This window comes from Dermacentor andersoni, chromosome 1, assembly GCF_023375885.2.
Source record: "Dermacentor andersoni chromosome 1, qqDerAnde1_hic_scaffold, whole genome shotgun sequence".
Taxonomy (NCBI): domain Eukaryota; kingdom Metazoa; phylum Arthropoda; class Arachnida; order Ixodida; family Ixodidae; genus Dermacentor; species Dermacentor andersoni.
The window spans coordinates 242,963,061-243,453,418 of record NC_092814.1 but is presented as its reverse complement, the minus strand read 5'-3'; the positions used below and the strand labels follow the sequence as shown (position 1 = coordinate 243,453,418).

Sequence of the window (490,358 nt, the reverse complement as noted above, 5' to 3'; positions counted from 1 at the left end):
TCAATGAACGAGCTCGCTTCGTTTGACAGTTGTTCACTACGTTCGGCGCACCGCAGTAATCCATGTCTGCCGTCTATGTTTTCGTACCATTTTCTTGTGAATGGGCTCAAAGGCACACTGAGTACTAAGCGGACATGGCATGTCTTGCGAAGCATGATGGACCCCTGAGGTACAAAAACAGTGGCGAACAGGACACTCAAAACTCTAGAGAACGAGTTTAAAGGGCACGACATCAAGTTAATAAACACGATCAAGGAGATATATGTCGGGCACAACCTTACTACAAAGCTGCTACACACGGAATACAAAGGAATAGAGCAACCCGATTTAGACGCACCTATAACCTTGGAAGAAATATACGCGGCAGCCCAATCTTTTCGGAAAAACACGGCTCCAGGAAATGATGAGATTACCAATGCCATGATCCGAAACCTCAGTGACGCAGCCCTACAGAAATCATGGACTTCTTTAATGAGAAAGTCTGGAGCGAGGGCGGAGAACTCGGAAAGAGTCGAATATCACCCTAATACCCAAGCTGGGTAAATCCAGGGATATCCAGAACCTAAGACCGATTTCGCTGACATCATGCGTAGGAAAGTTGTTTGAAAAAGTGATTTTAACCAGACTGTCCAACTATGTAGAGACGGAAAACCTACTACCCAGCAACATGTTCGGCTTCAGGCCGCACGTATCAGCTCAGGACGTGTTCCTCCTTCTGAAGTGCGATGTCCTGCACCCGATCAGAGGCTCGAGGGACAATTTTATACTGGCGCTCGATATCAAGAAAGCTTTTGATACAATATCTCCCATGACTCGATCATGGAAGGCCTGGAGTCCATAAACTGTGGCCGCCGCATATATGCGTATGTTAGGTCCTTCCTGACGCACCGAACCGCGACAATAGGTTTGGGATCGACTAGGTCCGACACTTTCGACCTCCCGAACAGAGGCACCCCGCAAGGAGCTATACTTTCTCCTATCCTCTTCAATGTGGGCATGCGTAAGCTTGCCATTGAACTACAGCAGGACCCAGATTTAGGCGTTGCTATTTACGCGGACGACATAACCCTTTGGACACGAAGAGGGTCGTATGCGGAAAAACGTAGGACACACTCCAGAGAGCTAGTGGACAAGATAATGGCTTTCACGGACAGAGCAGGGATGAAATGTTCCCCTGAGAAGACCGAGCTGATCAGAATCAGGCCTAAATACGCAAGGAAAAACGATATTGTACCAATAACGATACATCTGGATGAACGTCCCACTAGGGAGGTGAAAATACTGCGCATTCTGGGAATGTGGGTACAACAGAACGGAGGCACCACACACACCATCCAAAAGTTGAGAGCAACAGCAGGGAACGTAGCCCGTATGATACGAAGGATATCCAGCAGTAAAGGTGGGCTAACTGAATTAGAAACAATCAGTCTGGTCCACGCCTTTATAATTAGCAGGGTCACGTACGCACTCCCGTACCAAGCACTAACAAACCAGGAGATGAAACCAATTATAAGGAAAGCCTTCAAGGCAGCGCTTAGCCTCCCCGAAAATGCTTACAACGATAAAGTTGAGAAACTGGGCAACACCTTTGAGGAATACGCTAGTGCGTTCCTCATATAGCTCAAAGAGAGCGGCTCGCTCAACGAACCAGGGACGTGCAGTTCTAGAAAAGCTGGGCTTCACGCCACGACCGCTGTACTGCGATGCGGATACAGTGTTACTGGACAGGGACACGAGATCTCATATCACGGTGGCACCGATACCAAAGAATATACACCCAACGTACCATGCAGGTAGAAGACGAGCACGAGCTGCAACCTTGCGGAATCGTTTTGGGAAAGGTTCTACAGCGTACTACACAGACGCTAGCAGAGCCAGTAGAGAGACTCACACGCTAGCAGTCACTCAAAAACAACGTGTCATAACGGCCACAGTCGTAACTCGGTCCACGTGTGCGGCCGAAGCGGCTGCAATAGCCGTGGCCATTGCAGACGCGGAACACAGAAACGAATCGACAGTCATACTCTCCGACTCGCAGACAGCGTGTCGCCTGTTTCTCAAAGGGACGGTACCCAAAATGGTACGTAGAATTCTGGGACAAACCCTGACAGAACACCATGACATTATTTGGTGTCCGGCTCACGAGGGCTTGGAGGGCAACGTTGCGGCAGACCGTATAGCTCGAGGATTCAACAACCGAGCTGCGGCCGAGCCGAGCGCGGGACTCCTTCCAAGCACTCGTGACATTCTTCTACAACAGTGGGAGGAACGCAGAGAGTACGGTCATCCACACAAAGCGCTTAACAGACAGCAGATTAGGGACTGGCGACGCATTCAAACAAACAGCTTCCCCAACCTGCATCAACTCAGTAAAATAAACCCAACTAGATTTCTGGACGTCTGTCCATGGTGTTCTAATAAACCCACACTACAACATATCACATGGGAGTGCCTGGAAAGGCCTTCACATATTAATAGCCCATACATAACTGCACATCCACTTATGTTAAATAGGCAGTGGGAGGCATGGCTTGCGGACGAGGGAAAGGAGAGCCAAATGGCTCTCGTGGACCAAGCCCAGCGAGCCGCTCGCGCCAGTGGAGCCCTGGACTAAGGGCCCAACCACGCTCGCCTACTTTTCTTTTTGAAATAAAGTTTCTTTCCTTCCTTCCTTCCTTCCGGCAGAATTTCACTGGCATCAACCCTTTCGTGTTTACATAGCTGTCGTGACAGTTAATAACACAATCATAATTTCCGGTCATCCGAAGAGGCGCCGTCGCAAACAAGAGACGTTTCACGCGGGCGTGATCGTGAAGGGAAGCGGCGGCGGAAACCTACACCCATTGGAGGTGAAATCATTCCGCCAGGGGAGAAACGAGCGCTGGCGTCTAGGATGAAACTTGGAACTCGACCCCACTACGCAATGCCGGCGCGCCGAGAGACAAACGCCACAACACGCGCTAGGAAACCTCCTCGATAGTGCCTAGGCAGAGTCACATGGATGGATGGATGGACGTTATGAGCGTCCCCTTTGGAACGGGGCGGTGGGTTGTGCCACCAAGCTCTTGCTACTATGCTGCCTAATATCCTACCTAGGTTAACCAATGAAAAAAGAAAAAAGAAAAAAAACTATGAACTACCACGTCCAAATTTTCTGATCCCCTATTGCGAACTGTGCTTTTGTATGTCTCCGTCTTTTGTCGTTTTCTTTTGACTTTTCTTCCACCAATCCTCCAATCGCCTCTTACTAATGTCTATTGCGGACCTGTTTGCTTTACCACTGCTCCCGCTGAACCCAAGGGCTTCAAGGAGTGCCAGTAGTGCCTAAATCGACCGCTGGGTAGACGTCTTCACATTCTAATAAAATATGCTCCGTCGTTTCCCTAGCTTTACCGCAGCAAGCACATGCTTCTTCTTCCTTCTTATATCTCGCTTTATAGGTGCGTGTTCTAAGGCATCCCGATCTCGCTTCGAAAAGTAATGAGCTTCCCCTTGAGTTATAAATGGTTTCTTTCCTGATTTCGTTTTTTCCTCTTAAGTAGTTACTCATGGCAGGTTTCTTTTCCATTGCCGCCACCCATGAGATTATTTCAGCCTCTCTGACTTTCCGCTTGACCTTCTTTGTTGCTGTGTTGCCCACCCCACAGGCCGCATACTTGCTGGTAAGCTTCCTAGTTCTTTTCCTCCACTGTGAATCAATGTTTTGCCTGTACAGATACCTGAACACTCTCCCAGCCCATTTACTTTCTTCCATATTCCTCAGCCGTTCTTCATACTCAATTTTACTGCGAGCTTCCCTCACTTCAAAACTAGTCCAGCCCATATCCCCCTGCACAGCTTCATTTGTAGTCTTCCCGTGAGCGCCCAATGTGAGGCGACCCACTGACCTTTGGTTCCCGTCGAGTCCTGATTGTACCCCTGATTTAAAGTAAACAAGCGCATTTCCAAAAGTAAGTCCTGAAACCATTACCCCTTTCCACATACCTCGGAGGACCTCGTACCTATTGTATCCCCATAGCGCTCTGTGCTTCATTATGGCTGCATTTCTTTTCCCCTTGACTGTTATGGTTTTTTCCTGCGTTTCCATATATCCATTGCCTTCGTTTATCCATATACCAAGGTATTTATATTCTGTTACCTGAGGTATTTCTTGGCCCTGTATCTCCACTGTCTGTTCACTGTTTTCATTGAATACCATAACACCTGATTTTCTAACACTAAATTTCAAACCTAAATTGTTGCTTTCCTGTCCACAGATATTAGCCAGACATTGCAAATCACTTTGCTTGTTAGCAAGCAACACAATGTCGTCCGCATAAAATAAACCTGGGAGTTGCTGCTCTATTACTGTACCTGCCTGTTTGTATGAGAGATTAAACCCGATATTACTTCCTTCTAGCGCCCTCTCCATCCTCACCACGTACATCATAAACAGCAGCGGGGATAAAGGGCACCCCTGCCTCAGTCCCTTGTTGATATGAACTTTCTCCTCGCTCCTCATCCCTTCCCATTCAATGCAAACGGTATTTTCTAGGTAAATCTCTCTCAAAAGCTGTAGACAATCGTTATCTAAGCCTTCCCCTTCCAGAATATCCCACAAAATGTTGTGGTCTACGTTGTCGTAGGCTCCTGTAATCTCCAAAAAGGCCACACACAACGGTCTGCTTTCTGCTTTTGATATTTCAATACACTGAGTAAGAACAAACAAGTTATCATCCAAACGCCTACCTATTCTAAAGCCATTCTGAAGCTCTCCCAAAATACCATTATTCTCTGCCCATGCTTGAAGCTTTAATTTGATTGCCTGCATTGCTAGCCTGTATATTACCGATGTAATGGTCAACGGTCGTGAATTCTGCCTTTCTCCCCCTTACCTTTATAAATTAAATTCATTCTACTTTGTCGCCAACTGTCTGGTATTCGTCTATCTTTTAAAGTTTTTTCCACTGCTTTCACCAGGGCTTCCTTACTTTTTGGTCCCAGTTCATTTATCAGCCTTACCAGAACCTCGTCTAGCCCTGTGGCTGTGCGCTTAGGAATTTTCTCTTCCGCTTTCTTCCAGTCTAAATTTGTCAGCACCAGCTCCTTTTCCACCTGGGTCTCTTTCATGCTCTTTTTTTCTTCAAATACAACCTCATCCTTGCCTTGGAAAGATTGGGCTGTTACTTTTCGGATGTAATTCAATGCTGCGTCCCCTTCCAGTTTGTTTTCATCTTTGTCTAGGCTATGTTGTTGTATCGTTCCAGACTTCCTGCCTAATAAGTTTATGTGGTTCCAAAATATTCTAGGTGCGGCCTTCTTTTCCTCACGTATTCCTGACAACCAACGTTCACTTTCACCTTTTAATTTTGCTTGCACCAGTATCTGAACCATAGACTTTTTCTCCCGGTATATTTCCCATTTACTGGTTACTTCATCCTGTGGCAACTGAGCCTTCTTTGTCTGCCTGTGCTCTCGAGATGCTTTCTGTCGTTCGGTGATCGCTTCTCGTATCTCCTTGTTCCACCAGCTTTCCGGTTTCTTTTTTCCTTTCCAACGAACATGTTGTTTCTCTTTCTGTATTTCTGTCGTTATTACACTTAGAAGCTCACCATATTCCCACTCCTTACTTGGCCACTTGCCAAGTTCTTCCTCAACTCTAGTGACTATATTTGCTATTTGTTCAGCGTTCAAATTTGGACTGGCCATTTTGCTTTCCTTGCTCTCTTTCCCAACTACATACCCCATTTTCACAATGATGCGTTTATGGTCACTCCCTATGCTGCTAAACCCTTCCTCATCGATGACCATTTCTCTCAACTTATCACGAATTCCTTCTGTCATCAGACAGTAATCAATGGTCGATTGCCGGTTTCCCACTTCCCACGTGATCTGTCCTTCACGCTTAAGCCCTGTATTCACGATCACGAGGTTATGTTGCTCGCAAAGGTCTAGCGTTGACTTCCCGTTATTGTCGGTATAGCCATCTAAATCCTGTGTGTGGGCATTCGTGTCACCTAATAGGACAATCTCAGCTCCATTCCCGAAACCCTTAATATCAGCGCTTATGCATTCCACTAACTCTTTATTCTTCTCTGTGCAATTTTTTCCGGTCCACAAATACGTAACTCCCAGCCAAGTTTCTTTCCCACTCATTGTACCTGATAACCAAAGATGCTCTTCACATTGTGAATTTACTCTTTTCCATTTGGCTCCCTGATGGATGAGCATTCCGACTCCCCCTCCCTTTCTTTCCGACTTAGTTCTGTTGCACCCTTCCCATACATAATTCTCAATAACTGGCGGCTCTTCTGAGTCTCTAAGGTGCGTTTCTGTAACCGCATACACCCCTATTTGTTCTCTATGTAACTGCTCCTCAATCTCTGCCCACTTTTCCTTTCTTCTGCCGCCCTGCATGTTTATGTAGCCTATTGCATGGCGAGCTCTTGTTCTTGCTTTCCTCCTTTTTCTGTTATCGACGGCGATGCTCTTCTGATGTTCCCCAAGGGGACCTTCTTCATTACTACATACTCTGACCTCCTGAGCGCCCGCGGGCCCCCTAAAAAAGCAACAGCGTGACCCCCAAGTCGCCAGCCCGCTTCTCGTGCTAGCCTGTAATTGAAGTGGATCCCATCTCGTTTAAAACCACCACAACTTCTCACTTCCCTGTTTACTTCGACAACCTCGAAGCCCTTCTCTCGGCTCATTTTCCATATTGCCTCATTGGCAGCCATTACGGCTCTTTGTACGTGACTGTCACGCACAGGCACCTCCGGCACCGTGCACACCACGATCTGCACCTGAGGGGATAGCTCGCGCAAGTCGTCCACCCCCTTCGCCAAGCGCTGGGCTAGTCCTGGCCCTTTCCTGTTTAGGACGTCATTTAGCCCACCTGCTACTACGACAAGGTTGCGCACGTGGGCATTTTCCAGAGCTTTTCTTTTGCTCGCTCCATGACAGAACTCAGTGTCCGCCCTGGAAATGTCCCTACCGCCACTCTTTTGTCGCCTTTCACCCTCTCCACAATTGCTTTTGAGCACCCAGCCATGTTTGAGTTGCCAGCGATAATCACCCTGTCACTCTCTCCTACCTCTCCCTGCTTCCCTGTGTCCTTTTCCGCGTGATTCGGACTCGACAAAGGGCATTGTCCGCTGGGCTGCTGCTTTTTCCGCGTGGTGGCCTCAAGGTAGGTGCCGCTCTTTCCAGCTTCCTGTGGCTGCAGCGTCGCCTCCCTCGGGGCGTATTGCGCTGCTTCACTATAGCTACGCCGATTCACCGGCGGCGGGCTGGCGACCGCTTGCTTTGGCTCCCTGCCTCCCACTTCGCCTGTAGGGTCTACCCTACTTTCTGAGTCTTTGCCACCGCTTTGGTGTCCTGACCCGACATTCTCCGCTGCCCGCGTCTCAAGCGCGTCGAGCCGCTTTTTCAGTTCGGCGCTTCTTTCTTTCTCTTCCTCAAGCTCGGCCACAGTCCTAACTAACTGCGCGGCCTGGGCCGCCTCCACCTTGACGAAATTTTCAACTTTCACCTGCAGTGCTACCCGCTTCTCCTGCTCTTCCCTCAGGTTTGCCTTAAGCTCTCCGAATTTGGCCGCCCAATTCCCTTCCAGTTTTTGGACGGCTTCCCTGACGCCCTCGCACGACCTGCACGTGAAGCTAGACCCCTCCGCGTCTGCTAAATTCTGGAATTTAGTCTCGTCGAGGAAGCACCATCGCAGGCACTCGTCGCACTGCACTTGCTTCCCGTCCCCCGCGGCCTTACATATTCAAGAAGCAAAAGCCCCCAGATTTTCTCTCTGGCGCCCGCTCTTACTCGCGCCTGCGCACAAACGGCTGGCGATCCCTCAAATGAGTGTCTCGTAGCACACCATACCGACGACTTTCCTAGTGGATTGACTTGGCCGCAAGTTCGGATACACAGATACACAAGTACCATACAAGTACTGTTACGCTCTCCGCTGCTCTCCCGTATTCGCTCGCATTCATGCAGGCTCGAAGCGCTTGAAGCGTCGCAGGTACCGTATCATATCGTGTCGTGCTGGGCCGTGAAACGCGACCCTCGCGAACGACACAAATTCACAAGCACCGATAGATTGACGCTGCGCATCTGGGATGCCTTCAAAGGTGTGTGAAACAGTGCCAGATACTCGGCGTTTATAGAATGGCACTGATTAAGTTGAAGTTGTATCCTTTGGTGCTTTTTGCTTACTTGTATTACCCGTATTATGTGCTTGGCGCCTCTTGTGTTTTTATTATCGCATGGTTGTCGCACTGCTGAGCGCAGTGGTGACCTGTGCAGCCTGTGCTCACTGAAACTGCTTACACGTAATTAAAGCTATTAACTCGTCCGCAAATGCGTTTGAATATATTGCATTATTCCGCACCTAGGTTTTTTCAGCAGTTTTATTCAGGTTGCTCTTTCTGCTGCGAACGTTCGAAGCTTATTTAATGACGTGTTTACTTGTGTAACATACACCAATTCGCTTCTTGATCACTTGAGGAAAAGGCAATAGGGCATTTTTGCTGTTGGCTACCGTGGCGCGAATTTCACTCATTACCAATAGTTGTTTTCTTAATTCTCCGTTTCAACTTTGCTGAGAATTAAAAAAAATTATGCGTTGGTGTAGTATGGACAATTTCCCTCAGTGATAGCGTTTAAGCTGACACTCATGTTTGTTTATAGTTCACCCGCAACTGGCGTGCAGCTTGCTCTCGGTAGAAACGTCTAGAACAAGACTAGGGGTTGCTGTTCTCGCTTTTTCAGGCTGGTACCTGCAGTTCGACACTTAATTTTGCACTGCCATCCAGTGGAAACAGCTGGAAGTTCTGACATAGAGGTGAGTTCTGAAAAGCTCGAGCAGAATCGAAGCATAGGTATTTATAAAAAATGTTTTAGTCCACTCATTAAACTTAGCATGTATGTGAAGCCTGTGAACAATATGAATTCAGTGCAAGCAGTGACCTCAATATGTGTTTGTGTTACCACACCCTGGATTACCACACCCTACACGAAGGATGTGTAGCCAAGTGCTGATGTATAAAGTAAATGACAGCATGCATAAGGAAGAAGTGGGTGCAGGACGTGGACTTTTATTGCTTTCTCCATGTATGACATACTGTCTGGTAGGATTTGTCAGCCAACAGCCTCGTTTGTTTTAGTGTACTGTTAAATGCTGGATCTTCTTTCTAGAATGAGCATAAAGAGTTATTGTTAGACATATTATCAGTAATTGCAATGAACAGACTAAACAAGCCTGACTGGCGTAAATAAACTTGAAGCACTGTACTATGGTACTACTACCATGTGTGTTGATGCAGAATAATGATAGAAGGTCTATTGTATGAGCCTTAAGTGTTTTTAAAGAAAGCCAACACTTCTACAATACAGTAATCTAAACATGATTTAAAGTATGTCATAAAGCACACTAAATATTGTAGGAGAATGCTGGTAATTTGCCGTGACCTGTACAACCTGCGTAAATGTAGACCTATGTAAATATATATTACACCGGATGTGACCATGGTACAGTCATGGGTTTAATTTCTGGCTGTGGTGGCTGTATTTCAAAGGGGCCAAAAACACTGTGTAGTTATATTTATGGGCACTTTAATGACCCCAGGTAATATAAATTTCATATTTTTTGTATTGTTTCAATATCAGAGGAGATATGAAAAATTAAAATGTCTCTTTGCCGTGCTGTCAAGATGTGAGCTTCACTTCCAATATTCATTTTCCTCGCCTAGCATCAACAAATGACATTCCTTCCCTGGATTTTCCTGTACAAAAGCCAAGGGACACATCATGTTTACGTCATGAGCCTTACCTCTCCCTCTCTCTCTCTTTTTCTTCTTTTTTAGCTGTGCAGCACATTTCCAGTGGTAGCTTTGCGTTCTGCATTGAAGTTTGTGGAGCTCTCCTCCCGTGCTCTTGGGACAAAGGAACAACAACACAGTAGTGCAAACAATCACAAGGGCATTTATTGCACCTTTCATAGATCAATGCCTGCTAGCCGAGTTGCTATCCACAAAACATGCCGATGTGCACGTGACAAATCTAGGAAGTCCGACTCACCGCGACGGGATAGCAAGCGAATATCTTCGCCCCATGCTGGATCCCAATACCTGGTCGTTCGCGCGTACGGTCACATGAACAGTTGCGCGCTCGAACGATCGTGTTCGTCCATTGCAGGGTAAGCCTCACCAGACGGTCTCGCAGAAGCAAGGATCGGCGCACGCGCGGCACGTCCGCGCTGCTTGTCGACCTCGAGCCAAAGAAGAAGCGCCTTCCCCTTTCCGCGCCCAAGTAACCCCGCCGGTAGGCGGCGTTAGCACCGCAATACGCGCGCCATCTCTCGTACTGCGCTTCAACCAGACCAAATGCCGCGGGCATCACGCAGGCCACGCGGCGAAGCCGGATTGCAGGAGACGGGAGCTATGCGGAAAAACAACATATCAGGGGACGCGAGAGAGTCGCGCATCCCCACAAGTTGCATGCCGTGATCGGTGACTTGCAGGCAGTGTGTCTGTCATAGAGGCATTTATAAGTGTGACCTTGATTCTCCAGCAGGAAGCAGGCATCGCTCGTGAGGAAAGGCACACATGCTTTTGTCTGAAATTTCAGCTGTTGTTGTGCTGTGCAGAGGTTTGAAACTTTGCAAACACAATTGACAGTGTGTGATCTGCACATTGCACTTGTCTGTTTGCAAAGGCAGGAAGGCCCTTTAAACCGGTACCGAAGCTTCTGCACATTATTAATACTATTTAAGAAAATTATTGAAGTGAAATGCTAGAATATTTTTAAAATGTAATCAGCTTTTGAAAGGTTAAAAAAATTACGAGCGGTACAGTTTTACTTTTACAGGAACACTTGCCACAGCAGTACAAGCAGGCAATTAGGTATGCAAGGGATGATGTCAATGCTTTCAGTACTAAAGAAAAGATCAGAAACTGAATGTGAATGACACTGGACTCTTGGTAGCCATCAACTATTTGTAGCATGTAAAAATTTGAAAAAACTATGCCTAACAATACTTTAAATGTAGGGGTGTTCAAATACTGAAATTTCTGAATTGGATACAAATATTTGAGGAAAAACTACCTCCAAGTATCGGATCAAATATAGAATATTTTTTTCGTTTCTAAACAAAGTGAAATATGAAGTTTATGTGTCTGTCTCATAAAAAGAGGCTTATTTTAATATATGCGATGGGCGTTCACATCTGGTCAACTGGCGAGTTTGTTAATGAGAAGCAACTGCTTTCAGTTATCTGGTGCACCATGACAATGACAGTAATGAAACAAAGGAACAGCAGCAGATGGAAGTAGTGTGTTGTGTTCATTGAAGGAGAGAAATGTGATACTATGGCACGACACATCATTTTAAAGGGATGCAAACATGGTGAGACAAGCCAAATAATAAATTCCCTTGCCTAAATCGAGATGGCAGTCATATGTAAGCTGCCTAAAAGCAAATGTATATTTTTTTTTATTTGCTGGAAATTATTGAGCAGAAGCTATCTGCTCCATGTGTTCATGCAGGAACTGGTGCATCTGTGTACCAATCGCAGCTCTCCAGCAGCAGTATTTGGAAGTATCCTCACTTGCATCACTCTCTATCCCTCAAAACTCCAATAAATGTTATCCCTTATAATATGAGAAGGAAATATTGGACATTTTCAAATAGTCTTGAATCGAGATCGAATAGCAATAATTTGATTTGTATTTGAAATTTGATCAATGTTTGCACAGCCCTATTTATTAGCCAATTAATTCATGCTTTAATTGCAGTTAATCTTAAACTATTATCACTGGCTTTATTAAAAGCATAATCATCATCAGCCTGTTTTGTTTCCACTGCAGGATGAAAGCATCTCCCTGCGATTTCCAATTACCCCTGTCCTGCGCCAACTGATTCCAACTAGCGCCCGTGGATTTCCTAATAATATTGCTCCACCAAGTCTTCTGCTGTCCTCAACTGCGTTGGTCGAAGACAGCAGAGGTCCTCAATCATTTGTCTTAACTCATCTGCGTTGTTGCTGAATAGAACAATGTCATCGGCAAACCGAAGGTTGCTGAGATATTCGCAGTTGATCCTTACTCCTAAGCCTTCCCAGTTTAATAGGTTGAATACTCCTTCCAAGCATGCAGTGAATAGCATTGAAGAGATTGTGTCTCCCTGTCTGACCCCTTTCTTTATAGGCATCTTCCTGCTTTTCTTGTGTAGAATTAAGGTAGCTGTAGAACCTCTGTAGGTATTTTCCGAAGTATTAAAAGCATGGCAGAAAGAATTGTTGCAGGATATTTTAACTTCATTTAGCCTTCATAATGGAATGTCCTCACTATTTTATGTGAGGACCAAATTTTTTATAAACTTTGGTGTATGTCGCGACATCTGGCAAATAGGCCAGAAAATGTACACATATCAGGAGGACAAAAATTAGTATGAGGCAGTTCCTGGCTTAACTTGTGCAAAACTATTTATTTGGACTAAGGAGGACCACATAATCAAGGAATAGGTGACATGACAATTTTTGTTAACCTATAGCTAGGGAATAGAAGTGCACACAAAAAGCTGTCTATCCCTTGCACCCTGGTTGCTTGCATGGTTGCCGTGTGCTGTTGGCGGCTGACGAGTATCCAGTGCGGTCAGTTCCAACGCAGGTTAAAGGCAGGTAGTGTAGCCGGGGGTGGATGTGCCCCTCCCCCCTTCATCGATATTTTTGTGTAGCTGGGATACCTGGCATAAAACGACATGCAATAACACCTGCCTGCCCCTCCGCCCTCTACCCCAGTCAAGTCTGTGCTCCCACTGCCAAAAAGAAAATTCCTACCTATGCCACTTGGTCGACAAGCATTGACATTGCATGACCTTTCTTCCTCTCAGGCTGTTGTTGCATATATCTTCTTGCAGAAGGTGTGCGTGAAGCTCCTCTGTACTTAAAAGAACCTAATTTTCATCCCCTGCCAAAAGTCCAAGAACTTTCCAGGTCTTTGCGCAGCATGCTCCTACAGCCATTGAGTGTCGCAAATGCCGAATGTTGTGAATTTGCCACATACCATAGCCAAAGCAGTAATGCAAAAATTAACTGTATTCTCAAGCTCACTACATACCCATTGTAATCACTGGGATGTACGAAATCTGAAGAAAATTTTGGAAGCATAAGCAGACTTTATGTTCATAAAACCTGTAGAAAATACTAGGGACGTTCCGAAAGTAAGGTTTGTCATTTTTTTGAAAGAGAAGATGGTACACCAGGTGACACAAACAATCGCCATAAGGATTCACACCCATTGCTGGTTCAACAATGGAAGGAGCTTCAGTGAAGGAGGAATGATGCATGTGCAGAGCACCGAAGAAGGGAGAGTACCAGCAGACTGACATGCCCAAGGTTATTCGAGTACAAATCATGATGGCAGACAGACATGTGCTGACAGTTTGGTCGCCAATGGAAGTGCGTGCTGTTATCTCGTATGAATGGGCACGTGGGACTAGTGTGTCCATCATCCATGAACGCCTACAGATTGTGTATGATGAAGAGGTCATGCCTCAGGCCTTGCATTGCAGGGCGTCGAGTTTCACCAGAGTGGTTCCTTCAAACTGATTGCACGCTACGACAAATATTTAAATGTTGGTGGCGACTATGTGGAAAATCCCAGGGCTTAGGCTGCACTAATTTGGTATGTCGCGAATTTGCAGCAATCGGCTTGAAAAGTTTAAAACTACACAATTTGTGCCAAATAAGAACAAAAGGCAGACTTGATTGCTTTAAATTTTAGATCAGTAAAATGTACAACTAATCATGTAACGATCAACCAGATTTTACAATCAAAACTGCAGGCATGCAGCTGATGAAGAAATTGCGGCCACTGACCAAGTCAAGGTGAAAAAAACACAGACGTTTTGGGACCCGTACAGGTTCCTTGATCACACTAAAAGCGGGCAAGAGCCGCAAGTCGTTTTTATGCCAAAATGGGACGTAGGGAACGGGTGTAGTTGGCAGGAAGATTTCCACCAGTCCTGTTGATACTGTTGTCAGTAGTTTGAATAAATAAAGATTCTAACAAGAGTCGCGTCATCGAATTCTTTTCCTTAGCTATTATAGCAGCGTTTTCCCAATCGATGCGGTGACTGCGATTATCGGCGTGTTCGGCAAGGGCGTTCGAGACTTTGTTCTTGTTGGAGATGACCCTTTGGTGCTCTTTTAATCTTCTCGTGAATTTGCCGGTTTCACCGATGTAGCTGCAGTCTGCGCATGGTATCTTGTATATGACACAGGGATAATTCTTGCTTTCAAGCCGATCCTTTACATTAACAAGCTGATTTCTCAGCTTGTTGGATGGCATGTGGGCTATTCTGAGATCGTATCTTGAGAATACACGGCTAAGAGCTTCGCTGACGCCAGGAACATATGGGATGCCAGCGCGTTTCGTGAACGACTTTCCTTGAGACGGCTTTGGATGGAGGACGCGGGCTTCCATTTTGTTAATAAACTTTTTGGGGTACCCGTTCCTGGATAATTCGTGACGAATTTTCTTCAGTTCGTTCTGCATTTCGTGGTCACTTGAGCAGGTGCGTGTGGGCCGCGTCACGAGAGATGAGACAACGGATTGCTTATGGCAAGCCAGGTGACACGAATTGAAGTTTAAGTACTGGCCAGTATGAGTCGCCTTCCTGTGCACGGCAAATGAGAGCCTCGTTCCACTTCGCTGCACGAGGACGTCAAGAAAGGGGAGGCTGTTGTCACACTCGTATTCTGTGGTAAATTGTATGGCTGCGTCTGCTGAGTTGAGAAGACGTAGGAGGCGTGAAGCGTCCGGCTTTCGCACAATGCAAAAACAGTCTACGTAGCGGACGAAAACCTTCGGCGCGGGAGCGAAGTCAGTGAGGGCCTTCTGTTCAATGACTTCCATGACCAAGTTGGCAGTAGTAACGGAAATGGAAGCACCCATGGCAGTTCCAGTGATCTGCCTGTAAAACTGTTTGTTGTAAGTGAAGTAGGTGTTGCTCAAACAGAAGTCTAAAAGCTCGCAAATGTCCTGTACTTCCAAAGGGGTGCGTTCAGCGAGCGTGTCGTCCGCCAGCAGGACATCTCTGCACGTAGCTACGGCCAGGTCAACAGGCACTGAAGTGAAGAGCGACTTCACGTCAAGTGACACCATAATGTCGTCTTCATCCAGGGAGATGTCGCGCACTTTCTCCACGAAGGCTGAAGAATTTGAAATGTGCATTGCTGTCTTGCCGGTGAGCGGGCCCAGCACTTGGTGCAGGTAACCTGATAACCAGTGCAGCGGTGACCTTGTAAAGTCTACAATAGGCCGTAGTGGAACATCTGGCTTGTGAACTTTCGGTAGTCCGTATATTGCAGGTGCAGACCTGTTAGTACACAAGAGGCGATGGTAGAGATGCTTTTGCTGCGGTGGAACAAATTTAAAAACCTTGGAGTTTTGTTTGCAGGTTGACCGTGGGGTCTTTCTGGATCGCGATGTACGCATCCTCGTCTGATAGCAAATCCTTCATTTTCTCATTGTAGTCACTTCTGTCGAGCAACACGATGGCATTTTCCTTATCTGCAGGAAGGATGGCAGTGGAGTCATTGTTCTGGAGGCCCTCGACGGCTTGTTTCTCGGCAGGTGAAAATCGGGCTTGAGGGTTGCGCGTCCGCCACTTTGACAGAACACCAATGGCGCGAGTGCGAGCTTCTTCTCTTACTTCGGAAGGAAGTTGAGTGACGGCGCGTTCCATGGCGCAGATTACTCTCGCTGGGTTAAAAACGACTTGTGGCTCTTGCCCGCTTTTAGTGTGATCAAGGAACCTGTACGGGTCCCGAAACGTCTGTGTGTTTTTTCGCCTTGACTTGGTCACATAAAAACGACTTGCGGCTCTTGCCCGCTTTTAGTGTGATCAAGGAACCCGTACGGGTCCCAAAACATCTGTGTTTTTTCACCTTGACTTGGTCAGTGGCCGCAATTTCTTCATCATGTTACCTGACCAGATGAACTTTCGTCGAACTTTTGAAGGCATGCAGCTACAATCTGACCCAATGATAGGGTGGTGGCTCTTATGAAAACATCAGTCTCTTCATAGTATTGGTGAATTGACAGGAGCCGACCTAGTACGAGCTCTATATTCTTGTTGGCCAAAGATGAGGCTGTTGGACTTAATTGAGGAAAGAGCTTAACTCTTTAAAGCATAGGAAGGAGTGAGCAAATAAGGTAAAGTGGTAGAAAATGACCAACAGCAGTGAAACCATGTAGAAGTTAGGTGCTTTTGGTAGAATAGGCTAAAGGGAATGTATGCAAATCAATGTGGCTGCTCAATTGATTAATGAAATAAATCATGTTTATTTATTTATTTATTAGTTGCCTGCATCGCCCCGTAGGGCATTACAGCAGGGAGGTTACAAACTTGAATGAATACATCAACAAATTATTTGAACGCGTGGAAAAAAGCATCATTTTCTGTAATATATACAATGCTCGATGGCAAACTGTTCCAATCTCGAACAGTTCTAACAGAAAAAGAATAACGGAAGACGTCACCCCTACAAGAAAATTCCCTGACCTTCAAACAGTGGTCAAGTCGCCTAGATATATAGTGTGGTGCCTGGATATATTTTTCGCGGTTTATGCCTGTTTTAGAATAATAAATATAGTGGAAAGATTTTAATCTGATATGCCTTCTACGATCCTTCAGCTCTTGCCATTTAAGTTTAAGTTTGCTTTCTGTCATGCTAAGCTGCCGGCTATAGTTACCAGAAACAAATCTAACTGCCCTATTCTGGATTTTTTCTAATTTGTTTGTAAGCTCAGATGTGTGTGGGTCCCAACAAACACATCCATATTCAAGTATTGAACGTACATGACTGAAGTACAACTGCGTCTTTAAGTTACTCGGTAAATGACTAAAATTGCGCCGCAAGAATCCGAAAACTGATGCTGCCTTATTTCCAATATAGTTAACATGCTTGTTCCATCGTAAATCAGAAGTAAAAAACACACCTAGATATTTAAATTCCTTGCTTATTTTTAGAGTTGAATCATGAATTCTATACCTATAGGGATGATTAGCTCGTTTTCTTGTAAAGGTGACGTGAACAGTCTTATTTATATTTAATGACATATCCCAACGCACACACCAGTCTGCTATAGTGTTTAGGTCAACTTGCAGGATTTGTGAATCGGAAATGGCATCTACGACTCTATAAACAACACAATCATCGGCAAACATCCTGAATGAAGACTGTATACCAACTGAAATATCATTAATATACAACAAAAACAACAGTGGCCCCAACACTGAGCCTTCGGGAACTCCCGACGTAACTGATGCGTATTGCGAAGATATACCGTTCAGAACCACAGCCTGTTTCCGCAATGACAAATATTCGGCAATCCACGCTATTATTTTACCATCCAAGTTATAAGCTTTTAATTTGGAGAGTAGGAGACTGTGTGCGACTACATCAAACGCTTTACTGAAATCCAAGAAAACGCAGTCGACAACTTGTTGCTTATCAACTGCCGAGGCTAAATCATGAATAAACTCTACCAACTGTGTATTGCAAGATAAACCACGCCTGAAACCATGTTGGCAGGGACTTAGGAGATTATGCTTAGTTAAGTGGGCCATAACATAACTGTATATTACATGCTCCATAATTTTGCAGGTTAAACTAGTTAAGGAAACAGGCCTGTAGTTCTGAACGGAGTTACGCACCCCACTCTTATGTATGGGCACGACTCGCGCTAATTTCCAATCATCTGGCATATCAGTTTCATTGAGGGACTTCTGAAACATCCGGACGAAATAGCGTATGATAGCGGCAGGAATGTCATCAGGGCCGCATGCCTTAGCCTGGTTCACATCTTTTAATAATTTACGGATACCATCGACACAAAAGGTGACTTCTGGCATGGGGTCTATTTCAGCAGGTAATTCAAAACAGACAGTACGTGAGCTAGACGGCAAAAAGACAGATGAAAAATAACGGCTAAAAATTTCAACTTTAGACTCATTATCATGAATAATAGTTTCCTCATTTTTCAAAGCAGGTATTGATCTGTTGTCTTTGCCATTACGCTTCACATACCTCCAAAATTCTTTGGTATCCCTGACAAGTCTTTCTCCTAGATTAAAGAAATAGAAGTCCTTAGCGATGTCGGACTTTTGCCTAAATTCAGTTTTTGTTGCTTTCAGCTAGGCCAAATGCTCTGGCGAATTAGACGCCTTATATCTTTGATAGTTTCGTCGCTGTCGTCGAACAAGGGCACGTAACTCTGTGTTAAACCAGGGTTTGTCTCGAGCTCGCCTACTTGATATAACTCGTGATGGGACAAAAGCTTCACGTAGTTCGAACAATTTCAATTTGAAAGTATTCCACAGTTGTTCGATATCTAGATTATCTGCGAGTGCATCAAAGGTTGGAAAGAACGACTCGAAAGCAGTGCTAATCGCCTCGTAGTTGGCCCTGCTGTAGGCATAAATCTTTCGACTAGGTGTTTTTGCAACCTTCACATACAGAACTGATAAATCTGCTAGAACAACGTTGTGATCGCTCAAACCTGGCAACACCCGTACATTGTGTACAACATCAGGCACGTTACAGAGCAAAAGGTCGAGTACGTGACCTGTTCCGTCAGTGCGTGATGGCTCGTGCACATACTGATAAAAAGTGTTCTGATCTAAAATATCAAAGAAAGTTGAGTATAGGCTCCCTCGAGCAGTATCCCTTGGTTCCCCAGCTGACCAGTCAATATCCGGAAGGTTAAAGTCCCCCCTAGAACAAGGCATTCATTGTTAATAGTTTCAAGAAAATTGGCTAAATGAACTAGTGGTTCTACAGAAGCACCAGGAGGCCTATAAAATGACCCAAGAACAATTGCTTTCCCATTCGGTAGCCTTACTTTACAAAAGATCGATTCAATTTCATTATCCGGAAATTCCATTTGCACGCTTGGGATACTATATTGGACAAGAATAAACACCCCTCCACCACGTGCACAGCGGTCACGACGAAAACACTCATACGTGTCCGGCAATACTTCAGTGCTTGCAGTAGTCGGGTCAAGCCAAGATTCTGTTCCCAAAACAATGATCTGTTGGATAGTACGAAGAAAAAAGTGAAAATCATCAATTTTATTTTTGACACTGCGGCAGTTGACTAACAGAACGCTGACGGGGCACATCGCAGCATTAACAGTACTTTGTCATTGCTCCCGTGCAACGCCGGCTTTACCGTCCCATTGAAAGCGCCTGCTCCCCAAGTGAAGCGTATCAAACTTCAGAACTGGTTTCAAGCCTTCTTCGCTGTTTTGTTTGGCATACGCCCATAATTTCTTTCGCTTATCACGGACAGTGGGGAAAAGTCTTCAGATATAGCAACGCTCGATCCCTTGAGCTTGAATGCTTTTGCAAGCACGGCTTGGCGGTCTTTAAAAGAATTGAAACAAACAATGACGGGCCGATTTTTTCCTGCGCAGAATTTACCCAGCCTATGTGCACGTTCAATAGCTAACGAAGGCAATTCAAGCTTCGCAGTGCACAGACTTATTATGAGTTCCTCAGACTGGGCTGCCGTCTCATTGGCATTAGAATCTGCCAAGCCATAAAAAAGCAAATTATTGCGCCTCCCACGATTTTCCAAGTCGTCCAATTTTTTAATCATGCCTGCCAAAGCATCATGATCTTGTCGCTGCTGATCTTCAACGTTAGCCAAGGTTTTTTCAATTGTGTCGATCTTTGCTAGCTTGGTTTCCAACGAAAGAAGGCGAGCTTTAACGTGAGTAATGTCTGCGGTGAGCTGCAATAACTTGGAAAGTATTGCACTTTGACCCTTTAACAGTTCTTGGATTTGTTCAGCAGTTGATGGACCTGGGTTACACTCAATATCTCCGCCACAAAGCAGCAAAATAAGTAGATAAAATGCCGGGCAACGAAAAAGTGAAAAATGCTGCTTGACATGCACACGATTCGACAACACAGAACTGCGTCGCCGACAGGAAAAAGTAAGATAAAGCCTTTGGGGAACACACATTTCTGAAACAAAGATTTTTTTTAATGTGTAGAATTTTAACATTTGCGTGTTTTTCTGGTTTTGCTAACTACAGTTCAACATGAAATAACAAATTTGAATCAAATAATTTATTCTCTATATCAAACAGAAACTTGCAGATTTATTATTTAAGATCTTCCCTTCATAATGAACTGGACATTGGATATATTGAACTCGGGGTGTCAGCTGCCAGACGAGGAAGGTGCTTTCTTGCATCCCGCAATGCTTCATGACTCACTACTTTTATGGTGGATGCGCTTTGCCATTACTGTGCCAACATTGAGAAGTGAACTGGAGCAAGTCTACATGATCTAGCAGATTGAGAATGCATTTTTTTTGACACTGAGGAGCACTTTAGGGCATCGGCAAAAATTACTGACTACTATGCATAGCTTTGTTTTCAATAAATGGATACGAGCACAACTCTGGCGTCTCAGACGCCCAAGGAATGGCGCAGCTCCCTCGAGCGCCCTGCGAAGAAAGAAAAATCCCGTATCACAGGGCCTGGAAAGGTCTCGTGAGCTAATCTAATCTATATCTCTTAGACACATAGCACAATATGCATAAATTATGGCTACACAAATATTACAATGGAATGTCAAAGGTTTACTCCACAACCTTGACGACATTAAGGAACTCTTAAATAAGTACAATCTAAAGGTGCTTCATGTCCAAGAAACTCATCTTAATCCTTCACGCACGAACTTTCTCCAGCAGTATGCCATTTACCGAAAAGACCGCAACGACGCCCGTGCCTCGTCTGGTGGTGTGGCAATAATTGTAGATAAGGGTGTTGCTTGCCATCAATTACAGCTTAAAATGCCCCTAGAGACAGTTGCAGTCCATGTGATACTGTTAACTGTTTAATAAACTGGTAAGAATTTCCTCACTATACATCCCCCCGAACTACCATCTTTCAAAAACAGAATTTCAAAGCTTTATTAATGAACTACCAGAACCTTATATTGTTATGGGAGATCTTAATGCACACAACACCCTTTGGGGAGGTTGTCATCGTGATGCTAGGGGACGCTTAGTAGAAAGCTTTCTCTTCACTACAGGTGCATGCTTATTTAATATAAAAGAGCCTACATTCTATAGCGTGGCAAACAAAACATTTTCATCGATTGATTTAAGCATTGCATCTGGTACACTCGTACCGTATCTAGAGTGGAACGTGCTGAAAAGTCCATATGGGAGCGACCATTTTCCGATTGTCATAAAAGCAACAAAACATGATTAATGCTCTCCATGCGTCCCCCACTGGAAAGTTGAGTCAGCTGACTGGAAACATTATAAAGAACTTACCCGCATGACCTGGGAAGACATCTCTACACTTCCTATTGATGATGCAGTGGCATATCTGACAGCATTTATTCTTCATGCGGCGTCACTATGTATCCCTGAATCCAGTGGATCGCCCTCCAAACGACGTGTTCCCTGGTGGAATGCGGAGTGTAAGGAAGCTCGTAGAAGCCAAAATAAGGCTTGGAGTCATCTTCGCGAATCTGCAACTGCCGAGAACCTGATCAATTTCAAGAAAGTATAGTCACTAGGTAGAACATGTCGCCGTGCTAAACAGGAAAGTTGGGAAAATACATCAGTAGCATCAATTCATATACAAACGAACAGAAAGCCTGGAATAGGGTGAACAAAATAAAAGGCCGCGAAACCTATCCTCTACCTTTAGAGGACCAAGCTGATTCTCTAGGGGCACATTTTCAGTACATATCGAGCTCATCCCATTACTCAGATACATTCGTAAGATATCAGCAACAAGCGGAACGACAGCCTCTGGATCAAAAAGGAAATAAAAATGAACCTTACAACCGACCATTTAATATGGTGGAATTTCAGGCTGCACCGAACTGTTGCAATATATTGGCTCCTAGAGACGATCGAATAGTTTGAGATGATCGAATACCTACACACCGAAACACACAAAATGCTACTATCAATTTTTAACGCCATATTCTCTGCCAGTTATATTCCATCTGCCTGGAAGCAAGCAGTCGTAATTCCTATTGTCAAAGAGGCCAAGGATCCGACGTCGGCCAGCAGCTACAGGCCTATAGCCCTGACAAGCTGCCTATGCAAACTCTTCAAGAAAATGGTGAACAGTTGCCTAATTCATTATCTTGAAAGCAACAATATACTAGACCCCTTGCAGTGTGGTTTTAGGGAGGGTAAATCTACAACAGACCGCCTTGTCCGCATGGAGGCGAAAATCCGTGATGCCTTCGTGCACAAGCAATTTTTATTAGAGGTATTTTTAGATATGGGAGAAGGCATACGACACAACTTGGCGTGTTGGAATTCTTCGTTATCTGGCTGGTATGGTTGTCAGAGGCAACCTCTTGAACGTGATTCAAAGCCTGCTCTCCAATCGTACGTTCCGTGACAGGGTTGGTAATGTGTTATCTCGTCCATTTACGCTGGAAACAGGTGTGCCACAAGGTGGTGTGTTGAGCTGCATCCAATTCATCATAAAAATGAATTCCCTAGGTAGGGTCATACCACGAACAATGTTTTATTCAGTGTGTGTGGATGACGTACAGATACAATTTAAATCATGCAATATTTCTATCTGTGAGCGAAATGTACAGCTTGGCCTAAATAAAATGTCTAAGTGGGCTGACGATATTAAATTTAAGTTAAACCCCCAAAAAAGCACATGCATTCTGTTATCGAAAAAGAGAGGTATATTACCTGACCCTGCTATGTATGTTAATGGACAGTGGCTATCTGTCAGCCACGAACATAAATATTTAGGAATCATCTTAGACTCAAAACTAACATTTGTTCCTCACCTTAGGTATCTTAGAGCGAAATGTCTGAAGACAATGAATTTACTGAAGCTCTTGTCCTGCACTTCTTGGGGAAGTGATAGAAGATGCCTTTTGAGCCTCTACTAAAGCTTATACGGTCTCGCCTCGACTATGGAGCTATAGTATATAGCTCTGCTGCGCCTACAGGCACTTTTAGGACAAGTCCCATGGAAAGCTTATATGTGGAGTGTAATGAATGGCCATTACATCTCCAAAGTACATATTTAAGCTTTTCCTATGCTCTCAAGGTTTAATCAGACGTGCAGCATCCATGTCAGTCAGTCTGTCGGTCTGTGTCTGTCCGTCCTTTCTTTCTTTCTTTCTTTCTTTGCAGGAAAATCACATCATCCTGCGGGTGGCAGAGACTAAAGGCATGGTTGCCTGATGAGGTCTCTGCCCCCGTAACAAAAGGGGCAGTCTACAGCAGTACAGCAGAGAGCTGGTACAAAAAAGAGAAGCTGCGTTACAAATTACACGCATACATCATATACAATATGGCTGTACTTAAGCACTATGGACAATTTTTTTTTTAAAATCACATTGAAGATTCGCTCATATCACAAAAACATGTAAAAGGAAGTCAACAATTGAAACGGAAATTTACATTTATCATTGTTACTGAACAATTTCAATGGAAAACATAATTGCCTGCAGTTCACGTTTGAACGTTTTTCTGGATAGGCAGAAATCCAAAATAGAAGCACAGTTATTTAACATGTCTATTACCTGATACAGTAAAACCTCATTAAACCGTACCTGCTTAAACAGTAGTTTCGTTTAAAAATAGTAATGTCAAATCCCTGACTCAGCGGCCATTGAACATAATGTGTTTTGTATCCGCTCAAACCGTACCAGCTTATTGCGTACGTATTGGTTAACACGTAGTGTTTCCACTTTTCGTCGTGCAAACACGGCGGTGCGTCGTCTCCATCGGGTGGGCTGGCAGAACAACAAGCCTCAGAAATCGGAACGGCCTCCAAGTGCCCTGTGCGTTCGTGCGTGAAGCCACATCATTTCGGCGGCGTACCAGAGAGCGTTCTGGCGTCGTGCAAGCGAGGACTCGCGTCATGCTGAAGCTCAGATAAAGAAGGTGCTGGATGCTCAGCATAGGAGAAAAATTAGACATCGTTCGTGCTATCGAACATGACACGAGACAGCACTGACACGAGACATGACACGAGACATCGCTGGCATGCGACAGGTATCTGCTGTTGAGTGCGGTGCATGGCATTATGAATGCGAAGAAGTTGCTCGGCAGCGCTGCTGCGACCATGAAGAGATGTCGGCTACGCGTTTCGACCTTTCGCCATCGTTGCCTCTGTTGTTACCAAAGTGTCGGCTAGCAACAGTGATGAGGACGACACGGAAAGCGGCAACACGGACGATTCAGGCCCGACAGTGGCAGAAGCTGGCCCAGCCTCATGAATGCAGTCGTCGAGACGAGAACAGCAGCCCGCAATGAAAAAAGCGTCCCGTGACTTCTGCAGCGCTACCGTGCGCATGCACGGAGAATATGTAATGCCAACGAGGAATCTGCCATGCGAGTGTTTGCCGAGAAGAGGGGGGCTGGCTGAAAAGTGCAGCTTCAGCAAGTTTGAGGTTGCTGTTGTCGCTGCTAGGCCGCCATGGCATCAAACGAAAATAACATTTTTGTCGCGCGAAGTGAATAAATACTGCATGTTTTTCCCCTTTGATCGCACTCTCTCCAAGTTCAGGCTTTGATATGTAAGTGGTCGATCTCATGCTATTTCGGTTAAACAGTACTACCGTTTAGTACGTACTTTTTCCGAGCTCCGGCCAACTACGGTTTAACGAGGTTTCACTGTATTTCAGATCTTGTTTTCCATAATTTGTTCTGACTTTTTTATTTCTGCGTTTGGGGTTACGGATATCATATTTCGCCAAGACAGGTGTGTAAATACTGTGGAGTTTCATTTTATATATTTGCTGTGCCAGTATCCATAAATAGACTTTATTTGCAGGTAAAACAACAAATCTGGGAAAAAGTGATTGTGTCAGGAACAATCTAATAGGGCCGGTGTGGTTAAAAAAAATCCGGAGGACACGTTCTTGCAGCAGTTGTAGCCTATCGTAGTTCCCGTGTGTCGTTGTTCCCCAGACCAGAATGCCATACAAAAGTTTACAATAGAACAGGGAGTAATATAGTGATTGCTTTAGCCAAAGAGGTAGAAGAGGAGCTATTTTTCTAATACGTCCAACAGACTTTGCGAGTTCGGAGAGCAGATGATTGACATGGAGGGGTCCAAGACAACTCTTCACTAAACCATACCCCAAGGAACTTTTGCACACTTGTTCTAAGTTATGTCCTCTCTACTGTAAGTTAATAATTTTTTTATGCTTATTGATTGGCTTAAATATCATGTACTTTGTTTTTACTGCATTCAACTGAAGTTTGTTTTGTTGCAACCATGTGGATAAATCATATACATACAGAGATTGTTTAATGTCATGCAGTATTCTACCTGTAAAGAATAAACTAGTGTCGTCTGCAAACATGGTTATTGTGGGTGTTCTTTGTAGTTTTGTAATGTCATTCACATATAAGAGGAAAAGTAACGGGCCTAATATCGAGCCTTGCGGGACACCTAGTTTAATGTCAAGCTGTTTTGAAGAAGTACAGTCTATTTTAACAAACTGACGCCGAAACGATAAGTAGCTCTTGATAAGGTCCAGTGTGATACCTCAAATTCCATAGCAATCTAATTTTATAGCTAAGATTTCGTGGTCAACGGGAATCAAAAGCTTTGCGCAGATCGAGAAATATTCCTAAGATGAAGAGCTGATCTTCAAAATTTCTGATTATTTGCTGCTTGACGGCAAGAAGAGCGTCCTGAGTTGTCTTATTTTTCTGAAAACCATACTGTGAGGGTGATATTATATACTTGGTTATATATTTTGACAGCCGGTTATTGACAATTCCTAAATTTTTGAAAATGCTAGTAGCACTGAGATTGGCCAGTAATTCGTAATATCATCAGTTCTACCTCCTTTGTGTATTGGAATTACTTTGGCCAGTTTTAGTTTACAGTGTAAGACATGTCACTCATCTATTCGTGACGTGTCTACTACCAGGCTATTTCGTAACCGCCCAGCTATCAGGGCTCCGTTTGTTTGATAGCACTGGCAGAAGAAACAGGTGTCTTAGTCCCAGAGAATGTCCTAATGGCACCCACTCGCCTGCCCCCACCGTGGCAATGGCTGACCATTGAATGTGACATCTCTTTCGTAGAAATATCTATGCAGGCGCCAGAAGCACATATACAATTCCATTTTCGTGAACTTCAGGAGAAGTACTCCTGTACAGAATACTATACAGACCCTTCCAAGTCCCCTAATGGAGTTTCCTACGCAGCTCTGGGACCTTCATTTTCAGTACCCGGGGCACTAAATCCACACACAAGTATCTTTACAGTGGAAGCTTACGCTATACTCTTGGCTATTCAAAACATAAGGCTCACAAACCTTGCTAGGGCTATTGCGTTTACAGATTCATTAAGTGTAGCCAAAGCCCTACTTAGTCCAAGAAAATATAAGAACTCAATTCTTAGTGAGCTGTACAGTCTGTTGTGCTTCCTATATATATGCAATCAAGTGATTGTCATATGCTGGGTACCTGGTCACAAAGGTATAAGAGGCAATGAAGCTGCTGATGAAAGCCCTACGTCAGTAACTTTTAGCGACACAGATGGAAATATCCCCATCCCTGCCACAGACCTAAAGCCTTTTCTGCGCCGTAAATTGAGGAATCATTGGCAAGGCGAGTGGGATACACAAGCAATGAATAAGCTTCACATAATAAAACCAAAACTGGGGAATTGGATAAGTGGTAAAACAATGCGGTACAAGGAAGTACTTTGCTGATTAAGGATAGGCCACACATACAGTACTCACTCTTATCTCTTGACTGGGGGCGATCCTCCAACTTGTAAGTGCAGTAATAGTCTGACAGTGCTCCATATTCTTATTTAGTGCCCTGCAATAGAAACAGAGAGGAAAAAGTATTTCTCTTCTGCATATCGCGAAAATATATCTTTTCGCTCTGTATTCTTTCTTAGCGATGAAACGCTTTTTAATCTGCAAATAGTCTAAGATTTCTTAGCCAAAACCGACACCCTAAAATCGTTTGGGCAGGCAACTTTTAGCACATGACTAATAGCCCTGCATTCAAGGCCTCTCTTGAAACTCTGGTGTCACTGTTATGTTTTATTGCATCATGTTTTAACGAAAGCCCATTTCCATAGCTCACATCACTACCTAGTCAGCGTCATTATTTTAGCACCTATATATTCTTCGCCACTTACAGCGACAGGTTTTAGGCCCTTTTACAGCCATGTCACATCTACCATGAGGAATTCATTGTGCACGCCATCCACAATACATCGTTAGCATTACCACTTGTCATGGTGCTCTTAAGCCAAACCTGGCCCTTTCGCCATAACACACCACATATTATCAACAAATGGATTCTTTCTTGGCTTCTTTTCTCCACTGGAGGTAAGATATTCATATATAAAGAATGAATATAGTTTCTTATAAACAAGTTTGAACCTGTTTAGTACAACTGGCATCAACTGTATATCAAAGTGCTGAACCAAATTGATACATGATGCTATTGCATAAATTTTCACAATTAATAAAATGGTTAGTTTTATGATTTGTCCCGGACCGGGACAAATTTTTCTTCAACTACGATACTTTTCTTTTGTGGAACCCGTATGGGTTTCCTTTGTAGCAATTGCTAAGAATGGGTGGATGTCTATGATTTTTCCTTAATTAATTGCCTGAATTATAAGGGCAGAATAACAGTTCAGAAAAAAAGAAAAGGAATGGGGGAGGCAGCTGTCGAAAGCTTTTTCTCTAGCTTGAAATAAAAGAAACAGCTAACTTCTCAATAGACCATCTATTGGTACATCTTTGCTTCCAGTGTAACATGACACTATATTTAGCAACTCATTTCACTCCCTTCCTATTTTAATATTTGACCCGCCATGAAGGCTTAGTGGCTATGGAGTAGCGCTGATAAGTAAGAGGTTGCAGCTTCGATTACTTGCCAAGGTGGCCACATTTCAATGGGGCTGAAATGCAAGAAAGCTTGTGTACCATGCATTGGGTGCACATTAGGGAAACCCAGGTGGCTAAAATAATTTGGAGGCCGTCGCTACGGCGTGCCTCATAATATCATATCATGGTTATAGCATGTAAAGTGCCAGAATTTAATGTTATTATATATTTTGCCATGGAAAAAGATTGTGTAAACAGGCATTAAGGATTAAGTTTTCTATTAGACAGTTTTAGCAGAGCGTTTGCTTGCGCTCCGCTCCGCACACGTTTCACGCGCACCGGTGGCTGCACCGAATGCATTGATTTCGCTTATCTAACAAGAGCGCCTTCCAGAGATGCCACTGACGTGCTCTCAGCTTGGCGGTAAAACGATTACGAAAGCAACTACATGCTCCCTGACGCACCGCTAAATCAGGTTCCTAGCGGAACGTGGTCAGCGTCCCACGTTCCGCTGCCGCTATGTGTGCTGTGCGCACGCGCATCATCAGCGTTCCCAGTAGTGTTTTGCTGAGCGGCGGCGTGCCAATTGTTGTGATAGGCCGGTCTGAGCGGAGCGGACCGTAAACGCTCTGCTAAAACTCTCTACTGTCTGAAGGACTTGTAACTGGGTTGCTTGCACAGCCTTGGCGCTCCAAGTATCTAGAATAATTAGGTTCTTAATACTCACTAGCCCTTTGACTGCCAGCAGTTTGACAGTTGACCTGTCGAAATGAATGACCTGGACATTAAAGCTCCCTTCACTGAACCCCATCCAAAAGGTTGGTTATACACTCTGATATGTAAAATGCAGTCTAGGTTGAGTTTTACCACAGTCATTCTTCAAGTTGGTTCAACACTAGAGGAGGTGGAAGAAATATAATGTTGCATTGCCATGGTGCCAGGAGGTAGCTTCTATGCCTTCTTCCCTGCCTTGTCCCGCATCGGACATGAGAGACTGCACTATGAGTCTCGCTTCCTTTTCTTTCTTCTTTTTTTGCTGCGTGGTGCACTTCCAGTGGTGGTTTTGCACATTCTGCATTGAATGATTTGTTGATGTCATGTTCCATAATTGGTGTTGTGCAGAACCGTTTATGCGGGTGACCTCGATTCTCTAGTTGGAAGTGGGGCTCCCTCGATGGGAAGGGTGCACAGGCTTTCATTCAAAATTTCAGCTGTTCTTGCGTTGCGCTTTGGTTTGATACTTGGCCGATGCTATCAACAGCTAGTGATCTATGCATTGCACTTGTCTGTTTGCAATACCTAAAATTGGTGAGGATACCTAAAATGAGTGAGGTATCCTTTAAAAGGGAAATAGTGCAAGAAATTAATTTCCAGCTAGAAAATGCTGTTATAAGCATTTTATTTGGAGTTCTGTCACTGTTTGAGATTGTGATAGTACTAAAATCAGTGCTTTAATAATCTAGTCATTCACTAATAGGCTGGTCTCATCGGTGCAACCTCGGTGGGAATGACTGCATATTTAATGTTTATGAAGTGGGAAATGAGTCTAGCACATTGTGTCGGCCATCATTAGGGAAGTGAATATCCAAATACTTGAGTCTAGCACTTGAGTTTAACTTTTTCTTTTTGCGCATTCATATTTCTTAATTCCAGGTCCTTTCATGCTTAAAAATTGAATACATTGAGGTAAGGTGAAAATGGTAAAGGTTATGTAGTGGGAAGTAAGCAGATTGCAGCACATTAGTGAAGGAGTACAAAGAAGGGTGTAAGTATTTGTCTGCTTGTGCACTGTAGATTTCATTGACATAGACAATGAACTAACCCATTTTTTTATGTTGGGGAGCAAACTATGTCCTCTATAAGTGATATGTGCTGTTACACCTATTGAGCTTTTGTGGTAGCTGACCTTTCCTTTTCCATTATGGCTATTCTTACGTATGATTTTGCCCTGGTATGTCTTGGCAGTCCCACTGCTCATTCTGATCTTCATTGAAAGTCCTTTATTAAAGGAGGAGGCACATGTCATCTGTGGGCTTACTAAGGGCATTGCCGGTGTACGCTTAGTTCACTGAATCCTATGATCTTGTCTTGGTCAGCTGACAAGTAATGAGTTGTGGTGAGGCTGTACCTGGTCAGGAGAGCAATTGATCAGTCCCGCTAAATTGCCCTGAGCAGGCCACTCTGGCTTCTATATTTTGTAAGTAAAAGCTGCGTGTTGTAGGCAATGCTTCGTGGTAGTTCGCGCTTTGTAATGCTTGTACGGCCATTCTCCCGGTTTCAAAATCTGTACTTTGCCACTGTGGCAGTGGAGCTCTCCGCATGTCACCATAACTGTCGTAATGTTAGATCATCGCCATTTCATTACAGAGTACGACATATAAACTAAATTTGTGTAAATTATTGATGAAGAGCTCTTTGGAGTGCAAAAGGGGAGACTTTTCGAAAAGAGGGACCGGTGGGGTAAGCTGCTTGAGGTGGGGTTGACTTGGGGTACATAAGGGCATACACATAATGCATGGTGGCCATTGAGGACGCCGTGTCACTTGGAAGGTTGTATGGGTTTGCCCTGTGGGGCAAGAGTAGAAATAGATCGAAGTCATCTGGACACCAGGGCATACTGGTACGTCCCAGGGACAATGTGGCGACAAACGCCGTTGCTGCTTCTGCAGACGGGATGACCAGTCTGTATCTTCTGATCAAGACATTGGTGGTCAAGGCTGAAGGCATCACCAGCAACTCTGAAGTGCTTTTCTGAAACATTTTTCTTGTGTATTGATAGTCATGTACATTTTGTTAAAATTGCACTTGATATTTTAATGTCTAGTGTTCACTGCAGTGGATTTTTCTGTTGGCATGCTTTGACTGGTAGTTTAGGACTGGACTTTTTTTTTCTTGCATGTTGTAATCTTTATGAGAAGCAGCATGTGCATTGAACATGCTCATTTTATGTGCACTTGTCAAGGTTATATTTGCAAAAGTCGTGCTGTAGGGAAAATACTGCATTGAGGGAACAACAAAAATGTCATTCACTTTATTTTTGTTTTTGAGCTGATATTACTTGTAGCTCTTGCTTCGAAACTTGAGGAAGTTTGTTGATGTTCTTTTTTTTTTACCTGTCTTCTATTAGCAAGTGTAAAGAACAGCTTTACTTCATTGCAGCTCTCATCTTGCCTATCTACAACTTTGCTCCAGTTTTCTTTGTTGCTGTTGGCTACATTATTATTGCTTAATGTTCTCTTTTATGTGTGTGCAGTGCCAAGTATGAAGCGATCCCGTTCAGAAGCAGGGACTGGTGTAGGCAGTGGGAGAACCAGTCCATCACTGGGGCTAACACCAGGCTCAGGAGCTCCGATGATGCTGTATTCTTGGGGTCTAGGGCCCAATGGAGAGCTGGGCCTCACACAAGGAAAAGGTGAAGAAAAACCGATGACCATGGTTAGATGGCAGCCCACTTGAAAATGAAAATACCTCATGCCTTTTGGTGCCTGCAATGGCTTGTACAAGTTTCTTTTTTTTTGGGCAGAGTTTACTAAACAGAGGTTTACTGTATGGAACACATTGCAGTGTGGAGAGAAGAAAGGGAATAATGTAGGGTTCTAACTGTGTAGTTACTCATCAAGTAACCAAAACTAGACAACCATGTGCTGTTGGCTTTTAAAAAAATGTTTTGCAAATATTGCTGTTTAAATCTTACAAAATGGTGGTTGCATTTTGTCATGGCCTTCTGAATGATTGTTGGGCCTGCAGATGGGGTGGATACTGAGACGCCAGTGAGCCAGCCGGAGCGAGTGAGGCGTTTTGGCACACGGGCAGTGCGAGAAGTTGCTTGTGGCCACAAGCACACCCTTGTTTTGCTAGCAAGTGGATCTGTCTACAGCTGTGGTGCCAATGACTTCGGTCAACTAGGACAGGATCGCTCTATGCGCAAGCTGGGTAAGGAAACCAGAGGGATCTTTTTTTAAAAGGAAGTGAAAGTAGCAGGAGTTTTGCATAATTATTGGTACTTGGGCATTTCATAACTTTATTCCATTTATGTTTTAGTATCACTTGTAGATAAAAAATCTAGGCTATATTGTATGTGACCCTTTCACTTTAGTCCATTTTCAGCATATACCAGGTGTTTCTATGAAGATTTCAAGCAATATTTAAAAATAGCAATTTTGAAATAAAAGGGTGAATTCTTTGGAGACATACTGCCAGTGGTGGTGGTACCATTACCACGGGGGGGTGATAGGTGATATGGGGTAATTATTCACCAATTAACAAAAGTCCAATAATTAACTTTAAAACTTTTTGTTTCAGTGGGCTCATCTTATGGAGAATTTAAAGGGACCTCTCTGTACAAGCCATATCAACTTTTGGATATTGAAAAATGTGCTTACTCGCGGAACTGTGGCACACCGAATTTCGCCTATCAGACAGTGCGAAACCAAAACTGGGAGGCTGCAGCGAGTGCAGTGCCACTTCTCAAGGTGACATTCTGCTTACGTCACCATGAGAGGTGCAGCTTGTTTTTGTAGAAACACCCTGTATAAATGTTGGCCCCCTTGGCAAAAAAGCTGTGGCAGTTGCTGCATACTATAACTAAGGAACCTTGGGCTGGAAGCACATGAGTTGACAGGAATTGTAAGAGCTTCGCCATGTTACTAACTCCAAACTCTCCATGTTACATACAGCTCAGCTTTCAGCTATGTAGAGATTATGGGAAGAGTTGAATTGTATTTAAAGAATGAAAATCCTGTTTTTCATTGGCCATTAGTATGAAATGTTATGCTGATTTTATAGATCACATTATGCAGTCGTAGCTGTAGAGTGACATATCATTGAATTTGACAGCAAAACAATGCCACACGCATGAACCTCCCCCCTTCTCCTCTCTGATGAGAAACCTTTTCTTCACTTTTTTATTTATTTATTTATTTATTTCAATGCCCAAACGTGTTACGCAAGGGAGTGGTGAAAACAAAAAGTACATGTCATAAGCAATTAGTACATACAGTAATCTTCAGTGGCAGATTTAAATGCAGAGACATTGAGAATGGTGAAGATAGATGTTGGCAGGTAATTCCATTTCTTGGCTGTCTTCGTGATGAGTGAATAAGAATATAAATTAGCATGACAAAAAGGGACGTCAACTAGTACGACATGACAGATACATTGGCTCACTGAGAAATTCATTTTTCAGGCGTGCATTATGAAAAGTCTTCCGGAACATTGATAAAAAGGACATTTTCGTATGCAAAGAGAGGTCGGGAAGCTGCAAAATGAGTTTCAGTGATGATAAACCTGAAAAGCGGGAATAATTTGACAAAATTAAACGCGCACTATGGTTTTGCACCGATTCTAGTTGATTAATAAGAAATTCTTTACTACGATCCCACAAAGCATGGGCATATTCAAGCTTACACCTTACAAGTGTTCTATATAATTTTAATTTGAGAGATGACAATGCCCTTGAAAAGTTGCGGTGTAAGTAACCTAACGTGTGATTAGCATTATTAATAACATAGTTAACATGGTTTTGCCAAGAAGGTTAGCAGCAATATGAACTCAATACTTAAAAGAGCTTACTTCGTCTAACACAGAACCATCAATATTAAAAAGAGCAGGGTTACAAGTGGTTCACTTTCTAAAAATTCTCATTACTTTACCTTTTTTAGCATTCAAATGTATTTGCCATGTGTTGCGCCAGTTTGTGATTATGTTAAGATCAGACTGAAGTGCTGTATGATCAGCATCAGAAGATATTATGCAATAAATTACGCAGTCATCAGCATATAGCCTAATAGATGAACTAATATAAATTAAAAATAGAATAGGTCCGCGGACAGAATCCTGCAGTACACTCGGAAGTAACTGAACATAAAGGGAATCTAAATTGTTAGCTGTAACAAATTGCATTCTGTTAAAAAGAAACTTTTCAATCCATGCAATAATATTGTGATCAATGTTTGATTCGCTTAATTTAAAACATAGTACTGGGGGAGACTGAAGACCAAATGCTTTCTGAAAATTGAGGAATATGAATCGATGAAACACCCGTTCCAAGAGCAGCGAAAAGTTCATTAGTAAAACAAATCGGTTGCATTTCACATGAATCTGATTTACAAAACCCATGCTGTTTAGCCATAAAAAAATGCATTGGACCCGAGGAACTTGGCTAAACTTGAGGAGTATGGACACTAGTTGGTGATATAGGTTTGTACTTAAGAGAGGAATGAGCACCACCAGATTTGAACACTACCACCTTTCCCACCTTCCAGTCGCTGTGTAGCTGGCTAGAAGTGATGGTCTGTGAACAAAGTTCTGTTAATACTGTCATGAACAGTGGCGATGACAAAGACGTAATGGAGCTGAGTCAGAGTCTCTCCTGGCGGACTGAAAGACCTGTAAAAACCTGTTTGCCCTGTGCAGTCGTGACTAGCCAAGTGCTAGCCATTTACTCTTGAGTAAATACTCCCCTTAACACCTTTTTGGTGGAGGTTGTGGGCTCTATTCCTCCCAGCCCTGGATCTTCAAAGCGGACGCCATGTTTCTCCCGCCTCCATGGCCGAAAACGGTACGCCGTCATCGCAGCCCGCGCCCACAGCTCTGGTGACCTTGGTCCTTTCGCATCCCCTCGACCCCGGCACATTTTGTGGAACAATGATATCAACGATAGGCTCCTATTGTATGAGCACGTCAGCGAGCACCACAGGTGGGATGAGACGCTAATGCTCATCAACATCATTTTCTACCTACGGGGCACAGCTCGCGTGGGGTGTAACACGCATGAAGAATTGACAAGTTGGTATGTATGCAAGGAGAAGATGTGCGAATTGTTTGGCCAATTGGTTGTACGACGAATGACAGTCCGGCACGAACTCGCGGCCAGAGCTCGAACATCAACGGAATCGTACGTCGCATATATCCAAGACATGCTAACCTTGTGCCGCACCATTGACAAAGACATGCCAGAGGCGGACAAGGTTGGCCATGTATTGAAAGGCATAGCTGATGTCTTCAACATACTCGTGTAAGCACTGCAGCACGGTTGACTCCATCATAACAGAATGCCGCCGGTTTGAACAAGCAAAAAGCAGGTGCATTACTCACTGCTTTACCAGACTCCCGAACATGGCTGCGACATCCTCATGCGAAGATCCCGTCACGCCTCCTCCGTTACCGACGCCTAACAACCTAACCAGGATTGTTCGCCAGGAGCTCGAAGCCATTGCTCCAGCCACTTATCAGGCACCTGCTCATGACCATTTGGCGACAATATCCCTCATTCAAGCCGTCGTCCATCAAGAGGTTGCGAATATGGGCATTCCACAAGCCACCTGTCACGCACCTCAGCCCATGTCTGCTTCTGGTCCTCACACTGAACATTACAACCGCCCCAATTGTTGCTACTGCCGCTTATGCTCCCTGGTTCACACCCTGCTACAGAAACCCATCTGAGTGGAGGATGCCAGACGACCGAACAATCTGTTTTTCTGGCTGTTGAGCCGGCCACATTTCACGCTACTGCCGCAATCGTCGGTATTACCGACCAAGCTTCCCCGGTGACCGCTGCCAAGATCGTGGCCCGTCTTCTAGCACATCTCTTCTCAACGAGCACCTTCCGGCCCGTGAACATCACAGTTTTTGTCTTCGCCACTGTTTGTGACAATGGAAATATAGATTTCAGTGTTCTTCAAAAATTTAGATTTAATACCATCCCTTCTGCATGAGGAAGACAATTTGAAGTTTTTAAGGAAGTGCAACGAAGCAAAAGAATCTGAGGAGAGGATCTATTGGTGCTTAATTCCTTTAGAATAGTCAGGGAGATATATATTTAACACATGAAAAAATCGCCTGGCAAACATTTCATTTATTACAGAACAACATTGTGAATATGGAACAGGAACAGATTTAGTGCAGAGCAAGTGAATACTGACAACAATATTTTTAAAACTAAAGAAGCTTATTCTGCCTATGATAAAATTGAATGCTAAGTGTACAGCCACACCGGTTTTTATTGAACCACAAAAAACCTGTCCGAGTTCTGATGTCAAGGTATTTAAAACTTTATTTTTGAAATAAACTTACCTTTAAGAGATACACTGATTGGCTTTTAGGTGTACGGTCCAACATAATGAAATCTGTGCTCAGCGACAAGTACAAACGAAGGTCTGCTCATCACGCTAACTGTTGGATAGTTGAAGTACATTTTTTCTTCAAGGGCCCATTGTCCTGGCACATCATAGCTGCCCTGCTGGATATCCAGGCACTGTGCATGCAATTGTGGAACTAAAAGCTCTTGTTTTTCTTTTCTTTCCTTCATCGCACTCTGCGACATCGCACTCTATTATTTCGCTTATTAAATGTTCTACTTCAAAATTTTCCTGTCACATTTCATTCTGTGAGTATAGTAGTACGTTAATGAACTCTATATGGTCAGAAATAATGCAAACTCCTCCAGTGCAGCATCTCTCATAGCCTCTGTGTTTACACAGGATGTCACGCCCTAAAATCAGTTAATCATTTGTTTCATTTCTATCCTGTTTTAGAACTTATTGGTCTGAGACGTTTATCTTGAGATCCTGATCGTTGAATTAGCATAAGGATTGTTCAAATAGCAAAAGGTTTGGGCTACTACTATGTGTTACATCTACAATTAAAAGGACCTGCCGTGGTTGCTTAGTGGATTTGGTGTTGTGTTGCTAAGCACGAGGTCGCGGGATCAAATCCCGGCCATGGCGACTGTATTTCAAAAACACTCAAGTACTTAGATTTAGGTGCACACTAAAGAACCCCAGGTGGTCAAAATTAATCGGGACTCCCCCACTACAGCATGCCTCATAATCAGATTGTGGTTTTAGCACTTAAAACCCCTTGATTTTTAACAATTAAAAGGAGCTTGGTACAAAAAAAAAAAGTTTGAGGTACCCGTATGGGTTTCTTAGCTGTCTGTACACTGACATTCCCTTACTCTATCTATGCCATGACGCATATTGTCCTCTTTTTCTAGATCTTTCTTTTCTAGCAATTCCATCAGGCATAGAGCACTTCTTGAATTTATGTTCAGACATGCCTGTACATGTGTGTCTTGTGCAGAACAAGTGGCTGCCCTTGCAGCACATGAGATCCGAGCAGTAGCCTGTGGGGAAGCACACTCACTGGCCCTTAGTGATGCTGGTCAAGTGTTTTCTTGGGGCTGCAACCGCAATGGTCAACTGGGCTGTGGAACAGAGGAGGAGAGTCGTTTGCGGCCCAAAGTGATCAAGAAGTTGGCCACCTTGCACATTGTGCAGATTGCATGTGGTGCAGTGCACTGCCTTGCCTTGGCTAACAATGGGGAGCTGTTCAGCTGGGGTGGAAATACTTCTGGCCAACTTGGCCTTGGCAGGGACTCGACAGGAAACGAGCGAATGCCACGTCGAGTGACCCACTTGGTAGGTGTGCCTCTTGCCCAAGTGGCCTGTGGGGCCACGCACAGTGTTGGCCTGACGCCGTCAGGTACAGTCTTTGTCTGGGGACGCAACAGGTGAGTCCTTCAATGGTGATAGCTGTTACACAGATAACAAACAGGTCATGTAAAACCTTCCTTCAATTGGTTGGTCCGTCACCATAAAATATTTTGTGGAAAAAGTAATGCATTCGGCTCAGAGTGGGATTTGCTCTTGTGGCCCTTCATTTGTGAGTTAGGTGTTCGAACCACGGCACCATGGCAGTAATGCAGTTGAGCCACATGTAATGAAGCACTTTGATGATCAACTTTGCAAGTACTTTGGGGAGTATTAGAGCCTGTAATTGCAAGTAATGGGATGCCATTGAAAAGCAGTTTCAATGAGATGTGTCACTTTGCCCACTTCTTGCATTCTTTGTGGAGGACTAGAGCTTGGCATTGCAATAACTGGAACACTATGCACTGTGAAACATTGAAAAGGCAGTTTTCATTGCATGTGCAGCCAGACTTCTTTTGCATTTCACCTCGAACACTTGTCAAAGGGAGTTTCAGTGAATTAGCAATTTCTGCACCCTATAATAAATGACAACAGCATAAATGTCCGGTGCTTGGGTCAGGTTCTTGTCAGGTGCTTGTGTAATTGCATTTATCACAAAACTCATTTATTGTGAAGCATGTGTGTAAGTGCATTCTGAGGAAGTGTGAGTTCCCCTTAGCTATCACCATTACATCTGGTTTACTTTCAAAAGTAAAGATCTTTTTCTGTCTCTTTTTGTGTGTGGTCTTTGCTTTCAGCTTTGCTCAGTCCTTGCCTGCTTGGGGTCACTTGAGGCTCACTGTGAAACCTCTTTTGGAGGGAGCCACTGGTTTGGGCCCCCTCTGGCGCCATGTTGTTTTTCTCTTCCACTTGCATTTCTCTTTTACTCATTATTCCTACTATCAAGAAAAAAGAAGAAAAAGAAGTTAATTTCTCCCATTCTTTCTTGGGCTTGTTGGATTCACATGAATATTAGGCAAATGTTAGCATTGCCAGACAATATTGGCCATGTTGCAGAAATACAGTCGAAGCTAGTTCAGTGACGTCATATTTGGGGCCTAAAATTGGGCAGAAAATTTAATTAAATTGAGTTCTTTGTTGTTGTAGCAGTAGAAATAGTAAGCCCTTGTAGTGTAAACTTGCAAGGCTCCTCCCATAGAACTGAATGTATACGCACACTGCTTTGAATGCAGCTATGTGAAACGAAATACCAGGTATATTGCAGTTGTTGAAAAACCCTGCAAAGGAGCTAGGCAACAAGTGCACTTATCAGGGCGCAAGGACATAGGTGTGCGCATGGTGAAAATAATGAAGAAGACATGCAGATTGAGTGACAAAGAGCTTCTGGGGTGCACTTAGAACAGTGATCAAGCACAAAGAATTGTACCCATGTATGGTGCACCTTCTCTTGTTACTTCCCTCATCACTCCCTTGCCTGTAGTATGTGCTTATATTCACCATGAATGCTTCTTGTGCATGAGGACTTGCATTATATAAAATGGGTATCACCTTCACATTTAGCATCAGTGGCGCAAATAGGGAAGTGGTTGGACAGCAGACTGTTCTTATGGGTGTCTAAGTCACCACTGTCCTTTGCAGGGAGAATCCCGGTATCTTCTAGATGTCTCATTTAGGATGTCCTGATGTTTTGTTACACATGGGCTCGTACTAAGAAACTGATGCCTTTGTTTTAATTCAGACATTTGCATCTGTGGTGAATTAAGTTATAAACAGCCTACTCTACAATTTGAAATGTTTTCATATAAGTCTATTAAGGTAGCAGGTTATGAGTGAGCACTTGTAATTAATGTGCATATAAATTCAAGTACTTATTATGTAGTTACAATGTTGAGACTCAGTTTGTGCAGCCATGTAATCTCAAGAAACTAAATTAAATCAGTCCTGCTGGCAGCAGACATCCATTGTTAATGTTGCAGCAAAGTGCATTTAATCTTGAAGTACATTGTTTTTAAGAAAGCAAGCCATGATACTCAACCACTGTGTGAGATTTTTTATTATTTATTAATGTTATTTTCACATTCACATAAAAATGTGCATTGCAGACTGGTTCGCAGTGTACGCCAACCTTCTAATGAGCACACAACGCTTGCGGCTTTGACTAATTTACAAAACGAAAGTGTTGTAGGCATGAAATGAACTTGGTTTGTGTGTAGAAGATGTGACTAGTTAATTGTGCCATAGTGGAAAGCAAGGTGTGATTATTGTTTAATATACTAAGCCAGAAACTATTGCAGCCTAGCTGTAGCAGACATCATGCATGGTTCCCACCTGACTGCTATAGAATGGAATTAGTTACTTTCTTTTTTTTAGCCTAGCTAGAAAGGGGTCAATATCTCGGAATGCAATCCATGAGCATAAACGGAACATTCCCAGTGCAGGCATTAACGTTGGTGCACTGCTGGAAAATGGTACTGTGATCCTTGTCGGTCCTTCTCATGAAGGCCACCACAGTACATGTGCGCTTTGAAAAGGCTTTATTAAAGCAAAACTGCAGTGGAAAGTTACAACTGCTTTGCTAAATTAGAAATCATGCAAGGCCTTCTCTTGTAGCACCTCACTGTAATTGTAAAAACTTTATTAGATAGCAGACCACTAAATTAGACTTCCTTAAATTGAGGTTCATCTGTAGTGCTGCTGAATTTGTAGTCAAAACATTTCGAAATGTGGAATAATTAAAGGGAAGCTGAAGGGTCTGTCGAATTCAATAAGACGCTCATATACGGATGCGGGAACCTTATAAACCATGAAGGTAAAATTTTGGGGGGGATTTCTCACTTAGGAGCGACGCAATCGTCGGTTAAAATTGCGCTGTAGCTCCGCCTCCCGTCGAGCGCCGCGCGCTGCTGCTGACGCTGACGATGCGAGCGGAGACCGGAAACCCGGCTTAGTGACGTCAACACTGGTGTTCCGCTCCTTCGTAGTCTCCGCGACCGTGCCTGACCGGGTTTATTTCTGCGTGCGTGCCATCCTAATCTGCTTCGCTTGACCCTACATACCTTTATTTGTGTGTATATAGGAGTGGTAGTTGACGTGCGCAGCATGAATTGAACTTGTAGGCCGACCATACCGGCGTTCTGCGCAGCCTACGCTTGCACGAACACCAGCGGCCGCGACGATGTTCCGATGTTCCATTAGTTCCTGCAAGACAAGAAGCTTTCAGCTAAGTGGGAGGCTGCTGTGAAGCGAAACAACTTCAAGCACTCGGGAACAAGTGTTGTGCTCTAACCACTTCCGTGACGATTACTACCGGAGTTTATCAATAATGCGTGCTTTGGGTTCTCCTAAAAAAAAAAATTGTTAGCGCGCTGAATGGAAGGTGCATGTTTATCTCCCACCCTTGACGCAGGTTTCATCGCCAAGCGCCGCGAATTTTCTATTCGCACGTGTGTTGTGAAACAGCCTGCATGCAGCTACCATAACGCAGTGCAAGCGTAAAGTTTGCATGTGTTGGAAAGCCTGCTCACGCCAAGACGCTGCACTCCCCCTTCTCTCGCACACATAAGAAACCGACCATCTCACGTAGCCGACGGAATTCGCCGGTTACGAGTAGCGTGCGGATGGCGCGCTGATGAAGGTTCTATACTACACGTGCTACAACAGCCGGTAAACTTTTCCCGCGTTTAAACCGTCTGTGTAGATTGCCGACAGCTTTGGGGCAGCGCACAAATGCTGAAGATCGCATCACCGCTTACGTTCTACAAGGAGGCATGCAGGAACATAACACTACAGTTGTTTGCCCAGAAACGTACTCACTGGAACGCTGAATGCAGCTTAGCAAAAAACATACTCGCCAAAGAACATTTCCAACACAAGGAGATGCTAACACTTCGCCTTCGTTCGCGTGGAAAGCAGTGCTTGCACCAGCATTTTTTGCTTCTTGGAGAGGCCGGCTCTTCGCAATTGGCTCGTACATGTAGTATATACAAGTATGTACGTACGTGTAGTATGTACAAGTATAAACCCCTTACAAGTGATCTCGCACGCGACAGCGACAGGGCTACAAGCGAGGCGATGGCTGTCACGTTCACTCATCGTCTGCAAGCCGAACTCCACGCTAGCGACGGCTTTGAGTGACGACTTCCCGGTATGAGGGCAGCAATATACGCGCCGAAACTAGCGTGACGCATGCTTTATCAATTTAAGTTGATGTATTTTACTGAAGAAGGAGCATAAAATATTTCTGAAGGTCTTGCACTAGGTTCTTATTCTTGCACGTGTAAAATTCAATAGTTTGCTCGTTCCGTGCGACAAACAGCAGTATTTGAGTTATGTACATCCAGTTTCGGCTTCGCATAATTGGCTGGTCGCTCATAGCATTTCCGGGCGACGAGCGACGAGTTCTAGATTTCTAGAAACGAGCGATCGAGCGACAACACCGAGCGATTTGTTCAAGCGACGGCCCGTTTTGTCGCTCGAAGCCGTCGCCCGTCACCGTCGCGCACAAAATCGCTCTCGTAGAGTTTGGACTTAACGCCGAACTCCTCAGAGAAATGCAAGCTCTCGAAAATTTCCATGACCGTCTCAGCAAAACACCACCAAACTACTTTGCACCGTGCTTCGTGTGTAGCGGCAGCAGTCGGTCCGGACGAATACCATTGTTGACGTCACGAGGCGCCCGACCAATCACAGGCGGAAACGAGGCGCGCGAGCTGGGCGTGTCTGCTGCTGCACTTTTCGTCGAAATAAAATATGTTTGCGCTTTCTTTCACTCAATTTCGATGCGATATTCGAATTCAGAGGGTTGAAAACCACGGTGTACTGCTCTTCACTCATTTTTTCTGGAAAACCTTTCAGCTTCCCTTTAAAGAGCTTCCAAGGAATGTATCACCACCAGAAAGGACTTTTTATTAAATTTATGTGCAGGGTTCATCCCGAAGGTAACTTAAAAGCTTTAACTCGAAAAGAATAGCAGTAGCAGCTCCAGTAGCAGTAGTAGTTACATCGCTGAAGCTGCAGGGGTATCAAATCAGCTTAGATATAATAATGTATGTTTATAACAATCAGGTTTTGCTTTTCCCTCATCATTGTAGGTGGATTGCAAAGTTCATGAATGTGCATTCAGCACTTTGCAAATAATGGGCAGAATTGAGCCAACAAAAATGTAGATCACATGGTGCAGTTGATTAACTAATTTCTAGGTGTAATTAGAGTGCAGGACAATGCTGAGGATTCACAAGGCACCATATTATAGGTGCTTAGGCTGCAACCACTTGCTCCTCTGAGCATTGTATAAAACTTTGTGCACACCAACTCATTTAGTTGGTTTGGTTGGTGATATCTGAGGTGATAATTAAATTTGGGTGCATCATTGTCAAAGCTGTGGTAAAAATCCAGCAGTGAAACCTAGGAAATATATGTTACAGGCTCTAAAGCCAAACATTGTACTCAACATGTTATGATCAGTGAGTTCTCACCTGCCGTGGTAGCGTAGAGGCTTAGATGTTGCGCTGCTAACCCCAAGAGCGTGGGATCCAATCCTGGCCTCAGCAGTATCATTTCAATAGGGGTGAAATTTAAAAAATGCTCGTGTATTATGCATTGGGTGCACATGAAAGAACCCCACGTGGTCAAAATTAATCCGGAGTCTTGCCACTACAGTGTGCCTCATAATCAAATCGTGATTTTGGCATGTAAAACCCTAATTTATATATATATTTTTTTATCAATGAGTTCTCAAGCACTTTCTCAGTCAATGACTTCCGACATCATTTTGGCAGTGTATTTAGTTGTGTGTTGTGTATTTCAAAGTTTCTTCACTAACATGCTACATATTTATGTACATACTCACTATGTAGCAGTATATCACTAGTTGTAAATAACTCTACTGCTTTTTGTTTGGTGGAACCAATCGCCCAGTGCTTCTTTTGGCTTGTGTTTTTACTGGGGCTTGTTGCATCTGTATATTGGAATTGGTCCTGCATATCTGTGCAGTCTCGGGTATTATCTGCAGCTGTAAATTGCATCACTGCAGTAATTCAAAAGGATTTAAATTTAAAGCTTGCATATATAATTTGATATAGCCAAAAGCTTTATAAATGGGGACGTTTCAGACTGACAGACTACCTTCCTCATAAAACCTATCCTGATGCTGTATTTTGTAAAAGTCAAATTCATTTTAAATTTTTTTCTTGCCATCTGGCACACCTAGTGGCTGATCCAAGCAATAACACGGGCACAGTGCCATCCAAGCAATGGTGAAGGGCAAAAAGAATTAAAGCTTAAATTGATGGTTGGAAAATGTGGCCCACATTCCATGATAATATTGGCAGAGCTTGTGGTTGATGCTGAGATGGCTAGACACCTTGCATGCTCTTCCAGATCCTGGTGCTTTGGTCATGGTATGCAAGCGCTGCGTTTTCTTGGCATTTATAATGTTTTACATAGTCTGCATAAAAGTTACGGACACCTTGGGTTAGTTTCAGTGCAATCATTTGCTACAAGTACATACTTGTGAACTCTCCTAAAATTTTTGTAATGTGTACGAATTTGGGCTTGTCCTATGATTTAAAGAATTTTGCATCAAGGTTCACAAAAACTTCTGTTTCCAAAAATGTTTCACTCGTTAGTCTCTGACCATACCCTTGAAAGTCTTCTGATGGTGAAAGGACACCAGAGGGTGATATTTAGAGCAAGTTTGCTCAGACAAGTTTCTACAGCAGGCAAAATTGGCAGCAGCAAAATTGCTGAAAAAGTCGATGTGATCAAAAACAATGTCTTGCTTGTGACTTACTGCTGATCCAAGTTTGCAGCTGCTTGTGTGCTGTGTCTAAAGCTAAATAATTGACAATGAAGTTCGTATATGTATGCCACAAAAGGTATGGCTCTGTGCGAACTTTAAAAAATAACGCCCGCCGTGTTGGCTTGGTGGCTATGGCGTTGTGCTGCTTTGCACGAGGTCGCCTAATCAAATCCCAGCCACCGCGGCTGCATTTTGATGGGAGTGAAATGCAAAAATGCCTGCTTACCATGCATTGGGTGCAACATTGTAAAACCCAGGTGGTCAAAATTAATTCGGAGTTCCCCACTGCGGCATGCTTCATAATCGTATTGTGGTTTTGGCACATAACACATAACACGTGTTATTTACCCCCTTCCCCTGTTTGCTAATCATGCCCATGATTTTTTACTAATTTTAATGTTCTCAGGTTGGCAGGTATGCAAATATTAAAATTTGAAATTTCACTCCAAGTTTGCCAGGGGAACAGCAGCTGCTTCCGGGTGTCACTGCAGATAGGCATGCAGCATATTAGTGCTGGCACTGTTCGTTTGTAGTGGGGGGCACTGCAGAAATGAAATTTTTACACGTTTACAGGTGTTAATTTTTTATATTTGTTATGCTTATCTGCCATTCAGTTGCTTGAAAAGAATTGTTTTGTGGATCTGTATTATGAACTTCAAACATTGTGGCATGCTGTAGTAGTAATGAGATTTTATCACAGCTGTTATGATAAGCCCACTTTGGTAACTATAAAGTACGGCAGGTTGGGTCACAGTGGCAGTCTCGCTGTTCTGTGTGATAGCTTTCAGGGCAGATATTTTGCATATGCATTGCTCTCGTACCTTTATGCACTTTGCACCAGATTGGAACATAATATGATGAAAAAGAGGAGCAGGTATGGTGCATTCAGAGTGGCAAGACACTACATGTGTTACTTCCTTGCATAGCCAAAGTGACTTATATCACACTGGACATTTTAATGTAATTCGAATCGAATGGCATTAGCATCGAATGACATTATTCAGTTGCTACATAGCGATATTTAATGTCATTAGAATTGAATAACTTCCACAATCGAATGAGTTCGAGAAACTCATTCGGCTTCGCACTCAAAGTGAATGTATACTCTATCCCAGAGACAAGGCAAAATATGACACTGTACATTCGCAACTTCAGAAGCATTCATGTAAAGAGGTAATTAATATGGCATGGTTTAAAGCTTCTGTCATTTTAACTAGAGAAAAGCTGTACGGCAGGCTGTCACAAAGTGTTTTTGCTCTCCACCTCAGTGGCATCTGGTGGTCGTTGCTTTACTAGCCATCCATAATGTAAACGATTGGGCGCCTATATGCACGTGTTTCCAGCTTCGCGAATGGCATCTGCATCCATTTGACGAACGAGCCTCTTTCTCTGATTAATATGCTTTGCTTGCAATACAAAACACACATCAACTGCTTCACCTACTACAACTGAGCGTTGTCGTTCAGCGCTGTCATGCCAGTCATATAGCTTGTTTTCAGTTAACTGGCTATGACCAGAAACTCTCTAAGCCTTGTTTTAGCTCGTAGTAGCCAGACATCTTGGAATTAGAAGTTTTATATGCATGTTATTTCAGTGAAGCGATGTCCTGTGTTTATATTAAAATAAATAGATTTTCTTTTCAGACATTCTACACATAGAGTGATACCTCGTTAAACCGTAGTTGGCCGGAGCTCGGAAAAAGTACGTACTAAATGGTAGTACTGCTTAACCAAAATACCACGAGATCACCCACTTACCTGTCAAAAACGGAACTCAGAGAAAGTGCGATGAAAGGGGAAAAAACATGCAGGGTTTATTCACTTCGCGAGACGAAAGTGTTATTTTCATTTGATGCCGCGGCGGCCTAGCAGTGACGACAGCAGCCTCAAACTTACTGAAGCTGCGAGCCAGCTTTTCAGCAGCCCCCTTTTCTCGGCAAACACTCGTATGGCAGATTCCTCATTGGCGTTCTCCGTGCACACGCGCGGTAGCGCTGCAGAAGTTGCGGGGCGCCTTTTTATGCGAAGCATACTAGCCGCACAACCACGCTCTTCCTTGCTGCGCCGCGCACGGCCGCGTAGCTACCATATGACGTCATAACAGCTGCAAAAGCGGAGGCTCAACTCGTGCGCTCGCTTGCGGCCGCGTAGCTACATAGCCGGGTCTCAGCTTGTGCGCTCGCCTGCGGTCGCACAGATGGTACTGCGGCCTAACTCCCGCTCCTCCCGCTAGGGCACTGACGTCACAACAGCTGCAAGCCGGGCTCAACTCTTGCAAGATGGGCTGGGTGGGAATCGAACCAGGGTCTCCGGAGTGTGAGACGGAGACGCTACCACTGAGCCACGAGTACGATGCTTCAAAGTGGTACAAAAGCGCCTCTAGTGAATGCGGTGTTGCCTTAGAAACGAGCTGTTTCTAAGGCTCAGGCGTGCGCCGCTTGCTCAGGCGCACATTTCGTTGCCGCGCCGAACGCTGCGTTGCTCGACGCTCACCGCGTCCAATGCGGGGCGCGTAGTCGCTGCGCCGTAGCCCATTGTCTTACACCCCTTGGCGGGTCGACGGGAACGCTGTCGCGTTCCACTCTTGAAGGCGAAGCAGAGTAACGCATAAGTTGTTTCTTCGTCTAGCCGAACCAAATATAGCCAAGCAACAGCAGTTCACCAGGCTAAACAGTGGTTCAACAACTAAATTAAAGGCTAGTATGCTTCGCATCCTGGGCTTAACCTTAGCTAAGCCACAGCCATTTTTTTTATTGAGGGGTACTGTTCTAGTCGCGACGATTGCATTCAGGAGGCTGACGTAACGTGTAGCTTCTACCCTTGTCAGGCCTGAATCGCCCGTGCTGTTGCTTTCCATGTCGTCCTCATCACTGTTGCTAGTCGACGCTTCGGCAACAACAGAGGCAACGATGGTGAAAAGTCGAACCTTGTAGCTGACATCTTTTCGCGGTCGCAGCAGCGCTGCCGAGCAACGGCTTTGCATTCCAAATGCCACACACCGTAGTCGACAGCAGATCCCTGTCGCGTGCCAGCGCCGACTTCATGTCACGTTTAATAGCATGAACGATATCTAATTTTCCTTCTATGCTGAGCACCCAGTGTCTTTTTATTCGAGCTTCGGCATGACGCGAGTCCTTGGTTGCACTACGCCACAACGCTCTCTGGCACAGTGCCGAAGTGATCTTGATGTGGCTTCACGCGCAAACGTGCAGGGCGCTTGGAGGCTGTTGTTCCGATCTCTGAGGCTTGTTGTTCTGCCGGGCCGCCCGATGGAGACAACGCACCGCCATGTTTGCGCGATGAAAAGTGGAAACACTACGTTTTAACCGATACATACGCACTGAGCTGGTACGGTTTATGCGGATACAATATACATTATGTTAAATGGCCGCTGAGTCGGGGATTTGACTTTACTACTTTTTAAACTAAACTACTGCTTAAGCGGGTACAGTTTAACAAGGTTTTACTGTACTTTGTTCTACTTTTCTCACCAATTTTTTTTTGCAATGATCGCCATTGATATCATGACCAAATGACATTAATTTTTCCTGTGTAGCACCACCACGGGTCAAATGGCATTCGTTGTACCTAATGTCATTGAAATATAATGACATTAAAATGTCTACTGTGACAGGGGTATTAATGCCTTACCATTTGATATCTCTGATGGCAGTTTCTGCACTTCCAGTCTCACTTTGAACCCTATGACGTCGATGCAGACACACCTCATGCCGTGTGTACAGAAGCTAGTCCTGTTATATTAAATGCTGAGAAGTAGACCAAATCGTGACAGTGCATCTTTTGTATGTGTCCAGCCTGTGTTCATCTACTTTCGAAAGCAATGTTCAATGGGTTACATTGGCAGCTGCGGCCAGCTAGGTTTGAGCGACCAGAGGGATCGGGTGCACCCAACCGTGCTCAAGCCTCTCCGCTCCCAAAGAATCAAGCACATTTGTTGTGGAGAGAACCACACCGCCGCCCTCACTGCGGTAAGCATGCGCTGACTTGCCAGCTCACAATGCCAAGAAATTAGTCATAGTTTTCAAGTTCTTTCTGTTCTTTCCATAAGTTGTGAAAACTGACCTGTGCAGCATCATAAAATTGCTGTTGCCAGGATTGGTGGCGCTATGCACCTTAGTGTTGGGTGTTTTTAGTGCTGAAATCTGTAGTTCCTTCTCTTGCTCTTGTATGTTCTATAGCTCCCGTGCTCATAACTTTTATGCTGTTTATCACTTGTACTTTTAATTACTTGGCTGACATAACTCCACATTTTGTGAACATGTGTCACATATTGTCTGCGTAAACAGGTGCCATTCATACAGTGTGTACGAGGTATTTGAGAACACAGCTCTGGATCACAGTAGATATTATATTCTCATTCTGTCTGTCTTGGCATTTGACTTCATCTTCATAAACCTTTCTGTCACCTGCCAGCACATTTACTCCAGGGTAGCAGCTTACTCTCTGACAGAGGAGATGAAAATGCTTGCAGACCTTTTCACCTTAGACACCTTGGAGTATTCCCCTTTCTTGAATTTGTTGAAATCCGTTTTCGGCCTGAAAAATAGCTCACAGGTTCAATTAGTGAGCTGTCATCTGTGACAAAGAGAAAGTAGTGCCCGTGGTCAGGCACCACTCAGAGAGTTGAGTTTGTACAGCAGATAGAGAACCATCATGAGTGAAATTCTTGGAAACTTGTTCTAGCCATTGCCAAGTAGCTTTAGGCTGTAGAATCAACATGTGGGCTTTCTCTGCACAAGGACTTGCACATCAGTCATACGTGATGGATTTGATTCCTCCCATATGGCCTGCATGACCCGACAGTGGTTGGTTTTGCACTTCTGTGGTGATATCAACCTCAATGCGGGATTCTAATTTCCAGTGCTTGAACCTGCTATACTGCCATGTATGAGAGGAGGGGGAGCATCGCTGAGAGAGAGAGACTAACACACAGGGACACAATAAAAACTCGCCAAAGGCTACTATTGTGGAAAGAGTGGCCAACATTAACAGGTACCATCTGAACAAAGCATAGTCATTTTTGAAGCTGAATTAAGTCAGGTATTGTGGGTAAAAATGGTTTTATTGATCAGACTTTGAAAACAGCAGTAAAATAGACAATGTAAAAAATTTTGAGCAGCTATAGTTAATCATGTTTGAAATGTTTTTGTTATTCCTGAAGTAATCACTGCATTCTCAAATACCTCGTGTACCCAGTATGAGATGAGAAGAGACATGACTTTAGGCAATGTGTATTTGGTTATGTTTTACATCTATAGTATGCCTTTTCATATATAAATGCAATTAAGTACTTTAGTGCAGCTTTTATTCTTAACTTTGTTTTTGCTATCTTTATGTGCATTGTGGGGTACTACTTTAACTCTTTGCTTTGTGGTGCAGCTACTCATTTAACTGTAGTTTCAATTTATAGGCTCTGCTATGTCTTTTTATAGTGATGGCTCTTAAATGAGCGCCGTGACATCCTTTTAAAAGCTGTGGAAAAAATGTCTGGTGTAAAAGGGCATCACTTCACAAATATTTACAGTTGTGCCTAAATACAGTTATTTATAACGAATTATCAGATATAGCGAAGTAAATGTAAAATTTGGCTGGTCATCATTATTTCAATGGAGTGTTCTGCTATAAAGAACCCTAAATAACAAACCCAAAAATGCAGGATCTGGCATGGTATTGGTTGTAGAGAAGGAAATTGTTTGCACCTGCCTGATATTACTTTAACAAAGAAGTCCCAGTTTCGCCCAAAAGGCGAAGCATTGATTGCGATAGCAAATTATTAAGCAGCTATACGAAGTAAGATTGTTATTTATCGGCTGTATAAACTGCAGTAAACATTTGCATACTAAATTAACAAGCATGGCATAAAGTGCGCACAGGCAAATATGAACAGATTCCATTTAATGACTGCTAACAATTGATCACTGTCAGAACGCTGGCGTGAAGACAGGCAGCAGCGGCGAGCGAATGCATTGTGCTGCCTCTAGCTTCAGTGCGTCTCCAAAACTTGAGATTGTGCAACCTGCAACACTAGGCACGTGGGAACACAGTGCATATCAAGGCACCAGCCATCGTGGCTCACATAGTCTTTGTACCCCCAGCAGAAATCCTCCAAGATAGGGTGTGTATGGCTACACCATGCACACAACACTGGTCGAGTGGGAAGATGGTGTGCATCAAGCCACCATCCTTCTCGGCTCACCCTCTCATGCTTTCCCTCGCACCTATAGTATACAGTGCCGTGGGGCATGATAGGATCTTATTGCACTTGGAATTTCTATGGAATGTCACAGCAACGGCGAAAATTTGCCTGGAGTGTCCCTATAATTGCTATCGCAATAAAGTCTTGCACACAGTTGTCGACCTAATTTTCAGCTGCTTGATTTCTTCCTATCTGCACGATTCAAACATTTCTGCAGCACCACCGTCTGTCCTTGGAACCACAGAGAAACTGAAATTTAGGACATCACCCATAGTGTCGCTCAATTTTTCCAACATGACCCGTGCGCGTGATGCCGCAAACATGGCGGCCACGAAGAAAAGATTTACACCACGTTGACTTGGCACCAAATCGCAAATTTGGTTGCCGACTTCCGATGAAGTGGCACTGGTTAGGTGTAGCAGCCTAGACAAGCATGCAAGTACACTTGTGACACATTTGCCAATGGCTGCCAGAGTGGCTGGTGACAAGCCATCATGGGAAGCCACCATCACTATGTCTGTACCAGCAGACCTCATTAGTCATAAAGCGGGAAATCACATGCATGAGATAGACGGGCAGCCATAGTAGTTATGGAGTTTGAGTCCAAGTGCAGCCCTAGTTCTCAGAGTCTGAAAGATCTGTTGGTGACAGTATTCAGTAAGGACAACTTGAAATCTTGAAATCAACTTGAAAACTGTGATTAGACCACAGCCGGCAAACCAGCTTGCTGGTCCTGTCTGATCACACTGATTACACGGTTGCATATTAACAATGGTGGAAAGTGCATCTATGTAATCTAGGGCCCCGTGCCATGCATCAACATGGCAAGCTGTTGATGGGCGATTAAAATCTGTAGGAGACCCTTTGCTGACCTGTTGGAGGCAGTATGCTTGCATTTCTTTCACATAGATTGGATTGCAATCTTTTTGAACCGATATCAGTGTGTATGCTTATAATGATAATCGAATATAACGAAAATATTTTTGTGTTGGATGCGACTTTGCTGTATTGAGGTTTCACTGTAATATAAGTTTATTTAAGGATTCTTGTATTAATGAAGTAATCAGGAACCAACTGTTGCCCTTATGCATTCATAAGCATCCTCTTTCATTTTTGTAACTGTGACTGCTGAAAGCCATGGATGTGTGAACCAATGCCCACAGTGCTCCACTGTACATCATCTCTCTGAGCTTTAGTATCACTTCAGTAATATAATTCACCACCAACAGGTAGTGCCGCCATATTGGTAATTAATGAGATTTTTTTGCTGTAGTTTTCAGCATGTTTTAGCTTTGAATTTAAAGAAAAGACGATTGCTGTTGGGCGATTCCATGAGAGATCATACATGCATGTCCGCTTGTCATGTAGGAATATTCAAGCTGCACTGAACCGAAAATTTGATTCCCGAAAGGCGTTCCCAGCAAGCCAAAAAGATGTTTGAAGGTGGCGGCATGAGCGTCCTCCTATTGCTTACCACGATATTTTCGGATTTCATGGCCAAATTAGATGCAAACTAAAAACTTTGTGTCGAAAAACTTTTTCTGCTCATTTTAATATGCTTCACAGTAAATTAGTTCCATGCATTCTTTTATGCTGTCCACAAACGAAAAAAAATGGAAAAAAATTGCAAACATGCCCCAAATCAGAAAATTTTTAAAACTTTGATGCATCTTGGCGCATTTTCTATTTCACACAGAAACTTGAAAAAAGTGTCAAGCATAAAATGTTCTCTTTGCAACATTTGTTCAAAATATTATCTTCCTGCATGAAAAACAAGAGAAGAAAAGCCTACTAGTTAAACAAGTTTTCTTTCAAAAAAGCTCATTTTCAATAAATGAAATTCAAAAAACTCTGGTTCCAGTTTTGAAAAAAATTTTGGATGGAAGTCCGCTTATGTCGGGCAAAATGTGGGTGTGATATGTTTTCTCATTTGCTTTATTCACAAAATATAACGGGCCAAAGTGGCTCATGTTGAGCGTGCTGGCTTTAATGTCGCAATGACTCGTTCCGGTTTGATAAGATTTACTCTCTTTTAAAATAAGAAAAGGCAATGATTGCCACAAATGAAGGAAGGTTTACCTGGGGTTTTTATTGTGGCAAGAACAGAGAATGTGTTTTCTGCTTTGTTTTCTGGGATGCAAGAGAGAAGAAACTCGATACTAATTGTGGTGCTCGAACAAATTTATTGCTTGCCCTTTGCGGTTAGCATTTAAAAGGGTATAATCACCTTCAGCTGGCTAGAGGCAGTTCTCGACACAGACAGCACATGTCCACTTGACTGATCGCGGGCACACATCCACATATGCTATGACTGAATTCCCAGCACATGCAGCACTGACTTCCACTACACTAACTTCTGCTGACGATGCTTCTCAATGGCTGCAGCAGGCACAGGGCCACATTTGATGTTGCCGCTAAGTTGGGAGACAATCTCATGTGCCGACTGAATGGAGCGCTTCCAGACCTCAGGTTGCGCAAGGAAGCTTGGTGCTTAAGGAGTCCACCCACACTGTAACAGGCATTCTTCCCGTGCCCGGTAGTGGAAAATATCCACCTCATGGACGTATACTTAGTGGCACAACTCATAAAATTGGTACCTATTTTTAAAATGGCTCACTTCACCATCGCTGACGTATTTACGTGACAGTAGGTGGTTGCTTTTTCACCTAACACTTTGTGCACTCTACCTAGGGTGTAGCAGGCGTGCGCTGCGTCGTGATACATGTTGTCGCTTATGACAGCAAAGCTGTGTGTTGCTTTCCTTGTTGTGGCGACACAGATGAAAATGGAGATTTGTTTCTTGTGCCAGCAGTACGATTGTGTTTCATTTGAGAGAAGTACAGTCCAGTTTTCCGCAAGATCAAAATGCAGAACAATGTTTTCATGCTGCTTGCACTTCTTTACCTCATGAATAGCTGCGGCTTGATTGCGGTGTATGTATTTGCGAGGAATCCATTTGGTCACGCATTTGCCGTGCTCTTCTAAAAAGGGTTGGAGATGACGTCTTCTTGATCAAGTCACCACTTTCCCAAACAGGAAATGTGACCTCATCCTTGTCGACTGTTCCCAGACTGACCAAAGTGAGGCTTTCACTCCATGGGCAGTGCTCGCATTCACCTAACGTACAATCTGCGGTTGGGTAGCTGAAAAGCGCTATAGCGCTATAAATGCAAATGCAAACCTCTTGTTGTGGTGCGAGCAGCACCCATTTTGGATGCAGGCTGTAAAACTTTTGGGGTGAGCTGCTTTGCACATTTCGAACGTCTCGCGGATCATCATCATCATTGTGAATGGTTGGGAGGCAGGGAACAAAGTGTCTTTATTATCAGACAAGGGGCTGCTTATATAAGGACAGGTACAAATATGAGCATGCGCACTTCGTACCGTAAGGGCACGTGTTAACATGACAGTGCGCATACTTACATCTTCCTTCTTTTCGAAGAGAAAACAAAAAGAAGAAAAAAACTTCAAATTCGCATGTCAGGGACCTAATGCTGCGGTCTCTCAGGCAGGGGGTAACGTTGTGGCGGTCTACGCAGACGGTTACTTCTACGAAGAGTGTCCTCAGGTTGTAGCTCTGCCATCTGGTCAGGCTGGGATACCGACTCCACAGAAACTGTAGCTTCAGGGTCTGACGTAGGTTGCATTTCTTTGGAACTGAGATGCTCCCTGGTGCGCCGCAGCTCTTGTCCGCTGTCTGTAAGTAAGGTGTACAACCAAGGTGTGCCTGCAGGGCCTACAACCACAGCTGGCAACCAGGTTCTGCGTTTGGTGTCGTACACTGATACTGGAGACCCACTGCGAAGAGGGGGTAGGCGCTTGGCCTTCTGGTTGTAGAAGATCCGCTGCTTTTCTCTTATTTCCTGGAGGCGATTGCGAATGGCTTGTGGTGGCACAGTCTGCGGTTTGAGGTGCTGGGAAAGAACCGGCAACTGCGTCCCTGTTTGGCGGCCCATCAACCTTTGAACGGGCGACTTCAGTTGCTCGTCCCTTGGCATGTTTCGCCACTCCAGTAGGGCGGTGTAAAATTCCAGGGTTGCGAAAGGACACTTCGTTAGCAGTTTTTTCGCCTCCTGCACTGCACGCTCCACCATGCCGTTACCACGAGGATAGTACGGGCTTGAAGTTACGTGGGCAATTCCGAGCTGCGCAGCAAAAGAGCGGAAGCACGCGCTGTTGAAAGGTGGGTCGTTATCACTGCACAGCTTTGCCGGGATTCCGTGAGTCACAAAGATGAGTATGCACGCATTGTTTACCGCTGTCGCTGTTGTAAGACGTAGCTTTTGAACCTCGAAAAAGAACGAGTAGAAATCCACAAGCACTAGGTAGAACTGGTCATCGTGGTGGAAAATATCAAGCCCTACTACTTGCCATGGCAGGCCTGGTATCTCGTGGCTCAGCATAGGCAGTCTAGTGTTCCTGCGCTTGTACTTTTCGCACGCTGCGCATGACTTAGCTAGAGCCGAAATTTCTGCGTTCATGCCGGGCAAGAACATTACTTCTCTGGCTCTCATCTTCATTTTTTCTTCGCCTCCATGTGCGGTGTGTTGCAAGCGCAGAATTTCCGGTCGCTTGGCCGGAGGAATGACTATTTTGTTAGTTCTGAGTAGCAGGCCTTCCTCAACATGCAGCTCGTTGCGGTAACACCAGGATGGACGCAGGGCATGCGGCACATGGTTGTTCGTTTCCGGCCATTCTGTGCTCGAGTAACGGCGCAGTTCAGCCATGCTGGTGTCCTTGTTAGTTTCGTGCCGAATACTCTCGAGCTGCTGGTCTGACACAGGAAGTGAAGAAATAATGCTGACTTGAAATTGTTTTGTCTTGTTGGTTAGTTCTGTAGCACTCGGGAAGCGAGAAAGCACATCAGCTAGAAATAACTCCTTGCCTGGTTTGAACGGGACCTTGATTGGGAATCTGCAAAACAAGCCTCATGCGCTGCAATCGTAGCAGGTATTCACAAAGTGGCTTTTTGAATATAGATTCCAGAGGCCTGTGATCCGACTCGACGGTAACCTCTGACTGCCCGAAGATATAATCTTGAAATTTTGTGCAACCATGAACAATTGCTAATGTTTCCTTCTTGATCTTCGCGTAGCGCTGCTGTGCTTCCGTTAGCGAATGGGATGAGTAGGCAACTGGCTGCCCATCCTGTAGAAGAACGGCTCCTACGCCATGCTGACTGGCATCTACTGACAAGGTCAATGGTTTTTCTTGGTTAAAATAGGCAAGGACTGGCACTTTTGTGAGGGTCACTCGAAGCTGACGAAAGCTGTTATCTTGCTGGTCTGTCCAGACCCACGCGACGTCCTTTTTCAACAGCTCGCGAAGCGGCGCTGACAACGTGGATAAGTTAGGGACAAACCGAGCCATGAAGTTGATCATGCCGAGGAAAACTTGCAGTTGCTTACGGTTTTGTGGTGGCGGGACTTGCATGATGTCTTCGACTCTGCTCGGGTCCAGGCACAGCCCCTCTGGAGTCAGAATGTGGCCCATGTCTGGACTCTGGGCTGGAGGAAATTGTACTTGTTCTTATTGAGCTTCAGGTTGTGTTGTCTACACCGGGACAGCAAAGCTACTAAATTTCTGTCATGTTGCTCTGGTGACTGTCTCCAAACCAATATGTTGTCCATAACGACAGCAACGCCCCTCAAGCCCTCTAGCACCTGGTGCATCACCCACTGAAAAATTTCCGGTGCGGAAGCGATGCCAAACGGCATGTGCAGGAATCTGTATCGCCTGTAGGGCGTACTCGTAGTGCATAAGCGGGAGCTCGGCTCGTTCAACTTAAACTGCCAGAATCCTGACGATGCATCCAGAGTAGAAAAGAATTTCGCTCCATGCAGCCGCGGTAGGATATCTTTTAACGTCGGCATGTGGTAGTGCTCTCTCCGAAGTGCCTTATTTAAGTCGGATGGGTCCAAGCATATGCATACTTTTTCTTTCCTTACTACCACAACCATGTGACTAGACCAGGAAGTCTGTTCTGTTACCTTAGCAACGGCGCCGTCGTGCTCCATCCGGTCCAGCTCAGCTCGGACGTGCTCCTGAAGGGCGATGGCGATTTGCCGCGCTGGCTTGACGACGCCTCGAGCTTCAGGTTTCAGCTCCATGTGGTAGGCTACATCTGATTTCTCCCAGCCCCTGGAAAACATCTCGAAATCTTTCTACTATTTCTTTAGTTTCCAAGGCGTCCACGGTGTTTATGCGGCCAATCAGCCCTAAGCGTTCAGCCACCTTGCTACTCAGTGTAACAGGAACAGCTTGTTTCACGGTAAAGAATAGCGCCGTTGTAGACTGCATTGTACTAGTGATCTGAAGCTCGATCTTCTTCGTCGCCTTTTCTATGTGTCTGAAAAACGACCGTAGCGTAGAGCAGCAGTCTTGTGCTGGCTTCGTAGTTATGTTTCCGAGTGTCACTCCGGGCATGACGCAACAGTTGGCTTCGGTATCAATTTTGCAGCATATGGCGGAACCTGCAATGTCGGCAGTCGCTGACCAGCGGTCGTGGCCATCAGTGGCATTGACTTCGAGGGTTTGAAGAAAATAGCCCTCGTCCTCTGCCATTTCGGCCTGTTTTATCTTGCATGCATGGCCCCTTGGTCTCGCTTCTGGTTGATGACACCCCTGCGCGAAGTGGTTTCAGCCGCCACACTTGTTACAGCGCTTGCCTTGGGCAGTGCACCTTGCTTTTCTGTGTATGTAAGAGCAGTTTGAGCAAATTCTGAGGCTAGTTTTTGATTTCACAGCATGTAAAGTGGTCTGATCGGTTTCGCTTACTTCTGCTTCCCTGATCTCGTTAAACTGCTCCTTTGCTTGTTCCCCTGCTCGGCATATTTCCACTGTTTTGGCATACGATGGATTTTAAGACAGAAGTTTCTGTTGCAAGTCCTTGTTTCTAACTCCTAGAATTATTCGACTGCGCAGTAATCTGTCCTCTAGTTCTCCGAATTCGCACAAGCGAGCAAGAGTTCGGATATCGATCAGCCACTTGTTAAAAGATCCGCCCTCACGTTGATCTCAGGAGCCGAAACGAAACTTGTTGAACGTTAAGTTCTTCGCTGGTTTGTAGTGGTCCTAGAATTTTTCAATGAGCTTATCGAGGTCTTGCTTTTCGTCCTCATTTGCGAATTTGAAGATATAGAACACCCGCCTTGCTTCTTCACCAATTATCACAAGAAGTGTTGCTGCCTGAACTTCTTTAGGCTGCTTCCTTAGTCCGGTCGCCATAGAAAATAGAGTAAACTCACTTTTCCAGATGATCCAGTTCTGGTAAGCGTCACCCGTACTTTCCAGTGGCTTTGGCGGTGGTAGAACTGTCGACGTCATACTTCTTTCTCGGGAGTGTACTAGGGGTGCAGCTGGATGAGGGTGCGTGGAAGAACAGCGGCGAATGCGACTTGCGAAACGCGTCGCCGCCCCACTTCTGACACCATGTGAATGGTTGGGAGGCAGGGAACAAAGTGTCTTTATTATCAGACAAGGGGCTGCTTATATAAGGACAGGTATAAATATGAGCATGTGCACTTCGTACGGTAAGGGCATGTGTTAACATGACAGTGCGCATACTTGCATACTTACAATAATAATAATAATAATCATCATCATCATCATATTTTATGACCACTGCAGGACGAAGGCCTCTCCCTGGGATCTCCAATTACTCCTGTCCTGCGCCAGCCGATACCAGCTAGCACCCGCAAATTTCCTAATTTCGTCGCACCACCTAGTCTTCTATCGTCCTCTACTGCGCTTCCATTCTCTTGGTACCCACTCAGTCACCCTAATGGTCTAACGGTTATCTATGCATTACATGACCTTCCCAACGCCATATTTTTCTCTTCATGTCAATTAGAATGTTCTCTATACCCATTTGCTCTCTGATCCAAACCGCTCTCTTTCTGTCTCGTAAATTTATGCCTGGCATTCTTCGTTCCATCGCTCTTTGTGCAGTCCTTAACTTGTTCTCAAGCTTCTTTGTCAGTCTCCAAGTCTCTGCCCCATATGTGATCACCGGTAAAATGCACTGATTGTATGCCTTCCTTATCAATGATAACGGTAAGTTTCCAGTCAGGAACTCACAATGTCTGCCGTATGCGATCCAACCCAATTTAATTCCTCTGTGAATTTCCTTCTCATGGTCAGGGTTCCCTGTGATTAGTTGACCTAGGTAAACATACTCTTTCACAGACTCTAGAGGCTGACTGGCGATCCTGAATTCTTGTTCCCTTGCCCAGTTATTCATCATTATCTTTGTCTTCTGCATATTAATCTTCAGCCCCACTCTTACACTCTCTGTGTTAAGGTCCACAATCATTTGTTGTAACTCGTCCGCAGTGTTGCTGAATAGAACAATGTCATCGGCAAACCGAAGGTTGCTGAGGTATTCGCCGTCAATCCTTGATCCTAAACCTTCCCAGTTTAATAGCTAGAATATTTCTTCAAAGCACGCAGTGAATAGCATTGGAGAGACTGTGTCTCCTTGTCTGACTCCTTTCTTTATAGATATCTTCCTACTTTTCTTGTGTAGAATTAAGATATTTCAAAGATATGAATGAAGATATTTTCAAAGGTATTTACGTAAGCGGTCTGTACTCCTTGATTATGCAATGCCTCTATGACTGCTGGTATCTCTACTGAATCAACTGCTTTTTCGTAATCTATGAAAGCCATATAGAGAGGCTTATTGTACTCTGCGGATTTCTCTATAACCTGTTTAATGACATGGATGTGATCCGTTGTTCCCTTGGTTGACTAAAGTCAAGTGTTGCCCTTATCCTATTGGAGATTATTTCGGTAAATATTTTATATAATACTGGGAGTAGGCTAACAGGCCTATATTTTTCAGTTCTTTAATGTCTCCCTTTTTGTGGATTAGTGTAATGTTTGCATTCTTCCAGTTTTCTGGGATCCTTGCAGTTGATGGACATTTCGTATAGAGAGCCGCCAGTTTTTCGAGCATTATGTCTCCTCCATCTTTGATTAAATCGACTGTTATTCCATCTTCTCCTGCCGCTTTTCTCCGTTTAATGTCTCGCAAGGCCCTTCTGACCTCATCTCTAGTTATAGGAGGAATTTCTGTATCTTGTTCATTATCGTTCCGAATGGAGTTCTTCTGAGTCCTCTGGGTACTGTACAGGTCAGTATAGAATTCTTCCGCTGCATTTATTATACCTTCGAGATTGCTGATGATATTACCCTGCTTATCTTTTAGTGCATCCCCGCAAAGGCGTCTGCGTCAGCAGGCGTTTGTTGTGTTGCGACACCACGTACCCGAGCACACGAGGGTTGGACCCTCCCGCGTGTAGCCGTGCGCGGCTTAGCCGTGTCCGGGGAAAAGGGGATCCTGGGGGTTGAGCCAATGCCGGGTGTTTGGACCTATACGGCCCCTCGGCGGCGGCAACACACCCCTTTGGCCTCGGCTTCACGTAGACGGCACCCCCGGACTGACCCACCCGGGGGAAATCGGCAGTCGCCTTTTCCTGTCCTCCTCTCCAATCTTCGTCTTTCTCTCTCGTCTTTTTCATCTTTCCTGTCTTCTCATCACTTCTCCTCACTTCCTAGTTTCCCGGCGGCAAGGGTTAACCTTGTGTAGCTAGCCAGCCTTGGTTATGCTGTATTTGGTTATAGCAGCGATGTACGGCTGGCATTGGCAGGGTTTCTCTAGCAGGAACTTCTGTCACGTCCCCCTGTTGGGCTCCATGGTGGGTAGTCAGCATCGCGGCCGAAAACCCAACTGTACTCATGGAAAATGCTTTTCCTAAACTCCTTGATCGCCCTCAGAAACGAGGGCGCACCGAAGAGGTCTTTCAGTTTTTCATGCGCCAAGTCCACAATTTTCCTCGTTTTCACGTGATCCACGCAGAAAAACCAGCTAAATAAGTGCGAACAATCTCCCCGTTCCTTGTATCTAAGACCCTTACCGAAGTTTTTGGCCCAGGTTATAAGGCGTCGAGGATGGCTAGCGGTGACCTCCTCTTGGAGCTCCGCGATCTGAAACAATTTGAGAAACTGCCTAAACTAGTATCATTTGGGGAGACCCAAGTAGTAGTAACCCCGCACCGCACGATGAATACCACCCGTGGCGTTGTCTCGGACAATGATTTGCTGGAGCTCACTGAGGCTGAACTCTTGGAGGGCTTCAGTGAACAAAATGTCATAAATGTCAAAAGCATCAAGATGAGGCGAGACGGTAAAGAAATTGCGACCAAACACCTAATACTCACCTTCAATTCAAGTGTCCTGCCCGAGTCAATCGAGGCCGGGTACATCATGCTTCGTGTAAGACCGTATGTGCCAAATCCCTTGAGATGTTTCAAATGCCAACGTTTTGGCCACAGCTCGCAGAGCTGCCGAGGCCGCCAAACATGTGCGAAATGCAGTGCCCTTGAACACGCCACTGAAGCATGTAAGAACTCTCTACACTGTGTAAACTGTGATGGGGATCACGCCGCATACTCGCGGTCGTGCCCCTCCTGGAAGAAGGAAAAAGAAATTGTAACCATAAAAGTAAAAGAGAATATATCGTTCAAAGAGGCACGAAGGCGGGTAGCATACCTGCCAAAGAAAAGCTTTGCCGAAGTGGCGCGTCAGGGGGCAGCGTCACAACGGCCTCCGGCGGCTGTCCGACCCACAAGCAGTGAGTCGGCAGTCACACCATCTGCCCCCGCGGCGGTTGCAGCTAGCGCTGCTCTGTCAACCGAGGAGAAGGGACCATCGACCCCGCAGGTGGGCGCAGCCGAGGCTGCCTCAACCTCCCAGGTCCCTCCCAGCGCTGGCAATGGCCAGCGTAGCCAAATCCCTCAGGGAGCCCCATCGACCTCCGGGCTGGTGGGCGCAGGGGTCTTGCCCTCCAAGGCGGGACTCCCCCTGAAAACTTCTCGCTCGCAAGAGCACGTGTCCGGCGCCTCACAAGAGGCAGTGGACATAACACCTATCCTCAAGGCGCACCAAGCGCCTAAGGAGCGGCGAGGCTCCCTCGAACGCTCCAGAAAGGGCAAAACTCCCGTTACAGGGCCTCGAAAAGGCTCTGTAATTTAATCTCTGTAATTTCCATAATCACTACTTCTGTTTCTGTACACACAGCACCTATTAACTTCCAATATGGATGCACAAATAATTCAATGGAACGTCAGAGGTCTTCTCAGAAACCTTGATGATGTGCAGGAACTTATACAAAAACACAATCCAAAAGTGCTGTGTCTACAGGAAACACACTTAAAACCACAACACACAAACTTTCTCCAACCGTATGTCAAGTTTCGCAAAGATCGCGATGATGCTGTCGTGTCATCAGGCGGTGTTGCCATCTTTATTCATAAAAGTATTTCCTGTCAGCGTTTACAGCTACAAACGCCCCTTGAAGCAGTGGCGGTTCGAGCAGTTCTTCTAAATAAACTTGTCACCATTTGCTCGCTTTACGTACCCCCACAGTACAAATTAAACAAACATGAATTTCAGTCATTTATAGACGAATTGCCAGAACCTTATGTTGTTCTTGGCGATTTCAATGCGCACAGCTGCCTGTGGGGCGACTCTCGTATAGACGCGCGAGGTCGTCTTGTTGAACAGTTCCATTTTTCTTCCGGTGCGTGCTTGCTGAATAAAAAGGAACCCACATATTACTCTCTAGCAAACAGAACATTTTCTTCAATAGATCTTAGTATAGTTTCCCCGTCTATACTGCTCGAACTTGAATGGGAAGTTACGAAGAATCCTTACGGGAGCGACCACTTTCCCATACTGATCAGAACATCTAAAGAAAACGAATATCCTCCACAAGCTCCTAGGTGGAAGATAGACACAGCCGACTGGGACAAATTTCGAACTCTCACAAGCATCTCATGGGCCAACATGTCTTCGTTAGGAATTGATGCTGCTGTGGAGTATCTTACATCATTCATAATAGATGCCGCATCAAAATGCATATACGAAGTGAGTGGTCTGGCATGCAAACGACGTGTACCGTGGTGGAACAGCGAATGTAGGATCGCCCGTAAGAATCAGAACAAGGCGTGGGGGTTGCTACGCGCTTCTCCCACTGCAGACAATCTTGTGAACTTTAAAAAAGTAAAGTCCCAAGGCAGGTGAATCCGCCGACAGGCCAAAAGAGAAAGTTGGCACAAGTTTTTGTCGAGTATTAACTCGTTCAGAGATGAGGCCAAAGCCTGGGACAGGGTTAAAAAGATTAGAGGGCGGCAAACATATTCACTCCCTCTGGTAAATACACAGGGCGATACACTGCAAGACCAGGCAGACTCACTTGGGGAGTATTTTGAGAGCGTGTCAAGTTCAACAAAGTATTCACAATCCTTCCTCAAATACAAACAAATAGAAGAATGTAAGCCTTTCATCAGGAAATGTCGTCAGAATCAACCATACAACCGTCCTTTTAGTATTGCGGAGTTTAGAGCTGCCTTGAGCGCATGTAAGAGCTCTGCACCTGGATCTGTCAGAATAATGTATGAAATGATCAAAAACCTACACAATGACACACAAGTTACACTACTCGCACTTTTTAACACTATTTGGGCTGTGGGATACCTTCCAACCGCATGGAAACAAGCCATGGTGGTCCCTGTTTTGAAACAAGGCAAAGACCCTTCCTCAGTGGCAAGTTACCGCCCGATAGCCCTCACAAGTTGCCTTTGTAAGGTATTTGAACAAATGATTAATCGCAGACTCATACATTACCTTGAACTGAACAACATGCTTGATCCCTATCAGTGTGGTTTCAGAGAAGGGCGCTCCACAACTGACCATCTTGTACGCATCGAAGGAAACATCCGTGACGCATTTGTACACAAACAGTTTTTCCTATCCATATTCCTCGATATGGAGAAAGCATACGACACGACGTGGCGCTACGGAATCTTAAGAGACTTGGCAGAAATGGGCATTCATGGTAATATGCTAAGCCTCATAGAAAGCTATTTGTCCAATTGCACATTCCGTGTAAAAGTTGGCAATGTACTGTCACGTCCCTTTACACAAGAAACTGGTGTACCCCAGGGAGGCGTGCTTAGCTGCACGCTCTTTACAGTGAAGATGAACACGCTTCGTGCTTCATTACCACCGGCCATTTTTTACTCTGTCTATGTGGACGACATTCAAATAGCTTTTAAATCCTGTAACCTCGCAGTGTGCGAGAGACAGGTACAGCATGGTTTGAACGAAGTATCAAAATGGGCAGAGAAAAACGGATTTAAAATCAATCCTCACAAAAGTTCTTGTGTTCTTTTTAAACGAAAGAGAGGGGTGGTCCCGGATCCTTGCTTAGAACTGTGTGGACAACAAATTCCTATCAACAAAGAGCACAAATTCCTAGGTATTATACTTGACGATAGACTCACTTTCATTCCACACATCAAATATCTCAAAGAAAAATGTCTAAAAACAATGAACTTAATGAAACTTCTATCCAAGACTACGTGGGGTAGTGACAGAAAGTGTCTAATGAATCTCTCTACGACTGGCCGCTCCACTTACAGAGATCATACGTCAGCTTTACTTATTTCCTTAAAGTGCATTCTATTCCTGAACACCCATGTTTTAATACCATTACCGATATGACGTATGCTACACTTTTCCGCAACCGTCCGTCTATAAGACAGCCTTTCTCGCTGCGTGTGAAGGAGCTTAGCGATGAAATGCATGTCCCACTCCTGGAGCACCGCTTAATGCGCCCAACCAAGCTATTACCTCCTTGGGACTGGCAGGTCACAGAATGTGACGTATCCTTTCTAAAAGTTTCAAAGCATGCTCCAGAGGTAGAAATTCGAATGCATTTCCTAGAACTTCAGTACAAACACTCGTGCACAGAGTTCTACACAGACGCTTCCAAGTCACATGCCGGAGTATCCTATGCAGCCGTCGGTCCTTCTTTTTCGGAATCCGATGTACTACATCCAGAAACAAGTATCTTTACGGCAGAGGCCTACGCTATATGGTCGGCTGTAAAGCATATAAAGAAAGCAAAACTCCAAAAAGCCGTTATATATACAGACTCCCTAAGTGTGGTGAAGGCCTTAATGTCACCCTACAAACATAAAAATCCTCTACTTACTGAGGTCTATTCCGACATGTGCAAAGCTTATCTATCTAACCAGCAAATCATCATATGCTGGGTACCCGGCCACAGGGGAATCGAAGGTAACGTTTTGGCAGACCAGATGGCTACGTCAATTGCACTCCCTGCTGTTAATAATACTGCTTTGGTGCCTCTCACAGATCTGAAACCTTACATACGAAAGAAACTGCGAAACCACTGGCAACGCATGTGGGACGCAGAGATAAATAATAAACTGCACGTTATAAAGCCACAGTTAGGTTTTTGGCCCTCCCCAACAAAATCTCGGCGAACAGATGTCCTATTCTGTCGCCTCAGAATAGGACACACATTTGGCACCCATAATTATCTGCTTACTGGAAGTGAACCTCCAATCTGTGGTAGATGCGGTGAGAGGCTTACCGTCCTCCACGTGCTCCTGGAGTGTCGGGAAGCCGAAACGGAGAGAAACATTTTCCGCTTGCTTACAAACATCACATCCCTCTACACCCGGCTATGTTTCTTGGTAAGGAACCGCTCTTTGACACCAAGACGGTCCTCAGCTTCTTAAATGATGTCGTACTACACGTTATATGCCCAATAAATTCGTAGAGCGTCCTCGCTCCAGAGGATGCCGCTGCGATAACAGTTTTGCATAGCACATGCCTCCAGGCCCTTGTTTTTCAAGGGCTCTAAGGAGGCAGTAGTGCTCTAGCATATCTTATAACCCTATATATTTTTACGCATCGTATCATTCTATTTAAATGCATCTTAATGTTCATAGTACACGTCATAAGCCAGCGCCATAATCTTATTATACAGATTTTGCGCACTTTAGCGCGACCATTTTTAAGGCCCCTCTACAGCCACGTCACACCAACTTCATCAAACTCATGATTTCACGGCAAACTCATTAACACGGACATGGCGCTCTTTGGCCATACTTGGCCCTTGCGCCATAAAACATCAAACATTCATTCATATCTTTTAGTGCATACATCTTGGTTTGTCCTATGCCGAATTTTCTACTCACTGATTTCAGGCTGCACCCATTTTTTATGGCTTCCTCATTCTTTCTCATGTTATAATTTCGAATATCACCTATTTTCGCCTTCTTAATCAGTTTTGACAGTTCTGCGAATTCTATCTTATCTCTTGAGTTGGACACTTTCATTCTTTGTCATTTCTTTATTAGGCCTTGCCTATTGGTTGCCTTGGTGCCTTGCCTCCCGCTTCAATTACTGCCTCTGAAGTCAACCTCGTTACGGTTTCATTCATTAGCTCTATGTCATCATCATCATCTTTCTGTTCTAAGGCTGCAAATTTGCAAGTACCAGCCTAAATTTGTCTTCTTTTACCCTTACTGCCTCTAAGTTGAGGCCACAACCTCTAAGGGGAGGTTGTGGTCGAATACTGCACCAGGGAGGCCAATTCCTGTCCTGGTGAGGGAGTGTCTTTGTTCAAGCTTAGTGGGCCTTCCTAATTTGGTTGTACCTGGATTAGTATAGCCCCACTCGCTCTCTGCATCTCTTGCCGGTGTCAGGCACCACTCCAAGCCTGCAGATGTGGTGCACTGGAGGGTGTCATACGCCGATACACCATCGTAGATTAAAAAAAAAAGGGGGGGGGGTGTGCAGGGGGAAATTTGAACTTCCCACTATCGCAGCCGAGCATAAGATATAGCTCAGTAAGATAATCCCGCAGGCGGCTAGGCTACCTTGTCGCCGAAAAGTGTGGCCCAGAGGTCCTTACATGCCTAAGAGATCTACTGATTTGTTCGCCCTTTGTGGGTTTTGCTGATCGTCATAGGTTGCACAATATAGTATCAATTCTTCCTGGTCCTAACATCTTGTTTCCCAAATCTCACGCACGCACGCAGTCTTGAACGCGCCTGGGTACACGGTATATTTTAGCTGAAATTGAACAGCACACAACACTTGCACGTAAAAATAAAAAGGGAAAAGTTTTCAGCACTTACCGGGAGGCCCCGGGCCGCGTATCATTCGTTCGGCGCATCTGCGTGTCTCTTGGCGTCCGAAAGCTAGCGCTCCGGGGTATCCAGAACGGTGAGTCGTGTCACCGTATCGATACCGCTCTGAGCCTGGCGCAAAGGGAGCAACCTTGAAAGCTCCCAATGGTGTCTCTACCCTTTCTTCAGCTTTGGACAGCGCTTATAATAGAGCTAATGAGAAGGAGGAAATGGGGGTGGGGCATAACTGACCCCGTAGTTTTTCTGGGAACGCTGCGGCCCTAAACGCTAGAAAGTTGGGAATTGTATGCCTCCTTTAACCTACAGTGGCGCCTTCTTTGATCAGTCAGACATGGTTTGGATATTTCGCGCTTGTAAACAATTGGTGGCTGTGTTGCCGCCGCGGTCGCAATACAGTTCTCGGGATTATAAACGAAAATAAGCAGGAAAGAATAACTGCAGATGTAGACAAAAGGAATGGACGCATATACGATGGTTCTGACGTGCTGGCAATCTGTGTGTTACCCGCCGTGGTTGCTCAGTGGCTATGGTGTTGGGCTGCTGAGCACGAGGTCGCGGGATCGAATCCCGGCCACGGCGGCCGCATTTCGATGGGGGCGAAATGCGAAAACACCCGTGTACTTAGATTTAGGTGCATGTTAAAGATCCCCAGGTGGTCCAAATTTCCGGAGTCCCTCACTACGGCGTGCCTCATAATCAGAAAGTGGTTTTGGCACGTAAAACCCCATAATTTAATTTTAATTTTTAATCTGTGTGTTAACTTTACAGCGAGGTGTTGTTGCTGCATGCTTTTACTTCTTCTTTGCGGGGATATTGGAAGGCATGAAAGCACATTTTGAACGTCTCGCGGTTACGTGTCATAAACCGCTTCGTGACATATTCTCTCTGGCCATTCGGGGTGACTGATACAATGTCCTTCTTGGTCAGGCTTTGCCAAGAGCACCCAAGTTCATCCTTGGTGAAGTAGTCTAGTGTAGCTTGTACATCCGGTGGGCTTAACCTTGACCTCATGTGCAGATCAAAATCTGACCACATTCCATGCTTCTCGCGCCAATTTTCGGCCTTTCTGAGCATGTACGTTGTGACAGCTGTGATTGCCTCTTGGAAGGCGTTTGTTTTCAACTTCTGGTGGCACAATGGTTAAGAGGGGGAGGCACTTTCGATAGGACCTTGAAGCCTCGCATGCTTGCTTCAAGGTATTTAACCAGCTAGAGCCTGCACAACATTCTGTCACAAACGGTTCAAGTGTACTGACGCTTCCGTATGCAGTGCTTAAAGTTGAGCATATCTTCATCACCACGACGCTTTAAATCTCGGCCCGTTTTCTCTTTCCGTAAGATCGTCTGCTGCATTTGTGAATGGAAGATGGCGGCTTCAATGGTGAAACATCAGAAGAAAGGTGGACATAACTGTTGAAGTCGTTAATCACTTCTTCCTGAAGGAATGCCTCGTCTGCTTCATCGTGGGTGTCACTACATGAAGACAGCATTTCCTTGAGGCGCGAAAAACAGTGCTGGCAGACCTCATCAGTGTCATGAATATCCTCAGCCTCTGGCAGTAGCTTCCACAGGGAGGCAACATCCAAAACCTTTATGCAACGAAAATTTTTCTTAGCAATCGTCTTGTGAATGTGTAAACAATCGGCATAGAATACTCGGACCAAGCTACGAGAGAGCATGCATCGTGTGTACGGAACAGCTAGACCAAGTTGAAATGTTTATACTAAACAACGCCGCTCTCTTTCTGTTGCTTTTTCTGTGCCACTGTCGTGACTGAGCCTGCAGAATGTCTCTCTGTTTCATGTTTTATGAACAAGACCGTCTACAGCTTTTCATTGTGAAAACATGTGGGCCACACTAGTTATTGAAGGAAAATGTCTGTCTGGCACGATCAGTGACCTCTGCTGTTCAGTGTGGGAAAGCGCATCAGCAAGGTATTGACAAAACATAATAAATTAGGCAACTTTGGCTCAGTCATGCCGCACGATACTTTTCGGGACAGTTTAAACGCAGAGGTGAAGGCCGAGCTTAGACAGGAAGACATTAGCTGTGAGTGATCTGGAAAACTTGTGATAATGGGAAACGAAATGAACGGCTTTTTTTGAAAGGCACAGTGTGAGTCACACGTGGTGGTGCGGAAGAGGGTTCCAGTATCCATTGCACGTGGGGGATGGGGAGCAGGCAGTGAAGTAGCACTTTCATAATGGCGCACCTGCTCATTATGGAAGCACTCTGTTGCTTATGGATTAGCCTGCCTTGGTGCCACTTACAGGTGATTTACTGTGTGCACCAGACAGGTTTTGGCAAAGTCAGCCACAACATACGCTTGTGGTATCTCGCATGCTGTTGACAAGCGAATAATGGAAGTGTAAGTGTGATGCCCACGAAGGTTGTAGGCTGCAAACTCAGTACGCATTAGCACTTTATAGAGGGCGGCAGCCCGCCACACTGGCACAACTAGACACAAATAAAATCTGGCAACACCTTTTTGTTGAAAACAAGCTGCCAATGCAAAGTTCTGAAGCAGCAAAGAAATTAGAACTAGGTTTGCGTACAATGCACACTGATAGAAAACCAGCAAAGGTACTGACGCCAGCTTGCTCAACATGGGCCACTTTGGCCCATTATATTGTGAATAAAGCAAATGAGGAAAAATAAATGTTATTTTTTGAAAATGAGTTTTTTTTAAAAGCCTTGCTTATTTAACTATTTTTTCTTCTCTTGTATTTCATGTAGGAAGATAATATTTTGCATAAATGTTGCAAAGAGAAGATTCTATGTTTGACACTTTATTTAATGTTTCTGTATGAAATAGATAAATTTTTAAACTTTGATGCCTCTTGGCACTTCTTCTGATTTGGACCATGTTTGGAATGTTTTTACATTTTTTTTCGTTTGTGGACAGCATAAAGAAACACATAAAACTAATTTACTGTGAAGTGTATAAAATTAGAAAAGTTTTTCGACACGTTTTTAGTTTGCATTTAATTTGGCCGTGAAATCGGAAAATATCGTGGTAAGCAATAGAAGGATGGTCGTGCCAGCACCTTTAAATATTTTTTGGCTTGCTGGGAACGCTTTTCAGGAATAAAATTCTCGGTTCCGTGCAGTTTGAATATTCCTACATGACATATAAAAAAATCCAGACAAAATATCAAACAGACATGCATGATTGATCTCTTGTGGAATCGCCCTGTTGCTAAACATGGTAATTGAAACACGCAAATAACTGGTCATCTATTAGTGTAACAGAATGGGTGCAGTGGAGAGGGAAGGGCAGTTGAGGCTGGCAAAAGACCAGGAGGTGTGCTGATATTAGGAAATTTGAAATTGGGATTAGTAGGCAAGACAGGAGTAGGATGAAATCAATGAGAAAGAGCTTTGCCCTGCATTGGGCACCTAATAATAATAATAACATTATTGCTGGTTTTTACCCATGTCATTTAACCATGAGCAAAAACAGCCAAGTGAAGTACAGGAACATGTTGGCCTATGTGGAGACGGTCCGTGGTGGTTTCATAGAATTTAGATACCAGCAGCTCCAAAGTGATATGCAGAGACTGCTGTTACTTGGCCCTGCAGTCAGATTTTTAAAGACGAGGTCTTCGCTGACTTAAAACGGGCTAGGTATATCTGAGATCTGTGTATTTTACAGCTACATCCAGAGCATTGTAGCGAGTTGCAAATGGTATCAAAATGTAGGTCTCAAAGAAGCAGAAAGCGAGAATAAGTCACAGAGTAGGTAAAACTAGTGGTAAGGACGCGATTAGCACCAATATAATAGAAAATTAACCATGTTGCACTATAACCTCATAAAGGGTGCACTGCCATATACAGGTTGTTTATTAGCTGCACCAAATTTTTTAAATTAGAAAAATATAAATCATGGTAATGTTATGTTTACCTTTTCAGTGTATGGATTGGTAGCCTCTAGATACAGAGCAATTGCTGCACTTACGTGTGTAATTAGCGCAGTCACGGTAATTAACTTTCTAATTATCAACAATAGGTGGCTACAGCAAATGAGTACTTTGGGGCCTGTCCTCGACACTACCTATCCCAACAGTAAAATCTTGAATAGCGGTGTTCAAGTGGGAGATAAGCTAACAATTAGTTCCCCTTGGAAGGCTCCTTGAAACCGAAACTGGCTGGCAAAAAAGCGCTTATGTCGTCAATGTCCCCCCTCCTCCCTGCCTTTCATCATGTCTCCGAGATCACTGCCGGTCCAGCCCCGCGAGCAGCCTGCATTATCTGCTTGCTGTCTGCAGGTTTAGCCCAATGCTTCAATGCCAGCGGGCCGCCAAATTTATTTCGTCATTCCGTTGGGTGCCACGTGTCCACTTCCACCGACAAAATGCCGTTTCAGGTTTTTGGATGAGAACGACGTTTAGACAAAATTCACTTTCTCTAGGAAAGCTGTCTCAAACGCGCGCGTGCAATTTGTGTAAATAAAAATGCGTAAATTAAAACAGATGGGACCCATAACTCACCGAGTGAAGGAAAAGAAAGATGGAAAGGAATACCATATGGTCGACGCTACAGACTGATATGATGACGTGCCTGCAGTATCTAAAAGCCTGAAGAGTGGGGTGGGCACTACAGTCATAGGGAAGGAAATTCTACAGTGCCAACGTGGCGCCCAACGGAAGGACGAAGTAAATTTGGCAGCGTGCCGGCATTCAAGCGCTAGGCTAATGCCACAGACAGCAAGGAGATAATGCAAGCTGCTCGCGGGGCTGGACCAGCGGTGACCTCAGAGACGTGACGAAAGGCAGAGGGGTGAGGGGGACATTGACGACACAGGCGCTCTTTTGCCAGCCAGTTTCTGTTTCAAGGAGCCTTCCAAGGGGCACTAATTGTTCGTGTAGCTCCCATATGAACACCTCTACTCAAAATTTGACCGTCGGGATAGTGTCGAGGAAGGGCCTCAAAGTACTCATTTTTTTGTAGCCATGTATTGTTAATTATAGGTTAATTACTGTAACTTTGCTAATTATGTACATCATTGCTGCACACTCGAGTGGTAAACATAATGTTACCCTGATTTATATTTTTCGAATTTTAAAAATTTGGTGCAGCTAAAGAAAAAACACCCTGTATACACATGTTGAAGCAAGGCCTCTGTTCGCATAATTTTGGAAAATGGAGTGAGTTCGTTTGGATTAAGCAGGGCTTGCACGAGGCAATGGTGTCTGGGAGGTGGCTTCACCTTTGCCCACAAGAAGCAAGAATTAGTTGGAGAGTAGGTAAAATTGGTGGTATGGGCATAACTAGCGCCAATATAGTTCAAAATTAGCTACATTGCACCATAGACTTTACTATCCCCGGAATTGAACTACCTGGCTTCTTGGTCAAAAAAGTTTGTTCAAAAAAGGAAAGGGTAAACTAAAGTGTTTATGCTGAAGACATCATCATCATCATCAGCCTTGTTACGCCCACTGCAGGGCAAAGGCCTCTCCCATACCTCTCCAACTGGCCCGGTCACGTACTAATTGTGGCCATGTTGTCCCTGCTAACTTCTTAATCTCATCCGCCCACCTAACTTTCTGCCGCCCCCTGCTACGCTTCCCTTCCCTTGGAATCCAGTCCGTTACCCTTAATGACCATTGGTTATCTTTCCTCCTCATTACATGTCCTGCCCATTCCCATTTCTTTTTCTTGATTTCAGCTAAGAGGTCATTAACTCGCCTTTGTTCCCTCACCCAATCTGCTCTTTTGCTACACCCATCATTCTTCTATCCATAGCTCGTTGCGTCGTCCTCAATTTAAGTGGTGGAGCCCTTTTCATAAGCCTCCAGGTTTCTGCCTTGTACGGGAGTACTGGTAAGACACAGCTGTTATGCACTTTTCTCTTGAGGGATAATGGCAACCTGCTGTTCATGATCTGAGAATGCCTGCCAAACACACCCCAGCCCATTCTTATTCTTCTCATTATTTCAGTCTCATGATCCAGATCCACGCTCACTACCTGCCCTAAGTAGACGTATTCCCTTACCACTTCCAGTGCCTTGCTACCTATCGTAAACTGGTGTTCTCTTCTGAGACTGTTAAACATTACTTTAGTTTTCTGCAGATTAATTTTTAGACCCACCCTTCTGTTTTGCCTCTCCAGGTCACTGAGCATGCATTGCAATTGGTCCCCTGAGTTACTAAGCAAGGCAATATCATCAGTGAATCGCAAGTTACTAAGGTATTCTCCATTAACTCTTATCACCAATTCTTCCCAATCCAGGTTTCTGAATACCTCCTGTAAACACGCTGTGAATAGCATTGGAGAGATCGTATCTCCCTGCCTGACGCCTTTCTTTATTGGGATTTTGTTGCTTTCTTTATGGAGGACTACGGTGGCTGTGGAGCCACTATAGATATCTTTCAGTATTTTTACATATGGCTCATCTGCACCCTGATTCCGTAATGCCTGCATGACTGCTGAGGTTTCGACTAAATCAAACGCTTTCTCGTAATCAATGAAAGTTATATGTAAGGGTTGGTTATATTCGACACATTTCTCTATCACCTGATTGATAGTGTGAATATGGTCTATTGTTGAGTAGCCTTTACGAAATCTTTCCCGGTCCTTTGGTTGACAGAAGTCTAAGGTGTGCCTGATTCTATTTGCGATTACCTTAGTAAATACTTTGAAAAAGAAACTGACAAAGACAGAATGGAGAGACATAATCGGCATTTAATCATTAAATCATTTGGAGCATGTTTTACGCCAACCTTGTCTTTAGCGGCGACACTTGGTTGACCCCCCCCTCCCCCTTCCCCCTTTTTTTGATAACACCCTTATGGTGCTGCTTATTCAATGCAAAAACGGAGGGCAATTTCAAATGCAGACATTTATTGCACCACTTATGCTGTGTGAGTGTATCTGTGACAGATGTCTGCAAATGGAAAAAATGCGCCAGACCTGACCACTAAATCAGGACCTGTATCTCTCTCCTGTGGGTTGTGGGGTTCTCCTCCCGTACTCTTGGGACAAAGGAACGGCAACACAGTAGTGCAAACATTCACAAGGGCATTTATTGCACCTTTCATAGATCAATGCCTGCTAGCCGAGTTGCTATCCCCAAAACATGCTGATGGGCGCGCGACAAATCTGGAAGTCCGACTCACCGCGACCGGATAGTGAGCGAATATGTTCGCCCCATGCTGCATCCCAATGCCTGGTCGTTCGCGCATACGGTCACGCGAACGGTGGCACGTTCAATGGCGGCCACGCGAGACGGTCTCGCAGAAGCCTGGATCGGCGCACGCGCAGCACGGCACGTCCGTACTGCTTGCTGTCCCGAACCAAAGAGGAAGCGCCTTGTCTTTCAGCGCCCCAGTAACCCCGCCTGTCGGCGGCGTTAGCAGCGCAACACTCGCGCCATCTCTCGTACTGTGCCTCAACCACTCCGACCGCCGCGGGCGCCAGGCCACGCGAGCCATGCGGGAAAACCAACATATCAGGGGACGCGTGAGAGTCGCGCATCCCCACAGGGTCTCATATTCATGCTTATCAAGGTGCAGCACATTGCTGCAGATTACTTGCTTTTGAAACCTAGCAGAGCTGCATATTTTAGTGAACAATGTTTTCTGCTAGAGTGTACTAATTGTGTGCACCTGTTAAATAATTGTCATTTTCATGCAGACAAGCTCTACACCTGCTACAGTGGTTGCAGTGAGCGCAGTGAAACCATATGTTTATCTCTTAGGTTGCATAGAGAACTTTCAGGTTTTTAACTAAATCACACTGAACATGCTAATAATGTGCATGTACGAGTGAATTGAAAGTTGCACTGTATATAACTCTTTGTAGTTTGCTCACTTTGCTAAGAGTAAAAAAATTTTTCAACATATATTAAGGCATGTAATAACTGTTGCTTGCTCACTACTTATGTCTTTGTACATCAGCTCAGCAGATTTGAAACTTATATTTGCAGGATGGAGGTGTTTTCACATTTGGTGCGGGCACCTATGGGCAGCTGGGTCATGGAGTGAAAGTGAATGAAGCAGTACCACGGCGCGTTGTGGAACTTATGGGCACTGCTATCACTCAGCTTTCATGTGGCAGGTAAGTCTTATGGATACTAAGCATGTGAGAGCAATCAAAAGTGTGCACTTAGTACTTGCATATTCTTTCCCCTCCTCCTCCTGTTTTGTTTGTACTGTGTTGCGTTTTGATGTTGTTCAAAAGGGAATTCAGCAACTTTACAGGGTTTACAGTTCAATACTTTTCTGAAATCGAAGGTTTGATGGTAGGTAGTGACTACAGTGACGGGGCCCGGTACTTTAACATTGCACTACAGTGAAGGGGCCCGGCACTTTAACAACAGCACTACAGTGACGGGGCCCGGCACTTTAACAACAGCACTGCAGTGACGGGGCCCGTCACTTTAACAGCACTGTAGCGACGGGGCCGTCACTATAACGATGTCGGTATTGGGGGCGAGCATAGAGTTTCCTACAAAAACTAAGGGGGGCGAGTGCTTATGGAGTCGCCAATAGGTGTTCTGTGGTCGCCATCTGTTGGAAGCGCCTCACTTGCGTAGTCTGAGGGATAACGCGGTGCGCCTCGCATAGCTAGGTTTGACTATCAGCGCTAAATAAACATACTACGCGGGAGCTCTCCTGGACATTTTTGCAAGTACTCTCGAAATGACAGAAGCATCTTACCTTTAAAATAATAATCTTGGACAAACAGAAGGCACAGAATGGTTTACAGACGCTATCTCATTACCTACTACGTACGGTAAGCTGGGACACTGCGCGCGGTCGCCGCGATCGATTCCCCCGAACCGGTTTCTTGCGTTAAAGGTAGCAATCGCTGAGAGAAAACTATGTGAAATAAGTTCTTATAGTGGGCCGTCTGTGTAACCAAATGGAGGATCACAGAATCAAGCTTCAATGCCGCGATCGCACGAGTTCACGGTGACCGACTGCGCGTCTGCATGCATGTCCGCGCACAATGTTTCGCTTTTGCTGCGAGAGCGTTTTCGCACCGTGCCGTGAGCTTTATGCCGCAGTATATGAGCATTTGACCGTACGCAAGCAACCATTGCATGTACACTATCAGAGCTGTTCAAAAATAATTTCGTTATAGCTAGGGACTTCGACGTCTATACGACGACTTGTGCTGTGCCGTCGTGATGATTCAGTGTTTTCATTTTCTTTTCTTCTAAAGTCTCCGAAGCTTCAATATCGTTATTTCTCAAGTTGCATCGCACTGGATGCTTATCGGTCTTCTAAGTGAGCAATTACCCGCTGCTTCATTTTCTTAATTCAGTACAGTATTCATTGTCTGGTGCTACACAAGCATCAACATATGCCATGCCTTTTTTTTAATGCGCTTTGTACCATTCCCTTTCCATTCTAGTAAACTTTCTTTCTTTCTTTATTATCATCATCATAGGTGTTACAGTGCATACGCAAAAAACTGTTGGACCCAATAGGCACAAGCTGGTGGATGGGTCCAGATGCGAAATAAAATACACATTCGGTACAAGCATAGGGGGATCAATGCAGAGGATGAATGCAACACATTAGCACATTAAAAACAGAAAAAGAAAAAAGAATTTTTTTACAGCATGCATAAAAATTATCACCAGTTACATAAATTATCAAACCGCAAAGAAGGGAACACCAAGCAGGAATACAGGCACCAAATAAGTGGTTTATAACTAATAAATGTGATTGTATTGCTTTGCCGAAATTTTGTCTTTTTTTTGGAGGGTATGTTGTTCCATGTCTCCAAAGGCTATCAGGGGACACAAGATTGGTGAAAAAGGAATTGAAGTCACCCCTGAGAAAGTTCCTTCAGCAGTTCTGGACGACAGAGTTTAGATAGGTGAAATTTGGAACTATTTCACTGATGATGGGTGGGCCGCGCTCACTGCTACAATTACTCAGAAGCGTAATCATAGTTTGTGGACATATCGTGCATGTCGGCAAAGGGTTCATGATAACGCCATAGGGTGTGACGCGTGCCTGAAGTGGCTGCACTTTAAATGTGTGTCTGTCACATCTGCGTCAAAAAGTATGGTGTGGTTTTGTCGGAATTGTATGAAATTTTCGAAATAATGCAAAGTTTTCTCAATATGGGCGTGTTCAGATTATGCTAATCAAAGTCCCATCACCATTTTTTTTTTCTATAGAATTTTTATATGTGATGGGCGAATATGTTGACACAAAGGAATAATCCTTAGCTCGAAATGCTCTAGTTTTCTTGGGAAAACATTTTATATGACAAGAAATGGAGCATGCTATTTTTGCGATTTCGCAAAGTTCCAAGTCTGGGGCCCTCCTGCATGCACAATTTTTTTTGTCATGCTTGAGTATTTTCTCATGTAAGCCTAACAGCTTGTTTGTTTCAAACACTATTTCTTTTGTTGTCTCCTTATTCTGGGAAAAATTCCTAAACATTTCTCCACGAGCTACGTGCTACGAAGAAGCCACTTTTCAGCCCAACCTTCACGCAAGATGTATCGAGATTTGTTCACTGATTGCTGAGAAAATATTCATGTGCAACAAAAATGTATCGTGTATGCAGGAGGGCCCCAAACATGGAACTTAGCGAAATCGCAAAAACGCTATTCTCCACCTTTTGTCATATACGATCGTGGTCATGGGACCTCGATTACCGTTCTTATATCAACATGTCCATATATATGTTCGTATTTTTGTCATATGTCGATGTGGTTAAAGAGCCAGACCCCGCGTCTGTAATGTAGATGTTAAAGTGCTGGGCCCCGTCACTGAAATGCACACATTAAGGTACCGGGCCCCGTCACTGTAGTCACTACCAAAGGTAACCTGTTGTGGTGGCTTAGTGACTATAGCGATGCGCTGCCTCGCTTAAGGTTTCGGCTTCAATTCCCAGCCATGGTGGCTGTATTTCGATGGGGGAGAAATACAAAAACGCTCGTCTGCTTGATTTAGCTGTACCTGATTTGGTCCAAATTAATTCGGAGTGGTCCACTGCAGCGTGCCTGATTTCAGTGAAGGTTTTGGCATGCAAAACCCTGGGATTTAATTTTAATGTTTTGATGGTAGACAAAGATAGGATTTGTTGTCAAATAGCATGTCAGAGAGCAAATGTTTGCTACTCATACGTAAATGCAGTCACAGCGTTTTGGACAATACGCTATTTTGACTCAATTTTAGTTACAATTTTTTTAGATAATATGTGTAATGTGACCACTTTTGTGCAGTTTATGGCCCCAACTTTCTTGCTGTGAGAACTATAGTGTCACATATCTGTCATCCCTAAGCAAATGAGGAACTATGTGTAATGCAGGTGCCACACTGTGGCTTATGCTCCTCAGTCGGGAAAGGTGTACGTCTTTGGCCTGGGCATGAGTGGCCAGCTGGGAAATGGGATGCTAGAGTCCTCTGCCTTGCCTGTGACCGTTCCGGGATTATGGCATGGTGTGGCACACCCTTCTCAAACAAACAGTTCTCCTAGTCCCCATCCACAAACTTCGCAAATTGCTGCTGGTGAGTGAATTAATGGTCTGCGACGCCACCTTTTGGCAACTTTTTCATAAACTGGTGCAAGAAGATTGTATTGAAGATATTGCAATAGACTCGGGTTGTTTTGTGCCCCCACCCATATTTTGCTAGCATCTGGTGCATTATTGCATGTTATTAGTATTAAATGCCACAAAGCTATGGCCCAGAGTTAAAATAATGTACACACTTCTTTTGAAGCTTGCTCATCCCTGATGCTTAGAGCAGATGAGTCATTTGGGCTTCAGAATGGGGCTGTGCCTTGGCAGGTTAGAGATAAAAGTGCATGTGATTTTTGTGTAGTATATTGAGACTCTGTAATAACTTGTTTTTCAGTTTATGGTTATAAAATTTTCCACTCTTTGAAAAAATTTTCTCTGCGGTATATGCAATGTTTGCATATATTTTCAGCTTGTAAAGGCTGTGATGGTTCCAAACATTTTTCTACAGCAGGGTTATTTCTTGCATTGTCACCTGTTTTCTATAATGTTGTGTTGATTTCGCTATTCGGATGGCTTTTGGGGCCTGCCCTTTCTCCCAAAATAAGAGGCCATGCCTGTGGAAGACTCGTGGTCCACAAACCACTCTGATGCGGTGTCTGGCCAAGACCAGGGCACACTTGTTCCACCTTCTGCAACCCGTGATGAGAGGCTGACTCCTGACAATGTTATAGCGGCCGACCTGGCCACCTTGGACACATCGGATGCCGATGACACGGAGTCCTGTAAGGAGCTCACTGACCTCCCACACCTCAGCTTTTTCTACCTACAAAGGACCCTTTCTACTTTTCTTCCTGCATCCATCCTGCCCCTGTACTGTTGCATGTGACCCCTTCCTTCCAATTCCTTCATGGCCTTCATTCACTTCCTTGCATTGTGTGGTACTCTATGGGTGCATAAGATGCTGCTTTTATTCTCTTTGAATGCTTTCAGCATTATGCACAATAAACTCACCTGGCACTCAGCATTCCATGCCTCATTAGTAGCTGCTGTGACAAATTTTCTAATTTTCCAAGATTTTATGCAGGGTGTATTTTTTTTAAACTGAACAGAATTTATAAAAAAATTGTCATGGTTGATAGTGCAAGTCTGTTTATTTACTTGAGTAATATGGACAGGTTGAGGTAACATTTAAGTAAATTGAAATAATTGCTTAACTGATTATGAAATTACTCCTAATTAACAAGCTACGGATGAGCTATGTTTGTTTACAGATGTTATAATGAGAATGATTATCCCAAAAGACAGTCATTGGTACATGTTGTCAATGCCCAAAGTTGTTTTTCTCTTCATAGTCCTGCTGCAACCGTAGTATTACAATAACTACTTGAGTTGTGCCATCTAGTATTTATACTGCATAGCCCCCCATTTTGCAAGAATTGTGTATTATGTATTTGTCACTGAAAATAGCAGTCCACACACATCATTAGTAAAAATTGTGCATGACATGCTTTGGTGGAAGGATGATTCTGGTGGCTTGCATGCTGCAGTGTATTGCTGACCCCAAGAACAGTAAGTAGCTTATCAGCTGGTTGGCTGTGGTGTCAAGTGTTCTTTGCATCTGCATTATAGTCGGGTGGAGGAGGGGCCTTTACATGCATGCCACTCTTTTACATGTTTGATAATTTGAATGGAAGTATAACAGTATGTATATTGATGCACAATCAAGTAAGCAAAAATTTAACAAAATGGAATGGCCTCAGCAAAGCAATGACTTGAAGTCTAGATTATAGGTTTCTGTCCTAACGTTATTAAAAAGTGAATTTACAAAATTGTGTTACTTACCTAATTAATCTATGTGATTTGTTACACACCTATCCATATAAGCCCACTGTAACAGGAAAATTGTGGTAACACATGTCAGTTCAAGAAATTCTGTTCAGTTAAATAAAGGTAAGCTTCTGCTCATTTTTGTTTTTGTGCACTTCTCTTTTTAGCATTTCCTCATATCTGTTGACATCTGTGATAAACGGGAATGGGCTAGATTATGAAATCGTTGATTTGCTAGGGCTCTACACATGTGCAAATTATAGTTTCATTTAGTTATCAATTATTCATTCATGCATTACAAATAGCTTACTGTGAGCGCCTAAAAAAGCTATGCATAGCAAAACTCTCTCATTGCTTTTATTTTGTGCCTATGGGTCATACCATGTTACATGAGCATTGTTGCCCTGCCCCTTTCTTCGAAATTTCAAGTTGAAAACGGCCTAAAGGGTCACATTAGATACATGTCTGCATGTAGGTGTAACAACCTTTTTTCTTTTATTTTCCCTATGAGACCTTTACCACTTCATGTTTTGATGGCATAAGCTCTTGGCATGCTCAAAGTATTCCCAAGGACATTTATCACTGTTTCAACCTTGTTTACTCAGTACACCTAATTAACTTTAATGGCTTCTGGCAGATGAGTTCTTGAACAGTATGTTAGCTTTTGTAGCCATGTAAGGGTGTTGTTGGCTCAGGCTGACTAACTTTGTGGGCTTGACAAGTTAATTTTGCTTCAAATGTAGATTTTGTTCATTACTGACCCAGAAAATCAAGATAGTAAATGTGACCCGAAGTTGTGGCTCATCAAGTGCTCTTTCATGACAAAAAAAAATTGAGGTGTTACCATTTGCAGCTCCTATGAGTTAATTTTACAACAGGCAGGCAGAAAACCTATTTGAACTGAAGTCCTCCCGCGGTTGTAAGAAGAGGGGAAGATAGTAAATATGAGACTTTAGCCTCCACAGGTTCTAAAACCTTCTGACATAGTTTTCAAGTGGGGTGCAGTCTTTACTTTATAAAAATGTCACGCTTTGTGTACACATATGAAGCTGCAGCTCAGGGGGGTGGGACGACCGTGCAGTAGCACCATCAAGTGCGCACTAGGGGAGGGGGGGGGGGGAAGGAGCAGGTGTGCGCACATGCACATCTCCTCCTCAAGCCTGGCCGTGGCTGAGCATGACTGTCAGTGTTGTTAAGTGCATGTGTGAGGTAATCTGTGGTTAACGCAAAGGTGGGGCGCTGCGATGACTGGTGGCTTCATGTGTGCTGTCTGGCTGCGTGCCTAGTGCTGGGGCATCCTTGTATATACTTTCATGCATGCCCATCGGTGCGAAGAACGCAGGACGTCGGTCGTCTTGTCTCGTTCGGGTGCTCGCGGCCAGTTGGTGGTGCCAGCAGACAATACTATAGCGCGGTGCTGGCTAGAGCTAGACTCTTTTCTGCGCAGCTTCTTTCATTTTACTGAAACTAAGCGGTAGTAATGCCTACACTGGTATATATAGTCTGCTGCAAAAAGATATGTGTACGAGAAATGAATGAGCATATGAGATGGCTCTCATTTATCGCTACGATGCTTCGTTGCACTTTTACGTATTGAAGCTGTATTACTTGCTAGCCAAGCAAAAAAGCAATATAAAGTTTGAAAAGTGCAACACAAACACAACTATCCCTCATTGGCAGCTACAGCTTGTATATGGTACAGTGGCTTTTGTGCAAACATACTTGACTTCATGCTTCCACAGCGCTTGAGCACCGTTTTTGTAGAGGTCATGCACCAAAAGTTGCGAGCTCGCATTCGTTATCACATGGCACTGATCAAACAACATGAGTAACTACCAGTTTGAGCTTTCAGGATGTGGTATACAGTCAATGACATCTTCACTACACATTGAAATGGGCCACATTAATCATATGACTGGCGCTGACAATGTGCAGAATGGGAAAGCCGACTGATTCAATTTCTTGTAGCATGCAGTTTATAACAGTATGAACTCATGACCACTGCAGTTCTTTGTAGAAAAGCATGTAACTGAACTTCTAAAGTGGACTAATAGTCCGTTATGTACATAGTACATCAATGAATTTGCTAGGGCAGGCTATCTGTACTTTTTCTGGGAAGGATTGTAAGAGTTGGGGTCCGACATGTCAAAAGGGGGTAGCTGGCCCATGCCGTCATCCGACTCATCCACACGCTAAGGACATTGTTGAAGGGAGTAACCTGTTCTCACCGAGGATGAGGAGTACTGCGTTTATTTACAATATCTACATGAGGAGTGGGAAACTTTATGTCTCGTCAGTCTAGCATGACTGAATTAAAGCACGCTGAGGAGCCGAAAAAGTTCGCTTAAGCCTCCTCTGTCCTCCCTAGATCCCTAGGGCAGGGAATACTGCCGCTTTACCTTCGTCTAATCGAAGCGTCCAACGTCGTCAAAGGACCCATTTTGAGGGCGAGGGTTCCCACAATCACTCCCGCACCTTTGTTTACTGAACACACAGAAAGGAGGGAAACTTCATAGACAGGGATTGTCATGCTTGACTCCAACTGGTGCATCTTGGTTCCTGAAATGACCCAGCAGTTAGCTGGAGCATGTGTCAAACGACCGTGGCAGTTCGTAGAACCCCCTTTTCCAGGAGTTTCTTGCTCCCCTCATCCGTGACAGTGACATTGAACCAAAAAACACTTGATACGCCAAACGTGTCTCGCCTTGCTGGCACCTCAGGTCTGTCCGAGGGGGACGCAAAGTGATTCGTCGCGCTGGTGTAGGATAGGCTAGAACGTCACAACCCCTGTTAGCCGATCATAACAGGATGTGCCTGTAGTCAGCAGATACTGCTTTGCTTTATATACACAGCCACTGCTTTATGCTCGTTTTATGCTGTATCATTCCGATGTTTTATCCAGGCAAACAGGTTTATTCACATTCTAGTAGACTTACAGACTTGCACACGCTACCTTTTTGCCTTTTCTGTACGCCTGCCATGGCTCACAGACGCTGTGATAGCACCCCTAGAAAGGGCACTGTCATCCCAGAATGGAAATGCAAGAAGGCCAGACGAGGAGGTTGAACCACGCCGCCACAGTGATTGCACAAGCACAGAACTATGACTCCAGAACTTATGACTCCTATAGGTCACATAACCTGGAGTTTTGGAGATGCATTGAAGCGAGAGGCAAACCTCTGCCTGTGCCCTTCATCACGCCAGCGTTGTGGCAGTGAGTGTTCGTGGTCATCAAGTGCGATCTGTTCGTTTGCCTGTGCACGCATGACACCACGCTTGCAAATTTAATTAATAAGTAAATGTTTACTGCAATTTATATGGCAGATGAAACTACGAACCTTACTTCGTGTAGTAGTGTAATACTGCTATTGCTACCACTGCTTCGCCTTTCAGGCAAAACTCCAACTTTCTTGCACATAGCAAAAAAATATACTAGAAACAATGCATAATGGCTACTGAAATTTTGGCCACCATACCAGATCTTGCTCAAATTCTTGGACATGACACGTGCGCACAATGTCACAAATTTACAACAAACTTGGCAGCCGTGAACAACAGGTCGTCGCGGTGCGATTTAAAAGGAAAGCTCTCTTTGGGGCATTGAGCCGGTCTTTATGCTACATTGGTTGGACTCTGTGGAAAGCAGTCCGCTGGCAGGGTCATTTACTGTGGACAACACTATCATTTGTCGCAGTGGTTTGCACGTAAAAGCTTCGCAGGCTTCACTTCATACTGCTGATGTGATATCGTCGACATGGCATGAAATCGTATCATTTATTGCCGACTCTCAAATTGAACGAAATAATTTTTTTTGTTATTGAAATACATTTTTTATTGCCAGATAATTAAGAAAATTTTATGGCCCCTTCTGTATAATAAACATTTGTCAACGACTGTACTTAGTATATGCATAAAAGGTTGATTTTCAGCATAACGAAATTTTGGCATAACTACATAAAGTGCTGATTTTAACAACTTCATTATATCGAGGTTTATCTGCGCTCGCAACTGTATTCACCATATTGACCAGCTATCTCACTGTTGTACTTTCACAAATTGTGAACAGCTGTACAAGTGAACTTGACGCAAAATGTTGCCTCCTGTTCACATCCTTATGATGTTTTGTATTTATTTGCATAGTGACTCTTAATAAATAAATTAAGTTACAATACTTGTGGACAACTTTCTTTGGCAATGAAGGGAAAGCTACAGAGGCAAATCGCTCAAACATAAGAGAGCTTCTGAATTAAATCCCACTTTCTCATCCTCGCCAGTTCAAGCTGTGGAAGAGAAAACAAACATCTTATTTACAACTTCAAAATAAAACAAAATGCACAACTGAGTGTTAAATCTCACTTATTTTCCTGCTTTTCTCTTCCACATTTAAACATATGCAAAACCATCACATTGCAGAAGCTACACTGATGCAGTATCTGTTCCAAAAAACCAAAAGCACTGTCAAATCCTGCCAGAATACTTAAACAGTAAAACGTGCACAAGCTCTGACTCTGTAGCTATCCCTTCGTTGCCACAAAAAGTTGTCCGCAATTGTAAATCAAACAAATTCCTGTTTAGGGTAATTTAGGGGTTAGGGTAACCTGTACTGCGGCATAGTTAAAGCTCGAAACTGGGTTTGCGGTGTCCATCTCTCAGCCCATCTATCCATTAAGCAGACAGTGCCAGCAGTCATAGTAGCCATTAGGTCATCATCGCTGTTGTGTCATTGTCAGACCACCTCCTCTTTCTTGGCTTCACCCTCACTGTAGGGCAAAGAAAATGAAAACTTTGTCCACTACTGCTACTGCATTGTATGTGCTGCAGGCAATCCAAGCCCTATGGTATTCTGACTCAAAGTGACTGTATTACTGTTCTGTGTATTCAAACAAACTGAAGTTGCATCATATGTATAAACTTAAGGGTGAATCAGCAAGTCTTTGCCTCAATTTTTTATTAGCCAAAATAAGGTACATACAGGTAATTACAAATATACATACTATTCTACGTACTTTAAAGGGACACTAAAGGTTACTATTAAGTCAATGTGGACTGTTGAAATACCATCCCAGAAACCTCGAAACACTTGTTTCGTGCGAAGAGACTTATTTTAAGAGAAAATGCATTCTGAAGCGTCCGCGTACCTCTAGCGCAGTTCAAATCACCCGCCCTCCGATCGAGGAGTGGTGACGTCATGGTCTCATAGTGACATTGCGCCGTCGGTGAGTAAAACAGTGCCCGCAGATGGCGCTACGGCTTTTCTGCGCAAAACGCAAACGTGCGGCCAGAAACAGAGCCAAGACAGAGTAGACAGCAGCGTGAAAGTGGAACTATGGTTGCTAGCGGAAGGCAAAGTGTGCGATGATAAGCTGGTTCTTTATTTTATGACGCCAACTTCGATGCTCGTTGCAATAGACGACCCTGACGACACATTGGCTCGCGATGCTGGGCTCAACTTCAGTGATTTAAGCACTGATGAACGTGACCTGCTGGTGAGGGCTCGCGCTGCCGGCGTTGTTGCGTACTACTACGACGGCGGCTTGCTTTTAAAGGTACTCCACACGACTTCAGTAAGGTGGCATTGAACTCGTAATCCTCTGAACGAAAGTGCAGCGAGCACACTACGTGATTTTTCGGCTCTTTGCCAGCTCGCTGTGGCAGAGGTACAGCACTTAACCACTTCGAATGGAGAGGTTCACTCGTTGGCACACAGTGATAAGCAATGTTGGATTCGCCGCTGCAACTGCCCTTGGCCAAGTTCCGCGGACAGTTCGTGCATCCCACGACATCACATGGACGCGGCATTCTCGCTGCTTGTTCCAAATGCAAGTTTCGCGAGCCAGCAGGACCACCGCAGTACGACGCGATAACGAAACTGAAACTCCAAAGTGCGCGCGGTGCAAAGTTGAACGCACAGAGTCGAGCGAAAACGAAACCTTTCGACCACCCATACTACTCAAGGGTAACGTAAATTTTTTTTCTTAGAATAGAATAGAAGTAGACAAGTAGCATTTTCTTCCGTCTTATAATCTAATGAAATGATCTCTTTAATACGAGTAGTTGAGTACTAGTTACATAAATTATGATGAGGAGTGCCTTCGTCATTGGGCTAGTACCGGAATGTCGCTGGGGATTCTCAAATCGTGTCATGCATTTACCTCAATTTCTCGGTTACTAAAGCTCTGCTTGCGATTATATTGACGCCTTAGATGTTCTAGAGCATTGCGTTATGACTTTAACTTGACTTCATAGCAACCTTTAGTGTCCCTTTAAACTATTTTTCCGCATAGTCCCCACACCAGTTCAGCTATTTATCCCATCGCAGGGTTAAATTTGAGATGCCCCTGTGGTAGAATTCACCCGGCTGACTGTGGAACCACGTTCGACTGCTGTCTTGGCATCATCGTTGCATGTGAATTGCTGTCCTGCCAGGAACTTCTTCAGCGGATCTAAAGCCTGGAAATCGCTAGGTACGAGGTCCGGACTGTCTGGTGGATGGTCCAGACTCTCGAACTGAAATGACTGGAGCTTGTTGGCGGCTCTGATTGTCACGTATGTCCTCACATTGTCGTGGAGGATAACCACGTTGTCTACATCGAGAATCCCTAGGTGTTTTTGCCTGATGGCAGCCAGCAGACATGACAGTGTGGAACAATAACTGTCCTCCTGCTGGATATCATGCCACAAGGTGCAACCATCGGCATTGATGGTTGCACCTTGTGGCATTAAATTCAGCAGGAACAGTCCTCGGCAATCCCAGAAGACCGTTAAGACCACTGTCCTACTAGATGGCACGGAACGAAATTTTTTTGTCACAGGTGAACCCGAATGTTTCCACACCATGCTCTGCTGCTTCTATTCTGGCATGAAATGCATTATCCACGTTTCATAACCAGTAACGATGCAGTCTTGGAAACTTTCACCGTCCTTGGCATACCGTTACAGATGATTCATTGAAGCAATCATTTGCTTGCCTTTCATCATGTCGTCCAGCTGCTTAGGTACCCACCAAAATGAAACCTTCTGGTACCCTAAGGACCCCTGAGTGATATCGTAAACACTCTCACTCGAAATGCCAAGCTCCCGAGAAATGTCCTTGAGGTGCACACGCCGATCGGTTTTCACCATTGCATCCATGTGGGAAATGTCTGTCATTGACGCCCACGGTTTCCCCAAGCGCTCATTGTCATGCAAGTCTTCAAAGCCTTTTGTAAACTCACAACACCACAACCTCGCACTTCTCAAAGCGAGACACCTTTCCCCATACAGGGGCTACATTTCCCTGTGGGTTTCGATGGGCGTTAGTCCCTTGCTACATAGAAAACGAATTGCACTTCGTTGCTCGTACGCCATGGACGTGTGAAGCACAGTCATCTTCAACTGACAGCAGCGCCGTGCCATAGAGCTGCTGGCACATAAAGCTGGGATGGTCCAGGAAAGTCCACTGCTGGGAATGGGTATGTTGACTTTGCATTTACAGCCGTAATTTGGCTAAAAAAAAAATAGGGGCAAGAACTTTCTGATTTGCCCTCATAGAATCGAAGAACACATGAAATTCAACAATTTCATTACTTCAGTGCATTAGGCATTGCATACAAACATTACCAAAATGTGTGGCAGGAATCACAAATAAGTGCCTGTATACTTAAACCAAAGCATTGCCTGTCACTGGTATCTGAACTCGCGTCCCTTTGGCAATGTGCACTTCGGAGCGGGACATGCTACGCAATTGTGTAACATTCTCACTTGGTAGTTTGTGCAATGTGTTGCCCTTCACAAGAACCCTGAGAGTATTGATGTCTGTGCCGGTATTTTGGAAGTTACGACAGGCATAACACTTTGGTGGATGAGGACAACATTGGGTGTTTTGCACAGCAGTGCATTGGGTGCTTTGCAGGCCTTGAAAAAGAAAAGTCCTCTTGTCGAAGCGTTGGCCCCTGCCTTCACCTTGTTCTCGTTTTGCTCTTCGTCTTGCATAGTAATAGTTCGTGACCTGGCAAAGAAGAGGACTGAAGAGACGAGAACAGGAAGAGGAGAAAGAGAAGGAAGCGGTCAAGATGGATCCTTGTAAATAAATGAGTGTATTTTAACTCATACTTTATATTTGCCACAGCCAACCATGTGGCTTGAAGTAACATTGGTAAGAAGAGCAGATAGGCAGGCGACCGTGAAGACCTACCAGCTTAAGGGCAAAGACTCGGTGATTCTTCACTTAGGTTGCAACACTGGATGGAAGTAGAAGTTGGATTTGGTGGGTGTCACCTGAAAGTGGATGTCCTTGTCATGCAGGATCTTTACTTGTTTATTTTATGTAGACCTGGTATGAAGCGTTTAAAGATATTTCTTGGAGAGATGGAGTGACCATTGATTTATCATTTAAGCCTAATTTGTGTGGAATTGAAATTTCGCATCGAATGGTTAGATACGCTGATGAGGTACTGACAGGTTTTCCTGAACTTATTTGTGTTGAGACATACCCACCAGCAGCCGATGTACTTCAGGTACCTTTTACACTTCGTGACGTCTCAATGCGTAAAACGCTGTACAGTCTCTCCCACAAGAAAAAGTTCTGGCTAAAGGCCGAACTCCAGCAAATATTAAATGCCGGTATTATAAGACCTTCAACATCCACCTTTTTGTCACCAATCGCCTTAGTACTGAAAGACGATAGCTCATTTTGCCTTTGCACAGGTTACCAGCAGATAAACGGGCAAACTGATTTGTTTCCTTTTTCGATGCCCCGAATAGACGAAATCATCAATGAAGCTGGAGGATCAAATAAGGATGCTGGCAAGTGCCACCACAAGAAGACTACAAGCAGTACACTGCTTTTGTAATGCCTTGCGATGTGTATGAGTACAACCGCTTACCATTCGGTTGGAAGAATTATGAAGCTTTGTTTCAGAAGATGATGGATGGCATCTCGATGAGTTCCTGGGAAAGTTTTGTAACGTATACATTGACGACATCTTCATATACTGATGTACAAGAGAAGAGCATGAAAAGCACCTTTCGTGCATGTTAGAAGCCTTCAAGTCAAAGTTAAAAATTAACAAGAACAGTAAATTTTTTCAGACGAATTTTGTCTTTTTGGGAAGAGTTTATGGCAGTAAAACTAAAACAACAAAAGAATTTGTACAAAGGTTGAAGACGCTCATCAAGTCATATGACCTACACTCCACGTTTTCCTTGGACTCGCCGGTCATTTCTGTGCGTTCATTAAGGATTACACTGCAAAGACATAATGCGTCACTAAGCTGATGCAAAAGGATGTGCCCTTTAGGTGGAGTGAAGAATGCAAGAAAGCATACCGGTACCTTGTCGAAGCTATATCGTCGGATTCTGTGCTTGTGCTAACTGACTTCGACGAGCCTTTCGAACTGTGCATGGACACTTCACAATATGGTACCGGGGCCATTCTATACCAATGAGACACAAAGGAGCAGCAAGGCCGGGAACTCATAAGTGATTGGATATTATTATTCTACATTCTCAAAAGCTCAAGAACATTATACAACCACAGAAAAAGAGGCTCTGGCTATGGTGATGGCACTCCGGTATTTCAGAAGCTACATAGAGGGCTGCCACTTCCGGCTTTTCATTGACAACTGAGCGTTAACCTACCTCTTGGCATTAACCCTGCCTAAGGGCAAGGTGGCGTGTTAGATCAGTGAAATACAACTGTTCACTTTTGATGTAAGGCATCGACCCGGTGATAAGCTTCCCAACGCAGATGCTCTTTCCAGGCTCCAGATCACAGAAGTGAACACATCTGCTCATGGACACGTTTACAGCTTGTGGGAAGGCACCGAAGACTTGACTTGCGATAATGGCAAATTCTGCATGTCAGGAAGCTTGGTGCCAAAGGTTTTGAAGCTGTACCATGACATCCAGAGTCAGGAGGGCATGGTGGATTCTGGAAAACTTGTTGGAAGATAAAAAAAGTCTATTTACGCTGAAAAATATGAAAGAAAATATCAAGAACTACGTGCAAACCTGTCGCCAGTGCCAGATTAACAAGGCCAAGTATCGTCCACGAGGGAATTGAATGGTCATCGCTAATCATTCCGAAGTACCATTTCAAGTGATTCATCTAGATTTTGCCGAAATGAAAAGCGAGGCGAGGAAGTCGGGAAGACTCAAGCATTCCTTGTTGCAATAGATGAGTACACACGCATGGCAGCTGCAAAACCAGGAAAGAAAGAGGCCAGTTCTGTTTTGACGTTACTGGAGCGAAATATGTTCAAGAACACCAAGTTGGGGGTGTCCGACAACGGGCCAGCTTTCCACAGTAAGAAGCTTCAAGAATGGGCCCGTGAAAGAATTGCCCTGAGATTTGCCGCACCCTACTATCCTGAAGTAAACAACCTAGCTATGAGGCTCATTCGTGACTTGGGCATTCATCGCAATATACCCCAATTTCAGTGGTGGATTAAAGTGTGCCTTGGAAGCGGCAGTCAGGCACCATAACCTTTCTCATACCATGGGATTAGGGTGCACGCCTAACTTTGCTGCATCAGGCAGAACAACTTGGCTACCGGCAGACTACGACCTTGGAATCGCTGGAAAAGTAGATCTACAGGGAAAGCACAAGACGGGAGAGAAGCTTATGCGCTACAGATCACGTATGAAGAGCACTATGGTCTGCGACATAGCTCCAAGATGCCAGTAATAGAGCCTGGAGATATAGTTTTAGTCCAAAGAAGTTTAGATAAACCAAAGTCAAGATTTTCTGTTCCCTACACAGTGATAAGGACTATCAAACAGCAAGAAATTATAAAATTGCTAAGCTATTTGGGACCGGAAGAAAAAACTGAAATAGCAACAGTGGGAAATGTTGTACCCTATCATCCCACGAGGAATGAAAACCGAAGTCTGGGAGGAGGTTCTGGCGAAGACGTGTACTTAAGGAAACAGGAAGATGAGAAAAAGAAGGAAGTGGTCAGGATGAATCCCTGTAAATAAATTAGTGTATTTTAACTCGTACTTTATATAGTTGTTTCTCAGAAGAGGGTGATATCAGCAGTAGGAACCTGCTGCTGTTGCAGTAAATGAATTCATCTCTAGGATAATCTAGTCTGCTTGCTTTGGATCAGTACTTTATAAATATAGCCTCGCTGAGCCTTAGTTACTATGTGCTGAAACAACCCATCAAATTTTACCTTAGCAAAATCTGTGAAGATGAAAAATTGAAAGCAATATTCAGATCTGTTGCTCCTGTATTGCTTCCAGTATAGGAAAACAATGTTTCTTGGGAGTAGAAATTAGGACCTTGTGGAGACAGTTCTTGGTTAAAAAAATCATTTGGTTGTTTTTTAAACAATAGTAATTATTGTGACCACATCTGAGTGCTTTGTGTGGATTATAGGTGCGTTGTGTAAAATGTTAAGTATACTATCACATTCAGTATGAGCTGTGACGTGTGAGCTCTCGAGAAAAAAGTAGAAAAGGTTTCACCATACCAGCAATGCATATACGCCCTGTGCTTTCCTTCGTGTGCTTTCTTCGCAGAGTGATAATACACTGGCCCGCCGAGCAGCTCGGAAATTCTTAGCCCTTAGTGCAGCTTGCTTTGTCATGGCGCACAGTTGCCCTAGCTTCGTGACTATGCTTCCTTTTTTTCTTTTTCACTCCCTTTTTTTCTTTTTTTTCTTTTTCAAGTGATTGAATGATAGCTGCTCGGTAGGCCAGTGTATTATTGCTCCGCGAAGAAACCCGATGACAGAAAGCAGGGGGGTATGTGCATTGCTGGAATGGTAGAACCCTCTCCACTTTTCTCAAGAGAGTCACTCTGACCATGGCTCGCATGTTGCCGCTGATACTGGTAGTATGTACGTGGTACGTATGATACGTGATAGTATGTACTGTCTACAAAATGATAATTTAAATTATACTCATTTTAGTGAAACCTGCAGCAATGGCTTGGTGGCTGTAGCATTCTGCTGCTGAGCACAAAATCGTGGGTTCAGTTCCCAACCGCTGCAGCTACATTCAGATGGCGGCAGAGTGTAAATGTGCTCGTGAACCATGTTTTGGGTGTGTATTAAAGAATTCACGGTAGTCAAAAATAATCTAGAACTCTCCACTATAGCGGGCCCCATAGCTAGGGTTAGACTTTTTCTTGAGTTTATTTTAGGGCGAAATCAGAGGGTGTGTTCGGTGTTTATTATTTTAACAAAAATCTGACTTTGTTAAGGTTTCTCTTGTGGCACAATGAAAGTCAGATATTTTATACCCTGTTGGCATTACAGTGAACTCTCGTTAAGACGAACTCGGTGAAGCCGAATTCTCGCATATAACGAAGAACATGGTAATGCTTGTTTTGTTTTCCATAGACTCATTGGCAAAAAAATCCACTGAAGATGAACCGTATCAGACATACTCTTCAATTAAGACGAACATTCGAAGTGACCGCTACCGATCTTGGAAGCTAGGGTGCCTCAATGCGCCGCGTCCAGGGGTGTGTGCCTCGAGGCACCCTACTGGAGGCCTGCAGCGCACACCGCCCTTAGACAGAGGTGAAAACAAGAGGAAACAAAAAGTTACAGCGACGTTTCATTTTGTGAACGCGGGTGACGTGGAAGCGTATGGGTGCTGTAGCACACACAAAGCTATCGGTCCTCGGTGCACCTAGACGCCTACACTGTCCGCATCGCAGATCATATTCAAGACAGGGCTCGCGCGGCCGCGCCATATGCAGCAGCCGCCGGAGTAGGACTCCCCCTTGTAAACATTCGCTTACTAATTAACAAGCATGGACACATCAAACTCTATGACTGCGGACGCTCTGTCAAAACGCTGCCGTGAGGAGTCGCGGCAGCAGCAGCGAGCGAAGTGACCTTCGTGCTGTACATCGCTTCAATGCAAACTGAGTGGCGAGATCATAGTGCACGCAAAGCTATGAGTCATCGGCCCAGTTAGACTGTGCCTCCTAAGCAGATCATTTTTAAATAAAGCCCACGCAACAGCGCGCAGCTGAAGTACAATGCCCCCCCTCTCTCCTGTCCCTGGGTGCCATACGCATGACGGAAGACGGTGCGCTTCCTCCTCTCTTGCGCACGCGAGATTAAGCCGCCATCGTCCGTTTGCCATCGCACAATTTCACTTGCACACACAGTGTACAGCACACAAGGACAATGTTGTCACGAGACGAACCCGGTGCATTCGTATCGCAAATAAAACCTGTAGCAACTGCTACAGGAGGTCAACACAGCATGCCTCCGCCTACCTTCCTCCTCCACGAAGCTTCGCCTCTTTTCTCGATCCCCACTTCGCTCAGCGATCACCTAGACTTTCCTCTAGGCAGCATTGTTTCGCCGCATGCTCAACACACTCCTTTGTACTTTCGCTAGCTCGGAGCCTGCACCAATGACCTGTGAGGCAGCAGATGTCTGCTTGAAGCAACGTTACTAGATTATTTTCAGTTGTCCAACTCCGCCGCGGCACCTGGCCCCTTTCTGTCGTGCCCGCGGGGTGGCGCGCGCGACACTGTCGGCCCGAAGGCGGGCGGTGCGCGCAACGTTTGTGCGGGCGGACAGAGACACCGATGCGCGCAGCAGCGTGCCACGTTTTGCTCGTATTTCTTATTTGTGTGCCAGGAAAATTCTGCTCGTCTTGTGAGCAAACATGCCTGCAATGGAAGAATGAAACTGCAATGAAACAAGAAAAACCACGAGAAAGAGACAAAGTGATAGCTAGGGAGGGTGCAGCGCCCTTCCTAACTATCAGTTTGTCTGTTTTCACTCCTGTTTTCTTGTGTGTGTTATTAAAAACTTGCAAGCATTCTACGATGAAATAGTGTACCAGACCACCGCCTTTGAACTTCGTGCGCATTTCCTAAGGGCTATAAACTTGTTACACTAATCATTTCAGGTCATCAAAGATTTTTTGGAACTGCTAAACTTGACAGAACAGAATGCAATTCAAAAGAACCTGAAGCTTTTTGCATCACAACAAACGACCAAGTCGCTGCGAGTAACTCTGATGTCGACTTTAGACATTGTCGATGATCTGCCGCGTCCAGGTGCGCTCTATGTTTCGACAGCCAAGTTAATTAAATCAAGATCCACTGGAGGTTCACTGGAGGCACACTGTTAACATTTGTTGTGACTGCATTCACATTGCACTAGCTGTTTGCTAGGAAATTCCCTCACTCATGTTCTTTTTCAGCAATAGATTGGACGATGGAGCGTTCCTTCGTTTGTGACGAGTCCCATCCTACTGTAATCAACTTCACGCAGATATTCCGCCTTCTAAGCCTGTATACACCTGTTAAAACAGCGCTACGCGGTAGTGTGGAAGGTGTGCCAGGCCCTGTGCTCATCGGTGTCAACGACACATTCAAGCAGATGAGAGAAGCCTGCCAGTAAAAAAAAAAGTCTTCGCAATGCCATTGAGGCGACGTTGATAAGTATGCCTGGAGCCAAGCAGCTCACCAGAATGTGCTTGCAATGAGCACACTTATGCTCGAAGAAACATGCTGTTTATTATCTCTGTGGATATGTCATTCATAAAGTCAGAAAGGGCGCACCATGTGATCCATGCATAGCGGACATAAGCTTTGAAATCCTAGCAGTTGGCTGCGACAGTTACTTAATTGAGTGCAGAAGTCTCAAGCAAGGTTCCTTAAAGCACCCGACGCCAAAGATGCTGGGCTTTATGAAGACTGCTAACAAAAGTGTGTCAGCTTCCCTGGATGAGGCAGGCCTTTGCGGAGAGATATTTTGGAAGGTTTTAGATGATCTAGAGGGGTGCTGCCTCCCTCTTCTTGGTTGTGCAGAGCATTTGTTCGCGTTCACGTGCGAAGTACTGAATTTCTTCATTGTTATGCGGATGCATTTTTACTCCAGGGATACAAACTGTCATCTAGAAAGCAGTCACAAGGTAGCTGTAGCAACCAAGAAAGCGCGTCTTTTGTGAATATCGATGCATCATTCGTAGATTCATCAATCCGGCGTTGTACCAGTCCTATTCTTTTTTTTCATCTGTACATAAAACATGCCACAAACGAAAAGCCTCACTGTCCTCTTCATTCACCTATTAGCTGCTTTTTACAGAGTGCCCAATGTAAAAATGCTATTCTTTGAATATTTAGCACCACGGAGAGCAGCAAAAAAAAAAAAAAAAAAATCTGGCATTGAGTCGGCGGCGCGCTGCTGCCCTGGGAAGCTTCCGTAGCCAACCAGGCCAACCATGGCAGCAGCGCCACCTCGCGAGAGGAGACAGCAGAGGGTCACCTTCTCGCGCCGCTCCCAGTCGGAGTTTTACAACTGAAAAGTATCTAGTAGCGATGGCGCAAAGTTCCTAGTGAACTTTTTTCAGCAGCACGAAGGCACAGAAGGATTTTTAAGGTCATTATGTGAGATTGTGTCATTTGTGGCTGCTCGCCAATTTGCATAGAAGCACCAAACATCCATCACAGACTGGATGAAACCAAGCAAGAGTACCACTTAAAGACAGTTTTCTATTAAGTTAGCTAAATAAATGATTTTTATGTAATTTTTCTGCCGTTGTTCTACTTCATTTACCATTTTGAAGTAAGATATTTTGATGCTCCTGGTCATGTTGTCATTCACTCTTCTGATAAGATAAACTTTTGATAAGATGAACAAATTTTCATTGCCCGTTAGAGTTCATCTTAAAGGGAGTCTACTGTATTTTTTTAGTATTGCCCATGGTCCAAGAACAGCCTTTACTGCAAATGTAGTGGCATGGTTGTGTGGTCACAATTGAGGGCCCCGTAGTTTAGAGTTTATCGGATAAATTCATATAATTAATTTAAAAACAATTTTTTCATCCAGATTTTATCAAATTTATCTGAGACTGCAGAACTTAACTCGTTGCCCACTGTGAAATTTCGGGAGGTTGAAATCTCTAATGTGATTGAACTTTTTTTTTTTTTCGATTGAACTGATTGAACAATCAGGTTCACAGGTGGAAGCAGACAGCCGTACTTAGGATATTAGGGTTTAATAGCTGTCTGTTTTAAAAATGTATTCTCGTGCCATGACATGATTAAGAGAGAGTGAACTTTCTTAGTTGGGTGATAATGGTAAAGCTCTATTGCTATGTGAATAGATGACACATAGTCCAGGATTTGACGAAACATCGTCTGATGAGGGACATACATTTTGTTGAAGGAAAATGCCGTTTTAGGACTCGTATAGGTCCCTTGTTTACAAGAGCGAGAGAAGCTAGGCCATCTATGTACGCATTCTAAGGCATCATTTACTCTGTTTATTTCTAGCGGGTGTTTATTTTGCTTCAGCAATGAATAGAAAATGTAGCGGCAGCTTTTTGAGTATCCAGGCAATTAGTAGAAGCTCGTTAATATGTTCCTTTTTGCGTTTTCCTGGCTCTGAAGTACCAGTCCCATTTAGTGTCCATCGGGTCATATGTGTATATGTATTGGCTTCCCATTTGTTACGTTTCTCTTCTCTGTCATGTCTGTTGCATTGAATGTGCATTAAAGAACCCAAGGTTACAGTGAACTAGAATAATGGGCAATGTGCCAACACACACGTGCCTCGCCTCATCGTGTGTGTAGTGCTGCTCATAGTGACGGTGTTGTCGCCGCAAGTTATCAACGCATTTAGCTAACTGTAGCTCTACCATGGCTGCTCCAGCATTCGACATGTTTTACTGCAATACACCTTCAATAGTCCTTGTCTGTGGTACTGCCAATACTGGGCGACAGAAAATGCATCAGGGAGGGAGGTTGTGGTCACACCACTCAAAAAAGCTTCTAGTACACTCTACTAAGGTCATCAAAATTGTTCTGGAGTCCTCCGCTATGGCCTGCCTCATAATCACATCATGGTTTTGGCAAATAAAACCCAAGAAATTAATAACATTTTTGTTATGCACAAAAAACTGTGACTATACACCAGTGATGCAACATTATTCTTTAGCGGTGGCTATGTTGACCATTGTATTCCGCAACTATAAAATATTGCTTCACAATATCTGCCATGCAGCACTTAAGAATCGCCATCACCATTGTTCATATCACTGCTGATCACTGATCTCAAGATGGCTCATAGTCAAAAGCAAAGAAGTGGATGAAGGCACAAGGAGCCGACCCACTCCCACATTCATGGACGCTTTCTCGTGACCTCTGATACCCTGCACGGTTACTCGATATACAAGGATGTGTCAAAACTTAAAAAGACTGAATGCTGTGGCTGTGAGAGAGGCTGTTATTATCGAAGACTTGTGAAATTAAAATTCCAAGGTCCATTTAATGTGATTCAAGACTACAACCACTTCAAGAGAATTCAAAATTCACTCTAATCACCAGGAAAAGATGAAGAGATTACCGAGTCAGTCTTCAGTGGTTTGTTGCACTCATCTTGGCAGCTTACTGCTACTGAACATGAGGTCCCTTCTTAAATTCTCAGCCGCGGGGGCTGTACTTGATAAGGGCAAAGTAGTAAAATGCTGATGTACCCTGTATACTTGTACTCCATCTCACAAGCTGGTTGCAGCATTGCCAAAGGTACGAGGCGTACACCGGCAATATCCTTGCGCAGCGGTATATAGTTCGGGAGTAATTGGCTGATTATTGGCTACACTAGAGAGTTTTATTTTTGCTCACTATGTAATAGGGTACAGCGATACATGACATCTTAGGACCTTAGCGCATGCATGTCATATCCTGAGAATTACTGCGGAAGTTACCACCGGTAATAGTAATAGCCACCCTAACCATGGCAACATGGCAGCGCTTATACTATACCGACTCGCCCCCCTTGCTTCAATGTGAATTGGCTCTCTGCCCTGTCGGCAAGAAACAAGCAGCAAAATCTGTCATTGCTAAGTCTCATCTCAAGCTGAGGTCAAATCATTGGGGGTTTTTTGTCGTAATTATTGAGATTGGCTGTATGTTTTCACACTGCTAAGACTACAGACATAGCACCAAGCCGTAAAACTGGTTTGATTTCTAATTAGCCGATGGCGCCACAGCATTAGCATTAGTGATGCATTGACGATGCACAACACAATAAAAGCGTAATTGTTCACTGCATCATTAATTTTCTAGCCCACTCTAGCATGGTATGTGATGACAGTAGCAAGCAAATGCCAATAGATGCCGAGCAGACGGTTTGGTGCAGGTGAGCATTTGTAAGGGCATTTGCCCGTACTACTTGCTAATGAGGCTGCAAGCTAACTGCCAAGAAAGCATATAGGTAAAGCGAATCCCTGCTGTTGCAGGCATGTAAATACAGCTTATGGTCATGGCATCAAAACATTTTTGCGTCAACCCACGAACCACGGAGCATGTAACAGGATGGCAAGCAGACGCTCGGCAGACGACACGGCGTGGATGAGCACATCTCCAGGGGTTAAGAATTTGTGTAGCTTCCACAGTGTTGCAACCAGCTTGTGAGATGGTGTATAAATGCAGATCCACTTTAGGGAACCCCAGGTGGTTAAAATTAATCTAGAGCCCTCCTCTATAGCGTTCCTAACAACCCACTGTGCAACCCACCATGGTGGTGTAGTGGTGTTGGCATTGCGCTGCTAAGCCTGAAGGCGGGGGATGAAATCTCGGCTGTGGCAGCTGCGTTTCAATGAGGGCAAAATGCGAAAACACCCATGTTCCATGTGCTGGATGCACTTTAAAGAACTCCAAGTGGTCACAGCTATTCCGAAGTCCACCACCACAGCATGCCCCATAATAATGTTGTCGTTTTAGAACGCAAATCTCTAGAGTTTTATTTAACCTACTGTGCAATTTTGTTGCATTAAACTCCACAATTTCAATAGTTTGTTGGCTTCCTATTAAACTTCAAACAAGGTTTTTGTGTGAGAATAGCTTTGTGCCTCATTAGTAGTGCTGCCACAATCATTCTTCATGCATTCCCCTAAACGTAGCAATGAGGTTGTATTGTACTGCGATGTGGGACTAGGCTCCACAAAAATCTATGATACATCAAATGAAAGCATTTTGGCAAAAATTTCTGCATTCCTTTGTAAGTGAATCTTTTTTTAATGATTGGACGAAATGCAAGGGAAATATATATTATATATATATATATATATATATATATATATATATATATGTGTGTGTGTACAGGTTGTCCCACGTAACTTGAGCCAAAGTTTTAAAAATGAAAGGCACTCCGGACGCGAGTTGAACCGAATGCATAAATTGTCACTGTCCTAGAGTTACTCAGGCTATTCTTTATTTTGCCCTTAACTAACGGATTAGTTATGTTTAATTAATCAACTTTTGAAGTATTGGCTGCAGACCTCAAATTTGATACGCAAAGTTGTAGAGCACCTTGAGAAACCTCACAATAAATTGTTTCCAACACAATATATCTCACGTGGTCCTTTTTTTCCGTGTTCCAAAGAAAGAACGCGAAATATTAAAAAATACCACCTGACGGGGCGCTTGTGCATTGTTATTGTGCTGCCCTCTAGTGTGCGATGGATGAACCAGGTCGGCTGCAGCGAGACAGTCCTGCGACAGGGCGTTATGCCTGGTGTAGGTACCTGGGCATGCGGCTCTTATCGCATGACGGTGCAAATGCCCTGTCGCGGGCCAGTCTCGCTGCAGCCGACCTTGTTCGTCCATCGCACGTTGAGAGCAGCACAATAACAGTGCACAAGCGCCCCATTGTGTGGTATTTTTTTATATTTCGCGGGCTTTCTTTGGAACGCAGAAAAAAGGATCAAGTGAGATATATCGTGTTGGAAACAATTTATTGAGCGGTTTCTCAAGGTGCTCTACAACTTTGCGTATCATACTTGGGGTCTGCAGCCAACACTTAAAAGAGTAGATTAAATAAACATAACTAATCCGTTAGTTAAGGGGAAAATAAAAGATAGCCCGAGTAACTCTAGGCCCGTGCCAACATTATGCAACACTGTGTCTTCCTTGAAAGTTGCACTACTCGTCATCTTTGCGGTGCTCTACTCCTAAATGGAGAATTTTGGTTCTTTACTAGTCACGAAGATTATTGCAACAACAGTGTGTTCAGTTTATGTCTGTATATAGTAGCAGTTATTTTAAAACTTGGCCCTATACTGTTTTTTTTTTTCCATACAGAATATAAAAACCGCCTGTGGAAAATCGCATAGTTCTAGTCACACAGCTGGATTACTCAAAGAGGGGGATAATACTCGCATGAGAAATCAATATGCGTAATCGAATAATTAACAGTCAGTAATTAACTTTTTAAATAATTACGTTATGACATACATTGGAATTTACTAAGTGTAGCTGGTGAGTTTGCAAGGTGTATCCACTTGGAACAAATTTTCAAGATAACGCTAGTTTCAAGATATTCATTCCCTAATTGTGTGATGAAATACATGGGCTTTCCAGCCAGTGGCGTAGCCAGAAATCTAGTTCGGGGGGGGGGGGGGGGGGGGGGGGGGGGCTTTGGGGCTCTGGTTGGAGCTTGGCCTCCTCGCAGAATTTGTCGAGGGATCAAATGCATGAATAATAACTGCATTGCCATTGCCAAAGATGCTGCAAATGAATTCCTGACCGCTGTGCACTGTCAAGACAAGTCAGATATATATTTTTTCGTAAAAGAATATATTCTTATGTCCCAAAAATTGTGCCAGAAATAACTTATATGAATGCTTCCATGTTTTTTGTCTATTTAATAAGAAAGAAAGTATCACACGAACTTTAGAACTATATCCGTGCGAAACCAGCAAAGCAGTGCATGCTGCTGATATGATAAATGTAAAGGCCGTGAAATCAACAAGTTGAGTACAAATATGTTAATGAAACTTAATGAAAGTATGCGGTGACAGTGACCGACTGTGATTGTGTGTCTATGCTCCTTTCTTTATCTCTAGTTTGTTATCACTTTACCTCCCTCTTCCCTCTTTCCCCAGCATAGGGTAGCAAACCGGATCTTCCCCTCTGGTTAACCTCCCTGCCTTTCCCCTCTCCTCTCTCTCTCTCTCTCTCTCTCTCTCTCTCTCTGTCATTCGAGAGCCTTGTTTACACTTTTGCACATATGCAACGGCCAGGGAAAAGTCTCAGTGACGCTGTCCTTTGTTCCAGTGTACTGCGCAGGAGCAGCTGTCACCGGTCGTGTATTATAATTGCACCGAAATCGTAGTCACAACAGAGATCACATATAAAAAGCAGCAGTGAGAAATTCGAAGTACAATGGAATACACAAATGCGAAGATAAAGCTTGATAAAAAGCAAAAAAAGTGTCTCTGGAAACAGCGTTCACTGCATCTATCCACAATACCTCGCAACAAGATATTTAAATATACGTATAAGTATCCAGTAAACCTACGTATCTAAGCAAAAGTCACTTTATACAGGGTGTTAGAGCTAATTTTAGCCAGAGTTTAAAAATATGCCGATGCCCTCTAGGACGACGCGACCAAGTGCATGTTGCTCAATTAGATTTTTAGTCGAGATTAATAAACCAACTTCTGAAGTAATGAAGTTAGGAAAAAAATCCATTTAAAAAATTGCAGAGCAGTTTGCAAAATGTCTGAATAAATAGTATCTGTTTTTCTATATATATATTAAGTATTACTGTATTGCAGCTTACTGATGATGCCCGCGAAATACAAAACAAGTGACATGCCCGCTTGCACGTCGTGATTCCACTGCTCCCCAATGTTACGCGCACAAACAGCCATAGGTGCGCTGCTGCTTGAAAAGCGACAGGGCAACCATGTAGGCATTGGCTGTGCCGTTTACGCCAGTGATGTGCTCCCTTCGTTATAGCAATAAGCATACGCAGTGATTATTGCTTGTGCTGCTGGAAGCAACAGGTCCGTCATTTCACAATAGCTGTAAGAAAATTGAACATCCCTAAATAAAAAACAAAGTTTTCAAAAGGCTTAAAATGGTGGAATAAGAGTATCATTAATGACCAGACGCAGTCTTTCACTGAATTTACGTTTATTTTTCCTGTGCTTTCACAGCAAGCACTTGAAGAGGTCACTTTGTGCAGCGATACAGCACTGGGACTTTCTGAGAACGCTTGCTGTCTCTGCCTTGAGCACCGTTGGTGAAATACTGTGGCAGACTTCAGTTATCTTCTCTTGTAAGGCTTCTGGAGTCGTCGCCTCCGTTTTGTATACGTGATCCTTAATATAGCCCCAGAAGAAAAAGTCAAGAGGGTTGAGGTCGGGTGACATTGCGAGCCACAGCACAGGCCTGTTGCTGCCTATCCATTCCCCTGGGACGGTAACATCAAGGCATGCTCGTGCTTGACTGCAGCTGTGGGCTGCGGCCCCGTCGTGCTGACACCAAATTGCTTCAAGCTGGGCTATTGGCATGTTGCAGCAGAAGTCTTCAACCGGCCCTTTGAGGAACTCGCATACCTCTTGCTGGTCAGAGTGTTGTTAAAAAACACTGGGCCAATGACTGTGCTGTCATATATTCCGCACCAAATGTTAAAATACCACTGATATTGGTGGCGGGATCTTCCTAGCCAGTGGGGATTTTTCTTACTTCTATAGTGGGCGTTGCGGATATTTACTTGGCAATTTTGGGAAAAGTTCATCTTGTCAGTCCGGATACCTTGGTGAGGAAGTAAGAATCCTGCTTCTCCTGAATCACAATCCAATTCGCAAAGTCGAGTCTCTCTTGAAGATCCCTTGACTCCAGGCATTGATGCAAGTGCAGGTGATAAGAGTGCAGTCCAGCTGTTTCTGAAATTATCCAGGCACTTGAGTGGGACACACCGAGCTGTGCGCTCACGCTGCGCATGCTAGCTTATAGATTAGCCGCCATGAAAGACAAAACGTTGGAGCGAACCTCATTATTTATGACTGAAGTTCTCTGCCTCTTTTTTGTGACGCTGCCGGTTTGTTTCAGCGACTCGTAGGTGTTGAATGTTGTCATCGGGCTCGGTTGCGTACCCGGGTGCCAGCTTCAAAATATTCTTGCAGCCTGCTGTCTCCGGCCGCCTGCAGCTCCTAGGGCAAGAATAGTGTCTGCTTTTTCTTCGTTGGAAAAAGGCATCACGAAATTGCTCGCGCTTTAACAGCTGATGCACGATAGTCTGTTCATCGCTTACCATCTACCACCACCACCACGTCCGTCAGTTGATTTACGCAGTGCAGGAGATAACAGTTGCTAGCTTAAATCGAACAGCCAAGGCTTGCGTTGCTGCCCTGTCGCTTCTTAAGCGGCAGCACACCTATGGCTGTTTATGTGCGGAAAGCTTGGAAGCAGTGCAATCACGATGCGCAAGCGGGTATGTCACGTTGTGTTTTTTGTATTTCGCAGGATTCGCAGTGAGCTGAAAAACACTAATACTTAATAGAAAGACAGAAACTGTTTACTGGGACGCTTCGCAAACCGCCTCTGCAACTTTCTAATTGGAATTTTTTTCCTAGCTTCGTTGCTTCAGAAGTTAGTTAAATAATCTTGACTAATTTTTTTATTAAACAAAATACGAAAATAGCGTGATACACTGCATACAAAACTGAGCAACATGCATTTGGTCGCATCGTCTTAGAGTGCATTGGCATGTTTTTAAACTCTGGCTAAAGTTAGCTAAAACACCCTGTATAATACATCAAACAAGGCAAACAAACATGTTGCGCAATCACAGATTCACAGATCACAGTGTCCTAAGCCCCCCCCTCCCCTCCACTCCCCCGATGCATCGCGCGCGATGGAAGGCAGCGTGCTTCCTCCCCGCTTTTCTCCGTTGCGCACACAAGACTGACCCACCATCGTCAACTCAACCTCCCCCCCCACCCCCCACCCCGCTATGCTTTCACTCGCACATACTGCTTATGGCACATGCTGACGATGTTATCACCCTTGGAATTCGCATGGAACATGATGCCGACGACAGAAATGCGCCTTCAGTGTCCATATAATTGCTATCGCACAATATAGTAAGAGTATCCTGCAAATGAAGAGTCCCGTGGCCCATTACTTCTCGCAAAAGCAGTAACAAACCTACACCTAATGTAGCTACCTAAGGAATATCGAAGAAAACGTGAGACGCTTGGTCCACAGATAACCGTATGCATGCTGTTCGTTATCCTATACATTGGCAAGATAAACAACTTTCCGTAGACATTGCGATAACATCTAAACAATGGTGATGCCCTCAAGCGAACGCGTAGCAATCTGTCGAGTTCCCACAGTGGTGACGGCGAGTGACCATTGCTTCTTTTTCTTGTCTGCTAGCCAGAAAGCATCCAAAACTCTCTAAGGCCAAAATCCACTCGGCCAGAGAAAAACGAACGTGCACCACAGTGCGCCGCGCGGTTGTCAGGGCAACACGTGAAAAACACATGACCTCTGGCTGGCTGTGGCTGCCCGTGGGTAGCGAGAACAAAAAAAATTGAAGAGGCTCAATGTGTCCTCGCGAATAAAAGTCAAAGTGGAAAAAACAAATTAGAACGCAATTACCTTTGCTGGCTTTAGTCTCTTGACATGGATGCTTTGGCACAGGTGAAAGAAATGTTGAGGTTCTTTTCTGTGACGTGATGGCACAACTGAACCATCACAACGCTTCGTCTCATTGGACCTCGCTGCGTGCTTTGTCAACTTATTGAATAGTGTGTTGATTTAGCTTGTCTCGTTGTGTGGTCCGATGTACGACTTTAGAAAAGTCAATGAAGCTTTGGCGTCAAATGTTTATGAGAACGTTAAACCCACAAAGATCCGGAATTGAAAATATAAAGCACAACTTTGGAAATGTCAATGCACCTTTCGCATCAAAACTTTATGTGACCTTTATACCCATAATGTTTCTGAATTGAAATCCACGCGCTCCGTAGATTCCGCAGCTTCTGCGAGATGCTGCTATGAGCCCGCTCGCCATCAAAGTGCCCTTGAAACTTTGTGCTCGGGTGGGATCTTTGCGTTACGTGACTCCAGGTACATGGGCGTTGCCACGAAATGCAGCCTGAGTCCACAACCTTCGTGCCGAAATATCTTTTCGGGCGTGAAAAATACATTCTAGAGAAAATCCAAAATGATTTCCGGCACCGTGGGTTGTTTTGGGCGGTGGTGCATCACAGCATCAAAAAAAAATTTCGGGGGGGGGGGGGGGGGGGGGGGCTGAAAGGCTGAAGCCCCATAAGCCCCCCCCTCCCCCCTGGCTTTGCCCCTGTTTCCAGCTACTTTTTGGGTTCAGTTGTATAAAACAACATTTTGATAAGAAAGTAAGTGGAACAATAGTGCATTTTCACTGCAAGTTTCACAGTGCATATCTCTAAACCCATGCGATCATTAGAAGTCGTTCCAAGTGGTTGTGTCTCGCACACTCACAGGCCAGGACTTATAAATTGCAATATGTGCCCTAAAGTAATTACCTAAAAAGCTAATTAGTAAATTTTTATTAAGTAGTCAATTTTGCATTTTGATTTCTCGTGTGAGTTATGTCCACCGCTTTGACCAAGTCAGCTCTAGGACTATGGTTATGCTATCTACCACACAAGATTAAAAAAAAGTTGTGTGGTCTAAAAAGACACCCTGTATAAATGGGGTGCCATGTCGATGCAAGCAATTAATGTTCTTGGGGAAAGAAAATACACTTATTTTATAGTAGGGAATGTGGTAGGGAAGGTGAATTTGTGTCACTTTGCTTGGAGTGTCCTAGCAGATATGCATCCATTCATGCGACACTGTAACAAGGTTTGCTGTCAGCATTGTTAGGGCTGAAAAATGAGACCGCAAGCTGAATGATGAAGTCCTCTTTGCTTGCTCTGTAAGGTTGAAATGCAAGTCTCGTTTAAATAAAACTTTGTGTTTATGAACAGTTGGTTTATTGAAAGTTGGACTTGAGTATTGCCTTATTTTGAAACTGTTGCTAATCTAACTTGTTTTATGTTGCAGCTCAAAGCAGTGGTGTGTCTACAGCAGACCCTGATGCACCACTGGTGGTCTACCGAGTAATTGCAGGATGGGACCGCAATTTCCTTCTTTGCCACGAATACAAGGTGACTTTTTACCTGTCTTATGTTGCTATGTTTCTTTGTCAGCATTTTGATAACATAGTACCTCAATAACCTTAAAACACTTGTAGTTGCAGAAAAAATGCTGTGGCAAGAAATAATGTGTTGAGTAATTAATTAATAAATAATTAAATTGATATCATAATGGTGAATAAATGACTTTATAGTTTCTGATGACAGTAGTTGAGTTATTAGCAAGTCGGTGTTTAGTAAATCAAGATTGATACAGAAGCTGCTGTGCTGTTGTCTTGACCCAAGTTGTTCGTATACTGGTATTTTATAGGTAAGATTAGGCACCCATACAATTCCATGGGCCAATACTTTTATTATTTCGGTCATGAAATTTGCCCTCTCTGGGTAATATAACCTGCATGGTCAGGGCGCATGTGCTAGACCCCTGTGGCAATTATAATGATGACCCCAATGGCTTCAATGTCTGTCTCAACTGTGCTAGGAGGCAATGAATTTGTAAAAGACACTATCTGCTGGTTTTCGGCCTGCCTTTGGCTGATCTTGAAGCAAGAACAGCAGCTCACAATTATTTAATATCATATTTACCTGGGATAGTGATGTGCATCTTTTTTCCAATAAAATGGGTTCGAAAATTGTCTGTGCATTAAAATGGGATACAAAATAGAAACCACATTCACAGCGTTGGCAACAGCCTACTATTATCAGGGCCAGGGCCATTGTCATGACAAGATGGCCTTAGAAGCACTTCTAAACAGGCATGCTCACTAAAAAAAAAGTTTTCTTATTTGCCTAGCTAATGGCAACAGAGCTAGTTTTTTCGGTGTGCTGAGTCTTGAGCATCGTAGGACTAACTGGTCAAATAGTCTAGGCATTAGCCACCACCTGTTTGCTATTGTTGCAGAGTCATTCAAGAAATGCTGAATATCAAATGCAATGAACTACCTAGAGGACATGTGGCCCAAAGTGTTAAAGAGGTGTCAGAGACAATAATGGTCATAAAGTGTAAATAACTCACCATTCTGTGAAAGTAAACAGCCAGTTTTATCTTTTCTTTTGATTGTAAGAATCAGAGGCATGCTACTTTCTTTTTATAAGATTGGGTAATTTGAACCCCTAAAAACAGGGCGTACATTAGATTTGAGAGCATATTATAAGTTGGTAAACACTGCCATATAAAGCAGCAGTGTGTTTGGGCATCTTTTTTTTCTGCATCTTATTTTAACTTGACCCCCTGGATAATTCAGTAGATTTTGTTGGTACCGTCACTGTGTAATTTACAGAAGTCAATGCCATTTACAGTCGAACCGTAATATAACAAACACTCATATTTATTTATATTTTATTTATTGGTTCTGCAACCAACATTATAGGGACTTTAGCAGGGTTGGTTACAAAATAAAAGAAACTTGCAGAAGTTGCAAAATCTGCATAAAAAAGGCACATTATTACAAAAATAACAGTACTATAAAGACAAAAGAACGCATAAAATTACGCTGCAAAAGCTACAAATTATGTTTCAGTTGTCAAAAATATAAAATGTTTTAGAGCACAGCTCTCAAGCGCCCATTCCTGCGTTGAACATTGGCGGCGTAACTGAGTGAATGAGTAGAGCGAAGGATAAATGAGCGAACGTTGAGCGCAGTGACGGATGAAAATAGACCTCTCGCCCCTGCGAGAGCTCTCTTCGTTCTCGCTGAGGTGAGAAAGCTCAAGGAGGAAAGAGGAGGAGGAAGCTACAGTGAAAGAAAGCATGAAGTGGAAAGCGGAGGAGGAGTGGAGGGGAGAGATGGCATGTACTGAGTTGTTGGCAGCCACGGTGTCCGCAGCTGTGTGGGTGATCTCATCTGTGCTTCCGAGGGGGGGCCAGAGTGGCATGAGGTGGAGAGGGCTACTCTCGTCCGCGGCGTCATCTGCTGAAGTCAGTTCGCAGTACAAGCGTGTGTGACGGGGATCACTGCTTCTGCAAGAGGCGATGGCGAGTGGCTATGAGTAAGGCTCAGGTGTTGCCGTTGTTGATGCTGGTAGTAAGATTTCCCCGTGACGAAGGGCCGCTCTCGTCGTTGGTGGAATGAAAGCACGAGAAGAAAAGCGTAGTGCCATGCAAGGCAGGTTGTGTGGTGATGATGGCTACGATATGGCGCCAGAGCCACGCACATCATCTATATGGAAAAAGAAGGCTGCATAAGCGGAAGTCTGTCTGCGGCTGCAGCTGTGAATCATGCCCATGCATCACCCACGCACTGCTTCTCGCGATCTCCCCATTAGTGAGGCAATCGCATCACACTTCGCTCCATTTGCAATGTGCCGCACGAGACAGATTGTCCATGCCAGTTACACTACTCGCAGCATTCTCTTCTTAATATACCATATTTACTCGAATCTAACGCAAACTTCTTTTCCGATAAACGGGTCCTAAAATTATGTGCGCGTTAGAATTGAATATGACCCTAAATCTGCGTTACCATATTGCCATCGGCATTTTAAGATGGCTGCCTCGTATGTGCTTCGAGCTTAGCTGCCGTTAGCTTCCTCCATGTGTTGTAGTATGTGTGCTTAGGCAATGATTCCTTTGGCTTTGGTTAGTGCACTGCCCATTTTCCAGTTTTCTGAATTTGCTCTATCTGCTTGGAAGTGCCGTCTGCAAAGACATGCTGATTTCATCATGATGCCACAATTAAAAGGAAAGTGATCGCATGTGTGGAGACTGATGGAAATCAGTCCACATCACGGGTGTTCAGAGTTCCAGAAACTTGCGTGCGGGACTGGTGCAAACAGGAGAGGTGTTCTACATGGATGGCTGCTACATACAGCGCAACCGCGTGGCCTCTATCTTGAAAGCGATCTGCGATAGAGACAAGAGTCTATGCATCTAGGCATACCATGCTGTGCTCTCATCACTTAGTTCGCATTGAAGCGAGAGGCCGCACAAAGGTGAATTCCCTCATTCCTGCTACCGCACTTCCTCACTCCAGCGTTCTTATAAAGAGTTTTCGCGGTCATTGAGTGAGACGTGTTCATGTTTGCTTGCACACACGTGACACCATGCTTGTTAATTTAGTTAGTAAGCGAATGTTTAAAAGTTTATACGGCCCATAAAACTACTATCCTTACTTTTTGTATAGCTATATGCTAATTTTCTATTGTAGTCGATGCTTCGCCTTTCGGGCGAAACTGCAACTTTTTTTATTTATCGCAACTTTAGTGCTTTGGAAGTAAATCTTTGTTTTTTCCAAATGAGAAAAGGTTGTATTTCTGTATGAAAGAATGAGGTGTGTGGTACTGTAAAGGACTTTTCTTTTTTTTTTAGGTCATGGCAAACGGGTGCACGTTACAATTGAGGGCATTTTCTTTTCCTTTTTTTTGGTCACAGAGAAAACGGGAAAATTGAGGGCGCATTAGAATTGAGTAAATTCGGTAAACCGAGTACCTATGTAATCATAATACAAAACATTGACATGCGAAATGAAAACATGTATATAGCTGCGCTCAAATTTTGCATTAGGGAGTACCGTAATCGTCGGTGAATTTTTTTCACCAATATCAGCATGTAACGAATACGCTCGAACCTCATTGATATGATCTGTTATGTACGATCTCCCAGTGCCAATGTTTGCCATCAAGAACACCACAAATTACCCAATACAGTTATTCTGTTTTTACCAGTGCATATGTTCCCCGAAATCACAATCTTTTGGTGCCAACATTCAGTACATTGCCAAACTACGATTGCATGATATGTTTTTTGGCGGCTGCATCCCATGTAAAAAAGGAAAGGCGTGAGGCGTGCATGATCGAGAACAGTAGCCGTCTGCTTAAGCAGCTTCCCTGCGAAACTCACACGTCCATCTTATGTGAAAACGTCGGCGCATACTCAGTTTTCCATTATAGTACCAGCAAAAATAGTCTCCCGGGTCGTCGCACTCCGCATTCATAGCTATCGCCATCAACCCTATTGCGATAAGCATCTTTACCTATCTGTTTCACAGCATGTGAGGCATAGTGCTGTTGGAAATATATTGCATGCTTTTAATAGGCGCTAATCCAAATCCACAACTGTTCCTTGCTGCAGGTGGTGTGAAGTGAGCGTCATGTTTCGCTCTGACAGCGTTGTATTCTGGCATCCTTCACCAGCTCGATTTCGTTTCAATTTCGTCGCCGCTTTAAACGGTTTGCAATAGGAAAACGGCAACTTGTGTCTCCGGTCGCTCGGGCACCACTAGCTCAATGTGCGTTGGTTGTGTTGAAACGATTTGCGCTGAGTGGGCAGGCCGAATTGGAGGAACGTAAACGTAAGCTCACCGAAGCAACAAAAATGACAATGCGTGTCATTGGGCCATTCAAACTCCACCGGCGCATGTTGGAGTCTGGTGCGGCAAATATTCGCACAGTGTGTTGCATTACATAGATGTCAGCTACGGTTGAGTCTGTCAAATTTTTTAGTGAATGTGGATTGTACGTTTTCCCAATTAGTATGTTTTTCTTGCATTTCTTTCCCGGAGGGTAAGAACAAGGTTTCACTGTACATGCTTATAATGAATACTGGATATTACAAAGGCATTCTCATGTCAGCTGTGACTTCGTTATTGTTCTCATTATTATGCATTATTCATTATTATTAATCTTGTTACAGTCCACTCTCGTTACAACGGACCCTGATAAACCCACAAAAAACATTAGTTTTATCCGAAGTCCATAATATCTGAGATGCCTTACTTCCAAAACTTTCGTAGCGATGTCTAACAACTTTATTACAAAGACTGAGTAACGAACGTCCAAAGTAAAAGACAAGCAAACAAAGTTGCAGTTTCGCTTGAAAGGCGAAGCATTGATTGCGATAGAAAATTAAGCAAGAGCAGCGTAGCAGCAGCAGCGAGCGAATTGACCTTCGTGCTGTCTCTCGCTTCAACACGAACTAAACGTGAGAAGCACTGCACATACGAAGCTACCGGCACTGGGCGCACTTAGTCCACATTGCAGATCGCCTTGAAGATGAGGTCGGCGCAGGCACGCACTTTGTTCACATCTCAGATCACTTTCAAGATATGGCACCTGTGCGGGCGTGCACTTTGTCCACACCGCAGTTCGCTTTCAAGATATGGCGCCCCACACCGTTAACAGCAGCCACTGGAATAAAACCTTCCCCCCCATGCCTTGCGCGTGAAAGGCGGTGCGCTTCCGCCCCGCTTCTGAAAACTGGTCAGCAGAATTGGTTCCAAGTGGACATAACTTTCAAAGCCATTAGCTACAATTTGTATGGTGCAATATGTGCTGTAATTAGCTTAAAATTAATTAACAATGTTTCCTTAATTAGTCTAATATTCATTTTATTTCTCTTGGAAATAATATCCACCTCAGAGTAGCTTGATCAAGAGTAAGAATTTTGCAACATGCCAAGAGGGATTTTTAAAAATTCTGTTAATGATTTTTAAGAAATGCATACACGCACGCAAGCATACATGCACAGAGAGAGAGAGAGACAATAGTATGGGATCAACATGGCACCCCCCTATCCCTTGCCTGCCATGGCAGCTAGTTCAATAATCTGTGAACCAGAGAAAAAGAGGCTAAAGTGTTTTTGCATAACTTTACCTATCTGTTAGGTGTAATGGAGTTGAAGTTTATTTAAAGTCTTGTTTGTTGAGCAGCATTATGCAACATGAGAAGCAGGAGTTGACAAAACTAAAGCTTTTTACGCAGGCAGATGCCCCTCGTCCAGTGGACCAGCGTTTCCATCAAAAGGAAACGCAGATCTTGAGCCTGGACAACGACATTCTCGAACAGTTACCATTTCTTGCAGCCACAGAACAGGTGCCCCAGGAGTTACTTGCGTAAGTGCATTTGACGAATAAATTTTTGTTTTTTTTAGAAGGCTGTTTTTTATTCTGCATGTAATGTTAGAAACAGACTTTTCCCTCCGTTGTTAAAACCAATTAGGAGGTGTGTGTATTGACCTATTTTGCGAAGCAGTTTGCTCTAGAGAAATGAGATGGCACTTTCGGTGGCATGCCGCACGTAGCCTCAGCGAAAGCGCACGAATACGAAACCATTACTTCTTCTGCCCTGCTTCTTTGTGATCAACTGTCAAAAATGCAACTGGGTTTTCGCTAATGCACTGTGCTCCATTCAATTCATGCTGCAAAATATGGAGCGGTGGAATGAAGACATCTGCAGTTGTTGTCTGCAAAAATTGTGACTGGCATATTGTCATGGTACAATGCGGACAGAAGACAGGGAGAAGCTCTTCAAGAACAACAGGACAACCTGTTAAAACAAACGGAACGGCGGCACGTCTTCTTCGTCCTCGCCTATCTCAGCCACCCACTAGATGGAGTCCGTTAATGCCCCCATCGTCGTTGTCTTCTGCATAGAATACATGCGTCAATATTAAGGAATGGAATAAATCAGTATGTCCAATTTCATGGGCCGCTTTTACATAAGGACTGCCTGTGTTGCCGGCTCTTTGCGATGCATGACTTCCCTTGAGGATAAAAAAAATTCACTCATCTGCCAGCATTGTAGCACTAACCTCCAAGGAAAAGACTTCAACCCTGGTGTGCCTGCAAGAGTGATTATTGCTCAATATACATTGACAAATAGAGTAGCACCACTTCTTGTCTTGTAGTAAGTTTCTCGCATGTTATCTACACACATACACCCCAACACACACTCATAATTACGCCCACTCTATCACCAACATATCAAGATGAAGTGAACAGGCGCACACTTGAGTCAATGTGCCGAAGCATGGGTGACGATGACTACACCGACAGCGCACTAATGTTCGAAGCTGAACATTTCGTAACTGTCCACACAGTAAGCGAGTGACTAGCAATAATGCATATTCGCTACATGCTATTACAATGTACAGGACAACTACGTTACAAGCCTTGTGCGCAGCAAGAACAAATATATTGCAACTGAGCACACCTGCGAGTGATTGGGCAGAAAATACACAATCAGATAGTGACCGCCCGGGGAACTTTACTGAGTCAGAAATATGACAAGCCGCTGTTTAATAGTATTTGCTGAATAGAGAATGAAGAGCTAAACACACTGATTTGATTCAATTCATAGACAGAAAATTTGTAAACAGATAGCTTGGAACAGAGTTTTAGCTCCGCCTTTATTACAAGCACTGTGTACGCTGCTCGGGCCATTTGGACAAAGCATAACGAGCTCTGAAAGCGCTTATGTGTCCTTAGAAGCTGTAGCCGAAGCTTCGCTTGTCGTCCACCCAGTCACCATCTACGATACCCGCCGAAACAGAGGTTTGCAGAGCCGCACTGGCGTCATGTATATCTATTGTAAGCACGGAGGCAACGGAGGCAGCTAAGGCAAGCATTGGACGTGTCGCTGCGTAATGAAACATGGCAGTGCCCACAGTATCGCTGTGAAAAGGGTCAATACAGTTGATCCTGGATATATCAAATTCGGATACATCAAAGTATTGTCTATATCGAACAGTTGTAAAAGCTTAAATGATATTGCGCGACATAAAAACGACACGGACGTGAGAGAAGACGACACACCAAGTGCAAACTTTCGTCGTTTTTATGTCGCGCAATATCATTTAAGCAATGGATTACCAACTTACCCGGAATGCTGCTCTCATTAAGTTGTAAAAGCCCTTTGAAAATCCCATGCAAAAGTATAGTGATGTACTGCACACACAGGCTGTTTCACACTTAGGGGAAAACTCCGAGCGCATTGCATCGCGATGTGGTGAGTGCTTGAGTCAGGTGGCGACAGCAGCTCGCGCAGGCACAGACACTCGAGAAGCGTAGCCTTGAACCGTGTCATCTGTTACGGCTGCGTGTGCTAGCCGCATTGTTGGCAAGCATGTTACTGTTGGAGGCAATGCACGGATTTCATCATTGCTGCTTGAACTGAGCCAATATTCTTTACTAAGTGTTGTGCGACACCCACTGAAACGCGTTGAAGGCCAGTTCATCGCTGAAAGGTATGGGGCAATCATAGACTATGTACTGATTCCGTACGTTCTTGAGGGCCCATTCCTGGAAGGCGACTATATATTCTAACATGATAGGTCACTGATCCACACTGCTTTTGTTGTGCAAGAACTGCTCAAAGACTGTGGCGTCACTGCCACCCCAATCCCCGGACCTCAACATCATTGAAAATGTCTGGGGCTCATTGAAAGTATCGCTGGCACGCCGTCCTGTCCATGCGTTGTCCGAGGATATGCTTTGGTCCACCATCGTCAGTGTGTGGGATGTGCTGCAAAGGAATACCGTATATCGCTGACCAGTTAACTCTACACCTCACTGCACTCTAGCATGAGTGCTGTCATCGCTGCCGCTGAGGACATAACGAGATACTAAGTGAAGTTCGGAGTGTGACGTGTGCATTTCGCCGCCGGCCTGCCGGTAGGGTCTGCCTGGTGTAATGAACTATTGTTGAGAAGAATCACTTCCAGAATGGTATTGCAGGAGAAAGACATGGTGGTGTTCGCTTGCGAAATAAAATGGTATTACAGGAGAATGACATGGTGCTTTCCTTCCTTGACAGGCATATAATTTGACGGCAGTTTTTTCCAGCTCATTGTCTTAACCTAATGCATTCCTTTATTCGTATCTGTTTGTTTCATCGTGTTTGACCCCATAGTTATTATTGTTGAGTGCTTTGTTTTCCTTTCGCGTCAAATAAAGACCAAACAGGTTGTGCGCACATTTTGGCGTCTTTCTTGTTGCTGCGTATTACGGTAGCACACATAGTGAATAAATATAATTGCACGCACTCAGTACCCCGGCCTTTTGAAAGAACGAAGCATGCTGTGAAAGAAAGTTTGTGGAATTTCATTATCGCCAACGAAGGCTCAGAGGTTGGCATTGCACAACGCTTAGTCAAGAATATCGGCTCAGTTCCTGCCGTAACAATAAAATCCGCACACTGTCCCTGACAGTAGCACGCTTTCCGACAATGTGGCCAGCGTGCCGTCTCCGTAGCAGACGACGTGGATCAAGATCTCACTCCTAGAATGTCTGCGCCTGCATGAGCTGCTGCTGCTGCCTGACTCCAGCGCTTGCCGCATCGTGATACAATGCACTCCGAGTTTTCCCCTAAGTGTGAAACAGCCGGTACATCGAACTCCTGTTCACAGTCATAATCAATATACAGTTAAACCTCGATATAACGAAGTAGGTAAAATCAGCTATTTGCTTCCTTATATCGAAATTTTGAAATTCGACATTTTATGCAAATAAGTACAGTCGCTGATACATTTTTCTTGCATGGAAAGGAGCCGCAGAATTTTTCAAATTATTTGTTTGAATTATGTGTTTTAACAAATTATGTTTGAATAAGAAAACAATTTATTTTGATGAATGATACAGTTTCATGCCACATCGACGAAATCTTCACACTGGTGGTACAAATTAAGTGAAGGCAGCCACGCTTTCACGTGCACTCCGCCCCCATGGCTGATAGCGTCACCTACACTGGGGCAACGTTATCATGAAAAGTGCCAGAAGCGGGGACCGAATGCTTCGCCTGCCTCTTGTCCATTGAGTCACCGAAAGTCGAGATTACACAACCTCCAATACTAAACGCATGGGAAGACAGCTTACATGATGGCACACCGTCTCGGCATGCCCGCTCTTTTGACACGCGGCAGATTACCTCTAAAGCAGTGTGCACGGCTGCGTATACGCTCGGCCGCGCTTACAGCCATGCGCAGCCACGGCCGAGATGTGCGCCATTAATAGTAACGGACATGCTGCTGGGAACGATAATGTGTGATTCGCACTACAAGTGCGTTGATGGCAGCATGGCTGATGTGTATCCATACAGGCTAGTTTGCTTCCGCAGTCTGTTCATTTCTACCTTTTCTTGATTAAACGCACAACAAGCACTTCAAAGTGCGTGAGTCGCACCGTCGTCACATGTCAGGGCAATGTGGGCTTTTCAGGTTAGCATTTCGATTATTATATCAAAGACCACGCTGCAGAGGCAAAAAATAAGACAAGTTTTGTGCATTGGACACGGTCTTAGAGAAGCAAATAGATAAGTTCCCGCTTTTCACGATCTCTGGAAATTGTCTGAGACATGCGGAGGTCTCAGATGAGCTTCAGATTGGCTTGTTTTATATATCGAATTATCAATGCATCAGACTATTTCACGATCCCCTTTGAGTTCGATATATCCGGGACCAACTTTAGTTCAAGATTACTGTGTAAGGTGAGAGTATTAACATATTACTTGGATGCTGTTCTTGTTTGTGAAGATTTTGGCAGTACTTGATTGTAGGAAATGTCTTAATATTTTATATGTTCATGGAGCATTCAGCAGTGCATTTTTCATGCTTGAAGTTCTCGTGGCTGTTGGTACTGGTCTGAAAGTGATGAGGATATGCTTGTTAATGTGTGTCTGCTGTATACAAAAATATTTTACATTGAACAATATGCGCAAGGTGTTGCAGAGCTGCTTCAGAATTGGTTTCTTAGTTTGTCCATCAACTGCAAAAGAAGAAAAGGTGTGGGTTTCCACATTCCAAAGGGACCGTGCAGTGTTCTTGAGAAGGTTTCTTGGGCTGCACTGATAGGACTGTCATGATGTGGTGATTTCATGCATTCAATATATCATGGAACTGGAACTATGATGATTGGGTAGGAATGCAATGAGCAGTTTGTGTTAGTGTGGCATCATGGGTGCAGTGCAGAAACTAGGAAATTATCTTTTGCATCAGAAAACAAATGAAGTGTTCCCCCTGACATGCCGCATGTTCCCCATGACAGACGGCAGCACCATTTCCAAATGCTTCCTGTACAATAGGAACTTACCCGTTTTCACATTTGCAAAGCTTTCCCACATAGCATGGGCATCATTATGCCTAGTATTGAGGCTGACAAATCTTCATAATAATTTTTTTACGTGATCTGACCTACAAAAGTTGGGAACCAGGAACCAGGAGCACAATCGGAGATCATTGTTCGGAACACATGTTCAGTTTCACCTCACGTGATTGGCTTAGGCTGTGCCAATGTCGTCAGCTGCGGGGGGTGGCCACGTTTTTGGTGACGTTAAAATGATGACACTCTCTTGTCGCCCATTTTCAAACCAAACACTTCGTCTACTAGGAGTAGAACATGATGAGAGGTGTTGCGTTCGAGCCATTCGCACTCACTACGATGCCGGTTTCGCATGGCACATCTGATGAATTGTAGTGGATCCAAACAGTGGTTGTGGCTACAGAATGACACATTCTGATCCAATCCATAGTCTAATTCTAGAAAATGGCAGTTGCAATGGGAGCTTCGGTTCTTTCGTTGGCATTGCTTGAGGAAGAAGCAGAGTAGTTGGAGGTGCAAAATACGTGTTAAGAGAAGGCAGAAAGCGAATTCCAGTGTGGCTTTTGTTTCTCGAAACAAACAGTGCATTGAACAGCTCCCTTTGACACGCCGAGACCAGGGGGCCGCTTAGTGGCTGTTGTGTTGGGCTGCTAAGCACGAAGTTGCGGGATCGAATCTCAGCCACGGCGGCCGCATTTCACTGGGGGCGAAATGTGAAAACACCCATGTAATTAAATTTAGGTGCACGTTAAAGAACCCCAGGTGGTCCAAATTTTCCAAGTCCCCCACTACGGCATGCCTCATAATCAGATCATGGTTTTGGCACATAAAACCCCATTTCATTTTTTTTTTTAGACCTGGGGGCCCAGTCGGGCATCTCGGTGTGACGACGTGTTGTTGTTTCTTGAAAATTCCTATCGTTTTTTTTTTTTTTCTCTGTGCACAACACCACCTAGCGACCATGCAGAGAAACTAATAGTAATAAATTGTAGTAGTCATACGTATTACTATTTGAGAACGTGTTTAAGCTTGAGAAGAAAAAATGAATATTTTCATATAAAAATTTTATTCATTAGAAGGCGAGAAACATTTTGTTTTGTTGTATATTTTACCCGAGCAGACAGCAAACGAGGCACATAAACTTCTGGGGAATTCACTGCTTGCCGATTGGCTGCTCTCTCCAATTCCATTCTCACAAATTTTGTGAACGGCCCAGTTCGCGACGTTGCAGCAAACGAACGCATTCAGTTCCAAACAAAGATATCCAATTCCCCTCAGTTGCATATATATATATATATATATATATATATATATATATATATATATATATATATATATATATATATATATATATATATATATATAATATTACTCAGTACTAATACTAAAAATAGCAAATTATCACTTTCATTCGCGTTCCTTAAAGTTTCTCATAAGAATTCTCAAAAATTGTTTCTGCAATTATTACTGCTATACATCCATTCAAAACACCAGTGATCAGGCTATAATTTTATATATTGCATTATATGGTGAGACTACAATGGCTTGAAATAAAATGTTGAAACAAAAGCACTGAAAATTATCACTTTTCCAGTAGTAACGAAAGAGTTAATTCATTTTTCTGGGCTATTTCTCTTGATTGATTGATTGATTGATTGATTGATTGATTGATTTTTATTTTCTTAAAGTTAAAGGGGAAGCTCCTCTACTTGGTGCTGCAAAAAGTTTCCTGTAACTGCATTCCTTAGCATGCATATGTGTTTTGTAGTCTGTTCATTTAAGGAGGGGTTTGTTGGCTCACACACTTCTGACATAGTTTTCAAACTATACTGTCAAATACACATAGGGTAAAACATAGGGGCTGTAAAGTCTGTTACACAGTGGCATGTTGGTTTGAAGTGTACGTGATGATAACGGAACCTTGCGGAGAGTGCTGTAACCATGGCAGTACCATCAATAAGCCGAACAGGCTTGGCAACAATAACAAGCTGCTTCTCCCATGTAAAACCAATGCCCGCTGCTGTTGGGCACTCTAGTGCCGTGTGAATCCAGAGCCATGAAATGTGGATGTGGGACACTGGGGACAGTGAAGTGTGCATCCAGAGCCATGAAAATTCAAATTCAGGGTTACCCTAATTTTGCTCGTATTTGGAAGTTTCTGCATCTGATGACTTACATCTGTGCGCATTTATTACAGTAGAACCACGTTCATACATTTTGGACGCGAGAAAAATGTACTGAACGGGAAAATGTACAATCCAATGTAATTAAAGATATTTGGCGGACTCAACTATTGTTCACATCTATGTAATGTGAAACGTCGCGTGGATCATTGGGGCATGAGATGAGACGCCGACGTGCATTGAGCTGGTGGTGCTCGGGCAGCCCGAGAAGTGTTTTGTTGTTTTCCTATTGCGCAGTGTTGTAAGAGGGAGAAAGGAAACCGATACGAAATCGAGCTGGTGGGCGACGCCGGATGCTGCCGAAGCGACACGTGATGCCCACATCGCACCGCTTGTAGCAGGGAATGGCGGCGCATTTAGATTATCACCTACTAAAAGCATACAGTATGCAACCAATGGCACTAAGCACCATGCACTATAAAACAGATTGGCGAAGATGCTTATCGCAATAGGTTTGGCCGCGATAGCTGTGAATGCGGCGTGTAATGACCCGGGCATTGATTTGCTGGTACCAGAATAATAAACTGTGTGTGCCGTCGTTTTCACGTGAGACGGGCAGCTATATACTGTTCTCGATCACGCGCGCCTCACGCTTTTTCATGTTCACATGGAATCTAGCAGCCGGAATACATCTACGATCGCAGTCTGCTCCAGGGAACAACGGCGTGTTTTGGTTATCGCCTATTAAAAGCATGTGTTATGCTCCCAACGGCACCACGCACTGTGAAACAGATAGGTGAAGATGCTTATCGCAATAGGATTGGCAGTGATAGCTGTGAAAGCCGCGTGCGACGACCCCGTAAAAGATTTGCTGGTACCGAAGTGAGAACCTGAGTGCGCGCCACTGTTTTTCACGTGAGATTGGCAGGTGACTATTGCAGTGAAGCTGACACGGCGGGCAGCTATATACTGTTCTCAACCATGCGCACCTTGCGTATTTTCTTGTTTACGTGGAATCTAGTGGCCGGAAAACGTATCACATGATCGCAGTTTGGCGACGTATTGAACGTTGGTACCAAAAAATCATGTTTTCTGGGAACATATGAACCGGTCAAAAATAAGTGTAACTCTATTGGGTCATCTTTTTTTATGTTCTCAATTGCGAACTTTGGCGCCAGGAAAACGTACATAATGGGAATGTATCAGTGAGGTTCCACTGTGTCGTAATTCATTTTGCTGTTGCTTCTTTGACATGTTCGGAGTAGTTATAGAATAAAAATGGTGGTTGCAGGGCCCCCTTAATTCTGAACACTGTGCACATAGTGTTTATAGCTGGAGATAACTGCTGTGTACATTTGCAGCTATTTGGAGACCGTTTTTGCTTCCTGTGCCTGCCTTAATGCATCGTACTTGAAAGAAGACGACGGACACTTCAACTGCAGTGAGCTCAACCCTGGTGTGGACTTGGAGGCAGCACGCCACGGCTTCCACTGTATTCAGGATGCCAAAAACCCGTCAGTGCCAGAAGTGGTAAGATATACTGGTTCTCTTTTGGTCATCTGCTTGGTGCTGCAAAAAGTTTCCTGTAATTGTATCCCTTAGCTTGCGTACCTGTTTTGTAGTCTGTTCATGGTCTGAGGAGGGGTTTGTGGCTAGTCTCCTTTCATAAATAATAGTAGCATACTTTTCCATAGTGTACGGCAGTACTGCTGGATGGCAGGAAAGCATCCAGGACTATATAAGGATGGAATAAACCCTGTTGGGCACTTGCCCGCCCAGGAGAGTCGGCTGCGGTATTATTCGCTTGCTCAACATGGTGTCAGAAGTTGGGGGGATCTGTCTCCGATAATCCCGTGCTTGCGGCTTTGACACACGGCCTGGCCCCGCCGCCGCCACTCTCCGTCGAAGAAGTCACCTTCCCTCCCTCATGGCCACCGGAGAAGGCTCCGTCCGCTGCTTTGTCGGCCTCTCGTTCCTGTAAGGCATGGCCCAGTTGCGTCCACCGCCGGCATTTGACTTTGACAACCCCAGCTCCTGGTCCTCATGGCTGCTGCAGTATGAGGACTACTCATTCACCACTGCACTCTACGCCACTCTGACTGAGGTCCAAGTGTGCTCCATGCTCTACTGCATGGGCCCGCAAGCCAGGGTGGTCCTCGCATCCACTACACTGCGAGAGGCAGACCCGAAGGACGTCGCCACCGTGAAGAAGGCGTTCACTGACCACTTAGTCCACCTGCCGAATGAGCTGTACGAGTCAGCACGCTTTTACTGCCGTACGGAGCAACCGGGTGAGATGGCCGACGCGTTTTTCACTGTGCTTCGGACGATGGTCAAGTGCTGCAACTACTCCTCGCCCAATGTCGAAGAGCGGCTCGTCTGACACCATTTCCTTGTGGGCTTCCTTGACCGCAAGCTCTAGGAGCAGCTTTGTCGGAACCCGAGAATGACGTTGCACGAAGCGGTCACGCACGTTCGCCAACATGAAGACACTGATAACGAGTGCAAGGCTCATGACTCTGCTGATTCATCGTCACTTGTTTTCGCAAGGGAAAGCCAGCGCCAGCTGATAAGACAACCCAGCAGCTGTGCCCATTCTGCGGCCGTGCATCACACCCTCGCGATGACTATCTGGCTCGTAGAGCATCCTGCAACTTTTGCTGCAAGAGTGGCCACTTCGAGAATGTGGGCCCCAAGAAGAAGCATGTCAACAGCAAGCACACACAGACGCCTTCTGCCAGCTCCATCAAGCTACATGCGGTTGAGGGGGAGTGCCCAAACGTGAAGTTCATCAAGGTACTCGTCAATGGGTGCCCACATTCCTTCCTTCAAGGTGGACTCCGGCGCCGAAGTTACTGTCATACCCAGTATGTTTCCCAATGTCCCCTCGAAGCTTCAAGACCCCAAGAGCGAGTCGAAGGCCCTGGCAACAACATCCTGCCGGTTATAGGCACTTACGTTGCTACCCTGTCAAGGCATAGCAAGTCCACCAAGCAGCTGCTCTACATCCTGGCAGCCAAGACGGTCCCACTGCTGGGCTTCCAGGCAATCCAAGCCTTGTGTGTCTGCACGTTTGTCGACCAAGTTTCAGGGACTCCACAGCCCACAGGCAACTTGTGCCTCAATCCCAGCCTCTTCCGAGTACTTGGGACGCTCCCCGAAGCCTTTACTGTCAGGCGCCAACCGAACGCTACGCCTTTCCCCTTGAGCGTACCCCGGCGGCTTCCACTCCCTCACCGTGATGTCGTCAAGACTGAGGTAGACAACCTAGAAGCAGAGGGCGTTATTCGTCGGGTGGGCACACTCACTGACTGGCGTGCTGGACTGGTTGTCTCGGGCAGCTATCGGCTCTGCATGGACCTGACTTGCCTCAACAACGTGATTCTCCTATAACGTCCCGTGCTTCCTACGGTGGAACAATGCCTCGGGTTGCTCGGAGAAGCCACAGTTTTCTCCAAGTTGGACGCCACGTTGAGCTTCCACCAGGTCAAGCTGTCCCTTGAGTCCCAAGAATGCACCACGTTCATAACTCCGTTTGGCCACTACAGCTTCCTCCGGCTGCCGTTTGGGATCACGTCTGCACTGGAGTACTTCCAGTGGTAGATGTCCCGTGTCCTCAATGGCCAAGCGGGTGTTGTGAACGTGATCGACGACATCCTTGTCTTTGGGAAGACGCACTCCGAGCATGACTGCTGTCTCCGACAAGTCATGAATCGGCTAGCGAAGGCAGGAATCACGTTCAACCGGGAGAAGTGCTCATTCACCGCTTTCGTTCGTTCACCGCTATCGTCAAGTTCCTTGGCGTCGTGGTCAGCGCTCAAGGCATCTATCCAGACCCAGACAAGGTTGCGGCGATCCAAGCCATGCATGCACCCAAAGGTGTCGCAGGGGTACGTCATCTGCTGGGCCTCGTGAATCACATTGGGCGCTTCTTACCCCACGTTTCGGAGGTGACCGCGCCGATCCGAGCCTTGCTAATCAAGAACTCTGCCTGGACTTGGGACGATGCACAGCATTCTGTCTTCTACCAACTGAAGAACCACAGAGCACGTGCTGATGGGCAATTTGGTTATACATGATTACGACGAAGGCGTGAAATAAAACGACAGATGAAGGAAGACGACATGGGACAACCATGTAGGCGCACTAGCAACTGTACATTTTATTTCTTGACACAGGAATAAATAGCTGCTGCCAATAGTCGAAACATCAAGAAAAGACTGTGCCGTCATCTGCATCACAGATCTGTATCACAGATGATGGCACTGCTGTTTCTTGATGTTTTGACTTTTGGCAGCAGCTATTTATTCCTGCGTCAAGAAATAAAACGCTCAGTTGTTAGTGCGCCTACGTGGTTGTCTCGTGTCGTCTTCCTTCGTCCGTCGTTTTATTTGATGCCTTCGTCGTAATCAGCTGAAGAAGCTGTTGTGCTCCGTGCGTGGCTCGCTACAACACTGCATACTGGAACCCGGTCTCGGCCGACGCCAGCTCCTATGGCCTTGGGGCAGTACTTCTTCAGGAGCAGCCATCCGGTGAGCTTCAGGCCATTGCTTTCGCATCGCGGTTGCTCACACCCACGGAACGCTGATACAGCCAAACGGAGAAAGAAGCTCTGGTGGCCAGCTGGGCGGTGCAAAAAGTCGAGGAATAAATCCGTGGACTTCACTTGTTCCTCAAGATGGACCACCAACCTCTGGTGGTGCTCTTGGGGTCCATGGACGTTGACCTGCTGCCACCACTGATCCAGTGGTTTCGCTTGAAGCTGATGCGTTTCCAATGTCAAGTACTTTACGTACCGGGAAGCTGTTGGCAACTGCTGCTACGCTTTCGTGCACACCACTAGATTCCCCTCCATCCAACCGGGCAAATCAAGTCGAGCTTTTTGCACAAGAGTTCGTCCGCTCCTTCCCAGACATGGTCTCATCTCAGCTCGAGCACCTGTGCCAGGCCCAAGCCAACGACAGCGAGTGCAGTCTGCTGCTTCAGTACTGCGCCAACAGGTGGCCCTGGCAGTCCCGCTTGCCTCCCCATGTTAAAAGGTACTGGCAGTACCAAGGGGACCTCAGCGTCTGTGAAAGGCTGCTTCTGAAGGAGTCCCGCATCATCATGCTGTCTGCCCTTCAGTGCCGCATGCTTGAGCTTCTTCATGACGTGCATCAAGGCATGAACTGATGCAAAGCTCTGGCTCAGGAATCAGTCTGGTGGCCGGGCATCAACAACACTGGTGGCTAACTGCCCCACATGCGCCGAAACCAGGGTACAGCACTTGGAGCCCATGCTGTTGTCAAATACTCAGCCCTGAGAAGAGCTGGGTGTCAATCTTTTTCATCTAAACGGCCAGGACTACGTACGTCTGGTGGATTACCGGTCACGTCTCCCGGAAGTCATCAGCTTGCGCTTGACGACAGCACCTGCTGTCATCAACGCCATCAAGAGTGTCATCGCGCGTCACGGGATCCCGAGACTAGTGTGCAGCGATAACAGCCCTCAGTTTACTGCAAGGGAGTTCTCGGCCTTCGCCGAGTCCTACGGCTTTCGCCATGTCACAAGTAGCCCCCGTTTTCCACTGTCGCTTGATGAGGTGGAACGGGTGGCGAGGACGGTCAAGGACCTGCTGCGAAAGCGGATGATCCCTACCTGGTGCTTCTAGCATACCGGGACACACCTAGGGTAAACGGAGTGGGCCCCGCTCAGCTGCTCATGGGCAGGCGCCTACAGATTCGTGTACCAAAGACATCGCACCAGCTGGAGCCAGCCTCGCCCTCAGCGGTCCCATTCACCTCGCGTGACCAGGACAACCGGAGGCGCCAAGCATCCAACTTCAACCGAAGACATGCGGCTCACACACTGCAGCCTCTTCAGGCCAGCAAACGGGTCTGGGGATGGGACGTCAAATCCCCCGCGACCGTCATGGGGCCAGCTCAACGGCCCCGCTCTTACGTGGTGGAGACTCCGACGGGTGTACTTCAGCACAACAGAATGCACCTGGTTCCAATGACGGGACATCCTGCGGAATACAATACCAGCCCACCTGGAACTCCCGCGGCGGCGGATACTGCCATGTCCACAACAATGCCTGGAGCTGCTTTAACAGCCCAAGACCGGAGAACCGCATCGCCTCGGGAAAGCACTTCCACGGAAGAGGCACCCCGCAGTTCTACTTCTACGCCACACGTCTCAAGGTTCGGCAGAAAAATCTGCAGGCTGAGAAGGCTCGACATATGAAGGTTTTCTTTCGGAGTAAGAGTTTCTCTGTTTTGTTGTTTGGTTTTACCGAAGGGAGGATGTAGTGTACGGCAGTACCGCTGGATGGCAGCACAGCCTCCACGACTATATAAGGACAGAATAAACCCTGTTGGGCACTTGCCCGCCTGGAGAGTCGGCTGCGGTGTCATTCGCTCGCTCGACAGTATAGTAATCTTGTAGTGCACTACAATTTAATGCTGATATGAGGAAGTTTCATTCAAAGCAAACTTTTATTTTTGTTGAATATCTATTACAGTAGTACACACGAATATCGACGCAAACAAATCTGCAGTTAGGCCTTTGCAAAAGATCTGAAAACACGGGAAAATTCTGAAATGCAGAGCTGTATAGTCGAAAGACTCATGCCTGAGTATAAACATGTGTTTCCTTACCTTTTCCTTCTTCTTTTGTATTATGAAATAAGAAGTGGAAACATGATTTGAGATGGTAGAGAACATTGGTTTAGAAATTCCACAAGTTGAAGTTCACTGTTCTTAGGTGGTGCATGCACTGAAAACATATTTTGTGTATTTTAGGACTCAATTTTGTAGAAGAGCGTATTTATGAGGTACTCTGAAAATATTCCAACTTTGTTCTGCAAACAAAAGTAGCATTGTTGTAACACTGTGCCCACCACCTTACCTTACTGCAAACAGCTTTGAGCTAGTAAATGGGCCATTTGTGTTCGTTCATACATCAGGCTTTTGTTCCAGCGTGGCGCAGCAAAAGATATTGGAGCATAGTGTGTCCCTGGTATCGAACCAGTATTATGGTTTTGAGCTAAGACTTCAAACCACTACACCACAGTCTTTTTGTACAAGTTAAGATAGTCAGTGCATTGATATACCATGCACCCACATTCCAAAATGTCCAGAATAAGTGAAGTGTCATAAGGATTGTATGTATTAAAAGGACTATCAGAGGACCTAATTAGTGCATATATGGCATTATTTAAAGGGATCCTGAACTACTTTTTATCGAAGTGTAGAAATGCATTTGAAGTTAAAATAGGCTGTTTCAGAAATACTTTCCCGCAAAAAGTACTACAATGTGTTCAGCAGAAGCGGAGTTATTGGCCATCAAACACGCCCGTCGCAGTGCGTCCGTTCTTTCTTCAGTGCCTTGCACTGCACGCTACGGTGGAGCAGGGCATGCCCAAAATCCTCCACCTACTGAACGTCACCGTGGCATGCAGTTCAAATTTGATTTTGGATGTCCATGTAGATGCCACTAGCGATTGTAGCGCCTTCAATGTGCCGAACATGGTTGTCCTTGGCTAGCCGTAGTGCACTCAGCCAATGGACTTATTGCGGCACCCCTTGGTGGCCCCGGTATCTACTGCGCTACGTAGCAGACCACAGCCACATGCAACTGTAGTGCGTATGCGCAGTGTTTGCTTTGTGCACGACAGCACTTGAGTTCGCGCTCACGCTCATGTGCTCCAGTCTGGCCTGCTATGTGGTGCGGACTGGCTTTGTGCTTCACCAGCTTGACCGACTGATAACAGCCACATCCAACTTGCGCATTTTGAAGTCTTATCAATAGCTCGATCATCACAGAGCGAAGTCTGCCAAGGTATCTAACCAGGAGCATCGAGGAGTTGAGTGCGCACTGGCAAGCGTGCATTTGATCTGACCTTAAGTTTTGCGTGGTTTGAGGCTAGTTGAATGTTCAAAACTAGTCGAAATTAGTGAGACCCGACGGCTATGACACTGATAAGCAGGGTGGCGAAAGTTTAATTCCTATGTGGATAGCTGCGGTGGAGCGTGAGCAGACGATAGTTGGCTGCTTGCGGAAGTATGTAATTATTACCGAAGTCGAAAGCAGATTTTCGCTTACTTCAGCCTGTTTATTAAACTGTGTCTATAAATATACACAGTAACAGTAGAAAGAAGCGTACTGATCTAAACATTCTTCTTGACTGATGTCAGCTATTGGCCAATAGCAGCCACGTATGGGAAGCTGCTGTGTTACAATATAAAGCATCCAGAAAAGAGTGAGGATCAGGCCTCTGTTTAAAAGAAAGCATTTTTGAGAAAGGTGCCTTCGTGCTTTGCTTGCAACTTGTAAGCTCCACACGCTGCTCACGACTGCAAAACTAGGCTGAGACGTTCACAGCAGCGTATGCTATCCGTGGACTATGTTTTTTCACCAAGCCCAAGGGGTGGCTCAAGACCCCTTTAAAAGTAAAGGGGGGGGTCACAGGCACCGCTTAAAAGGAAAGGGTAGACTCAAGAAACGCACTTGTCTCATGTCTATTCTTTTATTTTGTGCAGTATCTGTTTTTTGTGCTCCTAAATCGTGTCATGTTTTGTGTATGCTTGTGAGAAGCAGAGTGAGTAGAATGGTACAGTGAAGCATCCTGATTATCAATACACGAAATTGCGCTGGATATAGTAAACATTTGAAATATTACTTGCAAAGTGAAACAGTTTTGGGTATACAGTAAAACCTCACTAATTCGTATTTCACGTGACAGAAAGAAATGTCCGAATTAACCAAATCTCAGTTGTTAAGGGTATCAAGAAAACAGTAAACAAATGCTTACTATGCCAACACACTTTTGTTTAGTGACTGAATCAGCAAATCCTGTTTCTGTTTTGCACAAAAACAGTGCAGAAGCTGTAAGTCTCATCATCTTGTGATTGATTACTGCTTGCAGAAGGCCCCGCATTTCACAGTGTAGCTGTGGCGTGCGTCTTCATCTGAGGTGTGTTTTTCACTACCGTGAACACATCCTGATTATTTTTTTGCCAGTGAGCTGGTCACCAATATGTTGTCTGTCCATCACGATAAAGCTGGCGCCCTTCATCCTCGACAGCTTCTGCTGTGTTTGTGACATTTCTCGTGCAGCCATTGCAGCGAGTCAAAACGAAAGTACTGTTTGCCGCAACTGCAGTGGTTGGATGGCAACCATGGAGTTCTGAAGGCACATGGCTGACACTGTATTGTGCCAAAACGAAACTAGAACTACTGCAGACAAAACTGCAGTCACTATTGGCGTGATTATGGATGATGACCATGTACAGTCAGCGACTGGCTATTTGGACATGCCCAATAATTCTGATGCCTTCCCGACACTGCCACATATGCCATAGAGTCAATGTATAGACCTTTTGCGTGGAGTAGTTTGCTCTAGAGGATCAAGATGGCATTTTCGGCAGTGCGCCGCATGTTGCCTCAGGCGAAAGCGATACCATTACCTCTTCTACTACTATTGTGTGGTCAGCTGTCGGTATTGCAACTGGGTATTGTTTGTTAATGCACTGTGCTCTAGTCATGCTGCAAAATGTAAAATGGTAGAGGGAAGGTGTGTGCAGTTGTGGGCGATAAAAATAGTGACTGGCATAGTGAGAAATAGAATGAATCTGTCTGATTCTACTGCATAAGGACAGCCTGTGTTGCTGGCCCTTCGCGATGCATGTCCCTCCTCGAAGATAAAAATTCACTCAACTGCCAGAATTCTATTGCTAACTTCCAAAGAAAGGACTTCAACCCCGGAACATCAGCAAAAGTGAGTACTGCTTGTTATGCAGTAGCAACAGAAGTAGCGCCGCTTCCATACATAGTAATTTTCTCGCTCGTTATCTATGGACATCCACCCCAACTCGCACTCAAAATCTTAAGCCCACTCCATCGCCCGTGTGTCAAAAATAGGTGAATGGGTGTACTCTTGAATCAATGCGCCGAAACATGGGTGATGGACAACACAGAAAGCACACAAATGTTCGAAGCTGAACGTGATGGTCCACAGAAGTAAGCGAGTGACTAATGATAATACGTTTTTGCTACAAGCTATAACAAAGCACAGAACATCTACGTTCCAAGCCTGCTGAGCGGCAAGAACAAATCTACCGCAACTGAGCACACCCATGAGCGACTAGGCAGAAACTAAGCAGTCAAATAGTGATCCTACCAAGGAACATTACTGAGCCAGAAACCTGTCATGCTTCTGTGTCAAAGTGATTCGCAAATAAAGAATGAAGAGCAAAAAACATTGATCCTGATTTAACTCAGAATTGGAAAGTGTGGACAGTTTGAAATATATTTGTAGTCCCCGTCTTGTGTAAGCACTGCATACGCTGCTTGCACCTTTTAGGCAAGGTGTAATGAGCTCCAAAAGCCTTTACATGTTCTCTGAAGCCGTGGCCACAGCTTTGTCTTGTCCACCCAATCACCATTTACTATATCCACCAAAACAGAGGCCTGCTGAGCCACAGCAGCGTCATGCAGATCCTTTTAAACACGCAGGCAATGGAGGAAAGCAATAGACTTCTCACCATGTGATCAAAAATGGTGGCACCCACAGGGTCGTCGTGAAAATGGTCTATAGGACGTCTGAAATTTTGGACGTTGCAACCCTTTGCCGTCCGATTTTCCTAACTTTTTGTCTTGACTGCAGGTCCGAAATGTCAATAATTGAAGCCATCACTGCTGGCATTTTGATGATCTCCGAACCAACACTCTCGCATGCAAATCTGATGGCAACTGTAACCACCGTGGTAACGCTGGCCGTAGCTGCATCAACGTTCGCTACCAAGTGCTCTCGCATACCGATTCGCTGGCAGTCATAGCCACCCTGGCAACATAACAATGCTAGGCCTAGCTGCTTCGATGTTCACTACCAAGCTTGATGCTGTTCAGTACTGTTTTTCATTGAAAGAATTTGCCGCTATCAGCAATGGCTCCAATTCCATTTTCGTCATCCTCGCAGACAGCTTTGAAGCACGGCAAGTACGGCAAAGGTGAAACATGCATAATGCCGGTTTTCAAAAGTCAGCTTTGCCCCAATACAGTAATGTTATGCTGCCAAGCATACAAAGAATGGAAAGGACTACTGTCTCGAGACGTAGTATGCATTCTTTTATTACATACGAATGTACCGACTGTCTCCTGTTACTGGGAGTCCTTCAGAGCTTTAGTTGACGTGCCTGTGGTAATTTGAGCCCTTGGGAGCAGTAAAAAAGCATGCATTAACTTTTTTGGACGAGCCAATTTTTCAGAGATTTTTGCGGCACTTAGGGAGTCAGAAAAAATTGGACTTTGATTGTAGTTCTGAATCAGCAGACGTGCGCACTGAGTCAAAATGAAATTACTGTTTACTGGAACTGCTGTGGGCAAGACCGTGGTTACCGTTTTCATGATCGTGGATGGCGACTATGCAGTTATCAAGGCAATGCTGTGTTATGCATGGCGGTAAACACAAGGATTAAGGTCATAAAGGCACAAATAGGTACAAAGCATTCTGGCATTCCTGTCGTTCCCATACAATTTCCACTGATGACTATGGCGATGCGGACTCTGCTACTTTGTTTCAGTTGGATGCTAGAACCATTCTTACTGTTTCATGTGGCACATTGCGGCACCTTGTGCTTGCTGAGCTCTGAAAGTTGTCTGGTTTAACTGGTGTGTGACCAAATACGTCCGAATTAACAAGAGTTTGATTCCATTAAGTAATACTAAGCCTGCCATTGCCAGAGGATGAGTCTGAATGATCCACGTTTTTGAATTAAAGAGAGCTTAATTAATGAGGTCTTACTACTTAGGCAGCTGCCAGGACTTCTTTTGGTGGCACTGAAGTTATATGCCTAAGCTCTCCTAGAGATGGGAGGTTCCACTCTGGATCGCATGTGAGTCTCTAAACATATTAAGGCGTCAAGGGATAATAACTGCTGTTCATAGTGACTGAAAACAAAGTCACTACAGTCCGGGACATTTTTGAATCATTGTAATTCTATATTTACTTTGCTGTATCTAATGATTTGTCATATCAGTGTTTGTTATGTCAAGATTTGACTTAAGCAATTAATGTAAAGCATTGTGTAGTTCTCTGCAACTGCAACTCCATGATGAAAACATATCGCATTTGCACGAATATAATGCACATTTTGAAAAAAAAAATACTTTTTGGTGTCAGAATGCGCCTCATGTTATATTATTGTTCTTGACACGAATATAACACGAGGCGCATTCTTGACACAAATATAAAAATTTTTTTTTCTTAAAAAACTGCCTTGAGCAAGACGATCAGCGCTGTTGTGCAGACGTGCCAAATGAGTGGTCATCACTGTGCAATCCGTGAAAGGCTTTGCCATGTCTGATTGTTTGCAGGCATTTCTGAAATGCTACCTGTGCAATAACCTTGAGTGGTATCATTGGGAATGATGCAGTGTTCTCTGACAGTCACAAAGATGTCAGCGCTCGTCTTTTCACTATTTTGCGACAGCAGTTTACAGTAACATGAATAAACCCCTACGGGTATTCTCCTTTGTGCATAGTTTTCGATTACTTTGCGGGATCACTTCGCTTGATGATCATAATCGATTTCTTTTTCTGATAGACGGAAAGTCCCCCCTTGTTTTATGTTTGTGGTTGCCTTATTTACTGGCAAATACATTGTTACAATTCTGTAAATGTTAGAATGTCTAAGCAAACAAATTAACCATAATAATTTTCAGTGTGAGATGTGTATTTTACAAAAGCTATTTTTCACTATATACTGTTATTTCTTTAGTAAAAAGATGCAACATATTAAATTTATGTACTTTATATGGAGGGGCAGTTGCTCCTGCATATAATTTTGCACACAACTTTTTCGTTTTCTTAGCTTGTGAGCAGCAGTTGTGAACCCTTGGCTACTTGATATGTTTGAACTAGACTCCCAAGTGCTCCAGAGGAGAACCTCCTGCCACTCGTGGAGAACTTTTAGAGAACTTCAGTGACACCATAAAAACTAAAAATTGCATAAGTTTAACCAAGGTAAATCCCAGGAATTGCAATGCTTTTTGTTTTAAAGCAAGCTGCGTCAGTTCTTTTAAGTTGTCTTATTTTTGTTCGATTTTGTCGTGGAAAAAAAAATCTGCTGCCAATATAAGCACTCGCAGTAGCTTCATTTTTTTCATTTGAATGCAACAAACTTCATTCTAATTTGTCATAGAAGACAGAGATGAAAGTGCTGTGCCATTTGCACCATCTTGTGCCAAACCATTGAGCTGCACAAGAGCACTAATATTGAATCAAGTCGCTAAATTTTGCTAGATGTGCGTGTTGTGTGGCAACCACACAGCCATGTGTTGGCTAGAGTTAAGCCCTGGAATCCATGCCTAAGCAATTCGTTTCATCATCTGGGTCTTCTGAGTGTAGGTGTGTTTGGTGGAGCATTGTAACTTGGCCACAGGAAAATCAAAATTTTGTTCTATAAGTGCATTACGAATGTTTTATATAAGTCTAACAGATTTGTGTGCTGTGCGGACCAGCTAAAGATGATTTCAACTGGCGCTCAATTTGTGGGACAGTCGGGAAAGCAAGCTATACTCTCAGTTGAATAAATAAGTTGTAGTCTGTTTAGTGCGTAGCTCATCAGTTTTCTTGTACATTTAAGGCTTGCTTGTGCATCCTATTGGTAAATCTGCACCCATTAATGGCGAATACAGTGTGTGTAACATTCCAAATATAATTTGCACGTGCACCACATCCAATTACTGGGATGATAGTGAGGCATACCGACAAACGACTTTCTTGCTTTCGTTAAACTTCTTGACCAGAAATATCCTATGGCAACTGTAATCGTCACTGAAATTTGGACTCTGGGTGCTCTGTTTCCTGCACAACACCACAAAAAATCCTTTTGCCACTGCAAAACACAAGGTGAGAATGTAAAGTTGTGGTTTTAGCCAACCTCAGCAGCCAAATGGCAGTTGTAAAAGGTCATAGAATATGCAAACGACAGAAATTGTGTTGGCGGCAACAATGTTATTGACGCCAGTTGTGCAGATAAGAGTGAAAATTTTAGTAAACCATCATTCGGCGTCCAAAATAATTGTCGCCATTTTACAGTTGCTTGATGGCACCTGTGGGCTGAAAATAAGCCTGAATAACCAAGCTTGTGCTAAATATTGGTTGACGACATAGACTGGAAAGCCAGTCAACAATTTTTTTTCTCTTCCTTTCAAAAAAAATAGCAGCAGGGTGTCTACCAACCGGGAAAACCGGAAATTCTCAGGGAATTTGAATAGTCTGGAAGTACTCAGGAAAAACTTGGGGAACTTGTGCTTTTGTCAGGGATAATTAGCTGTTATTTTATTGAAAGCGAACGATAGTCGTGCTAATGCTGGCTCCAGTAACCGAGGAATCGCAACAAATCGTGTTTGACTCCGTGTCGTCGGCTCGAGTTTCCAGAGTACAATGAACGACCGATTTTCCAGACGCGCCCGATTTTTCTGACATGCCCTTCGCGGCACCACCACCTACCCCATAGAGTCAATGTATAAGAACGGCTGAAATTTGAGATGCAAGAACACTTCGGCCGACCGATATTTCGGGCCTCTTGCCGTGACTGCAGGTCCGAAACGGCAATAATCAAAGTCACCACGGCCGCCATTTTGATTATCTCGCTGCCTCGAACCGGCGCGCGCAGATCCACTGGCAGCCGTAGCCACCACCGTGGCAACGCTAGGCCGAGCTGCTTCGACGTTCGCTATTAGGCTTCTTGCCGTGTGGCTCCGCCTTTTTCATTGAAAGAATTCGCCGCTGTCAGCAATGGCACCGACTCCGCCGTTGTAATCTTCCAGATCGGCTTCGACGCTCGGAAAACACAACGCAATGCATAATGTCAGCTTCGCCTCAGTACAGTGATGTTAGGTGTTGAAGCTTAACAAGTGTGAGAAGGGGGCAATTGTCGCGGGACACCGTATGTGTTCCTTAATTATACATGCGTGCATCCCCGTTTCCTGTCGCACTGTGAGCACCGATATGCCTATTAAGTTTACTGGCAGGCCTGTAATCCTCCAGATCAGCTTCGAAGCTCGGAAAACACAACGCGTTGCACAATGCCGGGTCTCGAAAGTCAGCTTCGCCTCAGTAGAGTAATGTTAGGCGGTGAAGCATACGCAAATTTTTGCGGTGAAGCTTAACAAGCGTGGGAAGGGGCAATTGTTACGGCACACCGTATGTCTTCCTTGATTATACATGCGTGCATCCCCGTTTCCTGTTGCATTGTGAGCACCGATATGCCTAATAAGTTTACTGGCAGGCCTCCAGAGCTTTTTCGGAACCCACCATGGTTGCTCAGTGGCTATGGTGTTGGGCTGCTGGGCACGAAGTCGCGGGATCGAAACCCCGCCACTGCGGCCGCATTTCGATGGGGGCGAAATGCAAAAACATCCGTGTACTAAGATTTAGGTGCACGTTAAAGAACCCCAGGTGGTCGAAATTTCCGGAGCCCACCACTACAGCGTGCCTCATAATCATAAATTGGTTTTGGCACGTAAAACCCCATAATTAAGATTAAGCTTTTTCGGATGTGCCTGTGGCGATTTGAGCCATTAAGGGCAGTTAGACATGCATTCATTTCTTCGGACTGCCGGTTTTTCTGACGTTTTTGCGGCCCTTAGGGAGTCCGAAAAAATCGGACGTTTACTGTACACCTGACCAAGAGGATGCTTCAAATGGTCGGTAGGGCGAACATGTAATCGAAAAAGACAAGAACAGAAAGGACCCATGCATTGAGGAATGAACGGGAGAGGAAGCATGCCACCACCGCTTTGAAAAAGCTTGAACCCAAAAAACATAGTGTTGGCTGACGCTGAGGTGCAGGTGTCCCTCATCCTAACGAAACTAAACTTTAAAGCAGGGCAACCCAACACTGAGGTGTTGTGTATGGGCTGAGAGTATGTCAGGACAGTTGAGGGCGACTTTCCAGCGGCTGAGAGAGAATCTTAGTTGTGGCAAAGTTCAGGCCTTATACCAATGAGCTTGCTATCAATTGATAGAAATAGCTCATATTCGAAAATATTTGCTTCTGTATGCATCTCCTTTTCATTGGTATTTGAAAACGTTCAACTCAATTTGGAATGGGTTTTGCCATTTTTTTTTCAAATATATTTTATTCATTGTGCATTTTACTAACACCTTGCTTCTGTTTTCTTTTTGAATAAAATAAACATTTCGTCTTACTATTCAAACTGGTTAGGTCATTTTTGTTTCAACGTGCTTGCTAGAGAGTGACAGTATCGGGCACTGTGGTGTCAGCCCATCTTGGCATATAACAAGATTCTGCCTCATTCAGAAAATTCTGCAAAGGCACTCAGGGAAAGCCTGGAAAACTTGGGGAATTTGGAAATGTCACCTTGGTAGACACCCTGATCAGTTCTTTTTCTCGGCAAGCGATGTAGAATACTGGCAAACAAGCAGTGACCAGAAAAGTAACTTCACATTTATTGTATGGTAGTCTGCTATCCCAACTGAATGTTGACAAGGAGCAAGAATAAGCTTCATAAAAATGAGCCAACAATGGAATTGTCCGAGATCAGCGGCATTCCTAGTCCAGGATGCAATGGGCCTAATCTTGTCGCCATTCAGTCGAGCAGTGGTAGGCCCATCTGAACGTCCACAAGACTTGAAAAATAACAGAGGGCAGTACGCGAATGGTGTTCACTGTACATTGATGGTCACTGTGAGTATTTCTTGTTCATTTTGCGCCAGCACATTTAATTAGCTAACTTTATAACTTCCCTAACCGATGAGATGTCAACTAAAAGTTCTGGAGGATGTTGAAAAATGGCCGATAACAGCATTTAAAGCAACCTAGGAATTTCTCCGGAACTTTTTTCTAGAGAAAAAGAAAACCCATAAAAAAAATGCTGTGCCTATCACAATGTTTCCGCGTGCCATAGATTGCATCAAGCTCAACTCTAACATTGTCATATACGGGCACTGGGCACAAGAGGCCATAAATCGTTCTTTACGCATCAAATGCTTTTGGCACACATCTTCGGTCATTACCAAATGCAAAGTAGTGCGGCGATCTTTCAATGGTTCTGAAAGCGAACCATTACACGACTGCGCTTCTTATTCACATGTGCTTAATCTACACAATGTACAAGATGAAAAGTTTACGTCTGACGCCGCTGATATCACTGCTGCGGTGACGTGTTGGACTATGGATATTTAAAAAATTTCGTGGGCTTTTTTTTTTTCACTTTTGCCAGAAAAAAGGACCACACAAGACCTAGGTTGCTTTAAACGCTGTTATCGGTCATCTCTCAACTTCCTCCACAAACCTTGCATTGGCACCTTTTCCAATAAATAAGTTAACAAATATTAGCTATTTAAACTTAAATATTAGTTCCTTGTGCATAAAAAAAACTATTGACTAGCATTAACAGACTCCTATCAACATAGAGTGGGTGCTGTTGATGTAAAGCCCTCCGTTATCTTTTTCTTGGCCACATGTAGTTGGGCACTTGCAGTATGTAACTTCATTAATTGTGGTTTCTGAGAAACCCATACGGGGGTTTCCTTTGTCAAGCGGACGACAATTTTTCCCTCTCATGAACTTTCCTCCACCTTGTGGGCTTCTGCAGAACTGATTTGCTGCAACGTGATAGTGTTCTGCAAAGTCAAATAAAGAGCACCTTTTCTTGATCTGCCTTTATTTCACTCATGTTGAGCTTTATTAAGCTGCTCTCACATGTGTATCTTCTGCTCCATTACGGACAATTCCTGCTCCAAACCTGCTATATGGTGCCAAATTTGCTGCTCCCAGAGCTGCTCCAAAACTCCCTTGGCTGCGTCCATCCCTGGAAGAGCATTTCCGCAGCTTTTAGAATGTATTGGATGCAGTCTAGCAGTTACTAAAGAAAAACTACTTGGCACTACCGCAGCACAAGTCAGGCAATGATTTGAGAGCAAATACTGTATAGGTAGAAGCTTGTTCATACCAGGGGCGGAGCCAAGGGGGCGGGGGGCATATGGGGCTTCAGCCCCCTCCACCCCCCCCCCTTGAGATTTTTTCATGCTGTCATGTCCTGCACCACCGACCAAAACAACCCCCTGCGCCGGAAATCATTCTGAATTTTGTCTAGAATGTCTTTTTCACGCTCGAAAAGACTGACATTTCAGCGCGAACATTGCGAACTCGGGCTGGATTTCGTTGCAACACCCATGCACCTAGAGTCATATAACGCAAGGAGCCCCATCCAATCACCAATTTTCAAGAGCGTTTTGATGGCGAGCAGGCTCGTCGCGGCATCTCGTGGAGGCCGCGGAAATTATGGAGAGCGTGGATTCCAATTCCGAAACTTAATGGGTATAAAGTTCTCATAAACTTTTGATGTGAAAGGTGCATTGACATTTCCAAAGTCGTGCATTAGATTTCCAATTCCGGAACTTTGCGGGTTTAGTGTTATAAACATTTCACGCCAATAGTGCATTGACTTTTCTAAAGTCGTAGATCGAACCATACAACTAGACAAGCCAAATCAACCCACTATCAGACAAGTTGAAGCATTGTGGTGGTTCACTAGTGCCATCGTGTCACAGAAAAGAATATCAACATTTTTCTTCACCTGCGCCAAAGCATCCATGTCAAGACAGTAAAGCCAGCAAGGGTATTATTATTATTATTTTTTTTTTGTAGTTTGACTTTTATTCGCGAGGACACCTTGAGCCTCTTCAATATTCTTGTTCTTGCTACCCGCGGGCTGCCAGAGCCAGCCAGAGTGCATGCATTTTTCTTGTGTTGCCCCGACCACTGCGCGGCCACTTTGGTGTGCATTCGTTTTTCTCTGGCTGGGTGGATTTTCGCCTTGCAGAGTTTTAGACGCTTTCAGGTTAGCAGACGAGAAAAAGAAACAATGATTGCTTGCCGCTGTCAATTGGGGACTCGACAGATTGCAACGCACTCGCTTGAGTGCAACCTCTCCGGAAAGCCTTGTCTCGTCAGTGTAGGATACTGAGCAGTATGCGTATGGTTCTCTGCGAGCCAAGTGACTCATGTTTTCTTCGATATTCCTTTGGTAGCCACATTAGGCGCCCAAAATAGGCATTCGGTTGTGGCCAACATGGTTTCCTTCAGGTTTTTTTCATTTTGGTGCCCCCGCCTCACAATAGAACGAAAGACATTGTTGCGGAGCAGTGAATTGTCGCTTGGCAAAAGTTTCATTTTGTTACGTCTTCTTTTGTGGAAAGTGATGAGCCATGGGACGCTTCAGTTGCCGAATACTCTTATTATATTATTGCAATAGCAATTATATGGACACTAAGGCGCATTCCTGCCGTCGCCGTCGCCCTCATGTTCCGTATGAAGTCCAGGGGCGATAACATCATTACTGCGCGCCGCATGCTGTATGTGCGAGTGAAAGCGTAGAGGGGGGGGGGGGGGGGGTGGCATAAGTGAGCTGACGATGGTGGCTTAGTTTTGTGTGCTCATGGGAGAAAAGTGTGGAGGATGCGTGCCGCCTTCCGCTGCGTGTGATACATCAGGGTGAGTAGAGGGAGGGGGGCAAGCCTTAGGATTATGTGATCTGTGATTGCACAACATGTTTATTTGCCTTGTTTGATGCAATATACACAGTGAATTTTTCTTAGATACTTAGATTTATTGGAGACCTTTATGTATATTCAAATATCTTGTTGCGAGGTTTTATGTATACGAGCAGTGAACCTTGTTTGCAGTGAGACTTATTTGCCCTTTGTCAAGCTGTATCTTCGCATTTCTAATGCACGAGGGTGAGTGAAATGAAAGTGAGCCAACCCATCCCGTGCAATAATGGTTCGTCTCATTATCTGCGAGGCATGCACGTAGCACACAGGCATCTCTCATTTACAAAAGTGACTCACAGATGTGAGGATAAATGTTCTTTAATGCCATCAATACACTGCGTTGAACATGGTTTTGTGACATAATGGATGCTCTGAAAGTTGAACAGCATGGTGTCTTGAGGTTTTTGTCAGCTGAAAATGTTTCCCAAAGAGAAATTAGTCACTGTATGGCTTCCGTGTACGTTGAACATTGTATTTCATTGGCCACTGTGAAACATTGGAGCAAATGGTTCAAAGAAGGACGTGAAAGTTTGCAAATACGATCCCAGACCGGGCCAAAGCCGCCGTGCAATTACCCCCAACACAATTGCAAAGGTTGATGAACTGATTAGACAAGAACAAGAGGGTAAGCATCGATGAACTAGCAGAGCGTGCGGACATCAGGTACTGCTTGGTTCACACCATAATTCATGAACATCTCGGTTATTGGCTCTTGTGTGCGCAATGGATGCTCAAGATTTTGAACCACCGCCAGAAGTAGGAGAGGTTCGGTGCTGCCTTGGCTCATCTGATCTGGTATCACAATGAGGGTGACGAGCTGCTAAGCACGAGGTCGCGGGATCGAATCCCGGCCACGGCGGCCGCATTTCGATGGAGGCGAAATGCGAAAACACCCGTGTACTTAGATTTAGGTGCACGTTAAAGAACCCCTGGTGGTCCAAATTTCTGGAGTCCCCCACTACGGAGTGCCTCATAATCAGAAAGTGGTTTTGGTACGTAAAACCCCATAATTAAATTAAAGGGTGATGACTTCTTGTCTGCAATTGTGTTCGGGGACGAAACATGGTGCCACTACTGCGAGCCTGACACACGACGGCAAAGCTTACTGTGGAAACATTCCAATTCACCACTCCAAAGAAAGCAAAGGCCGTCATTTCCACCAGAAAGGTGCTGTTGACTTTTTTTTTCGATCGTCAGGGGCCATTACTGATCGAATTTGCTAAAACTGGAGACACTATCAATCGTTTCCGATATTGGGAAACGCCGGACCGGCTGCGTGCCTCAATCAAAAACAAACGACGTGGATATTTGATGAATGGGGTCATCTTGCTCCACGACAATGCCCGTCGCCACATCGCTGATGTGGTTAACACAAAACTGGCAAAGTTCAAGTGAGAAATGCTGCAACATCCGCCATACAGCCCAGACCTGTCGCCTTGTGACTTCCACATTTTCTGGCAATTAAAAGAACAGCTAAAGGGAACCAGATTCGTGTTGGACATTGACGTGAAGGAGTCGGTTAGAGGCTTTTTGAAGCAGCAACCCAAAGATTTCTATGAGACGGGAATCACGCGACTTGTTAGTCAGCGGGACAGATGTCTAAATGCTCATGGCGACTACTTTTAAATGAAGTACCCCGTTTGTCATATATTCGCAATAGCTCTCTTTAATTCTATAGACTCTCCCTCGTATATTTTGCAGAACTCCTGCTTTTTATATGTGCTCTGTGTTGCGACTATAATTTCGGTGCAGTTACTCACAATACACGACCGGCGACAGCTGCTCCTGCGCAATACATTCGAACAAAGACCGGCCTCATTGAGATTTTTCCTTGGCCGTTGCATTTGTACAAAAATGTACACAAGGTTCTTGAATGACAAAGTTTCATTAAAATATTTGTCCTCAACTTGTTCATTTCATGGCCTTTAAGTTTTTCATATGAGCAGCATGCACTGCTTTCCTGTTTTCGAACTGATGTAGTTCTAAAGCTCGTGTGATATTTTCTTTACTTATTAGATAGACAAAAACATGGAAACATTGATATCAGTTATTTCAGGCACAATTTCTGGGACATACGAGTATATTCTTTCATTAAAAAATACATATTTTCCTTGTCTTCACAGTGCATAGCGTTCAAATTCGTTTGCAGCATATTTGCCCATGGCAATGCTGTTATGCAACATGAGCCGCCATTGAACAAACTTTCTGGCTACGCAACTGTTTCATACGTCTTGGAAAAAACATGAGAAAAAAAAAAAACATACTATACGGAAAGACGTATGATCCAAATTGACATAAAAATTTGACAGACTCAACTGCAGTTGACATCTTCATTGTGCAAATCGTTGCACACGAGGCGCACGTCGAGCTGGCGGAGCTTCAGTGGCACGAGACGTGTTTTGTTGTTTTCTCATATTGTAGTGTTTTAAGACGGCGGTGGGAAACCAAAACAAAGTCAAGCTGGTGGGTGACGCTGAGTGCCGCTGAAGCGAAACGTGCCGCTCACATTATGCCGCCTGTAGCAGGGATCAGCGGTGCGTTTGGATTATAGCGTACTAAAAACATGCTGTACGCTACCAACGGCAGTATGCCCCACATGCTTTGAAACATAGGTGAAGGTGCTTATCGCGATAGGTTTGGTGGAGATAGCGGTAAATGGGGTGTGCAATGACGCGGGAGGAGATTTGCTGGTACTGGAATAAGAAACTTGGTATGCGCTAGTGTTTTCCTGCGAGACGAGTGGGCGATTATTGCAGTGAAGCTGCTGTGGCGGGCGGCCATATGGTGGCTCCATGGTGCCGGTCTCGCACATTTTCTTGTTTACACGGAATCTAGTGGCCGGAAAACGTATCATATTATCATGATTTGCCGATGTGTTGAATGTTGTTGCTGAAAAATCATGTTTCCCGGTAACATATGTACCAGTAAATTTAAGTGCAACTCTCTTGGGTAGTTTTTTGTGTTCTCGATAACATGCGTTTGCATTGTAAAATTGTACGTAACAGGATCATATTATTACGATATGATTCCGCGAGAGACGAGCCGCCGCGAGAACGACGAAGTAGTTGGTCGGTGCCCTTGGCACGAGCGAGTGTCAGCCTGGCTGCCTGGCTCCAGTGTAAATAGCGTGTAAATAGCATCTCTCGTCTGTGTCTTTCCACACGTAACATTTCTCGTGGAGGTGCTGGGTAGGGCCTTCTCAATTCCCTGTAGTATTGCGATATTGCTCTATAACTGGGATCAATGTGTGTTGGGTGCTCCACGATTTTGCGACGATCATCCACGATCAGCAATCAGTGAAACCTCGATTTGATTTGACTGGCAAAACTTCGATTCTAGATTCATTAGGACCATTATATGTATATAATTACTGAACCGTTGTTTTCTCAATTTAGTCATGCGCTACATATATATATATATATATTGTTACGTGTGGAAAGACACAGACGAGAGGTGCTATTCGGCTATTCTGTCACGGCACTCATCGATACAGGAGCCCATCTTTCTATTATGAGTGCTGCCTTCCGACAACGACTGAACAAGCTCCTCACCCCAGCGTCGGCACGCGTCGTCCGCGTTGCGGATGGCGGTACTGTGCCTATCATCGGCATGTGTACGGCACGTGTCAGCATCGCCGGCCGCCACACTCCTGTACTCTTCACCGTAATTGCTCATTGCCCCCACGACCTTATTCTCGGCCTTGATTTTCTCTCCGCCCATTCTGCCCTAATTGACTGCTCTTCCAGTACCCTTCGCCTCGAGTTGCTGATGCTCGCAGAACCTTGTGACGCACCCCACTGCCGCTTACGCTCCACCGACTTTCTTCGCCTGCCGCCAAAGTCCATAGCCTACATTGAACTGTTGTCTTTCCCACCAGTTCCTGATGGCGAGTACCTCGTCACTCCTCTGCCCAACATCCCAATACAGTATGACGTCACCGTGCCTCACAGTATAGTTACTATTACTGCGAACCACACTCGCATGCCTGTCAGTAACTTTGGATTGGCAAAGCAAATTCTACTGCAAGGTATTTGCCTTGCCACCATTGATTGTCTCGGCGACCAATACATGGCAGCGTTATCGACCGATGGTTCTTGCGACCTTAGCATGCCCATCGCGCCAGCCTCGGGCGTCGATCCCAACATAAAGAAAATGGTTGCGGCGGACCTGTCCTCTACGCAGGCTGAAGACCTTTGCGAAGTATTATCGTCCTACCGTGATATTTTCGACTTTGACGATCGCCCTTTAGGCCAGACGCTTGCGGTCAAGCATCGCATTCTTACTGGCAATGCTGTGCCTATTCACCGACGACCGTATCGAGTTTCTGTGTTGGAACGCCGAGTAATTCAAGATGAACTGAACAAAATGCTCGATAAAAACATCATTGAGCCTTCATCGAGTCCCTGGGCGTCACCTGTGGTGTTGGTTAAGAAGAAGGACGGCACGTGGCACTTCTGTGTAGATTACCGTCACCTGAACAGCATTACAAAAAAGGACGTCTACCCGCTCCCACGTATAGACGACGCCCTTGATTGCCTGCACGGTTCCAGATATTTCTCGTCTATTGATCTTCGTTCGGGATATTGGCAGATTGCTGTTGACGATATGGATAAAGAAAAAACCGCGTTCATCATACCTGATGGCCTATGCCAATTTAAAGTAATGCCGTTTGGATTATGCAACGCCCCTGCCACCTTTGAGCGTTTGATGGACTCCTTGCTCCAAGGTTTCAAATGGTCCACATGCCTCTGCTACCTCGACAACGTCATCGTCTTCTCGCCAACGTTCGACACTCACCTTGAGCGTCTCACAACTATACTTGATGTATTTCGAAAGGCGAAGCTGCAACTTAACTCATCCAAATGTCGTTTTGGCCACCGACAAATTACTCTTCTGGGCCATCTAGTTGACGCTTCCGGAGTACAGCCTGATCCCGACAAAACTCGCGCTGTCCGAGAGTTTCCGGTTCCGAAGACAGCCGCAGACGTTTGAGGTTTTGTAGGGCTATGCTCGTACTTTCGTCGTTTTGTTCCAGATTTTGCGACAATTGCTAGGCCCCTAACTAATCTTTTGAAGAAAGGCGTACAATTCTCGTGGGGTACTGCAGAAGCTGCCGCCTTCTCTTATCTCGTCACTCTTCACCACCAATTCTCGCCCACTTCGACCCTGATGCCCCTACAGAATTACGTACAGATGCCAGCGGTCATGGCGTAGGTGCCGTCTTAGCCCAGCGTCAGCGTGGCAAGGATTGCGTTATTGCTTATGCGAGCCGCCTCCTAGCACCATCGGAGCGCAACTATTCTATTACGGAACGCGAATGCCTTGCTGTTGTCTGGGCGGTTGCAAAGTTTCGTCCTTACCTTTACGGTCGCCCTCTTTCCGTAGTCACTGACCATCATGCTCTTTGCTGGCTCTCATCGCTAAAAGATCCTACAGGCCGGCTTGGTCGATGGGCTTTGAGGCTACAGGAATTTTCATATTCCGTGGTGTACAAGTCTGGCCGCCTGCACCAAGACGCTGACAGTTTGTCGCGTTACCCTGTTGACGACTCTGACTCCTCCAATATATTGCCAGTGCTTCTTGCGTATTCTCGGTATCCCAGCTTCTTCATTTCGCCGACGAGCAACGCCGTGACGCCTACATCAGAGCACTCATCGACCGTTTTGAACACTCTCCGGCCGATGCTACTCTACGCCTCTTCGTCCTCCGCAATGGTACTCTGTACTGTCGTAACCTTCATCCAGACGGCTCTGAGTTCCTGCTTGTAGTACCTAAACACCTCCGCTCCACCGTTCTAGAAGAGCTTCACGACGCACCAACAGCAGGACACCTCTGCGTATCTCGAACCTATGACCATGTACGTCGCCGTTTTTTCTGGCCGGGCCTTGCCCGTTCCGTGCGACGTTACGTCGCCGCTTGTGAAGTTTGCCAACGACGCAAGAAGCCTTCCCAGCTCCCCGCTGGTTACCTGCAGCCGCTCGACATCCCTGCCGAGCCCTTCCATCATGTCGGCTTGGACCTTCTAGGCCCATTTCCGGAATCTACATCAGGAAACAAGTGGGTTGCAGTTGCGGTGGACTACGCGACCCGCTACGCCATAACCCGTGCTCTTCCGACCAGTTGTGCAACTGATGTTGCGGACTTCCTGCTACATGATATCATATTGATGCATGGTGCTCCGCGTCAATTGCTTACAGACCGCGGCCGCACCTTTTTGGCCAAAGTCATTGATGACATCATGCGTGCCTGCTCAATACAGCATAAATTTACCACCTCCTACCACCCCCAAACGAACGGCCTCACTGAGCGTTTGAACCGCACCCTTACAGACATGCTATCCAAATACGTTTCAGACGACCACCGTGACTGGGACCTGGCTCTACCTTACATTACCTTTGCATATAACTCTTCCCGTCTCGAAACTGCTGGCTTTTCCCCGTTTTACCTCTTGTATGGCCGCGAACCGACGCTACCACTGGACACTGTGCTTCCGTCCGCCACAGCTTCAACTAGCGATTATGCCCGTGATGCAATCGCCCATGCTGACCATGCTCGCCAACTTGCGCGCGCTCGTCTACAAGTGTCTCAAGACAAGCAGAAACAACGCTACGACCTCCGTCACCGTGATGTCCACTTTGTGCCCGGAGCCCTCGTGTTGCTTTGGTCTCCATTGCGTAAAGTTGGCCTTTGTGAAAAACTGCTTTTCTGTTACACAGGCCCATATCGCGTGATACGCAAAGTGACCGATGTCACCTATGAAATCGTTCTAGCCACGCCCACGACGTCCTCCGCTGTGACAACCAGTGACATTGTCCACGTTGCCAGACTCAAGCCCTACAACTCTCCATGCACCTTGGATATTTAACAGCACCGTGACAGTGCTTTTGCCGCCGGGGGGTAATACTACGATATGATTCCGCAAGAGACGAGCCGCCGCGAGAACGACGAAGAAGTTGGTCGGTGCCCTTGGCACGAGCAAGTGTCAGCCTGGCTGCCTGGCTCCAGTGTAAATAGCGTGTAAATAGCATCTCTCGTCTGTGTCTTTCCACACGTAACAATATGAACAAGGTTCTGCTGTGCTTTTGTGCAAGTCAGCACTCACATGTCCTGCTTTGTATATATAATTCATCAATTGTCAAATTAAATTTACTTCTGATGGGCAGATTTATGCATTCTACAATGAGATGGTTGTGATGGAAAGAACCAAGAAACGTCCCATGGAGGTAAACTGTGCAAGGCAGACTAATGGCACAAGCCTCTGTAAAGGTGAAGCTAGTAAATACAATAATGTGGAACTGGTTAAGTGGTATTCCCAATACTTTGAAATCTGACTATTTTCTCCTAGAAGCATGCATCACACGATGAAAATGTTACGTCATTGTGAGGCAATGGTGTGATGTAGACAATCAGAAGTTTGATGGTTTGCGTGACTACTACAAGCTATCCAAGCCAAGGCCATCTGATTGGACAGATTTTGTGTTAGTTCACTTAGGTGTCTGGAAACCTGGACAGTGATGGTGGCATTCTAATTTTTGTCAGCCCATCTTCACTACATCATGACGAGTCCAGAAGTGGTAGTCTAATGACCCAACAACAAGTCCAATGACAGTGGTGCAATGAGCATTAACACAGCATGTGCAACACCAATGTAGGAAAGGTAAGAGTTTGCATTACTGAGACTTGCTGTATTCTGCTTTTTAGTCTTGGTTTGTACGACTGCTCCCCTCTGCACTCACATTTACTGTTTAGAGAAAGGCAGAAGTGTGCAAGAAATTCCGCTTACCAGGAAAGTGATGAACACTCAGTTGGAGACCAGTATTTAAATTTGCAGAGCTCTGGATGCATGTTCTGCATGTTCTGGCAATTTTTTTGTACAGTGATGGATATGGTACAAAAGAACATATTGCGTGGCACATTTGGAAGCTGTCACTATTTGCCTCTGTCTTTGTCTGGCAGCTGTTTACTGAGTGACTTCTGTCGCATCCATCCTTTGCAATACAGCTTTATTGTACAAGAAAATTATTCTCTTTTCAAAGACCTATATCTACAGTGGTGTGGTGATTCTGTGTGTAGGTGTGTAGGTGTCAGTGACAACATGTAGGCAAGTGTTGATGAGTATGCACGTGCCGTCAGCCATTGCATTGATGACATAATGGTGGCTTTGGGAGTGGGGTTTATTGGTGGCTTCGCCACCAAGAAGATGCACAGAAATGGGTGCTTGACTTGAGCTATAGTGTTTTCTTTCAGTGAGGCACCCACATCATTACTTATGGCAGCATGCCACTTACAGGAGTAGGCTTATCTTTTGCATGAAAGGCAGGAAAGAAACATCGAGTACATGATGCATTTATTCAGTGCATGGTGTCAGAAGAACATGCCTTAAGCAACCAAAGTCTCTATTTGGAAGGATGCAAGGGAAATTCAAATGAAACTGGGAGAAATTTGTACGATGGCAATTAAGGTACTGTGGCAAAGGTCAGTACCATCTTTGCAGTATAATGGCTATTCCCCCTAATGTGAGACATGTCGCCCTTGCACCAACTCCTGCTTGCAGGTGTTGATGCACGCCACATATGTAGAAATTCACTGGCTGTTGTATTATCAATTTTCAAGAGGGAGTATACTTACAGGAAAAGCAGAGAGGTCAGCCTGAGCTGTTGCACTCTAGCCTGCTACTCTGCACTTAGGAAAATTGCAGGGGAGCATAAGTACTATAGCAATATATGATGGTAAGGTAAAGCGAAGGAGTGAATGCATGTATACATTACACAATGGACCTACTAAAGCTGCTCATCCAGTCATGTGGCATGCAGGAACTTCATTAATAATGCTTTTGTTGTCTACCTGGCAATTTTAGCATCAGGCCATGGGCTGAGTACAGTGCCCTTCGACAGTGGTTGCCTCCGGACACTGCCTAGGAAACCATCTAGTCTGTCGCTCCTGCACATATGCTGGGCAATCACATAGTGTTTCAGTGCTCCATGTATGTGATGTGTCTGGCAGTGTTCACACTCAGGGCTGTTCAGTTTGATAAGATAAGCTTAGCAGCGGGTGAAAGCAATGCCCGGACAAATCCTATGTAGCAAAGGTGCCTGGCTTCCCACAACCCTTGCAGGTAAATGGAATTTCCCTTCAGGATCGAATACATGCAGGTGTCTGGGGATGTTGCTGGCATGAGCCCTGCACATCGTAAGGTTATGTATGAGTGATGTGACCAGCGAGTTGGTGTCAAGTAATGTGTAGGCAATCCACATTATATAGGAGACACGGAAGGCCGATCTTACCTCACTGTCAGCGAGTTCTATGCCAATCATGCCACAGTGACTAAACACCCATTGAAATGTGATGTTGTGGCCACGTCACTGAGTACTTTTGTGCAATTCGCAAAGCACCAGGATGCGGATAGGGTCTGTTCTTCAAAAAGCATTCTGCTGCCTACAGTGTTGACTTGGTATCATAGAACACTGCTAACCCTTTAACTGGCAGCTCAACAATATTGTTGACCTTACAAAAATAACTGAAAAAACTATACAAAACTAAATATTAATCTGTGCCTTTCAATTTACCTTAATTTACGTGCCTGCTCAACAGTGGTAATCACAAAAATGTCGACCATGAGCAGCAGCAGATATTTTGGTGAGCAAACTCGAAGACCTTGTCGGTATCGTCTTAGCAGACGTGGTGGTCATATTATCACTGATGCGACAATTTTTTCCTTTGTTTAAGAAAGCTATTATTTTTCTCTTTTGAGGAAGATCTCAAGTACACACATTTACTTTGTCAAAGTAAGTACCAAACACAAGTTTTGGACCATACATTGGTTTCTAATTAGCTGGTCAACAATATTTTCTACCTTCTGTAGGTTGCTTAGTTTTCAGAGAAACCCTTTGAGGCTTCATTTGGTGTGCATTTGAACAATATCAAGAAAAAATAAAGCAATAAAAACATTCTAGGTCATGCCTTTCTTATCTTGCCAGTTAAAGGGTTAATTTCTGAGTTGTGTGGGCTGTGAATAAATTTACAACCTCCCATATAGCAGTCATTTCTGTAGCTGTCGATGCCAATTTGTGGTCCACTAAAAATTTCCAGGTGATGCCAAGTTTCATATTAACAAACGCAGCCGTTGTGGTGGATGATGTGACCATACCATATGTGTATACTTGAAGAGTCCCGCTATCCAATGAATTGGGACAGGGAAAAAAAAAAACATGGAAATTATTCGTATGTCTTGGTATTTGAAGCCTCACTAATGATCTTGGTATTACATAGAGAGGTGTTTCAGGGATGTTGGTGGCCTGGAAGCTTGTGGGTATAACGCTCACATGTCTAGCAACTGCTTTTCAAAACTTGCAATTGTGATTGGTTTTTAGAAATAATGATAAAGGATTGCCTGAATGTCTGACCAGCAGGCAAAGATAGCTTCTACTTTTAAGTTATGTCCTTTTCAGCTTGTTCTGCTTGCACTGAACTGTGGTTCATCATGGCAGTTCTCAGACACCGATGCCCGAGACCGATGCCCTCAAAATTTAGTCTGGTAACACTGATATTCCTTTGACTTCTGCACTGTTTGTGTGAACAAAGACACAGCGGTATCATTGTTTGTACCTGAAGTCACACATGGCTCAAAGGGATTTCTCGCTTGTGTGATTACTGTTGTAGATGTGGTGCTCATGCCTGCAAGTATCCACGAGTTTTACAAAGGCAGAAGAGCTCATATAAAAATTTATTCATCTCATTGTAGGGCAGTTCTTTTAAAAGCTCATTAGCTTCACACACTGTTGTTTACATGTGTTTCCTGATGGCAGCAAATAATTCCAGCCATATGTGCTAATATTAAGTTTTTGTTCGTGCAGGTGGGTGCATGCCTTGAGGAGATGGTCAAGGGCCTGGCTTCAGGCCCCTCAGACATTGAGGCTATGCGTGTCCTGCTGCTGCTGCCACAGTGCCACTTTTTCAGAAACCTTAATCACTACCTGGAGACTCTTGTGGGCAAATACTGTTTGTGTGTCTCCCGCCTTAGCACACGTGCTGCTGACGTCTTAAGTAAGAGCTATACCATCTGTGTTACCTTTTGTCCGTGGTTTCTCGCTTGCGTCATGTAAATTTTATGCACGGTTTCACTTTCAAGTGATTCTATTTGGGATCATTACTTTGCAAGGATGGTTTACAGTACCATAAAAATGGTTTGGGGCCTAACTCAATAACAATTTATTTCATTTCTCATTCTTTTTTCTCTGTCATTGGCTTAAACGTTGCTGTACCACTGATGTCACCGGGATTGGCTACTTTGTGCAAAATGAGTGGTTTGCAAAGAAAAATAGAAAATGAAATTGGTCATCACAAAATACGGCTCTTTGACCTCTTTTGTGTTAAATGTCATACTGAACCACTTGACTGCATATCCTAACACTTTTGTAAGTGATGTGGAGGTAATGAATCTACAAATAAGCAGTGAAATAAAACTGCATTCTGTAAAGTTCTTACAATTTTGAAAATATGTGTCAGTATTTTATATATATCTGCCACCGTGGCACGCCAACACACATAATCCTGAAAAAAAAAAAAAAAAACAACCTAAAGCAAGCAGAGGGCCATGAAGCCACCATCGCAGTCTCTACTTCAATTGCACACCACAAAAAAGGTACGGGTCGCACGCACACGAATTCGCACTCTTAATAAGTGATGGTTTTCCAACTCACCATTTGCATTGGCATTTTCAGTGTTGAAGCAGCTTAAGCATCTTGAAAGTGGAATCTACAAATAAGCGGTGAAATGAAACTGCATTCTGTAAAGTTCTCACAATTTTGGAAATATGTGTCAGTATTCTGATAAGTCATAGTTGTCTCCATATATCTACCAGTGATATGTTCACTTCCCACTGCATGCAAGCTAAACACGCATTTTGACTTGCAGCATTTCTTACATCACACTGCATTACAGAACGTTTTCCACACTACTTGAAAGTGCACTCTGTATGGTGACAAATGACTAAATAATTCTGATGTGTGTTCTGGTGAGCGCAGGGGTGCCTTATGCTTGGAAGTAAATGGAATTTTCAATGAGTGTTAGCTGCTATCATCTGTTCATTACGTTGCACTGTAGTGTCTCTTCTTTCCTGACTTCTTTTTATCAGGCTGCGGTAGGAATGCCTTGCAGAGCTTGTGCAAATGTGTGTGCAGGACTGTGAGGGACTTCAGTGTCACACCTGCAGGTGTGCTACGTGAAGAGAATGGACACAGGACACCATATACAAATACACAATCAAAACTTACATTGAGAATCACTAATCAAATTACAGGCAAGAAACATTACAAAAGCAAAACAAACAGTTCACAGCAAAATCAAATATCTAATGTGACGCAACAGGAGATGAGGCATGAAGAAACAACATTTTAGCAGAGGGCTCACAGGTTACACGTCCATCATCCGACACGATGCGGTGGCGTCAGTTTATCAGTGGAGTTTGGCGCTGTGGCTCCAATGTAGGTAGACGGCTTGGTTGCTCCTAATTATCGGCGGCAGAGGCAGTGACAGGCAGAGTTGGCCATGACGGCGCCTGGCCTCGTGCAAAGCTGCGGGCCATCTTTGTTCCTGCAGCCCTCTCAGCGCCCGCGTGATCCGAAGTTGTTTGCGTCTCTCCTCAAACTACCGTTCCCAGACCCGCGGTCATCCGACACCCGGCCGAGGTGCGGTGTTTCCCTCTTTTGCCTATTTCTCCTCCAGATGCCCTGTGCTGAAGAACTGTTTTAGTCTTATGTCTTGAAGTTTGGCTGTCTGGGGACTGTCTTCGAAATTCCGTCGGGTCATCCGGTGCAACTGTCTGGCTGCTGCTTTGCAGGCCAGTATTTGGTGTCTTGCGGAGAAGTACACCAGTCACTGCAATCACCCCCCACTTAAGTTGTCCGGGGGCACAACTTTTTATTATTGCATTATCTCAGTCGGACATACGCTGACACAGACACAAACATGGGCGCAGCTGTTCATCATTCGGTACACATGCATAACAACGGTGTGTCCAATATAAGTATAAAACAACATTCACTGTTTACATGAAAACGCATGCACGTACAGAACAAAATGTCTCGCTCACCAAAAAAAGTGGCTATTTCATGTAATGAGACCCGCACCCCACCCGATACACTACGTCATATAAAAACACGGGAAGGATATCGTGTTACAATGATTACACCCGGCTCGTAGCCCCTACATTTTCGCTGCCCTTTATGTATTGCACAGTTAACTCATATTCCATGAAAGTCAAACTCCAGCGCAGAACACGACTGTTTACATGCCTTGCAGAGTTCATATAGGCAAGAGGCTCATGGTTGCATTGCAGAATGATTTGCCCAACAAGAATGCATGAAATTTTTTTAACTGCCCGCACAAGCACCAGTCCCTCTCGTTCAATCGCTGAGTAGTTTTCCTCACATGACAGCAGTTGGCGACTTGCGTATGCCACTGGATAGAGAACTTCATCATGGCGTTGCATGAGGATGGCCTCCACGCTTTTCGAACAAGCATCAGTGCACAGCACGAATGGCTTCGTGAATCCGGGGAGCCCTCAAGATCAGCTGGCTGGAAAGCATTTGCTCTAGTTGGTCGAATGCCTCTTGTTCTTTCTCGCCCCATATCACTTTGTGTGGTGCCTTCTTTTGGTTCAACTTTGTCAAAGGGCAGGCCATCTCTGAGAAGTTCGGAATGAAGTCTCTGTAATAGCCCATAAGGCCCAGAAATAACCACACCGCTTTCTTCGTTTCAGGCAGCTTTGCTGCTTGAATCTTCTCCACTGTCTCGGCTTGTGGTTGTAGGAGACCCATGTCCAACAATGTGTCCAAGAAAATTGGTGGAAGTGAAGCCAACTTGGCTCTTTGTTGGGCGCACCGCCAGACCGGCTCGTTCCATGCGCTCAAGGAAAGACTGAAGTATATTCACATGCTCCTTCCAAGTTTCAATGGTGATGAGCACATCATCAAAATGGTGGATGTTTGGAAGGCCTTCCACAAGCTTCCTCATTAGCCTTGTGAAGACAGCTGGTGCTGTCTTAATGCCGAAGGGCATAAAGTGAAATTGGTAAAGCCCGGAAGCACAAGCAAAAGCTGTTATTGATTTTGACTCCTTGTCCATTGGCACCTACCAGTACCCCTGAGAGAAATCAAATTTTGAAAAATAGTGGCAGTTTCCTAATTTTGCGAGCATCATGTCCACCCGGGGGATTGGCTCATCATCTGAAACCAAGACTTGGTTCAATTACCGAAATTCAATACAAAGGTGCATGGCCCCATCCTTTTTCTCTACAACTAGCACAGGCGACTGGTACGAGGAATCCGAGCGCTCAATTATTCCCTGCCGGAGCATCTGCTGCGCTTATTTTTGCACAGTTTCTTGAACAGCAAGTGGTATCGGATATTGCTTGGCCTGAATTGACGCCTCCGCCATAACTTCGAGCTTGCACTGTACGAGGTGCGTCTTTCCAGGAACATCTGTCAGTACACTCTGGGAGGCTTCTAGAAGGGTCTGTGACTTGTGAATAATGTTTCTCAGTCATTTCCTTGGATAGTTGGACATCTCTAAACGTTTCTTGCTGTTGAAGCTGCAAGAAAGAGAGATCCTCTTCTTTGCAAGGTTTGCATTAGAGTGCCACTGAAGCCTGATTAGATTCAGTGTCTCTTGTTGACCTCTTTTCGTATTTCGTTAGCATATGATATGGTTCCAAGATCAATGATGTAATCCACCTCGTTACTTTTTCGAGAACCATGAACGGGCTCTTCCACGTCAGTATCAGCTTGTTAGCATCCGATGGCAGTAGGAGGAGACCATTTTGTAGACCTACTGTATCATTTTCGCCTTCTTGAACTGTTTTTCAGCAGGTCGGCAGGTGTCCTCCAGGCGCTGGTGCAATTCCATCACGTATCCGTACGATGTCATTGCTTCGCTGTCCATATGATCACCTGTCCACAGTTCTATTAAAAGGGCCATTGGTCCTCGGACATATTGGCCATAGAGCAAGTCAAATGGCGCAAACCCCAAGCTGCTCTGAGGTACCTCACGGTATGAAAACAACAATGGGGCCAAATATCGGTCCCAAGTCTTTGGGCTCTCTTGGCACATTCGGCGGATCATCTGCTTGAGTGTCCCGTTCAACCGCTCCACAAGTCCATTAGCCATGGGGTGGTAAGGTATAGTTGGGAGTTGCTTGAATGAGAGCAACCGGCTCAGTTCCTTCATAACTCTCGTTATGTTCGCTGGTGTTCCCTGGTCACTGAATATTTCTCGGGGAATCCCCACGTGAGAGAACATCTCCAAAAGGGCCTCGGTGACCTTCTCTGTCTCAATGCTTGGCAAGGCAACGGCATCGGGTAACGGGTCACATAATCAACCATGGTAAGGACATATCGGTTTCCTTTTTCGGAAGTTGGTGACAACGGGCCGACAGTGTCTATGACAACTCGTTGAAATGGAGTCTTGACTGTCGGCACGCTTCCGAGTGGCACCCGACCAACCAAGTGTTTCGGGACAGTCCTCTGGCAGGTGTCACAGGATCTTACAAAACAAGTGATGTTGGATTGCACACCCAACCAATAGTTCCTCGAGCACTTGATCTGTTATCCTCTTGGTTCCCCGATGACTAGCCAGAACTCCCTCGTGAGCCATCTTCAAAACAAACTCGCGAAGTTCTGCTGGCACAACAAGCTGTTCCATCTCTTTCTTTGATGGCAGCCTATATTTCCTGAAGAGAATACCCTTCATCAGAATGCTCGACCGATCTGATGGTAGCCTTGTTACTGACTGCTTCAAAGCAGCACTGTAGTGTGGGATCATCTCTCTGCTTCGCTATCAGATCGGACGAATTTAGTTGCAAGTGATTGCTTGGCGCCACGGTTAACAAATTTGATGTGGGAGAAGCCGTTCTTGTGATGATGGCAACCGTTGTGTCATTGCTGGTTTGCTTGGCAGCAGCATTGAGGATAGCGTCCGATGTCAAGTTCGGCTGACTCTCCAGCCCAGCCACCTCGTTCCGCTGGAGACTGCTCTTTATCCCCAAACAATCATATGGCCTCTTCCAGCAAGGGTCAGGAGCAAAAGCGTCTCGCACACCCTTGACATTCCCCATGACCGCATCATAAAGTGGATTCTCCATGCGTGTCACCGTCACTCTGCCGGTGAGAAATGGAGAGCTGATGTTAACTTCAGCCTCAGGCAGGCGCATGACTGACCGGTCTAGCAAGGTAATGATGTGACTCCAGTCAGTTTCTCGTCAGGCACTAGTGAGTGCTTCACTATCACTGAATTGCATCCATTCTCCCATAATACTATTATGACAGATCCCTGCAGCACGCCATTGGCTGCTGGCATTCTGTTCACTTGTGATTTCATTTTCTTTTCATCTTGCATCTCAATTGGGGTTCCACTAGTAAAGGTGCCTTTTGTCTCAAAAGCCCTTACGCCGCTCTCAGCGGCCATAGTGCCCAAATCATACGGACAGGCTTCCTCTTTGTGGCCACCCTTGCGATATTTCGGGCAGGGAGCCCCCTTTGGATTAGATGGTCTTGTGTTTGATGGAGCAGTTTGCCTTCCTATGCCCTAACTTGTTGCAAAGGAAACAGTAAACTTTTCTCTTTACATTTTGCCCATCTGGGACCCTAGCTTGCGCTGCAAACCTTCCCGACAAGAAGCTCTCGTCCAGCAAGTACGTCGAGCAGCCATGGCCAGTGGAGTCCTGGAATGAGGACACCACCCACTTGACCTCAAGAGCAACCACCTCGATAGTCCGAATAAATGTTTTCTCTCTTTCTCTCTCTCTCTCTCTCTTGCTCTTTGTCTTTTCCAAGGTTGATCAGGCCCTGTGCTTCGAGGTAATGGTCCGCAGTCTCAGCGAGCTTGTCCAGGCCTCTGCAGCCCCTTTCTTTCAAAAAGACAGCCAGCTTCTCATGACATTGCCGAAGAAACTTTTCAGAAATGGTTGTCTCGGAGGTCCTTGTAGGTATGCTCCGTCTTAGCCATTTGCTGTCATTGGTCGAAATAGCGGGCGAGACGACCAGCAAAATGTCTCCCTGTTTCGGAATTTTCAGCTCTGGCATTTCTGAACTTCGCCCTGTACACTTCCTCGGTGTATTGGAAACGTTCTAGAAGGGTTTGCTTCAACTTGGCGTAGTCCACTATGTCATCAGCCGCCATACGACCCACAGTACTCAATGTTTCACCGGTTAAGCACGAACTGAGAGACAACGCCCATCTATCAGTTGGCCACCCTTGACTATTGGCCACTCTTTCAAACCATTGGATATACGCATACAATTCATTGAATGGGGGAATGAGCTTGTGCGGGCTTTGGTAACCCTGTGCCGAACTAGAACTTGAAACACTGCTAGCTGACGGATCGCTGCCAGCCGCGGGAGCTAACCTTGCCTGTTGTTGTAACTTCCGCTTAAGTTCAAGAATTGATTTTTCTTCTTGTAAGCGAGCTCTTGCTATCTGCCTCCTTAGCTGCTGCGCGATTAGCATGCAGGCTGGTCTCTTTCTCTCACACGCCCATCTATCCAGCTCCTTAATGAGGCCTTATTGAGCATCACTGTGGTGGTGCGTGGGGGCTGAGAATGGATCTTGGGAAATTATTGCAACTTGGCAAGGAATTAGGCATAACAGGCCCAGACTTAGTGAGGGGGGATGCGGCTTTCGCATTGTGAAAAATGGCCAAAAAAAATCGATTTTTTGAAAATCACCTTTTCAGTTTCTATAACTGTTTTTCTATCTGATTCTGAAATATCATCACTATAAACCACGTAGAAGTGCCCTAAAAAATTTGTTTTATCAGCCAAGGTGGCGAAAAATTTCGTGGAAATCAAGAAAGAACAGCGTTTTTCAAGCCACAATATCTCGGGAATGGCGCAACCGAGCGCTGCCATCTTGGTCTTGTGGGAAAACGCATTTCTCCGCCTTCAAATTTGCTGCTTCAGCTATCCCCTCCATACAGAAACAAGCACACAAAAAGCAAATGATTGAAGGTCGTGCTGGAGTCTGCGATTGGCCGTGCCCGCCATGGGGCTCCAGCGCGGTTCGCCATTGGTCCAGCACTTGCATCGTCTGCTTGGCTCTTTGCACCTGGCGAGCCTGAAGTCTCCACTCGCCGTAATCTTGACGTGTCATTATGGGCGCTACGCGGACATCGCAGTAGCGTGGCCGATCCCTACGTTTGTGGACGTCTCAGACCCGCGGCTAAGCATTCAGAGCATCGGCGACATGGACGTCGCGACCAAGATTCGCAACCGAGATTCGCACGCAGAATCCTCGGACATGCAGCTAGGCCTTTCAGCGCTCTGTGTTTCGGAATTCGGGACCAAGCACATTGCGCACGCAATCCTCGTACTGTGGCTAAGCATTTCGTGCACAGGAGTCTCAGACTCGGCGATCAAGCACATTGCGCGCGAACATTTTGTGGACCGGTGCCTCTGACTGCATGACTAAGTACATCGAGCGTTGACTCCTTGAGCCCGTGTCTAGGCATTTCGTGCACTGGCACCTCAGACTGCGTGAATAAGTGCATCAAGTGTCGACTCCTCGAGCCCGAGATGGCATTTCGTGCGTCAGCACCTTAGACTGCGCAGCTAGGTATTTTGCACGTCGGCACCTCGAACTGCGCGACTAAGCACATCGAGTGTCGACTCCTTGTATCTGCAGCTAGGCATTTCATGCGTTGGAACCTCAGACCTGCAACCCAGCATATTGCGCGTTCACTCTATTATCATATTGTCACGATAGCTCGTAACAATATCTATCATACCACCCCTTCATAAAGAGAACTTCATCATGAGCTCTGTTCACTAGGCTTCTTGAGCTGGCACAGACACCTGGCTGCAGAAGTGATCGAGGCATCATACAGAAGTACAATTCTGGAAAGCACCTAGTAGCTGCATATCTATCACTCGCTCTTCGACCCTAAGTTCCACAGCCATTGTCAGATGAAGATAACTAGGAAGGCTGCTGGCACTGAGAGCCTTCGTTCAGTAACATGGTCAATTCTACCAAAAGAAAAAAAAAATAATGCCTCACTGATTGTACTGTAGACTGCTATCAATCAGGCAGCCTGCAGGTACAACACTGGAACTGTATTCATGCCCACACAGAGTTCTGCACCTCACTTGGTTTGAAACCCAGGCACCATGCTCTTTATAGAGCAGCAACAAAGAATGCCATAAAAAAAAAAAGGAGGGGAGTGGATGACGGCATACCAGACCAGAGGCCCAAAGACCACAAATTTGGTGCCTTTTAGAGAACTGAAAAGAAGGTGAAACTTTGAGGGCCATTATCTCAGAACTGATTCCTTTTTTTTTTTTGCCTTTCTGCTCAGTTTCTGGAGCTGATTTCTTTGTTACTGTTTAACATATTTTGATTCCGTTTTCTTTTTTTGTCACATTCCTTGGACTACAGTGCAGGTCGCGACATTCTTGCTTTCTTATCTTGACCCTTTGTAAGTTTACGATATGGCTATTCTACTCCGAAAGTGTGCTTGGTACGAAGGTGACATAAAAATGGCACTCCAAAAATTTGTATTGCAAAAGTAATAAAACAAGAATGTCATGACCTTCAGCATGCATTTAGATATGCAGTCAATACTTAACAAGCCTTCTATCATGTTTTTTAAGTTCCCCAGGCTCTCCAGAAAGTTCTAGGGAGAAAAGGTCTGCTCAATAAGATTCAATAAAATGTTCTCAAGATATCGCTCTGAAACATTTATGGAAGCATCAGGGAGACATTCTAAATGTTTGTGCCAATTTTCATCAAATCCATGAAGAAATAAGGAAATTGATTTTCAGAGCCACATCCCCCCTCCCCCCCCGTTAGGTCTTAAGAAAAGCAAGTCCTGTCACGGACGGCAGTTTTTGTGAGGGACTTTAGTGTCATTGCAGGTGTGCTACGCGAAGAGAATGGACACGAGACGTATGCAAATACACAATCAAAACTTGTATTAAACCCACCCGATCCGAAGTTGAATGTGTCTCTCCTCCAACTACCGTTCCCAGACCCATGGTCATCCGACACCCGGCCTGGGTGCGATGACTCCCTCTTTCGCCTATTTTTCCTCCAGATGCCCTGTGCCAAAGCACCTTTGTTTTAGTCTGTGTTTTGAAGTTTGGCTGTCAGGGGACGGTCTTTGAAACTACGTTGGGTCGTCCGATGCGACTGTCTGGCTGCTGCTTTGCGGGCCAAGCCAATATTCGGTGTCTTGTGGAGAAGTACACCAGTCACTACAACCACCATGTATAGGCTGCAGTTCTGTTGCTTGCGCTACATTTGGCAGGAATTGAGGTTATGCTTGGATAACAGAGCTTCTGGTGTAATGTTATGCAATGCCAGAATTAGCAGGCTGGTAGCATTGAGTGTCACTACAGTGATTCATGTAGTGTGCTTTACATAAATTCTTCCTTTTTGTCTTACATATTGCTCTCTGTGGATGGACTAAAGAATGCCTTGTTTGTCGTCTTGATGTTTGGTATTGCCATTTAATTTGGAGAGCTTCATGCCTTGAATTCTCTAGTTTTGATAGCACTTGGTAGCATGAAAAACTATGAGGACAATGTAATGTTAACTAAAAGAAGTTTGACTAGTTTAAGTGTCAAGGTTGCACTTAAAACTTGGCTTATACATGTTTTTTCTTCAGGTAAATGGTGGTCCCTTTTGACTGAAGCTCAGTTTGAAGACCTCCTGACGGTAAGGATTAATTTTACTTTCAACCTTACAATAAAACAGCATGGATGCTACCTGCTCTTTACCATCGGCGCCAACTACGGTTGACCCACAGTGCCAACGATGGCTACGCGAGGAGCAGTGATTGAGTCACGTGACATGCCTTTCTTTGTCTGTCACACAGATTTGCCTAATGATAACCTACATGCCGTAAAGTTGGAATAGCCCTTCTGTATTTTGGAGAAAAACTGGAAAGCAAAACTTCCTATGCAATAAACGATTGCGCACAGGGCCACTATTCAACTGAAAACCTCATTGGTATTCAGTATAACATAATGTCACTACTTCGATAGCTTCAGATGGAAAAACGCACTTGATTCTATTCAGCAGACTTTCTATTGATAAAAATATATTTTCCAGACCTTCATATACTAGAACTCAGCTGTAATCAGTGCTGGCATGCTAATTTGGAGTTCCATTTAATAAGAGCAGATTGTTCTATATATCTTGATAATCATACTGTAACTATGTTACTGATAGCTTGCTACATTTTTGTTATGCAATGCTGGGAGACTCTCGAGCATGTGCAGCGCAATATTTTCTTGCCAAAAATTTGTAACCTATAAATTTTCGAAAAAATTTTCCGATATTCGAAATTCAATTTCATATTCTGCTTTTCTTTTCCTGATTTTTGATTTTGATTTTTCTTTTCCTGATAATTTGAAAAATACTATTCAGTACTTGCACCCTCCTACTTGTTATGCTTGTTATTTTTTTTCTTGTGTGCGCTTGGTTCAAATGTTTGGCATTTTAACTTACTGTGCCCATTTTGTTACTTTTCTTCTTTCCTTTGTTTTTGTTGTGGAATCTTACCAAGATATTCTTGGGGCCTTGCATCACTTTTTGAAGAAATGCAAATGCCTAAACTTCCAGGATGTTCTATTTCTGTTTTTTTCTCTTAAACTAATGTGTTCTATTGGTGTCAGATGAAATGTGAACAGCGGAGTGCATGGTCGAAGCATAACTGAAGGTATATTATGCGTTGTCCAGTCATCACCATTGACAGGCGCGCACATCCGGTTTGACCGCACTGCATGATGACACTCCCCATATACTGCAATATTTTCATTTCTGTTCTGGTTCTCTTTTATTTCAAAGCATGAAAAGAAAAATCAAAGAAAACGGATCTTAAAATATCGCTGTAGAATGAGCATCCTTGATGCCTACTGGCTAACTGTATGAGCAAAGCTATCTCTAATGATGACTGTTAGACGGTGCAAACTGTACTGTGCACACTGCTGTTCGCTTTTCATTTGATGCCGATAGCACATCTGTTTTGACTGCATTGAGAAGCTTTGCCCTAGGGCAGAGCTGCAGGCCGCTCCCACGTGGGGACTGGTAGGCCGAGCCTAACTGCCGCATCGAGGGCTCTCTGGACAGCCCAAGTGTGCCGTGAAAGTTCAGAGCTCTGGATGGCAGAGCTCTAGTCTTCCGTGATGTGATTGGGTCCCTGTAACGAGGGGCATTACCAGAGCATGTGTTCGAGATTGCTAATAGCCCCACAGTCGGGGCAAGTAGACCTAAAAGCCTCTGGAGTGATCATATGGAAAAGGGCCAGGTTGGGATAGGACTTAGTCTGCATGCGTAAAGTGGATGCCAGAGGCTTTGGAATGAGGATGACCGAGGCCATTTTCCAGGACTCCAGGGCAGCCCCTTGTTGCCATATTCCATTGATCTCCTCTGTCAACCGTTCTATGGAGCCGTCGTCCAGGTTTCTGAGGGCCCAGTTGAGGATGCCATCAGGACCAGGGGCCGACCTGCCATTTAGATTCTGGAGGGCTTCCCTTACTTCGCATCACTTTAACGGGTTATCTAGCTTGGGGCAAGATGAGCCTTTGTAGGGCAGATAGTCTTCGTCACTCGAGTTGCCCAATGTCAGATACTTGCGAGCGAGTCTTTCCAGTACGGTCTTTACTGTCTCTGATTGTGATGCCTCATGTAGAACCTTCGCTATCACTTGTCTTTGGTTTGACTTAGTATTGCTATCATTGAGAAGATGCTAGAGTAGGTTCTATTTAGCTCCAACTCTCATCTGGCCATCCACGGAATTGCAGACCTCATCCCACTGTTGTCTGCTCAGGGTTTGGCAGTGATCTATAGTTTTGTTGAGCTCCGCAATCTTTTTTCGGAGCATTCAGTTGAGTTTCTGCCCTTTTCATATTCCATATTCAGGTTTGCTAAAGGAGGACTCCAGTGAAACCATGTTGGTTGCAACTCTACAGAGCATGTCATAGCATTTTTTGCATTTTGTTCAGTTGCATAATTAGTCAAGATTATATTATGTCCCGTATTAAAGTTAAAGAAAAACATCCAGGGAGGAAGTTTTTGAGTATTCCTGGATGCGTTACGTTCAGAAGTGTTTAGCTTTCTGTCTAATCTACAAGAATTTTTTCCGCATCATAAAGAAAGCTTGTAAAGTATGAAAAAAAAAACCATGTGATGGTGCATTTATGCACCAGGATAGCAGTGCTCTCAAATGTGCCATGCATGAACATTACTTACTTACAAAACAGCAGATGGCTCAGCCTAAGCTTTAGCTTACTCTGGCCTGCTACTCTGCACACACATGTATAAATAGTGTTTTTAACCTACTGTGCTGCAGCTGAAAAAGTGAAAGGGCAATAATGCAGGCATTAGCTTTGAAATTCATGGCAATGGTTTGCCTCAATTTCACTGCCAAAAGCAACAGACGCAGCTGTTTCTGATAGCAATACACAGAATGAAGAACCTGGAATAATGGCTTCCTTGTCACTCCCTAGGCGACAGCGCACTAGCTTACAATAGCTGCTCATTCATGCATGGCATGACTGAGAGCACTGTGATGATGCAAGCAGGCACTGCAGTTGCATGGTTTCCATTATTTTTTATCAAACTTTCTTCAGGACTCGGAAAAAATGATTGCTTATTGTAATTTTACTTTAGAAAAGCGGCTGAGAGTGTTCTAGTTGCATACACATATTTATAGCGCTTCAAAATGCACAAGTTTGATGTGGCTACTATCCGTCAGTCAAGCTGATGCACGACAAAGCCGTTTACACCAAGTAGCACGGCCAGACTGGAGCATATAAGCGCGAGCGTTAAGCCCTGTTGTGCACAAAGCAAATGCTGCTCATACGCACTGCAGGTGTATGTAGCTGCGGTCTGCTACATAGCATAGATACTGTGGCCGCGGGTTGCCGTGATGCATCCACCGATTGAGCACAGTGTAGCTCGCTGAGGACAACTACATTTGACGCGTTGTAAATGCCATAATAGGAAATAATGGCATCTACATGGACATACAAAATCAAATGTGAACTGCATGCCATATTCAGTAGGCGGGGCGTTGTGGGCACACTCGCTCCACCGTAGCCTTCACAGCGGAAGTCATTGAAGAAGGAACGAAAGCACCGCTAACGCGATGTTTGATTGCCAATAACTGCACTTCTGCTGTATGCATTCAAGTACTTTTTGCGGCATTGTATTGCTGAAATAGTCACATTCAACTTCAAATGCATTTCTCGGCTTTGATAAGAAAGTAGTTCAGGGCTCCTTAAGGAAAGGAATGGAAATGAATTTGAATTCCCTAGAACAGGTCTGCAAGTTTGAATGTCTTTTCTTTTACTTTTCAGATATTTAAGGAATGTGTTGTTTATATTCTTGCCCATCAGATGCAGGTGAGTTTGTTAGACAAATAAGCTCAGATTCATTGATTACTTGTAATTATTGTTTCAGGTTACTCTGAGGCGATAGTGTAAATAAAGCATGCAACCATAACATACAGCCTTACGTTGTATGTGCATCTTCTGTATTTTGCATTGCTAAGAAGACTGTGATAATGAGGCTATTTAGGATTATAATATTTATTGTATTATGGCTTGGTGGAAATGAGACAGTGCAATCAAAGTTGTAATCTGCAGTGTTGAGTACACTGGTTATGCTGGGTAAGAACTAAGCAGGTCGATTGGTGTTTCAAACGAGAGTTACTGAACTGCTGTACCTAGTCTTTTTTCGTAAGAATGTTAGTCACATTGTTGTGTAGAGAGTAAAAGCAAAAATTGCAGTTGAGCATTAACACAAAGAATATCAACATGAGGAAATTTTCTGGATAATGACATATGACCTGCTTCAAATAGAGGAAGAGCCAAAATGTTTAAAATTCAGTGCACTGTAGACAATTTTTTTCTTCTCATTAATACATTACTAACAGTAGCATACCAGTATTTGCGATATTCATAACGAACTAATTAATGTTTTCTAGGTAATGTTATAGCTAATCAGTTCAACCTTGCACCAATTTCTGGGCATTTATGCTAAAACTCTTTTACAAAATATATTGGCAATCCACTTAGCTTTGTCCCACGTGGGAGGTTTTTCAGGAAAATAGTAAAAGAAACATCAATGCATGTCTCGTAACTGATGCTACTTTCAGGATTTTTACTGAGTGTGTAGATGTGTTGAGCAGTGACCAGGTTCATTTCACGTTTGTGGCATGTGCCCTGAAGTCGTTAATGAAAAAGTTATTTAGTTTATTGTACACTGTTAACCCACTACTGAGGCCTATTACAGGGAGGGTACGAACAATACAGGAATATGTGCACACAGATATAAAAAAAATATACCCAGCTAACAAGAGAAAGCACATCATTGAAAAGCTCGTCTAGGCACAATTCAGATCCACTTACATCATTTTTCCGCACCACATTATTTGATGATATATTCCCCAAAGTAATATTTACAGAAAAGAAAAAAAAAACAAAAAAAAGGATCAAGCTAGTATTGGTCGTGGAACCAAACTAACTGTTTGCTTGAGGACACCACTTCTGAAGCTGTTTCACATGTGCAACTTTATTTTTTATTGTCCTTGTAAAACCTACTTAGAATATCAATCTCTGCTTCGGTCTTTTTAACTAATGGTTTCACGACCACTACAATGCACTACTTTTTGAAATACAGTCGAACCCACTTATAAAGATATTCAAATGCCATGAAAAGTCCATTGTTATAATGGAGTTGCATGAAAAACATCAAAATAGGGGGATGGCAGAGCTGATGTGAGAAAGCTATCATGGCGGGGAGGCTAATGTCCCTCCCCACCACCTTCTTTCATCTGGCTGCTGATTGTGTTCACTCGTTTAACTGCTTCCTAGGCACTCCGATCGCGTGTAACAAGCCGCGGCTCTCGGTGTTAAAGAATGGCACTGCTATAACAACTGCAAAGAGGGGTCACAGGTGGCAAGTGATATGCGAGCACCGCCGAGGCATCGCTTCGGTGGCACCAAAAGGGGCCTTTTAAAAATTCCTGACAGGCTTTTAAAAGCTGACAGGCTACCGCGGCAGCCTGTCAGCTTGAGAAATCAAGAAGAAATGCTGAGGCAAGGTCGCCACCAGCATCTCGCCATGTACTCCTCACTGGCTTGTACGAGAAAACCCTATGTCTGTCAGTCTTGCATGCTTTACATGAAGCTTGCCGACATCTTTCTCCAAGGCATCCTGGTGCTTCACGTAGTACAGCGAAAGGTTCCTCGCGAGAATGAAGCCCCGGAGGACAACATTGAGTACACCTGCCTCAACCAGCCTGCCTGAGGGCAGCCTGCCTCAACGTTGTCATGTGAGGACAATGTTGAGAGAGGCGTGTGGACAGACTGGCTGAAAAATGAGCGTGCGGCGGCTGTTGGAGCAGCGGCCCATCATGCAGCCGCACGAATTTCTTGTTTTCTTTTTTTCTTTTCAAGGATTTCGCATTTCACTGCCTTTCGGCTCAGACACCCTGCAGCCAGACTTCATCTTGATAACTGATAATGCGGCATCGGGGCATTGTAGTAAGCGGGTTATTTCACCATGGGAAAATATACAAAAGTTGACGGTGCAGCAGCTTCTCTTCGGTATAACTGATATATTGTTAAAACCAGTATCGTTATAAGTGGGTTCGACTGCACTAGTACATTTCTGTCACTGTGTCAGTCTGTTGATCTTTTGAGCATTTAAAGAATGTCCTAAAATTTGCTAAATACATTCCAATTTCTTCAAGATCTCTTGATGGGGGCTCCAGACTACTATCATATTTGAAGATAGGTTGGATATAGTGAAGTCTTGAAACAATTTACTGTATCACTGCAATGAACAAATAGTAATAGTAAAAAAAGAAATGTGATAGGCTGACACACATTCTCTACATGGTGTCACCAGCCCAGTTTAATTATTCATTATTGTTATGTGTAAATACTTGAACCGAGGTACATTACCAAAAAGTTGTGTCCAATGCTATAAACTATACTTTTAGTTATATTTTTTATAGTTTATTTTCGTCCCCTTTTTATGACTCCGTGAGCTCAGCGTTTGAAGGTCTTGGCTTATTTTAATCCGATCTTCTTCGCAGTGTACACAGTAATAAATTAAGCAAACATCTGCAAGAAAATTCAATTTCACAGGAGCTTCAACAGCTGCAGAAATATCATTTATATATCATAGGTGCAATAGTAGTCCTAATACGGAATTTTGGTATACCTGAATAACCCTTCTTATTTACCCAACAAACTGTCTGACAGGCTGTTTGTATAGTCAAAACACTAATTTTTGGGACCCTTGACTCTCATGCGTCCTCTGTTTTTCTCGCATGGCTCTTGCGTCTCCTGTAATATGGCTTCCCTGCATAGCTATGAACCGCCAGTGGTCGGTGGAGTTGCAGAATTGTATGAGAGATGGCACGAGTTGCTCGGGGTTACTCAGGCACTAAAGGGAGTAGCCTCTTCCTCTTTGGCTTGGGGTCGGCTGTGTGCATTGATGGTTCGTGCGCGTGTTGGCGCGCTTCACGGGACTATCCTGTGAAAGTCTTCAGAGCAGGACACCAGATGGACGAACACAATCGTTTGAATGCGCCACCGTTCGCTTGACTGTACATGCAAACAATTGGACGGTGTCTGGCATGAGGGCAAACATATTAACTCGATATCCTGTCGTGGTGAGTTGGATTTCATCGGTTTGTTAACACTCATCAGCATGTTCTATTGGTATTAATTCGACATATGAAAGGTCTATGAAAGGTGCAGTAAACACCCTTGTGATTGTTTTCACTACTTCTTTGTCATTTCTTTGTGCCAAGAGCTCATTTGGAATTTTACATAATCTAGCTGAGCTCATTTTATAATGTTGCTTGTCATGCTAACTTTTTTTGAGTGCCTTTGCAAGATATTTGCATCTAACATTAACTTTCTCTTCTGCAGCCAAAGTTATACAAAGACTGTACTGTGGATTATTTGTGCCAATTGGGATATCAAGAGAAAACTGGATTGAATTTTTTATGCTACCATGAACATAGTGAATTTTTTCCTCTAAAAAAACATACGTGTTTTACTACTATATGTTCAAGGGTCTTACAACACAGATGCGACAGATACATGCCTGTAATTGCCAAGCATTGATCAGTTGCTGCCCTTGATTAAAATAATGATGGTGCTGTGCAAGAGTTGTGGCAATGAGTGATTATTCGTAGATTTCACAAAAATAGTCAATTGGTAATAAATAGAACGATCACTATGCATATACACTCAAACGTCATCGTAAGGAAGTTGAAAGGGAGCCTAAATTACTTTGTTATACCTACTCGTTATATTCCTTATTGCCCTTCACTGCCATACCAGGTATATTTTTGTAGTTGCAGCAAATTTTTAAAAATTCGTCTTGTATATAGCACAATTCTAATCCTTGAACTAAATTACTCGATGAGGTGGGCATTACCTGTGTGAGAAATCAGAATGCCTAATTGAATAATTAACATAACTGCACAAACAAACCTTTTCAATTAATTACTTTACGGCACATATTGCAATCTACCAATTGTAGCTGGTGAGTTCGCAAGGCGAATCACCATGTGGAACGAATTTTTGGGATGACATCAGTTTTCGAGATCCTTTCAAAATGTCTGACGAATTACACTCGCGTTCCAGTTACTTTTGTGCTTCGATGCATAAAACAGCGTTTTCTTTAAAAAATAACTGTAACAAGAGTCAATTTTTACTGCAAATTTGACAGCGCATATCTCAAAACCGGTGCCATCGTCAGAATTTGTTCCAAGTCGATATGCCTTGCAAACTCACTAGCTACAATTTGTAAAATGCAATGTGTGCTGTAAGTTAATTAGTCAGTTACACATTTCATTGCTCATGGAAGTAACATCCACCTCATTGAGTAATTTAATTCAAGGGCTAGAATTTGGTGCAGCAAAGAAAAAAGAACCCCCCCCCCCCCCCCTCAACACACATATTATATATGTGTCTGTGTTCGTGCACTCGCACACCCAGTGGGGTGCACAACTTTGAAAAAGCAAAAAAGAAGACAGCTTTGAAAGAAGACACACACGCACGCATGCACGTGCACGTACGAATGTACACACACATGCACACGTGTGTGTGTCTTCTTTTAAAGTTGTCTTCTTTTTTTGCTTTTTCAAAGTTGTGCACCCCATTGGGTATGCGCGCACACACACCCAGTGGGGTGCACAACTTTGAAAATGAAAAAAAAAAAAGAAAGGACACCTTTGCAGCTCGCCAAACTGCTGTGTGGCCACATATGCATTGGAATTTTAATAAAATGTCAACAAATTCTCAGCAGCAAAAAACTATTTGCAATGTGCAACACACAACTTCTTAACACTTGACAGACAGCCTGTATGATTGCTGCCTTCTGTTACAGTGGGATGGTGTTTCACTTCAGCTTTCCACTTTGCCAGTTCAGATTTTCGTGAAACTGACAAAATGGCGACATGGTTGAATTTATGAACAGACAGCACACTGTACCGTTAACAAAGTTCATCAGGGTTGAGCAGCATGTGGCACACAAAATAACATGGTACGCCACCTATACAGCAGCTACTACTACTACTACTACTACTACTACTACTACTACTACTACTACTACTACTACTACTACTACTACTACTATGTGAGGTGAGACGTTGGCTACACAGTCAGCAGCCAATGAACCTTGCTGTGTCTGTTTGGTTTGGCCTGGCCATCTATGCCAAACTATGTCAACCTGCGCTGTGCACAGACAAGTGCTATGGCAAAGTGTTGCTGCTTGCATGCAGCTGTGCGCGGCTGTGGGAGAGACCTCGACGATGTACTGGACTCTGGGAGTTTTGAACTGCTTTGCCGAGTGAATTTTTTGAACTCTGCAGAAATATACTTCCCGCACTTTTTGGTTTGAGAGGCAAATCTAGTTTTTTATATCGATTGGCAGAACAGCTTTACTTTGTTAAAATGGGATTTTATGTACGTACGTAGATCTCTATGGCAATTTCAAGGGGGATTGCATTTAGTTCATTATATCCCATATTGTTATGATGAGGTTCGAGTGTAGTCACAAAAATTTATTTGGTAATCTGTTGGAGCCACAGGATCTTTTTGTTTCCTATGATAGCAGCTGATTAAATATGCCCTACTTATTTGTTTTTTAACAGATAAATCTAATTAGATTGCAGTATCTTCACCTGCGGTTAACTGCTCAAGAGGTGAGGATGATGGCAAAAGCTGCAGTTCTGGTTTGTCTATAGGTTTACATTGATGAAGGCTGCTTTGATGGAATTCATAGTGCCATCACGTTTAGCATCAGCCTAAGGGAGACCAAGGCTGGCTTTAGTAGGTGGTGTGTGTATACAGGGGGAACATATCTGTGATGGTGCCTATTCCAGACAAAGAAGAACCACGGACACCTCAAACTGGCCCTGGATATCCTAGCCAAGCTCAACAAAGTAAGTTGTGCTTTTTTTTTTTTCTCTCTTCAATTGTCATATATGCCAGTGCATCAGGCAGTTGCTACTGCTTTTATTCCGAGTGGAAACATCAGCTGTTTCTTTAGTCATTTTCATCATTTGATACCAGAATGCATTAGTACGTAGTATAGCATAACTGCGAGTCGGCCTAGTTGGGACAGATTCATTATTTAAAAACTTTTTGTGCGCAAACAAACAGGGACAAAGAAGAGGAGCAACAAGGACGAGCGCTCGTCCTTGTGTTGCTCCTCTTCTTTGTCTCCGTTTGTTTGCACACAAAAAGTTTTTAAATAGTATAGTATACTATATAGCATTAGTGTAGTATGGCAGCACCAAGCCATTGCATTCTGTAATTGAAATACTGTCCCAGTGCATTTTGCTTGAGCGTGTAATGTGTACAGTGCATTCTCAGTATGCCCCAAGAAGGCACCTGACAATATGCTGCTTCCTTGTGAATTTGTCACCTTAATTTTACTCTTTCAATTCCTAAGGAAAGTTTTGGCTCATACACAGTTCTACTTCTAACCAATTTTTTAAATGGGAATTCATAATTTCTGTGTTTTCAGTAACAACTGAACATACCTTGATAATTAAAACAATAAAGCTTTATTCCAATGATTTTTGGAGTGTCGCTTCAGACTTGACACTCCTATAAAAATGGATGTTAACCTCAAAATTTAAAGACAGTTTGTGTGTTTCACAGCAGCAAAAGAAGGCACAAATGTCCTGAAAAATAAGTGAGTGTAGTGAATAATATTCAAATGTAGTGGAAGTATTGCATACTGGCATAAGCAACATAATGTCGTATAGATTCGTGGGCTGACAATGTCTGGAATCATCAAACTCAGTCTTGAGATATTCATAGTGTTTGACTACTTCAGAGAACATTAAACAAATACTGCAGTGAAAGATTTATTGGCTCATCGGCAAGGTGTAGACACACTCCTTGCATTTAGGGACATCAAAGGATTTTTGCTTGCTATATACCATATAGTCAAGCCTGGTTATAGTGAACTGGTTCGTGTGCTAAAAGTTTGATACATCAAATAATTTGATATGTTCAAACATGGTATAACAAACTTTAATGATGACTTTGTTGTACATTGGTAAAATAAAGCTGCGCGACATTGCTGAAACACCCTGTGGTGACTTGACTCTGACAGCTGCATGTGTAAGTAATGCAGCAACCTAAAATAATCTAGCTTGTTATTGGGCTATGCATTGTATACATCCTACTTGGCAATGGGAAGATGATGGGAACAACAATAAATTACATACACATGCTCTTCATTGCCATGAATATGCAGTGTTGCGATTGATGTTATGCGGGATTGGTACAGTGGCTTGCCGACAAGGTCCTACCAAGCCAAGCTGCCACCCCCACCAGACTTATTCGACACGAAGGGGACCGCACATGGATCTGTACTTCACTGCTGTGGCCATCAGCCTAGCCTGAGTGTCTGATTGTGTGTTTGATTGCTGATAAGATCTACAATTGTGAACATATTGTCAGCGAGCTTCTCGTGACGACTTCTCACCAGCCACTCCATAGAATAAGGAACCAGTGGCCACTGTGCTGGCTGCACTGCTTAGGCCACTACGCCTACCCAGCGCAGCTTCGTCTATAGTCAGCAACCAAAATTGTGGTTTCGTACCCAATCAACATGGCAGCAATTTTATTGATGGCTATACCATGTTTGCTGCATCGTGTGCGCAGCTTATGCTCAAAATATATGTAGGGTGTTAAAAATTTTCATTGTTGCTGTTATTCATTGATTCTGGGGGTAGGTGGAAATGCTGCAAGGAAGTGCGAGTAGTTGTGCAGGTCTGAAAATTTGGTTGATGACTGTATTTATAATTTTTGCTTCCAAAATATATATTTTTAAAGGGCCCCTCACCAGGCTACACAGCATGCTTCAGTTATACACTGGATGTTATGTGTCCTCTAGGGCGCGTTCTGTCACAAAAATGTTTCAAATCGGCTTATTAATAGCTGAGATAAAAATATTTCAGTGCCGCGATCCCATGATTTCAGGACGCAAGCTCCACTGCCATGCGAGACACTCTCTCCACTTGCCCCGTCTAGCCTCCACAAGCTTTCCTTCCCAGCGTTCTCCCGTACCAGACCTCAAGGATCGCATGATGCATACGTCACGATTCCCCCTTTCATTTTTTTTCTCATTTTTTTGCGGTGTGGCGCACTTCCGCTGACGTCGTCACGCATGAGCGGTTGCGATTTTCTCGTTTCCTGCAGTGCACGATTTTGCACGCTGTGCACGAGGACACCTGACTAGTGGTCTATGCTCCATGAATACTGACACACAAGCAAGTGGATCACAATGCATGATCCCATGCTAGAAAGCGGTAGAAAGTGACATAGCTTCAATGTCTGCATGCGCGACTTCACAGGTGGGAACAACCACATGAAACTGAAGTACATCTCTCTTGCTGTGGCGCAAAGTAAAACAAAAACATGTCGACATTCGGTTTGTGTGTTTTATTATTTTTCTATTCATCTATTCTAGCAACATATTACACAAATAACAGATGTTGCCTTGAATAATTCTCGAAGTCACGTGTCACCATGAGCGACGTCACAGCTCAAACACGTGTACATGGGTGCACTAGCATGTGTATGTCAACCTCCGGCTTGGAGCGCAGCAGCCGTGAGGAGAAGGAAAAACAGCATTCAGTTGGAAATTTCAGATCTTTCCGCGGCACGTAGCGATGTAATACTTTGCATACATTTTCGTTATCGCGCAGTGTATGCTCTGCGCTTGGCAGCTCAAAATGACCAGACCTGGTGAGGAGCCCTTTAAAGCACATGCTAACAAAAATGTGTTGCATTGTAACTGAAGCTGTGTTAGATCCTGCATTACTGATTTCATTATAGCAGGAGAATACGCTACTCCATTAAAGGACCAACAAAATGTTGGATTTACTTTATATCTGATAATTTGTATCTGATAATATCTTTATATCTGTATAATGATGTTCGTTATACAGTTGAAACTCAATTTAACAAAGTGATGACCACGCTCGAATTATTTCGTTAAAACAGGAAGTTTGTAAAATTGAAAAAGAAATTTTTTGCACCTTTGAAATCAAATTGTAACGTAGCCACCTGCAAAAGCTACCGCAGCATTGTATTTACTGGTAATCCAGCCATCTGTCGCACAAATCATGAAATAATGGAAGCAACCACCGCGGCTCCCTGCCAAGGCGGTCTTGAGTCCGCTGTTCATGCATGGGTGCGGCGTTCAGCCTCGCCTAAATAAAGCTAGGGCCGTGTCTAGGGCTCCTAGATGGTTTAACACGATAGAGTGCACACTTGGAGGAAAGCCCCTCTGTGTCAAAATTAGAAAGAAATCACCTCTTTTTATTTTACTCATTTATTTCAAGAAAAACTTTGTTAAATCGAGTTCGGCCAAGTTAGTTTCGTTAATTTGGGTTGATGACAACATTGAACCCTATGGTACATGCTGGGGAATGGAAATTTCTTCATTGGATCGGGAACTTCTTAAAATCGGGTTTCGTTAGTTCGAGTTTTAACTGTATCTAAGTTTGACTGTATTTTTGCCATTAGTGGATAGCTTTGCAATTCAAGAAAGGTATGCACAAAATTTCAAAAAAGTTCATTTCATGGTCCTGGCAAGAGCCTTCATAGGTTCATACGCTTTAATGCTGCTTGATGGACCCTAAGTCATAAAAGTAGCATTAAGATTCAGCATTGTTTTATGTGGGGTGCAGCACACATGCTCAGACCAAACAACAAGTAGTTCTGCTAACATTTGAGCATTTATATCACCATGTTTTCTTGTTTATTTTTCATAAGTTGTGGAATCTGTTTTGCACATTATAGTGGACCTATATGCAAGAGTCTGCCTTGTGCTAGAAGTTTTTCTTTCTTTTTCGTCCATGACAGGTGAACAAAGAGTGTGGTGGCTTGGTTTCATATGAACACTTCTACATACCTGATGTCACTGATAAGGTGGATGTCCAATTAGACTATATCCAGTGGATTCAGGAGGACAGTGGGGATAGGGTAAGCATTTCCATTGAACTGCTGACGTATAGCGGTGTCCCTAATACAGAAATTCAAGCATAATTGTCTTTGTGCTAACCTTCAGATTTTGCACTAGTGAAGTTTTAAAGGGTCCCTGCATTCCTGCAGTGCAGTGAGGTGTCTTGAACGTACAGAAAGAGTATCGCACTGGAAAGTAACATTATAGCAGGTGCACATGAAGACATACCATAGTAGCTCAGTGGGTACACTACTCTGCTGGGCATGAGGTTGCAAGTTCAGTTCCTAGCCATAGCAGCTGCTTTCTGATGGCACCAAAATGCAGCATTCTTTTGTACTGTGCATTGGGTGCTTGTTAAAATAAATAAATCAATCAATCATGCCCATGCAAAGAACTGACATGAGTCTCTCTGGCAAAAAAAAAAAAAAATGCACCGAAGTTCTAAAGCACCTAGCAGTGGTGAACTCCAACTCTGCTACGCTCCATATGCAGCCATTACAACCACAGCTGCGGCTTTGTTGTGGAGCCCCCCGCCTTGGCTGTGCCAGGTTATGGGTTCGATTCCCACCGCCTCTGTGCACCAACTGGTTCTCAAATGGGCCCAAGTGTACTCTGGCCTGGCTTTCAGCTTTGTTCAGGAGTGATACACTTGGTAAAGGGGCCTGCACCCTAAATTCCCCTCGAAACTCTCGCGAGCAGAAAAAAAAAAAAAAGTTCATTTTCCATGTCGCGCCCCAAATGCACTTATTGAGGTGAGGACGCCTTCGGGTTGGAGACAAACACCCCTTTCCAAACGTTGAGGTTCCATAATGGCTAAGCATCAGGCTGGGAGCATGCTTGTACCCATTTTACCGGTAGGTACCCGGCGGCAGCTCTTGCCTACCACTGCCGTGGCAGATGCTCTTCAGCAGGGCCATCTGTGGTTGGACAACCAGGCATCCAGAGAAAACTGGTGAAATCTGTATTGCGCCCCTTATTCAAGATGTGAGCCTCCACAAGAGCCGAGCAGCAGGCCAGGTAACATCTCTACCTATTAGAAAAAAGCGGTGGGTTTTGGCGGCACCAGGATTTGAACTCAGTACCTCCTGCATATGAGGCGAATGGTCTACCGCTAGGCCACCGTTGTGATGGCCTATCGCTGCGGTGGCCCAGCAGTAGAGCATATGCCTCGTATGCAGGAAGTACCGTGTTCAAATCCTGGTGCGGCCGGAAACCCACTGTTTCATAATTTACACAGATTCACTAAGCATACTAACAGCACTTCACCCTAGAAATGCAATTACACTATTAATCGGCGACATCCCACATAACATAAGAAGAACCACAAGACAAGGACACAACATAAAATTTTGCTGGGTGCCCAGTCACGTCGGAATCGGTGGGAACGAAAAAGATGATGATTGTGCAGTGAAAGCTCGACATAAAAAATCATCAGAGCAAGAATTCCTTACAAAGACTGTATGAAATTAGTGCACCATAAACTGAGAAATGAATGGCAGACTACATGGAATAATGAAATAACAAATAAACTACACCTAGTAAAACCTATCATAAAAGAATGGAAGTCATGCTCACACCGAGAACGCTTCATCGAAGTAATTTTATGTCGCCTTTGCATCAGACACGCGCCTTACACACAACTTCCTTCTGACAAAACAAAACAAGCCTGGCTGCAGAAAATGTGGAAATGAACTTACTGTAAATCACATCGTATTATCATGCGTGCAACTCGAAACACTGAGGAAAAAAATACTTTGTTTTGTAATCAACATATTCCCTTTCACCCAGCATTGATTTTAGGCGAAGATGCACTTGTTGATATCACACATGTTATTAGTTTCTTAAGAGAAGCAGGTATCCTTGAAAAACTATAAATGAGCCTACCCACAACTTCATATTGTGATACACCTCACCCACCTTCTCATATTTGAGAAGTAGACTGAGGTCTTTAGTTTGTTGGGATCCTCGGAGTCCTTGCCCAGACTCCGATCGTCACTGAGGTAACATAAATTTTACCTTGTGTTTGGCGCATGATAGCCTGAGTTGCTTATGCGCCATTAAACACAACGCAAGGTCTGCACGAAGCTTGTGCCGAAAGTGTTGACAGAAAATCAGAAAGAACTTCCAGTTTTGCACTGTGAAGAATTGTTATATTTGATTCAAAATGAGCTGGACTTTCTTATCTCTGTAGTAACCGGAGACGAATCCTGGATGTGCGAGTGTGACCTAGAATCGAAAAGCCAGAGCAGCGAGTGGCACACAAAATCATTCCCCCGCCCCAAGAAAGCACGAATGAGCAAGTCTCGCATCAAAACGATGCTCATTGTCTTCTTTGATACCCGAGGAATTGTCCCTTTTGAGTTTGTTCCGCACGGAGAAACTGTCAACTCAGCCTTTTACCTGGAGGGGCTCAAGAGATTGAAACGCCGGGTCGCGCGTGTTAGGGCTGACATCAAAGACACGGTCAAGTTCCACCATGACAATGCCTCCAGCCACACGTCCTTCATCGTTACCAACTTCCTGGCCCGGAGCAGCACCCTGGTGGTCCCCTATCCTCCTTACAGTCCTGACTTGGCTCCGTGCGACTTTTTTTTTGTTTCTGCGACTGAAGAGAGCGTTGAAAGGAAAACATTGGAAGACCGTGGAAAACGTCCAAAAGCATGTTACAGCATTCCTGAGAGACATTCCCGTCGAGGACTTTCAGGGTGCCTTCCAGGCATGGCAGACATATCTCTGCAAGTGTGTGTTTTGATGCAGGGGGAGAGTATTTTGAAGAATTTTAACCATTTTTACAGGTCCAGTCAATAGATCTATTTTTCTCAGAAAATGCGCATTACTTTCATAATGTACCCTATATGCTATCCGCAGACTGTTTTTTCACCAAGCCCGAGGGCTGGTTCAGGCCCCTTTAGGGAGGGTCAAATTCACAAGGTTTTACAGTACTTCTAATTTATGACCAGTTTAGCCAAAGTGAAATTTTGTTGCAGTTGGCCTCTGACTCTTTCTTTACCGCTAGAAATGTACTTATTTTCAGTGCTTTTATGTTTGAACATCTTATTTCAAGACATAGAAGTCACAGCATATACCGTGATACATAAAATTACAGCCTGATCACTGGTGTTTTGAATGAATGTAAAAAAGTAATTATTATCAGACAGTCTTTGAGAATTCTTGTGTGAAACTTCAAAGCACCTCAAGGAACATTAATGAAAGTAATAATTTGCTATTTTTAGTATAAGCACTGAGAGTACCTAAAAGAAATCTGAAATTTATAAAATATGTGCCTAGCTCCTTGTTCCCAAATTTTGTAAGTCACACCACAAAAAAAAAAAATTATATGCAGGTTTGTTGGTGTCAGTACTAGCCATAGGGATGTCCATGCTATGCAGGAAAGCAGTAGCTTCACAACTGTGGAAACGGGCAAGTCTCAATTGTGCAGGTAGCATTTGTTTTGTTTACTCATCGCAACAGGCACCTGGTCCGTATTTTACTGCATTTTTTAGGCTCGCAAAGCAATTGTCAGGTCAGGGAGCATTCACTGGCCTTCCTCATCCTTGATTATTGCATTCAATCAGCTTTTTTGTGTAAGCAAGCTGGTCTAATGCACACTCAACTGGTGCTGGAGCCTCCACGTGCTTTGCTCATTTTCACTACAATGCTCTACAGTAATGTGGAGTTACTTTGCAATAGGATGGATAGGTGGGCTAGGAGTTACATTGCAATAGGATGGATAGGTGGGCTAGTTGGTAATGCATAATTAGAAAACTTAGAGCGCAAGAAAAGCACTGGACGTAGAAAAGGAACACATACCACATGTGCGCGTAGTGTGTCTTCCTTTTCTACTTGTAGTGTCTTTCTTGTGCTCTAAGTTTTCTAATAATGTGGAGTGTTACGAAATATTGCACAGTTATGAATAAGGGAGCTTCTATTGGCAGTTTTCAGAATGTAAGAGATGATACTATTAGTCAAGCTTCAGTCAAAGGTTGGACTAAAATTGACTGCATGCTCTAGTGTTCATGCCTCCCATGATGGTAAGGATTGCTCGTAATAATTTGTACAGATGCTGTCAAAATGTTGATGGATATAAGCAACCTACGGTGGGGCATGTAAAGTTGCACTTGATATTAGTTGAACACAATTATCAAAATAACACGCACTTGTGAGCATCTATTGTTTAAGACATCGCTAAAACATTCTATACTTCTGATCAGAAAAACGACTACCTGAGAGATGCTTCTGTGTCTTCACTGCTGTTGTCATTTAAAAACGATCTCGCCTAGTAGACCAAAGCGTAAATTTTGAGTCTCTTTATTGAAGCAGTACTAGGAGCACCGGAGGCTAATCTCATCAATACCTGCAGTCAAAGTCTTATTTTTCCAGACTTCCTCAATCAGCCAAAAATGGTCAAATCTGACCAATAGTTAGATCAGTCATCATTTCTGACGGTGCAAATGACGTTGCTAGTAAAATAATTCCAACTGAACTGTTTAATAATGTGTAGAAGAACTGTTGAGCAAATTGATGGATTTCTATAGTCTAATAAGGGAAAGAGTTAAAGAATCATACCCGTGCCACACGGGCATAGAAAATGGCATTAACTTTCTAATGCCTTAAGATTTAATGTCATTTGTGTGGTGCCACGCAAGCAAATCAAATGGCATTCGCCTTAATGCCAACCATCACCGAAGGCATTTGCCAGAACTCATTAGACTGAGAAATGCATACTCTCGACGCCATAGCTTTCTCAGTGCGGTTTACTTAATTTGAAACGACATCCTATTTAGCTGGAAACAAAATTTTCAGGCGTTTAAGCCATACAGCGCATACAAACAAGCACATCCAGTTTTATATAATGCAAAAAAAAAAAGAAAAACATTAGAAGAGAAGCTGGTGCAAGCGGAGTCATGTTAAATTTTGGTAACAAGCATGCAAGACAGCGACAGACTAAAGCTAGCAGCACCATAGTATGTTTAATTCTACATTTCACTACTGTTGAAGGCAGGTTGAACTTGTAAATGAATGTTTATCTTTTCATTATTACCTTAAAATTGCTCACTTCAGGAGATGCTGTTATTGACATCATCGAGTCAAATGTCATTAAAATTGGACGTGTGGCAGCTCCGCTGAAAAAAATGTCATTCAGGAACTTGGCCTTAACTACTGAATGCCATTTTCTCTACCCGTGTGGCACTGGTATAAGACTTGAGGCATGAGATAAAACAGCATTTGTCCACTATTGCTTACTCATTATATGCGTACAAGTACTGCCATATAAAGCGTTTAGGGTCCCTTAGTGTCATTTTAAGCACAGTTAATAAGCTTGAAATCTATTCTATAACTTGAAAGAGCGTAGGTTAGGGCATGTTGGTATTCCATAACTGAGGTTTTTTAGCGCACGAAAAGGGACGAGAGACAGTGGCAGCGCTGTGTCCGCGTCTTGCCACTGTCTCTCATCCCTTTTCGTGCACTAAAAAACCTCAGTTATTCTATAACAGTTAGCATTTTATAATCACAGTGTGTGCCATGTACAATTGCTGTATGTCTACTGATTGCAACCCCTTGGAGCACATGAAGTCATGTGCAGAGTCATATTGCCTGTTACTATGGTCACAGCCAACTTTAACGTAGTTTCCATAGTGGAATTGTACCATTCAGTTCCATTCAATGCCTGATTTTACCACAGCCTGACTAGTCATTGTTATAAATTGGTTGCACTGCAGCTTGAAGAAGGAAAAAAAAAAACAACAACAATTTTCGTAATCCATGCACTGTTTTCTCTTTCTTCTTACTTTCACTTTTACTCTCAAGAGCAATAAGGTGTACTTCTGCGACTACCCATTTGTGTTCAACGCTCAAGCCAAGACGCTCATTCTGCAGACAGACTCTCGTATCCAGATGCAGGTAACAAAGCTTGTTTGTTCATATGTGTTTGCTTTGATATTCCATTTTCAAATTTCTGGTTTTCTAGATGTTATTTTGCTTTTCATTCAAGTTAAAGTATATAATTAAAGAGGTACTGATGCATGACTTTATTTTTATGGATAAATGTCGACCCATTAATTACTGTTTGAAGCTTCAGTTTTTCAAAAGCACTGCGTATAATTCTCATAGTATATTAATGCTGTCAGTTCAAATCAAGTTCAGCGTCACCTTGGGCTTCAAGCAGAATTCCTCATTTCATCACATATAACCAAAGGGGATGGTGATGTGGTATCACAAACCACTGACATACAAGTCTGTTGGCTTGTTTCATGGCTGCGTGCCACACTTTGACTGTATCCCCAAATGCTGAGGTAAGGTATTTGGCACTTCATGGATTACTAGGGGACAGAAAGTAAAATGGGCGCTCTGCATGGTCCGCGGCTCTGCCTTCTGAGAGAAGCAACAGAAGAGGACAGCCAGGCTGATCTTGTGTAGAATGTGGACAAATGCAGAGTGAAGAATGAAAACATAGCTATGCAGTGATGCACACTCGACTTTTGGTGATAGTGATGATGTGGTGTGTGGCCGCTGCACTGGGCTATCCGATGCGTGCATGAGTGGTTTGTGTTACCATGTAACCAATACCTCGGATTTCCCTGATGTAACACTGAGGCTTACTTCAAGCATAGAGCTGCAATGCATTTGGCACAAGTTTCGAACTGGCTGCATTGAAAGACAATATAATTGGTGAGTTGCACGCACTTAAGAAATTGAGGTCTCGTATAATCACTGCTGCCGTTTGGCCTTGTTGGTGTGATATAGTAACGATGTAAAGCACTGGAGCACCTGGTGATGCATCTGGCATTACTAGCAAGGCTTTTTTTATAACTCTTATCATTTTGCCAGAAGTTGACTTGCATACTTTGGGACAAAAAACAATTTATACAGAAATAAGGGGTGTGTATAGGGCCCTACATTGCTCTTATTTTGAGGGACCTATTTTTAGCAAAACTTGATAGAGAGCTGTCTAGGCTTGCCACTGATGCAGGAGTCCTTAGGACTTTTAGATATGTTGACGCTTATCTGATAAATTTAAACTGTAACAATGTTCCCTCTGAACCCCTTGTGAATAATGTACTTAACCTGTTTTGGCAGTGCCTGGAGCCCTTGTCACTAACCTGTGAATTGCCTAACCATGACAGAAACCTGCGCTTTCTTCACATTAAGTGTACGTTCCACGTTAACTGGACCTGCTGGCAATATGAACCACAAGGTAATAAACAGCTTTTGCCATGTAGCTCAGCTCACTCCAAACTAGTGAAGAGAAGCATCATCGGTCTATGCCTTGAAAACACTCTTAACAAATTGTGCGGTCACCTAATGAAGTCTCTACAGTCACGTCTGCCCGCCTTTCAGAAGCAGGATATCCGTTGCACATTTAGGCAGTGGTTGCAGAAGGCTTGATTAGGAAGTTTCGTTTGGGTGTGGAAATCAACATTCCATGTAGCGTGAAAGATTGGAAAAGAGCAGCTGTCATTCCATATTTACATAAAATTTTGCATTACCTGAAAAAGCTGGTAGAAAGGGCTAATGGCAAAGTAATGTTTTGGGTCTCATGCAAGTTAAAAACTACTTCTAAGGCCAGCAATGCTCCACAAGATAAGATGCATGCCTACAAGAAGTGGCATAGAACATGATTTTTAAATTGTAAGGAATGAGTAGTACACCAAATAATTCTTTCCTGTAGTAAGCAGTATGTTGAGCAGATGAGCTGTTGCATAGACAACGGATTAAGAGAACATTCTAACAATGTTAACAAAGGACGTGATGGGTAGCTAGGACTGCATTTGCAGCACGTGTGGATACATGCCACTTTCCCAAAATACCGCAGTGTTATTGTTACACAAAGACGTACTAACAAGATTAATCATTGAAGCAGCGAAGATTGCAACATTGGGCACGGATTGTGTCAACACACCGTCCATGTCATTGACCGAGAAAGAATTGTCATATATGTATAAGTGTGACCTAGCATGTGTACTTGGTAGTGTGACCACTTTTAGACATATTAACTTTAGTCAAGAGGAAAGAAAAATGCCATGTCTGTGTGCATGTAATTTTCTGTGGCATAGGGTTGTAGTGCGTGTATATATTTGTGCCTCTGTTTTTAAATAAACCAACTGTTGAAAGTTAGCACTCGTGTTGTGTCCTCCTCTGTTGTCCTCGTCTGCTCCAGTGCTTTACATTATTACTCATATAACCATTGAGTTGGTAGCTACATAATAAAGCAAAATAATAAATGGTGTAAAAGTTTGTGTCAGTATTCCTTTAAGCAGCATAGAATGTTTTCACACACTCAACTTCCTGAATTATAGTAAAGTAAAGCTGTGTTCTAATGAAAAGTTTTTATAAAGTACAATAAATTTCTTTTAAGTTAAACTCTGTTAGGGCTGACTTTACGGTAAGCGTGACTATTTGAGGACCGTAATTTAGATTTTTATATACATCCAGCACATGTCTGTTAATGTGATAAAGATAGATGTTCTAGGTATCTTCACATATTAAAAGAAGTCTACTGTAATCAGTTGAACAAGTGTTGTGTAAGTTTTCTTGTTAGCTACAACTGCTATGAAATAGGGTTTTAATGGGCATGCTCAGTCGCTAACTGGTCCTTGCCTGTGTCAGTGATGCCTCCTACAGCAGACAAAATTTTCTGCTTAGGGTAGATTTCAAGCATTTCTTGTTGAGTAGGCTTAATAGCAGGCATTTAACCCTTTCAGATGCCACTTGCCATTTGTAGAGAAAAAAATTTGCACAATAAGCCGCCTAAGTAGGCCTCAGTAAAATATATAGGTCAGTGGCAAACAAGAAACTACCGTTTTTTTTTTGTTTTTTTTTTTTCAGGTATGTACACAATTGTGTAGTAAGCAGCATGGTTGTCAACAAATTTCACGATGCATCTTGGGCTTAGAAACTGTAGAAGCAGTTGTGCTCTTGTATCAGACAGGGCAGCAAATCCTGAATGGGTTTCTATAGCCCTCTAATTTACAGTCAAATGACTCTGAGCTGGCTCTGCTTCTGGCATTAGCACGAACGTCTGGCCATGGCCTTCCTTCCTTCTTTGGGAGTCATGTTCACATTTGCATGTTTTGTTTGAATGCTGTGAGTATTTGTCGCTTCAAAAATAACTTTGAAGATGAACTCAAAGATATATCACAAGAAATGTACGGCGTTGGGATGATATCCACATTCAAGAGGCTTTCGGGCTGTCCATCGAGCACTGCAGTGTTGGTGGAAGGAGGAGAGGAGGCAGTTTCTTTAATTGAAAGTTTCTCACAATCTTTGGTAGTACTAAATATACCTGTAAATTTTACATCTTGCATATTCTCTTCATTCGCGTCTTTAATGCTGAACTGACGAAATCAACTCTGGTAACATCATCCTCCTTGTTGTCACTTGAGTTGGCATCCGAGACGTTTTTCTGGCGATTTTCTCCTGGTGCTTTAACGCACATGACTTGTGCGCATCATTGAGATCCTTCTCATAAAATGAGGAAGGAGGCAGTGCAACAAACGCTGCGGAGCTACATGAGCAGTTCATTAGCTAACCGAGTTGAGCCTTGTTGTACAAGTTTGTGACCATACACAAATTCCAGCTCTTAGAGGACACCTGATTCGTGTGGGTGTTGTAATTTGGTCTTGAGACACTCTCATGATCGTTATATCAGTAGGTAATTTTTTGAAAGCCAAAGATAATGCTAAAGTAAGTAGTGCAGGGAAAAAATGAGAAAGATAGCTTATCCGACACCAAACTGTGTGCTGCGATGCTAAATATTTCACATATTACTTCAATTCGCATTTGCTATATGATGCTGTAAACTCCACAGTTGCAAGATGAAGAGTGTAGAATTCGGCTAGAACCACGAAATAGGCAGCATCTGAAACACACTCGGAATGAAAGGTGCGAGTTCACAATGTATACAACTGTCTACAGTCGGCGTCACCAATGTGTAGAGCATGGCAACGGCGGCCTCTGGGGTGCTCAGGAGCCAGCCATTGATGTCTAACGGTAGTTGATAGGCCCAAACGTGCCCAGCAGCTAGTGTAGATGTTGCTGGCTGCCTCCAGAGCGCCCCAGAGGCCGCCATTCCTGCACTCTACACAAGGGTGACGGTGACTGTTTTAGTGTCGGAAGTGTTTAGCCCTTTCAGACGCTGTGTAAGCCAGTAAGCAGACTTACGTGTTGCTTTTCCCCATGCATGATCCGTTAAGTTCAGCGTGTCCACATATATGACCCTTGATGAATAGTTCTGAAAGCAACTTAGTAGGCCACTCACTATAAACTGCTTAAAGAAAAATATTAAGTCGGGCTTGATTGATAAGTTGTTAGTCCAGAAGTCTACCATCATTTTCTGTGTCCCACTATATCACTTTGCTGCATAGAAAATTGCCGCCAAAGGTGCGGCTGCTGCTCCTCAATTTTAACTGCCCAAGCCACAATGGACAAGTTGACATAATCTTCACACAACCTCCCTCTATGCCACTCTCTGTGAATCAGCCAGTGCTAACGTAAGATGAGAGGTACCGTAGTCCATAACAGGTGGGGCCGCTACCGTTTTTGAATTTTGTCATTTTCTCATCTACAAAAGCTCTGTTCTTGCTATGAATGACAGACTTATTATTACAGAAACCTAATCTTTGTCTAGCTCAACTTAATATTTTCTTTTAGTGTCCCTTTAAGAAATTAGAACCAAATTGCAGACAGAGAAGAAGAGAGTAGTATACAAACCAACACACAGGCACAAGTAAAACAGACTATTGTCAGGTAATGACGATATTCTTTTTTTACTGCTTTGAATAGTTGAGTACAGTATCAAATGCTCAAACAAAATGGGAATTAAATGTTGCAAATATTATTTGCCTGAAATGCAGTCTCAAGTATTTGCAGACACCTTGTAAAAAAGAAAAAAAAATCTCCTCATTTAAATAATTCTTGCATGTTGCCACATTTTGCCTTGTGAATTAGTATGTTAATTAACCCTTCGACTGCCACTCCCGGGATAACTCGGGGACTGACCCTTGCGCAACCCTTGCCACTTTAGGGTACATTCGTTTTGTGTTTTGAGCACACCCCCTTCCTCTCCCAAAGCAGCTTGGGCGAAAACGGCTGCTGTATGCCTGCTGTGCCATCTGTGGAGAGGTCATTTAATCATACAAAAAACTTGTAAGGTAAATTTCTGACTGCAGATGGAGCAAATGTCTGAGCGCTCTGTCACTTTGTCTCGGCAGGGAGCCCTGTCAAACCAGTGCGGCATGTCCGACCATATTTTTAAATGAGATAACTTATAAATTGTTAATGAATTCTGATTGGGAGAAAGCAGCATTGAACTTGCTTCTATGCAACATAAATATGGAAATAAATATGCCAAATCAATATAGAAAGAAACCCCAGCAGTGGCTGAGATGCAGTCGAAAGTAATACCTTGTAGTCAAAGGGTTAAAGAACAAAACTGACAACTTTTTTAACTGTTCCAAGATATGAATGGCAGTGTGACTTGAAAATAAAACATTTTATGCCCTGTCAATTGAAATGACAATTAAAAGCTTGTTATATAGAACCACTGCGAGTTCTTACGATGGTTAAATATTTTACTGATGGGAACTTTGTATGCCAGTATGGAAAAACACTAAACATGTGCATCTGTTGTGTATGTTTTCTCCTTGTCTTCTTTTATTCCTGTTTTGTTAAATAGTTTAGCCCGTTTTATGTTGACCTAAATGTTACCTGGTTAAGGGGTTGGTTATTGTGCCTGAATATGTTATGTTACCACTGTTCAGTCAACTCATGTTTATGTGGTAAATATATGATTGCAAAATTTCAAAGCACTTGTGTTGTTGCTGTAAGAAGAGCAGCTTTTATTTTGCTGAGACCGTCTATTTTACAGTGCCTGTTTGTCCTCATGTCCCACAATTAATTTGCCTCTATGTCTGACTGCGTGCAGCAAGCAATGGAATCAGCCTGTCAGCAGACAATTGCCAGTATGATTTTGCCTGTGGTGCCACCTTCTAACCCATACTTGGTGCTGTATGTTGGGCGGGAAAATATTGTTAATGACACTCTAAACCAGCTTGCTGACCAATCTGCTGCAGACCTCAAGAAGCCTCTAAAGGTGACTGTACTGCTATTCTTCAAGGTTATTTATTTCGAAGTTTGTGTGAATATGCTTGTTCATATTTGGATAAAATAGATCTAGTCATATTTATGTGCTGGGATAAGAGGTACTCCATACATTGTCGGCCCCTTTCGATTTTTGTCTAAAATACAAACATACCGTAAAATGCAACATAATTTTCATTAACACATTGCATATCAGACAGACCACACAAACGTGGTTCAGAAGTGATCATGGCTATTCATGTATGCTTTCTTTAGCAACAAATTGTTTTTCCTCCAGCATTGTCCTGTCCACTGGGTCCAATTTGTCTTCAGCATGTGGTAAATGTTTGATGGATGCTTTGTGATACCTTGTGGAAATGGGTTTGCACAAGGCTCACTCACCCTACAAGCAACAGTCAGGAAAGGGCACGACACTCCTCCACTCCGCGACGCACAAAGGCACTGCGGCAGTGTTTGTCGGCTCTCTGACACGGCAAAGAGAAGGGTCTGGAGTCAGATCGCCAACAGACGCGGGTTTAGTGCGACAGTCACGGTGCTTACGGGCAAAACCTCACTGCAAGACTTATTGAGTACACGCGCCTGTTGCGCTAGGGCTAACCAGGTAGTGGTCCACCAAGCGCGAGAATAAGAAGTCTCGGGAGAAAAGGTCCCACATAACCACCTCGTTGAGGGCCTGTGAGCATCTGCTGCAGCGATAAAGCCATGAAGCACTCAGTGGAAGAGAGCTCGTTTGGGGAGGGCGCCCGAAGGCTGCCATTTTGGAGGCCAATCGGGATGCATCCCGGTGACGTTTGCTTGCGCGGTGACTCTCCATGACTCGACCCTGGGAGGGAGAAGTACGGTTTGTGTGAGAAATTAGCACCGGTGTGCCAGCTGTGTCTGCGATGTTGCCGTTACGGCGGCAGTCCCCAGTGATTGAGCTGGGGCATTAGGCGTGGGAAGGCACCTCGATCCCCACAACCTTTATAGGAGAATTCTAGAAGAGTTGATTGTTGGGCTAGTTGGTTGTCCATAATTGAAGTAGTAACTTAGCACGATAACAACATGGAAACAAGAAAGGTGAACAAGGACAAGCGCTACTCACAACTGTTTAATGGAAGGAAGGAAAGTACATATATATCCTCTTGTCACGCAAGCACATACCAACCAGAAGAGAACAGGCACATACACATCAAAGCCGGTTGTGCAAGAAGTTAAATTCAGCATCTAGTAATGAGATGGAAGGCTCACTTATGCACCTATCTCTATTCTTCTTGATAAAGAAGGCCTTAAGAGCGAGCCTGGAAGAGGCGTTACCTTTCTTGTTTCCATGTTTTTATCGCGCTAAGTTACTACTTCATATATAGGAGAAAGCTGGGAAAAACATGGGTGTTGCTATTTTCATGGCAAAACTAATGCAATAAACAATATTACATGAATTTTAGACTTTTCTCTCTCTTGGCTGCTTTAAGCACTCAGAAGCTTGGCAAAGGCATTCTTTGGCTCTGTTTTGCCATTGTGGACCTACACAAAGACCCCATCATTATTCTGAATGCTATACCAGACCTCTCTCTGGAGGACTCTCTCATCACATTAAACAGTGCATTAATGATGTGCCACCCCGCAGGGGTGTCTGCGTCAGCAGGCGTTAGGTGTGTTGTGACACCACGGACCCGAGCATATATTGTTTGTGCAGTCGTGTGCAGCTTAGCCATGTCTGGAGAAAAGGGGATCCTTTGAGTGGAGCTGATGCAGAGTGCTTGGACCTTTTAAGGTCCCTTGATGGAGGCATCACACCCCTTTGGCCTCAGCTTCACGTAGACAGCATGCCCGGACTGACTCACCCAGGGGAAATCGGCAGTCACCTTTTCCTGTTTCTCTCTCCGACCTTTCTCTATCGCTTTCAATCTTTCCAGTCTTTTATTCACCTCTCTTCTGAGTGTCCAGGTGACAAGGGTTAACCTTGTGTGGAACAATCAACCTTGATTGTATATATTTGGTTTTATCATTAACTTGCAATTGGCATCCACAGGATGTGTTTCTTACAAGTCTTGCAAGGCCTCTTGTTGGAATTCACAGTGGGTGGCTGGTGTTGCTGCCAAAATAAGAATAATGTTTTTGGATAGTTCATTTCCCACTCTTCCTGATCACCCCCAGAAAAGGGGGCACACTGAAGAAGTATTCAAATTTTTGGACGAGCAAACTGTAGTCTTTTCTAGCTACCACATGATCCACTCTGATAAACCAGAAAAGACAGCAAAATTAATCTTGCCTTTCCTTGTTCTAAAACGACTGGCTGAAACAACTGGTTCTGGTTGTAAAGCATCGAAGATGGCTAGTAGTGATTTCCTTTTGGAACTCTGCGATAAAAAGCTACATGACAGGCTCCATAATCTAGTATCATTCGTGGATGTGCCTGTAAAAGTGACACCGCATCGAGCCATGAACTAGAGCGCTGCATGGGCCTGGGCCGGCACGAAAGCCCGAGCCCGGCCGTCCGAAGCATTTTTCGGCTGGCTTAGGCTGGGCTCAGGCTTGAAGCCTCAAGCCCGTGCCGGACTGATGCTCGCTCATTAAAGGGCCTAAGTCGTGCCTTCGAGCACAAGTGAACATTATGCATTGCATGGTCCAAGGCATTCTGTGCAGCGCTTAAGTAACGCATGGAAATCTTAGTAACATTAGCAAATAAAATAGAAAAACAGATGAAGTTCAAATTTTTTTTCTTTTCCACAGAAATGAACATTGTTTCTGTGTAAGGAAAAATAAATTTAAAAAAAAAACGCTCTTCAAGCCGTTTCCCTATTACCGCTAATGCAAGGTGTGTCGCTTTCTACTTGTGCGTTTATTTTATGCTGTGTTCTTATGAATTTGCCAATTTGTATATATACAGTGTGTCTGTAAAGTCATGGTGCACTTCTGACAGGTCACAGGAAAGCAACAAAACAACATAGAAATGTGAAATCACCAAATAAAAGGAAATAAATAAATAAATAAATAAAATTGTCCATTGCCTGGATTCAAACAGAAGCTTCTAGCAGAGAAGCCCGATACTGCAACCATTATACCATCATGCCAAAACTCATCATAATTTTGGCATGAAAAGCCATGGGAATTATTTAAAATTATTTAACATGTCATCATATCTCAAAATGTGAGCCAATGTGCATTCTGAAAATGTAAGCCATTCCCAAAGGTAGTGCTGTCTAGAATTGTGGGCAGATCCTGAAAATAGTGCAGCCAACAAGCTTTAGAGCCGCACACTACTCCTACTACCCTCACGCAAACAGTGGTGTGATTTACTGCATTGCAGAGTAACTGCCCCAATCTCACCCCCAACTCGCTTATGAAGACTGTCTTTCATTGACTTCAACTGGAGGTTGGACCATCCTTCAACTTTTTTATTGCGCAACCTTACCCGAATTTGAGGATAGCTTCATCGTGTAACAGTACACTTGTGGTCGACTAAATTTTAGTTCCACCAGCTTTGTGGTCACATGCTAGTGACGACAAATGAGGTAGCAAATGAAACTAAAATAAAGATTTGCCAAGGTTGCCACACCCAAGAAATTTGGGCCTAAATTCATGGAAAAAAAGTGCAGCCCTTACACTAGAATATATGCCATATTTCAGTATGCATCATTTATGTGTGTATATATGCACTTATGTGTATATATCACTTATGTGTCTTTATATTTTCTTAATTATTCATTGCCATTCAGTGTTATTTCTACGGGTGGCTTCATGTTCATATGTCACTATAATTGCCAGTGTTGTAATAATGATGCCATTCTTTCATGACAGTGGAAATGTTTTCATTGTGGGCTATTGCTTTGTATTTTGTTGCAAAGGTTCAATTTCACGGAGAAGATGCTGTGGATGCTGGAGGTGTTAAAAAGGCAAGCCAATTCCTGCTACCTGCTATTATTTTTTAAAGAGAGTGTAAGCAAGCACACTTGCAAGATTGATATATTCATTGACATAATGTGCATGCATTTTTTATGGAGTACAAGTAATCAAGCTGAACTGATGATGGTTTAGGATGCTTTCTAACGACATTCAAACTAAAAAATTTGCCAATGAATATGATGCTCCCTAATGCAAAATTTGAGGGCAGCTCTATACGTGTTTTCATTTCGTTATATATTGAGGCATCGCACCGATCACTGCACCAACTGGCACCGAGTTGCGACGTGCAGTGCTTTATATAGACCGGCCACACAGTTTCCACTTCCCGGCAACTGCAGCTTATGCACTCATAACATTAATGGGAAACGCTTACGGCGAATGCTGTGCACACAGGTGAGCTTTCTGGTTCTTTTTTTTCTTTCCTCGGGATGCACAGACATGAGCGCCATCTGGTGGTGCTTCAAGGTGGCTTCACTTACGTCCTCGCTTCACTATCACAGCCTTCTGCTTTTCTCCTCACCCTTTCACCACACTCTCCTCCTCTAGTTTCAGCCTCATGCTTTCACTGTAGCCTGCTCCTTCGCTTTCCTCCTTGCGCTGTCTATGCTATCACCTTCTTTCTTTCCCTGCTGCGCTTTGCATTTGCTCAGTTATGCCGAGGGAGGACGAAGCCTGCTGACGCTCAACACAGGAACAGGCACCCAAGAGCTGTGCTCTAAAAACAAGGCACCGCTTGCTGTGCACCTGCCTTGTTTTCTTCTGCTCAGGCTATTTATGCTCGAATGTTTTAAATCAAGTTGAAATGAGTCAGTATAACAATTCAGACGCACGAATGTTGAATGTAAATATTATATGGTGAGATATGGTTGCTTTTTGAGAAAGAATATGACACACAGATTCTAGTTTAATATTTAGAGTAGCCCTTTAAAGCAGTGTTTCCTCAAAAAGCTGTTAAAAGAAATGGGCTGCCTATAAAAAAATTGATTGTTTCAAGTAGCACTGAAAGCATGTTTTCTGTGGAACTCAAAAATTTTGCATGTTAGCAACTAACCCTATGAACAGCTGTATGTTCTGTAAACACAGATATACTATGAAAAACATGTATGTGAGTTAATGACAGTCCACAGCAAACATGCATAACTGAACTTCTCCATGGGTCCTTTAAGTTGTCTTGTAACATGCCCTCCTCGTTGAAATTTGTAATAAACTGAGTATGACATTTTGGAATGATTTATTCATAGGCTTAAAAACTCACCTGTAACAGAAAATATACAAGGTGATCTTTTTATTGGAAAAAGATTTTTAAATGTGTGATTTAAGGGGAGACACTGGTGGTTGATTTTCTTTTTAATTTTTGTCATATACAAATGAAATTTTCAGGCAAGGTATATGTTAGCCTGCTAGAACCATATATGCAATCTATTTTTTCTTATTTAAGTAGTTTTTGAGATAATTAATACCTTCTGAAAATCAATTTGCCCAACTTTTCAACAATTTTACCACTGAATATCAGAGAAAAATTTATGTGTACTCATTCTAGAACGATCAGAGATCACAATTAGACCATCACTGTAATTTTAGCTCTATTGTTACAAAAGTTATTGCCATATCTAATGTGGTGGTTATGAAGCTCAAAATTCTTATCTGTTGTATTGCCACATAAAAAATTCTAGCATAAGGGATATCATATTTTATTAGTTTTATTGTGTGTAGAAACTCATAAGCTTTTGAATGCAACAAGAATAATTGAAATCGGACAATTACATGAAAAGATACTGTGGGCAACAGCACATGTCATAGGAGAAATGCAGCTTTTGAGAAAATGCAAAACGAAGTTCCATGACATGATTTAGATTTATTCTCAGCAATTACAGCAAGAAATTCAAGTCCACCTTGCACTAGAAGCCACCAGGCACATAATCACCATCGCTCTCATTCATGCGCCTCTTCTTTATGGCATGCATGAAGTTTTCTCCTCTGGTGTGCTTCTTGTCAGACACCACTAGCCGGTGCTGGTCTTTTTCAGCCTGTATTCCCCTCTTCTTGGTGAGCCCCATCCGGTGCTTATGTCTTCGCAAATGGCACAGTTCACCACTAGTTTCATGGCCATTTCATATTCCCAGTCACCCTTTAACACGTTCAAATTTTTTTTTTATGAGTTTCTACGCACGAGAACGTCGCGAGCACGGCAGAATTCGCATTTTGCGCACCGAAGCAGGCGATTTAGAGCCGCTAGGCTTAGAATTGTAAACACGGTCCCGCTTGCCGCCGCTTCCGGGGAATCTCCAATAAGTGACTGCTTTCGGCGGGTAGCTGATAACGAAGACAGCTTCTGTCGTTCCTCCTCCGCGCGACGTTCAATTGCCACTTATTCTGCTTCTGTGATGAGAAGCCTGTCGACGCGCGTTGCCCTCGACGTTGTGCCCGTACAACCATCCCGGATTCCGAATCTACAAGATGCAGAATTTATCCTGCGAACGCCCTTTGGACAAACCCGGGGCTGCGCTGAAAGGCACCGCGCCCTAACGCTCCCTTGACGAGTCAAGATGCTGCGCCGCCAGGCAGCGGTGTCCTGTGGAGGAGCATCGGCGAGCGAAATTTCCAAACGTGCAGCAAAGTGCTAGACAGCCCGGCGCCGTATTTCCTTTCCCCTGGAGGTCACCGCACGCGGCAAACTTGAAGCAGGTGGCCAGCGCGGTCGCTGGTTGGACCTCTCGGACGACCGCCGAGTGCTGGCTTTGTATTGGGCCGTTTGAGTGACAATCGTTTCTCAGGGCTTTATAAGCCCCAACGTCGCCGCCTGGAGATCCAGATCCACCGAGCTGCTGTGAGCCGAGTGCAGCTCTCGAGTGGAGTGAGATGTGTTACGCGTTGGAGTCTCGCCGGACGTCGCCGTGCGGGAACAGTCGCGTTTGCTGTTAGCTCTCGGTCCCCGTACCGATCCGATCTTGTCCTGTATAATGACCTGTATATAGTGTATAAAGTCCCTTCTGTTATTCTCACCGACGCCTGACTCGGAGTCTTCGCTACCAACACGGGTGACGAGCGCTACGGGACCACCTCAAAGTAGCAACAGTGGATGGCAGCTACGGGATTGACCGGCATCGGCTACCTCAGCAATGTGAGTGCCTGAAGTTTACCTCAAACACCAGACTTTCTCTGACACAAGTTATAGTAGCTTAGGGAAGGATTTGGTGCTGCATTGTGTTAACCTTGTGTGTTTCAAGCCTAGTGAGAGTGTTTTGAAAACCAGGGGATGCTGAGGGGGTAAACAGGGCAGTGTGTGAAATACTTGCAGATGTCTTACTAGTAGCGTTATAGTAGCGTACAGCAGGTATATTCAAAAAGGGCAAACAGCAGGAGGACAGTGTGAACGATGGAGAAGTACAAGGTCAAAGAACTTCTCCAAATTTCTGAGGAGTTGGGCATTGAGTTGGGCTCAACAAAAAGAAAGAATGCGATCCTTGAGGTCACGAGGACTGAGGACGTAATGGCTGAGGAAGCCGAAGACGCCTGGGCGAATATCAATGAACGCCGCGAAGAGGAAAAGAGGGAGAAGGATCGTTGCAAGGAGGACAGGAAAGAGAATGAACGTCGCGAGCACGAGCTTAAAATGAAAGAGTTGGAGACCCGAAATAGCTCGCTGGCGCCTAGTCTCACTTCTAACGGTCCAAGAATACGCGATCAACTTCCGCCCTTTGTCGTCGGAGAGGATATGGCCAAATACCTCGTGAAATTTGAGCATGTGTGCGAATGGAATGACATTGAGCGATCCCTCTGGGCACAGAATCTGTTAGCCTTGCTTCCTGGGGAGGCATCGGACGTAATAACTTGCTTATCGAAAGAGGCGTTTGAGAGCTACAGGGATGTGAAGGAAGCGCTACTGCGGAAGTACAAATTGTTGCCCGAAGCTCTCCCGCAGAGGTTCCAGTATGCAAAAAAGGGCAGGGAGTCGAATATTGACTTCGCGTTTCGCCTAAAAGCCGACCTGGTGGAATGGTTGAAGGGCAAAGAGGTTTACGATGACCGCGACAAAATCGTCGAATGCATTGCATTGGAGCAGTTCTACCGTTGCATTGATGAGGATGTCAGGCTCTGGCTGCAAGATAGGCTAAAGGAGGTTAAGCTAAACAAGGCAGCAGAGTTAGCGGAAGAATATTACACCCGCCGCTGCTTGCACAGCAATGCAGTGCGCGTAGAAAAAGCAGATAGGAGAGATGGGTTTTCCAGGAAGCCCAACGAACAGAAGCAAATCACGCGTCGCAAGTTTCGGGAAGACGAGTCCCTTACCAAAGAAACTGTAAGGGAAGGACAGAATGCATCTCAGAATGATAACGATGGTCCCAAGCAGTGAAACGATACGACATGTTCTTTTGAAAAACAGAAACCGTTTACCTGCTACAATTGCAAAAAGCAGGGGCACATTGCTGCGAACTGCCAAGAGAAAATTGCTTTTGCAACAATACAGGAAACTCACAAAAACATACGGCTATTGGAGCCATATATGCAGGAAATTAAGGTAAACGGCAAGAAGTGCCGAGCACTTCGGGACTCTGCAGCAACTATGGACGTTGTCCACCCGTCTTTCATCTCCTCGAGTGATTTTACGGGAGAGTGCGCTTGGATACGGCAAGTGGCCAAGGAGGAGAGTGTCTGTTTACCGATCGCAACGGTTATCATTGAAGGAGAGTTTGGGAAACTTAACACAGAAGCCACTGTGTCTGCCGCCCTCCCAGAGCACTTTCTCTACTTCTTCTCAAATAGCTCGGAGCAGCTGCTGAGGATCAGGGCAAATCATTCTTTGCCGACGTGGCGTACATGGCCCTCACGTGATCCATAGCGTGCCAGCTGTCGAGGGAACTTGACTTTGCGTCAGTGAGCTAACAGTGGTGTGGCGCATGGACCGATCAAGGTAACTTGAGGTGCGAGCAGGCACGGGGGAGGCAGAGCTCGGAGGCTGGCCTGGGTGAGCATGTCCTGGAAGTGACTGGGAGTGACACGTGCAGTGCTAGCCACGATATGGATACGACGCCGCAGTTAGGCGGCGCGGGCTCCACACTCGCTCCGGTTTCCACCAGCTGGCAGGAGCTCGCTGCAGTTCAAAGGGAAACTCTGATTCGCGAGTAACAGGAAGACTGTTCAATAGCCAATGAGGAAGGGGCCGAAATCCTGACGACGGCTGATATGAAGTTATGTGGTTTAGAGCTAATGCTGGAACAGCTGACGTTGGACGCGCGTCTAAGTGCTGCCCAAAAGGAGGATTTAACGGGAATCGTTTCAGAGTTTAGGGAGGTTTTTTTTAACCATCCCGGAAGGACCACGGTCCTAGAGCACAACATCGAGTTAGCATCTAAGCAACCGATCCGCAGTAAACCGTACCGTTGTTCACCCGTGCAGAAAAAAATCATGGCTGAGGAGATTCAGCGCATGCGTGACTGGGGGGGTTATAGCACCAAGTGAGAGCGACTACACATTGCCCTTGATACTAGTCCAGGCTCCAGGAAAAGATCCGAGGCCATGCGTCGATTATCGGCGTCTGAATGCGATAACCCGAGATCAGACATATCCGATACCGAACCTGGAAGAAAGGGTAGAGACGGTGTCGAAGTCAAAATAAAGATCTACCCTGGACCTCATGCGAGGCTGTTGGCAAGTAGCCCTTACGAAACGGGCTAGCTGCTGCGCCGCCTTCGTTTCCCCGCTTGGAACATTCAGCCCACTCATGTTGAGCTTCGGCCTCAAAAACGCGCCATATTGTTTCTCTAGCCTGATGGACAGAGTGCTTCATGGTTTAGGCGAGTTCGCATTGCCGTACCTCGATGATGTTGCCATATTTTCGGACACTTGGAAGTCACATCTGGAGCACTTGCAAGTCGTGTTGAGCAGGTTGAAAGAGGCAGGCCTTACTGTGAAACCAGCTAAATGTCACCTAGGTTGTGGTGAAGTGACTTATTTGGGCCATGTGGTGGGGTGCAGCTGGCGTGGACCTTCCGACATCAAGGTAGCCGCTATTGTGAACTATCCCCGGCCAACCACGAAGACGGATTTAAGGGCCTTTTTAGGTTTAGCTGGATATTACCAACACTATGTGAGAGACTACTCTGACCTTGCCAGCCCGCTAACCGACGCGCTTCGGAAGTCGGAGCCCGTTAAGGTGACGTGGGACTCGAAAGAAAATGCGTTCCAAAAGCTGAAGCGAGCATTGAGCCATAAGCCGGTTCTGATGGCACCAGACTTTTCAAAAGGTTTCATCATTCAATGTGACGCGAGTGATCACGGCATGGGAGCAGTGCTATGCCAAGAAGACGCTAGTGGTCATGAACGACCAATTTTGTATTTAAGTCGCGAACTAAGTTGTAGAGAAGAGGCATACAGTACCTCTGAGAAAGAGTGCGCCTGCGTTGTGTGGGCCGCTCAGAAGCTGGCTTGTTATGTCTCCGGTTCTAAGTTTGTTGTGGAAACGGACCATTGCCCTCTAACTTGGTTAAGTAGCATGTCGTCTAAAAGCGGCCGTTTGCTGAGATGGAGCATGACCCTCCAGCAGCACAGCCTCGTCCGTTATAAAAAGGGAAGGTTGAACGCGAACGCAGATGCTCTAAGTCGCATTGTAGGCCTCGCTTCTTTCAGTGACCTGCTTGTTACTTACTTTCTTTTGCTTCGCGACAACATGTCATGTTCGCAGGCAGATTGGCGAAAAAAATGAATGACCTCATTTGCTTCCTCAGTAGTATGTTTTCGGTCCAAGTGATTTCAAGGGGACTATACTATTTTTCATTATTATTGCTGGTTATTAATTGTTCCTGGTATTTTGGTGTGTTGTTAATTGGAAAAATGGTTGTTTGAACCTTGTGTACCAGATCATACAGCTGCCTCTTGTTGCAGCGGGAGCAAAAAGGGGAATAGCAATTTAGTTAGGTTGATTTGGATTATGGCCTTGTCTGGTGTTTGACGGGAGACAGAGGGCACTTGCTCGTGTGGGGTGTTGCCTTTTGCCGGTCGGTTTTGCAAGCTGCAGAACGACCAACCATGACCAGTGGCGAGAAGCAAGGGCACCGGAACAACCCGAGCGGAGCTGGTTGAGGTGCCTTGGCGACAACGCTGTGAGCAGAGCTCCTGTCCCGGCGAGTGGGACCTGGGCACGTGAAGTTACCTGGCGTCTGGACACTGGACGTGAACTTGGACGAGCCTGACGAACGTGTGCGCCCGGCATCCGAGCCACGTGGAGGCAGCTCGTCTTCCTGGCGCCTTATCTGATGGCGGGGATGCTGTTGTGCCCGTACAACTAGCCCGGATTCCGAATCTACAAGATGCAGAATTTATCCTGCGAACGCCCTTTGGACAAACCCGGGGCTGCGCTGAAAGGCACCGCGCCCTAACGCTCCCTTGACGAGTCAAGATGCTGCGTCGCCAGGCAGCGGTGTCCTGTGGAGGGGCATCGGCGAGCGAAATGTCCAAACGTGCAGCAAAGTGCTAGACAGCCCGGCGCCGTATTTCCTTTCCCCTGGAGGTCACCGCGCGGCAAACTTGAAGCGGGTGGCCAGCGCGGTCGCTGGTTGGACCTCTCGGACGACCGCCGAGTGCTGGCTTTGTATTAGGCCGTTTGAGTGACAATCGTTTCTCGGGGCTTTATAAGCCCCAACGCCGCCGCCTGGAGAACCGGATCCACTGAACCACTGTGAGCCGAGTGCCGCTCTCGAGTGGAGTGCGATGTGTTACGCGTTGGAGTCTCGCCGGACGTTGCCGTGCGGGAACAGTTGCGTTTGCTGTTAGCTCTCGGTCCCCGTACCGATCCGATCTTGTCCTGTATAATGACCTGTATATAGTGTATAAAGTCCCTTTTGTTATTCTCACCGACGCCTGACTCGGACTCTTCGCTACCAACGCTCTGTCACGAAATGGATGATGAGCGCTACGGGACCACCTCAAAGTTGCAACGTGTTGCTGGCCGCAGGCATCGCATGCGTGGCGGTAGCTTCGGTAGCTGCCATTCGCTCGCTAGCGCATGTCGCTGTGCTGGTTGCCGTCACTGCCGATTCATCCGACGCCACTTGCGCATCCGAGAACGTCGCTTGCGTTTTTTCCCGAAAGCATGAGCCGTCACGAAGTTCCGTCGACCGCCAGCCATCGTCGCGTTGCTACGGCGCACTAGACTGCGTGCAAACCACGTCTAACATGGCGTCTCGCATTGTCGGAGAACGAAACTCCCGGTCGTCCAATCAGAAATCAGGATTTACCCCACGTGGTACAAAGGCGCCAATGCCATGCGAGTATTCCCCTTTTTTCGAAAGCGTGTACCTTCATAGTAGCCAGACTTGGTGCCCTTTTCCTGCTAAAAACGGAATGTAGAAGAATCCAACTTTCGAATGATTCCAAAATGGCCGCGCTGTGGGTAACGGTTGGCGTAGACGAAGGCATTGAATTCGCCTCTTTTCGAGGGGCGTTTGCGAACGAAAGTGATGATGAAGCTGACTTTAGAGTGCAATAACAAAATAAGTACTCATCAGAACACGTTATTATTGCAGCAATAGCTTCTCTAGGACGTCTAGATTGCGAAAAAAATTGTTACAAAAAGTCGATTTTTTGGGCCAGAAGACCCGTGTCTCCCCTTAACCAATGTAAGGATGCTTTCTTCGTTATTTGTCCCTTTAGTACGACGGACACTAGGTGCGCAAGTACCTGGCACAGTCTTTTTGCTAATTAACTCTTTGTGTACGCTGTTATATGCTTTGAAATTTTATGTGTGTGTTAAGTAAAACTTCTTATTTTTAGTTTGAAATTTTTTTTATTATCTTCACTTGCTCATTTCTTTTTGCAGTTTCACAGTTTATAAGTCTTATATCTTGGGGTGTGCAAGTAATTTTTGCAACAGAATCGAATAGGAATAGAATAGTGACAGGAGTGAATTGAATCGAATAGGGTAATTCCATACCAACCGTCCCAACCTTGGTGCTCGACCAGCTTCGATTTCTTTTGAAAAATTCAAGGTGCTTCTGTATAACAAAAAAAGTCATTTTGTAAAATATTTCCCGAGAAAAAATTTTTCATCAGTGCAAGCACCACCTGAACTTCGTTGTACGACAAAATTATGTGTCATAAAAGGTGTTGGCAAAAAAGAAGAAAAAAGAAAAAAAAGCTGTTATATTGTTAAGAGGGTATAAGACTTATTTTTCTCAGGAGAATAAAGAAGAGTATTACACTTAAAATTCAATTTGTGAAGTCTTAGCCATTCCTTTATTTTTATAGGGAAATAAAGATGGGCAATATGGGAATGTCTTTTTTAAGGATGGCTTTTGCAAAAGGCAAATTTAGATTAACTAAGTGCACAGTGCACACGAAATGTCTTAAAGACAGTTTTAAGCATGCAGCAATGCATACACATGATAAATTTGCAAATTTGGCTTATGTTTATCTGCTAATTGAACATTGAGGTGGTCATATTAAAATTATGGAAAATATTGCACCTGGTAGCACATTGCACTGTTTCTAAACTGAGGAAGCTTTATTAAAGTAAAGCAACGTGACTTTCTTTTGTTCAAAGTCAACTTTATTTGAATAATTTTTTGGCCCCCTTGGTGTTCGAATGAAGTAAGCTCCACTGTATTGTTCAATATTAGCATGCTTCACCAATTAACTTAAACAGAAAGCTCCTTCTGACACATGCACTGATCAAGTGCTGTGCATGCAATGCAAACAACCAGTGGTCCCTGTGAAATGCAGAACAAGCAAAACTACGGCAGGAAGTGTACCAGAAGGAAAGTGAGAGCTTTAGCAGATCGCAGGCATATGTTAGAATCAGTGTTAAGCAAAGTTTTCTTTGATGTTTTTTTTAATATTCAGGGATTATTGCCCCAAACGTGTACTGAAGTGCAGTACAAGGAAGTCTTTAACTTGCTTTTTTATTGCCAACGGACTGATGTGAACGGCAGCCAATGTGACATCGGTGTCCCTACGTTTCACTCATGCAACATGTGTTTCCCACACTATCTGCGAGGATGCACTTGGCCTTTGTGTCAAGTGGTCATGACAACTTAATTGTGCCACCTATGAGATGCGTAGCACTCTCGTTCTTGTAAGTTGCCATGGCCAGCGCACCTAGCACACTTATGCTTTCATTGAAATACTTAGGGCATGGAACAGCAATAGGGCATGAAACCGTACTCGCATGTCCCTGACAGTGTGAGGATGTCCATTTTAGGGATCGAATGGGCAGCTTCGATGTTGGGCGAGTGAGTGCAAGACCCGGACATTGAACGATAGGATCACCACATCTCAGTTTCAAGCGTTTTAATTCATCTCCACACTCTGCTGCTGATTTGCTTTGGTTTGGTTTTTGCTGTTGTTGCCGATTTCTCCACTTCATGCCTCTGGTTTCCCATGCAGCACACAACATGTTGATACTGTGTTAGTCATAAATGTGTAATGGCCTTGTGTCTGCTTCGCAAGACAGCAGCCATCACCCGAAAAGTGGGGGAGAATAGGCAAAGAAAGCATTGCTTTAAAGTAAATACTATGTGGGTCCTAAATTCCAATATGGAAAAAGACTGGAGGAATATTGCTTGCAGGCACTGGTCGAGGCAATGGGAGAGAGCCTCTGGTTTGGGGGAGGGTATTAGCTTTTCTCTTCAGACTATCGCCTTGCAAAATTTCGTTTGATTTTGTCTCTGTTTCTACTAAACCCTTTTTTAAAAATTCTTGCAGTAGAGCCAGGGGCTGTGCAAGGGGGGGGCGGCCCCCCTTTGCTCCACCCCAAAGAGTGCTGAAAAGCTGATCCAAGGTAGGCGGTACGAAACAAAATGTTAATTTTGACGTCTTATAATTTGGAGGCAGATGTATGAGAGCAGCGCCGCTTACAAAGGATGGTCTTGTTTAAGCATAGCAATTTATTATAGAAAATTTATGATCGCAAGCAATTACCCTCGCGCTTGTGATAGAATAGGTGCCTGAAATACAGGACGAACTGCCGCAATGAGATAAAAATGGTTTCAACGATTCTAAATAGATTTAAAAATGGGCTACATTTCTTCGTTGTTCGGTCTGCTTGCGTGAACCGGGAAGTTTGTGCCTCTGATGTAATAGCCTCGGCCACAAAATCGCAAGTGGGGTCAAACAAGTTGAGATGTCATGACCCTTCTAAGCCGCAGCTTTTCTCACAGAAAACCGTTGGGACAACACTGCATACTCTCAAGAAGACCTGGTAAGCCACCCACCCTTGCAGGACGCCACGACTTAGTCAGCCATCCACTCTACGAACCTAATTGCCTGTCAATAAAGACGCGCGCCGAATGCTGATGCATTTGGGAGTGTTGCGGCTCGAAGTGGCATTTCGGTCAGGAATCCATCAAGCCCATCGACGAGTACTTCTGGTAATAGGAAATAATGAAAAATTATGCAGATCTCACGCACTGTGGGCATCGATGTACATAAAGCTTTCTTCGCTGTTTGCTTTGATTGACAATAATTAGCGGTGATGTTGATGGCGAATGTTTCATTTCTTCAATGTTCAGTCCAACGCGAAAGTGCTGAGTTGACGTTAAACGTTACCTCGCGTGCACCCCTGCCGTTTGTCTGCGCAGTACACAGAACACACAGGGAGCGGTGTTTGCGTGAGGCATAGTTGTGCGCCTAATTTTATAACGTCTGAGGGTTGAGTATTGTCATTGCCTCACATGGCACATCGCATCGTGGCAGAAGTATTAAACTTTAATTGAATTATGGTTTTTTTTTGTTCCACCCCCGTCGAAATGGTGGCTGCCGTGGTCGGGATCAAATCCGCGACCTCAAGCAGTGACATAGCTGTAAAGCTATTGCGGCGGGCACAGAAGTGTTTATTTGACGTGCCAACGCTTCTGTGGTGTCACCTAGACCCTGCGGTGTGCTTTAATTAATGCGACTCTTTTTCTGCATGCCCTGAGTAAGTTGTCCAGTCTACATGGCAGGGTGTTTATTTTTCAGAAATAGCAGGGACGTATCTTGCCGTACCTTGAACTTGAATTTATCCTGTTTCCCCACAACCGTTGTCGTGTCTATAGTAGTAGCGTTTCATTGCCTTCTCATGTCATCTTTTCTTTCCCCCCCCCCTCCCTTCCCGTTGAATGGGAACTGCGAGCGAAGAGTGGCAAGGCTGTTATTCACTCGCTTAGCGACTGCGTTTGTTCTACCCTATCTCTGCTTCCTCTCCCCCCTCCTCTCTACCATTCTGTCTAGCTAGCCTCTGGGCTTGCACGTTAGTAGATATGTAAGTGCTGCAGTTTCTGCAATGCTATTGCGGGGGTCACGGATAATTACAGCTGTCAAAAGGCTAATGTGGCAATGCCCAGGGAGCTCCAGAGGGTATGTGCACATTCGACGCGGTGCAAAGTCCAAGCGAGTTTCTCGCATCGCGTTCTCTGCCGCGCTATTGTTATGTATACACGCGTTCTGAACCACCCCCCGATGCAGTGTGCCAGACAGCAGCAGCAGCAGCACTGGGAAAGTTGAAGGAAGAGGAAAAGAAAGCTTCACTTTAAGAGGGTTTATTTACATTATGCATACGGGCTCCAGGTACAGAAGCCCACTCCATGTAGGAGCACATTAAGTGTCCGAGTTCACATCAGGACACATTTGCCTCTCTGAACAAAAGGTATCCGCTTTTTATCCCTTCGTCTTCCTTAGGCTACTAGACTAGGGAATCTGATGAGTGTATCGCGGCCAATCACAAACATCGAATCAGTCTCAATATCCCGCCAGGATTTCACGCTGTTCCGCCAAACTCCGACTTCGATGGTATGAAATATGTGACCGTATAGCAACCTGGGAATCCAAGGTCGGCGCTGTTCTCCGGTAGCCATCGACTTGGGCCCCTTTCATCCATTAGTTCAGCTTGTCATTTTCAGGTAGAAGGTCTTCGTCACGTAGCGGTCGGCGTCAAAGCTGCGTTGACTTCTGGATAGGCGGGTGATGAATGGGGTGGGTTGCCTCTGCTAAACGTCTAAAAAATGCTCTTCACCGTATTGAGTTGGAAAAGGAGCTTCAGTAGTGAGCGATGACAGCGTCACAGCTATGATTGCCCCTGGGCGCACCATTCGCGATGCAACGCAGCCATTCCGCTCATTGCACTGACCCCTTCTAGCCTTCTAGTTCACTGCAGTGGTGGCACCAACCACTTCAGCCAGTTCGTTTGCTCGCTCGCAAGCAGTGCTCGTGTTGCAGGAGGAAATGCCAGCCCATCTCGTCACTGGAAGAGGCTTCAACGTGTGGTCGACGCCACAGGAACTTTGTGTTGCCTTAGGATGTCGCAGAAAAGGTCCATTGCCGATTTTTTTTTAATGCAAGCAAGCAGGCCAAGCAACAATGCGTCCTCACCGAGCCTTCTGCTTCAACAATGGGAAATTCGGAGACACTCCATGAGCAAGAAAATCCTTCTCAGCGCTCCGTTTTGATTCCGCTTGAAGAGATTGTGAACAGCGTCACTTCTAACGATGCTTGTCCGTCCTTGTCGGTGCAAATAGACAGTGAGTGCGACAAGCTTCCCACATCGTGTGCAGCAAGGGATGAACCTGATTCCGCGACCGAATTCACCGCCTCGGATGTGGATGTCGACCGTGCAGGCCAGTTGGACATTTCGAAATTTAAGACAGAGTCACCCACACAGCCAATACTGAACCGATTTCCATTTAAGAAGTATGGAAAATTGAGCAGAAGCTTCCACTCGGACTGGCACCACCTATTTGCTTGTTTGGAGTACAGCGCACAGGCCGACGCAGCTTTCTGCTACCCTTGCAGGATGTTTTCAACTGGTGCCAATGAGAAATCTGCATTTGTCAACGGTGGATACAGTAACTGGAAAATAACCTTAGAAAAGGATGCTGGTTTCAGAAAGCACGAAAGCTCACTCACTCATAAGTCTTGCCAGACGTCGTGGGTTTCCTACACGCAGATGAAATCGGAAGGACAGAGGAAGTAAGTTGCAACACATTTCAACGACGTGTGCTCCAGGGAGGTGGAGGAAAATTGCCTCTATATAGCAAGAGTCGCAGATATTTTGCGATTCACCGCCATTTAGGAATTGCTCAGAGAGGCCACGATGAAAGTGCCACAAGTGAAAACAAGGGAAATTTCGTTGAGCTCTCGAACTTGTTTGGCAAATATGACGATGTTGTCGGAAAGAAAGTGAATGGTGAAGCAGTGAACGCGAAGTACGTTCCTCATGCGATACAAGACCAGATCCTCGAAATTCTCAGCCACATCACATTGACAAGTATAAAGGAAGAGATGAAAAGCTCCAAGTACTTTGCACTTATTGTCGATGAAACCAAGGACCTAAGCAAGATGGAACAATTATCAATTGTAGCAAGGTACTAGGCAAGTGGGGCTGTCTTTGAGCGGTTTCTTGGATTCTGCATCGCTGAGCACATGGATGCAAAGTCACTCCTGGGCTACATAAGGGAAACGTTGAATCGTTGCGACATAGATACTCAGCTGTGCATTGCTCAAACATACGATGATGCGAATGTCATGAGTGGTACCTCAAGTGGCGTCAAGGCACTGTTCAGGCAGGAAGTGCCGCAGGCAGTGTACGTCCATTGCATGAACCACCACCTCAATCTAGTCATCGTGGAAGTCTGCAAGGTGATAAAACCGGTGAGGGATTTTTTCTCCCTTTTAGAATGCCTCTATGTTTTCCTGAGTGGATCTGCAATTCACTGTCTATGTGTAGATGTGCAGAAGAGGTTATCTTTGCCAGTGATAGATCTGCAGCGTCCCAGCAATACAAGATGGGCCTGCCAGATAGCGGCTTGCACAGCGGCAATGAAAAGCTTTCCTGTTATCCTTGTATGTCTCGCCGAAGTCATCACTACTAACAGCAGACGGGCAACGGAAGTTAGGGGTCTGCTTGAGCAAATGAACTTCTCGTTTCTCTTCCATTTATTTATTTATTTATGTGAAAAATAAGCCCTATGTGAAAAAGAACCTTAAGGCAGCTGAGTACCAAGGTACTCAGCTGCCTTAAGGTTCTTTCGGACCTATTGCAAAGTAGAGACTGCAATATTAGTCAGGCATGCGTCATGGCACACACAGTCATTGACGAGTTCTCCGATATGAGAAATTCGTAGAACGCATTTGACACTGTCTGGGTGCAAACCTGCAGTGTTCCTAAGTAGAATGAGGTGTCCCAAAGAGAAAAGCAGAGAATTATGTGCCTTTCACTGCATTTAGAACAGTATGTATTGAGCAAAGGATGGCTCGTTGAAGAAGAGTCTTCAGATTCAAAAGAAACATTCAGAGTCGAAAGCTTTTCTACCCGCTTTGGAGCACCTTATTGCGAAGCTGACTAGGCGGTTCACGGAGAATAATGATGTACTTTGCGGAGTCGGTGCCCTCCACCCACGGAGCGAGAATTTTATGGACATCTCCTTACTCAAGCCTTTCGCCGAGCACTATGCATGCGACATCGAAAGCGTTGAAGTTGAGTGCAAACTGATAACGAAACTTCTTCAGCGTATCGAAGCCGAAAGGAAGTGCAATATAGAGACACTGCTGCAATTGATGACTGTCTTGGGAGAATGTAAACTAGCCTTCCACGAATTGTACAAGCTAGGTGTTATCGCCGTGATGATACGGGCATTGTCATCATCTTGCAAGCACACATTTTCATGCCTTCGAAGATTGAAGGCTTATCTTCGCAGCAAGATGACAAATAACTGTCTGAGCGACCTAGCTGTGCTTGTGGTCTAGCGATCTCTTGCCAATAAGATAGATCTTCAGCGTGTTGTCAACATGTTTGATGCTGCATACAGTAATCAGCATATACGTCTGCACTAGTATGCCGGTATAATAATACCCCATCGTATCTTTGCGATGCTTTTGTGGGAAAATTGTGCGGCATGGGCGTAGGACCGATACCTATAGCGGTATCAGAATACCTGCTTCACCATTGAATAAATCCTGCCTGTGTTTTTCCTCCTACTGTCACAGCGCAGGCATTGGCATCTGTGGTTGTGACGAAATATTCATCTGCCCCTGTCATCGCCTTGAAACACTCCATATAGGGTGCTGTCCAAGGCCACATCGGTAGCCTAGCTTGTGTAGTGAACAGTGTATAGTCGGAGAGCAGTTATTTGCATTTGTGAAACCTGCTGTACTGCATGACCAAATGTGACACTGACTGAAATGCCTACTGCATGCTCTATTTTTTCATGATCTTGGATTATAGCATGAAGTGACACGGACACAGACTAGAAGCAGACAGGACGAGCGCTACCATGTTACCGTACCAACTTGCCCAACTTTCTATCCCTTTGCATTACATTTCTATTTTTGCAGTTCTCTCCTCTCTTCTATTTGTTTTTGCTATTCTTTTCCTATATACTTTCTTGTTATTCTTTTTCCCATTTCCAGCATTTAGAATCACCAGCTGGCACCACAAAAGTGTGTTAATATATTTTTTTTTTTTGTAATCTAGCACGTCCTTAAAAAAGTTGGAATTGATATGCACATTGCTTGGAGGTGTTAGTCCTCTCTCCTGTTGGGAAATATACTGATTTGAAGCTATATTGTGATTAGTAAACTGATGTTATTTTGTTGCTGCTGACTACCTGATTTTTTTTTTTTGCTTATTTAATACTGTTTCTTTATGTATGTGCTTTACCATGTATTATAAATATTTTCATTTTCTTAGCAGAAGCACTGCTGTGTAAATAAGCTAAATTTTAATTCATATCTTACTGCGATGCCCGAATAGCTTATTCACACTGATGTGTTTAGAAGGCCTTCAGCCCGGTCAAAAAGAGTCACAACACATTGCATAAGTTCCCCGCCTCCCCCCCCCCCCCCTCCTCCCCGAAGGAACTCACTTGTTGTGGGTGCCTCTCCCCCCCCCCCCCCAGTCAAGAAATCCTGGCACCACCCCTGAGTAGAGCAGTTGCATTGTTGGCTAGCCGATGCTTATTTGTATTTATTTTGCTTCTTAGCCTATGTGCACGCTTTTTTTCTTTTTTTGGAAAACAAGGTTCTTTGTTTTCTATTTTCAACACCTGCGTAGGAGTTCTTTCTCCTGCTGCTGAAGGAGATCTTGGATCCAAAGTATGGAATGTTCACAGAGTACCCAGAGTCCCGGTGTATATGGTTCAACACTCAGGTGTGTGATACTGTTATGTTTGTCATACATCATGGCATGCTGTTTCTTTTCTAATCCGAAAGCATTACATGCCCCATTACGTGAAAATCGGTTGGCATAGCTGGTGTGACCAGAAAATGGTACCAAAAATGACCGACGGCACAAAGAGTAAAAACACATCAAAAAATTATTGTATTGACGACAAATTCCTATCGTCAAAATCGTAATTTCTATTCTTAATTCTATTAGTCAAAATTTGGTACATTTCGGTCTGTGTGGTCTGTGAACCTGGGGCTCCATGCTGCGAGACGAGCATGGTTCCCTGACGACACGGCAGCTCTATGGCTCTGGCTGACTAAAAGGTGTGCTTAGTGTGTGCATCATTGGGTATGTGCAGCCAGTGGGTAGAGGTGACCCCACGTCATGAGTGTATAACGTGAGTGCGTTCATGGCATTCCGAGGTCTACAAATGTTAAATGCTTTCGCATACCCACATGTAAGGAGTCTTAAGTGTCTCTGTTGAATTTTTTCTGCAGAGATGTAAGGAGTCTTAAGTGTCTCTGTTGAATTTTTTCTGCAGAGATGTCGGTCTGTGGCACCCATGAAAGCTTGCGTGACATGAGAGCCTACGTGTCATGAAAACTTGCGTTAGCCATACGATTAGCCATTGTATTTCATGGCAGCTTGCTTTAAATTTTATGTCTCATAAAGTTAAGACCAATTATTTTGTTACACTTTCTTGGCGTCAACCTTTAAATGGCAGCACACATACAAGCAGAAAAAAGCTCTAAATGTTTGTTTTTATCCTTTTCATAATGCTATAAGAATGTCGGCCGAGGAAAAACTTATTTGCAAGCGCCTTTCCACATGACAAGTTCGAGCATCAGAAACGACGTTGAAATGCGCACGCCAGGATGCGGTATACAGGAAACACTACTCCGCCATTTGTTGTGTAACAACTTGCAGAGGCCGCGGGGCAAGCGTCAGCTCAAAGTGCTCGGAGAAGCATGAGAGCTGACGATCCCTTCAGCGCAAGGAGGTTGGGGAAGACGTGAGCATGTCGTAATGTGATGAAGCATGCGCTAGAGGAGGTGGGGGAGGGGCGTAGGCGCATTTATCCACCCTCTCCCCTTGGCGTGTGCCTCTCCTCTTCCTTTGCTGTAGCTGTGCATAGCTGTCTATATGTGGGCCACACACCGTATCTTGGAGGTAATCTTCATCAAGTGCAAAGGCCGAACTGAAATAGTTGGTGCCTTGATGCGCATTTTGTTGTTCTCGCATGTCTAGTGTTGGCGGTCGTGTAATCTCAAGTTTCCGAGGCACGGTGTGAAGCATTCGCTTGCGTTGCGACAGTGTTCTTGGTCATCAAGTGAAATCTTTGCCTGAGCGTACGTGGCACCGATCATTATTAAAACTACAAACTTCATGTAGTTGTCTCTTTGCTATCCCATCAATGCTCCGATTTTCTGGTGAAACTGTGACATTTTTGTTTCTCAGGACAAATATCCATATCTCTTTGCAGTTTTATTTTTCGTTTGAGTGCACCATCTCATGACGGCTGTGGGCACTTGGTGCGGTCACCCATGGCATCCAAAGCTTATGCCGCAGCGCGATGCACTGCTCTCAGCGTGATCTCCATCGCGTGCGATGGTGCTCATAACTACATTATTAAGGCCTGACCTCCTTGCAATTTGTTTATAAGTGATTACTGACAAGGTACTATCCACCAGGAATGTTCAGGGAATTTGTGAAATTATTTTTACTACTGGAACTAAAACCTTGAATTAATGAAATTCTCGATTTATCAAAGTTTTTCACTGCAAGTACAACCTCGTTATATCAGTTCGACTGTATAATAATAGTTAGAAACAAGACATTCTGGCAGTTGGTTATATGCAGCTTGTTCCATTTTGTCTTTGTTGAATTTCTAACATGACTCTAATATACCCTACAATTAGTTTTTTTGATGTAGTAGTTCTGCGGAAACCCGCAAGGTGGAGAGAAGTAATTAATAAAGGGAAAATCAGACATCCACCCGTTCGTAGCAATTGCTACAAAGGAAACCCATACGGGTTCCTTGAAAGAAAAGCCTCAGAGTTAAAGAAAAATTCGTCCTGGTCCGGGACTCGAACCCGGGACCACCGCCTTTCCGGGGCAGCCGCTCTACCATCTGAGCTAACCAGGCGGCTAGCAGATGGCAGGGTGAAGTCGAATTTGTCGACAACATGAAGCAAAGGCAAGTGTTTGACGTAGTAGTTCTGCGGAAACCCGCAAAGTGGAAAGAAGTAATTAATAAAGGGAAAATCAGAGATCCACCCATTCATAGCAATTGCTACAAAGGAAACCCATATGGGTTCCTCGAAAGAAAAGTCTCGGATCCCTCGAAAGAAAAGCCTCAGAGTTGAAGAAAAATTTATCCTGGTCCAGATCTCCACCTTGTGGGTTTCCACAGAACTACTACGTCAAACACTTGCCTTCGCTTTGTGTTGTCGACAAATTCGACTTCGCCCTGCCATCTGCTAGCCGCCTGGTTAGCTCAGATGGTAGAGCGGCTGCCCCGGAAAGGCGGTGGTCCCGGGTTCGAGTCCTGGAGCAGGACGAATTTTCCTTCAACTCTGAGGCTTTTCTTTCGAGGAACTCGCATGGGTTTCCTTTGTAGCAATTGCTACGAACGGGTGGATGTCTGATTTTTCCTTTATTGATTTTTTTTTACAGGGACTTTAGAGTGGGCATTAATTATCTGATTTCTAATTTATACAATGAGCGAGCCAACCAAGTAACATTACTGCTACTGCCTGTATTGCATGCCTACAGCCAATGTTTCTTTTTGTTTTTGTTCTTACTTTTGGGACATGTAAATGTTCCAGGATGGTTAGGGAAGGGCAGATTGATAGAACAGAGGTTTTGAAATTTAGAGCTCCCAGCATTTTCGTTTACATTAATCACAAAAGTTGGACAAAAGCTATGGAGTAGTGTGCTGTTGCATGCTTGCTAGGGAGCATGCAATGCTAGGCTAGGGAGCTGTGGGGGTGAACCATTGCAACATCATGGTGCACTAGACACTTGCAGATGATGCCTAGAAAGAGGCAGGAATGGTCGATGAAAAGTGTGAATATCATCTCTGGCAGTTGTAATCACTCTTAAAACCACCCGAGTTCTTTTTTCTTTCTTCAGTTTTTTTTATTCTATGAAGTAGCACCCTTTTTTGTCAAATGTCTTGGTTTTGTAACTCTGTAAACACATGAATATTTCAATATTTTCTGCATATTCCAGCACATGTCAGTCAATTTAGTATGGGAGAGTTTAAAGAAAATAGGGGATAGCATTTTTTTAAACTGCTTTTTTGAAACAATAATGCATGTTCAGCAACATGCCCTACTTGAGTGCTTCCTGGTGAATTGTCATGCCAACCACAGCAAAAATAATTGCCACGAGTTTCGATAAGTTACATGGTAATATGCCCGCTAAGTTTCGAAACTTTGTTTACATACATGGGTGAAGACAAAGATATGTACTTTGGTCATAATTGTACTGTATTTGCAATTTTACGTCTAAAAGTCTGACTCCTGACTATTTGTGATACATTATCATCAGTGTAATTCTACCCACCCATGATCTCTTGCTGAACTGTAGCTATGCCACTTTTCCTTAAAAGCAAACAAAAATATGATTTTGTTGTAATATGCGAAATTCACTTCTCACTAAGAGGGCACTAAAGCACTTCTGGATAAGCAACGGGGTAGTTCCCCAGCATGCACATTCATATTGTTATGGACATTGTAATGGAAGAGTTGAGCTCACTTCTCTCCTGCCTCTTGAGCATTACTACCTCTGCTTGGTTCTTGTGTGCTTCGTTTGACTAGTTGAATTCACCAACTTACCTCAACGGCCGTGGGCCCAATGCCAGACATGAATAGCTGTGCATTTGCGAGCTCATGGATCACCCTGACACAAATCAATGAAGTCAGCTATACCCTCTTGTTTCACGGGCTTCATAGAAAGGTTGAGAAGGTACAATATACCCCACTATTAAAGGTAGTGCTTAACCAGTAATAAAGCCAATATATAAGCTGGACATGCAATCACAATTTACCGGAAAGAAGTTGCCGATATTATCTGTCAGATGTACATTTATACATAAAAATATTTGTCGGAGAGTGCATACGCTATATCTCAGCAATATAGATGACTGAATACTAAGAATGTATTCCCTTTAACAGTGGACTATACTGTAAATGCACATAACTATACATGCACATGATTGTAGGTTTTCAAGGTTTCATAACAAGCTTTAATGAGGCACTTTATATGTGATGTTCAGAAGGCATTGGGGTCAGCACCAAGATAGAACATCTGTTCTGTTGGGTTTATCTTACAGCCAGAGTAGAATGGATGTGCTGTTTTGTGTTAAGTAGTCTGCACTGCACCAGTATATCTGCACAGGCATTGATTATACACCTATATGTAAGAGCAAGAGCACTTCCATTTGAGTCTTGAATTTCAATTTCAATTCATTGGCAAAGCTGCTGCTGCTGTGTAAATTACCGTATTAATTCTAATATAAGGTGGTCACGATATAAGGTGAGGGTGCAGTTGGGGGACTCAAGAAAAAGAACTTAAGTATGCACACTAATATAAGGCCATATAGAGTAGCCAACAGATTATTCAGACTTGGTGGGGATCACCTCAAATTAGAAATAATCGAAAGACCCTGGAATAATCATAATAATTGGTGCAGATTATATACAAATTTAGCTTTGAGGTGTGACTTATGGCAGTGTGATTTTTGCCTTATGGTGCGGCTTTATGGCAGTGTTTAGTTCTGTGCTATGAATCCACATTACAAGGCGAAGTTTGCATTGCCGTGAAATCTCACCTCAAGGTGAAATTTGCATATAACTTGCACCTCACCTTTACTGTTAAATTTTTCTATTTCTCGATGCAGGTTATATGTGCAAAAATATGGCGCTGCCTTACCTGCCAAGGCTTATTAGTTGGTAAAGTTTGAGCTGCTGTCTAAAATCTGGATTGATGGAAGTGTAGCACTGCTGCTGCCATATTGAAGTAGTAACTTAATCTATCAGCCTCGCATATAAAGTGGGGTGTGGCTTCGAGGCTAAGGATTCTAGGAAAAAACATCACCTTATATTCAAATAAATACCGTAGCAATGGCTCTACACCATTGCTAACAAAAACTGACAATATTATCATTGTGTCTTTCACAAAAGCAGTTCAAGATATCATGTGACTTTGCCTACATTGCATATGGGTGTGTATTTTGCCTGTTAAAGATACACTTTAGTTCTCACCTTCTTATGCAACTTTTTGCAGAGTTTTGAAGAAGATGTCATGTACTACCTGATTGGCATTGTCTGTGGTCTGGCCATATACAACTTCACCATCATAGCCCTGCCCTTCCCACTGGTTCTCTACAAGAAGCTTCTCAAGCAGTTGGTGTCTATTCTTTAGAATCTCTCTTTTTTTTTAAGATATAATTTATTAGTTTTTTTATTATTTATAGGTTATCCTATTTGATTGAAGATTGAGGCCATATGTGAACTTGATTATTTGATGTTATAAATTATTGGGGGGGGGGGGGGGGGGGCAGTGACCTTGCTTCTAGAAAGACAATATTGGAAAAAAAAATCTTATAGTGTTTCTTTAATGTGTTATCACATGCAATTCCTGTGCCTTCACAAGATTATTATTATTATTATTTAAAGTCTGGGGTTTTATGTGCCAAAACTGCAATTTAATTATGAGGCACGCCGTAGTGAGGGACTCCAGATCAATTTTGACCACCCGGGGTTCTTTAATGTGCACCCAATGGACGGTACATGGGTGTTTCTGCATTTCACCCCCACCGAAATGTGGCTGCTGAGGCCGGGATTCATCATTCACAACTTTCTGGAAGAAGTGCATGGTGTTCCTGAGCCCCTGTGTAGAACCAACCTACTCATTGCCACCTTTGCCACTTTTAGCGCCGGATGCAGAGGGACAGTGAGAGGGTAAAGAACTTCGTAGCCATGTTGCACAGACTGTTGGACCTGTGTACATTCAGTATGAAACTGAACGATTTTAGAGGCTGCTTTCTCTGTAGTAGTTGGGACAACACAATGAGGATGGAATTGGTTGAGGAACTGGAGTTGAAGTAACGGCCTACCCAGATCATCACAAGTATGGAGGCATCCATCAAGAGAGTAGAGCAGGTGACTGGTCCAGCAGTAGTGAATGATGTTTGCAGCCTTTTGCATGGTGAAAAGGCTGCAAGCGGCATAGTGGCTTGTACAGATTTCACAATCTGCATTTTGTTCCTTGCAAGAAGAACATTAGGCAGGGAAAAGTGCTTGTTTATGCAAGAGCCTGCTAGTAGCTCGTAAGCATTGGTGTACAGGCACAGCAAAAACGTGCAACATGGTTGTGGTCCTGGTTCTAGTAACCTTACTGATTTGTCAGCACGAGCTCAGTGTTCCATGTTAGTGGCAGATGCAATCTCCAACTATGATTCCAATGATGAAACCAACATTGAAACCAGTACAACTGTTGTTGGCAGCCCGTGGTTTGTGGAGCTGGGATCCTCAAATGTCGCCGTCACTGTGGTGATGCCATGAATGCTTTGGGGTCGCAGCATCTGCATTTGTGCATCAGTACTTGTCTAAGCCCAGTCAGTTTGTGCAGAGGGGGACACAGGAGCCATTTTTTCATGAGGTGAAATTTATGCAGCGTTTCCCTGGGCTGCATCCTGCAAAGTCCAATAGCAGCTGAGAGGCTACTTCAGCCACTGGGCAGCTGTCGTTTACAAGGCATAGGTGGAAGCAGTTTTGAGAAAACAGAAGCTGAGCTGATAGTGTTTATTGTCAGGAGTTAGTCTTGGGTTTTCGGAAGGAATTGGGCAAAAGCTTTAGAATGCCACTGCATGTGCACCAATGCAGTAGATTTGGCAAGCAAGTTTCTTGACTTATTTTCAAAGTTCTTGGTACTTTGAAAGGTCTCAAAGCCATGATTTTTTAAGCCAGGTACAGTATCAAATACTTTCCTGGGCTTAGAAGACTAAGAAATTCAAATACTGCAGTGTAAAAGTACTCTTAAGGCCAGTGCGAATTTCGGCATGAGCAATGTTGCTAATCCCAGTATTCAAGAAAGATGTGGTATGAATGGCGATTTCAAGCTTGCCGTGAACAAGGCAGACAAGATCAAGACATATGCATTGCTTTGATGAAGTACGTGATGGGGCTCTAAAGCTGCTGAAGGTTGTTTCAATGCAATTGCTTGCCTTTCATGGTGGTGTTAGCACTTGCACTCTTCTAACAAGAGATTGAAAACCTGTTGCAAGGATGTAACAAGGTAGGTGTTTATTTTGACTGTATTCTGGCAAAGGGAGATCACAAGAGGATCATCTCATGAGCTCAGATTAGGTGCTCAACAGGCTCCATGCAGTTGGGTTGAAGCTGAAGCCAAAGAAATCCACATTTGGAGGAGAATGAGCAGAATACTTGGGCTTCACCATAGATACAGATATTAACCCAGCGCCTGAGAGAATACAGGCAATTGTTAGAGCCTCAGACTTGAAGGATGTGCACAAGCTACGGAATTTGTGGCTTAATTTTTATTAAAGTTACTGTTAAGTTCGTTGTCTATGCTGTATTCTCCGCACTAACTGCCCGAGAAAGATGCTTTATGGCACTGTTGTTGGCGTTGTGGGACTGAGTGAAAGGCTGCTTATATTTGCAGATGTCCTGGTTTATTATGATGTCATGTCACCATTGTTGCAGTGTTACATGATGCATCACCATATGGTATGGTGCAGTTCCGGCTCACATGTTGAAATTGGTAGTGGAGAAGCCTGTGGGAGGGAGGGGGGGGGGGGGGGGCATTTGCGTAGCAGTGCCTGACAGAAGCCAAGGAGATCTACAGCCAGTTGGAGAGGAAGGTTCTGGCTGAGGTGTTTGGTGGGCTCAATTCTCTAGTTTCAGCAATATGTGTGGGGTCAGCATGTGAAGACATTCATGGATCACAAGCATCTGTTGGACCTTGTCAGGCACTAGTGTCGGGTTTCTGCACTGAGTTCACCATGTGTAATGCATTGAGCACTGACACTAAGTGCAGCTAGAGCTACTATTTGACATACAGGAATGGGACGAACTTGATCGATTGAGGAGACTGCCACTGCACATTGTTCCTCCTGAAGAGCCAGTGTACGAATTTTGATGTCCCCGAACATGCCTTCCAAGGAATGTTGTCAGCAGGTATACTGGAGGCTGCTGTAGGCCGTGATCCGTTGCTAGGTCCATTGTGGATGGTGCTGGGTTCGGTAGCTATGCACCGCCAAGAGCTTAACTCTTTCGTTACCACGCCTATTCAAATTGATCACTGGTGACTGATGCTTTGGACCATCGATTCCAACATGTTAGAGCCGCTTCTTATCGACTTAATGCCATCGAGTTGTTAGTACCGGCACTGAACTGTCAGAATCAGTTTAAATTTTCGCACTCCAGCGATGTTGTAATTTTTGACGGTCCTATTTGCGTACTAATGTGGATATGTTCTAGCGAAAAGAGGCATGGCTGTCACTTTCTGCCACGCTCGAGAAAAAAGCATGCCACTCACGATTACGCTGCACTAGCATCAAAATTTTGTAATCAAATGACTCCCAGCAAGTCAAGAATTAAATTATATTGCTGGCTTTTCTCTCCAACAGTGCTGAGCGATGATAATTAACCGAAAATGATGCCAGCTGTTCACTAGTGAGCTTTAGTTTGGAGTACGAGTCGTTTTATTCCGCCAAAGTGTATTTCTGAATGTCCGCGACATGTCCAACATGTGGACCTGGCCTTTTCAACCAGTTTCCAAGAGTCTGTTTTGCTTCTCTCGTAAAATCCAGGCAAGGGGCGCTGCCGGTGTCACTGCGCAGTTAAATGAAATTTGCTCCAATGGTGTCGTCCCATGTGGCTTCGTCGCGAGGAAAGCGTCGTGCTCGAAACTGTGCTGCACTCGCACTTCAATTTAGGGTTGAGGACTCGAGTTATGATTCCGAAGATGACAGCAAAGCAGATTCAAGCTCTGACGGCGACAATGTTTTGAGTGAGCGTGAGGGGACATCTGCAGCTGTTCACCGGCGAGTTTCCTTTACAGCCTTGAGTGGTCTCCTTCCTTGCATGCTCTTATCTGCTGATCTTTTTGCATGACCTGAGAACTCCACTGATCATCTTCAGGGTGCATACTTCGCTTGGTTATGTTGTGCTGCCATTGGCAGCAAAGAAACTTCCATTCACGCCAAGAAGGCCACCCGTAGCACATCTCTGCTGGGCACAACAGATTAGCGCAAGGCAGTTTACAACGCCACGGGATTTTTTCATACTCTTCTTCTCTGCAGAGGTGATAAAGATAATCTGCAAAAATGCAAACAGGTATACTTGGATGCATAATCTTGTAGTTGCCTAGCTACGCTGACAGCGATCGGTCCTAGAGGTGCATGACTCTAGATGAACTGATGAAGTACGTTCCTTGGGCTTCTCATCAGGCCATCCTCAGAAGATGTGAAAAGGCGGAACTGCAAAATGTGTTACGAGGACCGCAAAGTTGAACAAAAACCAGATGTTCTGTGGGAAAAGCCCATAGTGCACCTATGCTTCACAAAATCCAGGAACTGTTTCGCCACATGGCGTGAGGGATGAACTGGTCTTAGTTTCTTTTTTGTATCTAAAGAATGGCGGTGTACTGAGCATTTATTTTTTTCAGACAATATTCCTTGGTTATTTTCTTTCAAATGTATATTCTGAATTTCCTTTGATAATAATGTTTTTGTAGGTATCATGTTTTTTTATTGTTTTTATCAACTGGCAGCAAAAATGCCGCATTTTAGAATTTTTTTTTTACTTAATAAATTTTTTGTTTGCCAATGTATGTTTTTTGGGAAGAGCATATCATTATGCACGATATGCTATGCTGCAATGTGTGCTGGAATATTATTTGTAGAGGTAAATAATTTTTTTCTGAGACCTATAAAAAATGACCATTTTCTCGCAGTAACAATAGAGTTAAGGGCAGCCCTTTATTAGCCTGTGTCTGCCGCAGCATAACCTGACTAATGGTAGCACTGGTGCTCATGGCCTCCAATGTTCAACCAACAGAGCCTCACCCACGCAATCCTGCAGTACCAGGGCTGGGCGTCTAATCGGGTGGAACTAATCCCAGCACCCCTCCTACGCCACGACCTTTGTTACTTCAGAAGTCCTCGAGGGTGTGTTTGCCAGTGCAGTGGCATTTGCCATAGCCAAGGAACTTTGGGGTGAGGGATTGTTTCAATGATAGACAGCAGACTGCTACAGCACTCCGGGGCACATGACTGCACTCCTATATTAGGCTTTTAATGTGTCAGAATTTGAACAGTCATGCAAACAAAAACCCATCTGTTGGCTTCTGTTCCGCAAAAGAGGGGAGATGAGTGAAGAGGAAACTGACAGAGGTGGAAGAGGAGGGGCACCTGATGGAGGCGGGATACTCCTTGCACTGGAATGCATCCTTGCACTGGAATGCATCCTTGCACAGTTGGTGTTCAGCCGTCAGCAGATACGTTTTGCTCCTGGGAAAGTCTGGACATGTGTTGCACACTCCGGTGGTAACATGAGTGGTTGTGTTTGTGTTCTGTGTGCTGTATAGTTAAAGGTATTGATAAATGGGGCAAAAACTGATGCTAACGCATTACTGTCACACGAATCGTTCATCGCCCTAATTTTTGGTGTGGCACCCACAGTTGCACTTGGCCTGCGATGCAGGCTTGTCATTGTACTTATAAACATTGTTCTAACTCGTAACAACTTAAAATTATGCCATCAAGGTTTTCTGCTGTTACAGGTTTGGAATTGACAAGATGCTATCTTTTTTTGTGGCCCTTTTCCTTCCTAAATGCTTGCTTAGGGTACATTCAACATCCCTGGTTGAATGGCTTGACACATCTTTTGAAGCACATGCTATGGCATGATGATAACTTTAGAAAATTCTCTAGTTGTGGAGCATAAGTGCTTTCACATTTTGCAGTATCGAAAGGTTCTCTGAATATTCTAATATTCTAATCATCAGTGTTTTTTCATTTTTATGGAAATGCTCTTGCACCTCTAATGCCTGCATGGTTAGTCTCTGCAGCTGCTTCAGGGATGAAATTTGGCAGCTATTGCAGCTTCACAATACAAACCATTAATAAGAGATAATTACTGTGTGTAGTGTTCAGAACATGCATAGGTGTGGGGGAATGAAAGTAATTTCAGAGTATTTGAATAAAAATATTTCTTATGTTTGTATTGACAAGCTCTTACACTTGCACAGGAAACCAACACTGAAGGATTTGCAAGACCTCTCCCCTACATTAGCCAAGTAAGTAGGCGGTATTTTTATCGCTTAATAGATACAGCAAAGCTCGATAAAGCATTGATCACATTCTGTTTCATATGGGATGCAGGGGTCTGCAAAACCTGTTGGACTATGATGGAGACGACCTGGAAAACGCATTTTTTCTAACGTTTGAGGTAATTACCTTTATTAAATTGTGACACTAGTATGTGTCATTCTACTTAACACTGGGGCACAGTTTCTTTGTTGTTCACTTTGTTGCTGCTGTGCAATCAGGTTCAATTTCCACCACCTCTGAAGGGCGGTGGGGGGTGTCAACACTGATGGGAACAGGATATGCTATAGCACCTACGTTATTGAGATTTAACAGTACATTAAATGTATATACATATAAGGTGGGTCAAAGTAATCCACAGCTCGTTGTACAGTATCTGTCATGGCTCATGCTTTTCTATAGATGCTAAATCCTATCGGCTATTACTATTGTTAGCATGGATTTTTTTTAATATGATGAGAATGCCTTCCAAACTGTATCATAGTTCTATATTCTAATGTCATGATGGCCTAAAAAAATTGTCCGTGTTATAAATATGATCCAACAAAGCTATTAAAGTGCATGTACAAGATGTGCATGTTAATATCATGTCTCAAAAGCATTTTACGATAGGATCTCAGTTATACCCTTCATGCACTATGTGTACAATTGTAGATGCCAAAATAACACCCCAAAGGTACTCGTGAAACTAATGATTAAAATATTGCATACTTCTTGGGACACTTCTTATAGGACCCATCCTACAAAATTGATTAATACGTAGAAAGTATGCTACATGGAAAAGTAGAAATAGACATCAGGGTTTTTGATTGTGGCACCAGTATGTAGTCTTGTAATGGATTCTTGTCTTTCACTATCTTCTTGGGCGCCATTCACGGGTTGAGCATTGGCATCCTTCGGCGTAACCGCACAAATGCAATTTTGCCACTGCTCATGCGTTTGTTGTCTACTACCACAGCTGGCTGATCAGCGTTTTCAGCGTAACCGTGTGAACGTGCTCATGCTACTGCTTGCATGTTCGTGGTCATCATCTTCTTCCACAGCTGGTCGTCATCTTCCACAGCTGGCTCTGATGCTGCTGATCATGCCAGTGTTCCTATATAGCCCCTCCCTCTACGAAGGTGCTGATGGCACTGGCCCACTGCCAGTCGGTGCAATGATTTCAGTCTAAAATTCTTTGCCTCAACATATTGTGAAATTAAAACATGTATCAAGCTGCGCTCAAATTTTGCATTAGGTAGTATCATAATCGTTGGACACTTTTTTTTAGAATGATTCACATCAGGCAAACTTTGCAATTGACTGGGCATTTTCCAAACGCACTGCTTGTAAAACGGCCGTTTATACTTCCATATCTAAAGAACTTATAAGAGTGAATGCATCGAGTTCACATTTGTGGACACAATGAAACTCCCTGAAATTTTCATACTGATATTTTTTCTGCTGCTACATTGTTTTTAGCAATGCTGAAAATGCAAGAAATGATTTAAAACCATGTTTTCAACTGTCAGGATTAATTGGCACCTGAAGTAATTATATGAATCTTCTGATATTGAATAAAATATTTTTGCAATGCTAAATTTATATCAGAAATGCCTGAAATAATTATCTTGAGGCACCCAAAATTGCACTTATTCAAATTTATTCACAGCTGAAAAGTTTCCGCACGTTTGCTGACTAAATTTTCCGATATGGTACAAGCCATTAACATTTCTGAATAGTAGGGCAGTTTAAGAATCTATTGCCTTTCACAACGCCATCAACATGGGATGCACCATAAGACTTTTGTTGTATCCTGAGCTTCAGCCTATTAATATGTATTTGAAATTTCATTATGAGACAGCCATTTTGCATTCAACCACTTGATAGGCTAATGTATGTCATATGTCACCAACTCTCAGTGGCAGTTTAGGTTTCACAGTGAGAATTTTCTTTGGCACTTTTGCCTACATACGAGCTTTTTTCATTGCACACTTAAACTTCTTCAAAGTCGGTCCACAGAGACCACCATTTGGACCTGCATGCCCACGCAGCTCATCTCTAGCTTAATCATTGTTGCTGCACTGTATAAAGCATGGAATGCTGAGAACTAACGTGCTTGCTTTAAAAAAAACTTCTGCTGGTTTGCCAAGCTTGAATGTAATGTACAGGAACCACAGAACAAATTGCTGCACATATGATTAGTAAAGCTTGAATTTGAATTCTCGCGTACTTCATTATTAAGGCATAAGGAGAATTACTTGTGCTTAATAAATGAAATAAAGAAACGATAAATTAATGGAAACGAAAGTGGATTAAAAAACAACTTACCGCAGGTGGGTAGCGATACCATAACCTTCGCATCCGGCAACATTGATGCCTTCAGGTAGCATGTGTGGGTTTAGTGACCAGTTGCCTTCACCCAAAAAGATCACGTTCTGGTTACGCCTGCAGTAGAAAGGACGTTCCACGTCCGTCACCAAGGTCTGTGAGTGGTGGCGCAGGCTAACACTCCCAAGGTTCTACTAGGAAACATAAATACCGAAGAAAGTGGATGGGGAAACGGCATCGCAGTAGCTCAATTGGTAGAGCATCGCAGGCGAAATGCGAAGGTTGTGGGATCGTTCCCCACCTGCGGCAAGTTGTTTTCTCATCCACTTTCATTTCCATTAATTTATCGATTCTTTATTTCATTTATTAAGCACAAGTAAATTCCCCTATGTTGTCCTTGGTGTCAGTGTTTGTTGGCTTCTTATGATACGACTAATAAAAATTGTGCCCCTCGGTTAACTCGCTTTCTTGTTTATTATTAGGGCAGGCCACTCTCAACTTCCTTCATAGATGCACCATTTCAACCATACTGTATGTGTGTTTTCTTTCTTTCTTTTTTTTTTTGAGCTCTGCTACCTTGGATGGCAAATTAGTAGCTGAAAGATGAGACTGCGAGGGAGTTGTTGGAAGTGTTCTAGATTAAAAAGAAAGGGTGTGATTGTGTCGGCAATACATCTATCGTATTGTACCTGTTCTGCAGAAATGGGCTTTCTTTAAAATATGTTATCAGGACTATGTTGTTTTGCGTCATACCTTGGCTCTCTGCTCATGCGCAGAAGTTGTCTCTTTTTCTGTGTTTCTGAGGCTCTCATTAAACAGTTGGTAGTTGGGCGCTTCACTCCTCTTTTTTTCTGTCCATTTTCACGAAATGTATTTCACGCAACAATCAAGTACAGTTAAACCTTAACATGACAAACTTCAGCATAACGACATTCTCGATGTAACGAAGTATTCAATTTTTCATAAGCTCTTGTTCATAGAACATTATGTATTTAGAATCTGAATATAACGAAGTGCATGTATGCGATTTCAATATAATGAAATTTCACTGCGCTGCAAAGGAATGCCGAGACAATAAATAGGAACTTCCGCGTATGCAGGTGGTCAAATGATAGAATTACAAGCGGCTGCTTGCAAATGGGCACCTCTCAAATTGTGCGCCGCGTGACAAGAGTGACCGCCAAAGTGGAGCCCAGTATGGGTGACGCTATCAGCCGTGGGGGTGGAGTGCACATGAAAGCGTGGCCGGCTTCACTTAATTTGTACTGCCAATATGAAGATATTGTCGACGTACGTGGCATGAAACTGTATCATTCCTTGCCGACTGCCAAATTTATAAAAATTTGTTTTTTCATTCCAATTTGCTTTTCTCGATTGGCCGATAATTCGGGAAATTCTGCGGCCCCCTTTCTGTTTAAGAAAAATCTATTGGCGACTGTACTTATTTGCATAAAAGGTCAAATTTCAATACAATGAAATTTCGATATAACAAAGCAAATTTTTGATTTTACTGACTGTTATATTGAGGTTTATCTCGTCATGCTGAATCAACTAAGATCTTCTTATTGTTAGCTTTCACTTTTGGAAAGTAGGGGCTTGTAAAGCCAGTGAAACCAAGTATATTGGAAACAACATGAATGATGGCAGCTTTGTCATAGCCACAATGTTTGCAACATCGCGCATGTGTGTCATGCCCAACTCTCTGAGTGAGGCGGCACATTGTATCAAATTTTGGTGTACTGTGGGGGGCCTCATACCTGCTCTTGTGACAAAGGAATGACAACACAGCAGTGTGAACAATCAAAATGGCATTTATTGCGCTTTTTAAAACCAATCTAGCTAGCCAAATTACTATCAGTAGAACAGGCCGATGGGTGCAGATGAATTGAGGAAGTCTGACTTGCTAGGACAGGATATCAAGCGCATATGTTCGCCTCCATGGTGGACACCAACACCTAATTGTTCGCATGTACACTCATGGGAATGGGGACACATTCGAATGATTGTGTTTGTCCATCCTGGTGCCCCACTCTGAAGCCTCTTGCATGACAGCCTTGCTTTTATGAATCAGCATGCGCCGCTCACACGTGTTTATTTTGTTAGATTCACTGGCCACGCCTCTTGTGAATCGGCAGTGGCTGCAATGGCGTCACAAGATAAAGGCTATAAAAGCTACACTAACCTTTAATAAAGCGTTTGTTCTTTGCCAACCGCTTCTCGAGTTTCTTCAGTGGCGACGAGGCTGCCCACCACCGAGCCGTGTCTGCTCCATGGCGGCCCACGCCGGACCGCCGGGTTTCAACGAAACAGAAGACAGTTGGGACGCCTACCAGGTGTGTCTGCAGTCCTACTTTGAAGCTTACGAAATCGTTGACTCGAAGAAACGACGAGCCCTGCTAACAGCAGCCTTAAGCATGGCAACAGTCGGCATAATAATGGTACGGTGTGCGCCGGCAAAGATTCAAGACCTCACCTACGAGAAGCTGCTTGAACTGCTGGCAGAACACTTTGCGCCACAGGTAAACGAAATAGTGGAGCCCCACAAGTTCTTCACGAGATGCCAGTGTTCCGACGAGGCAACAAAGGACTTCATTGTGGAAATTTGGAAGAAGGCCTGCTGTTGCAACTTTGGCAAGGCACGGGACAGGATGCTACGAGACAGACTTGTTTGTGGTCTACGTGATGCCGGCATTCGTCGGAAGCTTTTGGCAAGACCTTCACTGATGCTGAAAGAAGCCGAAGATATAGCTTTAGCAGCCGAGATGGCAGCCCTCAACGTTGATCATATGGAGAAGAGACAGGATTATGGCAATGCCCATGCCATGAGGAGCAAGCTGCAAGGTCAACTGTATTACCACAAGACTCATCCGAGTGTTTCTCGTCCAAACGAAGACGTCGTTTGCCCGTGCTGCGGTAGCACTAAACACAAGGCAGCAAAGTGCAAGTTTCGCCGGGCAGAGTGTTTTCGCTGCTGACGTAAAGGGCACCTAGCTAAAATGTGTGTATGGAAACAAGGGGGGGCCCTTTGTGAGGAGCATTCTTCAGAGAGTGACGGCAACGAACTTTGTCTTCTGGGTTTGTACACTACGTCGGTAAACTGGGTCAAGCCCGTGGTTCGCACCCTCTGCTGGAGTGGAATTCCACTGACAATGCAAGTGGACGCCGGATCGCCTGTCTCCATCATTACGTGGAAAACATGCTGCAAACATTGGCATGCCTGGCCTGCACTCCGCGAAACGTCCTTGCAGTTGTCCTGCTTTCTTGGCAAGGTTCCCGTGAGGGGTCAGCTGAAGCTTCCATTCTCGTACGCGGGAAAGACCCTAGATGCAACTCTAACCGTACTGCAATGCGATGGCCCGAACTTGTGCCGGCGCGATGTCATCAGCGCATTTGAGCGTAGCGGAAGGCCCGTCCTCATAATTCTCGGCGAGGAAACCTCCGGTGAGCAAAATGTCCCTGACAATACTTTGGTTAGTGCTCTCTTAGTTCAGCGATTTGTTTACACCAGGTCTAGGACTAATTGATGGACCCGCAGTCCATTAGCGGTTGCGGGAAAATGCGATGCCGCGGTTCTGCAAAGCACGTTCTGTGCCATGTGCAATGTGGGAGCAAGTGTCAAATGAAATAGACAGACTTGTTAAGCATGGCATTCTCTCGCCTGTCGAAAGTGCAGACTGGTCCACGCCTCTGGTTCCCATTATCAAAAAAGGTTCCATTCGGTTGTGTGGCGATTTTAAGGTGGCCGCAAATGCTGCATGTGTCACGGAGCAGTACCCATTGCCAAAAATACGGGATATCTTTGCAAACCTAAACGGTGCTGAAGTATTCAGCACTATCGACTTGAAAGATGCTTAGTCATTTGCCGCTTGACGAGGAAACAAAGAAGATTTTGGTCGTAAACACTCCGAAAGGCCTGTTTTGCTTTAATAGGCTTCCTTTTGGTGTAGCCTCTGTTCCTGCGATTTTTCAGAGACGTATGGACGGCATCCTGCAAGGCATTCCGGGCGTATAATGGACATATAATGGAGTATATTTGGACAATGTGGTAGTCGCGGAGAAATGCGGCAACTGTGAGACGCTGTGTGAAGTTTTCAGACGTTTCCGGCAACACGGTGTCAAGCTGAATCCGCAAAAATGCAAGTTCCGTCAAGCAGAAGTTGAATTCTTGGCATCGTATGAATACGATCGGATTGTTACCTAAGACGGACAACATTGCTGCAATAATGAAAATGCCGAAACCAACTGGTGTTACGGAACTACGGCCGTTTTTGGGCTTTGTGACCTACTACCACTAATTTCTGGGAAACTTGACTACTGTTCTAGAGCCGCTGCATGAGCTGCTAAGAAAGAACACACGCTGGCAGTGGGGAGTGAGACAAGATAACGCATTCCGAGCAACAAAGCAGCTGCTAGAGGAAGCTAAGTTCTTGGCACACTACGATCCAAGTAAGCCGCTTATCTTGGAAAACGATGCGTCGTCATGTGGCATTGGCGCAGTGCTATATCATAGAGTAAATGGGCAAGATCGACCAATTGGGTTCCGGTCGCGAACGCTTTCAGCCGCTGAGTGCAATTACGCGCAAATTGAAAGAGAGGCATTGGCTGTTGTCTTCGGGGTTACAAAGTTCCGGGAATATCTGCTCGGAAATCATTTCACGCTTGTTACAGATCACAAACCTCTTCTGAGCCTTTTCAGCCCCGACAAGCCCGTTCCCGCCATGGCCGCTGCCCGGATTCAGCGTTGGTCCCTCTTGCTAAGCAACTACAACTACAAAATTCAGTTCAAGCGAGGAAAAACGTTGATTCCTGCAGACACCCTCAGCCGTTTACCGGTGCGGCAGGAGCATAACACTAAGGCTGCAGAAGATGACGCTCGTGGGTATGTTCTTCTGACCGATCACCTCAACACCTGTCCTCTGTCGGCGAGTGACTTGGCTAAGATGACTGTTGACGACAGCAACCTCGCGCAAGTTCGCGATTACATTCAGAATGGCTGGCCACGGTACTTGCAACCTGCTCATGAGCCGTTACGCGCGTACATGCACAGGAAAAATGAACTGACGTACAGCCATGGAATTGTGTACTGGGGCCATTGAGCGGTTATTCCAACAAGTGCACGGCAGTCAATGCTGTGTATGCTGCATGATGCACATCAAGGGATAACGGCTATGAAGAACCTGGCACGTTCTGTTTTCTGGTACCCAGGGCTCGATCGGGACATTGAGAAGCTGGTCAACACATGTCCAACACGCATAGAATGGGGCAGCATGCCTCCTGCCCGACAACCCATGCCTTGGCCGGACACAGAGGAGCCATGGTCTAGGGTCCATGTCGATTTTGCGGGTCCTGTGGAAGGTAACATGTTGTTGATTGTGGTTGATTCCCATATGAAATGGATCGAGGTTACCGCCATGAAGACCGCCAGTTCAGCAAAGACAATTGAAGCACTGCAGACTATGTTCAGCCGGTTCGGTTTTCCGAGGACCCTTAGGGCTGACAACGGGCTGCAGTTTACTAGCGGAGAGTTCGGGGCATTTATGAAGCGCAATGGCATCGCTCATTTGCGGACAGCTCCCTACAAACCGCATGCCTGGCAGAAAGAGCAGTACGGACTGTCAAACAAGGTTTAAACAAAAACACGTGTGGCAGTTTGCAAGCTTGGCTGGACCACATTCTTTCGCATTATCGGCGCACTCCCTTGCCAAATAGGCAAACCCCAGCTTCCATGCTTCTCGTATATCAGCCACGTTCTTTATTGCACAACGTCGTGTCACGACCTTTCCCTTCTGTAGGTGCGTGCAACAGTGGCCAATCACTGTGCAAAGACGTCTGGTTCAAGAACTAGGGAGTGGGTGACAAATGGAAACCAGGCTTGGTAGAGTCCACCGAAGGCTCGCAAATGGCAGCGGTAAAGACTGCAGATGGGGAGCAACATTGCCGCCACCTCGACCAGCTAAAGAGCAGGAGGACCAGCGTGAGAGGAGAAGCGGTGGAACCCGAGGCCCCCATGCAAGTACCAACGGCTAAAGGCAGCCAGAACGCAGCGGCAGACTCGCAGTCTCAAGGACACGACAGCAGTCACAGTCAGGCTCAAGTAGGCATCGACATTCAAACGCCGTCAGATGGGCGGGCCGAAGCCGAGGGTGCTACCAGCAAGACGCAAGTGACTGACCGCGCTGAAGTGACACTGTGCAGGTCGAAACGGGAGCACCGGCCCCCCCGACCGCTTCAGTCCTTAAGGGGGAAGAATTGTTATGAATCAGCATGCGCCACTGACACATGTTTATTTTGTTAGATTCACCAGCCATGCCTCTTGTGAATGGGCAGTGGCTGCGGTGACGTCACAAGATAAAGGCTATAAAAGCTACACTAACCTTTAATAAAGCATTTGTTCTTTGCCAACCACTTCTCGCTGCGCAGTGAAACCGAATTACAGATGTGAGTGCCACGTGGAGAAAACAACATAAGGGGGTGCAAGAGAGTTGAGCGTCCCCAGAACGTCCAAACAGCACAATCTTGAAAACTGTAAAATTGTACTTAAATGCTATCTCAAATATTCTCAGGTGCCATGGCATTGTCAGAATGGTTATGGTGCATTGCTGTTCATTGCTTTTGTTTCCTGTCATCACTGCTAGCAACAACTTTCAGTGCTTACCATTATGCTGCTTGTAAACCTGGCTCAAAGTATTGTGCATGTATCCATCATACTGGTGCAACAGTAAGGAAGCTTCATGGGGCTGAAGATTACAGACAGTGGTTGTGGCGCAGGTGATGTTTGGGGACCTGGAGAAGTACACAGAGGGCAAGATGGTGCAAGTGGAATGCCAACTTGCACTCTACTTGCTGGAACTTGGCTCCTAGCCTTAACAAAAACCCAAATGGGTTGTTGCCTTGTCATGATGTTACATCCAGTGGTTGTGACTTGTATATCATATCATTTAGAATGGTATGGAAGAGCATTTAGAGCACGAAAAATATTAAACAATTGTACACAGCGCACTAGGCCAAAAAATTTTGGCAATTCACATCTATCATATAGCAAATCTGCAAGGTGTGGTTGTCTTGTGGATTTACTGCATTCAGTACATTAGTCATTAAGCTTTCTGGTTGACTAAAGTACTCTGTATTCTTGAGATTTATTAATTTCTTGGTGTGCTGCTTCGTTTAAAAATTGGCTGCATATATCTCTATCTCTCTCTCTCTTTCTGCATGCATCGTCATACATGTGTTTCGGAAAGGTTTTTTCTTTTTAATTGCCTCTAGGATGTTGTGCAATTTGGCCTCTTCGAGTGGATCATACTTTAAGAGGGGGACATTACTTTTATGACAAATCGCAATGTTGAAATAGGTAATCAAGAAATTACACTAAACTTTTTAAGTATGCACTTTAAAGTACATGTTACTATTACAGAATTAAAGTCTGGCAGTAGCGAGGTAATATTTGCTTAGCAGAAATCATAAGTTGCATTGGTTTTGAAATGAAATACTCTGGTGTACCAGTTAGTGTTACAAAAGCCTTAGCTTGTTGTTGGAAAAGCTAACACCAGTGCATATATTTTAGCTAGTTTTGGGGATGCATCTTTGGACAGTGGTGCTACTTTCAGAGGTTTTGTAAAATATATAGGACTTTATTATTGCTTGGCGTCATTTATTCAATTATATTGTGCACCCTAAGGTGACTAATTAAAAATTTTGAATTTTATACAGAATTTTACAATGCATGGTTGTAATGAGTGTTAAAGTACTGAATATGCTAACTTTTCTTGAATTTTAACTGGTCATGTTCTTTCTTGCAAATTTGTAGGTGTTCAAGAATTTGGGTTGCATTGAAATTAAAGTGTTGGGCATTGTGCAAAGTTTATTCATTTCTTTTCAGGGCCCGTATCCGTTAACAATCCATATAATTTTTCAATTCTTCTTGCTCACTTTCATTGGCTCGTATGCTCGCATTATTGTTGGGGTTCACCATGTGGCATGATAGCTGTTAACAAAAGAAATAACGGAAAATTAAATGCCTTGTTATGACATACGGTGCCAGATCAACCTAAAGTTCCTGTGCCATTAATTGGAGTTGAGGCTATACAATCAGTTTGGTATGATGTCTGATGTGGTAGACTATTGTAGAATAGAAAACATCACTTTGTACATGTTCTTTGTCTATATTTGCCTTACTATTAAAGTCACATATTGTTATATTATTAGCAAAGTCACATATTACAAGTCAGCGTACAGGGTACAGTTTGTAATTTTGCAGTGCACATAATGTTCCTAGATTCAGTTCTCTTCCTTCTAAGTGCCTTGTGAGCTTGATTTGCTGTTTACTTATCTGCTTGTCTTTTCCTCCTTGCTTCTCAGATTTTTTTCTTGATGTTGCAGTTCTGACTACCTTTTTTTTTCCTATAGGTATCAGTAGAGCACTATGGTCACACACTTAGTCATGAGCTCAAGAAAGGTGGCAGCCATATTAAGGTCACGAGAGAAAATAGGTGAGTAAGCACCTTGGTACACGCCACACAGGATACAGCCCGACCTCTTGGCACTTGGTGGGCTGCTCGGTGTCAGAAATCGGGTTGCACTATAAATTTCTACTTATAAAAGCTATGTTTAATAGGAACGATGGCCAAATATATACTATCACCATTGCATAATGAATGATATTGACATGTGTACTTGTTTAAATATCTTTCTCGGGTGACCGGTTTTTCACCGGCTAACAAAGGTTAAACATTATCGCTCAGCACAAGATGTGCCTGCATGTATTGGAAGTTTCTCGAAGGTTATTGATGGTACTGTCCGTTGTCTGTTGTCACTGAACTTTGTGTAATCTGATTGTATGCGCAACGCGAATTGTGCAGTACTTTCTGGAAGACACACAGGCGCCACTGATTATTCTGGAACCTGCGATAACTCATGTATAAAAGCCGATGCGCTTGCCCCACAGATCAGATTTCGATGATGCCAACTGTGTTTGCCGCTGTCATTGTGCTTTGAGTGTAACTTGCCTTTGTGGGCACAGGTTCGTCCATTAAAAAGTTAGTTTTGTCATTCACAGTTTTGCAACTATTTTCTTCATTGTCATTACAATGTGGCATCTGGTGGAGGTGCTTTTGCATTCATTTACCGGACTCCCCTGTCAACCCTACACACCGAAGACAACACCAGCGTGCCCTGGACCATTAAGCAAGCTGCAGGCTACAAAACCTGTCCCCGGAGCATGGACTTCTACCTGAGATGACCAGAAAGATTGTGGCCAAGTCAACAACCACACTGGCAGCCCCAGCATCGCCCATTGTGCTGCAACAGCCCAGGGAGCCACCGACCTTCCACGGATGACCATTTGAAGACCCAGAAAACTGGCTGGAAACGTATGAAAGGGTCGCTACCTTTAACAATTGGAACAGCGACGACAAGGTGCACCACATCTTCTCATTGAAAGATGGCGTGAGGTCGTGGTTCGAGAATTGAGAAACCACCTTAACATTGTGGGACCTATTTTTCTGCGACTCCCTACAAACCTTCACGAGCATCGTGCACAAAGAGCGAGTACATGCTTGGCTGGAAAGCCAAGGGCAACTGCTCAATGAGACCATCGCCATCTTGATAGAAGAGATGACTCGTCTTTTCCGACAGGCCGACCCGGAAATGACTGAGGCGAAAAAAGTCCGCTTCCTGATGCAGGGCATAAAGCAAGAACTTTTCACAGGACTGATCTGCAACCTCCCAAAGACCGTAGCAGAGTTTTTGACAGAAGCAAAGAAGACGCTAGAAATGCGCACCCACCAATACAACCTCCAAGTGCTTTCACCAAAGAGCGAAATTCAGGCACTAGGCTCCAAGAAGCTTCGAGAGACCATTAGAACTGTCGTATGTGAAGAACTGTGCAAGATGTTCTCTTGGACGCAGCCTCAAGTAGCATCCATTGCTTACATCGTCCAAGAGGAAATTCAGTAGTCACTTGGAGTACCCGAATCACCGTGGCCTCGGCTGAAAGCGATGACCTATGCCGCCGTAGTCCTCTGTCATCACCGCCGTCGTCATGCCCGACAGCCTCTACGAGTTCAAGGTCATGCCATTGAACTGTGCTCAAGGTCATGCCATTGAACAGCTGCAACACTTTAGCACGTGATGGACACAGTGTTAGCAGGGTTGAAGTGGCAGACCTGTCTCGCCTACTTGGATGACATCCTCGTCTTCGCTGAGAATTTTGACGATCACCTTAGGCTTCTTGGAAGGTGCATGTTAAAGAACCCCAGGTGGTAGAAATTTCCAGATTCCCCCACTACGGCATGCCTCATAATCAGATCGTGGTTTTGGCACGTAAAACCCCATAACTTAAACATTTAGGTGGCTTGGAACAGTGCTGGAGGCCATCAAGTCATCAAGGTTCACTCTGAAGCTGGAACAGTGCTGCTTCGCTTACAATGAGCTTCTGTTCCTTGGGCCACATCATCAGCAAATCTGGAGTCTACCCTGATCCGCAGAAGACATCTGCCATTGCTAAATTTCCACAGCCCACAGACAAGAAAGGAGTGCGCAGATTTCTTGGCTTGTGTGCCTATTACAGGCACTTTGTCAAGAACTTCTTGCGCATTGCCCAGCCACTGACCTTTCTCACGAAATCAGATATGAGTTTAAGTGGGAAACACCTCAAATCGAAGCATTCGAAGAGCTTAAATGATGCCTGCTGTCACCACCAGTACTCGCCCATTTCGGTGAAGATGCCGACACCGAAATCCACACTGATGCAAGTAGCCTAGGCCTTGGCACTGTCCTTGTCCAGGGGAATGACGGATTTCAAAGGGCCATTGCTTATGCTAGTCAGTCGCTGTCAAAAGCGGAAGCCAATGATTCTACGACGGAAAAAGAATGCCTTCTCATCATTTTGGCTACCATGAAATTCTGTCCTCACCTTTAAGGCAGGCCCTTCAAAGTCATAAGCGACCACCATGCCTTGTGTTGGCTGTCAAATATAACCCATTCAGGGTCGATTTCTTTCGCCATATGCGACCGCCCAGGGTCGATTTTTTTTATTTCAGATTCCAATTCTTCTGAGGTCCTACTTCGAAGAAATTTACCGTAATTTTTCTAGGGTGACCGTAAAGTGAGAAAAAAATATTTTGCGTTGGTATATATGTACTCTTTATTCATGAATAACAACAATAAAAAAACGAAATAAACTTATAAGGATTAAAAATTGGATGCATTGTTATAGTTCAAGGCTTAGAATATGCGCACACGAGAATATTTCGCAAGTCTCAAATGAGGTGTGGCCAGCACTGCTGAAGACATGCCATGCGCCAGAGCCACAGCACATGACTCGCCACTTAAAGTCAAGGATTCACAAGTAATTGCTATGCTCAAGTCGCTCACGAATGTCATGTGTCTACTGCTGACAAACATGGACACTCCGGCTGCTCGTAGCGCATTGCAAGTGCTGGATGCACTGACTCCAGTACTTGAAAGCATCGCATAGCACCATGGCCCACCCCTCGTTCCCCTTCCACAAGGAAGTCAAGAAGGCATCTCTATTGCAGTGGAATGCCCGTGGTCTCAAATTGAGAATTTCAGATTTTAGACACTTTGTCTTCGAAAACCGTTTTCCCATCCTCGCAATTTGTGCACTGAACGTGCAGAATGTTATACGCATTTCTGGTTATGAAGCATTCATGTCCTCTGCCTGTAGTGATGTGAGCAAGGTCATTGAATATATTAGATGTGATCTGACATAGGTTTTGCACCCAGTCCCGCCTCACGACGACAACCTGTACGTTTGTTTAATTGTAAAAACGAAGAAGCTTACGTTCACATTCGGCGCTGTTTACATTGTTCCTTCAAGTGGCTTCGACTCTAAACGACTGCAAGACATGCTATCAGCGACACCCGGCCCTACGATTCTGACCGGAGATTTTAATGCTCACCATCCACTTTGAGGGAGTTTGAAGATGGGCTCCAGGGGAAGGAGACTAGCATCCTTCGCCACACAGCACGACCTTTACTGCCTCAACGATGGTAGTCCGACATACTTAGGGGTCCTTACCTACAGCAGCTGCCTAGACTTGAGCCTGCTTTCTCAGCGTCTTGAAAGAAACGTGCAATGGTTTCCAGACATCGAATCACATGGAAGCGACCATATTCCCACATAACTAAAGTTCAAGGGAGTATATAAATGCTCCTCCATGAGCCTCCGGCGAGTTGACTAGTCGGCGTTTCGGTCGCACATGGAGGAAGTATGTCAGCAAGGGAACCATTCAAGTCTGGAACACGAAATTCAAAAAGCCATGCAAGAAACTACGCGCGGTTTTCAGCCTTTCTCGAAATAGGAAGAATTTGAAGCCGAACTGCAGTGACTACGAGCAATTCTCTGGTGGGCTGAAAGAAGATACAGGAGAACTAAATCCATCCATGATCTCGGAGAGGCAAGGCGGATGCAAAATAAGATTCAATGCTGCATTGATACACTACAATCTCAAAGATCGAAACGTTTCTGTGAGTCGTTGGATCCACGTCAGTGATTATCTCAGATATGGAGAACCGTGCGTGGACTTCACGTATCACCGCAACAGCATGTTCCTTTCAAATCCCTCGCTTTGCACCAAGGTCACAGAGAAATTGACATTGCTGAAGAATTTTGCTCAAGACTTGTCAGCTTGCAGCTCCAACGTGCACTTACACCATGTGCCACTCCTGTGCCACGGGATTCCCGCATGGATGTAATGTTTTCGGTGGAGGAGCTTGAAGTGGCACTGGTGACTTGCAGGCGCTCCTCGTCACCTGGGCCGACGGCGTTACCTATGCGGTGCTTGCCAATCCTGGACAGAAAGCACGACTCCTGCTGCTAAACCATTACAACGAGTCTTGGTGCAACGGTTTGGTTCCACATGAACGGAAATGCAGCCGCTTGGTTCCACTTCTCAAACCTGGTAAATCACCGTTAGATTTGTCATCGTACTGCCCCATCGCCCTGGCCAGTTAGTTGCATAGGGAAAATTATGAAAAGAGTGATTTTGACGCGCCAGGAATGGTACCTGGAAAATTACGTGTACCCAGATGCTATGGCTGGCTTCCAGCGTGGGCGCTCATCCATAGATAATGTCATCGATTTGGTCACGTTTGTTCAACATCGAAAACGTCTGAAACGGCTCACTGTGGCATTATTCCTTGACATAAAAGACGCCTATGATAATATAGCACATTATGCCTTTATAGAGGCTCTGATTGAAGCCGGAATCAGTGGCCGCACTTTTCAGTGGCTGTGCAATTATTTGACCGACGGGCATTACTTCATGATGACCAAGGATGGTGTCACGACTCAACATCAAACATTCCGTGGAGTATTGCAAGGCGGAGTGTTGAGCCCGACGCTATTCAACCTAGTGCTCATTGGCTTAGTCAGATGCTTGCCCAACACAGTTCAAGTATCAATCTATGTCGACGACATCTGCATTTGGGCGTCTGCTGTAACACAACTGCGGGCACAAGCATGGCTACAAAAGGCAGCTACGTTAACATCACTGTACTTGCGAAAACAGAACTTATAGCTGTCTTCAGAAAAACGCTGCCTTGTTACATTCACTCCGAAGGCAGTGAAGCGTTACTCTGTAAGTGTCAATGGGCAAGCAGTTGCAAACGCATGGAAACACCGCTTTTTAGGGGTAGTCATTGACCATGACCTATCATGGAGCCCGCACATTTCATACCTAAAGAAGAGGTTAGTGACAATCATACATCTCCTCAAATTTCTCGGTGGAAAGTCATGGGGCACATCGGTGCGGTCAATGCTGCAGCTTTGTAGTGCCTTGTTCCTCGGTTTTACAAGATACAGCCTCCCTGTGTTTGGTAACACCTGCAAAACAAACCTGCACGTACTCCAGGGACTACAAGGTCAAGTCCTAAGGACGTGTCTTGGTCTTCCGAGGTGTGTGTCTACAGCAGTAACGATTGTCATGGCTCGAGATCACCCAATATCGACGTACTTGGCAACCGACGCTCTCAGGGCGCATATTCAGTACGTTGCTCGACTACCTTCTCACCATCTTGCCGCTCTACCTGTAGAAAGGCCACACGCAACTTTCAGTCTTATAATTGTTGCCAATTGTACCTCATTGCCATGGAAATACATGCCTGCAGCAAGACCATCCTCACCTTTATAGTGCCTGCACAGACCTGATATACGCTTCACCATCCCAGGAATCATGAAGAAAGCTAACATGCTGTTGTTTGCCCTGCAGCAGGCCACATTAGGACTTTTACATGAGGTGCACAGTGGCCGCGTACACGCTTAAATCGATGGCTTAGTCACACCTGCAAGTTCAGCTGCTGCTGTGGTGATACCAACAAGATCCGTCAAAATACAGCTGAAAACGTCACATGTATCATCAACGATAGCTGCTGAGCTGGTAGCCCTGCGTGCGGCTCTTCATTTCATTCAGGAGGAACCACCCCATGCATGGTCAATCTTCTGTGATTCCAAGGCAGCCCTAAAGGGTGTACTCTCAGCACTGCGCCATGGATCACATGAGCAGCTCGTTGCAGAGATCAGAAAAGTCCACCATCGCATAGTTGACGAAGGACACGATATAATATATCAGTGGTTGCCTAGTCACTGTGGCATACATGGCAGTGATCGAGCAGACGTAGCTGCCCGATCTGCCCATGACGGCATCAACTGCGTTGCCATTCCTCTTTCAAGAGCCGACTCAGCGAAAAAACTTTCCGCACTTGCACGTGACCTGACATTAGCTCAATGCTATTCATCCGAGTTAACAAGTGCACGCCTTCATACCCTGGACCCTAATCTACAGCTCCGTATTCTGCCCGAGCTTCCACGACGTAACTGCACTCCTCTAGTCAATCTATGGCTTGGAGTAGCATTTTCGAATGCGTACTCCTTTCTTACCGGAATGGTCAACAAGCCCACTCTGTGACTTCTGCGGGTGCAATGAAACAATCGCGCACCTTCTTTGTGAGTGCCCTCATTTCAACCCGCAAAGAGCTGTCCTCTCAGCCACCCTAGACAAACTGGACAAGTGCCCAATGACAGAAAACAACATCCTTGGAAACTGGCCTATGCGACCATCAGCGCGATCCGCTATGAAGGCGCTGCTGCAGTACTTAAGGACTCGGGACTTTCTGACAAATTGTGACTGTACACTGTGTGACGTAGGATTGTACGGTGACACTGTGTAACACTAGGAACATCTTTGCGGGCTGCGTGACAGTGCCCATAGAAACAGTTCATGTGGATCATGTGCACGTGTGTGTGTGTTCTTTTTTTTTTTTTTATCCTTTTCTGTCTCTCACCTATCACATCCCTTTGTCCCTCCCCCAGTACAGGGTAGCCAACCGGAGACAATGTCTAGTTAACTTCCCTGTCTTTCCTTTGCCCTCCTCCCTCTCCCTCTCCCCCCCCCCCTCTCTCTCTCCTTCTCTCTCTCTCTCTCCCAAGTCTCAAATGTTCCTGCTCTTACACTAATATTTACGTCCATAGCCTAATCGAACTGCATAAGTGAGCGCACCCAAAAAAACTGTGTGGTTGTGTGCCTGTCAAAAAAGCAAAAGGTGTGACAGACTTCCGCTAATCTTCATCTTATTGCCAACCAGAGGCAATTGGATATCGCGAGTCTCTCAAAAAGAAAAGAAAAGGAAATGCATGCACAGCGGCATCCTTCCTGTGCTCACCCCCTGTGAGCACTAAACTAGTGAGAAACAGGCGACCGTCCTTTGAGCAATCAGTAATGACATAGCCATCAGTTTTGCGAGCGCAAGAAGCCAAAACCACTCGCAGAACAAAACCCAAACCGCCCCCCGCCCGCCCGCATGCCAATGCGCGAGCGGTAGTATGTAGACGCGCCGGAGCAAACTAGCTCTAAAACAAACCGTGCAACAGAAACCGAGAGAGGGAGGCGCGAGAAAGAAATTCCCTGTATTTCCACACAGTGGCAGTACATGCTAGGAAAGATAAAATTAGGAAATTGGCGTGCTTTTTAAGCGTACAGACGGCGTCATAAATATACAGCATCGACCACTTTGGACTTGTTCACGGCGCCGTATATTTACGTGATTGACCCTTAAAGGGTTAAAGGACCCTTCAAGACGCCTTGCACGTTGGAGCCTCACACTCCAGGAATTTGCCACCTTCTCATTGTGCCTGTAGCATTGCAGCCAGAAATCCTGCATGCCCTGCATGATGATCAGACTGCCGGGCACCTTGGATTTTTCCATACGCTCGCAAGGATACAAGAGAATTACTACTGGCCACACCTTACCACTGATGTCACCCATTACGTCAGGACATACCGAGACTCAGCGACGCAAGACATTCCTAACAAGGCCAGCAGGACTGCTACAGCCAGTCGGGAGGGACTTATTGGGGCCATTTCTGACGTCAACATCCGAAAATAAGTGGATCGTCATGGCTACCGACTACCTTACCCACTATGTCAGAACAAAAGCCCTGCCTTAAGGCAGTGTGGCTGATGCGGCAAAATTCATAATCAAGAATATATTGCTACAACATATTGCCCCGTAAGTGTTCATCACCGACCGAGGAACGGCTTTTACAACGGAGCTCACGCAAGCGATTTTGCAACACTGCCACGGGAGGACAACTGCTTACCACCAGCAGACGAATGGTCTTACGAAGAGGCTAAACAAGACCCTTGCCGACATGTTGGCAACGTGCGTCGACGTTGAACACAAGACACGGGATGCTGTCCTTCTGTATGTAACATTCGCTTATAACACGGCTGTGCAAGAAACAATGCAGATCACGCCATTCAAGCTGCTTTACGGAAGAAACCCGACGACGACTCTCGACGCCATGCTGCCGCACGTCACTGACAAAGAGAATCTCGACGTCGCCGCCTATCTCCACTGTGTCGAAGAAGCCTGACAGCTTGCCCGCCTATTTATCAAGAATCAGCAGAAGACCGATAGCCAGCACTACAATCTCCAACGACGATACGTGGAGTACCAGCCTGGTGACCGTGTTTTGGCTTGGACCCCAATACGTCGATGAGGTCTTGGAAACTTCTGCGATGCTACTTCAGACCCTACAAGATCATCCGACGAATTGGCGTACTGGACTATGAGGTAGTGCCAGATGGCATTATGCTGTCACAACGGTGCTGCTCACGACCTGAAATAGTCTATGTTATGCAGAATAAACCATTCTACCAGTACTGACAAACTTTGGGGCTCTGTTTCTTTGTTCCTTTTTCTTTGCTAAGTGTGTTTTTATTTTTTCGCTCTCCTGTTATGTTTCTAGCATCGGGATGATGCTTTTTAAAAGGGGGCCATTGACACGTGTATGTGCTTGTTTGTTTCTCGGGTGACCGCTTTTTCATCGGCTAACAAAGGTTAAACGTTATTGCTCAGCGCAGGATGCACCTGCATGTATCAGAAGTTTCTCAAATGTTATCGATGGTTCTATCCATTGTCTATTGTCACCGAACCTTGTGTAATCTGATTGTATGCACAACATCAATTGTGTAGTGCTTTCTGGAAGACGCACGGGCACCAGAGACTATTCTGGAGCCTTCGATGACTCATACATAAAAGCCAACGTGCTTGCCCCGCATCAGATTTCGCTGATCGCTGACTGTGTTTGCTGCTATTGTTGTGCTTTGACTGTAACTTGCTTTAGTGGTCACAGGTTCGCTTTATAAAAAGTTAGTTCCGTCACTCACAGTTTTGTGACTGTTTTCTTCATGATCACTACAACGTGACAATATATTTCACTGCTGCACTTTCCCAACAAGGGCTTCCCGTGTGTTGCCATAGTGCATGCTGGAATATTGTGAGCTCATGTTGGCACCCACTTGACAAACCACAATGAGTAGCTGTGCTTGCTTGTTTACATGTTTACAACAGCCGAAAGTTCACTCTGTTTTTAAAATTAAATTATGGTGTTTTACATGCCAAAACCACAATCTGATCATGAGGCACGCCATAGTGGGGAACTCCGGAAATTTGGACTACCTGGGGTTCTTTAATGTGCACCTAAAGCCAAGTACACAGGTGTCTTCGCATTTCACCCCCATCGAAATTCAGTCGCTATGGCTGAGGTTGCACTGTGTTGTGATTGTGCAGTACATATAAACAATGAAAAGCTGTATAGCATAAACTATATGTTGTACAATTTCCAGTAGATAAAATTTCTTAATTCTAATTTCAGGCATGAAAAGATGTTTCCTTAGGCAGTCAAGGGTTTGTTTACTTGGTACATGGCAGACAGCAACTTCTTGTCTGCCTCCTGTGAACAAAAAACACTTGGAGGCTCCAATTCATCATTTTAACCTGAGGACTTTATTACTGGCTCCAATTTCGATCACTTGTTCCCTCTGGTTGGTAGAAATGCGGATGTACTTCTGGTACTCTAGCCAGGTTCGAGATTAAAGCATTCAAAAGACTCTGTTTATTTTGCTTGCATGCCTGAGCAGAGAATTTACTGTAGATCCCAATAATCTATGTCCATATGGGTGCTATGTCCATGGCTCCTGTCTGAGAATACCAAGAAAATAGTGCCTTATATTTTTGCTAGAACAAGAGTCCCCCCCTCCCCCCCCCCCTCCCCAGAAGCTTTTGAGCTGTGAACATCTTGCAACGACGAATTGGAGGGGGCTGGGGGCAGGGGTACACACGCAAATAAGCTTTCTATATTTTCTGTACCATTTTGAATGGTATATTCAACATTTTTGCATCGTGGACACATTATCAAAAGAAATGTGAGCCTGTGACCCAGCCTACCAGGATCGCCAAATGCTACCAGCTGTGCTATTCTGCACATTGTCAAATCAATCATATTGTTGAATTCACCATCTTGTCAGTGCTGATCACAACGCCAGAGTTACTCTTTCTTGCTTGCTTCTTCTGCTTTTAATGTTGCATGGGGAAATACAACGTTGTCGCTGTTTGAAGCTCCAATCTCTCCTCTTTGTGATGGTACCAAGATCACAGTATTGTGTCAACGAAAAGCCGCACTAGGATGGCTAGTTGCATGATCTACGGTGTGACGGCATCTCTGGAAGCCCGATTTTCTGTCCAATTTTAGCCATCAGCACACTTGAAAAGTTCCACTTTCTCAACTTTGACTTCCGACTTCATTCTAATATTTCCCCACATGATAAAGGAAAACCTGGATATTACGAAAAAAATTTTAAAAGAAATTGGAAGCTTTGATCAAACTGACCACTCTAATTGCTGAGTCACCCTTCAAGAGGGTTGGCAGTAAAGCTTGGGAGTAGGCGGAATTTCGCCTGCCGCCCATTGTGGGGAGAACTTTGGCTAGAAACCAATAAAAGAACGACCTCATAATTTCTACATTGAGCGTATTTGAATAAAGGGAAAATCAGACTTCCACCCGTTCGTAGCAATTGCGTATTTGCGCAATGTAATGCAAGTATTTGTTTTTTTTTCTTTTTTTGTGTGTGTAAAATTTAGCTTGAGGAAGCTTATTGTGTTATACAGTCGAACCTCGTTATAATGAAGTCACAACCAACATTAAAATACAGTAAACCCTTGTTAACTCAAACTCTGATATCTCGAAACATTGGTGAAGTCTAAATTTTTTTCTGGCTGTGGTATCAACCCAATTGAATTGAAAAATTTTGTTGTGTTCTTCACCTCTTATCTCAAAAAGCTTTATACCGGGCTCTAGTTTCGACTTTGAACATACCAAGAAAAAAATTCACTGACGATTATGATACTCCCTAATGGGAAATTCGGGCACAGCTCTATATGTGTTTTTGTTTTGCAATATATTGAGGCAAAGAATTTGAGAGACATGTAGCAGAATCGGCAATCATTGAAAATCTGATCTTGGTTCAAGTGCGTCAGCTTTTATGCATGACTCATCAAAGGTTCCAGTGTAATCGCTGGTGCCACTTGGCTTCCAGAAAGTACTACACAATTCGCGTTGTGCAATCAGATTGCAGAACAATTGCAAACCATGACAACTGAAACAAATGCGAACGAGACCAAACTAAGCAAACCAAACAAGTGCAAGCGAGAGCTGATGCGAGCAGACGATCATACAAAACTAGCGGTCTGGCTGAGGCTTGATACGAGTATGCATCGAGCGGTCGGGTGGGTCTGCATAAAACCAGTTTCCCATGTGCACGTCACTGAAGGGGCCGCTCTCATTGGTGTCTGCCGTTCACCAGTCGCGTCTTTCATCTGCCACTCCACGTTCGCTTTTTCATCTTTGTGCTTTTGTACTCCTTCATTCGGTTATGCCGCTGATGCCGCCGCTCGCCGCAGGAACGGGCCATTAATAGCTGCGCTCTAAAAGGCAATGGGGCAGTGTCAGCCATGTTGCTTGCACTCACTTTTCTACCAGTGACAGCTTGCCAGCTGAGCCAGATGCTGCACTGGGTAGTGCTCCCTGATAGTCCCCCCCCCCCCCCCTCCTTTCTATCTATCACCACTCATGCACACTTGCTCAGCTGCTCGCTGTCACTTTGTTCTGTGTGGCCTCGCGCAGCAGTGGTGAGCTGGGAGGTGAAGTCTTTCAGTATGGTCACAGTATTAATTGTGACCTTGAGCAGGATGATATGGGCTTTTGAGCTGGTGTGATCAGCCCACATGCTGCACCCAAAAGAAGCCAGCATGTGAGTGAGCAACCCCACAGCAGTTCAGCGAAATCGTGGCTTGATAAGGATGCTTGATAAGGCTTAAGTGCTGTGTCATTCATAAGTGTTTGCTAAAGGCATGACAATTGCACTCTAACACAGTTCAGTTTCAGATTTCAAAGTGAAATTGTTCAGAATTCATTCAGATGCAGAAAGTAGCAGCGTCAGCTTTTTGGATGTCTGAAACTGGTTATGCCTAGATGACTGGCTTCAAATATTGCATTTGGATCAATCGTCTTGACTGCCAAACATTCTATCTTGGTGCAGTGCGAGTAATGCTGTTGCCCGTAGGTGCCACTGTATCTGGTGCCAATAGATGTGAAAGAGACCGAGAGTATTATACTAGTGGCTTTTTAGAAAGGTTACATGTGGCCTATGTGCAACCAGCAGGCTTCTATTTTCATGATTTCACTTATCTTGAAACTCTGCTTATCTAGAAGTTTTTTTTCAAGCTTTTACAGCTTCGAGTTAATGGGGGTTCACTGTGTACGTTCGTTATATTCAGTATTTGTTATAAGCATATATTCATTACATGCTGATATCAACAAGCAAAATTTTATATTTACTTCATTATATTTGATAATTTATTATATCAATGCTCGTTTTATCAAGGTTCAACTGTATTGAGAAGAATCATTTAAATAACACTGGGCCTTATGCAGAATGTTAATACTGGTAGTAAACAGAATGAAACTTGTTTCATAAGATTCTCTGTGAATTATTAGAGACAAACTATGCTGGATGTCCTAAGTCTTGCCAAGAATTTAAACAAATTTAATGCAAACAGTGATAGTTGTATGTTATGGTGGTAGTTCATGTTAGCCATGACTATTTCTTTTTTTTCATTTTGTGGGAAATAGTAGGAGTATAGCATTGTGCTTTGCAAGTCTCTTATTGGCAATTTTACATTGTACTGCAGGCAGGAGTATGTGGATCTCTACGTGGACTTTGTCCTCAACACATCAGTCAAACACTGCTTTGAGGCATTTTCTCAAGGCTTCTACAAAGTCTGTAGCAGCAAAGTCCTGGTAAGCATAGCCATTTCTAAACAAGCTCGGTACTAACAAACAGGGTACTGCTGTTATCACTAATGTGTTCAGGATCAATACATTCGATGTAGGTGTCGTGTGCGATGAGCCTACATGCATATATGGGTAGTTTCTGATGGAATAATTGTTGTAATGGGAGAATGTTAAGTTTAGGGAACATTGACCTTCAGGACAAATCAAATGGGCTGAAAGTCATTAGTCTCGTAGCTTGGTTCTGAAGTCACTGCAGACGTTCACTATGCGTAAAATACGTATTGGCCCACGACGATACACAATACGAAAGATGGTTATGAAAATGTATAAGCAAAATACAAAAATTGCACAAGGTGAGGTGGAAAATAAGTTCTTGTCTTGATGATTATGTAGATGCCATATGCAATCTTATTCACGAGTGATTGGGTGTGTCCATGAAATTTTAGTTCAGTATCTAAAATGATGCTAAAAAACTACACTTCATTTGAAACCTGTATGACGTAATCACCAATGTGAACGGAAGGTGTGACGTTGATTGAAATTTGCAGGGAATGGAATAAAAGTGGTTTTAGTGGGATTAATCTGAAGATTATTATATTGGCACCATAAAGTAATATTGTTCAAGTTGGTGTTAAGGTTAGACTAGAGCGTGGCAACTGATTTACTGGATGTAAAGATGGTCATGTCATCAGCATAAATTATGCACTTGGTCTTAGCAAGAATAGTGGATAGGTCATTAATAAACATAAGAAAGTAAAAGTGGGCCTAAAATTGATCCCTGTGGGACTCCTATGTTAATTATCTTGGATGATGAGAGATGGGCATTAACCTGTATCATTTGAGATCGGTTACTGAAGTAGTTTCTAATAAAATTTAGTGGAGGACCAGATATGCGGAATGATTCGAACTTAACAAGTATTCGATGATTTATGGCGTCGAAGGCCTTCATCAGGTCGATAAATACAGATCTCACAATTAGGCCTCTGTCAATAGCTTGCTTAATTTCTTCAGTTAAAGTAGTAAGTGCCAGTAGAGTTGAATATCCTAGGCGAAATTCAAATTGCTGAGGAGACAAAAGGTTAAATTTCTTTAAGTAGCACATTAATTAAGTGTGGAGTAGCTTTTCAATCACTTTACCAAAAAAAGGGATACAAGTTGGCCTATAGCTCCCTACTGAAGTATGGTTACCTTTTTTGAAAACAGGAACTATTTTACCAGCTTTAAGGCAGCTTGGAAGCGCCCCTGCAGAGAACAATTTGTTAATGATTAATTCCAAAACTGACATTATTTCATCCAGAATTAGTTTTACTTTACAAGGATCAATATGGTCTAAGCCAGTGTTTGTAGTCTTCAAAGATGTGATGACCTGATGAAATTCATCTACAGTTGTCGAATGCAGATAAAAAGAATGACTGCACTGTGGTATATCAGGTAAAGGACATGCCGCTTGCTGCATATCTGTATATGTGCAAAAATGTTCACTGAATGCATTATCTATTCTATCAGGATTAGCATACATTTCGTTGCCTAGCTTTATTTTTATTGGGGTCTTTGAGCAATCATTTTTGTTCAGAAGCTCTTCAATAATTTTCCAGCAGCATGTCATGTTACTTGTGTTTTTTTACAAGATCCTGGTAATAATTGCGGTTATCACACCTTAATAATAAAGAGCTTTGGAGAATATTTCTGAAAGCACGACTTTAAGGTTACAAGGCAGCAACTTTAATTTCTTTTGAAGGTTAAGGTTGGCAGATATATACTAACTTCCTAGAAACTGTTGTGTAATTTGTGAACAGCCATTTTGCTTCGTCACGGTAGTGCAAGTGGTGCAGTTTTCTATACTCTTAGCTATTGTTTCCAAGAAAGATGCAAAAGCCTTTTCTGCACAATCCTCCTTAATCACTGATGTCCAGTCTACTGTACTAATTCACTGCACAAATTTGAGCGATTCAACACATCGCTTTGTCAAAGTCATCATTATCATCATCAGCCTGTTTTATGTCCACTGCAGGACAAAGGCCTCTCCCTACGATCTCCAATTACCCCTGTCCTGTGCCAACCGATTCCAACTAGCGCCCGTGAATTTCCTAATTTCATCGCTCCGCCTAGTCTTCTGTCGTCATCGATTGCGTTTCCCTTCTCTTGGTACCCATTCTGTAACCCTAATAGGCCAACGGTTACCTAACCTGCGCATTACATGACCTGCTGTTGCGTACTCCAAGGTAGCGTATCGTACAGCTACCGAGTTGTAGCGACGCCTGCCTGTCGAAGCTCGACCGACGTTACTATTGGGTAGCGTGGCGTTGTTGGTGGGCTGCAGGCATCTGGTAGACCATGGCGACCAGGCAAGGACGAGACGATTTCTAGTGCGAAACTTGCACGGTTTATTCAAAGGTTGGTGAAAGATGAAGAAGAGAGAATGAAGTGTCAAAAAAGGTACATTTCGGAGCCCCTTAAATAGGCTCTCTACAATCATGGGAGGGATGTTGCTTCCGTCGATGTCACATGACAGGCACAGAGTCTGATTCGCTGAAAGAGGGCCCCGCCTCCGGTTATACCAAGCCTCTGGTTATCCCAGCTTCTGGTTATACCAAGCCTCCGGGAATTGTAGGTGCTTGTCCTCTTTTGCGTGTTGCTGGTCCGTGGAAGTTCTCCTGTAGAGTTTGACAGTTCGAGGAAAGGGTCTTCCTCTAAAGTCGCACACACACACAAAAGAGGCCTGTAAACACTGCGGGGCTTCCGCCAGACTGGAAGACACTCGAGATGACCATGGCGAATTAGGAAGTCATGCTTTGTTTTGACGAGGCATGGTGGGCGAAAATCCTTTTTGCACGGCGTGCTAGATGCCAACTGTAGCACTGCCCAGCTCCATTTTTTTCTCTTGATGTCAATTAGAATATCGTCTATACCCGTTTGCTCTTTGATCCAAGCCGCTCTCTTTCTGTCTCTTAACGTTATGCCTAGCAATCTTCATTCCATCGCTCTTTGTACAGTCCTTAACTTGTTCTCAAGCTTCTTTGTCAGTCTCCAAGTCTCTGCCCCATATGTCAGCACTGGTAAAATGCACTGATTGTACACCTTCCTTTTGAATGATAATGGTAAGCTTCCAATCATGAGCTGGCAATGTCTGCCGTATGCGATCCAATCCATTTTTATTCTTCTGTGAATTTCCTTTTCGTGATCAGGGTTCCCTGTGATTAGTTGACCTAGGTAAACATACTCCTTCACAGACTCTAGAGGCCAACTGGCGATCCTGAACTCTTGTTCCTTTGCCCGACAATTTATCATTGTCGTCTGCATATTAATCTTCAATCCCCCTCTTACACTCTCTCTGTTAAGGTCCTCAATCATTTGTTGACACTCGTCTGCATTGTTGCTGAATAGAACAATGTCATCGGCAAATGGAAGGTTGCTGAGATATTTGCCGTCGGTCTTTACTCCTAAGCCTTCCCACTTTAATAAATTGAATACTTCTTCCAAGCACACAGTGAATAGCATTGGAGAGATTGTGTCTCCCTGTCTGACCCCTTTCTTTATAGGTATCTTCCTGCTTTTCTTGTGTAGAATTAAGGTAGCTGTAGAACGTCTGTACCAAGGTATTTACGTAAGCGTTCTGTACTCCTTGATTACGTAATGCCGCTATGACTGTTGGTATCTCTACTGAATCAAATGCCTTTTCGTAATCTATGAAAGCCATATAGAGATGCTTATTATACTCTGCGGATTTCTCGATAACCTGATTAATGACATGGATGTGATCCATTGTAGAGTATCCCTTCCTGAAGCCAGCCTGTTCCGTTGGTTGACTAAAGTCCAGTGTCCCTTATTCTGTTGGAGATTATTTTGGTAAATATTTTATATAATGCTGTGGGAGTAAGCTAATGGGCTTATAACTTTTCTATTCTTTAGCGTCTTCCTTTTTGTGGATTAGTATAATATTTGCATTCTTCCAGTTTTCTGGGACCCTTGCAGTCAATAGACACTTCGTATAAAAAGCCTCCAGTTTTCCAAGCATTATGTCTCCTCCATCTTTGATTAAATCGACTGTTATTCCATTTTCTCCTGCCGCTCTTCTCCGTTTCATGTCTTGCAAGGCCCTTCTGACCTCGTCACTAGTTATAGGAGGAGTTTCTGTATCCTGTTCATTACTGTTTCTAATTGAAGTATTCTGACTCCTCTGGGTACTGTACAGGTCAGTATAGAATTCTTCCGTGGCTTTTACTATGTCTTTGAGATTGCTGATGATATTACCCTGCTTATCTTTCAGTGCATACATCTTGGTTTCTCCTATGCCAAGTTTCTTTCTCACTGATTTCAGGATGCGTCCATTTTTTACGGCTTCTTCAGAAGGCAAGAAAGAAAGGGGCTTTCACTCTGGCGTGAGGCGATTGTCTGCATACACAGGTTTGGGGCCTGTACTCTGGTCAAACCCTATGTCCATGGTAGACAGCCATGCCTTTCTTGCCTTTTTAGTGAATTCAGCCTTCTTGTTTCTCTAACAGAATTGCACAATAATTTGGCTTCCATTTTTTTGCGGCCACGCTGTGTTCAGTGTCTATATCTGTATTGGTGATTGGACAACCAATCTTCTCACCAATAATTTGGACCACTGCCAAGCAGTTTTTGCCTTTTGTCTTGGGATGCCTTTCAGCTGAACATTATTTAGCCACAAATATTGTTTGAGATCACACATTTGTTTACTAAGTTTTTGTTTTCATCTCTCAAGACCTTGTTTTCTTTGGTCATTGCCTCATTGTCATTTTTCACACATTCATAGAGGTTATTGAACATCACTAGGCTAGTTTTCAGTTCGGCAACCTCCTAACAAAGAGCCTGCAATTTCATTGCTGGTTCAGCACAGGTCAGCATGCTAGAGATTAGAAATGCAAAAAGTAAGCACAAGAATAGAGGCAAAATGGAGGCAGGCAAATGCACAATAAAGAATTGAGTGTACAAGAGAGCAACGAACCTGGATGGAGCGAACGCAAGGATCAGTACTTGCACACTGTGGAGTCCTCACCCCCGTACTCTTAGGACAAAGGAACGACAACACAGTAGTGCAAACAATCACAAGGGCATTTATTGCACCTTTCATAGACCAATAGCTGCTAGCCGAGTTGCTATCCACAAAACATGCCGATGGGTGCGCGACAAATCTAGGAAGTCCGACTCACCGCGACTGGATAGCAAGCGAATATGTTTGCCCCATGCTGGATCCCAATGCCTGGTCATTCGTGCGTACGGTCACGCGAACGGTGGCTCTTTCACACGAGGCCTCACGAGACGGTCTCGCAGAAGCATGGATCGGCGCACGCGCGGCACGTCCGCGCTGCTTGCCATTCCGAATCAAAGAGGCAGTGCCTTATCCTTTTAGCGCCCAAGTAACCCCGCCTGTAGGCGGCGTTAGCAGCGCAACACTCGCGCCATCTCTCGTACTGCGCTTCAGCCACTCCGACCGCTGCGGGCGCCAGGCCACGCGGCGAAGCCGCACTGCAGGAGACGGGAGCTATGCGGGAAAACAAGATATCAGGGGACGCATGAGAGTCACGCATCCCCACAACACAGCCGCAACCAGTGTTTTTTGTAGTGCTTCTTCCTCAGTAGGTGGCAAATGCAGTAGCTGAAGTTGAGAGACATAATTGGGAGATGTGTACATTCCGTGGATACAGCAGCAGTCTAACAATGCTGCCCAGTGGACCATGAAGATTAGATTCAGTGCGTGGACTGAGCAAACACAAGGATCAGTACTTGCACACAGCTGCAACCACAGGTGCCCAAAATTGCATGCTGTTTGGTCACCTGACTGAGCAAACGATTTGTGTAGGAGAGTAGTTTCTTTTCCATCAGAAGGCACAACCATTTATAATCTGACCGAGATGGCTAATGCTTTCGATCTTTACTTCTAATCCGTGTATGCACATGACAACTTTTTGCTACCATTTACAGTTAATGATCCTGAGCTCTCTATCGGTGATCTTGTAATCGGTAAAAACGGTATGCAGTCGAACCCGACTATATCAAACCTGTTTACATCGAGTTATTCCATATATTGAACAATTTCTGAACACGGTATAGTTACAATGAGTATATATAGGAAAAATTACGCTTACATTGAACAAAAGTAGCAGCGACTTCCGATATATAGAACGTCAAAGCGGAAAAGTGCCCCCAGAAGTTGGCTTTCCCTCGCTGTGGCGGGGAAGCCCGGCGGCGCGGCTCTATCCAACCGCTCTCCCTACTGTCACCGCGCTGCCTCGGGTGAGCCGTCGACACCCCCCTGCAAAAAATTATCCTGGCCCTCCCGCAGAGCTTGCTCAGACAGCCAATCAGAGGCTCTTGTGCCTTCATCGTGCAAGATGGCGCAAGTGCGAGTTGTCTTGCTGCTTTTCTGGTTCATTGTGTTTGTGCCTTGTAGGCCTTCTCCCGGAGTGTTGCCATGATGAAGCGGCAGAATTCGCCTTTCATCATGAAGCTCGAAATCATAAATCAGGTCAAACACCGTGAGAAGTCGGATGTGCCTGCAGCGTGCAAGATTCTGAGGAGCACTCTCAGCACGATCTTGAAGAATAAGGGGGAGATTAGGGCTAAAGCGGCCAAACTCGTGACCCGATGCCCCCGGCACCCAACGCGTACGTGCGGCCGTATTCAAATGGTTCACCCAAAATTACTTCAGACGTGCCGGCCTCCGCGTGCTCGGTGATGACTGTAAATTCTGATGAATGCGACGAAGCCGTTGCAGGTGTTGCCCAAATTTGGAGTGAGCTGTCAGAATTTCCGGAAGCTGTTGACAAATCAACAGTAGACGAGTTTGTGAGTGCAGATGATGGTGTTGTGACCATGGGAGAGCCAGAAAACGAAGACTACATTGCCGACATCGTACCGAGCACAAGTGAAAGTGGGCACAATGAGGAAAGCAACGACGGTCCTTTGCCCACATCCTCCGAGGAGATTGGTGCACTCGCACTAGTCCGGTGCTTCTGCGCGAATGCGGAAGGTTGCGGCCTCAGGTGCTCCGACTCCTTAAACAATGTGGAGAAGTGCGTGCGTCACAGGCAGCAAAATTGCTCAAGCAGAAGAAAATACAGGACTATTTCATGGGAAACTAAGCTAGTTTCATCAATAAAGTGATATTATAAATGGTATGTGCTTTTATGAAATCCAAATCTTTAACAAGCTTATATAGAATTATGCTCTATATCAAACTGATAGGCGTTTTTTTGCGAGTTCAATATAGCTGGGTTCAACTGTACTGAATCTGATACTAAACTTAACAAAGAAGTGCTCAGGTCCAAACAGTTTTCTAGTACATTGTTTTCTCTGGTCTTCACATTAGTTGGCTGTCATTTTCAACAAATTGTTGACTACAGTGTCGATACCCATACCTGAAAGCTAGCCAAAGCCCTGCCCTATAAGGCTGGTGAAAAACAACTCCTAACTATAGGTTTATATTGTTTACTTCCAATTCATGCAAGTTACTAGAACATATCGCACACAAGCACACACACTATAGAATACCTTCAATCCAATAACATTGTGTGTCTCTAATACTCAAGATGGATTCTGTTATGGTTTCAGCACAGTAACTCAACTAGTGGAATTTGCACACTGCATTTCTAGCGGTCATGATATTGGCACACAAAGAGGTGTAGTGTTTTTTTTCCACTTTTTGAAAGCCTTAGAACCGTTATTCACAGTAATCGTGAGGCTTATAGCGCGTTAAAAAGACAGGGACGAAAGTGAGACGTGACACACACGGGCGCTAACTTGCAACAATCTTTATTTCGAGCAAGGGACCCATACATATATACAACTTTTTTGTGTACATCATACATGCGCTTTTGCAAAAAAACCCTTACACACTATTGCGCAGGTACGATAACTCTTTGCGGGAAAGGGCAATTAATGGTTTAGACACACAGTTATCGCCAAGCCTATCAATCATTTCTGCTTCTATAATTTCGCGAGTTATCCTACCTCGGGCTTTTCCCACAATGGAGCAGTCTCTGTATGCTGGAGCACACGTTGAGTAGTCACCATCATCCACCCGGCGACAGTGTAGCTGCAATGCCTGCAGTGGGCATCAAGGAACCCACCCCGCTTTTCTGCTACATTATACCGGTGTTCCTTTAAACGCTCGTTGAGGCACCTTCCGCTTTGCCCCACGTAGTTCTTCCCACACTTTAAAGGAAGGTTGTAAATAACTTCTTCCACACATTCAACAAACGGTTCCTGGTGTTTCTTTTTGCACGTGCGCTTATCAGAGAGGCCTGGTCTGGTCAGTCTGCACAAGCATTGCAATTTTGTAGAAGCTGAAAACACAACCCTAACATTCGCATGTTGGCCTATTTTCTTTAAACGGTGCGATAAGCCGTGGATATGTGGGATGACAGCAAAGCTCCTCTTATCTACACAAGGCACGCTGGCGGAATTATTTGATAGCTTCGACTTGAAGCTATCAAATAATGTAAGGGTTTTTTTGCAAACAGCGCATGTATGATGTACGCGAAAAAGTTGTGTATATGTATGGGTCCCTTGCTCGAAATAAAGATTGTTGCAAGTTAGTGCCTGTGTGTGTCACGTCTCACTTTCATCCTTGTCTTTTTAACGCGCTATAAGCCTCACGATATCTTACCAACAAGCCCAAATCACTGCTTTACAGTATTCGCAGTAAGCTACTTTGAAACTACTTTGATGGATAGCCAGTTTTCTAAATTTTTGCCTGCAGTTAGTTCTACTTACTGCAGAGGTAACTTCAGACATCCTGCAGGGCTCTGTTCTCGAACTTTTCTTATCTTTGATCTTCATAAATGACCTACCCATCAGTATCATGTCAAGAGCCCGTCTTGACATGAGTCCTTTACGGAGGAGTCCTTTACCAGGTCCTCTACGTGGTGCACAGGTTGGCAGATACATACTAACTTCCAAGAAACTGTCGTGTAATTTGCGAACAGCCATTTTGCTTTGCTTCATAAGTATACATCAAACAATGCAGTAGTTCCTCGAGCATATAAGTACCTAGGGGACGTCATCATGCACAACATGCAATGGTCTCAGCAGGTTGATCACATTACAGCAAAAGCAGTAAAAAATATTTGTTTGCCGATTTTATCGAAAACTGAAGAAAACGAAATTGCTAATGTATAAAGCACTTATTCATGCTTAGAATATATTTTTATTTCTGTCATATGCTTCATGCATCTGGAGCCCATATAAAGAGTGGCACTCACAAAATTAAATCTGAATGAAGGAAAGCAGTTTCATTTGTCATTGTTATGACCAGGATTTTTAACTGTCATCTTCTCTGACTTCCTTGAATTTTCCCCTGGTGTGCAGTAAGTACGTAGCACATTGAATCTATGAAAATATTGTACTACATTAGTCATTCATCTTGTTGTCTATTTGCTAATGCTTACCTCGCAATGGCCAGGGCTTTTTCAACTAGAAGATGACCCAGGCTCAACCTCAAGCCATCTTTTGTGCATGCTAGCAACTTGATATGCATTTCAAGTTTAAACAGCGTGAAAAGACTGCAACATGGCGCCTGTGTGTGTATGAACATACTCACACAGGACAGGTCCTGTGTGTATGTGTTCCTTGTTGTCGCCGTCTTTTCATGCTGCTTAAACTTGTTATGCCAACTTGCCTGAACAGAAGTACTTCAAACACCATTTGTTCCCTGAGTTATCTAAGGCTGGAACACAATGCCCAGTTCTTTCCTTGAATTGCCACTGTTGGATTTTTTAGAGGCACATTGGTGATAAATTTGTACCTCACTATAATGTACCGACTCATGTTAACTTTACTGTCCTGCTTATATTCAAGTGAAGCTTGTATTTCCTCACTTGTGTTGGTGTTGGCGTTGCCGTACAAAAAGCCCAAGCCGCGGGAAAATGAAAATTGCTTGTCGAGCTGCGGATTCGAACCACTGACCTCCGGGTTGCGAGACCACCATGCTAACTGATTCATCCACTGTCGGTTCATCATATGTGCCCTTTAAAGCGGGGTTTTATGTGCATGAAGAAGCAGACACAGCGCAAGGCGCGACCCAATCACAGGTGTTCCTTTTCTCTGGGGGAGGGAAAGGGTGTGATCACATGTTCGCTCGCCTCGCGCCTACCATTTCCCGCCAGTTCAGGCCTGGCACTCAAATGGGGAGCCGCGTTTGGTTCATTCTGTCGAAGCGCAGGCTGCGTCGAAGGAATGGCAGTGGGAGTGGGCTGCGCGTTGTGCGTTTGGCCGAAGAACAGGCGGTGTTTAATGAATGCCACCGGGAACTCGCTCGTGAAAGGGCTTGTCGACGACGTGCTGACCTCGCCGTGAGGGAGCGGGAGGCCAAGGTGTTATGAGAACGAAGAGCCGCGGATCCCAAGCTTCACTTGCATTTCTCTTCACAGTATTGGAAGGGCAATCAATTTTTTCTTTTGTATTTGTCTCTCTTATACTTTTACTCACTCCTGCAATATCCCTGAATAAAGCTACAGTGTTTAATTAATTACTGATTAATTGATTGGCTAATTAAAATGTTAATTAATTAATTAATATAGCGTAAGTGCTGGAAGAAAGGATCAACAAAATGTCCTGTGTGTTTCGGGTAGTGCCTGCACATCATAATGCTACAGATCATAATGATGAAAACATGTATTTCACAGAGGTAACATGCTCTTGATGTCTGTGGGTTAATAGCAGCAGAACTTGCTTATGGCTGACTTACGCTCAAACTGCATGACCGCATGCATGTGGCAGGCGAGCGGTGGGCATTCCAGTCAAGCGTAAGTCTACCTTCAGAGTAAGAAATGTTGAAAAACATTTAGTCGTTTTTGTCATGATAGTGTTTGAAAGCTCAGAATTATTGCTAGTATTATGCATTGTTGGCACGTTTTCATGTGCACTTTTCTCTGTTTCCATCCAGGACTTGTTTCACGCTCAAGAACTAATGGTCTTGGTGGTTGGTAGTGAAAATTACAACTGGAATGAACTTGAAAAGGTATGATGATGTACAGCCTTGATATATTCATATATCAAGATATTTCAAGATATTTCATATTCAGGCAGCTATATCAGAGTTCCATGTCTAGTAGCACATGTTAGACATTGAAATGCGATATATTCAAAGATGTGCTCGGAATTTTCTCTCTCTTTCTCTTTTTTTCAAGAATGCTGAATACAAAGACGAGTTTCACAAGAACCATCCAACTGTGAAAATGTTCTGGCGAGTCTTTCATAGCCTTGACTATGAGGAGAAAAAGAAGTTTCTACGTAAGTTTTTTTTAGTTGCACGAGGCTTTTTTACTTCTGTGCACTTGATTGTGTTCAAATATACAGGGTGTCTCAGATAACTTTAGCCAGAGTTTAAAAATATGCGAATGCCACGTAGCTGGACAGAACCAAGGTAATGTTGTTTGCCGTCGCTTGGAGATACTCATATTAATCGTTCATTCTGCCTGATTGGATAATTCGTCTTAATTAATCAGCTTTTCAAATATTGTAATTAGATGAAAAGTGTCAATGAGAAAATTGTAGGGCGTCATGAAGACTTCAGATACAGCTTACTGTTGCTCATTACGTGCTACATAAGTGTTTTTTGGATTGTGAAAGAAGCCTGTAAATGCACACAAAATTGCTGCTCGATTGGCCGCTCGAGGCACTTTGTGTGTATTTGCAGGCTTCTTTCACGCTCGGAAAAACACTTTTATGTAGCCTGTATTGAACAACAAAAAACTTTATCAGGAGTTTTTCACGTTGCTCTATAATTTTCTCATTGACACCTTCAATCTAATTATAATATTTGAGAAGCTAATTAATTAGGACTAATTATGTAGTTAGGTAGAATGAAAAAAAATAATCTGAGTATCTCCAAGCGACGGCAAACAACATTGCCTTGGCTCTGTCCAGCTATGTGGCATTCGCATATTTTTAAACTCTGGCTCAACTTAGCTGAGACATGCTGTATACATGTACACAGTTGAACCTCGGTATAGTGAACGCATATGTAACATATTATAGGATATAAGGAAGTAAATAAAAGATTTGGCTGGGTATGTTTCAATTCAATGGGGTATTCTGCTGCTATAACGAAATCAAAAATGCAGGATCTGACATGATATTGTTTGTAGTGTAGCAAATTTTTGTTTTCGTGTGCCTCAAAATAGATATTCTGGTAGCAAAGATGCAAAATTGAGTTGCCGATCGATTTTTCAGCTGACCTATTTTTTGGACCTCTGCGATTATTCAGACTTTCCTGTGGCTCTGCCACCATAGCATCAATGTATAACGGCAATAACTGAAATTTCAGATGCTGCACAATGTTTCAGGCATGAACTGCATGTGTGAGCTGTCAACAAAGCTGCGGCCATGTTGACTAGGCACAAAACCACAACATTAATTGCCAACTCTCAATAAAGCGGTGCCGATTAGGCCTAGCTTCCTAAGCAGCGTGGGTGGTGGAGCAGCTGGTGACAAGCCATCGGGGGAAGCTTGCTGTCAGTATGTTTGCACTCCGTAGACCATATCGGCAAAGGAGAATGAGATCAGACACACAAGCTAGACTGACAGCTGTAGTAGCGGAGTACATGGATCTGCGTGCACGTATTCCGCATGTGCAAAAAGTGTGTAGGTGGCGGCAGCATGGCATTGGTGGACAGCAGTTGGCAAATCAACATGCCAATCTCGCATAATAGCACCAGTCATGTGGTTGCACCTTCATGGTGGTGTAGAGCCTGTGTATGTAATTTTGATGTTGCTGTTCCTCATATAGGCATGGCAAGATGCTGACAGGTCATCAAAATCTACAGAAGATCCTTTGCTGGCCCACCGGAGTCACCCCGCTTGTGTTTCTTAGGCATAGACCTGATCACAATTGTTTTTTGTCAGTATCCATGTGCATGCTTATAACAAATAACAGATATAATGAAGGCATTTTTGTGGCTGATGCAGCATTGTGATACAGTCTATGCCGGATATATCGAACTCCAAGGGGATCGCAAAATAGTTATATATATGGACAATTCGAAGTATAAAATATGCCTATCTGAAGCTTCACATGTCTTGGACAGTTTCCCAAGATAGTGGAAGGTGACGAATTTAACGATTTGCTTCTCCAAGGCCGCTTCGAATGCACAAAAGCTGACTTATATTTAGAGCGCGGCTCTTATGTGCCTATTCCTGCATAGAGCGCAGCTGTTCCTGGCGTAACTGAGCAAATGAGCACAGCGGATAAAAGAGCTAATGCAGAGCACAGTGGGGGAGGAAAAGATCAGCGAGAGGGAAGAGAGTGTGAGGAGGAAAGTGGAGAAGGAGGGCGCAGCGGAAGCATGAGACGGAAAGCAGAGAAGGAGGACATGGTGAAAGTGTGAGAAGAAAAGCATAAAGCCATGCAGGTGTAGTGTCTGTGGCGACGACTGCTACAAAATGGCACTAGAGTAGCGCGCCGTCGTCTGTTCACTGATGACTTCTTTCTTCGGCCACTACTTTTCACCAACCAACAACTGTTAAACATTATCCCTTGCTGCGCAATGCACCTGCATGTATCGGAAGTTTCTTGAATGTTGTTGATAGTTCTATCCATTTGCTGTTGTCACCAATGCTTTTTGTAATCTGACTGTATGCACGATGCGAATTGTGTAGTGCTTTCTGGAAGCCACATGGGCACCAGCAATTACGCTAGAATCTTTGATGTGCCATGTATAAAAGCCGACGTGCTTGATGCGCAGATCAAATTTTTGACGATGGCTGACTCTGCTACATGTCTCTCTTAAATTCCTTGCCTTGATATATAGTTAAATAAAAACACGTATAGAGCTGCGTTCAAATTTTGCATTAGGGAGTATCGTAACCATTGGTGAATTCTTTTTTCTCATAAATGTTGCATATTGCTCTCGCACGCAGTCGTCACAACACTAACACCAAAAGCCTGCGTCACCTGGACATGAGACTGTGTTGCGCTGCGCACGCGTTGGAGTGCTTGTTGGGTGTTCTTATTCAAGATATGGTAGAAATGGACGCACTGCAGAAGCAAACTAGCCTGTACGGATATGTGCCATGCTGCCATCAGGGCACTTGTACGGGAAATTGCACGTGAACTTGCCCAGCCAATCGTCATACGTGGGCAACAAGCCATGCGGGCTGTTGTGCCAGGTTTTGGAAATGACTTCCTGTTGGAACCAGTCGTCCTCGCTTTTCAACCACCCTAAATTGTCCATGCATCTCTTCATCTGTGCTGCTCAGCATTCCGATGCATTGTGGCCGGTGTGTCTCCTTGTTATTGGCCCTTTCCCTTTGGCCCCTTCGTGGGCAATTTCCAATACTACACACGTGGTCTTTGTTTCGAAAGTATGGCTTTCCACTTGCAGAACATCCCAGTACATTCCCACTCATGTGTAACTGTGTAAGCACGAATGAGATGTGTTCAGCACGGTACCTCAAATTGCACATTGATGAGTATTGCGCGCCACTGCCACATTGAAAAGGGGGAGTGGGGGTCACAAACTTTACGTGTGGCATCCACGGGTTGTGTTAAATTCAAACTGTAATGTAAACATTCGTCCAAGTGGAGGTTGGGGTCGGATTCGTTTTGGCAGCTCGCAGAATCCTAAAATTCCGTTTATGGAAAGCCTTTGTCTACAAGAAGACAAACCCGGTGGCGCAGAATCTCCAGTTCGGCATCACATGCCCAGAGCCACTCAGATTAAAGATTGGATATCATCCACGCTCACGCTTTCTTGTGGAATGCATACCGAACCGGCAAACCCTTTGCATTCTTGAAGCAGAGTGGTGATCTGCTCTTGTCGACAGCTAATGGCTACAGTTCACACGTCATCCATATTTGCAGCAAGCAAAAGTGAGAGCACCCTGCTCATTTTACAGCAGAGCTGTATATGTCTACCCTCCCAAAGATTTTTTAATGTCCGTCCCTCAAAGCTCTTGCGCCCTCTATGAGGAGGCAAAGCAAACCAGTAAGGCATGTGCCTACACCTGGCATAGCAAGAGGAAAGCTAAGACACTACCCAATACCATAGAGTTTCATACAATAATTACTAGAAGGAACTCTGGTGCTAGTGTCTATGAGAGCTGCTATCGGGACGGTTCAGCCAGCATGAGAATTAGGGCAAGTACATGGATTTGGCTGAACTTCGTGCTTCTCGCTTCAAACGGCTTTGTGACTTTGTAAACTCGTCGTTTTCAACAAAGTACTGTGTAATAAATAATTAAATAGACATTAAAGCTGTCCGACGGAGGATTCGAACACAGGATCTTAGTACAGGAGCTCGATATGGAAACCATTACGCAACGAATGCATGTAGTGCCGTACCAACTATATCTAGAGTGGGGCAAACCGCAAATGGTCTGACCCCCCCCTCTCTCTGTCTGTCTGTCTGTCTCTCTGTGTGTGTGTGTGTGTGTGTGTGTGTGTGTGTGTGTGTGTGTGTGTGTTTGTGTTGGGGGGGGGGGGGGTTATTCTCACAAAGGCCACGCCACGGCCGAAACATTAAATGATTAAACATGCCATTTTCATAAGTGTGCCCCTTCGTTTCTTCAACTACAGTGAACTCCCACTTGAGTGAACTTCAAGGGACCGAAGGAAATAGTTCACTTAACTGAAAGTTCACTAAACTGAATATTCACTAGACCAACATAAGACATGGCATACAGAGTCAAAAGTTCGAAGTGCGATTCATGGAGCAAAAGACATGACATCCACAGTGTTAGAAATGTATGAAATGGAGTTTGTACATATCAACAAGTACAAGGTTCATAACAGTTATAATGCTGCCTTTCTCACTTAGAAAAAAAAATCTGTTATCTTCTTCTGCACTTGTACTTTTAAAGCACAGGAAGTAACAAAACTGTCCAAAGAGTCAATGTTTTTGTACACTTCTTCTGGCACAGCTTGCTGTTGACACGAAGTCTCTCAACTTTCCAATGTACCCTACAACCTCAGCTAGAGGGTTTGAAACTGGCTCGGCAGTTGCCTCTTCTTCGTCTCTTCATCGTCTCTTTAAGAAAGAAAGAGACGACGACCATGCCACAACTACCTGGTCGGAAAAAAACACACACCGCGTGGTTTGTGGTGTGACAGATCGCCGCTTTGCTCTGGCGGCATTGTAAACGCCAGCGATGTTACTTTGTTCATGCCTTCGAGATTACATGCTTGCTCGTTTTGTGCGGGCGATCTCGGAGGCCATGTCTCGTTGCCGTTCGTTTTCCGCGTCGCCGCTTCGCCCAGGGGCGCTGTAGCGCCAGCGACCTTACATTGCCGCTGGAGCGGCGGTTTGATGAGGGAGGGCATCGGTTGTGATCGTAAAAATAAGCCTTGGTCCTCTGAGCGAGTTCGTTAAACTGAAATATTGACTGTTACGAAATTCGTTTAAGTGAAACACTTTTGCATAGAATCTATAAGAAAACTGCCTGGGATTTTTAAAAAGTTCGTTATTCTGAAATATTTGATAAACCGACGTTCGTACAACTGAGAGTTTACTGTACCTATGCACCGGACCTACAGAACTTTTTCTTGATATATATATATATATATTGCAAATTACTGTTACAATAATTGAAATAACCTGGAAAGGCTTCTGCCAATTATATCTATATTTAATAGACAGGGACCTATTTATCAATCGCACATGGTGAACCATGGGGGCCCGAAAAATGATCTCAATTTGCATTTATCTCTTCCAACTATATAAAATCTCAAGATGATACAGGGACAAAAGGCAATTAGAGCCCCACAGTGGTCCCGGATCCCGCCCAGTAGCAGCAGTACCGCTCACATAAAAAATGCACATTTGCTACAAAGAATGTGAATAATTCAACAAAGAATTGTACTTGCTGTTTAAGCCTACAGCATAAATGTATCGCTAGTTTAGGTAATAGTATTGTCAAGGTTATACGTAACGACATACAATCAACATAACCTACTTGCAATATTCACACAAGAAATTGAATCGACATCCCTACCCTGCGACAGATGATGTCCAGTGAATCTGTTGAGAGCCAATTGCTGCCAAATGCTGAGGGGGCTATTCAATGCTTTATCGCTTTATAACGCACCCCCCCCCCCCCCCCCCACTCAATTTCCGCTAGATCTGACATCTGTTGAGTTCACAGTTCTTCCAGGGCAGCAGGATAAATTTTTTGTTCGCAAAACACATTCATAAAGCTCTGGATAGTTTACATGCATAATTTACTACAAATGCCATAATCAGACCCCTGTCTTTAAAGTCTACCTACATATTGCCCATAACGCACCCTTTATTTTCGCCCAATATGAACAAAATGTCTGGTTTAGTTCACCGAGGACATCACTGAATATAAGACGGAACGTGTTATCACTCCAGGAAATCAGGAAAGAAAAGATGGCTCATTAATTATTTGCAACTCTTCTAAATGGACCAGGAGCGGCTTGGACGAACATTTAATAATGAAAATAATAACGAATTTAAGAACACGTTTTTAAATGTTCCATAGACAGCACCTAGTCCGCACAAGAACGCATTCTTAAATCCGTTATTATTTTCGTTATTGAATGTTCGTGCAAGCTGCCCCATGAACGTAAAAATTTTCCCACATTGCAGTTACCATGTCCCTCTCCCCTTTCCACAAAATATAAACCTGTTGTAAATTACAGCTATGTCGGGACATTGGGAAGCATAGCTGGTAGCGGCTGTATCACGCGCTCTAACACTTGCATAAGAAATTTTTTTACAAAGGCTGTGTTTGATCCAACTACATTTAACTTCGCACAGAGGGTTTCCATAGTGTACCACCAATTTTCACTACATTTGGTCTTGGCAGCTTTTATAGTTCTGCCAGGGCAGCGGGCTCAATCCTTGCCCACTCGCTAGACATGCTAAAAGGCTCTGGAGTGCTTGCATACGTAATTTATTGCAAAAGCCCCAATTACCCATCTGTTTTGAACTTCACCTCCACATATTAACTTGTCCATACAGTCACCAAACATAACAAAGTTGCCTCCTTTAGTTCAGTGAGGACACCAGGCTGAACTAATATATCATGCATGAAAAAGTAAGAAGAAAAAAGATGAGGGTTCAGTAATTATTCTTAACACTTCTAAATAAGCCAGAAAGGTTAAAACTACGTGACAAATTGCACTTACAATGCTGCCTATTCCTTCAAAGTATAGCATATCTGAAACACAGAGTTCTCTTGGGACATTGGGAAACCTAGCTAATAGCAGTAGCGCGATACTTTCGAAAACTTGCTTTCAATTTTTTTTAAACGCTGTATTTGATCAACACATATTTACCATCGCATATAAACTTGGCGTATTGTTCCCCTTATGTTCGCAAAATTTGGCCTCAGTTGTTGTAATTATGCCAGTGCAGCCGTCTAAGTCTTACACCCTTTGTAAAACAGACTAATAATGCTATGGACCACTTGCATACGTATTCCACTTGAAAATGCACATTTAACCCACCCATTTGGAATATTGCCTACACCTTATTCATACCATGCCCCTAATTTTCTCTAGATATAAACAAGGTTTAGCTTGCCGAGGACGCCGGAGAAACAAACTATGAATCTCGTAATATCCCCTTCAGTCACGGTGTACACGTTTGTGAACGTCACTTATTATTGCCATTATTGTGCAGTGGTTGCAAGGAATAGACAATGAACATTAAGCTTTGAGTAAATTTAACATTCTGCTTTCTTAAAGTGCACCCATTTCACTTCTGAGTGAAAATGCATCGCTGCACACAACCGCTTTTATGAAGGCACTACCGTCTTTGACAGGACGTTTGAAGTGAGGCATTTCCGTAGTAATCGTAATATATTCTTCCCTTGTTGTAATGCTTGTGCCCAATAATTAACATGTGCATGTAATTCAAGCAGGTGATTCAATATATTTAGTGAAGAAACATAGCATGACTGTCTGTACAATAAATGAATATTTAGTTACTATGTAATTATGATGGGTCACTATAGAATGCATAGACTCATTCTCCCACTTTGACTTGCTTTCTATGTGGAGTCTCCATCACCTTGGGATAAGTTATGTAAATTTGACACATTTATCGACAGTCGATCATAATTCATGACGTAATGTATTTCACAAAAATACATGAAAAAACGAGGGTTTAGTAATTATCTGTGGAACTTGCATTTAAAGCAGGAAAGTGAAAGTTTCACAACTCATTACGCTTAAAATTTTCCTACTTTCATAGAATTTCATGCCTGTATCTCGTGCATTGCTGTAGGAGTCTAGGAAACATATTAGCGTCAGTATGACACCCTGGAATGCTTCAATGAGTAGCTTTCTAAAAAGCAGTTATGAACCTACACAGAATAAACATATATCGCTTGTCACTCAGAACATTGTTTTGTATGTTGAATAAATATAAACACTGTGCCCCGCATATTTTACTGAGGATACCGGGGGAAAGGAACCAAATGCCGTGTATAATGCACGATTTGCATGATTTGATTTGGATAATGCATGAAAATTTGGATCAAGCGACCAGTGAGTTACTGTTTTCAGAGTACATAAGCAACTTACACAGTGCAAATTTTCTGTACACATCACCAAAAAGTGTCCCTCATTTTTTTCAAAATACGAAATATCTGCTGTATTTGCTCCTGTCGGGAAACAATAGTGTAGCTCTTATTTAAAAACAGCCAAACAGCCTGAAAATGAAATTGTCAGTTGGAAGTGACACATGTATTTAGAAAAAATTCAAGTAAGTATTCTATTGCTATTGAAATGGCTCTGCGAGTTCGACCAAGGCCATTTTCATGAGCTTATGTATGATAAGCTGTCATTACACAATGAAATTCAACAGTTATACCTGTTAGAGGGTTGATTAACTTTCTGATGGTGATAAGATACTGAGACTGCAACACTGCAATAGAAAGAGATTAAATAGTTCCAGCATTTGATAATCCAACAATTTTATGCCGTAAGGCACTCCAGTTGTTGGGCGCTGCTAATTATAATACTTTATCCAGATTTCGCCCTCACCCGCAGATTAAATGTAACAAGCTGATAGTGTTTTAGAATACGGATATAGCGATCCCAAAAAACTGGGCATGATGGAAGTTGCGCAAGCTGACAGTTTGTTAGGGTGGGAACTGCCCAGCGCTAAGCGTTATCCGCAATGCGAGCATGTATGGGGAATCCTGCGCATCGTCCTCTACAGGGTGTCCCGGAAGGCACAAAAGACAATCGTTGTTGTCCAAGTAGGGATATGCATAGTAAAGAAAAGCATTCCTTATGTAGTTGCTCTACTAAGAAAGAAAATTTAGCTTTAGCTGTAGTGTCAATGGACTTTCCAGCGTGCAGCCGAAAGTGCCTGTGCCCGCTTTCAAAAGTGGGATAGGGGGTCAAATTACATTCTTTGCCCCCAACTTTTGACAGCAGGGGGAGGGGGGGGGCAAGTGCCCCCCCCCCTCGATAGATTTGTCTATGGATGCATGCATCGACAAGTGACATAGAATGCCATTATGAATTTCTCACGGGCAAGTCAGCGTGTTCAGACTCTTGGTGCATTGCGATTTAGCCACATTGACAGGCTGAACCATTGCAATTAACAGTTGTGTGTGTTCGCAGAGAATCTGTCTGCAGTTGTGAGTATGCAAATCAGTGTATATCATAGCGACCACAAAGCCATTGTGACCATCGTTATTAAGTGACAATGAGTGATGCAATAAAGTCTTTACTACAAGTTTTTTTACCATGGCATTTACAGCTCCGCTGGTCATCCACTTTCACAGTACAAAATGGCCTTGAATTTTTTTCCTCCATGGCATGTACTGCCCATCAGGTTCAATTTCTTCTCTGACAGAATCTGCATAAAGAGTGCCATTTCAAATTTGTTGCCATTAAATATTTTTCATGACGCGAGAAGTGATCGGGTCTCTGTTAGGAGAAGCATGCTTGCAGGGGCGCAGTGTGGCATGGCTATCAATATATCTAATGTGGTGGTGAAAGGGATTTCGATGTACAGTCGACCAAAAAAGTTTACGGACCAAGAGATCTGACACGAAGCTGAATATCTCCTCAGTCTCAAAACACAGCCTGTTATTCCCACTTTTAGCCTTTTGTGGCATATGCGAACAACATTGTGATGCACAATTTTACTGGCTGCTTTTAAAGGCTGCTCGTATATTTTGAATTTTCTGAGATGCCGTGGTCCGTAAACTTTTTTGGTCGACTGTACATGTAGTACCTTGCTATTCTTTTCCATGGGATCCTCAAGGGGGTTTTACGACTGTTTGATATAGACAATAATTCTATATATCTGAGTTTGATATATCCGGGATCAACTGTAGTGAGGTTCGACTACGTATATATGTACGTGTGTGTGTGTGCGTGTGTGTGTGTGCGTGTGTGCACATGTGTGCACATGTGCGCATGAGCGCATGAGTGTTGTGTCATTCACTGCAGCATCATTATGCCAAATTACTCTGCACAGACACCAGGGCCTCTGGACCTGTTCGCTAGAATGCATTTATCTCTGAGTAAATATGCCAAGCTGACTTGATCTATTCCTGGGCAAGCCTAATCGGCTCCCTACATTCCTTAATGACACAAACATATGAATGTGACTCAAACTGTTCAGTGCTAAAAATTGCGGCTGATGATTAACAAAATGAGCTAATGCACATTGCCAAACCAAGCAATGAAAAATTTGATGTTGTTGCCAATGTGAGATAAAGGGGCCAGAATGAGAATGGTATGATTGTCGCATTCGAGTCAGGCATTCTGTTGGGGGAAATCTGAGAAACCCAACCCTGAGGACAACGAACATTAGAAATGTCTTATTAGCAAGCTTGCGGATGCATACCGTTGCTGTTGCTGCGATTTGTGCTGTGGCTGTACACCTGTATTTGCAAACTTAATAAATTACTTGTACAAGCCCACCTTACTTCTTAAATATGCAGTTCTGAAGCATAGAACCTTAACAGTTGCCAATAATGTTGCATGACATGGCAGGCTGCTGATGAAATGACTAGGGTGCCCAGAGAACAGTACAGTTTCATTGATTCGGCTTATTTCAGGATAATTATGTTACAGAAAATAAACCTAAGTTTCAAGTACGTTTGCATTTGTCTATTTCTTTTGAATAATATTATGTAGTGCATACAGCCTTTGTGCTAAACACGCTTTTCCCACCATGTGCACTCTTCACTAAAGCAAGTCGCAACTGTGTAGGAGTGCTCTTATTACAACTGCATTGAGTGTGTGTGCATCGTGAGGCACATATGGCTCTTGCAGCTGCCACATTCCAGTACTTAAGAGAGCTGTGGGTGCTCCTCATGAGAAACTGTAGTGCATGATGATCTGTATAATGTAATAGTAATTGGATATCTTTGAGCTGTCAGTGACGCTGCAGTGTTGCAGGGGTTGCTTAGAATATTTTCATGCACTTCTTTTGTTTGTGATCCTTTTGTTGTAAGCTGATCTGCACAATGTTTTCATTTGCTCATGTCCAGTTACACTTTTTTTATAATGCAAAGCATTCCCTGGCTCATCCCAGGTACTTTGTGGTAGGCAGGCAGGCAGGCAGGCGGGCAGGCGGGCGGGCGGGCGTGCGGGCGGGTTCTGTTTTGCATCGTTTCAAGCCTCTTCAGTAAAAGCGAATTCAAGTGCCCAATGGTGAGATTGAACCTTGGCCCCCCAGCACCACAGCCTGATTCTCTGACCATTAAGCCATGATTGCATGCATAGTTCTCTAATGCCAGTAAGGGCTGGATTTTCCAGGCATCTGGCGCTTGCGGCACGCCACGTAGCATCAGTGAGAGCGCGTGCACACATGCCAGTTTTCCTTCGCCAGGGTACAAAAAAATTCAGTTCACATGCCATCGCCGCCATACCAACACTTTGACCATCATCTTTTTGCTGTTGTCATGATGCAGGAGCTCGCATCACACACACACACACAAATTTGTCTATAACTCGCGCCTTTATATCTGTAAGGGTGTAAGTTATAGAACTTACTTGACTTAGACAAAAGTGTTGAACCATCTGGTAACACTTTGCAAAAATCCAAAGAGTGCTGGACAGCTAGCCGCCTACAAAGTGCTTCGCATAACATTGATTTGCACAGTGCAAGAGATTTGCATTTTTTATAGCGCAGCTCTTAGGTGGCCGTTCCTGTGGCGTGCTTTGGTGCTCCCGGCGTAACTGAGACAATGAGCACAGTGAAAGATGAGAGCGAACACAGCGTGTAGTGGGGGAAGAAAAAAGCAGCGAGAGGGAAGAGGCGTGAGGAGGAAAGCAGAGAGGACAGTGCAGCGGGGAACCATGAGGTGGAAAGCGAAGGAGGTTATGGCGAAAAACGTGAGAAGAAAAGCATGCGGCAATGGGGGCTACAAGATGGCACCAGAGTAGCGGGCGTCGTCTTGGAGGTTTGTCGGCGGCAGTCTCTGTAAATCGCGACCATGTGTCACCCACGCACTGGCTCCATGCACTGGCTCTCGTGATCTTCAGATTAGCAAGGCAGTGGTGCCTCCCCTTGCTCCGTTTACAGCATGCCGCACAAGACCAATCGTCCACGCCAGCCAATATACAGTCGACTCTCGTTACAACGGACCGTGATAATCAGACAAAAGATGTCCGTTTTATCCAAAGTCCATAATATCTGAGACACCTCACTTTCGAAATTTTTGCCATGACGTCTAACAAATTTATTGCAAAGAGAGTGATAAACGTACAAAGTAAATAAACAAACAAAGAAAGTAGCAGTTTCGCCCGAAAGCCAAAGCATCGATGGCGATCGCAAATTAAGCAAAATAAGTGCGGTGTAGGAGTTGAGGGGGACTTCGGGATGAAACACTTGGGAGGTTTATTTACATTATTTACAGTGAACGTCAATTAACAGTCATAGCAGTCATTATGGGCCGGCAGCAACTCGGACGCTGCGGCCCGTGGCAAGAAGTTAGAGAGAGATGAATCCAGGAATGCTCTAGGAATCCACTGCTGCTCCCGGTCTGTGTCTTTTAAGCCCTTCTGTGTCTCGAAAACACGTCACGTTCGGCCAATGGGAGAGCCCGCTCAGGTGACGCCATTTTCGGCCAATGGTAGGCGCCCGTGCGATGGAGTCACACTCGGCGAAGAGAGTCGCTGCTTGATGTTTGTCTGAGGGCTTTCTTCTCCGTGCGGTCTTGCCTTGCTGACTTGCAATGCGACGCTGTCAGGTTGTCACGGCGCGTTACAGCCGTCTTGCTTCGGGACCCACTTTACCCGCCACAGTGCCAGGCTCTCGCTTTACTTTCGGGAAGAGCCAAGCAGTGAATAGCTCCCCCGGCTGCACACGAAGTGGGGTCCACGAACTTGTTTGCACGTGTCGTGCCTCAGGAATGTGGCATCCGTGCTTCTTCGCTCCTCAATTAGCCGTGGCGCGATCCGATGTGGCCTGGCGAACTCGAAGCAGGCCCAGGAAACGGTCCCGTATCTAACAGCTCGTCCTCGCCCCGGAAGTTCGGAATGGCCGGTGAACTCAATTCGCTGGCCATGAGGAACGCCGAAAGAACCTGCAGGGTACTGGTGTCGAGCCTCGTTTGACGAACTTCGGGATCCTGGGCCCTAGAGAACATACGTCAAACAAACAAAACAACACAGCGCTGCACCACGTGTAAGCGCAGGCTCTTCACCCTTGACTCGCCAGGCTATTACTGAGTCAAAATGAACCCTGATCTTTTATTTCCCCAATTTTGACAAAGCAGTTCCAACCACCTTTCCAAACCGCTATCCATTTCTCCCCGAATGCCCACAAGACCAGAGTGTCATTGTTGTAGCAAAACAATGGGTCGTTGCCGTTGCAAACAAACAGTGAAAACAGCCGAACAAAACTTAAGTAGCCCAACTACTCGAACTGCATGTTTCCAACCCAAACGCAGTGGCGTACTTATCTCACGTATTGTTGCCACTGAACAGTCTGGCCATCTTCACAAGTATGCAATCACAAGCGCGCTAGCCTTGTGGTCACTAATCAGAACACGTACTTGCGTCGTAGGCAAACATTTTATTACGCTTACTCGCGTTTCTTCCTTTAGTCCCTACGGGACACGTAACTTACACAAGCAATTAAACTTGCGGGACTTAGCACTCCGCAGAACCCTTAAAATAATGCGTCTTCTAATAACTAGTTCCAGTCACGCTGACCAGAGAAGTCAGAATACGGCTGCCCTCAACACACACGAGCAACCCAATCATAACTCTGCTTCCTTCCGTCCGCACAGGACACGCGCTAATGGAACTAAGAACGCTTCTCAGTGCAAATGATGCACTTACTGAAAACCTACGCTGTTAACCTTAGAAAATAAAAAACGCTTATAAAAAAAGAAGGTTAACTAATACACACGCGTGTTACGATAGGCCTCTCAATGACAACCTTGACCTTCAGGTTACTCACGCACAAAAAAAAAAAAGCCTATTTACTCATTAACTAACACTCGCGAGACTACATGTTTACATAAACCTCATCTTTCAAATCTCGGAGCTTCTCAAACGAAAACACAAACAAAGCTCAAACCTTACACATTGAAAGAAATCCTAGTCTCAAATCGCGAAAACTTTCCGATGCTCAAAATAAAAAACAAAACAACACGTTTTACTTCTACGGAAGCTCTTTAGGCCTCCCATTCCAAACACTTACGACTGACTCATGCTTTTGAGCCGTACCCGAGGTGGTCGCGGTTTGAAAGCTACTCTGGCTACCGAGGAACAACAAAAGGGCTGACTCACTATCAGCTCCCCCAAGACGTTACAGTCCTCTGCCAATTTGTGTCCTGGCGCCCCGCTTTCAACACGAACTCGATTGACCGCGTCGCTACTCCCCACCTGGTCTCGTCTTGCCACCTTGCGCTTCTTCGTACTACACGCTGAGCTTCGAAGAGAATGACGGGACGACGAGGAATTTAACTGCCCTGTGCCCTTTGTCCGCGTCCGTGCAGAACATGCTTCGCGGTCCCCCTTTGACTGGTGGCTCGAACGTGTTTGATGCGTCAACATCGTCAGTGACGACCGGACTTTTCTTTTCCTCGCGCCCTGCCCTTTTGGGTCTCTCGCCGTCTTTGGCGGTGCTACATTAGTCACCTCATTCCTATCTTTAGGGCGCTTCTTTCGGCGGTGCTTTCTCTTTGCATTCTCTTGCATGTCGCCTTCTGGTGCCTCGTGCTGGCCGTTACACATTTCGTCGGCCCGGATCGGTCTCTTACCCGCACAGTCTGAGTGATTTACATTTAAATCTACTCTCACTTTGCCTCGACTGGCGGACAGCTTAACCGACTCTTGAACAATGCAGCAGGCTTTACTCGAGTTATGCAACTCGCACTCTTGCGAACTGCCCTCTACTGCATTGCCCAGCTCACGCTGTGCATCAACACACAGCCCGTCGGTATCGATCGCTGTCTCACGTGCACAGTCCGAATGATTATTAACTGAATCATCCCTATCTAGGCTACCTAGACTGGCGGAGAGTTGCACCGATCCCTGAACAATGCAGTTGTCCTCTCTTGAGCTACGAAGCTCGCCATCCTGAGAACTACTCTCAACTGCATCGTCCAGCTCGCACATCACTTCGGCACGCAGATCTGACCTGACATGGGTGCTCGCGTCTGTCGGGTCAGCAGTACCCTTTTCTTCGCTAGCAACCTCGCTAACATTACAAGCGACGCACACGCGCGGTAACTGTGCCAATTTGTTCGTAGCTGGCCTAGCTGTCTCTACAGTCATCTGTTGGCACAGCACCTCGTCGCTCTCCCTGCGGCCTTAACGGCCTCTGTTGCCACTAAGGCATCGTTAGCAGCTAGCCTTTTCCCTTCACTTATGAATGTGCAGCCAATCTCACAGGCACTACTCTTCTCGTCGGATTTTGGCGAAAATCCGCTAGACACTTCCTCATTCTTGTGCTCTGCACTGCCTACAGCATTTTCAGACAGGCGTTGTCTTTGTTCCTTTAACTGCTGAAAATATTGTATCTGTTTTTCCAATGCTGCTATGTCTTTCTCGTGCTTTTGCTTACGTTCGTGACTCTCACGCTTACGTTCACGACGCTCACGCTCCCGTGGTTCTTGTATCACTTCCCAAGCAATCTCAATGCTTTCATCATCATTGCCACTATCCTTAATCGCCTTTATGATAGCTGGCGTTTTCATCTGTTCGTCCGCCTCAACTCCCAAATCGTCGCACACCAACAACAAGTCTAACCTCGTCAACCTTCTAAGATCCATGGCAGCTGCCCCGACTGGTGGTTAGAACTGTTTTCCTTAATTTGTGCAAACACACTATGCAACAAATTCCCGATTCCCAGAACTATCAAAATGAACACACAACATTTGAGTCTGGCGAATCAAAAGGAAAAAAACCACGCGCTCACTTACGGTTGCAGCACCCTGCCATCCGGTTCATTGGTCCGCTGTTCCCGGTTCCTCAGGACTCCCTGGGTCGAAGGCTCGCTCTTCTTCGCTACTCCCAGTTCCTTAGGACCTCTTTTGACGAAGGCTCTCTCTTCTTCACTCTTCCCGGTTCCTCGCGACTCCTTTGGACAAAGGCTCTTTTTCGCTGTTCCGGGTTCCTCAGGATTTCTCTCGACGAAGATTGATCCGTAGCGCTGCCACCAGTTGATGCATTTGGAGGCGATCCCACCGCTAGCAACCAGTTGTAGGAGTTGGAGGAAATCCCACCGCTGGTGCCAGTTGTAGGAGTCGAGGAGGACGTCGGGATGAAAAACTTGGGATGCTCTATTTACATTATTTACAGTGAACGTCAATTAACAGTCATAGCAGTCATTACGAGCCGGCAGCAACTCGTACGCTGCGGCCCGTGGCAAGAAGTTCGAGAGAGATGAATCCAGGAATGCTCTAGGAATCCACTGCTGCTCCCGGTCTGCGTCTTTTAAGCCCTTCTGTGTCTCGAAAACACGTCACGTTCGGCCAATGGGAGAGTCCGCTCAGGTGACACCATTTTCGGCCAATGGTAGGCGCCTGTGCGATGGAGTCACACCCGGCGAAGAGAGTCGCTGCTTGGTGTTTGTCCGAGGGCTTTCTTCTCCGTGCGGTCTTGCCTTGCTGACTTGCAACGCGCCGTCTCAATAGAGGGTAGGGGGCGACGCTGTCAGGTTGTCACGGTGCATTACAGCCGTGCGTCAGGAATGTGGCATCCGTGCTTCTTCGCTCCTCAATTAGCCGTGGCGCGATCTGATGTGGCCTGGCGAACTCGAAGCAGGCCCAGAAAACGGTCCCGTATCTAACAGCGGCAGCAGCAGCGCGCGAATTGAACTTCGTGCTGTCTCTCGCTTCAACGCGAACTAAACGTCGAAAGCACAGCACATACAAAGCTGCCGGCACTAGGCGAACTTTGTCTACATCGCAAAACACTTTGAAGATGAGGCCCACGTGGGCGCACACTTTGTTCACATCGCAGATCGTTTTCAAGATACAGCGCCCACACGGCTGTGCCGTTAATGGCAGCCACTAGAATAGAACCTTTCCCCCTTCATTCCCTCACCCGCCCCTCCTCCCCCTCCCCGTACCTCACACGCGAAAGATGGCGTGCTTCCGCCCCGCTTCCCTCCCTCCTTCGCATGTAAGATATTGAGCCATGATCGTCGGCTGACCATCGTAAATCAGTTGCCAGCCCGCGTCCACACGGCAAAAGTCCATCTTATACACCTGATTTTGACAAAAATTGCCATAATTTTGTCCGCTGTAGCAGATAGTCCGTTGTAGCATGGCCTGTTAAAAGTGAACTTCGTTGCATTAATAAAATAGGTAGAACAAACTAAGGTTGAAATATGGTCCGTCATATGCAAAAGTCTGTTGTACGTGGCTCTGTTGTAACGAGCGTAGACTGTATTGTGAAATATATAGAGCTGCGCTCAAATTTTGCATTAGGGAGTATTGTAATCATCAATGAACTTTTTTTTTTATTTTGTTACTGTTGTTCTTGCTAATTTGATGAGGGTGAAATGCATAAACGCCTGTGTACTGTGCATTGGATGCATGTTAAAGAACCCCAGGTGGTCCAAATTAATCAGGAGTATCCCCCACTACGGCATACCTCATAATAGCACTGTCAGCGCAGCTGAGCGCATACACAGCTTGCACGCTGTTTTAGACCTAATCTACCACGTGCTGCCAAGGTTGCATAATCTTCAGTTTTGGAGACGTGTTGAAGCAAGAAGTAGATGAAGCATTTGCTGCCCGCTACCAGCGATTTTCATGATAGCATCATCCTACAGCGGGTGACACTACAGTCGAACCTCTTTATAGCAAATTTGATAGTTCTGTGAAAAGTGGTTGTTGTATTAGTAGTTTGGTACGTGTGAACTGGTGTGTGTTTGGTATATGTGTCTTTGTCGAAGACATCCTCAGGTCGAATTCTCAGCTTACCAAAGCATATTGAACGAAGCATCTTGATCCTGGTGACCTTCCTCCTTTCTCATAGTGATTCAAGATTTGTTAGTTGCAACATAGCTGTTGGAGAGTCATGACATTTATAACAATTTTATGTAAATTGGGCAGATGTTTTCAAGTTCTTTTTGTGTTGTCTGATGTGTTCAGGTCTTACACTGTGTTCACGTACTTGACAGCCAGTTTAGTAATTGCTTTATATGCTTTTAGTTGAAATGAACTTGTTGACTTCTCTAGTTTGGGTTTTAAGGAACCTAAATTCCGCCATGCCGCACAACATATATGACCAATGTGCTTTGTTCATTTAAAACGTGAAGTCAAGGTGACGCCTAAATGCTATGATTCTTCTACTTGCCTGATGAATTGTTCTCCAATGTTTGTGAAAGCTAGCTTGTTAACCTTATTAGTGACACTTAGATGGACAGCTTTGAATGAAGGAGGACAGAGGACAGTGTTTCTGTTATCCTTTTTGTTCCTCTTGTGTCCATCTCTTCTGCTCGTAACCTTCAAGACCATAAATTCTTACAAACTCGTTAAAGCTTCCGTGCTTCTAAATCAAGGAAAAGTCTGTGAACAAGCTTTTCCCACTGCCCTTGTTAAAAACAACACAGTTTACTTTGCTCTTCAAATGTGGGAGCCAAAACTTGCTGTATTTTCTTTTTCTTTTTGCTAAATGTTTTTTTAGTTCTTGGTTGGTGTTTCCTTGTTTCATCACGCTTTCCTTAGAACATTGAAATAGTGGATTGGAGGAGGAAACCTTCACCAAGATATTCAATGAAAATCAGGGACCTGTTAAAATGAAATAAATTTATGTATCGATGGCGAGGACACCCTGGCTGCGAACACAGCACATTGTGCTTTTCTTGTTTTCTTTTATTCCAGTTTTCCTGACAGGATCAGACCGAATTCCCATCCTTGGAATGAGCGAGATCAAGGTAACTTACTTTTCTATATCATGATCTTGAAGGCTGGCTTATACCTGCCGCGGTTGCTTAGTGGCTATGGTGTTGGGTTGCTAAGCACGAGGTCGTGGGATCGAATCCCGACCACAGTGGCCGCATTTCGATGGGGGCAAAGTGCAAAAACACCTGTGTACTTAGATTTAGGTGCACGTTAAAGAACCCCAGGTGGTTCAAATTTCCAAATTTTCATAATCAGATCGTGGTTTTGGCATGTAATACCCCATAATTTGATTCTTTTTTTTAAGGCCGCCATATGTAACTACTACAGAAGTAATTAGCACGTGCACATGCATACACACAGACAAAATAGCGTTATTGTCTGTTTTCCTTTCCACCATATGGGCATGTGACGATATTCAATGATGCATTTGAGCCTTCTCAAACACATGCACACAAGCACTTGTACATGGAAAGCAGCAGTAGTATGTATGAGTACCAGATGTTTTACTGTCATGTAGGAATATTTTTATCTATTTGAGCATGAACTCTAGAGTGCATTGCAGTCATTACTTTTGAGGGCAACCTAGCAACCAAAATATTATTTCTCCATTTGACAAAATCAGCCTTATTTGACGCACCCCATTGTGGTGACTGTCCATTCTGTGCAATACTTTATTTTGTCTGTTACACTGTGTATTCTCTGTTAAACCGTCTTGGTCTGATGAATGTGCCATGGTGTCTCAGTTGCTGATATGTTCTAATGGTGTGCATGAGGTTATTGGTTTGATTTGCTGACACTGCAGCTGCGTTCTGACGGAGGTGAAACACAAAAAGCACTCGTGCCCTTATAATTTAGCGCACGTTAAAGAACACCAGGTAGTCAAAGTTAGTTAATAGTCAGCTTTTACAACAGTGTCTGTCATAGCAACCCCCCTAAACTACCTTGGCCAGTCCTGGGCATCAGTGTATATGCGCCGTGATCTGTGCTATGTTGCCATTGATACTACCCCCTCCACGGAGGACACACAGGACTATGCCGCTATCAATCTGAATTCAGGGGTGCGACATCACAGTGGTGAGTGTCTGTGTGTGCCTGGGCTGGCCGTGGGACTCAGGATAATGCGCACTAGTGATACACAGCATGTCCAACAGTCTGTGGGGATTTTGACGCAAACCACCAAGCTTGGGGTGACGGTCGCTAGGACTAGCGAGGCCACAACCTCCTGGACATTGTGGAACTACTGTATTTGTCTCTGAATGCCGTGAGCCGACGTTTGGGCACTGCGGCTCTGCCAAGATATCCTTCCTGCTGGTATCGGAGGGATTGGCGCTGGGTGATGAAATGAGAACAGCCAGTCAGGTTTCGACCATGACACCACCCACATTTGCCCTACTACGCAAGAGTAACAAGCCAGGTTTACCGCTAGGAAGTCAGTGTGCGAACTCTCGACTTGGGTGGGGACCTACTATTGAGTGATTCCAGAGTCTGAGCCATGCAGCGGTGTAGCACCCAGCGTTAGATCTCAAGCTGCTGCTAAATTTGCGAGTGAACCTACCGCACAATAGTCTCACCAGCGAAAAACAAAAATTTGCTTGCCAAAGTTGCTGTTCACACGAATAAGCTTACTGGTCCTTACGAAAGAGTTTCCGGGCCGTTTTACATTAGCACCACGGGCAGGTAATGGACCGTGTCTCCAGCTACCAGGAATCGCGGCAAAAAAGCTCGGCACTTAAGATGACAGATCAGCTGCAGAGTTTAAAAGAAGCGAAACTAAATCAATATAGGATGGTATTCTTCCAATCTGCATTTTAATTAATTTGGAAGAGGGATATCGAAATTTTGTGCCGAAACCACAGCGCCTGTGTATCAGCGTGACATCATGGTCTTCAATTTGTATTTGCGTTTTCAGACAATTTTAGCATAGTAATGGTTTCCAAAACATGCAACGGTTATTGTTGGTTCCTTTTAAATGCAATGTGGCCCTTTTTTACCTATAGACCTACACGATGTTTGCAAACAACAGGGCTATTTTTTTTTTAACCTACACTTGCTACATGAGTGTAGCTAGTGTAGGAAGTTGCCATTTTTCTTACTCTGTGTAGAAAAGTGTAGGTCCACTCACCTACACAAAGCCAGTTTTTATAGCTGTAGTGTAGCATGAAAACTACACTTTCTACCTTTGGTTTCGATGAGTGCTGGCAGCAGGCAACAAACAAGTAGGCTGGCATTGCAAACGTGTGGTGCCATTTTCTATGTGGCTGTAGGCACTGATATAGTGACGAAAGTGAATATTCGCTGCAAGGACGGTGGCAAAGTACTGGCATGACCATGTGTCACAGAGGAAGGTGAGCTAATCTTCCAAGGTGAAATTATTTTACTCACGGATGGTGCGGGCTGTTTCAGACCCCGTGCTGTGTGTATACGCATTGAGAAGTTGTATGTAGTCGTGATGTATTTCACTGTAGTTCGTCTCGATTTGTTGAGGAAAGGAAACTTGTACATTGGCATTTAGTTTCAGGCAAACGCATATACGCAGCCAGTAAGTGGGAAGTCAGGCGAAGTGTGGAGTCAGGCGCTTTTCGTCTGCTCTGATTGGCTACAGCCCAGCGAGCGCAGTGCAGCACACAACCACTGCCCGGCGCTACACTTGTCGACGCGAGCCTGCACAAAGTGTAGGTAAAAAAATAGCCCTAACGGTAGGCACCGTCAAAATATTGTAGGCCCTGTACCACCATCACCTAGGCTCTGCCCACATCGCCTGCCCCAGTTGCATGCTAGGACAATGGCTAGGATTGCACTATATTTTTTATTTTTTTTGGGGGGGGGAGGGGGAGGGGTGCCGAAACCACGACTTGATTATGAGGCACATGGTAGTGGGGGCTCAGGATTAATTTTGACTACTTGGGTTTCTTTAACGTGCACCCAATGCAGGTTCTTGCATTTATCCCCCATCGAAATACGGCCAAACGAGATAGTAGGCCTAGTTCATTGACTGCCACAACCACGGGTGACGGTGCTTGCAATCTGGCCACAGCTCAGTTTAGTGTGCCTATTTTTTAGCTCTATTAACGGGGACACAAATAATTTGGTTTTCTTGATGTCATCGGTGTATACTAAACTAAACATACTATTTGCGAGCCAGCCAAGCCTCCTTTGAAACAGTTGGTGTTTGCTTTCCAAGACGAAATGCTGTCAGATCGTTACTTGCAATCATGCCAGTGGTCTAGTATCGGTGCTGCTTAAACAGTGTTGCCAAACGTTGGCGAGCAAAAGTAGCTAGATGGCAACACGAAAGTAGCTAGTAGTAGCTAAAAAATTCAGCAAGGAGCTAAAAGTAGCTAATTTTCTTTCAAGTGCTTTTTTAACATATTCCGTGTGCATAGCATTTATTGGCAGCTGTATTATCTTAAAAGATTAAACACAGCTCTAAAGTCATGTTTTCTTGCCAGCAACTATGCAGAACATGTATGAACAAATAAGAAATATGCTCCCATTTTGATTCCAATAATTTAGAGCAGGCATAGTTTTCGCAAAGCGTCATGGCTTCTGCGCTCACAAAAGATGAGCTGCGAATGCAGGACTGCTCTGTAAATATTGTCACGTACGAGTTTGTGCCGCTGTGAAGAAAAGGATGTTGTGAGGTGCAGAGGAGGTTGAACTGTCTAGACAATTGGTAGATCGTGTTACTTTGACTACTGAGCTACAGCCTTGTGATTGTATATATTGTAAATACTTATATTTTCTGCCCCGTAACATTTTGGTGGAGGTGCGGGGTACTCTCGCCACAAGCCAGCCCTGGATCTTCGCAGCGGGCGTCACATTGGTTCCGCTGTTATGGCTACTGACGCTGCGCTGCCTCCGCCGCTCAGACACCAGTGGAAGTAGTGCTAACCCAGCTACGTCACGCAGGAATCTTCATCGGCTTTGGTAAGGTCGACGTCGAAGACTGGCTGACGTTGTATGAACGCATCGGTAAGCACAAAAGATGGAATGCCACACTTTTGCTGGCCAACTAAATCTTTTACTTGGGAGGAACCGCGAAGGTATAGTTCGAGACGCATGAAGCCGACATTAGAAGCTGGGACTCCTGCAAGGAAAAGCTACGCGATCTTTTCAGAAGGCCTGTGGGACATCAAATGAAGGCCAAGCAAGAGCTAACGTCTTGGCCCAGACATCAACTGAATCGTACGTCGCGTATATTCAAGACGTTCTGGCTCTCTGCCATAAAGAGGACGCGGCCATATTGGAGGCCGATAAGGTTGGACACATCTTGAAGGACATCGCGGACGATGTGTTCAACCTCCTGCTTTGCAGAAACTGCTCAACGGTTGAGTCTATCATTAAGGAACGCCGTAATTTTGAGCAAGCGAAGAGCAAACGCATCGTACAACACTTCGACTGACTTCCGAATGCGGCTGCCACTTCCTCCTGCAATGACCCTCCGGCGTCACATTCGCCTACAACGCCAAGCTTGCCGCAGGTCATCCGTCGCGAACTTGAGGCTAAGGCTCCAAGTTCTCACTGCCCCCATATGCATGGCAACATGACCATCTCACTCATTCAAGCTGTTATTTGCCAAGAAATTGCAAACATGGACATCCAGTCTGCCGTCCGCCCACATCCCACCCCTACTGTTCCTGTCATTGCCTCTGCTGCACCTCGACAGTCGTTCCCGAATTGATATCGGAACCCCTCTGAGTGGCGAACACCTGATGACAGGCCAATTTGCTTTGCTTGCTCCCGAGTCGGCCACATCTCCCGCCAGTGCTGTAGTAACCACTGGTACTCCTCGCCTCGACCATATGCTGCTTGCCGCTTCGACCGAGACCCTCGGCCTCTGTCGCCCCTCTCTGAATCATATCATGCCGGCTTTCCATCTTGGGGACACACACCACTAACCACTTGCCCTTGCCGCAACACCGTCAGTCCCGTTCGCCTACACCTCGACGCGGGCCGCTTCTCGGGAAACTAAGCAACGCAGCCCCCGAAGGTGAGACTGCATTGACTACTCAGACTGCAAAACCTCTGCTGACCCCTACTGCTCGACCGAACCTTGTTGAAATTTTTGTTGATGATGTACCCATTCAAGCCCTCATCGATACTGGCGCTCAGGTTTCGGTTATGCGATCAGATCTTCGTCGCTATCTCTGTAAAGTCCTGACACCTGCCGAGTCGCCTGCCGCCCGTGTTACCATTGCCGGCCGTCCAGTGTTAGTCCTGTTCACTGTATTGGCCGAGCGTCCCCACGAAGTGATTCTTGGAATAGACTTTCTGACTGCCCATTCAGCACTTATTGACTGTGCAACCGGCACCCTTCGCCTTGAACTGCCCCATTACTTTGCCGACCCGACCAACGTCCACAAGTCCCGACTTCATTCTACTGAATTTGTTCGACTGCAACCTGATGCTGCGACTTACGTCCTCATGTCGCCTTCTCCACCACTTCGAGATGGTCCTTACGTGGTGTCCCCACTTTGCGACGTCCTCCTGGCCTGTCAAATAGCACTACCAAATAGCACTACCAAGCTCAATTGTAACTCTTGTCAACAATCAAGCGTGGCTTCCTCTTCTAAACTTTGGTTCATGTCTGCAAGTGCTTCCTGAGGGTGTATCTCTCGCTGTGTAGTCCCCTTTGGAAGACTGTGGAGTAGCTGCTTTTACGCCCGAACCACGATTTGACACTGCTGCAGCTTCTGCCCTTCCTACTCCACGCAACGACAAGTTTACACCAATGATAGGTACTGATTTGCGACCTGCTTACGCCGACCCCCTTCACCGCATTCTGATGTCCTATGAAGACATCTTTGATTTTGGCAATCGCCCGCTAGTTCGAACCCGTGTCGTCACCCATCCAATGCACACTGGTGACGCTCCTCCTATACACCGGCGGCCCTACCGTGTGTCTGCGGCTGAACGCCAGGTGATCCAAATGGAGGTGGACAAAATGCTCTCCAGAGATATTATTGAGCCTTCCTGAGTCCGTGGGCATCACCTGTCATTTTGGTTAAAAAGAAGGACAATACCTGGAGATTTTGTTACGATTACCGTCACCTCAATAAAATTGCCAAAAGGACATGTACCCGCTTCGGCGCATTGATGACGCACTGGACTGCTTAACGGGGCCAGTTATTTTTCGTCAATTGATTTGCGTTCTGGTTACTGGCAAATTGCAGTGGATGAACAAGATCGCGAAAAGACCGCCTTCGTCACCCCAGATGGTCGCTACCAATTTAAAGTGATGCCTTTCGGACTGTGCAATGCCCCTGCTACCTTCAAGCGCATGATTGACTCTCTTCTGCACGGATTCAAATTGACCACATGCCTCTCTTACCTTCATAACGTCATTGTTTGTTCATCGACGTTTGAGAGCCACCTCCATCGACTCTCAGCTATCCTTGCTGTTTTTCGACGAGCTAGCCTACAACTCAATTCTGCAAAATGCCATTTCGGCCACCGCCAAATATGAGTACTTGGTCACTTGGTCACGCTGCTAGCGTCCAGCCTGATCCTGATAAAGTTCGTGCCGTTGACGAGTTTCCACTTCCGCGTTATTCTACCGATGTCTGAAGTTTCTTAGGGCTGTGTTCCTATTTTCGGCGATTTATCCAGAACTTTGCTGAAATCGCACATCCTCTTACAGACCTCCTCAAAAAGGATACCACTTTTCATTGGGGATCTGACCAGGCTGCAGCATTTTCAACGCTTATCACTGCCTTACCGATCCACCCGTGTTGGGTCATATTGATCCACATGCCTACACAGAAGTTCGCACTGATGCCAGTGGCCATGGCATTGGCGCTATCTTGTCCCAACGACAGTGGGACACCAATCGTGTGATCACATATGTTAGCTGTCTTCTTTCAGCACCAGAGCGCAACTACTCCATAACAGAACCTGAATGCTTGGCCCTTGTTTGGTCTATTGCAAAGTTCCTCCCTTACCTGTTCGGTTGGCATTTCACCATCGTGACAGATCATCATGCCTTATGTTGGCTATCCTCACCCAGCGACCCGACAGGCTGTTGTGGCCGCTGGGCTTTACGCCTGCAAGAGTACACCTTTCCTGTGTCCTACAAATCTGGGCAGCTACATAAGGATGCCGACTGCCTCTCCTGCTATCCTGTCAACCCAATTAGAATATGCCTCATCCATTTGGGATCCTCATCAGATCACATTAATTAAAAAAATTGAATCATTGCAAAATCGTCCTGTTCGTTTCATCTTAGCTAACTACCTCCGCACTGCTAGTGTTGCATTAATGAAGAGTACCCTTCAAATCCCATTATTATTTCTTCGCAGAAAGGAATTACTCATTTCCCTTTTTTATAAAATCTACTACCACAATGCATCTCTTCACCCTCTTTGGATCCACTCTGTGCCTCATTATTCGGCTCATCATGATCATGTACATAAAGTTAATGTACCCTGTCATAACACCGTCGGGTGCTCACAATCATTCCTTCCTAAGATATCAGTCAACTGGAATGATCTACCTACATCATTAGTAAGCATCAGTGCCCCCCTCTCTTTAAGAATGCACTAATCAACATAACATAATGTATGGTGGCAAATGGCATAATTACGTACTTATTCGTGAACATTGTCTGCTTGCTAAAGTGTACTCCTGTATTTTCATACTATGTAAGTCTCTGTTTGTTTGTTAAGAATATTATACTAGTTTTTTCATGTCGCTTTAGTTCCTGGCACTGTGACTTCCTAGAACTAATCCTGTATTTTTTACTCTTGGAAATGTATCCTCGCCCCTCCCCTCTGCAATGTACAATTATGTACTTTGAGGGTGTCACAAATAAAAAATAAATAAATAAACCCTCCAGATGGCACCGAAACCGATACAGATACCTGCATTTTGTCGATCTCTGACTTGTCACGCATCGCCGACGAGCAGCATCGTGACCCATATTTGCGATCCATCATCGAACGCCTTACCTCGGAGCAACAGGACGTTTCCCTCCGTATGTTTTGTTCTCCAGGACGGGACCTTATACCAACGCAATATGAATCCAAATGGTGCTGAACCGCTTCTCGTCGTTCCCCAGCATCTGCGCTCGACATTTCTCTCGCAGTTACACAACGTGCCCACCGCTGGTCACATGGGTGTCTCCCGTACGTACGGCCATGTGCGCAGGCGATTTTTCTGGCCTGGGCTATATCGCTCTGTTCGAATTTATGTCGCTGCCTGCGAACTTTGCCAATGCGGCAAGAAGCCTCCATTGTCTCCCGCTGGGCACCTTCAGCCTATAGATATCTTCAGAGAGCCATTTTACCGCGTTGGCCTGGACCTCCTTGGCCCATTTCCAACTGCATCCTCGGGCAACAAGTGGGTGGTCGTTGCGATGGACTATACCACGCGTTATGACATAACGCGGGCCCTCCCTACGAGCTGCGCAACTGATGTGGCTGATTTTCTCCTTCATGAAGTGATCCTACATCATAGTGCTCCACATCAGCTACTCACAGATAGAGACTGCTGTTTTCTTTCTAAGGTTGTCGACGACCTTCTTCGCTCTTGCTCCACGTCCCGCAAGTCCACGACGGCTTACCACCCACAGACAAACGGACTTACCGAGCGTCTCAACCATACACTCACGGACATGCTCTCCATGTACGTGTCCGATGATCACCGGGATTGGGACTGCAATTTACCTTTCTTGACGTTTGCGTACAATTCGTTGCGTCACAATATTACTGGTTATTCTCTGTTCTATCTACTGTATGGCCGTTACCCAATCCTGCCTCTTGACTCGCTGCTCCCTTCCGATGCCTTCCACGGTGCCTTCCGCTGCTCCCTTCCACTACCACGTTCTATGCTCACGACGCTATTGCTCGTGCGGCCACAGCACGTCACATTGCCTGTGACCGTCTTCTGACGTCTCAGACTAGCCAAAAGCACCGTTACGACAGTCATCGTCTGGACATTCATTTCAGCCCTGGGTCACTTTTCCTGCTTTGGTTACCCTCCCGTCGTGTCGGCCTTTGCGAAAAACTGCTGCCGCAATACGTCGGGCCATACCAAGTGCTTCGCCAAGTCACCAGCCTCACATATGAGATATCACCTGTGACTTCGACGTCTTCTACCCCACCAAGAACTGATATTGTGCACGTTTCGCAATTAAAGCCCTATAACTCGCACACTGATTCGACACCCTAGGAAGCATCGAGATGATGCTTCTGCCGCCGAGGGTAAATGTCGCATACGAGTTTTTGCCGCTGTGGAGAAAAGGACGTTGTGAGGTGAAGAGGAGGTTGAAGTGTCTCAACGATCGGTAGATGGTGTTACCCTGACTACTGAGCTACAACCTCGTAACTGTATATACTGTAAATGCATATATTTTCTCCCCCGCAACAATATGTAAAAAATGAACTACATATGCTTTTGGGCATACCCAGAGACCTGTGAAATCAAAACTGAAGTTCTTAACAAAATGTACAACTGTAAAAAATTAACAGAAACAAAATAAAATTCCTCGTCGACACTGAGTAATTCTTTGACAAAATATTATAGGATAGGATTTTTAGTGCCTATTCTGTAGTCCTATGCCAAGCATTTCTATGTTGTATTTGGTTGCCATGTTTTCAAACCACATTTAATTACCATGCCATGACATGGAGGATGGCGAGTGGTCTGGTTGATTCATCAGATACAAAAATTACACTGCTAAAAGATACGTTAACCAAAAGACTAACATCAGTAGACTAACATCAACTTCAGACTGATGAACACAAAATGAAAGCTTTTTGGATGTTGATTTTATTAAAAAAAAACTTTTTATGAAACTAGACACATGAAGACATGTGAAAGCCAGAACGCCTGGCGAAAAAGATCACTTGAGTAAGATCATTAAGAGCATTGATCTAAACAAAACCCAACAACAGACTTGCTGAAGAAAACATTAAAAATACATATTTCACTGTGTCATGTGTTGATAAGCAAAATACAATAGAATAGAAAAACAAAGCAGAGTGCAATCTTCTGCACCAGGCAAACAAAATGGTGACATAGACGAAGGCCACGCAGTTCGTACGGAGTGCAAAACTTTATTATGCGCATAAATTGCAACATGCCATAAATGTTTGAACATATCTCAATGAAATTGCACATTTGTCACAAATGAAACAATCTAGAATAGCATTTGATACACATAACATAAAATAGAGATCTTAGTGTACTTCTAATCATACAGTCAACCAAATTGACGAACAAAAAAATCACTACCTTACTTAACAGTAACCGTATCATGAGAAGTTAACAAAGATACCAAGGACAGCATAAGGGAAATTACTTGTACTTACTACCATATTTACTTACATAATGAATGCACTTTTTTTCCCGTAAGACGTGCAAAGTTGGTGGCTGTGTTCATTAGGCAGGGTAAAATTTTGATCAATTTTCTTTCCCGTGGCCACCTCTAAAGAGAAGTCAGTTTCACCCGAAATGCAAATCATCAATTGCGATAGCTACATGAAGTAAGGTTAGTAGTTTTATCGGCCATATAAACTTGCAGACATTTGCTTCAACGCAAACTGAGTGGCAAGAACGCAGCACGCACAAAGGTGGGAGCCACCATCGACTCAGCCCCCGACACAGCTCGCTTTGAAGATAGGGCGTGCTGCAGCCACACGATGCACACTTACTGCCACAGTAACCCTCCACCTTGCTCCCCTTCTCCTGGTGCCAAGCGCATGAAAGAAGGCGCCATGTTTCCTTCCTATTTTCCTCCCTTGTGCGCGGGAGATTGAGCCGCAATTGTTGGCACTGCTCGGGCGCGGTTGTGCAGTTGCTGCCAGAGTACAACGCCGCCTCCCTACCCCCTCCCGGTGGGGGAGGGCTGGAGGGCCTTTTGCAGGACGTAAGAGGACGTACAAGATTGAGCCGCATTCGTCGGCTTCCCTTGTGCTCTTTTGCTCATGTGGTGTGCGGTAGCGATGACGACGACGGCAAAAATGCGCTTGGAGCGTCTATATAATTGCTATCGCAATAAAAGTAAGAGACACAGTTGCACCCGCCGGACGCCATATCAGACGCCGAATCATACCGTGTGTCTCCTACTCCATGGCAGCAAGTTCAGGGTGCGATCATTATGCGAGAAAAAGAAAACATTTACTTCTTGATTGGAAAAGTGGGGGCTGCATTCATTACGCGAGTGCGTTCATTATGCGAGTAAATACGGCAATTGAATTAAAGAAGGGATAAATTAATGACATTGAAAGTGGATGAAAAAACAACTTGCTACAGGTGGGGAACAATCCCACATCTTCGCATTACTCGTGCTATGCTCTAACCAATTGAGCTACACTGGCGCTGTTTTCCCATCCACTTTCTTGGTTATTTGTGTTTTGCTACTAGAACTAACCTTGGGAGTGTTAGCCAGGGCCACCACTCACACACCTTGGCGGTGGATGTGGTAGATCCTTTCTGCTGCGGCCGTTACAAGTAGGTGATCTTTCTTTGGGCGAAGGCAACTGGTCAATAAATTACGCGTGCTACCTGAAGGCATCGATGTTACCAGATTTGAGACCCTCGTTATGTAATGAATGAAAAGAAAGGGGGTTAACCCCCCTTTCTTTCGGTTCTTAACAGTAACCGATAACATATGGCAAGGCTGAGTAATAAAAATATGTTTGCTAAGTTTAGAAGAGCAAAACAATTATACCGGATGAGTACAATGTATACAGCACAATAAACAGGAAGCTTGCAATATGCACTATTATAATTTTAAACATAGGAAGAGCTCGTCTTTGAAATACCTAATTATACAGTCTCACAGGCAATAAAAGTAAACAGAAGCTATGGCAGTACATAAAGGCAATCACTCCTGTGGTGCACACGATTCTTGGAAAATATCTGCACCTTGCAGTACATCATCCTCTGCTGTTGTGCACGATGTCATCGTGCCGATTTTTGCTACTTTGTCCCTTGGCAAGCTATATTCATGGCTTTTTTTTTTTTTTTATGCCTCTGGAGCCCGTCCCGCACACTTAGTAGTGCATTCAGTGTGTTGGTGTCCAAACTATTATGACGCTTGCTCTTCACAATGCTCATGTCGCTAAAGCATCTTCCTACTCCAGCATTTGAGAAAGGCAATAACAGCTGTGTCATGGCGAGCGTGGCCAGCTCGGCAAATGGGTTTTCACCCTGTGCGTCCCTATAGGAACCAACTTCTGCCCAGAAATCATCGGTTGTAATTGTAGAGCACCATTTTACGTGCCACAAATTCCTCCACTGCATTTTACAAGCAAACACTGCTTCCACGGAGAGAAACCACAACGCCAATTCCATAATTGGCTCATGTATTGCTTTCAATGTGTGCTCTGCTGAGAGGAGAGAAGCCTTTTGATAGCTGGAAGCCACTGACTCAGCTGGTTGAAGAGTTCCACAATGAAACGTCAGGAGCGAAACCGCAGCTCCTTTTAATCGTCGTGTGGCAAGTGTGCGTCTCAGAGTGCTGTTTCAAACTGGTGACCAAAGTAAGGATTTGGGTCGAGATGCTCATTGATATTGACCGTTAACATGTCGTATTGGGAAGTTGGCAAAAGTACTTTTGCAGCTGTCAACTTCACAAGGATCATCAGATCTTTGAACGATATCATTGGGTTTTGTTTTTCTGCTTTATAGGATTTGTTGACATTCTGAACTTCCATTAAAACCCAGTCCAGCAACAGTATGTGGCATTTGTTTTTGTGGTCACTGTGCATTTCATAAAGCATCATTGCCATGTAGCATATTTTATCTCTCTGTGATTTTTCAAAAACTTCCTTCAGTTCAGTCCATTGGGCAAGTATCCTATCTACTGCCGTGTGTATTGACAACCAGCGTGTGTCACAGGCTAGTGGTATAGTAAGTGGAGTCTCTCCGTTGTTTATTTCGCAGTGTAAGCTTTGCTATTCCAGTTTCCTTGTTGAAGACTGAGCAAATCATCGGTATGTCTCTCTCACCATAAATTCTATCTTTCACGGCAATGAAACCGACGCATGTGAAACTGCAAGCTGAAAAGCCGCTTCGCTCGCTTTCGTTGAGAGTGTAAACGTGCCCTGTTGCATGAATGGGGCAAGCTCATGATGGCACTTGCACTGGTCTCTTATAATACGCTACGCAATAGTATTTCTGCTCACAGCTGAGGCACAGTCACCTGATGTTTGTGCAGCAATTGTGGGCATCTGTGAGAAGCACTGAGCAGCTCAGTGTACATAAAGACGCACACACGCCATTGCATGTGAGGAGCTCAAAGAGCACCTTCACGTGCACACGGACGGCTTCATTTCCAGAGGAAGAAGCTCGACCACGAGCGCAGCCACAGTCTCAGCGCTGCATCGCACCAGATGCGATTGGCTCCCAGAGCGTAGGTTGGGCCTGCAGCGACGCTTTAATTGCCGTCGAAATGCATGCTGTTAGCGAGCTCGCGCACCATGCCAGCACCACCTAGATTGCACCACCTAGGTGGTGTTGGCCACACTCGCCAGGTGGAATAGGGGTTGCCTAGCCTCTCGTCTTTGTGAAGTATACAAGATAGTGGATCTCGTAGTGAGAGAAGTCAGTCTTCATCTTCATTGGCTGACTGGGAACTGCTGCGAGGTGGCCAACGAGGAGGTGGCTGATCAGCTGGCCGGCGCTATTGATTGCATTAATTGCAGCTGGCCGACGCGCTGCTATTCATTGCATCGTACCAGCGACGGGGGATGCGAAGATGTGAGATGTTCGAACATTCACCGTAGAGGAGTGAGGAAATGTGGGGCTGGGTCTGACATCTAGAACATTTTAAACACATGTTTAGATTTATATTTTGTACACGAATGATGATGAATACTGAAGGCAAGATCACGTTTAAGTTCCAGCGGCCGATCTCTCTACCAAGCGTCTGCTTCCTCTTTTAACCCCTCCGTTGTCTTGGTCCCGTTGCCTTCCCCCCAATTTGGTGTCAGGGGATGGATGACATCATCCCCCACCAATCTGGAGTGTGGTATCCATTTTCCTCTGAGGAGAGCTTGGCCCAAAATGCATGCATATCACTGTGCACGAACAAAGAAGGAGGGAGGCACACTGACCACGTCTACACCACAGACGTGGCAATTTGGGCTGATGTCAGGTGATGTGGAATGCCCCCTTGCAAACTGTCCAAACCACTTCTGGCGGAGCCCAACTGTTTGCCCTGAATCATCGCAGTTGGAAATGGCTCTGACGAGGTCGTCGGCAGGTTCACCATTGTCGCATCCTCTGTGCGCGACTGGTTTCGCTGGGTAAACAGCTAATCGCAACAACGCTCACTTTCCTGCTGGGAAACCACCGCCCGCTGTCAGCAGACACGAGCTCACACGATTGCAGTGCACCACTATGCTGCATCTTCGCACAGGTTGCGCACAGGTTGCGCTCAGGCATTGGCTCATTGCCGCTAACACGGTTCTGCATCTTCAAGTGTGTGCCTGACTGCGGTGAGGAAGCATTCCATCAGCTCGTTCTTAGGTTCACACACACTGTGGCGTGGCGTGCAGAGGTCCTTGCCACTTTCAGCACTCTGGGGATTGTGGCGTACACGGCGACTGCACTTCTCTTCCCCGCAGACATAGCCTTCATTGACAGCGCTGGGATTTCTCAGTGCCTCACATTCTACGATGCGCGACTGCATGCAGAGTTTTCCTGTACATCAGGAGGACTGTCAGGCTGGCGACGAACTTTTTAGAGCGCAGCTCTTAGGTGCCTGTACCTGTGGTGAGCATCAGCGTCGACAACCTACCTCGTAACCAAGCGAACGCGAAATGCAGCGCGGGATGAAAAAAGTGGCAAGAGCAAAATGAGTGCGAGGAGAAAAGCAGAGGAGGTGGGTATAGCAAAAGCTAAGAAGAAAAGCTTAGTGCCGCACTAGAGGGGCTTTGCGGCGACGATGGCTGCGAGATGGCGCCAGAGTAGCCTGCGTCGTCTGTATGGAAACAATGCACTGCATGAGTGGAGGTTGTCTGCAGTGGCTGCTGTGAATTGTGCCGCCATGTCACCCACGCGCTTCCTTTCATGATCTCCTGATTAATGAAGCAGTTGCGCCACACTTCACTCCGTTTACAACATCTTGTACAAGACAGATTGTCCGCACCAGCCTATATAGCACGAAATGAAAACCCGTATAGAGCTGCACTCAAATTTCACATTAGGAGCTATGTATTGTAATCATCAGCGAATTTTTTTTGTCTCTCCTTGTCTTATCTATTTTCGTGACATCTTTCATATTCTAATATGTGTTCCATTTCATTGAGAATATCGTAATCGTAGGTGAATTTTTTTCCTCTCTCTCTCCTTGCCCGATATACTTTCATGACATCTTTCATATTCTAATATGCGTTCCACTCCATTCTCTGTTCTCATCTTTGGCTCTGGAAAAGTGTAGGTGCCAGCAGAGCAGTGAGACATATGCGATGCTTGCGGCAACACTCCTTTCTCTACTCCTGCCATCATACTTTTTTTTCTTCTTTTTGATGTGGGAATAAACAACCAGTCCTCCTTTGTTCACACTCAATATAGCTCAAGGTGTGTATCTTTGTATTGCTTAGATTGGTCTTCCACTTGGAGCTTCTTACGATGGGAGCAGCATTACTTACATTGTTGCATTGTCGAATGTTGATCATGAGGCTATGCTAAATAAAGAACAGGGCAGTAAGTTTCTGAAAACAGTTCTCTCTTGTATTGGCAAATTCAGTGGTTATGCCTCTACAATGAGAAGATCCTCATACTTTTGCAAAAATCTGGGTGTGAAGCTCTGAAACATTGTCGTAGAGCTCTGAAAGGTCATAGCATATAGAGTTAATTCGACTAAATGTGACCCTCATTATACACAAGGTGTGCTCCCATTGTAAAGGCAAACCAAGCTTGCATATGGCAGTCTGTTTATGGTCGCCGACAGACTTTTCGAATGCCGGATTCTTCAGCCTTCCGCGCCGCTGCCTTCTCCAAAGAACCATTGTATAACAGCAGTCTAAGTTTCGAATGCCGGGCTGTGTCTTGCTAGATTTTTCTGGCATGATATGCGCTTGGTGCATCACAAGCGTGGTGACTATAAAGAAATCTGATCCCATTCAGATTGTCCCCTGTAAACTCGACTTTGTTGGCTAGGCGATTTGTTAGCATTCCAAGCTGGTAAAAAATATTTGTTGACTCTGCAACTTGTGGTCGCCAACGAAACAGCGCTGGTTAGTCAAAGCGACCTAGTCAGTGTGGTTGTTAGGAACGTTTGCAGGCAGCAAAGCATCGCAAAAACCTTGCCGTCAATATGTTGATACTACTAGTCATGATTGGCAGTTGGACCTGCAATCAGGCACACATGCTTGACTGGTGGTATATAGAAGTGACGTTTGAGTCCGCGGGCACCTAGCCGCGGCAGCTAATCATTTGTGCGCTTGCTGGGCGTATAACTTCCATGTGAGCTGAAGCTTCCGCGCTAAATTCATGGAACATGGGTTCAATCCTGGCTGTGGCAGCCGATGCCTTAGACATCGGCGCATGTTCCCGAGTGGTCAAAATGAATCCCGAGATCTCCACTATGGTGCGCCTCATAATCAGATCGGGGTCTTGGAACGTAAAACACCAAAATTTAATTGTTTTTCTTTTTTTCCCTTTTTTCCCTTTATTTAATTGTGATGACGCGTGATGCACATCAGGCTTAGAGTCGTTACATAGGTTCCTCAGTATCATCCTATGCAGGGTCTCTATTCAGGCTGCTCAACAGGCGAACGTGAAACACCACCATGGTTTCGTCCGTCATGAAATTTACTACTTCACTGAAGAAAAAAGTATAAACGAGTGTTTTTATACATTGCCATTTTTTTTTTATCTTGAAAGATTTTTCGGGCCGCTGGGCTACTCGAGCATTTTAGTCGACTCCTGTGTGTCCCAAAAGTTGGAGAGTCTTATTTTGCACAAAATGCAGTGTATCACAAAAAAGTCAGCTTACAGAAAGATGCTACATCATGCTGTCAGTTTTTGCATGGAGGGAGCAATTGTTGAGGAAACACTCTGCATTGTTGTTGCAGGTTGTCTTGCAACCAATGAAGGTGGATGACAGTCACCTACCTGTGGCCCACACATGCTTCAACTTACTTGATCTTCCAATGTATTCAAGCGAAGCGGTAATGCGGGAAAAGCTGCGACTAGCCATCCAAAATGCCCAGGGCTTCGGTCTTGTATAGCCTTCTTGTCTATATCTGATGTCTGAGTGGGCAGTACACAAATGGAACACCTGAGATGTGTGTGAGCATTTTTTTTTTCGCTTGCATCCGTGTGGAATGGGTGAATAAAGCAGATATCTGAGCATCACAAGTGAATTTACTTACAGCAGCTGTAGGAGCACTGGATATGTTTAGCTTTGGCTCACAGAGCAGTCATAGGCCACAGATCCACAGGGAGTCATAAGCACTCGCTTACAGAAAGTACTAGAAGTTACACTGTGTTTCAGTCAAGAAGACTTGCTGTGGAATGCAGTACAGCTAAGCTTACTTGATTTTAAAATTTAGCCCTTGTTGCTGTCGTTATAAAGTACACTTACCATTGCTTAATATGTAAATGAAAGTGGCACATTGCTTGTTAAGTGCCAAATTTAGTGATATATTTTAATACAACTGCTTTAAACATTCTGAACACATTTTGTTCACTGTCAAGCAGCAATATTGAAATGTGTTGATCAGTTTAGTATTGATATCAGCACATTTGTATGTACTTCTGCATTGAGCTGCCCATAGGCATTGAAGCCTCGAGCTCTTTTGTTGCACAGTGGAAAAGTTTACAGATGCCGATGTCGAAACGCACCGAAAAAAAAAAAAAAAAAGCCCAAAGAACTTTATTTTATACACTTGGCCTTATGGGCTTATAATCCACTCTGTTGTGATTGGCTAGCAGACTGCTTGTTGATTTTCAATTACTTTCATTTGCTACGCTGTTCTTACTGGCATGCAGCATCCATTTTAATTTATTTGGGTATGCATGAATAACCGTGTTGATTTTCTGATGCTTCATGTGTTCTTTATGAGCCACGTGTTTTGTCTAAGGTTTTTGCGTTTGATCAAAGTCTGGAAGTAAGGACGGCCTTTAGTTTTTTTTACTTCGTTAGAGAGTGACTGTTTGCATGTGTGTTGCACAAGCGGCACGTTTTGTATAATGTTGTTGTGTTTGATGCAAGGTTCAGAAAATAAAGTCTTTTTCTCTAATCTTGTAGGCAGATGTTGGTTTCCTTGTACGTAGAAAGTTGTCTGTCACAGATGCATGAGCTAGAGTGAGTTTCGGAGCTGCTTTCTCCATTGCAGACTGCTGCTAAGAAAACTGGCTCTTGTTTTTAAGAGCTTTTAACTGCAGGTCGAAGGTAATTGCTACTAGCTTATCGCAAGGTGCACTCTCCGTGTGTTCCGAATTCTATCTTTCCCCCTTAGGTCTGCTCAGAAGCCTTCCTGTCGCAGGGGCTTCCGTATCTTTAGTACACAGCTTACCCAGAAGAGGGTAGGTTCCCATGGTCCAGGCACTGCACAGAAACATCTCCATTGCCTTTGATGTCAACACCACCTGAATTGCCGGGCCACCAAGCTCGGTCAACATCACCTAGACTAGGTGTTGGCTCGGTAGAGTAGTAGTCCCTGGCGTGCACACTCACGACGACAAGGCCGTAAATAAAATCTCAGCCGCTCGTGGTGCGAGCAGTCGCCACCGCCCGTATCACCTGGTCCATGCTTGCCGCCATGCTTGTCCATGTAAGCTGCGACTAAGTTCACTATGCAGAAATAAGGACAGCTGGACAAGTTGGTGTGGTGACATAAAATAGTGGGAAAAACATCAACGAAGGGAAGCGAACAACAGGACGAAGTGCTGACTCAACTAAAAACTGGAAAAAAAACACATATGGACCATTTTGCACGTGCCTTGGCAGCAGTGAGCTTGCGGACCCCGTGGAGGTTCAGAACCCGGGTAACGATCAGTCTCTTATAGCTGAAAAAAAAAATGTTTTCAAATTATCTCAACGTAGGTAACACGCCTTTATGTGTTGTTGATAATAGAAAGAGGGGGGCTTATCGTGCCTCATGCACAGGTATAATTTTCTGTGCATTATACGGCACATTTGATTTGTATATTCGGGGTTATCTGCAGATGAACACTTGAAAATCTGCGTGGCTGTGTGTTGCCGCACGACTGCGGCTTTCCATTGTATTTTTTGGCCGCTCTATTTCTGTGGTGAGAATGGGAAGCTTGCCAGCTAGAGTCCCTGTTTGTAAACAGCAACATAGTCTGTATATAGCCATTCATTGACGCCACCTACTGGTCAGAAAAAACAAGCCAAAAAATGTATCAACTCAAGGAAAAGCATACGCGTTCAGATCGCCACAAGTCATCAAGATTGAGGGCAGAAAAAATGCGAAAGGTATTCTATTTCTTTACCACTTAGTGCAATTGGCTAACTGTCCTCCTGAAGGTGAAAACGTGAAACGCTTCATTAATCTCTCAATTTCAGATTACAATCCTCCGCTGAGTGGGAATAAGGTAAACGAGACACGAAATATGTTCTCTTACTCTCACGTTAATACATCTTCCACTGTGACCGACATTTTGGCAGATGATAACGGGAGATTGCAGACAACAGCCACTTTGCACGGAATAAACTGCACACACTTAGCGTCACACCCGCTGTCGCCAGCATCAACTTTTAGCTTATTGCGAACAAGACTGCATACTCTGGACATTTTAACCGGCGACAAAAAAAAAAAGTTTCTCGTGCAACTTATGTAGGTAAGAGATTACAACAGGCTTCTTTTCATTGTTACGTTCTCGCAGCTTCTGCCTTCTGCTTCACCCACTTCACGAGTTATAGCCATGCGCAGTGATAATACAGTGTTTCCGGTAACCGGCAGCAGATTGTTGCAGCAACCAGCAAAGGTGTATGTCTGAGAAAGCAAATACCTTATGCAGTCCACGGAAATCGAATGGAAACACTAGGGAGGGTATTCTCGGGCGATCGCTTTCTTAGACAGTTTCACTTTTGCGAGGTTTCGCGATACCCAGGATCGGACGCGTCTGCGTTTACGGCTGACAGCATTTCAAGCGCTGTGCCAAGCTTGCTACCTTCGCACGGCAAGAGCACTATCGGCCGCATACTTGTACGCGCCCAGTGCCGAGTCTCACGAAACGTAGCGAAAGTCAACTGTCTCCCAAAGCAATCACCCAACAATGCCGCCCGAGCACTATTTCCGAAGCATACTGCTCACATCAACATGTTTTGGTAGATGTGATAAAAGCTTGACTATGGTAGCAGCGCGATGATAACAGTGGCTTGAGCAAGACTGCATGACAACAGGATCACGCCAGCGTGATGATGGCAGCATAACGACAGTGTGACGAGGATGGCATGATAGCAGCTGTGCACCTGCGCTTCTCCGCATGTTTACTTCACGGAGGCCTCCGACCGCAGATCCCACGCAATGTGGGAGTCATTCTAAGCGAAGCTGTGGTGAGCTGGCATTGTAAAACGACACGAGAGGTATGGGCCTGGCTCTCACTAGCTGCAAGTTGTTTTGTTTTTCGTCCACTTTCCTTTACCTTGTCATTTGTAGATTTATATTGAAACCACACATAATTATCCCTATGCTTTATAGTTGGCTTCATTGTCTGTTAGCTTCATAAGGTTGTGTAAGCATAGTCTCTCTTGAACTTGCGTGTACCATGTTGGTGCAGTTTATACTATTAACACACTTTCTGCATTTATTGTATTTATGTGAGTGCTTTGTTCTTGTGCAGCATAAGGACCCCCTTAATCCTTGTCGTTAATTCCAACAGTAGCCTGATTTAGCTTCCTCTTTAAAAAAAAATTTTTTTAATAAACGCGGAGCAACAGATTTGAGATATGAGCACCCCAAATTGAGTAATTGGTTATAATAATGTTTAAATATAATACTTTTTAATTCAATCGCATTTTTAGGGTACTTCACGCACTTTCTAGGGGCTATCAATGTATGTTTCTGTCACCATATTCCCACTACCTGTATCACTGGGTAGTCCATGGTCGAATGGGTAAGCACATTGGGCTGCCGTGCTGAGGGAACAGGGTTTGAAACCAACCATCGGACCAACTTGGGTCACTGAGTATGTGTCAATGTGCTGCTCTTCAACGAACCTCTTCCACGCCGACATGAATCGCTAGTTATGGGACTGGGTAGCCACTGCTGTTTGAAGAAGCTCTTTGATGCCAACTTGGATAAGTGCGACTCGGTCTTTGCTAGTCTTCAGTAAACCTCTTTGATGCGAACTTTGGTTACTGGGTATGTGTCAGTAAGTGCGTTCTACTCTTCAAATAACTTTTTAAGGCCAATTTGGGTAACTAGGTAATGTGACACTGGGAATGTGCCGCTCTACAATGACGAAAGAGATACTTTAAATTTCTCTGATGCTGTGAGGAATTGAACCCACATCACAAGGGTTCCTTAAGGACATCAATCTGATGCATTAGCAGGCTGCACCACAAATGCACTGGTCATGTTCCCCTCTTCAGTGAACCTTTTGGCAACTTGGGTTACCGAGTGTGTGCCACTGAGTGTGCAGCAAGCGAGGGAACAATTCTCAGCGTTTGCAGGCACTGGTCCGCTACGCATCTCATCTCGGAGGCTTCGCGGCGGCGCTGCTAGATGACACCGAGTGTTCTCAAGGAAGTGTGAAAGAGTAGTCCTGCAGCAGTACACGCCTCATGCATGACTGGTTTCGACGGTGGCAATACATTGTGTCGCTGTATTTATTTTCATCTACATTTAATTTTATATACCACTCTATACACCAGCATTCTATATTCTAACCCTTTATCTGTATGGCTAATTCAGTGACCGATAAATTCGTATGAGGTGTTCCAGGTAACGTTAGCCAAGCTGTTCAACAAATAAGAAGATTTAAAAAGCACGGTGCAAGATAAAATTAGAAGACTTGCAATGCTCGGTCGTCGGAGGTCAGACGACCAAGCAATGCAGGTCCTAAGCTCATATCTTGCACCATGATTTTTTTATCTTCTTATTCGTTGAACAGCTTGGCTAACGTTGGCTGGGACCAGACATGAGCACTCTCATGGGGCCCAGCCATCACCCTCATCTGCTCTCACCCTTGCGTGGTGAAGTGAGGATCGTCTCCGGGAACATTGGTGAGGGAGGGTGCAGTGATGATGTGAGGTGAAATGTGGAAAAGGCGATTCATATTGTTGAAGTACAGAAAAGTCAGTCAGAACGTATCTTTGGTGGGATAAAAGTCTAAAGTTTTGAAGTGTACTGGCAGGAAGTCTCTCTAGCGCAGAGGAACTGTCAAACGATTCTTTAACAGTACCATGCGAGCGGCAACTGGCCGGCCAGTCAGCGTCACTTAACAATGCGAAGTGACGAGGTCAGCAACAGTAGCGCAAGTACACCACGTTCACTAGAAGCGCAAGTTTCATCTGCTAGGCTCTTTCCACGAGCACGACACAGTCCCTGGCACGATTAACTCAGTGCTGAGCTCCCCAGCTTATCAGAGATAACTGCTCGCAGTGAACTTAGTGCGCATGCACTACTCTTGCTGATCTTGTCACTTCGTGGCGTTAGAAGGCACTGACCGGCCGGCCAGTCACCACTCGCGCGGTACTGCTAAAGAATCGGTCGACTGTACATCGAAGTCCACTTTTAACCAACTAAAATCATAGATGGCTGTTGATGTTAGCTGTATAGCTAAACCAATTGAAAGCTGTGTCCACTGAAAGCGGCAATGAGAGCGGTAGGAGTGACAGCGACTTTTTGGCATCACTTCATGATTATTATTTCTTTACTGATCACCACTGGTCAGCACACTCCTTTATCCGAAGTAAACACCCTGCAATTTACCTTTCTTGCTCTATTTAAATGAATAAAAATTTTGAGTTTGAAGATTTTCGGCCACAGATAGTGTTTGTTGACATATCAACTAAAGGAAACTTCAGGAAGAAGAAAAAACGTCGGTAATATATAGCTAGAGCTTGTCTACAGCACAACCAGTAAACATTAACCAGTAAACGTTAAGCTTTAGTGTTAGCTTAACTTCTAGCTGTTGCACTGATACTTAAGAAAAACTGCAGCAGAATAGTTGAATCGATTGATACGTAGTACTCAGTATATATTCATGAATTTCGACAAATTCTCTACTTTCAAATCCCCGTAACCAGTCTGAAACATTCGGCATGAAGAACACCGCTAGTGATTTATTACAAACATGACAGCACTCTGCACATGCCGTCATGCTCCATCTATAGTTCGCCATCCATCCATCCAACTTCGGTGTTGCACCTACAGCAACACAATCTCGAAATCTTCTCAGCCAATCTTTTCTTCCTTTTAGTAGAAATGATTTGGCTGCTACGACGGCGCAATTCATCTGCTACGGCACCGAGTCCCACTACCCATTCTCTAAATTTTTGTTTCTTCTTTCAAGAAATGGTTTGCCAAAGGCTCGAGGATCCCTTTTTACGAGTGCGTCCCAGCAAGACTTTCTCTGTTGCACGCTTCTGCAGCAGCACTTCGCGCTCGCCCAGGTTTTCTCGCATAGTTTCCGCGTGGGCGATTTTCAAATAGCAATGCAAGGTTTTCCCTCATGGTGCGGGCTGCCGATTTGACACTCGGCACGCCGCTTTCCGGTGTTCCAGTTGGGCTGGCAAGCGCTCTGTTAGGCACTCATACATAACAGACAACTGTATCCTCGCAGTAAGCGCGTTTCTCTTCGGTGCAACAAAAAATACGTTCCTTCATAAAAAATCTAACACGTATGATTTCGGCTCATATGTATATCTACAGCACACCGACCTCTTAATGGAATAGTGCTTTATGTTCACATTCATGATTTATCATTCGCTATGTGCCACTGGCTGCGCGCAATTCAGTCTAATCCTTCAGACTGAGCATGTGCCCCGGCCATGGCGGCCGCATTTCGATGGTGGCGAAATGCGAAAACACCCGTGTGCTTAGATTTAGGTGCACGTTAAAGATCCCCAGGTGGTCGAAATTTCCGGAGTCCTCCACTACGGCGTGCCTCATAATCAGAAAGTGGTTTTGGCACGTTAAAACCCCATAATTATTATCTTCTTCGGGTGATTCGTGACGGACGGCGCGGCGCTGCTCGAGACTGTGAAGTCTCCTTTCTTTTCGAACTCGCGCTGCTGCTTGCGGACGGAATGCTTTTCTCCGGAGCCTGAGGGGACGAAACTTGTTCTGGCCTTTTTTTTCTTTCTTTTTCAGCTTCTTGTTGGAGCACTGGTAAAGAAAGTTGTGAGTTCGGCGGCAAGCGAACCGCCTGGTTTCCGCGACCCCGAATGTTAAGACGAACACAGCCCCCTCACTCTCCCCACCAACACGTCGCGCGAGAGCAGGCGGGGACCATTCATGCCGTGCAGGCGGCGATCATGTTACAGCGGGGCTGGGGAGAGGAGCGGGCTTCCTGCCGCCGAAACGCGCCGGCGCGCGCATACTACTCCTTGCCCCGCAAAACACACAGTGGAAAGTGCGTGATATATCCTAAGAATTTGAAAAGGCGGTAGCGCAAGAAGACACGGATGGAGACGAGAGGACAAGGATGGGTGCTGAACTTCCAAAAACATTTATTGTGAATGAATCACGAATATATACATGCTGTCCGAGCCCGGTGTAATCATCTGCGCATTCGTAAATATGCCAACTATTTGTCTGACAGCGTGATGGATGCCATGTTGACACATCCCCATGCTTACACAGCTTTTTTTTCCTCTCCTCCATCGATGATGGAAATAAAGTTCAAGTTCACTTCTAGAAATCGGTTAAGATTCTGCGATTTCCCGTATAACACGAGTTTTACTTTTCTTAATAACGAAAGTGTTTACAAGGTCGGGCGAACAGTCCCTGCAAGTCAGACAATGACTTCCCAGAAAACCTTCGAAATCTTTTCCTTCACGCGGATTTTTTTACATTGTTTGCGTGCTTCCTTAACCTATCATTAACACATCTCCCAGTATGGCCAATGTACACTATTCCGCACCTTAAAAGAATTTCATAGACTACCCCTTATGCGTATTCAATAAAAGGCGGCCTGTGCTTTATGCCGCAGTCACGTTACTGGCTTGCTTCCGGGTCGGTCATTCTACAAAGCTTTTACAGCTTATGGGGAGCAGCGAACACTCGTAACGCTGAGCCACCTTTTCCAAATTGTGGGATAGTGTGTGAACGTAAGGTATCACAGCTACATTCTGCCTACGCTGTGCGCGGGTTTCGCACGTTTGTGGCTTTGTGCGCATATTTCTCAGCAGGTTCCCTGCAGTATTCTTAGAAAAAAAAAAAAAAAAGGCCTCCTCCATTGCACCCTGTGAAAGTGGATGTACAACGAAACGATTGCCGACGTTAGACGACGTTACTCAGAAACCAACCACCACAACACCACAAGCGACGTACGTAACGCGGGCACGCATGTATACGGAAGTGCAGCATACATGGCCCCCGCCAAGCGCAAGAGCCTTATGGAACTAAATGAATCTTTGAGGGTAAATTGTCAGAAAATGCGTAAAATACAACTTAAGCACAAGCTTCAGACATGATAACTTCGGATTGCAAATCGAGTATGCGGGAAAACATAATTCTGTTACGTGGAAACTGAAAGTGAAAGCCCTTTTCTAGCTGCCATTTGAGGTCTGTCTGAGTGGCCACGGCCGGTAGGTGGCGGTACCTCAGATTAGTACCACAGAGAAAGGCGGAAAAAAAAAGCGAGCTCGCCATGCAATAGGCTGCATAAACATGCAGGGCGCCAGAAGAAAGGAAAAGCGCTTTTAAATTGAGGAGCAGTTAAATAGAGAACAAATCGGGGTGTATGCGGTTATAAAAAACGCACCTTAGAGACTTAAAAGATGCACCAGTCATTGAGAATTATGTTTGGGAAGGTTGCAACAGAACTAAATCGAAAGGAAAGGGAGGGGGGCCGGAATGTTCAAATGGGAAAAAGCATATTCAAAGTGTCAAGGGCATCTTTGGTTTTCAGGCACAATGAGTGGAAATAAAACTTGGCTGGGCTTAACGTATTTATGAACGAGAAAACATTGCAGAGAGAAGAACCAAGGCTTAGCGGAATGCCATATAAGTGCTGATATTAGGCGTTTTCGGAAATAATGCCGAAATTACCTTGTTAGGTGACATGAATGCCCACATACAGGATCCAGACGTTTATACCGACAACAACAGGAAGTTATTGCTGGACCTTTGTGAGCAACGTAACCTCGTTATCGTAATTACGGGCCGTAAATCTGATGGTCAGATCAGATGGGAAGTTGGAAATAGGCAATCGACTATTGGTTACTGTCTGATGACGGAAGATATTTATGATAAGTTCAGATCAGTTGAGATAAGTTGAGCCATTGGCGAGTAAGACTGTAGTAACACAAGGACTGGCCATAAACGCACCATTTTGAAAATGGGATATGTAGTTGTGAAGGAGAGCACGGAGCGAAGAATGGCCAGTCCAAATTTGAACGCTTAACAAATAACAAATATAGCCGCGGGAGTCGAGAAAGAACACGGCAAATGGCCAAGCAAAAAGTGGGAATACAATGAGCTTCTAAATGTAATGACGAGAGAAATTAGGAAGGAGAAGCAACACGTTTGTTGGAAAACAAAAAGGAAGTCAAAAAAGCTGGTGGAACAGCGTGATACCCGAAGCGATCGATGAACGACAGAAAGCATTACGAGAACATAAGCAGGCATAGAAAGTGCAGTTGCCACAGGTTGAAGTAGACAGAAAATTAGAAGTATACCGGAAGAAAAAAAAATCTATTGTTATAATACTGGTTCAAGCAAAGTTCAAAGGTGAAAGTGAACGTTGGTTGTCGGAAATACGTGAGAAAAAGAAGGCCGCGCCTAGAATATTTTGAAAACACACAAACTTATTAAGCAGAAAGTCTGGAACACAACAGCATGTCCTAGACTAAGATAAAAAAAAATGGAAGGGGATGCGACATTAAATTACATCCGAAAAATAACGACCAAATCATTCCAAGGCAATGATGAAGTAGTTTTAAAGAAGAAGAGCGTTAACGAGAACCAGAGAAAATTCTAAAGCGCACAGCCATAGGGTTAGGCGAGGTTCCCGTTAGGCTGATTAGCGAACTAGGATCAAAAAGTAAGGAAGCTCTGTGGGAAGCAGTAGAAAAAGGCTTACAAGATAGGCGAATACCAGACAGCCGGAGACAAAGTAGAATGAATTTAATGTATAAAGATAACGGAGAAAAGAATTGAATTCACCCATATAGACCGTTGACCATTATATCGGCAATATACATGTTAGCAATACAGGTAATTAAATTACAAGTGCAAACATGGGCAGAGAATGGTATGGGAGAACTTCAGAACGGGTTCAGAATAGGCGTCTGGATGATAACTTATTTGTTCTTATTCAGTGTATTGAAATATCCAAAGAAAGGAGACTGTTTTATGTGGCTTTTTTAGATATTACCGGAGCGTATGACAACGTAGACCACAAAATTTTGTGGGATATTCTGGAAGGCATAGGCAACGACTTTATATAGCTTTTGACAGAGACCTACCTAGAAAATACAGTTTGCGTTGAATGGGGAGGGATGAGGAGCGGAAGCAAGTTGATATCAACTAGGGACTGCTGTTTGTGATGTACATGGTAAGTATGAAAAGGGCTCTAGAGGGAAGCAATTTTGGGTTTTATCTCTCATACAAACAGGCGGTTAAAATAGTAGAGCAGTAGCTTCCAGGTTCGTTTTATGCGGACGACATTGTGTTGCTAGCTAACAAGCGGAGTGTTATGCAACGCCTGTAGAATATATGTGCACATGAAGGTGAGAATTTAACATTTGAAATTTAGTGTTAGGAAATCAGCTTTTATGGTAAACAGTACTCAATGAAAACAGTGAACAGACAGTATCAATACAGGGCCAGGAAATACCTCGAGTAAAAGAACACAAACACCTCAGTATACACTAAAAAAAAAAAAAAAATCCACGCTTAATCTCACGCTAAACTGAGTTTTAGCGTGACGCGCATGTAAGTGAGGCGCGGATGACGTTTCAGGCACCCGTGACCGAAAATAAGCGTGACATTCCTTTGTGTAAGCATGAGGACAAGACTGCCTGCCATGGTTCTGTCTTGTGCGAGCGTGAGCGAGCCGCGTACGCGTGAGAAACGCAAATTACACGCTTAACATCCCGCAGAGCGCTCGCGTGGGAACTTTCCATCACCCATATAAAAAATCCGAATAGCGGATCCGTTTTATATCACGGGATCTGCGCGGAGCGTGGGCGAGGGAAAACAACGCTGTGTGTCTTCTCAATGCCCTGCGGTGAATGCGAAACTTTTGTTGGGGGGGGGGGGGGGGGCTGAAGGAGACCGTGGTGTTTTGAAGACTGCACCCGGCCATTTTTCGTGTGGATTTTCCGGCGGACTGCCACGAGCGACGTTCGTTCATTGCAGCGCAGAGCTTCCGGTCTAATTGTCAGAGTTGGTGTGTATCGCCATAGTATCGCCACGCTCACTTCTACAGACCTTCATGGCGTACAACGCCGGTGGTGTCTGCAGACATTGTGCACTGTGCCGAGTTTACGAGAGTTTACGAGAGAGAATCCACCGCGGTCTGACGGCTGCAGCGCCATATGGATAATGGATATATGTAGCGGTCCCTCACCTGCTATTCATGGACGATTTAAATATACAGGTAAGAACAATACTCATGGTTCGCTTTTGTTAAATAGCGGCTGACTGCCAATTGGTCATGATTTCCGGTATGTGCTTGTATGATGTGTGGTGCAAAATTTGCCGTAATGGTGAATTTATTGAAAAGCGAGCAGTAGCGTTGATCGAAATAGATAGCAGTCATCATCGTGCTTGTTTAACAAGTTTTAACACCGGGCTGTTGGATTTTTCTGAATTGTTCAGCTAATTGCGCTGAAGTACCAAATTCACACCATTTCTATTGTTTTTAATTTATCTTCGCCAACTCACCGTTCTCTCTGTGCCCGCTGCCATTTCGCCTCGGGCAAGGGTGGCGAGCTTGGAGTTGTCACTGCATTTTGCACTGTGCTTCTTCTCATGGTTTAGAACTCTGTTAGTGACGCATCGATGTGGTGTGCCGTGTATGCCGTGTAGTTGCCGCGTATGCCGCTCATAGTATACTGCGGCCTATAATGTGAAAATTCATAATTTTGTGAGCTATTTGTCGACTGACAGTAACCTGCATCTCCGAAGCGCTGCATGCGAGGTTGCAACCACACGCGCTACTTAATTTGTAACCTCAATTGCACTCTGCATTAGGGTATCTATCTTGTGTAGCTCTGCATATTTTACATTTTTAGCTTTAAAAAGAGGAAGTGTGACTGTGTTCGATGAACACGAATGTACTCTGCCCGTTGCAGCTCTTGATTTCCAGCTGCAAACATGTCTATGTCCACAGTGAAATTTCACGTGTGATAAGTTCACGTAGAATGCCATTCTTGTCAGAATTTCCATATCCATTGGGTTTAGAATTAAGCGTAACTGCGTTTTTATAGCTCATTTTTGCTTCTATAATGAAAGCTTCTATCAAAAGCGTTGCCACTTGTCTTCGAACTTTTAAACTTTATTTTTATCAAGAGTATAATGGAATAATATCAGTTGCAGCTATGTGACTCACCTAATTGCGTTTTGCACATCGTTATTTTGTTTTTCAGGTCCCATTTGAAAGCAAATAAATGTTTGGAAGTAGGATTGATAAAAATGAACAAAATTGAAAATGTTCCTTCTGATCTTATCAAAAATACTGAAATTTTCTGAGCCTTCATTCGTCGCTTCAGAAGCAGGCTTGCAATGCATGCTCTCATTAATGCGGTGATTTGACCATTTTTCCCATATCCCCAAATTCTAAAAACTTCCGGACCGCAACATTTTAAGAGCAGTCAGTAGGAGAAATCTCGGAAGTGCAATCAATGTTAAAGCACTGAAAAAACAAGAGGTACTAGTTTAAACACATTTAGCCTAAAGGAAACATATTTTCATCTCTAAAGTATTATACTTTGCGTATAAAGAATTTTTTTTTTTTTTCAGATAGCGCTAAGCGACCTTATAAGGTCATGCAGTGTCTGGGGGGAAACAAGGCTCCTCATATGCGGCCGTCAGCAGGAAAACGCTGAGATGAGCGATGACACATCCCTAGAAAAGGCACTAGTGATGTGCATATGCCTTAATGGTATGCAATATGTAACATATCCGGCGGCATATGGCCAATTTTAGTGCAACCAACTTAAAGCCAAGAACAAGAAAGAAATATCATGGGTGCAAACTACATTAAAGGATTTGTTTACTGCGTTGCGCATTTAAACCAAACTCGTATAAAGACTTACGCTTTCTCAGTCATCTGAAAACGCTTTAACTTTAAGTTTTGCTTTTAAGCATCAACGTTTCATTGTATCATATTTTCTGGGAATGAATATTATGAATAAAAGATTTACCCCAGGACGAAATATGTCTCGTACTTTTTTCGCTGCCTAGAATGTTCGTCCTTCTTATAGAAAGAGGCCAGTGAAAAAAATATTATCAGGTATCAAGAAGGCGCCGTGACCCTGCTTCAAGCCCACCAAATATGAACTAGTGTTTGAAACTTGTGAACGTGTCGGTGTACATATACAATTACAAGAAATAAAGACCTGTATCAGAATCTTTTGCCTGGCATTTATGTGGCATGAAAAGTACAAAAAAGCGTTCGCTTTCGTGTGGTACTTCTATGCCGGCCACCACACAAGCATGATGCATGATGCGCATGCATCATGCATCATGCTTGTGCGCATGCGCACTTCGTGTAATATATATATATATATATATATATATATATCGTTTTTTTGTGAGACCGAAAGTCCCCTCTCATGTTATATTAGTGGTCGCATCATTTTGTGCATATACGCTAAGCGTTTAATTGGTTCTTTAGTGACGTGCCACAAGGGACCATGCACACTGTCCGACAGCCGCTGAGCCAATTCGTATATTTAAGAAGCTGTGTTGATGCAGCTTAGTCTTGCAGAGGCCGCAAAATTTTATGTCTTGTCATCGGTCACAAGAAAAGCTAGCATAATAAAGTAACGGGGCACGAAAGGTCTTCACGAGTGGTTCAGGCAGCAATTGAACAACACTTTGAAATTGAACCTTCAGGCCATGCGTTCACACGCGCCAGTGCGTTCCGACAGGCTGCGCAGTCCTTTGAAGAAGTGAGAGGCAGCAATTTTTTGTTGTTGTTGCTTTTGCGTAACAAATGTTGAAGGGCGAATATATATAATGACGGAATATATACCAGCTATACAAAAGCGATGACGGCGGTTCATCACACGGGGAAAAACAGCAACCATCATATACAGACGTCAGTGACAGTTCATCTGGCAGTTAGATCACCTTCCGGCTAAAGGATGGTTCTGTGTTTTGTTCTGGACTGATAGAACTCTAGTAATTAGAGTGAATAATGAAATCAGAATCAAATTTATTTTCGCCATATATGCGGGTGCGCATGCAACGACCACTATTATGATAGCAAGAGTACGTGGAGACCAGTGTGCAAGTCGCAAGAAGAAGACATATCGCGTAAGTATTACATTTGCTTTACCAAAAAGCACAAGATTTCAATACTTCAAAAACGGATATGTTTGCAACACTATTGTGTCGTTCATTATTGCTTTCTTCTTTTGTAGTTAAACTATCGAGAAAATAACTATTTAACGGGGAACAAAATTTAATCAAGTGGATATTGCATTAGACAGTTCTCGTAATCGTCATCTGAACTGCAGAAAGAGTCAAGCAAAATTGTTCGCGAACGGCGCGTTAATTGTAAACGGCCCTGTCGCAGTACAGAAAAAATCGTCAAACGAACTAAGCGCAGGCGACTCGTGGACTGTACAGTTCTAGGAAACATTTCAGTTGAATGTTTTCACTGGGGAGGGTGAAAGAAGCGATTATACGAAGGCGAATTGTGAAGAGATGTCAAAATCTGCAATTTTTCTAGCTATTGTCGATTCGTCTAAGAATAATTAAGGCTGCATGCCAATCAATGTAAATCATAAAATAGAGCATTTCTGCTGTCGACGTGGATTTGATTGGGAAGAACTAGAGTTAGATCAAATTCTTCCAATTTTCGCTCAATTAACTAATGACGTTCAACAATCAAGCAGTTAAGAATTAATAAATCCATGGTATATCATGAGTGTTTTTTCAAGCGCCGTCTCCTGTGAAGCCTATCTACCATTTTCGTGCAAAGCTCTCTGGAAAGCGTATTGACTGTGTATGCATGCATGCATCTATCGAACTTCGTGCACATATAGACGTGATGCTTTGACGATAAATACTTATTAAAATTCAAATTATTTATTTCTGCCTTGTAAAGGTACAGACAGCAGAGGCGCAGAAAAAGCTGTCAGATACAGATTGACAAAGCCGCAGCCCCCTTTCGCTTGGCAGAGCCTTCACAGCGACACTTTTAAAACAAAGACAATTACACCCGGTAATAACAGGTATACAATACTGAGCAAGTACAAAAGGAAACCAATCAAGATTATACGATATTTGTACAATACTCCCAAACAAGAAAACAGAACCTACATGCTAACGTACATAGCACCCAAAGTACTGTTCGACACGTTGAAGAAGTCAAAATTATTGTTCACATAAGGTATATACATATTCGTATAGCGCTACCAATCCCTGCAAAATATAGAACGCAGATTTTCATTACACACACGCACGCACGCACGTGCACAGCACACACACCAAAAGGAAACGGCAACGCGCTCACAGGAAGCGCCTGAAAAACGAAAAAAAAAAGGAAAAGTGTGGGGAACCGAGGTCGTCTTGGGCTGTCGCCTCTCCCTCTCCCAGAAGGAATGAAGAGGTTCTTGGAAAGCAGGGACGGGCGATTCTCTCTGTCAGCATCAGCTCGAGGACGGGGCGAGAAAGCGAAACGGGACTTTCCTTGCTGTCTATTTTTTCTTCGTCAGGCCAACGCCGCTTGCTTGCAGGGGCGCAGGCGAGTTCCCGCCAAATGGCGCGGGTGCGTGAGTTGCCGCCAAATGCTAGCTCTGGATGCCAGCTCGTTCCGCGTCTCATGGTAGACTAGTTGGTGCATTTCTGCTATCATGGACTGCGCATATAAACGCAAGCTACACAAAAGTGACATGGACAAGAACAGCGCAAGCCCTTTACATGCAGTGGAGCCGCCGTATCTCGCCGTTCAAGATATGCGTACTCGTAAGTGGCATTTTAATTTCACGTTGTGTAATGCATGACTGTCTTTTTCAAGTGAACAAAGGTCGCTTTGTATTGTGTAAATGGTTTTGCAACGTATGATAAACTCCTTGTCTTTCGGGCTTATTTTTTCTGACAGGAAAAAAAAAAAGAGGCTTTACATGAGAACGGATCAAGCGTTCGAGAGTTGGGACAGGGAAATGTGAGACGTACGTATGTATATATTTCTAATATTATTTTTTCGTCTTGTATTCTCGTTAATTTTTCTCTAGGAAACACTGGAACGACACTGCTTAAATTGAAGCACAGTGTGCGAATGACCTGCTACGCTCGGAACTGTTATCACCATTCGGGAAGAAATTGGGTAAGACGCTTGTCTGGTTATTATTGCGGAAAAGTCATAATTAATTAGATGTTGCTTTCGTTCCTTCCCACAGATGAAAAAACATAACTGTAAATACCTGTATGATATACGTCTGGTGCATTGCAGGTAAGAATGGATTGTGTGTGGCGCGCTTCACCGCATGTGGACTAGAGTAGATCTAGGAACATCAGACAAGAAGACACGTATGTGAAACCCTGCGGATAGCCCATATGTAAGTTCTTCCTCAATTTTTCTTTTGTTGCATTTTCGTAGTTTACGTGTAATACTTTGTCACCGCGGTCTCGACGTTATGTATACCTATACATTTGTCTCGTGGCAGTCTGCGTGCTATTTTGTTTGTGCAACTATGTGTTGTATTCATTTATCGAGCTGCTTGGATAGTTTTTTTTTTTTCACTGATATTCCGACCAAAGTCGATAAACCTATCCTTCCTGTCCTCATGTTTCCTTGGGCGGCTCTAAAGCGTATCTTAGAGGAATATTTAGCTTCAGATTCCCGCATGGAACAGATGGTGAGTGGCATGCTGTGTTTTCTATTTAGAGAAACTATCTATTCATGTTTAATTTTTGGTTTATTTTCATTTTGCCATTCATACAATACCGCAGCCATATGCCGTTCTGTCATAGAACGTTGTTTCTAGATATATTTGTTTTATGTGGTTAAAACATTTAAAACGAGAGCGATCATATTTCTTATCCTGACCATTACTTTTTACAGACCGCGATAACCACGTATTTGGATGTCTGGTTTAACTCTACATGCGCTGGTTCGTGCAGGTGAACTTTTTTTCCAGATACGGAGGAACGGACACCGGTCATGCCGTGCGCACTCTTCTGCAGGGCATACTTACAAATGAAGCTGCACTGCAGTTCAGCTGGAAAGGGTCGCAGGGGAGGAAGCACGCCTTCGTGAAGCTCATGGCCATCACGAATATAAGTAAGAAATATGGCATAACAATCAGCTTTCTAGTGCACGTTGCGAACATCGGTACCAACTGCATGCTTAGTTTTTTTTTTCTTCATTCAAACAAGCTGCTGCTTATTGCATCTTGCTGCGTCCAGTATTAGCATTTTCTTTAATAAAATAATGCCGTAATAAGTGAGTTCTACTTGCGGCGTCCATATTTTGCCACTGCTTTTGAGGAGTTTGTTTTGCTTCACCATATAATATATGCTGTATATGCTGTACTGCTTTAACCCATGTATGCTAACTGTTTTCTGCAAAACATAGACCTATAATCGTTGCCATCATGTCAGCAAGTATATGTATCATGCCATAAGCTTCCCCTCTTGCCTCTCCAGACATTTACCTATTCACCTCCTTGTGCCGCTTGGCGCGCTCCGGGCTCCGGCGCGTTCTTTGTCTCAGCGTTTCAACTTGGCTGTTTCATGCAGTGCTCACGGGAAGCAACAAAACCGATCGTGGTGTAAAAAGCCGCGCTACCAATAGACACAGTAGCCACTGTGTATGCGTGTTTTGCTATGGTTCCGTGTTCAGTTCCCCCTATTGTTAACGACATACAAATTACCAACTATCCGGTACTTATACGATTTGTGTCGTCCAGCCACTCTTCCTGACAGCTTCGATACTGATTTGCACGTCCCTAATATTGCTTTGTTGTCGTTTCTTTAATGTTTCGTGAATATCTGACTTATGATCTTTTTGATTGTTTCACTTCTTCAAATGGAATGCGACTCACCAACTGAACTATAAAGCGGGGGCAGCTTTCTTATATGTGCCGCTTTTTTGCAGCATCTGTGAGGAGCACGTTCCCTGACGCTTCACTAGCATCAGTGGCTGGAGTCGCAAAACGCCGGTTGGTTGGAGCAGCTGACAGGGATGGAGGCCGGAATGAAAGAAGGCGCCGTGACCCTGCTTCAAGCCCACCAAATATGAACTAGTGTTTGAAACTTGTGAACGTGTCGGTGTACATATACAATTACAAGAAATAAAGACCTGTATCAGAATCTTTTGCCTGGCATTTATGTGGCATGAAAAGTACAAAAAAGCGTTCGCTTTCGTGTGCTACTTCTATGCCGGCCACCACACAAGCATGATGCATGATGCGCATGCTGTTGTAAATGCATGATGCAAAAGCTACGATTATTCGGGGCGTCAAAAGCAACGTCGGCTTTCAGCACCGGGCCGGTGCAATGCCGACCATTATTGTCGTCAGGGCCATGGCTGGCCCGCGTGTGGCATGCGCTCGGCTGCGTTGGCCAAATAGAATGGCCCTACGGCTGGCCGACTGACTACGTACCTAAAGCCTTGGTAGGCCCTCGTATGGGACGCCGTCGGCCAAGTCGGCCACAGTGGTCGGGCCTACATCGATTGCCGACGATCGGCCGACGTTAGGCCAATGTCAATCCCCAAAGCTGGGCCGCCCTCGGTTGCCGAGGTCGGGCCAACCGTTTTGCAGTCGGCCGGAGACGTCGGGCCGACTTTTTGCCACGGTCTTTTTGTTGCTTGGGCAGTGGGCGAAGCGAAAGAATGTATCTGCGCCCAAAACTTCCATGTTGCAGATTCTGAGTTTTGTATACTTCTTTGTTTCCAACTTTGGAAAAGTAATAGAAAAACAAGGTACAGTATATTCAGGAATTAACTGATATACAGCAGAAAAAAAGCGCATGGAAATTATATGAAGGGACTCTACTTTTGTGAAGCACCACCAAACATTTTAAAACAGCAACAAACCTCGTGTGCAAGTTATTGCGTGACCTCCGATACTTGACGGTCAGTCTCTGAGGCCGTGTGCGTCGTACGCAAGGAACCAGAAGCACGCCATAAGTGTCATGCTAGATGAAAAATTATGTTTAAAAATTTTCGAAAAGGAAACTGTCTTAAGCAGATATTACGTAGCATTATTGTCCAATTATCAATTAGTCTCACAGTCACGTTCCTGTCATACGTCACCATAAGCGCAACCATTGCATTGGCGCAGCAAGCAAGCATTTGCGGGTGTGTGCGAGCTTGTGTTCCGGTGCTCGCGCTGAGCTATGTTCCTCTATGCCATGCTCCCTCAAGGCGCCACCACCGTTCAAGGGCTGCAGAAGAAAGCAAGATAGCGCCAACCTTTCCTTTCTCGCAACGAATCACTTCTATATTGCGGTGCTGATGATGTGACATTTCATTTCTTATTCTCACCATGTCTCTAGTCGTGTCCGGTCGTCAACAGGCACATGCTTTTCAAGGTATGTTGGCAGTTTGTTTTTTTCTTCTCTTGTACGCCGGTAATGAGTACTTAGCATGGGCTGGAAGAGCTGATGCACACCGCAAACACACAACAGTTTTGCCAAAACCCTTCAAGGCATGTCAGTGGTGTTCCTTGTCGGAATAGTATTAAACTGAGCAAATTGGTGCATGGCTAAGATGAGTTCAAACAAATGGACTGCAACCCGAAACAAATGGCGATAGACAAGTGACGTTCTTGTCCGTCTCTCTTTGTCCCATGTTTCAGTACAGCTTCTCATACTCATTCGTCTTGGTCTTTCTTGTACTGTGCTTCTTGTGGTCCACAGGTTTTTTGCACTACGGCAAAATGGTTTCAGTGGTTCTGGCACACGTTTTTGATGGTGCTCGATATTGTGAGGTAGTCCCAAATCATGCATTGCTTTTGTTCTGTCTACTGGTGGAGGTCTTTTGTAATTAGGGCAGTTTGTATAGCTAAGTGTTCTTTTACGTGCTTTGTTGCTCCTCGGTACTGTTAGATACGGGACTTTTTCCTGAGCCTCCTTCGAGTTCACCAGGCCACATCGAATCGCGTCACACCTAATTAAGGAGCGCAGAAGTACATCTACCACGTTCCCGAGGAGCAGCACGTCCAAAAAAGTTGGCGTCCCCCACCTCGTGCGCCACATGTGGAGCTATTGTCCCACTGCTTGACTCTTCCCTAAAGTGTAGCGGGAGCCTGGCATGGTTCCAGGTAACGCGGGTGCTGAGCCAAGCTGCTTTGCAGCTCTGAAAGGTCGCTCGAAGACAACCCGTCTCCCCCCACCCGCCTATTGTGACAGCGCTTGCAAGCCGCGAGGCTACGACGGCCGTAATGCACCGTGAAGCCCTGGGAGCAATCCCCCCCCCGTCCGCCTTTGTGACGGCAGTTGCAGACCAGGAAGGCGATACCGCAGACAAGTAATCCCTCGGACAATTGGAGCCCAAGGAGCGACCCTCTGCGCCGGGTGTGACTTACATTCGCACGGGCGCCTACCATTGGCCGAAAATGACGCCACCTGAGCGGGCTTGCCGATTGGCCAAAATTGACGCCACCTGAGCGGGCTCGCCGATTGGCCGAACGTGACGTGACTTCGAGACACCGAAGGGGTTAAAAGCCAGAGACCGGGAGCAGCAAGGGAGCATTCCTTCACTCATCTCTTTCGAGCTTCTTGCCACGGGCTGCAGCGTCCGAGTTGCTGCCGGCCCATAATAACTTCATGACTGTTAATTTATTTGTACTCTCACTGTAAATAATGTAAATAGACCTCCAGTTTTAATCTCAATGTCCTCCTCAACCTCGGCCAACTCCCGCACCCAACGGCAAGGTCCAATATCTGGGGGACAGCAACTGGGATTGTCCTCCAGATCCAACAGTACATTTACATAGCTCCTGTGTATAGCGTGCAGTATTACGTGCTGGTACCCTTTGTAGGCACAAGCCATGTACTTTCACATGTTCTTGAACAGTCAATTCTTTTGCACATTATAATGAAGCTTCGCTGTGCTCTACTGCTTGCGAGGGCAAATTTTATTGTCATTGCTACTATTTAAACAGATTCCTTAAGTATGCTTTCATGATAAAGGAGATGCTATAGCTGTGGATTTCTATTCAGGGATTTTAGCCTAATCACTGAATTTAGAGAAGCTGAAGACCGGTTACTTTAGGTGTCTTAAGCTACTTTGTATGTCTTACCCCCACTAGGGTGGCTAGAAGGGAAGGTGTGAATACCGGCGGCGCAAACGTGACCCCACAGCGCACCGATGCCGCGGGGCGGCGCTGTTGACCAAGGCGGGGTAAGCACGCAGCCGAAATGAGCGCCTCGCCAGCCTCGCGTCGGCTGCATCTCTACCACCGAAGTGAAAATGAGCCCGTTTCGGGTATCCCGCGCTTTCTGCGAGCGTCAAAGAATGAATCTTTATCATGAAAACAATGTTATGTCAGCCCAAATCATTACTCCTGTGAGATTTTACGGGCCCAGTTCGCACTGTATCGAGATTCAAACGCGTTTTGTCTGTGCGCATTTCGTGAGCTGGCTTTGGGTGTTAGGAGCTAGTGGGGGCTTCGAAATAATTTCGATCACTTCGGGTTCTTTAACGCGCACTGACGTCATACGGCACACGGGCGCCTTGCATATCGCCTCCCTGAAAATGCGACCGCCGTCCTCGAGATCAGCATTCAATCACCCTATGCGTGCCGTAAGACCTGTAAACTGCAGACATTACCTGATAAAGTCTGGACGTATTTACAAACCACTTTTTGTCTGCACTTGCAGACCTGTAGCATGTCATTTTGACGCTCATATAAGGAATTTACTATGATTGCAGACAGTGAAGCAACAGATCTGGTCATGAAATCGTTTATTTACAAGTGAGCAAAAATATTTACAACACACAAGGTTTCAGTGTTTTCCGTTTCTTCTCACTGCTCTGCTGATTGAAACTTTTAAGCAAAAAGTGAATCCTTGTGAGGCAATAAAAACGTATAACTGAGGCTGTCAGAATGGTCTAGGCAACCAATCTTTGACATTTAACCAATTGACTGCAAAATCTCGGCCACAGCTTTGGCATGCTAGCGTGTTACACTGAAATAAAAATTATGGGGTTCTACGTGCCAAAACCACTTTCTGATTATGAGGCACGCCGTAGTGGAGGGCTCCGGAAATTTTGACCACCTGGGGTTCTTTAACGTGCACCTAGATATAAGTACACGGGTGTTTTCACATTTCGGCCCCATCGAAATGCGGCCGCCGTGGCCAGGATTCGATCCCACGACCTCGTGCTCAGCAGCCCAACACCATAGCCACTGAGCAACCACGGCGAGTGTTACACTGAATAAACGAGTGAGTTTGTTTTCAAGGGCATTGTCCAGCTTATAGAACGATTCTGAGGGATATAAAAGGCCCTCAAGATCCCACTCTTTGGATGCCTCTGGTGGAAGCTCTCTGGGGATATTGCCTTTATGGTGCTTCGTAGTCTTCACAATGTGTGGGCAAAACACGCCTTCTCACCACATAACCTGCAATGTAGTAAACTAGCCGTGCGTCGCTGCGGTGCTCAACATAACTTTGGTGGTCCACAGCATCTCGCCCTCGAATGACGGAATGTCGGGAGGAACACTCCAAAACAGGCGACGAGACCAACTGACAGCGGAGGGCGCAGGCCAGCGCGGGAGTACCACGCCGTAATACCACGCCGCGAGCAGCAGCGCCACGTTCCCCCTGGTGGCATCGGTGCGCAAGGGGGTCACGCGCGCCCGAAGGAAAGCGCCGCCGGTATTCACACCTCCCCTTCTAGCCACCCTACCCCCACGTTCAGAAATGTGCCCTAACTTGAAGCCCAAGCATGATTTGATCAAGATAAAGCCCGACGTGAACGCGCCCAGGGAAAGGCAATGAGTGTCTCGGGCATGTTCACGCCTGTTGTTATAGTGACAAAGTCAAGCATAGGCTTCAAGTAAGAGCGCCGGTTGGATCCAATCCAATCCACCAGACGCGCCATGCGAAGCCGGTCTCGTAACGACTAAACTTCCGAATTCCCGTCGGGTTCGGCGCCTAGCAGACGACGTGCTCGGCTGCAAGATAGACAGGAGCGTGTCGTCATTTTGACGTCACCAAAAACGTGGCCGCGCCCCGCGGCTGGCGACGTCGGCGCGGAGTAGGCCAATCGCGCGCGCCGGTAACCGAACGAACGCGCCGAACAACCTTGTCCGATTGCACCCCCTTCAAAAGGGCCTTCGATGCGAACATTTGCCAGAGGGAGACAAACCCTGGAGGCCTCTACGGCTTGGCTTATCCAAGCACATTCTCCCGTGAACTGGCCTTCCTCTACGTACGACGGATGCACCACGTCCATTGTGGCCTCCGAGTCGCGATGCACCCGACACGGTTTGCCGTTTACCGTAAGGTCTCGAATGTACGGTTCTAGCAATTTCAGATTTTCCTCGTTACTAGTTAGTGACATAAACACCAGTTTGGGATCTCTGCACCCCACGAAGATATGCCCCGCTTGCTGGCAGTTGTAGCAAACTACTGGTTTATTTGCCTCGAAAGCTTTTTTCTTTTGCCTTTTGTGCCCTCCGTTCGGGTGACTTCTCCTTTCCCTCGCTGTCCTCGTTACTATTTCTCACCGAATCTGACCTTTCCTTTGAATTATACTGACTCGACTTTGACCATCGCTTTGGCTTGTCGGGTCTGTATTTATTCATCTCCTTTTTAGGAGCTTCGTTGCCTTCGAACGCACGGCGAGTTGCGTACTCCTCAGCGAGATTGGCCGCTATCGTGATAGTGTCTACGCCTGGCCTATCCTGAACCCAATACTTGATGTTTTCTGGCAGGCGGCGGTAGATTTGTTCTAAAGCAACACACTGCATTGTCCTTTCGGCGTCGCCGAGTGCACTCTCTTCTCTGAGCCATTCTTTCAGGTTTAGCTCCAAGGTGTATGCAAAATCTGAGTACGACTCACTTTTGGCCTTCTCGACCTCCCTGAATTATCGCCTGAATGCTTCTGCTGATAATCTACACTTTTTAAGCAGATTCGCTTTGACTTCATCGAAATCCTCTCATTCTTCTTTCTCCATGCGGACAATATCAGCTACCTCACGTGGCAGTAACGCAAGCAAGCGTTGCGGCCACGTGTCTCGCGAATTTTGCCTTCTCACACACGCGCTCAAATTGCAAAACCTTCGCGTCCACTTCAACTGGCCCCCACCTCTCCGGAGACGAGGCTCTTCGCAGAAAAAGAACACCTTCGGCGCGCCACGCGAGCACTTTTCCCACCGTGTGGCACCGACCTCCCTGGCGGCCTAGCGCGCTGGGAAGAGGTCTTGTTACGAAGGTTACGCCTCCGTGTCGCCCTCACCCCTGCGATAACCTGGTCGTGGTCGGCACAGTACCGTGCCTCCATCAGCGATTCCTGCCCCTTCTGTCCCGCTCCTGTCTGCGAGGTGGACACTGGGCACCTCCTCTGGACTTGCCCTTCTCTACATGCCCTCCGCCAGAAACACCTGCTTCGATGTGGACCACCCCCAGGTCGACCGCCAGATGTCGAAAGTTGGATCTTGGGGCCCCACCACCAGGCATTGCTGGACTTCCTCCGTGAATCCGGAGTGTATCTACATGTTTAAATATTTCTTTATGCCAGAAGGCACGCTGTCGCAATAAAAAAAAAATTGCACCAGAAAAAGACCTATGTCCCCACTTACTGAGTAGGGTGTTATCAAGTCTGTCATTCTGCGCTCGTTTTCACGTGCCTCTGTGCTAGGTCTTTCAGTATTTTTAGCTTTCAGGAGCTCAATCTCTAGGGCGCTTCATTTCGAGTGCGTCGCGTGCAACACGCTCGCGCTCTTCTTTGGCCTCACGTGCTGCCCGCTCGCGCTCTTCTTCTTCTATGCGCTTACGCTCTTCCTCCTTCTCCGCAATGCTCTCTAGGCATTCCTTCAGTTCGTCGTCTGCCCCGATCGCTTCGATCGCCTCAATGATCTCCGGCTTTCTCTTTGATTCGGCAATTTGGAGGCCCAACACTCTGGCCAAGCTAAACAATTCCGGCTTCTTTAGTGCCTTCAAGTTCATGGCTGCCCTTAGTGCTGCTAACTCTTCACTCTATAACAACCTCGACGTACTCAAAACTTACGTCAACGGTTAAAGAAAACACTGCTCTGTACTTCCCTCCAAAATACGTAAAGCCAAGTGATACCTTAGTGAAGAAAAGCCGTGCACTCACCATATGCAGTCATGAATCCTGACACCTTCCTTCCGAACGTTGACACCAGGACGAAGAGGAGACGATCTCTTAGATGTCGTCCAAAGTTAGGGTCTCCAGGGTAGCGTATCTCAATCGCTGCCAACGAGTTGTTGCGACGTCTGTTTCTCGCAGCTCGACCGGCGTTACTTTTGGGTAGCGTGGCGTTGTCGGCGGGCTGCAGGCGTCCGGTAGACCATGGCGATCAGGCAGGGACGAGACGATTTCTAGTGCGAAACTTGCACGGTTTATTCAATGAATGGTGAAAGATGAGAAGAGAATGAAGTGAAAAAGTACATTGCAGTGCCCTTTAAATAGGCCCACTAAAATCGTAGGCGGGATCTTGCCCACGTCAACATCACGTGACAGGCACTGAGTGTGGTGGTGAATGGCCAGCTGAGCATTCCTCCCCAATGAGCTTGCACGGCCCCGCCTCCGCAGGTGGCAACCCTGGTGCCTGGTCGGGGATGGGGCTGCTGATCCATGCTCCCAGGTGAGGTGGTACGGGCTTGCTTCCGCAGGGGGCAACCCGCAGGTCTGGTCGGGGATGGGGCTGCTGATTCATGCTCCCAGGTGAGGTGGTACGGGCTTTCTTCCTCTGGCGGCAACCTGTGGGGCCTGTTTGGTTCGCGGAAAGCGCGTCTGATTGTGTATGGGCGATTGATCCATTCTTCTAGGTGACGTTGGTTCGCGGAAGTTCTTCTGTAGAGCTTGACAGTTCGTGGAAAGGGTCCCTCGAGTCGCACACACGCAAAGGGTCCTGTAAGCACTGCGGGGCGCCAGCCAAACCGGCAACCCCCCGAGACAACCACAACAAATTGGGAATTCGCCCTTCGTTTCGATGAGGCATGGTGCTCGAGCATCCTTTTTGCTCGGTGTGCTACACGCCAACCGTAACAACCTATGCTTCACAAAATCCAGGAACCGCTTCACCGCATGGCATGGGCGTTGAACTGATCTTAGTTTCTTTTTTGTATCCGAATAACGGCGGTGTACTGAGTATTTATTTTTTCAGACACTATTCCTGGGTTATTTATCTTTGAAATGTATATTCTGAATTTCCTTTGACAGACAGACAGACAGACAGACAATGAACTTTTATTGAGGTCCTGAGGGACTAGCCGGCGGAGACCCGTTGGGGCCACCGGCTCGCCGCTGGCTGCTCCCATGTCGGAATCGGGAGGCCAAGCCTCTCCGCTCTTTCACGGGCCCTCTGGAGGGCCATGGACTGGAGCTTGAGTTCCGTACTAGATGTGGCGTCGTCCCAGTCCCGTTCGCTGGTGAAGGACGTATCCCGTAACGCAGGACAGTGCCAGAGCATATGAGATAGAGTGCTAACCTCCTCCCCACAATCCGGGCACTGTGGGTCAATTTCTGGGTAAATCCTGCTCAATAAACCTCGCGAGGGATATGACCTCGTCTGAAGCATCCTAAGCGTGATCGATTGAGATCTGCATAGATTCGGGTGTGGAGGCGGGAAGCGCCTGCGTTCCTCTTTATAATGGGAGACGATCTCAGGAAAGGTTAATAAGGGGTCGCTGTGGCCGAGCTCCTCCAGATCCAATGTAGCCCCACCGCCGTCGCGGCGCGTTAATTCTCGCGCACGGCGGTGAGCAATCTCATTGGGGTTCGGGCGGCCCGGCAGCACGTTGTCGCCCATGTGAGCGGGGAACCATATAATATAATGCACGGGGTCACAATTAGTTCTGGACTTGCTTTTCAGAATCGCCTCCACCTGTCTCGCAACCATTCCCGAAGCGAAAGCCCTGACGGCCGCGCGTGAGTCAGTGTAGATATACGGCCTTTTTGAATCCTGCATCGCCAGCGCAACCGCCACCTGTTCTTCCACGTCGGCCGTCACAGCGCCTACCGAGGCCGCAGATAGGAGCTCGCCCTTTTCGCTGACCGCCGTGACCGTGTATTTACCGGAGCGCCCATATTGAGCTGCGTCCACGAAGGCTTCCATGCCGACCGTTTTCTTCAATATCGCCCTGGCACGAGCTGCTCACCTGCCCTCATTATGCTGTGGGTGAATGTTTCTAGGGAAGGGACCGACGACGTAGATCCCTCTGGAGTTCTCGTCCAGCTGAACCGCTTCGCTGTGACTGTAACGCGGCTGCAAGCCCGCCGCCTCCAAGAGGCGCCTACCGGCGCTGGAGCCCGAAAGCCTCGTGATCTGCGCCGCTCGTTGCGCCTCTATAAGTTCGAGGGTGGTGTTATGAACGCCGAGCTGCATTAGCCTGCCCGTGCTCGCCGTGATCGGAATACCCAGTACATTCTTGACGCTTTTGCGCATCAACGTGTGAAGCGTGTCCCTTTCAGTCTTAGTCCACTGCAGGGCCGAGACCACATAGTTGATGTGGCTCATAAGAAAAGCGTGATGCACCCTAAGTAGGTTGTCCTGGCCTAGGCCCCCCTTCTTATTGGAGACTCTCATGATTAATCTGAGAATATTCTCGGTTTTGGCGGTCAGATGCGCAATGGTTTTGGCATTACAGCCCCTGGCATCGAGCAACAATCCTAGAACTCTAATCGAATTCACCCTGGGGATCTTCTGGCCGTCCCGCGTGTATACATCTATGGGGATCTGCTCGAGCGGCACGAGCCCCCGAACCCCCTGCCTTGCCGGTCTGTATAACATGAGCTCTGACTTGGTCGGGGAGAGTTGGAGACCCATGCCCTCCAGGAAGGACTGGGTCACGTCCAAGGCCTCCTGGAGCGCCTGTTCCACGGCCGCCTCCAAGCCTCCCGGACACCAGATCGTAATGTCGGCGGCGTACAGCGCGTGTCCCACGTTTGGTACGGCGGCCAGCCGCTTCGAGAGTCCGTGCATTGCAATGTTAAACAGGAGGGGGGAGATCACCGCCCCTTGTGGCGTGCCTCTGTTTCCTAGCGAAAATGGTTCTGATTTGGTCTGCCCCACCTTGACGACTGCCGTCCTGCCCCTCAGGAAGGACTCCACAAACGCGAAAAATCTACCTCCCAAGTTCAATGCCGAAATCTCATTTAAGATAAGGTTTTGGACAAGTCTAGTGTAAGAATGCTCCTGACGTCTCTAGTCCTGTTGTCAATAGCCTGTCTTTTTAGCAGTAGCATGACGTCCTGCGTGGAAAGAGATGGTCTAAACCCTACCATATTGTACGAGAACAACCCCTCGCGCTCTATGTGTTTTGAGATCCTGTTACGTATAACGTGCTCGGCAACCTTACCTAAACATGGCGTGTGCGAAATGGGCCGGAGGTTGTCCAGGCTTGGGGGCTTTCCAGGCATATGAATCAGTACCACCGTCGCCTGCTTCCACGAGCCCGGAACACTACCTTCCTCCCATACCTTGTTGATTTCCTTCGCAATGGTGCTAATGGACCGGTCGTCCAGGTTCCTCAAAACCCAGTTGGTTATGCCATCCGGCCCAGGGGCCGACCTGCCATTGAGATTGTGGAGCACCTCCCTGGCATCTCCTTGGTCATCTCCCATCTCCCTGGAACCTCCCTGGAAAACGGATCATCGAGCGTTGGGGCGTCCTCCCCCACGTATTGAGGGCATTCCCGTAGTTCATCCTTCCCTACCGGAAGATACTTCCTTGCCAGGTCTCGGAGAAGGGACGTATCGGAATGACCCCCCTGTTTTTGCTTACGCACAAGTCTATCTACGGCGAATCTCTGATTACCCTTGGTCTGTTTATCATCGAGCAGGTGCTTAAGAAGGTTCCATTTCCCCCCCGTGCGCATTCGCCGGTCTGCTGCCGAGCAGGCTTCGTTCCATTGTTGTCTGTTGAGCTCCAGACAGTGTGCCTCTATGCTGCGATTAAGCTCCGCGATCTTCTTTTTCAGCCTGCGGTTTAGCCTTTGCGTTCTCCACCTCTCCAGCACAGACCTCTTGGCCTTCAGGAGATGCGCCAGGCGCGCGTCCATCCTGGGGGTCTTAAGGTCTGTCGATATTTCCTTGGTGGCCCTTTCAACGTCTCTCTTGACCTGCGCAAGTAGATCCTCCAGTGCACCGTACTCCGACTCATCTTCGTCCCGTATCATTCGGAAGAGATCCCAATCAACGTACTTAAATATCCTAAGCGGGGCCGCTCTGATCCTGATTGATAACGCTACAATGTGATGGTCGCTCCCTAAATTTTCTTGCAAGTTAGCCCAGGCTGCGTCAGTGTTTCTAACAAAAGCCAGATCTGGCATCGTGTCCCTTGAGACCGAGATGCCTATCCTCCTGGGAAAGCGGGGGTCCGCCACTAGGGTCAACGCGCAGTCTTCTGCCGTGCTCACTAAGTTCACTCCCTTCGCCGTTTGTCTATTATAACCCCAGGCCATGTGCGGGGCATTGAAGTTCCCTGCCACTATCAGAGGGCTGTCACCCGCTATGGCGACTGCCCTGCCTAGGAGTCCGCGAAAACTCTGCCTCTGATCTGTCGGAGGGCTGTACACATTGAGGACGAATATGCTCTGTTTGATCCTGCCACTGGAGATTATCTCAACCAACTGCGCCTCCAATCTAGTGCTAGCATCAGCTCTGCCTATTGTGATCTCGTGCTCCTGGAAGGAAATTGCCTTCTTAACCATCGTGATTACCCTCTCCTACGGTCTCCTCTCGTTGAGACAACGCGGTAACCCGAGAAGGTCGCCTCCTCACAAAGGGTCTCCTGTAGGAGCAGGACATGCGGTTTGTCCGCTTGTGCTTTCACAAACTGTTGTAGCGAGGCCTTGCGCCTCTTGAAGCTGGCGCAGTTCCATTGCCACACAAATAATTTGTCTGTGTTGTCCCCCATTGTGTCTCTATTTAGTTAGCATCCCCTTGAGCGCGGTGCACTTGCCCGACGCCTCGGAATCCTGATGTGCTTTCTTAACCTTACCGGCCACCTTCAGTATGCTTACGTCAACAAGTTTAGCCTCCATTATCCCCATTCTGCGGTTGACGATAGCAATGACCTCAGACTGTTTCTTGATGGCCTCGGATTGCTGCTCGATAGCTCCGGACTGTGTCTTAATCGCCTCCGCTAATCGATCGAGGAGTTCCGCAAGCGATCCTTTCGCGATGGTCGCGGCGGGCATGGAAGCCGACACGGACGCCTCCTGGCCATCAGCTCCACCGCAGCCTCGGTCGACTCGGGAGGGGGCGCCTTACGCTTTGCCTGACCCAGCACTGGTTTTAGTGCTGGTGCGGGCGACGTGCTGCCATGACCGTTCTGTGCTTTACGAATCAATTCGAGGTCTGCCCTCAACTTACGCATTTCAGCCTTGAGCTGCGCGTTCTCCTGCTTTAAAGCCGCAAGACGCGGATCCTCCATCTGCTCTGGCAGTGTACCATGCGTTACCTTCTTTCCAGTCGTCGTCTCCGTGACCTTGTCCATCCAGGTAGGCCCCTCCTGGATGCGAACACTGGAGCTCGAGCGTCCCCTGGAACGGGAGCGCGCTCTGCTGACGGGGCGCCCACTGGATCGGGAGCGTCCTCTGAATTTCCTTTGATATTAACGTTTTTGTAGATATCATGTTTTTTACTGCTGTCTTTATCAACTGGCAGCAAAAATGGAAGTTTCTAGAATTTTTATGTTTTACCTAATATTTTTTTTAGCAACCTATGCTTTTGGAAATACCATTTCATTATGTACAATAATACGATATGCTGCAGTGTGTGCTGGAATATTATTTGTAGTGGTAAATATTTTTTTTCGTGTCCTTTAAAAACGACCATTTTCTCACGGTAACGGAAGAGTTAGGGCACTCGAACTCGCCGCCTTTGATGGGAGAAAACAAGTAATAGGAAATGCATTCGAATGAGAATGACAAGTAATTTAATGAATGTCTCGCGAGCGCCCAGGCTTTCGCCTTAATCCTCCTTAGCGTATGCTAAAGTGACTCAACTTTTACGTATAGTCCTAGCGCTCATCAAAACGTAAAAAGTGGACTCACAAAAATCTAGATCTGTATTTTAATCATGAATTATTACAAATCCTGCAACGGCTACATGAAAAAAGTGAGTTAAGTAAGCTCTAGGTAAAGCACACAAGTGAGACTCACAATGTCATATCAACGTTACTTTTTATTTATACAATTGACAAAGCTTTATTGCAAAAATTATTGGCACCCGGCCAGGCACATGTATGAAAATATTCATTGCAAGTTCTACAAACAGGTTAAACGTGGATCAGAAAAGAAAAAAAAGACTTCAATAAAATATGCTTGAAAATTCAACTTCACTAAAACAAAAGTAATGAAAAAAGGGCTTTAACAATCAGAAAATGACTACCAGTCGCAATGCCACAGCTATATTTAAAGATTAAAACTGATTAGTAGGAAGTAATAATAGCACGTACTAATGAATAACCAAAAGGTATGGCCTGTATGTACAGCACCTGCTTGTGGATTCAAGATAGAAAACCAGTACTTTCCAGCTATCTTTAAAAACGTATACTAAGAGAAAATCCACAAGCAGAATCCTGAGATGGAATTTTCATCTTGATAAGCAACTTGCTCAGCTTCTCACACCACGAAAGTGCCAAATACATAATGCCGCTAGATGCTTCGAGACAAGCAGTGCAAGTGGGAAATATCTCTGACAATTGAAGAGGTGCGCTAGAAACCAAGCGATACAAGCATGTCTGAAAATGAACTACCAAAACGTTGCCCTCAGGACATTTCTATAAGCTCTCCGCAAGGCGAACAAACACAAATAGTAGTCAGAACCACAGCTCAAAATTTCAGTACGCAACTGTGCAGTTCTGCCTAGTCTATACGTACTTGGCGAATGGTCCACCGAACAAGTCGAAAAGACAACACCATTGAAGCACACTTCGTCACGCTGTTCGTGCACGGTGAATTACCCTGCACATGCGTTGAGGCACAGAACACCTATATGTTCAGGCGGGGAGACGGTTTTCGGTGCACACTTGAGGTCGACAGAGGATGTGGAGCGCGGAGGAAAATAAAGTAAAAACAAAGAAAAAGAAACTACCGGGTTTGACGACAATGTTACGTCGAAATATCGCGGCAACTCGGTCGACGCGTATTAGAAGCTTCGTCGGCATCATTCAACTTCGTTTTGCAATTAATCGAGCACGTAGTGTTGGCTCTGTGTGGTCTATTTGACTTCATCGTCGCTACGGTAGCCCATTTTCGTGTGTGCGTACTCCTAAACAGTGGATAGAAATGTTCGTAGTGTACACACAGACGTTTCCTATCGTGTAGTGGTGCTGCTGGGGCAAAGCCTGCTCATGCTAGCGAGTCCAGTGAACATCTCGTTAGGACATTCTTATTCGCGCGGTTTACCATGGTAATGAAGCAAGCGATAAAGTGTATGCGGTGTTCCGTGTTTTAAGTCAGTGTGTTTGAACCATGCCTACGTCTCTGCAGTCCTTCTTGATTTTCCCGTTTTCGCGCCTGCGTTGTTACGTTTCGCCTACAACGCGCGGTAATGCCGGCGCGGATGCAACGGACGCCGGGGCTTCGTTCAAAGCGGCGGACATTTTGGCCCGTTCGACGCCGCCACAACGCCTCCCCGCCAAGCGTGTCCAGGCGTGTTTCAGTGCCACGTGTCTTCGTATGTGCGTGTGTGTGTGTGTGCCCACGCTTGTCAAAGCGCGGCAGCCGGGGAGCGGAGCTCCCCAAGTGAGGTGCCAGGAGGTCTGTCCGTCGGCGGGTTGGCGATGCGTCACTACACTCGGCTCACCATGTCTCTCGGCTCGACCGTGCGCGCCGTCGTGGGCTCATGCTCCGCCGTCGCGTGGGCTCATCCCGTGACCTTCCTTCTGGCCCGCGACGCCGAGAGTATAAGAGCAGCTGCCCCCGGACGCCAGGAAAGAGGCTCCGATTTCTTCTGTTGAGTTACGTGCTCTCCCGTCTCTCCACTTCGGTCGACCTGACCGGCCACTCTTTTGCTATGTTAGAATAAACAAGTTGTTCTGTTACCAGTCTTCTCATGCTTTGCCGGGACCTTCGGATGCTTCCAGTGCCCCAGGCCGCCAGGCCAACGCTACCCTTGGGGCTTGCGACCCATTCGCAATAACGGGCGCCAGCACCGAGTCCCCAACAACTGGTTGCCAGCGGTGAGATCGCGACAACGGAGGCCAGCAGCGAAGAGATGCGGTTGACTGTATGCTGAGCAGCACAACGACCATCCGGGAGCAGTGCAACGAGCCCTGTGTGATGACTGGTTGCCTGCAGCGGAACGACTGCGCGGAATTCTGGGCTGCGAGGTTTGGTGAGTGCGGGACTTTCTTCTTCTGAGTTTTGCCAGGCTTTTGTTAGTGTCAGAAACAGAGCTGGTAATTGTGGTTGTCGTTGCTGCCGGGTTAGTTTGCGGCAAGACAATAGTAGGCAGTAGAGAAAGCAGCATTCAGAGCAGCCATGGATTTGAAGTCGTTGCGCAAACCGAAATTGCTGGAGCTTGCAAGAGAGTTGGGTCTGGATGTCTCAGACAAACTCAGAAAACCAGAACTGCTAAGGGCTATTCTTGAGTTAGAAGCTGAGGATGACGAGCTGTCGGAATGCCTTGAGACCATTGAGGAGAGGGAGACGGCAAAAAGACAGGAGCGCGAACTTAAAGAACAAAAAGAGAAAGAAAAAGAAGAGCGCGACCGTCAACACGCATTGGAAATGAAGCGTCTCGAGTTAGAGATGGAACGCGCTCGTAATGGAAGTCAGGCACACGGTGCAGGAGAACGAGTATTGTTCAAAATGACTGACCTGATGCGGCCGTTTAAGCTTGGAGAGGACATTGGTTTGTTCCTGGTTAACTTTGAGCGAACGTGCGAGAAGCAGGGGTTCTCTCGGGAAACGTGGCCACAGCGCTTGCTCACTTTGCTACCCGGCGAGGCGGCCGACGTAGTCGCTCGCTTGGAGAGAGAGGAGGCAGAGGATTTCGACAAAGTGAAATCGAGTCTGCTAAAAAAGTACCGGCTGTCAGCGGAGGCGTTCCGTCGGAAGTTTCGGGAAAATGAGAAAGGCAAAAGTGAGTCATATACAGAGTTTGCGTACAGGCTTATGTCAAACATGCAGGAGTGGCTCAAAGAAGAGAAAGCGTTTGGTGACCACGAGAAAGTTCTGCAGTGTTTCGGGCTAGAACAGTTTTATAGTCGGTTACCTGAGAACGTGCGGTACTGGGTCTTGGATAGGCCAGACGTTAGTACGGTGGCTCGAGCCGCTGAGCTAGCCGAGGAGTTTGTGACGCGTCGGGCTCGCGGAGCTAAGGACGGTCAAAAGGGTGAATTTGGCTCCAAGTTTGAGAGGCCGAAGTTCACGCCCATGAGAAAGCGGTTCGAGACGAGGCAAGCGCGCGTGTGTTATACGTGCCAGAAGCCGGGTCACTTTTCGGCGCAGTGTCCGACCGAACGTGAGGAGACGGCGGCAGCCGAAGCCGAACGCAGAAAGCGGTTCGAGATGAGGCAAGTGCGCGTGTGTTATACGTGTCAGAAGCCGGGTCACTTTTCGGCGCAGTGTCCAGAAACAAAACCAAAAGTCGTGTTTTTGTCTTTATGCAGCACTGACGAGAACATGAAGCTTCTCGAGCCTTACATGCGAGATCTCCTCGTGAACGGGAAAGAGTGCCGAGTGCTTCGCGATTCCGCAGCTACAATGGATGTAGTTCACCCCTCTTACGTAGAACCCGATATGTTCACGGGCGAGTGCGCATGGATCAAGCAAGCAGTGGAAGCTCATAGCGTGTGTCTGCCGGTAGCAAAAGTGCTTATTGAAGGACCTTTCGGAGCACTTGAGACGGAGGCCGCAGTGTCATCTATGCTGCCCCCCCAGTACCCGTACCTATTTTCGAACAGGTCCGATCACCTCCTGCGCGAGAAGGGGCTTTTGTTTGGTGAGGCTAGCGTTCAGGCCTTAACCAGATCGAAGGTTCGGGAGCTCGCTGCAAAGGCGGTAGTTGCGGGGCCGACGTTGTTGAACGATGAGAAAGGGTCAGAGGCGCAGCAAGCTGGTATTCAGAGCACGCCCGAACTGAATAAAATTGAGCCTGTAGCGTTAAAGGCACCAGATACTGGAGAGGAAAATCCCGATGCGGGAAAGTTAGAAGAGCTTCCGGTCGAGCTTCCGGGACTAGGCTCAGTGACGAACAGGAAAGACACCGATCAAGTCATTAGTGACTTAATAAGTAAAGCATCGCTGTCGCCTGAGCAGAAAACCGAACTACACCAGCTCTTACAAGAGTTTCAAGGTCTGTTCTCTGAGAGGCCTGGTAGGACTTCTGTCCTTACTCATGACATAGAACTTACCTCCCCAGAGCCAGTACGATCCAAGGCGTACCGGGTGTCACCCCGCCAGAGCGATATTATGGAGGCTGAGGTAAAGAAAATGCTACAGCTCGGTGTTATTGAGGCGGGTGAGAGTGATTATACCTCCCCTTTGATTTTAGTTGAGGTACCGGGCAAGGAACCTCGTCCTTGCGTCGACTACCGCAGGCTTAATTCCATCACTAAGGATCAAATTTATCCGATCCCTAACATCGAGGAGCGCCTTGAGAGAGTGAGTAGCGCTCAGTTTATTTCCACCCTAGATCTTGTCAGGGGTTATTGGCAGGTTCCACTTACAGAAGAGGCTAGTAGGTATGCGGCATTCATTTCACCAATGGGGACATTCCGTCCTAAAGTTTTGAGTTTTGGTTTGAAGAACGCGCCATACTGCTTTTCAAGCCTCATGGATAAAGTGTTGCGGGGACAGCAAGAATTCGCTTTACCGTATCTAGACGACGTAGCGATATTCTCCGCATCCTGGCCTGAGCATATGGCGCACTTGCGGGCAGTGCTAACCCGCCTGCGCGATGCGGGCTTGACAGTCAAGGCTCCCAAGTGCCAGTTAGCACAGGCCGAGGTTGTCTACCTCGGACACGTGATTGGTCGGGGTCGTCGCCGCCCCTCTGAAATAAAGGTGGCCGCTGTGCGAGACTTCCCGCAACCGCGCACGAAGACCGATATTCGGTCGTTCTTAGGTGTCGCCGGCTACTATCAGAGGTACATCCCCAGGTACTCTGATATCGCGGCTCCCCTAACGGATACTCTAAGAAAGACAGAGCCGCAAACAGTCGTCTGGGACGAGACAAAGGAAAGAGCTTTTAGCGCCCTAAAGAGCGCCCTAACAAGCCAGCCTGTGCTACGATCGCCCGACTACACAAAAGGGTTCGTTGTTCAGTGTGATGCTAGTGAGCGAGGCATGGGCGTTGTACTGTGCCAACGGGAAAATGGAGAAGTAGAACACCCCGTCCTGTATGCTAGTCGTAAGCTGACGAGTCGTGAGCAGGCGTATAGCGCCACCGAGAAAGAGTGTGCGTGTATCGTGTGGGCCGTTCAGAAATTGTCATGTTACCTAGCTGGCTCGAGGTTTATCATTGAAACGGATCACTGCCCTCTCCAATGGCTTCAGACCATCTCTCCCAAAAATGGCCGCCTCCTGCGCTGGAGCCTCGCTTTGCAACAATATTCCTTTGAGGTACGTTACAAAAAGGGGAGTCTCAACGGTAACGCCGATGGCTTAAGTCGAAGCCCCTAACGTGGGAATCAGCCTCAAAATTGCTTGTTACTGATGTTTTTCTTCCTGAGGCAGGATTTTTAACCTATTGCTTTCGTGTAGTGTTTCAAAGTGATGATGTGCTTTCTAGTGCAATTTTCCGATTTGTGGACGCGTTCTGAGTGCTGCTAAACTACTGTAAGGAACTAGGCAGCAGTATAAAAGGGGCAAGAGCCTGGCAGGGCTTAGTGAGGGTTGTGCCGTGCTTGCTGACTGAGCGGTTGACTTTCGGCGTAGTTCTAACGCTTGCCGGAAACGAGAACAAAAATGTCAACTCTCCCGAAGTCACTTTGCAGTGTCCTGTGTGCACCTGAACGTGAGAACGAGGCCTTCTCTGTGCGCTGCGCTCAAGAAACGCCAAAGGACGCCCGACTTCGGTTATGAGCATCATCGAGCGACATCCCTCCGGACAGCGGATGCAGTCCCCTGACCATCGGGATCTCCTTCCCCCGGCGGGGCGGTCTGTTACGTTTCGCCTACAACGCGCGGTAATGCCGGCGCGGATGCAACGGACGCCGGGGCTTCGTTCAAAGCGGCGGACATTTTGGCCCGTTCGACGCCGCCACAACGCCTCCCCGCCAAGCGTGTCCAGGCGTGTTTCAGTGCCACGTGTCTTCGTATGTGCGTGTGTGTGTGTGTGCCCACGCTTGTCAAAGCGCGGCAGCCGGGGAGCGGAGCTCCCCAAGTGAGGTGCCAGGAGGTCTGTCCGTCGGCGGGTTGGCGATGCGTCACTACACTCGGCTCACCATGTCTCTCGGCTCGACCGTGCGCGCCGTCGTGGGCTCATGCTCCGCCGTCGCGTGGGCTCATCCCGTGACCTTCCTTCTGGCCCGCGACGCCGAGAGTATAAGAGCAGCTGCCCCCGGACGCCAGGAAAGAGGCTCCGATTTCTTCTGTTGAGTTACGTGCTCTCCCGTCTCTCCACTTCGGTCGACCTGACCGGCCGCTCTTTTGCTATGTTAGAATAAACAAGTTGTTCTGTTACCAGTCTTCTCATGCTTTGCCGGGACCTTCGGATGCTTCCAGTGCCCCAGGCCGCCAGGCCAACGCTACCCTTGGGGCTTGCGACCCATTCGCAATAACGGGCGCCAGCACCGAGTCCCCAACAGCGTGTTCTTACTGATATATGACGATACAAATTAATAATTCACAGTCGAGTAACATTACGAACCTGCTGCTTCTAATTATTCTGTTATGTTAGTATTTTTGGGCTAGAATTGCCTGGTTATGCAGAACAACATCGAAACTACTTCAGTTACCATTTCTAGATGAATGGAATTCTTCTGGAAATGTGAGATTTTCTCAAATTTGGACCAAATTGTCTGGAAATATGAAGCCTCATTGGCAGCTTTAGCCGCAGTGGACGTCAGGTGAAAAGAAAAAGGAAGGGATGTGGTTCGAGGGACGAAACTATAAATGAAGAATGTTTTTAAATACAAACAACGCTAATCAATATTGGAAACAAGTGATACAACCTAAAGCAAATTTTATAAAGAAATTAAATTTAAAAAAGCAGACAGCGTGCAGCCGTGGTACTTACCCCCCCCCCCCCCCCCCCAATATAGACCCTTCTAAGAAAATATCCCTAAAGGTGGCGTCACAGGCTTCAGCCACCTAAAGCCCCTTAAGCTTCGTAAAGTAGCGTCACGCCTTGAAGAATGCCGCCTCCTCCTCGCGCGCTCTGGCCGAGGTCGACGCCGCGTCGCTATTGGCCTAATAGAATCACGTGGGCCCTCGCGCCGTGCTTCAGTGCCATTTTCGCACGAGAAGTGTCTACGGAGTGGCGAGGAGCTCATGATGGCGCCGTTGCTACGCTCGAGCGGTGTAGGCTGCGCCACGGTCGAGGAGGGAGCGTGAAAGAGAGGAGAAACGAGGAGGAGTGAAGGCGGAGGAGGAGAGTGTCGCTACTTTACGAAGTTTAAGGGTTTTTAAAGCCACCGGAAGACGTCCCAGAAAACTTCCGGTCTATGATGGTTACCTGTGTTTACGCTTGGTTTACATGGTCGCGTCTCAGCTTTTCTGAGTAGGCTGTCGCAGTTTTTTCGCTAAAATCTTTTCCTGTAGTTCTTCACAGCCACCGCGTGCCCGAGCTCGAGAATCGTACTGTATAGTACCTGGCTGCAGCCTTCCAGCTGGTACGAATCTTTCCGAAGTGCGGGCCTACAGATTCCCGGTTGAAGACTAACGGTGAGCTGTTAGTATCTCCGCAATACGCTGGGAACTCGGGGAGCCGAGCAAGCGATCAGAAATATGCTCTGCACGCTTTGTCTTAAGGCTAAATTGTCACTTGAAAGTAATTCCTTGCTTACTGTATGTGAAGACATTGCACAAAAAGGCGGACGCTCGTTAGTTGTTAGGTGTGTATGGTGCAAAAGCGATCGTGAAAAAAAAGGAGCGTTGTATGCCCGCTGTTATTGATGTGCCAAGTGACCCTGACAGCTGCGAAGTCGAAGCAATAGAAAATACTCGTACAGGCAGCTACATCGTATTTCTCCTGTTTTGTTAGAGAGTAATCCGCTTTTACGCTTATCAAACCAATATTTCTACAGTAATATTTGATGAATTCAGTCATATGAAACTCTACCGGTTTCACTGACAGTGTTGGCGACATAAATTAACTAAAATGTTATACCCTACAAAAGTGTTACCCTCTGCTGTAATCACATAGCAAAACGCAGTATCAGCTTCCACAGACCGATTTCGAGAAAATTGTTTTGCAGCTACGTAATGGAGAAATCGAGTCACATGATTTACGCGTTTTTTTTTTCTTCCTTTGCTACAGGTAACGCTGCAAATTTAGCGACAACAACCTATTCAGAACTTTCTATTTCGCGGGAGACATCGAAGCCCAATGACTGAAACACCGCGTGGAGATGTCTCTACTTCACCCTGCTCATCTAGTTCACCCCAAACAGCTGTGGAACCAACAGCCGAAGAGTGCGTTGTTACGTGCGACCGGCGGGGGCTGGCGATCTTCAGGGAAGCGACCGACGGAAAGGCGCCACCAGGTCTGCTGCGACGACTCGCTTTGAAAGGACGACCAGACGTCAGTCCCCAGCCCATCGGCGCCACCATGGCTGCGGCGGTGACTCGTTTTGTAAGGACCACAATGCGCCGCGTCCCCAACCGAACGACGCCAACATGTCTACATGCAGTCGGCAGGCCTAGTATTGTTTGTGGAATCGCCACGGCCTTCACGGTTCGATTGGAGCAGGGGAGCTCCTGGGAGATATTTTGCCGTGTCGTTTCACGCAGCTTAGAAGTCGTCAGTAAATAAAACAAGACGCGGCGGCCACAGACTGCAAGGTCAACTCTGGGATAAAGAGGTGCCTGCTCGAGTCAAGCATCGTGTCTGCAAAAACCCTCTCACCATGCTGTGGTCAGAAACCCTCCCTCACAAAGGCGAGTCGGCTACGATGACTTTGGACGCTCCAAATTGGTCGGCGGTGAACTGCCGTTTTCCGTCACCTAGGGATCTAGGGAGGACAGAGTGTACTTAAGGAGCCGTTGGCGGCTCCTCGGAGTGCATTTTTCTTTCAGTCATGCTAGACTGATGAAGCTGTAACGTTCTCATGTAGATACTGTAAATAAATCCCATATTCCTCGTTCTCGATGAGAACAAGTCTCTCCCTTCAACAACGTCCTCAGCGTGGATAAGTTGGACGACGGCATGGGCCAGCTACCATCTATTTCATGCCCGACTCCAAGCATCACAGCGTGCAGCCAAAAGTGCAGAACCTTTTTTTTTCATTTACGCGTTTTCCATTCATTGAGACTTCGAAATATAGTCAATGGTGCAAAACGTGCAAACAGGCATATAATGAAGGGAGACTCCTTATTGACGGAAAAACTAGTGGTGCGTGGATAATTAAGCCGGTCAGCAAGCTAAATGCATCTAAACTTGGAAAAAAGGTCGCGAAACACAACGCCTCAGGACAGCACAGACACGCTGAACGCCTTTTAAGCCAGCCACAGACTATTTCAGAAGCGTTAAACGAGGCGGCTAATACTGCTGACGACAAAACTCGGTTTATGAGAAAGGACATGGCTGTCGCATCTTATTTTCTTTTCAAGCGAGAAGTAGCCCACACAACGAACTGGAGACCCCCGCTGAGTTCTCTGGCACAAGTGAATCCCGAGGTCGAGGAATGGTTCAAGGCAAGACGAGCCAACGCTCATTACCTTTCTGCGAGAAATTCAACAGACTGGTTGGAAGCGTTTGGAGTGACCGTCAAGAAAACGACCGTAGAGAAAGTGATGACATCTCTCTCTATATTCGGGAAGTTTTCTTACATGACTGATGAATGCACGGACATCAATGGAAGACACATTTTAAGTCACTGCGTGTGTTGTCTTGATGCCAACGGACGCATTTCTTGATGTCGAGGCTATTGATGACACATCGGCCGCATCTGTGACATGAGTGAGTGAGTGAAGTAACTTTATTTCGGTCCAGAGAAGACGCAGGGGAGACCCCGCGCCACCCGGCTAGTCCCACGTAGGAACCGCCAAGCCGAGCTTGACGGCCCGATCGCGGGCACTCTGGACGGCCAGGGTTTGTTCGTTGAGTTCGGGGCTGCCCAAGCGCAGCCCACCTATCCTCGCTGAAGGAGGAGCCGATGGCTTCACACTCCCACAACACATGTTCCCATTGTTACGTTTCGCCTACAACGCGCGGTAATGCCGGCGCGGATGCAACGGACGCCGGGGCTTTGTTCAAAGCGGCGGACATTTTGGCCCGTTCGACGCCGCCGAAACGCCTACCCGCCAAGCGTGTCCAGGCGTGTTTCAGTGCCACGTGTCTTCGTGTGTGCGTGTGTGTGTGTGTGCCCTCGCTTGTCAAAGCGCGGCAGCCGGGGAGCGGAGTTCCCCGAATGAGGAGCCTGGAGGTCTCTCGGGTCAACCGTTCGCGCCGTCGTGTGGGCGGGCTGGCGATGCGTCACTACACTCGGTTCAGCAGGTCTCTCGGCTCGACAGTTCGCGCCGTCGTGGGGTCATGCTCCGCCGTCCCGTGACCTTCATCCCGTGACCTTCTCTTTTGGACCGCGACGCCGAGGGTATAAGAGCAGCTGCCCCCGGACGCCAGGAGAGAGGCTCCGATTTGTACTGTTGAGTTACGTGCTCTCTCGTCTCTCCACTTCGGTCGACCTGACCGGCCGCTCTTTTGCTATGTTAGAATAAACAAGTTGTTCTGTTACCAGTCTTCTCTTGCTTTGCCGGGACCTTCGGATGCTTCCAGTGCCCCAGGCCGCCAGGCCAACGCTACCCTTGGGGCTTGCGACCCATTCGCAATAACGGGCGTCAGCACCGAGACCCCAACAACTCGTGCCAGCGGTGCGATTCCAACATCTGGTTGCCAGCGGTGAGATCGCGACAACGGAGGCCAGCAGCGAAGAGATGCGGTTGACTGTATGCTGAGCAGCTCAACGACCATCCGGGAGCAGTGCAACGAGCCCTGTGTGACGACTGGTTGCGTGCAGCGGAACGACTGCGCTGAAGTCTTGGCTGCAAGGTTTGGTGAGTGCGGGACTTTCTTCTTCTGAGTTTTGCCAGGCTTTTGTTAGTGTTAGAAACAGAGCTGGTAATTGTGGTTGTCGTTGCTGCCGGGTTAGTTTGCGGCAAGACAATAGTAGGCAGTAGAGAAAGCAGCATTCAGAGCAGCCATGGATTTGAAGTCGTTGCGCAAACCGAAATTGCTGGAGCTTGCGAGAGAGTTGGGTCTGGATGTCTCAGACAAACTCAGAAAACCAGAACTGCTAAGGGCTATTCTTGAGTTAGAAGCTGAGGATGACGAGCTGTCGGAATGCCTTGAGACCATTGAGGAGAGGGAGGAGCAAAAAGAGAAACAGGAGCGCGAACTTAAAGAACAGAAAGAGAAAGATGAGCGCGAACGTAAAGAACAGAAAGAGAAAGATGAGCGCGAACTTAAAGAACAAAAAGAGAAAGAAAAAGAAGAGCGCGACCGTCAACACGCTTTGGAAATGAAGCGTCTCGAGTTAGAGATGGAACGCGCTCGTAATGGAAGTCAGGCACACGGTGCAGGAGAACGAGTATTGTTCAAAATGACTGACCTGATGCGGCCGTTTAAGCTTGGAGAGGACATTGGTTTGTTCCTGGTTAACTTTGAGCGAACGTGCGAGAAGCAGGGGTTCTCTCGGGAAACGTGGCCACAGCGCTTGCTCACTTTGCTACCCGGCGAGGCGGCCGACGTAGTCGCTCGCTTGGAGAGAGAGGAGGCAGAGGATTTCGACAAAGTGAAATCGAGTCTGCTAAAAAAGTACCGGCTGTCAGCGGAGGCGTTCCGTCGGAAGTTTCGGGAAAATGAGAAAGGCAGAAGTGAGTCATATACAGAGTTTGCGTACAGGCTTATGTCAAACATGCAGGAGTGGCTCAAAGAAGAGAAAGCGTTTGGTGACCACGAGAAAGTTCTGCAGTGTTTCGGGCTAGAACAGTTTTATAGTCGGTTACCTGAGAACGTGCGGTACTGGGTCTTGGATAGGCCAGACGTTAGTACGGTGGCTAGAGCCGCTGAGCTAGCCGAGGAGTTTGTGACGCGTCGGGCTCGCGGAGCTAAGGACGGTCAAAAGGGTGAATTTGGCTCCAAGTTTGAGAGGCCGAAGTTCACGCCCATGAGAAAGCGGTTCGAGACGAGGCGAGCGCGCGTGTGTTATACGTGCCAGAAGCCGGGTCACTTTTCGGCGCAGTGTCCGACCGAACGTGAGGAGACGGCGGCAGCCGAAGCCGAACGCAGAAAGCGGTTCGAGACGAGGCAAGCGCGCGTTTGTTATACGTGCCAGAAGCCGGGTCACTTTTCGGCGCAGTGTCCAGAAACAAAAACACAAGTCGTGTTTTTGTCTATATGCAGCACTGACGAGAACATGAAGCTTCTGGAGCCTTACATGCGAGACCTCCTCGTGAACGGGAAAGAGTGCCGAGTGCTTCGCGATTCCGCAGCTACAATGGATGTAGTTCACCCCTCTTACGTAGAACCCGATATGTTCACGGGCGAGTGCGCATGGATCAAGCAAGCAGTGGAAGCTCATAGCGTGTGTCTGCCGGTAGCAAAAGTGCTTATTGAAGGACCTTTCGGAGCACTTGAGACGGAGGCCGCAGTGTCATCTATGCTGCCCCCCCAGTACCCGTACCTATTTTCGAACAGGTCCGATCACCTCCTGCGCGAGAAGGGGCTTTTGTTTGGTGAGGCTAGCGTTCAGGCCTTAACCAGATCGAAGGTTCGGGAGCTCGCTGCAAAGGCGGTAGTTGCGGGGCCGACGTTGTTGAACGATGAAAAAGGGTCAGAGGCGCAGCCAGCTGGTATTCAGAGCACGCCCGAACGGGATAAAATTGAGCCTGTAGCGTTAAAGGCACCAGATACTGGAGAGGAAATTCCCGATGCGGGAAAGTTAGAAGAGCTTCCGGTCGAGCTTCCGGGACTAGGCTCAGTGACGAACAGGAAAGACACCGATCAAGTCATTAGTGACTGAATAAGTAAAGCATCGCTGTCGCCTGAGCAGAAAACCGAACTACACCAGCTCTTACAAGAGTTTCAAGGTCTGTTCTCTGAGAGGCCTGGTAGGACTTCTGTCCTTACTCATGACATAGAACTTACCTCCCCAGAGCCAGTACGATCCAAGGCGTACCGGGTGTCACCCCGCCAGAGCGATATTATGGAGGCTGAGGTAAAGAAAATGCTACAGCTCGGTGTTATTGAAGCGGGTGAGAGTGATTATACCTCCCCTTTGATTTTAGTTGAGGTACCGGGCAAGGAACCTCGTCCTTGCGTCGACTACCGCAGGCTTAATTCCATCACTAAGGATCAAATTTATCCGATCCCTAACATCGAGGAGCGCCTTGAGAGAGTGAGTAGCGCTCAGTTTATTTCCACCCTAGATCTTGTCAGGGGTTATTGGCAGGTTCCACTTACAGAAGAGGCTAGTAGGTATGCGGCGTTCATTTCACCAATGGGGACATTCCGTCCTAAAGTTTTGAGTTTTGGTTTGAAGAACGCGCCATACTGCTTTTCAAGCCTCATGGATAAAGTGTTGCGGGGACAGCAAGAATTCGCTTTACCGTATCTAGACGACGTAGCGATATTCTCCGCATCCTGGCCTGAGCATATGGCGCACTTGCGGGCAGTGCTAACCCGCCTGCGCGATGCGGGCTTGACAGTCAAGGCTCCCAAGTGCCAGTTAGCACAGGCCGAGGTTGTCTACCTCGGACACGTGATTGGTCGGGGTCGTCGCCGCCCTCTGAAATAAAGGTGGCCGCTGTGCGAGACTTCCCGCAACCGCGTACGAAGACCGATATTCGGTCGTTCTTAGGTGTCGCCGGCTACTATCAGAGGTACATCCCCAGGTACTCTGATATCGCGGCTCCCTTGACGGATGCTCTAAGAAAGACAGAGCCGCAAACAGTCGTCTGGGATGAGACGAAGGAAAGAGCTTTTAGCGCCCTAAAGAGTGCCCTAACAAGCCAGCTTGTGCTACGATCGCCCGACTACACAAAAGGGTTCGTTGTTCAGTGTGATGCTAGTGAGCGAGGCATGGGCGTTGTACTGTGCCAACGGGAAAATGGAGAAGTAGAACACCCCGTCCTGTATGCTAGTCGTAAGCTGACCAGTCGTGAGCAGGCGTATAGCGCCACCGAGAAAGAGTGTGCGTGTATCGTGTGGGCCGTTCAGAAATTGTCATGTTACCTAGCCGGCTCGAGGTTTATCATTGAAACGGATCACTGCCCTCTCCAATGGCTGCAGACCATCTCTCCCAAAAATGGCCGCCTCCTGCGCTGGAGCCTCGCTTTGCAACAATATTCCTTTGAGGTGCGTTACAAAAAGGGGAGTCTCAACGGTAACGCCGATGGCTTAAGTCGAAGCCCCTAACGTGGGAATCAGCCTCAAAATTGCTTGTTACTGATGTTTTTCTTCCTGAGGCAGGATTTTTAACCTATTGCTTTTGTGTAGTGTTTCAAAGTGATGATGTGCTTTCTAGTGCAATTTTCCGATTTGTGGACGCGTTCTGAGTGCTGCTAAACTACTGTAAGGAACTAGGCAGCAGTAAAAAAGGGGAAAGAGCCTGGCAGGGCTTAGTGAGGGTTGTGCCGTGCTTGCTGACTGAGCGGTTGACTTTTGGCGTGGTTCTAACACTTGCCGGAAACGAGAACAAAAATGTCAACTCTCCCGAAGTCACTTTGCAGTGTCCTGTGTGCACCTGAACGTGAGAACGAGGCCTTCTCTGTGCGCTGCGCTCAAGAAACGCCCAAGGACGCCCAACTTCGGTTATGAGCATCATCGAGCGACATCCCTCCGGACAGCGGATGCAGTCCCCTGACCATCGGGATCTCCTTCCCCCGGCGGGGCGGTCTGTTACGTTTCGCCTACAACGCGCGGTAATGCCGGCGCGGATGCAACGGACGCCGGGGCTTTGTTCAAAGCGGCGGACATTTTGGCCCGTTCGACGCCGCCGAAACGCCTACCCGCCAAGCGTGTCCAGGCGTGTTTCAGTGCCACGTGTCTTCGTGTGTGCGTGTCTGTGTGTGTGCCCTCGCTTGTCAAAGCGCGGCAGCCGGGGAGCGGAGTTCCCCGAATGAGGAGCCTGGAGGTCTCTCGGCTCAACCGTTCGCGCCGTCGTGTGGGCGGGCTGGCGATGCGTCACTACACTCGGTTCAGCAGGTCTCTCGGCTCGACAGTTCGCGCCGTCGTGGGGTCATGCTCCGCCGTCCCGTGACCTTCATCCCGTGACCTTCTCTTTTGGACCGCGACGCCGAGGGTATAAGAGCAGCTGCCCCCGGACGCCAGGAGAGAGGCTCCGATTTGTACTGTTGAGTTACGTGCTCTCTCGTCTCTCCACTTCGGTCGACCTGACCGGCCGCTCTTTTGCTATGTTAGAATAAACAAGTTGTTCTGTTACCAGTCTTCTCTTGCTTTGCCGGGACCTTCGGATGCTTCCAGTGCCCCAGGCCGCCAGGCCAACGCTACCCTTGGGGCTTGCGACCCATTCGCAATAACGGGCGTCAGCACCGAGACCCCAACAACTCGTGCCAGCGGTGCGATTCCAACACCATGTTGCCCTTAGTCCACAGGCAGGGCAGTCCGCACTGGGATATCTTTCAGGGTATATGGCATGAAAAACCGCGAGGTTAGGGTACGCACAGGCTTGTAAAAGTCGAAGGGTAACCGCCCGCGCCATGCATAAGGCGGGGTGCGGGAGCGGGATACCCGTCTTGACAGATAGTGTGTGGTGATTTCATTAAACGTAAGCAAGGGTTCCCCGCGGGGCAGGGGGACTGCTGAGGCGGCGCAGTCAGTGAGTCCTCGCGCGGCCTCGTGTGCGCTCTCGTTGGGGCTAGAGGGAGAACCCTCAATCGACCCCAAGTGAGCGGGAAACCAAATGAGAGAATGCGGAGAGATATACTTTTGGCGCTTTGGAGAATGCGGAGGGCCTGGGGGGAGACCATACCGGTTTGGTAGGCCTTAATGGCTGCCTTGGAATCACTATATATTGCCTCTCTGCGACCATCGAGCACAGCCAGTGCGATTGCAACCTGTTCGGCTACCACGGGCCTCGAAGTGCGTACCGTAGCGCAGCAAGTGAGCCTTGAAGTGGAGTCTACGATGGAGACGGTGAATGCCTCTTGTTGGACATATGCCGCGGCATCCACGAAGCTTGCCTCAATGTGGTTATTGCGGACATACTCGAGTAGAGCTGTACCCCTGGCCCGACGTCTGCCGACGTTGTTTGCGGAGTGCATGTTGCGGGAAGGGGCGCGATGTGCAGTTGAGACCTGATGTCGCTGGGAATCCGCACGGCGTCAGGGCACTGGTCGACAGGATTGAGGCCCATCTCGTCGAGTATCTTGCGGCCCGTCGGGGTGCCGCATAGCCTGAGCAGCTGTGAATGCTCTTGTGCCTCGATAATCTCTTCGAGCGTGTTGTGGACTCCGAGCTTCAACAGGTTTTTGGTGTGGGTGCTTGCAGGTAAGCCGAGGGCAAGCTTAAAGACTTTTCTGATGAATAAATTGAGCTTGTTCCTCTCTGCAACATGCCAATTATGCATGGCCGCCGAGTATGAAAGGTGGCAGAGAACAAAAGCATGTATAATGCGGATGAGATTGTCTTCCTTGATTCCCCGGTGCCTGTTGGCGATCCTCCGAATGAGGCCGAGAGCACTCTCCGTCTTGGCGGTGATCTTTCTAAGTGCGGTTCCATTGGAACCGTTAGACTCGATATACATCCCCAATATTCTGAGCGAGTCCACTCGGGGCACCGGAGACCCGTCACTAGTGAAAAGCCGTATTTTGCTTTCGGGCGCCGGTTTCCAATCACGATGGCCGCCGCCTCTGGGTCTTGTAGAGAAGTAGCTCAGATTTTGATGGAGAACATCTGAGCCCAGTGGGGAGGAGTAAGCGCTCGGTCGCATCGATGGCGCTCTGCATGGCGGCTTCAACTTGGCCGTCGCTCCCACCGACGCACCAGATGGTGATGTCATCTGCGTGGATGGTATGGTTGATTCCTTGAATCTTCGCGAGCTCCTTAGAAAGCCCGATCATTGCGATGTTAAATAATGTTGGCGAGATGACTGAGGCGTGCCGCGTGAACCGAGGGTGATCTCTTGCGAAAAGTATCCTTCGATCTTGAGCTTGGCAGTTCTCTGGCTAAGGAAGGATCGGACGAAGTCGTAGGCCCTCTTCCCGAGCCCGAGGCCGGCAATAGACTGGAGAATGAATTCGTGTGAGATATTGTTGAACGCCTTCTGCAGGTCTAATCCAAGGATGGCTCTGGTATCTCCCGTGCTCCGGTCGATGATCTGATGCTTTATCAGCTTCATGGCGTCCTGTGTCGAGAGGCCGGCTCTGAAACCAATCATATTGCGGGTGTACATGTCATTGGCCTCGATTTGCACCTTGAGCCGGTTGAGCAGGGCATGCTTTGCAACCTTACCGACACAGGACGTCAGGGAAATTGGTCTTAGATTCTCTGTTCCTGGTGCTTTACCGGGTTTGGGGATGAGTACCGTGCAGGCCGCACTCCACTGTGTGGGGACCTGTCCACTGCGCCAGACTTCATTAATCCTTTCAGTGAGAAAGTCGATCGACTCATCATCGAGATTCCTCAGCATCCTAGCTGTTAGTGACGCCATCGGGGCCAGGGGCAGATTTGACGTTGAGTGAGAAGAGGACATCTCGGATCTCGGCCGCGGTAAAGTCCTGGTCCAACTCCGGCACCGCACACCCCGCGTAGTCCGGGAACTGGGTAGGGGCAGAGCTATCCGCGACCGGCAGGTACTTGTCTATTAGCCTGTCGACAATCACCCCGCAGGGGCGTCTGCGTCAGCAGGCGTTTGGTGTGTTGCGACACCACGGACCCGAGCACATGAGGCCCGGACCCTCCCGCGTGTAGCCGTGCGCGGCTTAGCCGTGTCCGGGGAAAGGAGGATCCTGGGGGTTGAGCCGATGCCGGGTGTTCGGACCGTTAAGGCCCCCCGGCGGAGGCAACACACCTCTTTTGCCTCTGCTTCACGTAGACGGCACCCCCGGACTGACCCAGCCGGGGGAAATCGGTAGTCGCCTTTTCCTGTCCCCCTCTTCATTCTTTTTCTTTCCTATCTTCTTTCTTTTACTGTCCTATCATCTCTTCTCTTCCGTCACTTCCTAATTTTTCTAGGCGGCTAGGGTTAACCTTGTGTATGTGCCCTCCCTTGGGTATGTTATATTAGGTTATAGCAGCAATGCACGGCTGGCGTCCGTAGTCTTACACGTTAAGTGCTACAGCGTCCCCCTGTTGGGCTCCATGATGGGTGGCCGCCATTGCCGCCGAAAATGACCGAAATATTATGGGAACACCTGCTTTTCCACGTCTACTTGATCGTCACCCTCAAAAGAGGGGACGCACCGATGAAAATCTAAGCCTCTTCAAACCAAAAGAAATTTTTCCCCGATTCCAAGTTGTTCACAGCGAAAAAACAGAAAAACCAGCTAGAACCGTATCCCCATTCCTTGTTGCAAAAGGCTTGACTGATGCACTTGGCCCAGGCTATAAGGTCACCAAAATGTCGAGCGGGGACCTCCTCCTTGAAATCCATGATAAAGAAGAGCACAGCAAACTAAACAAAATTGTGGCATTTAAAGATATTCCTGTTACCGTTTCAACCTCATCGGTCTATGAACACAGCACGCGGTGTAGTATCTGATGCAGATCTCATTGACTTGTCTGAAACAGAGCTGTTAGAGGGCTGGAAAGAGCAAAATGTAACTAACGTACAACGAATCATTATCCGAAGAGAAAATAAAGAAATTCCTGCAAAGCACCTGATCCTCACCTTTGCCACTTGCGATCTTCCACAAACAATAGAAACTGGTGTTAGGAATGGCCGTACGGGGTGGCAACATGCCAGCTAATTCAGCCCGCTGCACGTGTTCCAATCCAACCAGACGGGGCGCACTTCAGAGAACTGCGGATAACCGGCAGCCACGTGGCGCGGGCACAGAACACCTATACAAACTTAGAGAAGGGAAACTGTACCTTCCACAGTGCTACGGAAATAAGCATAGCGGTGGCGTCGTGAACTAAAGTATGCGACCACAGGTGGCGCTGTACAACAGGAAACGGAAACGGGGTTTTGCACACGCTTTACCAGGTGTTCTGTGGCTTTACTGGGTTTCTGGCTGCTGCGCCTCGATCGTGCTCCCGCCAGTTTAGTTGCTGTGTAGCAAACGTAGCGCCTACATATTTATGAAGGCGCTACGTTTGCCACGCAGCAACCAAACTGGCGGGAGCACGATCGAGGCGCAGCAGAATACATGTAGCGCTGAGTCATATCGAGTTAAGGCACACTCTAAACTGACTTTTAAGGGCATCCCGAGCGGTTTTTCGTTTATTACGCCGCCGTTACCCTGAGTTGTGCCGCCGCGCTCCAGCTGTTGCATTTCGTGTAGGGCTACTGACAGAATGCGGTTTCCAGGTGGCACGATGGCCTCGACTGGAATAAACGCACACGACACCAAAGATTGAGTAAGCCTGAAAATATTTTATTTGTATTTTACAAGTACAACAAAAAGCACACGTCTACGCATCCACACAAACGCGGTTACATAGTCAAGAACATAGACAAGAAATGGCTCATTAATAAGGGTAGCACAAACGCACAAGAAAGAAGACCTAAGCTATAAAACGTACGGTCGGCTGCTAAGTATAATAATTTCCCTGTCACCGAGTGTCACTTTTATACAGCATCTTTACAGCACTACCAGGCCGAGTAGTTTGGCGGAAAGAACGCAACAGCTTATACAGCCGTCAGCTGCCTCTTCCTTACGGGTGTCATAATTATCCTAATCTCCGCATCAACGTCGTGCAAGTTCGCATACAGGTATCTGTATCTGAACCATATGTGCCAGCTTAATACACGTGTAGTGAAATTATGATAACCACTGCGTCTTATCAAACGTATTGGTTTTGCAAATGCGCATTACAGCTGACGGAACGACATACTGTAAGTGAAGCACAAGAGAGCAAGGACAAAAGGAGGATACAACACTTGAAGAAATGAAGAATTAGTAGGCATACAGCAAACAAGCGATGACGGAGAACACACAATGATGCATCGGGTGTTCTGTGACATCGGTTTGCGTACTTGCGGTGTTATGAAGATCAACGGCATAAAAACGTACCTTCAAGCGTACTCCCTCAACCTCCGCCGCATTCATTATGATAATCAACGCCTAAACAAAATGAGGCACTATTCTTTGCCAAGAGTAGACCTTTTTACAGCAAGTCTATGTAATGACTCGCAGACGAAACCAGCATGCTTTCGAAAATGTTTTACCGCCGTACTATTCGAACGCCAACGGCCAGGAAACACATCGATACCAATAGGCTGTCGGCTGTCGGTGGTTAATCGAGCACAAAAACCTTGACGCTATGACTAAAAAGCAGCTTCAACAATCAAATTTTTAAAAAATCAGCTGCCTATTTGCCTGAGGTAAAACAGCATCCTTAGACACCTCGATTGTTCATGTCAATGGTTTGTGTAAATTAAAAAATTCAGCATGTTCAGCGCCCCTAGCAGAGAAAGCACAAATTAAAGTATTCGGCCAAATTACAGTAGCCCCACTTGCGCGCTTACGCTGAAACGCGCCTCGATTGATTTTTCGCCCTCTGTGGCCATTTGTTGAACTTGAGAGTGTGCGGGGTCTGGCGCGGGGTCAGCTCAGGAATGTGGTACTCGGCAGCGCCACCCTTGACGGAGCAGAGTTCTACCAGAGTCCTTCCATGTTTTTCTGGTCACGAAACTCCACTGTCACGCTATGGGAGAGGTCACGGCCGGTCTCTAGGGGAGCGCGCGCTTTCCTTTCCGGAATACATGGAGCGTTTTTGAGGCGATTTTCGCCTCACGGCGCCGATTTGACGCCCGGCGTCGAGAAAAACGCCCGCCGCCGTCGATTAGGACCGGCTAGATTATGACGCGGCGCGCACGCGTCTGACGCTACCGGAAGTGCCTCTCGGAGTGACTTCCTGCTTGCCGTCCGCGCGAAGTAAATGAAAACTCTTTTTAAAGTTAGTTTTCAGCAACGAGAGCCACAAGCAATGTACAGAACGAAGCTCAGATAGAAACTCTGCGCAATCCGCACGCCCGTTTCAGTCGCACAAGGTTGCCAGACGAAACATTTCCGGCCAACTCTCTCCGCTGAACATCCACAATAATATCGATACAATACTAAACATACCTGGTAATGTGTATAGAGATATTAGTGGGGTACTTATTGCATAATTTATTAATTATAACACAAGCAAACAGCATATAAGCATTGTTCGTTCATTTAGTGTAGCCAAAACATTTTTGCCTTGTCTGGCCACAGTGCAGCGGCGTTCGCCGCTCGTACGCCGTCGTAGGCCTCATGTAGCCTGGCCGGCGTCCCGCCAGCGCGTTTTTTTTTTTTTTTTTTTGGCGCGCGATAGTCGCAGGAGAAAAACGCCCCATGTAGCCCGCCTTCGCATTCGCCGCGGAAGCAATGGGAGTTTTTCTCCAAGAGTTTTTCTCTTTCGCCGCCGCCAGGGGCGCGACGACCCTACTGCTAGGGACCGCTCTCTGCCCGCCTGCTTCTGCGGCGGCGGGCGGTGATCGCCTGGTTTCGTGCTGTTTTTCCGCTGCTTCTTATTCAACGATTCACCGAAACGAAAGAAAACAAAAAGCAAATGATTTATCTACATGTCAGCCAATAAGTTCACACGTGAACGGAGTTTTCATAGAAAAATTCTAACCATAGAAACATCAAAGGTCCAATCACTCTCGTTCCTGAAAGGTATGACAGGGAAATGACAGATGTTGCGGTCTGAAATGACGGAGGTCGTATTTCGGTCAATTTCTTGCATGTCTCATAGTCCATGCCGAAGTTAAGTGCTGGTAAAGAATTTAGTTAATGCGAAGGTTAACGGAATGGTTTATGGGGGTTTGACGTCCCAAAGCGACTCAGGCTATGAGGGACGCCAATGTGAAGGGCTCAGGAAATTTCGACCACCTGGCGTTCTTCAACGTGCACAGACACTGCACAGTACACGGGCCTCTAGAATTTCGCCTTCATAGAAATGGCTCAGTAGCTTAGCACTCCTACCACTGAGCCATCGCGGCGGATTCATATAAGTTTCAATGCCGCCATATTCATTGCTTTCTTTTTCTCGCCACATTGTCAGGAATAGGGGGTATCGTCTCCTGACTCGGCTACCTGACGACGCCATTGTCGCCGCTGCTTCCGCGAACGGCATTCCTCGCAGCTGCGTGTCGAATTATGTCTCGAATTCCGACTCATCCGCCTTTACGTTGGTTTTCGAAGAATCCTCCCAAGGTCCGAATTCGCCGATCTTAACAATGCGCAGAAAAGCCTGCCAACTTGACTTCCCTCTTATGTGCGAAGCGCAAACGTCACTGTTGGTCTGCGCTTGCTTTTTTTTTTTCCGAGCCTCGCATATTTCTCTCTTGGACGGGGAGTGCTCTCATCGCACTGTATGCCGGCAGGCAGCGTGGCCTTTAGTGTTGTGAGCGCTGGTGCACGTTTCTACCCGTTTCTTCCACGGATTAAGTTATTTGCTGTGCGACGGTGTTTATTGCCCGCCGTTGATCATCCAACGCGGCGATGGTGTACTGCTGCGTACCGCTTTGCAAGTCGCAGTTGGGTAAGACTCAGGGCGTTTCTTTTCATCAATTCCCGAGTGATTCAGAACTGTTTGCAGAGTGGCTCAAAAACATCTCCAGAGAAAATTTCGTCTTCAACGACAAGTCGGCATCGAGTGTGGTTTGCAGCCGGCATTTCCTCGCGAGTGACTATACGTTTCAGGGTGCCGCATCAGAATACTTTTGCCTGGTGCTGTGCCAACGGTGTTCGATGAGTACCCATGCTACCTGGTGCCCAGTGTGGAAAAGCCTCGCAAGAAGCCCGCAAAACAAAAACGGCAGCGCTTGAGATTTCAGGAGCTATATTTTATACGCTTCGGAATTCTTAGGAATCTGTCATATAAACGCTTCAGGTCGCTTATAATTCTACACACTGGTTAAAACCCGTCAGTAGGCAAACTGAAGAGGCTGATAGCTTTGTTTCTCTCCAAATTTAACGGGTAGAAAGTGTTGACGTGAGTGTACCAAAGCCTCATGCGACCATGCAGTCATACTGAAGAAGAGCACGCGATGGCGCGCGGTAGTTATTCTGTTGTTTATAACTCTTAGCTGTCAAATCGAAGAGGCTGATTGCGCGGTCTTTGCATAATGCATAGGGGTGAAATATCAGGACCTGACGGTTACCACTCACGCGGGACGGACTTGGAGCGGGCGCGCGTTCTTCCGCGTGAACGGCGGTCGCAGCGGCGGAGCAGTGGGGTAGTGGCGACCCCACCGCGGTGCGGTGGGAGGCGGAAACAGACCCCATTGCGAAGGCCGTGAGAAGAGAAGCGCGCGCACCCCTCGAGACCGGCCGTGGGAGAGGTTCATATGCTGCCCAAAAGTGCCGCGACGCGGCGCCACTGTGCCACAGAGGGCATCGTTCGTGTACCGAAACGCGTGCGCAGTGCGAGGCGAGCTGAGTGATCGGGTGTGTTCTGTGCATGTGCCGCGCTATTTTTCGAGTGCTCGGCTGTTTAGTTGAAGTGGCGGGGTGGGACAACGATGCCGAGCACGTGTTGCAAGTAACAGCTGAAGAAGTAGAATGGGGGTATCTCTAACAAGCCATTTAAAAAAAAAATTGCTGTATTTGTGATTTGGCTACTTGTGTTTTGCCATGTGTTATGAAATGCTTATGCTTTACACTTTCTTGTTTATAGAAGCAATCGATAATGCATTCTGTATTTAATGCCATTCGTTTGCTGGTGTTTGTTTCCTGCCCCCCCCCCCCCCCCAATGCATATCTCTCACGTTTGATGTTATTTCTTTATGCTTATTATATCAGTGTCACGCTTTTAACAAATTTCTTGCATTGTGAATGGTGGACCATTCGCGACCGGACGCCTCGGTGCTGTCTGTATTTCGCTCCGCTTATTTCACATGATAAATAAATGATCGTGCTTGTTTGTTGTTTTTGCACCAACACATTCTATTTCTTTTCTTAATCGAATTATAAAGTTTTTAACATATTGTTAATAGTTGCGCATTAAGAACCAAAATACCTAGTCTCGTCGTTTCTGCGTCGAAACCACGAGCAGCGTGAATAAGTGCTTGGCTTACGTACGCTTCTAAACGACTGCTTGCTAAGGCAATTGCCTAATTAAAATACAGCTAGTTTCAACTGTGCAGGTCCTAACACTTCACGTTCGCCTTAATCCGTTGCTAAAAGATGCACCGAAGACATTTAGTAGCGAAGTTTGTCTTGCATTAATCCTACCTAAATCTCATTCAGAAATGGCATCGCTTTGCAGAGAAATCTTGAGCGCACGGAGCAGCTCAATTTTCTTTTCTTTGTCATTAAGTATTCTACGGTAGCAGCCCTTTGCAACAACAATTTCATTCTTTTGATCTCCTTGTAAGATACTGCAGCTGTGCTCGGCGAACAATCTGGCGCTATGCGCAACGGAGAGTTGGCGCTTACTTAAGGGTAAGCGGGGGTGCAACAGCCCATATGGTTGCATCTGGTGATAAGTGGGACCACTGGTGCTTTGTTGCGAATGCGCGGAGTTTAATTTCAGACAAATATTAAAAAGCGGAGCCCACCGAAGTGTTGAGGCGAACAGCGATGATGAAGAAATCTGGACCGAGACCGCCCGGCCGTGTACAGCGGACGCATTTCGACGGGGGCGAAATGCAAAACACCCGTTTATTTAAATTTAGGTACATTTTAAAGACATTTAGTAGCGAAGTTTGTCTTGCATTAATCCTACCTAAATCTCATTCAGAAATGGCATCGCTTTGCAGACCTTTAGGTCCATTTAAAGACATTTAGTAGCGAAGTTTGTCTTGCATTAATCCTACCTGAACCTCATTCAGACATTTATTTACGTTTATTTAAATTTAGGTGCATTCTAAGGGATCCCAGGTGGTCCAAATTAATCCTGAGTCCCCCACTACGGCGTGCCTCATAATCGTATCGCGGTTCTGGGTCTTAAAATCCCAGATTTTAAAATTTTTTCTTGGTCTGAGACCGCCGCAGGCTCCATGTTATGAGCGGCTTTATTTTCGTCCCGGGCGCTCATATCATGGCAGAAGACGCGCACAGGCAGTAATTTAAGCATATTCAATGTTAAAGATAATTACGTGAAGCTATAGCGATGGTTGAGGAAGTTGAGAAAGCTAGAATACCGAGGCTGCCTCACACACAACCACAGCGGTAGCGGCGTTGGCATGCCCTCTCATGCGCGGTTGCGCCTCTAGCGGCGGGTACTGGCTCTATATGAAACTGAGGCGGCAGTTTCGTGACCAGAAAAAAAATGGAAGGACTCTGGTTCTACGAAGCCCTCTGACGTCGTCTCCGGACCTTTACACCTGTGTGTGTGTGCAACACGAGTATGTGAGCCCGCCTCCTCCAAAAGGGCGGGTCATCTTCGGTGACGTCGAACGGTGACGTCGAACGATGACTGCACGAACGTTTCCGTCCACTGGGAATCAAGGGGGGAGCAAGTGCTTATAAGCAGCGTTTGCCGGCTGCTAGGGTGTGCTCGTTGTCGTGCTCGAGATGTACTAGTGAGCTGTGTGCTCGTAAGCTGTTTGCTGTATGCGTCGTCTTGCGGGTGCCATTTGGGAGTCACGCTAAACTGCCGATGTATGTCTTGTTCAAAATGTTAATATTGTACTGGAGAAGAACGCGCGGCAGGCACTGCTTCGAGAAAGACGACGACAACGTTTTGGTTGGAAGCCTTGTGTCTGTGTTGCCGAAGCTCTATGTCCTCTCGCTACGTGCTCTGCTATCTGAGCGTCTAATCAATCGAACTATAACGCATCTTAACATTTGGTGGACGTGCGGGGCCCTTCCCAAACCTGGAACTCCGCAGCCGGACGCTCCCTACCGTTTCTGCTATGCCTCAGGACGCTGCGCAGCCCGATCCTCCCATGGCATCGCCTGTCGTCTGCTCCGGTGCTCTCCGCCAACGAGATCCTCCTGTCTTCAGCGGCGACGACGACCATGACGTGGAGGATTGGCTCTCGTCATACGATCGCGTGAGTGCGCATAACAAGTGGGATGACAAAGCCAAATTGACTAACGTCATCTTCTATCTTTCTGGAGTCGCGAATCTGTGGTTCCAGAATCATGAATCCAACCTTTCCACCTGGACAGCATTTACCCATTGTTTCAAAGAAGTCTTCGGTCGCCCTGCTGTGCGCAAGCTTCGCGCAGAACAACGCTTGCGTGGTCGCGCTCAGCAAAAGGGTGAAAACTTCACCAGCTACATTGAAGACGTAGTTGACCTTTGCCGGCGCATTAATCCAGCCATATGCCCGACTCTGAAAAGATCCAGAATGTCATGAAGGGCATAGAGGATGACGCCTTTCAAATTCTCTTGGCGAAAAATCCTCAAACGATCGACGAGGTCATTACACTGTGCCAGAGCTACGATGAGCTCCGCAAACAACGCCTTACCACGCGCCGAGCTGTCGCGCCGGACGACACGCTTTCGGCTTTAACTGACAGTTCTAGTGCTGCTTCCGCCCACTCTTCGTTCCTCGACCAAATCAAGCAATTTGTTCGCGAAGAAGTCGCGCGCCAACTGTCACTGCTGCCTGCTACCCAGTCGTCTGAGTCCTCTTTGTCCCCGGAACTGCGACGCGTCATCCATGAACAAGTCAGCGACGCACTACCTCTCGCTAATCAGCCACCTTCAGCGACAGTCCCGCTCACTTACGCTGCCGTCGTCGCCAGGCCAAGACCTCCGCCTGAAGTTGCGCATTACACGCCCACAAGCGGCTTCTACGCCTCGCCTTCTGCAGCTGCGAACTACGTGCCCAGAAGCGGCTTCTGCGCGGCTTCGCAGCCCCTACGCCCAGCTCCAAACTGTGCTCCGCTACCTAGACCCCCTGTTGATAATCCGTGGCGTACCCAAGACAATCGGCCGATCTGCTTCGCGTGTGGCTTTGCTGGACACGTGGCACGGTTCTGCCGCCGGCGAGGTTGGTATCCTCCCGATACTGCGAGACTTCAAGGGAATGCTCCTGACTCTCAGTCCCGCTATTCAGCACCAGTTCCGCACTTCGCTCCTTCATCTCCTGTTCCCCAAAGCTTCAACACTCGTCGGTCTCCATCTCCCCGTCGACGTTCCCTGTCCCCCATCGTCCGCCGCCCTCCGGCTGTGGAGGAAAACTAAAAGGCGCAGTTCCGGAGGCAAGAACTGCGACCTCTTCGAACTGCTCAAACCCTCGTTTATTCCCAACGAACGTCTTTGAAGTTTTTGCCGAAGGTATCGCCGTTCACGCGCTTGTCGACACGGGTGCCGCAGTGTCCGTCATTGCCGACCAGCTTCGCCGTACGCTCCGAAAAGTCGCCATGCCGTTTTCTGCCATTTCGCTACGCACAGCAAGCGCTGATCCTACTGAGCCCTTAGGAACATGTACCGTTCGTGTCGCCATACAAGACAGTTTATACCACATTGAATTTGTTGTTCTTCCCCGCTGCTCTCACGCCATCATCCTAGGATGGGACTTCCTCTCATCTCATCACGCTATTATTGATTGTGCCCGTGCAGAACTTGCGCTGACTCCATTCTGCGGCAGTCTTTCTGAAGATTTGCCTCCACCTTCTGCTCGAGTGTTCGTTGCCACCGCCACTGATATCCCTCCTTTCTCTTCTGCCCTTGTACCCGTTTCCTGTGCTGCTTTCTACGATTCCACAGTTCTTTTCACGCCATCTCAACTTGCTGCACGCCGTCATCCCTTCTTGCTTCCCTTTGCCCTCCTTCCCTTTCGCCAGGGCTCCAGTGCACTTTACGTCTCGAATCCGTTTTCGTGTCCATCAAGCTTACATCATGGCGAGTGCCTCGGTTTTGCTGATGAATTCGACACGAGCTCTATCTACGATGTACCTGATGACTCGACTCATCTTCACGTTGACGCCATGACTCTCCCTGTTTCTGCGCCTCCGCCTGCATGTGAGCGAGAGTTTGCTCCCTCTATTGACCCCAACCTCACTCCGAGTCAGCGCACGCAGATCGTCGACCTTCTTAACCGATTTCGATCTTCTTTCGACCTCCAGAAACAATGTTTAGGCCGTACCTCCACAGTCGTTCATCACATCGACACCGGCAGCCACGCGCCACTACGCCAACGTCCATACCGTGTGTCCGCGACGGAGCGTCGTGTCATCGATGAGCACGTAGGAGACATGCTCCGCCGCGGCGTGATACAGCCATCACACAGTCTTTGGGCTTCTCCGGTAGTGCTGGTCAAAAAGAAAGATGGGACAATTCGTTTTTGTGTGGACTATCGACGACTAAACAAGATAACCCGGAAAGATGTATATCCTCTTCCCCGTATCGACGACGCACTGGACTGCCTCCAAGGCGCTGAATTCTTTTCGTCCTTAGACTTACGATCCGGTTATTGGCAGGTCCCGGTAGCTGATGCAGACCGTCCGAAAACGGCATTTGTTACGCCTGACGGCTTATATGAATTTACCGTGATGCCCTTTGGCCTCTGTAATGCGCCTGCAACTTTTGAAAGAGTGATGGATAACATACTCCGGGGCCTCAAATGGCAGACATGCCTTTGTTATCTCGATGACATTGTCATCTTTTCCCCGGACTTTTCTTCTCACCTGTTCCGACTCAAACGCGTGCTCACTTGCCTTGCCGATGCTGGACTCCAGTTCAACTTGAAGAAGTGTCGCTTCGCCGCCCGGCAGCTAGTCATCCTTGGCCACGTTGTTTCGAAAGATGGTGTGCTCCCAGATCCAACCAAACTCCAAGCCGTTGCCGAATTTCCAAGACCAAAGACTACAAAAGAACTCTGCAGCTTCATCGGATTATGCTCCTATTTTCGTCGTTTCATCCGCAACTTTGCCACCATAATAGCGCCTTTGACGCAGCTTCTCGCGGGTAACCACGACCTCTTGGCTTGGCCGCCAGCTTGTGATGCCGCATTCACGACGCTACGACGTCTTCTAACCTCACCTCCCATACTTCGACATTTTGACCCAAGCGCACCGACAGAAATACACACGGATGCCAGTGGCGTCGGCGTTGGCGCTGTTCTTGCACAACGAAAGACTGGCTTCGATGAATACGTTGTTGCCTTCGCTAGCCGCGCACTCACGAAAGTGGAAGCAAACTATTCCGTTACAGAAAAAGAATGCCTGGCTAGCATTTGGGCCATAAATAAGTTCCGTCCTTACCTTTACGGTCGCCCGTTCGACGTCATCACGGACCACCATGCACTCTGCTGGCTGTCGTCCTTGAAAGATCCTTCAGGTCGTCTCGCTCGATGAGCGCTTCGCCTCCAAGAGTATGACATTCGAGTGCTGCACCGCTCAGGCCGTAAACACTCGGACACGGATGCCTTGTCTCGCTCCCCAGTGTCAGGCCAGCCCAATTATCAGGAAGTACGAATATGCGAGTCCTCCCTCACCGCCACGGATATGCTTTCGGAGCAGTAGAAGGATCCATGGATTGTTGCCATGCTGGCTTTTCTGTCAGACCCATCAGCGCCTTTTACTGGACGTGCGTTGCGTCGCCAAGCACACCACTTCGCTGTTCGTGACGGGCTCCTATACCGCCGTAACTACCTCTCGGACGGGCGCAAATGGTTACTCGTGGTTCCTCGGCATCTACGTTCGGACATATGTGCAGCGTTTCACGATGACCCGCAATGCGCACATGCAGGAGTACTAAAAACGTATGCGCGCCTGCGAATTCGTTATTACTGGCGCGGGATGTACCGATTCGTCCGCGAATATGTCCGCTCCTGCCTCGCATGCCAACGCCGCAAGAATACCCCTCATGCGTTAGCTGCTCCACTGCAACCCTTGCCTTGCCCAGGACGGGCCTTTGACTGGGTCGGAGTTGATCTTTATGGGCCCCTTCCGGGTACTTCAGATGGCAACCGCTGGGTGATAGTGGCGATAGACCATCTCACGCGTTACGTGGAAACTTCGCCTCTGCCCAACGCATCTGCGCGGGATGTTGCCGGGTTCCTTCTGCGTAACATCATACTTCGCCATGGAGCCCCCAGAGAGTTGCTGAGCGACAGAGGCCGCGTCTTTCTGTCTGATGTTATAGAAGCCCTGCTCAAGGAATGCAACGTAATTCACCGTACTATTACTGCATACCACCCGCAAACTAATGGCATGACTGAGCGCTTTAACCGCACTCTTGGCGATATGTTAGCCATGTACGTCGCATCTGACCAAACCAATTGGGACCAAATTCTCCCCTTCGTGACGTACGCTTATAATACCGCCACACAGACCACTACAGGATTTTCCCCGTTCTTTCTTCTTTACGGACGCGAGCCTTCCTGCACAATGGACACCATCCTTCCGTATCGCCCTGACACAACGGAGGCTACTACCCTGTCCGAAGCTGCTGCACACGCGGAAGAGTGCCGAAAGCTCGCCCGCACATTTACTTCGGCAGATCAGCAGCGACAGAAGCACCTTCGGGATATTCCCTCCTCTCTGGCACCCTATGCCCCTGACTCACTAGTCTGGCTTTGGGTTCCCGCTACCAGCCCTGGACTTTCACCAAAGCTTGTTTCCAAGTACCAAGGTCCCTACCGTGTCGTCAGTCAAACGTCTCCTGTGAACTACTTGGTAGAACCCCTTGAGCCGCCTTCCGATAAGCGCCGCCGAGGGCGCGAAATCGTGCACGCTCAGCGGCTCAAGCCGTACTTTGATCCACCTGTGCTATCTTGCCCGTAGGTCGCCGAGACGGCTCCTCTTCTCCGGGGAGGCAATTGTACTGGAGAAGAACGCGCGGCAGGCACTGCTTCGAGAAAGACGACGACAACGTTTTGGTTGGAAGCCTTGTGTCTGTGTTGCCGAAGCTCTGTGTCCTCTCGCTACGTGCTCTGCTATCTGAGCGTCTAATCAATCGAACTATAAGAACTATAACGCATCTTAACAATATGTAAATAAATCCTGCTCTCCTAAGTCCCGATGAAGAGTCAAGCTCCTTCCTACAGCTACGACTGCCAAATCTGACAACTGGTTGACAGCGGTGAGATCGGCCTACGGCTCCTAAATCGGCCTACGACTCCTAAATCGGCCTACGACTCGGAGACAACAACGGCAGCTGACGGACGTTGGCACATGGTGACCGACCGGTATCCTGATCAAGTTGGAGGCGACTTGGGATTGACCACCTCTTGCAACTGACTGGGTACGGCGGAGAAGGACTGGAGATATGGTGCTGCTTCAGTGGGTAAGCGTTTGGTTTTGGCTGTAAGATTTACCAGGCTTCAATTTCTCTGTGTTTTTGATTTGATTCGCTGGGGATCTTTTACTTGTATTTTGATTTGCGTGGATATCGCAACAAGTATTGTGTGACAGCAGAGCCAAAGCTTAAAGTAGCGACCATGGTCCTAATGTGTTTGACGAGGACTGACCTGTTGAGGTTGTGTGAAGAGATCGAGGTAGACGTAGAGGAGGACTTGAGGGAATCAGAGATTCGTAAAACCATTCTAGAAAGTAACAATGATTTGAAATTCATAGAACAAATGGGCAAACGAATTCTAAGTAAGAAACGGGAACAGGAAGCAATTAGGCAAGAACAGGAAGAAGCTAGGCAGAAACTGAAAGGGGTTTCGCAGGAAGAAGGCCTAACAGAAGTAACGAGGCAGTACGTTGCTGCATTGAACAATGAGATTCAAGGTTTTGAGCAGTTAATCGAGCAAAGTCAACAGCGGCTTGAGAAATCTGTAGGCTGGACGCAGCGAAAGTGGGAGGAAGTAGATAGCAGATTTTGCTCAAAAGCCGAGAGAAGTAGCAGCACCTACGAGATTAGCAGCACGTTCATAAGTGAACTTGAAGTGCTAGCAGCTAACAATGCCTTAGTGGCAGTTGAGGCCGTTAAAGGCCAGAGTGAGAGCGACGAGGTGCTGTGCCAACAGAAGACTGTAGAGACAGCTAGGCCAGCTGCGAACAAATTGGCACAGTTACCGCGCGTGTGCGTCGCTTGTAATGTTAGCGAGGTTGCTAGCGAAGTAAAGAGTACTGCTGACCCGATAGACACGAGCACCCATGTCGAGTCAGATCTGCGTGCCGAAGTGATGTGCCAGCTGGACGATGCAGTTGAGAGTAGTTCTCGGTATGGCGAGCTCCGTAGCTCACGAGAGAACAACTGCATTGTTCAGGGATCGGTGCGGCTCTCCGCCAGTCTAGGTAGCCAAGAGAGGAATGATTTAGTTAAGGATCATTCAGACTGTGCGGGTAAGAGACCGATCCGGGCCGACGAGATGTGTAACGGCCAGCACGAGGCGCGAGATGACGGCATGAAAGAGAGTTCGAGGAGAAAGCGCCGCAGAAAGAAGCGCCGAAAAGATCGGAATGCGGTGGCTAATGTAGCGCAGCCAGAGACTGCGACAGTCGCAAAAAGGCCAGGCGCGAGGAAAAGAAAGATGCGGTCGTCACTGACAATGTTGACGCATCCTAATCGTTCGAGCCACCGGTCAAAGGGGGACCGAGAAGCATGTTCTGCACGGACGCGGACAAAGGGCACGGGGCAGTTAAATTCCTCGTCGTTCTTTTCGAAGCTCAGCGTGCAGTACGAAGAAGCGCAAGGTGGCAAGACGAGACCAGGTGGGGAGTCGCGACGCGGTCAATATTGTTCGTGAGGAAAAAGGGGCGCCAGGACGCAAATTGGCAGGAGACTGTAACGTCTTGGGGGAGCTGATAGTGAGTCAGCCCTTTTGTTGTTCCTCGGTAGCCAGAGTAGGGGCGCTATAACGTAAAACTATTCCAAACTTTTCTATTCCAATTCTGCTATCAGCCCTCCACGATTGGTCAAAAACTTTTTTCGACCACCCCCACTTCACCTGTCTGTCAAGCGACGTTACGAAAACCGCGATACCTCCCCATCTGATATGATGTGTACACACTGATTATGCATGATTTGACAGAAAAAAGAAAAACAGTTATTTCTGATTCGACCCCTTTTCGCCATTAGCCCTCGGCTATTGGTAAAAAGTTTTCGGGCTGCACCCACTTCACCTGCCTGTCACGCGACGTCACAAAACCGCAAGAACTCACCGCGTCAAAGTAACGTGTACGCGATAAAGATGCATTAATATGCCGAACAAAACTGAATTTTCTTCGGAATAGCCGCAGGCTGCCCCGTTCCGAAAGGAATAGAAGATGGCTGCCGCCGATCGCTCAGACGCTGGCTACTCGCACCTGCCGGAGAGCATGGGTGTATTTGCGTATAATAAAGCTTTTTGCGTGGACGTGTAACGTTTTCGAGCACTTTCGGCACCTTTACCCCCTCTTTCTGCTAACTCTTCTTTGCTGAGGGTCCGTTTTAGCGTCATTCTTGAGCTTCCGGTGCATGCCGCCGCGATTTTCGACCAGCCACCGCAAGCTAAGTAAGAGAAAGCCGACCAATCGTAGACGCCGGCACCACCCTCTTCGTCCGGTTATCGACTTTCAGTGCAGTGGCTCCGCCCCATCGAATCCCTCTCCCCTTAAGCGTTCTCGTCGCCTCTTGTCAGCCAATTAGATACGACAAGCCGCTCAGTGTAGGCAATCTTATTCGTTTTTCAAGCAAACAAAAATGACCTCCTATGAACGAGGAAAGCGTTTGATTGGTCTGTTCTGACAACCCTGCGGGTGACCGCCCGGTGTTTGCGTTGGCGGTTACGCAAATTTGACGTCACGAGATTGGAATAGAAATAAATTGGAATAGTTTTACGTTATAGGGCCCTAGCTTTCGGACCGCGACCACCTCGAGTACGGCTCAAATAGTATGAGTCAGTTGTAAACGTTTGAAAAAAAAAGAGGCCAAGAGAGCTTCCGTAGAAGGAAAAAAATGCTGTTTTGTTTTATTTTTGAGCATTTGGAAAATATCGCGATTTAAGACTACAGTTTCTTTCAGTATGTAAGGTATGAGCTTTGTTTATGTTTTCTTTAAGAAGCTCCGAGAGTTGAAAGACGCGTTTTAAGTAAACCTGTAGTTTAGCGAGTTGTTAGTTAATGAGTAAATAGGCTTTCTTTTTGTGTGTGTGTAAGAAACCTGAGTGTCAAGGTTATCGTTGAGAGGCCTATGGTAACGCGCGTGTGTTTTAGTTAACCTTCTTTTTTATGTGTTTTTTATTTTCTAAGGTTAAGCGCGTAGATTTTCAGTTAGTGCATCATTTGCACTGCGAAGAGCTCTTCGGTCCATTAGCGCGTGTCCTGTGCGGACGGAAGGAAGCAGAAGGTTTATGACTGGGTTGCTCGTGTGTGTCGAGGGCAGCCGTATTCTGACTTCTCTAGTACGCGTGCGTAGAGCTAGTTAGTAAAAGACACATTTGTTCAAAGGTTCCTCTGTGTTGCGTAAGTTACGCAAGTTTGGTTGTTTGTTTAATGAACGTGTCCTGTGTGGATTAAAGGAACAAATGTGAGTAAGCGTCGCAAGTACGCGTTTGGAATAGAGACCACAAAGCTAGCGCGATTGTATTTACGTACCTGTAGATTTGGCCAGACGGTTCAGTGACAGCAGTACATGAGATAAGTACGCCACTGCGATAGGGTAAGAACAGGCTGTTCGTGAAGTTCGGCTGCTTACGTTATGTTCGGGTATTGGTAGTTGAGAGCCTTCGGTTTAATTCTGCGTAAACCTTTACTCTTGTGCAGCGCGACGATCGGGTTTGGTCGAACTCAAGAGGAACGTGAACGCTCGCTTTGGCGGCACGAAATTTTGGGGGCAAAATTTGGGATTTCCAGTTGAGTGACTTGCATGGAAATTGTGATAGGAAGCCTGGTAGGTTAGCAGCTAATTCCGGGCGTTTGAACGCTGAGCGGTATTGAGTTGCCGGGTCGACTCTTCTGTGCCAGTTGTTGTGAGATGGTTGAAGGCATTCCAAGTGCGCAGGGGTTGCAGAGAGCAAAGCCATCATCTTGCTCGCCAGCCATTCTCTTCCTGCCCAGCGGTTGCCAGCACTGGTTAGACGAGATTTTCCGGGCCATGGAGGAGCTGTTAGGAATGGCCGTACGGGGTGGCAACATGCCAGCTATTTCAGCCCGCTGCACGTGTTCCAATCCAACCAGACGGGGCGCACTTCAGAGAACTGCGGATAACCGGCAGCCACGTGGCGCGGGGTCAGCTCAGGAATGTGGTACTCGGCAGCGCCACCCTTGACGGAGCAGAGTTCTACGAAGCCCTCTGACGTCGGCTCCGGACCTTTACACCTGTGTGTGTGTGCAACACGAGTATGTGAGCCCGCCTCCTCCAAAAGGGCGGGTCATCTTCGGTGACGTCGAACGGTGACGTCGAACGATGACTGGACGAACGTTTCCGTCCACTGGGAATCAAGGGGGGAGCAAGTGCTTATAAGCAGCTTTTGCCGGCTGCTAGGGTGTGCTCGTTGTCGTGCTCGAGATGTACTAGTGAGCTGTTTGCTGTATGCGTCGTCTTGCGGGCGCCATTTGGGAGTCACGCTAGACTGTCGATGTATGTCTTGTCGTAGATGTAAATAATGTAAATAAATCCTGTTCACCGAGTTCCTCTCTACGACCGTCAACTCCTTCAAATGGTGGCAGCGGCGAGATCGTCCGACGACTCCTACATCTGTTTGACAGCGGTGGGATCGTCCGACGACTCTTACACTGGATACACAAAGATAGCTGTCAGACCATACATCCCTAATCCAAGAAGATGCTTCCAATGTCAAAGATTTGGCCACGTATCGCAGAGCTGCCGTGGTAAACTCACATGTGCAAAATGTGGAGTCCAAGGCCACGCCTCAGATAAATGTGAAGCAACACCTCACTGTGTAAACTGTAAAGGTGAACATTCAGCATACTACCGATGTTGTCCCAACTGGAAGAAAGAAAAGGAAATAATCACCCTAAACGTACACGAAAACATCTCTTTCAAGGAAGCACGAAAAAGGTGCTCGCCATTCCACACCACAACGTACGCCAATGCGACGCGTCAGGGGGCAGCGCCGCACCGGCCTGCGTCACCTGCCCGGCCCGCGCACAGCGAGCCGTTGGCTGTGGCATCCCCCGCCCCCGAGGTGGAAGCAGTCAAACCTGCGCCACCCACCAAGACACAGAGGCCGGTTACCCCGGGTACGTCGGGCCTCAAGACCACGCCTTGCCAGGCGAGGTCTGACAAACTAGAAGCCCGCACGCGCGGGCGTCCAGTGCTTCACAGGAGGCAATGGACACAACACCGGCATTTTGGTGCCAAAAAACCGGCGTGGCTCTCTCGAGCTCGCCAAAACAAACAAAAAGCCCATAACAGGGCCAGACGACGGTCCTGTTACCTCAAGTACACCACTACACAACTGAACACAGAACATTTCTCATCCTAATAAAATGGCTGTACAAATTATTGATTGGAATGCCCGTGGCATTCTAAACAACTTAGATGACATCAAGGAAATCATACAAGAGTTTAATCCTAGGCTGTTCTGCGTTCAGGAAACACACTTGAAAACATCAAATACAAACTTCTTAACACAATACACATTATTCCGCAAAGATCGCGACGATGGCCATGCCGCCTCTGGTGGCGTGGCTATTATAGCTCAGAGGTCAGTTGCTTGCCAACACCTCCACCTTCAAACTAATTTTGAGGCAGTAGCGGTTAGGTCGATTCTATTCGACAGGTTCTATTCGACCTGCGACGCAGCAGAGGGTACGTGCTAAGAATCTCTGGCTCCGGACAGGCCGCCATTGGAATATGAACCTGGCAACGTTTAACGCTAGAACGTTATCTAGTGAGGCGAGTCTAGCAGTGCTATTGGAGAAATTAGAGGGCAGTAAATGGGATATAATAGGGCTCAGTGAAGTTAGGAGGCCAAAAGAAGCATATACAGTGCTAAAAAGCGGGCACGTCCTGTGCTACCGGAGCTTAGCGGAGAGACGAGACCTAGGAGTCGGATTCCTGATTAATAAGAATATAGCTGGTAACATACAGGAATTCTATAGCATTAACTAGAGGGTGGAAGGTCTTGTTGTGAAACTTAATAAGAGGTACAAAATGAAGGTTATACAGGTCTACGCTCCTACATCCAGTCATGATGACCAGGAAGTCGAAAGCTTCTATGAAGACGTGGAATCGGCGATGGGTAAAGTCAAGACAAAATACACTATACTGATGGGCGACTTCAATGCCAAGGTAGGCAAGAAGCAGGCTGGAGACAAGGCAGTGGGGGAATATGGCACAGGCACTAGGAATATTAGGGGAGAGCTATTAGTAGAGTTTGCGGAGCAGAATAATATGCGGATAATGAATACCTTCTTCCGCAAGCGGGATAGCCGAAAGTGGACGTGGAGGAGCCCGAACGGCGAGACTAGAAATGAAATAGACTTCATACTCTGCGCTAACCCTGGCATCATACAAGATGTGGACGTGCTCAGCAATGTGTGCTGCAGTGACCATAGGATGGTAAGAACTCGAATTAGCCTAGACCTGAGGAGGGAACGGAAGAAACTGGTACATAAGAAGCCGATAAATGAGTTAGTGGTAAGAGAGAAAATAGAGGAATTCCAGATCAAGCTACAGAACAGGTATTCGGCTTTAACTCAGGAAGAGGATCTTAGTGTTGAAGCAATGAATGACAATCTTGTGGGCATCATTAAAGAGTGTGCAATAGAAGTCGGTGGTAACTCCGCTAGGCCGGATACCAGTAAGCTATCGCAGGAGACGGAAGATCTGATCAAGAAACGCCAATGTATGAAAGCCTCTAACCCTACAGCTAGAATAGAACTGGCAGAACTTTCGAATTTAATCAACAAGCGTAAGACAGCTGACATAAGGAAGTATAATATGGATAGAATTGAACATGCTCTCAGGAACGGAGGAAGCCTAAAAGCAGTGAAGAAGAAACTAGGAATTGGCAAGAATCAGATGAATGCGTTAAGAGACAAAGCCGGCAATATCATTACTAATATGGATGAGATAGTTCAAGTGGCTGAGGAGTTCTATAGAGATTTATACAGTACCAGTGGCACCTACGACGATAATGGAAGAGAGAATAGTCTAGAGGAATTCGAAATCCCACAGGTAACGCCGGAAGAAGTAAAGAAAGCCTTGGGAGCTGTGCGAAGGGGGAAGGCAGCTGGGGAGGATCAGGTAACAGCAGATTTGTTGAAGGATGGTGGGCAGATTGTTCTAGAAAAACTAGCCACCCTGTATACGCAATGCCTCATGACTTCGAGCGTACCAGAATCTTCGAAAAACGCTAACATAATCCTAATCCATAAGAAAGGAGACGCCAAAGACTTGAAAAATTATAGACCGATCAGCTTACTGTCCGTTGCCTACCAAGTATTTACTAAGGTAATTGCAAATAGAATCAGGAACACCTTAGACTTCCGTCAACCAAAGGACCAGGCAGGATTCCGTAAAGGCTACTCAACAATAGACCATATTCACACTATCAATCAGGTGATAGAAAAATGTGCGGAGTATAACCAACCTTTATATATAGCTTTCATTGATTACGAAAAAGCGTTTGATTCAGTCGAAACCTCAGCAGTCATGGAGGCATTGCGGAATCAGGATGTAGACGAGCCGTATGTAAAAATACTGAAATATATATATAGCGGCTCCACAGCCACCGTAGTCCTCCATAAAGAAAGCAACAAAATCCCAATAAAGAAAGGCGTCAGGCAGGGAGATACGATCTCTCCAATGCTATTCACAGCGTGCTTACAAGAGGTATTCAGAGACCTGGATTGGGAAGAATCGGGGATAAGAGTTAACGGAGAATACCTTAGTAACTTGCGATTCGCTGATGATATTGCCTTGCTTAGTAACTCAGGGGATGAACTGCAATGCATGCTCACTGACCTGGAGAGGCAAAGCCGAAGGGTGGGTCTAAAAATTAATCTGCAGAAAACTAAAGTAATGTTTAACAGTCTCGGAAGAGAACAGCAGTTTACGATAGGTAGTGAGGCACTGGAAGTGGTAAGGGAATACATTTACTCAAGACAGATAGTGACTGCGGATGCGGATCATGAGACCGAAATAATCAGAAGAATAAGAATGGGCTGGGGTGCGTTTGGCAGGCATTCTCAGATCATGAACAGCAGGTTACCATTATCCCTCAAGAGAAAAGTTTATAACAGCTGTGTCTTACCAGTACTCACGTACGGGGCAGAAACCTGGAGGCTTACGAAAAGGGTTCTACTTAAATTGAGGACGACGCAACGAGCTATGGAAAGAAGAATGATAGGTGTAACGTTAAGGGATAAGAAAAGAGCAGATTGGGTGAGGGAACAAACGCGAGTTAATGATATCTTAGTTGAAATCAAGAAAAAGAAATGGGCATGGGCGGGACACGTAATGAGGAGGGAAGATAACCGATGGTCATTAAGAGTTACGGAATGTATTCCAAGGGAAGGGAAGCGTAGCAGAGGGCGGCAGAAAGTTAGGTGGGCGGATGAGATTAAGAAGTTTGCAGGGACAACATGGCCACAATTAGTACATGACCGGGGTAGTTGGAGAAGTTTGGCAGAGGCCTTTGCCCTGCAGTGGGCGTAAGCAGGCTGATGATGATGATGATGATTCGACAGGTTGGTTACGATCTGTTCCCTCTACATACCACCCGAACATCGCTTGCAGCTAAGGGATCTTGAAACGCTTGTCAATCAGCTTCCGGAACCATTCATTTTAACAGGTGATGTGAACGCCCATAATACGCTATGGGGCGACTCGCACTGTGATGCAAGAGGGCGTACTATAGAAGACTTTCTTTTATGTACCGGCGCAGTTCTTCTGAATAAAAAAGAACCCACCTTTTATTGCACTACACACAAATCATATTCTTCAATAGACCTAACCATAGCCTCTCCATCTCTAATGCCGTACCTTGATTGGAAGGTCCTGAAAAACCCGTACGGAAGTGACCACTTTCCTATTCTCTTAAATTTAACAAAACGCGCTGAATGCCCTCCACAGGTTCCCCGATGGAAAATCGACTCGTCGGATTGGGAACTGTTTTAGAAGATTACATATTTACAGTGCGATGATTTGAGCTCTTTAAACATAGATGATGCTTTGGCATATTTAACAGTTTTTGTTATTGACGCCGCTGAAAAATGCGTAAAACAAACTAACGGACTTGCTAATAAGCGTCGTTTGCCTTGGTGGAATGACGAATGCAAAGAGGCACGGAAAAAACAAAATAAAGCTTGGAGCTTGCTTCGTGACTCTCCAACTGCGGAGAACCTCATTAATTTCAAGAAGGCAAAATCACAGGGCAGGAGAACACGACGACGTGCTAAGCGAGAAAGCTGGGAAAGGTACACACGTAGTATCAATTCTTACAAGGAAGAGGGTAAGGTATGGAACAGGGTGAACAGATTAAAGGGCAGGGAAACACAACCGCTTCCTTTAGTAAACGCTCAAGGCGACACCATGAAAGATCAGGCAGACTTCCTGGGTAAGCATTTTGAAAATATTTCTAGTGCATCACACTATGCGCCAACTTTCCTAAAGTTCAAGGAACGCATAGAGCGAGAGCGCCTTGAACGAAAATGCGCAGCAGATGAACCTTACAACTGTCCCGTTAGTCTCGCTGAACTGAAGGCTGCTCTCATTTCCTGCAGCAACTCAGCACCAGGTGGTGACCGCATAATGTATGCAATGATCAAGAATATGCATCCAGAAACATTGAACACACTTCTGTCTCTTTACAACACCATGTGGGTATCTCGGCATATTCCATCCTCATGGAAAGAAGCGATTGTCACCCCAATTCATAAGCAAGGCAAAGACCCCGCATTAGCCAGTAGTTATAGGCCAATAGCACTAACAAGCTGCATGTGTAAGTTATATGAAAAAAAATGGTAAATCGGCGTCTAATCTATTTCCTGGAAAGCAACCGTCTACTTGATCCCCTTCAATGTGGTTTCAGGGAGGGTAGGTCAACAATAGACCACCTTGTTCGCATTGAGACAAATATTAGAGAGGCTTTAAGCAAACAATTTTTTCTCTCTGTATTTCTGGACTTCGAGAAAGCCTATGACACAACATGGCGATTCGGAATCCTCCGAGACCTATCTGCAATGGGCGTACGCGGCAATATGCTAAATATGATAGAAAACTACTTGACTAACCGCACGTTCCGTGTTAGAGTGGGCAATGCCCTGTCCAGGCTATTCACTCAAGAGACTGGTGTGCCACAAGAGGCGTGCTTAGTTGCACCCTCTTCATTGTGAAAATGAATTCCCTCCACAAAGTCATTCCATCCTCAATGTTTTATTCAATATATGTAGATGATGTGCAACTAGGATTTAAGTCTTGTAACCTTGCTGTCTGCGAGCGCCAAGTCCAACTCGGACTGAACAAGGTCTCAAAATGGGCAAATGAAAATGGCTTCAAGCTAAACCCCCTCAAAAGCTCCTGTGTACTTTTTCTAGAAAGAGAGGCTTGATACAAGATCCTGATATTATGCGGCATGGACAATACATACCACTCAACACTGAACATAAATTTTTAGGCATAATACTCGACTCAAAACTAACCTTCATTCCTCATATCAAGTATTTGAAAGCTAAATGCCTTAAAGGGAAGCTGAAACGGTTTTCAATTTCCATGAATTGCTGGGGTTGGGAAGAACAGACCTATTAATTTACGGTTCTGAAATTCTTTCCCTTGTATTGTCAATACAAGGGGCAGAAATCGCTTTCTAAATCCCCCCCCCCCCCCCCCCCCGCGCACACACCCCCGTCGCTTCCCGGAGCGCCAGGTGAGGAGGCAGCCGGAGGAGAGAACCGACGAGAGTGACGTCATTCCCGGGGACCGCACTGGCTCCATGGTACTGGCGGACCGGCGTGCTGGCATGTGCTGGCATGTTTCTTTCCGTCCTGCGCTTTACTAAACGACGCTACGAGAGATCTGCCGCCGCTCACGTTTGTTTTCTTTTGCGATTTTCGTGAACTGTGCTTCCTTTCTGTGCTGCGTGAGTGTCTAAAGCCAAGGGCGCCCAACGTGCCCTCGTTCTGTGCAGCATTCGGCCGTGCGAACACAGGCGGGCGAGACGATGTGGTGTTTCACATGTTCCCGAAGGACAAGAAACTTGCAGCGCAGTGGGTCCGTGCGCTGAGGAGAGATAATTTCTTGCCAACGAAATCAGCTGTGCTGCGTTCGGACCATTTCCGCGACAGTGATTGTCATCGGAGCTTGACAACGATGCGGGCAATCGGTATTCCAGTTAAATCGGCGTGATTGAAGGCCGAACACCTCGCCACTTCCAAGAGCGGCCTTCGCCAAGAGGAGAAAGGGTGAGGTAAAGGTTTTAATGTGCACAATTTTTTAAACGGATGATCACCTGAGTGTCGAACAAACGGCCTTACAGCGGCCTATGCCGAAGCGAGGTGGAGGCACAGCCGTGAATATGCACATGCATGCAAAGTGCTTGCCGTTTTCATCCTGTTTTTCATCCTGTCACTTGGTCACGCTGCTAGCGTCCAGCCTGATCCTGATAAAGTTCGTGCCGTTGACGAGTTTCCACTTCCGCGTTATTCTACCGATGTCTGAAGTTTCTTAGGGCTGTGTTCCTATTTTCGGCGATTTATCCAGAACTTTGCTGAAATCGCACGTCCTCTCACAGACCTCCTCAAAAAGGATACCACTTTTCGTTGGGGATCTGACCAGGCTGCAGCATTTTCAACGCTTATCACTGCCTTACCGATCCACCCGTGTTGGGTCATATTGATCCACATGCCTACACAGAAGTTCGCACTGATGCCAGTGGCCATGGCATTGGCGCTATCTTGTCCCAATGACTGTGGGACACCAATCGTGTGATCACATATGTTAGCTGTCTTCTTTCAGCACCAGAGCGCAACTACTCCACAACAGAACCTGAATGCTTGGCCCTTGTTTGGTCTATTGCAAAGTTCCTCCCTTACCTGTTCGGTTGGCATTTCACCATCGTGACAGATCATAACGCCTTATGTTGGCTATCCTCACCCAGCGACCCGAAAAGGCTGTCTTGGCCGCTGGGCTTCACGCCTGCAAGAGTACACCTTTCCTGGGTCCTGCAAATCTGGGCAGCTACATAAGGATGCCGACTGCCTCTCCTGCTATCCTATCAACCCAATTAGAATATGCCTCATCCATTTGGGATCCTCATCAGATCACATTAATTAAAAAAATTGAATCAGTGCAATATCGTCCTGTTCGTTTCATCTTAGCAAACTACCTCCGCACTGCTAGTGTTGCATTAATGAAGAATACCCTTCAAATCCCATTATTATTTCTTCGCAGAAAGGAATTACTCATTTCCCTTTTTTATAAAATCTACTACCACAATGCATCTCTTCGCCCTCTTTGGATCCACTCTGTGCCTCATTATTCGGCTCATCATGATCATGTACATAAAGTTAATGTACCCTGTCATAACACCGTCGCGTGCTCACAATCATTCCTTCCTAAGACTTCAGTCAACTGGAATGATCTACCTACATCATTAGTAAGCATCAGTCACCTCACTCTCTTTAAGAATGCACTAATCAACATAACATAATGTATGGTGGCAAATGGCATAATTACGTACTTATTCGTGAACATTGTCTGCTTGCTAAAGTGTACTCCTGTATTTTCATACTATGTAAGTCTCTGTTTGTTTGTTAAGAATATTATACTAGTTTTTTCATGTCGCTTTTGTTCCTGGCACTGTGACTTCCTAGAACTAATCCTGTATTTTTTACTCTTGGAAATGTATTCTCGCCCCTCCCCTCTGCAATGTACAATTATGTACTTTGAGGGTGTAACAAATAAAAAATAAATAAATAAACCCTCCAGATGGCACCGAAACCGATACAGATACCTGCATTTTGTCGATCTCCGACTTGTCACGCATCGCCGACGAGCAGCATCGTGACCCATATTTGCGATCCATCATCGAACGCCTTACCTCGGAGCAACAGGACGTTTCCCTCCGTATGTTTGTTCTCCAGGACGGGACCTTATACCAACGCAATATGAATCCAAATGGTGCTGAACCGCTTCTCGTCGTTGCCCAGCATCTGCGCTCGACAATTCTCTCGCAGTTACACAACGTGCCCACTGCTGGTCTTATGGGTGTCTCCCGTACGTACGGCCGTGTGCGCAGGCGATTTTTTGGCCTGGGCTATATCGCTCTGTTCGAATTTATGTCGCTGCCTGCGAACAGCCGCGCCCGTGGCAAGGCGAACGGGCTCAAATAATGAAGTAACGTTGTGAAGTATTGAACTTGTCAGCGTTCGACGTGGTCTAGCCCAATACAGGCATCGCTGCTGGACAAAAAATGTTTTCTTGCCTTTAACTAGCTATGCATCACGCATGGCAAAATTATTATTTGAAAGTAAATATAATACATTACTCATTACTTTCTTATTACGCTCATCGATTTGAATTACATTACCAATTACCGCTTTCAAAAAAGCAATGGTATTACTTTACGATTGCTTCCAAAAAGTTTTCATGCAAGCAAGAAGCAAAAAGTAAAGTATAAAGGGACGCCAACCTTTCTTCAAGGTAACATACACTTGCCAACATTTCATGCCCTCTCCCCCATGTGCCTCCACGACACCTCACGACACTACCAACGTTCTGGCGCCGTACACAGCTTACTGGTGCATATTTAACGCAATTAATAAATTACTTTAGCCATGAAATTAGACACTAAATAATTCACATTACTAAATCAATATAGACAACTAATCCATCACATAAATTACTGAAAAAGTATTTCAATTACTGTAAGTAATCCAACGGTTGTCATGTTTGCTGATATGCATGATATGCTGAAATTCATGACATTCATGCCTTGCACTCTTTCAGGTTCTAGCAGAGCACCTTGAGAACCGAGCCCCTGATGAACCTGTTCCACTACCATCACCAATCGAAGAGTTTGAAGGAGCCAGTGTGACACAGGCAGATAATGTTGAAGAGTTTGAAGTAGCCAAACGCGGCACTTATGTTAGCGATTGTGTATCAACACGCAAAAAACCACGGAACATTAGACAAGCAGCGGCAAGATGCATGACATCGCGGAACTGCACCCGTGTTTACAATCTAATGAGATGTTGGTGCTTCGGCATTCTTCCAGCAGCAAGTTCCTGTTCCCAGTGACACTTTAGCGCGTTTTTTCTCCCGTCATTGGAGCGTGCAGCTACATGAAAAGACATATATACCAGCTAAGATTTCCAACGCGCGAGAAGGTGCACACATCGCCCTCGCTGTTGGCACACTCAACATCGTCGTTGCCCCCGTTGCCGCCATCGTTTTCTGTATCGGCTGTCGGTTCGAACATGTACGGCGAAAATACAAGCTCTTCGAGACAGCGAGAACGTTCCATAATGCTTACAACTCAGCTGTGAAGCCAGATCGGAACAGCGTGCTACGCTCTGAAACGGCGGCGCCGACCGGCAATCCCCGTGAATGACGTCAAAGCGGTCCCGACCAATCACGGGCAGCAGCGGCGTTCGCGCGATGCCCTGAGGCGCTGGTGCGCGTTTTCTTGCAAAAAACAGCCGCTTGCGTTTGTTTCCGCCCTTTTCAAACGAGATATTCGTGTTTAGTGGACTCAAAACTGTAGAATGCCGCAGGGAACTCATTTTTTTCGAAAAGTGTTTCAGCTTCCCTTTAAAACAATGAACATACTGAAAATACTGTCACATACAACATGGGGAAGCGACAGGAAATGCCTCATGAACCTCTACAGGAGCCTTGTACGATCGCGGTTAGACTACGGTGCCGTTGTGTATCACTCAACTACAACCAGTGCTCTCAAAATGCTGGACCCTGTGCATCATCTTGGTATCCGCCTCGCCACCGGCGCCTTTAGGAGGAGTCCGATTCAAAGCCTCTATGTCGAATCGAATGAATGGTCGCTCGATCTGCAGCGGTCATATTCTACATTTAATTCTTTTCTGAAAGTACATGCTAACAAAAACCATCCTTGTTATCCCACCATAAACGATATGACCTCTGCAACACTCTTTCATAACAAACCTACAGCCAGAGAGCCATTCTCGATCCGTGTGACAAAGCTGAGCGAGGAGATGGATGTTCCTATTCATGAAAATAGTCTAATGGCTTCTTCCAAGCCGTTTCCACCGTGGTTGTGGCGAATCATTGAATGTGACGCGTCATTTGTGGAGGTAACGAAGCACGCTCCAGAGGCGCACATTCATATGCATTTTCTGGAATTACAATTTAGATACCCGTGTCCAGAGTATTAGACAGATGCGTCTAAATCACATGCTGGCGTGTCATATGCAGCCGTCGGCCCATCCTTTTCCGAGTCCGATGTTCTGCATCCTCAAACAAGCATCTTTACAGCAGAGGCGTATGCACTGTGGTCGGCTGCGAAACACATCAAACAGTTAAAACTACATAAGGCGGTCATATACACAGACTCATTAAGCGTTGTGAAAACATTGATGTCATGCTTCAACCACACAAATCCAGTAATTGCAGATCTTTTCTCTCTCCTCTGTACTATTTATGCCTCTGGCCAACATGTAACGATATGCTGGGTGCCTGGACACAGAGGTATTGAAGGTAACGCCCTGGCAGACCGAATTGCTACCTCCTTAGACACAAAAGCTTGCAACATATCCGTAGCCGTTCCGGTCTCAGACCTAAAGCCATACTTACGGAAAAAACTCAGAACCTACTGGCAGCATAAATGGGACGCTGAAACTACACTGTTTCCCTTCTATCCAGACAGATTGAGCAAATTCTGGCCATGATCCGGAGGGTCTCCAACAGGCGCTCGGGCCTTCGAGAAGAGGACCTGCTGCGCTTGGTGGAGGCATGCGTGATCAGCCGCTTTACATACCATCTCCCATTTCAGCGGTTGACCCAAGCGCAACAACTTCGCATAGACGCAATGATTCCCAAAGCGACGAAGCTGGCCCATGGCCTCCCGAATTATAACCCGCCGTGGTTGCTCAGTGGTTATGGTGTTGGGCTGCTGAGCACGAGGTCGCGGGATCGAATCCCGGCCACGGCGGCCGCATTTCGATGGGGGCGAAATACGAAAACATCCGTGTGCTTAGATATAGGTGCCCGTTAAAGAACCCCAGGCGGTCGAAATTTCAGGAGTCCTCCACTACGGCGTGCCTCATAATCAGAAAGTGGTTTTGGCACGTAAAACCCCATAATTTCAATTTCCCGAATTATACTTCCACACGCCGTCTCCTTAACTTATATAGGGACACATAACACACTAGGCGAGCTGCTAGAGGCACATTGGGTCAGCCATCGCCAGCGCCTCCTACTCACCCCTACTGCTACTGGCCGCCATCTTCTCACACGGCTAGGATACTCTGTCCCACCCCTTGAGTCTGAAACCTGTCCAACAATCTTGTCAGCGATACGCCAAGCACTAAGTATTCAACCATTGCCACGTAATATGCACCCTGAGTATGACAAAGGGCGGCGCAAAGCCCGTGTACGATACATTGGCCGCATGCTTGCAAACATCCCGGAAACACATACTTTATACACGGACACATCACGCACTCAAGAGGACTATACCTCGGTAGTATTGGATGGCACCGAATCCCTGAGAGACTCAGCTGCAATGCGCGGAACAAATGCCGCTTACGGAGAAATTCTCGATCAGCTTGAATTTCCTCGTCTTATAGCGGGCAATCGGGAGGGAGACTTCGACGACGTAGTGGTCGCTTCCGAGGTCTAGAGCCGTGTTGACCCACTTCACCTCCCCTACGTTCTTGACAAAAGAGAGGTCTGGGGTGGTGTCCCGGCATGCGGAGTTGCCTCTCCTAGTGGGGAAGTCCTTATCGGTGATAAGGGTCAAGTCCAGTTCCATCGCAGTCTGCCACAGTTCGCGTCCCTTGGGCGTGTCAAGGGTGTACCCCCACGCCCTATGTGGGGCGTTGAAATCCCCGACGACGACAAGAGGGTGCCCACCGGCCAGGCTGACGGCCCTCTTGAGGAGAGAGTTCGCCCTCGCCCTGCGGTAGCTGGGGCTGCAGTATACGTTGAGGATAAAGAGGCTGTTTCTTCTGAAGCCCTTTCTTGGTGGGTTCATCAAGATTTCAGACATGACGTACTCGGCGCGATGACCGAGGCGGCCGCACGTATAGCACACGTCGATTTGCTTGCGGTAGACTGAGCACTGCATGAGTAACGGTCCATACCTGACAAAGTTCGGTACACGATGCCCGTCGAACGCGACGATGACCGTGCCGGTTTGAGCTATTCTCTTCGCTGCTAAGGCGAGTGGATTATTGGTGTTGACAATCTTGGCATCGATGACGTCAGGGCCGTCTTTAAGAGGGATGTTGCGGATCACCCCCTTGCACGTGGAGTGCGGGGCCGTCTCGTAGGCACTGAGCTCATATACCTTGCCCGAGATGAGCATCTGCCTCATCCGGACGTAGCGATTCGCATTCTCGCGCTTGGGAGTACTGGCAACCATAATATTTTGCTGTAGATTCGGGCATAGAGTATCTTGGCATAGATCTTCCTGACTGATGCCAGCGGCGGCGAGTATTGGGTCAGCCACCGTAACAACGCCAATCTTGGAGATATTGAGTCCACCTCGCGGCCTGATCACAATCTTGATGTCATCTCGAAGAAGTGAGGGAATTCGTCCCGCTCCTATCACTTTGGATTTTAGCGCAGCACCGCCTGATTTGCCACGGCGCGCTCCCGGCTGGGGCGTTGGCGCATTAGTGTCAGCCGTGCGCGTTTTGGCGCTAACTCTTCTGGCCCCCGCAGACTGCCAGCCTTGATCTTAGGTAACCTCTTCCGGGGAGATATCCTCCACCGATACTTGATACTCCATCTTGAGTAAGAAATGAAGCGTACCCCGTCTTCAAAGGGCCAGTACGCGGCGGGCAGATGGTTCACGAGGCGAAAAGCTCGGTCTCAAAGCTCGGGCACGGGCAGGAGGCTCGTGGCCGAGGCGCGAGGCGCGTGGCCTCGGGGAGCAAAGCTTGGCAATCCTCCGTAGGCTTAGCTTGGCGGCCGCCGCCTTGCTGCTGTCAAAGCGTGTAAATCTGTGAAAAATGAACTCACAGCGCTGTGGATGGTCTCTCTGAATGCCGCTTTTCGAGCTGCGTCGAATGATGCAGATGTTCTGGCGCTTCCAGGTTGCAGTCCGCAAGAAGTACACGTTGAATCGGGAGCTCATGTGGAACAAGTCCGCTGAGTTGGCCCCCTTGCGGTGGTTCTCCATCTGTGACATCGCAAATTTTGAAAGAGTTGAGCACGTCTGGGTTGGACTCGACCAAGATGGCTTCTTGTGCATTCAATGGGGCGGCGAACTTCTCTGGCCGGCATGGAGGAGTACAAGCCTTACTGAAGCAGCAGTGCAACCCCCATCTTTGTTATACTCACTGCAGGGCACACTTGCTGCAGCTTGCGTTGGTGCGAGCTGCAGAACCGTCAAAGGAAATCAAGCGGACCATCAGCTTGGTCTCCTCGCTCTACTCTTTCTTTAGCGAGTGCCTCAAGCGCCTGAGCGTCCTTGAAAATATTGAGGATGCCCTAGGATTGAAGCTGAAGCTATGCGACCCGGAAAAACTCGCTGGCTCTCCCACGAGCGGACGTTGTCGGTGATCCTGAGGCTGCTTGAGCCTTTACTGGTGGCCTTAGAGAGCATTTATCAAGATGGTGGTGACATGAACAGTGAAGCTGGTGGGCTATTGCTGCAGCTGCGGTCAGAGAAAACGATTGCAATTATTTATTTTGTGGATCGTCTGTTCAAGCCACTGGCGTCTTTGAACAGCGCCATTCAGAGGACTTCTACGACTGCGGTAGACCTATATCCTCTCGTCGAGGCAACAACTGAGGCGATTGCGGAACTTTCGGTCTAAGGAGTGCTCAAAGAGAGAGAAAGGCAGAAGAGAGGGGAAGGGCAGGGAGGTTAACCAGATTGGAAGATCCGGTTTGCTACCCTACGCTGGGGAGAGAGGGGCGGGGGAGAGGGGGCCTGCGAGACGTCTTCTGCCATCTTCTGCTGCTGCCGATCACAACAGCCACTGTTGAGCGCTCGTTTTCAGCCCTCAACAGGATTTTGTCGTCAGAAAGAAGCCGTCTTCTTCCAAACCATGTGAATGAGCTGATGAGCATAACTATCGAAGGTCCTGAAGTACCCGTCGCGCGAGATGCTATTGACGTTGACCGACGTGTTTTTAATGATTTCATTGCAAAAGCGGCGCAGTGCTATAGCAAAAAGCCTAGACGGTTGTAAATAAGGTGCGGCGTTATGAGGTTTTATTCTTTAAAAATGCGTACATTTCCCTATTTTTATTTTGAAAGTCAATGTTTGCTTCTTTCGTGAGCTATAAAAGCACTTCGATGTGTTTCTGTAGACGCATAAATAAAATTTTACGTTTTCGAGATTTGAAGATTTTTTCGGCGTCTATATTTGGCCCATTATCATATGTCCGGCATTCAATTGATCTTGTTATTAGGAAACCTGAATGATTAGCGTTGCTTTCACGCTGCGTCAAGTAAGAAGTGTCCAAATTTAACGATATTAACTACAATAAATAACATATTGGACTCGGCGGCACCGTACGGCGCACGATGCTGAATTTCGTGTTCTGCTTTGTACAGGTGTTCCTGTGGCTGCCTGGATCCGCCCATGCAGGCACGTACCCAGGATTTTTTTCGGGGTGGGGGGGGGCAACCCAAGGTAACTTCTATGCAAATGAGGGGGGGGGTGCCTTTACTAGTACAAATGTGAATAACGTCCACCATTCGCCACAAAAAACGCATAAACCCACAAAAGAGAAATGAAATAAGGTGTATTTCACAGGTACGCCTGTGCGATACACCTCTCTTTTACTTGACAAACAAGGAACTACGCCAAATATGTATAGAGCTTTAGTTTCAAAATTTGTTTTTAATGTTATCTTTGTTGAGACGTAGGCTGAAAGGCTAGTTTTTAGTCTTGATGCCAATTTACATTCATATTGGCTTGGAAGCATGCATGGCCTTATGGCCCCGTCTTCTTTTTTAGGTGTCACCATAGCCGAAACTCTGCATATATTTTTTTGCATTGGTACATTGCATTGGGAGCGTCTTTATTGTCCTGCTCTAAAGCTGCACAGGATGTGTAAAGCTTTTTTTTTTCGGTATTGTCCAAGGGGGATCTGAACACAAGTGTCCAATTTATGCTTTAGTGCCTGCAATCTCATATACTTAACCTTTGCCTTGTTTTCTTGCTTCTTGACTGCAGTACAAACTTTTAAATAGACAGTTAATGCGGATTTAATGATGACATGCATGGCTCAAACACCGTGGTATGATACAAGCGATTTCCTGTGATATTATGCAAGTGATACTATTCTTTTGAAGTTTCAAATCTAATCATGTTCCAACAAGGCCTGCTGTATTTGTGGTGTATCCTATGTTGTATTTTCAAATAAAAATATTGCATTTTAAACAACCCTATACTATAGTTGTGGAACTGTCAGTTTATACTCGAAATATTTATACAAGCTAACTGAGCCTTCTGCTCAGGCATTCATATTGTGTTTTGAACTGTATTGTTGGGAACATTACCGTTACATATTTGCTCAAATGTTGAGCAATTGACTATCTCACGGGGAGTTTTGTTTCGCCAGAAATCCGAAAGGATACTAGCAGTAGCCCTTTGCTGGCTGATATACAAAGATTTAAGTGATTGAAATGGAAGTAACCTTTTGTTACCCCATTCAGCTGAGCGGTTTTTTTTTTTTTTTGCAGAGAATTTTATATGGGCCCCGCTATTTATATGGCCCGCCGAGCCGGGTGCGGCTTAGCTACGGGGACGCGCCACCTCTTGGGTTTTATACTAGAAAGGCCAAATCCGCGCATGGTGCACCCAGCCAGCTGTCGCCAAACAACATAGGTGCGCCATTTCCTTCTTTCGCGCTTCTCTTTACTTGTGCCTCTTCTTTCTTGTGCGCTTCTTTCCGCGGCAGGATTAAGCAGACTGCAACCGTGCGCGGAGAAATGTGAGCCCTCGCGGAGGACGCCACTCGGCCAGTCCTTTTTGGACACTGTCTCTTCACGCGCTTGCGCTTCAAAATAGTTCACTTGTCCACCTCGTGTGGTTTCCACAGCAAAGGGTGTCCCTGTGTCTCTCAGCCTAAGCAAAAAAAAAAAAAAAACTGCGTTTTGTTGGCAACTTAGAAATTACACAAGCCGTAGCATGCGCATCTCCTCTTCGACCGCAATGATATGTAGTGAAAAAAATGCTCTCTACCGCTCAAAAAGCACAACAAAGGTGAGCGCGCGAGAACAGATCATTACGAATGGCATAGTAAGTGACAGACGCATACTCTTTTTGGGTACAATTGTGTAGCTGTTAAGCAATTAATAAAGGAAATTTTTGCTTTGCCCGTGAACAACGTCAAGCGTTCAGACCCTTGACCCGTGCTGTTGCTGCGTTTGTCCTCTTGCGTATGCATTTACGTGTACTGTGTGGATTGTTTCAAAAGTATCATTCCGCATGCAAAAATTAACAAAAAATCAGTCAGCTGAAATTAATTTTTTTTTCATTTTCGCATGCTAAATGATACCTTAGGAGCAATCCACCGAGTAAACACAAATGCATGTGCAGGAGAACAACAGCAACAGCGCGAGCCAATGCTCGGAACACTTGACGTTGGCAAAGCGAAAATTTGCCTCATTTATTGGTTAGCAGCTGCACAATTGTAACCCAAAAGAATATGAGTCTTTCACTTACAATCTACTATTCGAAAGTAAAGAAATTTCTGTGGCTCCCGCGCTCACCTTTGTTGCGCCTTTTTGGGGAGTAGGTGGCATTATCTCGTCTTCATATCCTGGAGGTTGAACAGGAGATGTTGCGGTACACGTAAGGTCTAAGTTGCCTGCAGAATGCAGTGTTTCTTTTTTTTTTTTATTAGGCTGAGAGGGACACAGGAACACACTTTGCCCGGGTAACCGCACGAGGTGGATTCGTGAACTATTCTGAAGCGCAAGCGCGTGTAAAGGCAGCGTCCGAAAAGGAGAGCGTCCGAAAAGGGGCGTCTGGGCTAAAGCCCCAACCACTGGCACGCGCTGGAAAGCTTCGGCGCGCGCCGAAGGGTCAAATGCGTCAAAGCGTCGGTCGGGAACTCGCTGAAGCGGAACGTCGCGCAGCGATTACGTCTACTGCCGATGCTAGAAGTTTGCCGGCGCGCGGCGAAGCTGCGCCGGCGTGCACCAATGGGAGGCTGCGACGCCTCGCAGGCGTCAACCAATCGGAGGCTGCGGAGCCTCTGGCTGCTAGGACTGTAATGGCCGACCGTGCGGAGACGCCGGCACCAACGATCGTCCGAGTGTTTTGGACGCACGACGCGCGCGACAGTGTTCCTGAAAGACAGTGTTGTAAAAGTAGGCCGACAACGACACGATCAACCGACCGACGACCGTAGGTTGTGGCAGTGCGACGTGGATCCGAAGCGACTTCGAACGACGCCGACTAATCCAACCTGCCCACTGGGTTCCGCCGGGCTCTGTACGATCGTCTGCTAAAACAGCCAACCGAATCACGATTGCCGCAACGTCTGTGCTTGTTGTATGTGCATTTTGTTGTGCTCAAAACGAATGGAAACACGTTTACGAGCTCCGAAGTCTGGATAATCAACACTCGCCTATCGCCGATGTTGTTTACGTTACGCGTAGGCCTAGCGCGTCCATCGAGTTCGTAACTGGCGAGTGAACGAACTCACCTGAGAAATCTCGAAGGAAATGAATTTTCAGGTCCGTTTGGTGCTGCAGTGATTTAAAATATGGCACTCTTGACTTCGTGTGACCTGTGATGTGGTGAATGAACCGTGTGGAAGTTGGGTTGGTCAACCGCGGCGTGTTTCGTGTGGTGTCGGTTGACTCAAGTTTAACGGGCAAGCTCTGCGCTGTTTCCAGTGGTAAAGATAACTCCCGAAAGCGAACTACACTAGTAGCCGAACTATTGGAAGTACTTACATAATCAGCCGTGCCGCCTGTTTCAGATGACATTGCGCTCTTTTATTCGGCATGTGAATCCAGTTCAGTACAAGTTCACTGTACTCCTTCACTCACTTCTTTCAAGTGCGACCGTCTTTTGGGCTAGTTGGGGATAAATCGCTCGTGTAGCAATCAAGAACACTGACGCACTGAAGCATACGTGGCAACGCAGTCATATTTGAGTCAGTGTGTCGTTATAGTTGAGCACTGCAAAAAGAAATTATCTGTTTGCAACGTGTGCCCTGTGTGCAGTGCATAGCAGGACCTGCATCATGCAAGACCTATGCATGTAGCAGCGTATACCATGATTGCTTCGATGCCCGCTTCAGAAGCAGCAAGTACTGAGTCAATGAAACTGTAATTGAATTTTTATCTCACTTTTTGCTTATGGAAAGTGTAGATGGTGTGAGTGCATTGTGGGGAAGGTGAAAAGGTGTCATCATTGTTTTGTGCAGTCAGTATGCTTAAACTGCTGGAATCCCTTCAGCCTCTACTAAAATGTTTCTTGCTGCGATACTATAAATTGTAGTCAGGACAAAGATGTACTCAAAACCAAGTTACTAATGCATCTGCCCAGAATGTGTTTGATTAACAAGTTAACGCTTCCACAACAACAATATGCCGATGAACAGCATATGTGCTTACAATAAATACATTCCGTAAAGGTGAACGACTGGGCCTACAATATCAAACTTTGTAGTAGCACCGTAAAAAGTGCTGCCATGCGTATCAGCCACAACGAAACTGCTGCACGTCCAACCTTCTTCCTTGGAGGCACTTCTATAAAGACTGTTCGGGCCCTTCTCATTCTGGGTGTAGCATTTAGCTGTTCTCTCAAATTTTCCACATATGTCACCAGCACTGTATGTAAGCACCGGCCCTTTCTTGGGTTTGTGTCCCGTGTGTCCCTTCCCTGATGACCTAAGGTTTTCCGAGCACTCTACACTTCTATCATTCTGTCACGACTTGAGTACTGCTCATCAGTATAGTTCCCGTACCAAACTCGCGAGGCTACAAAACTTCAGCTTGTTTTGTGCCGGACAATACGCACCCTTTACTCCCGTCTTTTCGGTTGTCACAAGCTCATGCCAGCCTTCGAGGATTGCCTCAAACCCCTCAAGTAGCACACCCTGCAATACCAACGCAACATTGCACTAGTCTATACTGCAGGGTGTTTGACGTCTCTCTAAACAGCACTAATCTTTTTTCACTTCGTCTGAACAAGTGGTCAGCACAGCCTGAGCCCTCATCACGCCTGTATGGCCCGACACCACAACTCATGATTATATCTGGCATGCAGAGCTTTCTCTCCACCCCCCTGGCGATTTGGATTCTCCTTCCTTGGAACCAGACTTCATTGGCACTCCTGTGTGTTGTGCACCTGTCGAGTGTGTGCGTGTGTGCTGTGCTGTGTTATTGAGCAAGTGTGTGTGCACGTGGAGGGGAAGGAAGTGTCTTCTGCATCCTGCAAATTCCTGCTTTAGATGGCTGGTTATCAGATTCTCTAACATACAGGCATCAGCCTTCTTTGTAGTCTAGTGTGCCAAGTTACCACTAAGATTATTATTATTATTATTATTAGAATCATTACTTTGACCACATTGATTGTGTTGAAGCCAGCGTGACACATAATTCAAAATATTTCTGGAGCTTTGTGGGCTATCTCGTCTAAAAGGAGTGCCAAAGATGTACGTCTTCTTCATGAAAATAGTGGTGTTGTCTCGAACACTGCTGATGCCTTTGCAGAACATTTCTGTTTGCTATATGGCGTGAAATATGCTTCAAGTAACCTTCCTTCTCAGTCTGGCGCAGTGTATGCTAACAGTCAATGAAAACCTCGTTTCCAAGTATATGAAGTGCCTTAAACTTTGCCTTAAACTTTCCCTTTCTTGTGGTGTTGATGGTATTTCCTCCACAGAGCTTAACCCTTTGAGACGCTGTCTACACAATTGGGCACAGCAGGAGCGTGCATCAATAGCAAAAGCACTGATGAAAGTAATGGTATTTAAAATGTGTTTCATACATCTTGAAACACTTATTATTGGAACTGTGCTGCAATTTTGAATAATGTGCAGAATGTTTTAACAAAATGAGTGAGAAGGTGGACGGCTGGGTGTTGTTACTCTGTGTCAGTATGTTGTATGTAGCGGGTTCACTTCTTTCATTGTTTTTTACAATGTCGTGCACCAGGCATAATTGTCAAGTGGCTGGATAAGTGCTTTTCAAGCTTTTCAAAACACGAAATAGTACATGTTTTCATATTTTGTGTTCCTGTAGTGAGTTTTCGCATGGAGTCGAAATTTTGTAAACTTGACAAAACTCGCTAAACTATTGAAAATTCTTAATATTTGCTGCGGCTGTACACTTTCTACGATTCTGAGGATGCAAGAGATGTGGTGAAAGCAACTTTTCAATCAACGGGATAAAGTGGTGTCTGAAAGGGTTAAGATGTATGGAAGCATACTTGTTCCTCGTTCTCACAAGCATCTTCAATAGTTCCCTAAAGTCTAGTACCTTTTCTAGCACTCGGAAGGTAGCATGAACATTGCCCATGCACAAATCAGGTGCTAGATGTGCAGTTACTTACTGCCGACCTATATCTATCCTCTTCAGTGCGTCAGGTGTTTGAATAGATATGGGATTCCTCGCTTTCTGTTAGTGCTAAGAGCATTTTAATAAATGAACAGCATGACTTTGTGTGCCGACATTTCAGACTTTCAGACTGTCAACAGTGTTCACTACTGCATCGACTTCCAAAAAGACATTTTTTCACTCTCGAACTGGTGCAGAAACAATAAGTACTCTTAAATGCTTCCAACACTATGGCATTAAGTTATATGCACAAAACGCACCATGTGAAATTTTGATACACCCTACGTGATGCTCCACTCCTTAGGGTCGATGAAATGAAAGATCTTGGTGTGTACTTCGACAAAATGCTAAGCTTCTCTTCACATAGATAATTACACAAGATGTCCTTCACGCTCTTGGAATTGCATGCCGTATATTGCATGATTTCCACTCACCTGTTGTGTTTCTGAAATTCTGCTGTGTGCCTCCAACTACTAGAGTATGCCTCTGTAGGAGGGGGGTGCAATGAGCAAATCTAATTCTGACCTCATTGAACGCATCCAGAATAAATTGATGTCTATCTTCAAGCACCACTTTTGCCATTCTGGCGACCACAGTTGAGCCTTTGTTCCTGCACCTTTTGTTCCTGTATAAGGTGGTCCATGACATTACACATTCCTTAAAGCTTCTTGATCATATGCATTTGTTTGTGCCGCAACAGTATACCAGGTATCATTCCACATTCGTTGCCTGGGCTTGTTACAAGATTGTGCTAATAAGACTCGACTCCAAAACATACTTCAGAGTTCATTTCCTGTGTTTTGTGTATCTGTAAATAATCACGTAGGATTAACTCCCTTTTACTTTTTTGAGTTTCCTTTTTTCCCTATTTGTTTCTCTATCTTCCATTTTTTTGTCTACTGCATTCATGTTTTCTCTACATTTTGTCTCACATAGTTAGTGCTCGTTAAGTGCACCAGTACAAAGGCTCTCTAGCTGTTCTTGGGCACTACAATAAAAATTTGAATGATTGACTATTATCGTAGTATAAAATTGTGCTTTTTAAGTATGTACTAGTATACTATTTTAGTGTAGTAGCTTTCGTGCAATTAAAAAAAGGGCATGAATTAAGAAGAGAGAGAGAAAATGATAAATGAAAGGTAGGGAGGTTAACCAGGACTGAGCCCGGTTGGCTACCCTACACTGGGGAAAGGGAAAGGGGGACGGAAAGATTAAAAGAAGAGAAAGTCCACTGGGGATATCAGTCGGTCACTCAGTCTGGATCACAGACGCTGACTCAATCCGGTATCTTTCAAATATCGCAGCAGCGCTTTTGTGGCCTTTTGTAGCTGCGATATGCGAGGCCATGGTCCCAAGATCTTGTTCAAGGTGAACGGCTTTCCATCTAGCTGATTGAGAGCTCTGCAGAGGTCTTGCCTTTCATCTTCAAAAGATGGGCAGTAGCACATTAGGTGTTCTATGGTTTCCTCGACACCGCAGGCATTGCACTCGGCGCTATCAGCCATTCTAATCAAAAATGCATATGCACTGGTGAATGCGACTCCCAAACGTAAGCGGCACAGCACTGTTTCCTCATTTCGCAGAAGACCTGGTAACAGCCGCAGTTGCATAGAGGGATCGAGGGAATGCAATCGATGTAGAGTGAATCCAGGTGTGTGCCACTTTTCCAATGTCAAAAGAGTGTGCTAGCTTGCCTAAGTGTTGGGCTGTGAGTCTGCGATAAAGGTACAGAAATAAGGGTTGCTCCTTCGTGGGCTTTCGTAGCAGCTTCGTCAGCGAGGTCGTTGCCGGAGATACCGCAATGACCAGGCAGCCACTGAAACGCGACGTCGTGTCCTTTCATGATCATGTGATGGTGCATTTCTCGTATCTCCGACACGAGTTGTTCACATGACCCGCGACGGAGAGATGACAGAAGACATTATAAGGCCGCCTTTGAATCGCAGAATATTGCCCACCGATTAGCCGGTTGGTTATTAATATAATCAACGGCACCTCGGAGGGCAACAAGCTCCGAACCGGTCGATGTTGTCAAGCGAGAAATCTTGTATTGGATGCTTAGTGATCGTGATGGTATAACCACTGCGCTGGTGGAGCTGGTCTGAGTAGAAGAACCATCCGTATATATGTGGACTCGATCAAAGTAGAAAGTGTGCAAACAATCCAGAGCTGCTTGCTTCAAGGCCAAGGTAGGCAGGACGGTCTTCTTTCTTATCCCTGGAACCGTAAGACGCACTTGAGGTTGCTTTAAACACCAGAGCTGAGGTTGAACGTGCTGAGGGTGTGAAGCCCGATGGTAAGGAGGCACGATGGATGCTGACCTTGTTGGAGAAGGACGCCTGTGGTCGTCGTTCTGGCATGAATTAAGAAAGTGCAATAATATGCTATGTGCCTGATCATATGCATTGTGCTATTTATTTCTTCTGAGTTTTAATAATGGCTGGCTACTGTATGCAGTGTTGTGCAATAAAATAATATGCCACAGCAATTATTGCGGGCCTCGCAGAACAAATTGAATATATCTTTCTCAGTCAAAACATCATAGCAGGCTGAAAACAATAAACTGCAATTTTTCTTTTTGTGGTGACGAAGTGTATAAATTGTGAAAATAACCTGTTTATATATTTCTTATATTATGCAAATAAGCTGCTCCCATACATTCGAATAAGTGCTTCAATAGTACGACTTGGCAAAGGGCAACGAAAGACTCCTATTAAAACCCTCTAATTCTCAAGCTTGTATTATCTGACGGTATGTCATTTGATTAATGTAAAGAAAGGCAAACTTGATATGTGGAAACCAGTTACAATAGAACATGGCCCTTACACTGTGAAAATGTTTTGTAGCAATACACTCAATGTGAAGGCCTCCGGATGGGGTGTTGATGCGTCAAAACAACCTAGAATAATAGAGGTGCTCCATGGACTAGATTTGGCAGAATCAAGAATTGGGGGGAGACAAGATACGAATTGCATACATTTTAGCTATTCTAGCTTTTTTTTTTTTTTTGAATTCTACAGGGGTTTCAATTCTGTTTTGCTGATTTTCTCAGAACCCACTTGTTCACGTTTCTCTCATGCACCAACAAGCATAATTATATTGACACGGATGCTTTATCTGTATCCGGTTACCGTATTTCACCGGCTAAAAAATGTTAAACGTTATCGCTCGGTGCAGGATGCTCCTGAACGTATCGGAAGTTTCGCGAATGTTATCGATGGTTCTGTCTGTTGTACGACGAACCTTGCTAATCTGATTGCATACGCGACACGAATTGTGTTGTAGTTTCTGGAAGGCACGCGGACACCAGCGAATAGGCTGTAACTTTCGACGACTGCCGTATGCAAACCGACGCGCTTGACCCGCAGATGAGATTTTCTACGATTGCCGACATTGCTCGCCGCTATCGTTGCGATTGAGCCGGCACTATTCATTTACCGTCACTACTACGTGGCAATATTTCCAACACAGATTTTTTTCAGTTACACATTGCACGCCTAATTCTTACATAGTTGGCTGTGCAATAAGCTACCAAAAAATGAAATGGTGCAACAGTTTTTGATATATGGCATCGTCGTGCAGGTGTTTGCAAAGCGATCTTGCAGACAGACGACGCGCGAGCGCTGATGTCGATATTTTATACACTATTGTTACTTCAAAAATAAAAACAAACTGTTGCGGCAGGTGTATATTCATTATTCAAACGTGTTTTTAATATCTAAAAGCACATACAGATCAATAACTTATTGTTTCGAGCTTAGTTTACAGCAAGCTGTTTTAGGCCGGACTTTGACGGATGAAGACGGAGTAGTCCAGCAACAGTGCGCCGCAGCCGAGGAGCGAGCTTCGGCGCGCGTCGGAGCTTTTCTCCAGTGGTTGCGCGCCCTTTACCTCCAGCCGAAGCGAAGCGACGCATTCGCTTGCCAGCGCGCGCCGAAGCTTTCGGCGCGTGCCAGTGGTTGGGGCTTAAGGCGCACATTTTTCCGCGTATGGTTGTAGGCCGCAGAAGAAAGCGCGTAAGAAAGAAGAGGCGCAAGCAGAAAGAAGCCCAACAGGATGAAGAGCCGCCGCTAGGCGACACCGGCTATACGGAGCATGCGCAGCGCGGTGGCCACTTGGGACCTCCAGCAAGCCGCTTTGTGTAAACATTTTAATGGTTCAACAGGTATACTGTAGCAAGTAACCTCTAATTTAGGCAAATGCGCTCAATACTGTATGCCTATACTAGAGGTTAAAGTGTTGTAACCTCTAGTGTCGGTGCACGCCTATTTACCTTTAATAGAAGTTAAATTTGTAAAGGTTGATGTTTAACTTATAGATTAAAGGTGCACACATCTGTGAGAATATACCCCTTTAATAAACGTTACCGTGCTAAGAGTGTAGCTAGATAGAATGGTAAAGAAGAGGGGGGAGATGAAGCAGAGATATATAGGGCAGACCCTAGCGCAGTCGCTAAACGAGTGAATAACAGCCTTGCCACTCTTCGCTCGCAGTTCCCATTCAACGGGAAGGGAGGGCGGGGGGGATAGAGAAAACATGACATGAAAAGGCAATGAAACGCTACTACTATAGACACGACAATGGTTGTGGGGAAACAGGATAAACTTAAGTTCAAGGTACGGTAAGATACGTCCCTGCTATTTCTGAAAAATAAACACCCCGCCATGTCAGCGGACAACTTACTCAGGGCGTGCAGAAAAAGCGCCGCATTAATTAAAGCACACCGCAGGGTCTAGGCGACGCCGCGGTAGCTTCGCAGCTATGTCACTGCTCGAGGTCGCGGCTTTGATCCCGACCGCGGCAGCCACCATTTCGACGGGGGCGGAATAAAAAACACCATAATTCAATTAAAGTTTAATGCTTCTGCCACGATGCGATGTGCCATGTGAGGCAATGACAATACTCGATCCTCTCAGACGTTATAAAATTAGGCACACAACAACAATGCCTCAAGCAAACATCTCTTCCTGTGTTTCTGTGTACTACGCAAACAGCAGGGGTGCACGCAAAGTAACGTTTAACGTCAACCCAGCACTCTCGCATTGAACTGAACGTTGAAGAAATGAAACATTCGCCGTCCACATCACCGCTAATTGTCGTCAATCAAAGTAAACAGTACAGGAAGATTCGCGTACATCGATTCCCACAGTGCGTGAGATCTGCATAATTTTTCCTTCATTCCCTACTCCCGGTTGTACTCGTCGATGGGCTTGGTGGATTCAATATGCCGCCCGAAAAGTGGCCCCCATTTCCTCAAAGTATGAAATCTCTTTTTCTTTTTGCTTCTGCCAGGGATGGTGTGCTAGTGTAACTCTTATGTTGAAACAGACTAAAAATAATATGGACAAACAACGTCAGCAGTGACGCATGTCAATAGAAGAAATTTGAGACACTGTTGTTATGGTATTGTAATGGCGCTGCACATTCAACAATGTCGTTTCTTTTTTCTTAACGTTTGACGCAAAAAACCAAAACAAGAAACAAGAAAGCACAAAGACTGTACAGGACAGCCAGTGCCAAAACTTTTGGTCAACAATTCGCCCAACTGTCGACATTTCTGAAGGTCGTTTTCACCAACATATGTAGGATAAGTGGTAATTTCACAGTGAAATTCGACAGACTGCCTCTCTCTCTCTCTCTCTCTCTCTCTCTCTATATATATATATATATATATATATATATATATATATATCGCCATCATCAGCCTGATTACGCCCACTGCAGGGCAACGGTCTCTCCCATACTTCTCCAACTACCCCGGTCATGTACTAATTGTGGCCATGTTGTCCCTGCACACTTCTTAATCTCATCCGCCCACTTAACTCTCTGCCGCCCCCTGCTACGCTTCCCTTCCCTTGGGATCCAGTCCGTAATCCTTAATGACCATCGGTTATCTTCCCTCCTCATTACATGTCCTACCCATGCCAATTTCTTTTTCTTGATTTCAACTAAGATATAATTAACTCGCGTTTGTTCCCTCACCCAATCTGCTCTTTTCTTATCCCTTAACGTTACACCCATCATTCTTCTTTCTATAGCTCGTTGCGTCGTCCTCAATTTAGGTAGAACCCTTTTCGTAATCCTCCAGGTCTCTGCCCCGTACGTGAGTACAGGTAAGACACAGCTGTTATACACTTTCTCTTGAGGGATAATGGCAACCTGCTGTTCATTATCTGAGAATGCCTGCCAAACGCACCCCAGCCCATTCTTATTCTTCTGATTATTTCAGTCTCATGATCCGGATCCGCCGTCACTACCTGCCCTAAGTAGATGTATTCCCTTACCATTTCCAGTGCCTCGCTACCTGTCGTAAACTGCAGTTCTCCTCCTAGACTGTTATACATTACTTTAGTTTTCTGCAGATTAATTTGTAGACCCACTCTTCTGCTTTGCCTCTCCAGGTCAGTGAGCATGAATTGCAATTGGTCCCCTGAGTTACTAAGCAAGGTAATATCATCAGCGAATCGCAAGTTACTAAGGTATTCTCCATTAACTCTTATCCCCAATTCTTTCCAATCCAGGTCTCTGAATACCTCCTGTAAACACGCTGTGAATAGCATTGGAGAGATCGTACCTCCCTGTCTGACGCCTTTGTTTATTGGGATTTTGTTGCTTTCTTTATGGAGGACCATGGTGGCTGTGGAGCCGCTATAGATATCTTTCAGTATTTTTACATACGGCTGGTTTACACCCTGATTCCGTAATGCCTTCATGACTGCTGATGTTTCGACTGAATCAAACGCCTTCTCGTAATCGATGAAAGCTATATATAAGGGTTGGTTATATTCCGCACATTTCTCTATCACCTGATTGATAGTGTGAATATGGTCTATTGTTGAGTAGCCTTTACGGAATCGTGCCTGGTCCTTTATATATATATATATATATATATATATATATATATATATATATATATATATATATATATATATATATATATTCAGTAGTTCCGGTATCTGATAATTCAACAATTTCATGCCGTAAAGCACGTGAGCCACCGTTGATCGCGGCTGATTACAATAATTTATCCAGTCCCTCCACCCCCACCCCCGATCATTAGGTTAAATACAGCAAGCTAATTTAGTGTTCTCAAATATGATAAGGCGGTCCCAAAAAACTGCATGTTGCCAGTAGCGCAACATGAAATTTGTTATGGCGCGGGAACTGCCCAGTGCCAGCCTTCTCCGCAGTGCCTCCGCAATGCAGGCCCGTACGCCATACACGCTGCTCCTTCGTCGTCTGCTACAGCTCTTCGCGGCGAGACACAGAAGATAATACTCACAGCCCATGCAGGGGATACGTAATAAAGAAGAGAATTACTTACGTGGCTAATGCACTCAGAATGAAAATATGGCCTCAGCTGTTGTTTTGTTGGATTTGCCAGCGTGCAGCCGGAAGTGCCCGCTTTCAAAAGTGTGTGGGGGAAGGAGGGGGGGGGGCAAATGGCATACTTTTCTCCTCCACTTATGACAATGGGGAGGGGGTGCGCGGGTGCTACTCCTGCTCCCCGGTAAATACGCCTGTGCCCGCCATGGCAAGATGAAAACCGCTTGTGACCGCACGGACGTGGTGGTACAGCTGCCAGATGGAGTGATGCGGTGATAATAAATAATTTTTTATTGTGGATGCACGCAGCGGTCAGCGCCCACCGTAGCCGGGCGCAGCCACGAAACCCGCCTGCTGCTGTCCTTGCTGCTGGAACTTGCCGGCCGAGTGCTGGTTGAAGCCGCCCTGGAAGCCTCCCGTGCCCGAGCCGTATCGATTGAAGCTGGTCTCCTCGAATCCCATCTCGGTGCGGTAGCCTTTGGTCTCGCGGAATCCCTGCACGTTCTTGTACTTGTCCTGTCCCTCGAAGGCCTGGCTGCCCTGGTTGAAGCCCTGCGCGGCCTGTTGGTAGCCGTGCTGTTGGCCGCCCTCCACATGGCCATAGTGGGCGCCGCCCAGCGGCACCTGGTGCCCGCCGTGGTTGTGCTTGTGGCCTCGTAGAAGAGAGCCGATGCGGCTGGGCCGTTTGTTGTGCAGGTGCCTGAGCAGTTTGCCCAAGGTTCGCCCTTCGACGGCTTCCTCCTGACCGGCCTCTGCGGCGGCAGGAGAGGGTGGCGCTGGCTTTACGGGGTCGGCGGCTTCCGACCAGCAGGCGACTGCGGCCACGAGGGCGACCATAAGAACCTACAATACACGTAGCGTATTTAGTCAATTGCAGATGGTTCCACAGAGTGCCAATTTGGCCCGGTTGGTACATATACAGGGTGTCCCAACTTAAAAGATTAAAACTCCCAAGATTTAAAAAAACGAAGCTGTTTATGGCTAGGCTTCCGTGCATTTTTCGTGAGCGGGTGCAAAAACCGTGGGCCAATCCCGAAGATAGTGGTTAAAGGGTACAAGCGCAATCGCACATACCCCTGTAGAACTCCGGGTGGTGAGCTCCGGGACCTGTAACTCGCCTTTCAACTACCCTCGTCACACCTGGGAACCAGTGAGGTCCCAGGCACAAGGGTAAGAGCAGAACGATTTTTGTTACGCGATTTACAAACATCATAATCATTGGGTTACAAAAACCAAGGCGATAACAAGCTAAACGTGTATACAATAAAATCCAAATAGAATGTCTAAAAGAATGTAGTTAGTAGTTATAGTAATTAAAAGGTTAAAGCTGTAAAGGTGTAAACAATGATTATCTTAAAAAACTATAAACATATTAAGATGGGCCAATAGGGTTTACTACGATCGGATCTTGGCCCAAAAGGCCGACCCGCGTCGGCCATGTCTACGTTCGCACCGCACTCTCTTCGTCGGCACTCCATGCGTTTGCATATCTAGTTTCCTTTCTTTCGGCTGTCCTGTGGTGGCGGCCCCGTCTAAACGTTCACCAGGGAGCCTACACACAAGCGCTGTTTTAGCGTGGTGACACCCTTTGTAAGGGTACTTGTCGCCGCCAGCGGGTTAAACTTTCTGACAAATTATAAGATGTGGGCGACAAAATGGCGAAAGACCAGCCGACAGACCATGTTTCCCGCAACCCTCGGTGACGGGAAACTCGGGAAACTATAAAAAATTTAAGATAAACTTTGGCTTCAGCAGCCAGAGACATAAAGCATATCTGAGCGCAATACACGGCACGTCTACGTTTTAGTTTAACAGGCTAGTAACCACAGTCGTTATTACAGCACACTTCGCAAAACACCCTTCATGTATTACGTACAAGTGGAAGGCAATGGCAGTGCTTCATTGAGTTCAAATTCTTGGCGTGAGATAATACTGCCACGAGCACGCTACCGTGCCTTATAACTTGGTGCTGTATACGTGTCGCACGACATGCAATAGAAGAAAAGAAGTTTGATGTGTTAAAAGAAAAGGAAAATGCGTTTAGTACGTTAAAGATGTATGCAGGTTTTGTGTGAACATCGGTATAATAAAAGAAATTTAATTGATCGCGTGTCAGCATGGGTATATCAGAGCATGACAAAAAATAACAGGAATGCGTCATGACTTCTAGCGAGATTGGGGACCAATATGGCTGCTCACCAAATTTGTCGGTAAAACTCTACGGCCGTGGCATTTCATCACCACACACAGGTATGTCTTGATGTAGACGTCCTCGAAAACCGTGTTTTATAGATACGTCTGCCTTACTGGTTCCCCCAGTGCGCCGCGCGCGTTCCGATAATGTGTCGTGGGATGCGATAACGGCGTCATTTCTGCCTGGCCGCCTACGCGACTTCATGTGGCGTCTAAGGTGGCAAATGCTTCCAACTCGTGACAAGGTAGAGCGGTGGGGCGTAGTCCTATCTTCGCTGTGTCCCAATTGCCCCCTTCAAAAATCCAATAAACATCTGCTGCTGCAATGCGTCGTTGCCATATTATTTTGGAGGGCCGTGCATACCGGTTTTCGTGGCCTTGGAGTTAACCGCTTTATTACATCTGCTCGCTGCTCACGTGGCCACGTTGCGAGACATTTAATTGCTGCGGAGGCCTTTTGTCTATGGCGTAACCGGTGCGAGGCAGTTGCCGTAGGGCATCGTCGCCGCGCTCTGTTTCCACTTCTGGGGAGGCTCTACTCTGAGCTACTGTCGTTTCTGTCAGAGGAGTTATTCTTCGTTGGGGAATGAGAGTTCCTTCGACAGCAGTCATGCCGTTTCCTGTCAGTGGCAGGTGGACGCGTAAGGCTTAATTTTGGACCAGCCTGGTTCTTGTAGCCAGGCCATCAGAAGTATTCATTGAATGTGCATAGAATACAGGTGCCCGTGATTTCCGTGTGTATGTGTGTGCTCTCGTATACATGATTATTTTTGTATATGCGCATTTCATAGCATCACTTCAAACTTATGTAAAGTGCCCCTGTCACATCATCATTGTACATAGCCATTGTGTAGACAGTATACATTGAACATCATTTTATACATCTGACAATTAGTTTATGTGTAACTATGCCTTTCCGTGGGTATGTGGTTATATGTTAGAGAGTTAGGACTCTACAGACAAAATATGGCAGTCTCCCCACCACACTATACACAGATGCCGCGCAGTACCCCAAAAAAGCAGCCATGACGGCCAGCGTTGTCGACTATAACCTACAAGAGGTGGTCTCGATGACGGTCCGCACTGCCAGCGCCCTCGTAGCGGAGGAGACAGCCATCGTCTTGGCCATCACCTCTAGTCTGGCCAACGAGTACGTCACAATTATTACTGACTCCCAGGCAGCTTGCCGTAGCTACGCGAGAGGCAGAATATCTTCAATCGCCCACCGACTCCTCAAACAAGCCTCCCAATTCCCGGACGTTGAAATAGTGTGGACTCCAGGACACGAGTCCCTCCGTGGAAATCAGCGTGCGCACGCTGTAGCCCGAGCTCATGCCTCCCGGGCGCCACAAGAGAGGGATACGGCCGCATCCATGAAGCCCGTACCTTTACAATACAACGCCATGCTACAACACCACAGATTGAACAGACGACAATACCCACCTCCACACAAGACCCTCTCACGTGAAGATGCCGTAACATGGCGACAACTACAAACCAATACATACCCCCATTTAAGCAGACTACACGCAATACACCCTACACTATATTCATACAAATGTCCCCTTTGTAATGATTACGCCTCCCTATATCACACCACATGGGCGTGCCCCAACGTCAAGGCGGCCCCGCAAATACCCAACCCCACACCCGAGCAGTGGGAGGCCGTGCTGACTAGTTCGGACCCTCGTAACCAGCAGCAACTGGTGCGGCGGGCCCGGGAGACAGCAAGAGCCGCAGGAGCCCTGGACTAAGGGCGCCTCCCGCACAAGCAGAGAGACACCTGCTTGTCCTTTCTTTTTTTTTTAATAAATGTTTCTCCTCCTCTTCCTTAGGACTCGGACACTACTTTGAAAATATGCCATCTATACAATGCTTCGTTTTGTATATGTGTTATCGTTCTCGTGGAATTGTGCCGTGGTTGTCACTCAGTGTTCGTATCATCTCTTGTTGAAATAAACTTTTTCTAAATACAAATAATGGTCCAAATTTTAGTGTTGTCACCACCCTGAAACGGGCCTTGCATCTAGGTTTCCTAAAGATCACACGTGGCTAGTTTTCTGCGGCTCCTCGGGGCGGCGGTCCTGTCGTCCACGCGAATGACAAAAATTTGGAGGACGCTTAAGCTTTGCCTTTAAGAGTGGAAGGCGATAGCATTCAAAGGTCCCTGACTGCTTCTTACGCTTCCCGGCAACTGCAGCGTATGTTGAATACATAAAACAATATTGCACCATGCAAGAAAAGTAAGCGTATTTATGTATCAAGCCGTAGCGGCACAATAACGAACTTTTGAATAACTTGAGAAGTGAGGGCGAAACAAGTAATCTGTAAGCAAAACATTCAACTATTCTCAACTTTCCAAAAGAGAAACATAAGAAGCAATAAAGCAATAACAATTATTCATGCTTACAAAATGCTGATAATTCAATATTACCGAGATTGGAATGCACCAATTGCGCCATAAGCAATCATTTGTGCCTGCAGAGGCCTAAATTCTCCTGTAAACTTGATCCTGAATGTCACCAGTTCTTTCATGTAAAGAATAGTTGCGACATAAGAAATAAACAAAATTTATCAATGCACATATTACGTAATGTTTCTCAATTTCTTGTGCTATTGCAGCCCTGGACTCCGCATGTCGTTTTTCTGGAAATCAGCAGGATCTTGAGCTAACAGAAAGGAAGGCTCGCTTTTTGACACTTGAAATACCAGTACTCTTTCATGGCGCTCATCTATACTTTTAGCCGACGCAGCTTATTATACAGTTTTAGGTTGACGCGTGCAACCGGACGTAAAAGCATTACGTACGTAAAGAAATGGCGTCGTCCTCACTGCGCATGCTCAGAACGTTATTGGGTTTCTGCGGTTTACGCGCGCTATGATAACGTACATTATTTGGCCAGTTTAACGTCTATAATGTTTACGGACGTTAAGAAATAGCGTCGTCGAACATGGCGGCACCCTTTGCTCCCGCTTCAGCGTGAATTCTCGTGATGGCTACGCTCTGACTCGCGTTGATCGCCGGTAACTATTATAATGAGCTTTCGCTTTCTCTAAACTCACCTGAAAGCTTAGTTATGAGCGCATTGCACGTCCATTTTTTTAGATCGTTTGGCGATTCTGGCACATGTACGCCTAACGAGACGCGTCCACATAGCAACAGCAGGATGGTTACTAATGGACCGTCTTGGCTTGGATGCGTTTGGAACGAGGCACCAGATGGCGCCCTGTTTTATATCGTTTTCTTTGCGGTTGTGTTTCCCTAAGGTAAACTAAAGGACTTGAAAGGACACGCACCGTAAAGTCCCGGAAATGTGCTTACATTTAACGTACGTAAAGCGACAAACGATATTCTAAAACTGTCTATTCTCTCTTTTTGCACCTCCAGTTATTTCCTTTCGTCGTGATAAACACCTTTAATTATGCTTGATACAGCGCATGCGCACCCGTTGAACCCGTGACACTGGGTGCGTCAACAGAAATTGTTCTGGGCATATCTCGCTCAGACAAACGTGCCGATGCTGTAGTTTTCGTACCGCAGTGAAAGAGACCAATTACACACTCCTGAAACGTGATAAATAGTGAACTGGGTTTACGGGGAAACGCTCGCGGTGAGCGCTATGCACGAAGACGGGCTTTCTGTTCGAAACGCGGCCTCTTGCATGGGCCGCGATGATGGATGGATGGATATTATGAGCGTCCCCTTTGGAACGGGGCGGTGGGTTGCGCCACCAAGCTCTTTCTACTATACTGCCTAATATCCTACCTAGGTTAAACAATGAAAAAAGGAGAAAAAGAAACGCTCTGAACTACCACGCCCAAATTTCCTGATCCCCTATTGCGAAGTGTGCTTTTGTACGTCTCTGTCTTTTGTCGTTTCCCTACTTTTCTTCCACCAATCCTCCAGTCGCGATGCGGCGGAGGCGGGCGCCATCTGGAAGTCTTTCAAGGAAGCGGACGCGCCGCTCCGTGGACTCTTTGAGATATTTACGCGCCGGCGTGCGCAGATGGCGGACGCCGTCTCTGGTCTGTGCTTTGTAGAAACGCTGGAAAAGAGGTTTGAGTTTTCGCGTAACAGGATTATGTTTTCTCGTATATTCAAATACAGTCCAAGAGCTATCATGTCTGTAGGTTGTGTGTAAGTCGTAGTTTACGTTTGTTACACGTATTTTACCTTGAGAAATGCAATTATTTCAGTGAATTCCTTGCGTCACATGAACACATGTGTTCACATGTGTGGTACGAAAATCTTTTTACCGATGCGACATCCGACACCGGACGCCGACGCCAGCTTTTCTACGACACGGGCTCCTTAACGCTATCCCGTTAATAAATGTGTGTGCGTACCTTTCATGACGATTACCACCGATCGAGACAATAAATGAGTGCGTACCTTTGTTCAAAATTCTGTGTCACCTCTGTATCGTGTGCTAAAGAGCTTCGCTGGTCATCCACCTCACAGAGTGGAACGGCTCCTCTTCATTTCTTTTTTTACTTTCCGCCTACTGATATAATGAGTCTTAATTAATCAACTTCTCAAATAGTATAATTAGATGAAAAGTGTAAATGAGAAAACTGTACAGCAACATGAAAATCATGCAGATCCCACGCACTGTGGGAATCGATGTAAGCGAAGCTTTCTGTGCTGTTTGCTTTGATTGACGATAATTAGCGGTGATGTTGACGGCGAATGTTTAATTTCTTCAATGTTTTGTCCAGCACGAGAGCAGTGAGTTTACGTTAAACGTTACCTTGCGTGCACCACTGCTGTTTGTCTGCGTAGTACACAAAACACAAAGGGAGAGGCATTTGCTTGAGGCGTTGCTGTGCGCCATATAACCTCTGAGAGGGTTGAGCATTGTCATTGCCTCACATGGCACGTGCATCCCATCGTGGTAGAAGCATTAAACTGGTATTGGATTATGGGGCTGTAGGTGCCAAAACCACAATCGGATTATGAGGCAGGCCGTAGTGGCACACTCTGGGTTAATTTTGGCACCGCGGTGTTCTTTAACGTGTCTCTAAATCAAAGTGCTCAAGCGTTTTTTATTTCGCCACGTCGAAATGCGGCTGCCGCGGTCGGGATCAAATCCCCGACCTCGAGCAATTCCATAGCCGTAAAGCTACCGCGGCGGGCACAGAAGTGTTGATTTGACGTGCGACCTTCCGCTGTGTCGCCTAGACCCTGTGGTGCACTTTAATTAATGCGGTTCTGCTTCTGCACGCCCTGCGTAAGTTGTCCGCTAGACATATTAGCATGGTTTTATTTTTCAGAAATAGCAGAAACGCACCGTACCGTACCTTGAACTGAAGTTTATCCAGCGTTTCCTTGCCTTCTCACGTCACCTTTTCCCTATCCCCCGACCCCTTGTGAGTGGCAAGGTCACTCGTTTCGCGACTACGTCGGTTCTACCCATTCTCTGCCTCCTCTCTTCCCTCCTTTCTTCCATTATATCTAGCTTCCGTCTGGACTTGCACGTTGGTAGAAAGGTAAGCGCTTGCTTAGGGGGTCACGGATAATTACAGCTGTCAAGAGACTAATGTGGTGACGACTCGAGAGCTCCAAAGGGCATTGTGAACATTCGACGCGGTGCGGTCCAAACGATTTCCTCGCGTCTCTTTTCTTCTCTACCACACTCCTGACTGAAACACCCCCCGACGCCGTATGCCGGACAGCAGCAGCCACATCAGCAGCAAAAGGAAAGTCGAAGGAAAAGGTAAAGGAAGCTTTGTTTAAAAATTCCCGATACAGCTTTCTGTCACTCAATATGTGCTACATAAATGTGTTTTTCCGAGCGTGAAAGAAGCCCGCGAATACACGCAAAGTGCCTCGAGCGGGCTTCTTTCACGACCGCAAAAAACACATTTACGTAGCACGTACTGAGCAACAGAAACTTGTATCGGGAGTTTTTGATGTTGCTCTACAAATTTCTCATTGACACTTTTCATTCAATTATAATATTTGAGAATTTGCTTATTAATTAAGCATAATTATGTAATTAGGCGGAATGCAAGAATATGAATGCATGGGTGTATGGTGTTTATTGGCGCAAGGGACAGGTATGGTCAAAGAGCGCCAGGTCCGTGGTGATGAGTTCGCAATGTAGTTATGAGTTCTGTGAGGTTGATGTGACGTGGCTGTAAAGGGGCCTTAAAAATAGTCACACTAGAGTGCGTAAAATCTATCTGTAATAAGATTATGTCGATGGCAAATGACGTTCTATGTACAATAAAATCCATCTTGAAAGAATGATGCAATATAGAAAATATGTTAGATGGTAAAATTACCTGGAGCACTACTGCCTCGCCAGAGCCCTTGAAACACAAGGGCCTAGAGGCATGTGCTATACGAAACAGCTATCACAGCGGCATCCTCTCAAGAGAGGAGACGCTACGAATGTGTGGGGCTAATAACATGTAATACAACATCTTTCAGGAAGCCTAGGACTGCGTTGGTGTCAAAGAGCGGTTCTGGGCCGAGTAACATTGCAGGATGAAGGGGGATGTGCTGCCTGTATGCTATAGGGAAAAATGTTTCTTTCTCTCAGACTCGGCTTTCCGACACTCCAGGATGACATGGAGGACGGACAGCCTCTCCCCGCATCTACCACACGTTGGAGGATCATTTCCAGTGAGTAAAAAGTTATGCGTGCCAAATGTGCGTCCTATTCTGATACGACAAAATAGGACATCTGTTCGCCATGATTTTGTTACGGAGGGCCAAGAACCTAACTGTGGCTTTATCACGTGCAGTTTGTTATTTATTTCTGCGTCCTACATGCGTTGCCAGTGGTTTCGTAGTTTCCTTCTTAAGAAGGGCTTCAGGTCTGTGGCAGGGATCGAAGCAGTAGCATGCAATGAAATTGATGTGGCCATCTGATCCGCTAGAACGTTACCCTCGATGCCCCTATGGCCAGGCACCCAGCATATAATCACATGTTGGTTAGATATATATGCTTTACACAGGACGGAATAGAGTTAATTAATTACTGGATTTTTGTGCTTACAGAATTACATCAAGGCCTTCACAACACTTAGGGAGTCCGTATATATAACTGATTTTTGAAGTTTTGATTTCCTTATATGCTTCACTGCCGACAATAGTGCGCAGGCTTCAGCCATAAAGATACTTGTTTCCGGATGCAGTACATCGGATTCCGAGAAGGATGGACCGACGGCTGCATAGGGCACTCCGGCTTTTGACTTGGAAGCATCTGTGTAGAAACTCTGTGCACGACTGCTTATACTGAAGTTCTAGGAAATGCATTCGGATTTTGACCTATGGCACGTGCTTTGTAACTTTTAGAAAGGATACGTAACATTCTATCACCTGCCACTCCCAAGGAGGTAAAAGCTTGGTTAGGTGCATTAAGCGATGTTCGAGGAGTGGGACTTGCATTTCATCGCTAAGCTCCTTCACACGCAGCGAGAAAGGCTGTCTTATAGAGGGACGATTGCGGAAAAGTCTAGCACACGTCATGTCGATAACGTTATTAAAACATGGATGTTCAAGGTTAGAGTGCACTTTAAGGAAATATGTAAAGCTGATGTATGATCTCTGCAGGTGGAGCGACCACTCATTCTATTCGGCATATAAGCTTTCAATCCGGCTCGTTCTTAAAACGCCAGTGGCTAAGCGGATACCTAGATGGTGGACAAGATCTAACATCTTTAGCGCGCTCAGGGCGGCAGAGTTATATACTACGGCACCATAATCCAAGCATGACCGAATTAGGCTCTTGTAAAGATTCATTAAACACTTTCTGTCACTACCCCATGTAGTCTGAAATATAAGTTTCAATAAATTGATTGTTTTTAGACATTTTTCTTTAAGATATTTAATGTATGGAATGAAAGTGAGCCTATAGTCAAGTATAACACCTAGAAATTTGTGCTCTTTGTTGACTGGTATTTGTTGTCCACACAGTTCTAAGCAAGGATCCAGAACCAGGCCTCTCTTTCTTGTAAAAAGAACGCAAGAACTTTTGTGAGGATTGATTTTAAATCCATTTTTCTCTGCCCACTTTGACACTTTGTTCAAGCCATGCTGTACCTGTCTCTCGCACACTGCGAGGTTACATAACTTGAAACCTATTTGAATGTCGTCCACGTAGACGGAATAAAAAATGGTCGGTGGTGATGAAGCACGAAGTGTTGTCATCTTAACAATAGAGAGTGTGCAGCTGAGCATGCCTCCCTGGGGTACACCAGTTTCCTGTATAAAAGGACGTGACTGTACATTGCCGATATTTACTTGGAAGGTACGATTGGACAAATAGCTTTCTATTGGATTTAGCATATTGCCATGAATGCCCATTTCTGACAAGTGTCTCAAGATTCCGTAGTGTCACGTTGTGTCGTACGCCTTCTCCATATCGAGGAATATGGATAAGAAAAACTGTTTGTGTACACATGCGTCACGGATATTTCCTTCAACACGTACAAGATGACGGTTGCGGAGCACCCTTGTCTCAGGCCACACTGATAGGGATCAAACATATTGCTCAGTTCAAGGAAATGAATGAGTTGCCGATTAATCATTTTTTTTTTTCAAATACATTACAAAGGCAACTTGTGAGGGCTATGGGGCGGTAACTTGCCACAAAGGAAGGGTCTTTGCCTTGTTTCAAAACAGGGACCACAATGGCTTCTTTCCATGCGGTTGGAAGGTATCCTACAGCCCAAATAGTGTTGAAAAGTGCGAGTAGTGTAACTTGCGTGTCATTGTGTAAGTTTTTGATAATTTCATACATGATTCTGTCAGATCCCGGTACAGAGCTCTTGCCATGCGATCAAGGTAGCTCTAAACTCGGCAATACTAAAAGGACGATTGTATGGCTCATTATGTCGGCATTTTCTTATGTATGGCTTGCATTCTTCTATGTGTTCATATTTGAGAAAGGATTTTGAATAATGGGTTGAACTTGACACGCTCTCAAAGTGCTCCCCACGTGAGTCTGCCTGATCTTTCAGTGTATCGCCTTGTGTGTTTACCAAAGAGAGTGAATATGTTTGTCGCCCTCTTATCCTATTAACCCTGTTCCAGACTTTGGCCTCATCTGTATATGAGTTGATACCCAATAAAAACTTCTGCCAACTCTCTCTTCTGGCCTGTCGGCGTGTTCTGCCTCGGGATTTTACTTTCTTAAAGTTAATAAGATTCTCCGCAGTGGGAGAGGCTCGTAGCAACCCCCAAGCTTTGTTCTGTTTCTTAGGAGCGGTCCTATATTCGTCGTTCCACCACGGGACACGCCGTTTGCATGCCAAGCCACTTACTTCAGATATGCATTTCGATGCGGCATCTATAATGAATGCTGTAAAATACTCCACAGCAGCATCAACTCCTAACGAAGACATCTGAGCCCATGAGATAGTAGTGAGATTTCGGAAGTTCTCCCAATCGGCTGTATCAATCTTCCACCTAGGAGCCTGTGGTGGATATTCATTTTCTTTAGATATTCTTAGCAGTATGGGGAAGTGGTCGCTCCCGTAGGGATTGTTGGTAACTTCCCATTCAAGTTCAGGCAGTATTGACTGGGAAACTATGCTAAGGTCAATTGAAGAAAAGGTTTTCTTTGCAAGACAGTAATATGTGGGTTCCTCCTTGTTCAGAAGGCACGCACCACAATAAAAAAGGAACTGTTCAACAAGACGACCTCGCGCATCTATACGAGAGTCGCCCCACAGGCAGGTGTGCGCATTGAAATCGCCAACAACATAAGGTTCTGGCAATTCATCCATAAAGGACTGAAATTCATGTTTGTTTAATTTGTAATGTGGGGGTATGTAAAGCGAGCAAATGGTGATGAGTTTGTTTAGGAGAACAACTCGAACCGCCACTGCTTCAAGGGGCGTGTTTGCAACTGTAAACGTTGACACGCAATGCTTTTATGAATAACACTGGCAACACCGCCCGATGATGCGATAGCATCATGGCGATCTTTGCGAAACGTAACATACTGTCGGAGACAGTTTGTGTGTTTTGATTTTAAGTGTGTTTCCTGTAAACACAGCACTTTTGGATTGTGTTCGTGGATAAGTTCTTGCACATCATCAAGGTTTCTAAGAAGACCTCTGATGTTCCATTGAATGATTTGTGTATCCATATTGAAAGTAAGTTGGTGCTGTGTGTACAGAAACAGAAGTGATGCCTTAGATTACAGAGCTCTTTGCAGGCTGTTAAGAATGGCGAGCTGCAAGGAAAAATTGCCACCCAATTACGACTGGGGGACAAGGCGCGCATCCCCCACTCTCCGTCGCTGCAGCTAGACTGCGTTCGAAGAAGCGGGCTTTGTGCTGAAAACCGCCTCCATCCACGAGCCCCATCTCCGTTGTGACGAAACGGGTTCGACGGACGAACTATTGTGCCCGAGGTCCCCAGCGCGAACCTGATTTCGCTACGCATGAGCAAGCCACGGCGGGACAACGAGCTACCCAGAATGTCTCCGAGCTTCCCGGAACGACTCCCCTCTGTCGGCGGCTCCAGTCCTTCGCACCTGTGTGTTTGCGTGTGTGTGGGCGTAAACGATACTGCGGAACGACTCCCCTCTGTCGTCGGCTCCAGTCCTTCGCACCTGTGTGTTTGCGTGTGTGTGTGCGTCACCTTGTCGCGGGAGGCGGCTAGTTTTGCGATGACGAAACGGACATTCGCTGCCTTGTATCGCCGAAGGACCGAGCGTTTAAAAACGGCTGTTGGGCGGAGGCTCGACACACTTATCTCGTGCAGTCAGGTTGGACTGACACACTTTCTCTTGAGCAGTCATGTTGGACTGACACTCTTTTTCTTAAGCAGTCATGTTAGACTGATTTAATTTCTGTAAATAAACCCATTTTCCTCGTTCTCGATGAGAAGCAGTTCTTCCCTTCATCAACGTCCTCAGCGTGTTTAAGTTGGACGACGGCATGGGCCAGCTACCTTCGAATTCATGCCGGACTCCAATCTTGGCAACGGATCTCGAGCGATGGGATTGAGCCCCCAATCCTGACAAGGCCCTGTAACGGGGGTTTTGTGTGTTCTGGAGCGTTCGAGGGAGTCTCGCCGCTCCTTAGGCGCTTGGTGTGTGTGTGAAAACATTTATTGTAATGAGGTCCGGAGGCTCGACTTCTTAAGGCAAGGCGGTCCGCTCCCACGTTGGCACTGTCAGGCCAAGCCTTTCAGCGTCATCATGGGCCCTCTGGACGGCCCTTAGTTGGTCCTGAAACAATGGGCTTTGAATCCTTTTCTCCCACTGTGTCCATTCTTCAACGAGGTTGGGGAGAGTCGATCGCGGGACACCACCCCGCCAGCATGTCTGATTCCAATGATGCCATTACAATCGTTGCTGCGCCGTGGGGATTGGTGTAGTGTCCATTGCCTCTTGTGAGGCGCCGGACGCGCGCTCTTGCGAGCGAGAAGTTATCCGAGAGAGTCCCGCCTTGGACGGCAAGACCCCTGCGCCCACCAGCCCGGAGGTAGATGGGGCTGCCTTTGGGTCTGAGCTGCGCCGGCTGTTGCCAGCGCTGGAAGGGGCCGGGGAGGTTGGGGCAGCCTTGGCTGCGCCCACCTTCTGGCACGTTCACACTGAGGAATCCGGCGTCTACAGCGAATGGAATTCTCCTGCCGCCGAAAATCGCGTTGTTCACACCGCTTGCGCACCGCGCCGCCGGAACGACATACAGCGCCATCTGCCCCATAATATGTTAACCTAGAAGCGAGCGCGGGATATCCCGGATGTTCGCGCGACTCGAAATTGCGCAGTTGTCTCCGCCCACGTCCAGTTTGTGTGTTCATTTAGCGCGTCTCCCCCATTGCTTGGAAAGGCAATGATGAACCCTGAGCAAGAAGAGGCAGTACTGCTAGCCCTGTTTGGCGAGCACCTTTCTGGCGAAGCGTGTCGCGCAGAAGCATTCGCCGAAGAGACGACGCCACCGGCGTTGGTGGGTTCGTCCTGCTTTGCAAGAGCGCGCGTAACTTGGTCAGGGGCGCTATAATGTAAAACTATTCCAAACTTTTCTATTCCAATTCTGCAATCAGCCCACCGCGATTGGTGAAAAACTTTTTTGAACCACCCCCACTTCACCTGTCTGTCACGCGACGTCACGAAAACCGCGATAGCTCCCCATCTGATATGACGTACACACTGATTATGCATAATTTGACAGAACAAAACAAAAATAGTTATTTCTGATTCGACGCCTTTTTGCCATTAGCCCTCGGCTATTGGTCGAAAGATTTCGGGCTGCACCTACTTCACCTGCCTCTCACGCGACGTCACAAAACCGCAAAAACTCACCGTGTCAAAGTGACGTGTACGCGATAAACATGCATTAATATGCCGAACAAAACTGAATTTTCTTCTGAATAGCCGCAGGCTGCCCCGTTCCGAAAGGAATAAAAAATCGCTGCCGCCGATCGCTTAGGCAGTGGCTACTAGCCCTTAACGCAGAGCATGGGTTTATTTCCGTGTAATAAAACTTTTTGCGTGGCCGTGTAACATTTTCGAGCACTTTCCGCACGTTTATGACCTCGTTCTGCCAACTCTTCTTTGCTGGGGATCCGTTTTAGCGTCATTCTTAAGCTTCCGTTGCATGCCGCTGCGATTGTCGACGAGCCACTGCAAGCTAAGTAAGAGAAAGCGGACCAATCGCAGACGCCGGCACCGCCCTCTTCTTCCGGTTATCGATATTGAGTGCAGTGGCTCGGCCCCACCGATACCCTTTCCACTTGAGCATGCTCATGGCCTCTTGTGAGCCAATTAGATAAGACAAGCCGCTCAGTGCCGGTAATGTTATTCGTTTTTCAAGCAAACAAAAGCGACCTCCTATGAACGAGGAAAGCGTTTGATTGGTTTGTTCAGACAACCCTGCGGGTGACTGCCCGATGCCTACGTCGGCGGTTACGCAAGTTTGACGTCAAGAAATTGGAATAAAAACGTATTGGAATAGTTTTACGTTATACGGCCCCAGGCCACCTTGTCAGGTCGCTTAGACCTTGTGCTTCGTGTGGTACTTGTCAAAAAGGACGGGGCGGTTACGCACCAATTCGATGAGCATTTCCGAGGTCGCGACGCGTACAAGACTGCGATATGACGAGCGCGTCGAGCTTGGCTGCCATCTTTCGAATTGCTGAGACGCGCTCCGATTGGACCGCGGCGAGGGAATCCGGCGGCAGCTGCCGCAAAAATCGGTCCGGGAGCGATCGGCGCGGAAGGGGCTATTCCGGCGGATCTCGCCGCCGCCGAACTTGGTTCCGCCGAACTGGGCGCCGCTCCAGACGCCGAATGTCTCAGTGTGAACGCGCCAGATTCGGGGCCGCTATCGGTCCTGCGGAATCGCTGTGTGTAACGCAGGTTGCCGCAGATAACTTTTGTGAAGCCGGCAACCCAAGGGCAGCCTGGCCTGTTTGCTGGTTGGATCGAATAGTCTTACCTACTTCCACCCTGGGGGCAGGAGCCAAAGGTGCCAGCACGCTGCGCGCGGGCTGGGCACTTGGCATTGGCCGCTGCGACGCTGCCCCCCGACGCGCCGCATCAGCATAAGGTCTGCTGTGGAAAGGTGGGCATCTTTTACGGGCTTCTTTAAACGAGATGTTTTCTTTGACTTTGAGCGTGATTACGCCTTTTTCTTTCTTCCAGTTCGGACAGGAGCGTGAGTAGGCTGGATGGTCACCACTGCAGTTCACACAGTGAGGTGTGCCACTACAGTTGTCGGAGGGGTGGCCCTGGACTCCACACTTTGCACAAGTTATTTGACCACGACAGCTCTGCGAGCCATGGCCGAACCTTTGACATTGGAAACACCGTCTAGGGTTGGGGATATATGGTCGGACAGTTAGACTTATGTATCCTGTTTCAATGGTTTCCGGCAGAACGCTAGATGCAAATGTTAGGACAAGGTGTTTGGTGGGAATTTCTTTGTTGTCCCGTCTTCGGATAATACGCTTTACATTGATTACATTTTGGTATTTCCACCCTTCCAAGAGTTCAGCTGCAGTCAAATCCTGGAGGTCTGCCGCTGACACGACTCCGCGTGAGCTATTCATTGTTCAGTGTTGTGTAACAGAAACAGCTATGTTACCAAATGTCACAAGACTGTCTAGCTTCTCGTACTGATGTTTCTGAGGGACCTCAAGAAGAAGGTCTCCGCTAGCCATTTTCGTTGCTTTATAACCTGACCCTATGGCTTCGGTTAAAGATTTTGCAACTATGAAAGGAGAAATGAATCTGGCTTGTTGTTCAGAGTTCTCGCTGTGTACAACATGGTATTTCGGATAGGTCTCTCTTGTTCGGTTGAAGCATGTGGTCAGGTCATCGCTGCGTCCCCTCTTTTGAGGGTGACGATCAAGCATGCGGGGAAATGCGGATGTTCCCATAGTACTTCGGTTTCTTTTCGGCAGCAATGGCGCCCCCCCACCCCCCCCACGGAGCCCAACTTGGGGACGCTGCAGCACTTAACGGGTAAGGCTGCAGGCGCCAACCGTACATTGCCACTATAACCTAATATATTGTACTCAAGGGAGGGCACATACACAAGGTTAACCCTAGCCGCCTAGGAAAATCAGGAAGTGACGGAAGAGAAGAGATGAAAGGACAGTAAGAGAAAGAACATAGGAAAGAAAAAGGTTGAAGAGACGGACAGGAAAAGGCGACTGCCGATTTCCCCCGGATGGATCAGTCCAGGGGTGCCGCCTACGTGAAGCAGAGGCCAAAGAGGTGTGTTGCCTCCGCCGGGGGGCCTTAACGGTCCGAACACCCGGCATCGGCTCAACCCCCAGGATCCCCCTTTCCCTGGACACGGCTAAGCTGCGCACGGCTACACGCGGGAGTGTCCAACCCTCATGTGCTCGGGTGCAGACGCCCCTGCGGCGGGAATGCAAAAATAATCTGAGTATCTCCAAACGACGGCAAACAACATTACCTTGGTTCTGTCCAGCTACGTGACATTTGCGTATTTTCAAATCTTAGCGCATGATAGCTGGAACACCCTTTATATACGAGGCCGAATCAGAGTCTGCCCCTATTTTTTATAGCCAAATTACGGCTGTAAATGCGAATTCCCAGCGGTGGACCTTTCTTAGACCGGCCCGGCCTTATCTGCCGCTAGCTCCGCGTCACGGCGCTGCTGTCAGTTGTAGAAGATGTTGGTTGTGCTTCACACGTCCACGGCGTACGGGCAACGAAGTGTGATTCGTTTTCTACGAACCAAGGGACGAACGCCCATCGAAATCCGCAGGGAAATGCAGCCCACGTTAGGGCAAACGTGTCTGGCTTTTAGAAGTGTGAAGTGGTGGTGTTGTGAGTTCGTAAAAGACCGTGAAGACTTGCATGACAATGAGCGTTCGGGGAGGCCGCGTGCGTCGCTGACTGACGACAGGGGTATCACAAATTTAGTGTTGCGATGGGACAAATATCTGAACTGGTGTGGGGACTATGTGGAAAAAATAGTGTACGGTATGTAGAATAGTACGTTATATTTGTAATTACCTGTATGTACCTTATTTTGGCTAATAAAGGAATAGGGGCAATCACTTTCTGATTCGCTCTCGTATATACTTGGACGAAGAAACGGCGCTCTTGAGCAAGATAATAGGAGGTGTCACTCACATGCACTGCTTCCTCTTCTGCTGTTCAAAAGCGCAGTTTTTACACCCAAATCTAGGTGCTCCAGCTGTTTATAAGCAGACTCTGATCGCCGGTTTCCCAGTTTAAGGCTGCTTTTTAGCACCGCAACATTAGTAGGCAAATGCGTTTGGTTAGCGGTCGGTATGAACGTCAGTGATAAATATCAAAACACCTTGGGTGTCCTGAAGGCTTTGCAGAGATGTTGAGTCTCAAAGCGTCGAACCTTAACCGGAACTGAATGCCGAACCGAAACGTTTGCCGCAATCTTGGAAATGAGCCTGAACCGGCACAAAACAGAGGAATCGTACGTACCGGCACCGCTTAATAACTGGTTCATAACGGTTCAGAAAAAGCAAAGCAACCGTTACGAAACTGTGTGGCGCGCTGTTCTGAACGTGTTTTCAGAAAATTGCATTTGTCCCAGCTCCCCGTGGTTTCGCCTATTGAATCTTCCCGGTAAATTGAACATTCAATCGGCCGTAGTGAAAATATCAAAAGGTTTCTGCATATGACATACTTTTGTCGAAGGAAAGTTATGTTCGGCGTACAAAGATGCTCAATAACCAGGGGCCCTATAACGTAAAACTATTCCAATATGTTTTTATTCCGAACTGCTGACGTCAAATTTGCGTAACCTCCGGCGCAAGCACCGGGCGGTCACCCGCAGGCTTGTCTGACCAGACCAATCAAACGCTCTCCTCGTTGATAGGAGGTCACATTTGTTTGCTTGAAAAACGAATGACATTGCCTACACTGAGCGGCTTGTCTTATCTAATTGGCTGACAAGAGGCGAGGAGCTCAAGTGGACAGGGATTCGATGGGGCAGAGCCAGTGCGCTGAAAGTCGATAACCGGATGAAGAGGGTGGTGCCGGCGTCTGCGATTGGTACGCTTTCTCTTACTTAGCTTGCGGTGGGTGGTGGACAATCGCGGCGGCATGCAACGGAAGCTTAAGAATGACGCTAAAACGAATCCTCAGCAAAGAAGAGTTCGCAGAATAAGGTCGTAAACGTGCCGAAAGGGCTCGAAAACGTTACACGGCCACGCAAGAAGTTTTTTTATGCGCAAATACACCCATGCTCTCCGGCCTGTGCGGGTGGCCAGCGCCTGAGCGATTGGCGGCAGCCATCTTTTATTCCTTTCGGAACGGGGCAGCCTGCGGCTATTCAGAAGAAAATTCAGTTTTTTTCGGCATACTTATGCATCTTTAATGCGTACACGTCACTATGACGCGGGGAGTTTTCGCGGTTTTGTGACGTCGCGTGACAGGCAGGTGAAGTGGGTGCAGCCCGAATACGTTTGACCAATAGCCGGGGGCTAATGGCGAAAAGGCCTCGAATCAGAAATAATTATTTTTCTTTTTTCAGTCAAATCATGCATAATCAGTGTGTACACGTCATGTCAGATGGGGAGGTATCTCGGTATTCGTGACGTCGCGCGACAGACAGGTGAAGTGGGGGTGTCCAAACAAAGTTTTTCACCAATCGTGGAGGGCTGATAGCAGAATTGTAATAGGAAAGTTTGGAATAGTTTTACGTTAGAGCACCCCAGGCTTTGCAATCGAGTGCGACATCTTAGAAAGCATCGACGCACGCGATTCGATTGCTTTTAGCTGTTCGTAAGACCTAAACTTCATATCGTATTTTATTAAATATTTAAAAAATATATATTTTAGACTGATTGCAGGGAGGAATATAATCTGATAACCCTTCACAATATATTGAAATGAAGTTAATTGAAAAACGTTTATTGTGTAAGGAAAGGGTTGTGGAAGCAGGTGGGTGGGGCCCTATAGTCCAGGGCTCCACTGGCCTCACCAGCCCGCCGTGCTTGGTCGAGGAGTGCCTCTTGGGCCTCCTTTTCCTCGCTGGAGAGCCAGGTCTCCCAACGCTCCGTTCTGCATTCTTGCGCCGGAATGTGAGGCCTATTAATTTTGGGTGTCCTGAGCTCGCATTCCCAAGTAATGTGGGCGAGAGTTGGCTGGCCTCGGCACCACGGGCGAGTGCCCACGCATGCGGAGGGTGGCATGATTTAACCGTAGGTGCAGGTATGTCTTTGTCTGCAGACGGTGCCACTCATACACTTCCCTCACACCTCACTGAGAATGTGACAGGGGGTAGCCGAAGCCGTTGGTGTTCTACTGTGATTTATTTGCGCTACGCTGTGTGCGCTGGTCTCTTCCTTACTCAGTGTTTGCCCGGTCAGTTCGTACAGAACCCGACCGCAGTACAACTATAGCATCGGCACAGGATCTAATAGATTGAACGGTATACTGTCACTGTCACATTAAAGCGGCGGCGAAAGGCGAGATGGCAGCACGACCAGTCTCGACTAAGAGAATGGAATCAGCTTAATCGAGAGCGCACGATGATCGATCGTCGTCAACGCTTTATCGCGGTTTCGTCGCTTAAGATCGCGATGTCCGACCGGGAACGTCCCCTTGTTCAGTCCTCGCCATCATCGATTCTACGACGCTGGTTAAAATGGAACTCTGGAAAAGTTGGCGCAGGAGAAGTTATCGAAACTAGCCGGGTTGATTGTCTCGCGGGTTCCTTTAGAATTAGAGGTGTTCGAATAGTGAAATTACCACATCGAATCGAATACGATTATTTGGGGAAAAACGACCCCCCAATGTGGAATACCGAATATTTTGTCATTTCTAAACAAACATCGCATTGCACTAATGAAACGCGCGTATACTTGCCACATAATACGACTTTATCGTTAGGTACGCGATTTTTAGAGCTTATTCGCGATAGTCGTAACGACAATCGTTTCACGATTTTTATAGGACAGAATCGAGTTTAAACGTACGTAAATACAGCCGTTGGCCGAACTTGCAGCTCCTGACATTTCGGACCGGCTAGATAATTCGGACGTACCCGCAGCAAGTAAACCCGCTGCATATAGCACCAACGTACAACGGCAACCGAAATTTATATCTCCACCGCCTGAATATTTTGTGACTAAACTTCATGAATATTTTCGTTTGTATATGACACAGACCATCCTACAGCTGCAACTATACGGGGTGTCCCAGCTAATTTTAGCCAGAGTTTAAAAATACGCAAATGTCACGTAGCTGGACAGAACCAAGGTAATGTTGTTTGCCGTCGCTCGGAGATACTCAAATTACTTGTTCATTCTTGCTAATTAGATAATTAGTATTAATTATTTTTAATCTTCTCAAATATGATAATTGAATGAAAAGTGTCAATGAGAAAATTCTAGAGCAACAGGAAAAACTCCCGATTCAACTTTCTGTTGCTCAATACGTGCTGCATCAAACTGTTCTTCCGACCGTGAAAGACTCCCGCGAATGCACGCAGAATGCCTCGAGCGGCCAGTCGCGCGGCAATTTTGCGTGCATTTGCGGGCTTCTTTCAGGCTCGGAAAAAACGTCGGCTGCCGATAAACGATGCATATTCCTATTGAATCAATGTGAATTAGTCAACAGAAGTTACCTGCCCCATGCGCTCGCTCAGTGCCCTTGCGCAACAACTGCGCCTCTCCTGCAGTAGAATCCTTCAGGAAAATATTTGCATCAGTTTTCTTCCCCTTAAGCTCCAATAAAGAATTTTATTCTTTGTATTTGAATAGAAACGAATATTCTTCGGATGGATAGTGAATTCTCGAATCGAATCGAATAGCAAGAAGTATTCGATTCGATTCGATTAGACTGCAATGTAGCACTTTCTTACTAACAAATGATTCACCATAGCCAAGTAGACGCTGTTAAAGTTCATGAAGTCACGGCAGTGGAAACTCTCGTTTTCTTCCATTAAACCTGCTCTCACGGTAGGAGTGGCGGCTTTTCTATCATAGAAGCGTAATTTACTAACGCAGCTTAACCTAATATTAATATTTAGTGTAGTATGGGGGAGGTCATGCGCCGGCTGCTAAGCAAGCACACGACGTCCATTATGGATACTGTCGCAGCTGCCGGCCCTCAGTTCTGCAACGCCTGCCTCCGAGCGCGCGGTATCTCCGCTGAGCAGGCACCGTTGCCTCTCTCGTCAGAATTCTACTTACGCGCCGCTCTTTCACCAGTCTTTTTTTTTCTCTCTCTCAATGATGGCTGCGTTTGAATGAAAGTGCTAACGCTGGCTATACTAGACATATATGCTACAAATTTCATAGCAGGAAGGCATAAAGATAATTAGCTGTGGTTGAAATTGAAATGCAGAAAACAATGAGGGAAAAGAGAAAATGAAAGGGGACGAAAAGATAACTTGTCGCCGATGGGAGACAAACCCATAGCCACATACGAATATATATATATATATATATATATATATATATATATATATATATATATATATATATATATATATATATATATGCTGTATTTGAACACTTTCGAAAATTATTAGCGGTTGCCTGCGGCAGATAGTGCAATTCTTGTTCATGAGGCGGTCTACTCGAAGCGGCGGACACTATTGCACAAAAAATTGAAATGCATAATCGACTTTTACGTTTTATGTTTTTAACTCATTACCTTATGGCCCACGTTGCAATTTACAAATTCTGTCCGTGGAGTCCGCGAGGCGGATCCACTTGGAACGAATTCTCAGGATGACACCAGTTTCAAGATATTAGTTCCCGAACTTTACGGAGAAATGCATTAGCGTTCCGGCTACTTCTGTGCTTGAATGCATAAAATGATATTTTGTTAGGAAAGTAACTGAAACGCGAACGCATTTCTCCGCAAAGTTCAGGATATGAATGCGTACAAAAGCAAGATACTAGCCAGGGGGTACAACTAAATTACAATAAAGATAAGATAGCGGACAAAACGCTACATTTTTCTTAATTATCCTGCATGAGCTCAAATATTGAACGAAGTCCTTCGTGCAGAGTGCTTGCGCTTCCTTTTGTGTTATCAGTGAATGCCAAGCACCGTAAAATGGCGTCTGTTAAAAAATAATAAACATTTAGTGAGATCATGTCGAAGCTTCAGGCACCGCAAAGTTCCTTCTAAATTCTGTTCACATTTGGTGTGCTTGTTACTTTCTTACTCTTCCGTTCAAATCTACTTTTAAAGCTATTTAAGCTTTTAAAGCCTTGCTAGCCACTTTTAAGTGGCCAGCACAGCTGCTTCGCGACTCTAGCCCGTCGGTTTTCGGGGCTATACCAAGTACCAGAAGTTCGAAACTCCCACCGATACTTGCCACCCTAATGCCAGCTCGAAAGCCCTCCTTCCCTAAATCTGATTTAATGCCACTCAAGGCGCTCTCTGCCTGCAGTGCTGGACATCGCGTTCAGCGCTGGAAGCGGCGGAGAGCTTATGCAAAACCGCCAAGCGAACTCACCGTTTTGCCGTTCATCGTGAAGAGTCCTGCTCGCTGAAGACCAATCCTCGAAGTGCGTTTCTTCGCGCTATCCCCGTGGGCGAGACGGTGTGTTGGACACGTGCCGCATCTTTCATTATAAGCCGTCCATGTTCGAACCGGTTCGGAAGCGCCGGAGGAAGACCTCCAGGCGCCCCGTCAAGGTCGAATGGTGTAAACGGCTTACTCTCCGCCTCGTATTTTCGCCGCTCCATCCAACCCCCCGAAGAAACATGCGATTCCGCGCGCACCCACGAAGCCACCGGGAACGCTTGCGACGGCACTTCACGTCCCTCACTTGACGGTGTTTGCGCAACAGTTACAGCAGCTCACAGGCGGCCTCTCCTCCTCGGACTCTCGTCTTCGCGACACGGTCTGGCGTCATAAACGTATGCGTCAAAACTAAACACGCAGTTTCAACGTCTGAGTCACGATGGGTAACGACGGGTCGCTCGTTTCTTCCGCGGAAGGGTTTTCTTTGAGGATATTCGTGGCGTGATGTCTTCTTTCCTGGTAAAAACGAGGCGGAAAACAAGTAAACATAAGAGCGTACTTTCTCGCGCTTACAAATTGTCGCGAAAGCGAGCAGATTGCTTAAAGCAACAGCGCGGGGTTCGGGGGAAAAAGAAAGAAAACGCGCGCGGGGTGAATGGGAAGAGGGGCGTCGTTTGTTTTTTAACTGTAATGTTCAATTTATTCATTTATTTATTTATAGTGCTGCCGCTCACGATTGATAGCGTTAGTTTTGCTCAAATTTGAGGCACAATGAAAAAAATACCCGTCTCCGCTGTGCAGGATGATTTCCCTTAATGACGCTGAGTGGACAGTGCAGCAGCCCTGTCTGTGGCTGATGTAACCTCTTCTCGTACCACCTCGCCCTTATCTTCCTCAAATTTACCAGGAGCTTCCGATCCTTCTACCCACAGCACACGCAAAAGCCACGGCATGTCACTCTGTAGCATGGCAGAAGAAAACTTTATTCACCTTCGACTCTAGTGTGGGACGTCTTTGTGAAGGTGGCGTTCCCGGGTGCTGGAGGGCCGGTGACGATCAGTGCCATCCTTTCGCGTACAGACGCTGTCAGACTTTGCTTCTTCACTCATATCGCCGCACCCTTTGTGGTAACTTAGTAGCTATGGCGTGGCGCTGCTGAGCTCGAGGTCACGGGTTCGATCCCAGCCGCAGCGACCACATTTCGATAGGGGCGAAACGCAGAAGCGCTCGTGTACTCAGGTGCATGTTGAAGAACCCAAGGTCGTCAAAATTAATCCACAGTCCCCCCCCCCCCCCTTCAGCATGGCTTATAATAATATTGTTGTTCTTGTACATAAAACCCCAGAATTTAGTTAATTCATTAATTCATCAACGCTTGCTATAGCCTTGCACGCAGCACTCATATTTAATATAGACCCTTTTCGCGGAGCAGTTTGCACTAGAGGAACGAGACGGCGGTTTCCACGACGCGCTGCACGTTGCCTCTGCGAAAGCGCGCTGTTGGAATCGCACCGCTGGCACGAGTTGTTGGAATCTCAGTGCTGACGCCCGTTATTGCAAATGGGTCGCAAGCCCCAAGGGTAGCGTTGGCCTGGCGGCCTGGGCACAACTGGAAGCATCCGAAGGTCCCGGCAAAGCATGAGTCGACTGGTAACAGAACAACTTGTTTATTCTAACATCGCAAAAGAGCGGGCGGTCAGGTCGACCGAAGTGGAGAGACGGGAGAGCACGTTACTCAACAGAAGAAATCGGAGCCTCTCTCCTGGCGTCCGGGGGCAGCTGCTCTTATACTCTCGGCGTCGCGGGCAAGAAGGAAGGTCACGGGATGAGACCACGTGACGGCGGAGCACGGACGAGCTGAGAGACATGTTGAGACGATTGTAGTGACTCAACCGCCGAGCAGGCGCCGATCAGACCTCCTCGCTTCACACTTGGGGAGCTCCTCTCCCCGGCTGCCGCGCTTTGACAAGCGTGGGCACACACACACACACGCACACACGAAGACACGTGGCACTGAAACACGCCTGGACGCGCTTGGCGGGGAGGCTTTGCGGCAGCTCCGAACGGGCCAAAATGTCCGCCGCTTTGAACGAAGCCCCGGCGTCCGTTGCATCCGCGCCGGCTGTACCGCGCGTCGTAGGCGAAACGTAACAGACCGCCCCGCCGGGGGAAGGAGATCCCGATGGTCAGGGGACTGCATCCGCTGTCCGGAGGGATGTCGCTCGATGATGCTCATAACCGAAGTCGGGCGTCCTTCGGCGTTTCTTGAGCGCAGCGCACAGAGAAGGCCTCGTTCTCTCGTTCAGGTTCACACAGGACACTGCAAAGTGACTTCGGGAGAGTTGACATTTTTGTTCTCGTTCCCGGCATGCGTTAGAACTACGCCGAAAGTCAACCGCTCAGTCAGCAAGCACGGCACAACCCTCACTAAGCCCTGCCAGGCTCTTTCCCCTTTGATACTACTGCCTAGTTCCTTACATTAGTTTAGCAGCACTCAGAACGCGTCCACAAATCGGAAAATTGCACTAGAAAGCACATCATCACTTTGAAACACTACACAAAAGCAATATGTTAAAAATCCTGCCTCAGGAAGAAAAACATCAGTAACAAACAATTTTGAGGCTGATTCCCACGTTAGGGGCTTCGACTTAAGCCATCGGCGTTACCGTTGAGACTCCCCTTTTTGTAACGCACCTCAAAGGAATGTTGTTGCAAAGCGAGGCTCCAGCGCAGGAGGCGGCCATTTGTGGAAGAGATGGTCTGCAGCCATTGGAGAGGGCAGTGATCCGTCTCGAAGCATGCGAAGCGGAGAACGCAGCGAGCGACCGTACACTAGCTCAGCTGGCGAAAACCCCGTAGCCGCATGCGGCGCGGTCTTTAATGCCAACGTCACCCCAGGCAGACACAGCTCCCAGTCAGTTTGTTGTGCAAAACACAATGCTCTCAACACGCGCTTCATGACGGAGTGGAGCTTCTCAACGGAATTCGACTGGGGGTGGTGCACTGAGCTGTGTAACAGCTTTACCCCGCACCTTTCGAGAAAGGCTGTCGTCAAAGCGCTAGTAAACACTGTGCCCTGATCTGATTGGATTTCCGCAGGAAAACCAACTCGCGCAAATATGGACAGTAGTGCATTGACTATCTCAACTGAGCTGAGTTCTTTAAGCGGCACTGCTTCAGGGAACTTTGTCGCTGGGCAGATCACAGTCAAAATGTGTCTGTACCCCGTGGCTGTTACCGGCAGAGGTCCCACTGTATCAATAACGAGCCGTCTGAAAGGCTCCGTAATGATAGGTACCAACTTCAACGGCGCCCTCGATTTGTCCCCTGATTTGCCCACCCGCTGACAGGTGTCGCATGTCTTCACAAAGTGGTCTGCGTCCCGAAAACACCCTGGCCAATAGTACTCTTGCAAGAGACGGTCCTTAGTTTTCTTAACCCCTAGGTGTCCGGACCACGAACCCCCATGCGACCAGCGCAACAGATCCTGACGGTAGCATTGAGGCACGATCAGCTGATCGAACTCCACTCCCCTGCGGTCTAGATACTTCCGGTACAGGACCCCACCTCTTTCCACAAAGCGAGCATTTTTCTTGGCGATACCTTCCTTGACAATGCAGCGTATGTTTTCTAGGCTGCCATCCTTCTTTTGCTCGGCTATCAAAGCCGACCGGCTGACTTTTAGCAACCTGTTAAGTCCATCTGACGTAGGCGCGATGAGCAAATCTGCAGATAGCTCTTCTAACTTTCCCGCATCGGGAATTTCCTCTCCAGTATCTGGTGCCTTTAACGCTACAGGCTCAATTTTATTCAGTTCGGGCGTGCTCTGAATACCAGCTTGCTGCGCTTCTGACTCTTTCTCATGGTTCGACAACGTCGGCCCCGCAACTACTGCCTTTGCAGCGAGCTCCCGAACCTTCGATCTGGTTAAGGCCTGAACGCTAGCCTCACCAAACAAAAGCCCCTTCTCGCGCAGGAGGTGATCGGACCTGTTCGAAAATAGGTACGGGTACTGGGGGGCAGCATAGATGACACTGCGGCCTCCGTCTCAAGCGCTCCGAAAGGTCCTTCAATAAGCACTTTTGCTACGGGCAGACACACGCTATGAGCTTCCACGGCTTGCTTGATCCATGCGCACTCGCCCGTGAACATATCGGGTTCTACGTAAGAGGGGTGAACTACATCCATTGTAGCTGCGGAATCGCGAAGCACTCGGCACTCTTTCCCGTTCACGAGGAGGTCTCGCATGTAAGGCTCGAGAAGCTTCATGTTCTCGTCAGTGCTGCATAAAGACAAAAACACGACTTTTGTTTTTGTTTCTGGACACTGCGCCGAAAAGTGACCAGGCTTCTGGCACGTATAACAAACGCGCGCTTGCCTCGTCTCGAACCGCTTTCTGCGTTCGGCTTCGGTTGCCGCCGTCTCCTTACGTTCGGTCGGACTGCTTTCACTCGCATCCGCACTACGTGTGTCCCCCTTTGCTCTCATGGGCGTGAACTTTGGCCTCTCAAACTTGGAGCCAAATTCACCCTTTTGACCGTCCTTAGCTCCGCGAGCCCGACGCGTCACAAACTCCTCGGCTAGCTCAGCGGCTCGAGCCACCGTACTAACGTCTGGCCTATCCAAGACCCAGTACCGCACGTTCTCAGGTAACCGACTATAAAACTGTTCCAGCCCGAAACACTGCAGAACTTTCTCGTGGTCACCAAACGCTTTCTCTTCTTTGAGCCACTCCTGCATGTTTGACATTAGCCTGTAGGCAAACTCTGTATATGACTCACTTTTGCCTTACTCATTTTCCCGAAACTTCCGACGGAACGCCTCCGCTGACAGCCTGTACTTTTTTAGCAGACTCGATTTCACTTTGTCGAAATCCTCTGCCTCCTCTCTCTCCAAGCGAGCGACTACGTCGGCCGCCTCGCCGGGTAACAAAGTGAGCAAGCGCTGTGGCCACGTTTCCCGAGAGAACCCCTGCTTCTCGCACGTTCGCTCAAAGTTAACCAGGAACAAACCAATGTCCTCTCCAAGCTTAAACGGCCGCATCAGGTCCGTCATTTGGAACGATACTCGTTCTCCTGCACCGTGTGCCTGACTTCCATTACGAGCGCGTTCCATCTCTAACTCGAGACGCTTCATTTCCAAAGCGTGTTGACGGTCGCGCTCTCTTTCTTTCTCTTGTTGCTCTCGTTCTATCTGTTCTTTACGTTCACGCTCATCTTTCTCTTTCTGTTCTTTAAGTTCACGCTCCTGTCTTTTTGCCGTCTCCCTCTCCTCAATGGTCTCAAGGCATTCCGACAGCTCGTCATCCTCAGCTTCTAACTCAAGAATAGCCCTTAGCAGTTCTGGTTTTCTGAGTTTGTCTGAGACATCCAGACCCAACTCTCTTGCAAGCTCCAGCAATTTCGGTTTGCGCAACGACTTCAAATCCATGGCTGCTCTGAATGCTGCTTTCTCTACTGCCTACTATTGTCTTGCCGCAAACTAACCCGGCAGCAACGACAACCACAATTACCAGCTCTGTTTCTGACACTAACAAAAGCCTGGCAAAACTCAGAAGAAGAAAGTCCCGCACTCACCAAACCTCGCAGCCAAGAATACAGCGCAGTCGTTCCGCTGCAGGCAACCAGTCATCACACAGGGCTCGTTGCACTGCTCCCGGATGGTCGTTGTGCTGCTCAGCATACAGTCAACCGCATATCTTCGCTGCTGGCCTCCGTTGTCGCGATCTCACCGCTGGCAGACAGCTGTTGGAATCGCACCGCTGGCACGAGTTGTTGGAATCTCAGTGCTGACGCCCGTTATTGCAAATGGGTCGCAAGCCCCAAGGGTAGCGTTGGCCTGGCGGCCTGGGCACAACTGGAAGCATCCGAAGGTCCCGGCAAAGGATGAGTCGACTGGTAACAGAACAACTTGTTTATTCTAACATCGCAAAAGAGCGGGCGGTCAGGTCGACCGAAGTGGAGAGACGGGAGAGCACGTTACTCAACAGAAGAAATCGGAGCCTCTCTCCTGGCGTCCGGGGGCAGCTGCTCTTATACTCTCGGCGTCGCGGGCAAGAAGGAAGGTCACGGGATGAGACCACGTGACGGCGGAGCACGGACGAGCTGAGAGACATGTTGAGACGAGTGTAGTGACTCAACCGCCGAGCAGGCGCCGATCAGACCTCCTCGCTTCACACTTGGGGAGCTCCTCTCCCCGGCTGCCGCGCTTTGACAAGCGTGGGCACACACACACACACACGCACACACGAAGACACGTGGCACTGAAACACGCCTGGACGCGCTTGGCGGGGAGGCTTTGCGGCAGCTCCGAACGGGCCAAAATGTCCGCCGCTTTGAACGAAGCCCCGGCGTCCGTTGCATCCGCGCCGGCTATACCGCGCGTCGTAGGCGAAACGTAACAGCGCGAATACGAAACCATTGCCCCTGCTACTGCGCGATCAGCTGTAGGAAATGCAACTGGGTGTTCGCACTTTGATCCATTCATGCTGCAAATGCGAAATCTGGAACGGTAGAGAGAAGGTGTGTGCAGTGGTTGGCTGTGGAAATAGTGACTGTTATATTAAGTATAATGGAATTAATCTGTTCGACCAAGTCCGCGGATCACTGCTACACAAGGGCTGCCTGTGTTGCCGGCCACCCTTCGCGATGCACGGCTTTGCTCGAGGATAGAAAATTCACTCTTCCGTTGTATCTCTAACCTCCAAAGAAAGGACTTCAAACCCGTAACATTGACAAGAGTGAGCACCACTCGTTGCCCATTGACAAAGAGAGTAGCGCTGCTTCCTGGCATAGTAAATTTCTCGCTTGTTATTTACGCACATCTACCCCATCTCACACACCCATACTTACGCCCGTTCTATCGACAACCTATCAAGAATTGCTAAATGGGCGCACATTTAAATCAATGCGGCGAAGCACGCGTGATAGCGACTACACCGAATACACACGAATGTTCATGGCTGAATGTTTCGCGACGGTCCACAGAGTAAGCGAGTGACAAGCGATAATACGTATTCGCTACAAGCTATTACAAAGTACAGAACAGCTATGTTCCAAGCCTTGTGCGCAGCAAGAACAAACCTATTCTACTGAGCAAGCCCGCGAGCGATTAGGCAGCAAATAAACATCAGATAGTGACTGCACCGAGGAACTTTACTGAGTCAGAAACATGACAAGCCGCTGCTTCAGAGTGTTAGCCAAATAAAGAACCAAAAGAAAAACACACTGTTCCTTATTTAATTGATAAGTGGGAAAGTTTGAACAGCTTGGCTTGCATTTGTAGTACTGTTTCTAGTGCAAGCACCCTATACGCTGCTCGCGCTGTTTGGACGATGCATAACGAGCTCCGAAAGTGCTTACATGTCCTCTGAAGCTGCGTGGCCAAATCTTCGTGTCGTACACCCAATCACCTTCTGCGATATTCGCCGAAACAGCGGTTTGGTGAGCCGTACGGAGGCGTCATATAGATGCATTGTAAGCACAGAGGAAACGGAGGCAAGCAATGGACGCGTCAGCACGTGAGCAAGCAAGGCGGTGCCCACGGTATCGCCGTGAAAAGAGCCTATACCGGGTGCGTTGTTTTTCTGGATCATACAATATTTTTATAAACCACCTAGGATAATTATAGTCACTGAGCTGGAATACTAAAAAAGGCGGACATTACTTGCACGAAAACTCGAAATATATAATCGAGTAATTAACAACAATCACTAATTAACTTTTTAAGTAACTGCTTTACGGCACATGCCGCAATTTACGAATTGCAGCCGGGGAGTTTGCAAGGTATATCCAGTTGGGATGAATTTTCAGGATAACACTAATTTTGAGATATTCATTCCCAAAGGCTGCGATGAAATACATGGGCGTTGCAGTTTAATTTTGCGTTTCGATGCATAAACCAGTGGTTTGTTAAAAAAATTAAGTAGAACAATAATGTATTCTTAGCGATCAGGCTTTTCCGACCAGGATTGGCAACTCCTGCTCTAGGGATACCACACCCGATCTCTTTTTCATACGGAATGTGGAATCGGCATCTTGGTCCAACCTCCAAGTGGACCGTGGCAGTGACCACAACATCCTGGCCACCTCCGTCAACGTGAGAAGCGGGGACCTCAAAGAGTTCACTATTACAGATTGGGATTACTCTCGCAAGATTAGGGAAGAGCGAGCACAAACACATGACTCAGCACTTAGCCTAGAGCAGTGGGCTGAACAGTTAAAGGAAGATATCAGCGCGGCGACAAAGAAAATCCAGACTGAACTGGAGGTAGACAGGATGGATAGCCGCCTCGCTCATCTTCTAGAAGCTAAGACGTCACTGTTGAACAGATGGAAAGGGCAGAAACTCAACCGAAGGCTCCGAAAAAAGATCGCGGAGCTCAACAAAACTATAGAAGATCACTGCCAAACCTTGAGCAGACAACAGTGGGATGAGGTCTGCAATTCCGTGGATGGCCAGATGAGAGTTGGAGCTAAATGGAACCTCCTCAAGCATCTGCTCGATGATACCAACACCAAGTCAAACCAAAGACAAGTAATAGCGAAGGTTCTACACCAGGCATCACAATCAGAGACATTGCAGACCGTACTCGACAGACTCGCTCGCAAGTATCTGCCACTGGGCAACTCGAGTGACGAAGACTATCCCCCCTACAAAGGCTCATCTTGCCCCGAGCTAGATAACCCCTTCAAGGCATGCGAAGTAAGGGAAGCTCTCCAGAATCTAAATGGCAGGTCTGCCCCTGGTCCTGATGGCATCCCCAACCGCGCCCTCAGAAACCTGGACGGCTGCTCTATGGAATGGTTGACAGAGGAGATTAATGGAATATGGGAACGAGGGGTTGTCCCGGAGTCCTGGAAAATGGCCTCGGTCATCCTCATTCCAAAGCCTGGAAGGCCCCCGAGTCTATCAAACCTCAGACCCATTTCCCTCACGTCCTGCGTGGGGAAAGTAGCGGAACATGTCATACACAATCGAATTTCTAAGCACATCAAGAAACAAGGATTGTTTCCGTACAACATTATCGGCTTTCGTCCGGCCCTGTCAACGCAAGACGTGATGAAACTCATCAAATGTCAAATCATTGACAACACCACAAGAGATATCAGAGGCATCCTAGGCTTAGACCTGGAGAAAGCCTTTGACAATGTATCCCATGCTCACATTCTGAACTCCATCTCAGAGCTCAATTTGGGAGACGCCTTCCACAGGTACATAAGCTCGTTCCTACGAGATCGCAAGGCCACGCTCACAATCGGTGACCTCAGGTCCGACAATTTCAATTTGGGCCCCAGAGGCACGCCACAAGGAGCGGTAGTCTCTCCACTGCTTTTTAACATCGCCATGAAGAAATTATCGCAAAGGCTCTCCAACATAGAAGGGATCAATCATACGCTCTACGCTGATGACATCACAATCTGGTGCACCGGAGGAAGCGAAGGAGCTGTTGAATTAGGCTTACAGGAGGCTGTAGATGAAACAGAGATGCACCTGGAAAATACGGGGCTTAGATGCTCCCCGAGCAAGTCTGAGCTCCTCCTCTACAGGCCAGTCAGGAGAGGTCCCAAACCTAGAGGCTGGAAACCGTTATCTGAAATAAACATCAAACTCCACACTAAAAGCGGCTGTACCATCCCCAGAGTAGACACCATTCGGGTCCTAGGCATGTTCATCGAATCCAATGGGAGTAACAATACGACGCTCAACAAGCTCACAGCCAAGACTGAGAACATGATGAGACTCATCAATAGAGTCTCGAATAGGCGTGGAGGCTTAAAGGAAGACAACCTCCTCAGGTTGTTCCACGCCTTCCTCATGAGTCATATAGTTTATGTGGCAGCCATGCACAACTGGTATAACTACGAGAAGAAACGATTAAACAGGCTCATCAGAAAAAGTATTAAAAAAGTACTAGGCATTCCGTTACGGGCGAGCACGGACCTCCTTATGCAACTAGGAGTGCACAACACATTGGACGAGATAATCGAGGCCCAGGAGTCAGCCCAACTGGCCCGTCTATCCTGTACCCCGGCTGGAAAGAAGATATTGGCAGTTCTTGGGATCAACCCTATCCTCATGGAAGAGCGGAAACATGAAATTTCAGAAAATCAAAGGAACAACATACGAGTTGCACCGTTTCCCCGTAATGTTCATCCTCAACACAACGTAGGCAGACGCAGGGCAAGAGCCCTCGCCCTCCTCAAGCGTACCGAGGACGATCCCTACTCGGCATGTTTTGTCGACGCAGCCCAATATGGACAGTCGTCTAACTTCGCCATTGCCCTCGTTGATCACAACGGACAGATAGTGAATGCGGCTTCCCTGAAGTGCTCAACACCAACCAGAGCGGAGCAGGCCGCAGTTGCTATAGCACTCCTAGACAACAGCAGATCACAAATCTTCACTGATTCGAGATCGGCGGTCAGGGCTTTCGCTTCAGGATCCATCGCTGAGGAAGCTCACAAGGTTCTCAAGAACAAGACAATCTCTCCGCACACCATCACGTGGTTTCCGGCTCACCTCGACCCCCAGCTTGACTCGTTTCCCAATCTGAATGACATCGCCCACTCCCAAGCGCGCGCACTAACCTACCGCGCGGGAGCAGGATCGAGTTCAGACTCCGGGGTTCTCGAGTTTCGGGACATTCTCACTACTTTCAGCGAAATTACTACGCACTATCACCTCCGTAGGAGGACTTATCCTCCCCCTCACATCAAACTGGCAAGACCTCTGGCGTCCACTTTACGCATGCTTCAGACGATGTGCTATCCAAACCTGGCCCTTTTCCACACGATCACTCCAGAGGCTTTCAGCTCTACTTGCCCCGACTGTGGGGCTGTTAGCAATCTCGCACACATGCTCTGGCGATGCCTCTCGTTACAGGGACCCAATCGCATCACAGAACAAGAATGGAGCTCTGCCATCCGGAGCTCAGAATATGCACGTCAAACTTGGGCTGTCCAGAGAGCCCACGATGCGGCGGTTAGGCTCGGCCTACCAGTCCCCACGTGGGAGCGGCCCGCAGCTCTGCCCTAGGGCAAAGCTTCTCAGGACCTTGTCATTAAAGTTCTTTGTCTGTCTGTCTGTCTGTCTTAGCGCAAGTTTCATGCTGCATGTGTAGAAAACCGTTAAATCCTTAGAATTCGTTCCAAGCGGGTATACTTTGCAAGCTCATCGGCTAAATGCGCAAATTCCAATATATGCCGTGAAGTAATCTTTTTAAAATTTAATTGGTGAATTTTTGTTAATTAGTCGATTATACATTTCGATTTCTCGCGCATGTACGTCACTTCAAATAACCCATCACAAGGATTGCAATTGCGCTATCTGCTACAGACGACCTAAAAAAAAAAAAGCTTCTGTATGGGTTAAAAAATAATAATAAGCACCCCGTATAGAGATCTAGCCTGGCAGAGTTACTGGCAGAGTTCCGTAACTGTCTCGGCAAATGACATCGAGGATAAGTACTCTTGAATCAGGCAGCGAATCTTTCACGTCGTTTCATTCCAAGGGGTGAAAAAAGTTCTTTGGGGAATGTGTGTTCACGATATAGTTTATTTGTTATTAAGCTAATATCGTACACGTAAGCACGTTCCCACGTTCTGAAAAACCTCGTAACTTCGTATAAGCAGCTGGCCTCCGTAAAATACAGTGTAACTACGAAAAAAAAAAATGATTTTCTCCGGTCCTTCGCCGACAGCATATAAAAATGATGTCCTTCCCGAAATGGCGCCATGCGGTCAGTCCTCCTATTTGTTCCTCTCTGCACTCCCGCACCTATAGTTCGTCTGAAACACGCGTGCACGCTTAATAGGTGCCTTGCGTGTCAACCGGACTTAAGTTGGATACAGACGCAAAATCGCAATCCCTTCGCCCTTCCTGCGCACACGGAGCACGCACTGCGTCCGCTTTGTTTCCGACTGTCTAGAGGCGCGGAATAACCACTATGGGCTCAAACGACCTGGGATATCCCGCATGCCTCTCCAAAATGTACCTTCGATGGCCCGCAGGGCGGCGAGACGATCTCCGCGCCTATTAAGAAAGCTAGCAAGAAAGCAAAGCTGACTCTCTGAGCGTCGAGAGCGAGATCGGCTCGCCTCAGGAGCAGACGGGAGGGCCTGCAGGGGTGACGGAGAGTTCGGGGAAAAGGACATATCAGTGGCAAGGCAATGGCTGTTTCAGCGCAAGAAGAGGAACAAGCGTTCCCTCCAGCCCATCGCCTGGTGCGCACTCAATACCGGGAACCTGACTCAACGTTTATGAAACTACTATACGATTTTGAATGAAGTGCTGCGAAGTTCTTGCAGGCTGCGGAAAAAACGTTAGCTCCCTCTCATTGGACCCTGCAAACTCTGTATCCTATGCTATATATATATATATATATATTGAGACTGCCTGCAGGGAGAACCGAAGTTCGTTGTATTTCCTCTTACCGCAAAGAAGGGGCTCTTGCTAGCGACAAAAGCAGAAAGTCTCGGCTCGACGGCGAAACGCACTGGTACAAGAAATGTTTCATCGTTCCATTCGGTACAAACCGTGAAGCGAAAGAAAGCACTGAGCTCAGCGGCGGAAATGGGCAAGTAATTACCCCGGTTTTCAAGAAATGACTGAAAGAGAGTTTTGCATTCCTGTCATGTTTAATTTCAGCTTTCAATTATGTTCTCATTTCATGTAGGCAATCATACACGCAATCTGTTCAGACCCGTAGCGAGTGGCTAGTTCTAATCAGGTAGAACTTACATTCATGCGCTTAATTAACAGGATCCTAAAGCAAGTGGACAAATCAGCCTACTTAACGTTTACTTATGTAGCAATAATCTAAATATGATTTAAATATAACCACAGAAAGACAACGAAAAGCGTCACCAAGCTTTCTAAAAAAAGAAAATAAAACCGCTAAACGAAACATGAAATAAAAGTTGGCGAATATAGAGTGCAAGAAAAGAATAAACATACATAAAGGAGTAATAGAAACATTCAAGAGAATCCACAAATCCCGTAAAACCATTATTACCAGAGCTGCCTATTTACATACACGAGGACTTCAGATGAGTCCTGAAACATATATAAGGTTATAGGGAAAAGGGGGGGGGGAACAATCACAAGGAAAATATAGAGAAGAAAGCCTGGAATCATAAACAGGCCCTCGGGGTACTCCTGTGCATATTGACACGTGTATTTGTCTTTATCGGGCGATACGTTTCACCGCCTAACAAATGTTATCGCACAGCGCAGGACGCGCCTGCATGTATCGGAAGTTCCTAGAATGTTATCGATGGTTCCATCCGCTGTCTGTGACCGAACCTTGTGTAATCTGATTGCATGTGCTCGCAACGCGAATAATGTAGAACTTTGTGGAAGGCACGCGTTTCCCAGCGATTACTCTGGAACATTCGACGACTGATGTATAAAAGCCGACACGCTTGACCCGCTCATCAGATTTTCGACGATCGCCGACCGTGTTCGCCGCTATCGTTGTGCTATAAGTGTAGCCTGTTTTTGTGGGCACAGGTTCGCCCAATAAAAGTTAGTTTTGTCTTCCACAGTGTTGGTACTGTGTTCTTCAACGTCACCACCACGTGACAATATGAACTGAATAGAATGCGAAATGCCGTTTGTTATTGCTTCCTGCCAACGACCGTTTATCTGTCCAGGAAACAAATAGGAGTTACGATAAATTGTTGTGGCCCAAAAATCACAGTGTTGCCCCTATATTAAAGGTATACCGTGATCTACAGCATCGAATTTCTTCTGCAGGTATTGGAATACCGCTGTCCCCTGCAGGTTGCGACGCAATCCTGAGTATATTTTTTGCATAAGAAATAACACTGCTGGTGCTATTGAGAGACGTGCACGGAAACCAACGAACTCATTCACGCTGTTGAGGGCATGTTGAATTTATCTAAAGATTCTTGCATTGGTGTTGAAACCTTTTCTAGGGCAATGCTAATCCAAACTGGTCTGATCCGCACCTTTAAATGCTAAAACGATTTTAGCTATTCCAGCCCATTCAGTCACGATTTATGATGCACTGTCAATAAATTTGTCAAATTTACATAATGTTATTCAAAGTTGCTGGAGACTCGACTGAAAGAAAGTCAATATGATAGTATGAACCTTGGTGCATTTCTAGTGAGTCCTCGCAAATAGAGTAATTAAATTTCGATTTAGTGTAAAGTCAAGCTTGCCCATTTCTTCATTAAAATATTAGAATCACAGGCCCAAAATATATGCACTCAATAATTATCCGGTACAGACATTGCGAGGAAGATAAATCTATTTCTTCACTATTGCACGGCGCGTCTGACACGCCGGCAAGCACAGTAGTGTATTTAGCACAGTGGTCTGTGTAGCAATACTCTGTAGTCAGAAGTGCAACACCGGGGCTTCGAGGAACGCCGTATTAGAAGGCTTCGGATTAACTCTGACCACCGGGTACGCTGTTTTTGCATTCCACCCACACCGGAATGCGACAGCCCCGGCCGTTACTCGAACCTGCGACCTCGTGTTCGGCAGCAGCAGCACAACGCCAGGACCACTGAGCCATGGTGGCGGGTCGCGTGCTTCTATTAGAGTCTAGTACACTCTAGTTTCTATTTACGTCCAAGCACAGTGCTCGACCGCTGCGCCACCATGCGCCGCTCGTGCGTACCACATTTCTAGGTACTTTTTTCGCCGAAGCGCTACGGCGAGTATCCTAAGGTCCCTCCAGGTGCTTGGGGGGGCTATAGGGAGATGTTATGCCCGGGCGCACAATCTGCACAGCCAGCTGTCGCTAAGAGAAAATAGTTTTTTTTTTTTTTTTTCGATACGCGCCAGGCTATTTCTAAATAAAAGTTGCGTGCGGAAGCTAAAGTAACACTGGACGAAACAACCCTCCTTGGTTGCTCAGTGGCTATGGTGTTAGGCTGCTGAGCACGAGGTCGCGGGATCGAATCCCGGCCACGACGACCGCATTCGATGGGGGCGAAATGCGAAAACACCCGTGTACTAAGACTTAGGTGCACGTTAAAGAACCCCAGGTGGTCAAAATTTCCGGAGTCCTCCACTACGGCGTGCCTCATAATCAGAAAGTGGTTTTGGCACCTAAAACCCCATTGTATAACACTGGACGAAATTTTTCAGTCTGGATAACGGGATAAATAGACGTGATAAGAAGTTAGTCGTGGTGTGCTAGGCGCTTCGATCTACAAAAGCTGGGATAATTGTGGGGCATGGAGGGTCTCTCGCACCATGAACCATATTATTGCTGCACTCAAGCGTCCTTCTTTACATCACTATCTCTCATCCATCCGAAACAGTAGCAAGGCGCAGGCGCCACACGCGACGCATGTTAAACAAACTATCGCGCGACATCTAGGAACAAAAAAAAATGCATTCAGAAACTACTCGGGGAGTTGCCTCAACCCACGTATTCGGAAATGCAACCAAAGTTGAAGCCCATCATCATCATCATCATCATCATCAGCCTGATTACGCCCACTGCAGGGCAAAGGCCTCTCCCATACTTCTCCAACTACCCCGGTCATGTACTAATTGTGGCCATGTTGACCCTCCAAACTTCCTAATCTCATCTGCCCACCTAACTTTCTGTCGCCCCCTGCTACGCTTCCCTTCCCTCGGAATCCAGTCCGTAACCCTTAATGACCATCGGTTATCTTCCCTCCTCATTACATGTCCTGCCCATGCCCATTTCTTTTTCTTGATTTCAACTAAGATGTCATTAACGCGCGTTTGTTCCCTCACCCAATCTGCTCTTTTCTTATCCCTTAACGTTACACCTATCATTTTTCTTTCCATAGCTCGTTGCGTCGTCCTCAATTTAAGTAGAACCCTTTTCGTAAGCCTCCAGGTTTCTGCCCCGTACGTGAGTACTGGTAAGACACAGCTGTTATACACTTTTCTCTTGAGGGATAATGGCAACCTGCTGTTCATGATCTGCGAATGCCTGCCAAACGCACCCCAGCCCATTCTTATTCTTCTGATTATTTCACTCTCATGATCTGGATCAGCAGTCACTACCTGTCCTAAGTAGATGTATTCTCTTACCACTTCCAGTGCCTCGCTACCTATCGTAAACTGCTGTTCCCTTCCGAGACTGTTAAACATTACTTTAGTACCTTGCGTTGTGAAGCCCATGCTTGACTTTATTTAAGTGACGCCTATCGTGAACGCACCGAAGGGAACGCAGTGAGCGCCTTTCGGCACGTTAACGCCAGGCGTCATTTAAATCAAGTCGAGCATGGGCTTCGACTTAAGTTGCATTTCTGAAGACGGGGGGGGGGGGGGGTATACGCGTAAGCATTGTGCCACTTGCTCATCCCCACACCGCCCGGTGTCATTACCAATGTTATGAAACTCGATTAGGCCATGGAGTACAAACGACAGCGCAGGGGCGACACGAATTGGTGCCGACGGCGGCGCAAGGAGCATTGATGGCGCAAGCAAAGTACAGGTGGAGGCGCCTGGTGCGCTGATGACGTTCCGTTCATTATATAAGCAGCTATCGCTCTTTATCGGTTTATCCATCCGTGTCGAACCATTATGAACCGTGAACTTACTCGGGCAGCGACTTAGTATGGAACCGCCACGCGGGCGGCACCTTGAAAGCGATCTGCGATGCCGACAAAGGGTACCGACTGCAGCTTCGCGCGCTGTGTTCTCGCCGCTTAGGCTACTTTGCGGGAGCTCCTGCAGGTGGATTGAGTGGCTCTGTGCACGTACCTTGTTTGGAGAAGGACTTGCAGCACTTTCCTCTCGAAGAGGCGATCTCGGGTCCAGTGGGAAGTTTGGCAACACTCGTGCGACAGCTTCGCACCGCTATAGACGCGCGCTCAGGAGCCACAGCTAGATGTTGCGACATGCAGTACCGGCGACCTTGAACGCACGACCGCTGATAATTAACGCTCTGAAAATAGCACTTTTTAACTTATAGGTGTACTCTCAACGGTTTGTTCTAATATCTCCAGCATAAGTGCGCAGTTTCAAGATAAAACGTTTAGCTGTTTACTTACAGCAAGTCAGTAACAATCATGCAATTTAATGCACTATTTGAAGGAGCGTTTTCAGGCTTCAACGGCGATTTGGAAATTATCTACGGTGCACTTTCAGTGCATCTAAAACTTTGAGGTTTATCGGAAAAGTTCCCCGAATACACATTTTATTCCCACCAAGCTTCACCTCTACACGCCCGGAAGTTTTGAAATGACGCGCTGTTGGAGCTACAAAGCGGAATTAGCAAAACTGGTTTCTTCCCACACTAAGCCTAGTTAGCTCATCATATTATAAGGTGGCCCCAAAGTCGTTTTTGACATCCCCTCCAATTTTCATTGTACTAGCTCTGATATGTCTGATAAGACCTGTTGAATGCAAGGCCCAGGTTTAGTGAACAATCCACACGCGTTAACCATGCGAGCACGGGCTAAAAACCGCGAGGCACCGAGAAACTATAGTCACTCGGCAGAAGGCGTTTTCGCGAGTTGCGCATACGATTCGCTTAATCATCACAACCGACATGTCGCATGTTGTTGACTCCTTGTTCACTATTATTATTATTATTATTATTATTATTATTATTATTATTATTATTATTTCCAGTAGTAGTAGTAGCATCGAGGTGCCTTCCCTGCGTGATGAGCTCGCCACGTATAGCGCAAGCCGTCTTCGCCTATTTCCCCTGCTGTGCTGCCGGTCCACCCGTCCAAGCCAACGTACGTAAGGGTGCCCCGCGACCGAAAGCCCATTTTTGAAGCCAGGCTCTCTCCATAGCTGATACGATCGTCTGCTCAACTGACTGCGCACCTCTCAAGAGGCGGAGGACGGCCCATTGCCTTCCAACGCCTCAAGACGAGGCGTGATTCGTATGCCTCGTTCCACGTGTGCGGCGATGAAGGAACATTTCTGCGCCGGCAGGACCGAGCAACCTCTTTGCCCTTCAGAACCTCAGCGTGTGGTCAAGAAACTTTGAACGACCTGAAAATGAAAGAGCCATTTGAATTACCTCTCCGCGACAGTCTGCTTCACGCGAGGCATTTGGAATGCCTGATCATGAATAGAAATCGTAATTTTGACTATCAAAATGTTCGCGGTCTGAGGACATAAGCTAATGAATTTCGTTGCAATTTCTTTTCATCAGCTTCTATATTAGTTTTGACAGAGACGTGGCTTTCTTCCGATATATCTTCATCGGATTATTTTCTGCCTAACTATAATGCCTACAGCAGCTACCGTGACAGCAAGGGTGGTAAGAGCATCGGGGGAGGAGTCCCGATCGCTGTTTATTTATTTATTATTACCTCAAAGGCCCCAACGTGGGGTATTACATGAGGGATGGGTGGCCACTTCAGTGGAATATGGACTCAATGGCAGCCTTGAAATGATGTGGATTGGAGTGGTGCACGGCGTCGGCGGGAAGGTCATTCCAGTCCCGGGCAGTCTTCACAAAGAAAGAATGTAGGTGCGCAGTGGTCCGGGCAGGCGGAGGATACACAGATTTTTCATGACATAATCGGCAAGACTGACGGTGTGCTGGAATGATGGCTGAAGCACTAGGAGCAGAATGATAAAATTTGTGATAAAGACACAGTCTGAAGACATGACGCCTTATATCTAGATTGGAAATTCTTGCTTTTAATTTTAGCTGAGAGACACTAGTGTGGTAAGAATAATCAGAATAAATAAAGCGAGCTGCACGATTCTGAACTGCTTCTAGAGTGTTAGAAAGGGTGATTTGGTGTGGGTCCTAAACAGAGCATGCGTATTCTAGCTTAGGTCTGACAAAAGTTAGATAAGTTTGTATTTTTAAGGATGGTGGTACGAAGCGCAAGTTGCGGCGGAAGTAACCAAGTGTGCGATTGGCTTCGTTGGTGATGTTCGTAATATGAGAGGACCAAGAAAGGTTATTTGAAAGAGTAAGGCCAAGGTACTTGCATGACTCCACTGATGATATTTCCGAGTTGCAAAGAACGTACTTAGGAGTATGGTGAAGCTTCCGTCGATGAAAAGATAGTAGTAAAGTCTTTTTAGTGTTCAGTGACATTAGCCACATGCTGCACCAAAAGGTAACTTTGTCTAGGTCATCTTGCAATGCCTGGTTGTCGGTATCAGCTAGGATTGGGCGATAAATGACACAATCGTCAGCAAAAAGGCGAATGTTAGATGAAAGATTAGCCGGTAAATCATTAATATATATAAGGAATAGGAGGGGCCCGAGAACTGTGCCTTGGGGTACACCGGAGAGAACAGGGCTCTTAGAGGAGGAGTGGTTGTTAGCATACACAAACTGTTGTCTGTTAGTTAAGAAATTTCGGATCCAGTTCAAGACAAGGGGATTAAGGTGCAAGCGAGAAAGTTTTAGGAGAAGTCGTTGATGCGGAACTTTGTCAAAGGCCTTTTCAAAATCTAAAAAGAGGGCATCAACTGGGATATTTTGATCAAGGTTAGAGCTTATGTTATTTATAAAGAGTGCTAATTGGCTATCACAAGATAAACCTTTACGGAAACCATTCTGGTTAGGGTGGAAGAAACTGACAGATGTTAGGAATGTAGCAATGTGGGAGTAAAGCACATGTTCCATTAATTTAGAACAAACGCTAGTTAGAGAAATTGGGCGGTAGCTACTACATGATGATGAAGGACCTTTCTTTGGGACTGGGATAACCTTACCCACTTTCCAGTCATCCGGCACCACTCCTGATGATAAGGATTGCTGAAAAATGTGACATAACATCTCGCTTGTAACATATTTAGTATTTTTTAAGACTTTAGAATTAATACCATCTATGCCAGGTGAAGACGACAGCTTTAAGGAATCAATGCATTTCCTGATTCCATCAGAACTGAAGGTGATTGCGGGCATTGTATGGTAACTGAAAAATGGGAATTCAGGAAGTTCACCTTTAGGCTCATTCGTAAACACGGAAGAGAATGCATGATTAAGCGCTTCGGCGATTTCGTGATCAGGAATAGGCCTATTTTTCTCGTCGCACAGAGCAAGTGGTTGCGAACGCTTTGGATTTATAATATTCCAGAATTTTTTGGAGTTATTTCGCAGGATGTTTGGTAGGGTAGTCGAAGAAAAGGAGCGTTTTGCTTGACTAGCAAGGGATAGGTACGTTTTTTCAGCGGTGAAGTATTTCTGCCATGCGCACTCAGAGTTTGAATGTCTGGCAGCGCGGTAAAGCCTTTTCTTTTTATTGTTGAGACGCTTTAGTGTCGTATTGAACCAGGGTGATGAGTGCTTTTCAGTTACAGTGATAGTAGGTATGTAAGTTTTTATCAGCTCATGCATTTTATTTTTGAAAAGAAGCCAGTTAACTGCAACAGAACGTTCTAAGAAACCGGTAAAGAACGAGCTGGCAAATTCCGCTAGTTTAATATTCATATCAGTATAGTTACCTTTGTCGTAAAGCGTAATAGTTTTTCTAGTTTTAGTGAAGGCAGGGATGTCACTTTGGAACGAGGTATGTAGCACTGAATGATCGCTAAGGCCAGGTAAGTGCGTCAGTGGTGAAACATTATCAGGGTGAGAAGTGAAGATAAGGTCTAATATGTTAGAAGACTTATCATTGTGCCGCGTGGGGTTACTGACGATTTGTGTTAGGCCAAACGTAAGACACGTATTAAGAAAATCACTTTCGACATTGTTTTTTGACGTTGTTTCAGCTATATTGGACCAATTGATGGCAGGGAAGTTGAAATCGCCGAACAGCATGATGGGTGATTTGGGATAAAGCACGGTTACGGAGTGAAGCACCTCATGGAAGTCAGCTACGAAAGAGCTGTTTGCGTCGGGTGGACGATAGCACGTACCGATAATAACGGCTGGGCGGGAAGCGTTGCTTATCACAAAGACAGTTTCTAAGGGCGTTGTTACTGTTATTTCAGCACACTGAAGACTTTCGTGTGCGCATATCAGTACGCCTCCGCCCCTTTTGTGAGATCTGTCGCGTCGAAATATAGAAAAATTTGGAAAATGTGAAAGAATTTCTGAATTATTAATGGACGGATTAAGCCAAGTTTCAGTAAGAAGGACTATGTTCGATGTCGTTGTACTGAGCAGGCTTTGGAGGGCATCAAGTTTGGGAAGAATACTGCGAATATTGGTGTAAAGAAATGAAAGGGAGTTATAGGGATGGTTATTGGGACGGTTGTTGCGACAGTCGGATGCTAGGAACCCGGTGGTCGAGCGACTACCTTATCGGAACTATGGTCGTATGTGTAAGTTGTATTTCCCATTAGTAATTTGTCGTGGCGTAGTTTGAAGGGTCTTTTTTGTGCTTTGGCAAACTGAACTAGGTGTCTTCTAGCAGTTAGCGTGTTAGAAGAGTAGTCTTCCGAGATCCGATATTCAGTTCCTTTTAGTTTTTTAGCGCATGACAACACACGTTATTTTACTTTAAAATGCGCGAATTTGACAATTATAGGCCTATTTCTGTTACTGCTAAAGCGACCTAATCTGTGTGCTCTTTCTATGTCCAAATGTTCGACGGTGGTGTTCAGTTGTGTACTGCAGTGTTGAATCACTAGGGCTTCGGACGCAGCCCATGTTTCACTTTCAGTGTCTTTTAAACCAAAAAATACTAGATTGCTTGCGTTCTGCGGCGCGCGGACTTGGAATCCGTGCCCGAATCTGTATGGGAGGGTCTGTGCTGCGGCGGGAGAGAGCACCTACTATTTGGGACATTTTGCGTACTACCCTCGGCGAATCCGTCTTCATTCCACGAGCGTCTACAATCAATTGAGAATATCGTCACTTCCCACCCTAACCATAACTTTGTAGTACTGGGAGCTATTAATGTATTCCTGGAGTACAATGGGACAACCTCTCGCTATCTGAACTTAACAACTATATTACACATAAAGGATCCACTCTCCTTCATTTTATTTCTTTCAACAACCTTCTGGCGTTTGAGCACGTGCCGAACTCGCATGGCAACATATTGCAGTTATTATTTGTCGGACAGGGAAAGCGTATACGTGTCTCCCATAATGGCAGAAAAACCCACAACAGAGTGAAGAGCAGATCTGAAAAGTGGAAAGCTCAATTCAAGGAGTACCGATACCTCAGTAAGAAACTATACGGCCTGATCACAACTACTGCATTAGCTCTGTCGATAATGATTTAAAAAAAAAAGACCTAGAAATATCTGGAAATATGTGCAACTGAGGTCGACGCCAAAGAAAACACATACTGTCTCTCTGTTGACAAGCAATCGTGAAACTATCGACGACGTCTCAGATGCGTTTGCACACTTTCAGTCACTTCGTCCGACCTGCATGACGCTGCAGTGGTGATGCGCCAAGCACTGCGTCTATTAGTGATGAACTTATCGCCAAAAGCATTCGCAGCGCAAGACCATCGCTGTCATGTGGCTCTGATGGCATTTCTATGGCTTTATTTAAATAATTCAGTTATGTGCTTAGTCTAATCCTAACTTGCATGTACACCTGCCTCAGAACATGAACATGTCCTATACCATGTAAAATCTCTCGTGTTACTCCCGTCCACAAATCTGGCTCGTCTGCTACCGGCCTACTATATACGAGGCGATCATTTTTAAGTTTTCCGGAATTTTTAAATATCGCCTGTGGCCGACGGCATATTTATTCTCCTTGAACTGAATTATTCGAAGAGGCGGACATTACTAGCACGAGAAATCGAAACAACTACCGTATTTAGCTAATTAACAAACATTCACTAATTGACTTCTTTATTAATTCCTTTACGGCACATATCCCAATTTGCAAATTGTAGCTGGTGAGCTCCCAAGACGTATACACTTGAAATGAATCTCCAGGATGACATTAGTTTCGAGATATTATTTCCCAAAGTGTCGGACAAAATACATGGGCGTTCCAGATACTAATGTGCCTCAATGCAATGAAGAGCGTTTTGATAAAAAGTAACTAGAATAACAGTGCATTTTTACGGTGAGCTTGCTGGCGCATGTCTCCAATTTGGTGCCATTCTGGAAATTCATTCAAAGTGGATACACCTTACAAACTTTCCGGCTACAATTCCTAAATTGCAATACGTGCCGTAAAGTAAATAATTAAGTTAATTAGTTATTCTTTTTTTATTAGTTGAATATGAGTTTCGATATCTTGTGCAAGTAATATCCGCCTCTCTGAATAACCCAGCTCAAGGACTAGAATTATATTATCCGCAACAGGCGATTTCTAAAATTCCGGAAAACTTAAAAATTATGCCTGCGCTGCATCTAAAGTGTATGTATTGCATCCCCTGCTTTCCGTTAGTGCTAAAACCATGCTCATAGATGAACAGCATGGCTTTGTACCAGGGCGCCCCACAACAACAAACATGGTTACATTTATGACTTATGCTTCCAGTGTGGCACATATATCGAGCATCGCACGCGTAATGCGAAGACGCGGGATCGTTCTCCACCTGCGGCAAGTTGTTTTTTCACCCACTTTCATTGCCATTAATTTATCCTTTCTTTAATTCAATTAGTAAGTACAGGTAATTTCCCCTATGTTGTCCTTGCGTCTTTGTTTGTTGGCTTCTCGGGATATGATTAATAAAAATCAGGCCCCTCGGTTAACCCCCTTTCTTCTCGTTCAGTGTGGTACATGATAAGGTCCAATTAAAGTAAGGTGCAATTAATTTGACGTGAGTAAAGCGTCTGATGTAATTTGCCATGAACTCCTCATTACAAAGCTCACGCAAATGGACATACTTTCTTCCATCACTGCTTTGGTATCAAATTATCTAAGTAATAGATCGCGTTTCGTTGGCATTAATGGACAGCTGTTGGCTATGAGGCCACTAGCGGAGCTCCTCTAAGATTCGTTCTTGACACTCTTGTTACTTTCTGTAAATGATATTTCGCCAGCAATTCAACACTCTTCATTCCTCTTATATATGCTGACTACTTAAAGCTATTCAAGACTGTCGACAGTGTTCACTGCTGTGTTTACATGTGGAGTTTGGAGTGATCTCAGTGGTTGCGAGAAGTCATTGCGTTTCCGAGAACTTCCATGTCCCTCTCTTCCTTACCTGGGCGGGATGGCAGCGGGTCATAAAACATTGACACTCGGCTGTCGTCCCGCCCACGGGGAGCTCAACGGGCTGCCCCCATTGGCTGAATTCTTGGCGGGATTCGGGCCCTTGCGCGCGCGCGCGCAACACGTGTGCACGTGTTGCTCTCTGCCGGCGGCGGCCCCCTTTGTCGGCCGGCTTTTCGGCTCGTCGGGGCCCCGCTCGACGCGCGCGCACACCGGCGCGCTGCACTGAAGCTCGTGGTGATCAGAGCGCGGTGTGCGAGACCGCAACCTCCAAAAAGGCACTTCCTCTTTTTCTCACTCTCAAACTGGTGCAGAGACCTATTAGCTGCATTCTTATATGCTTTAAGTTATGAATGCTTAAATGCTTTAAGTTATACGCGGGAAACACACCGTGTGCAATTTTCATACACCCTTCGTGATGTTGTATCGCCCAGGGTCGGTGAAGACAAGGCTCTTGGTGTGTAATTCGAGAAAACGCTGTGCTTTTCTTCTCACGCTAAATATGTGAAATAACGTGCCCTTGCACTCTTGGTATTGCTTGTCGGAATATCGCACAACTCCCATGCTGTCTTTCTGAAATTGTGTTCTAGTGTATACTGTGGGCCTTCCATTATACTAGAGTATGCCTCTGTTTGGGGCGGAGCGTGCAAATGTAATTATCACCTCATTAAACGCGTCAAAAATAAATATATATTTATTTTCAAGCACCAATTTCGCCGTTCTGATAGTCCAGCCCTCTGATACACAGGGTGCCTCTGAGTCTCCGAAGACTTTGAGTAATATTTAAAAATAGGACGGTTCCTTCGGAGACATACAGTCAGTGGTGGCGACCATGGGGTGACGGGGGATACGTGGTAATTAATCACTAATTAACAAAAATAATAATTATATATGCGAGCTGCCTTCCCGCGCGCCTAGTGTTGTAGGTCACGTGGTTTGAGTTTTTGAGGCGTGTCACAGTTGAAACGGTGAAGCGAGCCGCATCACGGAACGTTCACTATGGGACAAGGCGCTCGTCATCACGCCAGCGTTGTGAGAGCCAGTGCTCGCTTTCATCGACTGAAATTACAAACGTTACTTTGTGTAATCGTCTAGTATGCCTTACTGCTGCTCTCAATGCTTCGCCTTTCGAACGAAACTCTGTCTTCATTATCAGTTGTTATTTTTATTAATTGTTGCTTGTTCTCGTAGTTGTTGTTGCTGCTGCTGTTGCGGCGTGCATGTGGCAGGACGTGTCACGAGCATCTGTACAGTGCACTGAGAACTTGTACAGGCAGCGATGTGAAAGCAGTCGCGTATAGGGCTCCCAGTCGAGGATTTTATACGTGGAGCCTGCTGACCGCTAATCTTCCTGAAGCTCGGCATGACCAGGTGTCTTTGTACGCGGTGTAAAGTGCCCAGTAAAAGGTGGGACAAGTCTTAGCTTGTTCTGGCTACAATGTTGGCGCAGCTGAGACAAACGACGTGCCCGAAAAAGGTATTCGGCGGAATACGAGCACTGCGTGCTCGGCATAAAATGAATGAAAACTATCGGTTCTTGTGCTGTAAATATTAAAAAAAAAGAAAACTTCTGTTAGCAAGAGCGCACGCAAGCTACTAAACACGTACGATGAGGAAAACCTAGAGCAAGGCATCGCAAAAAAACAAGCTACACACTCGTTCGTGCTGACAACCAAAATACGAAAAATCAGCGAGTCTGAAAATACGTGAAAGTGTATAAAGCGGCGAAGCTGCCCGCAGAAGCCGAGGGAAAGTCGATTATCTTTCTGTCATTTGTGTACGCCAGTCTTGCTGTTTGAAAATGTGTACGAAGACTTCAAGAGGCGCGTCGTCGCCGCATTTGGTATGGATGGCACATTGAGGTATATCATTTTCAATGGGAGGTGATCGGCTAAACTAGTGGAAAGAATGCCTGTCGCTCCAGGCAATGCGTCGGATGCCACGTCACTCAGGAGTGAATTTATCCTCAAAAGTTATGTCAACCGAGAATCAGACCATACAGCCTTGACGCACGCCTGCTCATTATTTTGGAGATGTCTACAGAACAAAAGTGCTGTGCTGTATAGGAAGAGCAGCCCGTTAGCAGTGTGTTAACACTTTTCGATTTCTGCTGTCGTGTGAGCAGGAAAGTATGAAATCTCTAACGTCGTATGCGCGATGAACACAGCGATGGATCCACACGATCCGTCGAGCATGACGTGCCGCCGCGCACGAGGAGGGCATCGTTGACGCGCTGCGCTGGGATCCGTCACAGCTCAGCCACGTCACGCTATAGTCTGCGGATTGGATCAGGGACACGGGGCGTCGTGCGAATCCAGCTGAAGACCTGCGTACTTCCTGCATGACGTGCAGCACGGCAACAGAGGCTTCAGCTGCCATTTCGCGATATGAGCGTAAACGTGCCAGTTTTCCGACTGGCCTGTTGCCAGACGCCATTCGTTGTGGTTGACAGGGGTGTTACCCGGGCGCGCGGCGCACATAAACGCTATCATCAATCGAGGTTCCCATTTTGACTGAAGGATAATAACTGCCATGGCTCCGAGGTAAGGTGTCCAAGTAATGACTCCGCGTCACCAGAAGACTCGCCTCCGTATTCTAGAACGTTCTTCCACTCAACACTCTTCGACTCAAGAAAGTAGTTTTGTTTTTGTTTTAATTATGGGGTTTTACGTACAAAAGCCACGGTCTCATTGTGAGGCACGCCGTAGGTGGGGGAGGACTCCGGATTACCTTTGACCACCTGGGGTTCTTTAACGTGCACCTAAGTACCACGGGTGTTTTTGCATTTCGCCCCCATCGAAATACGGCCGCCATGGCCGGGATTTAATGCCGCGACCTCGTGCTTAGCAGCGTAACACCAAAGCCACCAAGCAACCACGGCGGGTCCAAAGAAAGTATATGTAGCAGGGCCGTCGCTCGAGAGAAGTGTTCACTGCGCTTCACGATCATCCCCGGAAATATTCTTGAGAAGTGGAGCGCCTTCGTCCGTCGAGGGGCGGCGTTGTGTTCAACTTGGCAGAGTGGAGGAAGAGTTTCGAGTCGAGGATCGTTTGAGAATACAGGCGTCTGAGTTGAAGGATACCTAAGGCGCCGCTGACGACGCTGCGACAAGACACGAGAAACTTACCGCACTCGTTGAATTTCGTTGAACTCATTACTGTTCCAGTACGTCTACCGAGCACCTGAGTGACTTACTCACCGTATAGGTGGTAACTAACATAAGGGTTGTTTGTTTTTTAGACTATAGAGAAGTTTTAAATATCACCTGTGGCCGATAGCGTGATTGTAGTCCTCCAGCTGTATTACTCGAAGCGACAGACATTACTCGCACGAGAAATGGAACTGCATAATCGACTAATTAACAAAAAACTACAATTAACTTTTAATTGAATACTTTACAACACATATTGCAATGTACAATTTATTGTCGGTATATTTGCAAGGCGCATCCATGGCATCAATTTCCAAAATGACGCCAGTTTGGAGATATACGCCACCAAACTTGCCGTAAAGATCTCATAAATATATATATATATATATATATATATATATATGACAGTGGCGCGGTTTAAGTTATGGATCCGGGACCTCAAAAAGGTGCGACGTAATGCTAACGCATTGCTCTCGTATTTACCGCTAAATCGCCGCTGTTTTGTTTTTAATTAGTCGATTATGCATTTCGGTTTCTTGTTCAAGTAATGTCCGCCTCTTTGAGTGATCCAGCTCAGTGCCTAATGTATGCTATCTCCCGCAGGCGTTATGTTCTTTTTTTAATTTTGTATGGTCTACAAAAAAGAAACTCCCTTATATTATCTTGTGCACTCCGGCTGGCGTTTAGTTATTCTCTGATCACCATCCTATTTCTGTCGCTATGCACAACTTAATGCCGATGCCCGCCCAACATACAACTTCAAGAACAACTAACATAGATCACAACGTTTTACGTAACCACATTTTGACTACTTAAGACACATTTTGCATATATTGAATATACAAACCGGTAACACGACCACGAGGAAGTTGACAAAAAATGCTGCAATTTAATCGAAATAATAATGTCTACACTCGGAACGTAGTCGAATAAAAAAATGAACACTTCCGAATGAAGGCATCTTACGTCTCTGAATAAGTACTATACTGAAATATTTACTTTTATTATTTAAACAAAACGATTACACGCATCGGAAATTCAAAAAACAGAACACACACATAAAAACAAATATTGTCTGGGCCAATTTAAGAGGTTGCTGAATAAATGTGTGTCTATTATTGTACTACAGAACGAGTATAATTATCCAGCCTTAATGCATATGCTAACCTCATCAGCAGAGAGAGAGAGAGAAAAGAAGTAAAGAAAAAAATAATAAAAAAACCGGGAAGTCGTGCCGGAAGAAGTGCGTTCCAGCTCAACTCGAGTTTTCCCTGATGTCATTGATGAACGTACAGTAATGTTATTTAAATGCGTATTTGACAAGCATAGGACCCGCCAGCGTGTTTAGATTTACGCCCAAACCCTGCAGTGCTCGACCGCTGCGCCACCCGCACGCACCACGTCCCTAGGTACTTCTTTGCCGAAGCGTCACGGCACGCGCCCTAGATCCTTCTTTTTTTAATAGGTATTTGGTTTTACATCCTTAGGGACTAGGGAGATGTGCTGTGTCTGGGCGCGCAATCTGCTCGGCCCAGCCCGCATTCGCAGAGTTTAGGCGGTGCAGGTAAGCTTTAATTTTAAACGCGTAAGCATGTTTATGCTTACCCAACGAGAAAACCGTCCCACCGTCCGTCGCGTAATAAGACCACCGTTTTCGAGATAGCGCCCGCAGCAGCGATCGAATTTACGTTTGCGCTGCCTCTCGCTTCAACGCCAACGAAGCGGCGAGAATGGCGAGAACACAGCGGCGACGGAGCTCTCAGCAAACGCTTCACTCTCTGCCACTTTCGAAGATCGTTTTCAAGATACGGGCGCGCGCGCCTCTCGTCAAAATGGCGAATTCGGAAAATCGCAGTGGCGCGCACTGGGGCCAGGCCCCGCACACTCTCAAGTTCAACAAATGGCCACAGAGGGCGAAAAATCAATCGAGGCGTGTTTCAGCGTAAGCGCGCAAGTGGAGCTACTCTAATTTTGTCGAATACTTTAATTTGTGCTTTTTCTGCTAAGGGCGCTGAACATGCTGAATTTTTTTCTTTACACAAACCATTGACATAAACAATCGAGGTGTCTAAGGATGTTTTGTTACCTCAGGCAAATAGGCAGTTGATTTTTTTTAAATTTGATTGTTTAAGCTGCTTTTTAGTCATAGCGTCAAGGTTTTTGTACTTGATTAACCACCGACAGCCGACAGCCTATTGGCATCGATGTGTTTCCTGGCCGTTGGCGTTCGAATACTACGGCGGTAAAACATTTTCGATAGCATGCTGGTTTCGTCTGCGAGTTATTACATAGACTTGCTGTAAAGAGGTCTACTCTTGGCAAGAAATAGTGCCTCATTTTGTTTAGGCGTTGATTATCATAATGAATACGGTGGAGGTTGAGGGAGTACGCTTGAAGGTACGTTTTTATGCCGTTGATCTCCATAACACCGTAAGTACGCAAACCGATGTCACAGAACACCCGATGCATCATTGTGTGTTCTCCGTCATCGCTTGTTTGCTGTACGCCTACTAATTCTTCATTTCTTCAAGTGTTGTATCCTCCTTTTGTCCTTGTTCTCTTGTGCTTCACTTACAGTATGTCGTTCCGTCAGCTGTAATGCGCATTTGCAAAACCAATACGTTTGATAAGACGCAGTGGTTATCATAATTTTACTACACATGTGTTAAGCTGGCACATATGGTTCAGATACAGATGCCTGTATGCGGACTTGCACGACGTTGATGCGGAGATTAGGATAATTATGACACCCGTAAGGAAGAGGCAGCTGACGGCCGTAGGCTGTTGCGTTCTTTCCGCCAAACTACCCGGCCTGGTAGTGCTGTAAAGATGCTGTACAAAAGTGACACGCGGTGACAGGGAAATCATTATACTTAGCAGCCGACCGTACGTTTTGTAGCTTAGGTCTTCTTTCTTGTGCGCTTGTGCTACCCTTATTAATGAGCGATTTCTTGACTATGTTCTTGACTATGTAACCGCGTTTGTGTGGATGCGTAGGCGTGTGCTTTTTGTTGTACTTGTAAAATGCAAATAAAATATTTTCAGGCTTACTCAATGCTGAACATGCTGAATTTTTTCGCTTTGGTAAATTCGCTATAAGTAAACGGCGAGAACACAGCGCGCGCAGCTATGAGCAGTCGGCACTCTTTGTCGGCATCGCAGATCGCTTTCAAGGTGCGGCCCGCGTGGCGGTTCCATACTAAGGGCCGTTTACAGTCCGACGTAACGCCCCCGCGCGCGCACGCTACGTTACGTCGGCGAAAACGACCGGGCGCACCGGCGCAGCCAACGTAACCGGCGGCTTCCGACGCGCCCAGACGGGCCCGGTGCCGATACGGCTCCTGAGCCATTCGCGCGTCGGAGTCGGCGGAACTCTCGCACCACAATGCATTGCGCGCGAAGAAAAAAATTGGAGGACGCTTAAGCTTCGCCTTCAAGAGTTGAACGCGACAGCGTTCCCGTCGACCCACCAAGGGGTGCAAGACAATGCGCTACGGCGCAGCGATCACTTACGAGGCGCCCCGCATCGGACTTTGCACCCACCAATCATGCGGTGAGCGTCGAGCAACGCAGCGTTCCGCGCGGCAACGAAACGTGCGCCTCAGCAAGCGGAACGAACCAAACAACTCGGTGTCTCGGAGGGGGAAACGATGTACGCCAGCCAAACGTCGTGATCGGCACGGGCGGAGAGATAGTGACCTGAGATAGGGCAGACAGATAGTGATCTAAAGAAAGGAAGGACGCTTGATTTTGCAACCCGTGGGGGAGCACGGCGAAGCGTCGTCAGGGGAGAGGGAGTCCGGGCCGCGACGCGCCTCGCACCGGTCCCCGCACAGCCCCAATGCAACTTAAGTCGAAGCCCATGCTCGACTTGATTTAAATGAAGCCTGGCGTTAACGTGCCGAAAGACGATCACTGCGTTCCCTTCGGCGCGTTCACGATGGGCGTCACTTAGATCAAGTCAAGCATGGGCTTCAACTTAAGTTGTATTTCCGAACACGGGGGCTACAAAGTCAGTCCGTCCTAGTTCAACCAAAATAAAAACCCTCAGGAATCAGGTCAGATACATTCATCACTCAGAAGCAAGAACAGCTTGTCATTTTGCTGCTGCTGTAATGACACACACTCTTGCAATGTTCAAAGGATTCAAAGTGAACAAGAATGCCGGCTGCAGATGCATATCCCTGCCAAGTCCTAATATAGTGCAAGATGCACAGTTGCAACCTGCTGAACTATAATAAAATTTTCAAGGATTCTGCTAGCTTTGCAGATTAATAACGAATCTGCATCCTAGAATAACTGCAATTTAACATCTAAATCTTCCATCTATAAGAGATGCTAGTTCCCTGGAGTAAGAAGTCCCTCCGAGCGGCCGCTGCTTCTTCGGTGCGATATTATTTTCTGTTTTCTTCGAAGAATCAGTGCTGTGTTGAGACTTCACTCTTGTCCAGAGAGAACAGACATCGCATGGGATTCCTATGTGCTAAAGATCACGTACAATATCGCGTGGTTTAGCTGCGCTTCGCAGCGCATCTACGCCTACCACGGCGGTAGGCAGCAAAGAACACCGGCACGAGCCATATGTCCGACAGCGCGTTCCTAGGCACATGAGTGCCGCAGAATCGGCGCCGCATTCGAAGGTGCCAAAACACGCGCCTAATGTCATCAACCCGGCGACGCTAGTTTTCAACGCTGCCCTACCTTCCAGCGCACCTTCAGTGAATATGGCTGATACAAGCGAAAGTGAAGCCAAGAAACCACGGGTTGACGACGACAGGACATCTACCTACGAGCTAAGTGAAGATGAAGACATAGACTGCGATGAAACGCCGTTCTCCTTGGTAACATATAAAAAGAAGCCCCTGAGGGAATTCCAGTTGTTTTTCGACCTTCACAGGAAGGACGCAACTTCTGACAAGTGAATCCAAACCCTGCTGCGTCGGAAATTGTCTCCGCGGCAAAGGAAAAGGTACAGTCATTCCGCGTGAATAGAGATAGAAATTTCTCTGTCAACGTTACTTCAGTTTCATCTGCAAGACATCTACTGTCGATGAGCGAAGTAGCTGGTTTGAGAGTCAAGCCATTCATTCCGCCATCTTATACCAAGAATGTTGGCAAGATACGCCATGTGCCAGTTGAGTATACGGAAGAACAACTGGTTGACTTCCTGAAGGATTTTGGAGTGACATCTGCCCGTCGTCAGGCGCGCTACAATCGCTAAGAAGACGGAGCGGTAGAACCACGCCCTCTGAGAACCGTCATTCTCCATTTCAGAGAAGACAAACCATTGTCGCAACGAGTGCATTTAGGTTTCACGAGTCATCCCGTAGAAGAATATCATGGCCCTGCTCTAAGATGCTACAACTGCCAGAGATTTGGACATTTATCGAAGAACTGCCGCAGTCAACGTCGCTGCAAGATATGCTCAGAAGACCACAACTATTCAGAGTGAAAGTCTGTGTGTCAGCCAAAGTGTGCCAACTGTGGCGGAAACCATACAGCTTCCTACTCTGGGTGCCCTCTGAGCAGAGCTGCTTCAAGGTTACGCAGACATGAGTTGAAATACGGAAGGCTACCTCCTCCTAATGCGCCCCCACCCAACCTTGATGCTGTAAGATGCGCGCCTCCAACTCCTAACAAAGAAAAAGAGCAAGGGCAATATGAACTATTCTGCAGCTCTAAAGCACTCAGGTCGACAACGTTCTGACAGTGAGCGACATGATCCACCTTCAGAGAATACTACTCATCGTGCCCAAGCTTCGAGTGAAATTCGCCGACCTTCTCAGCAACGCCCTCAGCCATTGACACAGCAACCTCATCTAGCATCTGAGCGACTACCTCAGCATTCGTCTCAACCACACCAGTCATCCCAGCGACCATCTCAGTCAACTCTTCAGTGACCTGCTTCGAGCACACATGGAGCTTCAGCGTCGTTTGGTGATTACACGTCTTTACCCGTGGCACAGATGATATCCTGCCCATGCTATTCACAGCTATGCGTGCAATTCTCAGTGCCATTCCACACGCAAACAACCTACCAGATGTAAAAGCACTGCTTTCTATGGAATCATTGGTACTTCCACAACCACCAACAGCTCCACGGCAGGCTTACTATGAATAATCGTTACAACAATGTTTTCGTATTTCAGTGGAATGCCAATAGCCTTCGAAATAAGACAGCTGATTTTCGCAAACTACTAGCTCAACATAACTTTCCTGTTTTATGTATACAGGAGGCAGGCGTACGAGATGACTTTCGTCTTTCAAACTATGTTATATATAAATCATCGCGCATTGCTGGAAGTAGCAAAGCGATGTTATGCGTGAGAAAAGACCTGCCGTCCTATTTAATACAGTCGAGCGATTTAAATATACCGGAGTTCGTAGCATGCAAGGTATCTTTTAGAAATACAAGCGTCACAGTGATCAGTCTTTATCTACAATGTTCTAGCAAAATATCTCTAGACAGCTTGGTGAATGTGTTTGGTATCGCAAACTCACATGTGCTGGTTTGTGGGGACTTCAACGCACATAACGTCATCTGGGGCAGTGAATATAACGATCCCCGCGGAAGCATTATAGAGTCTGCCGCAGAAAAAAGTAATCTTATCGTGCTAAATGACATATCTCCAACGTTCTTGCGGGGGTTTCGTTACGCAAGCTGTATAGACGTTACGCTCTGCTCACAAGACCTTCTTGATGGCATTGAATGGTCAACGGACATAGAAATACACGGTAGTGATCATTTTCCGATCCTGGTAAAACATCACCTCATACGAAGTGAGGGGACCCGGCGCTAATCAAAATATACTAATTGGCAAAGTTTTCGTCACCGTTTAAGTAACTCATTGGACGAAAATCCGAACTTTCAAAGTTTTGCAAATATATTGTGTGAGTCTTACAAGATCTGCACAAAACAAGTCATTGTTCCAAATGAATACGCTGCAGTCGACGGGGAATATGAATGTCTAAGAGGAATTAGAAGACGCGCTGAACGGGCTTACCGCCGCAGTGGAAAGCTGAATGACTACAAGATGGCACAGAAAGTTCAGTCAACTTCGCGCAGATGCTTACAAAAATTAGGTACAAGAAGATGGCGAGAATACTGCGCGTCGTTGTCTCCGTTTACTCCAGTTCCCAGAATATGGTCAGTTGTCCGATATTTTAGTGGTCCAGTTACCCAGAACCATCCCTTTAGAGCCCTTGCCGTAGCTCGAAGCACTCCGGAAACATCTGTTGCTGACGAATTCTGTCAACTTATACCGAGGCCAGGAATTCCGTTTAATTGCCTGCAATTTACAAGTTCGACAGCACTAGCAGAACAGAAGGTTCGTGCGTGCTTTATGTCACAACATCCTCAACTTGACTGTGAGTTTAGTTTAAATGAATTGAAATGTGCTCTTTCGTCATGCCGAACCGCAGGCCCAGATGGTGTTACGTATGTGATGTCAAAGAGCCTAGGTCCAGTAGGAAGAATGGCTCTTTTGGAGATATTTTATTATATCTGGATAAGAGAGGCTCTTCCAGATTCATGGAAATTAGCTCGGGTAATTCCAGTGCTAAAACCAGGAAAGAATTCCCTTTGTCTTGACTCATACCGACCCGTCAGTCCAACAAGCTGTTTTTCTAAACTAACGGAGAATAGTATAGACCGTCGACTGCAGTAGTGGTGTGAACACACAAATGTGTTTTCCAACTACATGACCGATTTTCGACAAGATCGGTGTACAATGGATTCAGTATTAGACATTGCCACATGCGTCGAACATGAACGAAGTTGCGGAAATGTGACAGTAACAGTATTCTTAGACATTCAAAGAGCATTCGACACTGTAAGTCACATACACATCCTTGCTGGTATGTTAGAGCTTGGCCTACACGGTCGAACACTGCGATGGGTATCAAATTTCTTGAAAGACAGAAAAATATTTATGGAAACAATCGAAGGAGAGAGTAATTATCACAGCATCACCCAGGGCGTTCCGCAGCGCAGTGTTCTCAGTCCGTTTCTATTCAACTGTGTCATGGCAGCCTTGCCACAAAAACTCCCGTCTGGTCTACAGTATTCTCTGTATGCAGATGACATCTGCATATGGGCCTCTGTATCTCATATACAAGACATTCAAACAACGCTGCAAGAGGGTCTTGATAGTATCGACGCCTTTTTTAAAAGAAAGAGGCATGAGTCTTTCATACGCAACGACAGCCGTATTTCCTTTCACTAGACGACAGCTGAATAATTTTCAACTTACGCTTAATAGGCAAACATTGAAAGAGCATAAATTTCTTGGAGTTATTCTTGACCGCTAGCTAACATGGGCTTCACATATCCGCGCAATTGAAAAGCAGACCAATGCAGTAATAAACGTACTTCGGCGACTCGCCGGCACAACGTGGGGGGGATCAGTCTCTTCACTACTACAAGTTCATAACGCACTCATAAAACAAAAAATTGCTTACTCGGCACCTATTCTCCATGGTTTATCGCAAACTTCTGAGGACCGTTTTCAACGTTTACTGGCAAGAGGGCTGCGAGTGTGTCTTGGGGTTCCGCAGGCTACCTCGAGTTCTTTAGTAATTGCTGAAGCTCGTCACCCACCATTTCCAGTCATAGGAACGGTTGAAACATGCCGACATATTTATCGTATCTTAACCCAACATGAGAAGCATCCATTAAACCTCGCGCTTACCAAAAGAAACAAAAGCAAAATTCACGATGTTGTTGAGAACATAAATCATTGTTACCAAGATTTGAATTATACAAAGTGGATGTTTGTTACCCTCCCTGGATGTTAACATGTCCTAAAATAGAATTATCTGTTGACGGGACTATATCTAAGAGAGACATGTTCATAGTAGCCGCACAACAACTGGCACTCTTCCAAATTTACTCCTTATATCCCCAGTACGTCCACGTTTATACAGATGGTTCGTGTCAAAAATTCCTCGACTTCAGCATTCGTCATTCCACATTTAGCGCTAGAGCAGACATTCAAATTATCCCGAGAGACATCTTCCACCGTGGCAGAACTGTTTGCAATCCTGTGTCCTTTGCGTTTCATAACATCAGAAAAACATTCGCAAAAATGGGTTATCTTTAGCGATTCACAAGCCGCTCTCACATTACTACAGGGCAATAAGAAAAATTCTTTGAACACTTTGCTATTGTATGAGATGCTCAAAGAACTTACAGAAGCAAGCACAATGAAATCCATAATTGCATTTCAGTGGATAACTGGGCACTGCAATATTCCTGGTAATACTGCAGTGGACACAGCTGCGAATTGGACGCACAATAACGCAGCGACAACCAATCTCCCCCTATTGCGTAGTGAAGTCCGTCTGCTCCTGAGACAGATTTCTTGTCGGCTCAGCAAAACTACCTGGTTTGATCAGCAAACTAAAAACTCCGAGTTATACTTTATAGACCCATGCATAAACTTATCAATGCCGGAAAGTCTAAGAGACAACAGAAAATTTGAAACATGGAAACATCGGTACACCGCCTGCGTCTTGGTACTGCATTTACGAAACACTTCTTGTACAGGATAAAACGTGTCTCTAGTCCGCAGTGTTTTTTGGCCAACCAGACGAAGATGTGCATCATCTTCTCCTCGAGTGCACGAAATACGATCCACAAAGAAGGGTACTGCAAGCAAATTTGCTGATATTAGACAGAAGACCATTAACTCTAAAAAAGATACTTGGCCCATGGCCAACTGCGGGCCTTCAAAAAAGAGCACTTCTTGCTTTGAAAAAAGTTTTTAGAGGACACCAACATTTTGGGAAAATATTAAGTATCAGATGATCCGAACGCGCTAAATGCGCTAAACAACATAAACGTTGTTCGTGATTCATAATTGGTTTATGTTGTGATTGCAACTTTTACGTAATATGTATAATTATGTTCTGTACTTGCAGTGTATTACATGTGTTGTGTGTTTTGGCTGCTCAAAATATCTGACATTATTCATGAGTACGTGGACTGAACTAATGCACAGAACTTTGCGACTCATGTGCTGTTGGACTGTATATTTTTTATTCATCCAGTGTTCTACTGAGTGCCATATTATGTGTCGCTATTCTCCATTTTTACGCAAATTTGTTTCCTTTGCCAAGTGACAAGGAGTAGCCGGGGCCACCATAAAGGCGCCAACCTCTCCTAATATTCATTTCAATAATAAAAAAGGCAACCCCCAGACTAGTTTCTGCTTTGCATATTTTTTTGTTCCTAGATGTCGCGCGATAGTTTAACATGTGTCGCGTGTGGCGCCTGCGCCTTGCTACTGTTTTCGGCTGGATGAGAGATGGTGATGTAAAGAAGCACACTTGAGTGCCGCAATGATATGGCTCATGGTGCGAGAGGCCCTCCATGCCCCACGATTATCCCAGCTTTTGTAGATCGAAGCGCCTAGCACACCACGACCAACTTCTTATCACGTCCCTTTATCCCATTATTCAGACAGAAAAATTTCGTCCAGGGTTACTTTAGCTTCCGCACGCAACTTTTATTTATTTATTTATTTATTTATTTATTTATTTATTTATTTAGTCATACTGTTGGCCCGGAGGCCGTTACAGGGGTGGGGTACAGCACAGAAAATGAAAAATAAGGACAGGATAGGAATAAAATTTATTTGTCCAACGGTTGTTGATGTTGGTGCCCGGGGCTAGGCTGCCAGGGGCCCATCGCCCGAGGCAGATCTTTCGAGATCCTCGGCAACGGCCCTGGCCCGCTGGACGGCCCACTCCTGGTCTTCGGGTGCCTCGCTGAGGAGGGCGGCTTGCCATCTCTCAGCGAGGCGCCCCGCTTCAGAGGGTTCTGCTGTTGTATTCCCCCTTCCTATTTGTCCTTGTTCCACGTGGCGTTGGCATTCCCAAAGCACATGGGCCATATCGGCCCGTTCGTGCTCGCACCACGGGCAGCCGGGCGACGGGTGCAGCGCGGGCCACAGGCGGTGCAGGTGGTAGGGGTTTGTGAAAGTGCCCGTCTGCAACCGTCTCAGGTCGACCGCCTGGGACCTGTCTAGACGCCCGTGAGGTTGTGGATATTTTCTTCGTTGTTTTCTATAGTGACCAAGCACCTCTCTGTACGTTGCCGGAAACTCCTTGACATCGCAGTCGGCGTCCGCGTGATCCCCAGCTCCGTCCGCCGCGATTTGTGTTGTATTGGTAACGACAGCGGCCGCGTCAGACGGGGTGGCAGCCGCCGTCGCCGTCACTCCTCCGCTGGGGTCCCGCACAACAACGGCAGCGGCTGCCCTCTGGGTGACCGCGTCGCGGCGGGTAAGCTGCCTCGCGATGAGGTGGGCGCGCTCGTTGTGGTTGGGTGGAGTGACGTTGCGTCTTCGGCCGTTAGCAATGTTGGTGTCATCATTGTCGTGGCTGTTGTTCCTGTTACTGCCAAGCTCCCCGACGTGCGCGGGGAACCACTTGAGGGACTTGTTTGTAATGGTGCCGGATCCGAAGTCCCCGGCCCGGGCGTTGAGCATGTGCGCCACATGCATCCGCGGACACCCAACCTTTGATGTAATTCCGAATCGCTGATTTGGAGTCGCTGATAATCAGGTTATCCTCCGCACCTCCGTGGAGTACCGCGAGGGCTATGGCCATCTCTTCCGCTGCTTCGGCCGACGGCAGCCTCGCTGATGCCGTGACTCGGATCGTTCGTTTTGTATCTACGACTGCCATGGAGAAGGCGGGCGCCGCCGCCGTCGGCCGGCCGTGTCGATGTTGCCGTTGTTGCTGCTGCCGTTTTTGTCGTAGTAGCAGTAGTGGTGGTGGTGCTGGTAACTGCGGCTCGTCTCGCACATTCCTTTGCAGCGGCGGTGGTGGTCGACGTTCCTCGTCGCCATCAGAGTCACCGACTGGCCGCGGGTACCTGGCTGCATCGACGAAGAGGACGCCTTCTTGTCTTCCATGCTTCTCGAGGATTGCTACCGCCCTGCGTATACGTCTTTGCACGTCATGCACCGGGTGCATATTCTTCGGCATGTTTTCCGTCTGTATGGCGTCCCTGACTTCCGGTAGCAGTGATTCTTTCAGTCCACGCGCCTCGTGATATCGAATCCCGAGTAAGTCCAGAATTCGTCTTCCCGTTACGGTGCTCGACAGCCTCTCCAGCTGCGCGATTCTCTGCGCCTCGGCGATCTCCTCGAGCGTGTTGTGTACGCCCAACTCGAGGAGCCTGTGGGTAGGCGTGTACTGGGGTACTCCCAGGGCGGTCTTGAACGCCCTGCGGATCGCCACGTTCAGCTTGTCGGTTTCGTTCCTGTTCCAGTCGGTGTATGCGGCGACGTACGCTATGTGGCTCAGCGCGTACGCCTGTATCAGCCTCGTAACGTTGTGTTCCTTCATTCCTTTCCTCCTGTTCGCGACCCGCCGCACGAGGTGTGTGGCGGCGGCCACCTTCTTCTGCAGTCGGGCAACCAGCTCGCGGTTGGCACCGTTCTCTTCCAGCCACAGGCCGAGCACTCGCAACTTGGACACCGTCGGTATTCGGGTCCCCTCCCTCGTCGTGACGCGGACGCCCAAACGACGAGCGTCTAGCACGGCCTGCGGAAGGGGTCCTTTCTTGCGCGGCCTGTGGAGCAGGATCTCCGACTTGTCGGGTGAGCAGACGAGTCCCGTGTCTTCGAGGTGCCGCTCCACTTCCCGGACGGCCCGCTGCAGTCGGTCTTGCATTTTGCCGACGCTCGTGTTCGCCGTGGTCCACACCGTCACGTCATCTGCGTATATCGTATGATTGATGCCCTCTATCGCGTCAAGACGCTCCGGCAGGCCGATCATGACGAGGTTGAAAAGCATGGGGGAGAGTACGGATCCCTGCGGCGTTCCCGCACCACCCATTCGGACCGTTCGTGGTGGGGCCCCGTCGATCTTGACTGTCGCCTCGTGTCCATTCAGGAAGCTGCTGACATATCGGTGGAACCTCGCCCCGAGATCGAGTCGGCTGATCTTGTCCAGTATGGCCATGTGCTTCACAGTGTCGAAGGCGCTCTTGAGGTCTAGCCCGAGTAGGGCGCGCACGTGCGTGCTCGGAGCGTTCACGACCTGTTCCTTGATCTGCAGCATGGCGTCCCGCGTTGAAAGGCCCTTCCGGAAACCGATGATGTGGGTGCCGAAGGCGTCCTGCTTCTCGAGCAGCGTCGTCACCTTGTTAAGGCAGGCATGCTCCATCACTTTCCCGACGCAGGACGTGAGGGAGATCGGCCTCATGTTTCGGACCTCCAGCGGTTTGCCCGGCTTTGGTATCAGTATAACATCCGCGGTCTTCCACTCTTGCGGAATTCGGCCCTCCTTCCAGCACGCGTTGATGTACTCGCAGAGCTTCTCGATGGCGTCGTCGTTCAGGTTCCTCAGGATTTTGTTGGTGATCCTGTCAGGACCGGGCCCCGAGTTGGTCTTCAGTAGCTGGAGGACCGTTCTAATTTCCTGCACGGAAAAGTCCGCGTCCAGCTCCTCCTTGGGAGCCCCGCAGTACTCTGGGTGACTCTGCCCTTCCGGGCGTGCGAGGTGCGTCTGCACGATCTCTTCCGCGAAGGCCTCTGGGTCGTCCTTGTACTTGTGTCGCAGCCTGGCCATCTCTGTACGGGTCGCCGTTCTGGTGCTTGCCGGGTCGAGCAGGTGCCTGAGAATCTTCCAGGTGCGTCCAACGCTCATGTTCCCGTTCATCGTGTCGCACAGCTCTTGCCATTCTTGCTCGCACAGGCGGGTGCAATGCGTCTCGATCTCCCGGTTGATTTCCGCGATCTTCTTGCGTATCTTCCTGTTCAGTTTTTGCCTACTCGCTCTCCGTTGCATGGATTTCTTGGCCGCAACAAGATGTGCCAGCCGGCTGTCCACTCCGGACGGTTGGGGAGCGCCGTCGCCCACGGCTCCGCGGGATCTGTCTGCCTCTTCTTTGGGTGGTTCTTGTCGCCAGTCCGTCCATTCGATCTAATCGGTGGCTTTCTCTACGTCCGCGAGTAGTACTCTGCACCATTCGCTGATGTCTTCGATCGGGCCCTCCTTCTTGTCTTGCTCTCTATTTTTCCGGAATCTGTCCCAGTCTACGATTCTCGCCTTTCGGCAGACGCCCTCCTCGCTTTCATCCTCTTCCACGGTCACGCACTGGATCCTGTGGTCACTCCCCAGGTCCTCGAAGGAGTTCGACCAAGTGACCACGCCCGCGCCTGACCAGACGGAGAGGTCGGGGGACGTGTCGCGACACACTCCCTGTCCGATCCTGGTGTGCGAAGCAGGTTCGTTGAGTACAGTCAGGCCGAGCTCGTCCATCAGTCCGGCTAGCCTCTTCCCTTTCGGCGACTCGGCTCCGTATCCCCATTGCGTGTGCGGCGCATTGAAGTCTCCGCATATCAGCAAGGGACTGGAGGCGGCCTTGGCCATCGCTTCGCGAAAGAGGGCGTCGAAAGTGTGAGTGCGGTATCTTTGCGAGGGAGAGCTATATACGTTGAGCACGAAAAGGCCGGTTTTCCTACTTCCAATACTCGGCACGACTTCGATCAGTACATGGTCTATGTCCGACTCTTCGTGGAGCACGAGTTCGTGTTCGATGAAGGCCGTCCCGCGCTTAACCAGGGTGCACACCCTGACGTCCCTCCCCATGGATTCGTAGGGGGGACCGCACGTCACATAACCCGGAAGCTGGGCCCGGTCGAAAGGTTCTTGCAAGGCAATCACGACAGGAAGTTTGTTATTGGCAAGCGTTTTCATGTATTGTACCATCGTTGCTTTCTTGTTTTTGAAGCCCCTGCAATTCCATTGCCAGACTATGCGTCTGCTGTCGGACTTGCGGGACACAGCCATGATTGTTATGCAGAGGTGTTGGGGGGACACAACTATCCGTGCGTCCCTCCTGCCCCGGTGCGGGTGGTGTTGGCGTTGTTGTCGCTGGCGAGGATGGCCGGTGCGTTTACCACTTGTAACGATGGTACCCCGGCCCTTCCAGGCAGGTGGTGGTGATGTTGCTGTTGCTGCAGCTGCATCGTCCCGTGTTCCAGATCTTCGATTCGCTTATTCATGGCCGCGAGTTGGGTGTTGACCGCTGCGTACTGCGCGTTCCGTCCCGCGTCGGATTCGTTCAGCCTTGTCAGGAGTATGTCAAACATTCGCTCCGTTTTGTCCGTCAGTTTGTTCACCATCTCTTCGATCGCGTCTATCTTTCTGGCTCCTGACCTGGGTCTCTTCAGTGCTTGTGCGTGGTCCAAAGCGTCTTCCGTAGGAGGCGTATCGCTTGTGCCCTTGCGCTTGGAGCCCGCCGCCGCTGGCGCTTCTTCTTCGCCACAACACATGTCCATCTGGCCTACTTCGCCTCCTGTCGCGGTCGCATCGCCTCGCGCGGCGGCCTCGCGGGAGGTGAAGGAGGAGATCCTCTCATGAGGGGATTCTCTCATGCCCTTCAAGATTTCGTTGAGCGTCTGTTGTAGCTCGTCGATTTTCCTTGCTGATTGTTCGTTCTGCTTTCTGGCCCTGCCCAGCTCTTCTCGAAGTTCCTTATTCTCTCGCTCCATTTTCTCCATCCTCGACGCCAGGAGGGAGTCGGGGGCTTCCTTCGTGCTGCCAGAAAGGGGGGTGCTCTTTACAGAGTATCCATTTCTTTCCGCGACTATGTCGGACCAGGTGACCTTGCGCGACCCTGTCTGTATCTCGCCATGTGTGGCCCGCACGCCGTCTGGCATGGGACGGTTTCGGTTGCGGCTTCCACTCCGACTCCGGCTTCGACTTCTGTTCTTAGGTCTGTTACGACTTCGGCTACGCCTTCTTATCGGCGAGAGGGATCCGGATCTCGAGCAACTTTGGCCTTTTCCCTGCGCCATACTGTACCCCGATGGTGATAGGGTCCGCTGAGGGGTCTTTCCTTCTTCCAGTGTGTGTTCCCTTTCTTCTCTGCTTCTCGCCCGCCACCTTCTCTCCTTCACTATGTGTGGCAACTTATATTTTGCCTTGCACATTCGGTCGGCCGTGGGGTGCGCCTCGCCGCAGATCCGGCACTTGGGCGTGCACTCGTGTTCGATGCTCGGGTTCTTCGATCCGCAGGCCGGGCATAGTTTGATCTCCGGTTTAGGGCATACGTCGGGTCGATGGCCGAGCCTGCCGCACTCTTTGCAAAAGTCAATCTGTTTCCGATACAATGATACTCTTATCATGATGCTATTGAAGTAAGCCCATGTGGGGACTCTGTTTCCCTCATACAGCAATATCACGGTGGTCGTACTGCCGAGCCGCTTGGCGTGTTAAAGAGGGGTTTCTCGAGTTCACCAGAGCATGCATGAGCTGGTCTTGCGTATACCTCAGGGGAATGTTGCGGATAATGCCTTTTGCCATTTGCTCGGGCGCCGAAACGTACGCGTTGGTCTCGTGCCTCTTTCCGTTGATCGTCAAAACCTTGATCTTAGCGATTTTCGTCGCAGTTGTCTCGTCCGGTGTGCTTATCACCAGGATGTTTTGCATGGGATTGGGACAGATCGTGATCATCTCGTCGTCGCCCACTACCGCTTCTTTGCGTATCGCCTCGTCGAGACTCGTTCCGCACGTGTTCCTTATATTCAGACCGTCTTTCGGTCGAACAATTATCTTGATATCATCCCTGGGTAGTCTGGGCATCCTACTTGCTCGTAGAACTTTGTTCACTATGCTTCGGCCGCCTCGGGGCATCGGGCTTCGCGAGCGGGTGTCGTCCTTTCCCGCCATCTGGGTAGCGTTCGTGCGGTGCCTTCTTCTGTGTGTAACTTCGATCCAACCGTCCGCAACGCCTTCAGCGTCTTCTCCCACGGAAACGCGTTTTGCGTCGCTGGGTCCGTTGTCCGGGGTCTCCCCAGTTGCTGCCTCGTCCATCTCCATCTCGGTGATGTTTCGTTCAATCCCCGAGTCCAACGAAGGATGCGCCAGGCCCAACCGTCGTTAGGCCTGGCCGCGCTCACACGGGACTCGTGCGATTTTCGTGCCGTAAAAACTCGCAAAGTTCACGCTCACCCAAAAAGTTGGTATCCCTGGGTTCGTGATGACTTGATCTTTCAGATGATATGCCGCTTTCGGGTGTAGGACTAAAAAAAACTGCGGAAACACTCATAAATCGATGGAGCCGAGAAGCTTCCGCTCCCACTGATGATGATGATGATGATGATGATGATGGCCTCATGTTATGGCTCATACCCACGCTGGGGGATTGGCCAAGAATTGCGTGCTGAAACGTTCACCTAATCTTTTGAAGTGCTACTTATTCGATGAGAAAAAATATAACGAAAGAGATAAAAAAAAAGTACAAGAACAAACAAAATACAAGACAAAAGTTAAAAAGTTATTCGTTTTGTTGACTGAATGTAACTGCAAACGGCATCAAATACGTCCCTGTGGCTGACGCCTATAACTGACGCACCGAAAGATAGTATGATTTCTGGTGATAATATTAACCCTAATTTTGCGAACGGAAGTTCTAGGTGTCTTTTTCTTAACAATTTGTATCGTCGACATACCAAAAAATAATGATCTAGTGATTCTGTTTCTTGGCAGTATGGGCACAGAGGCGATAGCGTGGCGACTTCTACTTCTTCCTTTTTCTGAAAAATAACATAATGTACATTATACACAATGCACGCAAATTATACATGATGATGATGACAAAATGTATTTATTAAGGGATGGCGCGAAGGCCTATAATGGGGATAGGAAGAGGAGGGGGGAGGCGTATTCAGAGCCGTCCTAGAAGCTGCGCGTCCTTGGCGAAAGCCAAGAGTGAGTCCAGAATGGCCCTGTCTGAATCCATCGAGCCAGTTGCCGGTCTAATCCACTCCTCGTAGGACGACACTCGCACCGCCCTCGGGTGGTGGTCCCGCTGTTGAGCGTGTCGCTGGCACTCCCAAAATAGATGGGCTGCAGATGGCCGCGTGGCCATGTCGCAGTCAGGGCACCTGTGTGGGATTGCCGGGTTCCTGCGATGGAAGGGAGTTGGGAGATGGAGGTGGAGGGCGTCTTTCCCGGCGTGGCCGGTACTGTCGCCACCGCTCCAGCACATCTGGTGTGAGGACGAAGCCGGAACGGAGCCTATGCAGCAGCACCTGCCCCGACCTGGGAAGACCCGCTGGAAGTGGGTCTGGGTCTGAGGGCACACTCGCACGGAGTTCCCTCTTGCGTCGGTTGGCTGCTGCTCTCAGAGCTCTGTCTGGGTCATACGGGGCTCCATTTGTCATGTTGCTTGTGCTGGTTGTGAGGGTTCCTGAAGGATCCCGGGAGACGACGCGGTTGGAAAGAAGGGCGCGCGCCGCCTCGTGGGCTCTCTCATTTCCCTCGATGCCCTGGTGACCAGGGATCCAATGAAGTGTTGCAGTGACCCCGTGGGCCTCCGCACGCCTGAAGGCCTGCTTGACGAGGAGTACTTCCGATGATGCTGTGTGGCGCGACTTGCAGGCATGCAGCGCATACTGAGAGTCGGTGTATATATCGATGTGTTTTGCTTGCGTGGTGCTTGAAACTCTATCTAATGCCCAGACTATTGTGCGGAGTTCAAGTTCCGTTGGGTCGTCAGCATCAGCAATTGTAAAGGTAGAATGTGTCTCACAAGAACCCACTACGTGGTAGGCGACTGCTCATTCGCTGGTGCGTGGGTCGAAAGCTGCGTCAGTGTACATTTGTTCATGGCTTGGCGGTGCGTCTGCCAATGTCTGCACATGACGCGCAGCGAATGCTGCCCGGCGGTGCGCATGTTGGGCGCCCATGTTTCGGGGCGTTGGTGTAGTGTCGACGACAGCAATGTCATCCCACGGTGAGATGTCGGATAGCAGTTGTGGCAAAGTTGATATATCCTTTCCCATGTAGGCCAGTAGAGTCCTGCCTTGTCTGGTGTGCTTCAGGCGTTCCTCGTGTCCTGCCTTCGATGCTTCGATGGTTGCACGGAGGGTAGGCAACTTCGCATAGCGATGTAGCTCCTCGACACGTGTGTGTTTCGGGAGCCCTGTGATAACACGGAGAGCTGATCTCTGGAGTACCTCTAGCTGTGTCCAGTGCCGAGCAAGCAGGTCATAACAGCGCGCTCCGTATATCGCTCGGGAAGTCAGCAAAGCACTAACAAGCTTTCGGCATACGTCGGTACCAGCACCGCCCATGCGGAAACAGATTCGTTTTATGAGGCGCAGAGTGTTGTGCCATGTCCGACGAAGGTCTGCGAGCCACGCATCCGCTGTGCCTGTGCGGTCAATAGGTATCCCGAGAACGCGCACTGATTGTTCCGCTCGCTACAGCGTTTTGCCTGCGAGAGTGAGCGTGAGGGCTGCTTCGTCCTGCGTTGAACCTCGGATCACCACATAGGTTGTCTTCTCTGGCGATGGCCGCGTGCCAGTTTGTGGCAGGTAGTGGTCAATAACGTCAAGTGCCGCCTGCAGGGTCTCCTGCTGCTCATCAATTGGTCGTGATGCAGTCCATAACGTGATGTCATCTGCGTAAATTGTGAAGCCCAGTTCGGAAATAGCCTCCAGTCGCTCAGCCAGGCCTATCATAGTCAAATTAAAGAGGAGGGGTGATAGTATGGGGCCTTGTGGGACTCCCACTATGTTTGGGTAAACCTTCCCGACGTCTCCGTCTACCCGTATGGAAAAAGTGCGATCTTGAAGGAAGGAACGCACAAAGTTGAGGGGGCGGCCCGTGATTCCGTGCCTCTCAGCTGCCTCGATGATTGCCTCATGCGTCACAGTGTCAAAAGCTTTACGGAGGTCCACCGCCACCAGGACGCTCGGGTGTCGCTTTGCGCGACCGACCGACTGTCTTTCGACGCAGTATACCCTCCCTCACAAGTAGGAGGCTGTCATGAGTGCCAAGGTTTGGTCTAAACCCTGTCTGTGCTGGATGAAAGCGACCCTCTGTTTCTAGAAAGTGAGATATGCGTGTCAAGGCCATTCGCTCCGCCAGCTTACACGTAGTAAGTGTGAGAGATACAGGGCGCATGTTCGACAGTACATCTGGCTGTTTGTTTGGTTTCGGTATGGGTGTGACTATCGAATGCTTCCATCCTGCCGGGATTTCACCGTTGATCCACACTTCATTAATCTCCTCGAGAAGTTGCTTTTTTGCGTATTCTTCCAGATTCCTCAGAGCCGCCCACGTCACGCCGTCATAGCCTGGCGCGCTGCGCGCGTTGATGGAAGAAAGTGCCTGTTCGAGCTCGAAAAGTGAGAATGGGGCCTGGATGCCCTCATCGGTTACTGGCGGCGTTTTCCGGTAAATGTCGACGTTCGGGGGCGTCGACGGTTGGGGAAAAAACGTGTTCGCGGCATCATCTTGGAGTTGGCTGACTGACTGGCTAGTTTTGAGCAAGACGTTTGAAATAGCGCTGCGTGTTTTACGCTGACCTGTAATAGCCTTGAACGTGTGCCACACCTTGTGGAGGCCAGTTCTTTCGTTGAATGATGAGCAGTGCTGGCTCCAACGTTCCCGATACAAGCGCTTGGCGTATCTTCTAGCGATGGCAGTGCGACGTCGAAGTCGCACACGGTCGCGATGTCATCGGCCATTGGCTTCGTACGTCAACTGTGCTCGCTTGCGCGCATCCCAAAGGTTTAGCATATGTATGTCCGGCGCCGGAGCATCAGCTCTCACCTCAGTCTCAGTAGTGGCCTTGCGCAGGGCGCGTGACGCCCCCTCCCGTACGGATGAAGTCTTGGGTTGCTCCGCAAATGCTCTTCTGTAGGCATCCCATCTGATCGTGCGCACAGTGCGCCCGGCCGCACGCTTTCGTCCCACGTTCAAAGTAATCCACAGTGGATAGTGGTCGCTGCCCCAGGCGTCCAGATCGCATCGCCAGTCTTTCACGTAGGCTGGTGTGGATAACGTCAGGTCTGGGGTCGTGTTACGTTGTCCACTATGCAGGGCGGCGCGGGTGGGGTAGTCGGTGTCATTTGCGAGCACTAAGTCAGCTGACTCCGTGGCATCTGCGAGTGCCATTCCGCGGGGCGTGTGATAGTCATAGCCTCAGTGCGGACGCTTGACGTTGAAATCGCCGCCTATCAGGAAGTCGTCGTTTGGGTAACGTCTTCGCAAAGCGCGAATCCACGTGAATGAACCGCGTGTACGGGAGCTAACTTCAGGGCGCATGTATACCGATACCAGCACTGCATTTCGCTTTGCAATCGTGCAACGGACACCCACCACCCCCTGCACGGCAGTCGAGTACTGAGAAGTGTCAATCTGCGTTTGCGGAATGTCTGTGCAGACAAAGACCGCCGCTTGTACCCGTATTACAAATTCTTCGGCTGCACTGGCGATACCATTGTGCTGCGGGTTTCGTTGTCGTTTCCTGTTTCTATGCTCTATTGACGGTTGGTAATAACCATTGAACTGTCGCAGTGTCCGATCTGTGCCATTAGTTTCTTGAAAAAAAAGCGCAAGGGTGCGTCCGACACAGTCAAACAAGAGGTTCAGTTCTGTCGCACAAGTGCCGAGCCCTCGGCAGTTCCACTGTAAAACGTGTGGAGTGGGACTGTCGAGGGCTGTACGCGAAGCCGGGTGGCTATTGACGCGAAGCGAAGAGCTGTTGGAGCAAGCCATATTGTCGTTGGAAGTGCTTCTCCTGCGCTTGGAGGAGAGGGTGCAAAAGTTGTTGTACCAGCAGAGCCAGGTCTGTCTGCTGTGTGATAGTAGAGCTTGTTTCTTGCATTTTAGTGAGCTCCTGCGGATTGCATGGCTGCTGCTGTCGCTTAGCATGAGCACGTTCGAGCAGTGCTGCATGCCTTTTTTCGTTCTCTTCTAGTTTCCGCCGCAGTTCGACGTTCTGTCGTGCGAGTTCTGCAATCTCAGCTTCTACACCGTCTTTCGATGTATCAACCAGCTGCGATGGTGAAGGTAGCATAGATGTGGTATAAGGTAAAGAGTTCGCCGGTTTGTCTCCACTTGGTTGAGTTCGCTTGAGCGCTGCTGCGTAGTTGAGGTTTCAGCCGTTTCCTCCCGTTGTTGGTTGTGTGCAGTTCTTTGAAACAATCTCGTTCACTGCTTCCTTTATGGTACGTGGCTGCGTTGAGATGTTTTCACGAGCTGCTGCGTCAATTTGACGTCATGGCATTGGACAGTTCTAGTGCGGCTTCTCGATCGGTGTGCGCCGTGCCTTCTACGACGAGAGCGGGGCCTTGAGCGGAGATTCTTAGCAATTTTTGCGTCGGACTTCAGTTTAGCTGGACACTTCGGGTCAGTCGCCGTGTGACCTTCTTCTTCACAGCTGCGGCATCTGGGCGTCGTCTGTTTGCATTCATTGCCAGTAGTGCTACCTTCGTGTGTCTTGCCGCATGTAGGACGTACCGCTTCGTGCGGGCAGACATCCTTTTTGTGACCAAAGCGATGACAACGATTACACACGATGCTTTTAGGTTCGTAAATTGAAACTCGGGTGATGCGGCCGTAATACACGACTCTGTTAGGGGGGTGGCGTCCTTCAAAAGTCAGTAGACATGCCCCACGCTTTCCCATTGGGCGCGCGTCAAGGATACGTCGGTGCTCACAGGTCAAGGCTGCCCGGAGTTCAGCCTTTGTTTCATTGCAGTCAACGTTGTATATAACACCTCGGCACATGTCTCGTCCGGGTGCCTGATACACTTGTACTGGTATCTGTCCGTGGTTCACGTCTAGGTGTGAAAGCTTGAGAAGCCCGTCCAGCTGCTTGCCTCTTGTCGTGAACGAGCAATCTTATGGTGTTAGATGCTGGTTGCAACGTGTACGTCAAAGGCTTGGTGTTGACGGCAGCGGGTGTGGCCATCACGAAGTTGCGGTGGAGGTCCTTGCCTGGTACAGTCGTGAGCGCCACGTTTACCCGTGGTTTCACGACTAGCACAAAAGTTTCTGGCGGTGTTTCCTTCTCGGGCCGCGTTTGGTTGTGCTTACGGCGTTGCACTTTCCACACTCCTTCGTCACCGTAATCTTCAAACGCGTCCTGGGAGAGGGCTCCGGCGTCTCGAATTGTCTCTAGCTTCTCAGTTGAGTTTGCGTAAGAAAACAGTTCTTGAGACACATGCAATGCAGTCTCTGCTTGACGTGGCGTTGTCACATCAGACTGTAGGCTTGAGGATGTCGGTGGTGCTTGTGTTTGCATGTCGTCTTCGTCACTGGAAGGGGCGGACGCGTCTTCGTAGGTCGATGATGTGAAAGAGTCGTGCCGCGTTCGTTTCGATACCGCACTGGCCGTCCTTGACAAACTTGCAGAGCGGTCTCTATCACGACGGTGGCGGCTGCGGCTGCGTTCGTTCGGTTCCCTATTGTTCTTTCGTCTTTGGCGTTCGCGTCTATGTTGTTGGTCAGCGGTAGCATGCCCACGGCGTTCTTCATGCATCCCAGCAGAGCGTTCTGTGGTAGACGCTTCCGGAACGCCTTCGGGACGTGACGTAGCCGCTTCCTGGCCCCAGTCTTGGGTAGGCGTCATCAAAACTGATCGTACCTGGCGTTGTTCATGGTCGTCAGATGGAGGTAGCTTCGATGACCCGGGCTCGGTCATCAACTCAGTCGTGGCCATGCATTAGGCTTAGCAAGGCCGCCCGCTGGCGCGTAAAAGCGGCCGTAAAATGGCCAGAAAGCAACGCACCTTTCCGAGGCTTGTCTCGACGTGTGGCCGAAGCGACACCGATGAAGAGGATGTACGACAGAAGATGGTGAGACGCGAACAGCGCGCGTAACTGTCGAAAAGAAACGGAGCGCCAGGAAAAGACGTGCGCTCGCATCCGAACCGGAAGTTGATCTCCAAAAATTATACATAAAACATGCACTCTTTTTGAGCATACATTCATAAAAAAAACGGGAAACTAGTAACAGCACAAATACAACAGCACTATGCAGAGGCAATAAACACAATCTGTGTCAATCTAACATAATGTACATAATTTTGTTTAGGACACGATTTGCCTCAGATTGTTTTCAAAGTGTGTTACGGTATCATATTCAATAATGGTTATTGGTAGTCTGTTCTTTTCATTTATGGTTATGGGGAAGAAAGAATTGGCGTATGCATTAATGTGCAGTTCATATATCCGGAAATTATGTCCATGTGTACCTCTTGAGGTTCTGCCTTGTTAGCCTGGCCCGTATAACCTGGCGCGTATTGAAAAAAAAAACTATTTTCTCTTAGCGACAGCTGGCTGAGCAGATTGTGCGCCCGGGCATAACATCTCCCTATAGTCCCACCAAGCACCTGGAGGGACCTTAGGATACTTGCCGTAGCGCTTCGGCAAAAAAAGTACCTAGAAATGTGGTACGCACGAGCGGCGCATGGTGGCGCAGCGGTCGAGCATTGTGCTTGGACGTAAATAGAAACTAGAGTGTACTAGACTCTAATAGAAGCACGCGACCCGCCACCATGGCTCAGTGGTCCTGGCGTTGTGCTGCTGCTGCCGAACACGAGGTCGCAGGTTCGAGGAACGGCCGCGGCTGCCGCATTCCGGTGTGGGTGGAATGCAAAAACAGCGTACCCGGTGGTCAGAGTTAATCCGAAGCCTTCTAATACGGCGTTCCTCGAAGCCCCGGTGTTGCACTTCTGACTACAGAGTATTGCTACACAAACCACTGTGCTAAATACACTACTGTGCTTGTCGGCGTGTTCGACGCGCCGTGCGATAGAGAAGAAATAGATTTTTCTTCCTCGCAATGTCTGTACCGGATAATTATTGAGTGCATATACTTTGGGCCTGTGATTCTAATATTTTAATGAAGAAATGGGCAAACTGGACTGTACACTAAATCGAAATTTAATTACTCTATTTGCGAGGACTCACTAGAAATGCACCAAGGTTCATACTATCATATTGACTTTGTTTCAGTCGAGTCTCCAGCAACTTTGAATAACATTATGTAAATTTGACAAATTTATTGACAGTGCATCATAAATCGTGACTGAATGGGCTGGAATAACTAAAATCGTTTTAGCATTTAAAGGTGCGGATCAGACCAGTTTCGATTAGCATTGCCCTAGAAAAAGTTTCAACACCAATGCAATTAGCTTTAGATAAATTCAACATGCCCTCAACAGCCTGATTGAGTTCGTTGGATTTCGTGCACATCTCTCAATAGCATCAGCAGTGTTATTTCTTATGCAAGAAATAGACACAGGATTGGGTCACAACCTACAGGGGACAGCGGTATTCCAATACCTGCAGAAGAAATTCGATGCTGTAGATCACGGTATACATTTAATAATGGGGGCAACGATGTGATTTCTGTGCCGCAACAATTTATCGTACCTCCTTTTTGTTTCCTAGACAAATAAACGGTCGTCGGCAGGAAGCAATAACAAACGGAATTTCGCGTTCTATTCAGTTCATATGCACAGGAGTACCCCGAGGGCCTGTTAATGATTCCAGGCTTTCTTCTCTATGTTTTCCTTATGATTATTTTTCCTTTTCCCTATAACTTTCTATATGTTTCAGGACTCGTCTGAGGCCCCCGTGTATGTAAATAGGCAGCTCTGGTATTAATGGTCTCACGTTTTTTGTGGATTCTCTTGAATGTTTCTTTTACTCCTTTATGTATTATTATTCTTTTCTTGCACTTTATATTCGCCAACTTTTATTTCATGTTTCGTTTAGCGGTATTATTTTCTTTTTTTAGAAAGCTTGGTGACGCTTTTCGTTGTCTTTCTGTGGTTATATTTAAATCATATTTAGATTATTGCTACATAAGTAAACATTAAGTAGGCTAAATTGTCCACTTGCTTTAGCATCTTGTTAATTAAGTGCATGAATATAAATTCTACCTGATTAGAACTAGCCACTGGCTACGGGTCTGAACAGATTGCGTGTATGATTGCCTACATGAAATGCGAATATAATTGCAAGCTGAAATTAAACATGACAGGAATGCAAAACTCTCTTTCAGTCATTTCTTGAGAACCGGTGTAATTACTTGCCCATTTCCGCCGCTGAGCTCAGTGCTTTCTTTCGCTTCACGGTTTGTACCGAATGGAACGATGAAACATTTCTTGTACCAGTGCGTTTCGCCGTCGAGCCGAGACTTTCTGCTTTTGTCGCTAGCAAGAGCCCCTTCTTTGCGGTAAGAGGAAATACAACGAACTTCAGTTCTCCCTGCAGGCAGTCTCAATATATATATATATATATATATATATATATATATATATATATATATATATATATATATATATATATATATATATATATATATATATATATATATATATATAGCATAGGATACAGAGTTTGCAGGGTCCAATGACAGGGAGCTAACGTTTTTTCCGCGGCCTGCAAGAACTTCGCAGCACTTCATTCAAGATCGTATAGTAGTTTCATAGACGTGGGGTCAGGTTCCCGGTATTGAGTGCGCACCAGGCGATGGGCTGGAGGGAACGCTTGTTCCTCTTCTTGCGTTGAAACAGCCATTGCCTTGCCACTGATATGTCCTTTTCCCCGAACTCTCCGTCACCCCTGCAGGCCCTGCCGTCTGCTCCTGAGGCGAGCCGATCTCGCTCTCGACGCTCAGAGAGTCAGCTTTGCTTTCTTGCTAGCTTTCTTAATAGGCGCGGAGATCGTCTCGCCGCCCTGCGGGCCATCGAAGGTCCATTTTGGAGAGGCATGCGGGATATCCCAGGTCGTTTGAGCCCATAGTGGTTATTCCGCGCCTCTAGACAGTCGGAAACAAAGCGGACGCAGTGCGTGCTCCGTGTGCGCAGCAAGGGCGAAGTGATTGCGATTTTGCGTCCGTATCCAACTTAAGTCCGGTTAACACGCAAGGCACCTATTAAGCGTGCACGCGTGTTTCAGACGAACTATAGGTGCGGGAGTGCAGAGAGGAACAAATAGGAGGACTGACCGCATGGCGCCATTTCGCGATGCCATCGGCCTCGCATGCCCTTGAATTATCCATGAGCAGTGTCACCGGGAGGAACGTGTGAGGAGGTGCACAAGCTTGTTGCGGTTACCGCGCTTCCGCGCCACTAGCTGTACTCTGCGCACTGCTCCAAAAAAGTGTTGGGTGTTTTTATAGCCTCACTCCAGATCTGAACTGTCAGTGGCCGCGCTCTCACTACCACACTGCACGTAAATGTTCTTGTGAATTTTTACCGTGGGTGCTTTTATTGGTCGGCATTACTCATGCATTGAATTTTTCTGCTCACGCATGCCTGAAATTAGTAAAAAGAACCCTTTCTAATTTGTCGGCATACCGTTTAATCCGCACGCGCATAACTTATTGCACACATTTAGTTCTTCCTGCATCTTGGAAAAATTACGTCGAGGCAAAAAGCGACACGACAGCGAAAGTAACGATATGTAGTGACCCGCCGTGGTTGCTCAGTGGCTATGGTGTTGGGCTGCTGAGCACGAGGTCGCGGGATCGAATCCCGGCCACGGCGGCCGCATTTCGATGGAGGTGAAATGCGAAAACACCCGTGTGCTTATATTTAGGTGCACGTACGTTAAAGAACCCCAGGTGGTCTAAATTTCCGGAGTCCTCCACTACTGCGTGCCTCATAATCAGAAAGTGGTTTTGGCACGTAAAACCCCCGCAATTTAATTTACCGATATGTAGTGCCGCCGTCACGCTTTGGACCAACTTGGGTCGCGTATAGTGCAATACAACCGTGAGCGATGACGGGATGCTCTGAGGACGAAGCGAGTTGAAGGTTGCGATTTTTGCCCGCGCACTGCGGGAATTCTGGAAATGAAGCCGCCAACCTCCTAGCCCAAGGTTCTTTAAACCGGGCTCTTGCGGCCTCCTATCCGGGATTCACGAAGGAGCGCGCGCACACTTTCAACGAGCTGACGAATGCCTTCAAGGCGGTGCGTAAGCTGTACCCCGCACCGCACAAATCCCTTAGCAATCGACAAGCAACCCTTTGGCGCCGATTACAAACACACACTCTCCCATCTCATCTCACTCTTTCTCACTATCACCCAATTTTCCTCACATCAGCTTGTAATCTCTGTCCCGAACCTCGCGCTTCTGCTCTCCGCCTCCTTTCTCATTGTTCGGTGGATCCTCACCCGCGGGACCTAGAGCACCTGAAGACCTGGGAGGACTGGGAGACCCTGCTGCGCTCTGGAGACCCGGTCGTGCAGGCCATGGTTATTGATCGGGCTTCCAGCGTTATGGACCGAAGCAACATAAACGCCTGAGTGCAGTGGGGTCTTGCGGGCGCCCGGGAGCCTGCGTGCCCCAAACTCCTCAGTCTTACAATAAAGTTTTTATGATGATGATTTATCCGTACGTGAACGTCAAGTTGAGCTTAGTGTAAATAGACTATCAAGATGGACAAATGAAAAGGGTTTCCGCTTTAATACAGAAAAAACAACAACATGCGTACGTACTATTAACAAGAAAGAGAGGCACGTGCCCTCATCCATCCATTGAACTAATGGACACAAAGTGACGGTCAAAAGCGAATATAAATTTATTGGTGTCATTTTCGATAGGAAACTTACATTTATTTCACAGATCAAGAATTTAAAACTAAAATGCCTAAAATAAATAAACGACATAAAAAAATCCTTGCTCATTACTCCTGGGGAACTGACACGCAATCGGAAAAGGGCTGCAACGGAAGAGAGAGAGCTTCCTGTTTAGGGGAGAAAAGAGTTAGGCAGTGTGCAGCACAGTAACTATCTCTCGTAGAGGACACCTCAATCGCGCTTCACTGGGGAATGAGGGATAAAAAGGTGGAGGGGGAGTGAGCGGCAGCATCAGCAGCAGCAGCGTCCTGGACGCAGAGGCGGTGCCAGCAGACATAAAGTAGGTCACCGGGGGAGCGGGAAAGGTGCCGCTGTGTCCCATGTAGGAAAGAGACAAAAACTATGAGGGAGCTTCACGCAACAAGCTTGAGGCCTAGTCTCATAAAAAACAAAGAATCATGGGGAAAGCCCTCAAGCACATGATGACAAGCGGTGTTTCCATGTCACCCCGCGCGGCCGCTCGAAAGTTGTAACTCACAAATAATTACGCGTACGCTCCGGAGGAAGTGTCGCTGTTGTAGCGGCAACAATGTTTCCAGGTATCGATGCCGAGAACTAAAGGCATCTAATGCAGCAAACAGAAGAGCGAGCGGTACGGGCTGGCCAAAGCGACGCCAACTCCTGCGGCCAGCGGCACTCAAACACACCAAGAAACGAGCCACGTACGGCGTACTGTTGCTAGGTGTCAACGCGCAATGTGCGAATTTCCCATGATTATCAGAGTGAAAGTGGGGACAGGACGACGTCAGAAGAAATTGTCTTGCTGAGGTTAGGTTAATGGCAGGCCGCCATGACCACTGAGGAACGAGAAGAAACGTGCCAACGATGCAAGGATCGGCAATAATGTGCAGACGCCACGACTGCGGAGGAACGAGAAGAAACATTGTGCCAACGACGTCGGCAATCACGTGTGGATGCCACGACCGCAGAGGAACAAGAAACGTTAAGCCAACGACGCGAGGCTCAGCAATAACGTACGGACACCCCCACTGCAGAGGAACGAGCAAATGTTACACCAACGACGTCGGCAATAACGTGCGGATGCCACGACTGCGGAGCAACGAGAACAAATGTTACACCAACGCTGCGAGGCTCCGCAATAACGTGTGGATGCCACAACTGCGAAGGAACAAGAAACGTTGTGGCAACAATGTCGGCAATAACATGCGGACGCCACGACTGCTGAGGAACGAAAAGAAATGTTGCGTCAACGACGCGAGGCTTGGCAATGACGTGTGGATGCCACGACCGCGGAAGAACAAGAAACGTTGCGACAACGACGCTAGGCTTGGCAATAATCTACGGACATCTCAACTACAGAGGAACGAGAACAAATATTGCACCAACGACGTGGGCAATAACGTGCGTATGCCATGACCGCGGAGGAGCGAAAACAAACGTTGCGCCCTTGGCATCAGCAGTAGCATGCGGACGCCACGACTGTAGATGAACTAGAAGAAACGTTGCGCCAACGACTTTCACAGGTAACTCAGCGGATTCAGAAATATATTCTTTACTCTGACCATCTTCAATGATTTCTGCCTTTCTTTAATGCGCTCGACAAAGTCTGTTTCGACGACCTTGGCTGAATGGCTTAAAATTTCTGTCGGGATGGTGGGCAGTGTAGCGCACGTCTATATATTGGAGGTAATGTGCGGTGGGTTCAAATCCTAGCCGACCCGATATATAGCTGCTCGCTTCGTGTGCGCTGTGTTCTCGCGTGCCTAGTTCGCGTTGAAGCGAGAGGCAGCGTGAAAGGGAATTCGCTCGCGGCCGCTTCCGCTCTTCATCACGCCAGCGTTCTGACAGCGGGTGTCCGCGGTCGCCGAGTGAGACGTGTTCATGTTTGCCTGTGCGCGCACGACACCGTGATTAATAATTTAGTTACTAAGCGAAAGCTTACAGCAGTTAATGCAGGTGATAAAACTCCTTACTGCGTATTGCTCTCTAATAATTAGCTATCGCAATCAATGCTTTGCCTTAAACTGCGATTTTTTATCTGGATTGAAGAAAAACATTTCAGGATCACACATGGGCCTTAAAAAACTCGCCACATGATTGTTTAAATTATGCTTGCAAGACACATATTTAACCCCAAAAGAAAATAAGTTCACGCTTTTGTTTTTTGATGAAAGCAAAGAACTCGTAGTTTCTGCCGAAAAGCCAAGCACTGACAGCGATAGCAAAGTACTTGACTTTAACAGGAAGTAAGGGTCGTATAAATATGGGCAGTATAAATTGCAGAATACATTCGTGTAGTAAATAAACACGCCTGATGCCACGCATAAAAAAAAAAAACACAGGAAGACAGTCCACCCGATGACCGCAAGCACATGCAGTCACGACGCTGGCGTTGTGAATGCCGGCAGTGGTAGTGATGTAAAATTTACGGAAATTTTGAAGGCGTGGAAGAAAGCCCCGAAGAAAACAGGCTTTTTTCCGGAAATTTCGGAAACACGAGAAAAATAATCTGACCTTAATTAGCACACAGAAGTAAAAAGAACAGTAGACGTAGGTACCCGCATGCAACATGTTTCCAAAGCTTATGGCAAGATGACATTCTGTAACAAATAACCCACTCATTTTGAATTGCGCTGCGATTGCGCTTTTTCGTCCCGTCTGGTGTCTTTCTGCGTTAGTATCCGTCTCAGTTTCACTCAGCGCAATCCAACATGAATGAACAGCGACTAGCTCAGTTCCTCTTGCTATGTAGCTTTCTTGGTATATAGAATACGTATTCTTGGTATATAGCTTCCGGAATTTTCATCTACGCACCATCCAGGAAAACTACTTTTCTGCTCTCTTAAGAAAGAGAGGCTGACGTATGTCTTGCACACTGCCGGAACGTTAGCTGTTATGATTGCGGTTGCACTGCATTTGCTATATGTGATCAATCACACGTTGCGCGTTCGCCATGGCAAAGCTATATATATATAGGGCAACATGTGGGCGCCTTTAGACTTACTGAACAGTGATGAAGGGGCAGCCAAAATTAAGTACATTCTCTAATGCGACCCGCTTGATACAGTTCACTATCCGGTAAAATATTATCTCATCGTTTTTTATTGATTCTGCAATCAAATATGTGTATATAATTAAAGAAGTAAACATCGAAATTTCCTTATTAAATTTCTTGTCGAAACTTCAGTGCCTATATGTGCGACCGTACGAATTCATATTTCTTATTGTCGTATTTGGGCCATTTTGCCTTCAGATAAAACATGATGTTGCCTTGAGCCTTTGGTTCTCTCAGAACGCAATGTAGTCCTTCGTTAATAAAAAAAAAAGTTCTCTATGGATCCACGAAAATGATACGGAAATGCATGACGGCCTAAACGAGACACAGTGGGGAACTTCAGGGCAGTGCCACCACTCAGACTTCGTTTTTGTGTCATTTTTACCTTATTAAAGGGACACTAAAGTGAAAAATGATTTCTTCTGCATCAGTAAATTACCGTTCTACAACACTAAAGACACCACTCTTACAACAATAAGACGTTTGGTAAGCCAGAAAAAGCGCAAGAACGAAATACGGGTGGCGACGCCTACTTGAGTTCCCGCACCTGGGCGCTGTGACGTCTTGGATTTTGATGGCATCTTCTAGGGCCTACTAATTACATATAATGGTACAGATTGACTACATTGTGTTCTAAAGGAACCAAATATTAAACATGGCAAGTTTCGGGAACCTTTATTCAGCCAACGCGGCGCAAATGCAAAAACATACTTTGGAATCCCTGACGTCACGCTGACGTGCCGGCGCTGGGGTTCCGGCGCGAAATTCAAATACTGATACTTGGACCTTCATTTTCTCATGTAATAATCAAACTATTTTTTTGAAATGACTGCCAGCAGGGTTCTCCAAACAATGATCCATTAGTATAAGCTGATTTATTGTTTCGCTTTAGTGTCCCTTTAAGTCTCTTCGCCACAGTAAAAGAAAAAAGGATTTCTTTTGCTATTCATGAAACATAATTTGATGTGCTGACACTGCTTAATTTAAAATTTTCTTTATTGTACCTGTAAGAATAAAATTTTCCGCTTTATTTACAGTTTAGCTACTCAAATTATATGTCACAACCAATGTTTTTTTTTATTTAGGTGTAGAAAACATCTTCAAAATTATGCTGCAGAAGTGCGCCGATTCGAGTAGTGCAGCCAGATAGTGCGCTATTGGAAGATGAGGAAATTGAAAGTCTAGGCAAGCAAGGACCTTTTGTAGATGCTTTCCTTGTTAGAATGAGATTAAGACCAAGCCAAGCAGATATATAGAGTCAACCGAGTACAAATTGTTTGAGAAGGCCGGAAATGCAATGAAGTGGTGGAAATTCACCGAGGAGTGAAACAATGATTCCTTCATATTGTTGACGCTTTATGTCTGGCATAGAAAGACGACTGAAAAACTGTGAATTGGGGTTTGGTTTATCTTATATCCGTAATGGACAAAGGGTGCCACAGTATTTAGGTCCCTGGACTGATGTATGCGGACGACATAGTGCTATACTAGCGGACTATGCATGCGAGAAATTTACAGATACTTGCGAATATGCGCGGCAACGATGCGACGAACCTCGGTTAAGCTTCGCATAGAGAAATCTGGAATTGCGGTCTTTTTTGAAGAGACGAGTAATAATGCGGTTTCAATTCAAAAGCAAGTCATATGCATATTGTCAAGCAGTAATGAACATATGGGTGCATACATAAACGAAGGAAAGACTTACTCAAGCACCCACCAAGATAATTTGAAAATGAAGGGGAGGCAGACCGTAGCGATAATGAAACATTAGAGCACGTTGGGGTTACAATAAATACGAGATGGTGCGTGTAACCTGGAAAGGAAGTAATGGTGCGAGCGCTATATATAAGCGTTCGCAAATGCCATTCTGAGCTTCAAATCGGATATCTTGTCGGAATTGGAAGTTAACTAAAGACTTACAGTATAGCACTGCACGGCATGCATGGGCTGACCTGAAAGTCTAGGGCCGGTGCATGCCGGGCCCGGCCAGCTAGAGCAATGTTTGTCCGCGCTAGAGCTTGAAGCCGCAGTCCCGGGCCTGTACAGCCTGTATGAGCCTGTTTAATACCCCTGTCAAGCAGGCAAGTTAAGTGCACTTACGGGGAGTGCACTTCGGGACCTTGAGTGACACTTTAGGCGACGTGGTGCTAAACGGGAAAACAGATTGCACTCGCACGAAAAAAAAATGGCGACAGGCTAAAATCATGTTTTTTGAAGATGTAGATTAAAATTTAAAAAGAACTTCTAAAAAGCGATTGCTTTAATTGTATTATAAATAAAGAACAATCTTAATCTATGTTTACTCAGCAAAAAACGAAAATGTTTTTATCATAAGAGTGTTACAAGTCAAGACCGGCCAAGACAAATACCTAGCCAATCCAGAACAATATGGTGGCGTATGGCGAGGCGGCCTTTGATCCTGCTAGAACAGATTATCAGCGAGTTCTGTTCTGATTATTTTGTTAAAAGCTGTTCAACAGCTAGAATGAACTTCTGTGTCCTTTTTCTATGCATTACATTAATTTTGTATCTTTAAACCGCTGGCGGCGAGGCTACGCAATCGACCAGCAAAGTGCGTTCCGTGAACGCACTCCGACCGGAGTGCACTCTTCTGCGAGTACACTCCGCTTGCGACGTTTAGATTTGGGAAAGTGCACTTAAAACCGAGTTCACTCTCCGTAATTGTGCATTTAGCTTGCCCGCTTGACAGGGTTATAAGTCGGACCATACGAACACATGCGGATGCTCTGCGTAGATCAGAGGTATTCTGTACGAAGCTTAAGTGACAAGTTGGAAAAACTGGCTGTTAACCTTATCAAACGATATCAGCTTTATAATTATATAATTAAAGATGACTATAATTCTCTTTTGTTTGATTTCATTGTTTAATAGGGTTTTTAATTATTTTTGTTGCTTAAGAGCAAGCTTTGTTCTCGCGAAAGAAAAGAAGAATACTGCAAAACGCTCTTGATATACGGTCTGGCTTTTACCGCCTTTTGCGATTGTGCTATTTCATCGCTCTGGTTACGATTATTTTATCTCAATCGTGTCATTCTGCAACTTTTTAATATTCATTGCACCACATTAACGATTGTTTTATGATCCGCTATTCGCATAGATAACTTCCGTCTTAACAGTATTCCCAGTGTTCTTCGTGAGCCAATAATGAGGATCGTGTCGTCGTGGGCTCACGCAGATGGCTTGGTGGCATTTCCCCGCCATACTTTTTTCTGTGCCAAGGTAGAATACGCGCGCTTGAATATTCAGCTGCTTTTGCACCTAACAGATTTTAAGTTTTTTTTTCTTGCTGTAAGAGCTATTTACAAGATCCATGTTATTGTGATCGCAATATTAGGACACTGAAGGGGAAGGAACGCACGCAGCCTTCATCGCGCTGTCGCGGTATCGAAGCTCGTGCGCCCACGCATGGATGGTTGCAGGCAGCTGCAAAAGCGTCGAAGCTAAATCACCCTCACGCAGGGTATGAGACCGGGACTGCTAGTGGTCCGCCGTGTTCCACGCTGTGTATAACAAAACGAATCACTCTTGCGCTCCGCTTAATGAACCGTGGAACTGCCGTGTCTGGGGCAGCATTCTGGCTTCTACAGCTGCAGTCAGTGCTGTGCGCTTACACATTAGCGTTCCTACTGAGAGGTTGTGTGTTTATATCTCACCGGTGTTGCATACAATGGTCTTGGCGGAAGGAACAGAACGTCAAGCTAGATCTAGCGCTGCCAAACGCCAATAGGTTTACGAGTTTCCCGTGTGTCTCATCTCGTGCACCATCGAGGTAAGGTGGCTATAGTCGGATGCAATTCAAGTCTGCAGTGAAGTCCCATCCACACCCTCATAACCGCCAATCACTGTTCCTCCGCGAGGCTGCAAATAGTTCGTAGGTCAATCTTTCCCTGTTGCCTAAATAAGGCGGTAGCCACAAAAAAATAAAATGATAAGCGCGTAATTTTGTACGTTTTCACTCGTCTATTATAGTGGAATGGTAAAAGCCTAATTCTTTTTGGACTGAAATAAGACACTTGCTTCGCTGCAACTATTTATTGTCAAGTTTCACCTCAGTTGGCAGTGAAGTTTCATGAGTAAAACGGGGTCAGCAGTGAAATTAACTGGATCGCGGACTTTTGAAGAGTGAAATTATCAGACTCCATACACTTTGTTCATGTTTGTTGCACACCTCATCGCTTCTGCCCAAGAAGAGGCTCTTCAAGTACAGCAGGCGCTCGGGCGGCGTCAAGTACGACGCCATTTTGAAATGTTCGCATGACGACGATTTTGTTTGCTTCTGTGATTGGCTGGCGGAGTAACAATCCCGCACGGTCCGTGTGCCTTGATTGCCAACTGTTTTTTTTTAAGTTGTATCCTACTATAGAACCATAATAGAGGTGCGACGCCAGTAACGCCGTTGCAAACATTCCTCATGCTACACGTATAATGACACTCCAGGTCGGGGAGCTAGCTGTTCCTGCTGCGCAGCTGCAGTAGTCGCGCGTGGTGCGTGCGTGCTGCGTTATACCTACGGGTCTCGCTGGGTGAATTACCCGGCGAGACCCGTAGTCAACGCACACCTTCCGAAAGCACTGGGATTTAAAGTGAATGGAAGCATTAACCGGTCAGCAGTCAAGATAAGTAAGGTAAGTTTAGGGTATTGGTGGAAAAACGCAGGAACGAAATTGATAGGACCGGATCTGTTACAGGCATTTAGGTAACAGTACAATGGTACAACGTAGTTATAAAAATCTTAAGGAAAAGAAAGAACATTAAGGAGATGTAGAAAAAGTCGCTGTATCGCCCGAAAGGCGAAGCATCGATTGCGATAGCAAATTAGTAGACAGATATACGAAGAAAGGATAGTAGTTTTATCGGCCATATAAACTTGTAAACATTCGCTTACTCACTAAATTAACAAGCATGGTGTTACGCGCGCACAACCAAACATGAACACATCTCACCAGCTGTCAAAACGTTGGAGTGAGGAAGCGCGGCAGCAGCAGCGAGCGAATTGAATTTCATGCTGCCTCTCGCTTTAACGCAAACTAAGCGGCGAGAACACAGCGCACAGGAAGCTATCGGCACTCGGCGCACTCTGCTCCCATCGCACATCGCTATCGTGATACGGCCCGCGCGGTCACGCATAAAGCTGGAACCGCATGGCGCGTTTTTCGCAAGCGAAAAACGCGACTCGCGGCAAACGCCCGCGTTGCCGCCGACGCGCGAGCACCCGCACGAAAAAAGAGAGCGGCGCTTTCGCGTCGCGTTTTCCGGGTTGCCAGACAACATAACTCCCAACGACATGAATTGTCTCTGTTACCGCATATATAATATGCCCTTAAACTTACAGAACACTACGATAAAAATAATCTTAGTGTAATTAGACAGCGACATTTTTGTCCGAAGTGTATTTATCAAGCTTAATTTCAAGCAGCAAGATTGTGTGCGAGACTGCGACTATGTACCTTCCGCATGCTGAGAGGCCGCTGTTTGTTTACAACTTCACATAGAAAATAGAGTGTCCGCCGCTTACTACCGAGCAGAAGAGGCGATTGCTACTATTAAGGGGGATGCTGAGGGTATCTGCTATAGCTCGCCAAGCCTGGTCACGTTTGATGTTGTTCTTGTAATTGCGGTCGCGTACGTCCCACAGGAAACGACGCTTCTCTACTTCAGTTATTACAACCTCGTGAAAGGTTGCTTTGTCCATTTTAGGTGAACACGATGCGCGAGCGAAATCACGGTAGCACGTGCTTTCGTTGACGCACGCGCCAGTTCTGCCGAGAAAAAAAAATTGCGCCAGAGAGGTTCCGTCGAGATGCGCAGAGAGCAGGGCCATATGGTGGCAAAACCAAAAACCAAAATGCCACGTGACCAAATGCCACGTGACTTACCTGAACTCTGATTGGCGGACGCCAATCAGAGTTCAGGTATTTTTTTTTTATACTCCGAGCAGCAGCATGGCGCGGCGCGATTTCGTGACGGATCACGCTGGGCACGCGTCAAAATGACGCGCGCGTCCCACCATCCGCGCGTCAATCGCGCCTGAAATCGCGCCATGCGGTTCCGCCTTAACGCAACACCAGCCGGAGTAGAACCCCTCCCTCCCGTTGCTTTGCGCGTGACTGAAGATGGCGCGCTTCCTCCCCGCTTTCCTCCCTCGCGCGCGCGAGATTGAGCTGCCATCGCCGGCTCACCCTCGCCAGCTTTCACTCGTACATACAGTATACGGTGCGCAGCGACAATGTTATCGCCCTTGGACTTTTTACGGAACACCACGGCGACGCCGACGGCAGAAATGCGCCTGTGTGTCTATAATTGCTGTCGCAATAAAAGAACGGGTCAACCAAATGTCGACGCTAAACAAAACAAGGTTGACGTAATTCTGAGTAAAATGCGATACTAATAAGATACGAAATGAGCGAATAATGAACATGAAAAGGAGGAACAGACAGAATTGAGAGATATAACCAACATTTAATCATCGAATAATTCGAACCTCCTTGTCTTCTCCTGCTTCCACACTTGAGGTTAATCCCAGCTCGAAATTAAAAAAAAAAACGCACATCGGGTATCCTATTTCAGTTAAATGTGGGATCTAACTCTGCTTAAATTCCGTAAATGAGATAGGCGGTGGCCCTGCATGTTGAATTGTAGGAGGCGAGTCGCTACCAAATGTTTTCTTGTAGAAGATGATGCAGAAGTGCGTGATCCCCTTCATGTTATGCACTGTCGCAGAATACCTTTCTTTTTTTTTTTTTTTTTTGTATGGCACAGCACAGAAATTAGGTATGTCGCAAAATAACGCGTCCCCGTTTTAGCTGTATGTGCAAATAACCAGCTGACAAAGTATGCGCATTCGCCATAGTAGGTATAACCATGGATATAACGACCTTTCACAGAAGTATGTCGTCCGCTTTGAAGTATGGGCCTTCGCGATCCTGGAGGAAGGAAAGGAACGTCTAAAGTTCCAGGGTGTCGGAACGAAATGTTTTTCGTTCTGGTTTTAGTTTCGTTCCACTGAAAACAGTTCCGTCCCAATTCTGCTCCGGAAGGAAAAAAAAATGATCCGTAACGGTTTATAGCAGTTTTGGTCCGCATGCAAAAATTTTGGAAGCGAAGTAGCGATAAAACAATCGGTATTTATTAACGCTAAAGTTTTAGACGGCTCATGGGACGAAAATCCGATTTCAGGCGTTACACCGTCCGGCGTGATGGCACCAAAATTCTTAAAGGGTCAAATCCTCGACCTTTGGTGTTAATAAGTGCAATTTAGGCCATAAATTTCTGTATAAAAAAACGTGAAGCCGAGGCGAAGAAGAATTGTCAGCATGACTTGAGGTTGTAATTAACGCACTCGAGCCCACGACATTTGGTGGGAGTCGAACCCACTTGGAGATATGCGCTAACCGGCCGTATCGAGGTGCGACGTACATAACGCCTTGGAGTAACGCCTTAAGTTTTAGTTTTAGTCCAGCGATCCCTCGCTCGGTCGTGCGGAGTAAAGTCCCTAGATTAAACAAGTTTTCAACTTTGTTTTATCTAGGGACTTTAGAGCGGAGAGCGGAGTGCTTTGCTGCGCCACCTGTCGAACATGGTTGGAGTTACTGTAAAAAGATCAGTATGCTCGCTTCATCAGGCCCCGCACACTCTCAAGTTCAACAAATGGCCACAGAGGGCGAAAAATCAATCGAGGCGTGCATGGAGGCGTGTTTCAGCGTAAGCGCGCAAGTGGAGCTACTGTAATTTGGTCGAATACTTTAATTGGTGCTTTTTCTGCTAGGGGCGCTGAACATGCTGAATTTTTTACGTTACACAAACCATTGACATAAACAATCGAGGTGTCTAAGGATGTTTTTTTACCTCAGGCAAATAGGCAGTTGATTTTTTTTTAATTTTTTTGTTGAAGCTGCTTTTTAGTCATAGCGTCAAGGTTTTTGTACTTGATTAACCACCGACAGCCTATTGGTATCGATGTGTTTCCTGGCCGTTGGCGTTCGAATACTACGGCGGTAAAACATTTTCGAAAGCATGCTGGTTTCGTCTGCGAGTCATTACATAGACTTGCTGTAAAGAGGTCTACTCTTAGCAAGAAATAGTGCCTCATTTTGTTTAGGCGTTGATTATCATAATGAATGCGGCGGAGGTTGAAGGAGTACGCTTGAAGGTACGTTTTTATGCCGTTGATCTCCATAACACCGTAAGTACGCAAACCGATGTCACAGAACACCCGATGCATCCTTGTGTGTTCTCCGTCATCGCTTGTTTGCTGTACGCCTACTAATTCTTCATTTCTTCTTCAAGTGTTGTATCCTCCTTTTGTCCTTGTTCTCTTGTGCTTCACTTACAGTATGTCGTTCCGTCAGCTGTGATGCGCATTTGCAAAACCAATACGTTTGATAAGACGCAGTGGTTATCATAATTTCACTACACATGTATTAAGCTGGCACATATGGTTCAGATACAGATACCTGTATGCGGACTTGCACGACGTTGATGCGGAGATTAGAATAATTATGACACCCGAAAGGAAGAAGCAGCTGACGGCCGTAAGCTGTTGCGTTCTTTCCGCCAAACTACCCGGCCTGGTAGTGCTGTAAAGATGCTGTATAAAAGTGACACGCGGTGACAGGGACATTATTATACTTAGCAGCCGACCGTACGTTTTGTAGCTTTGGTCTTCTTTCTTGTGCGTTTGTGCTACCCTTATTAATGAGCCATCTCTTGACTATGTTCTTGACTATGTAACCGCGTTTGTGTGGATGCGTAGACGTGTGCTTTTTGTTGTACTTGTAAAATGCAAATAAAATATTTTCAGGCTTACTCAATCTTTGGTGTCCTGTGCGTTTATTCCAGTCGAGGCCATCGTGCCATCTGAAAACCGCATTCTGTCAGTAGCCCTACACGAAATGCAACAGCTGGAGCGCGGCGGCACTACTCGGGGTAACGGCGGCGTAATAAACGAAAAACCGCTCGGGATGCCCTTAAAAGTCAGTTCAGAGTGTGCCTTAACTCGATATTACTCAGCGCTACATGTATTCTGCTGCACCTCGATCGTGCTCCCGCCAGTTTGGCTGCTGTGTGGCAAACGTAGCGCCTACACATATATGTAGGCGCTACGTTTGCCACACAGCAACTAAACTGGCGGGAGCCAGGGTTGCCAGGTCCAAAATGTGAAAAGTAGCCAAAAAATCCGGGAAAGTAGCCAAAAAAGTAGCCAACTTTGGCCACATACAGAAATGTAGCCAAAAAAGTAGCCACGTTATGGAAAAACGTTGCATTTTCATTTATTATGCAACTCTGAAGACATTATCACAGCCAACACTTAAAGCTGCTTTTAGTAAATGTAGGAACATACAAAAAATATTATGAAACGTGTATAAATGACTACAGCTAAGAGTGCTTTGATCAGCATGTAATATGACTAGAATATATATCACAAGTCAGAATCACAGCTCCAGTACAGGTGTAAATGTCTGAGTTAATCTTGGCACACATTTCTCGAAGAATGTGCGCCAAGCATTGTCAGCAAAATTTTGAACAAAGGGACGAAAGCGATCGCTCGAGGCATCCTCGAGCGATCGCTTTCGCGATTATTTAGGTGTGATTTTGCGTTTTGGCATCGGACGCGTCGCAGGCCTTTTGTTACGCTCTGCAAAGTGAGATGCCCAGTCGCCCGAAATCTCGCAAAAGTGATCGTATTCTTGAATACAGCTGTATATTTTCAAGCTGGGAACACATAAATGGACCGACTACGCCGAGAGCGCGCCGGCCAGACCGGCCGCTGACATGCTTTTATCCCGCGGTCAGCTGTCCAAGTGTTCGATTTTGCAAACTTGGGGCGGCTTCGGGTTTTCTTAGGATCCCACCTCATGGTGACTTCCCATCAGGACCGGCACTAGCTGGCTACCTGTCTGGCTGCCAGCGGGCTGCCAGAACTCCGAAAATCGAAGAAGCCCAATGTGCGGAAGGCCTCACGCGGAACGTCAATGCGAAGATGGAACACGCTGTGACGTCACCAGTGCGAAATCCTTTGCATGAAATGAAAGCGCGCGAGTCAGATTGACGATGATGATGGACCAGCTTGAAAAGATTTGAAGTGTCGTCGTCGTGCATTGGCCTAAATATTTGCTAATGTTGCTGCATAATATGAGCCACACATGTTCCTACTCAATTTTTACAATAGTCAAGCTATTTCAAAAGTAGCCAAAAAAGTAGCCAAGTAGCCAAGGCATTTTTTTCCCCGCCAACAGCCTCGAAAAGTAGCCAATTTGGCGCAAAGTAGCCAAATCTGGCAACCCTGGCGGGAGCACGATCGAGGCGCAGCAGCCAGAAACCCAGTAAAGCCACAGAACACCTGGTAAAGCGGCCGCCGTACTGTGCAAAACCCCGTTTCCGTTTCCTGTTGCACAGCGCCACCTGTGGTCCCATACTTTAGTTCACGACGCCACCGCTATGCTTATTTCCGTAGCACTGTGGAAGGTACAGTTTCCCTTCTCTAATTTTGTATAGGTGTTCTGTGGCTTCAGGTTCTCGGTCGCGGTCATCCCCTTCAGATCGTCGCCAAACGGCCTCGTTGCTGAAACTTCTCGCAGAATACGGAGGTCCTCTTCAGTAGTGAAACACCTCCAAGTCTTTTTCGCCTACAGGCGAGCCAGCGCCGCGTTTTCGTGCGCGTGGTCGCCATGTTTCTTTCGCAAAAACGCTGGTCCACTGCGCGTACTCTGCTGCGATTTTTCATTTTTTTCCCATTGAATTCCGTGACCTATTTTGAACCCGTTAGCTCGAGTTTAGCAGCGCTACGCCATATCCACTATGTAGCCACTAATTAGGCCAGCGCGCCGCTTTTTTGTTTTGTTAAGCAAGGACTGGACAAAAATTTCACACCGCTTACGGGCCAAAGATTAGCATTGCGATGAGGTTTATTGTCGTTCACAACGGTGTGGAACGCTAGGTAAAATAACACAAAAGCGAATGGAGCCATCTTTTTTTCTCACCAATACGACAGGTGAAGACCAAGGACTTTGAGAGGGACGGATGACTCTACGTTTGAGCATGTCGTCCACTTGCTCCGTGAGTCGGCGCTCTTCGGCGGAGACACGATACGGGCGCTGTCGCAAGGGGGAGTGGGAACCGGTTTCGATGGTGTGAGAAACACCGATGGCACGGCCCAGTGACGTCTGATTACAGTCGAAGGAGTTGACAAACTGGTGAAGGAGAGCGAGAAGTTGGCGGCGATGAGGTGGGGAAAGAGCAGGGTCGATGGCGTTGTCAAAAACCACTGAAGGTGATGAGCCGGACACCGAAGCGATGGCGTCAACATGACGGAGGGAGTCGGTAGGAACATCGAGGTCGTCGACGTAGTCGACCGCCTGGAAGTATCCTACGGTCTCTCCACGCAGTAGGCTGATCGGGTACTGGTAGTAGTTGGTGACCAGCATCACAGATGCTGGTCACCCAGATGTTACAGTAAGCACGGCAAACGGAAGAACAATGCCCTTGCGTTGAGTCAACACATCGGACGGCGTGAACACCACAGTGGCATCAGATGTGCCATCAGACGACAAGACAACAGCCATCGACGACTCAGGAGGTATGGTTGTGTCGGCATCAACAGTGAGTTTGTCGGCAAAGTGAGGAGAGCTGGTCGGCAGTGATTCACATAGTGGTAAAAGCGACACTTCTGCACGCGAACAGTCAATGACAGCATGATGACGTGACAGGAAATCCCAACCAACGATGAGGTCGTGAGAGCAAGATGATAGCACGAAACACTCAATAATGTACAGAACGTCGTTGATGACGACACGGGCCGTGCATACAGCTGAAGGGTGAATTCGCTGCGCGCTGGCAGTGGCGAGCACCAGGCCAGAGCGAACTGTAGTCACTTTTCGTAGCTTGCGGCAAAGGCTCTCGTGAATGACGGAAACGGCTGCTCCGGTATCGACTAGTGCGACTGCGGGCACTCCCTCTACAAAAACGCTAATAACATTTTGCGGCGAAGATTGAGGTCTTGAGAACGTCGATGTATTTGCAGTTCTTGCCTCAGGAACTGCAGCAGTCAGTTTCCCTCTTCAGTGGGAACTCGACGACGCAAGGGCGAAATCGAACGCCGACGAGTGGAAGGAGAGCGCCGAGTTTCCGACCGGCGATCAGTGTCGAGACGTCGCGGTGAAAATGGAGGTGGGGCGGCGTAGTGTGGCGCGTAGCTGGGCGTGTCAAAGCTGGTACGCTCAGTTGGGGCGCGGCGGCGACAGAAGCGCGCTACATGACCAGCAATGCCGCAGGCGAAGCAGATAAGCCGGTTGTCTTGAGTGCGCCACGTCTCGGTGGGACGCAAAAACTGTGGTGACGGTCGGGCAACTGGAAATGAAGCCGGGTGCATGGGCGATGAAAAGGAAGCTGTCTGTGCAGGTGGCCGCGCAACCACGGCTGCATAACTGAGCGGCAGCGACGTAGGGCGAGTGGCAAAGGTGGTATGGGCCAGCGGCACACTCACAGGATTGGGTAGGGGTGTTGTAGGAGCTGCAGGAAGCGCTTCAGATATCTGAGTTCGGATGGCTTGCTGCAGCGTTGGAGGCAAAGCTGCCGTAGGTGCGTCGCTGTGACGGAGCAACGATAGCTGCCTGGCCACCTCTTCACGAATAAAATCTTTAATATGCTGCGAGAGGGTCGAGTTGGTTATTTCGGTAGAAACGGCGATGCTCGAGACAGAATCGGCGTGCTGAATGTTCTGGCGGGCGATGGAACGTTGACGGCGCAGCTCGTCAAAGCTCTGGCAGAGGTTAATGAGGACTGATACGCTAGTTGGGCTTTTGGCCAGCAACATCTGGAATGCGCTGTCCTCGATGCCCTTGAGGATGTGTTTAATCTTGTCATCCTCTGACATGCTGGGATTTACTCGCTTGCACAAATCGAGAACATCCTCGATGTAGCTGGGGAATGTCTCTCCAGGCTGCTGTGCGCGCTGGCGTAGACGCTGTTCAGCGCGTAGCTTACGCACAGCTGGGCGATCAAAGACTTCAGAAAACAGAGTCTTAAACGCGGACCAGCTCGTAAAGTCTGATTCGTGGTTGAAAAACCAAAGTTTGGCTACGTCGGCTAGGTAGAAAGGCACGTGGGTCAGCTTAGACTGGTCATCCCATCTGTTATGGGCACTTACACGTTCGTACGATGACAGCCAGTCTTCCACGTCGTGTTCGGCGGTCCCACTGAAAATGGGTGGGTCGCATTGACGAGGGACGCCGGCGCAGATGACAGTGGCAGCCGGGGGCGCAGGCAACGAGGTGGCGGGATCAGGCATTGTGCTGGGCGATCTTGTTGGCAGGGTTCGAGTGCGGAGCTCCAGGACGAGGCGAAGGATCTGAGCAACCTCCACCAAATGCGATGAGGTTTATTGTCGTTCACAACGGTGTGGAACGCTAGGTAAATCAAGGCACTGCAAGGGCTGTCCGTAGCACGGGGCTCGCTCGCGATCACGGCACGGCCCTTCGTCTTCCTCTTCAGACGGCACATATGAAGCATATATTAATGAAGCAGACGAAGAACGTCTGCTTCATTACAGCATATATAATGGCTATCTGAAATGTTTTCGGCGCCCGAGGTCGGAGTGCAATAAAAGAACCCGTACCAATTACTCCGCATTCTGTTACGCGAGGGTGACAGAAACATGAATGGAATGTTGCTCTGCAGTTTTTTTTTTTTTCTATAAGAATACTTCCCGTAAATCTGAGTACAGGGCGCCGGATGTGGCCGATACGCTTTATTTGTTTGAAGAAGGCAAGCAGGAAGTTTACATGTGTTTTTCAGTCTGCGTTTCGCTAGACCTACAATGGTAGAAAACTATATGCGCAAATATACACACGAGAGATACATGCTGCTTGAAAAACAAGAAAAATATTTGTTCTCCAAAGGGAACCGTACAATAACAGTAGAATGAAAGCCGACACAGCTGCTGCAATGCACGCGCAATCACCGATCGGCATTAAAAAACGAAATAAAGAAGAGAAAGAAAAAGCATCTATTCTTAAGACATAAATACATGTCATATGCAATTAAAGACACCGTTTTATCGGTAGGAACGCATACACCAGAACGCGAAGTAGTACGACGACCCCGACGAGCAGAACCACCAGCAGTTTCCAACGGCACAACCTTGAAGCGGCCAAGGAGGTTATATACTTTTTACTACATAACATGGAGGAACGAAAAATTTGGTACATATGGTACATAACCTCCTTGGATGCGGTCCAATCCACTTCGATCGCAGCGCCGCCACAGTATTTTTCGTTTTTGTGCGCCTCACTGCAAAACATGTGCTGCACCTGCCGCTCGTCCCACTCAAGGCATATGGCTCCCACAGGGAGTGATGCGAGTCATGTCACTGGTCATATGCGGGAGCGATATGTAGTAGCGGTGAGAATTTGGAGTGGCGCCTTCTAGCGAGTGACGTCACTGCCAGGACGCCGCTCGCTGCGGCTCGCTGGGCTGCCGCGCGCGCTCGTTCCCTTCGTGTATGCTTGGGGTATGGGTGGCTCGAGCCGTACTTATTGAAGGGTAAGTCGGCTTCTTTCTGCTGCCATGCCTGAACCACAGTTTCTTCTTCAAAAGCACGTGAGTCGAGAAAATTTGCGGCTTGGATATCGCAAGTATGCAGCGTTGAAGGGGTCTACTGGTTTTGCAATGCATATATGCGCCGTATCTATCCATAAATTTTGCGTAAAAAGAATGTCTGCAAATTCAACACGCGAAGTTGTGTATGATGCTTCGCTAAACACTTAACATTCCCTTAGTATTTAGCTATGAGAGACATTGCATTTTACATGGAAGAAAAATCTTGGTAATTGGGGTCAACATGTTATCTCTGTTAGAAAGGCACTGCCCAGCGAAGCTGTCATCATGATTCTTGTTACCCTGGGGAGTTGTTCTAGTCAAATATGGCCGTTTATTGATGCGTACAAGAAAGAGGCGCGCATTTCTTATGAAAAAGCGTGCTGCTACTTTCACCGCTCTCTGAAACAGGCCTCCAAAAAACGAATTGCTCGTGGCTGCTAACATGACGGCGCGTCATGTAAAGTATTTACATAGTTAATTCACAAATATCATAGTAGCAATCACCTGAGAGAAAAGTTTCGTGGTTAAGGTCGAGAGCCAATGAATTGCAAGCGATGAAATGTTTCATGGCCCTCAGTAGCCTTTATCGACAATATGGCACACCCCTCACGCAACGGTAGCAACCGACTGTTGCTATGGCATTCATTGGTATGGTATGGTATGGTATGGTATGGTATGGTATGGTATGGTATGGTCGGTATGGCACGCATTGTTCGTGAAACCCATCAGTTCACTACAACTTCGAATTCAAACCATAAAGCATTTTTTCGCAGCACCAATTGGAATGCCTAAAGTATACCTCGAGGTACTACAGCGCAGCTTAGATTGCCTAGAAAAGGAAAATTCAAGCACCTTCTGCCTCACCATGTCTCGATCCAGCTTTGTTTAATTATACAAACGGAGAACTATTCTCTTCGTCGGTACATAAAAGAGAACCTAACAAACTTTCATGAAGAAAACACCACAAGCCTTACATATTTCACTTGATTTTTGACCCACCACCGGGGAATTATCTTCAATATGTCCCATACTAATAATGATTGACGCTTCGACTTCTTTCTGGCTGCAACCATACGGTCCAAAAGGCTTATTTCACTAAAACATTTGGGCCGAGCAGCCTGTGTCAGTTCGCCAAACAGATTCGTCATGTATATTCCTCAAGCAACAAGCACCAGTAAATTTCTTAAGTGAGTTAAACGTGTAGCACGGAAAAGGGAATATATATTGGTACATTCCTTTTCGCATTCTGCAAATAGCTGTGAACCTTCATTAGTTTTACTTCAAATTACCGCCACTTAAAATAAACACGTGAAGAACCGCCTAATATTGAGAAGCAGTTAAAGAAGCAAGTGGTGCTTGTAGAACCTAAACTGCAGTGTTAGTTAAGTTAGTTAAGTCCTGCCGAGCGTTTCTGTGAAGAAATGCAAAAAGTCGATATTATACCATGAACCACTCGTCGTGAGCAAACCTGTTTTAGCGGATTAAAATCAAGGTAACTGTAGTAGAAATCATATATAGCCAGCGTTTGTGACATACTTGCTGCACCGCAGCAGGTATGGTATTGTAACTGGATTCTTATATGCTGTTTTTTTCGGTTGTCAATCCGCGCATCAAAACCCGCAATGGGCTGGTCGGCGCTCCTTCGGCTGGCACTGTAGCGTTGCCTTTGAAATCTGCATTGTCGTCTAAGAAATAAGCTCTTTGAATAAATTTTCGGGAATGAAGGCATCGTAAAAATATATTTGATACGACCGCCATAAGTATACAAGCAGAAAGAACGATGGCGAACAAACGAAAGAAAGCGCCCGGACACCGCCCGAACTGTAGCAGACGACAGGCGCGAGTCCGTGCCCTGACGTCGCTCGAGCAGCGCTCGCAGCGCCCCTGTAGTTTGTTCTCGGGGCCTAATAAGTTCCAGCATGGATATCATAGAGTTACTATACTTCTACCATAGAGTTTCCTACAAGAATTTTTTTGTTTTTTGTAAGAAACTCTATGACTTCTACTAACTCTATGATGGATATGGTGGCTAGCATGGAGGAAGAAAACTCAGGAGAGGCCCTGACGTCACTCTTTGTGAAGCTAAAGCGAAGCCGGAAGTTGACGTTGCTGATGCCGTTGCTCCGCCTATCGGGCCAGCTCTCCTCTCTTGGTTACCTTTCTCGCGAAACCACGCCGCGCTGCGCGCAACCGGGCTGCTCGGACGCGCGCGCTCCGCATCAATACTAAACAAAAGAATCTAATCGCGATGTCTGAATGCATTACCGCTGCCGAAGTCATGTTGAAAGAAGTTCATAATGAACTTAGCAAATCGGGCCGTGAGGTCGAATCGGCTGCTTTTACCGGCTTTTATGAAAATAAACATGCTTTATCAGGCCAGCCAAATGAGCTGTTCTCATCAACCGCGGGTAACGGCCGCTGTTCAGTTCTAGCGCGATGTTAAAAAAGGTCCCCTTCATCGCTGCCTTCTACTTGCTTTTCTCTGCTTGGACCTGCTGGGGTTCTCAGACGGTCTTGCGAGCTAGACGTCTGGCGATACGAAAAAAAAAAAAAAATGTACGCATTCTCACTGCACTGCCAGAACGCACTGGAGACACGTACGACACACCGACCCGTTTGCGTTCCATTTGGAGTTCATGAGCACAAACACATTCTCGCTTGAGGAATCGTCATGCTTTATTGAACGAACTTCGGGTGGCCGCGCATCACTACGACAGCGCGCCGGCGAGGAGGCAGAATGTCATTTTTGACTCCGCGTTTAGATTCATTGACTGCGGCCTCAGGAGCCTTCTTCCCACGGTAAGTGAAGCTTCACGGAACCAAAGTTTTGCGATAGCCGGCGCACGGTGCAGAACAGTGCGCGCGTAGAACCGGCCTACATGCGACCATGGAACAGCCTCTTGAAGGGGCAGCGCAAAAAGACGATGACAGAAGGCAGGAACACACAGGACAGCGCTGATCCTGCCTTCTGTCATCGCCTTTTTGCGCTGCCCCTTCAAGATGTTCAACCAGTACCAACTCGCCCAAATGTCGATCCTTCATGGAACAGCCGTTTGATGTGTTCGCAAGCGTACGTTCTGTGGAGCCTTGCTCACTCTTGCAGCGCATCCGCTAACCTTCACTTCCCTGCGCTTCTCGCGCGCACAGATAACATACGCCTGCGGTATGCAGGATTCGTTCCTTAAAGGGACACTAAAGGTTAATGTTAAGTCAACGTGGACTGTTGAAATACCATCCCAGAAAACTCGACACGCTTGTTTCATGCGAAAAAGAGACTTATTTTAAAAGAAAATGCGTTCTGAAGCGTCCGCGTACCTCTAGCGCAGTTGAAAAATTATTTGCCCGTCCTCCGATCGAGGAGTGGTGACGTCATGGTCTCATAGTGACGTTGCGCCGTCGGTGAGTAAAACGGCGCCCGCAGACGACGCTACGGCTTTTCTGCGCAAAACGCAAACGCGCGGCCAGAAACAGAGCCAACACAGAGCCGACAGCAGCGCGAAAGCGGAACTACGGTATAGCGAAAGAGAAAGCGCGCGACGATAAGCTGGTTCTTTATTTTATGACGCCAACTTTGACGCTCGTTGCAATGACGACCCTGACAACGACACACTGGCTCGCGCTGCTGAGGGTTCTGCGCTGCCGACGTCGTTGCGTACTACTACGACGGCAACTGTATGTCATGGCTGTACATATTCGCACATTTGTAGCTTTTCCTTTGTGAAAACTAAATGCCGCACTCACCGCCCCGTCTTCGACCTGCAGTTGTTCTTGCGCTTCGGAGAATGCAGGCAAGACCGACAGAACAGCGCTACGGGAAAGCATTGCTTTGAAAGGCACTCCACACGACTTCAGTAAGTCGGCGTTGAACTCGTAATCCTCTGGACGAAAGTGCAGCGAGCACACTATGCGATTTTTCGGCTCTTTGCCAACGCGCTGTGGCAGAGGTACGGCACTTAACCACTTCGAACGGAGAGGTTCACTCGTTGGCACACAGTGATAAGTAACGTTGGATTCGCTGCTGCAACTGCCCTTGGCCAAGTTCCGCGGACCGTTCGCACATCCCACGACATCACATGGACCTGGCATTCTCGCTGCTTGTTCCAAATGCAAGTTTCACGCGATAACGAAACAACTGAAACTCCAAAGCGCGCGCGGCGCAGAGTCGAGCGAAAACGAAACCTTTCGACCACCCATACTACTGAAGGGTAACGTCAAAATGTTATTTTTTCTTAGAATCGAACAGAAGTAGACAAGTAGCATTTTCTACCTTCTTATAACCTAACGAAATGATCTTTTTAATACGAGTAGTTGAGTACTAGTGACATAAATTATGATGAGGAGTGCCTTCGTCATCGGGCTAGTACCGGAATGTCGCTGGGGGGTCCCAAATCGTGTCATGCATTTACAGTGGCGTAGCTAGGTCATCTGGCACCCGGGGCCCATAGGTCTTCTGGCACCCCCCCCCCCCCGCCCCGGGTTGTAGTCAGGAAGGCGAGGATATCGAAAATTTCCGGGGAAGGGGGGAAGGGATTGATGTTTCAGCACCAGCACGGCCGCATTGGATACCACACATGTCCCCCCCCATTCGCTTTCGTTCCCAGAGACCGCGAATGCAGGTACACACGCTGTTTTATTTTCTGCACCAAATAACACAGGGTTCTGCACTAATAACTTGTAATAAGTGCATTCTGCTTTCAGACTGTAAGGTTTGGCGGCCAATACAGATGCGGAATTGTGGAAAATATGGCTCACAATCAAAGTAAGAAAAATATTTTAATAAAGTTTTAATTGGCAATTTTAGAGGCAATATTGCATTTGCACAATTGAAGCCCCACAGTCATATGTTACCCAACAACAGCTTCACAGAAATCGTCGTAGGTACTACGGCGTGCAGTATTTTGGTTGAGGGCTGCCCTGGACCCAAACGAAAAATTAAATAGCACGTCAGTGACGCTGACCTCCCCACCCTATTAGAAAACGCCACATGCTTCCTTGCTGCGCGGGCGCCAATGCTATGACAATTACGAGTTCTCCTCATTCTGATCCATAAGGGCTTTTTTTTTATTTGCTGCTATTGGCAAACGTGATTATCCGAGCTGCGGTGCCGTCACAAGGTTCTGAACGGAATAGAGCACGCTTCGAGACGATTTCTGGCGTCACCAGGCAAAGAGAGAGAGAGAGAAGGCCACCATCCCACGCGTGCCAGCGAAAGCTTGCGCTACTGATGGCCTGCACTCGCAATGGATAGGATAGAGGGATCGAGGTCACTGGTGCACTATTTCATATTTCTTTCGGTACTGCCGTACTGGGCCACCCGCAGTGCCAAGGTACTGCAGGCTCTAGCACCCAAGACGATTTCGTTTAGAGAAGTTTTTGTTCAGTTAATATAACTTTGGGTCCCCAATGCCCGAATCGCAAAGTTTCCTCTATAACTATTATTTAAACAGTTATTTAATAAATACTATTTTAAGATAGCGCGGATTTAAGATAGCTACGCATGAGCGCACCGCACATGAAACGTTCCGCTAAGGCGAGTAGTTTAACGACCACTTTTAAATTTTTTAGCCCGCACATTCGCGCATTTATTACGGAAGAAGTTGATAAAGCTGCAGCCGACAATTCTGCGGCACTACACATCTGGTACATCGGGTACGTGAGCGCGGGCTGCTGGTTACCGCAGCATTCTTTACCATTTACACCCAGTCAAGCCGGCGGGAAGAGGGGGTCTTCAGACATATATGACAGCCCCCCCCCCCCCCCCCTGACACCCAGGGCCCGCGGCCCCCTGGCCCCCCCCTGTTGCTACGCCACTGTGCATTTACCTCAATTTCTCCGTTACTAAAGCTCTGTTGGCGATTATATTGACGCCTTAGACGTTCTAGAGCATTGTTTTATCACTTTAACTTGACTTCATAGTAACCTTTAGTGTCCCTTTAAGTCAAAGCAGCCGCTTCTTTCCCATCTTCCAGGATGAAGCGTCGGCTGGCAGGCGCACGGTGCTGAGGGCAGCAAATTCTGCGCAACGCTCTATCAGCACGTGTATTGAGGTATACCTGTGCAGGCGTGCATGAACATCGAACGCGCTCTGCTTAAAAGACTTCGTGCTGTCGCGAGTACTGCGAGGAACAAGCAACAGTTAAGCAACATGTGTTTTAATGCGCACAAAACAAGTTGTTACTGAACACGAACTATGCATTCATAACGTACGTCTACGTGCCGCAAATGCACCATATGCGCTGTCAAAAGCAGGAATCACTGACCTGCAAGGCGTTCATTGTACAGATTCTGAAACGCATCGGTTTCGGCCTGCGATGGCACGTTAGCATATGATTCCGCCAAAGATCGAGGGCAAAATTTCCCGCGTATATTTCTTCATCCGCTGCCATTGCCGTGACGCGGTACATTGCGTACAGCGTTGCATGCGCGTTGATTTCATGAACTTTAGCTCGATCGTCCTGTCCCACCTGGCCACAGCAACATCCGGTAGAGCACGGTCCAGATAACACAGCGCAACAAAACACGGAGACCAACGCAAACCTGCCCCCACGGCGCCTTTGCCACGGTACGAAACCTACGGAGCAACACGTGTGAGCGCACAGAACCAAAACAAAGCCGCCATTGTGGCCCGAAAGGCGTGGCCGCTACGGCAAAGAAATAAAAAAAAAAACAGCAAATAAAAGGAGAACCTAATACGTCATTTTCTCTACATTTTTCTCCTAGCGTGCGGAGGGGGTAGGGCCTCTCCCACTGGCCTCTCCTCAGTTTCCTTCCTCCATGAGTTCCAGTGACTTTAGTAAGCAAAAAGAGGAGAACCAACACGTCACTTCCTCCACACTTTTCTCGGGGCGAGCTCCACCACTGGGAAACCTTGCGCCACCGTCGGCGTGACGTGGCATGAGGGATCACGTGAACACAGCGGCCGCGTCGGCTGCTTCGGAAGCGCCGAAGCGAGCTGAAAACGAAAGTTTAAAGTCCCACCTGCGCCGCGGTTCTGATTAAGTAGTGAGGCTCTACCGCCTTGTGTGTCGGCTTGACAACATTTGAAAGTACTGTAATAAGTAGTGGCTGCCTTTGGAGGCGTGCAGCATGGTAGGCTACTGCTAGGTGCCGCAGTGCCGGACGTACACAACGGAGCCCGGTGTCAGCCTTATTCACACGTAGCCGCAGGGCAAGGAGCCGCGTGAACCTTGGCTGGCGAAACTTAGAACCGGCAGAGAGCAATCGGCTACAACTTGGGTATGCAGCAAGCAAAGACGCGAGGAAGGTTTCTGCTACGGCGCCGGGACTGCGCGATGTTCGGTGAGTAGCAGAAAACGCGCACTGAGACGCTCGCCCGCGCGCGCTGCCCAGCTAATGTCATGGTACTTTATTAGGTCTATGAACCTGTTAATACTAGATTCTGGCAAGTTCACTGGAATGGAAAGGGAGCGGTAAGAAGCGCATTAAAAAAGGCATGGCATATGGTAATGTTTGTGTTATGAATTAATGCACTGGATTACGAAAAAGAAGCAGAGGGAAATCGCACGCTGAGAAGACAGATAAACATACAGTGCGACGCAACTTGAGAAATAATATCGAAATGTCCAAGAATTTAGAAGACAAAAAAAAAAAGACTGAATCGCCGCGAGGGCACCTCACAGTCGCCGTAGGCGTTGTAGGAGTTGGAGGCGATCCCACCGCTAGCCAGTTGTAGGAGTCGAGGGGGCGATCCCACCGCTAGCCAGTTGTAGTAGTCGAGGGGGACGTCGGGATGAAAAACTTGGGAGGATTTATTTTACATTATGTACAGTGAGACGTCAATGAACAGTCGTACAGTCATTACGAGCCGGCAGCAACTCGGACGCTGCGGCCCGCGGCAAGAAGTTCGAGAGAGATCAATCCGGGAATGCTCAGGAATCTCTGGAATGCTCTCGGTCTGCGTCTTTTAAGCCCTTCGATCTCTGGAAGGCGCGTCATGTTCGGCCAATGGGAGAGCCCGCTCAGATGACGCCACCTTCGGCCAATGGTAGGCACCCGTGCGGTGGTGTCACACCCGGCGGCTCCCCGCGGTCTTGCCTTGCTGTGGTGCAATGCTCTCTTCAAAGGCGGCCGGTGAGACGCTGCAAGGCCTTCCCGGTACATCACAGCCGTCTTGTTGTCACGGTGCATTACAGCCGTCTTGGTTCGGGACCCACTTTACTTCCAGCAGTGCCGGGCTATCCCCTCGCTTTCTCAGGAATAGTCAAGCATTGAATAGCCCAACCGGCGGCGTATGAAGTGGGGGCCCTCAACTTGTTTGCCCGTGCGCGCCTCTGGGATGTGGCATCCGTGCTTCTGCGCTTCTCAATTAGCTGTGGTGCGATTCGATGTGGTCTGGGGAACTCGAAGGAAGCTCATAAAAATGTCCCGTATTTAACAGCGTCGAAGTCTCTATAACGAAATTATTTTTGAACAGTTCTGATAGCGTCCACGCAACAATGGTTGCTAGTGTGTTGTCAAATGCTCGTATGCTGCGCCCTAAAGCTCACGGCACGGTGCGAAAACCCGCTCACAGCGAAAGCAAAACATGGTGCGCCGACATGCATGCGGACGCGCAGTAGGTCGCTGCAAACCCGTGCGATCGCTGCATTGGGGCTTCACTCCGTTATCGCCCCATTTGGTTATACAGACAGCCAACTATAAAAACATATTTCACATAGTTTACTCTCAGCGTTTGCCTACCTTTCACGCAAGAAGCTGGTTCGGGAGACTCCATCGCGGCGACCGCGCGCAGTGGCGTTCTTTGTACGCATTCGGTAAAGAGATAGCGTCTGTAAACGATTCTGTGCTTTCAGTTTGCCCAAGATTAAAAGCTTCCTTCGTTTTTAGAGCACCTACATAAATGTCCAGGAGGGCTGCCGCGTGGTGTTTTAAAGCGAACGCTTTACTGGCCGCGAACTTGCGATTTCGCCGTGACCGTGCTCCGAGAAGGCACATGACGTCACAACGCGTTCCTCGTCCCACCGCATTCCTACACCGCGTTTCTCGTCGCTGCGCTCGCCTCCGCTCGCTTCGCCAGCTGCGTCGCATGCCTTATAACATGTCGGAGGATTGAAAAGGAGAGCTCGCGTACGCCGCAATTACAGTTGAGGCGGCAGTATGTACGGCGACAATTCTGATAAGCAGGAGGAGGCCTGGAATCGACATCGGAACCAGATGAAGAGGAAACGAATCGCCCAGGAAACAGACGAACAGCGCGCCGAACGACTGGCTAAACGCCGTAAAATAGCTAGACAACCAGACTAACCTGGACTTGCAGCTACGTATATCCTGGCATAGCCGAGCTAAGCCACTGCTAATTTTTTATTGAGCGCCGTAAGCGAAACCTATGAGGAGCGCCGCGTGATCCCTCATACTACGCAAGGGAGGCGCTTCCGACAGATGGCGACTCCGTAACTCTTCGCCCCCATATGATACAACTAAAGTCTGCAGTGAAGCCCCGCCTACGCCCTCATAACCGCCATGCAGCCACTGTTCCACCGCGTGACTGCAAATAGTTCGTACTTCAAACTTTCCCTGTTACCTAAATAAGGCGGTAACCGCAAAAATAAAATTATAAGCGCGTAATTTTGTACGTTTTCATTCGTATATTATAGTGGAACGGGGAAATCCTAATTGTTTATTGAACTGAAATAAAACGCTTGCTTCGCTGCAACTATAATTAGTGTCAAGTTTCACTTCAGTTGGTAGTGAAGTTTCATGGGTAAAACGGGGACAGCAGTGAAATGAACTGTACCGCGGACTTTTGAAGAGTGAAATGCTCAGACTCGATACACTTTGTTCATGTCTGTTACGCGCCTCGTCGCGTCCGCCGATGAAAAGACTACAACATGGAAGACTCTACAAGAACAGCAGACGCTCCGGAGCGCTCCGGAGGTATCAAGCATAAGGTTTGTCCGATTCAGAAAAAGGTGCACGGCACCACAAACGAAAAGGTGCAGGGGTTGCCAGTTATGGTGTGCCGGGCTGCACCCACCCGCTGCAAGGTTCAAGGGTGCACTGCACCGCGGAAGCACCTTGCCTTGCACCCCGTTCAATCGTGCACGAGGGTGCAGGATGCACCGCTGCACCTCGGGGAATCGAAGGCCTAGATGCAGCGCACCGTGAATAGGTTGGCTGAATCGGCTGAAAACTTGGCTGAATCGAATAGACCTATAGAGTTTTATACAATATGGTATGAAATATGGTACGACGCCATTTTGAAATGGTCGCATGACGAGGATTTTGTTTGTGTCTGTGATTGGCTGT

At 46.2% G+C, this 490,358-nt stretch overlaps 3 protein-coding genes and 2 long non-coding RNA genes across 13 annotated transcripts; 2 read left to right on the top strand and 3 right to left on the bottom strand.

The window, feature by feature from the left end:
- Positions 1–7,907: 7,907 nt before the first annotated feature.
- Positions 7,908–289,440, top strand: Herc4 (HECT and RLD domain containing E3 ubiquitin ligase 4). Of its 4 annotated transcripts, none has more exons than XM_050196063.3 (31): positions 7,908–8,102; positions 8,743–8,815; positions 31,133–31,291; positions 31,627–31,812; positions 36,961–37,390; positions 47,974–48,097; positions 74,287–74,417; positions 77,640–77,839; positions 78,399–78,575; positions 105,419–105,522; positions 111,196–111,338; positions 119,803–119,971; positions 148,864–149,053; positions 158,667–158,716; positions 162,364–162,408; positions 168,189–168,239; positions 168,420–168,479; positions 172,426–172,545; positions 178,334–178,426; positions 184,449–184,616; positions 188,452–188,499; positions 205,530–205,625; positions 210,936–211,054; positions 216,927–216,974; positions 217,060–217,126; positions 227,719–227,801; positions 240,865–240,973; positions 251,877–251,951; positions 252,121–252,223; positions 271,223–271,275; positions 288,271–289,440. In XM_050196063.3, the coding sequence occupies exons 3-31, from the start codon at positions 31,141–31,143 to the stop codon at positions 288,424–288,426; spliced, it is 3,549 nt and encodes a 1,182-aa protein (XP_050052020.1). In that variant the 5' UTR covers positions 7,908–8,102; positions 8,743–8,815; positions 31,133–31,140; the 3' UTR covers positions 288,427–289,440. The 4 variants fall into 4 exon arrangements, with proteins under 4 accessions (XP_050052020.1, XP_054919554.1, XP_054919552.1 ...); XM_055063577.2 differs by having other exon boundaries at positions 7,909–8,102; positions 111,208–111,338; XM_055063579.2 differs by lacking the exon at positions 78,399–78,575.
- On the bottom strand, positions 10,596–15,720 carry LOC140218617 (uncharacterized). The gene is made up of 3 exons (XM_072288442.1): positions 15,431–15,720; positions 14,838–15,351; positions 10,596–10,610 (listed from the first exon to the last, which is right to left on the bottom strand). Exons 1-3 carry the CDS (start codon positions 15,718–15,720, stop codon positions 10,596–10,598), a joined length of 819 nt encoding a protein of 272 aa, XP_072144543.1.
- On the bottom strand, positions 19,085–22,003 carry LOC140215307 (uncharacterized). 3 transcript variants are annotated; one of them, XR_011892262.1, is made up of 3 exons: positions 21,857–22,003; positions 21,338–21,543; positions 19,085–20,500 (listed from the first exon to the last, which is right to left on the bottom strand). It is a non-coding gene; the product is annotated as an uncharacterized lncRNA (long non-coding RNA). The 3 variants fall into 3 exon arrangements; XR_011892264.1 differs by having other exon boundaries at positions 21,338–21,537; XR_011892263.1 differs by having other exon boundaries at positions 21,864–22,003.
- Positions 289,441–299,607: 10,167 nt separating the features above from the next.
- LOC126548026 (uncharacterized) lies at positions 299,608–306,831 on the top strand. 4 transcript variants are annotated; one of them, XR_011896252.1, is made up of 6 exons: positions 299,608–299,941; positions 300,933–304,482; positions 304,619–304,843; positions 304,917–305,075; positions 305,641–305,800; positions 306,617–306,831. It is a non-coding gene; the product is annotated as an uncharacterized lncRNA (long non-coding RNA). The 4 variants fall into 4 exon arrangements; XR_011896256.1 differs by lacking the exon at positions 299,608–299,941 and having other exon boundaries at positions 303,716–304,482; positions 304,619–304,681; positions 304,752–304,843; XR_011896254.1 differs by lacking the exon at positions 299,608–299,941 and having other exon boundaries at positions 303,716–304,482; positions 304,619–304,688; positions 304,752–304,843.
- Positions 306,832–384,019: 77,188 nt separating this feature from the next.
- Positions 384,020–407,125, bottom strand: LOC126548018 (uncharacterized). Its single transcript, XM_050196097.3, has 2 exons — positions 406,850–407,125; positions 384,020–384,589 (listed from the first exon to the last, which is right to left on the bottom strand). Exons 1-2 carry the CDS (start codon positions 406,862–406,864, stop codon positions 384,059–384,061), a joined length of 546 nt encoding a protein of 181 aa, XP_050052054.1. The 5' UTR covers positions 406,865–407,125; the 3' UTR covers positions 384,020–384,058.
- Between the last annotated feature and the right edge of the window lie 83,233 nt (positions 407,126–490,358).

Bases quoted from the DNA above. Each gene is read 5' to 3' on its own strand.
- LOC140218617 (XM_072288442.1), bottom strand. From the start codon at position 15,720: ATGGAACGCGCCGTCACTCAACTTCCTTCCGAAGTAAGAGAAGAAGCT. The intron at 15,352-15,430 runs GCAAACAAAACT...GTGTACTAACAG, and splicing joins AAAGACCCCACGGTCAACCT to GTCTGCACCTGCAATATACG.
- Herc4 (XM_050196063.3), top strand. From the start codon at position 31,141: ATGAAGCGATCCCGTTCAGAAGCAGGGACTGGTGTAGGCAGTGGGAGA. The intron at 105,523-111,195 runs GTGACTTTTTAC...ACAAAACTAAAG, and splicing joins TTCTTTGCCACGAATACAAG to CTTTTTACGCAGGCAGATGC. The intron at 227,802-240,864 runs GTGAGTAAGCAC...ATTGTACTGCAG, and splicing joins AAGGTCACGAGAGAAAATAG to GCAGGAGTATGTGGATCTCT.